Genomic DNA, 562,724 nt, shown 5'->3' on the forward strand with positions numbered 1-562,724 from the left:
ACAAATTCAAAACCATACAAGTCAATGCTGGGTAACAAAAGCAATGACAAACTAAAGGAACCCAAACCGCATCTGTGCAGCCAGGCTGAGAGGAAAGGGCGGGCTCGGGCTCGTTTCAGTTCGGGCTCGGACAAAAGGCTCGGCAGGCTCGGGCTCGTGTTCGGCTCGGGATCTTTGCGGCTTCGGTTCGGATCTGCTGGGGCGGATCTGGGCTCGGCTGGGGCTCGTTTCCGCTCGGTCTCCGGCTCAGCCGGGCTCGGGCTCAGACTCGTCTCCGCTGCGCTCGGCTCCGTTCGGCTCCGCTCGGCTCGGCCCGTCACTCTCCGCGTCCCAGGAAGGCCGCGCCCTGCCCCGCGCGTGCGCACAGCGGGCGCCGTCCCGCACGCGGGTGGCGTGCGGCGGCGCAGGCGCGGTGGGGCGGCAGCGGGGGTTCGGCGCCGGCCGGTTCGCTGGGCCCGCCCCGCTACCCCCGGCCCCCGCCCGCCGCGCGCCCGCCATGAGCCCGCGCCCGCCGGCCTGAGGCGCCGCCGGTGCCGGAGCGCTCCGCCAAGATGGCGTGTGTGCTGGAGGCGCCGCTCCGCATGAGCGTCCTCTCGGTGAGTGCCGCGGGCCGGGCCCTGCCTGACCTTGGCCCCCGCTGGGCCCCTCTGTCCGGCGGCGCCGGGAGCGGCCCTGGGGCTGCGCCGGGAGCGGGGGCGGTGCGGGCGGCGGGGCCGCGCTCCTTCCCTCTGTCCCCCGCGCCGCAACTTGTCCCGGCGCTGGTTTTCCCCCCTACGAGGAGCCCGTTGCGCGGCTGCGGAGGCACCGGCGCTCTGGACGTGTCCGTTCGCTGCTGACGGCTCGGGCTCGGCGGCCCCGGGAGCTGCCGCTCGGCACGCGGAGCGCCCCGGCGCTGTCGGCGCTGCCCTTCCTCGGGGGCTGCGGAGCGGGGCGGGGGCTCCCAGGTGCGCTCGCGGCCCGCCCCGGGTCGGGGGCTGTGCCGGTGCCGGAACCGGGGCTCTCTCCTCGCGGCGTCCCGGCTCCTGCGGCAGGGAGGAGCCGCCGTGCTGGGGGAGCCTGTGACAGCCACTTTCCCTTCCCGAGGGACGGCCCAGGGCGCGCAGCGGTCCTGCTGCGTCGCGGGGTGCTGGGAGTAGCGATGCAAAAGGTGCAGCCCGCGTGCTGCCGCAAGAGCGGAGGGTTGGCGCTTTTCCTTCTGTTTCCTGACAAATTCGTGTTGGTTAAGAGATCCGGTAAATTCTCTTTTTTTTTTGGGGGGGGGGGGGACACTGCCTGCATATGAATACACTTTTGCATGTTGCAGACTTCGTAGCTGATGAGGTGGAAGCCAGCATATTTTAGAAACAGAAAGCTACGGGTTCTCTGAAGTCTAGAAGAGTTTTACATGTAAATACGTAGGTCAGTTAGCTAGAAGTCTATTGCTATTCTCAAAAATACTGTCTTTGGTTACACGGTGGAAGTGTATCTGTAGGACTTACGTGGCATAATTTAATAGTGTTCCTGGAGACAAAGGAGCCCTGCTGCCTCTAGATGATTCTTCTCTGTGATGTGAGACCACAGGCAAGAAGCTGCTGGTGCCTCTTCACATAGGGGTTGGGAAGCAGGAATAGATTCAACCCCATAGCAGATACTTGCTAAAGCAAGGAAGAGTTTTCAGCTCTTAGAGCTTCTCTCAAGGAAAATTCATAAGGAAAAAAATGGGCAAAGCTTAATGAAAAGAGAGCTGGCCAAAAAAAAAAAAAAAAAAAAAGGTGAGATAATGGCAACACATCCTGGCAAGTATTCCTGAGAACCTGGAGGGAAAATTCCCTTCCCCTTTCCCACCCTTGTATTTTGGAATGCTTGCCATCTCAGACTTTGGATCTTCTCAAAAGGAATAACAAATCAGTGGTGCATAAGTGTGTAGCTTACAAGCATGGTCCTGTTGCCGAGAAGAGAATTCTCTTTGTCTTATACAGCGCTATGAGAATGTTGTGGGGAATCCTGTGCTGCTGTCCCATTGAAGGTCTGTGGCACAGGCTCTGAAATGTAGGTATGTTGTGACAAAGTAAGTTACAGAAAAATGTCTTGTTATGAGCTTCCTTCTTTTGGAGAACTTGTTTGTGGGTATGGCTCTTGAGCAACATTAACTGCTCTTTGAAACTTTTTCTTCCAGGAATTAATTTTTATTCTATGTAGTAATTATAATAAAATTGTGATCCAAGGTAGTGCTAATAACTGCAGTTCATAAATAGCAATCTGTTAACTTGCTTTGGCACTTACCATGTTGTTATCTACATTAAGCACCTCATCTTCTCTAGATTACACTTGAACACAGGGTTATCTTTGTGTGATGTTGCCCAACAGTAACACACTGCACATTTAAATATAATTCTGCAGGTTCCCTGCCTCTTGCCTGGGAAGTTTTGTACACTTGCTGCTACATAAGGCATTGTATGGATTGATATAAACTATTGCAATTGTTTGCTCTCTCTCTGCAGGAGGTCACAGCCAGTAGCCGCCACTATGTCGATAGATTGTTTGATCTCGATCCCCAAAAAGTCCTGCAAGGTGTCATGTAAGTCATTGAAACACTCTTGGGCTCTTGGTTGTGCATAGGCCAGGTGTACTTAGTCCCACTAGAGTGACAGGTCAAGGGCAAGGAGCTCTTCCTATGTTTTTTTTTTGAGAAATGTAGTTGGCAAATCTTAATACAAATATGTCAGTATTGATATAGAGATAGTATTGATATAGTCTCTCACTCTGTAGTGCATATGGTTCATAACACAGCCTCCCAGTTGCCAGAAATGAGGGTAAACATTCTGTGAGCACCGAGTTTTTTTTCAGATGTATTTCTGCCTTTTGGCCGTGTTTTGCTCCTTTTCAGGTCTGTTGAGACTCTTTTTTCTTGCTGCACTGCCAAGTCAGTGTACCTGCCTCTTACTCTTTCCCCTGCTGCCATGCCTGCGTGTTGGCTTTGACTTTTTTAGTGCTTGGCTTCTGTCTCCCCCATGGGAATTGCAAGCTGCAAGAGAATGCTTCCACAGAACTGAATTTGGATGCAAGTTATATTTCAGTACTTCTGTTTCATGCCAGTGGTCAGGGTAGAGACCGAGAGAGTGAGTCAAGGAGCTGGAGTGAAACTGCTGCATAGCTCTGGATGTTCCCTAGCTGTCCTTAGGCCACGAGCTTTCCACTAGAATCACTTTTCCAGCAAAGTAGGAAATGAGACCTTGACCGGGACTGGCTTTGGTGGTGAAACCAGATCTTTCTGGGCTTGCCAGTAACTTGCTGCCTATGGCTGCCTAATAAAACACCAGGAGAAATCAGAGGAACAAGTGGATCAAAAAGCCAAGGATGTTGGTTGTGTTGCTTAGCGCGACCTAAGGTGTTCCCCAGTAACAAATGGGGTACATCTTATTCCAAATGTCCAGGGGCAACATATCAGTGTCCCTTTAAAATACATGAAGAACCCAGTCTAGGTAAAAGTGTCCTGGAAGTTTTCTTGGTTGGAATACCCCCATACCTGTATAAGAACTTTAGATACCCTGCTGTAACTATGTGCAGGTTCTTAACTCTGCTCAAGGGGAGTCTGGTTTTGCTTCCACCCCTTGGCCTTCGTGGTCCCCTCCTGATAAGGGTGGTGAGGTGGTCCTGGGGAAGGATGTGTCTCATCCAGTCCCAGTGGGGTGACTTAGCCCCTCTTTTCTCCCTGGCAGATGCTCTGAGCCATGGTTGGCGCTCCGTCCCTGCTCTCCTTCCTTTTCGAAGGACTGGAGCCCACAGCCCTTGGTAATCCCTTCCCTGTCTTTTGATATGTTATTCATCTTTTGCAGTATAACTGATCTCCCAGGAACCAGAGTTTTAGGCAGTATCTTTGTCTTGGGTAGGATCTGAAATTCTTCATCTTGTCTGTGGGTGTCAGTGGATTCTATGCTGAGATTCTTTTCTTGTATTTAAAGACAAGAAAATACCAATTTATTTCACAAAATCTCTCACAGGGCAGATTTGGATGGTAAAACTGTATTTGTGATGCTATGGCTGCAATCTTAATTGTGAGAGTATCTTTACTGATTCTGAGCCAGTCCTTTGTGGCAGATTTGATTTTGAAATATTGGTGGGTGGTTGTTTGACAGTCCAATTTAGAAAAAAAATTATATAAAATATAGAATAAGAATAAGAAAGAATACAAAATTTATATAAAAGATGGAATTTAGAGTAGTGTATATATTAAAAATTTCTGTCAGTCCAGGATTCTTTTTGGGCAGCAAAATACTGCTTTGTCCTTCTTTCTTTGATTTCAGGGTACATGCAGAGATGTTGAAGTTAGAATGATCTAGTATTTGGGGTGGAGTAGGAAAGGATTAAAGTTTTTCCAGAAGTGCCTCTCAGAAGCTTTACCAGATATGCTGCATCCTTTGCAGAAGATCTTTGTTTCCTAAGATATGCTGTTTTTCCCCTGCATCCTGGCTGGAAATACTGATGACCTAGATTTTTATTTTGATTGATGGAACTGTATGAATATCAAGGATCAGAAAATGGGCTGTTGTAAGAGGCTTTGTTTCTGCTGATTGTCTTCAGTTATGATAGTCCTGTTTTTTGTATGCTTGAATGAATAACTTGGGCTTGGGGCTTTTTTCATTGCATCCTTGTAATTTTAATGAAACCCAACTTCTGAATGAGCTTTGATAAAGGTATAATGTACGTAAATGCTTCTTGAACTTGAAAATCATGCCAGTCCAGTTTTCATCTTGTAACTTGAGAAAGCTTTAATTGCATATTCTGAAAGCATTTAAATGATTAAAATCTTCTTTTTTCCTTGCTTTCCCATGAATTTTCAGAGAGGTGGTGTTCAGTTTTCCTCATCTAGACAATAAAGCTTTACCTGGTTAAGAGCTTTTTTCTTTTCCTTCTATTGGGAAAACAGAAACCACTTCCTTGTTGTCCATTACTGCTGCATGTGGATCTATTGATCTTATTTTAAAATGCCAAGTTTCCTGCAGAACTTCTGTTCACATAATTTTTGTCCTGCTCATCTGGGTATGGATAGTGGCTAGGAAGGGGAGAATTGGACCTGCCCCTAAATCCTGAATTTCTGTTCATGATTTGAGAAGTTAGGATGACTACTGCCTTTTTTACTGTACCTGGTAGTGCACTAAAGTGTTCAAAGCCCATCTCCATACCCACATCTGTGTGGCAGAGTGTGTATTTACCTTCTGCTTACTGTCTTTGTAGATGAGCAAGGTTAATATAGTAGTTCCCTTCTGTAAACACGGACTCTAAATTGTGGCCATTCTTATGCTTGAGAGATCTTTACAGGTTTGCTTTGTGTCTCCTTAGGTGCTCCTGTGACCCTTTCTTCTTGCTGTTGTAGAGCTCAGGTTTCTCCAGTGTGCTCAGAGTGCATTCTGCAAGGTCAGCACTGATGTCAGGTGTGCAGCTCTTGAGTGCAGCTCGTGTTGGCAGTGCTTACATTGCCTCACACAGATACTGCAGTGCATTAAATGCTGTGGTCTCTCTGAGGTTCTCTTTAATGTTTTGCTGTTATTGGCAGAGGAACAGAAGTGGTTCTGTAAATTTCTGGGCTTTTATAAGAGCTTCATTTGTCCCAAGGTTGTTCCTGCAGCATCATCTTGTGCTTTGCAGTATTTATTTATTTTTTTTTAAAGAATTTCTGGGTTGTGATCCTTAGACTGTCATTTGCTTTTCACCTGCTATTAAGCTCAGGACCACATTGTTCAGATGCAAGACTGATACCTGTTTTTTATCCTCTAATTTTTTTGCTGGTTGGGGGCTTCTTTGAGAGACATTTTATTATGGTGCCTTCAAAGTGGCGATCTGTCATTTTATGGAGAACTCTGTAATCCCACCTCAAGGCTGGGTTTGAAAGGAGCATCTTTTCTGACAAGCCTGGCTTACTCAAGGTCCCAGCTGTTTCTCATCAGGCTATTCCTCAGCAGTCAGAGGGTGTCATCCTTTAAGACTTGTAAATTACCATCTTTGTGGTGCACTGAGAATTCCTGTGCTACTGCTGTTCCTGTCCTTTATGGCCAGCAGGAATTAGTAGACCAGCACTTTCCAACCCTGTGTTTTATTTCTCAGCACAATGAAAGAAACATCCTATAGAAATGGCATATGGTCCTCACACAGTGTGTGTTTTGCATCCAACTATTTTATTTTTGTAGTTTGGGTCTGTAATAAATGTTCCAGGCCCAGGTTTAGATGGCTGTGTAATAGTGTGCTGTGTTCTCAGCTATAACTGTTGAAGGGATCATCAGTGCAGTGTTCACACATGCCCACCACAAAAACTCTGTGAAATATGAGAGGCAACTTCATGAAGTGGGAAGAGAGTAAATTCCCATCTCAGTTCTAATGGAGCAACAGTTACCCCCCTTCAGACTGTTGTGAAGGGGCTGCTTTTGCTTCTTGTTCTTCTTGTCTGTTAAACTTCCTGTAACACTTAAGTGATGAACAGCACTTTTTCCCACATTTTGCATCCCAAACAGCTGCTTCAGATTTTCAGTCTCAGTGGGCACTTCTGAACCTCAGTTTTCTGCAGGAGCTTTTTTGGTTTTGTGCATACTCCCTTGGCCATGTGGAAATAGAGCAGTCCTTAGAGGGTTGTTCTTGTCATAGTTTGTCCCTGTACATTTGGGTCAATTCTGTTGCCTCCCAGGCAGTACACTTTAGTAAATGCATCTCCTGCATGAAACTTGGAGGTGTTATTGGCTAACAACAAGTGATGTAATTTTTTGAAGCATTGTTTTGTACAGAGTCATTCATGTGTTGAGGGAAGAGGCTCCTGAGTCCCTTGTTGGTGCTTTGTGAACTGCAGGATGGGCTCTTTGTGGCTTGGAGCTGGGAAATTGGAGCAGGTTTAGGTGGTGCTGGGAGCACTCCTCTGCTTGTTGGTTTTTCCCTTTCAGGAGGTGAGCTGTGAAGAAAGGGTTTTTGGAGGGAGAGGAGGAACTGAAAGGCTTAAACATCTGAGAATTAAGTAGTGTTCTATGAAGAGGGGCTTTCAGTGCCGTGCTTTTTGTAGTCAGGTGGAAGGATGGTGTAGACAGAGGGAAGAGAGGGAGATGCACTTCAGTGCAAGTGTGTTCCTGTCACATAGAAAAGATACTCTCACTTTTGCATTTTTTTTTATAATGTAGCAAAAGGTACATATGCAGAATAGCTTTTTTTTTGGCAAGTAAGTTGTAAAGTATTGTAACTCCTGGTGTAATATATAGAGGTGGGCTAAACTTCAGGTGTACCTATGATATTTGGCCAGCAATCTTCAGCCTTACAGGGATGTTTAATATTTCAAGCGTTGCATTTACTGCTCTGAGCCTGTGAGAGAATGATGATTACTGACTCCATTTCACTGGTACTTTTGAGATTGCTGTGAAGCCACTTTTCTCCAAAACCCCTCTGTTGGTACAACCCTCAGCGTGGTGATACTGTTGCTGTGATGGCTTGAGGCTCAGAGTCAGATGAGGGTGGAAGCACAGCCTCTGTCAGAGTGGCTGATGGAGCTGGAGAGAATGGGGTGAACACTGGTCACAGGAGTGCTGAGGTGGGACTCAGTAACAGAGTTCAGGCTGAGCACAGCTGAACATTACATGGCCATTCAGACTTTACCTTCCCCTGATTAATCTGGTACACAAAGGCAGTGACAGCCTGCAAGGGAGGGTGCAAGCAGCAGGTAGCTGGGGGAGAAATAATTCTGCCCTTTGGGGGTGTTGTAAAGACTGAACTTGGAGGTTGGGCCCAAAGGATATGTGCTATAGGGCCAGTAATACTGCTGAGGTTGTGATTCTTCATAATTGGTGTTGGAATTTCTGGTTCCAAGCTGCCAGTTTCCACTGATTGGAATCAGTATTTAAAAAAGTTGAATTTATTGGCTTTCCAAAAGAAGCTCATTTTCCATTTGCAATATGGAACTTCTGTGCTAACATAAAGGGTTGATATTTCTAGTAACATGCAAGGGATGGAACTCTGTTTACCAATTTGTGTACCAGATGATTCAGCTGACTGTAGTATGTGTGCTGTATTTTGGTGCTGAACTGATAATATCAGTTGTTGAGATACTTTTCTTTGGGGATTGTAGCAGAAGGCTAGCTCAGAGAATTACTTGCTAAAGTGTACTTCAAACAGGCATTATCTGAAATGTCCAGAAACTCCAGAATGAGAGAGATTATTGGCATATAGATATTAGGGGATTTCTGTTCTAATGAGAACTTAGTAACACCCATTTGAAAAAGGGAATTTAGGCTTGACTAGGCTTGCATCATCTTAGTTCTGACAGCTATTTGGAGATAAAAATCAGAGGTTTTGCTTCATGTCAGAAGGACTTTAGATTATTATAATCTAATGAGTAGTAACTATCTTAAATTAATAGGGTTTGGTTGTTGGCCTAAGGTACAGTGGATAGTGTCAAACAGTATTCCAAGCTCACATTTAGAACAGCCAAACACACGCTGCAAGGCAATTTTAAGGTATTTTCCTATCTTGAATGAAACTGAAAACTTCTCCGTGTGGATCACTTGTGGTGAGTGACATTCTGTAGATAAAAAGTGCTGGGTTTAAAATGGGACAGTGGACAAAAGTAAGTTTAAATAAAGGGACAGTGAATGAAGAGTAGTGCAGTAAAAATGTAGTGTTACAGATACCTCTTGGTTTAATGAAATTCCATTCAATTTTTGCTTAAAAAAATGTGGGATGCACTGCTAAGTGCTGAAGGCAATCCTTCATACTGGGAAGTGAAATATCCTTGGGGAAAGATAGAGACATGTAAATAAAAAGGTACCACAGTCACTTGTATTTAATATTTTTGGTCATTCATGTGAAGCAGCAGTGGTGGAGCTGCTCTTTTCATGTGGTTTGGCTGTTTCGGGACAATTGTGAAAGAAGTGTTTTGCTGATCACAGAGCTGGTCAGAGCAGGGATTTTCTGAGTGAGGATCTGTGAGAGTTCTGCTGAGCTGCAGCTGCTTTGCCCACACCTCTGTTGGGGTAATTCGTTAGGACCTGGTGTGGTTAAATAGCAGAGATTGATGCTGAAATTGAAATGCTGATAATACAGAGCTCTCTCTAGCTATGGTTCGTGTGGTTTTGTTGGTTTGGTTTTTTTAGTTTATACTGGTTTCATTATAGGAGTTAGCTAAACTCCCATCCACCACTAACTTCAAGCACTTTAAATTTGAGTTACATTGCTTTTAAGGCTGAGTGAGGCAAATTGTCTCTCTGTTACTGATCTCATGCAACTTGTAGCACCATATCCAGACTCAGTGCTTGGGATAGGTGGAAAAGCATAATCTCCCTTTTGTCAGACCAGGTAGAGACTGGAAAGGAACTTGAGTTGAAACTGTAGCCAAAGACATGGAGAGCTGACATTGTTAAGCTTGATCAGAAGGGCAGCAGGTGAATTGAATGATGTAAACTCCTATGTGGAAGTGAAGGTTTGGCATGAGAGGTTTCTTCAGTCTGTCACACACAGCAAGAGAAGCATTGGAAAACACGATAAATTCAGAGTAGGAGTAAGCTATCAGTATCTCTAAATACAGGTATGGGTCACTGAAACACCTCCCTTTCTGCTGGTAGACTTTCTTTGTCAGGAAACTTATGACATGGTAATTTGCCTCTGCAGAGAGGATACTTGAGATAAGAGTTCAAGCATTTTCAATGGCATCGAGATATGGAGGAGTTGGAGTAAACAATCACTTTTAGCATTACGTGTGTTCAATTGTACTGTTCTGCAGTGCTGCAATTAGAGCCAGGTGCTATTTTTCTATGGCACTTTGATTTTATGCACTGAGACTACAGAATTAAGATTGAGAACAACCATGGATTGAGGGGCGTTTGTTTAAATGTTGTTTGTTTAGTTTGCACTGTATGTTGATTGTCTCACAGCTTCTAAGTGTTAAAATTCAAAGGAGTTGAGTAATACTGTCTCGCTGTGCTGCTTTGTTCTTTCCTGTAAAACCATCTTTTTTGTTGTATCAACTGGTATTTTTGAATGGGATTAGAAATCTTGAAACTTTGCTTCCCAACTTGATGATGACCCTTAAAAATAGGCTGATTTTGGGACTTTGGGGTTTGCTTGAATTGACAGGAGTTTATAAAATTTTATTCACTTGGTTGGACCAGCAGTCATGTTGGTCTCTACTTAGTAAAGGAGTAGAAAACAGCTTTAAGCCATAGTAGTATCCATCTTAGAAGTTAATTCTGTGACAATAGTGATGGGCGTATTTTAACATGCAAAACCTGGTCATTAAGTCTTGACATTGCTTTCCATCTGTCTATAAAAATGGGAAAGGGGAGGAAAGAGAGCCGGAGCAGAAGGAGACAAAAGCTGTAGGAAGCATAATTCTCCAAACTTAGCTCCTCCACAGTGAGCTTCTGGCTGTAGTCCAGCCAGTGCTGGTGCCATTTGCTTATATGATCCTGAAACTTAGGAACTCTCCTGCAGCTGGGGCAGCTGGTTTTTGTCTGAGCTGTGTCCCTGTATCAGCTGCAGTACCTCAGCTGTTTAGAAGGTCGCATTTTGAGTTTTTGAGACCTTTGAGAATGCTGCTTTGTGCCACTCTGTTGCTGTGACTTTGGACAGCCCCTGCTAGATAAATCTCCAGCCCCGACAGTGCTTTGTGTTGGGAGCTTCGTCTGGCTGCATAAAAGTGAAAGCATTGGCTGGAGGTGCCAAGGGCTACTTTTCCTCCTGTGATTGTTCAGCTCATGTTTGATACCCTTCTCTGTCTAGGAACCCCTGAGATATGGCTCTCTGCTGTTTTCAAAAGCCATAAGATGAGGAAATGTCATGCAGGCTCTTATTTCCTCTTCTTCTGCGGAATTCCTGTGGCTGCTTCCTCAAGTCACTCTGGCTTGTTTCAAGATCTTTGTCTTGCTTTGGTGGAGGGTGATGTAGGAAAGCTCCAGGGCTTCCTAACATAATTTTATAATTTATTCTGTTTGTGCATGATTTACTATATTTAAAAATGGAGGTAGAGCCAAATTGTCACCTTGTCATTGAATCTCTGCTGCTTTCTCAGGATTTCTTTTGCAGGAGAGATGCAGGTATGGGGACTCACTGGGGATGCTGTGAGTCTCTTCTTTCTCAGCTGGGACCTGAGCTCACTCTTGTGTTTCATTGGGGTTTTATTCTGTGGAAGGAGTTCCAAACCTAGGAACTGACTTCATTAAGATGTTGAACTTCAGTAACTTTGGCATAGGATAAAGGTCAGTGCCTCAGTTTCCTTCTGCAGTAGTAATTTTCATTGAGTACTCATTTTCTCATGATGTAGACATTTAATAATATTGGTTTTTTGTTGGTTAGGAATCGTTGAAACTGGAAGACCATATTTTACTGGCAAACTGTTACATTTAATATCACTTCTTGCTTATTTGAAGTGGCTGTATCTGGTGCCTTTAAACAAGTACACATTAAATATCAGAATAAAACCAGAACTTCATAAACAGTTGGCAAGTTAGTTCCTCTTGTAACTCTTCTCAAGCTGTATTTAGATGGAAATTAGATTTTTCTTTAGTTTAATGTACTCCTAAAATATTTTAAACACTTATGCTGTGTTCATATACTAGCATGCACTGCACTTTACAGCTAATTAATTGAACTGATTGCTTTTGAGTTGCAATGTTCTAAAACATTGTTAGAGCTGAGAAACATTACCCAGTAATTTTTTCTGCTTTTCTCAAGTTTGTAGAAAGAAAATATCCCTTGCTGCTTTTCCAGTCTCGACATTGTTTCATAACTTAAAGCTGAATGGTCACGGGTTCAACTGATGAAATGATATTTTTATTTCTTTAAGAAGCAATAAGAGATTGAAAAAGCTGGTTTAGCACTTCAGGAAGCAATATTCCCAAGCACTTAGCTAGGATCTCTGCAGTATTTTATTGTTGGCAGCCTGTGTTATTCCTTCTTGCAGGTTTTTTCCATATAAATTACTTTATTGCACTATAATAGATGTCAGCATAAATATCAGATTTTAAATCTATGCATTAAATTGATTGTAATGCAGGTTATTTTGTTAAATGATTTGGAATTTTGTTTGAACCTAAACTAAGATTTAATATGCAGGATATTAGAAAAACCCAAACCAAAAACCTAGCCAACCTCAAATGCATCTTAAGAGCTCTGTTTTATAGAGCTTCAGGTTTGTCTTTGACTCTCCACAGAGTTGCTGTTCTGAGCTGAGAAACTCACTGGTGCTGAGGTGTTCTGGGTGCAGGTGCCAGCTCTGAGTTTTTCTTGGGAGGCTGCTCCAGCCTGGCAGCTGGCTCATGCCCTGAGCTGGGAGCTGGGAATTGGAAAGGCTGGATCTCCCTCTGGATCATGGTCCTGTCACAGGTTAGGCCTGGAGTCACCAGGGATGTTTTGTTCTTCTGAAGTTCTCATCTCCCTGTAACTGCATTGCTATTGCTGTTCCCTTTTTCCTCATGCCAAGGACTCCTTTGCACAGAAGGAATGGGAGCAGGGTGCCTGACATTTGGAAGTAAAGTGGGGGTTAGTTTTGGACTTAGTTTCTGAGGTTTCTTTGTTACCTCTTGTACAAGATAGTGATCTTTGCTGCTTTTTTTCCTTGGATGTATCTCATGATGTCTTGGATCTGAAATCAGTCAAGCTTGAACTTGTTGCAGGTAATGTTCTCAAATAAGGGAGTTGCCCTCAGTTTTTCCAAGGTTTATGATTCACCAAGGACCTGGTAGTCTAGGACAGCATATGGTAGTTCCTTACTTCTTAGGGAACTAGCTTCCTGATCAAGAAAATCTCTATAAAATATCATATTACATAATTATTTTTCATAGTGCACAAAAAAAGTCTACTCCTATGCAGCATTTGAATATGGCATTTTTAGGGTGTTCTTGCTTTCCATATCCACGGCTTCCTGTGTATTGAATAGGGTCACTTCTGTAGGTGGCAGCTTGGAAGAGAGGAGTGTGGCAGGGAACTTGGGAGTGCACACAGACATGGGGACCTTTGAGCCCTGTCTCTGACAGGTTTTGGTCATGTTACCAACCTGAAGGTATTTGAGTTGCCTGCAAGTTGAAATTGGTCAAATGCACATATGTTGGATCTGTCAGAAATCTCAAGCTTGTGCCATTTCTTACCTATCTGACATAACTTTTCTGAGGAACTTTATGAACATGGGATGGAGAAACTCATCTGAATCATTTACAGATCAGGACTGTGCCCTCACTAACCCTCTCCACTTGAGTGTTACGGAACTTGGTCATGCTCCTGCCACTTTTGAAAGAGTCTCTGAATCAAATTCTAATAGGCAATACTTATTAAATGGTTATAAGGTTAACAAACCATTCTGTTAGGGATTGGGGCAAGAGTCACAAAAGTTGGGTAGTGTTGTTTTCAGTTTTGTTTGTTGTTTCTGGGTGGGTTTTTTTTTTTGTTTGTTTGGGGTTTTTTTGTTTTTGTTTTTTTTTGGTTTTTTTTTGTTTTTTTTTTTTTTTTTTGTTTTTTTTTTTTTTGTTTACACAAAATACTATGTAGAATCACAAGCACAATGTATTAAAACATCACCAAAATCTGTTTGTTAATTTCCAGAGTGCTTGGTTAGTGCATCCTCTTTAGCTGCCTGAGATGCCTTTGCAGGTTGTGGGTATGGTCGAGCTTTTCCAGTGACTTCTGGTGCCTCAAGGGTAGCAGGGAGAGGCAGTCTCTTCAGAAGTCCTGGAGTGGCCTGAACACTTTAGTACCTGAACTTGACACATCTGTTGGTGGTTTTCATTATTCCTCTGAGACATCTGACCCTTGCTTCTGCCACTGTTTCGGACTGACTCTTGTATTTCACAAACTTTAAAAAATTACCTTTAATGTGAAGGGTTCAGCATAGAAACCACTGAAGTACTGTTTCTGATTTTAGTGACAACTTTAGCTCCATTTGTGGAATTTTCAGGGGCTTCCAGCTTAGCCTGTCTCCTGACCTTGCTCTTTCTCCTCTACCTCCTGCCTCGTGGTGTGAAGTTACCCACCTTAGGGAGACACAGCAGGAAGGTGCAGCATTTCCCTGAGCTGAGCTAAGTGGAGCTGTGCTGGGCTGGCAGTTGCTGCTCAGTGGTGGCTCCTTGGCCAGGTGTTCCTGACTCTGCTGCATTCAGGTGTGCACAGAACTGCAGCTGAGCTGCTTTTAGTGATGCTCCCATGCTGGAGCTCTGAGATCACAGCTAGACTTGGAGCTAGCCTGGAATTCCTCCAGTACTCTTGTGCATGCACGGAGAGAGCACGTGGAGAAATTCAGGGAGAACAGGCAATTACCTTTTGCTAATTGAGCTTTATGGAGGTCCTGTTTGTGCCAGTGAGGTGTTGCCTGCCTTGGCTAAGTCTTTTAAAACTCTAGTGGAGGGAGATGTTAAACTTGGGCACCCAGGACAGCTGCTTGGTGCAGTGAAATCTGCTTTTTCAGTGCACACCAAAGGACTGTATGCTGTTCCTGCTGGCCAGGGCAGATCTTACAGGACAGGGCTGCTTTACATTTCTTAAAAATTACAGATAGCAGCTGGGAGAGATATAGAGGCAAGAAAATGTGCTTACTTAAAGCAGCCACTAACACTCCCAAATTGTTTGAATAAATTATATGTATAGTGATTAACTTACTGATTTTGCTGCTAACACTATAATCAATCTAGTTTTGGTTTTTTTTGTTGATAAAGAATTACCTGAAGTGGATCTCTCTTTATTCTCTGCTCTTAAAGGCCCCAACAGCTAGAAAGCTTCCTAGAAATGAATCATCTTGATTTTTGGAAACCAGTTCTAAGTTGCAAGCTTGCTTTCAGATTCTCTGGATGTTCATGTTTGCTTAGTGTGCTCATATGAGGGGAAAAAAGAATAGGTGGTGATAGTTTTTAGGATACAGTAGTAATTTTCTGAATAAGGTTGCAAACCACAGGTTTTCATAGGAATTCTTAGTGTGTGCAACCACTGTCCACTTTCCAAAGTGCTTCCCATGTTCTGGTACCACAGTATGAATGCCTGTAATGTGTGTAACCTTGCAGTGACTCTCAGGTGGGAAAATGTTCTGGTTTCTACTTAATTCCTGAGATTTTGATGTACAGATGTTTAGGAGTCCTGCTGAAATACATGAAAGGAAGCCTGGGGTGAAGAGGAGAGTAAAAGCCTGGTCTCTGGAGACTGCTGATAGTTCCTTTTTCTTAGCTTGCCTTTCCCTGCACCCAGTAGACTATTCAGTTAATACTTTAAATTACCAATATTTGACTTCCCAACCAATAGTGGGGTTTTTTAATTGTTTTAGAAGTCTAATGACTATGTGGGCACAAAGCACCAGTATATCTAGTTTTTCTCAATAATAAGACTTGTTGGTGTATGGTGTGCATGTGAGATAGCTTGGGTTTTTGCTTACTTGCAGGAGCTGGGATGTAGTGGAATCCCAGAACTCTGGGGTATTTTTGTATGGGCTGAGGAAACTGTGCCCTGAAGCACTGCCCAGTCTGTAGCTGCAGCATGGACATGTGGAAAACTGCTTGATAAGCCTCATGGAAATAGTAAATTCTGTAGATAAGCCCTCAGTACCTCAGCATAATTTACCAGGGTTTGTTTTTCTTTCTGGATTTACAGAGATATGAAAAATGCTGTAATTGGAAACAACAAACAAAAAGCCAACTTGATTGTTTTGGGAGCAGTTCCAAGGTATGTCCTTTGCTACTCTCCTTTTCACTGATTCACAACAGGTCTGGAATAATGATCCTTCGATCACAGGCACTTTTTTGTTTTAACTTTGATTGTAGTTGACTGAATACTTTCTTTAATATAACTGAGAGAGACTTGAAATATCTGTTAAACTCATGTATTACAGAACTGGCTGTTGAGTAATGCTTTTCATTTAGAATTTAGTAGAATTCTCTAAAGTAGTCTTGGTGTTTTTATTGAACTTTATCAACTCAGGAATAAAATCTATTTTTTTGACACTGATATTAATGATGGATGAAAGTGGTTGTATCTTAATCCTGTTCTTCAGCCAATTGCCTGGTGAGTTCATAACTGAAAATGTGTAAGGTTATGTTTAAGATTTAATTTGAAATATTGAAAAACATCTGAGATAATTTGCTTGTCTGCTCCACTTGATTCAGAGGATTAAAAACCATTGATCATACTTTATTGTACCTTGCTGCTTCAGCTGATGTTAACATTTTCTGGACCCTGATTCCACTAGTACAAATTGAACAGGTGACTTTAGCTCCTAGACTGTTCTCTACAGCTTTCATTTCATCCCTCTTCTCCTCCAACTTTCTTTCAGCCTCAGTTTGCAGCATTGGAGAATGGAAACCTTGAGCACTGCAGTCCTTGTGCTGTCAGTGTGCAACCCACCTGTATCTTTTTGCTTAAATGGCAGCCAGGTCCCAAACTATTCTGCCCGAGAGCTGCTGCTGCCTTGTCAAAAATGCTTTTTATTTGCAGAGAGTATCTTCTCACTGACAGACTGAATTTGTGCCGAGGCTGGCCCTTCATATTCTTTAGGGATTAGCAGTGGGGCCACCCCTGTACAAAACCTGCTGGATTATCTTCCCTTTCAACCAGCTACAAACAGGTGAAGAGAAGACTTCACAGGAGATGAAAAGATGAAAATGCACATTTGTTGAAGATGATGAGAAATCTAAGGAATTTCTATCAGCAACAGGCCTTAAGGGTTTTTGCAAGTCCTGCTGATTCTTGTGGTTCCCATTTTAAAACCTACAGAAGATCTTCACCTTCCAAATCTAGAATCTGCCTGTTCTTATGTTTTGTAGGACTTCAGTTCACTCAGTTATCCTGCTTTTTGCTGCTGCTTGTTTTGTGCCCAGTAAGGAAAATTCAAAAGTGCTTTTTTCCTCATTTGTTGTTAATGCCTTCTGGCTGCCCAGGTAAATTACACAGTTAATCTACAACTGCAGAGAAATGACTGGCCCTGGGAAATGTTAAAAAATGAACTCTCACACTTGTCCTCTCTTCAGGACAAGTTATTCTCAAATGACCAGAAGTTTCTTCAGAAAAGGCTCTTCAGACTGGAGGACTAGCTGAAATACATTGAGTTATTGTGACCAAAGATGATCCTCCCTGGCTATAACCTGACATCTACCCCCAAGTGCCTTTCTGAAGGCTTTACAATTTCCTCAAGGTGTTGCAGACAGGCTTCAGTAGATTATAGACTCTTTGGGTTAGAGAACTCCTTTGGTTGTTCTCTGTCAAGGAGGTGGGGAACCTCTGGCAATTTTCATGTGCCTTCTAATATGTGAAGCTGGTGGAGTACAGGGCCCTGTGGAATTCCAGTCTGCAAAACCAAGCCTCTCCCTCAGTGAGGGGAGGAATAACCAACCTGACAGTCTTTGGTTTAAGTCTTTAAGAACAGCTTTCTTTTCACAGTGTTCAGCTGCAGGCTCCCATCAGAAATTGATTCTCTTCTCTAATGGGAATTGTTAGAATTCTGCTGTTGCTTTGTCCTGTGGTTCAGCTTGTTTTTTACTCATTTCTTGCTTCTCTCTCCTTCCCCAAGTATTCCTCCATCAAGCTTTCAGAAAATGCTCTTTAGACCCAAGGAACCCCTTCAGACCTGTCACTCAGTGGAAAAGAAAACAGTTTGTTCAAATATTAGAGCAGACTTATATGGGGTTTGGAAACAGGTCTAGGAAGTATCTTCCATTTGAAATTGGGCCAAATACTACTGGAATATATTAAATACCCCAATTATTTTAAAATATTGCAAAGAAATGCAAAGTCCTTTGAAGATCTTCCTACAAAGGAAGCAATTGCTGTGGAAGAATGATGGATCTCTGTAATTTCTGGGCCAGTGACCTCCTGAGTCTGAGCTGGCTCTCCAGTAGTGTCATCTTTGGAAAGGGACATGCATCAATACCTTAAATGAATTTTTTTGGGGCCCTTTAAAGTTCAGTCTGACCTGTGGTCATCTCTGCACTGCTTGTTCTGAAGAGGGTGCTAGGAAAAACAAAGGTGATTAAAGAAAGCTTGCAGATATGGCATGTCTGAAATTTAAAACTAGGAGGTAAAAACTGTACAAATGTGTGCACAGACTTGGCCCTGGATGTTTCAGAATGGAAATAGCCAGCTTGTGTGTAGATTTTGTTTCCTAAGAAGTGATTTTCTGTATCTCTTCCTAGAATCATAGAATTTCCATTCTTATGGAATGCTGGCCTTGGGCCCCTGTCAAGGCTGCAGAAATGTTACTTCTTGAATTTCTTGCTTTTTAGTAGTAGTCCCAGAAAATAGAATTTTTAAAGTTTAGAGAGGAAAAGCTATTTTAAGGCCAAATTCTTTCAGTGGCAGACCAACTTAAAGCTAAGACATGACAGCATTGGCAAAAATAGTTTCCTACTTGTACTGTCCTTCAGCTTTTTTTTCCCTTCTACCCTACATGAGTGCTAGCAGAGACCAAGAAATCCACAGTAATTGTTGGTGTGCCCCTTTATTCAGCAGTTTTATAAGTTTTTGCGTCTATCACCACGTCAGACACCTCTTGAGATTCCAAGTTCAATATTTAATGCTGTCATTTCCTCTTACAGCCTAAATCTCAGGGAAATGATGGAATCATCAGTTCAATTGTAAATTGTTTTCTAAGTCATCTTAACAGGACTTTTGAACTAAGTAAGTGCTGTTCATCTAGTAGCAGTTTGTAGTGCTGCTGGCTCCCAATCCTCTGAACTGTAACTAGCTCACAGAGGTGGAATTGGAAAAGAAAACCCTTCAGTGAAATGAGCAGGAGGAAGTTCCTGATCAGTCAGCATTCCAAGTCTGTGGAGCAGCTCTTGGTACTCAGAAAGATGCAGCATTGCAGGTTTGCCATGCAGGCACCAGCAGGGCCTTTCCTGGCATCATTTCCTTGCTTCTTTCATGTGGGGGGGGGCAGAGCACAGGGAAGGCAATGTTAAATTCCAGTGAGCAGAGCAAAGCTCTGTCTTCCTGTTTGTTGTAGTTACCTGTTGAAGCTCTGTTCTGTGTGATTTTGACAAAAAACCTTACTTGAATTAAGTTATTGCTGATCTAATTATTGTGACTGAGAGTTCAATATTTAAAGTCTAATCCACTTCATTAAGAGCTTCAGTTATTCCTTTGCTCCAAAATTAATAAAGTTTTAAAATCAAATCTTAATCCCAACCACCCAGGGTCTTTAACAGAATCACTAAATCATTCTTATCACTTACTGAAAATCATTTCTAACTTCCAGCTGATTGTTCCCCTATCACATAAAGTCAATTATTTGGCGTTGTAAGGTGGTAGTGGACTTCTTCCCAAAGCTTTCTCTAGGTAGGTGCACCTCAAAGAATTTTGGGTAGCTAACTTTAACCTTTCCCTGTCATTTATTAGTGATTCTGTTTAACTGTTGTGTTTTTAAATTTTTAAAATTTCTTTGGAGTACATTTTAAGGCTATGTAGAACAGCTGAAGGACTCTTTTCCATTCCATCACTTGAATTTTGAGTTCTGCACAGCAGACTGTTAGGTTGCCTATGGAAATGAAAACTAGTAAGAATTTATTGGGATTTTAAATTGTTTCTAGGGCACACCAACATGAAGTTTTATGTTTCAATTTATTGTTAAACATAATCAAATTCCTTCAGGCAGTGTTCTTTTAGAGTTTGCCAAAAGAATAAAAGATTGCTGCTTTGCTAACTGTGTAACCTGGTAAAAAAGACAAGAAAGGAAATGCTTTAGGTGGCTCTGTCCCAGCAGTGCAGGTGAAATGCCAGGTTGGTGTAACAGAGCTCCTCTCACAGAACCACCCTCGGTGCTTCTGACCTTGTCCTACCTCCACTTCTTGTGTTTGACTGCACTGAGACCTGCCTCAGCTCAATAATCACACAAAACTAACTCTCACAAAAAGCAGGTCTTGTTCTGTGGAGTTAAAAACAAGACAGATGAGCAGAAAATGGGGAGAGCAGGACTTGCCCTACAGCAGTGGAGAAATGTGCCTTGAAATGCTGAGGGGCTGCTGGGGTGACAGTGCTGTGGATCTCCATCAATGGCAGCTGGAACATCAACCAGGACAGGCATTTCAAATGGTTCCATGTTTGATCCTGCCTCAGAGCAAGGCCTGAGAATCTGTCAGAGCTCCTCATGCCTCCAGTGCTCCTCTGTGCCCACCTGATTGCCCTGGTGCCTGCAGGAGCCGAGGCCTGGCCTCTGCTGGGGCTTTAGTAAATGTGCTGTTATCAGGTCTGCACATCTTCTGGGTCCTTCATCATCCCTGGCATGTTCCCAGCTTGCTTCCAGGAACTCCATGCACTTGGACACAGTACTGTGAGGTCTGTCATGCACATTAGGGAGTGTTTAGTCCAAACTTCTTGGATGTCCTTAAGAGGTCAGGATGCAATTGTTTCCTGATGCCATGTTCTGTTCTTTGTGCAGTTTGCATTGGGATTTTCTGTCCTGCACCCCTCAGGGCAGGGATCTGTGCACAGGTGCTGTGCTTTGCTGTCTTAGGGGAAGGAGCTTCACCTGCCTTGCTGGTGTTTTCCAAGGCTGGCTTTGCTCTAGGGTGGTAAAAGAGGTGGGGAGCAGAGGCTCTCCTGTGGTTATCCTTTGCTTTTCTTCAAATCAAGTCAGGAGTCAGGACCTGATTGCATAATTGGACAGCTCTTAATGAGGAATAACTCTCTTTACAAGGATGATGTATCTAACTGGAAAAAGGTATTTTTCTAACACAGCTGTGGAGTACAGGTGAGTCAAGGCAAACATTTGCAGTCAGCAGAATTGTATGAGAGCTGTTGTTTAGAAGCTATACAACCCCATGTCTCTGAAGTGCCTGTTCTGATAGCAAAAAGAAAGTTGTTAGTACAAGATGTACTTCTCATGCCACCTTTTCTATTGTGTATTTTTATTAGAATTTTAAGTTTCAAGTTTAAAAATACCATGTAGAAGGTAGCTTTATGATACCTCATGTTACTTCTTAAGGAGCTGGAAGAGTCAAATATATACAAAATTACTCAAAAATGTGTTCTTGACATCCTCTTTCATGTGCTGATGGAAGATATTGTATGGTGATCTCAAACTCAGTGAGACTGTAGTGTAATCTTTTTGTATACCCTGGAGAATTTCAAACTGCAGGTGAATGGGAAGTAAAAACAGCTTGATTTTTGGTATAAGGTCACTTGATATCCTCAGAGAAAAACCCTTTAGAATTGGTTTGTCTTAATGAACAGTAGTTGTTCACATGGTGGTCATAAGCTAGCTGATAATCTAAATCAGACAGAAATTTCTGGAAGACTTAGAATAAAGTTTGAATGTGTTTTATCAAAGTAAATGGAATGAACAGTCCAGTGGTGAACATAGGAATAAGATACCAGTCTTGAGCAAAATTATAAGATGGTTGAAGCAAGACTAGGTGAAGGTGTTGCTTTGTGTAATGCCTATTAACACACCTTCTGTGGAACAAAAGGCTTTTATAATCTCAAAAATAAACTGAACCAGTGTAATTCCCTCTGTAAGTTCAAAAGCTCTGAGTGCTGTTGGTGTAAATTTATCTGTGTTTGGTTTCAGGGGCTGTGTGTTCCTATTCAGGTATAAATGGCTGCAAAGAAAGGATGTATTTATGTTTTGCTGAGTGGTCATGGAATGGTCTTAGGGGGAAACATTGGAATAAATTCAGCTCAGACTGGAGAGCTGACAGTGGTGATGCACTGGGATGGAGGGTTTTGATCTAGCAACCAAGAGGAGAGGCTGTTCTGCAGCCACCTCAGTTGCCTTCAGGTCACTCTGGAGGATGGTGTGGGAGCACCTCGAGGGAGCTGGGAGCACCAGGGTGGGAACCAGGACAGGAGTGCTGGGGGAATATTCCTGCTGTAAACAGGGCTCCATAGGGAGGAGCCTGGGCTGTTCCCAAATGAAACATCATTAAAGAGGAAGGGGAGGGAAAACTTGATTGTAGTCAGGTAAAATGTGGAGTTTAAAATCCAGACCTCTTGCAGCTCAGTAGATATTGAAACTCTCCAAAGTTGGATTTAGTTACATGAACAAGGATCACACTGGATGCAGGTTTTGTGGTGTGTATAGAACAGCTCATGGAATATTAATGTTAGTGAGGATGTCTCAGCATTAGGATAAATTACTAGAGCTGCAAGCTGAGACTCCTTGTTCTACTCCCAAGGGAAAAGCTTTCTGTGCAGCCAGCTTCCCTACTTATTATACACTGCATACTGCTCAACTTGGCTCTTTTAAAACACTGTGCACTGTGTGAAATATTTCAGAAGCAGTTATCTTTGCTTTGTAGGGTTTTTTAGGGAGTAGGGTTAGCCCAGGTCCCTCAGATCCAGCCTCTGGAGATTTGGAATTACCATTGCTTCCAGAAGGGAAACTGGCATCTCACTTCAGGATAAATTTCTGTGACTAGCAATCATAAAAATCACTCATTTTTGAGTCTTCATGTGTAAGAATCTATAGCTATTTAATTTGTCACTTTAGACATTATTGTACAGAAATTCTTCTGAATGCTTTTAAAATTATACTTGGTTCTGTCTTTGGCAAGTTCTGTGGAAGGTGATTGCTTCTTGTTATGTCTGAAAAGTAATGCTTTTTAGCACTAAAAAGAACAGATTGAAAAAAGTTTTTTCCTGCCTTGTTTGAGCTATTCTCAGTACATTAATTCTGTTCACTATTTGGGGTTGACTCTCACTGGGACTTCCAGAATGTTCAGAGGTCACCTCTGTGCCTGCAGTGACTTTTTATTCCATGTTCTGTCAGCCAGCAGGGGTAACTCACCTCAGCAGTGCTTTCATCTGTGTGTTCATCCCAGGGCTTTTCCAGGGGAGAGCCTTTGGGCTTTCTTGCAATGGACTGGAATACAAGCATCTTCCAAGATACAGTAAGATAATCTCACAAATAGTGTATTCACCCCCTTTGCAAGGGGCTGGTAATAAATGTTCAGCTAATCATGACTCAATTAAAACTCTCATTTATTAACATACTTTGGTGAAAGATGTCTTAAGCTTCTTAGCACTTAAACTGCTATCCTGGGCTCTTTTCCATGTGCCTGCCTATGGGGCTTGAGGAAGTGCTGATTCTCATCTCCTCACCAGTTGTTTTAAGATCTTGAGAGATTTTTGTGACAACTTGTAAATAGGATGGAGTGTGAAAAAGGGCATTTCTGTTCTTTTTAACTGTGAGGCTGGTGCTCAGACTTGGATTGGGGAGGTCTAAATCATGCACATCTGTTTTATGGTGTGGAACTCTGGTGCATCACACCCATCTCAGTCAAAGGAAAGAGAAAGCTGAGCTGAGTCTCTTCCTTACTAAACCACTGTAGTTCCCTTTAGTCAGCAGCTGCTTCCTGTGGAAGTTTTCTACTTTAAAATAATCCACGGTTTTCTCAGGTGTGCATTATGCCTCCAGCTGACCTTATTTCTGTTTCTTGGCATGGTTGTTCATGGAGTGCATTGAAGTGTCTCTCTGGATGGATTTGCTGTCCTTCCTCATTTGGATATGATTTCCTGGATATCATTCCTGACATCTGAGAAAAAAAACCCTTTATCACTTAATTGCCCTTAGAAGGGCAGAAGTTGTATTTTATATAAATGTAAGTGGGAAATATCTGAAGAAGCCTTATAAAAGTTTGAAAAAAAAATTCAAACACTGCATTTTAAAACAGTGGAAAATGCTTATGAATGTGTTGTAAGATCCTTCTATCAGGTTTATTTAATTTCCTGTTTGTTATAATGAGCTTTACTGCAGGATCACAGGCTGAAGAGTGTCAACAAGGACATTAGTACCTTTTTGCTGTTTAGACAACCTTTTCTGTGTATCTGTGCTTTTATTTTCCCCTGAAGCACACGGAAGTGTGTTGTGGTGGTTCTAGCACAGCCTTGTTCCAGTGTTTCTGCTGGTTTGGAATCCAAAGGCTGCCTGATAAGGGATAAGGCTGCAGATCAGGGATCCAGGTTGTGCAGGGACACCGTGTTCTTAGAACATGTGAACTATGAACAAGTACCTTAATCATATTTTTAAGTTTCCAATATCCAAAGTATAATCTTCCTTTCTGTCCCCTGCATATAAATGCCATTTTTCTACCTTTTTATCCTGATGCTATTAATGTAAAGGAGGAATGCATTATACATCTTTGCTGGATTTGTCTAGGCTAGAGCCTGGGAACAACAAACCAATCCGGGATGGTCCCATGGACAATAGAATAATGTGGGTCTTTGTCTTTAATGCTTGACAGTACTTTATTAACAGTTTTATCTTCAGTGACTATATGGATTCTCCTCACTTGAAACTTTTTGTAATTTTATATTTTGTCATGGAACTACTTATTTTTCAATGTTACTTGGTGTCAGTTCTGTCTTTTAAAGACAGAAATAGAAAATATTACAATATGCATGTCTAGCTCTGTGAAACACCTGATCTGAACCTCAGACTTATTTTAAACATATAGAAAAGGATATTATTAGTATTTCAGAAACTTATTGTATGCAAAATGGGAATTTAAATTTTGATCTTCACTAATTATAAAGTTTAGGTAAGGCTTTCTATTTTAAGCATGTTAGACTTTATATTGTAGTCAATGTGTTTAATTTTTACTCTTTAAGAGAAGCAGAGCTGTAACATTTGTTCCACGTGTGGAGTGTTAATGGGAAAGAAAATAGCAATTACTTTCCTTGGAAGAGAAAAGCTTTCAGAATTTCATGTGCTTTTGAATTTTTAAAAAATCCTTTTGGGGAAAAAAGTCTTTTTAGGACATGATATTGAGGGGTTGGAGAGTGTCCAGGGAAGGGAATGGAGCTGAGGAAGGGGCTGGGGGGCTCAGCCTGGAGAAAAGGAGGCTCAGGGGGGACCTTCTGGCTCTGCACAGCTTCCTGACAGGAGGGGACAGCTCGGGGGAGTTCAGGCTCTGCTGCAGGGACAGGAGGAGAGGGAACAGCCTCAAGCTGTGCCAGGAAGGTTTAGGTTGGATATTGGGAAAATTCCTCCTGGAAAGGCTTGCCCAGCCCTGCCACAGCTGCCCAGGGCATTGGTGGTGGAGTCCCTGTCCCTGCAGGGATTTAAAAGCCGTGTGGATGTGGCATCTGGGGACGTGGGGCAGTGGTGGCCTTGGCAGTGCTGGATTAATGGCTGGACTTGATCCTCTGAGAGGACTTTTCCAACTTTAATGATTCTGTAATTTTGTGACTGAACATTTCTGCATACAAGCAGCAGGTTATTTGTTGAAGGCCTTGATAATGAGAGAAGGCCATTGGTGTGGTGTGTACAGGGAAGACACAGAGCAGATCTTCAGGACTTTCTAGTGAAAATGGAAGGAAATACTCCTGCATTTCTGAATTTCTAAATTGGCCTCTAGGTTATTGAAAGCTATTTTTAAAAAGGTTATTGCTACTGACATGTTTTAATTAGTAATTAGATCAATATTTACCAACACATACAGCAGAGGAGTCAGCCAGAGCTAGAACAGTAGATGAGATTGTGCTTTCTACATAGGAGCTCAATATCCTCCTCCTTTCTAGGATGAATTTTAGCTAGGATCTCTCAGGACATTTGTACATGAGCATAGAAGCTTTTCTTTCCTGTCATTACGTGGTCTAGAGGGCAGAGGAAAAAAAATCAAGTAAAGAAGTAATAGCAGTGCAAAATTACCTGATTCCACAGGATTGAGGGAGTGCTATTTTTCCTTAGTGATGATTTTGCATATGTATTTTTGATTATGTATTTTGCTTCTTCATACTGTAGAAAGAATCCAAATTGATTGGGACTCAAATGACACCATTGGCAAGATGTGCTTTAGGCTTGAAGGGATCCTGTTTAGCTCCAATACAGCTGCCTTTCTGCACATAAAACTTTCTTGGGCTTTCTTTGTTACGTGATCATTTCTCAGTGTTCCAAACACAGATCACCTTCAGCCCACCCCATGCTTGTGTTTGGTGATGGACTTACTTTGCAGTTGTGACCCAGAAGAAATCACTGCCAAAGATAACTATCCCCACAATGGTCATCAAGTGTTACCCTTTCCCATCAGCCTTAAACTGCAAACTCATTTCCTTTAACTGAAATTTGGGATCTCCCTGTTACCCTGAAAGGCCCATCCTGGATGTCAGTACTGTGACAGTACCTTTTTAAGAAAGAGCAGTGGATTTTTTTTCTACACCAAGTAAAAGTTGTGTAGGAACACACAGTGTGAAAAGGTTGTGAATGAAGTGTTACTCTACTCTTTTGCTCAGTCTCCATCTTTCTTTTAAGGTTTTCATCCTCTTTACATAGCAGGAGTCAGATTATTTTCTTTTAGACTGAAATTTTCTCTTCCATATGAATTTTCCTCTAAAAATACTTGTGTTTGCAGGTTGCTGTATTTACTCCAGCAAGAGTCCTCAAGCACGGAGCTGAGAACAGAATGTGCAGTGGTCCTGGGCAGCCTTGCCATGGGGACAGAGAACAATGTCAAATCCCTCCTAGACTGCCATATTATCCCAGCCTTATTGCAAGGTACTCCTCTCTTAATGGATCTGTGCCAGTAAATGTTCCTAAAGTACCAAAATAAACAAAGCTAATGAGACTGAATGGTTGATCTGCCCATATTTATAGGATTGCTCTCGCCTGATTTGAAGTTTATTGAAGCTTGCCTGCGATGTCTCCGTACCATTTTCATCAGCCCCGTAACTCCAGAGGATCTGCTGTACACAGTAAGTTGTAAGCAGATTATTATGTCTTTTTAAAGGCTATGGAGAGGGTGGGAGTGAAAAATCTTGTTGTCTGGAGTAGTAATAAGGCTGTGTTTGAGCAACAGCATTAGCACTTCTCACCTACCTTTAAGGCATTTGGCGTCTCTAACATTTATGGCTGGTTTGATGTCAGCTGGTCACCAGGGTAGCCCACTGATAAAGAAAATACCTACATGTTCAGACTTGTGTGCAATCTTAAGGAGGAAAACCTGTCTCTAAATGGTATTTAGAGGTACTATTATCAGAGCTATACTGGCAACAGTTACTTTCTGAAAGTTAGTTTTATCCAACACTGTCCTCCCTCTGCAGCTGGGAGAGGGCTTGCTCAGTTTTTGTTCTTCCAGTGGAAGAGCTTCACCTCTAAAATGTCTCTGCTCTTAGTTGGTACATGTGTGATTTGCATTTAAGTGACAGGAGGATAGAAAATGTGCCTCTCCAGTTGCTGTAGTCCTGAGTTCATCCTGAAGCATGTGCCAGCAGGGCTGTTGCTGCTGGTCCTGGTTAGGTGACTGGGCAGAGCCCTCTCTGAAGGTACTGCTGTCTCTGGGGTTTGCCCAAACCCAGACACTGCCTCTTACTGAGAAGGAGGGGAAAGGAGAGTTTAGCAGCTTCCTTTGTCCTGGTGCAAGGTGAGCCATGGAATGAAAGCTGTAGTGGACCAGCAATCTCTTCCTGCTTGGAAAATGGGAGCATTGCCTCAGTCTGGGGGAGGTCACAGAGCAGCTCCAGCTTCTGAGGGTAACTGAGCACTCACAATGAGAACCACTCTGGTCCCACTCATTGGGAGCTGTTGCTTGCTGAGGAAGTCTTGATGCTTACAGAGAAGGGCACAGCTGGCCTCTCATGTCATACTTTCTCTACAGTTTAGCTGTTAATAGTCAAAAGATTTTCTTCATGATTTTTTTTATCTGGTTGTTATGCACTGCTGCAATGTCTGCTTTGTTCTCTATTCATTTTTCCTATGAATTTTTACATTTTCATTCCAGACACAGGTACGCAAACTTGTTATTTTCTATGGACTCAATCTTACCATACACCTATTCTGAATTTCATCTGCCAGTTAGTCCATCTCAGAAAGTCAGCTTGCAATTAGTGTGTATAGACAGTCAGCCAGCTTTGTCCTCCACTGTTCATTGCCTTTTTTCCAGGTGTTTTGTGATCTTTCAGCATGGAAAACCTCAATGCATATTGTATGTGTGAACACTGAAGGCACCTCTCCAGAGTAATCCAAGGGCTTTCTCTTTGTCTTTCTTTGACTTCACTCTATGCTCCCAGATTCCCCCAAATCAGCCTCTAAGGGTTGATAAGTGCAGAGGCATCTGCTTCCTGCCCTCCGCATCCAGAGAGGGGTTTAAGATGACTGTCTCCATTAGCAATCCATATCTCTTCCTGGGGATCAGTGCTCAACAGGGACTTTTAATTGCTCCCTATTTGATGTCTTGAAGGGAGAGGAAGGGGTAGAGAAATGGACAGAAATGGGAAGGAACCAGCATTAGCATAGAAATAATTACTGCCATGGGAACAATATGCCCAAGGACTGGATTTGGTGTTTCATGCAATGACATCAACTGCTCCCCCAGTCCTTCTTCAGGCAAATGGGATATTCTGGAATTAACCATAACTACAGGAAATGATCATTTGATGAGGGGTCCTTGCTCCATAGTTCACCTGTAAAACCCATTTCCCATATTTCCCATTCCAGTTAGACACCTCAAAATTAAGTATTTTATGATTATGCTTAAGGTCCTATTTCTGCAAAATTTTTTTTTTCCTTCTCTTGTGGGAATACCCAAAGCCATGCTGTGAAAAGAACTGAATACAGATCCTTTGATAAGATGCTTTTCTTATCTCTTGGAAGGTACAGCCCCAGCCCACACTGCTGCAAGCTGTGTTTCACAAGGCAGCAATTGAGACATTGGCTTTGCAATTAAAGGAGTAATTATGGGCCTAATGAACACTTCATGGTAGACATTCCAACACTGAGAACAACAGGAAGAATTCAAAGTTCCCATTTAGCTACCCTGCTCCCTCTTTGTTTCTGGTCCCAGCAGCTCTGGGGAGACTGTCACCATCTCTATGCAGCTGCAGCACTTGAAGGTCTCTCAAGTTCTGCCCTTTTCACCTCCTCTTTTGAAAGGTAGGAGACCAAGTTTGTCAATGGCTTTTCATTCCAGCCCAGCAGTTCTGGAAAAAACTTCTGAAAAGTTGGATCTTGAGTTGTGTCTAACATGGAAACTTTCCCAGAATTTTTTCATGGTTTGACTGCAGAGAGAGGATGCTTTCTCTCAAACCTTGGGCAGGACTGTTTCCAAAACAAGGTGTTGGGAGTTAGCTTAACATCTCCAAGGGTGTTGCAGTCATTCTAGAGGTTTCAGAAGACCTCTCAGTTAAAATCTAGGATATACAAGTGCTTTAAAGGGTGCAGCTTAAACCATTCCTTTCTGTTTGTAACAGGTGCACATCACCCACTGTAATGGGAATATTTCTCTCAGCAGAAGTGCTGGGTGTCAGACTACACCTTTCCTCTTGAGCCTTTCCTTATGGACAGAAGCCTGAAGGATCAATTGCTGACAGTTTTGTGTAATTAATTCTTTTCAGTTCCAAGAATAAAATTGTTCTTCAGAGGGGGAAACATTTGGGCAGTTTCCTATAGAAACTTAGGGTTTGTACTAAGAAAATGTGCAGCTCATCCATCCATCCATTGAGCTGGATGAACAGTGAGCTCTCAGAAAGGGCAAGTTTTTAGGGTCTGATGCTGAGCTGTGACACCAAGTTATATCCAGACTTGCTGTGCCAGAGGAATCCTTGTTAATGGAGGCTTCTTGCACAGGCAGGGTGCAGGCTTTGGTGCTGAGACCCTTTTAGCGACCATGCTGCACTTGGAAATGAGGACTGACATGGAGTCCAGGGGGAGAGATCTGTTGAGGTGCAGACATATGTCCAGACTTCTTTGAATTCCAAGATTATTGTCTATGCAAACCAGCCAGCTCACCATAGCTGGGTGTGTTTTGGCTTGCTGAGTAGATGGAAGCACTAAGGCAAATCCAGTTTGACTGAGATCCTGTTACTTCAGCTTCTGATACCTTACTGATAACAAAAGAATGGATTCAGTGGCAGAAAATGTTTCCAGCTCGTGAAAGCATTCTGCATATTTCCTGACAGATGTTCTCAGTTGTGATTCTATTTTCTTTCCTCAGTGGGACCCAGATACAATTCCAGTGGGAACTTGCTGTCTGTGGCTGCTGTGCTGGCCTTGCAGGAGGAGGTGCATTCCCTGCTGGGAGTCCTGTGCTTACAGGAGTTTGGAGGGTGAAGGCACTGCAGCAGGATGAGACTCTGTCCTGTAGAGACAACGAGGAATCAGTTTGAGAAGCCTCAGTCTTTAGAAATGATGAGTGAAAGGCAATTCCTACTTCCTGGGCAGGTTTGGGATGAAAAACCTGACATCAGCTGGTATTGGGCCAGGCTTGGTAAAGGGGAGGAGGCACACCTGAGAGGATCAGGATATCTTACAGTGACTAATAACCAGGTGTTTAATGAGCAATGAACACGTGCTGCCAAGTGTGCATGTGCTCCACCACAGCTCAGTGATCCACAGTTCCTAAGGGAGGAATCTGGGTCAGCCTCTCATGCCTTATTCCTTCTTTCCTTCTGGCTGTTTGTGGTGGCTGAGCCAGGAGCAAATCTGAATGTTCTCCAGTCCAGACTGCTTCCTAAAAATGAGAGTTGTAAAAGAACCAATTCTAGTTTATAGAGCTTGAATTCAAGTTACTTGGGTGGATAGAAGCATTTCAGTTCTGACTTGAGAAAAAGAGCAACCTTCAGTTAAAAATAAATGTTTTAAGAATAGGTCTTTAAAAATTTTGTGTTAAAAAGGAATATGAAGAAATTAGGTATTGGGATCCAAGCAGGTAAATGTAACTGTTAATTCTCTCTGAGTTCTGTTTGTATGGACAATAATTTTGTTACAATATATATGATATAGAGGTATTTGTCCTATGTTGCCTGGAACTACTTTGTCAGCAGACAACATTTTAATGGATTTGTGAATCTCATTGTTTTAACAGTAGTTTATGAGGTTAGACTCAATCTCACTAGGGTTGTTAGGAAGATCCTTTGTTACTTAGATATCAATACTGAATAAAAGTGGAATTATGTAGCCTCACATTGACATCTAATCACTCTTCACATTCAGTTGGAAGTCAGTTATGCCCACACATCCCTTAGTTCTTTCTAGGTTCTTTTCTGATCAACATGCCAAAATTGTTTTACAAGCTGGATGTTTTAGCAAAATTGTAGAGTAGAATTAACAGGTTTTTTTTAAAAACACATTAAGGAAGCCCTCTTGGAACTTTCCAAGAGTTTTTAACCTTTTCATATTCACAACACTTCAGATTTGATGCAACATAATGAGGTGTATAAAAGATATCTATAAAGAATTGCTTCTTAAATGCATAGTCCAGAATATCTAATACACATTTTTGTGTGTTGGCAGAATTTCAGGGGACGGTCACTGTTTGCTAGGATTCGTTAACTCTTATATCATATGTACAATGACATTGTTGGGGTCACAGTGGCACCACAAATACCCTGCCACAATGTTTGGTGGCAGAACAGCCCTGTCTCATAAATGCTAAATGAAAATGGTGTTCATAATCCAATATAAAAACCTTCCCATCCAGGTATTTATCACTGGATCATGGTGCCACACTGGTCAGTTCTCTTACACAAAACACCATGTGCCATTTAATTCCCATTTCTATAGCTCTACTGTAGAACTTCCCAACCGTTTGAGGCTCAGTTTCTGTCCACTTAGACCTTTCCCAAAAATCTCCAGTCTATAAACTGCAGCTGTAGTGCTCCTGTGATCAGTGCTCCTGTGATCAGTGCTCCTGTGATCAGTGCTCCTGTGATCAATACTCCTGTGATCAGTGCTGTTGGATTTTTAGGTGAAACTGGACCATTGCACAAGGATGTCACTGGCGAGGATGCAAAATAAGTGTTTGTTGGTTCCTTCCCTGGTGTTAGATATAGATGGAGAGATGTTACACATTCATCTGTGTGGATTAAAAGAGTTTAACTGAATAATTACTTTATTCCAAGTTGTGCTGCTTTAATAGTTGCACTTTGAAACCTTTGAAATAATTCAGGTTTCATAGTCAGGGATTTCTCTGCAGGAGATTTCAGGTCTTGCATCTTACAATTTGAAGCTCCTTTTTGAAAGCATTCCTGCCTGTGAATCCTGGGGTGTCTTTCTTCTCTTCACCCTTTCCTCCTGCCTTCTTGATGATTGTGTCTTAGGGGCACTTTGTAACTGAGCAGCCTCTTAGCACTGAATGTGATATTGTGTTGAACACTGATGGGGCTTCATGCATTCAGCTACTGAAGATTTGCAGAAAAGGTCAAGAATCTGTTTTAATGGGTCAAATGCATAAAAACACAGAGGAATCCTGGGTATAATGTCACTTGGTGTTGCTTTAACTCAGGGAATTTGGGAACAGGCAGCCCAGAGAGGGTGTAGTCTCCCTCACTGGAGGTATTCCAGTCTGGACACAATCCTGCCCTCTGCTCTGGGATGGCCCTGCTGGAGCAGGGAGGTGGGACCAGGTGGCTGCTGGGCTCTTCCAGCCTGACCCATTCTGGGATTGAATGTCCACTATTGCACAGCAATCAAACCACTCCCTTGCTGGCCTTTGGGCTCTGAAGTTTGGCTCTGGGTTGTGTGTAAAGGCAGATCAGATGGAGCTGCTGTTGGCTAAACCCTGGAAATGTTGTTTGAAATAGGTAGTCCCTTGGTCTTCCTATGCATATAAGCATGAAATGACCGTGGATATATGGCTGGTGTACCTGGGAGAAAGTCTTTGTAATTAACTTCCTCTCTGTAGGATGCTGAGATGCTAAATGAGGCTGTTGCATGTTGATCCTTTCCATTTGGTGAGAAACAAACAGTAGAAACAAGTTGAGTTTATGCTCAGTGTGTTTCTTGGCTCTCTTGTCCTATTGTTTTCTGTAGAGAATAAGAGGGCTGGATAGTCAGCAGCAAATTTCCTAAAATACATATGATAATTGTGTATATACATAAGTAAAACATATTAAACAAATACTGCAAAGCTTTGTATAATCTCAAATATTTTTGCAAATAGGGGAGACTGGTACATGTTTATTTTGACAATATTAAAAAGTGTGGTGGGAAATTTCCCAGGTAATTGGGAAGTAAAACTTCTCAAAACCAGCATGTCTGTCTGAAGATACAGTCAGGCTGGTGCTGCTTTCAGTGCTCTCACGGGAGCTGAGATGCAGGAAGGTTTTGCTGTAATTTCAGCTCACCTCTCTGAATCAGAGGGTTGTAATTCATCATTGTACAGATAAAACAGAGTCTGACTTACATTTTTTGGGCCAATATAGCACATGTGCTTTGGAAGGGAAGGCTCATTCAATCCTTCCCTTTGCTCAGCTCCCTTTATATCATAGAAGTAATTTAGTTTACCCCTTTCCAAACTAAAATACTCATTGTTTCTTTTAATATCACCTTAGTTCCTGCCACTAAAACGTGCTGGTAAAAGTAACTGAAAGCTTTTGAACATTATAGTTTTGTAACTCGACACAGAGATAAATAACTGGATGTGTTTGCAGAAGAGAACTTGCTACAGAATCATGGAAAAGTTTGGGTTGCAAGGGATTTTAAAGATCATCTTGTTCCAACCCCCTGCCTTGGCTTAGGGAACCTCCCACTGAAGTATAAAGGTTTTCTTTTGCTGATTTATTTGGGATTCTCTGTCACTAGTGTCACACACACTGACAGTGTCTATAGTGTGTGTTTGACTACAAGACAAAGGACATGATGAGTGCCCATGAATCAGTTCCAGGGGACTGTGCCCTATCCAGGATGTGTTCCCTCCCTGCTCCCTTGGACTCAGAGCTGGGAGAAGAGCTAAGTCAGCCACACTGGTGATAACATTAAGGCAACTCCTGGACTAATCCCTGTCAGTGGCCATGTTTGATTTTGGAATATTTCCCCCCCACCATTCTTTTATTGGTTTTGTCCCAAATATTTTGGAGGCAAATTGCAGAAGTTTTATTCCTGTTATTCCTATTTATTCCAATTGCACTGACCTTTTATTCATTTTCCAAGGGGATTTGGCTCAGAACTGTCACTTGTGCCTTCATCTTTTAATGAACTGCTTTTAATGATCTTGCTCTGTATCCATAAAAGTCTTGGCAGAAGGAAGAACACTGAGTGCAGAATCAGAAGTGCTCCTTTAAGTAACAAACTGCAAAGAAGCTGTGCTGAAATCCAGTGTTAACACTCTCTTCTTTTCTCCCTTGTTTGCAGGATGCTACAGTTATCTCCCACCTCATGGCACTGCTCAGTAGGTCTCGATACACACAAGAATACATATGTCAGATCTTCTCCCACTGCTGCAAAGTAAGAAAGACAATTCATGTTTTCTATGCAACTTGTGTTTCTGGCCTGTAAAACTGTGTGTGTGCTGCCTTTTGTGGCAGGAATTTTGAGCCAGTAATGACTGAACTGGTACTGCATTTGGTACAGATTTATTGGGGTTGATATATGCTGCTCTGCAATAAAAGAAAATATGCAAATATGGGGGTTTATAGGCTTTGGCTGCTAAACAAAGCCAACAGTCTGGGCAAGCATCAGTCTTCACTTTTAGCACTATAAATCTTGGAACACTTCTGGTTTTCCTCTGAAAGTCTGAAGATAGTGTTAGCATGTCTTTGCAGAGGTCATGTAGCTGCTTTCACCTGTTTTAAACACAGGGACTGTTCTCTAAGAGATGCTTGGTTGAGAGGGAAAGAAATGCTGTTCTCAGCTGAGCTCTGTCAATTACAGGTTCATCCAGATACATGTTCATTCCTGCTATGTAATGCAGTGCTATTGATATGAGAAAACTGATTTAAAACCAGCAGCAACCCCACCCCAAACATAGTTTTGTCTTTCCCTTCCCCCACTCCAAGTTTCCCCACAGCACTGATTTTTATTGTTGCAGTTTTTTTGGGAGTTACTGTACCAGTGAGTTATACAATAACTGTATCAAAATAATTCAGGGTAGGAAATGAGCTTTGGGTAGGAAAAAAGCAGAGTCTTCCCCTTTTAGCAACAGTTTAAAACTAAAGGATCACAGATTGTGTTCTAACAATGAGAAAGTTCCTAAGTTTATGAATTTGTAAGTATTTACCTTGGAAAATATCTTTCTACCTTATCACTTACAATTAGTCCTCTGGAGCTGTGAATTATTCCTTTGTTAAGTATCTCTGTTCTTCTGCCTTGACTGTTATTTATGTGCACTCATCCCTTTGCATTTCTTCTGTTAAGTGAAGCTGAGCACTGAAAACTGTCCATTTAGTGGGATATAAAGATAGAACTCAGCTGCTAATATTTAGGGAACTGTTTAAAGAAAACATGAAGACAAAATCCTACACAGGACCATGGAGGTTCACATATATACCTAACAGTGGGAAAAAAATTTGGTATTTAAGGAACAAAAATACAGCAGTGAGGCACCTCCTGTTTAAGTGGCCCTTGAAAGTCTCCTTAACAGGCTGAGGAGCTTGAGCAGGTAAAAAATCAGGCCATGTTGGCCTACAAGAAAAATAACCCAGGACTAATTATGGGATGGTAGAAGAGTCAGTTTATACAATCAGGGGGTGGCTCTGGGAATATAAACCCCGTTGGCTGGCAGAGAACAGAAAACAGTTATTGTCATCTTTTTCCAAAGGAGTTATTTCCTTGCAGCTCCAGCAATTCCTGGTGGCTTGCATATCTGAAATGTTGTTTACAGTGCAAATGCACAGCCACTTCACAAGTGAGGAAGGTCTTCTGAACTCACCATTCCATTTTGAGTGCCTCCTCCAACCCCAAATCTCTCTCAAATTTTAGAGTGAATGTCTGGAAAAAATCAGGTTTTTGGAAGGAAGTTGTTGGCTGTGTAAACAGAGAGAAACTAGGCTTCACAAGAAAGACAGGGTGATGGGTATGAGTGTGAGGAAATGGTTGCATTTGCAGAATAAACAGCTACATAACAAAGAAAAATATTTGAGGCTGAGTAAACAGATCATCACAAATGTTAAATTGATCAAGAACTCATTCTCTTGCCCAAGCAAATGCAGCTGTTCAGCAAAAATCTGAAATGTCCCCTTCCTTCTGTTTTGTTTAGTTTTGGGGTTTCGGGTTTATAATGTCAATGATTGTATTTTCAGACAGAACAAAATGCACCTAATACAATGAAGACACATTTGCAGGGGATTTTCTCACTTCAGTGAATAGGCAAAGTACATTCTTATAATTAAAAAATAAACCATGAAATTTTCAGTATTCACTGCATTTAAAATGGAGACTCCATCTTCCTCCAAAAGGCCCTGAGTGAACCTTTCCTACTTTTTTTCCCTGAAGCAATAAGTTACTATAAATAAACTTTCATATTTAGGTAAGGCTTGGCATATGTTCTAAGAGGCATTGATGCTTTTATTTCACTTTTTCTTCAACTTAGTATATGTACTAATTGAATTAATAGTGACTTATCACAGCTCCTGCCCTCCTTGTCCCTGCACTGTTCTCAGCTCACATCTGGTGTAGCCATTTCTTCTCTGCCTTTCCAGCATTTTTGTTGGCTTCTCAGGTTTCTACCTTGCCCTCTTCCATTTCCCTGGAAAAGCTCAGACCGGTTTTCTAGAGCAAGGAAATCCATCATTTGGATTCCTAGCATATTGCTGCTGGTTTCTGCTTTTGCTGCTTCTCCCTGCACATTTAGAGTTAAAATTAATGGCAGGGAGCATTGCCCTTGGAGAAGAGCCATCCTGAGCAAGGGGAAGTGTTGATTTACAGGGGAACAGATGCAGTTCTTAACATACAGAGCCAGGATTCTATCAACATAGAAGCAAATAAATAAACTGAAAGCAGGCTGATGTACCTGGGATGTGGAAATGCAAGTAAAAATTGACTTTTTAAGAGTCTCTCTATCTCAGTTCATTTCTTTTTAGAGCAAGTGGTGTGAGCAGGTAGAATTTACTGGTTTAGGAAGGGCCCAGGATAAAGCCTGTAATCAAGGCAGCTTCCTCCAGGCCTTCTTCTCTTGGGTGACCTTAGGCTGCTGCTGGATCCCTGCCCCAAGGGACAAAGGCACTTATGTACCTGCTTGTCACTGTGGAATGAGTTGTTACATTGTGCTACCCTAATGTTTTCTTGAAAATTGGCATTTCATGATGGAAAATTGTGCAAGAAGTGATGTCTATTCCTGAAATATGTCAGTCATTCCTATTTGGAGAACAAGGTCACCGTCAGAGGAGTGGAATTCTGTCACTGTACCCAAGGTGGAGCAAAACCAGGCAGCCCTGGTGTTAAACTGGGGCCTGAACTGCTTGGAAATGCTTCATCATAGTCTCAAGTTTTCACCTTTATATTTGTAGCTGTCCCTCTTTATGGATTAGTGCTTACCTGGTTGTGCTGGTTGGTGTGTGCAAACACAGTGTGTACAGATGAAATATTTCCAGTTGTGCAACTCAGATACACCCAGGTGTCACCTCTGTACAGGCATCTGTCCTGCTTGCACAGAACCTGCCACCTGCATCCCATGGAGGAATCACTAATACTTGGGAATTACTAAATCTAGGGCAGTATGATTTCTTCTACTTTAAACTCACTCATTTTTTTTCACATATTTCAATATCTGTTCTTCAGCTCCAACACTGGCATAGCTGCGGCTTTAACTCATTGCCTCAGCCACTTCTGTGTGCCAATGTAAGTGGTTTTCCTCCTTCAACCATGCTGTTTTAATTGCATTTTTTGGTAGAAAGCTCTTGGTGGCAGTAGCAGCTGAAGCATCTCTTAAAGCACCAGATATGTTACATCTGAAAGTAATTTTATGCTTTTTTTTTTAGAGGTAAGAGATACTCTAAAAATGTTCTTTTGACTGTGAGAAGAATCTGATTTCAGCTGTATCTCAGATTTGAAGATAATGTGTCACTGATGCCTACCAGGGTGTAAGAGGTGCCATTAATTCAGCCAGGTTTGAACAAGAGATTAAGGAGTGAGGAGACTTTCTTCACTTGCAGATTAGTCAAGGAAATGCATGGAGGGATGATAAATGCTGTGGCATCCTATTAGCTGAATTTAAATATGCATAGCCTGTGCTTAATGCAGAGATGACCAGAGCTATGAACCTACTTTTAGAGGTTTGCAAATCAAAGACCACCTTTGGCAAGAGACTGCTGGGGGCTGCAGGTACTGAGATTTCATGTTGTTTTTTCAACCTGATCAAGCCTTGTCATGCTACAGAAGTTCGTAGACCTTTCTCCTGCAAAATTGTGTTTAATTCCAAAGGCTGTTTTGGAAAAAATACTGGTATATCAGCCATTACCAGCTTAGATCTTGAAATCAATAATAGGTGATGGCTGGCTGGATTTGTGGCCAAACTGCTTGAAACTAAAATAATAAATAATAAAAAATTGGAGGAAAATGTGAATTTCCTCTCAAAGCATGGTCACTCTCTTTGGAACCAGTTTTAGAAGAAATCCCTTCCCTTCTGCAGTTAGAATTGTTGAAAATGCTTAATATTAACAGTGAGGAAGGCATTACTGACTGGTGATCTTTTATGTAATTTGTAGAGAAAATCAGGAGCTTTTAGTTGTTTCCAGTAGGAAGAGTAGAAACAGAAGTTCTGTATCCATGTTTCTTCATTTGTGAGAACTAATGTCATTGCCTATTGAAGGAGAGAGTGGAAATGATTACCAGAAAAGGACAAATGCTATAAAAATATAAGTTGAAGTTGTTTATATATAAAAAAATAAAATTGTTATGCCAGCTGATTACAAAGTAAATGTTAGGAAATGTATCTTAAATATTTAACAATAAATTGCAGAGAGTGGAAATCTCTTGCATGTTGTGTTAAAAACCCTGTGTTATGTTTCCTTTGAAGGGTCCAGATCACCAGACAATCTTATTTAACCATGGAGCTGTTCAGAGCATTGCACATCTGTTGGTCTCCACCTCCTACAAAGTAAGACATTACAACTACTCTATGTTTAACATGTGTTTATGAAAGGAATTCAAATGGAGATTATAAAAACCGTGTCTGTGCCTGTGAACCAAAGCTATAAACAGGTATCATGTATATTTGTAGAGTAGCAGTTGCTTTTATTTGTCATATTCTGTCAAAACCAGAGCTATTGTACCATAAAGTTGAAGCAGCAGTAATGAAAACAGGTCTGCCTAGCATTGCTTCAAACAGAAACTAGCACTTGGCAAGCCAAGTGGTCTAATTTGTTGAACAATAAATGAGAATAAGAAGTTAAGCTGAAGAAAAGCAAATGTGGTCTGTTCTAAAAAGGAAGTCCTACCTAGGACAGTCCAACCTGTATGGTTGTGGGATGTGTGGAGGCCACCAGCTGCCGATGTGCTCCCTGAATTCCTGAGTCTCTCCTACCTTCTCTGTGTTTTTGAAGTCCATCCTGGACCATCACCTGAGAGGACAAGCTTCACATTCTACCTGTAACTTGGTGGCCAGGATGGTCAGTTTCTTGTCAGTCCTTCCACTTGTGAAGACAAGAACACAGTTTAAATATGTGCAGCTGTAGAAGGGCAAGTCAAAGACTAGTACCTGAACTAATCTAGGTTCTGTGATCAGGGAAGGTGATAATGGTTGATCTTTCCTGTGTCAAAACATTGATTAAATCAAAACTTTGGACTGAAGAAGGAGGAGCCAAGATGAAGAAGTTTGTCCATCCTTTTCATCCAGGTGGTACCCGAGGCTGTGTAATGGCAGCAAAACTGAAAGTGTATATTTGTTCTAAGATTCGTTTGGAATCACTTCAGTTGGATGGTTCTCTTTAGACATTTTATTAAGCCCACCTTCAGAGGATTCTGAAACAGAAATCTCAAGGGTACATATTTCTGACTCTCTAATGTACTTATGAGTCCTGAAAAGTAAAAGTACCATTGTTATATTGTATTCTTCTCTTCTTCTGTTATTTTTTACACATTTCTGAGGCATTACAAATAAGACCAGTATTTCCTGTTTAGTTCCTAAGTTTTAACCTTGCTGGTTTTCTTCAGAGTTTACAACATACCCTACAGAAGGATAGTTCCAAAAGTCAGGGTGTGAGTTAGATGTTTCTATCTGCCATGATTCTGCATCTCAATTTCTTGTTGATTATACAGCATTGTTTTCTACAAGCCTATCCAACAGTGTAGCCCAATTTTGCTTTGAAGTCAGTGTTGATATTTCTTATTATGTTCTTACACAGGTCCGAATGCAGGCATTGAAATGCTTCTCAGTTCTAGCCTTTGAAAACCCCCAGGTATCCATGACTCTGGTCAATGGTGAGTGCAATACTGCTGCTACTGGTTTGACACTCACTTTTTGCCTGGCTGAATGAGAATGACTTGGAGCTCTCTGTCTTTTCAGTGTCTGTTGATGGAGAATTGTTACCACAGATTTTTGTGAAGATGTTACAAAGGGACAAGCCCATTGAAATGCAGCTCACGTCAGCCAAATGGTAATTGTCTTCAGGAACTGGGGAAATAGCAGGGAGTTTAATCCTTACTGTTCAACTGCTCCCTTCCTCCTTGTTCCAAAGTAATGTGGGATGTAAAATCTTAGAATAATTAAAGATACTGTTTGCATTATCTGAATTCTTAAACGAGTGGCTCTCACCCCATTTTATAATGTAACTTTCACTCTTTGCTGCACATAAACAGGGAAAAATATTGCTGGGCAGCAGTTTTGTGAGGAATGGGTGTTCAGCCATATGGGTTTTCACATGTATCTTAGATTTGATACGTTTTGCTTTGAACAGGCAGAGCACAGTCCTGAGCTATCGTCCTTGGTGGCTGTGCTGTGTTGGAGACTGCACCAAGATGATGGGAGAGCAGAGTTAGTCCCTCTACCCCACTGCTTTAAATAAAATAGCTTATTCTTCAGGCTTCATGTGCTCATACAGCAGAATTAATGTTATTAATTAATTTTGGACTTCAGCTTTCCCTGCTGGTGTGAGCACATTTGTGTGTTCATCTCCATAATGACTTCCTACCCAGTGACAAGATGTGACCCAGTTCTGTAATAGCAGCACCCTGGTTATTTTCACTCTATAAGCTGGGATTGACACCCTTTAGGACCATTTTCCTTTTCTTGTGTTGATAGCAATGAAATAGATCACTCCAGGGGGTTAGAGAGATAAAATCACCCATTAGTATGAACTACTAAAATTAAGTTTAACTCAGGAGTTTGGTTGCTGATGCGTTATTTGACTATTCTTTTAGTTTTTGATGGCTTTTTTTGACAAGGAGCAGTGCATTCTCTGAGTTCACCAAAAAATTTCACAGCCACTTGTGTCAGTACAAGTCTCTTGATTGTGGATGAAGAACAGGTAGGGTAGGTAGGATCTGTGACTCTCTGCTCATGCTGCCAGGTTGTGATGCCCTAACACATTCATGAAAGCAGTTTCAGTGATGTGCACGTGTTTGAGGAGGGTTCTTGGGGAATCCCACTCCATGTAGGAGGTATGTCTTGGGACCTCCTAGCCTCCATTCCAGCCACAATTGGCCCAAGCAGTCTGGTTTTACTGGTTTTGTTGAGCAATTCTTAGTGAAGATGGCAAGTTAGATTAATTGCACTGTAGCAGTCTCAGTTCTGATTGATTTATGTGTTTCTTTGAGAAGTCAGAAAATACATAGAGAATTACATACTTAAAAGTAATTTTTTTACTAATCTCGAGATATAAAGCAGTTGACAAGTCATAAAGACAGGCTGGAGTTAGAAGAATTGTTCTGAGATGGACATTCCCAGGTATCCTGGTGTTCTTTGCTGATTGAAGGAACTGGGTACCCATCTTTTGCTGTTGCTTTGCAGTACTTTGGCTCATCTGGACCTTTGAAAGCGTGCAAGAAAGTGATGTGGTGAAAAGCAGCAAAAGAAAATTGCAGGGAAATGGTAGACAAACCAGTATTTTGAATTTCAGATTGGGTTTCTCCCAATTAGTCTACAGGCACTCATCCTTCTTAGGGCTCTCATTTTTACAGCAGTCCTGGAGTTTGCAAAGCCCTTCTGGTTTTTCTTCTGTAGGTCCATCCCCTACCTGATTGCCTCCAAGTCAGACTCTCTCTTCCTTTTTCCTAATGAGAGTAGTAGGTGAAATTGTCACAGATCATGTTTCTTTTCTGCTTGTAAATTAGATTTTACTCCTACCTTGCCAGCTTCAGTCAGCTGATCTACAGTTCCTCCGATTTGTCATTAGACTTTTTGGAATGCAGATCTAGAAAGTTTTTTTTCCTTTTGAACTTTCTCTATAATTTCTATTTTAATCTGGAGTGGCATACAAGACTACTTTAAGAAGTTCCCTTTCTTTTCCCTCAACAATTGAAGTAGACTTGGAGGATTCAGGGTAATACCTCTTGATTGAAATGGAGCAAAGATCCTTCTCTTGAGCAGCAGTGTTGGGACAGAGGGAAGATCAGGGTGCCCCTTGGGAGAGTGCTCTGCAGCTGCAAGTGGAGCAGTAACCTTTCCTGCTAAAATCACCATAATTGCTTCAAGCTAAGCCAAGCCTATGTTACCTGAAGTCAAAAATTACTTTCTTTCATTGCTGAAATAGAGCTACTTTGCCTGGCAAATAGGGTGTCACCAGACTAAATAGCAGCTGCAGGATGGGTGCTTTCCTCCTGACTGTGCAGGTGTGAAAATGAGTTTCCTGCTGTCAGCTGCAAGGCTTGGGCAGTAAAAGTTGAGCAGATGATCTCTGTGCTAACATTCAAGTCTTATCTCTTACTTTCTGAGAAATAATGTATTAAAAGATTTCTGATTGTGGGATTTTTAGCTGTGGCTGTATTCAGAACGAGGATCAGTGTTGTTGCCTCTAGGAGGTGAAGGAACTCACTCTGGGCCTTGGAAGGAGCTCAGACATGGTGAAACACACCATGGTGATATGAGCACATTGCTGTTCCTTAGCTGAGCAGTTCTGATTGACCCTGTGTACAGCTTCACCCTGCCCAGCTGGGGGTCCAAACATGTTAGTTTTAAGTTACCTTTACTGAAATGCAGTTACATTTTTAAACATCCACTGTGGCATGATAAAAGCCAGTTCCAATGGTTAGTTCAGAAGCTAAAACAAGAGATACTGGTGCACAGCAGTTCCTCTCCAGCTTCGTTCCACTGGCTTGTAGCAGAGCAGGTAAAAATGAAACCACTTCAAAGTAAAGCACTTTTTTTGCATTTCTGTTTGGGGCACTTTACAAGTACATTAACAAAGAACTTGGAATTTGTCTGATGGTGTGTGCTGGTGAGACCTTGTGGTTGTCATGTCCACTGTGAGCTGTTGTCTAATAAGGAACAAATGTAGGCTTGGTGCAGTGTCAGAGCCTTGGCTGGGTTCATTGTTAGTGAGGGTGTGCTGGTTCCTGCAGAGTGTAAAGCCCTGCCTGTGGACAGGCAGCACAGCAATTCCACCTCTCCTGGGCTGGGGCAGGGCCTGGGTGTCTGTGCCTGAGCTGTCAGACTGTGTTCCTGTGCTGGTTCTCTCCCGATGGCTGCACACCCTAGGGGCAGGTACTTACAGGAAAAGGTCTGGGTGTGTTGCATCTTTGCTTAGTTCAGGTTGTTCCTTTTGGGTGTGGGGCTCAGTCAGGGTGGTGGTGTGACTCTTTGTGGCCAGTGTGTGCTGTGTGTGTTGATCAGGGGTCCTGCATTGCAAACCTGCCAGAAAGTGCACCTGGAGGAGTTTGTGTGCCCAGGCTTAGTAAGCTCTGATGTATTTAAATCCAACACAGGGAGGGTGTTCCATTAGCACAGATGTTCTGCAGCAGCTGAAGTGCACCAAAGCCATGGTAGGTGACTGTCTTGTTGTGTTGTTGCAGCCTTACTTCCATGTGCAGAGCCGGAGCAATACGGACGGACGATCCCTGCATCGTTCTCAAGGTGAGCTGTGTCCTGCTTCAACCACCTTGTAAATGCAAAATAATTCTTTTTGTGCTGGCCACAACAGCTGCTTAAACAGTTCTCTGTTCAAAGGGTTTTCTCATGTAGGTCTACACTGGTTTTATTTTCTCATATAAAAGGTAGCACAAAATCTGTTACACCAAAGACTGCAAAACACCAAGCTCTCCTGACTTTTTTTTTTAATTAAAAAAAAAAAAAATAGTTCCCTGGTTTCCCTTTGTTTCCAAGTAATGATAGATAAAAAAATCTACATGTTGACTGAGACAAAGGCCCACCCCTCCTGTCTTTTTGTGCAAGAAAGTGCAATGTACTGTTCATTCCAGTGTGCGTATTGGCATCTGTTCTGCACCTGGTACTGCACAGCTGAGGAAGCCAAACTGCATCATTCTCCCTCATCCTTCTTCTTAGCTTTGTTCCAAATTGACACTCCAATTCTCTGCTCTCCTTTCTCCCTACAGCACCTGCAAACTGGGGGCAACAGCTCCATTCTCCCAACCCATCTCTCCTGCAAACCTCTTTCTTCTTTGGAAATGTCTTCCCTTCATGAATCCCCCACGCTGGGCTGCACCTGGGCAGGATGTGTGTGTTCCAGAGCTATTCTGCCCTGGGACAGGAGCAGGGTCTGCTGGCAGTGCCAGGAGCTGGACCCTGCCCTGTGGAGCTGCACGTGCTGGGCCACGTGGGCCCTGTGGAAAACCACCATCCTTTCAAACCTTTGCAAAGGGATGTGCTTGGGTCAGCTCACAGCAAAAGCAGCATTTTTTTCCTCATGGAAGCTGCTTCAGCACAAATCCATGTGTGAGGCCGTGGAATTAAATGTGTTGTAGTACTTGAGAGCAGACAAAAGAGTGAGGGGAGAAGGAAGGCACAGAACCTTTGCCTTGTTCAAACCACCCCAGTGATTCTTCCTCCAGGAGCTCATACTTGCAAGATAACAGTGTCCCTGGGCTTAATCCAGCTACAAATCCTTTGACCTCCACTGAACTGAAGTGATGGCCCTGTTAGCATTCAGGAATTATTGACCCTTTGCTATCAAACTTTCTGCATTTGGGGGCCAGTCAATAATGTGTGTTTCCAAAATGGTTTTAATTTACTTTCATTGCTCAGTTTGAGTAGTGGGTTGGCCTGCAACACGGGGAAAAAATAAAATCCCTTGAGAAGGGCAGGGAAAGCTGATAAATAATGGATTTGATGGGAAGGGAAATGATTTCTCTGGAATCCTAATAATGAAACTGTCCAGATAACCCAGATACATCCCAGCCATACCATGGAAATTAGATATTCCATCTTTACAGTCCATTTTCAGACTTTTATCTGCTGGCCAGGTGTGCATTGTGGCTTTCCATCTTACACCCCTACCCAGCCCCCTACTCCTGTGCATTAATTGCACTGTACTGACCTGTAAGTCCAATGGAACAGTTAGAAAACTTGCTTCTGTTTTTAAGCAGATGGAATTGCTTAATGTTGAAAAACATGAGATCTGTGTTTCTTGGGTGCATGCAGCCAGTGACTTAACAATGCCCAGCCCTTGAATTCCAAGAAATAGCTCATTTCAGGCCATTTGACCATGGAAAGAATTAAGAAGTACATTGTCTTTGTGATTTAGACATGGAATTCCACTTCTTTTCTTTCTCACTCCACATGAATGTAATTTTTGGGAGCCTATGTACAGTCTTCCCTGCTGCCTCAAGGCCAGGTGTGCAGAAGGGAGTTCTTTGGCTCACTGGATTAGCTGCAGGATTTACCAACTCAGTGATAATATTTGAGGTGACATCTAGCTTTCTAAAATATGTAGGCAACTCCTACTTCTTGTGCAATGGAGATAAGGTATTTATCTATTTAATCATTTGAACAGTCAATGGGTAGATGTTATTTCAAGTCCCCAAAACATAACTCTGAACAACATTTACTAGAGTTATTCTGTTGAACTTGGTGGTGTTGCACAAGCACAAACCTTGGTGTTATTCCTTGTCCATTTTCATATTTGGGAAGGCTTGAGGGAGCAGAGTCCCAGCTCTTGGAGAATTGGCCTCTCCAGAGTTAAGTACTTTTCATTTGGCTTTAGGTACAGAAAGACTTGATTGGTTTTTCTGTTTCAATAGAGAAGGAATAACAAAACTGTTGTCATGTGGATGTAACCACGGTAGGGGGGATGTCAGGGAAGGCAGATTGGACCTGGATTCCAAGTTAGCTTCTTTTCTGGTTGATCAAATATGCTGCTTGCTGAGGACTATTCCTCCCTTGCCCTCTGCTCCAGGCAGCCAGTGTGTGGGAAAGGAACCCTGAGATTATTTCTGACTGCATTGTCCTTAGTTAATCCTGGATCACAGAGGGCAGGAGGGGTCAAGTACTTCTTGAGGGCAGCTTGGGTACTTTTGGTTCTGGTGTGCAGTAAGAACAAGCCTGTGAAAATATCACCTTTTGAGGGGTTTTAAAATTTTTTTTACAAGCTTTTGTTAGACTTTGTCTATGGTCACTTCCAGACGTTGCATGATTTTGGCTGTGTGAGAAGTTGTGTGAAAGTAGCCAATTGTACACTTAGCAATGCCTGAACAATTCCTCTGTGTGTGGAGTCTTTGAACCCACTGAAATGTGTGTCTGTGAAAGTTCTTATCTAAAGAAGAATGCAGAGCATTGCTCTAGGACAGTTGTTCAATTTCTTTGGAGTTTCTTTATCAATGTAGCTGCACTAGAAACTCCTTTTTTTAATCTCTGCAGACTCTGCCATGCTTGGTTCGGATGTGCAGTAAGGACAGACTGCTGGAGGAGCGGGTGGAGGGGGCAGAGACTCTGGCCTACCTGATAGAGACAGACGTGGAGCTGCAGAGGATGGCCAGCATCACCGACCACCTCATCGTCATGCTGGCAGACTACTTCAAGTACCCCAGCTCCGTCAGTGCCATCACCGACATCAAGAGGGTGCGTTCCCTGACCCGGCTCTCGGCCTTGGAGAAATGGGCAAATCCAAAAAGAAACCAGCTCAGGACAAGGTTTTTAAATTCTGGTTAAACCTCATGCCTGAGGTCTGCAATTGAAAGGTGACCAGAGGTCCAGCAGGACTTCATTCTTGATGTTTGTACTCTCCAAGTCTCAGTCACTGCTCTTTGGAGACTTCATTGACCACACAAAAGTGTGCATATCTGGTTTTCCCATCCTCTAAGTTTAAACATCTTGCCTTCAGGAACCAGTACATTTCAGCTTCATAAGAGACAATAGTCCATGTGAAGAGAGATTTGTTTTCAATTCTTAGGTCAGGTTTGTGGAAAATCTGAAATTTGGAGGTGATTCTGTTGTGTTAAAGCACAAAAACGTGTGGATGTCGTGCACTGTTTCATATTATGAGTTATCTGCACTTACAAGATGTTGGATAAACAGAGACCAGATGTACCTTGGAGCCTTACTGAGACAGATTATTAGAAAGAAGCCGAAAAAATACATTACAGAGCTTTGCTTTTTTTCTGAAACTGGCCCAAGAGACAGGTTCATTTCCCTGACCCTTATAGAATGGGGTTAATTCTGCATAGAGAGCCTCTTGAATGCTCCATAAAAATGCCAATGAAACATAAAAAAATTAGTTACAGTATAAAAAACTGAGCAAAAGGAAGTTTAGTAGCTTATTGAGGAATAATGGATATTGGCTGTAGCATCAAAAATATGATCAGGTTCCAAAAGTGAGTGGTGCAATTCTAAATATTATGACAGTGCTCTGAGTGTGCAGTAAGTCTGTAGAAGCAGCCAGCTGGGAATCCAGGGTACTGGCTTTGAACAGAGTGCTTGGAATTGCACCCTGTAAGGTAAAACTACGTGAGGAGTGAGCTAGGAATCTGCCAAACAGAGAACTTGTCTGCTTAAAATATTTATGACAATTATTTAATACTTCTGCTCCAATATAGCTGCACTGGAGAGAATTACTCATAGAGCTTAATTTTTGACATTTCTTTTATTTCAGCACTTTGCTACCTTATACTGTCATTTTCCTGGCATTTTGTGTAGTCTTTGAAGATTACATTATTTTGTGGAACACTTTGGTACACAGTTTTGAGGATAGTCAGAGTCATGGAATTATTCTCAGAAGAGAACATGAGGAGATCTGAGAGCCCAGATTTGCTGTTCCAAGCAGGGTCAGCCTCAAACACCACTATTTTATAATGCATTTAGTGCATATAAGTATCATAAAATCACAGACTATCCTGAGCTGGAAGGAACCCCAAGGATCATCTAGTCCAGCTCCTGGCCCTGTGCAGACACCCCAACAATCCCACACTGAGCATCCCTGAGTGCATTGTCCAAACTCTCCTGGAGCTCTGGCAGCCCCGGGGCTGTGCCCATTCCCTGGGGAGTCTGGGCAGTGCCCAGCACCCTCTGGGGTAAGAACCTTTTCCTGATATCCAACCTCACCCTCCTTAACATGGCCTGAGATTTAGAGGCCAACTTTGGCTCCTGGTTTTGCTTCAGTTATCTTGATAAAACTTGTCTTGATTCTCTCCCAATTTTCTCACTCCTTCTGGCTAGTTCCTCTAAGTTTCTTTTGGGAGATAAGAATAGCTTTTACCTGAATAGGATCTTGATAGAGTCCTAACCTTGTTTTGGCCTCAAATTGAAGACAGAGTTGTCTTCTCTATAACTCAGCAGAGAAATGCACCATATTCTTAACTCTGGATATTGCATTTTGCTGGTAAATGTGGACGTGAGCTCAGGGAGCAGCACTTTGTGCTTCTGGCTGCCCCTGGGGTGGCAGACAGAGGGGGTGTAGAACAAATCAGAATATCACACTGCAGCTGTTTTGGTGGCTGAGCCTGGTGCCTGTGCTGTGTTCCCAGCTGGACCACGACCTGAAGCACGCCCACGAGCTGCGCCAGGCCGCCTTCAAGCTGTACGCGTCGCTGGGGGCTAACGACGAGGACATCCGCAAAAAGGTGAGCCTGGGGAGCCTGCTGGGCCACTGCTCAGCCACAGGGGCAGCTGGAAGGCAGCATTCCCACCTTCCCAAGGTTTTCCCTGGTATGATGTAAGTAGGTTGAAATGAGACCTCTTTCCTTCATTAATATAAACTTTCAGATTGCGTGGAATTGGAACAAAAATTAATGTCTTGCTATCAGAGTATAACAAAAGTAAAGTTACGTGAGCATCTTCACAGTGATGAACTAGACTTGCACAAGGAGTTGTCTTTCAGCATTTTTGGTACTTGGCTACTCCATAAGGAGTATTATTGTGGCATATGAGAAATTTCTGAAACTTGTGTTCTGGGAGAGATAATACACCTCTGCTCTCATTTATTCCATTATATGACAAATGTTAAAAAAAAAAGAAAAAACTGGAAAGTCTGTTCATATTGGGAACTAAAGTCAGAATTTGTTTCCCAATTCTCAAGTGACCAAGGCCTTGCACTGTCACAACAAAGCAGTTGGTGATTCAAACATTACAGGAAAGAGATTGGTTGCTTGGGCCACTCACATAGTTAAAAATTAATGTGTGGAAAGTGGAGGGGATTTAATAAATTAATAATTAGAAGGAGCATTTTTTAAATTAATCATGGATTTGCACTGTCATGTAGCAAGTGTAGAAGACAGGAATTTTTTTTTAGTTTATTTGCTGGTTAAAGGGGAAAAGCAGAAGGAAGGGGACAGAACACAGCATGAAAAGATAACATCAGGAGGATTTATCAGTGGGGTACCACTCAGGATCTCCAGAATTCAACACCATAAACTCCTCTTTTGTTGCTTTAGTTAATAGTGAAGATCCTCCTTTTACACAGCTTTTAATAAGCAGTGGGTGTGTACATGCCAAAGTTGATTTATTATGCAAAATACTGGTCTTAAGTGTTTGTGCTGGCCTTGTCTAAATATGGCAGGTGAGCTACTGGATATTTTTTATCCACACAGCTCTACAACCTGTCTCTGATCTGTAGTTTGTATATGTTGTGTGCACTCACACTTGCTCACTTCTGTTTTAATATGACATTAAGGGTAATTGTCATATATGTTTGTGTATATATATGTATGTGTGTAGATAGATAGATACTTATATATAATAAATCACCCTCTTGTTGCTTGATGACTAAAAGCCATGGTGGAACATAGAATATGGATTTTTTATTTCGTAATTGTCTGTAGATACACAAAACTTCCCACTTAATCTGGCAAGAGAGTGTGGTGTGCTGGTTTTAGCTGCAGTTTTTATATGTAACATTGAAGATGCTGCAGCCAAAACCCCAGCAAGCCATGAATGCTGTTGAGCTGTGCACTGACCTGAGTTCTTTGGCCCAGATCATTGAGACTGAGAACATGATGGACCGTATCGTTAACGGCCTGTCCGAGTCCAGCATCAAGGTGCGCTTGGCTGCAGTCAGGTGAGCCTGTCCTCATCCAGAACCTCTGTCACAGCCTGTGCTGCACCTGGGAGAACTGACTGAGAGCTGCTCTGACCTCACTTCTGCTGTTGGGAGCCCTCCTGGGGGAGAGGGGCAGTTATCCTGGGCTGGTGCAGGGTTTTCTCTTGGCTGTTTCCAGCCTTCTCCTTGTCTGCCTCCCAGCTCAGAAATCCTTGTGGAGCAACAGGGTGTGTACAGCAGTGTCCATGGGGGTGTGCATGTCTCACAGGGAAGATTTCTCTTCCATTCCAGATGTTTGCACAGTTTGTCCCGTTCTGTCCAGCAGCTCAGGACAAGTTTTCAGGATCATGCTGTATGGAAGCCTTTAATGAAGGTAAGTGAGGAGCAGTCAGCTCTCAGTGCCTGGAGTGTTCTGGTCCATTCAGGGAACACGAGGTGTCTGTTCAGTTGGCATGCCTTGCTGTAGAATCATGATACAAATTACCTAGAAATCAAAATCCTGTGGCCTTCTCCTAAGAAAGTCATAAGTCAACAAAAGCCAACAGCAGCAAGCCTGTGATTCATGCTTGGTTTTGGTTGGCCTTTTGTTTCCTTTTTTTCATTATTGTTTTTGTGGATTTTTTATCATCAGTGAGTGAAGCTAAATTATTCTCAGTCCTGCAATCCTTGTAGGACACTACAAGCACTACATGTCGTTTAATGTCAGACTCAGGCTAGATGGCACAGTTCAGACTTGGTCTGTGAGCCCTGCAAGAGAATTTAGATCTGTGTTTTCTCCTGTGATTCTCTACCGCTTACATCTCATTGCAGATTCTATAGCTGAAACCAAAGAGCTCAGAAGGACCTTTAAAAAGACATATAGTTGTCATATAGTGCAATTTTCCACAAGATTAAGTGAGATTCAAGTGTGTAAGACATGTTATCTCTCATCCTGTAATGTCACTGTCATAAGTGCAGATAAATAAACCAGTTTCTCAGTTTCAACATCTTTGAGACCTTGAGAATGCAGAACAGACCAAGTCTGGTAGCATGCCTGGAGGCTTGGGCAGTATTGACACCCATAAGAATCTCCTGAAGTGAGCTTGACTTGACTGTTCAGAAGTGAAGTGGCTGGAGCACAGAAGGTGTTGTTGGCAGTAGGGAACAAGAGAGGAATGTGTTTGGTTTAGGAATTGGTGTTTTGGTGCTGCTGGAGATCCAGGCAGAGATAGGGGACTATAACTTGTCTCAGGCTATGCTCCTCTGAGAGGTTGCTCCTTAGAGAATTTGCTCTTTTGTGCTTAGCACAAGGTACAGAGGGGTTGAAGAGACTCCTCCTGGAGCTTCCTCTGCATATGTGTCCTTTGCAGAGCAGGGCTTGTCCCCAGTGATTTCTACTAAATTGGACTGAAAGCTCTCAAATCTGACTTCAGTGAAATAATGCATTGCTCCAGTTTGTCCTGTGATGTGTATCATTGTCTGGGTCTGGATTGCTAGCATGGAAGCACCTCCTGGTGCTGGAAGTCTGGAATATCCAGCTACAGCATAATTCCAGGTATTCCATTTTAGTGATCTCTTTGTTATCTCGCTAACAGAATCCCTCTCTCTCCCCTCTGTGCCTGCAGGTTTTACAGAATGCTCCAAATGAAATTCTTGTAGTAGCATCTTCCACGCTATGCAATCTTCTTCTGGAATTCTCTCCAAGCAAGGAGGTGAGTACTTAGCCAGCAGCAGGGAGAAGGGATGGACTAAAGTGTGATTACACAATGGTTCAATTAGTATAAAGGCATGTTAATTGGCAGCCATTGCTTGTGACATGTTGTGGAGCTGTGATGTTACAGAGCCTATGCCCCTGATAGCTTGGGAACAAAAAAAAAATCATCTGCTTACAGTGCTGTGACGGTTAATTTGGTCTCTAAAGAAAAGAAGTAGACATGAAGTTTTGTCATTTCCTTTTTACTTGTAAAATACTGTTATCTTGAAAGATCATAAACAAGAAGAAACCACACTGATAATTTGCAATGTGATCCATTGTCTTAGAGAATTACTGCTACTGTAATGCTGAAAATGCTGGCTTAGCTGAGACTTGTGTTTTTATTGTTCTCTGATGGACAGTACAGGATATCTGGTTCTGCAGAGTCTGTATTTCATACAGATCATACCCACAAATCAACACTCCACTGCAGTGCAACAATTCCCCAAGTCCAAACTACTTTTTAATTACAGAAAATATTTGCAAGATTGTGCTGTATGTTAGGTCCTGCAGGGCTCTATGGAGTACCAAATTGTCAGTTGTCTTGGTGGTTTCAATCATATCTGTGAGACAGCAAATTAACTGAAATAATGCCAAGCACAGTTCACTGGCCATGAGGCCAGCCATGGGGCTTTTTTTAGCAGACTGCAGGTCAAGTGTTTGTGGGTTATTTGTAGGGTTTTTTCAGTTTTTCTGTTCTTTTTGTTTGGTTGGTTAGTTTTGGTTTTTTGGTTGAGTTTTTAGGGTTTTTTTTACTTTAGGTTTTTTGGGGGGTTGGGTGGTTTGTTTGGTTTTTTTTGTTTGTTTGTTTCTTTTTTGTTTTTGTTTTGTTTTTTGTTTGTTTGTGGGTTTGTTTTGTTTTGTTTGTTTTTTTTGTTTTTTTTTTTTTTTTTTGTTTTTTTTGTTTTTTTTTTTTTTTTTTTTTTTTTTTTTTTTTTTTTGTTTTGTTTTGTTTTGTTTTGTTTTGTTTTGTTTTAGTGTTTCCACTTCAGATTGGAGTGAAATACTGGGTTTTCTGTCAGGACACATAGTTCATGTCAAAAGCATCAGTGCCTAAAGAAAATATTGATTTTATAAGGGGAAGAAATATTTAGAGGTACTAGATTTGAAAGCCTCTATAAGGCATCTGATCTTTTTTACATATTGCCCTTTTCTTCTCCATTGTATTTTGAAAATTGTATGTAATCCACCAGTCACTTCAGTAAGTGAATAAAGCTGAAGTGGCTCTGTGTTGTACCCTGTGAGCTGAGTCATTCATTCCAGTTTGGGAACGGCTCCAGTGCTGTGGCTGTAGAGCAGCCCCAGGGACTGTGGTGAGATCCCTGGCAGGTTCTTGCAGTGCAGAGCTCCTGGGACCAGGTGAGCTGGGCACAAACTGCTGCTGCTCAGAGAGGAGCCTGCTCCTGCAGCATCCAGCCTCTTCCACACATTCTTGCTTTCATTGGATGAACCAGTGAGTTCAGTTCAGGAGGAAAGCAGTTGTTCCAAGCTTCACTTCCATTACATTAACCAGTCTGAAAGAAAAGTGCATGTATTGATATTTTTCCTGTCGTTTAAAGATGATATTACAAGGTTTTGTAGTTCAATCAAGAAGTCTACAGTTTTCTGTATTATGCTGAAGTTTTCATTTGGTCTGATTACTGGACACAAAGATTCAATGTCAAGCATGGCGTCAAGTAGCTTTCATTGTCCTTAACCTTTTTTAAACAGTGACATATATCCCTCTAATTACCCAGAATCATGTGTTCACTCAAGGAAGATTGTTCTTGGAGAGCAGTCCCAAGCTGAAAGTTGCTAGGAAAACCTATTTGCTTGTGGGGTGTGGCAGATGTGTGTGTAATATCACAGCAGTGTGAGATGATGTATATACACATATAAATGTGTGTGCATCCCTGTCTCCACAAACACAGATGAAGGAGAAGGCAGCTGCCTTGACCTGACTTTTTTCATAAAACCTACTTTTAAATGGTCATGGATATGGGGTGTGGCATGGCCAGTTCATGTGGGGACATGTTGTAAGCTCAAGAATAAGATATAAGGAGTATATTTTTAGTATTTTCATATATGCAGTTAGTCTAAGTAGTTTTGTAAAGATCTGTTTTTCCCTCCTTCTTTCAGCCTATTTTAGAATCAGGAGCCATAGAACTCCTATGTAGTTTAACCCAGAGTGAAAATCTTGCCTTGCGAGTGAACGGCATTTGGGCTTTAATGGTGAGTAGGACACCCCAATGAAATACCACTTGTGGCTGTGTGCTTTAAAAAGTTTGGGAACATATCTTGTAGAACTTGTCAGTTGTTATTAAAAATGACATAACTGAAATCTGGCTTGTTGTTCCACCAAACTGCAGAAGAAAAACAGCGTCAGCCTGGAATACTTCATCCATTAGTCCATAAAGTAAAATAAATTCAGTTCTGGTACTAATTTTGTTGCCAAGATCATTCATGGAAGCAGTTAAGTAGTGTCAGTAGCATGCCAGGGGGCAAATAAAAGCAGGTAATAACCAGGTCTGGTGTAAGACAGTGTGGAAATTGAACTCGCTGTGTAGCAGTTGCTCATAAGTTACAGCCTTTTTGCAAGATTAATTTAGGGAGGATATATTCTTGTAGGGAATAATCTACTAAAAGAATGAAAGCTGATGTTTTCAGGTAAAAAGAATCCATTAAAAAGCATGTCTGTTTCAGAATATGGCATTTCAAGCGGAACAGAAGATCAAGTCAGACATCCTGCGAGGTCTGAGCACGGAGCAGTTGTTTCAGTTGCTTTCTGATTCCGATGTAAATGTTCTGATGAAAACCTTGGGACTGCTCAGGAATCTTCTCTCCACTCGCCCAGTAAGTAGAGCTGCAAACAGACCTTCTGAAAGCTGATCAAACAAGCAGCCAATCCCGTGTGCCTGTGCAAGACGTTTTCCTGTTTTAACACCACTTGGATTTATTCAAATACCTGTAAGCAAATGTGCAAATCAGTGTGAGAAAGTATTTGAACGAATCCTCTGCATCCATGGAAACACTGTAATTATTATCAGAGCTAGACTTTTTCATTTAATGTTCAATTCCATTGCATTTAGCTCTTAGCAACATTATTTTCTTCGTAGTTTCTCTGTGAAGCTTTTCCAGAAAAACACTGAGGGTTGCAGTGTTGAGTCAGTGTATGGGAAGATCCAGATCTTAAAGATACTGGTCTTTCTTCTTCCTTGGCACTTGAAATATTTCTGTTCTTATCCATTTACATAGATAGTACTGGCTTTGTGAATTTGGTGTGGGACTGTGCACTCACAAAATGCAGACGTTCATTTTTACACTCTGAAATAAAATAGTTGGAAAATATAAGTCCAGGAGTTGTTTTTGACAGGGAGAAAGAGATATTAGTGGAGGAAAAGGAAGGGGTAATCCCCAGTGAAGAACAGAGGGAAAATATGCAGCAAGAATTTGGCTAGCCAACATTTTTGAGGGGAAAAAACTCATGAAGCCTCTCTGTGCATTTATCACATATTGTGTTTCTACGAGAAAAAGGTCACTATGAAAAAATCTTCTGATATTTTTACTCATTGAGTCTCAATAACCTTGATAAAAAATTAGCTCTGTCTTAATGTGAAAAAATACTTAATAGCCTGTCATTCATTGAATTCACCCTGATAATTCTCACTGTCACTTAAGGTGTTCTCCATCTGGAACTGCTTCCTGTGGTAGGTTTTGGAGCTAGAACCAGCCATTTTCAACCTCTACCCAAAACTCACTCCATAATAACTCATTCAGCAGCTTTCCAATGAAATCCCTTTAATAACAATTTTAATAAGTTCTACAAGAATCCCTGAGGTCTTAAAGAATTGTAGTGTACTGTGTGCTGGTCATTTCTGGTGCCTGTTTGCTGCCACTCCTGAGGTTTGGTATCAGTTAATCCAGTAGAGCTTGTCTAACCTTTTATCTTTTATTCTAGTGTAGGTGTTCATAGTCTGTCATCAAGTGACCTTTGAGCTGTGACCCTGTGAATTTAGGGCAGTTTTGCCTGACAGTAACCAATGCATCTGGCTTACTTCTCTGTCCTCTTTAAGGCTTTGGAAATGTGACTGTTGGACCTGGGCACAGTGTCCCAGGGAACAGAGTAGCAAATACCAGAGAAAAAACATCAGTTTTCTCACTCCTCTCGATTACCCCCTGGTTATCAGAAGAGAAGTGGTTGTTTCCAACTACAGCATCACACATTTAAAGCCTGAGTCAGCAGGGTTCAGGCCTCAACCTGAACTGGGACAGCAGTGTCTGCTCTTCAGGTGACAGGGAAAGCACCATATGATGCTCTCTCAGACAAAAGCAGGCTCCACATGAAGAAGGATGTTCTAAAGTGTTTCTGCTGTGATTAATTCTTGGTTTGGGAGCTCTGTGTGCAGTGTTGCTAGTCCTCACTTGGAGTGATTCAAACAGGAATGTTCCTTCCTTATCTGGGGAGTTACACTAAATGTATTTCATCCTTGCTTTGGCAGCACATAGACCACATAATGAGCACTCATGGGAAGCAAATCATGCAAGCAGTGACCCTCATTCTGGAAGGGGAGCACAATATAGAAGTCAAAGAGCAGGTACCTTTTCTGTTTTGTGTTGTCTTGGCAGAATAAAATATAAGAGAGCAAAGAATGCTTACTGTTCACAACATGTCATTTTTTGTTTGGGATTATGATATGCTGTGAATATTTTACTGAGATCTGTCAGATGAATAACTTCAGTACCTACAAGAATGCTTTTCTTTCTAATGGAGTGTTACAAAATTGTTTGAACTAAATTAAGATTGGTTTTGCAAATGTAGGTTTGGCAAAGAGGAGGGATGTGAGAGCAGAAGAATTAAATTGGGGCCATTGCATGGCAGGAAGGAATCAGTAGGAATAGAAGAGAAGCACCAGCAGGGGAAAGAGCATTCTGGTGCAGCCCAGGAAAAGGTGGGGAGGGACCTGGCCTGACAAATTACAACTTAAGAAAAGCAATCTCAAGGGGAAAGGTAGAAGGAAAGAGGAGATGGCAAGCAGGGAATGGCGTCCTGGAGCCAATGTACAAGGACAGCTGCTGTGGGGGTGCTAAAGCAGCAGTTAGAGGATAGGGGGGCAGGATTTGGCTGGATAACTCTTGTGCCAGACAAGACAGGTAGTGGGAGAACCTTGTTCCTTCCTCATACTGGGTGTGTGGTGGGGACAGATGGGGGCAGCAAGGAGCTGTGGGAGATGTCAGAGGGTTGCTCTGGCTTGGGTTGGATATGGGGAGCCAGCAGCATGGGAAATGAGTGTAGGAGTAGAGCTGGTCTAAATCCCTGCTCAGAGATGAACAGGCTGAAGGCCAACAGGCCTCCTTTGGCAATTTAAGTGAAAATTAGCAAAAAAAAGTCCTCAAAGACTCTTGCTAGCAAGTTTAGTGGCACCATGGGTCTGAAACAGCTGAGAACTAACCACATGTGGCTTTCTAAATAGGTCTTCCTGATAAGCTGTGGTGACAGGAATGGCCTTTATTGGTGTAGCTTATTCACCTTGCCACACCTATCCAAATTATTTCACAGGAGAACCAGCATACCTGGGAAATGCTCTGTGAAAGGGCTGGGGCTGAATATGGGCTTTGGAGTTTGGGTCCTATGTCCACTGAGCATTTCCTTGGTCCCTGTGGTGCAGCTGGCTCTTATTTCAAGATCCAGTACTACCTGTCTGCACCAGAGCCCCTGCTTGCAGCAGGACAGCGATCGTCTCTGTCACTGCCGGCCTCATCAGGATGTAATTAGCAGCTTGGAAGTAATTAGTCTCTGCAGCTGCTGACACAGTGCAGTGCAGCTTGGACACAAGCACCATGCAAGTGCTGATCGTGCTCCTGTGTCCTCCCAACATGTCCAGAAAAGATGGTCAAGTTCTTCCAGAGCTCTTTGGGAAAGAGCTTGTGGAGTATCTGCTGGTGATCCTGAGAGCCAGGGAAGGGGCTGTGCCAGTCAAAGCTCTGTGCAGGTAGTGCCAGCGTGGGCCAGGCTGCTTTGAGGGCATCCTGTGGGATGGCTTCTCTAATTTGAAAGAAATAACCAGCTGCAGAAGTAGCTGGAGTTACCTTTGCAGGTGACAACTGTGATTAGACTTGTTGGAAACAAATGACTCCTCTGCCAGATCAGCAGAAAGACATCTGTCTCTTCTTTTCCTGGCCTTGAGAATGAGGTGGAAATGGTTGGGGTTTGTTGTTTTTCCTTTCCCCCCAGCCACTGCTACAGAACAAACTGCTTTATATTCCAGGGCATTTATTCTTTCTATATGTTGCAGATTTCCATAAGAGACTTAAAATGTTCTTCCTTGCAATGAATTAATGAGTGCTGCTCTTCATTTTAAAATGGTGATTAATGTTTTTGACCAGGGCTGCTCCCCAGAGTTGGTAACTCCTTTGCATTGGCCCTAGATGTGAGCAAGCTGGAACCTCCAGATTAAAGATATTAAAACAAATTAAAGGAATTGTTTGTCCCAAGTTCAAAGCTGTCAGAGAAGCTGTCATGGGATATGATCTGGGGCCAAATAATTTCCCATTTTTCTCTCTTTCAGACATTGTGTATCCTTGCCAATATAGCAGATGGCACGACAGCAAAAGAACTGATTATGACCAATGATGACATCCTGCAGAAAATCAAATACTACATGGTAGGGAAGATTTCTCTTACAGGATTTGTGTTGGTCTTTTGCAGGAATGAAAAGAGGAAAGTGCTTTAGGATTTTGTTTTGTGAATTATTCACTATCATGCATTTAATTTCCATATAACCAGTGGGGTGTAAGTACAGTTCTGTATGGCAGAGGTGTACAGAGGAACTGACTAAAAGGAAAATCCAGGGGTTATTTCCTATATATTAGGAAATTATATATTAGGGTTATTCACTATATATTAGTGACATCATCTACATAGAAAACATTTAATGAGATTGGAAAAGGCATATCTTGAAGATGTCAGTAAACATTTGGAAGGAAGTGACTGACCACTACCCAAGTGCCTTATATTATGGCCCTATCTTTGAAAGAAGATGTAGATAAGAATTAATCCCAGCTTTGCTATCTTATTTATTACATGATGAATGCCAAAATACAAGTCTTGTGAATTTCTGAATTTCTTCTTCTAAACTTGAGTTCTATTTTTCTATATTTAGAGTCATTCAAATGCTAAACTACAGCTTGCTGCCATGTTCTGTATATCTAATCTCATATGGAATGAAGAGGAAGGTAAGAAACCCTCCTTATTAATGCACAGACAAGTTACTATCCTGATCAAAAAGCTTTTGTTGCATAGTAATCAATTATTTGCAGTGCACAGCGCAGTGGGATCCAAAGTATAATGGGACACAGCATTATAGGTGTAGTGTGGAATGTGGGAGTGGTCAGGAGACACTGAAGAGGATGCAGAGAGCTTTCTGGGGAAGGCACAAGGACACAGTGACAATAAACAGGAACTGGAGACACATAGTGAGAGGTTTTCACCTGTAGCATTTCTGTGAAGTCTCCAAACTATTGGAGTGAAAGACAATTCTTGTAAGAGCTTCCAGATCTAAAGGGACTATGGAAATTCATTTTTGAGGGAATAGGTTCACTGGAGAGAATAAATGGATTAGAAGGGGATTTCTGCCAAAGAAGTTTTCCACAGTATGGCTGATTTAAGTGGCTTGGGCTGAAACCAGCTAAAGGACTTGTGGGTGGAACTGGGAGCAATGGATAAGGCATTTGGGGAGAAGTCATGGCCTGGCAGAGTGGGAGGTTACCAGGAGCGGGCTGAAGGATGGTGCTGCTCAGGCAAATATGGTGAGAGGAGGAGAGGGCAGAAGTCAGGCTCAGAAACACCTCCAGGGGAATGTTCTCTGCATCCAAATCCTGTGAGATCAGAGATGAGAATAAAACAGCTGAAGTCAGGATACCTTAGGATAAAGATTTTTGCCTTCAAGATGTTCTTGGCTCCAAACACAGAGCACAGCAAAAGAAGCTGGAGCTCCCTGGGGAAGCAGGCAGAACTTGAGGGAGTCTTTCCATGGCTGTGCTGTAGCTGGACATTGCTCCTTACCCCTCCTTTAGCTGGTTCCTGCTCCCACCCCTCTCTGCTTCCTGCAGACCCTTGGGCTGGTGCCACTCCCAACAATAGGATTGTTGTTGTTGCAGGTTCACAGGAGCGCCAAGACAAACTGCGAGACATGGGAGTAGTAGACATTCTACATAAACTGAGTCAGTCCTCAGATCCAAATCTGTGTGACAAGTGAGTATGAAGATAATACAGGATCACTACAGTTGTTAATCTCAATTAAATTATTTTGAACTAATTAAGCCCAGCAGTAACTTTGCACACACCTGTGCTGTTACCTGTGTTAGTATCCACACAGATCATCTGGCTGCTTCCCAAACACATGAAAAACCAAAAGTTACTGACAATTTCTGGGGTTTTATGTTAACCTTTTGCAATTATCCCTCCTACAGTTAGCAACAGTCGATATTTATTCCACAAAGGAGAAAATCTGATCTTTGAAAGATGTCGCACACAGACAACACAACTCAAAACTGTGCAGTTATTTTTAAAATGCATTAAATTTGGTATTCTTGGTTTTATGAAAGATGCTCTAGTGTTAGACATCTTTGTAGCAGTTAGGGCTTCTCATCTTAAAATCTATGCCAGATTATTAGCCCCGAAAATGATCATCAGGAACATTTTAATATCCCACTGCTGCCACACCAGCCCCCTCCATGAGCTATTATGGCTTGTGATCACAGCAGAAAGCTGGGAAGAAACAAATAAATAATCTTCTTCAGTGTTGATGAATTGTATCAGGTCCTGGAAAAGTGTGTTAGGGTCATGGTAGCAGGTTGGGAGCTGTGGGGGACAAAGGAAGAGCAAAATGTCTCACTTTAGGTGGGAGGAAACTCAGAATTAACCCATGTGATTAGCCCACTGGTGGGAGGTGTTCTTGTTTTAACAAAAACATTGTGCAATATTAGATTATGTAAGTTGCATTATTAGACTGGCTCCTTCCTCCCTCTCACCTCACTGTATGTTTTTGGTGGGGCCAGGATTCCTGACAGGACTAATGTGCCTTTGGTATATTCTGACTTGACACTCCTTGATTTCTCAGCTCAAAGACCTGCTTTCCATGGTACACCTGTATTACAGAAAGCAATTGCTCTTCAGTGACTGCTCTTAAGGGGTTTTGGAAGGTGTGTATAACACACATCCCCAAGCCCCACCATGCTGGGAGTGCCTCAGTTTATGCTGGGGTCCAGTGTGCTTGGCTGGATCAGGTTATCCTTGGATGCCAGGTGGATTCTTTAGCAGTTACGACCCCCACAGAGCATTTCTGCACCACGGCCTAGATCCTTCCAAAGTGAGGGAGCCTTTTCCTAAGCCATCCTCCCTCCCTCCCTCTCTGCTGGCACACTCTGAGCCTGCCCATGGAGCTGCTGCTGCTGAAGCCAGATTCCTGTAATTAATGGGTTGTTCTTTCTTGCAGGGCGAAGACAGCACTCCAGCAGTACCTTGCATGATCAAAGACTAATTGAATCTATGGACACCCCTCATGTCTACTTAAGGAATAGCAGGAGATACTCCTGACTCCTTATATTTGCACAAGTCACCTTGGGCTGCATTTTTCTCAGGTGCAGGGAGCTGCTTTGCAGAAACAGTTCAAATGATCAGGTCTCCAGTGCACTTGAGAATTTTCTTGAGGTAGTTTCTTTACTCAGAGGACTCGGGGTGGGGGGGTTGTTTTGGTTTTTTGGTTTTTTTTTCCTGAGCTACCTGGACTCTCAGATAGAACAATCAGTCATTATTTTCCTTTTGGGCCTCCAATTCTCTGCTTTTGCTGCAGCCTTGTGTGGGTGCGTGGGTGCTTGAGTGCGTGTGTGTGCCAGGCTGAGTGTGTGGGTGTGAGACCTCACTTTTGGTTTTCCTTTTTTTTTTTTTTTTTTTTTTTTTTTTTGTGTGAAAATCTTTTTCTACAGGTTTTCAAGGGTTAACCATTGTTTGCTGTACGAATACTTCAATGAATTATATACCGTTTGAATGAAATGTTATTTAAAAAAAAAAACAAACTGTTGTATCCCATAAAGTTTATTTTGAATTTTGAAGAGATGAATGTTTTTAAGTAAAATATATGCATTTCTGAACTTCAGCTTAACTTACATTATACTTCGTTTTTAAAGAGAAAAATAGAGGGAGACAATAGACTCCAAATTCCAAGCAGCACATTCTGTACTGACAAGGTCCAAGAGTTCTTTGCCACAATACAAGGTCACCAGGTATCGATGACATGCTCAAATCCATGGAATGGGCCAACTGGATTGGGTTTGGGTTTCTTTATGTTTTTAGAAAACAAGCTCATACTTCAGGGTTAGCATGACTGATGCTTTTCAGAAAGGAGCAGGTGGCTGCAAGATCAGCAGGAATAAGCTCCTGCTTTGCCAGCCAGGAACTTGCTCAGCTAATTGCTGAAGGATTGGCTTATTCATGGTCAGAAGGATTTTCTGATCACTGACATCAGTGGAGCAAACAGTGTGTTGCAGAAGTTACATCCTCCAGAGACTAGAAGGAGCTGGCAAGCAGGATTAAGAGATTGCTTTTGTTTTGAATCCTTTATCTCCACAAATAGTTAAGTGACTTCCAAATTATTTCCACAAATTATCAACTGGCTGCATTAAGTTGGAGAAGGGATGGAAAAACTGGGGCTTCTGTCTTGTTTTATACTCAGTAACGTTGCTCCAGATTTTCTGTATATATGCAGCTATACACACATGCATGGATTTAGATTGCTGGATAATTGGTGAGGTGTGACTGCATCCAGAAGCCTGGACTGTCCAGATGTTCCTGAAATGCTGCCTGCAAGTGTGCAGGGGGAAACACGAGTACAAGTGAAGGGGACTCTGTGAGGTCAGGCTGGAATGACAGAGCCCAGTGACTTCCCAGTCTCCTCAGGCAGTTCAGGGTTCTGACTCACTGCCCAGGTCTCCTTTCTGGAGACCATAGTTCATAGTCAGACTCTCCAGACACTGTATTTACATAGCACTAACAGGCACTAGAGTTTGCAGCCAATGTCTTAAACCAAATCCTTCTTCTCTTACACTGAGCTTCAGGAAGGCTGCAGCAAGAAGAGAAGTCTGTAACTTTGCTAACCAATTTTGATAATTATCTAAAACTTTTATTTCTAATCAAAAGGTCAAATTGTGATGACAGCCTTACTTTTTTTCCAAGGTAACTCTTTGTGTCAGAAAATGTGACCACAGTTTGGCCTGGAATTTGAATGTGTTGTGTATCAGATAACTGTTATCACTTGGTTGCAAAGGAGAATATCTGCATTTCATGTAACTTCTTCCACTCTCAAAGACAAATAAAAGTGAGCACCTGACATATTTCCCCCAAGCATTGCAGTAAGTGGCAATTTTTAACGTCCTTCTGCAAATGTTTCATGATGGACTTTGGGGGTTGAACAAAAGGGAAAGTAAAAATATGTGAGAACTTGTTAAATCTCGGTACCTCAGAAGCAAAGCCTTGTTTATAAAATTCAATCAAATATATTTTTGCTTGAACTGAGAAAAAAGTTCTGAGGCAGGTATTGTAAATGCAAAACTGTCCAGTGGGCATCTCCCTGATCCATTTGCACTCCTGTCTGTGTTTAAGAGCTTGAGTTCTTATGTATCTCTTCTCATCCTTCCCCAGCTCACATTTCTAAAAGCAAATCTGAGTTTGATTCTATAGAACTTTGGTGCCTACAGGTATTCAGAAAAAAAGGTGAGTAAAAGTATCTCTGTACAAGTTTTGAGGTGGTTTCCTAAAATTCTGCCAGAAAAACTAAAAACTAATGCTCAGACAATCTTGTTGCTGCATGAGAACAGTTGACATTTTCCACAGGTATAGAGAGGACAAACTGTTGGATGAGAACATTTTTACATTCACTTAAACTTTGTGAATAATTTTTGATGATGCTATAGGTATGTACAAAAAGAAGAATACTGTAAATAAAAAGACCTTTACCAGAACATTTAGATTTTTCTCAGCTTCCTGAAGAAATATGAGCTTTCTATGTCAGCTTCTCTACAGCCTGAGATTCACAGTGGGACAGACTTTCCTGGTCACCCAGAGCTTTCCCAACTTAATGAGGTAGCAGCAGCTTGTGAATTCCAGGATTGCTTACAGAACCAAAGCAAATGAATCACCGGGATTTCTGCTGTTCTTGGGCCATTTCTCTGCTGAAAAACTATCCTGACAGATGTTGATAAGTATGTCCTCTCTTTATACATGGGTCTAGTGATGGGAGTCCTCCTTTCAGAGATTACATGTTGCTACAAAGTGAAGTTGAGCAGGGCATTTGGGACACCAGCTGTCAGACAATGGTACCCTTGGCTCTCCCCACCACTTTCATTCCACATTTGGACTGTTTTTCCCACACAGAAAATCAAATAAAACATCATGTGGCTATTGTTCCAGTCACAGATTTGCATTGTGACAGTGAAAGAAGCCAAGTAACCTGTGTAAAGCAGCTTCTGCCAGGATATTCTAAAGGCAAACGTCTCATATTTGTTAATATTTATTTGTACAGACTTTACCTATTGCCATGGATGCTGCGCCTCCTCAAAACTGCTGAAGCAGTGACACAGCAGGCAGAGGAATAACTAAGCCTGAGATCAGGTTCTTGAAGAGTAGAAAATGGCTTTAAAAGGGCTTTCATTGGTAATCCTGAAATGTGAGCACAAGAGCTGTCAGTTTGCGAGTGGTGGTTAAAATCATCAGGGCTTTTCTTTAGGCTGATTGCTACAAAAAGAGACATTCTGAGGGGGTTGATGCACCAAAACCTGAATCCTCAGCCAGGAGGACTGTGAACAGCTGGAGGACCAGGCCAGCAGGCATTGTATGCTGTGTGACATGAAGCACCTCCAAGGTGTGCCCCTGCAGCCCAATGTGCCCAGGTGTGGGAAGGGATGGGGTAAGAGCAGCAGCCCTGCCTTAACAGCATCACCTGGGGTGCTGGGCACCAGCACTGCTCTCACTGCAGAGAGGAAAAGAAAACCACAAACCGAGCTTGTTTGGGTGGGGACAGCCTTGCTCAGTGCTGCGAGGTCATGCCTGGATCCCACGCCTTGCTTTGAGCCCCCAGTTTAGGAGAGAGGTGGGAAGACTGGAGAGGAAGGGTGAGTGTTGGGCTGGGAGGTGCCAGGCAGGTGAGGCAGGCATAGGAGGCAGAAAAGCTCCACCTGCAGCTGCTGCTCCAGGAGTCCCAGGGGAGATGGAGCTGAACTTGCGCTGCAGCCGGCACTGGACACGGGGGAGGGAGCGGGCTGGGCTGGGCTGACGCTGCCCTGGTGATGCCAGCGCTGCCATGGCAGCCTTGGGGTCCTGCCAGCTGCTGTACAAGGCCCTGGAAGGGAGCTGCAGTTAAGGCCCTGCAGCAGCACCTCGGCTCTTGGGGGAGGTGTGAGCAAAGGTGTGTCCAGGTTTGGAGCACTGCACCATTGCTGTGGGTGCTGTGTCCGGGCTGGAGCAGCAGAGACAGGTAAAAAGCTCTCTCTGTGGTGCAGGTTGGCCAGCACTTGGATCCAGGTGATTAGAAGCCATCTGTAGTGCTTTGTGTTTGGGACAGCTGCTCAAAGGACCCTGTTCCTGCAGAAGGATGGCTACAAAGAAAAAGGAGGTAGTGCTGCAGGTCAGTAGTAGGTAGGCCTTTACTAGATCTTTTAAACTCTCAGTAAGTGCAAAGGATGGAGTTCAGTCTTGGGGTATCTCAGATTCTGCTGGCAAAGCCCCACTGTGAGGTCCTTGTGGGGAAGAGGCCTCCCTGGAGGCAGATGGGAGGCGTGGGAGGACCTGGCAGGTCACACGTGTCCCCAGTCAGGGCTGTGGGGTGCAGAGGGAGCTGCTGCATGGCTGCAGGTTGTGTCTGGGGCTCTTGGGGCCTAGCACAGGTTTGGCTGCTGTCAGAGACCAAAATGCCTCTGTTTTGTGAGGTAATAGCTCAGAGGACATTTAGGAGTTTGCGTGGGGTTGGCATATGTCCTGGATGGCAAGAGTTACTGGATGTTTCTGACCAGGTCATGTTCAGAAAGATTGCTGTAAATTTAGAAAAGCCAGAAGATACAAGAAAGACTCAAAGGCTGAAAAATCTATTTCACAGTGATGTGTAGAGGAATCTTTCCTGTTTACACTGCACAGGTGACCTAGTGATGCTTTATAACTACTGCATGAGAAGAAGGGGGTTTTATGAGCAGTTCACAATGCAAAAACATTGAAAACCAAAAATGGGTTCTGCAGATCTGCTTCAAATTTTGAGAGCAGTTCAGTATTCACAAGAGAGAAATAATGAAAAGTATTATGGACTCTATGACCTTGTTTATTCGTTGTTTAAACTGGGAAATGTGGACATGTGTAACAAGGAAAGAGGGGCACTTTACGAAGGTAGGAATAGTTTCTGTTGCTGCTTGTCCAGTTGTGTTCCTGTGGGATAGGGAACTTTACATCAACTAGACCGTGCCCCTTTGGCAGTGAAGGGAAATCTGGGTCTACATCTGCACATCTGGGATTTTTTACATCTGCAGATGAAAGCTGAACCTGTGTAGGACATGAGGGGATGTCCTGGAAGGGATCTGCTTTTGTTAGGGAGAAGCCAATTCCAAGCAGCCTCAGGATATCCAAATTAGCAAAGCACCTTGAAGAGTGCCAGCAGTACTTGAGTCCAGCATTTGAACTTATGGCCAAATTCATTACTACAAAATACTGTCATAAATAATTTAGACTTGTTAGCATTCTGTGAAACACTCCAAGGGTGGTCCCAGCACTAGGAATAATTAAATTTTGTAGTTCTGCAGGTGTTCTCTGAGAAAACTAAGCTTGGGTCATGTGCTGAACAGGCAAATAAACAGAGGTGTCTGAACAACTCCCTGTTCCCTGAGCGGGACAGGGCCCTGGAGAAACTGCCCAGTGTGACCCCCAGTGACGTAGCTCTGAACACCTGTGAGAGAGTATTTCATTTGGACTGGAGTTCCCACTCTTGGAATTCTTGGCTGTGAGATTTTAGCAGCTCTTTAATGCCCATTGGTGTTAATTATTATGAAATAGCTGGCCTTGATGAAACTTACTGTCTTCCACTGCAGTCTAAATGTAGTTGGGGTTGATGATACCCACTGAGGAAGGAATCAGGAATTTTCATTGTTCAGGATGAACAAAACCAGATCTTGCATTTCTCCAGAAGCCTTTTTTATTTTAACTTGCTGTGTTTTTCTAAGTACATCCTGAAGGGCAAGTCCTGTAAGATGGGGAAAATGTGAAGGATTATATCCTTTCTAATAACAGTATTGGGAGTGTGGGATAATAGAGTGGGTGGTGCTGTGTGTGGAATGGTCTAGGACATCCTTGACAGGATCAGTCCCTGAGCAAACTGATCTAATGCTGAGTTTTGTGCAGGAGATTAGATGAAGGACTCCATGGGCCCCTCCCAGCCCAGAACTTTGTGTTCTCTGCTCACTGTGCTTTGGAAGTCTTTAGGTAACAGCTGGGAATTCAGGTAAGGACATGCTGGCTTCAGACCACCCTCCAGTGCCCACACATCATGGAAATTGTGTATTTACTAGTTTGGTTTATCAAGGCTGAAACATCTCAAATAGAGTTTGTGTGCAGGCAAGGTGAGAAACTGCTGCTGGAGAATCAGGTGGTTCATAAATCCTGTGAGAACTGGGCCTGAACGAGGTGTGGTTCAACTGGAACCCTGGGCAGGCAGATGGAGATCCTGACAAGTGGATGCGGGTCTGGGATCCCAGTTTGGGGGCCCCAGCCAACCCCCAGAACAGCCCTTTGCAAACTGAGTCTGGGATCCCCAGGCAGCCACTGTTCCAGTAGTGCCACTAACCATGGGAGCACTTGCCCTTGGCTGGATGCTGCTGCCCTTTCCCTCTGCCTTTCCTTGGATCTTGTGAGACATCCTGATCAGCTGGTCAGAGGTGAGAGAACCACAGTCAGAGGAGTTTCCTGAGTGCTCTGGTAATGCCTCTTCAGGCAGGTTTGTCCCTCTGGAGTGAATTGTCAATATGTTTGCAGCAACTGGGTAGTACCTGATGAATTACTGTGGTTTTTACTGTGTTTTTCAATTTTCCACACAGATTAACGTTACTAGCCAGGAGCTTTGGGAAGAAATGCTTTGTCTCAAAGGACTCATTGGTAAGGGTTTGGTCAGCACACTGAATTGTTCTTGTTCTGTGTTAAAAGGACATCAGGACTGTTAGGAATTACCAGTGTTAAGGATGCTTAGTCTCTCTAGTCCCCTTAACCTGAATGGAAGAAAAAAATATTCTAACAGAGTTGAGACCAGCAGGAGGTTGTAGTCCTCTTCATTTATGTGGGACAGTCCTCATGCAATCCAAGCAGTGCTGGTCCATCCAGTCTCCACTGCTTGGAACAGGAGTGTCCCCAGCACAAGGAGCAGCCCTGGCTCCCAAGGTTCTTGGGAAAACCTCATATGCTCTACCTCTGTGCAGCAGTTTTCCATGGGAAGTTTGCTATCTCCAAGGTCACAGCCATGCCCATGTTTCTACTTAAGACTCCTCCACATCATTCTTAGTAACGTAATAATGTGTAGTAAAATTCAAGTAATACTCTTGGTATTTTGTAATGTAATTCTGTCCTCTGATGCAGCATTTCAAACCTTGCAAGGGCTCCCAGTTCAGAGCTGAATCCAGCCCTTGTAGCACATGGTCTATTGGTCTGTGTCTAAACTGACCCGTTTGTGCCTCGTTCTGACCCATTTTCCTGCTTGCAGTTGTCGATGTGTTTCAAGCCTGGTGTGGCCCATGCAAACCAGTAGTGAATCTGTTCCAAAAAATCAAGAATGAGGTTGGCAGTAATCTCCTGCATTTTGCTGTGGTAAGATCTCACTTGGCACTGCTTAAAGTACCCAGTCCTCTGAAATCAGCTGAGGTCTAAGGGCTGAAGTCACTTATCTTTCCAATATTTAGCCCAAACCAAAGTAGTGCAGGAGTTGCAGCTGCTGGGACTGAACCTGCCACATACAGGGGCTTGGGTATATCTATAAGAATTCATATAATTAAGGATTTTCAGGCTTCAACTGCTCTATGCTTTCCAGATTTCTACTTAAGAAAGAAACATTAGACAGAGTTATTAACACATTGCCTCTGATGTAGAGGGAGAGGCTGAAGGAGCTGGATTTGGTCACCCTGGAGAGGAAAAGGGACAGATGTCCAGTGGAGGGGAGGATGGAGAAGCCAGAGACTGATGTCTGTCAGGGAAACACAGCAGCAGGACATGAGATAATGGGATAAGTTGCAGCAGGGAAAGGTCCAAGTAAATATAAAAGTATTCAGGTGGGAGTGTAGGACACTGGGACCAGTTCCCAGAGTGCTGTGCAGAGCTGATTCTTGGAAAAGCTCAAAACTGCCACAACCTGCTGTAGCACTGAGAGCAGCCCTGCCCAGCCCTGGGCAGGGTCTGGGACTGGAGCCCTTCACAAGTCCCTCCCTGCCTCAGCCATGTGGTGACTTTGTGTTCTGGTGCCTTTCCTGGCTGGTGGCAGCTCTGGACTGAGGACAGAGCTGAGGGCAGTGTGGTTTCTCATGGCTCAGCCCTCCTGTCTCTGCTGCCACTCCAACTCCTCCTGGCACTCCTCAGTCTCATGGGCAGGAGCCCTGAATTCACTTCTCAGGCTTTTTCTCTGGAACTCACCCAGGCAAGCTGCTGGGAATAGATATCCCTGTCCCACAGGAGTGCTGTTCCAGCTCCTGCAGGTGACATCTGCCTGCTTCTCAGGCTCTGAACTGAGCTGTGAGCTGGCTGTGCCCCTGGCTCTGACCAGTGTCATTTTGTCCCCTAAGTCTGGGACCCAGAGGTGTTTTCCTGTGTGTGGGGGGATGCGTACCAGCCAGCTGAGGGTGTCTGAGTCCAGGCACTTGTGTGTGCATCCCTCTGGAGCAGAAATGCTTTTCTAGAAACACCTATTTTATTTTACATTCCTTTTAGGCTGAAGTTGATTCCATTGATGCCCTGGAAAAATACAGAGGACAATGTGAGCCTGTCTTTCTCTTTTATACAGTGAGTGAAAATATTTTCCCAGTGGTTGCATAGCAATAAATGTGACCTGCTGGTGGGAACAGTGGTCCTTTGGGGAGGATATTTTATTTCTTTCACATGTTATGGGACAATTTTATTTGCTCTGTATCTGCTGGTAATCAAATGCTGTGCAGATAAGAATATACAGCCAGTGTGCTGCCATGTGGAGCCTTCAGGTTCAGCCTGCTGCTTCTGCAGGACCTCACTCCTCTCACAAGCTGCATTGCTTCATCCTGAGACTGATGAGGAGACACAGAGCAGGTTGTTCCAAGCTTCCCTCTTGCTGTGGAGCAGAGCAGCTCTGAGGGAAGGAGTGTACATGATGTGGGTGATGTGCTGCTGTGGGGAATTCCAGAGCCCAGAGAACACAACCTGAGCACTTGCTGACTGATTTGTTTTCCACACCTTCCAGGGAGGAGAATTAGTGGCTGTTGTAAGAGGAGCAGATGCACCATTGCTGCAGAAGACCATCCTGAAACAGCTGGCACGGGAAAGGAAGGGTTTACGTGGAGGAGAGCCCATGGTGGTAATGGGTCACTAAAGCTTCAGACACCTGTAGATGTGCATGCAAGAGGAGAGCTTCAGCTCCCCATGGCCAGCATAGCTCTAAAGCAGAGCTTTCCTTGCAAAAATCCCTTTCTCTGCCCAGCCAACCTCCTAAGCCACTACCACAGGCACTGGCTTTGTGTGTGTGGTCTAAAGTAATGACATTTCTCAGGAGCAAAACTGTCTTACTTATGTGTTACCTGCTGCTCCTAAGGCATCTCTAAAGCCTGCAGCTCTCTGCTGATGTTGCTGGCCTGTTCTTGGGAATGCTTTTCCCCCAGCTCTTGCTGTGCACGGACTGAGAGCTCAGCAGGTGACCCTGGACAGGCAGATCCTCTGCTGTCCCTGCTGAGCCGACCTGGCCCAGGACAGCAGGAGGGCTGTTCCTGCTCAGGGGGAGCTGGGACCTGGGGCCCTGCCTGGCACGGGCTCACCTGGATCACCTGTGGGATGTTCCTGTCTCATCCATGTGCTCTTGCTGCTAGGTGCCAGACAGCTTTTCCAGAGAGCAAGGAAGCACAGCTCCCCTTGAGGAGGAGCAACAGCAAGGACTAGCAGGTAAGGCAAGGCATAGGTGTCGGATGTTCTCTGGGCCTTGAGCTGGAACCTTTAAAAGCTGGAGCCTTCAGCACGGATTCAGCTGCTGCTGGTTCCTACACCTGACACAAGGTGACTGGGGAGAGTCACCTTGAAACACACCCATCGTTCGGGTGTCTGGCACTGTGAAACTGGGGTATTTATCTTTCCAATGTGTTTTATCTTACATTTGCCCTGCCCTCCCCCCTCGCCTTCTGCCTGGCAAGGGCTCTTGGAGACCCCACATGGCTTTCTGTTTCCAGGTGGTTTTTAAAAGAAAACACAAATGCTTGGGCTCCAAATCTGCTTATACCATCTCCTGCCTTGTCTAAAATTAGCCACGAATTCCCAAAGGCTTTTGCATCGTCTCCTAAAAAGGGACATTTTTTCCTTGGCTTTGCTGGGACAATGCTGCATCCTGTGCACACCAAATCTTAGGCTCCAGAATGTGGGAATGGAACCAAAACCCGCCTGGCTTTAGCTGAAGCACCATGGGATGAAGGGGCGTGTGAGGGATGTTGGTCTCTGCTTCTCCTTTCTCCGCCTATTGTTAATTTCGTTCATTTTCTTCCCTCGGAGGCTGACGCACCCATCGGGTCCGGGATGACGACCGCAGCCGTGGAGCAGATGCGACCTTTTTCAATAAATACAAGATTTCCGTGCGGCAGCAGCAGCGGTTCCGTGTCCTTGGTGTCCCTCGGTGCCCGCCGGCGGCGCGCGGCCCCTTTAAGGCTGGCGCGGGGGCGGCCCCGCCGCGCTGCGGCTGCGTGGGGAGGAGGCTCGGGTCGCGGGTTCGAGTCCCGGCGGAGCCGGCCCGGCCATGGCCGCGGCCCTCGAGCCAGCGGAGGCCGAGCCGTGCCCGGAGCCGCCCGCGCACCGGCTGAGCGTGGCGGAGCTCGACCGTGAGCTGGACTCTCGCAGCGAGCTGGTGCGTCCCGAACCGCCGCGGAGGCGGCACGGCCGGGCCGCGGGGGCTGTGCCTGCCCGGGCGCTTCCCGCAGGGCCGGGCGCCCGCCGAGGAGGCTCGGAGGGTCCCTGAGACGCGCGAGGGACGGTCGGACCCCTCACACAGCCGGCCTGAGGGAGGGTCGGCGGCTCCCTCCACACTCCTGGGAGGGAGGGTCGGGCCTCTCGGGTACCCGGGAGGGAGGGTCGGCGGGGCCGTCCCAGGCTGATTGCGCCAGTTCCTCTATCGTGACATGGGTCGCTGTCACTGTCATTTACTGAAATTTCGCGTGCTTCACCGTATGTAGGAAAAAAACCAACAACCCCCAAAGTTCTGTATGGCGGGTGCCTTATGTAGCAGGTGCAGAGTCAGTCATTTAATTTCACTCTTGCTGCAAGACCCTTTATAGTGCAATAGCGTGTTTATTCTCAGAACATCAGAAGTATTCTATGACTGTTTGTGGAAATAAGTTTCACACAGCCTCCAAGAAGGAAATATCCTCACTCAGCCAGGTGAAACTGTGTGTGAGCCTGCCCTCAGAGCTCTTGCCTGCCTTTCCAGGCAGAGGCGTGTATAGCTGCTTTTTATGTGGCTGTAATTAGGGTTTGGAAGGAGGAGCAGGCAGCCTAAACTCAGGCTGTGGTTTCTGATGTACAGATTGACGACAAAGAATTCGACATTCCTCAAGTTGATACCCCTCCAACGCTGGAGAGCATCCTAAATGAGGTGAGTGAACCATCTGACAGGGGAGTCAGGTGAGGCAGCACATGAGCACATGCTCCTTTTCCTTTACACTTACTGTGAATTTCCTGGAAGACAACATTGTAGAGCTTCATGGCTTCCTGATGCTGATAGCTAGCAGGTGCATACTCAGTGGAGTAATTGCTCTACAGTGTGTGATATGGAATTTTGGTGTTGTTTTTTTTTTTTTTTTTTTTAAATTAAAATATCCACAGCTGCAGCATAAATGGTTTTCATCAAGTCCAAGCACATTCATCTGTAGATCTGGAGAGTCACCTGAAGTCTAGGCAGCCTATTAAAGGTCAGGGTCACCAGACAGCTGTTTTTAGCTAAAAGTAATTATAGAGTATTCAGAGTAGTTCTGAAACTGCGGGAGGAGATGAGAGCTAGATTCTTCACAGCTTCATTTGTATTGTTCCTTTTACATATAAGGTGTCCCAAACAGACAGTCTGGGAACAAGAGGAGTAGTAGGGGTAGCTATGTCCTGTTTCTGCTGGTGCCTTGAGTAGTGGAAGTTCAGTAAATTTGGGTTATCTCAAACTTTAAGGACATGCAGTGACATCCATGTCAGAGGAGTAGATTCCAAGTCTTAAACTTGAGCATGATAATGAAGAAGATACAGTTCAGTGCAGACAAAGTCTTATTGCAGTATCTCAGTAAATTTAGGATGGGAATGACTGGCAAAACATTTCTGAAAAGGATTTTAGCAGAGAACAATCTGTCTGAGCCAAAAAGACAAACAGCTGCAGTTCAGAAAGAGATGCTTAATGAGCACAGGGCTGCCAGGTGTAAGTGAAATGAGGGGCAGCTGCTCTGCTCCCTGCTTGTTTGGCATCAGCTGGGGCATTGTGTTTGCTCCCTCTGGCTTTGTGCTGAGAGAACAACAGGAGCTGCACTGGTTTTAGAACACATCAGGGAGAATGGCTTTTTGAAAAACTGTAATAAAAAATTCCAGGCTAAGACTGACAGGAGAGAGAGATTGCAAACAGAAGAGCTGAGAAAAGAGCAAAATCAACTCTTGTGGCAGCTGGAGGGATTTCTGTGCTCTTAGTGCCACTTGGTGAAGTGCTGGAGTAGATGATGATAATTCTAGGCCTTCTCTTGGCAATTTGGAGGCTTGGAAACAGCTCTGTTAAAGGGCAGTTAAAGTTTTCATGGAGTACATAATATCTGGGGAAGAAAGGTTAGCTGACTTGTTCTCCATCTCTCTTCTGTGATTTTTGTGAATTCTGGAAACTTTCCACAGAATCAGCCCAGAAAAGTAATAAATAGTTCTGGGTTTTAAATCTGATACTTTCTTGTGCACTCCTTCTCCATTTCCCTGCTGATTTGATGCTGCTTTGCTAATGTTTCAGTTGTTTATGTTGTTGTGCATTTGAACATTTAGCAAGCTGTGGTAATTCTTTGCCCTCCAGACTGATGATGAAGAAGAGTCTTTCATTTTGGAGGATCCCTTTCTCTTGAACATTGATAACACGGATACACACTCCTATGACACCTCTTCTGTGGCCAGCTCTGACAGTGGCGACAGGACACACCTGAAAAGGTACTGCAGCCTCGTGCCCTGGGAGGTCAAACCTTTTGTGAAGGGCTTCTGCTTACATCCATTAGAAATAAATCCTCCTTTTTTCATAAAACACTGTTATTCCTCCAGGATCACACAGGCAAAGATGGGATTTGTAGTTGCACTGGGGGTGGCCTGTTTGAGCAATAATGGCATTTTATGGGAGATGGATTAGTTAAATTTCTCCAAATTTTAATGGAATCTTTGAAGTACTGAATCATGTTAACTCTAAAGAAAATGTTTCAAAGGGTTGTCTGACCTAGTCTGCAAGTAGCTGGTGGTTATTTGTAAAAGGCAACTGCTGTCACTTCGGTGAGTGGACTGCTAATATTGACATCTAATTCGTGATAATTAACTCTAATACTGCTGCCATGTGTTATTAATTACTCAAATGATGGCCTGAGCCACTCCCATGGCTGCCTTGTGTGCCATGAGCAATTGCACAGGATATAAACACTCTGAAGTTGCATGGTTTATGTTGGCATAGGGTGGTGTACAGACTCTGTCCCTTCTTTTTTCAAATAAGATTGTTTGTACTGAGAGAAATGTTACATGGAGTTGCTTAAACTTCTTCCAGTACAGAGTATGCAGAAAAACCTGGAGGTGTTCTGTCACCTTTGGGTAAGGCTAGTTGCCATGGTTATGGGTCCTGAGCCATAATACCAGCTACTAACAAGATATTTAATGAACCTCTGTGGGAGCTGCTTGCTTGTGCACCTCTGGAGAGAGAACAACCCAATGTTTCCCTGGTAGTTTTGGGAATTTGGCTCTCTTGTGGTGTGAGCTCGGCAACAAAATTGCAGTTTTGCTGGGGAATTTCCTGTCTTGCCTTTTAGAGTTTACCAGAGCTGTTTTGAAATAACTGATCCTGCACTAGTTAGTTTTAAAGGGCATATTCTCCACAAACAGAAGCATTTAAGCTTTCATATCGGGTGAGCTGTGTATTAATTGAAGGCTGTTCTCTGCCATACACCCAGTTTTCCTACAGGTCTGCATTCTGCTAATGAGCCTTTTCCAGTTGTGCATTTTCTGTAGATACTCACCTTTACAGGTTTAAACTTCCTCACTCACTGAAAGAGCTGAAATGTTGCTTTCAGAATGTATTAGTGAATTCTAAGGCTTGTAGATATGTGCTTGAAACTGACCATTTGTTTGGGGAAGTAGTTTTTTTTTACTCCAGAAGATGAGTTAAAACCAAACTGTGTGCAGGCATAGCAGGGCAGAGCAGGCTTTGCTGATTATCTCATGTCTTACCTCATTCTGTGGCCCCAAGACGAAGAATGGAAATTGCATGAGTTACAGGTGTATGCAGAATTTACCTGCTGGCTTGGCTGTGAGTTAGGCAAAGTTCCAAGCTTTTATTCTGCTCTAATGCTTTTTGGTTTGTTTCTTAATTCCTTAGGAAGAAAAAACTCCCAGATTCTCTCTCACTCCATGGATCAGTGATACGGCTCTCACTCCTGAAAGGAATTTCTGCCCAAATAGTGTCTGCAGCAGTAAGTGTCATCTTCTGGGCAACTCCACTAAGAAAAATTTGAAACTCTTTTGGTATCTGTTAGGGGGGTGTGTGAGATCTCCTGTCTGGCCCTACTGTTAGTTCTGTGTAACACCATGTTAGGGGCATCAGCTGCTAACCTGCAGTCTATAGGCAGCAATGAATCAAGGCTTAGCTGACTTGCTGCAGCAGTGATGTGGTGGGTCACTTTTAGCACTGATTTGTGTTGTTAGATGTTGTGAAACTTGGTGGGAAATGTTCATATAACATGAAAGTGTGCTTGAAGGTGCTGGAACTGGGTTTGCTCAATGCCTCCAACAGGCACATGGCTCTTTGAGAAGAGCTCAGTAACTTCCACATGGAATTACAGGATATTCTGCTTCCTCTCTATTTCTGGGTGTTTCTAGCCAGTGGTTCCCTCAGCTCTGTCTGCCCTGGTGGGACCATTAAAATGCAGCTGGTGGTGATTTTTCTGTGTGTTGTAGTTGTTCTAATTATTAGACATGCATCATCTATGAGTTGTGTCTCTCACTCATGGGTTCTCCTGTTTCCCCAGGACAAAGTGGATGCTGGCTTGCCCACTGCAATTGTAAGTACTCTTACAATTTTCAAAGATTGTATATTTATATTTCATGCCAGTTTGTTAAAGCAGTATTTAAGACAGCTGATAAATGCATCTTGCTTGACTTTTCAAGTGTGAGGAGTGGGAGCAGCAGCATGAAAGCTCCCTGGGGGCAGAGTCCAGCCTTCCTTCATTGCCCAGCTGCCCCTCTGCTGAGCGAGCCTCACACCCTCCTTTTTTTATGTCATCACCAGAGCTTCTTAGCTGAGCACCTGACATGTCTCCATCTGTTGAGCACACTGAATTTCCCTAATTGTTTCTTCTTTGCCAATTATTGCTTTGACAGCTTTTATGGAAACTTAAACTGGAGTGCTGCAAATGATGGGTTCAAAATCTCTTGTCTCTCTGTCTGAAGTATTAACTAAAAAGCTGTCTGAAGGATACTCCTGCTTAGCAATTTGCATCAAAGTTGAAGTCAAGCATACTAATCATGTCTAAATATGTCAGAAACTGCCTGTAGGAGAATGAGAAGAGAAACATTTTAATGAGGTGAAATACAGTCAATATTTGTTTTGCCCTTGTGAAGTGAGTTTTAATGTTTTACAAAGGAACTAAAGGTGTGCTCAGTCCCTTCGACTGTAGCAACAGCAGCTCATAAGAAAATATATTTTTGTTTAAAAAGAAGAGGAAAAAGTAGTCACTTCTAAGGCAAAAGACTACCTTAGAAAACAGTGAAGTTGGAAACACGCTGTAGCTGATATGTACATAGAATAAAAACCTGTACTTAAACATCCAGACATTTTATTTTTTTAATCTGACTTAGACTTGATAAGAAATAAAAAGTAGAACAAGATGACTATATCTACAGCATTATGTGATTTCTAGTAAGTTTTATTTCATTGAGTGCAGGCTGGCAAGTGCAGTAGGATCTTTGAGGATATGTTTAATAGGATTTGTTTAATTCCCCATGGAAAGAAATTGGAGTCTCTGGTTTGCTGTAGACTGCTCTTCAGGGGGCCAACACTGGCCAGGGTTTTAGAATAGTTCAGATATGGAAGTAGCAGCTGATTTAGGATAAAATCCCAAGTATTTATAGTCAGCAATTACACCGAAAGAGTGAGACTGACTTAAGAAAGATGAAATTTTGCTGTGGGTATCACTCTGAGCATTTGAATTTCAAAAAGCAGAGGAAAAAGCAGCCCTCTGATCTTGACATAGTCTGTGTGATGGTTGTTCAGGTGTAGTACCTATCTGTCTTCATCTAGGAATTGTGCTTGTTACTTATAAATTGAAAAAGTTATAACCTTTGAAATCTTCCATTGAAATCTTCCAGTCTTTTGGCAAACTTTGCTTGATAAGTGGTGGATTTGTGAAAGATGTTTCTTCTGCTTTCTATCTTCCTGCATGACTGTTTCAGGCAGCATCAAATCTGATAGCAGTGGGGACTTCCCATGGGTTAGCACTGATATTTGGTAAGTTAAAAATAAAGTCTGGAGTTTTTTTTGCATTTTAATGATCTTAAAATATGCAAAATGGCTAAAAACCGCCAGCCTGATTTATAACTGCAGGCTGGGTTTCTTCTAAGATGTTGTTTGTGCTAAATGTGTTTCTCTTTCAGTAAAGAAATGAAGCAGGAGTAATACTTGTCATCCTTATTCATGTTTCTTGTGCATTGTTGGGGTTTGGCACTTTGATATTGAGAAATTTTACCATGTGGGAATTGTCTGAAGAGTCTTTTCTATGTTTGAATAGAAAATACTCTGTTTTCATGTGTAAGAAACCACAACCTGTATGCAACCATCATCAGTAATAATCTTCTGCCCTGTGTCCGAATAGGTGTCAGCTTTATGGAAGTTGTGTTCCCTGGGAAGTGGGGCTTCTGACCCCTGGCTGTCTGCAGACCTGTGCCCTGGGTGTCTCCTTCTCTGCCCTTCCCCTGCACCAGGCAGACACCTCTGGGTCCCTTCATTCTGTCATTCTGTTCTTCCTCTTATCACCAAACTCTCTTACAAGGTTTTCTGAGCTTGTGCCTCTGTTTGCCCAGCTTACCAGCTGGGACAGAACAGCTCTTGAACTGTTCCCATTCACATTCAGATTTTGTGCCCTTTGCCCATGCAACCCAGTTCTTACCCTGTTTACAAATTTCAGTGTATTTATTGATGCTGGTTGCAATTCTTGGAGACCAAAAGTTACAGGGGACAGGGTACTCCATAGAGATGGGAAAGACTGAAAGTGCAAGACTCACCTTCCTAGGTATTTAGGCATTAAACTATTTGATGCCATCTGTTTAATTCAACATTCAACCAATTCTGCTCCCTGAAGGGAAGGTGGATTGAAGAGAGCCTCAGATCCCACCCAAAGGTCAATGGTGATGGGTAAGGGGCAGTGGACCTGCACTGAGGGGAACTCTGATGAAGATTTTCATCCTGAGGGTGGTCAAGCATTAGATAAAGTTGAGACAGGTTGTGTCTCTTTGCTTGGGGATATTCAAAATTCAGCAAGGCCCTGAGCTGGCTGGTCTCTTTGACCTTGCTTGGAGCAACAGGACTGGGCCAGAGACCTCCATGCACAGCTCCCTTACAGCTGAAATGACTCCATGATTCTGTGCTGTAATTTAAAAGTGATGAGGAATGGAAGTGCATGTCCAGTTTTGTTTCAGGATGCTTCCTGGACACTTATTCTCTGCTGAATTCCTTCAGTTCTGTAACTAAAACTTGGGCGTTCACACCAGTGCTCTCAGATCTATCTAAAAAAGAGAAATCCTGACAGGATAGGGCTCTAGAAGGCTTTGTTTTGTGCAAAGAGAGGGTTTGAGATCTGGCTTGGGTTTATTCTGAAGTTTTAACCAAGACTATATTTCTGTAGACCAGTCAATACATCTACTGTTTTTTTACTAGATTTGTAAATTAGGGTGAGATTTACTCTCTGAAGGTTGGTAAAGTGTGTGCAGGGTTTATACTGTACAGTGGGAGCATAACATCTTTTTTGCATGCAAAATTGTAGGTCCATTTTTTGGTTTCTTAATGTATTTCTCTGAATTGTTGTTACTAATACATTTTTAAACTTTATTTTTTCTTTCATATATTTGATTTCAGCTAATTTGTCTCTTCTTCTAAGCCCACCTGTACTCATGACTTGTCTGCTCTGTCCTTATTATAGACAACTTGGGAAACTTTCATTCTGCTTTTGTGAATGCTTCTGTTGACTCCTGAAACATCATCACAGGGCAGCTCTCAGGCTGCACATGTAATATTGAAAAGCAAACTTTCCTTCTGGGTTAATGTTGGATTAGATGCCAAGTCTGGCATCCTGGAAGTGTTGCAGAAGAGGTGGTAGGAGGGGATGTCTGGAGGCCTGGAGACACTCTCCTTTGGTACCTGGGTGAAAATAGTTTTACCGGTTATGTTACAGTGGAATTCCAGTTTTATTTCCTCTCAAATTTCTGTTTTTTGGTCTTCTATGCATTGAAATTCAAATTTATAAGCTCACTTTTTAAACTGCCTGGTTTTAGAACACTAGACATCACAGCATCATTTCTTGAATAAATCAGAAGGGGAAACATTAACCAAAGGAAACACTCAGCAAAATCTGAAGTTTCTCTTCTTTGGAGATTGTCACATATGTGCTGTTCATTGCTTCACTCCTTCCTCTTACATTGATTTCTGGCTTTTCTCTCCTCTTTTGGCCCTTTCTGTGTGGACTGAAAGGCAAAGGTACAGTACCACTGCTGTGTGCATGTCCCTGCATGACCAGGCCCTGTGTTGCCCAGGTTGCATGTTGCCTGTGCCAGGATATCAGGGGCAGCTCAGCAGTGCAGGAACCACTCAGTGGATGATGCTGCTGGGAATTGCTTAGTGGGTGCATGTGCACTGCACACTCCCAGATTCTCCAGGCAGGGACAATAGAGGAGCAGGTAAATGTGATTTTTGTAATGTCCTAGGGCAGCAGGTGCATTGCTATTTGTAAAGGTGTTGTTTTGGGGAAGGACAAGGCTCTTCCATGAGATCACCATCCACCCACAGCATTTCTTGGCACTGTGCCTAATAAAATCAGTAGTGTGTCAGTAATTCTGCAGAAAACCAAGCAGGCCTTTCAAACTCAGGACATAAGGCAAAGATCTTGATGAAAACCTGGTGATCCAAGCAGTATCAACTTCTGCAGTGCTATGCTCATTTCTTTGGTTTGGAAAATGACTTCTTTCACATCCACAAACTTGTCTTTATTCTGTATGTCCAGAATTGTATTTCAGCTCCATCTCATTTTGACTTCAGAGTCTGAAAGCAGCACAGTTACAGTTACTGCTGGAACATTTTCGGATGAAGAATTGCCTTATGCAAATGGAAAAATTAAAAACATTTTTTGGCAATTGATAGCCACCTTTATTTCAAGCATTTGGCGAAAGCTTTTTATGTTTAATCCTTAAATGTGCCTTACTTGCAAGTTGATAATACAAGTCTGGAAAATCATTAGATCAGCTTTTATAACCTTTATAAAAGACTTTTGCTATTGTCTTTTTTTATTACTTTGCCTGCTTATTAGTAGAAGCTCATTGATTTTCTGATCTTGCTTTGCCTTGGAAGCAATTTCATCCATATTATAGTTGAGGGTTTTTTTGTTTTTAAATCTTGTCTCATAGCTCTTATTGTGTGTCATCTTTTGACTGTCTGGAAAAAAGAACAAGTACTGGATTGGTCATACAAATCACTTAATTTTGGGATACAATAGGGGCCTTGTTTGTTTTCAATTGACATTGCAGGTGAGGGAAAAAGCAAATGGCTTCTGAAAGTTCCTGTGGGGATACATATAAAGATGTAAAACCTTTTCAGAGAAACCTGTGGAGGATTCTCCTTTTTCATGCCTGAGAAGAAGCAGGTTACTGATTGAGTCAGTGACAGGCTTAGGCTGAAGTGGAAAGTACTTCCATGAATGAAGAAGTCATTCACCTTTAATGTAAGGAGCTGCAATATTCCCCTATTTTCAAACAGATTTTTATGGTTAGGTGGTATTTTTGTAAATGAACTGCATTTCCAGGCCTCTGGAACAGGTACTATTTCTTTGGATCTTGACACCATTGGAAGAATATATCTCTATGAAACCTGTTTTCCAACTGTAGCTCTGTTTTCTCTGAACTTCTGTGGAAATCTTTCATAATTCATCTTCTTTTTCCTTTACCTGTTCTGATCTATGCTGTGAACACCCCTCTCACAGTGATGTCAAGGTGTGTTCTAGCAGCATGGCCAAGAATGTTTTCTCCTCACTCTGAGCAGTGCTTTAGAGTAATCTAGGTGTTCAGCTGTTGTTACTGGTGTTTATTTCTGAACTCCACTCCTGCCTCTTCATACAGGTGGGATTTGAAAGGTGACTCCCACTGTCACTGTCTGAACAGACTGATAAATGCATTACTTTGGGCAAGAAATGCAAGATACATCCATGCTTTGTTTCACAGCCAGAACATTCCCAGCAGTGCTGTAGAAACATGTCCCATGCCCTGGGCACATCTTCCAGGGTGGTTTCTGTGCTCAGCTCTGTTTCCTTGAGCCAATGCTTTCCCTTCCTTGCTCAAAGTGAATTCTGCACACAGTGTTATTGTGGTGCTTCTGATGTATTTCATATCCCTGTAGTCTTCATTCCAAGAGTTCTCACAAAGCATCTTCCCACTCCCTCACTCAAAAGCAGGACAAAAGCAGAAAGAGGTGGAAAAAGCAGCTCCAGAACATTTTTCTTAGCTTTTGAGAGCAGTGCACCAAAGACAGGCAGAGGATTCTCAACCAAACTAATGAAGAGCAGCATCTTGTAAAGTGCTTGTGAGTCTCTCATGGTGGGAGCCTCCAAGAACTTGGCACAGACAGAGGTGCCCATGGTTTGTGGTGTGCAGGAATGGACAGGGCATGGCCCTGCAGCAGTGCAGTCCCCGTGGAGGCTCTGCAAGCCATGGCACCTCCTTTGCAGCAGCCTGTGGCTCAGGGAGGGAGTTCCTTTATAGAGTAAGAGCTGAATGCACCAGAACTCATTGAGTGTTTTAACTGTGCAGCTTGGAGACAAAAGTGCCTTTTCCTCCCAGCCTTTGGCCTTTAGCAACAAAACCAAGGAGTAAAATTGCATAATAAGAATAAAATTATGTCATAAAATTTCACTTACCAAAAGCCTCTGTTGGGTTTTTGTAATTGATGTTCAAAGGCAGAAATACAATGCTCAAAAGGTAGAATTAATTTTGTCATCTTCATTGCTACAACTTAAGCACTGTTGCAGAATAGTGAAAGGAAAGCTAGATACTGATTTGATTTTTCCTAGTACTTTCTTTTTCAGTATGTAATACCTCTGCATTTCCATATTTCCTGTCCCTGGTTTGTACTTCTAAAAATAATTTTTGTATTTCCCTGCAAGACAGCGTCCCACTCTTTTTGTTCTAACATGAGCTCTCATCTTGTAAACCCCTTTTTAAAAGAACTTAACTGTAAGACTGTGAATTGTTAATGCACCCCAGGTGAATTGTATGTGTAAATAATTTCATTATGTTCATTTTAACCATTGCTCTTTCTTTAATTTTTTTACCAATTGTTCTGCTCCAGATCAGAACCAGGCTCTCCGGCTGTGTCTGGGCAGCACCGCAGTTGGGGCCCAGTACGGGGCCATCTCTGCTCTCAGCATCAACAATGACTGTTCCCGGCTGCTCTGTGGCTTTGCAAAAGGACAGGTAATTCCCAAAGGATGAGCTGCTCCAGTGCTCTGTCCTGAGAGGGTGCCAACAGCTCCAAGCCAAGCCTCCTCAGTCTGTAGCTGTGTGTTGCTGGTTCAGTGCTCAGAAGCAGCACATGCAGCATGATGTGCCCAGAGCCTTTTGGGGCAGCCAATTCCTGCTGAATCAGGTTTCTGTGGAGGAAGTGAGTCATATATAACAAAGGGTTAAATTAATTGTGACATAATTCCTGTTAAACTGAAATGTGTGATGTCTCACTGGGACAAGCAGTTTAGTCTTTCTAGGCCACTCTCTGAGGTCTGTGCGTGGTAATTAAAGCTGTTTTTTACTGTGGTGATGACTTGAAATTCTTGAAACTCATATGTAACCCCAAAGTTAATTTTTGCTAATACCATACTTGTATGACATAAGTAGCATAGCTTTTGAAGGGAAAAGGGCTTGAGTCTGTTGTATTTTTATACCAAAGGAGAGAAAGTAACTCGTGAGCAAAATTAACAAGACTAAACCAAAATAGGTAGACATTACCTTGGTAACATTGAGACGAGTACAAAGAAGGCTACTTTGCTTTTTGCATTCATGTTCCTTTACTTTCACCTTCATAGTAGATGAAACACACCCCTGTGCCTATGATAGGACTAAATGACAGCTTGCTGCAGGCCATACTTAATCCATGCAGGACAGCAGCCAGTTTTAAATGATGCTCAGATAAAACTTTTTGGAGCAAGAGCTCTGAAACATGTGGTCTAGAAGCATTCATAGATGAATTATGGGATCACATAAAGTACTGTTTCCCTTAAAAAAGTTTTATTCAGATTGTAATCTCAGCTCTTCTGGGCAGTTATGCAGTGTGCAGTTTGGGACTTCTTGCTTCTTAGCTGAGAAATTACTTGAATTTAATATTAAGTACGAGCCAAGGTCTATTCTTCTACCTGCCTTGTCATGCTGAGCAAGCTCAGGAGGAGAGGAGGAACAAGGTTCATGGTGGCCATGGAGATGCTTGAGTTTTGCTCAGAGGTGTTAGCAGAGATTTTTCACCTGTTCACTGGTTCTGAGAGAGAAATTCACTTGACTTGTTGGGTGGTAACAAAGTTATCTTACACTCTTTAATGTTCTTATCAGGTAGATAGCTGTGAGCTGAGGGAGGTTGGGCAGGTGGGGAGAGCTGGCCAAAAGGACATGATTCAGAGTTGAGATAACACATGGTGTCAGCTCTAAACACACAAGTGAACTGCTTGGAGAAACAGGACAGGAACATATTTCAGGTCACTTTTCTTTGATATGAAACCCCTACTAACCCAGGATGATAATGGCAGTATAGGAATTTGTTGCCGTACTGTAATGCATGAGGTGATGGAGAGAACCCCTTGACAGTGAGTGTGTACTGAGCAAAATCTGCTTGCAGATCACCATGTGGGATCTGGCCAGTGGGAAGCTGCTGCGATCAATAACAGATGCCCACCCTCCAGGAACAGCTATTTTGCACATCAAGGTAATAAACATTAAATCTATTGCTTTTATACCAGTTTTGTTCAGTCAGATGTGGTGACTTTCCTTGTGCAATACTTTTAGATTTTAGATGAGAGCAGCTGCCTATGGCAGTGGTATGCAGAGATGAGAAAAATGAGCAGAAATTGTTTTAAAATGAAACTGAGTATACTGACATAATAGTTTTGGCTGTAAGTTGTACTGTAACAAACAACAGTTGTTGTCTGTTAGAACTCCTCTCTCCAATGCCAAAATGTATGAAGAATTAGTTGTTAGAACACATTTCTCTAAAACTTGCAGTGTTTTGACCTGAATACATGACTTGCCAAGTTTCAACTTAAAAGAATCTGAACCGTAGAAAGTAGCTTCTGTAAGCAGTTTTTCAAATAGCTTGTTGGGATTGTTTTGGGTTGAAAGAGAAATCATCTATGCCTTCTTGTTTAGCATAGTGTTATTGTCATACACAGAAAATCATACCCGAGTTTGTGCCTGGCATTGTTTTACATGGCCTCAAATGTTTGTGGGCTTACAGATTCTGGATTGCAAACACCTCCAGAAGTGTCCCCAGTGGAGACTGTGATCCTTTGCCTGAATTACTTGATAATCTTTAGAAGTTCTGGATGTTTCTGATTTGGGTCGGTCTGTAACTGCAGCCCATCCAGCAGCTCTGGCCCCAACCTGTGTGCTTGAGGCTGAGGGCCCTTCTAGAGGCAGCTCAGATTTTGGTGTGCTGCAGTTCTGAGCTGCAGCATAAAGTATTGGGGCTTTGATACCAAAATCTGGCAACAGGGCTTGCTGGGGATATGAAGGTGAAACACAAATCTTGCTTTTCTTGCACGTCATAAAAAGCCCCAGTAATTGTCTCAACTCAGTATGTTAAAGGTGTCTTTCTGTAGGTGCACTGCTTGTACTCTGTGTGTTGTTAGTACTGCCATAGCATGTATTTTTATATCCATTTTTTGTAATTTATTTCTTAGAGCCATTTTAATCTCGTTTTCTGCTCAGTTTACAGATGATCCGACACTCGCAATTTGCAATGACAGCGGAGGCTCCGTGTTTGAACTGTCATTTAAGTAAGATAATAACTCTACCCAGAGAAAGTACAAGAAACCAATTCTGGGTCGTGGTTTCTAATACCTAGGGAGAAAAAAAACCATTGAAACCAATGAAGTTATTGCCTGAATGTTGAAGGTGTAATTTAGGGCTGCAGTGTAATTTCTCAGCTGAAGCAAGATGCTGTGTGGCGGTGCAATAGCCAAAGAATAGCCATAGTTGTTAAGGTGTCGCTGTATTGTCCAGAATTTGACACTCCTTGTGGGCTCTTGGTAGCTGTCACAAAAGTGCTGCCTCTCATTTTATCTTGGCTCATTAGTGAGAGCTGTCCTGCAGTAGCTGCTCGTTTTGCTTTTGGCCTCTTCAAGATGAGGAAGGACAAGGAAGAAGGATTGACAGTCAATCTGATCAAGTCCAGGAATTTCCCAAACCATATTCTCAGATAAGATCTTAAGGAATTCTTGTCTGTATCCGAGCAGCTGTATGGGATTGCCTCCAGTGACATGTCTGAAGTGATCCCTGGGGCTGTGCAAGGGACTTTTTAGAAGGAGTGTTTATGAAGGTTCACTCCTGAGATTGTTGGGCTGCCACCAAGCTGATCTGTGCTCTTTGCAGGAGGGTTATGGGAGTGAGGACGTGCGAGTCTCGGTGTCTCTTCAGTGGCTCCAAGGGGGAAGTTTGCTGTATTGAGCCGTTACATGCAAAGGTTGATTTGAGAGACCATCCTCTCACCCAGTATTCACTCCTGGCCATGGCCTCCCTCACTAAGGTAACTTGCTGCTTGCAGGAGACTTGATGTGAGAGATCACAAAGGAGAAGCTCTCTGCTGTATACTCAGACATTTTATTTTGCCTTCTTGCTTTCCTTGAAGATCCTGGTTATTGGCCTGAAGCCATCTCTGAAAGTGTGGATGACCTTTCCCTATGGCCGTGTGAGTAATAAAGTGAAACAGGTGCTTTTTGGGTTACGGCTACAAACATTTTCTTGGAGGGAGGGAGACGAGATCAGGAACAGGTGTTTGGTACCACTGCCTTCCACAGAACTGTGAAATTGCAGTGATAATCTGTGGGTCTGATGTGTGGAGGTTGTGGCAGAGAGGAGGTGAGAAGGCTGCTTCCACCTGTACCTCTGTGAAGATGCTGATTTTCTCAAGCAGGAGTCCTTCAGCTTCTTATCTTTCCTGCTGCAGTCTGTATGCATCCATACATGAGATTTTGACCTGATTATGGCTACAATCACCTTGGACTGGGACCACTGTCCATATTAGAACCATACAACAGTACCCTTAATTACAGGGACAGGAACCAAGAGGAATTTGAGCATTAAAGAGTCTTCTGAACTCTTGATTATTCGCTTTCACTGGTCAATGGCCTAATTCCTCTTGGAAAAGCAGCTGGGGGAAGATGTGGGATAGGTTATGTTAGGAGATTGGAGACAAGGGGGATATAAAGCTGCAGCTTGTTGCAGTCCATGTATCCGTGTGGGATTGGATCTACCCTGAGCAGCTTGGACACCGGTGGTGTTCTGTCTGGGTGTCCATTTTGCCAAGGGCTCCCAAATGTGTGGCTGGACCAAAGGGAGCAATCTGCTGCCAGGAATTTGCTTTGCAGCCCCTGTGTGTACCAGGCGCAGTCAGAAGTGAGAAGCAGCTGATGAGCCACATTTCCTGGAGCTGAGAGTCTGCCTCGTGTGCCTTAACCACTGGCTGTGCTTTTTGTGTGACAGATGGACCCTTCGAGTGTCCCTCTGCTGGCATGGCACTTTGTGGCTGTGCAGAACTCAGTGAACCCCATGCTTGCCTTCTGTCGAGGAGACGTCGTGTACTTCCTTCTGGTGAGCCTGGGCTGTTCTATGCTGCTTTCAGGTGGTCACATCTCATCCACACATTGAGGGATTGAGCCTCTATCTCAGTGACAGTGTGATAGCTGAGCATGCTGGGAACAGCTGCAGCTTCCCACTGGCTTGGGAAAACCAGCCTAGTGGTCACTGCTCTTCAGCTGCAGTGGTGCCTTTGCCTGGAGGCATGAGATCTACCTGTCCAGAAGTATTGATTTACAGTGTGTTTCTACTGGAGATATCTGCGTGGATTGTTTTCTGGGAAAGCACGTGAATTTGAGACACCATCTTAGTTTTTGCTTTAAAAGATGAGTCTGGAAAAAAACTGTGTAAAACACTAAGAAAAGATCTTTCAGTCCTGTTGGTGTGTAACTTGAGGGCATGTTGCTCATCCTGTTTAGATCTGCAGCTGTTACATGTGCAGATATGATTGTTTGGAGACGATTTCATGCTGCTTTCAGTAAGAGAGCAATACCTAGGCTTCTGAAAATCTGGCATTTTGGCTTTGGAGTGCTAAGTTTGTTTTCCATCTCTGCTATCATGTTGGACCTTAAACTTTGATTAAGCACCCAGACATGTTGTCTGGATTGAATCCTCTTTCTCCTCTCTCATCTCTCCTGGTAAAACTGGGGAGAAAGAAAAGGGTGCATGTTTAAACTTTTCTTGCTGACATGCTTGTCTGGGGGGAGCTCAAGATTCCTGGAGTCACTGTGGTGCCCAGTGGGAACTGAGAGGCTGAACTGAAGGAAGTCACTGAGTCTGAGTCAGCCTTGTCTGATTTCTCTTTTAGGTCAAGAGGGATGATAGTGGTGCAATACATGTCACAAAGCAGAGGCAGCTTCATCTGCACTATGATCTCATCAACTTTACTGTAAGTCTCAGTACTGCAGAATGGTTAAATTTTTTTGCACTAGTTTTCTTGTATCTCAATTGCCCTTAGTTCTGTGCTCTTGGCTGTGTTTATCTGATGGTAACTAACTGAAAATGTTCTTATGCTTGGGACTCTGGGAAACCAGCACAGTGTGGTAACCACCTGGGAATGGGTAGTGTAGTTGTCTTGGCTTTGGCACCTCTGGATAGAAAGTGTGCTGGAGCATAAACTGTGTGCCAAGAGGACAAGAGCTCTGGTGGATTGCCATTTATCTACAGCTGTTTTCTGTGAAGATTCCATGTAATTTCTCTGCAGAAGAACCTTTGTTATCTCTGCGTTTGAGGTTATGCATGTGTGCAGTTGTGAAGTGGCTGTGTATAGTAACTAAGCTACTGGCTGTCCCAGAATTCCCAGTAGGGGTACTCAGAGATATGGCCAGAGCCTATTTCCTTGGCTCTAATGGAGAATGCATTGCTGAAATGTGGAATTTGGTGCTTTTGCAGTGGATCAACTCACGGACAGCAGTGCTGCTGGACAGTGTGGAGAAGCTGCACGTCATAGACCGTCAGACTCAGGAGGAGCTGGAGACCATCGAGATCTCAGAGGTTCAGCTGGTCTACAACAGCAGCCACTTCAAGTCTCTGGCCACGGGGGGCAATGTCAGCGAGGCCTTGGTAGGCACTGGTGGCTATGTTTGATGTAGGCCCTAAGTGGAAGCCTGGAGGGAAAAAGCCTTTTGGGAGCATCTCAGAAGTCAGGCAGGGTGGTGATGTGGGCAGCTAACAGACAGCTCATGTTTCCTTTGGTGCATTGAAGGGTGTAGGAACTGCTCCTCTTTTACCAAGCTTTGGAATACGCTGTCTAAGATAAAAGCTGATGTGCTTTATTATTTAAGAGGATTTTTTACTTAATACACCACAGACTGGAGCACTGGCTACTGGCAGTCAAACTGCTGTTGTAGCAGCTCTTATTTCAATGGTTGTCTTTCCATCTGTGTGCCCTGCACATTTGCTCTTGAGGAAGATATGTGAAGAAGCAAGTGACAAGAAAAGGGCCCCATAACTTTTTGACACCTGAGGGTAGAATCAGAGCCTTACTTCATCATGTCTTTGGGTAGCCAGAGCTCAGCAGCACCTGAAGCTGAGTTCACAAGCAGGAGGGAGTGACAGCAGAGCTCTTTGACTTACTACTGCTCAGCAATCTGTGATGCTCTTTCTCCAGCCTCATTTTGATTTCTGCATTACAAAGGATCTTTGAAGTGTATTTATGTTGTTTGGGAAATTAAAAAAAAACCCCAAAACACAGTTTTACTTGCATGTGATTTTTCTCCCTGTAGGCACTGGTTGGAGAGAAAGCTTGTTACCAGTCCATCAGCAGCTGTGGTGGTCAGGTCTTTTACCTTGGAACTAAGGTAAGTTGGGGGAATTTTTCAATAAAAATACAGCGCATTCAGTGTTGATGGTAGCTCTTCTAGAAAAGGGCAATTTGTCTTCTATGGAGATGTGTATTGGGAAAAGGTTCTTTGTGCACTTATGTTGTGGGGTGAAGGAAATGTGCAATAATTTGGTTTTAGCCAGGGTATGGGCTGAGTGAGACATTGTCATAGTTTCACAATATCCTGATTCATTCTGCTTCAGGGTAAACTTAACCTTACTTTACTAATATGTCCTCTGCCCTAAGCTTCTCTGTCTCTGTTATAAATGTGCTAGGGAATAAGCAGAAGAAAATAAGACAGCAGCTAAAGCTAGGCTCCAATTTATACTGCTTGGGGGTTGCTTTTTTTATTCATCTGTACTGGCGTGCTGTGGTGAGTCTGTGGGGTACTATAGGCTGCATGAGCAACTGCCAGTAAATAACTTTCAATTTCTTTTTTTCTTTCCCAGTCTGTTCATGTCTTGACATTGAGAAGCTGGAGAGAGGTATGTTGAGAGGGAGACTATACAACTTAGCCTTGAATTGCTTAAATCTATCTCAAAGGGGGGAGGGGAGCATTTGTGAATAATTTTTTGGGCACTGTGTTCAGGATTCCTGATTGCTACACAGAGCCAGTGCTGTGGATACACTGATTTTCATGGGGACACTGGGACTCCTGCTTGCCTAAATTCCCAGGCTGAATGGAGACCCTGTTCTCCCAAACAAGACATCATACCTTGCTCTGTGTCAGCTTTTGTTAGTGCAATGCATGACTTAGGAAGAGTGTATGATGAAACCTTCTACAAGCTTGTGTGCAAACTTGTGTCTACCACACAAGCATCCAGGAGTGAAAGAGAACCTGCTTCACTAGAGTTTGTCTCTAGCTCCTGCAGGAGCTGCATAATAAAATCCATCAAAGACTACCTGGAATGTTCATAGGATTTTAGGTCCTTGTTGGTTGAAGATGTTTTTTGGAACATCATTTCTCTGACAGCTGAAACCCCATCAATGCCCACACTAAAGTTCTTAGTGATCTATTTAGATCTGTTCCTGTGTTGTACTTTTCACTTGAATCAAACAGCTGTTTTCCTTTCTGCATCACCACTTTGCAGTATGTTTATTCAGTGTGTGCATGTTTTCTCTCAGGCTTTGTTTTGCAAGGCTAAGCAGAGCTCTTTCAGCTCTCTTGAGATTACTTTGCCATTCCTTTCTTTATTTGTAGTCATTGTTCTCTGTGTGTCCTGTGTGCTCAATTTCTTGGGCATGGGCAAACAGTTTCCCACATATTGCTCTGGGTAAGGTCTTACAAGTGCCATGCACAGTGTCACCCCTTCTTCACAGTCTCTGCTAGATGTGTCATTTCTCATGCATCCTTGGATCTCGTTTTTCTATTCCTTTGGCTATATGTTGTCAGTGACTTGGGCACTCTGGAGATTCACTGGTGCCCTGTAGCCAAACTGATTTCTGCTGGAAGTTGCTTGTACTGTTGGATAGCATCATCCTTCTGTTACCTGCTTCAGGGGCACATCTCTCATGTCTTTCTGTTCTTCTGTCTCACCTCACATGCTCCCAATTGGTCATCAGCAAACTTTAGTAGTAAATTCAGCTTATGCCTATATGTAGAAGGCTTCAGTGAATCAAGAATCAGCTCCTAGACTGATTCCCAAGGAGATCTGGTAGCCATTTCTTTGCAATCTCATATTTCTCCTTTAAGCAGTGACCTTCACCATTTTTGCTCTTGCTTAGGTTGCTTTAGGGCTGTTGTCCTTGTCTGTGGTTATAAACTCTTTCACGTGACATTGTATCAGGACCTTTAATAGGATATGAACACTTGAGCTCTGTTGAGGTTTTAGTTACAATGGCTGCTTCTCTCTGCTAGTTTTGTCTCCTGCCATTCACCACTGAATTTGGTTTAGTAAGCTGTAATGAAGAGTCTTGTTCTGATCCATGATTTCAGGTAGAGATTTTCCTGGAATTCCAAAGTCAAACACAATTTGTGCTCTGAGACAGCCCCTTTTAAATTACTATATGGTTTCTGCTGTGTTGCAGTTGTGCCTCTATCATAGGGGACTTAACTGAGAGTTTGAATTGAGCGTGTGGTGATTAGGGTGAAACTGAGAGTTAGTTCTTGCTGCAGAACAGGATGCAGGGCTGAGACCTGGAATCTCTCTTCTCTCAAACAGTTCTTTGACACTGACCTATCATACCAAGGCTAGTGGTGCTCAACCTTGGGTATTAATAGCTCCTTAAAGCAGAAAATACTTGTGATGGACTTCAGTCCTTGCTGACTGTGAGCTCAGGAGAAAATAGGGGGTAGGATAAGTACACACTTTGCTGAAAGCATGGCAGAGTTGTTCACTCCAAGCTGTTGTGCTTCAAGTGATGAGGCAAGGATGGGGAATGGAAATTTTTTATCCTTTGTTTATCAGACAGTCAATAATGCTGGGAGTTTCCATCCATCAAGCATCTGACTTAAAATGTCCCCCCACAGGCACTTGATGTACTGGGACCCCCTATTTCTTAGTCCAGCAGAATATGTCCATTTGAGAGAATCTCTTTGAGATCCTGTCTTTTACTGCAGTGTGGTGAGAGCTTCTGGGGTGTCTTGTTGCCTTGCTGTCAGGAGCCATGACCCACTACTGGGAAATGGTCTGAAAGGGGAGGGAATAATCTTTTCTGTAGCTCTGAGGTCCAGTATGCTTGTTATTTTAGAGAGTTGACCACCTTCTGAAACAAGAACGTCTCACAGATGCCCTGGCTCTTGCTTGGTCCTTTTATGAAGGTAAAGCAAAGGCTGTTGTAGGTAAGTTTGGACTTGTTTGCTTCTAACTGAAACCTCTGGGGATGGTTTTAAATATCTGCACATACAGGAATCACTTTTTAAGGGGAAGAAAACAGAATTGAATTGAAGAAAATAGGATGTGTTGCTTTGAGTTTGGCAGAAGCAACCTTTATATGGAGTAGTTTTTTTTGGTTTTATTTTTAAAACTGTAGTCCCTTTAGCAACTCAAATGAAAGTCAAGCTTGATCTGTGTGTGACTCCATGCTGTTGTCACTTTGCCATGAAAGCGGTAGATCCAGATGTTCAATATCCAACCTGCTAAAATATTCCTGAAGGCTATGCATGACCTGTAGGTACCTTTCAGTGTGATTCTCTGTCAGCTCTGCCAAGCAGGTGCTTTGTTCCAGGTCTCTCCCCTGACTGTACAGGAACTGAAAGAATCATGCTGGCTTTTGGCACCACGTTTCCTACAAAGGAGGTTGCTTGAGAAGTATGTTAATTATACCAGAAACTGCCATTTGTGTGGTCAGATTTGTAGTGGACACATTGATTTTACAGCAAATAACTTCTGATGGCTTTGACAGATGGGATGCAAGTTCCCAGGGCAGGATCCTGCTGTGAAATTGCTGGTATATGAAGATGTGTTTTGTTTTAGTGCATGGATATAGCACAATAAAGCAGATTGTAATGCTTTGAATAATGAAAAACTGTCTCTTTGAGTTGGCATTTATGATATTTTCCCCTTTTAGTGCACTTTATTTAGCTTCTTTGCATCAAGACCTCCTCCAGCAATTACCCTCATGTACAGTCTTTGACAGCTCTCCATTAATTGTTTTCTCAGTGTTAAACAGCACTCAAAACTGTTCTTGCCATTCCTGTGCTGGATCACTCTTTAAGTGAGGAGAACAAACCTTTTGGAAGAAGAGGGGGCTAAAAGTAGGACACAAAATTGTGTATTTACGTATCCTGATCTCTACATCTCAAGGGTAGTTGTGTTAGTATCTGAACTGTGGAGTTTTTTTATTTCTACTGGTAGCTTAGATGAGAAAAGCTTTGTTTTTCACCTCACTCCCTCATTCTTTCTAGGCTTGACTGGAGACACGAGCAAGAGGAAAGCTGTAATTGCTGACAGAGTGAGTCCCTGAGTTCTTCCCAACTGGATTTTCATGTGTGCTGGTGTAATACTGTGTTCCTGAAAGGAACAGTTTCTATCCTCCATGAGTTAATCCAGCTAACTCTAGAACATGTACATGTTCCTTTCTTGCTAAAAGTGGGAGCAGAATATTAGAAAAAACTTGGAAATACCATTTGGGTAGAGGTGGGAGTACAATCTGCGACATTAGCCATCCAAAATGAGACATTGTCATCCAGGCCTGGAGATGTCTGGTCCCCTCACAGTGAAGAGAAACCTTTTGTGTTGGTAACTCTGGAGTTCCCTGACCTTTGTTTGGCACATGTCCATCAGTATGTGACTTGCTGACTCTGAGGATGGAAACTGTGCTCTGTGTTTATGTGAACATGGAATAAACTCTTCAACTGATCCAGTTCAGTTTTTACAGGAACTTGCTTCTGGGAGGGGTGTGTTTAAAGTACACACTTACTGCAATAATTATTTAGCTGTGCTCTGTTCTTGTTATTATATTTGTAGGTAGGTATGTTTTGCTGTATAATATACTTTAACTTAAGTTTTGGGTGAAGATGAGCAGATGAGCCTTGTGCTTCAGGATGTGTTCACCAGCCTGAAAACTGGCATTTGGGCTGGCTGGCCAGCTCTGTGGTCAGTTAAAGTTAGTGTAGGCCTTCACTATCCCTCTGGGCACTTCTGTGCCATTGTCACACCACTCTCTTGGCAGCCTCTTCCATCTTCACCTTCTTGCCCACAGCACTTCATACTCAAAATGGGACAGCAGAGTTTACAGTGCTGCCAACCCCCAAGCCAGTCTGAAATGTGCTACCAAGCAAGGCCTCAGTATAGGATTTGGATGAATTTTCTTATTTGTTGTAATTCAGATGGTTGAAATCCTTCTCCATTACACCGATCGGACTCTGAAGAAATGTCCTGACCAAGGAAAAATCCAGGTTATGGAGCAGCACTTTCAGGTATGGTGCTCCAGAGGATGCTTGTAGAAATCCTTTGGCTTTTTTAATTAATTTTGTTTTGCTGCAAACATTACTCGTCTATTTTTGACAAAACCTTGCTGTGGTTCAGCTCAACTCTTGCCTCTTGTGTGCCTCACAAAAGCAGGACTTGGGTATAGTGGGTGGCAGAGCAGAACCCGTGTGCTCTCTGTGCTCTGCAGGAGTGTCAGCAGAGCTTTTTTCCATATGCATCAGCATATGGAAAACCTGTAACTGTGCCAGTACCAGCTGAGTCAGATACCTCATTGTTTCTGCTCTGTGTTGGCCAGGCTGCATTTCATGCTTTGTAGGATGTGCTGCTTGGCAGGATTTTTGCCAGTCAGTCTCTACAAGTTTGTTGTGTTTGTTCCCCAGGATGTGGTGCCTGTCATCGTGGATTACTGTCTCCTGCTGCAGCGCATGTAAGTCTGAGCTTGCAGGCCTGTCCCCCAGGGCAGACCCCAGCACCCCAGGTAGCCCCCAGTGCTGTTTCCTGTGATACCACATGGTATTCCACATCATTCCATGGCACAGGTCACATCACAGTTCAGAGGAGTGCCTAAAAACCAATACCAAAGTCAGGAACTCAGTACTCACACAAAACCATCTCTTAAATTTGCATTGATGTGTTGAGGAAGAAAAGTTGCTTTGAACCAAGAACCTGCCTTGTTAGATTTTTCTGTCATTCTCATAGCTTCCCTTCTTGCAGCACTTTTTTTTGCTGAAACATCCATAGCTGATTTATGCTGTGTAACATGCCCCAGTACAGCAGCTGAACAGGGCATTCAGTTCCTGAGCCTGGGAAATATAGAGAAAATGGAATTTAATTTGGAGCCCTTGGGAAGTAGATAAGCAAGGAGATTTTTATAAAATTATTTGATAACTAAACTTCTCCTTCCTCTTAGGGATCTATTATTTAACCAGATATATGACAAGATGAGTGAGAACTCTGTAGCCAAAGGCATCTTTCTGGAGTGCTTGGAGCCATACATCTTGAGTGATAAGCTGATGGGAATCACAGCTCAAGTGATGAAAGACTTGCTGCTTCACTTTCAAGACAAGAACAGGTTGGAAAACTTGGAAGCCTGCATTGTGCATATGGATATCACCAGTTTGGACATTCAACAGGTGAGTGGTTGTGTTGCATACTGTATTGAGCTCCTCTGAATAAATCAGCAATTACAACATCTTGTGCTTCTAAGTATGTTCTACAAGTAGAACATGGGTAGAATGGCCTGTGGGGTTTCCCTGTGTCCCTGGGATCAAATTCTATGAGTTGGGAATTGTGCAGCGTGGCTGTGTTTTGGTCCCCCACTTTTTGTCCAGTCATAGGTTAATGCACCAGCAGCTGAATGTGTTGGAAAATCCTTCAGGGTTATCCTCAGTCACTCTTTTCCATTCTGAGTAGCTTACCTGACATCAAAGGCTGCAGGAGCACAGAAAGCTGGAATTGTGTTTGTCAGCTTGGGTACTTGCTTTTGCACAACAGTTGGTGGAGCAGGGAGGTGTTCCTGCTTAGCAGTCCTGTTTTCTGATGGCATGGCTTTCCATTTCAAGGGTGAAGCTGCTTGGAAACTTGATGTTCTGATTCACTAACCCAACCAAACTACTGCAAGCAAGGTTTTTGAAGAACTGGAATTTTAAAGTTTATTCTTTAACCTCATATGAATGTTAGACTCTACACAGTTACATTCCGTGCTTGCTGCATGAGCAATAAATTGAACACTCCTTTGGGGGGTTTGGGGTTTTCACAGAGACTGGTTCTGAAAGTGGAAATTTTCATTTTGCTTTAAGTTGTACTCTTGGATGATGGAAGTGCAAGAACAGGGCCTGGGGAGTGAGAAAGCTGTGAGCTAGGAGCAGCTGTGTAGCTGCCCTGTGCTTTGCTGCCTTGCAGGTGGTTCTCCTGTGCTGGGAAAACCGCCTGTATGATGCCATGATCTACGTCTACAACAGCGGGATGAACGACTTCATCAGTCCCATGGAGGTAGGATGGGTGCTCCTGCAGGAGGGGTTACTGGGCTGGTCAGCACACGTTCTTCCTGAGAAACAGCATTTCAAACACAAAGCCTTATTTTATTCTCTGTATTCTGCATTCTTGCTCATTTCCATTTCAAGGGGGAAATAATGTGTGGTGTGTGCAGTTTATTTCACTGGATGCAGTAGAGGAGAGAAGTGATTTGTAACTACTATGCTTTAGAACACCAAATTCCCTGCTGAGGCAGAAATCCTCTGCAGAGTTAGGGCAGGAAATATAGTCATGTTAATAAAATAAAAAGCAGCAGAAGATAATAACAAGATTATTTAAGGAGACTGCATGAACCTAATTCATACAAAAGGCCACAAACAGCCCTTGCTTGAGGCAGGCCTTGTTCTGAGCACTTGGAAGATCTCAGCAGGAAGCACAGGACTCACTGTAAGGCTCTCTGAAGGCCCCATTGATTCTGCTGGTTATTCTGGAGATGTGCCAATGGCTCTATAACCCAAACGTGTTTCACCATGGAATACTGCTGGTGTTTTCTTAGTAGTGCTGAAATAGACAACTGGAACCATTGGAATGGGAAAATCTGCCTAAGTTTTAGCAGCTGTAATCTCATTTGATTTTTCTAAGGAAGGAGTCTCTTTAGGTGGTCATAATTTTAAAAAGGACTTCTGAAAACCCAGCAGTAGCTGTATGAGTACAAATAACTTTGCTTTCTAGAGGCAATTGTTTAGACAAGTCCTCATTCTACATGCCCAAACTAGGCTCTGGTGACCCTGCTGAGTGGTGGTGGTGTTTGTTTAGTGACAAGATATACAGGAACAGGATGTGGGGCTGGTGGGTTATGCTCTGACTGACCTCTGGGACTGCTGAACATTGCTTTGCTCTTTACTTTAGTGTGGCCTGTGCTTAAGATAAGAAGTGATGGAATGAAGGCTGTTTTTTCATAAAATCAGCTGTAAAGATATTTTGCCATGTCTTTGAGTCCTCTGTGCCTGTTAATTAGAAGACATGGTGATAAAGAGTTTCTGTGGGAAGACACCCCACTGATCTCTGTTTTGAAACCACACAAGTTCTTTGCTTTGAGCTTTTCCAGCTGCTTGAGCACTGCCTTTTTTCTTGTTACAGAAGCTGTTCAAAGTCATTGCTCCTCCACTGAATGCTGGAAAGTCTCTCACAGGTACAGAATGCTTTCCCTTTTAAGGTTTCTTCTTTTGATAATTGATATTTTGAATATCCCTAGTCACTTCCAACAAAGAGATGCAAAAGGGAATGCATACACAATATAAGGGTCTTGGAGAACAGAAGAGTGTTCTAGTATTGTGTGTGAAGCTGCTCTACTTTGTATGATAAACTCTGTTTTTGTGGGAGAAGTACTGCATCTCTGTCTCTTGTCTTGGTGAAGAAAGAGTGACAAATAATTTTTTGTTTTGTAGATGAGCAGGTGGTGATGGGCAACAAGCTGCTTGTGTATATAAGGTAAGGTCCTTCAGAAAGTGTGAGGTGTTGTCTAGTGGTGGCACCAAATTTTAGACTTGCTGTAGTTGCAGAACCTTATTGGGAGCTTCAGGTTCTGAGAGATTGTGTAAAATAGTAGTGGGTACTCACTACAGCTCTCTTAAATTTAAAATCCCTTCCTGTTGCATGTGGTGTGCATGAATAGGAGGGATCAAGTTGGCTTAGAGCCCAAATTACTGCTGATGTACATTTTTAATGTCATAGTTAGGTTTGGTTGTGTGTGAGACACAGAGCTCCTTGACCAAGGGCTCAGTAGCCTCATGTTTTGTAGCAGGTCATGTTCTGCCTGGCCTTTTGGGATAGCTGTGCTCAGCTGTTCCTTGCTGGGTTCCCTGTCAGGGACTTGCACAGGAGGGATACATTAGTGAGTCCCCTTTCTGGACTCTCTGCAAGATTGTGAAGTTAGCTTCTGCATTACTCCAGCTTCCTAAAATAGAAAATTTTGGGGGAGATACTGAATTTTGTCATTATTTTCCTGTTGTGGAATAACTGCACATTTATGCAGTGCATTGGCTCAGTGTGTATTAACAGCAGTGCTGCCTGGGATGCTTCTTGCTTTCATGATTTACAAAATAAATTGGTTTGCCTTGTGTTAAGGGTGTCCTGAAAATTAAGTCAAAAAATTAACAATTTTCAATCTCTTTAATGTCAGGTGTATTCAAATACCTTTCCCCTCCTTTTCTGTAGCTGCTGCTTGGCAGGCCGTGCGTATCCGTTGGGTGATATTCCTGAAGATCTGGTACCTCTGGTGAAAAATCAGGTGAGAAACCTCTTGGAAGGCAACTTTCCCACATGAGGTGTTTAGAAGAAGCTGCATATGTCTTATTTCATGGGTTTCCAACGGAAAACTATTATCAGTCTGATAACTGTATCTTTGTGTTATGAGTGTATCCTGCTGTAATTACAAAATTAGTTTTTAACTGATGAAATCAAACAGTTGTTGCAGTCTGAACATTTAAATGTAATATTTTTCTTTCAATTGTAAATTGGGGGGTGGGAACATAGTTCTCAGTGATTGGGTTTTTTGCCATACTCTTTACCTACAGAGTTACCAGAGATGTGTAACACTGTTTCTTCTTTCTAAACTTAACCTGTCAGATATGGGGGAGTCTTCCCTGTTTTCAAATGCAGGATTGACACTGGGGAGAAATGTCTCTAAGTAGCTCTTGGTTGTAGGTTTCTTGAAGGCTTTTGACTCTTTTGGACTAATCTGACAATTTCTTGAAACAGGGTGTTCCTTATCATTGCTTTTTGTACTCACAAAACTTCTTCCTAAGTTTCTGGCTAGTTTTACAACAAATATTTTTTTGTGCTTTTAGCATTTCTCTTCAGTTTCAGGGTTCCAGTGAGAAGGAAGTGCTTTTTCTTTTGCACTTTCTCTTTGCAGTACAATGGAACAGCCAGTTTTTGCATGTGGGGTGGGTTTTTATGGTTTTTCTGTGTTTGGATTTTGTTTCCTAGTCCAGAACTTGTAGCTCTATATATGTGGTAGCTCTGGGTTCCTGCAGCCTCTTTCCTCAGTGGCTGTGCAAACCAGTCCACTCCACTTTGCTGGGCCAAGCACTGGCTGTTACCCTCTCCCAAGGTTCTTGGGCTGCCCCCTGCTCAGGCTCTGAGGGGAAGCAGGAGCTGTCAGCAGCAGTAGCCCTGGGAAGAGCCTTCAGCCTCTCCTTCCTGTGGTTCCTGGTGGTGTTCCTGAGAGCTGGGCTTAAGTAACACCTTTGTGTCTGGTGGGTTTGTTTTGTTTTCTTAAGCATTCCTAGCTGCCAGAGGTCAGCAGGGAAGGTGTGGATCTGACAGACAAGCTGCTAATTCCTGCTGGATTCACTGCCACTGTGCTGACAGAAAATGAACTCAGAACAGGAGTAAATGGGGGAAAATGACACTTGCAGAGGGTGGCTGGGAAAGCACTTTGCCTGTCAGTTGTCCCTGGGATCCTAGTGTGTACCTGACACATATTCCTGAGTGCTGCTCCAGCCTGGAGCCACCTGCTCCCTTCTGCTGGCAGCCTGCTCTGCTGTGAGCCTGGCTGAGACACTTGCAGCTGGCCCTGCCCTCTTGGTTCCCTGGGACAGTCTGGACACCTCTGTCAGGGGCTCAGTAAAAGGAGTTTATTTTGGAAGATGCCCTCAAATTTCATGAACTTTAAAGTCAGTGGAAGAGACAGAGTTGAAAAGCACCTCAGTCAGTCTTTGCAGTGACAGAAGCTTTGTGCCTCACAGTGAGGGGGCAGATTGAGTGGCTCTTCCCAAGTGAACTGCTGACAAGGAGAGAAGCTGTGCCCTGGATAAGGAGGAGTTGTACAGCTTCCCAGGAAAGCTGCCAGGGAATTTCACACACTTCTGTCTGCAAGTATAAATAAGCCTTTATTTTTGTTTGATCTTAAATTTTGATTGATCTTAAATTGGTTGGTGAGTCTTAGGAGAGGCTGACAATCAACAGAAAACACCACTCAAATAAGAACTGATGGACTCCTAAGGGGCTTTAAAGCTTAAGTGCAGTGTATAACAGTGCTGCTTTCCCACACACTTGTGCTCCCAGTTATCTGAAATCCATAGGAAGTCTGCTGTCCTTGCTTGCCTTGTCCTTGCAGGTGTTTGAGTTCCTGATCCGGCTGCACTCCGCTGAGGGATCTGTGGATGAGGAGGTGTATCCCTATGTTCGGACCCTGCTGCACTTTGACACACGGGAATTCCTCAATGTGCTGGCTCTGGTAAGAGACGCTGGCCTTCTGAGAGGAAAATGCTGTGCCAGTTCTCCCATCATCCACTGAGGTTCCTGTCAATAAATCTGTGCTTTAGCTAAACCAGGAGTTCTTGGCTTGGGGCAGGAACAGTTCTGGTGCTTTTTCTGTAAGATATCAGAGGGAATCACAGTAGTCCTTTGTGGCCTTAAATACAGAGTGATGAACATGACATTACACAGTGAAAGTTCTGGCAACAGAGGCTGTCATTAAAACAGAATAATGTATTTGTAAAGAGTGGTCGAGTGCCTATCTCTATCTCCTTTGTGGAAATATGTCTTTCTTACATTCCAAATTTCTAGAATTTCCTATGTCTATTTGGACCCATTACTTTCACCTGAATGTGTAAAAACCATTTTGGTAGTTACAAAAGAGCAAATTATATCTTGGAACCTGCTGTTTAGGGATATGCAGAGAAAGGACTTAAACCAGCATTGTCTGCTTTGTGGTGTGGCTGCTGCTTTTTGTTTGCTGTTATTCTGAGATATTCTGCTCAAGATGTCAGTGTTTTGTCTCTTGCAGACTTTTGAAGACTTTAAGAATGATAAGCAAGCTGTGGAGTATCAACAGAGAATTGTGGACATTCTTCTGAAAGTGAGTGTGCCTAAAAATGAACTGTTTGTATCTGATTGATTGCATGCAGTGCTCTGCTGTACAGCCTGTAATCTGGAGGAGGTGTTTCCAGTCCTGCCCTGGCTGACACCTCTGAGAAAGTGCTGGGCTGGAGCATGGATTCACCTCAGCCAAAGCTGTAGGTTGGATGTTCAGAAGTGATGATTCATGCACTTTAAATATACTGTCAGAGAGGTCTCCTTTCCTGTGATTTCACCTCGGTGGTGCTCTGTAAAATTTCTCATCTCTGCACCGTTAAGCTTATTTTGATCTGCTGCTCACTGAATCTACTCCCTAGTTGCTTCTGAGCAGGTAAAAAGGTCCCAGGTATCCTGTGTTTGGCAGGGTGCCACTGCTTTTCTGCTGAATCCCTGCTCCCCGTGCCTGAAAATGCTATGTTTGAGATGCAGCATTTCCAGGATGACAGGCCTATCTTTAGTTTAGGAGAGAAGAGGAATGTCAGTTTTCAGCCTGGTGTTCTGGAAATCACTTGTCATCCCCAGCCCCTGTTCCCAACAATGGATGTTCCCATTAAAAGCTCTTGCTGCCAAGCACCGTTTGCTTTCCCCTCCAAGCTGTCACCATTAATCATGAGTGACTCCACTTGGAAGCTGTTTATGTATAAATATACCATAAGTAGCATTTCCCTGTCCCTGTCATCACTGATAGATGAGACAAGGGCATGGTGAGAGACTTGGGTGGCAGTGCTGCTGCAGTGGGCTGAGACAATGCCACTGTGAGGGGTTTTGTGAGCCTGCCCAAGCAGGATGTGGCTCTGAGGGGCGTTTTAGCCCTGTGCTGGCTCAGCCCCTCTGGTTTGTGTCCTGAGCTGCTGTTAGCAGGAGGTGGCACACTGCAGCCGTGTTCCAGAGCTGCTGGGGGTGTGTTCCTGTTGTGGCACCAACAGCAGGAAAGCAGCTTGAGAAGGGTTGCAGCATTGCATCTTTAGGCAAACAATGTGGAGTTAAGAAAATTGTCGGTCCTTTGGTCTGGAATCTGCTGTCCTTTTGGATAAAAGTTAAAAACTCTTGAAACTTTCAATTTAAATTTGTCATTAGCAATAAAGAAAACACCTAGGAAATAGCTGTGCTTTTGAAATAGTTTGGTGAACACAGACGTTCTGCTAATGCTGATCAAAACTTTGCCAAATGAATCATCTATGTGGCTGGTCTGCAGCCTCTGGAAGTTGCTCTATTCCAGAGATGCAATATGTTCACTTTCACATAGACTGACAAGGACCCAGTTTGTGAAAAACAAAGCTAAAATTAATAAAACACTACAGATACTTCAGTGAGTAATTTTTAATGGTGTTAAATAGTGCTGTTCTGACTAGGCTCCTGTAAGAAATAGCCTTTTTAGACAAAAAATGAAAACTTAAAAAGAGTGATTACATTAGCTGGTGTCTCAAGCAGAGCTCTGCTTGATTCTCTAATGTGTCTGGTCTGCCTGCCTCTCTTGTGTCACAAAACCATTAGCATCTCTTGGGGTCTGGAACTCTGGGTCACTTGAAGAAATCAATTGACTCCCCCCAGCTCCGACTGAATGAGATGATAAACTGTGAGCTGCTCCACGGTGAGGCTTTGCAATTCTCCTTTGCAATTCTCTTTGCAATTGCTGCTCCACAGCAATTCTTAGATCTTAGCTGACAAAGTTGTCCAGGTGATGGATTTCCTCCCAAGTTAAACACACTGCTCTTAGAGGGGACTCTCCAAAAAGGGGTATTTCACTTTCACTTAGGGTTTAGGATTTTTTGAAGCAGGAGACAGCAAGTCAGGACACATCAGGCTCATGGTTTTTACATCAGAAGAGGTGAAAAGCACTTCTTGGGTTTCCAATCCCTTTTGTAGTGACTCTTAGATATTCCTTTTTCCTGTAATTTCAAGTCAGGACAGCCACAAGTTTCTCTAAATATTGTTAGACTAATGCTAACAATGTGAGAAAAACTTTTCCCTAAACCTGCAGTTGTTTCTTAGCTATTAGAGTAGTTCTTTGCATGCCACAGTTGAAGTAGTGAAATGAGGCTTGAAATAAGGTGTTTGGGGTTGTTTTCTCCTATAATAATTATACTTTAACCACGTGACAGCATTTCTCTGCTCAGAAGCTGTTCCATGTCCCATGATCAACACAGGCTACACAGGCAGAGATAAATGTGGGTTTGGAGCCTCTTCACACCTGAAAACCAGGGACATACAAGAATTCTTCCCTTGAACAGAGGGTGGAGCCTCTTCAGCTTTGGTACAGAAGTGCTTTAGCAAGGACACATCCACTGCCTGTGTCTTCAGGTGACACAGCTGAATGCTGGGGAAGGGGACTTGTGTTTGACCTTCAGGATGGACTGACACCAAGAGGTGTCTGGGGTAGGAGGAGACACAATGGCTCACAGGGATTTCTTCTTGTCCCAGTTAACTTTCCCAAAGACAGCTGCAGAATCAATTCCTTGTGGGTTTATTTTTCCCTTTTGTCTCCAACATTTCTCAGGTCATGGTGGAGAATTCTGACTTCACCCCATCACAGGTTGGCTGTCTCTTTACCTTCCTTGCCCGGCAGCTCGCCAAGCCCAACAACACCTTGTTTGTCAACAGGACACTGTTTGACCAGGCAAGTATTCCTGAATGTGTGTGACATTCCAAGCAGGATGCACCACTGCAGAAAGCATGGCCAGTGCTGTAGACTGGAGCAGGTCTGGAGGTACTGGTGCATTATAACCAGGTGGCATCTTGCTGGGCTGTTGCTGTGGTTTCCCAGGAGCAAATTAAGACAGACCGTGGAAGCACAGTACAGTGTTTCAGCTTGCTTGTAACTGCATAACATCCTAGGAAGTGTTCAAGGCCAGGCTGGATGAAGCTGTGAGCAATCTGGTCTAGTGGAAGATGTCCCTGCCCATGGCAGAGGGGTGGAACTGGATGATGTTTAAGGTCCCTTCCAACCCATGCCAGTCTGGCATATGTTGTGTCAACTAAAATTACATTAGTGAGCTTATAGAGCACATAAATGTAATGGGTAATTTTTACTTCAGGTGGCCACTACCTTCTCTGCTGTTGGAAAAAGACATTTGCACCAATGCATGCCCAAAGCTTGCATGAGTTAACTTGGTACCCCAGCTTAAGTCCCAGAAGTTCCTGGGTCTAAGGAGGAGGCTTCACTGGCTACAGCAGTGTCGCTGTGATGACAGTAGGGATGTATGAGCACTAATAAGAATTAATTAGAATATGTGTGTCCTTGGTCCTAACTTAACACTGAAGAACTCCGTGGAGACTAAACAGATTTGGATTAAACACTTTCATTCCACGTATATTAAATGTTATGAATTACATAATTTCCTGTTTTCCTGATGAGATGGCACAGTCCAGGAGAGTGGGTCAGTGTAGTGATGCCAGCTGCTTGGTGTGTAGTGTGAGTCTTGTGGTTCCCTGAGTTCTTCTATATTCTCTGGATTCCCTAAAGTTTGGTTCTAGATCCTGGTGAAGAGTCCTGTGTTTCCCTCTCAGGAGTCTTTCAGCAGTTCTCTGCTATTCCAGTATTCCCAGTTTGGTTCCAGGTACATTCAGATGGCCCTGTTGTGTGGTGGTTTGCTGGTGCTCAGGGTGTGTGGTCAGTTTGTGCTCCCAGCTGTGCCAGCCAGGCCTGGCTCACACCAACCTGTACCCTGGCACAGGTGCTGGAGTTCCTGTGCAGCCCGGATGATGACTCCCGGCATTCTGAGAGGCAGCAGGTAAGAGCCTTCCAGGGAATGCTCCTTGGAGCACCAGGCAAGGCCAGACTGTGGAGCAGAATTTGGCCTTGGGAGTGAGTATGGGCTCTGGGTCACATGCCGAAGACAGGGGCATGGGAATATTGGGCAGTGCTGGGCACAGCAGGAGGGAAGGGTCCCACCCCAGCATTGCCTACTGGAACATGAACAGAGGCAGGAAAGTTTTCATAAGCTCATGACCTTCCTATTTAAAGGACTGTCAATTAACAAATCAATAAAGTCAGCCCTGTGTTCTTACCATGTTTAATGGAGCAGGAGCAGTGTACTTGTAGTGACGCTGGCTGTTCAGCTGCTGTTGCTGCCCTATAAATAACTGGTGTTCAATCCCTGCAGGTCCTTTTAGAGCTGCTCCAGGCAGGAGGGATCGTGCAGTTTGAAGAGAGCCGCCTTATTCAAATGGCAGAGAAGGCCGAGTTGTGAGTTGCTGGACACAATATATAAAAACTGCCTTTAAATCTCTTCCATAGATCTTTTTTTGGCTCCACTTTTCTTGTTTCTACTTTATGTTTGGGGTTATTTTCCCTGTGCATTCACATCATGCTTCATTTAATATGTTCACGTTTAGTCCCAGACTTTCTTTCCTGGGTGTTCTCAGAGAAAGCATTGTTAAGAAAAGAAGGGGTAGAGTTGTGGAAGCCCTTCAAGAGAAACCCTGTGGGACTTGATGGGTTTTGACATTCCCTATCCTGGAGCCCAGGCTGCATTCAGAGGTACAGTTGTATATTGGAGTGCTCTACCCTTGGCAGATGGAGGTGCCTGGATGGGGTGAGACCCACAGGTGGATTTAAAAGCATGAAGGGGTCTGGAGCCACCCCCATGGTACTCATTTTAGAATTGAGTAGGAGAGACAAAAACAGTGTCTGGAAAGGCTGAAAATTTCCAGCATCTCCTTTAGATGCTTTATGATTCCAGAAAGAGTCTGTCATTCCAGAGCAGAGCCAGCCAGGGAAGACGTCTTCATCCAGGCCATGAGTTTGGGTGTTATATGAATGGATCCACTATGCTACAAAGGACCAGAGGGAGAACAGTGCAGGGTGTGCCATGCCTGTTCTCCTATGTGTCCTAGAAGGAGTAACTCAGTCAAATTTTTCAGATTCAATAAACACATCTTTTCTCCTTGCTTCAGAGAATTTGACAGCCAGGCCCCCCAGCTCAGCCACTTTCAGAGCTGAAAGAGCTATAGTGTAATATTAATTATCAGACTCTTGATTTGGTTTGACTCAGTTACATCTGATTTTATGTAAAGTCTCAAAATATTGAAGATGTTTATTAAAATGTGAAGGTAGGAAGCTGTGTCATAACACATTGTTGAGTCATGTTCAGTGAATTTCTTCAAATAAGTGTAGTGGATTGACCTAACTTAGAGCAGAGTGTTGTGGAAACAAAGAAGATCATCTCTTGACAGCAGAACCTGTGAGACCTGATTCATTAAGAGTTGTTATCCTCTCTCCCTTGTCCCTCCCCTTAGTAACTCCTTTTCTCTGTTCTGTGTGATAATTTCCCAGAAGAAGGAGCTTGATGGGCAACCCTGATGGGTTGAGGTTGGCCTGAGGCTGGTACAAATGGCACTCCAGCACAATGGAGCCACCCAGCCTGTATGCTGAAAACCCCAACATAAGACACTTCCAAATGCTGCCTGTCTCATGTGCTGGCTCAGCTGAGTGCTTTTTCTGATGTGGGAAGTTTCCCTTCCTTTCAGCTATCAGATTTGTGAGTTCATGTATGAACGGCAGCTTCGCTATGACAAAATCATCGGCTGTTACCTGCGGGATCCCCTGAGGAAGGTGAGTAACTCTGGTGCTCCTGACCTTTCTACTTCGTGGCCATGCAGCCTGTCCTGCTGGCCACAGTGACTGGGCACAGCTGCCTTGCTCTTCTAGCATAATTACCTTAAAAATGCCCTTAACAGTTCAGGTTTCTTAGTTGTAGTCAAAGCTGTTTGTGTTTAGTGGAGAGGAGCTGATTTTTTTTTTTTTAAATGTCAGAGTTTTCTTTTATTTTTAAAATTTTTAAATGTAGTGCTAGTACATCAAACCTGAGTGCAAGGTGGGATTTACTGCAGATGTGGCTAACTGCAGTACTTCTTTGTTTCTGCTATTGGTTCCCCCATCTTTTCCCCTGGACACAGTCTCTCTGCCCTTATTATCTCTCTGTCATTACCTTCAGCATGCATACCTGCCACAGTTTTTGATGTATTCCCTTCCCTACCACCAACAGAAGTGGGGATGAGAGTCTGGCAAATGTGACCTCACCAGGTCCTTATAAATCCACAATGCTGAATGTTGTGTAGGTGAAGGAGTCAAAAGAGGAGGGTGTGATAATGAGGTGGTCGAAAACCTTGACAACAGGAGAACACCTGAGCTGGGGACAGTGCAGGAAGAGCCTGGGGGAGAGGCCAGTGTCAGGGAGGAGCTCAGGAATGTGCTGGGAAAACTGAGCTACTCTCTGGCAGAGTGTTCTGTGCTCCTAGTTCAAGTGATGTCCTGTCCTTTTTCCCTGTGGGCAAGAAGGAGACATTTCTAGTAGGGGAAGAGCAATTCTCTTTGACCTCAGTGCTTAACACATTAGCACCAGGTTCCCCTCGGCTCTCTTTTCCTTCAGAAACTCTTTAGGAACGTACAGCCTCCCTGAAGATAACTCATCCTGACCTACTTGGAAAAGACTAGCCCTGAGGTCATGCCAAGGCTGCTGGAAACACTGGTTTCCAAAAGCCAGTGCTGTCAGTGATGCTGCATAACACACTGCAGCATTTATGGGTTTGTGCCTTACAGGAAGAAGTTTTCAGCTACATTCACAACATCCTGTCCATGCCTGGCTACAGTGCTGAGGAGAAGCAGCTGGTGTGGCAGAAAGCTTTGGACCATATAGAGGTAGGTACAGTACATCCTGCACCCACAGTCCCTCAGCTCCTGCTAATGGCTCTGGGATCTGCTGGGTGCTTTTCCAGAAGCACAAGTGTCCAGTGCTGAGTCACAGCTGTTGAGACAGCTCTGACGTGAGCTCCGAGCTCTCACACATTAGTGTAAGTGCCTCTCAGATTCAGCCTGGCTTCCTTGGCTTCCTGGTTTCAAGTGCTGCTCTTTGGATAATGGTGCCTTCTCAGGGGTTGATGGGTAGTGAGTGCTGCGGAGTTGATGCATAGTGAGTGCTGTGGAGCAGGAGAGGGATCCATTAGCAAATGTTCCATCTCCTGACCATGCAGCAGCAGCAAGGCAGGATACGGACATCACTGACCTCACAGGCTGTGGGATCCAGCTCCTCATCCTGATTCCTCACACTGAGAAGTGCATTGAGCCCTGGTGCCCTGGCACTGCTAACCTGGGGGATGATGGGGTCATGACTTCTGTGTAAGACACAGGCGCTGCTAGACTTCTCTAACTAATAATTTTTCCTATGTCTTCAAGTCTCTGTTGGCTTCAGGGGATGAAGATGTCTGAAATGATTGTCCAGTCAGTAGGTGTGGGGAATCTGTAATATTTCTAGTTCCTGGAAGGTGCTGTCAGTCCCCACCAGGGTGATCTGGAAATAAGCCAGGAAGATAATTGTGTAAAACAAGCCTTGCAGACAACACTCCTTAGCAGAAAATGACCACAGAATCTGTATCCTGTGAGGCAGACAAAAAGCTAATGTGCACATCCAGAGTACTTTTAGTTTCTACCAGCATCTACAAGTAGTGCATGACTAATGAGAAAATGGACCAAGAGGGAGAGTGATTCAAAAGGTAATGCACAAAGAAACCCTGTGAATGCTGCTGCCTGACAGTGGCTCACTGTGCCTCTCCAGAGGCACTGGCAGAGCTGTGGGACTGGTGGGGATGGTTGTGCTGGGTCTGAGCAGGCCTGACTCATTGCAACCTCATGAGAGCAACTGGGGTTCCAGGTTGGGCAAGCTGGAGCTGCTGTGCTTCTTCTTGTGTCTGCTTCCTTCTTCTGATGCATCCCTGGTCCTCCAGAGAGCTGCTGGGCAGGTGATGGGCTCTGTGGGTCAACTTTCGTAGGTGCTGTCACCAAGATCAGCTCCCTGATTCATTTTGACATCTTCTATTTCCCAGGATTGGTAAACCAGGTGATTTAGCAGCCTGATGGCTGCTGTGGGCTTTTGTCCTTTTCCATTGTGTTAATCCTGTTCTCAGACATTCAAAAGACTTGGAACAGTAAATAATACTTTACTTTGCTGGGGTGAAACTGTGATTTCAGGTCTTAGGACAGCTGTCATTTGCTGAGGTATGAATGCAGCAAATCAGCCTCTTCAGGCAAAACTAGCAGTGTCTGGAGAGAATTTCCTGGTGATTGTATGGCAGAAAGTGGAGTTTGTGATCAGTGCCACTTTTCATTTTTCCCATCATACCACAGGCATTGTTCATTGATGTTTATCTTTAAAAAATAAACTCTGTTCTCTTCAGTCACACAAGGGTCCTTTTCCACCCTCGTACCCACATGTCTTGTGTCAGTTCTGTTCCCTCAAGGGCCGTCTAAGCAGTACCATGTTTGCAGGTTCTTCACACCTGGGAGAGGATAGAAACCCAAGCACCAAACGTTTTGCTGGGGGATGGGCTCTGAAGGTTGCACTGATTCCAGACAGGGAGATTGGGGCAACCCCCGCCAGCCTGACAGTCCTGGAGACTCCCAGGGAGGGTTTGTCCAGAGAGAGAAATAGATTAAGGCAGTCCCACTGCATCCTTTTGTGTCCCTCTGCACTGCTGTGCTTAGAGATCTCCTGGGTGCTTTGGACTGCCTGGGTTTGTGGGGTGAAAGAGTCGTGGGGACACAGTGAGGGGCTGAGCTTGTGCAGTAAAGCTGTGGGGTCAAACACTGCAGAGCTTCTTGTGGAGCAGGCAGATTTTCCTCTAGAAACCTCACCAAAGGCATTGTTTGTGACAGCTTTTCCTAAAGAGCTCGTGGAATGGTCAGGCTCTTCCTTGCTTCCCTTTGCCCCAGTCTGTTGTTGGCATTGGCTTTATTCAGTGGCTGCTGTGTCTGTGTGGAGGCTAAACCTACTGCTAAGGAACTTCTTCAGTTTGGGTTTTTTTCCAGATGTACATTTCTGAAAATTTTCTTTCTTTACTGCTGTAACAGTTGATTTTGTTCAGTAAAGAAATGTTTTCTCATTTTTAGGTTCAGCAAGGGCCTTTGGGAAGGGTTATCAGGTGCACAGTATTGTTTTGCAGCAGTTGCTTGTCATTTATTTGGAAATGTGGGTGCATTTGGAAGGGTTAGATGCAAAAAGCTCACATTGCAGGCTGTGTAAACTTCCATGATATGAAGCCTTTTAGCTCAAGCTTGACAGAAAGCAAACCCACAGGTATCTAAATGATTCTTGTTTCCTTGTATTGCAATAAAGAAATTGCTTTTTCATGTCTGGACAGGTATCAGTTATGGTGAACAGTTACAGGAAACTTGCTTTTAAACCCCTGGTTTGATTCAGTTCAAGCCAGTTAAATACTATTTCCATTGGACTGAGAAATTCCCACAGGCTGGTTGTTTCCCCTTTCCTGCTGGCTCACAGTTAGCACTGGGAATGTCTTGTTGGCAGGGGGTAAAGGCAGTTGTCAGAAAACTTGATTAATAACTTCTCTCCATAGGACTGAGGTAGGTTCTTGGTGTGAGGAGTTTTATGTTCTTCAAGGACTTGTGTGTAGCAAAATCATCAGCTTTCAAAAATCCTTTTTTACCAGCTACCCTTCTATTTTTTCTATACCTCTCTATGTGCAATGGTGTTTGTTATCTTACACTTGCATCTCAGCAAAGGTGCAGTTACAGTATGTATGGGCTCAGTGGTGCTGCATAATTATATTGCCTGTGAAGTCAAAAGGAATTAATTTGGTTGTGTTTTCCCCCCCAAAAGGAGCTGCTGGTGCTGAGCCCAGGTAAAGCAGCTGACCTGGCAGCCATTCACTTCAGCGAGCAGCTCGAAAGCATCATCTCCAACCTGCAGGTGAAGTGTCAAACTCCATTAGTTTGGGGCTTCTGTACAGTAGGGATGTCATTCCTGTAGGAAATGATTGCTAAGAGTCATGGTGAGTTATGGCTGTGTCAGAAACAGAAGAAAAATAGGCTATAGCTACTCACTGATAGGAATTGCTACATCTCAGTTATTTGGCCTATTTGTAGAGTTCTGGCCATAAAAATGTATAAGCTCAGAGCTGTTGGCTGCAGCTTTTAGTTGGGGTTCATATGGCTTGGAGTCCCAGAGCAGAGCTGTTGTCAGCCAAACACAAGACATACCTAAAGCAGCTCCTTCAGGAGGCAGCAGCTGGGTACTGTGTTTTCTTCAGTGGATATAGTTTAAGGATCACTGTTGTACAGCATTTTATTTAAAATAACAATACTGTATCTCCTCCTGTTGTACAGGACCAGTTCTTGCTCTTCCAGTTCCTGAGGAGTCTCCTTGATCCAAGGTATGTAGAAAGTTGACTGTTTACAAACTGCAGTGTAAAGACATGGACTCAAATCAGTTCTTTGAACCAGTGCATCAATAGCCAGCCTATTAGCCTATCAATAGCCAGATCAGGCTTGGGACAGGTGACCTGCTCCTCAGGGTGCCCCAAGCTGAGGAGAGCAGCCCAAAAGAAGCATTGTGGGGAATGTCCTTCAGGGGAATCCCTGCCTATGGGACTCTAGTGCTGTGGGCTCTAGTGCATGGAATGTGCAGCCTCTGGCATGTGGGGGGGAGCTTGGGCACTGCTGCTCCAGCTGCTCCAGAGGGCTGTGGAATGGTTACCCTAGGGCTGGAGCACTCATTTCTCTTCTCATCAATGGCATCTTCTCTTCCTAACCCCCTGCTTTGGTTACTTGACTGAGGTGCCTGAGTTTAACATAAACAGAAGAGCATTTTGGTCAGCTGACATTTTTAATTTCTCTCTTGTTTCAGAACTGCTGCCATATTTCACTGCAAGCTCCTCTTTTCAACTACTTGCTTGCTCCATCTGTGCCTGTTCTTTCAGTGCTTCAGCACTGAGGGTTCTCTTTCTGTTAAATCAGTATCAAATGCTACAAGGCATTTATATATGCACAGCTCCTGTTGCTTTCAAGCAATTGTTAATGCAGCTGAGGGAGAGATCTTGGTTTGTCAATTAATTACAAATTAATTGTGCTTAATGAAGAGGAGGAGTAGGAAAGGGCAATATTATCTAAATCCAAGTGTCAATGTTTCAGTTTTTATTGAAGTGGAATAAAAAGCATGCTTTGGAAACCAGAACCTGGAAATAATCAATCACATCTTGGATTTTGTTAGCATGTATATTAAGGAAAAAAACCAACCAAGCCAAACCCCCAAACATACATTTTGTTCTTTCCTGAGTTTTACAGACATGTTTGTGTAGAAGATGTTAATTTCCACCCCTCCTGTTTTCTCCAGGGTCAAAACAAAATCAAGAAATATCTTAGTTGGGTTTTATAGGAAAGAAATCAGATTATTTAGTTAATCAATGATTAATTGATAAAAAAAAAGTAGTTAAGCAGAAATGAAACCCAGCTGGCTGTTAAATAGGACTTTGTTTATGCTGTGGTTTCACTTACACCCAGTAAAGGTAGTAATTAACCTGGATTCTAATCTTACGCACAGAGTGCCTCCCATAATCTCTGAGTAATAAACAGATCTAATTTCACTCTACCATAATTAGAGCTAAGTAGACCCATTTCTCCTGTAGTTACCTTCTGATCATGGGCAACACGTGATGTGATCAAACCAGCAATGGGAAACTACGTTGTGCATCTGATCTCCCCACAGCTCTCAGCTTTTCCCTCAAGGATGCTGTTCCATGTGGTGCACTAGGCCACATGGCTTTTTCTTAATAACACTCAGATCCTGAGGTCTGTTCTCAGGAAAAAACAACTGTGAAAACTGAAAAACTGTGTTTTCTTCTAAGACCTATTGAAAGGAGCTGAACTGTATCCTGGGAGAGGCAGGGAAGGAGATGAAATCTTGCTCTGTAGATCTTACTGCAGATGCACCTACACTTTGTAGTATATTTATACATAAAATAGTGATTAGGCTCTTCTGCAACATCTGTCTCTTTTCATCCAATCTAGATGTTTATATGTTTTTGTGAAGCAAAATTTTTATCGAAATAAAGATTCTTAGAGCAATAAATGAGCTTTTTAAGGTCTCAAATACAAATGATTGCTTGATCATATGGGGACAAGACTCATCATGCTGGTCTAACTATCTGAGTTGGTGGAATTGCATTAGGGATTAATTTAGCCCATTTAATTTAGCTAGAGATTTATTTTTAAGGAGGTAGAAGGGGGAAGGGAGGAAACAGGGTTAACAGGAATTGCCTGGGGAAATTAAAACCAAATGTCTGAATGTTTGTAGCATAAAGCAGCCCCAGGAAAGAGAGAATGTAGTAGGGATTGCTCAGCTCATTAATCACAGTCTTTGCTACGTTTCCATTTTAAACTCTGGAGTTTTTTCCTCTATAAAAAACCCAACACAGTGAAGCATTGTCTGTTGGCATTTGTGTTTATGTATTATACCAACAATATTAACTTACTTAGAAAGGCAGTGTTCTGGGTTTATAAATGTAGTAACAGACTCCTAAACCATGAGGGTTTGTCCCAAGGGCTCTCCTCTGTGCCCAGCTGCCTGTGACACTTGCAGGGCTCCCTTGTGCCAAGTTTCATGAGAAACCAGTGCTTCTCTCTTGCTTTTTGGAAAAAGTATGGCAGGGGAGACATTGGATATGATTATATTGGAGTCAAAAGATCCCATGTAGCTGAAGAGGACCTGCAAGTCTCAGGATTGTCAGTTAGTTTTAGAAATTATCAAAATCCACCTTTCTTTCCATTGTCTCTTCTCTGCATTTGTTGATGAAATAAATGGCTGAGGGAAGTGTGAGCTTGCTCATAAAATCATGAATACTTGGTACCAGAGTTATTTCCAGATTTGAAGTTTGTTCTCATGCTATAGGTGCATGATTTGCCATTTTTCCTATCTTGACAGACAAGAGATCATTTTAGATAGTGTTTTATTTTAGTCTACCCATAGAAAGAGGAGAGTAATCAGCCCCTTGCAGGCACTGGGGGAGTTTACAGGGTGTTTGTTGTGGGAGGAGTGGATGGTGAATGCAGAATTTAGGGTTCTTGTTTGGTCCTTCAAGGTCCACTCTTTGCAGTCAGAAAAAAAGACTTTGGGCACAGTTTTTGTGAAGTTGTGCTCATACTTTGCACCCTGTGATCAGTAAATGGGTGGGCTTTTGTGTCTGGGCATGTTGCACTTATAATCATTGCAATCACAGTAAGCTGCTCTCTTGGCTTGCTCAAGCCACAGCATTCTCCTGGCCTTTCTTGGAGTGTAATATGCCTTTTCTAACTCCTAGGAAAGAGAGGGTATTGGATATCAGACTTTTTCCATCCCATGGCTGTAGGATTTGCACACTAACAGATCTCCTGCTTAGGAATTTGTGTTCAGAAAGGTAATACAACTCAATATATACACCCTGATCCATTTCCTTTCCTAGAAGGAGCTTCAGCAGAAACCCCTGTTTTGTAGCCAGGATAAATTTCCACTGTTTCTTTGTGCAATGCATAGAATTGCCATGGGAAGTGTAACGTGCAGTGGCAGAGAGCTGCTGTTCATTTAAGGGTTGCAGGTGCTGTGTCTGGCTCCAGGAAAGCATCATCCTTTCCCTCCTCACTCCAAAGTCTCCTCCTTCATGTTGCTCTTTTTAAAAGCAAGACCAGCAGGAAACTGTCAGGACAAAGGGACATGGGCACTGCTCACAATTCTGTTCTCTCTTCTGTTTCTGCACATGAGGAGTTTCTTAATAATGAGCCCACTGATTGGAAAATGGGGATATTTCTCTAAAAGAAGTAAGAGTTCCTTTCTTAGTGAGGTAGATCAAAGGGGTGAAACATTAAAATGTGGTAAAGGAAGTAAAAGAAGAATTTCAGTAGCAATAAGCAAAAGGAACACATGCAGAGCAGGTCTGTAGGACATACACAATCAGGATCTGGACAGTACACTCAGATTATAAGGTTACATTGAGGAAATGAGGCTAATTCTTTGTGCCTCTCTGCCATGGAGTTGCTGGAGATGGGTCTGTGCTGGTCTCTTTCTTCACAGGGGTCTTTGAGAGTTTAATTTGTACTAAGGCATCAGGATGATATGTTGTGGAACAAATGAAATGGCTGCTGAGAGACCTCCAGCACCAGTAACTAGTAGAAGTAGCATAATTTTCCTCTTAAAACCAGATTTTTAAACTTCAGTATTAAAGATAAAAGCAATGCACAATTGAATAAGAAACTTTTCTTCCCAGCCAAATTTCTGGGCTAGAGTTTGATTTTAGTCTCTTGTGCCTGTTTTATTCCAGAGAAGGCATTAACCAAGATCTGCTACACCTCCCACCCTGTATCACTGAGCAGTTCATCGAACTGCTCTGTCAGTACAGCCCAGACCAAGTTTTGGAGACACTCAAAGTTCTGGAATGCTGCAGACTGGAGGAAACCATCCAGGTAGGGAAGAGATGTATGATCTCAGAGGCCATGGGATGCATTCAAATCAGCTCCTACCCCTTTAAAGTGCTGTAAAGATACTTTACTTTGGCTTGGATTAGTTCCTGGATGCTCTTCCAATCTGTTTCTAGTACTCTCTGTCCCTCTGAGCTGCTAAACTGCTCTCCTGCAGCACAGGTGGATATATTTAATAGACTAACACTGAGTTGGGTCTCAGGGCTAATAAGAAAGGGCTGTTAGTGCTCTGAAGCTGCTGAGAAACTGCAGAGTAGAGGGTGGCTGTGTTGCTGCTAATTAATCATGTTGGGAGTATATGAAATCACGGGCCTGGGGTTTTTGGAAAGCAGCGCTGCCAAAATCTACCTTGTGCTGGGAGAGCAACTGTTCCTTCTCTGTATGGAAATTGTACCAGTAATTTTTGAGTGCTGGTGGTGGCAATAGTGCAAGCAGAGAAATAAAAGGAGATGCAGGTGGGCTGCTTAGCCTGGGTAAAGTGCCTGTGAGCACAGGCACTCCCAGCCCTGGCCATCTGCTTGACATTGTCTGTGGATAAACAAACACTGGCAGTTTTCTTCAGACACACCTTTACCTTTTTTTCCTTTCAACTCAGATAACCCAAAAACATCAGCTCCATGAAGCTTCTTCATATTTACTAGAGAAGAAGGGAGATATCCATGGTGCCTTTTTGGTTATGCTTGAGGTACAGTACTCCCAAATCCGGAATGTGGCATTGTTACCATGCCATCAGCATGGTGGCCTGTGCTCAGTTTGGATGTTATCCTTGTTCCTCCACTAGAATCCATGGAATTTGCCTCCTGTCAAATACCAATAAATTGAGGTGTCTGCATACTCAGAACATGAGTATATTTTTCTGACAAATCTTCAAACATTTAGAAGATAGTAGATGCTGAAATTTGTTTTTCATAGCCAAAAATTATCTTTCAGCTCCTGCTTTCCTTTTCGTATTTGGAAAGATGTTTATGCCATGTTAGTTGTGCTGGGGATGAAAACGGGGGTGAGCCTGTGTAACCACACCTTTGAGAAACATTTCTATCAGGATTCTTGGGATTAAACTCCCAAATTGACTGTTCTGTGTCCTCTCTTTTGTTTCAGCGATTGCAGAGCAAGTTGCTGGTGCTTACTCAAGATGGTGAAAGTAAGACTGAGTTAAATTCCATTTTCTATTAAAAACAGACAGATCAACACAAAATGTGAAGTACTTGTGTCTGACACCTGGTATAATGAGATGGTTTCAGGTTTCTAGGCATTTGTTTCAGGTTTCTAGGCATTGTAGTGACACTGTTCATATGGTAGCTACTTGGATGACACTCCCTCACTCTGGTGTTCTGATCTTGGTAGAGACCTCGAACACTCTGAGGGATGGTTTGTGTGTGTGTGTGGTCAGCTGCCCTGCCAGCTTTTCCTGTTGGGACTGCTCCTCTCACTGGCTTACCAAACACATTTCCCATGTCAGAATCCATTCAAACTCATTACTGAGCTTCAGCTGGCATTATATGGGAACAGTGATGGGAGACAGATTTTTTGAACGCAAATTTCTCGGATATATAAATAAGAATGTTCTGCCCACAGAAAATGAGTGTATGCACAGATGTGCTGTTCACTAGCCCAAGGACTCATGGGCACCTAATTAAATGCAGTGCCCATAGTTGTTACTTAATTGTATCCTAAACCACAGCTAAGATCTTCCTTATTTGATTGAATGAAATGTTTTACTTGCCCAATTTATTGTGCTATTCAGGAAAAATGCCAAAAATCAGAACTTGTCTTTATAATGTAGTTGCTGACCGTCCTGAGCAGACTTTAGATGAACAGCATGATTTTATTTTGCAGAAGGATTGATAGTTAACTTATCTAATGGGAGTTAACTTGTCTAATAGTTTTTATGATGATAATTTGCTTTTCCCCCTCTGACACTTAGGCTCAGCTGAACCCTCCTTGCTAGTGAATATTGAAGATACTTTAATGAAAACAATTGCTCTTTGCCAGAGGAATTCGCATAGTTTAGACCAGCAACAGCGAGAGGTAAGGTAGTCAAAAATGTGTCACCAGAATCAACCAAGGCCTCTGTGTCTCCTGAGGCTTTGCCTCATATGGCTCTTGCTCTCCACATCCATTGGGTTCTGGTATGTCCAGGCAGTCACTGTGTGCCTCTCCTTGTGGTCTCCCTGTGGTACTTCAGGGTTTGGAGCCATAAGAGTGAAATCCTCACTCATGAGGGTGAAGCACAAAGCAAAGTTCAGGTCAGAGGGAGGAAGGGATGAGACCATGGCCTTTCCCCCTTTCCAGCTCCAGATGGAAGTTGGGCACAAATGTCAGTCAGACACTGCAGAGGCACTGTGAGCCAGCTTCCTGGTGACACAAAGCTGCTGCTGCTGTCACTGTGGCTGCAGAGCTGTTCACAGCCCTTGAATTGAGCATCAGCCTGGGCTCTCAGGGGGGAGGCAATGCAGCTGCCTTGAGCTCTTGCAGAGGGAGCTGCCTTTGCCCATCCCCTCAGACTGATGTTATGTTTCTGCTTTGCCCATGTCAGTGACACAAAGGCATCTTTAGTCCTAAGATTTCTGAATAATTTATGTAATTTCTGAACTCAGAACAGAGAATGTTCTTCCCATGCCTGAAGAGGTGGCATGGCTGGAAGTCAAGAACTCTAATTTCTTCACAAGCACTGCTCAGTGTGAGAGCTGACCTGCTCCATTTCTTCCCTGCAATGGTGTCATTCTACAACAGATAGGAAGAGAATTTAGAAATCTCTTTCCATTTGGGATCCATTTACTGTGCTACCCACTCTGTGAGCTATCTCTACCCTGGAGAGTTTGCCTCTCACATGGGGAAGTAGTTGGGGACTGAATGAAGCAAACATACGTTGTTGCCACAATTCCAGTAAAGTGCTTTGCTCTGAGGTTGCTTTACCATGTTTCAGCTCTGTCCCACAGCAGTCATCAGAAGTGCAGTTCTGTTCTCAGAATGTGGAACTGAGTCTTGGCCGGTGACCTCTGACATTGCTCACAGCTCACTGCCCTGTCCTTACTGGTTCTTTGCTCACATTCCTTGATTCCAGGCCCTTTGGTTTCCCCTGCTTGAGGCCATGATGTCCCCACAGAAATCCTCTGGTTCGTCGCAGTGTCCACATTCTGAATGTGAGTACCTTGGCATTTGTGACCCCAAATAGTAAAAGCTGTGTGCTGTCTTTCCCCTGATGAATGAATAGAAGTTATGTTACTCCATTCCTAAATATTCTTCTCCCTGACTGGCAGGAGCATGGGTTGGGTGTCTGGTAGGCTGCAGCTGTCAGGTGGATAGGGTTTTTTTTAATTTGCTTTATTTTGTCCTGTGTGGAAGAAGAAGCCTACCACAGGCTGTGCTAATAAGTTGGTTGCAGTGAGGATGGTCCTTGAAGGAGCCAAGGTGCACAGTGTGTACAAAAGCTCTGTAGGTTGTAGTCAGCACTTGGGGAACTCCTGAGGTAATACTCTGACATTGTGCATGCCCAGCCCTTTTGTACACTTCTGCCTGCACCTGTCTGCCATGTATAAAATTAGTGGGACTTGAATACACCAGCTAAATTCTCTACTCCACTTCTGAGTCAGCAGCACACCTTGAACAGCAGCCTCCCTTTTTGGGAGAGATAAGAGTAGCTAAAAAGGGCTTAGATGCTTTGGTTTTGACACTCCCCAGCAGGGAAGAATGTGGAGCTGCTGGAGCGAGCCTGGAGGAGGCACCAAGGTGATCAGAGGGATGGAGCAGCTCTGCTGTGAGGAAAGGCTGAGGGAGCTGGGTTAGATGGGATTTTGGGAAGTAATTGCTCTCTGTGAGGAAGGTGAGGCCCTGGCACAGATTGACCAGAGCAGCTGTGGTTGCCCCATCCCTGGAAGTGTCCAAGGCCAGGTTGGATGGGACTTGGAGCAACCTGAGGTAGTGGAAGGTGTCCCTGCCCATGGCAGGGGATGGGACTGGATGGGCTTTGAGGTCCTTTCCAACCCAAACTACTCTGGGATTCTCTAAATAATGTCTTTTGCTCCATCCCAGACCCCTCCTAGGAAGATCTAGGATCTAGGAACAAGTTTCATGCAAAGGTCAATGCTGGGAAGTCTTAGAGTCTGTGGGCCATAACACAGACAAGGATCCAAACTGGGATTTGGTAGCAATAGGAAAAGTGAATGATGGTGTTACCAACTAAGTGAAAATGTGGGTGTTTACTACAGGGGGTGTGAAAGGGAATACAGAGGTATTGTGGGATCAAAACCTTATAAGCACCCTTTATGTTGCAAAAAGCTGTGTGCTTAGTGCAGTACATGCAGGAGAAAAAATACATAAAAGCTATTTTCAAACCAGAAACCATGACCTGAAATAAAACTCTATCTATAAGACTGATCTCTCTTTACTCCTGGAATCCTAATGAACTGCTGTGGCTGTTATGTTTGACATTCCAGCTTTGAAAAGTTTGACAATGCAAGTGCTGAACAACATGGCTGCATTTATTGCTCTTCCCTCAATTCTGCAGAGGATTCTCCAGGTGAGTTCCTGAAGGGAAGGAGGTTTCACCAAGCTGTGGGAGAAGGTGTTCCCAGCTTGCTGGAGATCAGATCAGCTAATTGTCTGTTCAGTGTTTCAGTAAAAGTTCTGTTGGTGAAACACAAGGTGTAAAAGCTGATAGAGTTACCTGGGGAGACATGTGGGAACACACAGACCTGTGAGAAGGTAATTGAAGTAATTCCTGCAAACCAAATAAAATAGTACTTCAGAGGTTGCAGTTACTTGGAACTGAAACTTGGCAGGTTCAAGGGCAAAGCCACAATGAATTTCTCAAAACTTGGCATTTAATTTGTTGAAAGCCTTTTAGTGAAGGCTCTGGGATGGTCAGTTGTGAAGACACTACAGCAAAGTGTATAGGCTTTGCAAAAAGATCATGATTGGGCCCAAAATATTATTGGTGGTGCAATATTATTTTAGAGATGCAGTTAGTGAGTAGCAAACTTGCAGAAGAACTAATCTTAAGCAAGACCTTGGGTTGAGTGATCACAGGCAACTATAAATTGTTAATTTACAAAACAGATGAAAGTTGATGTTGGGATTTAATAACAAACCTTGAGAAATGCAGAAAAGGAATTAGAAGAATTGTCTGTGTTGTGGAGTGGAATGATTGAAGGGTTGAGAAACTGTTCAGGGTTTCTGTTCCAGGTGAGAGAGGAAAAGGGCTTACAGCTTCACAGGGTGAACACACACCTCTAGCAGCCTCTTGGTTTGATCTTAATATTACACACAGTCTTGAATTTTGAACAATCTCCTAAGATAGCAAAGCATGTTGCAAGAGAGTGGATAAAAAGTGTGTTCAAATGAAATGTGGTTTTATCAAAGGGAGTGTCAAGGAAACCTAATGGCTCTGCAATAACTTATTTAGTCAACTTTTAGCTGAGGTTTCGGTATAGTTTCCTCTTGGGCTTTGTTTGATGTTTAATGTAGGCAGGAAAGGATGGAGAAGTTGTGAGTGAATGGGAGGCTGCCAGGGAAGGGAGGCTTCCCTGGGTTGTGCTGAGGATTGCCAGGATGGGGTGGGAGTCAAAGCAGTGACCACACTGCTAACACAGCTGGGAGGTGTGACAGTGTGGAGGAAGATCCTGTTCTCCTTTGGGATGAAGGGAGAGTCTTGCTGATGGCAATCTTTACATATTTCATTCTGTTTCTGTTCTGATGGACTCTTCTAGCAGTAGTAGAAAATCCCTTCTCCAGGGGCTGGCACTGATGTCCTGGAGGCAGCAGGGGAGTGAAATGTTCTGTCTGTTGTAGAGGGAAGTGGTTGGTGTGATAGCTCTGCTGGGGAGGCTGAGGGGATGCTTCATCAGGTGAAGTGCTTTACTGAGAAATGGGTCAGGCATCACTGAGAGCAGCGTGTGCAGCTCTGCTCACTGGGTTTGGAAGCAGGGGGGAACTGCTCCTGCTTATTCCACCACCCTGGACAGCCTGACAAATTCAGTCTGACTAAAGAGAGATTTGGAAAGGCAGATTTTTTGAACAACTAGAGCAAAAAAATGATGACTTCTTAAAATGCAGAGAAAAGGACTGAATTCCAGGTAAAGTATCAGAAGTTCATAAAATGGGGCAGTAATTGGTACCTTGTAGCTGAAAAACAGGTGTAGGAAAAATAACATCATACAGAACAAGAGAAGATCCTATGGAAGGGGAGGTGGTGTTGATATAAAGGATCTCTAAGTTGACTTTGCCTCTTAACACTTACTCTTCTATGGATTTCACTCACACCCGTGTATTTGCAAACCCCTGAGGTGTGTGGAGTGATGTGACTTGGATTGTTTGTGGGCAGCAGAGAGGCTGTGAGCCCCTCACTGCATCCTGGGGATTCTCTGACATGCCAGCAGCTCAGCTGTGTCCTTCAGAAATCACTGGCTGCTTTCACCTCTGAAGATTTTCACCTCTGAAACTCACTTAAGCCTCTCCCAACCTCTTATCCTCCTCATTAGGAGATGGGGTCTTCTGAGAGCTTGCCTGTGCTGAGTCTCACCAGTCTGCTGCCTTCAGTGCTTGGCACCTCCTGTGGGGACAGTGTCCTTTGTTACAAGACAAACGCTTCACTGAACCCTGTGCTCTTGTCCTTAACCCCCACATTTCCATCCACTCTGCCTTACCACCAACCCTTATTCCTGGGTTCCTGGCACTGCCCTGCTCCAGCTCACTGTTGCCTGTGGGTTTGTGGCTGTATTTTGTTAAACTCTTGCTCAGGGGCTTGCAGAGGGTGCCTGTGGGGAAGTTTCTGTGAAGTTTATTTGGATGCACAGCTTGACCCTGGGGACAACATTGCTTTGAATCCAGCTGGGAAGCTGGTGTCGGGATGGTGATGAGCAGGTCTTACTCTGTGGCCTTGTCATGAGAGCCCAGCTCAAATGTTCAGGCATTCTGAACCCTGGCCCTGCTGGGGATCAGGAAGAAAACTCCCTTGGAACTAGGCAGCAGAGAGCACTGGAGTTTTTGCCTTCCAGTCATCTGCTTCCTTGGGTGATCTGGGAATGCCATTTAAGTGCCCTGCAGGGAAGAATCACAATGTGTCAGGCACAGCTGGTGCTTTCCCAGACAGGAAGATCCCTGTGTTGTTAGCCCTGGCTGGGTGTTCCTTTTGCAGACCTGTGTAGTTGCTCTTTGAAGCCATGCAAAATTCTAAACCCTGTCGCCAAACCCTTCTGTCTTGGCTCTGAGCTCTGTGCAGGGCACTTAGATGTGTAACTGATGTGCCACCTTAACTGTGACACAAGGAAATACTGAAACCAGCCTTTCTGGGCCCTGGAGTGCATACAGCCTTTCCCAAGCCCTCCAAATATTTTGGTGAAATGCAGAATTACAAGTAGTGCTTGTCTGACAGAGCCCTCAAATGCTGTTTCAGCAGAGCTCAAGGTTTGTGATAGAGCTTATATGTGCTGGAGCTGCAGGCTGGGAGGTGGCACGGCTGCCCAGGAATTCACTGGGGGTTTTGTTGGAAGGTGGATAACATCAGTAAACTGAGGTAGATTATTTTGCCTTCTCTGAAAAGGAATTAAAGTATTCTAATTTTAGCAGGCTGTTTTTCTTCCTCTTCTGGGCTTAACTGCTTACAGATTATACCTTATGCAAATGTTAACTTTGCAACCAAAGTGTTTGGCCAAAGGGCACCTTGCAGGGGCTGGGGCCCAGACCTGCAGCTTCCCAGAGAAGTCACAGACTTCTGGCACCTGCCTGTCCCAGCACCTGGCTCAGTGTTACCTAATTGAAGTCACATGAAATAACAGTTGATAGATTTGCTCCTGCTCATCCTTTATAGTGTTGGGGAGTAATTTATTAACTGGGAAGTCTGAACTAAACGCATTAGGAGGGATACTAGAGGAATCCTCTTGAGCATTAAGAAAAATTCCATGTTATTAAGGATGTGAGTGTTCTCTGAAGAGGGCTGAGAGGTTGAGTGTTAATTCCCTTACAAAGCTGTAATCCTTCGTGAATGTTTTGTAAGCAGATGCAGCTGATGCCTCCTGCAAAATGGAGAACTGGAGAAGCCAGAAATATAAAAGCTACCAGTAGGGACCCCAAAGAGGGGAAGGAATGATTCTCTAAAAACTGTTCCAGAGTGGAAGCAGAAAGATTCAGAAAGCTTCTCCTTATATTTTTTCCACTCCTGCTTAGGGCTTTGGCTGTTTTTTCTTCTAGTTTGGGAGATCAGCACTGGGATTAGTTGTGTGTGGAGTGGTTGCTCTGGCCCCTTGCAGAGGGGAGAAGCTGAAGTGAATGTGTTTGCAGAGTGCATTTATTAGCACTGGTAGCAAAGCAAGTGCTATTTCCTGGACCCAGGAAGAAATGGGAAATGGAAGAGACAGAGGTGGCTGAAAGGGCTGCATGAGCACCTCTGGGCTGTGTGTGGATCCCTGCCAGCTCTTCCCATCTGTTTGTTGGTGGCAGCCCAGGGCAGCCAGTTTGGCTCTGGCTCCTTGTGCTGATGCCATTCAGGCTGCTGGGATCTGTTCCTGGTTTTTGCAGTGCCTGTTCCACTGCATGGGATGGCACATCCATGTCTGGAGTATGCCTGAACTCCAACCCCAGACCAGTTTTATAAGGTGGAATTAATGAAAGATATTCCTCCGTAAAACTAATTGATCCCACGAGGCTTTTGTGGCTGGAAGTTCTGTGGGGTCTGAAGCTGCAATTTAGAAGCTTTATAACTGTCTGGAGAAGTGACCTGGGAGCTGTGGGTGTGATGCTGGAGGCAGGCAGGCAGCTCCAGCCCATCCCATCAGATGGCTCCAGCAGGGAATGGCCACAGACTCAGTGCTGGCACTGGGCTGCCAGGCTCAGGGTGAGGCTTGGCCAGACCATGGGCCTCCTCTGGAAGGAAGAAAGTTCATTTTCCTCCCAGCTGCCATTATTTTTAAAGATCATCAAGCATTACTTGAGGAAAAGACAGCAACTGAAAGCCCTCAGACTTGTGTTCTCCCTCTGCAAAGCTGCAGATGGGTCTTTATTCTTCCCTCTTCTTCACATCTCTTCTTCTGCTCTGTGTCCAGACAGGAAACCAGTGGCTTTGAAAAGCTCCATTTGTAGCTTAGGAAGTTTGAGGTGCTGTATGGAAACTGTGGGATTGGGACAGTTTGTGAGAGATCCGTTGGCAATGTACTTGAGGGCTTTAGAAGAGGAGCTGCTGGCTGCCTGCCTAACTGCTCTGTGCTCTGGATCACATTCCCACTCTCTGGAAATCCCTTTGCCTCCATAATCCCTGCAGTGCAGTGCACTTCCTGTGCTGTGCTGTTCACCCAGCAGAAAAGGAGCCTGTGCAGCACATCCAGCTCTTCATGCTTCCTCCACATGCTCCAAATCCACAGCTGGTTTTGACTCAGTGCTGTTACTGAGGGCTGCTTTTATTTAGGTTTGAACATTGGTGTTTCTGCCTGTCACACTGCCCATGAGGGCTGTTGTTCAAGAGTTCCTTGACTTGCTTGCTGTTCTGTCTTGCACCCCTCAGGGTGTCTTGCAGTGTAGCTTCCATGCTGCTTCAGTTGTCTTTGTCAGCTGGCTTTGTTACTCCCAATTTTTCTTGCCCAGTCCCAGCATGGAATCAGCCTTGGTCCTACTCCTCCTCTCATTCATCTTATCCAGAGCTTGTTTATCCCACTCCTGTTCCTGTTTCCATTGTGTCCCCACCATTCTTCTGTGCTCTGGGTTAGTTTCCTTTTCACATCTTGCTGGTCTGTTTTTGCCAATGTCCTGCCACTTCCACCAGACAGCTTCTCTCAGCTTCCTGCACAGTGTGATGCTTCAGGGGGTGCCAGGGTGGGTGTGCAGGGCTGTTTGGGCTGGAGGAAGGGGGAGATGCACAGGCTGATGACCTGCACCACAGCCCTGTGCTTGTGCTGCTGGGACATGGCAATAAAGCTGTTCAGGGCATGTGAAAATCAACCCTGCAGCACCAGGAGAGCCCCAGGGCCCTGTTCCTCTGCCAGCTGGGCTGTGGGCTCAGCAGTGACTGGGGTGTGCTCTTCCACCCTGCACATGAGGGGTCTGGAGTGAGTCTGGGGATGGGACACTCCTGGCTGGGCAAGAGCACGGGGCAGTGGGGGAGCTGAGAGCTGGCTGGCCATGCTGTTCCCTTCAATATTGCTCAAATGTACTCCAGTCAGCTCCTGCAGCTCCTGAATGGAGTTTCCAGTTTTGACTCAGGCACACTAATTTATAGTGATGTTATCTACTGAGTTTTGCTAATTACTGATTTTTTCCATCAGTGTGTGGGATTATTCTGCTGTCCCTGTGTATGTGCAATATATTTAACTCTGCAGTTGTAGCTTCCATTTGCAGTTCCAGTACAGAGGAAAAAAGACCTAAAAGGAATCAGAATGGTTATATCCTGTGATTCAACTGCAGCTTTGCATTTCTTCATACAGGATCCAGTTTATGGAAAAGGGAAACTTGGAGAAATTCAAGGGCTTGTCCTGGGAATGCTGGACACTTTTAACTATGAACAAGTAAGTTGCCTGTGTTTCTGTTCTGTCCACCACTGCATGCAGCATTATTTTAGCTGCCTGGCCTACTGCTCTCTCTCTCTCTCTCTTATTTGTCATTTCTGTCTGCAGGGCAAAGTCAGTGGGCATGTGAGTGATTTCTGTGTGATTGGGGGATGGGGAGGGAGTTTGGTTTGCTCACAGATTGCAAATGAAGGGACTGACAGGTACATGGTGAACACCTCTGTGGCTCAGTTCTATGTTAAATGTACCAGAAGGATAAACATCTGCTTTTTCTCTAGCTCATCCTGCAGTTAGGAATTCAAAGGCACAAAGCTGATATGTTTTGTCTTTCTATGCAGTTTTAAATAACAGGCTTTTAAATTAGGCTGTTTTTACACTTCCAAGTGATAATGCTGCACTTCCTTTGTGTCCTGGTGAGATTTCCACTTAAATCTCAGTCCCGCTTTTCTCAGCCCAGTCCCAAATCCCAGGCAGTCTCCACACTTGAGCAGTTTTCTGAAACTCCTTTTCCCATAAACAGGATGCACAATGTTCCTCCAAGCCCCTCTCCCCCCTCATGTGGCAGAGCCATCCCAGCTGCTGCTCAGGGCAGGCCCGCAGACACCAGCAGGCAATGCAGAAGCACAGTGGGAAATAGCTTTGCTGTAGAGGCTGAACACCAAGAGCCCTTATCTGTGTTTGTGTTCTTGCAGAAGGTCTGGGCAGCTCCTGCCCCTGTCCCTGCCTGGCAGCTCTGGCACAGGCTATGTGCCCAGGTGGGATCCTGTGGTGCAGCCTTTGGCAGCTGCTGCTGTGGAGCACGGATGTGAATCAGGGAGCAGAGCCCCCGTGCCTGAGAGAAACTTGGTGCTGGAAACTCGGGGTGGTTCTTTGGGCTCTTTGAAAATGAGCATCCATTGGGAAGGACAAGCAGATGAGCAGTTCAGGGTTTTTTTAAAGACTTTAATTGCCATAGTGCATTTGAGCTTTGATTTTTATTAGCACATTTCTCCTAAAATGGGGATATAAGCAGTAGCTTGCCAGGTAGAAGGGAAAAAAAGGGAGGTTTGATGTGGAAGATGACAAAATGAGCCTGCCATGCCTCTGTTAATGCTCTTGGGCAAAAGTCAATACAGGACTTGTCTATTTGAGAGTGCAGAGGAATTGCTCCATTAATGTGTGATGAAAGCATAAGTGTTTTGAGGTCAGGGTATAGAAAGCATAGGAGAAGTGATTTTATTGGGTTGTTTCTGCTCTTAGTGAGCTGCTAAGTGGCTTGTTCTGAAGAAGGGGCTGGCAGGGAGTTTCTGCAGTCTGGACGTGACCTATTCTATGTGTTGTCTTCCACACAGACCCTTCTAGAGACAACCACGAGCCTTTTAAACCACGATCTCCACTGGTCCCTGTGTAACCTGAGAGCCTCTGTCACCAGAGGCCTTACCCCAAAGCAGGATTACTGCTGCATCTGTCTCCAGCAGTACAAAAGGAGGCAAGAAACTGCTGATGAAATCATTGTTTTCAGGTAAAGTTAAGGAGTGGGGTTGCAGCTCTGATCATGTTAATAGTTTTAAAAGGGGAAACAAATTCTACTGGTTGGTTTGCCTGAGTAATGATCTGTATTCCTGGGAGCACATCTCCCTGCTGCCTTGCACTATGAGAGGGCTGGCTAATCACACCCATCAGAGGCTGCTTTGCATGCAGCCAGCTCTGCCTGCCTGGGAGGAATGGCCTCCCAGTCCCAGGAGCTGGCTGTCAGTTTTCTGTCCCCTCTCCCAGCAGTGTGCTTTGGACACTGCAACACCCTGGGCTCATTTGTTTATTTGTACATCTTGGACCTGCCACAGCCCTGGCATCTCCCATGTCCTGTCTGCCCAGGTGTCTGTAAAATAAGGAGAAATCATTGTTACCTTGGTGTTACAGTCTGTAGCTCTATCAGCAAATGGGCATCCAGTGTTGATTCTGTGAGTCTGGAAATCAGCAGGAGGGTGAGGATACACTGCTGATCTGCTGATTCCCAGATACAGCCTTTTCCCACTGGGCAGCCCCTTGCCCTCACCTTGCAGAGCTCAGGAGGTGCTGCTCTGCTTCCCAGCCCTGCCTTCCTCTCTTCCCAGCTGTGGACACTTGTACCACTCGCTGTGCCTGCTGAGTAAGGAGTGTGGGGTGGTCACCAAAGGCCTCATGAGGTGGATGTGCTACAAATGCAACTCGAGCAACAAGGGAGGGAAGCTGAGTGAGAACTTCTCAGAGCTGAAAAAAGGGACTGCAGCATCCCTGGCACAGGTAAGTTTTGTGAGGTGGTTTCTTGTCAGGTAAACTTTCATCATCACTTTGTTCTCTCTCTGTGCTTCCAGACAAGACTGATCAGAACCTGTCTCAGCAGCTAATTGGTCACTTTTCTGAATGCCAGTTTATTTTGGTGGGGATACAACTCTGGAAGTCAAGGAAATTCGTTCATCCAGAAGGTCTAGGATGAATGTGTTTGCAGAGTGCATTTATTAGCACTGGTAGCAAAGCAAGTGCTATTTCCTGGACCCAGGAAGAAATGGGAAATGGAAGAGACAGAGATGACTGAAAGGGCTGCATGAGCACCTGTGAGGGGCAGCTGGATGCTTGCAGCTGGTTGTGTGGACAATTCCTGTCACTTTTTTTTAAGGTGTGTTTATATAAAACTTAGATTGAAAGCTGGCACATTCCTTGTGGCTGGATTGTGGAGCCTCTGTTCCACCTTCCTAGCACATAATCTGGCTCTGGATAAAAGACACTGACTCACTAAGTGCTTGCACAATATTTTAAGAAGCTTGAGTGTAACCAAGATTGATGCAGCTGGATTTGGGTGAGAGAACAGAGAATTAATTTGTATTTATTGTCAGTATTTGTGCACTGTAAGTTTCACCATCCCTAATTCAAATTGAAGTACAGCCTCAAATATGCACGGAGCTGTCTTTTTCCTGGGCTGGTGCTGTGGATGGTAAGCCCCTATGGCAGGTGGTTTGATGGGTTCTCTTCAGGGATGTTGCATGTAGGCAGCTCAGCTCTGCTGCTCCATGGTCCTGTGGCCCCTGGGTGAGGGTTTGTTCCCAAGTGCCTTGGGGTACCTTGTGCATTTGTCGCTGTATGGATGTGCATGGAGCAGCGTTCTCACTCCTGGAACCAAAATAATTCAGTCTTGGAGTATGTTTTTATAGTAGTACTTTGGTTTTGTTGGAGCAGATGATTTCAATTCCTGCCAAACCCATCCTGATCAAAAGCTGGCTAAGGGCCTTAGTCAGCTGCTGTCAGCTGCTGCACTCACAGGAGAGGCTCCCTGCTTGGAGGAGACGTGGGGAAAGGGAATCTTGCAGCCTGTGTGGAGCACCATGCAGTCTCTGCAGTCAGGCTGTGTTAGTCTTTGATTTGGTGACAGCAGCAAAGTTTTCCCAGGAGCTTGGAAATCGAGTGTGGTCCAGCCAGGCTGAGCAGTGTGTGTGTCCTGCCCTGCCACAGTGGGATGTGGGCACTGCATCTAAGGCTGGGAAAGTTCAGCAGCCCCACATCTCACCCTCTGCACTCCTGCCCCACAGAAGTGGACATAAATGGGGGTGACAGGCTGGGGTGTAGTTTAAAAACTAAAAGCAGAATTAACTACTAAAACTGCATTCAGCATTCAAGTGCCTGACACTTGATTCCAGTGCTTTATAATTGGGTTATCTCTGGCTTTCTCTTGGGCAGTCAGTCAGGGAGCCCCAGTGGCTCCCCTTTGACATCAGTCTGACTTACTCTCTAGAGAAAGAAGGGGAAAATGCTCCACATGCCATGGCAGTGATTGGGGTAAGGAGGAGAAGATGCTTCTTTTTATTTAACTGATGGAAGTGAAGGGCTGGCTGGGACTCGGGGCCTAAAGGGAGGTGTGGAGAGACTGGATGGAAGAAGACTTACAGCATGGATCATGTAGTGCTAGTTGGAAAGTGTCCATCCCAGGCCATCCCAGTGCAGGATGGTGCCCTGCTGCTGCTGCTTCCCTGCTGCTGTCACATGCTCTTGGCAGGGAAGTCATGGCTTCCTGCTCCACACACACAGCCTGGCTCAGCAGAGCCCCAGCACTGCTCAGGCCCCCAGCTCCTCCCCCCTGTGTCTCAGATCCTCTCCAAGTCTGGGATGTTCCTCACATATCCAAATGACAATATTTAACTGTTGTATTCGCATGTGATCAAACTGTTGCGCAGTCACATCTTAAAAAAGCTGAGCGTGTATTTAGACTTGTCAAAGACGGGGGAATCTCCAGCTCCTGCAGGAAATTTGTTTGCTGAATAGTCACTGCTCAGCAGCATTAATTAACCCTGGGAGGTAAGGATTCCTCTGACCTGGCGTGGGCTGAGTTACAGAGTAGAGTTTCTGTGCTGGGGCAATGCTGGGAATGCAAACTGGGGGAGATGGGGATTCTCCGTGTCCTCTCTTGACTCTGCTGGCCCCGGCCAGACCCAGAGCTCAGGGATGGACAAGCTGCTCTGGCTCCACAGCTGGTGTTTGTGAGCAGGAAATCCTGAGTGAGGTCCTGCTAACAGCATTGTGTTTCCAGCCCTGCCCTCCTGAGAGTCAGATCTGGGGCTCCCAGGCCCTTCTGCACAGAGATCTGTGGGGAGGATGTTTCTCTGTAGCCCCTTTGAAGACCCCAAAAGCTTAGTTCCTCTTGGCAAAATCTAATATGGTGATCTTCAGCTGAGGTATTTATTTTCTTAGGAAGCCTTGAATTAGGAGTAGAGTCATACTGAGAAATGCCACTGAGCATCTGGAGTGCATTTCACAGCACTAATTCTGCCCTGCCCAGGCAAAGGCTGTCAGTTGGAATTGTGCAGTGTGGCTGAGATGTGTATGTGAAACGACAGCCCAACAGACAGTGCTTCCTCTGCCCCTGTGCTCTGTGTGTGATGCTGGGGCCATTTCCTGAAACTGGGGAGGTGGAGAGATGCCACAAGCCAGCACTGACCCATTATGGGATCAGTGACAGCATGGATTTAAGTGAAACCTGGCTGGGATGAGGGCTTGGCACGCTCTGCCTCAGCCAAGGGGAGCAGAAAGAAGGGCACAGGGGATTTTCTTTCCTCTGGTTCTACTACCAAAAGTTTGTGCTTTCTGTGTTAGCCCTGAGCCTCACTGGCTTCCCAAGGGTAATCCTCTGGGGCTTGACAATCATCTGTCCTGCTCTCCCTGCCTTGGAGCATCCCCTAAATAAGAGCTAAAATAAATGGGAGCTTGTTTTTTGTGGTGGGCCCCTAATGTATTTGCAGAGCTGTATGTTTGTTGTGGTGTTTGTGGGGGATGAGGGCTCAGCAGCTGGGCCACTGCCCGAATAACTGTGGGAAAGGCTCCAGGTATCCCAGCCACTGATTCCCAAAACTCATTTGCCTCATTTAAATGAGCAAATGTTCTTCATTTATTCTGCCAGCTTACACAGTGGGGATCAAAGAGAGGAAGAGTCTTGGCTCCTGGGCCATAAGCTCTGCCACGAACCCCTGAGCTGCTATGCTCTGGTTATTCCTTGTCCGAGGAGTTCTGAGCATGCTGCTGTTGGAGCTGTCCAGATGGCAGATATGTTTTATTCAGGAGTTTAATCCTGTCAAGTCACGCCAGGATGGACAATGGACTTGATCCATAGTTAATCCACTTTGTCAGGCTCTACCTTTGGGCTCTGTCCTGCAGTTTTCCCATGTCCCTCCCTATGACAGCCTTCCGGAGCCTCGGGAGGATTCCCACGTGGGAGGGGCTGGTACCACATCCCTCATGTGACCTTAAAGGTCCCTCTGCACCACGTGCTTTTTGTTGGGAAGTAGTGAAGGTTTAGGGTGGTTTTTTTCACCAAAACTTACTTTAGAGCTTGACAGATGTTACATGACCTCCATCCATCAGGACACAGAGCCAGTGTTACTGTTTTCACGGTAACAGTGACCATCAGTTATTAACTTGTCTTCAGCAATACAAAAAACTTCCAAGGGGTTTGTAGTTTTGAAAATATCCAGATGTGATCCCCCCAATAACACCATAGAGATAACTAGTGTTTTACACAGTTACAAGAATGGACATTCCTCTGTGGAGAATGTTCCTGTGTACAAATTAACTGAGCAAATATCCAGTCCAAATATCCTCCTTGGCTTTGGAGGTGGATTCTTTCACTTCAGCAGTGCACAGGAAATCTGTGTGAGGATGGAACTGGAGACATAGAACATCTCTGATGGCTTGTAATGGAAACAAAAGTGATCAAAAGTGATCTAGTAAGAAGAATACTGAGTGCAGGTGTCTTCATAAGCGGGTAGAGGAGGACTGTCTAATTAACTCTGAGCAGTGGTATTGCTCCTTTGGCTGAAGGCATCAGTAGAAGTCCAAGGGAATATCCCAGCAGCACCTGGTGTAGGCAGGAGCAGCTACCCAGAGCATGAGTGGGAGCACAGGGATGTGCCTGTGTGCTTCCCTGTCTCACACAGACAGTGCCCTCCTCTCCTGTCACTGCAGTCTCACGTGGCTGCAGCAGTGACTCTGTCAGAGCACAAACAGACCTGTGTTCTCCCGGGCCCTGAGTGGGAGGTTTGCTCCTCAAGTTCAGCTGGAAATAAGAGACGTCTGCCCTTCCCTGGTGCTGCTGAGGAGTGAGAGGCCAGGGCTGTGTGACAGACTGCCTGTGCTGGGGAGGCTGCTCTGCCCTGGGCAGCTGGCGCTGTTGGCTGCCCCTGACAGGGAGCAGGCAGGGCTCACCTGCTGCCAGGCCCCTGTGTGCTGCTACAGGTGGGATTCTGGAGGCTCTGGGACTGTCCCAGGGCAGGGCAGCCCTGCCAGGCTGTTCCCTGTGCAGCTGTGTGCCGGGCGGTGTTCCAGCATCTCCCTGGGCAGGGGCTCGGCAGAGCTCAGCAGCAGCAGGACACTGCTGTTCTCAGAGGGTGTCCTCAGGTTTCCCTGAAGTTCCTGAACAGCTCTGTAATGTCACTGTCATTGCAGTGACTTTGGGTCACAGCCTGCCTTGCTCTCTTCTGGTTCGTCATTCCGGGTTCCTGGGAGTACCCTAAAAACAGCAGGGCCTTATCTGACAGAAGAGAGGCAAATTTACTTAGTTTAACATGAATTGGCTGGGTTTTCACTGTGGGCTCAGCTCTGTAAATGGGAATGTGGGGGGGGGGGTTGCCTTTGTTCCTCAGAACCCCAAAACCTTCCCCAGGATTTCTGGCTGCATCTCCCTGTGTTAAGGGAGCAGCCTCTGGGGCAGTGGGGTGCTCTGAAGCTCTAACTGATGCAGCAATATCTTGTGTGGAAGGAATGGCTGAGGGACAGCTCTGGGATGGGTCTCTTGGTGTGACTATGGACGATGCCTCCACTCAAACTGTTGGAATCTGCTTTGCTTAAGCACTGGCTGACGATGGAATTTGTAGCTGTTAAAGATAATTGCAAGCTTGGGAGAGCTGTGTGGTGACTACCAGAGGGGGTGGAATACGTGCAAGAAAAACATGCAATAGAGATTAGCATTAGTGGTGGGATCTGGGAGAGCTGGGAAATGAAAAAAGCCTTTTCCCTTCCTCCTGGCCGAGATCCTCAGGAGATGAATTGCCACTCTGGGTTCTGTGTCTTGTCTGAGGTCTTTCTGAGGGGGTGTAGGGATGTGGCTGGAAAAGGTTGGAGGTGCTAAAGGGTCCATCTCAGAGGTGGCCAGCCCTGGAGACAGAGGCTGTGCTGTGGGGTGAGCCCAGCACCTTCCACTGACACCCGAATGCTGCTGTGGGACCCCGGGAGCTTCCCATGGCTCCTGAAGGAAAACATGCCTTTAGTGACACGGTTAAAAAGGAAAAGGCCTGACAGCAGTTGTTTCCATGACAACAGAAAGAATTGCCTGCAATATTTCAGCTCATCAGCCTGGGAACAGCCTGATTGATAGTTACGTATGTGTGGTAGGGAGAAAGCAGGAGAGGGGAGGCGAATTGTATGGCATTTTCCTTGTCCTTGAATGCTTGTGGCCACAGCAACTGCGGAGGGCAGTTTTTCCTTGCCTTTTGTGTTTTCCAAGTGAGGATGACCTGCGTGTCCCTGGGAAGCACCAGTACAACCTGCTGGCTGTGAGTCCCTGACCCTCCCTGTCCCAGGCTCCCAGGCTCAAAGCCGATGCCAGGTGTGCAGCGAATGGGGGCATCTGGCTCCCTGAGTGGCAAATAGTTATTTACACTACAGAGAATATCCTGGAGGAGAAGGAGAGTTTGGCAAATGTTTCCAGCATAAGCGATCCGCACTCGGGACATTGCTCTCTTCCCAGACTAATGATCAAAGACAAGACGTGCGTGGGTTTTGGGATGGTCTCAGAACCATACAGGCTTCAGGAGACCCATGGGGGGCTCAGTGCATCTCCCATTGCCAAAAAGCTTAAAATCAATGCAGCTTCAGTCGGTACCCACTGGCAGGATTGTAGCATTTTTGCTTAGTAGCCTGGGAAATGTATTTTGGAGAAGATACTTGAATGTTCCCTTAAAAATAGATCCCCAGAGACAACAGATGCCAGCCTGCTGCTCATGAGGGAGGCTGTTCTCCTGGCTCCTGTTGGGGTTTCTTGATGATGCTTTTGCTTTGCAATATGAGCAGAAGCATTCAAAATAGAAACACTGTGTGATAAATGGAACAAACCTACAAGAATCTGTGATGCTTTGTCATCTCTCCCTGGGACATGTAAATGGTGCCATTTACAGCAGTTTGAGTGTGTGCCACCCTCTCTGCCTGAGTGCTCTTGGTGCAGCTCTGGGCCCTCTCTTTGCCCTCACCTGCAGCTGCCCCTCACTGCTGGGGGACACTTGGCTTGTACCCCACAGCTGGTCAGGGCCATGGTCTCAGGATGTGGCTGCCACTGCCATATGACTCACCTTGCCTCCCCTTTCCACCCCTCAATTCCCAGCTTTCAGTCTGTAACACCCCACTAGAGAACAAGAGATGGGACCTCATAATGCCATTTTAGGATGCCAAGAGTTGTTAATAGTCATTGGCAGAGTCATGGGGTAGCAGGCACACACAGCCTCTGTCCCTCCAGTGTTCCTGTGCTGCGTGTTGGGCTGGGCGGGGCAGGGACATGGGAAAGGGCTGGGGGAAGCTGCTGCTGCTGCCTGGGAAGGAGCCTGGAGAGGTTGCTTGGCCCCAAAGGCCCATTACTTCTCTTCCCAGCTGGCTGTGAGCGAGTTTTCCCATGCCATTTTTCCTTCCTCAGAGGTATCCCAGTACTGTCAGTCTGTGCTGTCAGGGACAGAGCCCTGCAATAACTCACTGTGGATGCAGGGTTATAACTGTCCTTTGGGCAAGAACAGGACTAACTTTTTTCCCCCCAAACCTAAGCTGCACATAGTGGCATCATGCCAAAGGCAAGATGGCTAAAAAGACCTCCCAAACAGGTTGTGGACTGTCTGCTCCCAGCCCAGGAATTAATTTCTGTGTGCAGGAACTCGACAGCCTGTTTTGCATGGTTTCTGTAACTTTCTTACTCTTTCTCAGATGAGTTCAGAGTCTGTGTTGGATCCTCAACAAATCCAAGCTTTTGACCAGCTCTGCCGACTCAACCGAGGCACCTCCCGAGTACGTACCCCCGTTTTCCTTCTGCTTTCAAACTGGTGATGGGCATTTTTCATGTGGCCAAGCCAGACGTTGGCACTGGCAAGCGAGGGCTCTGGCTTTTCTCTGGGGTTTGGTCTAGTGCTGGCACTTGGCTGTGGTACACTGCAAGGCAGCCATGCTGGGGAAGCCACTGGCAGGGAATCCTTGGGAATGTCTCTGGCTTTGTGGCTGGGCCCGACAAGTGTCCATGGGGTGATCCTTTGTGGATTTGTAACTAAGCTCCCCTCTGGACACTGTAGCTCCTGCAATCACTGAGGACACTCCCTCTTTCCTGTGTCTGTGCTGTCCCAAGGAGAACACAGCTCCCTCTGTCACTGGCATATTTCTTGTGCCTCCTGCCTGTTTTGGCTGTGCATGTTGGCACTTTCAGTTCTTCCTGGGTTTGTTTTTAAATTATATGACTTCAAAGCAACCTAAAGTCCCCTGGAGAGTTGTTCACTTGAGGACTAGTGACCTGCACAGAGCTCTGTAGGGTTCCTCCATGCCATCCATGCCCTTGGCTTTACCTGGGTTAAGGTTTCTCTCGCTGTAGCAGGGACACAGTGACGCCCTGGGCTCTGTGTACCCTGCAGGAGTGTTCCCAGGGTGACCAGGGGGGTTTTCCTTGCAGCTGGCTCTCCTGACGGAGCTGGCGCGCGGGGGCCACGGTGGCGGTGACAAGCACGGGCTGCTCAGTGTTTCCCAGGGGGACCCGGCCACCAGCAGCGTCTTCCAGAATGAGAACTTCCAGCTGCACCTGACGCCCCCTCCGCTGGCTGAAGAGTAGCGCTCCTGCCCTGGCTGCTCCCAGGACGTGGTGCTGGGGAGCCCTCCCACCACACCACCTTTCCCAGAACCTGCTGTGCTGACCCTCACTGGGCACTGGTGGGTCCTGGCTGGGTGATGCCCCAGCTCTGCTCTGGCAGTCGTGGGGCAGCTGGGCTGGAAGCTGGAACTCTGGGACAAACCCAGCATGCTGGGGCACAGGGAGGGCTGCTGTGCTGATCCAGGGACTCGTGGCAGCAACAGGAACTTTTCCAAGTAACCGAATCAGTTCTGCCCAGCTGGAGGAGCCTGTCCTGTGCCTAGAGGCCCCATGTCCCTGTGCTGTGCTGGTTCTGTGGCTGGGGGTCACACCTGAGTTCTGTGTTCTGCTAAAAGCAGCTGTTCTGGCAAGGCCTGGCCCTGCTGTTTCACAGCACTAGCCATGGGGTCTGAGGGCACAGAATGGGCAAATGTGGAGAAGGCTGAAGAATGCAGGAAATTACACCTGTGTGAGCAAACTGACCTGCACACGCTGTATTCTACCAACCCATTAAAGAGGCCCTTGGTTGAACTTCCCTGTGTGACTTCTGCACTTCTGTGAATGGGCTGCTGGTGAGAGAAAGATACATCTTGTGCCTGTGGGAGAAGCTCAAACCTCCCCTCTCGCCTTGTACCTGTGTTGAGGGTAGGAGCAATGTGTACATAAAAAAGGTGCTATCACACACACACTCCTCTTCCCTCTGCTCACTTTAGTACTGGGACTTGGGTGTTTTGGGGTACCCTTTGGGTCCCAGCTGCTCCCAGAGCACAGCACCAGGTAGATGTTGCTCTCCCTGTACTCAGAACTTTTGTGGCTGATCTGTGCAGAGCTCATATGGAGCAGCACAGCTGCCTCGAAGGAACACGGAAGCACCAAGTGTTGTGCAGAGTTCACCTGGGTAGGAGCAGTGCCAGTGCCCTGGGGCCTGAGCTGCCTTGTGTGCTCACCTCCTGCTCATGAGCAGAACTACCATGGGATGTGTCCAGCCTGCAGCCACACCTGGGCACAGGTAAGACAGGGAGCTGAATGTGGCCACATATCTGACTTTCCAGATGAGTCAGCTGGGCCATGAAGTTGCCCACCAGCCCCAGCACTTACCAGGGCCTGGTGTGCTCCCCCTGATTATTCCCTTCATCTGCCTGGCTCTGTGTCAAGAGCTGCCATCTGAAGCTGTGAGCAGCCCTTCCTTTGCTGGAAGTCCCACAGTGCTTCTCTCTAGCATGGAAAGCACACAGGCAGTTAGGACAAGCAGAAGGCCAGTTGTTCAGTATTTTATTCAAGAGGAAATATACACACACCTCTCCCTGGCAGGGGGAGCAGCCAGCCCAGGGCATGGCTGCAGCAACACGGCCACACCCGTGTTTGTGCAAAGGAAGGAGCCCCGTTTTCCGTGGGAGTGTTGGGAGCCGGGTGTGTGATGGAGCAGGAGATCCCCGCGGCTGGGCCCTGCCCGAGCGCTCTCCAGCAGCCCCGGCACTCCCCAGAGCGCCGCTGACATTTTCCAGGAACAACAGAAGGAAGAGGCAGCTTATTGTGCTTAAGACATCTGAACAAATCCTGGGTAGGAGACACTCACAGCTTGTGGGTATTGCTAATTACTTACAGTTAAGAAAGAATGGATCCTGATGGGGACAGGACCCTGTGGAGTCTCTGCCACCAGCACCCCCCGAGGTCACCGCTCTCCCAGCCAGTGCCCAGGCAGGGCTGTGGCTCCTGCTTGCCTGCAAACAAGGTGAGCTGTGCTGGGCAGGGGCGTCCTGCTCATGTTCCCTGCCCTTGGTGCCCCAGGGAGAACTGGCGAGGAGCTCCCTGCCCTTGGGAAAGGCTGTGCTGCGCCAGCCCACCCTTCCTGCCTGGGAAAGAGGAGCTGTTCCCAGGGGAGGAAGAGCCTTCCTCTTTCTGGGAGGAAAGCTCAGAGGCCAGGCATTAGAGTGAGCTCGTTCAGCTCTCCACTCAGGTTACAGTTGAAAGGTTAAATATGAATAAATGCTGTAGATTTATATATAATGTTTCCTTCTACCTATGGAACGTGTCTGAATGATCCAAAGACACCAAAAATGTTGTTAGAAACTGTAGTTAGCCAAGAAAGACAACCCCGCCCTTAAAAATGAAATAAATCCTATTTAGTTTTACTACAGCCTTTGTTTAAATGCCCTCAGAAAAACAGCGTATTTTCAGGTGCCTTGTGAGAATGTATCCGTTCATGCAATGGCCCAAGTTTTTCATTTCACAAGCATTGCACAATTTTATGTAAGTCATCAAAACTATAAAACCTATTATTTTTGTTTGAAAGTCTTAGTCTAAAAAGTACAGCATTACTTTATATCCACCCATGGAAACTCCTAGACGCGCATGTGCACAGACACACACTGTTGCCTAAATGTCTTCTAAAGATACTGATTACAAAGTGTATAAAATTGGGAATACATTGTCAGGATACAGTGAGAGATGAGCCACCCTCTACCACAGACTATAATCTAGGATCAGTCACTAACTGTACACGTTTTTACAGCCTTGGATCACCAGGGACTTCTGAAACGCAAACAGCAACCACACAAAGAATGGCAGTAACGCTGCAGGAACACAGGAGTTACTGGCTCCAGCTCCATGGAGCTGGCTGGAATCTGAGTGACATTTTTGTTTCCTTCAAGCAGGGCTGAAACTGAACCTCCTGTGAGACAGCTCCACTACCAGCTGGGTGAGGGACCCCTGCTTCAAACCTGCTCCTGGACTGGGAGTGATGGAACAGGGGCCAAAGCCTCCTCTCTCCACTAAGATGACGTTAGGCTCTATTTTAACAAGCTCACATGCCACCGAGCCCATGGGCCACCTTCCAGGGGCATCTCCATGCTGTCCCCAAGCTCTGCCGACACAGTGGTGTGGCTGGTAAAATTCTTTTTGTTTAAAATTTGTTATTCTTCAGGCAAATGCAGGCCCTGAGGCCATTTGGTCCTGAGTGTCCGCACCAAAGAGCCCAGGAGGAGGCAGAGTCGGAGCCAAGGGCGGGTGTTCGGAGGTAGTCGCTTCCTTCGCCTGTCCTGGTACTCCCCAGTCCAGTGTGGTATTGGTTAGATGGCCATGCCCCACCTCTGCCTGCTCCCCTTCCTGCCCACCTGCAAAAGCCAGACCCCCTTCCCAAGATCCAGGCAGAGAAAAGGGACCAGGTGGATTCAGGCAACTCATCCCCCTCCAGAGCAAGACCTGCCTTCTCAGGAGATTTCAGAGCCTGGCCTACCTCAGCAGCTGCTCGGTGCATAGCCTGGAGAAAAGTTGGAGGCACTTTGTGCATTCTCTAGCTTGCCATTCCAACCTGCTGGAAGCGTGGTGCCAACAGCCTCGGAGAAGGTCGCACCAGCACTAGGGAAGAGGCCGGACAAGGCGCCAGGACAGAGACGGGAGGAGCCTCATGTAGCTGTTTGAGAAAGACTAAGGGCTCCAGGCATGCACCCCCCCCATGCTCTGAGGGACCCCTGCCAACAACCCGACAGGTGGAAACATCTCAAGTGGCATGTCCTTATGTGAGAAGTTGTGTGTGGGGTAACCCAGACCAACAAAAGGGTCTATTTCTGCTAGAAAAGTCTTAAGATTTGTCACTACCTTACGTGCAGACGTGGGAGAGCTGATCAGGCTGAGAACGTGTTAAAATTGCTCAGGCTGCTGCTAGTTCACCATATGTAAGTCCTGTGACCACACTCCCATGACAGGAATCTGAAATATCAAGTGCACTGGAAAAAAGGGATTGTCAGAAAAAACAGAAAATAGAAATACTACAAAAGCAACATTACTGAGAAGGAAGTGGACTGAGCCGATGCCGACTTGTGTGGTCACACAGTGGTTTCTATAGTCTCAATCACTTCCAACTCGCACTGCGAGGGCGACAGGAGCGGGCATTCGTCCGGCTCCCAGCTGCTATCCGGGCTGTAATCTTCCTCTGAGCTCAGCTCGGCCACCCCCTCTGTGTCCTCGTCACACGACTCCACGTAGTGAACCCCCACCGCATTGATGCCAGAGTCCTCAGAGCTGGACGGGGACGAGCAGTGCTCTGGTTTTGGTGTATTGCTCTCCTTTGTGATTAAGGCATTTTGGACGGAGCCCTCGTCGGGCTTTGCCCTGTGCGGGGCGGGCGGCTGGCGCTGCACGTAGCACATCTTGCCGTTGATGCACTTGACGCGGTAGTTGTCGATGAACAGGTCGGCGATGGTGCAGAACTGCGGCGCCTCGGGCGGCAGCGGCGGCTGGAACGCGGGAGCGAACTTGAGGAAGTGCTCGGTGAGCGACACCGAGATCTGGATGGTGTTGGGGGACTCCCGGGGGCGGACGGGGATCTCGGTGCTTGGGAGCTGCTCCACAGGGGTCATGGGCTGGTAGACGTATTTACCTGTGGGGACACAGAGGGGCAGCGTTTAAAGGTTGTTGTCTTGGGGTTTGAACAGAAGGGATGACGTTGACACCCTTGGACACCACCAACAGTTCCCTGCTGACAGCAGCTGCTGCTTCTCTTGTGGCCTCCCCAAGTATGGATCCAATGACACCTAATGCTGCAGGCAGTCACAACCTCCTGTACCCCAGTGCTGCTCCCCTCCCTGAGCCTGCCTCCAGGACTGCTGTAGGACATGACCAACTCTAGGGAGTTTACTCCAGGGGCACAACTCCATAGCCATGAAGTGGGAAAGATGCCAAGTCTGCCTGCCTTCTAGGAGAAAGAAAACTGACAAGATTCTCAGAGGCTTTTCCCCCCCACTGAACATAACATGTAAGTTTCAGCTTACATCTTTGCTACAATGATCAAAATTTTATTATATTTCTATTATTCCAGTAAGTCTCCTTGTCCACGACTCCATGTTCTTTGTTTTTGGGGACTAAATCGTATTTTTCCATATTATAAACCAGAAGTTCATACATAACTACAATTAGAATTTTAAGGCAGAAAATAAGGGAATTTCCAAGCTTTTGGCATCTTGATTATCTGGTTAAGTAGTAAGAAAATAGGATTATGTTGGTTATATTGAGCAGAACAAAGTGTGAACTGAACATCTTCACTAACAGAAAAGAGAGAGCAGAAAATTGGGACTATGTCAGGAAAAACTGAGAAACCCGAGGCTATGCCCAAGACTGTAAAATGCTGCATTTTATTTGCACGAAGCCTCTGAAAGATTCATGTCTCCCCAGGGGCTCATCTGCTGGGAAAGCACAAATTTCCAGAAGCCTTGTGAGTAGTGGGGCTGTCGGAAGAGTTCTGCTGCACGTGCTGCAGACCCTGCTTTGCACCGGCAGCAAATGCACCAAAGCATGGAGGGGCTGTGTGGGTGCTTGGAGCTCTCCAGGTGTGGGGCAGAAAACTCCTGCATTAAGGAAGGCTGAGTGCTGGTGTGTTTCCAGCTCACAGGGAGATGCAGCCTTTCCCCCTGAATTACCCATTCATTTGGAACATTGCAGAATGGCTCACGTTGGGAGGGACCTGAAAGATCACGGAGTTCAATCCCCCTGCCGTGGGCAGGGACACCTCCTGCTAGACCAGGTTGCTGTAAGCCCCAGGGCAGGGCCAGCTCCCCCTGCAAAGCCGCAGTGGAGAATCCCCCTGGGGCCGGGAAACCCTCCCAGCCCAGGGAAGAGCTCTGTCGGCGCTGGGGGGATGCCGGCGCTCCGGGGCCCACGCACAGCCTGTGCTCTGCCAGCTCCGGGACGTCACCGGGAACCTCGAACACCGGGAAGGCTTTTCCCACCCCGCAGTGCTGCTGGAAGGGAAACGGGTCATGTGAAAGTCGGCTGGGATTTCCAATCCCCGTAGCCCAAGGACAGGGAGTGCAGCAGAAAGGCCACGGAACCAAAGGAAGAGCTCTGGAGTGTGGGAGAGGCTCCAGGCGCGACGAGGGAAAAGCCCACCCATGTGCCATGGGAGGAGAGCGCAGACAGAGCTGGCAGCAGAGGGAAGTGTGTGAACAGCTTTGACCAGCTCCCTTCAAATTCCTCATCCAATGTTTTCTCACTACGATCTGTGCAATTGTAATTGCTGACAGAGCCACGAGGAAAGCTCGGTGACAGCAAATCAAGCTTTTCTCCTGTCTGCTTATGGCTGGATGACAGAAAACACAAAGCCAATCCTCTCCACTTGCCACCTCTGTACCATGGTGTAGCTCCTAAACCTGCTGTGACTCAGAGGAATGAGTGTTGGCATCCGGCAGCTGCATGCTCCAGCCACAGGCAGAGCACAGCTCTCACTCCTCCAGGACAGATCCTTGGTTTGGGTGTCTCTGAGCAATGGGGTCCCTTGGAGGTTTCTCAAATCTTGTGGACAGAACTTCACTGGGAAGCTCCTCACCCTCACAGCCACAGCAGCAGCCCACGGCTTCCTGCCATCTGCTGCTTCCCAGAAATCCTTCTGTGAAATTAGTGAACATTAAATATGCCACTGCCTTGCAAAGCCCCACAGCTGATGGTTACTGTGCTGCTGGCTGGGATAGTGTCTGACAAATTCAACTCATGGAAACTGAAGTGCAGCCTGCCCTTGCCTGAAACCATGATGCTCTATTTATCCGTAGATTTGGAGGGCTTCTGTGTGGGCTCCTTTGACAGCCAATGATAAAATACAACCAGATACTGGTGAAAACATTTTTTCAACTCAATTCTGTGCTGTCTCTATTTGAAGAGTCCAGTGAAGATTTTATCAGGATGAAGAAAAAAGGTCTCTGTACAACAGGACTCTATTTTTCCACGTAAAACAGTCACCATGTGCTGGCAGAAGGCTGATGGATGTTAGGAATAGAAACTAATGTATTTAAGCCAAGGAGGCTTACAGCATAGGCATGGAATGGTAAAGCAAAGACTCCTCAGTTTGACTTTTTTGGTGTTTGTTTTTCCCCTTTTGGGAAAAGAAGAAGAGTGGTGGCCAGGTCAGCCAAAGAGTTGCTGGGAGCTCAGCTGGTTGTTTCTCCACTGCAGCCACACACAGCAGCTCCCTGCACATCTCAGGACTGCCCTGCTGGGACTAATTCCAGAGCAGGAGCAAAGAGCACAGGGTTTCAGAGCCTGTCTCTGCGACCTCACGGGGCTGAAACGTTCCCCACGTTCCAAGGACAAGTTCTGCCAGGGTAAAGCAGGAACCGGCCAACACACAGCAAAGAGAATTTTCTACGTTAACTGATTTCTTTAGAATTCTCGTACAAGTTTGTCAAGTCTTAGCTGATTTTAGAGGCAATTTTAAACAGATTAAACTTGTTTCAAAACATGACCAGGTGCTCAGAACTGGGACTGTCAGACTGGATCGTGGACAGTGCTGTGACAGCCACTGTTACCAACCCTCAACCTACATAATGCATGGAAACACATCGGCCAGGATGCAGCCTATGAAAAATAAATGCAGAAATTAGAAATAAGATTGCCCCCCACCCCTGCAGCTTGCAGGATTGCCAGGCTTTTTCACTAGAAATGCCCCTGGAAGCACAAGTCCCCAGGATCTCCTATAATCCATCTCAATCTTATCAAATACCCGTGGAAATCAACAGCAATATTTTTGCTGACTTTGAACAGCTGGCAGCAGTCTGTGATAAAACAGTACTTTGAGCACCTATTCTGCTCCATCCCATCTAATACACTAGCTCAGAACTTATTGCCTATTTATTCTGAGTCAGCTGAAGAACTCTGTGACTGCACTGTGCTGATGAACACTACTGTAAATGACAGTGTTCTGCACAAATTCGGATGTCACACAAGACACCATAGCTGAAGTTGTTTCCTGGGTCGCTTCCCCACCACTGCCTACATGGAAGGTGGTGAAGGAAAAATACTGCATTGTGTCAAACACATGTCCAAAAATCAAACTCAAATCCTGTGAAAAGAAATTTGCTGCGTTTGCAAAAGTTTGGGAAGTTCTTGTGCACTTTAAGAGCTGCTGTGAAGAGGTGTCACAGTTCTGGCTCTGCACTTCCACCACCGTGGCAAAAAGGCTCAGGGGAAACAAGAACCTGCTTCTCTCCTAGAAACAGTGACTGTGTGAAATCAGGCTCTGCCAGAATGACTGCCATGGTAAGTCTTGGTTGTCCGTGACAGCCACTGGCTGACAGGTGAGATGATGAAATAAGAGACCCCAGAAATAGGTCTATAGGCTACGCTTTACCACTTGTCCCTCTGAGCCTGCTCCGTGCTCAGGGCATTATCCCCCACCAACACTGCTCCTCTGTCTGACCCCTCGAAGTGACAGCAGCCTGTGCACAATGAGAAAGGGACAATTGTTTCTCCATTTCTTCAGCTGGCCCTTGTGCCAGCACACAAACCAAATCCTCAGGGACCTGGCACACACTACAGCCAACACTCAACTGCAGAACAACTATTCAACTATGTCCAAGGAAGTGAGTGCTGGGCAGTGCTCATCTCCCTGTTGCTCTGTGCACAGGAATAGGATTTCTATTGCCAAATTGGATGGATGCTGTTCCCCAAAGCCTTGGCTCTGTGCCTCCAGTGAGCCTGCCAGCAGGCTAAGGCAGGATCCAGCATAGCAGGGAGCTCTATCATCACCTGCACACACCAGAAAACTCAGGGAACTTGGAAAATTTTTTATGTTCGTGGCACTAATAACCAGAACTATGTGGCTGATTGACTGGAAGCTGTATTATAGAGCCTCCTGCTTCCAAAACCCCAAATCAAGCTTTGAGAAACAAGCCACAAGATAATTTCTCTCTGAATTTTTGCTAATTGGGCAGTCTGCATGCATCCTCACCAAACAGACCCAAAACAGCAGCGATTTCTGTGGCAAATATGAAATGACTTAACCATGAAATAAGCAAAGGTGTGGCTGGAAAATTTTCTTTTCCACTTCCCTCCATCCCAGCATTCTGGTTTACCTCTAACACTCATTAATGTGCTTGACATATTAAAAAAAAAAAAAAAGTCCAGCTTTCAGGAGGGAGGTTTCCTATAAAAAATTCTCAAATTTTACCCTCTCAAAAGGAGGACTTAGTCCTAATAAATAACACCATGAATTGCTCTGCACTTCAGAAAATGGTAAAGAGAGAGCTATGGATTTTATGAGTCTAAGTCAGCAATACATACCATGGATATTTGTTCACATGCAAGGCATTTAGACATCTATTAACTGAAAGATAAAAGCTTTTTTTTCATATGTATTCTTCCCCCTGCAGCTGCTGGAACAAATATTTCTACAGCCTCCCATCTGCCAGCTCATCTATCTCCAAAAATCAGCAAGGTTAACAAAGACCTGCTACTTGGCAGCTATTGAACATGACCTGGCTCAGCTTAGGAACTGCTCCTGTGTGGGCTGAGCACTTGTGGAAGTCCCAAGCAGAGGTGGGCTGAAGGTGAATTGGCTCTGATCCCAGAGGGGCTGGAGCTGTGACCCCAGGGCACAGTCCATGGCTGTGCAGTCCACCCTACAGTGAGGGTGTGGAGGGATATGTCCTGTTCACCAGCAGGGAGCTGCTCCCCAAATACTGGTGACTTGGTGCTGCCTCAACATACACCTGTGTAACAGCACCAGTAATCCCCCCTTGTGAAGTCCAATGCGATTCTCACTCCAGCTGTGCCAGACTTTGCTATTGCCACTTGCAAACCTGCCAAAAAATTCAGCTCACAGGGGAGGGGAATTGGTCCCACTATGAAGAACATAAAAAGCCTCTAATTAAATACCACACAGCTCTGAAGGAGTGAAGGCAAAGGAAGCATTCATAATGCATGTGTGACAGGAGACAGCGCTGCCTTGGAGGGGATCTGCATTATTCCAAGGAGAGCTCCCTGCACAGCTGTTCTGTGTGTGGAAACCTTGGAGATGGGCTTCTCGAGCACTGGCTTTCCTCACACAAGAGACGGAGAACAACTGAGCGCTCTTCCGGCGGCACTTGTTCCACATCTCCTGGGTGTGGCAGGAGAGCCAAGTCTGGCTCTTGGGGAAGCACTGGGTGGATGTGCAGCTCCCTGGCAGGTGGTGACAGCTCCGAGCGGGAGCCCTGCGTTGGCTCAGCGGCCCCAGGACGGTACAAAGGTTGTCACACCCAGCTGGGCTTCCAGGGCCCCCCAGGGCAGTGGATGGCACAGGTTCACCAGTCCAGCCGGCGGGAAGGAATCAGGGATGGATTCACTGCTGGCACAGCAGAACCTTGGGGCACAGGAAGGTTTCCTCCTTCACAGACTAAGGCAAAGCTTGTTGCACATCCTGGATGGGTTTAGGGAGGGCACTCAGCATCCTCAGCCTGCTGGAGGTGCCCACCACACCTGTTGTTTCCAAGTGCCCAGCAGAGCAGAATTCCATCGGGAAGTGTGATGTTGGGCTGAGTACCTACCTGGGGTCATGGCCTTCCAGCCCTGCCAGCTGAACAGTGGCCAGAATGACTGCTCTGGCTTTCCTCCTCCTCTCTCCAGTTACATGCACAGCTTGGAACAACAAACCCTTGCAAACAAAGCTTGCCCTACCCATAAATACTTGCCAAGGACTATCACAACTTCAAACTACACTTAGAGCACGGTACTAACTTTTCCAGAGGGACGAGAACAAATGGAAGGAGAAACCTGGAGCACATTGACAGATGGCACATGTGAAAAACCCCACTGCTCGCCCAGTCTATACTACTTTGTGATGTATGGAATAGACATCACGTCATATCCAGCAAATCCTCATGGGCTGCATGGTGAACAAAAGACGTGGAATGAGCCACCAGATGAAATGGAAAACATTTCAGGACATGGAGGCGCTGCCAGATTTACAGGCTCAAGTAGAGCTAAACTGGGCCATTGGTGGTTATAAGGCATAACTGAAATGATTGTCCACCTTGAAGAGGCCTTGTAGATAAAGATATGCAGCACCTCAGTGTAAGTGATATTTCTGCCTTGCACTTTGTCCAAACAACTTTGAAAAAGCACTGAGATTGCTCAAACAAATTTCTAGTGTGGGGAATGCAAACAGAACACTCTACATACCTGCAGGAATTCTGGCAGAACTAGAAGGCCAGTAAGGGATCACAGAAGAGACTCCAAGGGCACAAATCAACTCAACAAAGGAACAACAGAAAAAGCAGTCACGTGCCAGGACCTGAGCAGGCTGGAAGTGCAGCAGGAAGGGCTGGCAGGCTCTGCCCTGACAGAAATGTATCACTGCAAACAGCTCCTTCTCACAGAAGCACCTCCATCTGAGCACTAATGAATCCATCCCATTCCAGACCCCATCCAAGCACAGGGAAGAACCAGTCCAGCGATGTTTTGGCAGTGGCTGCCTAGGAGCAATTCCATACAGCTGCCAGCTCTCTCCTGTGGAGGTGTTCCCTCCCTGCTGTACAGCCAGACAGCTGTGCCAGCCCCTGACTCGACGCTTTTCACAGGAAACCAGCACGGAGGGGAGGAAAAAATCAGGAAGTTTTTCTTCATCAAATTTGTATTTTAATGCCCTTTTGTCTTGATCTGTTTTAAATACAAAAAGGATCATAACAGTACATGCTGTGAGCTGTCTAAGCCTTTGAGGAGTTTCTGTGCACATCAGCTTAAGAGCAGGGAGCGCTTAAATGCAAACAGACCCTGGAGCTTCCTCCATCATCCCTGCTCTTTACTCTCATTGCTTACATGGATTTACTGGACTTAAAGAAAAAGCAACCCTGAAGGCTTGAGAGATGCAGCCATAAACCCTCTTAAAGGGGCCATATTTGCTCACTAACCATTGTAAGGGAACAGAATACCAGCACCCAACAAGGCAGTGTGCAGCAGCACACACTATGTGTGTGTTCTGGAGGAGCTCTTTCCTTTCAGTGTCTGGAGAATGTCACCCATACCACAGGTGCTACTAACCCCAGCTCCAGGCTGGGTTCCAAAAACACAGAAGCACGGGTTTGGGAAGTGTGGCACAGCCCTGGTTACCTCTGCCAGCACAGCAGCTGGGCAACACTACCCAAGCTCTGAATCCAAGCATATTCCTCTTTCAACATCCCTTCCAAACCCACCCCCAAAGGCCAGAACAGCCACTTCTTACACATTCCCCTGAGAAATTTTATCCCCCAAGTTACACTAGATATTTTTAAAATTCAGTAGAGAAAACAGCAAAAAATGGCTTAGTGCTAAATATTTATTCTACAACCCCATCCCTGTGCACCATCTGCTCAAGCTTCAGCAGCCCATGGTTTCCATGCAGCCAGTCAGTGTACTGACAGGGAAACAAAGCAACATAAGCACAGCTCCATGTCAAACTACCCAGAAGACCATGGCATTGCCTGGAAATCAAAAGGCTTTGAGACACAAGATCCAGTTGTTTTCCAGGTGTGTGGTATGTGCTGCAGGGGGCACCCTGAGCCTCTGCATATGATGGAAAGCTTTCTTGGGAATTCTCAAATAAGCAGAACAGCTCACATGTCCTTGAAGGAAAAGTCCTCTCTAAAGACCTGCACTTTGCACCCACAGGGGACAGCTGGGGCAGAAGGCTGGGATTCACAGCTTGGAATAGACACATCTCTGTGGCCACAGTGTTTTCCTGGTGGCTGACAGGAGAAACAATGGCCCATGGGACGTGCTGTACCTGTGCTGATCCCTTCCTGTGGCCAGAGCCCAGGATCTGCTGACACATCATCTGTGCAGTTGCTGTGTGGAAGCAGGAGCCTTCAGGCTGGACAACACCGCGTTCTTCAGCTCAGTGCTGGGAAGAGGGTCCTTATTCCCAACACACTCTTTTAACCCAGCACTGTTCCTGGTGCCTCATGCACATCTCCATCCACACACCATTCAAACCAAGCTATTTCTATCACAAGCCTCTAGAGAGCCCATTTCTGGGGATTTTAAAGGACTGCTCTCCCTGCTTGTGCACAAAACATATCACCATGTGGAGCTGAGGAGTGCAAATATGGGCACCAATGCTCCCCTTGGAGGGGTGTGGGATCCAGCAATGCTCTGCATCAACATATAGAAGCCCAAGTACCACCAGTGGTGGTGAAGCAGGTGAATATCACATTGAGCCACTGTGTCACACAGTGCCACTGCAGGCAAGTGACTTGGAGCACCTGGACAGCTCAGCTGGGAGCACAAGCAGCTCTCTGCTGTGGCAGGGTGAGCCAGTGCTGGCAGAGGTGGCATGGCCCTCGGCTTCACATCCAGAGAGGCAACATCCCACAGGACCAGCTGAAGAATGGCTCCTGTGCCCAGCAGATCAAGGTCTGCTGGCACAGGGGGGAAAAACAAAGCAAAATATGAGTGTCTCCTTCCACCTGCCATGCCTACACCTGGGCTAATGCTGGTGGACTGCAGGAAGGCTGCAAGAGGTGGTCAGTCCATCTTGGCACACCTGATGCTGTCCCAACCTTTCACCAGGGCCCAGGGATGTGAGTGAGTAAGCGAGCGAGTGAGTGAGGCTCAGGCTTGGGAAAGCACTGAAATCCAACCAGACAGCTGCACAGCATGGAGCAGCCAAGCACCCTGCCTGCAACAGTTATAGGTGTGCACCAGCATCATGTGTGGCAGCAAGAGGGACAGACAGAGCCTGGCACGGAGCTGGGCACAGCAGGGAGTCAATTCAGGGCTGGGTGCAAGCACACAGCCAAACAAGCAGCTTCGAGAGCAGACGTGTGGGCTCTTGAGCTCCGCAGCCACCAGTGAGAACAGGAATACAAATGCATGCCTCTTGCTGAAATTGTTTTACAACGTAGGTTACATATAAATTCCAACTGTTACATGGCCTAAATTAAAGTATGGCTATGTTAAAAACAAGACCCAGTTGCCAAGCAATCAGTTTTCACTTTCCCAGTAGGTTTTTGACTTCCCTCTATGTGAATATACTCAACTATTGGCAAAAACATCTTCAAATGGCACGAACTGCACTTCTTGAGTTCTGTGATCAGTCACTCCATAAAAATTGATTAGTGGAAGAATCAAAGCCATTATGAAAACTTACTCTGTATCTTGTGGGCAGATAAATTCATGGAGGTGCTGGAAGAAAAACCACAACACATTAAACCAGGGTCACTTTATATGCAGAGAGAGAGATGATCTACCTGGAATCCAATCTACTGTCAACCAGCTTTTGCATTAGTGCCATCCATCAGCAGCTAAGCCCACACTGTCACAGCTCTTGGGAGTTTGGGAACATCTTACACTGTTTGTGAGTAAAGCATCTTGCTTTTTATCCTTTACAGAAACACAAATTTCTAGTAGAGCCTCACCAGTGTGCAGAAATAAGTTACCAAGGCTGGCAGTGAGTCATGACGTGTACAGCAGCACTGGTTAAATCGAGAGCCATTACATAAGAACACCCCAAGATGCCCCTGCTCTACAAGCCCAGCTCTGCTGGCTGCAGCAACACGAGCGGTGACAAAACACGTTCTTGATGAGCACACAGGTGCTGCCAGGAAATTGGAGGTCCTGTGCCAAGCACCTGAGAGGCTTCTTCAGTGCTTCCAGCAGACCTGAGCAGTGTCAGCTCTGCAGACCTGCAGGATGGAAGTCACAGCGATGACAACCTTGTGACTCAGTCTCATGGGACAATGCAAGGCTATGACCACAGGCTGCCAGTTAAGACCCACGAAACATCCACAAGAACCACAAGGGGAAGGATGATGTGACAGCAGGCACTTTTGCATCGGGCACTGGCGTTAAGCAGGCTCGCAGATCCGGGCTGGCAAACAGATTCCCTCACCTGCAGAGTCCAGGAAGGAAGCCACACGCTCGCCACAGGCACTGTGCTCCATGCAGATTTTATCTTTAGCCTGTTCCTCTGCAGTGACCAAAGTGCCAGCAGCCTCTCCCCAGCAGGAAGCCCTCTGAGCAGGAGCACAGGCCCAGCCCTCGCCGTGCAGGGTTCAGGACACCCTGCATTCACAGACAACCCCACCAGCTGACGAGACACAAGATTAATGAACTTTTTCTTCAGAAGTACTTGCTTCTGGTAGGAAACATCCCCAGCCTTGTCATTTCAGGCTTCTCAAAACCAGCACTTAACCCTTCAAGCAGCCACAGAGGAAGGGTGTCAGTTATCTACTATTCTCAGAGGCTCTTACCAGCAGATCACTGAGTTTGGGGCAAGCAGATAAAATTCTTTGTGAATTATGCCTCTCAGGTGGGCAAACAGATTACAAAACAGCCTCATAGTCATGCATGACAAAGATATTTTGGCTGGCAGGAAGTGTTTTGGTACACAGGTCCATTTTTCTTTGACTTTTGGAGAAAGAAGTACAGTGATTTTTGTTCAACCACGCATGAGCTGTACAAGAGTTAGTCCTATGAGACACGCTAAGCAAGTAGCCTGAATTCAGAGATTTTCCAGTGGTCTAATTCTGTTAAATGATATCTGTACCTTTGTTAATAATAACAGAACATGCATGCCTCTAAACATTATAGTAAGGATTCAAAATGAATGCCAGCAAGTTCTTCCAGAGGTGCTGATATTCCCACAGGGTACAAGGAATCAACACATGTGAGTTCTCTTATTAATGGTACATTCATAGTGTGATTTCCAGGTTATAACTAAAACCTGAGGAACAAAATCCCATCCAGGTCTGGAATGGTGCACCCATAAAAACTGGCAGTGTTTTCCCTTAGAGAAACACTTCAGAATATATTAAGCTGACATTCTTTCCTTGGTTGTATACAGCTTAGTGAAATGAAGCTGGAATATCATAGCTCTTCAAAATACAGGTGAAGAGAAGATCTTGCACAGCCACAGGCAACAAATCCTCATTAAAAGTCTTTTCCCATTACAAGCTGCAACATCCACCTTTCTGCAGCTCCTGCCTGGCACTCAGCATAATGCCTTGCTCCGTGCACAAACATTCCTGTCCGGATACATGGACTTAACAGGATGAATGTTCAAATCCTTTTCACAGCAGAAGTAAATTCAAAATGCCTATTTGTCCCAGGATTTGTATCATTCTCCCTCTAGACCAAGCTGTGTTTTCTGGGAATTCCCAGCCCTACTGCTCCTAGCCCCACTACTCCATTCCAATTTAGACAAGAGTTTGCCATGAAGAAAAATGAATGAGCTTCTCCAAATACTCAGAATCTCAGACACAAGCATGTTACAACTCCCTTTCCCTGTTTATCCAAGAAATCAGTCATCAGGATCTAGTTTTGCCCTGTGGAACAGTACTGCTGGAAATTCAAGTTGCCATCACCACTGCCAGGCTGGCTGCTTCTAGTCCATGTCACCATCTGCAGACAGGGACACACAGAGCACCGGAGCACTGCTGCCCTTCTGCTCCCTACTGGATGTGGAAATGAGTTTTACAGCCACCAAAAACCAACATGAGGAAAATCCACTGTAATAAGAGCAAGGCTTTTGGAAATGTACACTGTATGGTGTGCTGCAGAGCACCCCAGGGCTGTGGCTGCTCCTCTAACACGCAGGGTTCGACAGACACTGGCAGCAGGCAGGCACACATCCTCTTTAGACCCCCAAGCCCTATCAGGATGCACCTGAATTCCTCCCCATACCATCTCAGCTCACTTACCAGCTCTGTCACAGGAAAGCAGGACTCCCTCACTGATTCCCTCCTCATAATTCCCACAGGCAGACTGGGGTCTGAATAATTACATGGGCTTGGGAGATTGTCAGAGCCCCTGCTGATGGCTTCTGTCACTGGAGAGAGGCAGAGACCTTGAAAATGCTGCTGGCATGCACAGAGATACTGAAATGCTGCACACATCACTGTGTGGCAGGGGAAAATGCCTACACCTGGGCCAGGTGTATCTGCCAGAGAGCAGGCAGGAGCTGCCATGGACACACACCACATCTTCTCCCTGGAAGACGTTTAATCGAGGATGGCCTTGACAGAGAACTTTCACCAGCTTTGTGCAACAGACAACAAATGCCTTCATTTTAAAATGTTATAAAGGAAAACTACTAGTGATTCAAGCAGAGAAGAATGTGAGGAGCAGTATCAGCTCAGAGCACACCCAGGTGCACTGACTGTGCTGATTTGCCTCATTCCCTGGCTGCAGCTGTGGGCAATGGATAAGGAATAGGCCCCTCCCCTGGCCAGCACACAGCTGGGACTGATGAGACCCCAATAACAGGGACTGTGCCTCTGCTGAGCGTGCACAGACACTGAGAGGAAGCAATGGAGCTCTGAGAGCCAAGAGAAACCCTGGGCTGCTTGTCCAGGTGAACAACAAATGTAAATGTACTCTAGTTCTACATTCCCAGAATGTTGCTAGCACGGCCAGATTTAGAGAAGCCTTTCTCCCCAAAACTACCCAGAAAACACATGCCCTTTGTGGCATGCCACCCTTCACACAAACCCATTTTCTCCTCTTGGCTGAAAAATAACAGTTCTTTGGATCTCTTGCCAGGCTGCCTGACCTCATGCAGAACCTGCCAGGTCTGGTTGCAAACTCCAGCTGAGCAGTGCCATAATTTGTGATGCATGCCAGGGAGTGGGAAACTAATCCACGGCACACCTGCAAGTGCTATCCACCACCCAGAAAACTGCAAGGGAGGGGGAGCAGGTGTATTTTTAAAAACCGTTCCTGCCACCAGGATCTTGTTCCTTGCCTGAGCCTAGCAATATGTTCCCTTCCTGGCCACCCAATGGAGGTCTCACACTTTCCCCATGCTTGGTTTGTTTTCTTGTAAACGTTCCAAACAGCTGAACCTGTAAAAGTGGTGGAACTGAAATTTATTTGCTACATTTACTTTTCAATATAAGATATGCAAAAGGCTTTAAGGAGCTAAAAGCTTGCTCTTTCGATGCTGAATCAGGGTGGGGGAAAAAAGCATAGAAAGGCTAATACAAGGTGGCACAATTACTGTCTATTGATGCAACTGCTGTGGAACCACGATTCATCATCTATTATTGATAATTGCAGCATAATGTACCGAGGGGTTTGCAGGGTGTTTAACAGAATGCAAGATATTCAGATTACAAATGAACCCAGTTGCAAGAAAATGCTCTTAATTGTATCAAGCATGATGCCTTTTCTCACAGTTAATTCTTAGGAAGTAAAACTAGCAAAAGTTGAAGTCCTGCTGTCAGGTCAGGACAGATGCAACCCCGAGGATCTGATCCTTTCTGCCATAAGCATGTACCACCTCAGAGCCAGCAGCCTCACAGCCAGCATCAGTGCAAATCACAGCTGCAGTGGAAATCCCAAGGTGAGGAAAGGGAGGCAGGCACCTTGCTGCAGACCTGCCTCTGGCATGTATTCTCTGGCTCTGGAGAAAGTAGATCAGAGTAATTTAAGGCTCTCAGCTTGCATCTAATAAACAAAACCTCCCAAGGCTGTCAGAGGGGAGGGGAGGAAGGTGAACAGGGGGCTGCCACCCTGGCAAAGGGAATGCATGCAGGGCACAGAGCAAGCAGGAGAAATGTGCAGTGGGACAAACACAGGGGCTGAAGTTAAAAACACCTCCTGGGCCAACACCTTCCTCCCTGCTGGGAAAAGGCCTTTGAGGCTTGAGCCCTCATCCTGCTTCCACATGGAGACTGGAGTCGGCACGGCCTCCTGGCAGCACCCAGGGGAGGGCTGTTGAGGACAGCTATGGCAGCAGGGCCGAGGTGTTCCTGTGCTCCCGGGCAGAGCCCGGCGGCTCCAGTGACACCTGAGGCACCCCAGCACCCTCCCATCCCAGCCCCCCCAGGCACACCCATCCTGCACGTTTTTCATGCACCTCTTACGGAGGCTGTACCTGGATTCAGAGCTCCCCACACACTGGAGCGCATTAGAGAAACAGCACACTGGGAAATCTGCTCTCCACCAAGCGCAGAACAGACTGAAAAGGGCCTAAAATGAACTCCAGGCTTAGACACACAAGTCATACAGGCACCCAGGGCAGCTGAGGATCTCAGAGCTGTTTGGATACACCAGTCAGTCTCTGATCTCCCTGCCAGCTATTATTGCCATTTTACGGACAGAGAAACATCTGAGGCAAAGAGAGCGCCTCCAGTACTGCTCACTTCCAAGCATGCCAACCACAATGGCTTTGGGAATTCAGGCTGGGTTCCTTCTCAGTTATTCCTTCCATAGCCAAGTGGCTCTGCAACGCTAAATTGCTCCTGTCACTGAAGTAAGCAGATGTGATCCTGAATACACATGAGGAGACAATCTACTCATCATGGCATGGTGAGTTTTTGTAATTTCTCAATGTAAGTGCACTTTAACTGAGTTGACATTCTCGAGGACCTTGGCCACTGATGGAAAATAATACTTCAATGGCCCTTTTAATTGATGTAGAGTTTCCTGTTCCCCAATATAGCTCTTAAGAGTCACAGAAAAGCACTTTCAAGAACCCTCTGAGGATTCCCAAGTCAGTATTACAGCACTGCGTTTATGCAAGGTAACTCCCAATGCTGTTTAATTACATCTCTGACCTCTATACAATTTCCCATTATAGACCTCATTCTTACCCCTTTTAAGTCCAACTCAACTCATTCCACAGGAACAGGATAGAAAGAGATCCTTAGCTCTGAAATTTGCATTAGGAAATGAGGGGCAAGAAGGGAGCGCGCTTCACCATGGCTTTCAGAAGATTAAACAAGGCAATGAAGTGTGTGACTTCCTTTAAAATCTTCCATTTAAAATCCTGGTTTCTTGAGGCAAAGGTATCTTAACTTTTCCTTAGCCATAAAGGAGGAATTGAGAAGGAAGTCTGTACTTCTTGCAAATGCTATAATTATTTTAAAATCTTATAATTGCCACATGGAAGCAAAGGGTTGGATGGGATCTCAAGTGGTCTTTCCAAGAGGGAAGCAGCTCCATGTAATGCCTAAGAGACAGCAGTCTAAGTCTTCCCTGAAGGACCATGACTCTTCACCTTCTCAAGTACTCTGCTCCCCTGCTGCATTTCTCTTCCTAGTTATGATATTTTCCCATATCCAAACCTGAACTCTCCTTGTCACAGGTAAGAGATACTTGGTTATCTGCCACGTCTGTGCAGAGGAGGACTCAAACACAGCTGTTCTGCAAGGCTGCCTTACACTTTGCAAAGCTCATCAGCCCTTGCTCCTTCCTCCCTTCCTTTCTCCCTCCCTCAATCTTTTACAGCCCAAACAACCCTTTCTTTTGCACCCCCTTATAAAGCATATTTTTCTAAGCTGATCTCTGTGATCCCCTCCCCAATTCTCCTACAGCTCTGTAAAGCTCAGCCCATCAGCCTGGTTTCCTCATCACTGAGCTGAAGAAACTAATCAAATTGCACACTTGCCATGCTCCTGGTAAGACATCCCAAAGTGAAGGTTGGGGTTCTGGGCTTGGCTTTTCTGCCACACAGCACTCCCGCTGCTGACGCACAGGCAGATTGTGATCCATCCTAATCCCCAGATTCCTCTCTGCAGTCGCTTCTCCAGGTGTTCCCAGTTCCATGTTTGACTTCCCCATCCCAGGACCATTCCCAGATGATTTTGGGTAACATCTCCAGTTTATAAGCACCACTTTGAGCTCTGATCCAGAGTGCTCCTAAGCTTTTACATCTTGATGGTGGCCACAAATAACTGAGACCAGGGAAATGTTGGGAAGAATCTAGGTCATAACCTTTGTGTTACTGATGAAACTCCAGTGTCCCTGTCCCTGTGCAACAGGTGACTGTGGCACCTTCTCACACAGCCAGTTGTGCCACACAGTACTTAGGGCACAGATAGAAGAAAACCTTTTGCCCTGAACTGCTTTGAAATGAATCCCAACTCGAGGCAAAATTCCCAAAATGCATGTTTAATTGATATAGAAGCTTGCATTCAAACAAAAGCTAGCTTTTGGGGCAGCCCCCTTTCCCTGTGAAACAAAATTTGCAAAAAGTCTGTGTGAAGGGGAATCTGTGAAGGTGACTAAATTGCAAAGAGAGATGGATTTAAAACAAGAATGGGATATCAGGAGTCCAGGGACACCTTCAGCAGCATCAATTAACCCTCACATAAGGGTCCAGTGTTAACCTTGACCATCCAAGCTTTAAGATCTCCAGAACACAACACGACCCAAGTACATTGCTCCATCACCATTTCCTGACCTCGCATCAACACGCTGCTGGGAAAGCCTGCTGTTCAAGGCTCTACGTGATTAATTATTCATCAAACTATGTTTGGACATCCACAGTTCAATCTCAGCCTCCATGATTAGATACATCAGGATCTTGAGTACTGATATTAAAGTCGTTGGGTGCCTTTTCACCGGAGTTGGCTCAGTACTGGATTTTGAAGCTATCTGCTATATATAGCCTAAAGCAGTTACCTCTCTGCTCAAAGGGCTTTAGGCTTGTAAAAATAAAAAACCATTAGCACCGAGAATGAAGTGGCTGGTGCGAAGGACAGCGGTGCCCAGCCCATGCCACAGCCCACCCTCCGGCCGGCTCACGGGGGAGAGGGGCACTGGGACTCCAGGCCCCGAGAGAACTCTCCGGACATCGCCGCTGCCGCTCCTACGGAAGCAGCATCCGAAGTCAGGGTCCCACTGGGGCCGCCTCGGCACGGACAGCTCCGGGAGCGGGCTGCTCCTGGCCGCGGGACGGGACGGGCCGGACAGAACGGGACGGGCGGTGAAGCAGTGCGCGGGGACCGACAGGACATTCGGGACGGCAGGGATAGCGCGCCCCCCGCCCGCTCCCTCGCCCCCTCACTCACAGTGGCACCATCCCAGGTGGCAGCACCAGTGCAGGCGGAAGCAGCGGCCGTGGCTGTGGGTGGCGCAGAGCGAGAGCCCGTCGCAGGGCTGGAAGTCGGGTCTGCCCGCGCAGCTGCGGGCGAGCGCCTGAGCCTCGTCCAGCTTCTCGCTCTTCGCCGCCGCCGCCCCGCTCATGGCGCCGCCGCTCCGCCCGCAGCCCCCGCGCCGCAGCGGCCAGAGGAGGAGGAGAAGGAGGAGGAGGAGGTTGAGGACGAGGAGGAGGAGAAGGAGGAGGAGAAGGCGCCGAGCCGCAGCGGGGACCGCCCGCCCGCCCAGCGCCGCGGGGGCAGCGCCGCGGGCAGGGCCCGGCCGCCCGCCTCGCCCCGCCCTGCCCCGCCCCGGTCCCGCAGCACCGCCCGCGGTACCCCGCTGGCTGCAGCACCCGGTGGCGCTGTGCCCCGATGGCCATACCTTCCGATGGCTCGGTCCCTCGATGGCCGTGCTCCACCATGGCAGTGCCCTGCGGTGACCGTGGCCCCTCATAGCTGTGTCCACGATGGTCGTGCCCTCGATGGCGATGTGCCCTGGCGGCCGTGTCCCGCGATGGCCGTAGCCCTCGATGGCTGTGTCCCGCATGGCTGTGTCCCCCGGCTGGGTGGGAGGGTGACCCGCGGGCTGCCCTGCGCGGCGGGGTGAGCCCGGGACGGTGCCCGAAGGCGCTGCCGGCAGCTGTGGACCGCTGTGGGATTTCCCTGCTTTCCCGAGGCGCTCGCAGCGTACGGAGCGCACGGGCGGGAGCGGCCACCAGCCCCGGGAGAGTAAGCCCGGCTCCCAGCAGGGCTGTGGGCCGGCTGCCAGGCTCCCCCGAGCACTGCCCCGGCCACGTGGAGCTCCTCTCCAGACACCACCGCGTTTGATAAATGGGATCCGGGCACTCTGGCACTGGACAGCAGCCTCCAGGGCGTGTGGGCAGCAGGCAAGCAGCGCCGATTACAAGCAGCGATCTGGGGCGCTCCGAGCGTGCCGCTCTTTGCTAGTCTGTGAGACAGGTGGACACAGATCACCCCTGCAGTGCCAGAGCCAATGGAGCAGGACACTAAGTTGTTTGCACACGTGGCCTGCAGCACAGGCAGGTTTTGGTTGGTTTTTTTTTTTCATCATGCTACTTAATCTAATTCAGAAACCCATTTCTTTCTAAGCACACAGTGATTTTAAAAAAACTGATAAACTTTGTCTTTCATTTTGTAAAATAATCAGTAGATATCATTTTGGTTAATAAACACATGAAAGTGTATTGTTATTTTCCAACAATTATATCTTTAGGCCAAAATTCAAGTTTGGATTTATCTTGAGACCTGGCTACATTATTATTTGTTTCCTAAGTGTGGTGGTGGACTTGTTTCCCTGCTATGTTTGAAAGAAAATTGCAGTTTTATTGCTGCTGTGCTCAGCACTGGGAGTTGAAGTCAGCTTTCTGTTAGAACAGAAACCAAATGGTCATTTTCATAGTCCCTTATCTTTGTACAATACCCAATAGCTCTATGTCAGAAACAGTCAAAACATATTTATTTTTCTGTGTTCTCCAGAATATTCCCAGACAGTTCATATGAGGTCTGTCCTTGGAGAAATCCCAGAGGTGTCCCCATCCTGTACACCCTCCTGAAGGTGTGCTGAGAGAACCATTTGCTTCTTGCCAATAAGAAGGGCTTAAGAACAGCCAGGTTGCTGTTGTCTGGCTGTGATCAGCTCCACACTTTATGTGTCAGACCAAGGGATATGGGTCATAACTGCAGAGCACAGAGTTGCACTGAGGCTTTGAACCAACTCTGACTGTGATCCTTGGTCTCTGCAGTGCTGTTGGCCCTTCCTGCTCATTCCCGCAGCACCTCAGCGCCACATAACTGTGTCCCAGCTGTGCCCTCATCTTCCCCCATCTGGAATGGCTACACCATTAAATTCAGCCTCTCTGGGAGGAGATGGGTGCCCAGTTGCACTGAGCAGGGGCTTTGAGCCTCCCTTGGCACTGCTCATTAGTGGGAGACCTTCACAGGCCTGTACATTTTAAATGTCTCCAGTGTTTATTACACTGGAAAGAGAGCATTCTGACACTCCTGGAGGCTTATCTGCCTTTGTTTTTCAGAAATCCCACTGAAATCTGCAAACATTTAGGACCTTGCTCAGCTGTTTGCAAGCAGAGGAGAAACTGATTGCAAATCCAGGTGTTTCTTTGACACTGTCCTGATGTCCCCCTGTTCCCTAGCAGCTCATCCCTGCTAGCAGCAAATGAGGGATGCAGCTCAGCTCCCACGAGAACCCTGGCCCAAGGAGAACTGGCACTTCTACCTGCTGGCACAAAGTCCTTCCTCTCCAGCACTGTCTCACCTCCAGAATTGCTCTCAGACAAGCCTGGGCTGTCAGATCACTTTCTGTTCAAAAGAAATAAAGAAGGAAGGTGAAGTGTGGGTTACTGAAAGAGCGGTAGGTGTTTCTGGCAAGACCCAAGTGCCCCATCCAATTTGGGCATGCAGGACTGCACTTCTGAGCAGCCTGAGGCAGGGAGCTCTCTGCCTCCCTTTGAAGGGCCAGTGCTGCAGGGGACTCCGATCAAAGCCAAGGCAATCCTCCCCTTTGGTGCACTCCCATTCGCTACTGTTCTGCACAATGCCTGTGGCTGAGCAGTTAATGGAGGCATCTGCTGCACTGGCAGAGTTCACTGACTTAATTAAAGATATCTAACAATCCTGCAGCTGCATGAGGGAGGCCACGGGTGCTCACAGGGCCGACACCACATCTCCTCAGACTGAAAGCAAGCATCCTGCTGTGCAGAAAGCACAGACATGCAGCTAGACACCACATGAAAGCAAAAGCAGGGCCCAAGGATTAAGGATGGATTGGAGCCAGCTCCCATTGTGTGTCACCACAGCCTCACCATACCAGAGAACCGTATAACCTCGGCTCATGGATAGCTTGAAATAGTCAGACATGCAGGAAGTGTGCAGAGCTGGGGACATTCCTCACCTGTAGGGATAGTTTTACCTGGAAAACATTTTTAACAGATATTTTCCTACTGAGTGAAAATGGTTAAGTGGTTTAAAAAGACAGGTGGGAAAATTAATCCTGTACCAAGTGGTTATCAAGTTCTCCTCTGCACGGGGCTGTGTTCTCTCCTGTTAAATGAAGAAACATTTCACTCATGGGTATATTTCTGGCATCACTGCACATTTGAGCTGATGGGGACTGTGCAAGGCTGCTAAAAATTTACCGAAGAAGCTCACAGAACAGGCTGGTGGTTGCTGCTTGGGCTGCTTGTCAGCAGGCACCAAGGGCTTTGGATCAGGCTGCCCTGCAGGGCTGACGGTCAAGGAGCTGTGGTTGCCCTTGGGCGCGCTCTGCGCTGCCGGGAGCGGAGCAGGCCAGAGGCCGGGGCTCCCACGCACTGCCCCCGCCCTCCCGGAGCTGGGAATGCGACCTCCCGGCGGCAGCAGTGTCACCGCTGGCTGCTGGGACGTCAGGCAGACAGAACGATCGATGCTGGGCTGCCTTGGTCGATGCGAATTTACAAATGAACTTCTGTCAGGAGAGACATTACTGGTGTGAACAACCTCTGTTCTCAGCAATTCCTGATGAGGGAAACGGACCCATGAAAGGCACCAGCACACAGGTGCTGCAGGTGACGAGAAGCATTTCAGCTCCAGGATAGAAGCTGGTGTTATCCTGGGATAACATTGCAGTTCCAGAGGAAGGTCACGTCCTCTGCTCCACAGCCTCCTGCTGCAAGGGAATTGCCCTTTCCCAACTGATCCCCAGTGCGGGTGAGCAGCACGGCACGAGGCACAGGAGAAGGGAGGTTAGCCCGGGCAGGGCATCGTGTCCAGAGCTGTCCTGGGGATGACAAACCAGCCGCCAGCACGGCCAGGGCTGTTGTGTAATGTGTCATGCAGAGCCTGCTCGTGTGGAAGTAGTGCTTCACCTCTGAGCCAAGCTGGATTGCTCTCAGCTGTGGCACCTGAGTGATAAGGGGCAAACTGCCCCAGTTTGCTGGGCATAGCGTGACTCCTTCTCCAGTCCTGGAGAAAAGTCCTCCCTGGAACCAGGCACTTGGGTTGGCTTGTAACTCCTGATGGGTTTCCTGCCCTCTATTTTGCTCCTTCATTCACTGGTGGACAGAAGTAGACAAAGGGCAAAATAAAATGTATTTAGACAAAAGAGGTATGCACCCTTTTCAAACACAAACTCTTCCAGAAACAGGAAAATTATCTAATTCCATAATGTAAAGAAGGGATGGGGAAAAAACAAAAACCAAGCACATTTGCTTTTTTTTTTTCCCCACTATCTCATGTGACACCATATAATCTGTCATTAGATAATCAAAGCAGTTTAATTAAATAAAAATCAAAAGTTAAACATCCAGTGTGCCTGAGAAGGGAATACAGACCAACCTATTTCCCACAACAAACCAGAAGATACGTTCACTAGACATGTGACATGGGAGACTTTGTCCCAAAGCATCAAGCCTGGAGCTAGTTTGGCTCCCTCTCACTCTGCTCTGCCCTTTGCTAGAGGTCTGCCACCTCCCTGCCTGCCTGCAAGCAGTGTCCCTGCCTGCACAGCTCTTGTGCCGTGCCCTTCCCAGTGCACCCTCTGATCATGGGAAAACCTGGTCAGTGCCAGGCCATGATTCAAGCTGGTCAATTAGAGCCTGTTGAGCCCCAAGACCTGGTAGCTGTAGTCAAGCAAGATGCTGGGAGTGATGGCAACACATTTCCACACTGAAGGGATGCCAGAAGATGTTTCTGCTTGGACAAAGCCAGGTGGGGATAATGGTAACAGCGGATAGAGTCTGGATGCAGAAAGCACCACGGGGCAGGTTAGTCAGGCTGATGTATTTGTGGTTTCCTGGCATTTATTAGAGCTTCCTCTGCAGCAGGGAGAAGAGACAGTACCAGGGGACAGCAAGGGACTGCCCCTTGCTCTCTGCCCAAACCTGCTCTCTCCACTTCATTTGACTTTACCGCTGAAAGCTGCTGCACCCTTGTGCCATCTGTCCCACAGCAGATTCCAGTTGGCTGGCTGCAGAAGAGCAGGGAATTGAGGGGAGGTGGCTGCACAAGAAAGAACTGAAACAAACTGGGAAATAGGTTGAAGACAGGGTTTGGTAGATCCGGCAGGTGTTGATTGAACTGTGATCCTAATTTTCTTGGCTCCAACCATTACTTGCATTGTGGGCCGTAAATGCTGCTCCCTGCCTTCCCCAAAGACAGACTGGAAGAGGAGTACAGCTGTGATGACCTGCAGGCAGTGCAAAATGAGACAGGCCTTTACACAGCAGTGTGTGAAGACAGTGAGTGAGGCTGGGGCTGAGAGAGAAGGCTGGATGAAGGCAGTGGTGACCTACAGCAGGTAGGGGACTGAGATCAATTATCAGCCAAAATGATTCCCTGCAAAGGTCTCGGAAGGCCCGTGGCTTTGTTTATGGGCCTGTAGCACTTTGGGTTTTATTGGAAGAGGCAGTGCAATTGAAGCACCAGTTTCAGGAGATCAGCCTCCGTCAGAGGAATCACAGCTTGGGGCTCTGCCGGCTGAGGTAGGACATCCACTCCTTGAGTGGGGGGTTCCCCACAGCCACCAGCTTTTTCAGAAAGGCACTGGGCTGTAGCCCGGGCACATCAGGGTGGGCCTCGGAGTATTTCTGCAGTTTAGCCAGCACGCGGGAGAGCCCCACAGTGGAGGCGTAGAACATGGGGCCGCCCCTGTGCTTCGGCCACCCATAGCCATTGATGTAAATGACATCCAGGTGCTCTGGGCCTGATGCTATTCCCTCATCCAGGATGGCAAACCCCTCGTTGATGAGGGAAAACAAACACCGCTCCAGGATTTCCTCCTGGTCTATAAAGCGGGTCTTGATGCGATGGGTGTCTCTGTACTGGGACAGGAAGTTGTGGAGCCATGGGTCTGGCGTGGCTGTCCTGCCCCCAGCCTTCTCGTACTGGTACCAGCCCTTGCCGGTTTTCTGGCCGAAGCGGCCCTGCTCACACAGGAGGTCTGGCAGGGGGCTGTAGCGTTGCCCGTGCCGCTGCCGGGCCGGCGTGCCTGCGGGGAGGGATGGCCCAGTCAGGCCCTGATCCTTCCGAGACCTCCAGCCCACATCCAGCCCAGCCAGGTCAGACATGCGGAAAGGGCCTATCTTAAACCCAAAATCTTCAAGAACCTGATCTACTGCTTCTGGTCTGCTTCCTTCCTCTAAAAGGAAAACTGCTTGTTGGACGTACGGAAACATCATGCGATTCCCAACAAACCCAAAACAATTCCCTACCACCACTCCCACTTTTTTCAGGGCTTTGGCCAGCTGCATAGCAGTGGCGATGGCGGTGGGGGACGTGTGGCGGCCGTAGATGATTTCCAGCAGCCTCATCACGTGGGCAGGGGAGAAGAAGTGGGTGCCAATGACCTGCTGTGGGCAGCTCGTGGCAGAAGCTATTTCGTCGATGTTCAGGGCTGATGTGTTTGTACACAGCAAGGCTCCTGGCTTGCAGATCTTTGACAGCTTGTGGAATATTTCCTTCTTCAGTGCCATGTTCTCAAACACAGCCTCGATGACTAGGTCTACATCACGCAACAGATCAAAGTCCACAGTGAACTGGAGACGTGCAGGGTTATGGAAATCCAGGGTCTGGGCACCCCCCTCCATTTTCATAGCCTCACGTTCCAAAAGGAGCATCACAGCTTTTCTTCCCTTGTTCAGATATTCCAGATCCTGCTCCAGGGCTACCAAAGGTATGTTGGCCTTAACCAGAGAAGTCACAATGCCTCGGCCCATCGTTCCCAGCCCTAGGGATAAAAGCAAGATAGAATCAAAGACTATGAATTGAAAATTAATCTCTTGAAAGTAGCATTTCCTTTGTATCTCCAGGATAAAAGGTGGAGGCCTCTTGAAAACAAGTAGTGCACACATAGAAAACAGATACTAAAGACTGGGAAAAAGGAAGGTGAATTTGCTCTTTCAGTGAGCCTAAATGTTTGAAAAGAGGTAGCACAAAGGCGAGTTAGTACCCTCACAAGCTTACAAAATGCCAGTGGGATTCACCGAGTGTGCACAGATCGTGTGATTCATGTCTTATCTCTGCAAAGTTTTATACCTATGGAAACCAGGATCATTGAGGAGTGAGAACCTGGGGATCAAAGAGAGAAACTCTGAGTTACATCTGCAACCCTGTTATGACTTTCTGCAGGCAGGTTCAAAGCAAGATTTCACCCTGAGGATATCAGTGCCTCACTGTTCCTGTGAGATTGTCTGTGTCTGTTATGGGCATTGAACAGATTCAGTTCCCCAGAGATTTTGACACTGGCAAAGTTCAAAGAGTTGGTTTCTCCCTCGTCCTTCCAAGTTTCCTCTTTGTCTCCCTCCTTTTCTCCCTCTGTGCTTCATTGCGTGATTTTTGAAGCAAAAAAAAATTTGGCTGCTATTTCTGTAAAGACTTGGATGCTGATCTGCTCTAAACTTTGTCTCTTAGGCCTCCTGTGTCTCTCAGTGCCTGGTCAAACGGGATGGAACTAATGCAGTGCTCTTAATCTAGATTTCAACATCTTCTCTCTCCTTTTAAATCACGCAGCCACATCAGTAGCCTTTTGCCTTTGTTCACTTCCTGTCAGGTACCTCTGCCCACCAGGAACTCTTCAAGCCCTCCAACACAGGCCATTCCCAACTTCTGGAGATTCTCAAAGTCAGTTTTCCTTGTCCAACCACACAGTTAAAGCTTTTGTGCAGAATTCCTGTAACTGAGAATCCATTCACACTGTAATTTTTTTCCTCCAAGGTCTGTAAATGTGCTACCCCCAGCTCATACCCCCAGGGAATGCCAGTGTAGAGATCACTGGCTTGATCCTTTGCACCAGCTCTGTCCTCTGTGGCATTAAATGAACCTGCACTTTCCTGTGACACATGACCCACACCACTTATCCTGCTCTCCCATGGTGGAGGCTTTTCCAACTAAATTAATACAAACTAGTGAGGGAAGGTCAGCACAATTTTACCAGCTTTGAAAGTGCGGAGCCTCTGAATGGAAGGATTATTAATATCCTAAATATAGCAGCAACCAGACAAAGTATAGGTTTGTTATAATTCTGTAAAAATGATTTTTTAAATCTCAGGTTTACAAATGAAAGTCAGCTAAACAAATAAACAGAAACCAGGGGATTAAAAATTTTGTCTAAATCAGCTTTGTAAAGAAGAGCTGAAATGATGTCATCATTTAAACAAGTTCCAGCAACCAAGGTCAGACAAGGTAGACTGTTTTTCCTGCATGCTACACACTCTTGGTTTAGTTCTGCCCACCTTCAGCTTGTGTGCACACAAGACAGTTCAAACATTCCCTGCTTAGCCACCAGAAGATAGTTTTTATTGGCATCACTAGCTGGCAGCCTGCTTACAAACCATCATTACACTCCCGAGCAAATGCTGAAGTTCCTTTCTAGGAAATTAGATTTGCTACTTCATAATCAAGTTCTGCTGAAAACTAATTTGAAAATAAATCCAGAATAACATCAACCAACTCTTAGTAATTCAGTGTCTGTGGTTTGCTGGCTGAAAAAAACTGAATGTGAGTAGCTCCTCCCACCATGCTCAGTCTCCAGAGCCTTTGATGCAGGAGCAGGTACAATTAGGGACAGGTTTTCCCTGGCTCTGGTGAGCCACACAAAGTGCTTTCTTCCTGCAGTGCAGGAGGGTAACTCACCCCCCAAACCCAGCCCCATCTGTCAGGCTCTCTTTAGACATCAAGCTGAAGTGTTTGCAGTCCCACATGGCTCCCTCTTGAAGTCTCTTCCTTCCCACCATGGAGGCCTGGGGTTTCTCTCTAGAATTTCCAAGTTCTCCACACATCCTGAGTCTTATGCACTCCTGATCCTCCCAGCTTCAGTCTCGTGACTGAAATCCTAGTGATTCCCTTGCCATATGAACACACTGCCTTTTCCTAAATCAAAACCACTTTTGTGAGCAGGTGTTCCCCAAGCTTCTTTCCCAGGGAAGCTCTGCAGTGGAGGCAGGTGATTCCCCTGGTTGCTTTCATCATGAGTACTCCATGTAGGTTTTAGCCATCCCATGAGAGACAGGCACACATGCTTGTAGTACTACACTTTCTAGGCCACGGGAACATATAGATAAGACATGAGCTTGCCATGCTTGTTTCTGACCTAGAAAAGCTGTCTCTCAACTTCCTCCAGAACTCTGCAATGGCCTGTATGAAATGATGTTTAATGAAGCTGGCAGAGAGAGTAATGAAAGCCCCAAGGGTTTGTTACATTAGAGCTTGCACAGCATGATTCCCCTGGAAATATTTCCTAAAATCGGGCTATAGAACTAAGGAGAGCTTTGGCTATCTAGCAGCAAAAGAGGCATTTCCGAGGACTCCTCTTCTGCAATTCAGAAAGGCAAGTGATCTTGGGGAAGAATATGTTAGAGCAGAAAAATGGCAGGGGATCATTAGGCCTTACATGTGTAGAAGGCTGTGGAAGAAAGAGGAAGGGAGATGTCTCATGCTCAGCTCAGATCACACAGACTGAACACAGTGAGGAACTGCTCCAGAATTTCTGCTGTATGTTGCATTTTCTTACTCAATAATGTTCTCCCTTCCCCAAACCAGGAAAACCCCTATATTTTCCTCTTCCATGCAGGGGACTAATTTCATGTCCAAGGCACAGCTTTCCAAAAAAGACTGAAATCTGCTTGAGGAGCAAGAACAGTGCCCAGCCATCCTACTCCTTGTCTTTTATTGTGAAATGAAGCTTTGACATATAATTAAAACTACACTTGTACATATGTAGTTTCAGGCCAAATATGGGTATGACAAATCCATTTGCTGGGCAAGCTGAGTGAATAATGATGGTTAATTATTGATTTGTCACGTGAGGTACTCAGAATATGAAAAATCATACAAAATTAATTGAAGGACTTTAAAATACAAATTTCAAAACAAAAGAAATTGAAATATGTACAAGGCAGATCATGTACAGTTGCGCACTACAGAAATACCTCTCTGTAGAAAACACTCTGAACTACAATGAATATTTGGACATTAAAATGCCTGGCAATTGAAATAATCCTTTATAGATTGGTAAAAATATGCAAGAACTGTTCTGGTTTTCCTGATAAAAACAACAATAAGCAATTGGCAGTAATGGGCTGTTGTAGACTGAGGCTGCTGCTTTCTCTGTTTCAGGGTATCAGTTTCAAGCAGAAATAATGTGATACTCCAGGCAAGCAGGGAGCTGTGGGGAGATGCAGCTGCAAGGGACAGAGAGAAAAGAACCTTCTTCCTGGGTGTTGAGGAACCAGAGAAAGTGAAAAGAGGTGGGAGCCAAGAGTTCAGAACAGCAAAAGCAAAGGAAACAAAAAGTCAACATGGAAAAGTCAACATGATCTTCTCAGTTGCTTCTCACAGTGCAGCAATAAGAGATGGAAGCAGCAGCATAATGCAACATGGTTTTAGTGTGTGAAACAGCACAGCACTGTCTGTGGGAAAGTGGGGTCTGCATGATTTCTGAGGAGCCTAAATGGAAGCAGCATCTTTCTCTAACTGCCCAACAATTCTTTTTAGTGTGGGGCTGACTGAGCACCGGCACAGGCTGCCTGGAGAAGCTGTCGAGTCTTCATCCTTGGAGATGTTCAAGAGCTGTCTGGACATGGTCCTGAGCAAGTGGCTCTAGGTGACCCCATGTTAGAAGAGATGTTGGACAAGATGACATTCAGAGGTGCCTTCTTGCCTCAAGGATTCTGTGGTTCTGCCCATGGCTTCCCATCCCTGGGGTGCAGCTGCTCCCTGCCAGTAAATAATTAACTGGATGTGTTGAATGTGGCTAATATCAAGGTTGCCTGTTACCCTAGGCATGCTAAGCAGGAGCAAGGAAGAAACCTCTTGGTACCTGGCTATGGTGTAAATACTCCTGGAATGCTGCTCCCACTTTGGCTATGCACATTTTATGACATGTTGAAAAATTTGGGAAAGTTCAGGGTAAATCAAATGACCAGAGTGTGGCAGATTATGCTTTGCAGCAGAAGTATCAAAGCACTTAGTTTATTTTTTCTGCAGAAGGAGGAGTTAACTTGGGCATTGTCTGTAATCAGCTATGAAAACACTGAAACCTGGAGGTGAGGCCGGGGCAATTTCAGACTATAATTCAGAAATCTGTTCAGAGATAAGTGGCAAATACTTAATCCAATGAAAGAGACATGCAGCCCAACCAATTCTGCTTGGAAATAAAGTAGAGACGATGTTTCTACTAGAAACTTTCAAATAGAGGTTGCATTTGTCCTCAGAATTCCCTCTAGCTCAGTTACAGACCCAAAATAGGAAGCTCAGCCCTAACAGCCCTTCTAGCTAAACTGTCACTGTGATTAGGTCTTTGCAAGTGTGTTGTTCTGGCATGGTTTAGCAGCACGGAGCAGAGAATGTTCCTCCTGGTCACCTGGTCATTCCCCCAAACTACAACACGGACCCTCCTGTCAAAGCACGCACTGCAGGACTGACCTCTGTGGGACTGACAAAAGTGTGTGTCCAAACTTCTGTGCTCTTCAAGTCATAGGACAAATCTGGTAACAATTAATGCCTCTTTACCCGAATGTTTTAACAGCCACAGATCCTTCTCACAGGGTTTGTGGACTGATGTTTAAAACGCCATTTCTATTAAAAATATGGCATGGCAGCTAATGAAGAGAACTTAAAAAAAAATCTCTGTGGCCTAAAATGAGTTGTCAGACAGCTCAAGAGCCATGAGAAGTACCCAGGAAAAAAAGCAGTGTTGATCTGGTGAGATTTTCTTGAAACAGAATGGATGTTTTCCAAGTGCTCCATTACTTGTCTAACCATTTTTGAGTGCTACTATCAACAGCTAGAGCTGAAAGATATTTTTTTTTTTTAATCTCAGCAGTGCACTGAAGGTTTTATTTAAATTGCTCTTATAAAAAATTAATGAAGGCATTATCTTGCTGGGCTACAAAATGGCAGGAGTGGATCCCAGTGAGATGAAATCTTCTTAAAATACAGCTGTCAAAACATTTTTGTATTAATATATCCCTGAATGACTCTGTGCACATGCACTTGCAGTACAGAACTAGACCAGGAGGAGGAGAATTTCCTACAGACCTGCTTCTAGCACAAAGCAAAACTGGGTCTTGTTGTTTAAAAGGGAGCAGGCTGCTTATGGTCCCCACACGAAGCTGTCTCTGAAGTGAGAGAAAGCTATTTTTCCAAAGGAAGAGGACACATCAGGCGCTAATCTAGTGGCATGTGAGCTGCCATCTGAATTTGGAGCCTCCCAGTGCAGTGACAACTTCACCAATGGGTGTGGAGCATCTGTGGGAGTGAAGGGTGCGAGCTGGGGACTCCCGGCGGAGCTGCTGGCTGTGCTCAGTGCCCATCCCGGCCGTTCGCTGTCCTTACCTATGACGGCGGCCTTGCGCACGGGCTGCGGGGCAGCGCTGCTCCAGGAGGCTCCGCCGGGAGTTGCCCACCTGCGCACGGCTCTCTCGGCGAAGAAGGCGTACTGCAGCGCCCGGGCCTGCCCCGAGGTCAGCAGCACCTGGAACAGCTCCCGCTCCCGCCGCACCCCCTCGGCAAAGGGCCTCTCGGCGGCGGCTCGCACGGCCTGGAAGCACAGCTCCGGAGCCAGGCACCCCCGCGCCTGTTTCTTCACCTTCACAAGAGCTTCACGCAGAAACGCTTCCATGTCGGGCACTTTGGGAACTGGCTTAAGGCTGAGCCTGCGGGGTCCCAGGGGCTGACCTGGGGAGAGAGAGATGGAGTTACGGAACAAAGCATCCACATCTTTTCAGATGTAGCCTTTCCAGACTTCCAGACCCTTTTCCACAGGCTGGGACGGCAGTCTGCCTCTTCTTCTCCAACTCCCACTGCATGAGGGCTTGCATGGCACAGTGAGCTGGGTCTAGAACTAAAGCTTCTGACATTTCTCCTTATTTCTGCTTGCTCTGACAATTACGATTTTTCAAGTCCCTTCTCAGACTTCAAAAAAAGTAAGACTTTATTTTCAAATAAGTAATTCTCTCCTTCCTTTGCTCAGCTTCAGAGTGCCCTGACTTTCCAGTTCTCTACAGTCCTAGCTGCCACTTTCATATGGATCTTTCTATAGGCTCAGTAACGAAGTTTTCCTCCAGTATTGTTTAGTATTCAGGATCCAGTTGACACTAGCCAGAGGCATTCCAGCCAGAGGCCTGACCCAGACATTGACAAGAGACTGGAAAACACCCTGACTTCTTCCCCAACTGAAGGAGCCCCTCAAGTCACTTTGGGACCAACCAAAAGGAGATCTCACTCAGCATGAGTTGGGCAGCAAATGGGAGAGTTCATGTTTGTGTCAGCAAGGGATGAATCAAGCAGCCACACAAATATGTGAAGTTTATTACAGAGAGAGGTTGCTATGGTGATACCTAGAAAGGGTTTTAATTGAGAGAACATAGTTATGGTTCAGATGCCAAAATTCTCTATCTTCTTTGTAAGTACAGACCTGGCCATACTCAGGTGTTCCTCTGCTCTAAAGGCAGCTTGCTCAGTAAAGACCACGGAGGAACAAGATCAGCAATTCAGGAGGTATCCCCTTGATACTGCAGCATTCTCACAAAGACCCTGCTGTCATCACAGCCATATCCAGATCATTAACTGCAGCATGGCACTGCATGGATTGCTAGTGCTGTCCCCAGAAGCAGCCAGGACTGCCACCAAAGTCAGGTTGTGGGCTGAGAACCTTATGCTGAAGCTCTCTGGGGACAGTGTCTCATTGCTCTGGCCTCTTAGATGAGCTCTGCCATGGGGGCACACTTCCTTACAAGGCAGCATATTGCATCTGGCTCCCCTTTCTCTTCCTGTTGTCTGAGCTAGGGAAGTGCCAGTGCACCAGCAGAATACTCAGGAAATCCTACAGGGGATATTGAAGAGCAGGAATAATGGCAGCACTGCAGGCATGGCTGCCTGAGATACATGTCCTCACTCTAGCTCTTCCTCCAAGACTGAGCAATGCTTAGGAGAAACTGAAATACAAGTTTCCAGGATGAGTTAATACACTGATTTCTTGTAACAAAGGTCTTCAGAGCTCAGGTTTTTAATTAAGCCTCTTAGTGAGCACAAAAAGATGAACACTCACTGTGTAAGTAGCTTCCCTTGTAATCACAGTTCATAAAAATGTTTTCACATTGACAGTGGATATAATTTGTATCAGCCAGTATTGCAGGATTTAGTCAGGATAATGTTCCTTTATTTTGGAATAATTTTTTCCCCTAAGTTTTTAACCCAGAAATGCTCTTTATCTGCAGTTCTTTATTTAGGACTTAAATAGTGGGTTATATTCCATCACAAGAGGAAAGCTCAGGCTTGTCCCAGAAAGCTGATCTGATGGCTGGAAGATTGGGCAGATCAAGGGACTTCATATGACATCCAGTGGAAAGGGCTGGAAAAAAGGAATACCACTGGAAGCCTTTAAGCTTTGTCTTCAGACAGCAAACAGTACTGTAAGCACAAATAATGATGGGGGACAGCAGACAGTTCCTCAGACTAAAAAAAAAATAAACTCAGGGTCCTGTAATAAAACTCTTATTTTAGCTGCAAACTAAATAGGTTTTCTACAGCACCTCTGTGCAGTATCTTAGCTTCTGCAATGCTGATAAGAATAAAGGACATATTTATGATCAGGAAAGAATTACCAGAATCCAAATCTGGGAAGAGGAGATCAGTGTGGGACAACACCTGCAGCTTGATTTCTGAAAGCAAAGCAGCTGGAAGATGATGAACAGTGCCAGACATGAGTGCTGCAGGAAAAGCATCATCCACACACAGGAGCTCACACAGTCTCCTGCTTTGTTTACCAGGTTTGTAGTCCAGGGGGCACAAAGGGCAGATCAAGTCTATAAAATTTCTATCAGCAAATGCACCACGTATGCAGGCAGTATCAAATATTATGTTATTTAAAGAAAGAAATATCATCCCAGAGTTGTAAACCCTTGGGACACTATGAGATGGCACATCCAGGAGACAGGGCCAGCCTAATGTTGTTCCTCATGCAGGGAACTGCTTGTGAATTTATGAGGAATAAAGCTGAGGCCTGCCCCTCAGGCTGCCAGAGACAATTCCAGGCCATGTCAGACCTTTCACAAACTCTGTTTTGTGTCCAAGGGACACTTGGCCAGGTCTCTGTCTAAGGAAGGTGTCAGCCAGAACTTTGAGCCCTGGGGAGAGATTAAAATGTCTTGATATTGTGCATCTTGGCAGAGATGGCTCATGGAAAGGTCTTGCAGCTCTAAAGGAGCCTCCCTTTCAAGGATGCAATTACCCACCAGCAGCATCTGTTCCACCCCTAGCTTTGATGAGCCTCAGAAGGAACAACTGCTTCCTCTGCAGCAACTCCCAGTAGCTTACAGGCAGAAACTCATCATCTTTCCCCACAGATTAATACCTGGGGGACTTCAGCTACTCCAAATTGCTCTGGTTTTCCTTGCCTGTTTGGTGCAAGGAGTTGGTACTGCTCTGCTCTGAGGTCAATCAGCAGATGGGGTCAGAAAAACAAGGGGTGTATATGGAGAGTTTCAAAGTCTGCTGTGTGGAGGCCAGGAGCCAATTTCTCCTCCAGCTGAGGAAGACCAGAGCAGGCCAACAAGAAGTGGGCAGGATGAGATGCAAGCTGCTGCATGTCACCAGCAGTTCCAGCCATTTGTCAATTTTGTGATGCCATCAGCTGGGAAAAGCCTGAAATGCAACTTTGGATTACTGCAGTGATTGTCAAGCAAATGTAATGAAAGGACGTTCTCCTTGACCCCGCGGATTTAGCTCCTGTCTATTCCTTTTTAAAAATGCCTTCAGAAGTGAAGCTATTTCCTTTAACCTGGAGAAGCCAGTTTGCCTGAGAGGTCAGGGAATTATTCTTGCTTCCTATCTGCAATATATAAATACTGGTTTTCAATTAAAAATCTAACTCAGAATCAGTAATTGCCTCTGTGTATTCCTACACCCACTTCAGAGCATCTTTTGAAGGTGTTCATTAGGAACAATCCATAAAAATGTATGGATGAGAATGCTCTCCCAACGTGCCATAAAAGTAGCTCTGTGAGCTGTGTATCACAACAGTAGTCAAGTAACCCCTGACACAGTAAGGCAGTCATTTGAGACTGATCTCTTGCCATGAGATACTGCAGCTCTGGCGCTGAAAAAGCTTTAGAAGAAAATTATTTCTGAATTGATTCTTTGAGAGTTATCTTGCAGTACAGCCTTCCCAGGAATAGAAATTCCAGTGGTGACAAAACCAGTTATTTAGCCAGACTGCGCTGTAAGAAGTCAGCAGTTGTAGCTTCATGTTTAAAAAAAAATCTCATCAGAAACAAAATACTTCATTCCACACATGCCAGTGGAATTTTGTGATGGCATTTTTTGGGTACATTCTCTTTGGTTTTATTAAGATTATCTGAAAATCATTCAGTGAAGGGAGAACTCCATGTGAACAAACTCCAGACGAGCCATACAAGACTGTCATCTCTTCTGCAGCCCTGTTAGTGCTTGATGGAGAAAAATGAAAGTGCTGCCTTGTCTTTGTAGGACAGGAAATTCATTAACTTTAGGCAAAGGCCAAAGCAAGGAATGACTCAAAAGAAACATACAGGCCCTGGGTGCACCAATCTCTCAAATTGTTAGATAACCTGAGGGTAAATGGTGCATCAAAACTTGTCATGGTCTTCTGCAGGGTCTAATGAGAAATTTTTCAAGCAGGAAAGAAATAGATGAGCTGGCTCACCAGTGTTTTCACTGTTAAAATGTACTTTAAATGCCAGTAAAGCTGTTGGAAAGAGTCTGAAAGCATTTTTAAAGTTCTGTGGGAGTTGATATATAGTGTGATGTGAAACACCGTCAATGACATTACTCATTTTTGCTGGGATAACTCAAAGCAGAAATAAACAGTGAAATTCTAATAATGAGTAAGACTGGGACAGCTCCCTGCTGGACCTTCTGCCAGGATCCTCGTATGCTTATACAACTCAAAAAAAACCAAAAAACCCAACCCACATTGGTAGCTACAATTTCCAATGAAGATGAAACTAAAGAACAGGATTTTGCCAGTATTGGTAGTGGACATAAACTCCAGAAAGCAAGTTATCCTAAGAAATGGTGTGGTCAATGCTTCCTTCCTGAGGGTCTCCTGTAAGGCCAAGCTGGCTTTCACGACTGTCAGCCACTGCACAATGTCTGTCATGGAAGAAACAAGCATGCAAATATCTAAATTTCACCTGATTGCACATAGCATTTGTTGAAATCCAGAATGTCTTCTGGTTTGCCAGTTCCAGCAATGTATCTATTACTCATTTCATGACACACTGCTGCTGCTGTCATCAGTACTGGCATAGATTTCGTGCAAAGCATCATTCAGAGCCCAGAGGGTACATCACAGGGAGCACTGTTTGTTGGGTTAATTTGCCTAGAAGAGTGGTAATATTTCACTGCTCTCCCAACAGATGGAGCAACAGAATTCTCATTCAAAACAGACAAACCCAGCGAACCAAAGTACCTTTGTTTTTCTTAGAAGCAGCAGTAAGTACATCACCCATCTCTTGCTAAAGAATTATATTTAGTCTGATGACATAAAGGAAAGAGAAAAGAGGACTGCTTATGTCATGGATTCTGTACTAGAAAATGAAGCCCTAACATACTGTAGGATGAATACAGTGAGAAGGATGGGCATCTGCTATAGGAAACCCAGCCAAAGAATACCTTGGTGCCTATCTGGTATATCTCAAGGTGTGGGGAAGTGTACAAGACATTGATATTTAAGGACAGTCCATTCTTTGATTTACCTTAAAATATGGTTCACTCTTATCTAGACAAAGGTTAGGCTGCCTCAGCTTCTAGCACAGAGAAGGGGCCTTATCTGTAGTGAAGACAACTGGAGGAGCAAAACCAATACCCCAGCTTGGACAGCATTGCCTGTAAAGGCCATGTGATCAAAGCAGGAAGGTTTTTTTCGGTTTCCTGCATTCATCTCACTGTGACTGAGCCCCAGATGAAATCCAGTGGTCAGGTTCCAAAGGTACAAGGAGGTCAGCAGTGGGAAAATGCCCTGTTTTCTCTAATGGCAATGCTCCTCATGCTGCACAAGGAATGTTCCTCCTCTTAAGTTAACTCCAGCAAATTTGATTCTGTTATTTCTAAGATGGGAGGAAAAAAATCTCTCCCCATCCCTCCCATATGCACAGGCCATTTTTTTTACATGGCACACAAAGGATTAGGGACAGTGTCACTTAAAAACCATGGATCATTAAATTGAGCACAGGATATGCCAGCCCCTCCACTACAGGGAGAAAGTTATTTTTGCTCAGCCATTATGGATGGTGCACCCAGAATGCGTGCAATGCCAGCTGAGATCCAGAGCTATATATGGATAGTGCACTTAGTCCCCAAAACCTACAGAGTGCAACATCCCAGAGGAGCATGTGAGTTTGGATATACAATTAAAAAGCAGGAGGACTTGATATATATCTGTTCTCTCAATCTCACTTGAATTTCTGCTGCTTTCCAGCATCTGATTTTTTTCAATTCAGACAACAGGAAACAAATCCTGCAATTAATTCTATATTATATGGATGCCAAAACTCAAGAATGGAGCATATAAATTAGAACAAATTGGTGGGCTTTTTTTCTGACTCTTTTCAGCCCTGAAACATCACCAATTATTTCCTGGTACTGCTACAATTTGTTCCTCACCAATCACTTTGTTTGCCAAACGGATTGCTGCCTCAATGGTGTTTTCTTCCACGATTTCATCAACCAAGCCCAGCTTCAGTGCTTCAGTTGCTGGAATGTGTTTTCCTGCCATAAAAAGAGAAATAAGGTGACTACAGTGGAGCCTGATGGGCAATTTTGTTCTTTTCCATCTGATCAAATGACTTGTGCAGCTGGTAATTAGCCCTCATGGGTGGAAGCAAGTAGAATTACAACCCAAGCAGCCACACAGGTAAAAGATTCCTGGTTTCTGGACCAAGCTGATATGACTCAATGCCATATTCTTCTATACAGACACAGCACTTACCTGTAGTGATCATATCCAGAGCAGCTGGTACTCCAATCAGTCTGGGGAGTCGCTGAGTGCCTTCAGCACCTGGAAGTAACCCTATAGTGACCTCTGGCAAACCCATCCGAGCCTAAAATGCAGTAAAATTAAACAAAAAATCTGATCAGAAAGAGTGGTAATTGCAAACTGAGCAAAATAGAGGAAAGACAAACAGATGTGAGTCACATTGCTCCTCTAGGAAGCCTCAGAATTTCTACATAGAAACCTCACCCTTGCTTTTTGCTACATAAAATATTTAAGGAAAAAACCCACTTGACCATTTGAAGGATTCCTGTACAAATGCACAAGGAAAACATGACCTTTCAGAGGATTTGTGTGCTAGTACAGCACTGGGGGATAGCTGTAGGGCCAACAGCATTCACATGTGTCAGTTATGCTTTCAAGTAGTTGTTGTCAACTGTTGGAGGGCACACTGGCTTAATTTCATCTCCCTACTCTAATTCTTGCAAGTTTAGTAAAGAGTTGGAAGGAACCTTGAAACCATCTTGTTTCTCTACCTGCCATGGGCAGGGACACCTTCCACTACACCAAATTGCTCAGAACCCCATTTAACCTGGCTTTGAAAACCACTGAACTCTTCCCTAATCTTTCTTCACGTGTCTCTTGGTGCATTTGATATCTGGTAGAGTCACGGCAGATAAGCCAGGTGCAGCTGGAAGTGTATGGAGGTCTTCTCATAAAAAAATTTGTCTAGATTTTGTTGCCTTTAAAAAATACTTTGCATATTTTCTATTCAGCTTTTAAGAGATTTTGAGTTACTTTAAGGCCACTACTTATAGTTCCAGCAGTCATGGTACTTCATGATGTGGTTTAGTGGGCATGGTGGTAATTGGTCAAAGGATGGACTGAGTGATCTTGGAGGTCTTTTCCAACCTTAATGATTCTATGATTTCATGGCCCTCACCTTAGGTGGCACAGAGGATGATGTGGAGTATCTCTTTATGCTGTTACAGCAACCCACACTGCCACAGAGAAAGTGACTCACAGCAGAAGTGAGGGGATGGCCCTGTCAGTGAGGAGTCTGTACAAGGAGACAGGTACTGCTCAAGGTGGTTCAGTATTCCTGAGCCTTGAAGGAGGGGATTGAAGAAAAAAGGCCCAGATCGTTCCTGAAGGCTCTTCAAGCTGCCTTTTGGTTGAAGTGCTCCCTGGGGATCCAGAGCTCATGAGGAATCTAACCATAAGTGCTCCATGCTAGCTGAGTTTCAACTCCCTATAGAAACTAGGCCATGAGCAGAAAGAAGTGCAAAATTCATAGGGCTGGGGAAAAAAAATAAATAAGAGAAAGTCACGCTGCATGAGTCAGTAAGATACAGCTGTCTGCATCAGAATATAGATAATGAGACCTAGGGCAAATTAACATTTGGTTTCTGAAGTTTCTACGCAGCCATCTTATCCTACTAGTTACTTTATATTTAGAAATGACTTGAAATTAGTTAGTAAGACTTAGGAAAGACGTCAAGGGTGCTGGTGTAGGTGAAGAATGTCTGAGCACACAGACTTGTGTCCTATAGCTATAAAGCCACTCTCCTCTGGGCAGAGGGTCCCGGGAAAGGCACCCTGTCCCTCTGCTCGTGCCATCTCTGCCTGGATTCAGCAGCGCCTCTGGCCCGCAGGGTGTGTTACCTTCACGTGTGCGATGCGGTAGTGACAGCCCAGCGCCACCTCCAGGCCTCCTCCCAAAGCGACGCCTTCGATGGCCGCCACCACCGGCTTCTCGCTGCTTTCGATGAGAGACACGATGGGGCCCAGGGCACCTCCGTGTCTCTTCGGAGAGGAAAATCCTCGGATGTCAGCTCCTGAGGGAGTACCAAAAGATTAGGAGGAATTAGTAGGCGAGGAGGTGACTGGAACAATCTTTCCCTCTGTGCCACTGGACTCGGCTGCTCACAGATGCCCAAGCCCTTGCAGAGAGTGCTGCTGGCAGGAGAGTGGTTAACAGGAATCAACCCCTTTTGGGACAACCTTCAAGGAACCCTGGATCTTTGGTCCTTTTCACAGAGCTCCGAGGGAGGCTGAATACAAAAATACGGAGTAACTGTAAGGGCCATGCAGTCACTGCAGAAATTTGCAAACATTCTTGGTGTGATATTGAGCCTGGAATAGTTTAGTGCAAGTTACTACAAACAAGCAATGTAGAACTCCACAGAAATTCCCTCGCTTTTCAGGCTTCTTGATCTGGAGGTCTGTTATTCACCACTGTCCCACCCCAGGTACATTCCATACACTGGACCAGTAAATGGTCCAGAGATTTTACATAAACCAAGCTAGAGAGACTGAGGAAACACCAGGATGTTAGGGAGTTGAGCAGCTGTCCCTCATTTCAGAATGAACAGACCAGCTTACTTCTGACCTATTTCAAGGTCCAGCTTGTCATGTGCCCCATGTCAATTGTGGCGCAGCAAAATAGACAAAACACACTCTCTTGTGGCCATTTCCAGCCAAATCAGGACTTTTGCCAGCAGTGTTATGAAGTAGAGAATCTTCAGATATGATGTGTGGAGAGTGTTTCATCTTTTGTTCAGCCTGTGTTTGATGTCTTACCTGCACTGAATTTCCCATTTTCACCACAAATCATAACAGCTTTCACTGAGGGATCTGCCTCTGCCTTCTTCAGCCCATCCTCTAAAGCCTGGAGAACTGCCAGACTGAAATAAAATAGAGATTCAGTGAGTAGCCATCCAAAACATCCCCCTTCCAAGAGGTCTGTGTTCTGAACACTGAGCAGCCCAGTTAAAATGAGCACCATGTCCAACAGGCAGTCTCCATGCCCGGCTGTTGCCACAGCCTCTCCAGGTGAATCCTGTCCTTAGCCTCCCTCTTACTCCAAGGACAAGCACTCAAACCCAACAGGCTGAGTGCTGACCTGTCAGTCACTGCCTGAAGAACTCATCTTCAGGCTATGACACTGCTGTTTCCACAACAAGCAGCACAGGGAAATGTTCTTCTGAAGATGTCTTTATGAATTAAACATTCAGATTTTCAGGAAAACAGTTTAGCATAATTTAGAAATAATTAATGCTAAACCACTGAAAATCTAAGAACTTTTTGAAAGAAGCTCTAGGGATAGAAAAGTTATCTTTCAAACACCTGACACAGGCTCTGCTGATGTTAATAATGTTTTCATCTTGTGAAGATCTGCACATAGGTCCAGACTTAAACTGGTGTGGGATCCTGTCAAGGGGCATTTGGGCATGAAACACTACACAGAACATGTCTTGACTCAACTGAACAGGTAGCTCTGCAGACACCAGCAGTAAACATGGCCAACAAAGAATTAATGAAGAATTTCAAAATGGATCTGTAGAAGCATAAATAGTGTTTTTTCAAATCAGATATTTAAAAAGTCTGATCCAACTGAATGTCCACTTTGCATTTGCTTCTTTAAAGCTAATTCATGTGTTTGTATGGATGGACTTGGAGAACTTGGAGAAGGTGGTAACCATAGCAATAGTAGGTAAAAATAGAAGCATTAGCACTTTAGTAATAGAAATATTAATACAAAATTTATGTATATATAATTAGATACTAAAATGTACTGATATATGCACATACTGATATTGTTTGTGAGAGACTATTCTGTGTAGAGATGCCTCTGAAACAGAAAATCTGAGCCACAAGCAGTTGAAGGCTGAAGCAATATCCAAGAAGTATCATCCACACTTGCCCAGTCCTTTATAAAAACAGCTTTCCTTTCTAGACCTTCTCCAAACCATGGGCCCAGCTCCACATGTGAGCTTGGTGCTGAGGAAAAGGGATCAGAGCTCTGCTGATGCCCAGTGGAGAGGAGCAGTGTTAATTACACAGAGCTAATAAAAAGGCCTGAGGCACAGTCATCTAGTGCATGTTGCTCTATGGTTAGAGGGCATTTCATCTAAAAAGGAAGATTGTCATGAAGTAGATGAAAAACACATCGTTGTACTCTCGTGTGCAGACATTTTTACAGAGCAATGCTTGCAGAATTCATGTGAGAATCCATAGTCTGCAAAGGGAAACCAGCGAGCCCAAGGAGCTCCCTGTAAGCCAGCTGTGTGAAGGAATCCCAGCCAAGCTCTGCATATTCCTCCTTCAAAATCAAAAATTAAAGACAAACCATTGGCAAAGTCTAACAATCAGCGCTCTTGGCTGAGGAGGACTGTCTAAGAGGATCTCCAGGACCATCTGCTGCCTGTATAAGGCTGTGCTACACAGGAGGGTCAGAGAGAGCCCTGAGAACTGACAGCCAGAGACTGGGAGAAGTGTTATTTTTGGAGAGAGAACAGCCAGTTATGTACCAATTGCCCAATCTAGGCATCAAAGACAACTCTGAAGCATGATGTTAGTAGTGGTTCTTGAAGGCTGAAACTTAAAATGAGAATAATTTGGCCATGCCAAAGTAAAACTGTGAGGTGAGTCAGTAAAGGTCCCTCCACTGCATGTAGGTCCACATAGCAGAATATGAAAACCTTTTAAATTTCATACACGAAATGTGTTTTAATATATTAAAAAATTGTGTTTTATCTCCCTCCCCACTGGCATATCTGTGGTTGCTGCTATTTGAGGAGCACCCACAGGCTACACCCAATGCTTGCTGCTCTTTGAGTTCTGTTTGTGCATCAGTGAAGAGCCAGGCCACAGCAATACCAAAATCACCCAGGGGCTGGGAGACTACAGGGAAAGCCATTAGGAAATGTCATTACACTCTACTAACCATGGGGCAAAGAGGGAGAAAAAATATGTTCCATGATCCAAACAAAGGTGAAGTTACTAATTTGCAACTATTATATAGACAAATGGCACAATTCCATCAGGAACAGACAAAAAGCAATCAGTATTTCTGTGTCTGTTCCGGGCAGATGCAAAATGTCCAGCTAGAAGGGCTGTCTGCAGTAAATGGGAAGGTTCAGGGTTCTATGGAGGAAATCAGTTACAAGCCCTCAGCACTTATAACAATATACTACTACCAAAATAAAAACTAGTCATCAAAGCTGCCACAAAAATCACAGTTTGATCCCTGCTTTGCCTTTATTAACCCAACAGGATTGTTCATGGCAGTGAATAATTTAACTTGGTACTTGCGTAAATATCTCTTCTATTTCCATATAACTTCTTCCCAATTGGATCTTTTGTGGGATAAAAAGGAAGAAAAATCAGACTTTTTGCAGTTTCTTGTTTTCCTAAGATGGAGTGATAAGTTTGCCTTGGATATGTCACAGTCCAACACACAGACTGCACTGCTTTGTCACTCACATGTTATAACTGGCAGTAAAAGATGTAATTTTCAATTAAAGCATCATAGTAAAATATATGACAGTAGAATTATAAAAGTACTCAGGAGAATGCCAGCTTCAAACTGCTAGAGCATTAAAGAAACAAAAAGTCACTGTAATTTTCATAAGTATTTCATTACTGTGACACTGTCATTCATTTAACAGTAACAATGTGAAAATTCTCTCCATGCTTTCCAAGGCTGCATCCCATGCCATGCAGTCAGTTCCACCATGGGTACTATTTTGACTGCAGGAAAAGTGATTCTGCCAAGGTGATTTAGTGTTCCAGGTTTCAGGAACTCAAAACAGATGCTATTAAGGAATAGGTCCACACCAGAGTAAGAGAATATTCTTGGAGATTACCATATCAGGTTGTTTTTATTTTATGGTACTCATTGCAGTGACTAATGTGCTGGATTTGTAACAGGGTTTTACTATTTACCTTAATTATTTCACAATTTAGCTAGAGTTTGTGAATGTGAATTTCTTTCATAAAAAAAAAAAAAAAAAAAAAAAAAAAAAAAAAAAAAAAAAAAAAAAAAGTAATATAAGGGAATCCTGAAAATTTCATTTAAAGAAGTGAGACTCAAATCCAACAGTGGAAAATGCTGTTTATGGAAAACATGCAGGTCTGGTACTTTTCCTTTGTATTTTTCTCAGCTTCTAATATACTTTAAAAACCTGCAAATCCCAACCTGAACAATAACAATGCAGGCTCTCCCATTGTCACAAGCTCCTTTCCCTTTGGATAGCTTCCTGCAGTGTTTTTCTTTGAACTAGCTGCTGGGTGTTACATAATCCCCTATTTGAAATTGAGGACTTGTGTGCTGGAGTTACCTGCTCTGCTCTCCCTTGCTTCAGTGTCAGATCCAGCTGTGTAGTAGCTACTGTCACACATTGTTTTGTGACAAGTTGCTAATACAGCTTTAACAGTCCTGCACATAAATTAAGGCCAGAGCCAGAATGGCATCTTTTGGGTGGAATTTTAGAATAGTTGTTTTAGGGAGCAGATGCTTATTCATCCCAGAATTTTCTCTCTGAATCTCATCCTGGTGAGGTGCTGATCTGTGGGTAATCACATTCTCCCCTCATTGCTACCTGTCTGAAACTGCAGCTTCTTCCATCTCCTTTACATTTTCTGATTTTTAAGGTGATCAGGGTCAGAAGGACAATCCTGGCAGCCAGGGAGAGCCTTTCCCAATCAAACCTATTATGCTGTCACACTTCATAGAATCCCACACATAAGCTGCCCTACTGCATGGCCTCCCCTATCCTCCCTGGAGCTTTTCTGTCCTTGTCAGCTCAAATGTTGAAATACTCCTTGAAGTCCTTCTAATTCACAGTGCCAGCAGGCTGCCTCTGCTGAGAAGGGGTAGTCAGCCCTTCCTTTTGCAAGTCTTGTCTTTCTGCTCCCCCAAACTCCCAGTTCTTTGCATATCTAAATCCCTTCTCTCAATGCCATGGTCTCGTAAATGCAGACCTCTGAATACTAAACTTCTGCAAACCATGAAAAAACCCTCCAAACAAATCAAATTTGGCACATGCCACCTCTGCTGGTGGAGAGAGCGATTAGCTTAAAGGGGAGTCTGTGTGGGAAGCGAATTTGCTGCCAGACTCTCAAGTCAGCACACATTTCTCAGGAAAGCACTGCCCTGCAGGTACCAGCAGAGGATGATGTCAGACAGGAGAAAGCAAATTCCTGCCCACCAGTGGCTTCTAAAGTGCTAATGGCCAATGTGATGGCCCAAGAGGGGGAAATGGATAATGGGGAGAGGTAGGGGAAGCTGGAACACAGCAGCAAAACCTCATCAGTCTTAAAAAGCATTTGTGCCTGCTGTGAAACAAAATTTTCAGGACTGCAGATCATGGCTCCTGTGTGTAACTTTCACTGCTGGCTATCACCTGTGCAATCTAACATTTCCAACAGCACTAACAAACCTGCTCCCTGTGGTCCAGTACAGAAATGTGCAGGAGCAGGAGGAGCACCCAGGGATCAGAGTGTGCTCTACCTTTCCTAGCTGCAGTCACATCTCAGCTAACACCTATCTGATGGCAAGGGTGTGAGAATTACGGATCTCTTTTAAAACAGGTCACTCGAAGTTTCTCATGGTAATTACCTGAGTACGTGAAAATGTTCTTATTCCACTTCTAAACAAGTTGCAACAGAAGAGTGAGCAGTGCCAACTACAATGTAGCTTTTCTACAGAAGAACTTCAGGTTTCATCTCCTTCTTCATGCTCCTCCTTGTCACTGTGAGCTTCTTTTTAACAAACTTTCTCTTTTGTAAGTCAAGCAGAACTGCAGCGAGGTTATTTTTGGCTTGTGAATACAGACTGAATAGACACTGTGGTCACTATTACTGAACAACTACAGCTGCTTAGAAAGGGTTTATGTGCTACTCAGAATAAAGGAACTAAACCCCACAGCTAATGTAAAGTCAAAAGCATGTAAGTCCTTTTCAAGACACATGAAAAACTAAAATTTCAGTGGCTCCTACAGACTGGTGTTTGACTTTGTTTTTCACTGGCTCGTATTTGAGATTGCACGGGGCCCTTCTTTACTAAGATCAGTATTTAGAGGTCGATTCCTTAATCGTTTTTAAAGGCCAAATGAACTGTTTTCTGATAGCCCTGGCTGAGTTTAATCCTGGTGCCAGCTCTGCTTGCTGAACTATGCCTGATATCCACAGAGCCCTTTGCCCTCTCCCCTGTGCACACTTGGATAGCACAGGGATTCGCCAGGCAAGCACTGAGCAGTGCTGGGCAGGCAATCAGACCAGGAAATCTGAGGACTGACTTGTACCAAACAGTGCTGAAGGCACTCCAGGCTGAGCTAGCACTGCTGTGCTATGTCTTGCTGAAGCAGTGTCTTCATGTTTAAAGACTGGAAAGTGATGAGAAATAAGCAAAGTTTTTAAATACCCTCCAGGGGAGATGGCAGAAAGTACGGTTTGCTGAATCTGGCACGTCTCCTGTGAAACTCCCCAGCTAGAAATTATAAGAAAGAGCAGAAATTATGGCAAAGTTCAGCATGTTGTTTGCAAAGCGAGATCCAAGCTACCTCTGAAGGAGGCGCCGGGGCCTCTGCGAGTACTGAGCGGTGTAGAAGTCCCTGCTGAGGCTCTCTGGGGCCGCCCTCCCTCCAGGACTGGAGGGAGCCTCACTTGGAAGGAAATCGGAGAATCCCCCGCCCGCTCACAAGGGGCCCCCAGGCCCGCGCTCCCCGCGGGCTGCCGGCGGTACCTGAGCGCGTTGACCGGCGGGTTGCAGAGCCGGATGACGGCCACGGCCGAGCCCCTCGCGTACTGCGCCATGCCGAGCGCTCCCGCTGTGTCCCCGTGTCCCCGCCGTCCCCGGGCCAGCCCCCGCCGCGCCCCGCCCGCAGCCCGCCCTCACCGCCCGGTCACCGCGGGGCTGGCCCCGGCCCCGGCCTGCAGAGCTGCCTCTGCTGGGGTGGCAAAATGCGCAATATGGAAATTTTTCTTCAGAAATGTTGTTTATTAATGTTTGATCTTTATAACTTTCAAGCCTAATGAACAAGAAAGGAGATTCAATCTGTGAAACAGCGGCTCACAAGCTCTAAGTGATGCCCAGGTTTTGGGAAGAGAAATCCTTTTCAGTAGAATTGCCTTGTTAAGGTCTGGGGCTCCACATGTTTCAGTGATCTCAGTCCTAGGGGAGGTTGACAATGCTTGGGAAGAAGGATGTGTGTGATGTGCCACCGAGAGTGGGCACACCCAATGCAGAACTTGGAGGCCACAAGGACATTTGGCGGAACCCCCAAAATCAGGAAGAAACTGATGAAGCCAACCCAGCAACTGTGCTGAAATCAGCCCCAGCTGGGTAAAAGGTAATTCTGGCAGGGGCAGGTCATGACCAACGACTCACAGACCACTGACCCAAGAAACCACTGACCCAAAAGAAGAGAAAGACTGGGCTAGTTAGCATGAGAAATGAGAGAATCATTAATCAGTAGAAGATAGACCACTAAATAAGAGAATGATGTAACTTACAGCCAATGAACATCAACATCTTCATTTGCTAAAATGTATAAATAGTGAAAAGTTTTGATAGTTGTGCTGGCTTTGTGGATTTGCCACCCAGCCTCCCTTCTGTGCAGAAATGTAAATAAATCAAATACCTTGACTCAGTGTTGGACTGGCATCTTGTACACTGGGTGAAAGAACCTATTCTGGGACAACACTGGGATTTAATGTATGCCCCCAGTCAAGCTCTGTCCCCTTGGTCCCCTTGGGCACCACTTGACACCAGCCCCTCAGCTCAGTACAGTAATGCCACTGTAAAAAGAGCTGAGAGGTAGGGGGGGAAACATAATTTCTAATGTTACAACATGTATTTGTTTGCCTAAAATCTTATTTAAGGGACAGAGAAGATTCTTATCTATACATTGTTATATTCTTATTTATATCTCTATAATCTTTCCTTTATGTCTCTTGGCCTTTAAAAGTCAGTCCCTGGGCAGAATGGCTACAGCTCTTTGCCTGGTCTGGAACAGGTGTACACAATTTTAGAAATTGATTTACATGTACAGAAAGGTCCTTCACTAAAAGCAAGCTTTATTGCTGCTTTTATATAACCTTTATTGTTACAACTGTTGTGGTGGATCACTACAGCTCTTCTGGCATTTATTATAGAATGTTACAAAGCCCCCTAAACTAGTGATAATACTCTGCCATTTGCTTGTAAACAGCATGTTCTGGGAGTTTATAAAAATGGTGTAAATGATGCCTTGGAGGGCTATCTGAATTGAATTTTGAATTTTTGGGTCTGTTGTATTTTTATTAACCAGAATGAAACCAAAAATCACTCTAAGTTATACATTGTGATTATAATTTACAGGTCTGATCTACTTGTTCTTTAATAATACAACTGCTGTGATAAAACAGCCCTATTTCAAGCCCAAATAAACACAGAAGAAAGCAGTGCTTGGGAAAAGAGAGCTCATAGGAAAAGAAAGGAAGAAATTCTACATTGTTATGGGAAAGTTCAGGTAATATTTAAGGTTGTAGGCCTTATGCTTGTCTTTTTTTAACTTTTCCCTTCAAGATGAATGGAGTTTGATAGTGAGAAGAAGAAGAAATGCATTTCAGTGTATACAGCAGAGAAATTTTAAGTCTTGGAAGTTGTGCAATGACCAAGTGCAAAGCCTGAGCTTAAATCCAGCTCCCAAACCAATGGGGAAAGAGAAGTGCGTGGTACAGGCCCCAGTTATGCTTCTGGCTGTGTTTTCCTCTTCCAGCATTGCTGTTTTCACTGCAATCACACCCAAGGCTGTGCAGCATTGCTACATCTGAGCTGATCTTGCACATGGGAGAGGTGCAGGTTGAAGAGCCTGTCAGTGCACTTCACCTTGGCAAAATGTTATCAGGGTGGTCCAGTTTGTTCCTGCAGCTTTTGTGTGGTTCCCCAAGAGTTTGTGCAGGTCTCTGTCAGGCCTGTTGTTCTAAAGCTGTGCAGGGGCTGCCAGGCAGTTCGTGCTTCCCTGGAAAGCAGCTGTGGGCTATGGAGCCACAGGACAAGGTGGCAGCTTTCTCTAGCTCTAGGCCTGCCAAAAGAAAAGACCTCTCACTATTCCAGTCCCTCTGACTACTGGTCTTTTGACCACACACTAGAGGAATTAATGCTCAGAAAATACACCTAGCATCCAGCTCTGGAAAAAAGCTTCTAAGATAGGAATAGCAAATCCTTAGAAACTCCAGTACTAGAAGTGGGAATGAGGGTATTTTTTACCAAAGAACAGATTTCAATGGATGGAAATGTTGTGCTTTGTCTTCTGAAAGTGCCATAGTAGAAAAAAAATATTCCTGCTTCTTTCTGTGCTGGAGCAACACAAATGTGTCAAGTCTCCTATAGCCCCCTGGGATCATCAGCCTGTTCAGGAAGTGCTGAATTATAAAAACAAGTGCTTTATTTATAGGAGCCTCAGCTTAATTTTTATTCCAGTATATCAGTGCTGCAAGGTACTCCAGAAGAAGCACCTTGATTTGCTCTAACCTTATGCACACAAAACAGAAATTCCTGGAAAATGCTTTTTTGACAGCTGCACCCAGAGAGACTGGAAAAGATGAGTGCAGTAATCTCCCAGCTGGAGGAGTAGAGTATTTCTGTGGGAACAACTTCTGGGGAGCATGGAAGGTCTTATCAGCTGTATTGTGCAGTCTGAGTGGAGATTTGTGGTAAAGCCCATGGCCACAGTGCTGAGAGGGGCAGGAACTCTGAAAACTTACTGGTTCTTATCATCAGCTGGTCTAAACTTCAGGGCTGAATTACACCTTGCTGTCGAAATGACAGCCTGGAGGGCCAGCTAAATCCAACAACAAGAACTGTCTTCTGCTTTCCCTTTTACAGCTATGACTTAAAAAAAAAAAAAAAAATTCCCCCTTAAAAATTATCTGTTGTAAAAAGAGTTGTTGAACCTTTGTAATCTTTGGCTGATCCCTTCATGTGCGGTAAAAGCCAATACTGGTAAACATTTGATCACAAAATAATTTTCAGAATCAGAAAATTATTTTGTTATCACACCCTTAGGAGGTGTCCTCTGATAACTTTAGGTTTCTTTTCCAAACTGTCTTTTCCAAACACCCAGCCTCCCAGAGCCTCAGTGCCTCAGGGCTGGCACAGAGAGCTCTCACAAAGGCACAGCTGGAGCAAGTGTGATAACTACAACAACACAGCAAGGCACACTGTGGGCCATGGAACAACATCCTATTGCACAGTTAAAATTTCTGCTGAAGAGCCACAGCTTCTGTCAGCCATGAAGGTTATTTTAGTTTGATGTGATAAAGACATATTTAAAAACCTTTTTGTCCTATCCTACCCTATTTTGGGTATCCTTTGAGGATTTTTTTTTTTTTCTGTAGTAAAAAAGGTTTTCAAATATCTTGGAATCTTTGATTCCTGTTTTGTCTTTTAAAGTAAGGGCATAATTAAATGCATAGTTAACTTTGCCCCTGTTACTACATTTAATAACTTAAAACCTAGTATGCAGGTGGAGAACAGTTGTATACCCAACTCTGCATTCCCCCTTAGAAACAAACAGCTCATTTTTGTTTAAAATGTGTGTGTGCAGGTGTGGAGAGCAGCAACACAGCCCTGTGAGCACAACAGCTGTTAGCATGGAATCATGGACTGGTTTGGGTTGAAAGGGACCTTAGAGCTCATCTCATTCCATGCCCTGCCATGCCAGGGACACCTTCCACTAGACCAGGTTGCTCCAAGCCCTGTCCAACCTGGCCTTGAAGGACTTTTGTTTTATTGAGGCTTTACTCTGCTCCTTGGCTTCTTGAAACCCAGGATTACCCCTCTGAAACTCCCCACTGCATCAAGCCTGGTCTGTATTTCTGTATATTTTAGCATCCAGCCCTGCAAACACAAAGCCATGGACAACTTTGCACACATAAAGCTGGTCTGATAGATAAGTTAGCAATGTTCAAACTCACAGCATTTCCCACTGAGTGGGTTGTCTGTTCAGTATTTATCTCACTCTGTGCCACGCTGGGCATTTTAGATCTAAATTGTCTTAAACAAAAATTGCCATTTCAAAGGTAGAACCACGATTTTTGCCTTCCAGAACAAAGTATGTTGGTTATTTTTAATATTACAAGCCTATCTCATGAATTTTGAGCTCTGATAATTGCGTGGTTTCAAAGCAACACCTCCTGGCAAGCCGTGGTATTGCTTGTGCAGGGAGAAACCTTCCTAGTGGGATGATACATGACAAAGCAGGAATGCTGTGGAGTGATAGAATCCCAGGATGGTTTGAGCTGGAAGGGACCTCAAAGCCCATCTCATTCCCACCTCCTGCCATGGGCAGGGACACCTTCCACTATCCCAGGTTGCTCCACGCCCCATCCAACCTAACCTTGGACATTTGCAGGGCAACCACAGTTACTCTGAGAAACTGTTCCCAGACTATCAGTGGCCTGCAGCAAAAACCTTTCCTTGCTTAGTGTGAAAATCAGGGTGTGATGGATGTGGCTGTTCCAACTTCCACTGGGGAAGCTGGGAGCATGATTCAGAATTCTTTAACATGAGAGCACACAAACACTTAATGCTATCTGACAGGCATTGCTGTGGTTTTCCTTTGTGTGTGTGTGTGTGTGTTTATATCACAGGTGCTGTTCACATTGGACAATATCACCACAAACTGTGCAAGAGCAAAGCCAGCAAAGGATGCTTGCTGTCATGCCTATAAATGGTGAATGGATGTTAGTGCTCATCTTTGCCCTATTAATTTGCTCTCTTTTCCCTATTTCACCATAAAACTGTCTATTTAAGCAGAAAATACAAGCATGAAGGGAAATTCGGAGCAGTTTCAGAAAACTTCTTTAGTGCTCCAAGGATGCCATTCCCTGAGCACTAAATCAACATGGATTTTCTTAGGAGCAACCAAGAATACTACAGAAGACTTGGGAACGCCACAGGACAAAGAACAAGGTGACAGTGCCCTCACTCACAGCATTACACGTGGTTCAAGGTGCTGCTGTGCTGCACTGGCATCCCGTGGAACAATCCAACACCCGGGAACAACGCGAAGAGTTGGATTGAAAGACAATAGGTGATGGCTGTGGAAGGCTGAGATGTGACATAAATGTTCATGTGCTCGCAATAAAACCGACACAAGTGGCTGTGGAGGGATATTTCTGGAAGGAGACAGTAACATTGTCAATGAAGGGGTCAAAAAGATACATGTAATCGATATGTTTTTCTATTCTCCATTCCAGATTCGTTGATGTAGCACTAAAGAAACTGTTTTGTGTCCAGCAGTAAACTACAGTGTTAAGTGTTGGTCAAAGCTTGGCATATTAGTATCTAGTTTGGCCACATAAGACTGTAACCCGGTGTTGAGGGAATTAGCAGGTAATATTAGAATACTGGGGCTGCTGTCACCAAGTACTCGAAAACAGGGTAAACCTCAGATACCGAGTCGTGGTTTGGCCGCCCTTATCGCACTCAGCCACGAGTCCGGTGCTCGTCTGTCTGTGCCGGCCCACGCAGGTGATGCTGCTCCAATTCTCGGCAGCCCTGCCCGGGCCAGCTGGGATTCCTACACACATCCCGCCTGGCCCAGGGCTCGTCGGGAGCACCTAAGGACGGCCCGAGGTGGCCGTCTCGACCAGCCAGCCCCTCACGGGCACGGCCCGAGGGGCTGCGGGTCCGGCCGTCCGCGCTGTGCCCGGCCCCTCACGGGCACGGCCCGAGGCCGCCTCACGCGTTCCCGCCCAAAACCCGCCCGCGCGCCGCCGCAGGCCACACCCACGCCGCATTAGACCACGCCCACGTGCACAACACCCCAGCCCTCAGACCCCGCCCACTCCCCTCAGACCCCCGCCCGTGTCCCAAGACCCCGCCCACGCCCCGGCCCTCTCGCCCACCATCAGACCCCGCCCACACGCCTTAAGTCCCGCCCACGCCCCTCAGACCCCTCCCGTGCTCCTGCGGCTCTCCGCCACGCCCCGTCACCCCACCCACACCGCTCAGGCCCCGCCCCCGCTTTAAAGTCCACCCGCAGCCGGCGCGCTGCCGGAGGTGACGTTACGGGTCCGGCGCGGGGCGGAGCCGGCCGGGGACGCGGAGCTGCGGGAGCGGTCTGCGCAGGTAACGGGCAGCTCGGGGTACGGGCTGTGCAGGGAACGGGGAGCTCGGGATACGGGCTGCGCGGGGAACGGGGAGCTCGGGATACGGGCTGCGCGGGGAACGGGGAGCTCGGGGTACGGGCTGCGCAGGTAACGGGCAGCTCGGGGTACGGGCTGCGCGGGGAACGGGGAGCTCGGGGTACGGGCTGCGCGGGGAACGGGGAGCTCGGGGTACGGCTGCGCGGGGAACGGGGAGCTCGGGGTACGGGCTGCGCGGGGAACGGAGGGCGCAGAGAGCGCGGTGCTCAGGGAACGCCGTGTCTGAGTGACGGAGTGCTGAGGGAATGATGTGCCCCAGGAACGCGGTGCTCGGGGGTGCGGGGTGCTCCGGGAACGCGGTATGCAGGTAACCGGAGTGCTCGGGGGTGCGGGGTGCTCGGGGAATGGGGGTGCTGAGGGGCACGGGACACTCGGGGAAGGGGGTGCCCGGCTTTCGGGGTGCTCAGGAAACTGCGCTCCTGAGGAGCAGTTTGCAGGCGCGGAGCTCTCACGCTTGTATATTTGATATAAAAAAAGGACTTTTTCCAATTTGAGAGAGCGGTCAGAGCCGCCGCCGAGGTGCTGGCGGTGTTGAGGCAGGTGAGCAGTCCCGGGGTGTTATCGCTGCTCTCCGGGCAGCAGGAAGCGTTTCAGTCGGTCGCCAGACAACCTGGAGCGAATCCCGCCGGAGCTAAGCCTGTGGTGTCTGTCCTAATCTTGTCTGGGGGCTGTTGACAGCAACAAAGACCAGCACAAGCTGCAGTGGTTTTGTGCTCTCTCCAGTAAAAAAAAAAAAAAAAAAGAAAAAAAAGAAATGTAGGAGTTTTGATGCTTCTCTCACCTGGCAGAAGTTTGGGAGAGTGGATGGGATGAGTTTAGTGGATGCTTCACTTGGGCTATGTGGCTTAGCCCAGAGAAGTGCAGCTCTTAAGTTAATGAGGAAAGGCAGGGGCTGCAGTGCCAGGACAAGGGGAATGGCGTCCCACTGCCAAAGGGCAGGGATGGACGGGGTATTGGGAAGGAATTCCTCACTGTGAGGGTGCTGAGGCCCTGGCACAGGCTGCCCTGGAAGTGTCAAAGGCCAGGTTGAACAGGGCTTGGAACAACCTGGGATAGTGGAAGGTCTCCCTGCCCATGGCAGGGGCTAGAATGAGGTGAGCTTTAAAATCCCTTCCAATCCAAACCATTCCTCTTTTCTCCTTGTAGGGAAGGGCGCTGCACCGGGCACAGTCTCGTGCTGTGCCTCATTTTTGCTAAATGGATGGCAATTGGGTGTAAGTAACACCTGCAGGTGTAATGCAATGTAAATAAAACCTTTAGATAAAACAGACAGGAACCTGCCTCCTCATTTGAGCTCTGTGGGAATTTTGCTGCTGGAAAATGCTGAGACCTTGCTGTGACTTCACTTGCAGTTATTCTTTTAACCTGTAGTTTTACCTGCTTCAGAGGTAGGTTGCTCTTAATATACTGATCTCATTCTTGAAGCAGAACAGAAAAATAAAGGTAAATACTTTCTGCATTCACTTCAAGATAGAGTGGAGTTGTGATGTGATTGCTCCAAGGAGGCATTTGAGCTGTGAAAGCTTGCATTTTTTGGTAACTGTATGGGTCTGGAAGCATGGAATTTCAGGAACTGGTTTGATATTATATTACTGCTGGAAAGGGGAGCCCTGTGCACCTTTTTTTCCATCCCTTTGCTTGTCTGTTTTCCTTGCTCCTCGAGTGCAGGTGTAAGTGGTGGTGTGGTGGGCTGGATTCACGTGCCAAACCCACTGGCAATTAGCACCATATGGAAATTGAACCCATGGAGTTGTGTGTCTGTGCCTGTGCATCCAGCAGGGAGAGGCAGGCCCACCCATTAGGCAGTGACAGGGATCAAAACCAGTTAAGCTGCTCTTGAAAGTGTTCCCTGAGGCTACACTTTGCTGGACGGTCCTGGTGTTTGTGGTTTGGCTTTTTGGTGGTGTTGTTTTGTTTTGGATTTTTTCTGGGATGAAAACTGTGCACTACTCCTTATTTCAAGATGCTCCTAATACCCTCAGCCTCTTCCTTTCACTTTTTCCCAGCAGAAGTATTTTTGTTTCCTGACAAAATTTCCTTTTGGATTCTGACCAAACTGGTACCTGTGAAGGGTTAGAAATACAGAACTGGGGCATTTTTAGAATGCTGTCTGTGGTGATTTTCACCCAAAACTCCACAGGAATCATTGCTACAACAGATGTTCTTGTTTAGAGAACAAAAACAGTTTTTGCTAAATGTGAAGGTGGGAGTGCTAACAGCAAATAAAGAAATCACAGAGAACAGGTGGATAAAGAATTGAAACAGATGTAGGAAAGGAAGAATTACTCTCTTGCTCACTTTTGGCCTGAATTATATGTTAACAGCTGTTTCTCACAGCAGAAAGCTCTCCAAAAAGATAGAAGGTGAGATTATTGGCAAAAATTTATATCAGGTGCATGCAGAGAATTTTTTTTAATATAAGCACTTTCTTACCCTCACTAAGACTAGGAACAATTAACCTGGAAAAAATCACTTTTGTTTATTGTGTTACTTTAAAGTCTGTGTTAGTACAGCAGGTCATACTTAGTGGTAATTAGTGGAGAATAAATGCTTCTCCTTGTAATGTGCAAGACAGATATAAGCCTTTGTGACATACATTAATGGCTTGATTGCAGTGTTAAAATACTACTTCTGGAACAAATGCTGAATTTCCAGACCTTGGTGTGGTTTGGTTTTAAATGCTTTTTGCAGGGTGGCTCTTGCCCCTGCCTTGAACCTGCCCTGCAGTGTACACCTCCCATTGTTTAGATCTCCTTTCCTGGAAGCATTTTCCTTTAGTTCCCTTATTAAAATTACTTATGCTGGATCTAACTACTGTCCCTGTAGAATTTTTCTTACAAGTTCTCATGAAGAAGATAACTTGCCTGTTATTTTTTTTTGTTAGAAATGGCAGCTTTAATAAGCTTTAATAAATTACTATATCCAATATTTCAGGTGGGTCTCAGCAGTGCAGAGCTCAAGTTAAATATTGACTTGTGTAGAACTTTGGTCTTGAGTAATCCCTGCTGAAGCTGCAGCCAGGAGAAGGGTGTTGTGGCAAAGATAATCACTTTAAACCACCCCCTGCCAAACTGAAGCCACTCTGGCTTTGGGGAGTGGTCCCAGAGGAGGCTCAGAAAACCCCCACAGTGTCCCCATGTCCAGTGCTGGGAGTCTGCATGATGTGAGGAGACAACCATGTCTGTACCTGGCAGTGGTGACAGCCCCAGTGTGTCTCTCTGTAGTGAAATGATGGAATTTGGGGTCTCCCTGGTGGTGCCACGTCTGGTGGTCTGTTCTAATCTTGCTCTTATTTGTATTTCACCATCCCTCGAGCTGGAGGGAATTGTGTGTGCCAGGAGCCCAGCTGGTAGGAGGTCTCTGCTCTGGGACCATGGCTCCTACTACAGAAGGCTCTTTGTGCTTTATAGACACGTGATCCCTAGAAAAAATAAACATTTCTCATTCTTGCAGAGATTTGCTCTCAGATATGAACTAAGCAATAACTGTTTCAGCACTTTCAGCCTGCTCCATCCGTCTTTCCTTGTTTTGTGAACTTTTTACAAAAGTCTAAAATCTGCTTGTTAAACTTCATTGGAAATAGAGTTCCTCTGGGACTGACAAGATAAATTTTGTTCTTGTTGATGTGGCATGTATCATTCTTGACTGCTTTGCTGTGGGGAGCTCAGCAAGCAACATAGAGCTGTATATTAAAGAAAACTAATTTTTCCCTAGCTAAGAGGCTTTACAAGAGGTGGTAGGCATCTTAGATTTTATTTGCTCGTGGGGAACAGGAATTTCAAACTAATCAGAAGGTTTTAGCAAAAAAAAAAAAGAACATCCAGTCATCTATGGTGCTTTAGGTAAAAGAATTTTGCCATGCTTTAATAGTAAAATATTTTGAGCTGTTTATACCTGGGGGAATAAGTTATTTTATATCTGTGGTAAGTCTGTTTTCTGTCAGAATCTGGTTCTAGGAAGATTTTTCTCCTGTGTTATTGGAAGAAGGTTGGGTATGTCATGTGTCAACTTTGTTTACTATAAACTGAGGTTTCGATGGAAGAAACATTTTGTTTTAGATGCAGGATTGGGTTGATGACTCCTGCTTTTTAATGTTTTATTTTTGAAACCATTTCCTTAAGTGTGATGGGTGTGAACTGAAGACCCTGTAGAGTAAAAAGTGGCTCGAGTTTTTAGCATTCCTGTCAACTTTCTCCACTTTGTGAATGCAGTGTAGCAGTGTGACTCACTGTCAGGTGTGTGTCACGGATGTGTGGCTGTCTGGTGTGATTGAGGTCAAGGTTTAGGCTGAGCTCCAGATGGTGGCCAGAGGATTACTTTGAGAGCTAATTACAAGGCTTCTTTGTGTAAGTCTGAATAGTTACATCACAAAGATATTCTTTAATGATTCATCAGGCAGTTTAGTGGGGGAAATAGCCCACAAGTTTTTACCTTTCTGATGAGGTGTGTTTTGCCCTTAGCCTGCCTGGCTCGTGTTGAGCTGTACCCCAGCACTTGCAGGCTGCTTTAATGGGCATTCACTTTCTGACTCTGCCAATGGGATCTCTGGCATCTCTGAACTCGGGATGTCTCTTTCTCTGCATGTGTGGCCTACATTTCTCCTCGCATCCACCTCCAGAGCAGGCAAGCTGCTGTGGTGCAGGCTGTGAACAAAGGCCTCTGCCTGTGGTTTATTCAGGCGTGGACTCCCTTGACTGAGGAGAGGCTATTTCTGGAGTTCCCTTGGGGAGAAGGTGGTCAGGAATCCAACCTTGGAGCCAAGCAGAGGGGAGTGCAGCAGTGTCAGCTTTGGTCACTGTGCTGGGTCAGCTGCTGGTGGTAGTTCTGTCAGAGAGGATCCTGTCTCCGGCAGAAGGGTGGTAGCGAGGTCACCCGACAGCAAAGTGCTGAGAAAACATTCATTTTACTCCATTGGTTTGTTACTGTTGCCAGGAAACACCTTGTCCACATTTCAGAGACTTGTGTATTTTGGTTGCTTCTATCTTAGCTCAACAGATTTGCCCTACAACTCATGGATAAAGGGCATTGTCCCCAGCACCCATATCTGGATCAGTGTGCCAGCCTGTCTTGTGAGGTCGCATTGTCACTCTCTTAGCTGGTGCCACTACAGTTGTGACCTTTGGCCTGTGGCAGGATGGCTCCGTGCTAAGGGGGATGACATTTCCTTGCAATGTTATCCTTCCCTGTGTCTGGGCTACTCAGGTATCCCTCAAAGAGGAGTATCCCACTGATGCTGTGTACCCAGTGCTGCTGCTGCCTTAAGGTCAGCCTGACACCTCCATGTTGGTGGAGGAAAGAGAGTGCTGGGCTCTCATGCTGGTGGTGCCATGGACCTCAGCAGGTGGCAGATGGATAGCTGAGTTTTCACAGAATCATTTGTTTTCTATCTCTTTTCCTTACAACCTGGACACTAAAGTTTGCCGTGTTGCTTGGTGGCACTGGGACACCACTTTGGGAATAAGAACGTTTAGCAGTTGCTGTAGCTGTAGGGTTGCTGGAAGGACTCCTGTGTCCCCGAGCACAGGTCAGTGTGTCATATACCTGACACAGAGCACTGTGACATCCCAGGTTCCCTTACAAACAGAGCTCTTCTTTAATGGGTTATTTACATTCCCCAAGGCACAGTGTCCTGTAGTTTCAATGTGCTTGTCTGTCTGTACTGGGAGGAAATATTGGTGCTGGTTAACTGATTTAGTGTGTTCTCATGGATAGAGTTTCCTCCTCCAGCCTGGTGGGCAGAACAAGGGTGCTGGCTGTAACCTACAAGTATTATTTTTGTGTTCAGTCATCCACTGCATGTTCCTGCAGGCAGGAGCTCTCTGGGCAGAGATAATCCAAACTATTGATGTGCTCTGTGTAGTGCAGTCAAGTTGAGGAGCTCAGTGGACTGACCAAATGGGCAGTTGATAGAGCACATACCTGTGTAGAAGCCTCCTAGTGCTCAGAGCCTTAGGGAATGTTTGCACAGTCATTTTTTACCGTGTCTAGGGCCATGATGTACTGTCTGCAACAGAAAGTCATCATGATGTGTCTTGAGAGGTAAAAGGATTTGTATGGGTTTTCCTTTCCTTTGTCAGAGAATAGCTGACCTTGGGGCCAGCCATGAGCTGGCTGCTTTTCTGTGTTTCTGAACACACTGAAGTAGCAAAGATCAGACACCTGGAATCCATGTGAGCAGGTCCCTTTTCAGTACCCAGATTACCTTCAAGTCTCTCTTTGCCTTAATTTCCAAAATAATTCAGTTCTCCTTTAAAAAATCTAAACCTAAGCCCTGGCTTCCTGTTTCATGGAGTGGGAGGCTATTGTGTGCCTGACCTCAGACTGGCTGCTGCTCAAGGTTCTGCAACATGTGATGCCTGGTGTTGCATCAGGTGGTGGATGGGGGATTTTGTTGATCCCTCTTGGCCAAGGCATCCTTGAACCTTCTATTCTGAGAAGCCCATATGGTTGCAGGACTGCAAGAAACACAAACTTCAGTGTTGCGTCCCATGTGCTGGTTCTGGGAAGCTGTTGACAATTACAACAGCCCTCACTTCTCCAGACTGTCACTGGAACCAGGAAAGGTGGTGGTAAAGAACCTGCTCAGCCTCTTTGAGCTCAATGAGCTCAGTGTTTTCTTTAGAGGTCATTTCATACTCCTTCATTTCCCTTCTTCCCCTGTAAGTCATGCTTTTTCCAAGGTTATTCCCTACGATTTCATTTCCTTCTTTTTGCTGAAACCTCACATCTCCAAGAAGGTGGTGCTAGGTAGGCCACACTTATTTTTCCATAATTAGAGGATTAAATCTTCCAGACATTCTTTGAAGCCACTGAGAGGGCAAGGAAATTGCCAGTCACCTGGAGGTCCATTAGGGACTCTTAGGGGCTTGCTTATTCTCTGTGTGCTGAGTGATATTTCTTGTCCTCCTTTTTCTCAGGCTAACTCAGATTATGCTGATAGCATTAGTGAAGAACGATTCCAAGTCTGATGTCACTCTACAGCAAAACCTTGGAGGTTTGTTGAGACACTCCCCAGGCACTGGGACTTTGCAGAGTAACCTAGGAATGAAACTGCATTTTGTGGAGCAAAATGTACTGAGAGTGGTGTTTGCAGGAGGGACTGATGCTTGTGTTTGAGAGAGCTGAAAGAAGGAGCTCCAAGCAGAGCTCTACACACACCTGCATGTGTGGAGTCACCTAAAGTTCAGGAGAGCTGCTTTTTAAGCACTTTTCTTTAATCCTTGTTGTCTGTGTGACACTCTGCTCTTCCCTTTGTAATTCTTCCAGCAGCAAGTTGACAAGGACTGTGAGTTTGGGATATGTGTAAAACCTCTATACCTGTGAGCTTGCAAAGAGGTGTGGGACTTATCCTGCAGATATTCCCAAAAGGAGAAAAACTCTTGGGGATACTTAGCATCTCCAGCAGTGAAGTGTGAAAGTGCAAATGGACAGTAGATACTGAGCTGTAATTATTGGGAAGCAGGAGTCTTTTCTAGGCTAGTGGGAATGTTCAGAGTGTGACCTGAGTAATCTGAAAGAGTTGAAGGGTTTCACTGCCTCGAGCAACTTTGTGACTCTTTCACAGACGCTTCCAAAAGGACACAACATCGATAACGGGAACTGCGGGATGCGCCACGCTGAAATTTTATCTGCCTAAGTAGCTGCTAGTCCAATTCCATTAATGTTTGCATATTTAATAAACTTCTAATGTGGGTTTTTAATGAGTTGGCAGTTATCTCTGAACACCCAGCAGCAGCAGTCTCAGAGTTTAGGTGGCTCTCAATTGGAGATTTCTCTCGCTTAGAAGGCATGTGGCCTTTCCTTGGGCAGTCAGCACTTGGCAGGCTCTGGAATACTTTGATTTGGTTTGTATTGATGTACATCAACAGTGAATTTTTAATTTGAATGGAGCCCTAGGGTTAAGTTTTTGGGGGAGGCATCTTTTTAGAAAGCCGGATGTAAGAGAAGTGACCTTGGTTATTCTCGTAACACACCATTTAGCTACTTGGGATGTTTCTTGCTAGTGATCTAATTATTTTGGCTGCAAAATGGGATTGCCAGGGAAATTGCTTCTAATGTGGCATTTGCTCATTTACACTCCCAGTGTTTTTACTTTGCCTTTTCAGCCTAATTTTGCAAACATATGTCCAACTCCTCCTAGTCCCAAACAGGGTGAGAAGTGCCCTGGTTGTGCTGCACAGTTGGACCCAAGTGTCTGTGGTGAGGAGAAGGAAGGTAATCTGTCATCAAGGGAATTGTATCAAAATTCAGTGGAACAGTTCAGTATTTATGTTTTTGAGATAAACCTGAGTGTAGTAAATATATGTCAGTATGTCAGATATAGCAGGCAAGGTGAAAAGGGACTTTTGATAACACGGTGTAATTCTCAGTTCTGGCACCAGTATGACTTTAAATAAGTCCCTTGCCCATTCCCAATCAGGATGAATTCAGTCAGGATGAATTCTCAGTATGCTACTGTGGATGGTAGATGTGTAAGCTGTGAGGGTGGCAAGGGTGAGGAAATAATTCCTTACAGCCTTCTTTGAGATAAGAGAGCAGTAATTCAGCGACTGGATCATCAGATGGGTTTCAGGTGACCTTTCAGTGGGCTTGGTAAAAAGCAGGACAAATTTAGTGTTTATCTGAGCTGTGTTTTAAGTTGAAGTTCTTTTTATATCTCTAGAACACCAAATTGGGAGGAACAGCAAAGAGAATAAGGGACAAAAACCGATGGACCATTACATCTTCCGAAATGAGCCTTTTCACACTTTCCTACTGGAAAATAACATGTCCTGAAGGTGAGTAGGTTTTGTATGTGACAGATGAGCTGCCTGATGTCTTGGGCCTTAATCAAAGGTGGATCCACCCTCATTCCAGCTTGGCCTGACACTGCCTCTCTGGGCTGGCACAACCCATGGAAACTTGCTTGTGAAAATGTGTATTTTATCACCAGGAGAAACAGGGAGGAAGCAGGGAATATTTTCCACTAATGAATTATCATTGATTTAGAAGCCTTTGAAAAAGCTGGAGTGCTTAGTGAAAGAGATGAGCCATTGGGAACACGGATATTTTCTGGTGAGTGAGAAAATGTAGGTGTTTTATTTGCTGCATTAGAAAGTTAAGCTTGTAAGACAAACTTTGGTTTAGTTTGACAAGGGTATTAAATTACATAAAGCATTTTCAAGTTTTGTTCCAGTTGTACCTCAAATGATATTTTCAGTGCTCAGAAGAGCTGAAGAGTGCTTGCTATCAAAGATGATAAAGTAATTTCCCCAAAGTAAAGAACATAATGCTTGAATGAAATTAAATCAGAATTGTATTTTGTAGAGTTTGTGATATCTTTTATGTTATTTTTGTACTCAGCCCCTTAGGGCTGTAGGCAGTGACTGTACAGTTTTGTTTTAAAATCCTTTAGTAACAGAAATCAAAATGGGAAATGTTACATAAGTCCTGCACTCAACATTGAAATAAAACCAGCATTTCTGAGACAATGAAGGTTTAAAATACCTTGGTTTAGACTTTACTCTCACTTTAATAAATAACATATAAAAAGAAGCCATGAGCTATGTAGGCCTAAGCTTGCCCACTTAGCAGCATTAATTCTTTTTTTTTTTTTAATTAAATTTGCCTTTCTGATGGCTACTTTGTTAATATTTTTTTTCTGTTTTTTTTTGGCATGAGCCATCTAAGAGCTCTGAACTCAAAGACAATAGTGGAGTGTAAAGGGTGAAAAATAGGTGGTTGTCAGTTGTCATTCTGCCTGCACAGAAATTGCTTGAAAATGTTCAGCACTGGTGTCACAGGCCTTTTGTACATAATTGCTTTTCCATGTGAGGAAAAAATCCCAATAGAAGGTCAGCCTAGAGTGAACTCTTCATGTGCTTTTATAGATTTGAAGCTTATTAGCCATGTGAGTTCCTTGAACATTTGTATATTTGGTAGCAGCAGAGCCTCTCAGGAATGTAGGACTTGTCAGGTACAAGAGGACGTAGTGTCAGGGATTTTACTTGTTGAGGAAGAAAAGTCTTGTAGCTGGAGAGAAAAATACTGTTCACATTCATTGGTGCTCTTTGGTGTCTGGTATGATCTGCACAGTTCTGCATAAAAGGATGGAAGCCTGAAAGCCCCAAAGCAAAAGGTGTGACTGAGTTCTAAAAGCTCTCCTGTTGTTCCTAAGTGCTTGTGTTTTCCAAGTGTCCTCTTCAGATGTTATCTGTGAACCTTTTGCCAAAAACCCTGTAAAGCTAGGGAATATCACTGGGAAATACCTTTTCTGGTGTAGTCTGTGTTTTGCTGTTGTGTGGACGGTCAGAAATACTTTCTCTGTCTTTTGCTTTCTCCTTTCCCAGTCTGTAAAAAGTGTGACTTCACTCTGTGGAGAAAGATTGTGCAACAGAGTGAAGAGTGAAAAGAGGATATCTTTTGCTGTTCTAAGGCTTCTTTGTTCTCAGAGGTCAGGAGGAGCTGAGCTCCAGTGATTTCATATACTCTCCTATTACCTGTTCTCATGCTGGCCATAAGCCTAAAGGGACAGATCCTCCTCTGGATGAGTCATTAAGTAAATATCAGGCTGTGCTGGTATTCCTGCTCTGAGTACTTGTTCTTATTTCTTGTGTGTTGTTTACTCACTGTTTTCTTAGCTGCTATCACAACCCCAGCAGATTTTGTCAGCACAGGGACTTCTCAAGGTGTGCAGCTGGGGAGAGGCACCTGCACTGGAGCCAGGAGCTGTTCCAGCCTTGTTCGAGGAAGGATTTTCAAGTATTTCCCAGTAGCTGGGAAATACTTGGAGATATTTCCAGTAAAACAGTTCTGGTTCTTGGCTCTTGATCAGAGGCACCTTGCCAGGTGGCCTGTGGGCTGGATGTGGTGCCTGCTCCGGCTGCATCCCTCCTGCAGGACAGGGCATGGGAAGGAAGTGCATCCCACAGGGGCACTGGAGCACACAGTGTTCAGAGCTGTCACTGGAGCCTTCAGCAGTTTGTCCCTGCTGGGCTGCTGCAGGGAGGGCTGGTGCTTTGTGAGCTGTGCTTCTCCAGCAGCTGCTGCAGCCAGAAGGTGGCTCAGGAAGGACTGTAGAATCCTAGAACCATGAAATGGTTTGTGTTGGAAGGGACCTTAAAGCTCATCCAGTTCCACCCCCTTGCCAGTCACTAGATCAGGTTGCTCAGGGCCCCATCCAGCCTGGCCTTGAACAATTCCAGAGTTGTGGAAGGCACAACCTCTCTGGGTAATGTATGATGACATGGTGCATCTCCTGGAGGAGATTTGCAGCTTCCATGGGGACAGGGACAGAGTGCTTCAAGTGTTTGTGCTCACTGGGAAGCTCTACCAGCAAGGGGCAAGGGCATGTTATCCACTGGCCCACCCATGCACCCTAAGAGTGACTTGCAGTGTGCACATGTTCTGATATTGGATAACCACTGGGTTTTGTCTGGAGTCTGGATTTGTGTCTTTTTTTCATGTGGAGATTTGACTGTATCAGGCTTCTGTACTAACTATAAACCTTGAATAGGTGTAGAGGTCCCTGGGAGGATCTCTCCTTGCCTGTCTGCCCCAGTATGTCATCACTAATGGCCTTCTGGGATTTGAAAATGCCTTGGTGTTTCTGGATGAAATTCTTGTCTCATTAGGACAAAAATATGCCATCAATTTAACCTGCATCTTGACAAAATATGGACAGTTTGAACCTTGGGCAAAAACTGGATGATGCTGCCCAGCCAGAATCACTTACCATCCTTATTTTCTCTGAGAGAGAGAATGATTCCAGTGCTGCATGGCTGAGACTGTTCTGGGGGAGCTGACCAGGCCACTGGAGGTCAGAGCTGTGAGGCAGAGCTGCATCAACTTCTATTTACATCTTTATTTTACTGATACTTCCTTCAGGGCTTTGCTTATTCCCTTCTGCCAAGGGAAGCCCTTCCAGCCACCTCCAAAGACACTTAAATTCCAGCTCATCGTGTGCTTCTCTCTCTTTCCTGGGGATCCCGAGGGTTCCACGTCATAAACTGCAAGCCCAGTAGGTGCTGCTGAGCTGTGGCACAAGCAGTGTGAGCAGCCTGAGACACACCAAGTTTCCTCTAGAAGATCCATAAGATTCATCCCCACATTCAATTTACAGCCAGTGTTACAGCAGTGGATTTGACTTGGCTGCTGGACGAACGTGGCCTTTCTGGGATGTTTCAGCTGCTGTGTTAGGAACCATTTGTTTTGCTTTAACTGGACATGAAATATCACCAGTGTGGCCTGATGGATCCCCTTAATGGCACAGTGTACAATCAGCCTCAGCCTGGGGTGAGCTGTTTGCCCACTGCACTGTAATTAACTTGCCATGAGCAAAACTTCAGGAACTCCTGGTCTGGGACCTTTCTGTGCCAGGAGTTGTCTGCAGCCCAGTTTAGTTGGAAAGCATCAAGACTAAAACCCCTGCACATCCTTTTTTTATTAAGGTCTGATGTTAAGAAAATAATTTTTGCTAAGCAGAGAATTTTAGGCTGACATTTAATGAAGAGAATAAACTGTAAAAACCTGTAATCACATTGGAGGGAAAAGGAGACAGTGTTTCAGATTCCCACGGTGGTTTTTCCAGCTCTGTGAGTAAAACAATTTTCTTTTCAAGATATATTTTTCCTACATTTAAATATTGTGTGGATGCATTTAAAAACGGCTTGATTATGTTCTGGCCATGTGTAACTTTTGGATACTGATTAATAGATACAGGTGCAGCAATAAAGAAACTGTAAATTTGCCAGGTAGCATTGCTTGTCTGCAGGTCCCCGTATCAAATAAGATTATATTGTTTCTCAAACACATTGCACTTGCCATCTTGAAGCAGAATTACATTTCTGTTAAAATAATGTTTGCTCAGTGCTTCCAGGTAAAGGAGAATTCAGCATTACTGATAAGGACCACAATGCACTTTTATTTAATTCATTAACCACTTGACTTGGTCTCCATTCTCTGGTGCCTGAGCATTGCATATCCTGCTATTTTGGAGTAGCTGTGTTTAGAAAGCTGCTCAGTTTTTTGTATTCTGATATCTGTTACCACATTTTTTTTTGCACTGAAATCTAACCACTGTCTTTGAGGTGATACATCATTTTAATCTCTACTTTAATCTCTGGTTTTCTCTTATTTCTCTTATTTGGTTTACACAACCGTGATAAAAGCAACCAGTTTATGCTGTGGTTGATTTGATTATAAATTCCTTCTCTCCTTCCTTAAGCCCCAGTGCAAATGAAGAAAGCTAAATTTACTGTCTGTTCTTCATGCCTTTTTGTCCAGTGCAGAAGAGAATTAAGCTATTTTGACCTTTCTTTGACACTTCTAGTCAGTGAAGATGAGGGCAAAGGTTTTGTGAAAGTAAATGAAATCAGTATTGTTTTCTTCTAAAATTGTTATTAATGCACTCTAGTGTGCTCCAGTTAAAGTCCCAGCCTATGAAGGCAAGTGCAGGCAATGTCAGCTGGTATTTCATCCACCTTCAAGGGTTTGTCCATCTTTGAAGTGCCCTGTGGCAGAGGTTTGAGGTGGTGGCTCCAAGTGGGTACCACACACCTTTGGTGAGCTCTGTCCTCTCTTTCTCCCGGTGTTGCTCGTACTGCCAGAGCATCACCTGGGTGGAGTCTGAGCAGGGCTGGCTGAAATCAGGGACCCTGCCACTGGTACATGACATGGAGCAGAAAACAGACTCACAGTAAACTGGATGGTTTCATAGAATCCCAGAATGGTTTGGGTTGGAAGGGACTTTAAAATTATCTCATTCCACCCCCTGCCATGGACAGGATGCCTTCTACTATCCCAGGTTGCTCCAAGCCTTGTCCATCCTGGCCTTGGACACTTTCAGGGGTGGGGCAACCTGTGCCAGGCCCTCTTCACCCTCACAGGGAAGGATTTCTTCCTAACATCTGATCTAAATCTCTCATCTTTTGATTTAAAACCATTCCCCCTTGTCCTGGCATTCTCCATTACAGCTGTAACTTAGGAGGGAAAAGAGTGTGCAAAGTTTACCACCCAAAACCTGATTGTGTGCTGCTACTTTGTATTTTTCTGTTGTACTTGAAAAATGGAACTGTGTTCCCTTAAATGGTTGTGCTCTGTCCTGAGAGGGAAGGTAAGAAGGGGAAAACTTAATGTTTGCTTGACAGAATGTTGCAGTAGTAGCAGAGGTTGTTGTATCTCAGTCCAGGTAATTGCAGGTCTAACAGAACTCCTGCTTACACTTTGCATTCCTGCTTCTCTGCTGTGTATTTTGTAGACAGCTGTGCTTGCACTGGCTGCCTTATCTCAAAGGTGATTACACTGGTATCTTTATTTGCTCTGCCCTGTGCTGATACCAGCCCTCAGCCAGCCCTCTCTGTTTCCAGCCCCAGGATGGACAGAGTGGAGGCTGCAAAATGAGCTGGTGCTTAATGCCTTGCTCGTGGATGAGTGAGTGTTCACTGAGCAAGTGGACAGTGTAACTTGGTGGTGAACTCAAGCTGTGGTTGCTTCTCTCAGGCACAGACTCCAGGAAGTGGAAACCAGCCCTGATTTTTTTCCTGATAGAAGAGTTTCCAGACAGGTTATGTGTCTCCAAGTAAAGGCTTTTCTGGATGCACTTCTCTAGAAAGTCATAATACATTTATATAGTGTGCTGCCTCCTGCAGTTAAAATGATTGGCAGTTTTTGGGCAGTGCAATCTGAAAAATGCAAGGGATTTGCTTTCTTACAGTACAGAAAATTTCCCTTTGCTGTTTCACCACCAGAAATGGCACAGCTCTGTAATCGAGTAAGGTGTAGGTCACTGCAGTTTGCATTTTGCTTTACTCTGAAAGGAGCTCCTCCCTTCAGAAGTGCACTTGGTGTTGTTCAAAAACTGCTGCTGCCATCAGCCAAACCAAGTTTGTCATTACATTGCTGTGAAAAATGGGGTTGTGCAGAAATGAGTTTGCAGTCCTTAAAGAAATTAATGGTGCCATGGTGTGGATGTTAGACATCAGGTGATACAAAGTAAAGGTCAGAGTTTGAGATGAGTGCACCTAAAAATTCCTCTCCTTTGGCTTGGGTGGCTGAATGTGATAATTTAGATTAAAACAATGGCCAAGGGAGCCATTGTTCCAGCTTTTGGAAGCCAGCTTTTGAAAGCCAGGCCTTTCAGCTCCATGCCTAAACTAGGGGATGCAATTATACATTTCATTCATGTGTAATATTTACTGAAGTTTCTGTTCTTAAGTGTGATAAATGCTTTTGCATCTTGCTTAAAAGTATGGGCAAAAATCCATCTTGCATAAGGAATAGCTCTGTTCTAAGGCTGGGTAGAAATTGAGCTTATTGTGAGCTCTTAGAATGAATGCTGTTAAATGGGCTTTTCTGAATTTTCTTAACACTGAAAGATTTTTATACAAAAAGTTAACATATATATATATATATAGAGAGAGAGAGATGTCCAGTAAAAATGGGCAATTTGATTAAAGCAGGAATTTAAGGAAGCGTTAGAATGGTTGCCTGGGGCTTCAGTATGATTTTGCAGTGCTCTGGATGGTTAATACAGAATAGACTAACTGCTAGGACAGAGAAGCCCAGAATAATTTTCCTTGTCCCAGTTAAGTCAAGAACTATTAGAGCAGTGGAAATAAGGTTTCAACAAGAGGGGAAGAAAGGGTGAGGGACGTGTCAGCTCTCAGTCTTGGTGGTGAGAGGGGAGAGTATCAGAATTTAGAATGGAAGAAGGGTGAGTAGCAGTTACCAGTGAAAATAGAGTAATGTTGCATGTAAGTGCATTAGGAATGGTTTTCATTCTTTCTGGTGCTTTGTTTTTAAAAACCAAAACAAACCCAAACTAGATGAATATTTGCAGTAACACATGGAGGTCAAAAGAATATGGGATTTTCTTTGACCAACATGTTTGTCAGGAAAGGCTTTTTTTCTGCTTTCAAACCTGATGTTTGAGCCATTTTGAGTCATTTCTCTTCAACCAAATCACACCAAACTGTGCTACGCTGGCCATGCAGGAGTTTGACCCTCATCCCATGGCTCTGCTTCCCTGGTGCTGGAAGCAGGGAGGGCACAGCAGCACAGAAGCTCCAGTAAACCCCTTTCACTGTCTAGCTCATACTTAAATGTTTGGAGGAGTGGCATAAATTACTTTCTAAATGTACCTTTCCCACCTTTTCCTAAGATATGTTTCTCTCCTGTCATGTCTTGAGGTGTTGGACTGTGACACTGCAGGAGAAGTAACATTTCTGAGTAGCACATTAAAGGACCAGGACCTTGACAGGGATTGTGTAAGAGGAATCTTTACCCTTCTCTCTGCAGCATCCCGTGGTGGTTCACTGGGAAGTACTCAGGAAGCAGAATTTCTAGTCTCTTTTGGAAGTGCAAGGGTAACAAGACAACTGGGAGGAATGAGAAGGTGTTGTGGTGTTAGCCAACAGCCCCGTATGCAGCTATGCAGGCTGTATGCCCAGTAGCCACAAGCAGGATCCTTTCTATTTTTCTGGCTGATAGCCTTCTAGTCCAAGGGGACCATCAATAAGGGACCTGTAAGAAGAAAAGGGGTCCTAGCTAAAGGAGATGTTCTGCTCTGCTCTTCTTTGCAAGGAGCTAACTCAGCATTGTGCTTGAGGATTGATCTTCAAGACTAATTTCTGATAGTGCTTTATCTTTATTCTCCTCTCAGCAGTCTGGCTTCAGAACCCTCCATATCTCATTCCATTATTCCCTTGGCCAACTACTCCTGAGCAGTTCATTTGTTTGTTCTGTCCTGCTCTTTGCCTGTCTTTGGGGTGACCTCAAGAAGATGGACCAGTGTGTTCAGGCTTCCAGGAGATAGTGCAGGGCCTAGAGAACAGACTTCTACCCATTCTGAACTCATGATGTGTCTGGAGCAAGAGAAACTATTCGCACACTTGGGTAAAAATACAGTCCGTACTGTCACTGTCCCTGGTTGATATTTTGCACCATCAGGGTTAGTTTCTATGATTTTCAGGTTGAAATACATATCTTCCTGAGTAGCTGAGACTCATTATCTGTACAACACACTTGCTTTTAAACTACTGAGAGCAACGAGCCTGTGTCTGCAGTACCTCCCTCCCCAGGGAGCACGTGGGAAGGAAAAAGTTTGATCAACCTGTTTGTTACAGAGGAGAGTAAAGGCAAACCCAGAGGGGAGGCAGAAGGGACCATTAAATGTTCTTTTCTTCTCTGCAAGCTCCTGTCATGTGCTAAAGGAAATTATTCTTCTTGTCATCTCAGATGATTATATTCACAAAATCTGACCCTGAAATATCATCCCTGTATTAGACACTGACATCTACAGTCAGAATCTTATTTTGTGCCTTTATTTTGATTACCTTTGTTACCTTGGGCACTTGGTAGGAGCAAAAAGCCTCATCATTCTGATTGCTTCAGTTTCCCAAGATGTCTTTTGAGAGAAAATGTTTCCTGAGCTTTGTTGCAACCTCTTAAGTAGAATTTGGTCTTTCTGGGAATCATGTGAGATCAAGTGATTGCCTGGAGCAAGAGAAGGTACTGAAGCTGCAATAGCAAAGACCTTGATATCAAAGGCCACCTGCTACTGCTCTCCATGTCTTCAGCCTTAAGTTGCCAGGTTATAAATTCATCCTGTCTTCCTACAGAATGGCTGGCAGGTACTCAGCAGGTGAACTGGGCTATTTCTCAGGGAATAGTTCACATTTGTATCGCAGCCAGAAATTTCCTCCTGCATAAACTTTTGTCTAGTCTTCACAAGACATACTGAGTTGTATTTTGGCCTTCTTCCTGTGTGCTCCTTTTACTATTTTCTTAGTTTTCCTGGTGTCAGTCAACAAATCCATGTCAGCATGTAGCTTTGACCTTCAGGTTTGCAACCCAGCTTACACAGCCAGTGCTGTGCTCAGTCAGAAAAGCATTTCTAGCAAGCTGAGGTTGTATTTATGGAATGAACTGTGTTAGTGTTATAATACTCATGGAAAAAATCTCTGCTAGGACCACGGTTCACATCCAGGCCTGCAGGTCTCTGATCCACCTCTGATACCCTTGTGGCCTTTCCTCACCTTGGATCTGCTGCATAAAGGACACAGCATCTTTTCAGTCATTTTGCTTATAAGCAGCTTTTGTAGTTTAGTTTAGTATAGCTGTTCTAAAATGTTTTCATTTCAGCCTAAACACAGATGTAGTGGCCCCATCAATGCCATGTAGGTTCATGTACTGCAGTATATGCACGTGGCATTATTTTTTTCTTTGGTTTGTTTTGTCTGCTATTTGGCACAAGAGAGGCTCCCCTGCCCCCCCTGCTGCCAGCAATTACAGACAGGTGCCAGTCCCCAGTGGGAACACATATTTCCAGCCAATATTTACAGCTGGTTCTGTCCTGGGGGGATGGAGCTGCTGCTGTCAGTGGAGGTGAGGAAAGTTTCCTTTTGGCTCTCCAGTGAGAAGCAAGATGTAAAATGCAGCTCTGGTGATGGCTGGAAGAAGGTTTTGATGGTTTTTTTATGGCTTAAGTTATTTAATGTGTCTGTGCTTTCCTCTAAGGCAGAGGGTCCTGGTTGGGGAGTATCTGTGTCACCCTGGTCCTGGTAAGGAGGGAGCCTCCCTGGCACAAAGCATGACTGGCTGAGTCTCCTGAGCTGTTCTGTGAGTCTGTCCTAGAGCTGCTTCCTTGGAGTGTTGTCCCTTCTGCAGCCTTGGTACCGTACCAGGGTGAGGTCACCAGTGTTTGGTAAGAGATGGAGCTGCTTCCCTTTCTCAGTGCCATCTACCTTGTATATTCAGAGTGAGTTTCTCAGAAGAAAAAATGGCATGGTTGTGTCACAGGAGATTTCAGTTACAGTAGAATCATCTCATAATGTGTAAGTGTTTAATGCTTTCTGTCATTTGAGTAGCAGCACACACCAGCATGTACCTTGTCATCTGTATCTTTTTAGTGTTGGACTTGGCTTCTTTCTCCAGACACCTGCAAAGGTCATTGTTTTGCAAGGAGAAATGCCATGACATCAGCTTTTGGGAAGGTGAAAATCCAGAGCAGCCAGCAGTGACAATTGAGGTCCTGCTTTGTCAGAGATGATACCTTCCTGTGTCAGGTGTGTGTGGAAGAGTCCAGGGTGCTGTCCTGGCATTGCAAGGTTTTCCCCAGCAGCTAAATGCAGTGAAAAAGAGACTTCTGATGTGTCTGTACCTGCAATGAGTAGTTGTGTCCTTGGAGGTTAATCAGGGCTGTGTTGTGGGTTTCTGTTTCTCCTAATTTTTTTCACAAGTGGAAAACTACTTGTTGGAGTTGGATCTCTTGGTCACTTCCTCAAATACACTCTCAACCTTGAGGAGAGGGCAAAATATATGAATACTAGTGTATATAGTGTATGTGTTTTTAAATCTGTTTGTGCTTTTGAAAGAGAAAGTCTGTACTCCTGGATGACCTTCACCTGTTGTGTGGAGGTTTTCCAGAGGCTGGACAGATTTCAGTAGCATTTGTTGTGCACTATTCACTACCTTACCAGTGTGTGCAGCTGGATGAGGCTCTCCTACTGGCAGTGAAGAAGACTAAGCCAAAGGGTTTCCTGCTCTCATTCTGAGCTTGTCCAGGCAGTTCTCAGGCATAGCTGGCTGTGGGATAAATGACATAATTCCAATAAAACAATTATGCTGCTGGGGTAAAATCTGGGTCTAATGGAACCTTCATGCTTGGTTTTAGTGAAGCTACATTTCTCTTTAGGATTGCAGACTAGGAGGAAGACTAGATATGCTGGTGGAGGCAGCAGAGGAGGTGTCTGAATTTCAACAAGTGGATGTAAACACAGGAAAAAGAGTGAAGTTTGAGATGAGAAATATTTAAGTAGGGAAAGGAAATAGGCTTCTCTCTGATGGAAAAAGAAGGGGAAAGAAGCAGATAATGGTGACCAGGTGGCAATCTAAGGGAAGTAAAGAGCAGGAAAGGGAAGAAGAATGGAGCTGGAGATCTCACAGGGGTCATGGAATGCATTCATTTCTTTTTCAGACTCTTCTTGCATTTTAGGCAGGAAGAAACACTAATTAGCAACTCTTCTTCAGGATTTATCTAACCAATTTGAACTTACTGTTTTGAGTGGGATGGGAATAACTCAAGGAAGTGATGGGGAAAGAATGATCCTTACTGATAAATTTAATTTGTTAGGAAAGAAGCACAGGGAGGAAGTCCTTGTAGGGATAGTTTTGCAAGAGGAACAGCTCCAGGTGGGTCCTTTTTCTGCTCCTAGGGCTCTGGGGATCCATTTTCTTCTGTGTTTCCATGTGCATCTTCCTTCTGTAGTTCTCCAGTTTCACAGTGTTCTTAGCAGGCAGCATGGTGCTTTTTATCAGTGATCTGCAGCCCTGGCTGCTTCCTCAGGTGTGGTGCAGTAGTTCTTGTTATCCCCTGCACTGTGTTGGGCTGGCAGAGCTGTGAAATTGAGAGTTGGGAACACTCCAGAGCCCCCTGTGTGCTGCTCACCCTGGTGCTGCTGCCCTGAGCAGAGAGAAGGAAGGGAGCTGAGTGTGGGGCTGGCTTGTGCAGCTCTGTCTGTAGTGTCAGGTATGAAAATCTCCCTGGTGCTTTTCTCCTATTTTATTTTTATACTTACGTTCTCACTGTGTGTCATCTAAAAATCAAAGCAGGAGTGTGCAGTTCAGCAACAGCAGCAAAACTGTGCTTACTACTTATCTGCTGCTTTGCTCAAATTAAACATTTATGGGGCCAGAGACTCCTCACTGCTCCATCTCAAATCTTTCAGCCTCCTACACTATGATGATTTTTCTCTTTGCATTTTGACACAGCTCCTCTGAGAAATACAGTGAAATCAAATTATTCTCCACTGGCCTCTCTCTGTCTTTCCTTTGTGTCCTCAGTTTGCTTTTTCCCCTTGACCATGACATATGGGGAGCAGCTGTTGGTTGACTCAATGCTTTTATTGAGGTTGAGGTTTCCCTCCAGTCTGATGGGCAGAGATGTGCCCTCAGTTACTGGTTCCTGTTTCTGTTCCCTGGTCTGTTCCAAGGTGGTGTGATTGTGTAGGAGCTCCTCATGGCTGGAAGCAGGGAATAACCCAATGCTGCAGCACACTGCCTGTTGATGCTCCAAGCTGTGTTGGCTGACTTGGTCTCCATGGAGAGCAGTGGGATGCTTCCCAAGGCCTGCATCTCATCTGCCCCTGCTCTGTGGCCTGGAGTGAAACCTGGGCAATAGCTCTGTTCCTTGGGCATGCTGGAGTGCAGATAACTTTTGCAAAAAAAGTGTTGTTCCTGAGCCTTGCCAGAGACTTTTACAGGACCAGTGCTCAATTTTCCCTTCCAGAGCATGGTCTACTTCTTTAAGTTTGCTAGCTTAAAGCAGTGCAGCATGGATGCTGAAAGCCCACGCTCCTAAAATAGATCGAGTGGAACGAGCACTTTAGTGCTGACTCCTCTTCAGGAAAGGAGAGGGAAGGTAACAATGAGCAGATGGCAGGTATTAGTCATATCACCTGATATATCTGAGACTTCAGACCCCATGGGCACAAAGGTGCTGGGGGAACCCAGAGGGAAGGAATCCTCCCAGCAAACCAGGCTGGCTGTAGGAGTTGCACAGGATACAGGCAGAGGGACCTGAGAATATGAGGGGACTTGCAGCCAGATGCTGACCTGAGGAAAGTATGTTCACAGAGAGCCCTGGCCAGAGCCTGGGCCTACATTTATCTGCCCAGTTTTCCAAGCCATTCCCTCATGTATTTGATAAGCCCTCAGAGCATCACTCTTTGGGGCTCCCATGCTTTGTTCTCTCTGCAGAAGGGGTAGAACAAATGTCCAGGTACCTCAGAAATAACTGAATTCTCCCAGTTTCAGGATCAGCTGGAATGACTTTATCCTAGCTTCTACTCTAATAAATGCAGTACAGAAGCTGCTTGATCTTTTCCTGTAGTATCTAAATTGCCAGTGTGCACCTTGCAGTCGAGCTGGGCTCGCCCAGCATCCCCTCCCTTCACCAGGCCCTTGGTATCCACCTGTTGGCCCTGGCCCAGGTGGCAGTGGGCTCCTAGGAGAGCCTGGAGATGCTCCCTCCTGCTGATGTGCTGGGAACACAGCATGGAAATGAAATGTAGAATCTGTGCAGTCCCTTATACAGCAGTGGCTTCTAGCAAACTTGACACCATGGAGCAAGTAGGGCCCGGAGGTGCCTGTGGAGGCAGCGTGGAAGTGCTGCTCTTCCAGTTGCTTGCTCTGGCTGCACTGTTTGTATAATCATTTACTTCCAACCCAGCTGTGGGCACAGTAGAGGGAAGGGAGGTCCAAATTTGGGCTCTTTTTACTCCCCTGTGCAGGGATGGGGTTGTCAGGAATCACAGCATTGATATGCTCTCCCTGAAGAATGGCTTTGTTTTTAGTTTTTTACCCTATTTGTTTTGGGTTTTTATTGTTCTAAATTTTTTCAACAGAGGATGCTGAATGTGTGGTCTCCTTTTTTTGTCTTTTGTTTCAACTTTTTGGCAATAATTCCTAAAGAGCTGTTCTGCTGGCACTACTCCCATCATTTTTCACACTTGTGCTCAGCCCTCTGCAGAAGCCAAGCACCTTGTGGGCCTCTGAATTACAGATCCCATTTTGGTGGCACCTTGCATCCTTGGGCTTCAGCTTCTGCCAAGCACCTAATGAATGCAGGAAGCAAGTAAAACACTTCTGCTGTGATACATAAGGGGTTAAACTAAGCTCTGTTTATTAGTGTTGATGCTTTAAATTGTGCCAGAGCATTTGAAAATGCGGCAGTGGACAGGGCAGCAGGCAGTAAACACCGTTAAATGACAATACTGTTCAATATTTGCTGTTAATTGAGAGAGGCAGCAGCTGCTGGTATGCAGCTTCAGCCAGGATGAATTAGTAATGAGTCTGTAACTGGGTGTTTTTTTTTTTCTGGTTTAAGGTTGCATCAGCCCTTTATAGTTCAGTAACATGATTGGGATAGGAATAAAAAATCATAGCATGCCCTAAATTGAAGATTTCATTTTGTTTTTGTTTTCCAGTGAGTTGTCATGGAGCTTGGTGTCAGTGATAAATTTGGCAGCAGTAATAAAACTGCCTTGTATTTAAGGACCAAACTTAAAGAGTTTGGTTAGCTTTTCCATCCCGTGTGGCAGCCAGTGGGAATGCAGCAGGCAAAGCAAGCTCCTCCTTTGAAAGAAGGCACTTCTGTTGGGTTCTCAGACGTTTTCAGTTCAAACAGGAGTTTTGGTTCAAGTTTCTTTGCTGGCACTGCTGCAGGACATGGGGTATGAGAGTTCTGTCTCTTGTAGCAGGAGAGGGAGCACTAATTCAATGTTTCCCTTGTCCTTTCCTTGCACTTTTGCCATGCATGTGTGTTGAGCTTAACCTTTGAAAACTTGCTGATAAGCTGTTATCAACCAACAGTTAAAATAACAAACCTTTCCACCTTGCTGGGTTGGGATAGGGACTTCCCAAGGCTTCAGAGCCATGGTATGGAACAGGAACATCATTAATCCAGAGCAGCCAGGCTGGGGGCAAAGTTTTCCCTCTGAAGAAACCAGCCACAGCTGCTGCTTTCATGCTGTTTACATAACCTACCCTGTAAGTATTTATTTTGCACAAAACGCTTTATTTTCAGCTGTAGATGTTGTTGTGAAAGGTCAAAACTCTGTTCTAGTGGTTTTTAGCACATCTGAAGTGGGGTACAGGAAATGAAATTCCAGCTCAGTGGAAAACAATGCCAACAGTCCTATTGATTTCAGCACAGCTCGGCTTTCACCACAAGTAGAAGAATTTTGAAGCAAATAACGTTGTGTTTGTTCAGTTTGTTTAGCAAAAATCCATCTGCAGGGGTTTGCACTTGAATCCAAATACTTGGAATTCTGCTGGTATTTTGGTAGGATGAGAAATACTAGATTGAAAGAATTCTTTGGGTCCACGATCATTATGTTAAAGAAGAAAAAGAAAATTCAATCAGCAGGTGTGTTTGTACCCCTGTTCCCAGCAGGGGTGACTTCTGTATTTATTTGGCTTTTGGGTTTGTCCTGTTCACATTGGCAGTTTTTACCCAGTGAGTAAGTGCTTTTATGCATCCTTAAGAGCTTGAAGCTGCCACACACCATGCTGGCTTCTGGACTTGATTATAGAGGCATGAAATCTTTCAGGTTGGATGTGGGAAGCAAGTGCTAAAAGCCAATTGAAGGCTAAAAAAGGTGGTGGTAAATGGAACTGCAGGAAGAACTGAACTTGTCTGGTGCTGAAAGTCCTCCAGCCCCACAAGTCCCTTCCCATTTAGGCTCTGACCATTCCCACCTTGGCTGCCAGTTATAAATGGTGGTTCCAAACCTGTCCTTAAAACCTGTGAGGTTTTTTTTTCGTGTGAAACGCAGTAATTTATTCCAGTGGCATTTGGCCAACTTTGGGCATCTGGTGTCTCATGTTTTTTATGAACATCTCTCCAATTTTCTCTGCAGTCTCCTATACATGTATATGATTTTTGTTTACAAGGATAAGGTATTCCAATGCATTTTTTCCTATTTTGTGTGGTTTTGATTCTTTCAGTCTTACTATTGTTTCATCTGTAGTATTGCCTACAGTATATGTTTTCTTAAGCAAGAAAATAAACCTTGTGTTTAGATGTACAATTTCCTGTCTTAAAATAGTGGGTAAAATTATAATTACTGGCTTTTGAGGCTTTTTTCATTGATTTAGTAGAACCATGTAATTTTCTTGTGAACAAAGGCAAATATTTACATTTTTAATATATAAATTATAAACTCTAAAGTTTGTCTAATAAAACTGTTGAGATACATGTGTGTTTACTCTTTTTTTTTTTTTTTTTGTTTTTTTTTTTTTTTTGTTGTTTTGTTTTGTTTTGTTTGTTTTTTTTTTTTTGTTTTTTTTTTTGTTCTGTAATTAAAATAGTTAATGCAGGCCTGGTATGGGGCCACAGAGGCTGCAAACTGGTACTTTCCTGTGCAAGAATATTGTTATATCATCATCCTCGTTTGCCCAAATAGAGCCTCTGAATGTAGCCTGACCCAGCCCTCACAAGCTTTTCCTTACTGGGAGTGTGGAATTACCTGTCCTGTTTTTGTGGCAAACCAGCAAAGATAAGGAGAGATAGAAAATGAAATGACAGTGGTGACAAAACTTAGTATTTTTCTCAAATACAATTGGCCTTTGCTCCTACTTCAGCAAAAAAATGAGGAATGTGCTGAACTTCCCAAACATTGGGAGTGGCCTTGAGAGCAGCTGAACTGTGGTGCAGAACATGAGGCAGGTGGTGCCACGTGGAATTTTTTTTGTGTAAAGTCTCTTAATTCTGGCAGGAGACTGTGCTGGTATTTCTAACCCTATTACTCAGTGTTGTGGTGGTTGAATTGTGTCTGAAGGATGCTGAAGGATATGAGGAAAACCATATGTGTGGGTAGAGAGAAACTCTTTTAAGACCAGGTAGTTTAGTGTTTGCATTAAAGTTCTGTAATTTCAAGGTGTTGATTTATCTTTAATTTTATGTAGAACTGGGCTAAGTCTTGTAGCCTGTTAAATTTGGTGGGGGTGGGGGGTTGAGGAGTGGAAAAAGTGCCGTAGGCTCAGGACTGGGAGTCTCAGTAGTTGTTGTCTCTCTCCTTGCATGGTTCTGTAGTAACAGGAATAATGATATTTTGAGTTGTGTGTATGTAGGAGGACTGAAGTAAGTTATGCTTTTCCTAAAATTTGCTTAAAATTAGGAAAACAAATAGCTTGGAGTTTGAGTATAAACTGAAGTGTAAAATATCATTAATAGATTACCTTGAAGTATGTTATTTTACAGGCTAATCCAATCCTGATGTAATTTTGTAATGTGGAAAGCTCTGAGCTCTTTTACTGGAGCTGCTTGCTTAATTTAGATTAAAATTGTACCATAAAAGGATTATAGAGTGTGTGTCTGTGCTAAGAAAGGATGTACTAAATATGTTGATGTATTTTTCTACTCCCAGCTCCTTTTTGAAAGTGCATACTTAATTTTGGATGTTCTCTGCTGCCTTCGAATGTGCCACGTAACATCACGATGTGCTGAGGGGATGTGTTGGGTTGATCTTGGGAGCATTTTTTCAATACACTTCAGCAGGATTCTGAGCTTCCTTGTTCTTTCTAGAGAGAAGAATTCAGTGCTGGACTGTGCTAAACACTACCCATGGTGCAGCTTCCGAGGACAGCTTGATTTCTGTGACCTGAAGAGGAGGCACATGTGCAGTGAGCCAAGAGGACATGGGCATCCAGTGCATCTGGAACAATGATCAGGTACCAGCAGTTGTTGATATTCAAACTGTAGTAACTAGCTCAAAAAGATACAAATGATAACGTGCTCACTCCTGCAGTGGTCCTTAAATTCTAAATCCACGTGCCTTTCTAAGGTAGGGATGAGCTGAGTTCACCTTGCTTTATGTTGTGTCCAAAGCCATTTCCCTGCTGAACCTGCAGAGACCTGATAGCATCCAGCTCCCATGGGAGTAACAGGAAGGGATAAGTGCCAAAGGGGTGGGTGCATAGATGGGGGTGAAGTTAGTGTTTACATTTTTCTAGTATAACTTGGAGTCTGAAAGCATTTGAATCTATTAATTCAGGTGTATTGATTTTGTGAGGGGATAGCTTTAGCATATTATTTCCATTGTTATCAGTACTTTTGCATGGTATTTCCCTGGTGATTGGCTGGAGAATGCAGATTCTCAAAGGAATCCAGGCTGTTGTAGCTGGAGTAGAGACACCAGCAAATTTCCAGAAATGCAGAAATTGATGGTTTGTTTTGGATATTGCTGTTCCTATGAATATATAATCTCTTGATGTATAATATATATATATATAATATATAAAAATATATATAATATATATATATATAATCTCTGTGTCATAGATGCAATTTTTTAGTTTAACTACATCTATTTTATGTATTAAAAATTAAGTGGTAAAACTTGTATATTAGCAAACCACATATATCTGTCTGTATGAACAACTGAAAAGGAGCTAATTCTGTAAAAACTCTGTAAGCTTTGGGGAATTAAGTTTAGAAGAATATGTAAAAAATAGTTGCTTGTTTCTTTGTAGATGCTGCTTGAAAAATCATTTTTCTTGTCTATAAAATTATCTAGAGTTTTCTTCAGTTAGTGGCTGGGTATCTGTATAATGCAAGAAAAAGTAGATATTTCACTCGAGGAGGCTGAAAATGGGTTTGTTCTACACATCTTCTCTATGTTTGTGTGATTTTTGTTGTACAGAGATGCTTCATGCAGAGAAAGCTACAGATACATAATTTTAGGATGTGCCTGAGCCACCTCTGAGTGGGATTGCAGGAAGATGTGAGATGGAGCTACATTTTGGGATTTGTTTCTTAATATAAAAGCTGTCAATTTTTACCCATTCTGTGAGGAGTGGTGGGTGATGTAGAGGCAGAGCATCCATATATTTAGATTCTGGCTGTCTCTTGTTACGGGCTATAATTAATGTGAAGTATTTTGCTGAAGAATTGAATTCTCCCTTGATTTGAACCTGGTTCCATCTCTGTGAAAGCAATTAGTTGCTTGAACCACCCTGTCCTTGCTTCATCAGTGACAATTCATCAGTTGCTTCATTGACATTGTTGCTTCTAATTTATCTGATTCTTTGTGGTTGATAGGCAAGGCACTTGATATGGGAGTGCTCTGTGTGATAGTGGTGAGTAGAGGAGGCTTGAGGATGTAAGGTCTGGCCCTAAGGGAGACTGTGACATTTATAGAGGACTGGAGGTTATAAAACACTCTGCAAAGCTCTGGAAGGTCCCAGGGTTAATGCTTCAGCTGATGTGCTTTTGAACATGGCTCTCAGTCAGCCTCTTTTAGCCATGACTTGAATTTACTGATGTGTTGCTGTTTTTTCCTGGGATGGGCAAATCCTGTGCAATACAAAGCTGGTGGTTTGAGCTGGAGTAGTATGATGGAGTATGATGTGCCCCTTGGGTGAAGTTTATTTAACTTTTGGTTGTCCCTTAAGATCAGTTCTGTGATTTAATTCAGAAAATATTTGGGGTGCTGTGCAGTCACCCCGTTGGGGTGCTTTCCCCATCATACTACGGTGTCCAACATTGTGCTTGAAAACAAGGACCAAACCCCGTTGCTGACAAATTCAGTGTTCTAAACTCCAATATTCTGCTATTTAAAGTGCTGTCACAACTCATGAACTGAGTAATTCTGTGTCGTGAAAACTCACACAGATCAAGAGGACTCTTCTGGGGTCTGCAGTGAGCACTGGGGAGCAGAAGTCTCTTGGGAGGAAGGAAAAAAAAACCAGTGAGCTCTGAAGCAAAACCTACTGAAAGCTTCATGAGTGACATGGGTCTGGGAGGAAGATGCTGAGCAAGTTTTGTTTGCCTTGGGAATATTTACATAGAGCTGATCCACTCTTCTTGAAGGAACTTTATCACAGAACTACAGAGAAAACTGTTGGTACTAAATATAGAGCCTTACTCTGGCAGTCTCATGACTTGAGTTTTGCTATCTTAATGGGCTTTCAGGAGTTTTTATAGGTTTTTTTGGTAGAAAATCTGAATATTGCTCCTCAAAGGGGTTGTGTAACATTAGCAAGGACAGAAAGATTTAATTTGGTGAGACCTTGCACTGCAAAAGATCAGAGGAATTTTTCAGCTTCTGCTGTTGCTGCAAAGCTTTCAGTGCCTTGATATCTTCACAGAAGATCCCTCAAAGGTTCCAATAGTTCATCTTTTGCATCAAAGCAATATCACTATTCCTGGACAGCTTTGGTCAAATGATTTTTGTTTCCTTCCTAATAGAGGAAACAACTTAAGTTCCTTAGGCTGGTGCTTCACTGTTTACCATTTAGAAAAGTTCTCACAGCCTAAGCATTTTTTTCTTCTTGCACTTTGAGTCCATTGCTTTTCCTGGTCACTGTAGATGTGGAGCAGGACTTCCCTCTTTCTTTGAAGAAACCATTTGTGTATTTAGTAGAAACATATCATATATCATTCTTAGCTTCTCATTTCACTCTGTCCAGACCGAGCTACCTCACTGAGTTACCTCCTCCACCCCTCAGAGCTGACCTGTGGCCTATCTGCCTTTTCTTGTCGTTCTGGGGTGGTTTCTCACATTCCCAGCAAACCTTTCCCAAACGTGGACTTTCCCAAAGGCTTCATCAAAACTGAGAGGATCAGGAATTTGTATTCCTGTCAATGGATAGAAGTTGCCTTGTTTGTGACAACTGGATATTTATAATTCGTGCTCAGTCTCTGATCCTCTCCATCCCCAATCTTTATCTACAGTGCAGCTGCTCAGCAGTTGTTTCTATATTTATGCAGGTGATTTTTTTTTCTCTGAACAACACTTGACCTTGGGGAATTGGACTGCATTTTTTAATCACTTCTTCAGTTTCATTAATTCCTCCTTGCAATAGCTTCCCATTTATGCATGTCTTTTTGTGGCAATAACATAAATTATGAGACTTTTCTTTCCACATGGCACTAATACTGAGGCTTCATTGTCAGCTCTCATTGCTTTTTGCAGGTTCCTCACCTGGAAGAGGAAAAGTGACAGTGGCTCAGCTGGCTTTACAAGTGTCCCATATAACTGCTATTGATGAATACTTATTTTTAGAATTATTTTCTTCAGTATTTCTCACTGCTGGGAACCCTTTTAGAATTAATTATTGTTATGGAAGACTTGATTTCAGCCTGTTCTCTGGGAGGAATATTTTGTGCCCGTTTCCCTGAACAAATAGATCTGGTTTTCTCTCATGGTCTGTGCTCAGCTGGCCACCACCACTGTCAATCTGGGGAGGCTGTTGTTCACTTGCTGCATTAGCTGCCCTTTCAGCAGCTATAATGTCTCTCATGTAGCACCATTTTCCTTCCTGATGGAATTCCAGAGGTTCTCTTTATGTCCCAGGAGCTGGGCTGCCATCCTTCAGACAAAGGTAGTCTGCAAATGTAGTTTTTTGAGCTTTCCCAGCCTCATCAGTGCATCTTCTTAACATTACAGTGTTATGTCTCCTCCTAAAACTACACAGGCTGGAACTGCAAAGACAGGGCTCACCTGGAAAGAGGAGGGGAAGCCACTCAGAAACTCCTTAAAAAAGGAATCCTTACTAACCCCATGCCTAAACACATAGTGCTTTTTGCCTTGTCATTGTCTTTTAGTGCCTTTAGTGTCTTTATTTTACTTTACTCTTAGTTTCTGGAGTGTTGCTGAAGGCAATACAAGGTTAAAAGAAGTCCTTGTAATTGTTATGTGCTCCTACCCATCATGAGCACGCTCAAAAACACACCAGGCAACAGTGTGGAAGGTGGCTTTGTGTGAATAAAATACTCACTCTTGGGTAACAGCAGTTGTAGTACTTGGATTTGGAGACTGTGCAGACTGTACAAGTGTCTGAGTTTTCTTGAGTAACTTGTAGGCATACACTTATGAGGAGGGGAGCTTTCCCTTGGGATACTGCAGATCTGTGAGTCTGTGTCTGTTTCCAGCTCCCTGCTTTCGTGTTTAAGCAGACCCAGAGATCTCTTGGTGGCTCACTGAAGCTGCTGTTCAGAGAGCAGAGGCAGATCTCAAGTTTCTGATCTGAAAGGCTCTGAGCCATGTTCTGGGCACAGCTCTTTTGCCTGTGGAGGAGCAATTGGGCACCAAAACATATTCCCAGCTTTGTTTTACCCCTTAATTTGTGTGGGACTCTTCTCCCAGGTAGGGGCTCTGGGCTGTGGTGATTCAGGAATGGGGTCTGAAATCACCAGGGCTGCTGTCCTGTTGTAAACAGACTCCCTTTCCAAAAAGGGCTCCTGACTGGAATTGCTGCTCACCTTTCTCTGGACATTACACATGTCCCATTTTGGAGCTTTTTCTCTTTTCCTCTGGTCATGCTTCTCAGGTCTCAATGCTGGTCTTGTCAAATTACAGTTTTGTTCACCTGCCTCTGCAGGGAGGACTTCTCAAAGTCCCAGGTCTGGGCACGTTCTGGATAAAATCCTATGTGATAAATACAAAAATTTCATTTATGGTCTCAGTAAAATGCCATTGAGACAATTGATTTAAAATTGTGTTGTATTTTCCCTATTCAGTGCGTAAGAGAGATACAAAACCACATAAAAAGGAAAAATAATAAATTGGCCTATACTACTGTGTTACATGTTCAATTTTTTCACAATATTCCAGTCTCCTGTAACTGACATTTCTGGGATGTGTGGGGCATCAGATAGGGTCTAGTCATAAATTTCTGTAAATAGCAAGTTTGGACAGATGTGAAATTGAAGCTTTGCTCCTTACAAAAGAGAAAGGTGGATTGCGCTAGGTCAGGTCTGGACTTAATAACAGCACGAACAAGAACCTGATTCAGTGATTCTGATTCCTTCCTTCCTGGACACTCACAGGAGGGATGTGTGTCTAGGACTGGGAAGAGTGGATTCAAGGTTTCACAGGTGTTTAGAACTGGACAATGAAATGCCACCTTACCTATGCAAATATTTACCCAAACGTTTGCATGGTAAAGAATCATTTGCTGTGTGAATCTTGCTTCACTTATTTATTCATCCACGTAGGAAGTTTTCACAGAGCAGTCCCTCTTGTACCTCCAAGTGTGTGCTGAGTAGGTTTATTAACAGCCTTAGTGCTGCATAATTATGAAATTAACCTTTGAGTCACTCCTATCTCTTTTCTAATTTTCTGCTGTTGTCAGTGGAATATGCCACGGGAAGCATTAAAGGGTTTGCTTTGGGTTTGTGCTTCCCTGTGTGGCTGTTATGGGCCACTGGCAGAGGCAGGATCCTGGGATAACTCAGCCTTTGGTCCAGGGCAGCAGAACCATCCTTCCTTGTCAAAGGCTGGCTTAGGATTTCTTCCCAAGTTGCCAGGATTTCTTCCCAAGTTGCCAAGGCCTACAAATAACAACGTATGCTATTTTTGAATATTGGCATAATATTGGTATTATTCTCAGTCTTCTGCAATTTTAGATGTTCACCAGTTTATTAAAATAGAAGGTCACAGGATTGGAGAACTTGTTAAATCATTATTTTAGGACTGGGCTCAAATCAATAGGATGTGCCAACTAGAAATGTTATGCCTAGCAGATGCTGTATAACATTCCTATTAGTTATTAATTAGCTTGGAAATACTTAATTATCTTGTATTTTCCAAATATGGTGAACTAGTTGGTTTTAAAAAATACTTTTAGCTTTCTTTTTGCACCCATTGCCATCAGTTAGGCCAGTTATTTCTCCTACTGGTCTAGTTACTTGGTTGTCCATAATTTCTTTCAGAAATCCTGCTGCCTTTCAACTTTTCACTAGCACTCTTGTGTCCCTTAAGAACTTTGGATTTTTAGTTGTATGTAGTACATTTTTTCCTCTGTTTTCACATTAATTATATTCACAAATTATATTTGGCATCTGATACTTCAGTTCCCTGCTTTTACCAGTGGTTTTGTCTGAGCGAGAGGGAGGAGAATAATTTCTCTTTCTTAATATTGATCAACTTAGTTACTGATCAAAGGAGCTGTGTAATGTGTACTACAAAAATTCTTACCTGGTTGCAACACAACATAGTCATGTAGCAGCTGTCAATTTTGGGACAATGTGGGTTAGTTTTTTGTTTCACAATGATTTAAGATGTTACTTTGTATTAAATTCAGGACCTTTGTGTTTAAAAATTTTAACCTGAGCCATTGAGGCATAGATTAATTCAAGTGTTGGGATACTGAACCAAGCTACCATGGACAAAAAAATCTGAAATTCTATGCACAAGCTCTTTTCTTCTCCTGGAGTCCTCCTGGGGTTTTGTTCCCACTTATTTTCTTTGCTGGGTATTTTTTTATATAAATGTCACTGCAATTAACCCTTGGAAACCTCTGAAAATTATTTTCCTCTTATTTTTATTCTGACTTTTCTTATTCTATAGCAATATTTCTCCTTTTCTTCTGTTTCTTGCAAGTGCTACTGTACTCCCCCTTCTAGTTCCTGAATTGATCCCTTTAGGGTAAGACAGTAAATTAACATTTTTATCTGTTTTGAAAATGCCAGGGAAATCTGGAAGCTGTCTCCATCTCTTGGTGGTGTAAAGCCGAGTGCTGGGCTCTGGAGGGCAAGGCTGGGAGTCAAAGCAGGTGCAGCTGGGATTTGAAATGGGGGCACAAAGTGATCTCTTTGGAGAAGAGGTATCTCTCTCTGTCCCTCCACTCCTGTATCCCCTTGGGCACAGGAGTGCTTAGGCTGCAGCAGCGGTGTTGTCTGGGCAGAAATCTTGTGCTTTGGTGACTTTTACCTCTTAAAGAATAGATATTTCTAAAGCAAAATTAAATTTGTGGTTTCTTTGATCTTGAAAGTAGGCAATAAGAAATTTGCATTCCTTTTTATTTTCCCTAGCCAGATTTATAAGTGTCAATTCAGAAATCCAAAATCCAAGCCTTCCTCTTCCCTCTTCAGAAGCTGGTATCAGTGGTGCTGCTCACATGAGATCAAGTGGGCACAAAATCCTTGTTTTTTCAGCCCTGATCTGTGGTGTTGTTACATCCAGTCCTGGTTTATTTTGGGATGTTACCTACTTTCCATAAGGAAAGGTAGGATTGTCTCAGACATTCTTTTCAAATGTGCCCCACCAGAGTAAGTTTTGGGACACCCTGTTTTGACATAATTGCTTCCTACTGGCTAGGAAAAGGTGTGGTGAAAATATGGAAATTCTGTCTCAATAATTTTCAGGCTGCAAATTGTTCAGAAGGAGTTTGAGGCCAAATTGATGAATTCTGGTCAAGCCTGAGATGGTGTAATTGCAGAGCTTGCAGCCCAGGTTATCCTTCAAACTTTGACCTTCATTCCTTGTCATGCTCATCCCTCCATTCCTTCCCTCATGTTTCAAAGATACAAAAAGAAGGCAGAACTTGTGCTCCTTCCCTGTCCATATCCAGGTGAAGCACAGCTGCTCTGGCAGGTGGCCACCAGGACTGTGGCAAAGATTTGGGTGTGCTCTGCACAGTGAAGTGTATTCCATTGGTTTGGGATTGGCACTGGGGTGGAAATGGGAATGGGTGATGTGCCCACCGTGCCTTACGCAGCCCCGAGTGTGAAACTCTGCCTGCTCTGATCTTTGTTCCCGGACCTTACTGAGGCTGTGAGCTTGTCTGCCCGCTGCCGGGAATGTTTGTCTGGAGCCGAATGTGGGATTTTGTTAATGCTCCTATTTTTATTTTCCTGCTGCTTTTGCATCGCTAATCAAACACAAGCCTCCTATTGTTCTCCCCGCTTCTTCCTCCCGCTACATGTTTATATTTAGTTATTTTAATACTAATACGCAGCGTTTGTAATCCCGCAAGAAGCCGGGGCGGCGATGAGCTCCTTTTCTGATTGCCGAACGCAGTCGGTTCCCGTGGCAGATGGCTGTTATTTGATCCGCCGCCGTTCCCGGGAGCGGCGGCGAGCGCGGCCGCGGAGATGCCCCGGCGCGGCGCCGTCGCTCGGGGGGCTCGGCTGCCGGTGCCCGGAGCGGGCGGGGACTGGCGGCCGCGCTGCCGGTGCGCAGCCCCCGCCGGCTCCATCCATCCAGCCCGATTTCCATCCATTCATGAATCCGTGACGTCAGCACGCTCGGTGCTTCTTTGCAGCAGGCTGCAGGATTGTGTGGGTGGAATTTCCTTTTATTTTGCAACACTTCCTTTTTTTTTTTTTTTTTTTTTTTTTTTTTTCATTTTTTCCTTTTTTTTTTTTTTTTTTTTTTTTTTGCCTTCCATCTTTTTAAAACAAGAAAATGGAGCATCACATAGGAAATCTTCATCCTTGTGAGTATTTGGGAGGAAGTGTGTTTCTGTGAGGGGTGTGTGTTTGTGTGTGGTGTTTCATGGTCAGCATTCCCCTCTCGCCATTTATTTCGGAAGGACAGATGGATGTTGCATTTGTGATGGGAAAGGGCTGAAAAAATGATGCTGAGAAAGGGAAGAGGAAACATGAGACCTTAATTTATCCATCACTGCATATGAATCCGAGAGCTGGCCTGGCCTTTGCCTGTCGGTGTGCTGGACATTTTTCACTTGCAATTTTGCACGTTATCTTCTTGTGCCCCCCTTTTAAAGGGGAAGGGAATGGCAATGGAGAATGGATATAAATGGAATATACAGGCAATGACTTAAGAATTACTAGATAGTGTAAAGAGGCAGAATTATAATTTTTGCTTTTTGGGGAATTGTAATTTTTTTTTTCCTTGTGGGCTAATTAAACAATTCCTCTTGTGTGTTACAGTGTTAAATAATTTAATTTTATTTCTGAGATGAAGGACGTGTATTTCTTTCAATCAGCTGGGTAGGAATTTGCTCCTGTATTATTGAAAATAGCAGTTTGAGCCGTCTCTGATGTGCTGAGCACAATTTTCACCCCTCATTTTCCTAATAAATGAGGGAGCTGGGAGTACCTTTGCAGTTAATGATACTGTTCACTGGGGCAAGATTTGTCATATTCCTGCTCACCTGAATGGGCATGATGTCATGTTTTCTCCCAATGAAAAGAAGAGCTCCTCTTTATTTTTGTTTTGGGGGGTGGTTGAGGTGCTGCAGTAGCTTAATCATATCAAACCACATGTCTCCCTTAAGTAAATGAAAAATGGGATATTTTAAGTAGATCTGGAGAAAGATGACATCAGGCCCATGTGTTTGGATATACTGATTTTAGCAGTAGGCAGTCTGTTCAGTAGAAGAAGATGAAGGATCAATAATTTTGAGGGAGAAAATATGAAAATGTTTGAAAAGAGAGAGATGCAGTCAGTCTGGCTGGAAAATGTGGGCACTTTCCACAGTACCTGCTGTGTGGGTAGCCACAGACATCTTGGGATACCCTAGAATGAGGAGGGTAGAGTTGTCATGGGTTTAAAAGTTTTTGTCACTATCCTTTTTGTTGTGCTCCTGAATGAATGTATACGGGTTTTGTTTCTAGAGAGAGGCAGCCCTTTGAACCTTCTGTCTGTGACAGTTTCCACTGAGAAACACAAATAAATCCAGATTTTGATGTAGTGGGGGTTTTGTTTGTTTGTTTGTTTTGCTGTAACACCAGTTCTGTTTTCTGTCTTTGGAGCCTCCAGTATGAGTCTTTGATCTGGAACGGTCCTGTCATTCAGATTTGTCTTTGTCCCCTGCTGCCCGATAGTTAAATTTATAGCTGGCATTCATTTTGACCCTTGTGCCTGGAATTAGCAAGTAACTTCTAGCACAGAATAAATGGTAGGGACTCCCACTGTTCCCCAGCTATAGGTGAACTTGGGTTTAATCATGTTTGGGGGTTTTTTGGTTGCATTTTTAATCTCCCTTTTTCATCTCCTATTGTAAAGTCTAGGTAAGTTGCTTATCTCCAGTGGATCAGAAAATTGAGTAATGGTTTATTTGCAAATCTCTCCCTAGGTAAGGCCTTTCACAATTAGGAGTTATTTAAACATGGGTCTGCTCTAAGCAGTGGCAGGATAAGAAAAGTTTTAAGTATTTCTTGTTGTCTCAGGACTTCTTTTATAGCAAATGTGAGATGGTGGCTGATTAGGCTTGAGATGTTCCTGCCTAGTACCTGTTCCAGGCTGTCTGTAGTTGAGATGTGGGGAGTGGATTTTCAAGACTAGGGCTTCTTAAAATGGCAGAGTTATAAAATAGAACTGTTTTTAAAATATAAAAATAAAAGAAATCTGGCATGGCTTGTGTGAACATACTTTAAATCATTGCTGGTTGCCCTTCAGCTCTGGTCCTTGGGGCGAGAGCAGGCAGGGGAAAGTGCATTGAGCCTTTCAGCCAAGCTCTGACCTGAGATCTCAGTGGAGGAAGGCAGCAGCAGGTTCACTGCTTGTACAACTTCCAGTGAGTTCTCAGCCATAACTGAATCCAAATTAGTCAACTGAGGCAGATGTTACCTCCAAAGCTCTCAGGAGTTTGGCACTTCACCAAGCTCTGTCCAGCTTATGGGACTTTGCTTTTTATCCCTCCTTGGCAAAAATACATCCCGTGCAGAGGCTTTTGTAGGCTCCAATTTTGTGTCATTGCAGCAAATCAGTCTCATCTCCTGGGTAGTGGGGGTTAAATTTTTCACCCAAAACACAGACTACTTAGGGCTGAATACCAAGTTGGCAGCTGTGGCTGGGCCAGGAGCAGCAGCTCTGTGTGTAGTTACTCCCACCCCTATAAATACTCAATGTGTGCTTTGACCTTTGTGCTCTCTCCCTGCTACAACTTCAACTGAGAATTTGGTGGTTGGAGGGTGTTCAAAGGCTTTGGCAACAGTTGGGTGTAGGCCAGGAGGAAGAGCAGATTTGTCTGTGTAAAGTCTGTGATTTATAACCCTCTGGTGAAGTTGTGATTGTTGGTGCAGTTCCCTCTGGAGCTGTTGGTCACATAGCACCGAGGTGCTGTGAGGGAAGGAAGGAGAAAGTCCTGGCAGGGGTGAGAGGCTGGATCTTCCCAGCATGGTGGACTGGAGGAATGGAGGTCTCTCTGCAGACATTCTATTAATTCCAGGGATGCTTGTCCTGTCCCCCATCTCTGTTACCTTCTGGAAGACACAAAAATCAGTAATGTGGCTGTACAGGTGTGACTCTCCTGCTGAAACATGGGAAGTCCAGCCTCACCATCCTTCTGGGCTTGAGGAGATCCTCAGGTGTTGAGCCATCAGCTGCAGCCCAATAGTGGTCCAGTTGGGGTGTGCTGAGTGCTGGTCTCTGCAGGGCTGGGTGGCATGAGCTGTGCCAAGCTGTGGAGACCCTGGGGGGCATCCCCTAGGCTGGGGAAACACAAGAAGCTTTGCTCAAAAAGCTGTTGAGACCTCATTGGCTCCTTCCCCTGTTCCTATGTCTGTTCAGAGTCCCTGGGCACACGCACATGGAGGGTCCAGGTTTGTCTCTCCCGAGGGGCCGGGAGTGACCCTGGTCTTGGGGCAGTACAAAGATAAGGGCCAATCAGGGAATAGGGTCAGGCTGCACCCCCAGGCCTCAGGAGGTCCCCTGGGCTGCACCCCCAGGTCTGTGTTGTCTGTGTGTTACCAGCACGTAAAGCTGTAGTGGAGCAGCTCACACCTCTAGCCCTGCGCTGTCACTAATACAGGCTTACGAGAGGCTCCTGAGCGGGCATTGTGCTGCCTCTGTTGAGGAGTAATCCTCTTTGCTCGTGTATGGTGCTTGCTAAATACAACTTAGTACTGCTGTCATTTCCCATCCCAGACCTGCCAGCTGGATTTTGAGTGTCCTTCCCCTTCCCAGCAGGTACACCCAGGCATGGACCTGGTGTGAGGTGATGGGGGCCAGAGCACTGCACCTACCCCAGGAATTGTTGCACTTTCATGGAGAGCTGTTGAGTTACTTAATACCGGGTGTGAAGCACATAAGCTCTTAGTGCTGCGAAGTTTGTGTGAGTAGCATTTACATGTTGAATGTGCTTTGCAAATGTTGAATAATTCATATCTACTATAAAAATAAAAACAAGCGTGGGAGTGAGTGAGTTTACCTGAGACCAGTCTGACACCTCACGTGAATTAAAGTGAGACTTTGATTCATTCACTGGATTCCTGAAAGCAGCACTGTGATATTGATCTTCATCCTCAAAGATCTTTCAGACATTAATTAATTTTAATGCTACTCTTTGGAGGAAAATAGGGTGTTTCAGTTCTGTAAGGGGGGGGGGAAATTCCAAGATATTGTTTTTTGGTAGGACTGGAACGTTTAGTGCCTTTATATGGAGATGTGGGACTGTAAGGCTTCTGTGAACTAAACTGCAAATTTTACTGGTGTTTGATGTTGTAAAATATTTCAGTTTGAATCCTTAAATCTGTTGTTGTTGTATAATAATAGTAATATAATAACATATAGTAATTATATAGTAATATAATAACATATGGATCAATAATAACATGGGGATTGTCAATGAGGTAAAAATACAGAACTGGGAAGGATGAAGAGAAAAGAACAGAGCCTGAAGCCTGTGACTGGGTTTGGAAAGTTGTTTCCTGCTATGGAAACAGCTAGAAAGGTGAAAGAGAAGAGTGTAACTTAAGGTAATTTCTACATTTTAGTCTGAGACAGATTTCAGTAGTAATTCCGTAGTATAAAAGGCTGATCAGCATTTAGTCTGTCTTTATCCCAGCTGAATGTTCTCCAGTGTATTGATGGGCCTGTGGTGGAGGGTGTCAGTGGTGAGATGGTGTGTGGAGCTGCTGGTGTTCCCTGTGTGCACATAGCTCACGACATGCAGCAGCCACGGGGAGGAACAGAGAGCAAATGGGTGACTTAGTTACACTGATTTTTGTGAGGTAACTGCGTGCTTGGTTTGTTGCCCTGCTCCCCAGAGGCACGTGGCTGTGGCTTCCCCTTTCTCCCCAAGCACCTGGGCTCGGAGCAGGGCTGCTCTCCAGCAGGAACGTGCAGTCCCTGGGCCCTGCAGCCAATACGAGAGTCATTATGCAACACCACTTATTTCCTATGGCATCAGATTATGCAATTTCTGAGCAGAAGAATGCAAAGCCCTGGAAGAACACAGTAGCATTTTAGCAGATCCAAAAATACCTTCTGCAGGGTAGAGGCAGCATTTCTGTGTGTAGTGCTGAAAATACGCCGTTACGTAAGGTGCTTATTTCCCAGCCGACGCTTGGCAGGGCTGCCAGGTGGAGCAGGACATGCTCGCCCTGCCACTGGAGAGGTCTTCCTGCACTGGATGGGCTCTTTGTGTCTCTTCCTCACTAAGATGAATTTTTACTGTTTTTTTTAAAATTCCTTTTGAAAAAAATAAAAGAAGTGGATGCTTGATTTCTCTTTCCAAATCAAGCACTGCTTCACCACCCCCCACAAATTTGTGACCTTATGCTGAAGGAGGTTCTAATGAAACATTTGTCGCATGGTGCTGGAGGTAGAAATTCATTCCTATGCTGAGAGCCAGGGCAGTTGCACACATTGCATGTGGGGATAAAGAGTCACCAGTTCTTTTAAGGTGAAGTCTGCCTTGGAAATCTATTAAAAATCTTTGTAGGAGACAGGAGCATGGTAGGAAGGGAGATCTGGTTGATACAATCTGTTGGGATTTTGGCAGGAATACTTACCAGAGGCTCTTAAAGAGGCTAAACAGTTATTAAATAACTGAGACACCAGGCTGGCAGACAGATTACTGGTTAAATTATATGGAATGAGAGTAGGGATAAAAGCATGGTAATGTTGAAACATTTTTCTCTGCTTTGGAGATGGCACTACTCATAGTCTTGCCACCTTTTCTTCCCTTATCCAGATATTTTAGGAATATTCAGTTTAGACTGTGAGACTTCACAAGGAAGGTGTTGAGGGTAATGACTATGGAGGCCACCTGCAGGGAGTTCTGGAAGGCTCCACTGAACTTGGGTGATAAATACCTTTTCAATTTAATGTTGATTAAACACAATTCAGTCTTAACATCCAGTCAGAATTAGGCTCTGACATAGCTTTTTCTGCACAATAATGAGATCTTAGGTTGTAAGAGACCCATGGAAGTTAGCTCAGCATCCTGAAGAGCCAAAAAGATCATTGTGCCTTTGTGCACAATGTGGCATTCTGTCCTTTTTGGGAATACTGGCTGTGGTCTGACTTCCTCAACTACCCAGAGAAGCTACCCCATCCCTGGAAATGTTCAGGGTCAGGCTGGGTGGGGCTTGGAACAACCTAGGTTAGTGGAAGGTGTCCTTGCCCATGAATTTTAAGGTTTTAATAGCTTTTTCCAACCCAAACGGTTCTGTGATTCTGCGTTCCAGGAGGGATGGAAAAGAGGTGATCAAAGACTCAGAGCAAGTTTCATATGGAGAGTGAGAAGGTCAAGTGAGAATTGTTAGACTTGAGAAAAAATGTTGGAGTGAAGGATGGGACAATTTTTAAAATCACAGCTGGAATTAACGAGGTAATATGTTCAGGTGCCACTGAAGCAGTGAACAACTGGCTGTTCCAAGAAAAAAGGAATTAAAGGCATGCAAAGTGAAGAGCAACTGGTTTTACCTTCTGCAACACAGAGTTAAGCTACAATACTCCCTGCCACAGCCCAGTGTTGGCTGAAGCTTTGTGGTTAAAAAATTCCCTGACCCATTTGCACAGGCCCAGTATTTTGTGTGCTGAGGCACAGACACAGCACAGTGAGCTGTGTGCAGGGCAGCTGGTGGCACTGCTGGGGGGAGCTCTGCCTGCCTGCACACCCTTCCCTTGGCTTTGCAGCAGGAAAGGGGATGGATGAACCTCCTGAGCTTCTGTGGCTTCATCCCATTGCTGCAGCCTAGGTGCCACTTCTTTCTCCTCAGCCAGGCTTGCTTGGGATGCAAGGTGCCAAGCAAACCTGCAGCTGGCTCTGCACAGCGCCACAATTCAGCCATTATGGGTGTTTCTTGGCTGGTACATGGTGCTATTTTTGTCATTGTCAAAAAGGGTTCAGGCCACTGAGCTAGACAGGGTTCTCTTTCTCACTGGTACAGCCACAGACAAAAGGATATCACAACTAAAATCACTTTTCCAAAAATGATGTGTCCCTGCTTTCAGATAGATGGAATATATTGAATAAAAGATAAGTTAAATCATCATGAAGTCAGGCCTTTGTTGTGATAACACAGACTACACACAGCACAACATAGTTACATGTCCGTGGTCTCATGTGCTTAATGTCCATGGCTATGTTAATATTCTATTAATGTTTTTAAATGTTTTATGATGATTATGGTAGTTGTGAGCCCTAAGCAGTTGCTACCACATCACTCAGGTGAGGATTATGGTAGCTGCAGAAGAAAGTCATCTTTTGTTGAGTTGGCATCCAAATATTTATTGGAGAGAGGAAGTAAAAGTATGTGTTCAAGTCAGGATTCTGCAGGAGGTACAGAAGTACTGTAGTGTTTATCTGACAACCTGAAAGGAGCAGTGTAAAGCACAATGAAGCCAGTGTGACTAGACTTCACTTTCCCAGGTAAATGTGCTGTTTGTTGTAGAGAAGTGTTTATATGTAGAAATATAAACAGAGCTAATGCAGTGACAGAAAATCTCAGCTGGGTCAGATGAAGAATTTTCACTTATTTTATCAGCAATTGATGATGTTTTGGCTATGTAATTGCATTATTTAAAGATAAGGCTGAGTTGTGGCTGGGCATTCATGTGGGTGTGAGATGAGAAGAAATGTTCTTCCTGGAAGGAGCAGTGTGTCTTGAGAAGGAGATTGATAGCTTAAAAACACTCAAGTTTTTGCCTTGGGCTACTCCACAGTTGGCTTAAAGGTTTGCCTATAGCCTGGGCTGCGTTATACCAAATTAATATGGGCAAGCTTCATAGTGTAATTTCTTTTTTTACAACCTAACAAAACAGATAATGTAACTTATGAAAATGTAATAATGTAACTTAAAAAAAAAAAAATGAACCCTCCTGAAAACAGAATTTGCCTTTTGGTGATATATAGCTCATTCTCTATTAATAAATCTGCTTTTACTTTTTGTTTTCAAAGCAACCATGCAAAACACAAGCCTATATTCTGAGTAATGTAGAAAGTGTAGCAGAAGAGGAGTATCTCATCCACTCATGTAACATTTTCTTCATCAGGAGACCAGGAAAAGAAAGTCTGTGAAATCCTGTGTAGTAAAACCACACGGTTCAAACCCAAAGGTCAGAAGTGACAACAAAAGCTCTGGGACTTGCCAATTCAGCAGCTCTCAGTCGTTCCTGTGCTGGAGCTGTACAGCCATGGGAGAGGACTGCGCATCAATCTGTTGTAAAAATTCCCTGTAGAATCTGAGAGAGAGTCACAAGGGGCAGGAGAGCATGATGTCTGTGCTTTATAGACACACTTTTTGTGGTTTTGTTAGATTTTGAACATTTTTAAGGCTTTGTCACAAGCCACTAGTTGAGATGATACACCCATAAATTCCAGTTGTGTTATCAGTGAGAAAATGTGTAGTTACCTTGTTGTGCCCACTGCAGCCAGGAGGAAATCACACTGAGTACCAGGAAAAAGCAAGGAGACTACAGGGCTTGGCTGTAAGTAGTGTTCTGGGCAGGAATCTCCTCTGTCCGTGGTAGTTCCATGTACCAGCTGGATAATTTCTGCCAGCAGCTCTGTTTCAGCCCCTAAACATGGATCAGACAATTGCTTTTATTCCTGTGGCATGTTGGAAGTGCAAGCAGAGATTATGCTTCACTGGCTAGGATAGAAATAGCATTCAAGGAAGCAAACTTAGTGTTCCTGGAGACCTGGGCTGTCACAAGACTGAGTGGTGGCCTCTGTGCTTACACCACCTTTCCAGCACACTGACTTTTTGTTTGGTTTGGTTTGTGTGCTGTGTCTGGAATGCTGTGTCTGATTTGCCACTCAATTTTTAGATAGGTCTTTAAAGTAGAAACTTTAAAGGAGAAACTTCAGTAATGGTTTACTGAAGGCATTGGCTTAAGTCAGCTGCAAACCTGACCATTGTATTAACACTCTTATGAATATTGAACTTGTGTAGGCAGCCATGCGCTTTGGTGGCTCTGGGAAGTGTGAGGACACTTCCTGGATGGCTGTTTTCAGGGACAGGCACAATATCAGGCAAGGTGAGAATGTGCCTTGGTAGCTGATTCACCCACTTGGTGATTCAGATAAACTCTCACTTTTCTCTAGTTTCAAACTGAATTTTGGGCTGTCTGACATGTTGAGGTGCAGCCTCACTCTTCCAAGAAGAGGAACATTTCATGCTCTTCTTGTCTGAGGGTGGTGGGATTTTGCCTGGAAAAAATACTTGCATGGAAACTGAGTCATTTATGAGAAGTTGACTCTCCTTCCAGACAGAAGAGAAATTTGTTAGTGCAGAGTGCATGAACTCATCAAAACAGTTCAAATCCAAGGGTCTGCCTTCAAGTCTGTGTGTGCAGCAGCACTTTGTGAAATCTCAATCTCTTAAATATGCACAGTCCTCCCACACATGGAGCATCCAGCTTTTGACTGGGAGGCTGCTGCAGCAGGAGCATGGCCCGGATAGAAATAGCGCAGCCTTGGCCTTGCCTTTCCCTGGAAAAGCCAATGCACATGCAGATCACAGACATGGGATCCCAGGCTGGTTTGAGTTGGAAGGGACTTGAAAAATCATCCAGTTCCACTCCCTGCCATGGGCAGGAACACTTTCCACAATCCCAGGTTGCTCCAAGCCTTGTCCAGCCTGGCCTTGGACACTGCCTGTGCCACGGCCTCCCCACCCTCACAGGGAACAATTTCTTCCTAATATCTAAACTAAACCTGCTCTCCTTCAGCTGAAGGCCATTCCACCTTATTCTGTCACTACATGCCCTTATGAATACATCCTGAATGATATAATGAAACCTAAAACTTTCAAGAAAATGTTTTTCTTTGCCTTTTCTTTCATTGGGAAGAGGTGAGCATGAAAAACCTCAGCCTTTTGGTACTATGACTGAAAGAATAGCGATGGCATGACAGTAGTACTTGGAAAATGCTGTTCTTCCCTTGTTTGAAGAGATGGTGAGATCTAAACCAGCATAATTTCATTGGATTAAATCACATTTTGCTAAGGCAAGAGGTTGCACGTTGCAGAATTTACTGCAATAGAAGAGAATTTAAAAAATTATTTTCCCCCAACAAATCAGCACTCATGTGGTGTGGCAGAAACCACCTTCTCCCCCTCCCAGGGTTTCTACACCACTTTGCTTCAAGTTGGCTTGACAGGAAGTTGTTTTAAAAGAAGTGCTGTTGTTTCATGCTCTCCAAACAATGAGTTTGCTACACCTCTGAAAATCAAGCTGTTTATGTAAGGGCCTAGATAAGGCTCTATCATGGCAGTTTGAAAATAATTCCATAACTTTTATTTATATACCTTCTCTCCCCATGAAGCACATAGAGGGGTATGTAAAGTGGCAGGACACTGTGCCTAAAGGCTTTTTTTATTTGAAACATCTCAGTGTTGGAGAAGGCAATTTGATCTGGGAAAACAGACCTCATATTCCTGAGTCTGGGGCTTTGTTCTTGGCTGAGCTGTGTAGTGAAAAGCTGTTCATTCCCTGTTAAACCTCCACAATCAAGCATTCCAGAGGCAGAAAACTGTAAAAATGTAAAAGCAAAACCTTACACTGTAGTAGTGTACTCTTGAGAGTCACATAACAGCAAAGTTATTTTATCCTCCAAGTCTGATTTAATCCTTAATGCACTTCCCAAGGCTTAAATTTGAGGTATTTTTGGATACTGTTAGCTCAGATTCTAGCCTTTACATTGGAGTTTCTTGCAGGATACCTGGCTGATATTTTATTTGCATTGCTTAATATTCTGTGTTACAAAAAGCACTTTTCTCTTTAGGAACAGTGGTTGCATTTTGCTCTTGTTTAAACAATCACTTGTCACTCCCTGACTTTAGGTGATGAGCAGGGGCTGTGCCCAGGAACACTGAGTTGGGCCTGGCCTGGTGTTTTTCTGAAATTCTGTCCAGGTCTGAAGCATCTTGTTATCAATAACAAAATCTGCAATAATAGAACAACTGCTGCTAGTAGTAACTGTACTCTGAGGTCACACTGCAGCTTCCCACACTGCTGAACTGGTCATTGTAGTGCTGATTACCAGCAGGTCCAGATAGCTTCCCATATGGGTCTGATTCAGCTCCTCTACTGCTTTGGACTGTGCTGCAACCTTTGCCTCACTTGCTATTTTGCTTTCTTTTAAAGAAGAAAATTTATAGCCTAAACAAAGCTTTTATGCAGCCCCATGTGATCAGGCAGGAAGGTAATCCAGGTTCCTGGCTGTTCCTGTTTGCTGCTGGAGTGGGGCTGAAGCCCAGGGCTTTTCATCCTGTGGGCTGAAGGGCTTATCTCTCCTTTCTGCAGTGACCTCATCCTGAGGAGTTATGGCACTGAGCTGTTCCCTTGCCATTGGCTGTGCCCTACCTGGCCACCTCTTTCTCCCTTCCAATGGCTGTTTGCAGAGCCTGGAAATTTGCACCCACTATAACTGATCTTATTTTTAACAAAGTACTTTCTGTTAAGGCCATTTTTTTTACCCCACTCTCAGCTTCTTATGGAATTTAAAACTGGACTTTGTTCCATGTTGCAGGCTGAATTCACTTAATTACTTGTGGCCCAGTGTTAGAGCCTCTTGTTTGAGAAGGGACTATCGCAAAACTGTTTTTTGCAGTGGGCAGCTCTGGCAGCGTGACTCCCAGCCATCAACCTGGCTCTGTGGGAAGGTGGCACCACCATGGGGTGTGGAAAAAAGACCTCTCAGTGGAGCATGGAGCAAGAGATAAGGGCACTTCTTAAAAGGGATCCCAGCTCTTGTTTTATGTGCACCCTTCCAGAAGCTCATGCAGGGGAGAAGTGGAGAGCAGTGGTGGGAGATGAGCAAGGAAGGTGTGCTGTTCTGGGAAACTCTGAGTTTAATTGCTTATGAGGGTGGCATGGATGTGGATAGAGCATTGAACATATTTTGCCACAGTGGACATGGGTTAGGGTCCCAATCAAAGGTCCAGAATGGTAATAGCTTAGGTGGGGCTCTGAGGAAGCAGCCACAAGCCATCCCTTGGTGGAGTCAAGGTACCTGTATCACCAGGCTTTGTTTCTCTAACACCTTGTCTCAAGGGTTTGCAGAGGGACCCTGAGCTTGCGGGCTGTGCCAGGCCCAGGAGCAGTGGTGGGACTCAAACCACAGCTGAGCTGGGGCCAGCTTCAGTCTGATAATGCTATGGGAACTCTGCAAAGAATCTTTCACGATTTTGACCTTTAGGCCCTTGTTTAAAATTGTGGTGTTTGTTTCCTGGGCAATTCCTGCAGTATGTTACCGAGAGTATTGCCTGAGTGGAGTTTCTGTTGGAACCATTTATTTGTTTCTTTCAGGGCAGTAATTATTTACCAAGTATCAGCGGCTGTCTGGAAAGTCTAGTTAATTATCAGCTCACCTCAGTGAAACTGCATGTCGTGAAAATACTTCAATAAAAAATTGAAAGTTGTTCTTTTTCCTCTTGTTTCAGGTACTGGGCCCACGTGTCACATGTGAGTTGTGTCCTACAAATGCTCTGAGCACCCCCTCGGGCCGTCTCCTTGATGCACACTCACGGCATCATGGCCAGCACTCAGGAGCGCCTGAGCCTGTCTTCCTCTCCCAACTCCATCGGCAAAGCGTTCTGTGAGGACAAAGACTTGGGGAGGTTCCCCGACGAGCACCCCGCTGCCGGGAGCCAGCCGTCCCCTGAGCTGCTGGAGGACGTGCGGGAGCGGGGCTCGCTGCCGGCCGAGCTGCTGGAGGGCGTGAGCAGCCCGGGCACGGCGGCCGTGCTGACCAGCATCAGCGAGGACGCCCGCGACCACTTCGAGAACAGCGTGCTGCAGCTGCGGGAGCAGGACGAGCCCGAGCCGGGGCTCCCGCAGGGCACCCGCAGCCCCGGGGACGGCGACACCAACGGTGCCGCCGACGATGTGAAGGTCCAGTTCAACCGGACGGGCAGCGGCAGCGGCGGCTTCCTCGAGGGGCTCTTCGGGTGCCTGCGGCCCGTGTGGAACATCATAGGCAAGGCCTACTCCACGGACTACAAACTGCAGCAGCAAGGTGAGAGGGAACCACCTGCACTGCTCTGGGGCGAGGTGAGGCAAGTAAGCCGGGGCTCTTCCCCAGCTCTCCACGTGGCCGGTTTTGTCTTGTCCGGCCCTGTCACGGGTTTCCAGGGATAAATCCTGCGCTATGGAGCCAACAGCCGTCACGTGTGGCAAAGGCAGCTCGTGAGGGAGTCAAAACTGCCTGTTCAGCCGCATGGCTTGGACCATTGTGACGAGGCCTGAATCTGAGCCGAGCGTGGGGATCAGAAGGAATTGTGTTGAAGTACTTGGTACAGTCCCTGTGTAAATTTCTGGAGGTTTTTTATGCCAGATGGAAAACACTGACATAGGCACTTCCACTTCAGAACCTCCAGGTGAAAGCTGACCCCAGTTGACCACCAAATAGCAGGAGTATTGCTTCTCTTTTTAAAAGACTTTTATGTCTTTTTATTCAGGAGTAATTTTCCTCTTTAAAACATCATTTAGTACTTGTCTTTCCAGAAATATGTTCTTCAATATTTATACCTTTTCCATTTGAATGTGTAAGCGTAAATGTGTAAGTGTATGTGAGTATAAATACATATAAAATCTGTAGCTTGGGAATAAGTGATGTCCCAGTTGACTGCATATATATCTATATATCTATCTCTATATATATTTTAGGGGATACTGAGAACCAAAGAGCAGAATATGCTCTGCTGTTGGTGTCTGATTTCTCCCCTAGCACAGGGGGAGGGAGGTGGCAGATGGGAAAAGAACAAGCTGTCATTAGAATTAAGGAGCTGAAATGGTTGAGGCTTACGGAAAATGGGAACAGCCTGGCCACTGCAGTACCATGGGGTAAAGTCCCCTTTGAGCATCACTCAGTAGTAATCAAATGGCTTTTTGGCACTGACAAATTATAAGATATAAGGTCAGAAACCTATCTGAGTGGTTCAAATCTAAACCCCAGAGGGATGGGGAACAGCTCCTAATATGAGGGAACAGAGCTGTTAAATAACATGTTGGATGAATTTGCCTTGAAATCAACTTCCTAGAGTCAGTTGTTGCCAGTTTATAAGCAAGCAGGAAATGCATCTCTACATTCCAGGTGCCTCCTGAGCAGCAGCTCTCTGTGCAAGGGTTTGCTTGCTTTGAAATTCTCTGGCACAGTTGGTTCTGTTTTGTTTGCATGTTGTAAATTCAGTGTGTCACATGTGGTTCAGACTATAAATAAAAACAGTGGCAGAAAGTTCCCTGGGGAATTAAGGATGCTGGGGTGACTGCACAAAGGGTGAACAGTTTTGGAAGGACTGTCTGGGTGGGGGGTCTCCATTGGGAAGGAAAAGTAGGTTCTGAGCAGTTGGATGACATTCAGAGCAGGCATTGGGCAGTGTCTGTGTGACAGTGCTTTGGGTTGGATGCTCAGTGTTTGTAAGTGAGGCTAAAAATTTCTGAGGAAAGGCCACAGGTGCAGAGTGGCAGTGGCCGCTCCCAGTGTCCCACACCTGTCCCCGCTGCTGTCTCTGAGCCATCTCGTGCTGGTGTGTCCCTGTCACCTCGGAGAGGTGGCTTTGGGAGAGCTGCCTGTGAGACAGAGAGATCCCATTTCCCATAGAACTGGGCCAGCAGATGCACTGGAGGCCACAGTGCAATCTGTGCTCTGGTGACCCACAGGGGACACTCGCTTTTGTATGGAAGTCACCAAACTAAAAGATTGAAGCACTAACAAATGAAAAGGAGCAGCTGAGAGCAGTGCTGGGGCTGGAGGGTGCACACAGAGCTCGTTCCTGTGCACAGGGTGTCTTGCTGTTCTCTGTGTTGGGAGCACGTTCAGAGCCACACATCCAGGGGCACTCTGCTGTTTGCTGCTGGCATCAGGCCCTTCTAAAAGGGCAGATTTGAACTGGCTACAGATGTGGTAAGGCTGAGGATTAATTGGGATCAGCTATATGTAGCCTGTGTGGTTGAGCTGCGTTTTCAGTGTCTTCACTGTTAGAAAGGGGAATGAAAAGAAGATTTTTTTTAAATAAATGTTTTTTTCTTCTGGAGCTCAGTTGTCTTGTTTTGATGACATCTGTTACCCTGATGGCAGTACCACACTTCTGTTACCCAAGGATAAACCTTTTCAAACTGCTTCTGTGCTGAAACTTGAGGACTTTTGTGAGAATATTCATGTTCTCTTTTCCAGATGATCTCATTCTTGCTTTTTGTCACCAGAAAATCATCTTTGTGTGCATTTCATCAGCTACATACAAGCCAGCAGTTCAGTAACTGATGTATGTGATTATTTTTATTTTTCTGTCTTTTAGCAAGAGCACAGAGGATGCATGGATTCTGTTTGTGCAAGTGCTGTGTGGCTGAGGAAATGTCTGGGGCTCTTTCAGCAGCAGGGAGAGGATTGTGGTGGCTTTTCATTTCCCTGGGAGCTGCTTTACAGCTTTGGGCTGCTGCCATGGATCTGTGCAGATAATTTTTTTTTCCTCTTCTTTATGAGACAACTACTTAAAGCCTCATCCAGGAGTAATCCTTTGTGTTGGGCTGAATCAACAACAGGGATAGGAGTCCAGTTTGGATCTGCAGCTGTGTGACCTTCCAGAACTTAAAGAGGGCTTATAAAAAAAAGGGGGAATGACTTTTTGAAAGTAGTGGAATGGAAGTGGAATGACTTGGGGAAGTAGTGATAAGGCAGAGGGGAATGGTTTTAAACAAATAGAAGAGAGATTAAGATTAGATTAGGAAGAAGTCCTTCCCTATGAGGGTGATGAGGCCCTGGGACAGCTTCCCAGAGAAGCTGTGTCTGCCCCTGGATCCCTGGAAGTGTCCAAGGCCAGACTGGATGGGGCTTGGAGCAATCCTGGGCTAGTGGAAGGTGTCCTGCCTGTGGTAGGGGTGGAAGGGAATGGACTTTAAGATCTCTTCCAAGCCAAACCATTTTATGTTGTCTACATGTGCTTCATGGTACCTTTTGGTGCTCCCTGGTGTCCCTGCCCACCTGCTTTGGCTGTCCTGCAGGCCCATTCTTTGGGACATGGTGGTGGTGTTGTGGTTGCAAGTAGTAAAAGACAAATAGATTTCATGTCCTTGAGCCCATATTGCCTGTGAAGCTTTGGCTTGTGACTTAGTGAAAGAGGGAAGAGATAAGGACAGCTTTTACATGATTCTGTATTATTTTCTTGTTGAATTACTGCTTGAGTGTCCTTCCTGACACCAAAATGGTCAACAAGAGGGGTGTGCCTGTTCTTCCCTGCAGGACACAGGCTGGGCAGAGAGTTGGTCAGCTGGGAGCTGCCACAGGCTCTGTGCTGGTTGACCAAGTAATGCCAATCAGTGCTTGGTGAGGAGTCAGTCATTCTTGGGGGGAATGTTTGCTTTTCTATTGTTCAGTGCCAGCTGATTATCTGAGATTTAAGTACTTGGGGTTTGACCCATAAAATCCCTCCCTCCTATGTTTTTCCAGTTGTTTACCCTGATTTCTAAAGGCTGTTGGTGAGTGTTTCAGGGACACACACTCAGTTCTTTAATTTGCATCTACCAGTTATTTAATTGGGATTGTGGGGACTCCAACACTTTAAAGCAAGACTTGTTTGTGTTTCCTAGAGACTCATTAGACCTCCCAGCCATTTCCTTTGGATTAAGCAGCTGTCTCCAGGAGCTGCTTTCACCTTCCCTTTCACGAGTTATGTGTTTACCATCATTGTGAGGGTTTTTGTGTCTACCTGGAGAGCAAGGTGCCTGTCAGAGGGTGCTTGTGTTGAGGGGGTCTGTGTAAACCAGAGATGCTTCTTGTCACAGTGCCAGTGCTGGAGAGCAGCCAGTGCTGGGAAAAGCTTCCTCCAAATAGATTGGTTCAATGGCTTAGGCTGCTCCTGCATTTCTTCCCCATGGGAAATAGATTCTCATCATTCTACTCAAATGGTTCTTAATCACCTCAGAAACACAAGTTCTTGCGCAATTCCTGCTGCTATTACACTTTAATTTATTTAGGGGAAGTATCCCACTGGTTTCTTAAGGCCCAGAAGAGTCTGACTACTGCTGGATGTTACCTGTGATTTGGCTCTTTGTTCTTCTTGATATTCCCCAAGATGTGGGATATGTCACTGTCACTACACTGAAATTCTTTCCTGAATTGTGCCCCTGACAATCAGGATTCAGATGGGATATGGGAGAGCATCTGTGTTCTGAAATAAACACGAGATGACTTTGCAGAAAGAACCACATGAACTTTTGCTTACTTTGTTTACAGCCTCTCTCAGCCTTTGCCATTGCAGAGGGAATATTAGAGGAAGGTAATATTACCTGATAGGCAATATTAAGAGCAAACTAGGGTTCCAAGGTGGTACAGTTATCCATTAGTGCTCACAAACTGTAAATGCTTCATGGAAATGAATGTCAGTGTTGTATTCTGTACAGGAAAAACAGACTTCCCACAGGTAAGGATGGAAAGAGACTTTGGACAATGGGAAGAATACTCGGGAGAAATTCTTTTCTGTGAGGGTGGTGAGGCCCTGGCACAGGGTGCCCAGAGCAGCTGTGGCTGCCCCTGGATCCCTGAGAGTGTCCAAGGCCAGGTTGGACAGGGCCTGGAACAACCTGGGACAGTGGAACATCTCCCTGCCCATGACAGGTGGTGGGACTGGATGGGGTTTTAGATCCCTTCCCCCCCAGTCCATTCCATAATTCTATGAAAGAAACAGCTATTTCAGTACAACAGAATAGTTTTGATGTGGCCCATATAAAAATACTGTTCATCAACATGCACAAGAATCACCTCTATTTGCCACCTCCTTTCAGAAGTGATGCATTTGTGAATTAAATAGAAATACAGATCTTCTTGATTTAATTATGAATGAATGAGTGAATTTTATTAATTATCTAATTAATTAATTTATTTAAAATCTTTTAGTGTTTAAATGTCCAAAGATTTAAATGCCAGTTTATGTTCAGAGCTGTGAGTGGATCCATGAGTATGGAAAATAGCCTTGTGTCTGGGAAGGAACATGTGCTGGGGGTTGAACTTTGCCCTGCCAAGGGGGAGGGAATTTCTGCTGTGGATGAGCAATGTTTTTGTTTTCAGTTCAGTGAGCAGGAGGAGTGCTGGGGTCTGGCTCTGAGGGAGAGCTGCTTTTCCATGGCTGTGCCTGGGGAGCGCTCTCTCAACAGGAGACAGCAGCCTCTGCCCGCCTGTCACAGGAATGATCCCAGGGAAAGCCTTGAACTGGCATCAGCCCACAATTAGGATACAACAAGTTCTCCTTCAGTGATAACAGTATCTAGAATGGACACTTTGTCATAGTCCCTGCTGCAGCCCTGGGAACATCCCAAAGGCTAGGAGTCTGGATGAGACAAGGATGCACCTTTGTAGTCATCTGAAACAGGGATCTGTACAGGTGTGACTTCCTTTTATTTCAGAAATCAGTGGGTTACTTGTTGGGTTTGCTGCTAAATAATTTATTCTCCAAATGTAGATCTTTATTGAATTACAGTAAATAAACAGTTGCCTGCCTTTTATTCTGCTGTTTGTGAGATTTAAGGTAATTTCAAGGTGACTGACAGGGAACAGGGCTTTCTGTTCTGATGGGTGCAGCTCTCTTGAAGTTTATACAGTGTCACTGGACCTCTCCAGCATTATCCCTACAAATGTGTGTGGGTACCGAAGAGGAGGAATTGCTTAAGGTTGCCTGTTTGACATTGATATACACGATGTTGGTGTGGGAAGGACCTATTTCTGTGCTTGCTGCTGGTGGCTGATGTGCTTTGTGTTGGCTATCTTGGTGGTTGCTGCTCTGTGTTTTACAGCCTGTGACCTCTGACTTTTATTTCCTATTTTTGTTTATTTCAGTGAGTGAAAAGACCCTCAATATTTTTATATCACTTGTGAATGTTAAATGTTTTTTCTGAGCTCTGCTTTTCAATGGAGTCACTCATTTTTGTTCAGTGTTGGGGTAGAGGATTTCCTCCCAGAATTGCCATTCCAGGCTCCCTGGTGTGGTCAGTTGCTGCCTGCCAAGCTGGAGTGGCTCACACAAGTGGTTAGCAGAGTGGTAAAAAAGCAGCCAGAAGGATGGGAATGAGCAGGCTGGAGGTGGCTGGGATGGCTGAAAGGGTTGTTGGGGCTGAGCACATGTGGCGTGTGCCTCAGCTGTGCCAGAAGATGTCACCTGCTTCCTCCAGAAGAGCCCAGCCTGTGGTGCAGCAGGTGGCAGGTGCTGCCCTGGTGTGCTCTGACAGTTTTCATGGTCTTGACCTTTTCTGTTATCCCGCTTTTTCCCCTGTGCCCAGACACGTGGGAGGTGCCGTTCGAGGAGATCTCGGAGCTGCAGTGGCTGGGCAGCGGCGCGCAGGGCGCTGTCTTCCTGGGGAAGTTCCGGGCGGAGGAGGTGGCCATCAAGAAAGTGAGGGATCAGAACGAGACGGACATCAAGCACCTGCGGAAGCTCAAGCATCCCAACATTATCGCCTTCAAGTAGGTTGTGACCCTTGTCAGGAGCTTTGTCCAGGCAAGAGCCGTTCGCTCAAGTTCTCTGGGAAGGTTTTTACAATCCAGGAGCTAAGCTGTGTCTAGGACAAAGTGGTGGTCACCCTTGCTGTCCAGTTGTCTGTCTGCTGCTTCTCACTGTGTGTTCTCTTTGACAGGGGAGTTTGCACCCAGGCCCCGTGCTACTGCATCATCATGGAATACTGTGCCCACGGGCAGCTCTACGAGGTCCTGCGGGCTGGCAGGAAGGTCACCCCACGGCTGCTGGTGGACTGGTCCACGGGGATTGCCAGTGGCATGAACTACCTGCACCTCCACAAAATCATCCATCGAGACCTCAAGTCACCAAAGTGAGTCTCAGCTGCTTAAACATCCCTTAGTTTGGGTTCCTCAGGGTCACCAAAGTTAAACATCTTCCAGTTGTGGTTCTTCAGGTCATTAAAGTGAGTCTCAGATGCTTAAACATCCTCAGTTTGGGCTATTTTTTCCTTTTCTTGAGAAATAGTTTAAAGTTTGGACAAACAGCTCTACTGTTTTTTCCCCAAACTAATCAGAGTGAAACTATTGCAATTTGTTGGCACTTAACAATAGTGGAAATTTTACTGGTATCTTCCATGATAAATAGCTGTCAGGAAACATTAAATGATCTGACGATATCTGGTCTTTCTGGAAAGTGGGATATTCTGTTGCCTTCTGCCTTTTTATTTTTCCTTCTTATTTTCGTACTATTTCCCTGGTTTTCAGGAATGTGTCTTCCTTATTTCTCTGTTGCTTTCTGACTAAAACGTTCTGGCTTCTTTTTATTTTTATTCCCTGGATGTTTATTACTTCTTTAGTCTGTGATAGTGCATTAAGATAATGCTTTTAGATGATTTACAGCACAGTTTAAGGTACAGCTTTGCCTCTGGATCCTCAGTTACTTGTTAATTTGCAGTTTTATTGAGATTGATTTTTGACTCGTACCATTAAGAAATGCATTTAAGGCACAAAACACAACCACCCAAAAGAGAGCTTTTATTGGGGAAAATACAAAATCTTCTCTTTTGTACTGCATTTGCGAGCATTGTGGCCTCATTGACAGGTTCTATTGATTAATAAGGGATTTACTTCAGTGGCTGTTGTGGTGCAAGAAAAATCACAAAATAGTGATGACTGCTTGTTTTTCCCTTTCTCCAGTGTTTTGGTTACACACACAGATGCAGTAAAGATTTCAGATTTTGGTACATCTAAAGAGCTCAGCGATAAAAGTACCAAAATGTCCTTTGCGGGGACAGTGGCGTGGATGGCCCCGGAGGTGATACGGAACGAGCCCGTCTCCGAGAAGGTGGACATCTGGTGAGCTGTGTTCATGGTCAAGTACCTTCACCTTCTGTTCAGTCCCTTGGTTTCCCAGCACTTTCCATGTCCTTTCCTAATCTTGTGCCTGAGCATGGTTTGCTCTGTGGTGGGCTGCTCCTTTCTCCTTCTGCCTGGTGCCCTGAGCTTTGGTGGGCTCTGATGGAAAGGGAAACGACACAGGTGTGCTGGCTGGCTGCTGACCTGCAGGTTCCAGCTTAGGCTCAGTGCAGTCTGTGTCTTGCAGGAAGCAAATGCAGAAATTCTTCCCTGTGTTGTCAGCCAGCCCAGAGCTTTCTCCCAGTGCTGTGCTCAGGGCCCCCTCAGCAGCCTCCACAGCCAGGGTGGTTTTTCCTTCGCTTCTGGCCCTCTTCAGGGCCACACTGGAGCTGTGGGGAGGCCCCTGCTCTGCTCCTCACTCCTTGTGCTTCCTGCACACCAGGCTGGTTGTTGTATGAGGAACTACAGGATTACAGTCCAGTGAATCCAATCCTGGATCCAAGAGGGGAGAAACCAGGATAGGCTGTAAGAGTTTTGGAACCTGTTTCCATCGATGTGGACCATGCTCTGTCCAAAGGAACACAAGGAATTCTTCAGTCTCTGCGCTATTAAAAATGCTTGAGAGGGCTCGGCCTTGGAGTTCCTTTGGGAAGCCTCTCCACAGGTTTCAGAGCCCTCAAGGGAACTGCAGCTCTGTTTCTGCCTCATTATTTCTGCATATTAAATGTCAGCAGCCAGGACAAATGCCCTTCTCCCTGCTTTACAGCCAGGAGGGATTTTGCTTCCTGTGGTTTTTCAGCTTCAGATGCTGTCCCTTCCCTGGCAAGGCAGGGAGCTGCTGGACAAAGCCATGGGTGGTCCAGGGTGCAGTGGAATCACGAGCTGCTGCTGGAGTTCTAGCTCAGGCCTGGGCTTAACCTGAAGGACAAGATTTCCTGCAGGGAAGGTGATGTTGCCTGTGGTGTGCAGCTGCTTTTGTGCCCACAGTGTCCTGTGTGTTTATTTTGGATGTTCAGGTCACAGCACAGCCGGCTCCTCTGGGAGGAACGCTTGGGTTGTTCTGGAAAGAAAATACACCCAGCATTTGCCTGCTGAACCCCTCCCTGTGAATCACGGGACTGTGAGGACAAGTGGTGCTGGATTTCCACCCTCAGCTTTCTGTCCTTTAGAGTGGTTTATGTTCAGGGATATTTCACAGAACATCCTGTCCAATAAAACCTTTGCTCCTTCCCTCAGTGACGTAGAGATGTTGCTCTTTGGTGCCAGTTCCTCTGGAGTTCTTCAACAGTGGTGATTGCTCAGACTCTCCCTTGCCATCCATTCCTCCCTCAAGATGAATAAAAATGATGTTCATGAATGCTGCCAACAAATGAGAACAGTTCCTGAGCTGCTTACATGTCTGCTCTTTCTCATCTCTTAACAGCATGCAGAAAAATAAGTCTATAATCTTATCAGGAGTCTTGGAAATCCTTTGTCAGTTCTTAGTCATAACAAATATGAAACCAGTTGAGATTTCCTTGGTAGTTTGTCCAACCTTCTGGATCCCTGCTTTCCTGCAGCCCACAAAAAGGGATTTTGAGGCGAGAAATATTCAAATTCTGCTTGTTTGTTGCTTTTTTTTTTACACATGATTTGAAGCCAATGGGCTTTGAAAGTGCAGTGTTTTTCACATGAAGTTGTTTCCTGACTGATGGTTGTTCAGACCTGGTAATTTGTCCCTTAGAAGTTCTTCTGTACTTAATAAAAGCACTGGATATTGGTACAAGCCAGAAACACCCTTCTCACCTTTCACCAGGCTATAGTCTCCAGCTTGGCAGGGTTGGTGTCCCACAGAAGAATGGGACATAGAGTGAGGTGGCACGTCTGGCTTGGAAATAGGGATGGTTGTGCCTCACCTGCATCACAGCCCAGTTGTTGATGTGCAGTAACAGTGGTGGCAGTTCTCAGCAGCATTTTGTTTACCTCTGTATTGACTGGTTTGGTGTTTCTTTGCTGTTTTATCGGGCAATGAGTGTATACAAAACAAATGTTTGCTGTTGAAAATTAAGGTTTTGGTTCTTTCTGGTAACTTCACTAAGGAAGAGAAGCAAAGTGAGTTTTCTTACCTACATCTTTCACTTCTTGTAGGAGGTTCTTTCCCTGACTGAGTTCTCTTAATTACCTTTTTTTTTTTTTTTTGCTTTATCCTTACTTTCTTCAGAACAAAAGGAATATCAGATGAGACCTCATGTGCTTTTGGTACTGACAGTTATGCAAGAAGCATTTGTTTCCTAATTTCTGTATTGCAGTAGTTGTAGTGCTGAGTCTCAAACCTTGAAACTCTTACCTGGGACTACAGGTAACAGCAAAGGGAGCATTTGGTTAGGGAAAAGAAAAGAAAACCAGTTAAATGAAATGTAAAAAAGCCACAAAACCTTTGTTGTGTTGTCTCTGTAAGACACTTGTCAGTCTGTGCAGTAGTCAATCATTTGTTCTTACCAGCAAGAACAATCCAAAGTCTATCTGAGAGTAGACTTTGGAGTCTTTTCATTTAACAGGAGCAAGACAATCAGTACAGAAAATGTGATTTCAGGATCTTTAAAATCTCACAAAGAGGCAGGAAAGGGTGGGTGGAAACCAGTGTGGTTTTGTGCTCAGCCCAGTGCTGGAGGAAAGGAGTTACCTGGTGTGCTAAAACTTACTGTTGCACCTACTTGCGGTTTTGGACTAGACATCCCTATTTCTCTGTTTTGCCCAATAAACTGTTTTTTTCCAAGCTCCTGATGTTTCTGTTAACAGCTTCTGTGTAAACTTATCCTTGTTCATTTCTTCATCAGGTCATTTGGGGTGGTTTTGTGGGAGCTGCTCACGGGAGAGATTCCCTACAAGGATGTGGACTCTTCGGCCATCATTTGGGGAGTGGGCAGTAACAGTCTCCACCTTCCCGTCCCTTCCACCTGCCCAGATGGCTTCAAAATCCTCATGAAGCAAACCTGGTAAGAGCCTGAACCCCACACAGCACAGACCTAGGGCTGGCTCCCAGCAAAAGGACTATGGAGCCCAGAGCAGAGGGCTCTGAGATACTCTCACACTTGTCCTGAGAGCAGTAAGTTTTAACATTCTGGATTCTGCTTCCTTGTGGCAGCAGGCCTGGATGCCAGGACATCTTCAGGAGCTTCACAGAGGGTGTTGCTTTGCTGTAGCAAAGTAGGGGATAAAAGGTGGCTCTGTGGGAAGACAGAAGGAGCTGGAACGAAAGTAGGGGCAAAAGTCCTTGAAGGCCACATCCAGAGTGAAGGGAACTGATTTTTTCACTTGGAAAATCCCTTGTGAGCAACTGGCTTTTGGACTGGACAAAGAGAAATACGAGCTTTCTGTCTGGAACACAGATTTTCCAGCTTCAGATATGGAAAATGCTTTCAGTTTCCTCCATGTACCATATTACAGTTGAAATTCTTTGTCTTGGGTTTCACATTGATGCTTTGTCTTTGTAATTACATCTTGACACAGTGTAAAGGCTCTTCCAGCATTTTCCCACTCCATGGGTTTTACTAGCCATCCTCCCCATGGCACAAAGGGGACAACAGGCGAGAGGAAGTGTGGATCTCTCCCAGTGGCTGTTTATCCTGAGCTGCAGCAGTTGGGCTGTGGCAGCTTGAGTACAGCTTGAGCTCGGTACAGCAGAGTACCTACAAACACTTGTATCCCCACCTAGTGGAAGGAGGTGGTTGGTAGGGGAGAGGAAGCTCAAGAAGCTGCTCTTGCCCTATGCAAGGTGGATTTGGTCCTGAAACTCAAGTGCTGGTCCTTTTTCTCAAAAATCCAAATGTTTTTGTACTTTTCTGTTATCTTTCACTCTGCAGTCTCATTTTCTGGTCTTAAACATTTTGCACTTCTTTTGTTTCTTCATAATGGGTCATCACAAACCACCTCTAGTACAATTAAATTATATTCAGCAAAAGAGAAAACCAGAAAAGCTCCTTTATTCTAACCTGTCAGCTGCTTGGTTCAGAGAACAGGATCTAGTGAGACCCTTTCAGAAGGGCAGGAGAGGCTGGCAGTGCCCATCCCTCACCTCACCCTTGCTGTTTCTGTTTTGTTTCAGGCAGAGCAAGCCCCGGAACCGTCCGTCCTTCCGGCAGACACTGATGCACCTGGACATCGCCTCTGCTGATGTGCTGGCTACTCCTCAGGAAACCTACTTCAAATCCCAGGTAACTGGGGAAAGGCTGTAGCCTCTGACTACTGGAATTAGCTCCAAGGATCTGATTTTGGGAGGGTGCACTGAGTAGAGAAAGTCTGGATCCATGATTTCAGTTTGAGTCTTGGGGAGGAGCAACCTGATGGGTGTTTGAAAATATTTTACCCAAACTTTCCCAAGCTGAGACTTCTGCTGTAGGGGCCAGGGCTTCAAGGGGCAAATAGAGTATCACTCTAGACAGGTATCATCATGGGGCTTTCAAAATCATGAACCTTTCTACTTACTTTCACTGCCAAAAGTAAAGAAAATGTTCTCTTAGGACAAAAAGAACTCTAGGAATTAAAAAAAAATATTTCTTAGAAAATGCAGATATGTTGTAAATTCTCTGAAGCACAAAATTGTAAATACCAATTGAAAATGCTGGCCCTAAATGTGCTGCGATGTTGTTACTCAAAATAATTCAGCTTACAAAAATACATTCTCAACTCAAAGCTGTAATTTTCTGCAGACACAAACAACATTGCCCAAGAGTTTTTCTGTGGTTCACCTACAGATCCCAGTTCTTTGTAAACAGCTAAAAGTAAATTGCTTTCCTAGGCTGAATGGAGAGAAGAAGTGAAGAAACATTTTGAGAAAATTAAAAGTGAAGGAACTTGTATCCACCGGCTGGATGAAGAATTGATTCGCCGTCGGAGAGAAGAGCTGAGGTCTGTTCACACTCTTTTGTGTTTACTGTTTGCTTTTCCCATCCAGCCTTCCCTTCCCAGCTAAATGAGCCCTCAGCTTGTCCTCACAGGGCCTTCTGCTCCAGCCCCTGACTCTTTTTATTCTCCTCTTGTACTGAGGTTCCCAAAACAGGACCCAGTATTCCTGGTGGTATAATTTAGGGCAGCCTAAATTCCTTGTGAACCCGGAAACCAAAATTCCCATGGGCATGGCTTAGGGCATGAGCACTGCTCAGCTGATGGAAACTGGAGAGAAGCAGTGGGAGCTGTCACTGTTCTTGGGCAGTCTCAACAGTTTGCTCCAGAGAAGGTGGCAAAGGCTTGTGTGCTCCCCAGGGAATATTTTTGCCTGAGAATTGGTGTTTATGATAACAGCGCTGAAGCAGAGACATTCATCTCAGTGGGAAATCCATCCTGAGGCTGGCTGTGAGCTTTCTCTGCTCTGATTCTTTCTTTGGGTTACCTATTACAGAGAAGTGAACATACTTCATATAAACAGCCCACTGAAACGCATTTTGATTATACCAACTTAAAAAGGAAAGCAGAAGGTTTATTTAAAGAAGGGAAAATATTTCCTCGCGTGATACAAATTTGCAAATACAGTAGACAGAGGAACATAAAACTCTTAAGAAGCAGTTCTGTGTCAAACCTGAGGAGCCAAAGGGACCCTTGGCCAGGCAGTTTGATGCAATGGTTGTTCAGTGTTCCCTGTCCCCAGGGAGCTTTGGGTGGACACATATTTCAGCTGTACTGGAGCTGTGGGGACACCCTGCTGTTAATGAAACACAGATGCATGACTTCTTTCCTGTTTCTGTAGAGGCTGGTTTAGTCCCTTCTCTGTGCAAAAAGGCTGATCAGGGTTTGGCCAGAGGGCTTCTGGGTGTGTGTGAGGCATTTGCAGCTCTTCTGGGGAGAAATGTTGCCACACTTTCAAGGCTGTTAAACACTTTCTAAACCATACCATGATTTATTGCTGTGTCAGGCTCTTAATCAGGCATCATTCACTGTTAACTGTATCTGGGATTCAGTGCAGTACAGCTGGCAAATTTGACTTTTAAAAGGCCTTTTCCTAAAGCACCTATACTTTTCCTCATTCTCTTCTCTTGGTCCATGGAAGTCAGGCTGGAATAAAGCCTTTTCTGCCTTTCAGACATGCATTGGATATCCGTGAGCACTACGAGAGGAAGCTGGAGCGAGCCAATAACCTGTACATGGAGCTCAGTGCTATCATGCTGCAGCTGGAGGTGCGGGAGAAGGAGCTCATCAAGTACGTGTCTGGGAATGGTGGTGTGCACGTGGCAGTCTGCACACAGCAGAGCACAAACAGCACTTCCTTGCTAAACTGGGGAGTGGCACATGTAGAATTAGTGTCCCCTGACAAACCACAAAAGTTAGGGAATTGCTGGTGACCAGGGAGAGGTCCCTTTGGAGTGAATTCCTGCAGGCCACTGTCAGTGGTTACTGACTTGGAGAAAGGCACCTTCCCATTTGGTGCTGGCATCCTTTGGCCCATGCATGAAGGGAACGGCAGTGCTGCTCCTGGACTGTGGGCCAGGGCCTTGTGCCTGCTGCGTGGTGGCTGCAGAAGGAATTTAGAAGTGTCTGTGTCCTTTCCCAGCAGAGCAATTGGGCGTGCAGCGTGGTCCCTGCACAGCCAGTTCCTGTCCAGCGGGGGCAGCAGGTGGAGAGAGGGACAACTGATGTGATTTTCTTCTTTTTTTTTCTTTCCCTGATGTTACAGGAGGGAACAAGCAGTGGAAAAGAAATACCCTGGGACTTACAAACGCCACCCAGTCAGACCAATCATCCACCCCAACACAGTGGAGAAATTGATGAAGAGGAAAGGGGTCTCCCATAAACCAGGCAGCCAGACCAAACGGTGAGAGCAACCCAGTCCTGTGCCAGAGCCAGTGGTAGATCCCCACTGGCAGTTCCTTCCCTCTGAGCTTGATGAAATGCAGGGTGGGACAAAGGGGTTTCGCACTTGAGCCTGGTCTGATCCTCAGAACCATAATTGTTTAATTATCTTAAGGTGAAAGGGATGAATCCTGCCATCCCTGCCACCTGGGCAGCTCTCTGGAACCATGGAATCACAGGATGTGTTGGTTGAATGAATGAATTGTTGGTCCATGTGATTTTTGAGCAGATGGTGGTGCTTGGAGAGGAGGTATCTCTTGTGTTTTCTCAAATTCCTAACTGTCCAAGATCATCCTTGACTTGGATGGGAATAAGCAGGGCAAGGGATTGTGGAAATCAGGCAGGCCTCAGGAAGGATGGATTCATTGTTGAGGAATTAATTTGGGATTTGAGATTTGGGAATTCATGCTCTCCTTTCAGTCATTTCTCTTCTGCATGACTTTTAGATACAGAGATTTTTTTTTCTAGAAAAGTTGGCTTAGTCTTTACTTTTTTGGGATTTCCAGGAGTTAGTCCTGATTACAAGTGAATAATCACTTCTGAATTAATATCCCCACATGGCTCTTAGTTAAGCAGCCTGATCACCACCATTGCACATGCACAGAGTCAGAGCCATGCTCTACCCCAAGGTCCTTGAGAGGGAGCTATTTTGGGAGAGAACATCAAAATAAGAGCGGAAAAGGAAAGTGTGTGACAGTTATTGGAAAAAACAGCAAGACAGGAGTGTAGAGCAGGATGGGCTGAATGAAAAGGACATTGAGTGGAGAGAATTACAGGGATCAAAATGCAGGAGTCAAGCAGCTCAAGGGGAAGGCAGCCTGTAGATTTTAGGAAGCAGAGAGTGCTTTTGGCTCTAGCTGCCTCTTCATCCTGGCTCTGGGCCAGTGTCACTTCTTTCTTTGTGGCTTGACATGTAACTTCTTCTCCTTGTCTCCCAGGCCAGATCTACTGAAGTCAGAGGGCATACCCAGCACAGAAGCAGCATCCAATGGCTCCCCAGTCTCAGGAAGTCCCAAGATGTCAACCCTGAGTGGCAAAAGCCGGTACCGCAGCAAGCCCCGGCACCGCCGGGGGAACAGCAAGGGCAGCTACAATGAATTTGCAGGGATCTTGAAAAACCAGCCAGCGCAAGATGATGGCCCCCAGCCTGGCCCTCCCCCCCCTCCCCACGCCCCCGGAGCGCCGCAGCAGCCCGGCCACAGTCCCCACGGGCAGCACTCGCGGCTGCACGCCCACGGGCAGGACATCGCCACCTGCGCCAACAACCTGCGGTACTTCGGCCCCGCGGCCGCGCTGCGCAGCCCCCTCAGCAACCACGCCCAGCGCCGCGTGTCCGGCTCCAGCCCCGACCTCATCTCCACCGCCATGGAGGCCGACTGCCGCCGCGGCCTGGACACCAAGGACAGCACGGCCCAGCGCTGGGAGTGCTGCCAGGCGGATCCCTACGACCCCTGCCTGCAGTGCAGGGATGAGGACAGTGACCAGGCACAGATGGCGTCCGTGGAACCAGGGGGGAGCCGCCCCCAGTCCCCCGCATCCGCGTCCCTCTACGAGAGCGCGCAGTTCATGGAGAAGCTGGAGGAGCAGGGCACGGCGGTGTCCGCCCTGGGCACTCCCCAGCACTTGGCTTCCTCAGGGCTGCCCTGCAAAGCAAGATCCCTCCAAAAGGTGAGGATGGAGCACTGGGCTTTGAAGATGTGGTTTTGGTAGGGCCTGGTTCTGTTACGTGCAGTTTCGCCATTGGTTTGAGTTGCAGCTTGTTCTACTGAATTTTTGATGTTGAAACAGTCTCAAAATGCTTTCAAGCCATTCTCCAAAGGAAGGAATAAATGCATTCTTTAAATTGTTCTGTAATATCACATGAGAGTTTCTTTGAGAATCTGTGGTCCTGCTGTGTCTCAGGGCAAAGATTCAACATTTGCCATGGTCTTGAGGACATCCCTTTTGCTGCACCTGCCAGAAATTGTCCCCCTACACTGAAAGTCATGTATTTTCTGAAGATTTTGCAAGAGTTAAAAGGAGATTATAACACAGTTGTACAGAAGCAGCTCTTTGTTCCTTCTGCTTCCATCCAGGTGGGAGAAATAAGAACTAGTCTGAGTTCAAAGAGCAGGAAAACTGAGCCTGGCTACAAAAGTCAAGGAAAATAGTGTAATTACCAGAACAAGAGTGTGATTTGGCCCCAGCATGATGGGACTAGGACCTTGTAAGACAAGGGGATGGGATGAGATAAAGGCTTAATCTGAATGGGGGGCTGACAGGTTGGATGAGATAGAAGGAGGCTGTAAAAAACCAACATTGTTGGGGTAAATTTGGATGGGAGGAGGAGAATAAAAGGCTCTGTGCTCACTGAGGCATGAAACAAATCCCAAGTTCTCCTAGTTGGTGAAACCTATTGGCAAAGGCTGTGTCATCCTCCATCCTGCCCTGTTGATGGGCTGTGGTAGAAGAGGGTAAAGCCAAGAACACCAAATCAGCTCCATAATTTATGTGGGTTTCCATGTGATACTCATTACTTGATTTGCTTCAGTGAGGATCTGTACATTCTGTACTCCATACCTGCTAAAATACTCCAGTGTATTTCCCAGGCAGTCACTCCAGATTTGGGAATAGCAGCCTTGAGGCTGTCTGAAACAACCTCCTGGCTGGCAATGTCTGAGTCAGTGTTCCTGACACCCAGGCTGTTTTCTGGTCTAGATTCTTGCAGTCTGTAGATTTTTGCACTGTTTTGCATTGCCTTAGTCCTGAAGGACCAAGGGTCAGGTGTGTTTGGACTTCCCCAAACGTGACACCATTTTTCTCCTTGTTTTCTGCCAGAGCGGGGATGAGTCATCAGAAGAGGAAGAGGGCGAAGTTGACAGTGAAGTGGAGTTTCCTCGTAGACAAAGGTAAAAGGTGAATTCACTCTAATCTCTCTTTGGTGGGACAAAACTGAGGAGAACTCTCATAGCGCCTGCACACCAGCACTGAAACTGGTGAAAGTGCTGGCAGAAGAGCAGAATCCCATTCAGTGTGTCCCATCCACCCTCAGCTGATCCCTCATGTCCACTCACTGTTCCAGCCCATCCTGAGATGTTCTCTCTGGCCCAGCCTTCCTACTGGCTTTCCTGCAGGCTGTTTGCAGCACAACTTGATCACACTTGATAACATTATTCTGCCTCTGTAAATGAGCTGCTGCATCTGTTTCACCAGGATCAGACTAAGTGGATGTGGGAACCCTTTGTGGGCTACTCCCAGTGTTTATTAATTGTTTGCAGTGGGTAAGACTCCAGCCCCGCACCTTTGTAGCTGATTTCAGATAAGATTGCAGAGCTAAGTGACAACAGCAGATCAAATTTGATGGTGTTGCCTGTAAAATAAGACTTAGGGGGAGTGTTCCTATATAAGCCTGGGGAACAGCAGGATTTACAGTACTGTGCTCAGGAAAGACATCATAGGCTTGGTGCTGTAGCTTGATGAAAGCAGCTGCTTCCAGTGCAGGAGTGATCCAGTAGGCAAACAGGTTAAAGGTTTGATTCAAACAAGCAGAGAAGAAAATAAGATCTTGTCTCCTGTGGTGTGCATCTGCAGCACACCTGAAGCTTAAATCCTAATGCTCCCTTCATTGCCCCAGCTCAAAGACCACGGTAAATTTTGGAAAGGTGCTGAAAAGTGTGACAAGAGTGGTTAGGGATGGTTTCCATAGAAGAAGAGATTAAACCTGTGTGAAATGTTTCTCTAGCAGGAGGAAAGGCAACACCAGAGGTGCATAAAATTGTAATTTATGTGGAGAAAATAGACAAGGAACGATTCTTCACATTCATATTAGGGGCAGCCAGTGAAGCGAAAAGTGCTTTAAAATGAACCAAAGGAAGCGCTTTTTCCATCCAGAACATTTTCAGATGTGCAGCTCATTGTCAAGGTGTGCTGTGGAAATCAGAGCATGAAGAGCCATAAGTGCAAAATTTCTGGAGTATGGATCCATCAGTGACTGTTAGCATTGTCATCTGGGTTTGAGGTTCTGCTCGGAACTCACATCTGCTGAATGGTACAGGCCAGGAAGAGATGCCAGGAGAAAGCAGGCTCTGTCTGCATAGCATGTTCTCATACTTCTCCCAGATTATTCCTTCCTGCCTGGGGTTGAGGGCAGAATGCTGGGCTGGGTGAGCTATGTGATTCATACAGTTCCTGTGGGATGCTGTTTCCTCTCTGATTTACTAACTTGGAAGATTAGGAGGACAAGTTGCCTGTTCATATGATGCCCAGCTGTGGGTCTCCTGACATGTTCCCTCAGCTGATGTGTTGTGCTATTGCTGTTGAATCCTGGCACAAGGCCATTTCTGTGGTCAAGTAACTGTGAGCTTATTTCTTGAGCGGATGGTCCTAAATCCTGCCTGGCTTTTGGGATGGCTTCCGAGTGATGCAGGTATTCCCAGGGGAGTTAGCATGAACTCACAGAGTCACTGGGTTGGAAGAGACCTTTAAGATCATCAAGTCCAACTCACACCCTAATACCTCAACTAAACTATGGCACTGAATGCCACATCCAATCTTTTTTTAAACCCATCTAGGGATGGTGGGTCCACCACCTCCCTGGGCAGACAATTCCAGTATTTTATCACTCTTTCCGTAAAACACTTTTTCCTAACATCCAGCTTTGGCGCAGCTTAAGAGTTTGTCCTCTCGTTCTGGTAGTTGCTGCTTACAAAAAGAGACCAACCCCCACCTGACTACAACTGCCTTTCAGGGGGTTGCAGAGAGTGATAAGGTCACCTCTGAGCCTCCTTTTCTCCAGGCTGAGCACCCCCAGCTCCCTCAGTCGTTCCTCACAGGGTTTGTGTTCCCAGCCCCTCACCAGCCCCATTGCCTCCTCTGGACAATTTTGACCATCTCAACGTCCTTCCAAAACTGAGGGGCCAGAACTGGACACAGCCCTCAAGGTGTGGCCTCACCAGTGCTGGGTACAGGGGAAAAAGGACCCCCCTGGTCCTGCTGGCCACACTAGTCCTGATACAGGTCAGGAGCCATTGGCCTTCTTGGCCACCAGGGCACACTGCTGGCTCAAGTTCAGTCGGCTGTCGACCCCAGGTCCCTTTCTGCCTGGGCACTGTCCAGCCACACCGTCCCCAGCCTAGAGCATTGCATGGGGTTATTGTGGGCAAAATGCAGGACTCAGCACTTGGATTTATTAAACTTCATCCCATCTGACTCTTCCTATCCATTCAACTGTTCCAGGTGTCCCTGCAGAGCCATCCTACCTTCCAGCAGATAGACACACGCTCCCAGCTTAGTGTCATCTGCAAATTTACTAATGAAAGACTCAATACCTTCATCCATGTCATCAATAAAAATATTAATCAGAACTCCACAGTACAGCCTTGCACTTTAGGAACATGCACTGTCAAAGAAAAATATGATTCAGGGCAGATCAGCTAATATGGACATATCAGACAGGACCAAATAAGAAGAGATTAATTTAAAGATGCAGGTCTTGAACTATATCATTCAGAAGGGGTAGAATTCTGTAGCTCCAGGATGTGGAAGGCAGTCCACAATGCCTGGTGTAGCAGAGCAGTGAACACAGCACCCAGGAAGTTCCCTGTGACTGTCATCCCAGGTGAACACTGAACTTCTCCCTGTTTGCAGACCCCACCGCTGCATCAGTAGCTGCCAGTCCTACTCGACCTTCAGCTCTGAGAACTTCTCTGTGTCGGATGGAGAGGAGGGGAACACAAGCGACCACTCGAACAGCCCGGATGAGCTGGCCACCAAGCTGGAGGATGAGCTGGTTGAGAAGCTGGAGGACATGTTGTCCCAGACTCCAGAGATCCCCATTGAAATCTCCACGCAGTCGGATGGGCTTTCGGACAAAGAGTGTGCTGTGCGGAGGGTCAAGACTCAGATGTCTCTGGGCAAACTTTGTGCAGATGAACACAGCTGTGAGGTGAGTTGGTTATCCCCTTGTCCTTCCACTCAGTGGAAAAAAACTGCAAAAATGTTATGGAAAGGAATCCAAGAGACAGAAAGTTGGAACACTGCCTAGAAAATGATGTGGTAGGTGTACTATGGCAAAGCAACTGCTGCAGTACCCAATCTTCCTCCTGCTTGGCAGAAGAGTGGGTGGGGGAAAGCAGCACAAACAAAGCTGAACATAATGTGCTGGTCAAGATGAGTGTGATCTTGGGAGCCCATCAGATTTGCAGTTGCATTACGTGGGATAAAAATACATAATGAACTGGAATGGATATAAACTGCCTCAGACATATCCATCAGCAGCTTTGCTGACAAAGCTGGGATGACTTTCTTCCTTTCTCTGCCTTTCAAGTGTTTGGGAGGGGTAGGAAGAGTCTGCTGCACAATCTCCTCATAACCCTGTGTTTGGGAGTGCTCTGACCAGGTATTTCTGTGCTGTCCCCTCTCTTAGGGGAGACAAGTGACCTTTGGTGGGGCAGTTGTGCACTGTGCCCTCTCCCATGTGTGCCACTCTCCTCCTCTGCAGGTGGTGACCTTTCCCTGGCTGCTGTGACAGACTGGGATGTGTGGGTGATGTGCAGTATAGGAATGGTGCTCAAGTCTCCCCCTTTCCTTTTGTCTTGCAGAACCCACCACAGTTTGGAGAATCAGACTGTGACTCTTCTGAAGGGGAGTGTTCTGATGCCACAGTCAGGACCAATAAGCCCTGCAGCTCTGCTACTTGGTAATACAGATCTCCCCCAAAGCTTCCTGGTACTGGCATTTTGATTTCCCTGAGATTCCACTTCATTCCCCTTCATCACACTTTACAGGAAGAGAAGATGCTTCTCCTTCCCACCCCAGGAGTGATTTGCAATAACCTGAATCTCTGGAAAACGTCCAAATGAAATTAATTCTCTTTGAGCATTTCAATCAAGAATGGCAGGGATGTATTTTATTGAATAATCTAGTTACTGTAACATGGATATTTATTTTTTTGACATTTTAACACTTTTTACTGTAAAGAGTGGATTGTATTTATAGACACACAGACTTGTTGCAAAAAAAAAAGTTCAGAAAGCAAGCACACTATGGAGAAACATCCTGGGAGTCCTGCCTGGACAGCTTTGTGTACAGACGTGGGGGATTCTCTTGCTGCTTGCACAGGGGACCAGGCCTCATGGCCCTGAAGATTGGAGAACAGATCAAGGAAACTAAACCACTCAGTCTTATCAAATGAGGAAAAGCAGAAAAAGACCTGACTGTAGGGTCACCTGTGAACAAAGTGTTTTCAGTATAACCAGCTGGGTCATTTTTAATCAGAAGGTGGACATGTTCCTGGAGAAAACTGGTATAGAGGTGCTAACAACCAGGGTCTTCTGAGTCGATACATCCCCAGGAATGTAATGATGGGTTTTATTTTAAGGATTTTTAGTTTCTTTTTTTAATCAGCATTTTGTTGTGAGATCCTGCAAATGTATTCTAACCTCGTCCTCTTGAGAATTGGTATCAGAGCACTTCTTACCACCGTCCTTGCTTCACTCTGGGAGTGTCAACCTCCAGCTGAGCAGGAAAACCTCTCTCAGATGTAGTGTGCCATTTCCCAGTTTACTTCCTCCTCTTACCTCCTGTCTGTTTCAGTCAGTCAAAGAAATCAATCAACTCAGTGTTGGCCAAGCAAGGACTTGCAAAGCATGGAAAGCACATTCTGCAGAGCCCGAACACTTCTGGGGAGTACGCTGGAGACGCCTGGAGTGGACTGGGAGAAGCAGCCTCTCACCTACAGCAGCATCAAGAACCAGCAGAGGGCTGTGTGTTGAGGGGGAAGACTGGGAATTGCTGGCCTGGCTAAGAGCATCAGCCCTGCCCTGTCTCCTTATTCACTGTACATTCTTGGAAGCATTAGCAGCTGCCTGTCCTTCATGGCAGGCCTTGTGCAGGGAATCCTGATATGGCCGTGGCACTGCTGTGTCTCGGGTGTGTCCTGAGGCCTCTGTTTCTCCTCCAAGCTGAAACTCTGCAGGTGCAAGTGAGGATAGTACTGGTATGTGACAGGCTGAGGCATTGGCAGATGAGAAAAATTTGTTTTCTGATAGAACTCATAGTGCCTTCCCTTCAAACACTACTCTTCTAAAACAATATTGAAAGAGAACAAAACGATAGAGCACGTTCCCCCCCTTCTTTAGTTGATGTCCCTGCAAGAGCTCTCCCTCTGCCCTTCCCAGTGTGCTGGCTGGCATGGCTGGCCAGAGGTGAATGGCAGGAATGGACCATGGACAGGTACTTCTGTTGCTTTGTTTGTTTACATTTTATGTTAAAATATTGGTTTGAACTTAACTGTGGTAATTTATGCCTCATGGCAAAGTGAAGGAAAATGTCTTACTTATACAGAGAGCAGTATTGTATGAGTTAAATTATCCCATATTTTTAAATTTTGTAGCTGGACTACAGACAGATCTTAAGTTATGATGTTATTTTATTATTTATTATCATTTCTGTAGATCAGAAGGTTGGCTTCACCGCTAGCACAATTGTAATCTCTGTGTGTGATGTTACCTTCTCCCTGCTCGCCAGAGGGGTGGGAGCAGGGCTGGGCTCAGTGGCTGTCAGGAGTTGCTGCCTCTCGTGATTTCCAGGGATGCTGTTACTCCAGGACAGAGAACAGAGAGGGGTGGATGGCTGTAGTCAGGTTCCTCGTGGGCAGAGCTGCAGTTTGCTCATGTTGGCATGATGGTTGGCAGCCACTGAACTGGTGGGAATGTGGGAAGGGTGGTCAGGGAGTGAGGGGCTTTTGAATTGATCACAAAGTGAATAACTGTGACAAGAGTTCCCTGGCTAGAGCATCCAAAACGATGTCAGGGAGGAGGGCAGTTGCCCTGGGCAACAGGTCCATGTAGTGGATCACCTGAGCAGGACCAAACAGGCTGCTGGAGAGGGAGTGATGTGCTCACCCCGCTCTGGGCAGAGGCAGAACCCTGTGAGGAGAGAAGCTCTTTCCTGGCTCCTTCCCTCTTTCTTCCCACCCTTTGTTTCTTCTCCCCAATGTTCTTTGTCTCTTGGCCAGTGGCAGGAGGAGCTGGCAGGGCCAGAGATGGCTTTGCCGTTGTGGTGTGAGAGGGGGTTTGGAGGTGCAGATGGTTACTCAGGAGGCTGGAAGCCAAGGTGTGGAATTTAGCAGTGGAGAACTGTGTGCACGTAACACCTTGTGGTGCAAAGAGAGGTGGAGAACTGCCATCAGGTGTCTCTATCAGAGGATGCCAAGCCCTGTGCCCCTGGATAGACTCTGCTGAGACCTGGCAGGCTCTGGGAGACCCATGCGCAGCACTGGTATCCTTAGGCAGTCCCACAAACAGCCCCAAAGCAGAGCTGCCTCCAGCTCAGGCCTGTCACTGTCCCCAGGGCCTCCGGCCTGTGGTGATCCAGTCCCTGACAGATTCCAGAGGGATTTGGGTACCTGTGGTCTCTTTGTAGGCTCTACTATGGGATGAAACTCCACTGGACTTGCAGAGTTTTGGTGTTTGGGATTTTGAGACCCTTCTGGGCCAGCTGTCCTGGATGCAGCTGATCCCTCCCCATCCTCGCCTGGGGACATGCTGGCCTGCTCTGCAGCCTGGGCAAGCAGAGCTGCCCCCACCAGCCTGCCACATTTAGCTCTATTCTCACACCCCTGGGTCATTGCACTGTTCCAGTCCAGTGTCGCTGCTCCTCCCGCTGCTCCTGACCCTGCATCCCTCTGGGAATGCCACTAGGGCAGCCCCTTGCCCCGCCCGTGGAGGTGCCACCCCAGCCTCCCCTGCACTCACGTCCCATGGCCTCACTGTGTGTGGGCAGAGCTGGCTCAGCACGCCCACATTCCCGGGATGGTTGCTGTCAGTTCTGGGGGGGTTTGTAGGATTTTCCTTAGTGACACCTCCCTGGGATTGCACAGACACAGTCCCCACATCGCTGTATGGGCACCTCTGCTGCGGTTCCTTGCACTTCCTCTCCTGGCAGGGTCTGGGGTTGAGAGGTGTAGGTGAGCCTGCTTACTCCTTGTAGTAACACCGCATTCCAGGGCCGGAGTAAACTGTGGGTTTCCTTTCCAGCATCCCGAGTACCCTGATCCAGTTCTCGTGGCTGCTGACAGCTCCTGAACACTAGCCTAGATTTTCTCCCAGAACTGAATGTTGCCCTCCCCACTGTCGTGTTAAGTACCCATTTCATCTTGGCCCTGTCCAGTAGTGTTCATCCCCTCCTCCCTGCTCTGTGGATTCCTGAGACAAACTTGATTTTTTTTTGTATTGACCAGTGTACAGTGATGGAAACAAGAATGACTATCAAAGCAAACAATGCATGGAATAAAAAGCCAGTGTACTTCAATGCTGCAGGCTGGTCTGGTGATCTGGGAGTGGGTTCTCATGGACTTTAGGATGATGTCATGAAGCCTTGCTCTGGGGTCTGCCATCTGCCCCTTTCCATACCTGGAAGGTTACTTTATCCTCCAAGTGGATCTCCTCATGGAGAGCAAATACCAAAACCCCAAGAGCAGAGTATCATCCTGGGGGGAGGAGGGTGCTGAGGCCCTGGCACAGGTTGCCCAGAGAAGCTGTGGTTGACCCTGGATCCCTGAAAGTGTCCCAGGTCAGGCTGGATGGGGCTTAGAGCAACCTGGGATAGTGGAAGTGTCCCTGCCCATGACAGGGGGTGAAACAGGATGGGCTTTAGGATCCCTTCCAACCCAAACCATTCTGGTATCCTATGTTCCCCACAACTGGGACAGAGCCCAACTCTATTTTGAATCCTCCTAGTTACACAGGAGCAGATGTGTGGGTTTCAAGGTGCTTTTCAAGGACAAATCTCTGCCAGTCAGGCACATCCATTCCTGTTCTTTTCCCCTTTATGCTTTATGGGGCGTAGCAGCCACTGGCAGACCAGAGAAGCTGTCTCAAGTGCTCTGACATGAATGATTCAGGCAGCTCAAATCCTGAGCATTTTTCTGCAGACTGTGCCGGTTTAATGTGGGAATCAAAGAAGAATCTTCTACAGCTGCACCCTGAAACACCATTATTTTCTCAACTTGGTGCTTGTACAGCTGCACTGGAGCACAGGAGCACATGGCTCATCATTTCAGGCCAAAAATGCTAAATCTGTCTGGAGTTGGAGGGAGCAGGGCCTGCCTACTGCCTGCAGGGTTGTGCTTGGCCAAGTGATCCACAGCTGGGTTCTGGTTTGCCTTCCTCACAGGATGCCAATGATCCTCCTTTTATTCCCCACAGCCTCAGAACACAGGAGACTGATTTAAATGAAACAGGCAAATTAACTGAATGTTCACAAAGCCCCTGTATCTCTCTCTCAGTGCAGGTACATGCACAGATAAACATTCATTAAAAATAAGAACGGACGCCTCCTCCGAGATGAGAAGGATGATTAAAAATTGCCACTGTCCTTGGTGACACAGAACATGCAGAATATAACCCCTGGGAAGAGTCCTGCAGCTTTTACCCCAAAACTGGGGCACCTAAGCCATCACAAGCTCTTTCTGCCATTTAGTGTCTGAGCTTGCTTGTTGCCATCCAGCTTCAGGTGTTTCTTGCTGTATCTCTTGATGAGGGTCCCTGGAATCAGTGCAGCCACAGCCATGGCCAGCAGCTTGAGCAGTGTGTCCCAGGAGAAGATGGCATCCAGAGAGGTGATTTGGGACAGAATGGCCCCTGTCTGCACACAGATGAAATTATATGGTGTAAGGCCTGAAGGAATCAGAGCAGAAAAAAGCTGTTAGTTTCCCCCTAGAGAAAACTAGCTAAATATGCCCAAAGCCAGACACAGAAATCACAGAATTGTTAGGGTTGGAAGGACTTCTGGAGATCATCCAGTCCAACCCCTCCTGCTAAGGCAGGGTTACCCAGAGCAGGTGACACAGGAATGTGTCCAGGGGAATTTAGAACGTTTCCAGAGAAGGAGACGCCATGCCCTCCCTGGGCAGCTGTTCCAGTGCTCTACCACCTTCCATGGAAAGTTCTTCCTCATGTTGAGGTGGAACTCACTGTTTTAATTTACAGCCACTACACAGGGGTTTGTGCTTGTAACAGAAAGAACCAGGTGTAAAGCAAAATTTGCAGCACTGGGGACACCTACAGAATGCTCAAGGGCAGCGCAGAGGAAACAGACCAAGGGTCAGAGTCCCAGCTCTGCCCTCCCTGGCTCAGTGATACCAAGAGCAGCAGTGTTACACTGTCCCCTCAGGCCACGTCCCCAGGCCTTACCAATGAGAACGGAGAGAAAGAATTGGGACATGGGGATGTTTAAAATGGGAGCCGAGAGGTTCAGAAACCAGTTTGGTGTCATGGGGAACAGCCTCAGGAACAACAAGAAGAAAAATAAGCAGCTCCTGTTCTCTTCTACCTGCCAAAAGAAACATTCCATATCATTCCTGCTCCTCAAACAGCAGTAACATTCAAATGGCCACGATACCAGAGTGAATTTTTCTTCTAAGATGCCACAGCGTAACATCAGCTCAGAACTGAGGGAAAGCAGCAATATTATGTATGTACTGGAGCCTAATGGTGAGCCAGCCCTCTTCAAAGAAGGGGTGGAAATGGGATCTCACCAGAACAAAAGATCAAGAAGTTGAGAGCAGAACTACCTCCATTGTACAATACAGCATGGGATGGATGGAGGCAGTTCTGGAGCACAGGTGCTTCCCAAACCCTCCTTTATTTCACATCTGCTTTTCCTTAGGATCCAGGATTTTCCTGACAGCCCCTCTGCCAACAGATTTGCTCCAAGAGAGTATCCTGCTCCTAGACTGTGCCCTCATCAGGCCTGGAGCATCCCCTGCACACACTTGTTTTCACTGTCACCCCAAGAGCAGCCTGGCCCAGGGCCATCGTGGCTGTCAGCAGAACTGCCAGTTCTTACCTTCCCTTGCAGCAGAGCCACCTTGTCAGGGAAGAAGTGGACTATGAGCTGCTTGCCAAAAGCTGCAGAGAGCAGGTAGCAGAGGGTGGCTCCCACAGACGTGAGCACTGAGCACAGCACCAGCCCCATCCATGGCCCAAAGAGTGCTCCAGCCAGGACATTCTGTGGGAACAACATGGAGTGAGGCCTGGGGGACACAGTGTGTCACAGAACCACAGAAATGTTAGGGTTGGAAAGAGCCTCTGGAAATTATCCGGTCCAAAGGGCCTGCCAAGGCAGGGTCACCCAGAGCAGGTGACACAGGAACAGGTGGGTTTGGGATGTCTCCAGAGAAGACTTTGCCCTCCCTTGGGCAGCTGTTCACAGTGCTTTCCCACCCTCCGTGGAAAGAAGTTCTTCCGCACATTGAGGTGAAACTTCTTGTGTTTTACTTTATAGCCATTGCTCCTTGTCCGTTGCTGGGCACCACTGAACAGAGTCTGGCACCATCCTCTGACACCCCTTGGAGATATTTACATGCATTAATGAGATCCCCTCTCAGTATTCTCCAGACTAACCATCCCTCATCAGAGAGATGCTCCAGCTACACCTCTTTGTGGCCTCCACTGGAGCCTCTCCTCCTTGTCTCTCTTTTCCTGAGGAGCCCAGATCTGGACCTGGCACTCCAGCTGTGCCTCACAGGGCTGAGCAGAGGGGCAGGATCACTCCCTGACCTGCTGGCAACGCTCTTCCCGGTGCTCTCCAGGGTCCCACTGACCTTCCTGGCCCTCAGGGCACATTATCCACCAACACTCCCCGATCCTTCCCAGCAGAGCTGCTCTCCAGCAGGTCAGCCCCGACCCGTACTGCTACTAAGGGTTACTCCTGCTCAGGTGCGGGCCCGGTCGGGTCCCTCCGGCTCCTCCTGCCCGATCCGTGAGTCCCCGGCCCCTCGCCCCGCGCCGCCCTCCCCGTACCAGGAGGCTGGAGCCGGGAATGGCGAAACTCTGCTTGTACAGGTACGCGCCGCAGAACAGGGCCAGCGCCGCGCCCCGGTGCTGTCGCTCGTAGTCCCGCAGCGCCTCGGCCAGATCCCGCAGCTCCTCCAGGTCCGCCGGGAATCGCAGCGCCCTGCGAGGGGAGAGACGCACGGGCAGCCCCGGGGGAAGGAGGGACACACGGCCAGCGCCGGCCGCCCACACCCACCTGCGCGTCTGCCCCGCGCTCAGCCGCACCGACAGCAGCCACAGCGCGGCCGTGGCGGCCGCGAAGACGAGCAGGAGCCCAGCCGGGCGCCGCCACATCCCGGGTCGGGGCCGCCGCCGCCGCCGCCGGACCGAGCCGAGCCGAGCGAACCCGGCCCCTCCCGGCCCGGCCCTGCCCTGCCGCCCTCAGCGCCCCGAGCCGGGTGCGCAGGCGCGGGGCGGGGCCGCCGTGAGGGGTGGGGCCGCGATGGCGGCCGTGGGCCCGGGCGGGCGGCGGGGCGTTAGGGGGAGTTGCTGGCACCTGCTGCTCGTGGGGGCTCCGAGCCGGCTCAGCCGCCGACACACGCCTTAAACCCCCGCTTGAAAGCCTCGCTTTAAGCCCCCCTTTTAAAGACACGCTTTAAAGCCATGTGCTGCCGTGGTTTTATTGCCACTCTCCCAGCCCGTTTATACACTGCGTGGAGAGCGGGTCCCGCTGCTCGGTGCCCACTGAAGGCGCCCGGGGCCCACCAGGTGAGTCCCCACACGGCGGTGAAATGTGTCTGCCCCGTCCGGGCACAGCGTCCTCGGGACTCGGCTCCTGCTTCAGCACGGGATGGGCTTGAAGGTTTTCTGGGTGTTCTCAGTCAGGACCAGGTCGTATCGGCACAGCTGGGGTCTGTATGAAAACACGGCCAAAAGTGAAAAAGCGGCACTTTTTTCTGTCTGTTTTTTTCCTGTCATCTCCCCACCTGCTGGAGGCCTACATAAAATAAATCATCTTCTCAGATGAGAAGAGAACTGGCTCCAAGTCCACCTGAAGTGAGGTTGGCTTTAAGCCAGGGATACCTTGAGCATTTTATCATTCTGTTCTACGTTATCTTTTGCTTGTGGAAACAAAGGGTCTCAAAAAATCCAGCAAACAAACAGGCACTAACTGCAGAGTCTATGGTTCCCTTTGGTGGGCACACCTGTGTCCAACAAACAAGGTGGTCCTTCCAGCCCACCTGCCTGTTCTGCCCCTTCCCTGCTCCAAGCATAAGAAATTCTGCCACTGCTCTGACCTGGGTCCAAACACAGATCTGGTCTGGAGCTAGTTCAGCCAAAAAAACTGAGGAAATACTTGGGCTTTCACTGGGGAAACATGAGCATTAGCCCTGTGTAGTGAGTTGAGCAACAGGGAAGGGGAGAGGGCAGGACATCCTTCCCTGTGGCAGTGACTGATTAGAAGATGTGTTGAAAATCCTAAACTGTGTTTATGGCCTGTGGCAGCCCCTCATCGGGGAGAGACGGCATCCTGTGATGAAATATTAGGGCATTTGTGTCTGCTTTTTAAAAGACTAAATGGAAGTGACTGTGGAGGTGTGGGACAGGAGACAGGGAGTAGCAGCAAGGGAGAGCTGCAAGACCTTGTTTAGTAGATGTCCACAATATTTCCCTTTTTCCAAGGCTAGACCTCATGAAATGCAAAGAAACATGTTGTGCAGCTCCATATGTCTGTTTGCTTCACCCTCCTGACCCTGTGATCTTCCAGCCTTGTTTTAAGCCAAACTCAAAGCATGGTGTGGTGTCCACAGTGTCCTTGCACACCAGGTCAGTGTGAGAGATTCTGTGCTTGCTGAGCTCAGGCAGAGCTCCCAACCTCCAGAGGTGGGAAGCTTAAGGGTAGGACAGCAGAGCAGACAGGGCTAATGAGGTGATAGAAATCTCATCAGCAGTGTCTTGAGAGGTGCCCCCTGATGTTGTGGGTACCAGCCAGGGCTTTGGGGTAAAGCAGCCAGCAGCTCCCACTTGCTGGAATTCCAGGAGTTAATTAATCTTCCTGCTTCACTAGCCACACAAATTTTCTGGGGTATAAAATGTGTATTTGGGGCCGGACATCTGTTCTTCCCAGAGTGCTGCACTTCCCTTCATCCTAGAGTTCAGGCCTGGGCAGCTTCCCAAAGGTTATTTTCCTGACCAAAGGTTAAGGTGTCAGGCCACGTCAGAGTCACATCACATGTGACATGTTCCCAATGCAGCCTCTGTATTCAAGTAAGTATTCAGCTGTGGGATTCCATTGAAGAGGAATTTATTCCCAAGATAGGCATATGAGAATTCCTTAATGTAAAATAAATCTAATTCTTCTGCATATACTCAACCAGGCCAGGAATCTGGGAGATTCCTTTACTTCTGTCCAGTCTGCACCAACAGAAATGGTTTGTAAACATCTGCTCACCTTTCTGGGTTTGTCAGTGAGTGGAACCTCATTTGGAGAATCCTGAGTTTGAATTTTGGACCAATGACAGATCCCGTGGAAAATGTCAAGGAAATTCTTTCCACATTTTCAAGATCCTGGTCAAACCCAATGAGCAAAGTGATTTGTTTGTACTGCTGGAAGGTAGCAGCTTCTCTAAAGGTAAAGCAGACAAGAGAGAGTGTCAGAGAGTCACCAAGGGAATAGCACTGGGTTTAGTATAGTCACAGTAATATTAGAAACATTATACATAGCCTCAACATAGCCTCAACAACATAGCCTCAGCTTGTGATTAGTTTCTGGTTTACAGGAAATGGGTATGGATTCAGGTCTCCAGGTGTCAACCTGCTCAGCCACTTCTGCCCTCACTTTTTTGGGGTGGAAGTGGGGACACAGAGATTGGATGCCATTTGGTCCCAAACCAGAATTTTCACTGTGATTCTGCTTTGATCCCAAGTGGACTAGACCCACGTGATATTTGTACCTGGCTGTCTGTGCAGGCCTGAACACTGAGTCATTTTGAGACATGCATGAAATCTGCACTGGCCTTGGTGTGGGATGATGCTGATTGCTCCAGTGCAAGCAGATACCAGATATGCCTGACGGAATATGCACTTAGAGAAACTTGGAAAAACTAGTTGTGCAGGTTTGTTTGGCTGAAGTGTAGTTCAGATCAATCAGGAATTTGCATGTCACATAAACACCATTAATTTGTCTCTCTGAGTGGAATGAATTGATTTTGGATGTGACATATTCAGGCCCAGGTTAATCCCCAGCTGTCTTGGGCACTGGGAACTAGAACAGAACACTCCCTGTGAGAGGAAGGAAAGAGGGGGAGATGTTTTTCCTTCTGCTTTAGTGCTTTCTAAAGATTGGCTGAGATTGTCCACTTCAGTCCTTAAGATGACAGAGAAGGGCCCAAACCAAAAGGCTGAGCTGTCTGGGCTGTGTGCTGGGGGAGGCTGTGGAAATCCCTTAGGGCCAAAAAAAACCCATAGGGCCAGGAAATCCCATGTGCACTAGCAAGTCTCAGCAGAGAAATGGGGGGAGGATGTGTCACCTCCTCCCAGATGCAGTTGTACCAAGGGATGCACTAACACTTAGAAAAGCTCAGACCAGTAAGACTTACGGATTAACTTTTGATTCTGCCTTCCTCCCATCTTCATCAGCTAGCATGACGCTGAAGGTACCTCTCCTGGTGTCTTTGTTCCATGTGACAATATCCACCAAGTAGTGATAGACTGATGGGAGAAAGAGTGAGGGGGATTAGACCCTGTGGGCTCAATCTGCTGTCCAGGCTGTGCACTGTCTGGGAGCAGAGCTGTGGGTAGAGGATGGACAGTTTATCTTGAAAATCCCTCTCTCCTCCCTGCTCTCCATCTCCCTTTGCAGAGATTTCAACCAGAAACACTAGGAGGTGTCAGGAGAGCACAGCAGCAAGGGTTATCCGTGCAGCATGGCCTCTCTGTATGGTTCCCAGCACACTGCCTTTCACTGCCTGCCTTCCCCCTTCACTCCCAGATTGTATTTCTTTCTTCGGTCCCCCTCTGAACCTCTCCATTTCTGTTCTTCATCTCTGTCACAGAGCAGAAGTTCCTGTTCTTTCATCTGTGAGTCTGAATTCACTTGCTGATGAGCACTGGAGCTCAGGCCATAATCCCAGCCCATGCCATGCCCTGGTTTGTTGGTAATCAGAGGGATGAGATGAAACTTTTCACCTTGGTGAAACCCTTTTTTCCACAGATTCTCTTCCTCTCCCTGTGCCTCTCACTTTTCTCCAGGGTAGCCTTTTCACCTGTCTTTCTCTGTACAGCCTATCTTTCTCTCTTATCATTCTCACACACCTCTTACTTTCAGAAAAGAACAGTGTGTTGTTTTGAAACATGATTTGGGAACTTTTATACTTAATTTGAAAGTTCTCAACCAATTTCCTAGAACTGTAAGCAAGTTGGCTTTCCCAGCACTGGACAGGTTGGCAGTTTAAGAAGGTTATAGCAAACCACAGATGGACATAATTCCATCCAGCAGCCACTGGAGTTTTTAACATGCTGGCTATAACACCACCAGCAAATAACTATCTCTGCTGGGCTGCTGCTGACAGAGGCAATGCACAAAGAAAAAGAATCCCAGAAATCTCAGTCACTCACTGCAAAATGGCTCTTTGTCCGCTGTGTCAAAAAACATACTTGTCACTGGATGGCTCTGTTGTGTTAAATAGCTTTTCCACTCATAGGCATAATAACCTGCAGGTGACAGTTTGAAAATGAAACCAAGTTACTGCACAGGTAGATGAGCCACCAAATGGCTGAAAATAAGCAAGTATTTAAGAAATAGTACATTGTGTGCCAGCTGCCAAGTAGCACTGATACACATCCTCCTGTAATCCAAAGGCCTAGAACTGAATATGCCTGGTCACTGTTCAGCACTTTCTTCAAGCTGATCTTTTTCCACGTGTGCTATCCGTGGTCAAGGGTTTCATTTTGCAGTGCAGAATGAAAATCATCCCCTTGGCTTTGCCAGTTCCTTTCTGAAAGTGTCAGGTGTTTTAGCATCAACATTTCAGAGCTGCCAGCCTGAGGCTGGGCTGTCACACCCAGGCTGGGGCAGACAAGTCCAGAATTCCCTTTGTTCACCCATTTGCCATTCCTTTTAGAGCACAGAGGGATTTGTGGTGCTGGGAATTTACTTGTAAATCTTATTTTAGCAAGAACAGGCTCCTGTCCCTCAAAGTCTGCAACTGAGGGACTTTAATTCACTGTTTCTCTGACTTTAGCGTAAAGATCCTAAGTCTAGTTTTGGCTTTTCTAGTTCTGGACCCTTTATCTGTAGATTTCTGTTCTAGATCATAACATGATGTGATATTACAAGGAGCAGGCCTGAGAGACCTCAAAAGACCTCAGTGGAAATAACTTTGGTGCTTTTGCAAAGCACCATGTTATGTTAGTCCTCCAGCAAAACTTCACCCTCTGAGTTACAGAGCCCACAGGCAGCACAGTATTCAGGATGGATTGACATTCCCTGGATCCTTACCTAGGATGGGGCATGGCATGGGCCAGAAGGGTTCACAGCTGGTGCATTTGCCATTCCTGTAGTTCCTGTATGAGTTGCACGGGTATGTGGTGATATTGCAGCTCTGTGTCAGGGAGGACAGGAACAGGAAAACAGACCTCTGGTGGTCACATTTAAAATACTGCAATCCTTAATCATATACAGGGAAGAAATATTTCATTAGCAATCCTCATGCCTCAGGACACACCAGTGGACAGTCACTGACCAGTCTGAACCCAACAAATTGCACTGGGAAGCACTGGGCTGTGGCAGAACAGTAGGTGGGCAGCAGCCTCTCCCTCTGAGTGCACTCAGCTCTGCCTGTGTCTGCTTTGCTTTTCCTCTTGTCTTTTTGGTTTTAAAAACATTTGTTTGTGTGGTTGCTACAGTTCCAGAGGATCCAACTATGGATCAAGTTCTGTCTCTGGTGTTCTCCTCTCCTCTCTGAGCTCAGGCCTGACAGCTGGATATTGCTTTTAGCTTTGCACGTGACTTTCCATTTTGGTGTAAAAAACTCTTTAGAAAGACATAACTAATAAAATGAGTTGTTGCATGAGCAGCAAAATCAGTGAAGCCTCATTTCCTAGGGATTTTTAGCTCAGGCTGCTCTACTATGTAGATTCTCTTGGGTCTGATAAGGGTTGTATTCACAATACTGCATTTCCTTCTGTATCTTCTTCACCCAGCTTTCATCAAACCAGTTCTGCTGAAAAAAAAGGCTGAAAGGAAAAAAAGCTTTCTTTTGTTCAAGTCTAGGGCAGTGCCTTCCAGACTGCACCTTCTGTCACTGCCAAGGAAGGTGCCTTTGATTTAGGATAACTGCCTACTCCACATTCATCTTGAACCTGTTCTCTGAACAGATCCTTGCCACTGCTAGTCTTTGGGTTTTCGTGTGTTACAAGTAATTAGAAACAAAAAATCTCACAGATTTTGTGGACATAGTCACAAAACGAAGGCACGCATCTACCTGGAAACTTTTTGCACAGAGGGTTAGTCCCACTTGCACTGTGACAGAGGCACAGAGGGGTCACCCTGACCCTCATCTCTGCCTGCTGCACATCAACTAAACCCCTGTCACGCCAGTGCTGAGAAGTTGCTGCCATAGCTTTCCCAGAATATGGATTTCATGTACTTTCTAAGCAGTGATGATGATTCTCTGGCTTTCTCCTCTTTTTCTGATTGGAAACATTTTGTCAGGGTTTGTGCAATTCAGGGCAGGATTAGTTACCAGAAAATATTGTCAGTGGACAGCCTGGTTGGTCGGTCCCGCCGTTGGGATAGAAGTCGATATGGCCCAGTGCTTCTCCGTAACCCAGTCCTATCAAAAGGGAATACCAGGGCTCAGGAAGGGAATATTAAATTATAAAATGCATAAGAAGGAAATATAGCAACCTAAGTGGAAAAATTAGTATTTATTTAGCTCTTGGATACCTGCTTGTACAGGAATACTAATGTCATCCCTCTGTTTAGGCAGCAGGCCAAACAGTTGTGACCCAGCTGGGTCATTTTAACAATGGTATCAACTACCTAAAATAAGTCTGCGCATGCAGCAATATAAAATGTGGGGGTTTGTGTCACTTGTGTGCAGGAGAGGAGAAGGGACGTGAAACCTGGATGTTGCTGTCCTGCTGAAATCTGACTTCCTGCAAGGGCTGGGAAAAGAGAGGCAGCAATTAGGTGGGAAAGCCAGGTGTTAGGGGTAGAGTGGCCATGGGAGCAGCATGGGGGGCTTGGCATTGCGCTACGGGCCTGGCTGGTGGGTCTGGAAAAGTACAGGGCTGACGGAGAGTCCAGATTTGCCCTAGAGGAAAGTCTAGCTCTTAAGAGGTGGGATGGAGACTGGAAGCATGGCTGGGGATAATTGATTTGCTATGCAAGTCATTGAGCTGTGGGACCAGCTCTGGAAATGCTATGTGTTTGGATGCAGCCTGACCCCATGGTGGGATGCTGGTGTGTCCTGCTCTGGCAGGACTGTGCTGCAGGACCTCCTCCACTGGCTCCTTTAGTAAGTCCTTGTAAGTCGCGGGCCAGGTTATAACTGCTGTGTCAGCAGCACGTTTTGGAATGCAAATAAAGCAGCAGCTCCTGAGGGAGTGCTGGGGACAGCGCGGACAGCACGGCGCCCCAGAGGCTGTGAGGGAGCCCCGCTGTGCTCCTGGGCCAAGGGAGCGAGGACCCCCAGCGCTGCTGCCCACCAGCAGCCCCCCTTCCCCGTGCTCCAGTCAGTCTCTGGGTTTCCGTGTAAAGGCGGGAGGTGGAATGTCACCTACCGTCGGTGTCGGAGTGAATGACATCAACAAACTGTGCGTCCGTGGGGTCCAGCCTCTCGCTCGGTGCCGTCCCCCTGTACAAGGGGCCCGCGGGATCAAGGCCTGCAGCACAAAGCCATGGACGTGGCACCGCCTCGCTCCGGGCTGCCCTTCCTTGGGGCGGGAGGACTGCTGGAGGAGGGCTTACCTGTGATTCTTCCCAGTGAGCCCTCAAACATCTGTCCCACAAAGCCAGAGATGTGTGCTCCCAGGCTCACTCCTATCATGTGCATGGAGTCAAGGGACGCTCCATCAATCTGAGATATAAAAGTACTCATGGTCATGTGTTTTCAGAAAATTTAAAAAAATTAGGAGGAGGAATGTAACATCTCCCAGTGTTCCACTCTAGATATTTCCCCTTTGACCATCCCACAGAGCAGGCAGCATTCCTGTTAGAGGCCTATACCTCAGAGAGCTGTGATGAGAACAGTTCAGGCAATGGTTGCATTTTCCTGGGGCAATGACTACAAGTGTGGACAGGAACCACTGGTGGGCCCCAGGAGTACAATTCCAGTTGCCCCACATGTGGTTCCTGCAAGGAATTAGCAGACACTATGAACCTAAGGATCCAGCATCATCATTGCCTGTGCAACACCTTAGAGGAGCTGTGAAGCGTAGCTGATCCCCTTAAGCTGCCTTTGGATATACAGAAAGTGGAAGTAGAATCTCTGTGTATGGGAAAACACGTCTGGAGAGCTTTGTACCCAGAAACGTAGAGACTTAGGGTGTAAACTGAACATGACAGCAAAATACCATTCTATCGAGTCCAATTGTAGGATTTGGCATTGCAGTACACATGCACTTACAAAAATTAATGTATTCCTTTTTTAGGAGTTTCTATTCCCAGACATCCTGCTGGTTTAAGCACTTCCTTTGTGCCCTTTACATACTGTGCCTTAATGACTGTATAATCGCATGAGCGTCCAACTTACCAACATTTCATCTATAAGTTTCTTCAGAATCTCAGCAACTCTTTTGCACTTCCTAGAAGCATAGTTGTAGATGAGAGTCGTTGCTCCATGGTTCCAGTCCACAACGATAACATTCATGTCCTCTACAGAAAGCAGGAGATGCACCAGGTCAGGGATCCAGACCGGGGCAGAGCCTGTGAGTCGGTACCCGTGGACGATGAAGGTCGTTTTCTTGGTCACATTGAGGTACTTGGAGGCTGTTGAGTGGAGCTCCTCGGCACAGGTTGGGTTCTGCCGGGTGTAGAGCAGCAGCTTCACTTTCAGGTCTGTCCCTATCAAAGCATTCCCAAAGCTGAGGGCTGTGAATGCAGGACATGTCTCCTGAGGATCTGAAAGGAGCAGAGCAGCCAAATTGGAATTTGGCACCAAGGGGTTTTCTTTAGCCTGTTGTACCTGCCAACCCTGCACAAGGCAGGAAAGTGTGTTGTGAGTTGTCTGAGCACAGGGGCTGCTCCTGTCTCCTCTCTCCCTCTCCACTCTCTCCCGTTCATGACTGAAGTTACCTTGGAACTTAGGTTTTCTTGCTATGTTGGAACAAAGAGAGCAATCACACCTTTTTGGAGCAGCATTCCCTGAAACACCACAGCCCTGCTTCCTGTGACAGATGGGAGTTGGCAAGGACTCTGTCCAAAAATCTCACTGGTGTGAGGAAGGTATTAAGAGACCAACAGGCGGGATGGTTGCTGCACTGGTTTGTGAGCACACCCAGGTGCTCTGGAGAGGCTCTGGGGAGCTAAACAGGTGCCCTTGGGGTTGGTTTGTACCTCCAGCCTCAAGCTGCCAAGCTGCAGAGTCTTGCCGTGGTGAGGGGCAGCTCAAGGCTTCATTTGTATGTGCAGATGTGGCCTGGTATTCCAGACTGCAAAATGGGGCACCCTTGGGTCTGTGAGATGGTAATTGTGCTTTATACACAGCTGAAGAGTAACTGAATTTTATGTAAGTACTGCTCGATGGGATGGCCTGTGCCATTGGAAAGCCTGTCTTTGTTCTTTGCTTTTCCAGCAGAACACCAGCTGAGCCTTCAGAGCCCAATACAGTCTCCAACAGAGCACTGGCAGGGAATGGGATAACTGTCTCCAGACAGACACTACTTATGAAGGCCCTCCCAGGTTTAGTAGCCTCTTCCTGGCTCACAGTCCTCTCCCTCAAATCCTCGTAATCTTGTTGAAGAACCTTGTGGGGGAGAGCGTCTCTCTCACACATATGTTCTGGGCTGCAGTAATTGTTCAGGCTGCAGTTCCTAGAGGAATCTCCCTGATCTTTGTTGCTTAAAGGACTGTTCAGTAGGTAGCAGGGTTTAGAAAACCTGCAGCTGTAAGTTAATTATGCTCTAGCAAATCTCCAATGCTCTATGCATTTTAATTTGTGAATGATGAAACTCTCACAGTTTCTATGAGGAACTTTCCCTTTTCTCCTCCTCAGGAAATCAGGAGCATGAGAGTGATATAAATGCTATGTGCCCAACACATAAAACAATCTGCTCAATTGCCACAGTTCTGCTAATTACTTTGTAGAAGCCCCAGGAGCTCTAGAAATAAAAGTTAATAGGCTAAAAGGATGTTGCAGTTAAGTCTAACTGAATATTTTTAATTGCTACCATAAATTCAGAAATAAATTTTAACATCTGAAATCCACAGAGTCCTTCCTGTTTAAAGCCTATGGTAATATGAATGGTGTGACAGGAGTGGTGGGAAATGAGCCCTCAGCCACGCCCAGTGAAATCAGGGCCTTTGAATGCGGGGTGTCCTGACTCTGTAATGCTTCACTCTCTCAGGAGCAGTGTCACTCTGGGCCCTGCTCCCAAGAGGAAAGGTGACCTGGGTGGCTGCCTCCTGGCCAGCCTGCTCTTAGCTCATTCTTACAGTGCCAAGATGCTCCAGGGAAACAGCAGCAAGAGTTCTGTGACACTGCTCTTGTGGAGATCCCAAACTAGCAGAGAAAAATTAACATTTTTTGCTCATGCATACTAGTCATACAGTGACTCAGTGACTGTCCTCTAGGTGCTACTGCAGCATAAAAAAATACAACTGTGTTTTTTACTAATAACTAGGCATTGTTTTAGTTATTGTATAGTAGCACTATATAGTGTTGTTAATTATCTTTACTGCCACTGAAGCTGTAGCAATACAGGCAGAAATGCCAGGCAAGAATTACTTCTATATGGTGCAAGATTGCACTGATTGCTTAATTTGTTTCTGTATCTCCTGCACTGTGCTGAGGCTTGCCCAGAGGAGCAGTATGTTTGTCATCAGAACAGCCCAAACCTTCTGGTACAGAAGTGCTTTCAAAGAGGTGGTCAGCATTTGCTGATACCTAACACAGGGACTGTATAAAGAGCCTTGTTATATCTGCACCAGGTCTGTTAGATCGGTTCTGTTTTGATTAACAAAATCAAATCAGTCCTAATAAGGGGAGGAAACCTGCCAGCTTCTCTTCTGGCAAGCTGGTGCCAATCCCAGCCTCATCACCATGTGTTCAAAACCTGACACATGAGGAGGGCCAGTTAACCTGGCTTTGCTCTTCCTTCTGCTACCACAGTGACTCCTACCCAAAGGGCTGGAAGTGTCTTTGAAACTCAGGATGACTGGGGCAAGTGTCTTAGTGAGATTTACTCTGCAAGTAAATAAATGAGGTAGAAACTTATCCCCTGGCACTGTATTTAACCCATGTCCAACAGATCACTCCCCTCCAGTAAAAGGGAATGAACATGACCATTAACCCAGCATTCCAGTACCCTGCCTTAGCTTGCTAGACAGCTTCTGGCAATTCCCATTCTCTTTCTGCTCAGTTTTCTGATATAAAATAGGAGGCAAACACTGGTTTGCTGGGCAAGATGCTCTGATCTCTCAGAACCTGTAGCAGGGAGCATAAAAATGTGTTAAATCCATGTACCTGCCAGGGAGCTGGACACGTTTGGTCTCAAGCCTGAGATCAGCCTCCAAGGTGCTATTGCAGCAGTGGAGGCATCTTCAGAATAACTTGGTTCTGAAGCTTTATATATATATATATATGTATACATACATACATATATATATTCTGAAATTAGGTACTCCCAGGTGGGAGTGTTGCAGGGAGTGGAACAGTCCCAGGCAGACTCCTAGTATTTACTGCAGTCGGTGCTCTTCAGGCCTGCATTCCCCTGGTGTCTCTCATTCCTTTCTAGGAGATGGTGTTTGGAGACTTTTTCTTTGATGCTGATCCTATGGACAGGCAGGGTTTGCCATGGTGGCATTTTAGGGCTGTGGTACCAAGCTGTCTGCATGAATAAAGTAGCAGCTGAGGTTTTTACCAGCCTGTCCTCTTGCAAAGGGAAGTTCCAAGAGATCACCTCAGTGGGTCAGTGGTCACTTGGCTGGATGTGTGGCTGTCCCAGCTGTGGTCCTTGGGACACAGAGCTGCTTGCCCAGTGAGCACCTGCATGGAGCTCAGCTGAGTGTGTCACTGCTTCTCTGTCTGCAGGAGCTCTGGCCCTCCAGCCCCTGCCACCTTGCCTGGGCTTTGTACAGTGTGTCTGTACATCAGACTGGTCTTAACCATCAGCAATATCTTTATCCCCCTTTAAGCACACTTGACTACCACACCACGAATCTCGAGAGCATTAGTGGTGCAGATTTCCATCACTTTTCCACAGAGAAGATGTGCCCTCCACTCCTAAACTGGTCCTCAGTAACTCACTGCATTTCACTGGTGCCTTTTCACACTGTTCTCTTTTCCTACTTCTTGTGACTGCATTTCTTACAGAGTGTTAACCAAACAAACCAAGCAAAAGGCGACCCTGAGATTACTCCAGAGGATTCAATGAGACACAAGTTAGTATTTATAAGAACAGGTTTTTTTTTAACCCTGTTTGTTTTCCCTACAAAGCAGAGCGCTGTAACTTGCCTTGCTCCCATGTGTATGCTAACACAAGGCAGTACATTTGTTTATTGTTACACAGGTTTGTTCTTGTAGGGCTGTGAGGCTATCAAATGGAGCTTGCTGTTGATAACTGGTAATTCATCCTTTGCCTCTGCCATACATGACACCCCTGAGAAGAAATCATTATTCTCTGAAGATTTCAAATGACATTTTCAGTGTCGATGGATAGTACTTATATAAGAGAAATATTTACAAAGGGAGGAAAAGATAATAAAAAATAGTTCTGGTTTTCCATTTGGAACTCTTAGAACTGTCTACATTCATGAAACCAGTATAATTTGCTTTGCCAAAATAAATAGTGCTAGTGAGAAACCCTATGCACTAACTGTAAATGCAGAGGGCAGGTACATTCATGTTGCTGTAAAGCACAGAAAATGTGTTCTATTTGACAAAAACATTCAAAACAAATGGTTGAGTTCTTACCTGTTTTCACCCCATACAAAAGGCAGATGAACACAACACACAGGCTCAGCATATGGACTTCCACATGAAACTTCTACGTGTAAGAGTTTTGAAGGATCCCACAATTTCTCTGGCATGTGTCTGCTGGCTCTGACAGCAGTTTGCTTGCTTTTTTTTTCTGCCAGTAACAGTAGGTGTGGTGAAAGGAGGAAGTTACCAGCCAAGAAATGAAGACCAGTCAAATGAAGCATCTTCTTAAGAAGGTGGGGCACTTTCTATTCTAGCAGGTTTCTTTAATTTAAATATAGTTTGCCTTGGGGGATGACTAATCAAAGACAAATGGATTGGTATCATGCTGTAAGCAGCAATTTGACTACATGTGTTGAAACTAAGGAAATTATTGCCTATTTGTCTTTTGCAAAGAATGTCAGGAAGAATGTAGATGTCACTGCAAGTCTGATAAGCATCTGGGTTGGGCTGGCACTTGGTTTCACAAGGCTCTGCCTTTGGAGATTTCATGATGATCCCTAATATCTCCCATGTCCTTCCGCTCTCCTGAGTGCCATGGTCCGGAACCCCTTCTACAAATTCTGTCACCACCTCAGGCAGGAGACAAAGCATAGCACTGTGTTGTGACAAAGGGTAAGTACCACTTGGGAGCAGTTGCTCCCAAGCAACTGCTGTCTTGGATAACACTCATACAACTGGCATTCCCACATTTTCTCACAGACCTGCTGGAATCTCATAAATTCAGCTCTAATTCAAGTAAGGAAGGCTTTTTTTTTTTTTTTTTTGATGGATGGGAGGAAGGAGTTTGCCAAGGAAAGACAACTATCAGGGGCAGGAAAGGAAGTCTCAAATTGGAACTGGAAGGTATGGTGGCAAAATTGGGAAAACAAGGGTGGTGGGGAGTTTGTAAAGGGATGAGAAGGGAGGGAGCAGGGATGGCTGCTGGATAGAAGTAGGGTGGTAGTTTTGCTTGGTGCTTTCTTAGCAAATTCTTTCTAACATAGGCCAGGGAAAGGGAATGTAGTGGGGATTGGAAATACCTCATTAAGCCTAGGCTCTGCTTTCTTTCCCTTGGTGATGATCCAATGAGGAACTGAACTATAAGAGCTCCTAGCAGCATAGCTGGTCCTTTGGTCCACGCTGTACTTATTTAGCTTTTTGACTTTGCTAATTCTCAGGTTACTCCTTAACTCTTCCTGCTGTCTGCAGCTCCTTTTTGTTCAGACAAGTGTGTGCTGCTCCTCTGGTGCAGGCATGGATCACACTTGAGGCAGAGCATGTGTCTAGCATGATTCTTTCACAAGCACCTTGAGCTCTTCAGCGTCAAGCAGCTCAACAATCTGAGTCTCACTGAACATATGCCATGCTGTGATCCCATTTGATAATCGCCCAGGCAAAAACTGGGGCTTGTTATTTTGAAGATGATAAACACTGAAAAAGACACCAAATAACATTTGTGGATCTGGAAGCTCAAGGACAATGCTTTTTCTGCTGCACTGACAAAAAAATATAATTTAAACATTGTTTTCCTTCCAGCTCCTTTCTCACCTCTACCAGTAACCCTAAACTCTGTCAAAATATTTTCCCTTAGCAAGAAGTTCTGCCAATGGTGAGATGGAATTGGTCCAACAGTGGAACGTGAAGAACAGAAAGCTTTTACCTGTTGCAAAAGACATGTGAGAATCAGAGATAAAATAAGGTCCTTGAGGGCCTTGCCTTTCATCTCAATACAAAAAGAGGTAACAATTTGTTTCCTGAAGCTAAGCCCTACTCATTTCTTTTCCCCATCACCTTTTTTTGATTTTCATTTCTGATCTGCGGTTGCTCATCTGAGTGGCTCACACATCAAGAGGCCCTACACTAGGACTGGCAGGTTCTTCCTTGGAACTCTCAACCATCCCTTGGAAGACCATGATTTTGAGTAACCACCATTTCAGCATAAATTAGACTGCCTGTTCACTGTACACACTGGCAAACATTCCCAGGATGTCAGCACTGGAAATGCTGTCCACCACCACCATCAGATCCTGAGAGCAGGAATTCAAGTGCTTACAGGTTACTCCCCACTCTTGATTCTGCTGACCAACCTTTCACACCTGCCCCACACATCCTGCCTCAGCCACACACTTGTTAAAGATGGCAACAACTCACAGCTATTTGGGTTTTGTACAAAGAACTTTAGACAATAATCCCACTGTGAGCTTTGAAATCAATTGCAATTTGAGACAGTAAAAACTTTTTAATCATGTGTAGAAAACATTTAAGATCAGAATTGGCACCAACTTAAGAACAATTTAACAGAAAACATGAAATAATCTTATAAGCATGAAACATTTTGCACTTGGCTCTGAGAAGTCAGAACCTTTGCTATTTCACATTCAAGAAAGAAGCATTTTAAACTCTTCATTGTGAGCAGAACCACTGCTGGAATCTGAAAGTTTCCAGGAAGTTGTTTCCTCCTTAGGGCAGCTTATGACAGCAATGGTCAGCCAAAAAAATATTTTTATTTTGCATTCATGCATCCACTGTGTGAAATTCCACCGATTCACTAATTTCCCGTGGGTGGAACGTTTTCATGGAGATACTGGAGAGCCAAATCTGTCCACTTCATTTCTTGCTCTTTCACAGACTCAGTGGTGCCACCGTTGTCTTGCTCTGGTTCAGGGAGCTCATTCTGAGAACAAAACACAGGTAGAATGTATTCCACATGTAACACACTTCCTGCAAGCAGCAGGTTGTTATGATTTGTATGGATAGATACAAAACCCACAAACGAGACCAGAGGGTGCATCTGAACAATGAATATCATACATACTGATCCACTTAAAAATATTGCTGAGCCTCATCATGAACAGTATTCTTTTCATTTGAATATGGTGGTTAATCTGAAAGGTAAATTGTTTTCCAGGACCCTGGGGCCTTGCTATACACTCAGACTGCACACACAGTGAGGGAGAATATACAGCAAATGCAAAGTAAGTAAATAACAGTACAATGCATTTATTCCATTGTTTGTTTGCAATGTGCTGCTTCTGCTGTTGCCAAGAATACAAATACTGCAGACAGCTGGTTCTGTAAAATGTGACTTTCCTATGGCAGGTTAGAAGTCCTTCCTGTCTGTATGCTGGAGTCAGGTGTAGCTGTGCAGAACCCCCTGCCAGGTGTGCCACAGAGCTGCTCACACCACAGTAAAGGGAGGGAAAGTTTAACTGAGATTTCATTTTCCTTCCTTCTATTATTTGTTCTCTGTCTTGCTGTATTGGTGTAGTCACGCTGAGTGTGTGCTATTCTGCCAGATACCATTTGGGCAGGAATTCTGAGTTCTAGACCTCTGGAAATCTCAGCAGGAGCTAAATAAAGTGTTTCAGCTTTGAAAACAATTAATGATTTGAACCCATTTGAGTTCCCAGAAATGTCTTGAGTAAGCACTGGAGCAGATTCTTAGGACAGGCTCAAATACCACTTTCACAGCCATTCTGGTTGCTCCTTTGCAATGTCCCTGAGTAAGTCCCCTGTGAATTCATGCTGTTTTTTCTATGTGATCAGAGCCAATCCCATCTCTAAGGATCTTTATATCCACAGCCAGGCCTTTCTTTCTATTGGTAACTGGTGAGGCTTCCTTCTCTGAGGCTCTCAGCTGTATGTGACTGTAAGCCATCACGAGGTGGCTCTAAGGGAAGACACAGTAATGTTTGGACTCAAGGTAAAGGCAATTGTCAACAAGGAACCTGTTTATGATACTCAGCTTGCCTAATAAAGGTTATCCCAAGCAAAGAAGGGTTTGTGCTCTTTTAGCTGAGAATCATACTTCTGCAAGACGCTTCCCTCAAGCCCAACTCTCGGCAGCAAAATGTGTGCTGCACATACAGATTTTGAGTTGTGCAGCTGCTCCTCGCCCTCTCTGAAAAGCCAGTGGTGGCAGGGCTAATGCTTGAACCATGTCACAGATTTGGAAATGTCTCTCTGCTGAAAGAAACCCCACAATCCCAATGGCTGTTTTATCTGTGCTAGCTGGGGTAAAGCTTGTGTACAAAGAGAGTAAAAGGGAAGGGAAAATCCTCAGCTACCTCTAACTTCCCTGTAAGTTTCAAAATAGCTAAGGAAAGGTGTCAGTGTGGGAGATCTGAAGCTTTAGCTCTGGGCTCTGTAGGATCAGCAGTAGCTTTTCCCCTGCTGCCCCTCTCCAGCCTTGCAGCTGTACCCTGAATGAAAAGAGAGGTGCCATGCCTTGGCCACAGCACCACAGGCAAGAGTCCCTGCTGCACCTGCCAGTCCTTCACTGCTGTCCCAGAACTTCCAACAGCAACACTGTATCTGGAAAAGACTGCTTTGAAACACTTATGAAAACGTCTCAGCTTCTTTTAATGGCATTGCAGGAAGTGGAAATAAAGCGTAACCAAGACTGGAACTGCGAGACTGATCCTCTGCTCTCTGAACAACCGAGAAAGTACCTCAAACACCAGGAACGAGAAAGGGAAGCAGAGAGAAAGGATGATTCTGCTTCTCCCTGATGCCAAACCCAGGATAGTGCAATGTAAAGGGCACTCCAGTTCTGAGAGGATTCAGCAACTGGTCAGGGGACGAGGGACAGAAGATCCATGTCCTCATGCACTCAGGAATGACTGGCATATAGGGCAAGGAAGGAGTCAGATCCAGGAGCCTCTTGTACAAATTAGCCGCACCACGAGCAACACTCTGTGCCTTTTCTTGGAAGAGACTGTGATGAACACAGTAGCCTTAACTCAGATTGATAAGTAGCAATTCACCTACCAGAGGGATGGCCACGTCCTCGTAGGGCAATTTATCTTCCCTCCATGCATCATCGATCAGATCCAGGATCCTGCCATCCCTCTGCACCTCGCTGTCCATCGTCACAGCGGGCGAGAGCAGCTAAATCTGTGACACAAAGCAGATGCTGTTTTAATAACACTCCCAGCCAAGGAGCTGTAGTCTGGACTATGCTCCAGTTTTGATGCAATCCATATGAAGTTTAAACTTGCAAGGAATACCTTGATTTCCCTAATCCACTCAAAAAGGGGTTATAACCACAGAGAACAACTTCATCTGAAAAGAACTCTATCAAAGTGAATTGCAGATTGATATGCATCAGAGATTAATATATAAAACCAGATGGTTATTATTGATATTCACGTGTATTTATATCTACTGACTGACTTTTAGAAGTCTAATTTGAGTGAGTTTGAGCACCTAGAGCTGCCCAGAAGCCTTTGCTGCCTGCTGGCTTACAGCCCCTGAGCAGTGCCGTGCCTCACCCGCTCCTTCACATGTCTGGGAGAGTCACAACAAAGGACTTCAAGGTACCCAGAATTCCGCCCGAACCTGAAGTCCAGGAAACCGGTGAAACAGAAGCAAAACGAGACCTATCTTTCACCCCCAGCTCCTACAATTATTCCAGAGTGTTTAACTGTACTCTGCCCTCCTTGAAGGGTCACCTCAGGCCCTCGTCCCGGTGCGATCCTGCGGGGCAGCAGCAGCAGGCAGCTCGGTCCTGGGGGGTGTGAGAGGACTGACACTCATTCAAAACCGAGCCAGGCCTGGCACTCGCCGGCTGCCGGAGCCGCGATGTGGGCGGCGATGGGCACGGGGCCGAGCGCATCCCAGCCCCGGCGTGCTGCGATCCCTGCCTCTCCCGGCCACCACGGCTCGGTGACCGCCCGTGTCCCGCGGTGTCCCCCCGGTGTCCCCCGCGCTCCCCAGCCCGCCCTACCCTGCCCATCTCCTGGGCCGGTGTTGCGCAGGCGCCGCCTCGGCGCATGCGCAGCGCTGCCGCGGCGAGGCCGGGCCGTGCCCGCCGCCTGGGTGGGAAAGGCGGGAAGGAGGGAGGGAAGGAAGGAGGGCAGGCAGGAAGGAAGGAAGGGAAGAAACAAGAGAGGAGGGCGGGTCGGCCGGCCAGCCAGAGCTGGGGTGTTGGGCAGGCCGGAGTGGAGCTCGCTCGGGGGCTCAGGGCGGCTCCCCGGGGCGCGGCGCTGGCAGGGCCCCGGGCAGGGAAGCTGTGCCGCGGCGGGTGCGGGGCAGACGCTGTGAGGGCTCGGCCGGCGGGGAGGCTCCGGCTGGGAGCAGCTGCGGCACGGCGGCAGTAGGGAATGCCTGCCGGAGGCTGTAGCGGGGAGCACTGCCCGGGCCCGCTGGCCCCGGCCACTTCATAGACGTAAGCTGCGCCAGGGCAGGTCTGGGCTGGACATTAGGAGCAATTCCTTCACAGAAGGGGTGATTAGATATTGGAAAGGGCTGCCCAGGGCGGCGGTGCTGGCGTCCCCATCCCTGGAGGTGTTTAAGGAAAGACTGGACGCGGCACTCAGTGCTCTGGGCTGGGTGACAAAGTGGGGATCGGTCACAAGATTGGACTCGATGGTCTCAGAGGACTTTTCCGACTTCAGTGATTCTGGGATTCTCGCCCTGGCGAGGGGTGGTTCGCTCCGGGCTCCTGCCGCAGGTGCCTTTCCTGCCGCTGGCAAGCAGAGCTCGCCTGTGGCCTTGCTTTTGGAGGTTACTGCTCCTTTTGTGTTCATTGTAAGCATGCTTCCAGCAACGCTTTAAGATTGCATCTTTCTGTGTTTTTAAATGCAAAGTAATCCCAGTCTTGTCTCATGGGCACTATTCTTAAGTTCTCCTGTGTATTGTAAAGTCCTCTCGACTCTACTACAATTCTGCCTTGAGCTAGGATGCTAAGCCTTGTTTATTTTTAAGTATGTTGTCTTGTTTTGGGCTTTTTTTTTTTTTTTTTTTGTGCAAATACTTCAATTTTCTTCACTTTCAGAAGTGACCTGCCAGCTCTCCTTCCTTCAGCTGTCGTTAATGAAGGAGATTGTTTCCTCTTGTGGGTCTTTACTCAGGTGCCTGTAACTTGCACATTGCAACTTGCAAGCATGAGAGGCCAAAATTTAATACTAAGTCAGCAAACCTTATGTAGCATAGGACTGGCTAGAGGTGTCTGATTTTAAGGCTTTTCCCCAAAATCTGGGTATGCCAGCAAGGTAAGCAAAGCTGTCAGGCTGTGAGGGTGGTAAGGCAGAGGCACAGAGAAGCTGTGGCTGTGCCGTCCAAGGCCAGGTTGGACAGGGCTTGGAGCAACCTGGGATAGTGAAAGGTGCCCCTGCCCATGGCAGGGGTTTGGCATGAGATGACTTTAAGATCCTTTCCAACCCAAACTGTTCTGGAATTCTATGCTGTCTGTCTCCTCATCTCTCTACCCACTGAAAATTGATTCTGTGTAGGTGTGATTAGAATGAAAAAGGAGAGCTGCTACTGTCTAATGTCTGCTGTGGCCACCTGGAGAGCTCTTGGAATGCTGTCAGCAGCTCAGGGGGTCTGCTCATCTGCTCTCCTCAGCACCCTGCCCTCAGCAGAACCACAAAATTGTTCTGCATACTGATTGAGTTTTGTTAAGCACAAACAGGACCAAAGACAGACAAAACACTGTCAGAATAGGGATAGGATTTTTTTTTCTGTGCATTTTTTATATGGTTGTGGTTTAAAACATGGCTCCCAAGGACAGGTTTTAATCTCTGAATTGTGTTTTTAAATGCTGTAGGAGCATGATAGAAAATTCTTTGAGAAAGAGAGCAAAGCTGAGCCTGCATTTATGAAAGTCTCCCTTGCTGTGACCTGCTCCCCTTTTGCTGATTGCTTAATGCCATATTAATCTTTGAGGAATTATGGTGGAAGGATCCATCTTCAGTACTTGGAAAGTGTGTAGATCTTGGAAACAGAAATTTGTGTTAATAGCTCTGGACAAGTTAACCATTTTTATGCTAGCTGCAGTTTCATGAAGGAGACATTGAAATAAATTCTGGCTTCCTGGCTCTGGTTGCATGGCAAATTTTTATTCCCCATTTTTGGCTTTAATGTAAACCCTTCTCTCTTTCACCAAGATGTGAAATTTCTTTTGGTATGCATGTGTTTGCTACTTAAAAGGTGTAATTTTTAACTGAAGCAATGTATTGCTACTATAAAGCTGTTCAACTTATTTTCATAATTTAAGAGGAAAGTCTAAGGAGTTTGTGTTTTCTTAAAATTCCCACAACTGTATGAACAACCAGTGTGTTCTGAGGGTGGTGGTAAACTGCATGGTCTCTTTAACCTAGTCTTTAATAGAGGCCTGGAAAACATGTAATTTATGGATGAATTCTTACTGCTACTTGCTGGTGTTTTCTCTCTGAAGTGACAAACTTCCCTGTCAGAGGTGGATCTTGGGCTGGCCCCTTTGAAGCCCAAATGTTCCTGTTTCTCCAGAGGCTGGTGCTCCCAGGAGATCTACCAGTCCTCCTGTGTTGAGTTCACACAAGTGCAGATTCTCATTGCTCCTCTCTGAATTTATTAGATCACATGATTATATCACTGCAATTTGGTAGTGCTGGATGATAGCATTTGGTATATTTTTCTGATAGAAAAATCCGTTTTCTTCTGTTTGGCTTGTAAGTTCATGAAGGTGCCATTGTTTTCCTCACCTGTAATTGCATGCTCCTTGTATGTTTTTTGACTTCTGTGCTTTGTGGGCTTCCACTTTTCCTGCAGTTGGATGGAGAAGCAGCCTGGTTTGTGCATTGCCGTGGGTGACCACTGCTTTCCTGTACTTCCCTAGTACTGAAGCCACCAGGATTCAGTGATGGAGGCTTTGCTGGAAGGAATGCAAAGAAATGGGCAGGGGAGGTATGTATGCAACTGTACACAGCAGTCATTCCAGATGATTTAAGTATTAACCTTGCCTCTTACTCAGAATAACTCCTCTGGTGTAAGTGTGCAGTGGCCCTCAGCTGCTGCAAAAGCAAAGTCACTGGGGGAGCTGGCTCTGCACTAATCCCTGCTTTATAGTGTTAATTGTCAGAAATTTAGTTGTACATCTTCCTGAAACCTCAGCCTCTTTTTTTCTCAGTTGTTGTTGTAAACTATTCTAACTGTCCAACATCAGGAGCAGTAGTAAATAGAGTTGTGAATAAATATTTATTTTGTAACAGCCTTGAAAGGTTAATGAGATGTGACTTTGTTATCTGATTTCACTGAAAACATCTGATTATTTCCTGCTTGTGTTGAAACTGCAGAGTCCCACTCAGCTCTGAGTGAATCCTTAATGCTCTGAGGTGAGAGTCTCTAGACTTTTCAATCCCCGAGAGAGACTGTAGTGACAATAACAGAACAAAATGCTTTATGTGTTAAACAACCGTGAAGCAAAAGTCACTGATGCCATTTTCCTAGTCATCCTTGAGAATGTGACACAAATTTATTTGATACTGTATCTTCTTTAGAGAGCTGGTTGCAGAAATCAAGTTTAGAATTTGCTACATATTAGCAGATGCTGTGAAGGAAATGTTCCTGCTCTGCATAATAGCTGCTAATTTTTGGTTAACTCACAGGACAGGGTGAACTTCAAATGTGACTGATTTTGGCTCCTTTAAGAAGTATTTCTTTTCCTATAGAAAAAGTGCCAAGTAATGAAGTGTGCATAGGCCCTGGGGGAACTGAGAAATTTCTATCCCTTAACCTATTGATTTCCATTTCTTTTCAGTTCTTCCCTTTGACAGGCAAATTAAAGGGGTAGAGATCGTTATGGAGTTCACCACCCTCTAGGGCTGTGTCTGGCAAACCTTAATATTGTCCCTGTCTTGGCAGCTGGGAAGTTTCAGAGGAGTTACTTGAATTTGCTTCAATAATTACTGCACCAAATTAGAAATCTGGGCATCGCTAGGGAGCTTGTGCTCCCCGATGGATTGCGAGGGTTTGATTCTTCATTATCATGTTGTCATCCAGCCCCCTCTGCTTCAGAGTTTGTCTGCATTTGTGATAAACTTCTGTTTTTGGGAGCTCATAGCTTGGCTGTAAGATTCCTCTGGTTTCTGAAACCTGCTATAAAATGCCACTGCCTGGAGAGCAGTTAAGGCAATACAAAATATGAATTAAACACACTTTGGTTTCCTTACATAATGCACAGTACCCAAGGCAAAAGACTGAATGCCTAAGTGTGAAGTGATGTGGTTTAGCAGGCATGGATGGTATTGGGTAAAAGGTTGGACTTGATGATCTTGGAGATCTTTTCTGACCTTAATGATTCTGTGATTCTATTCTGTGTGAGCTGATTTGAAGAGAGGTCAAAGCACTGTGTGTGCAGAGTTGGTGCCTTGTGCCAGTCAGTATGTTCTGCTGCCTTTGTTGGTTTGGGACACTGGACGTGTTGGGTGGGACTTGCTTTATTTAACTCCAGGCTCTGTCCCCTCCAGCGGTGGGTTCTTGACCTCCTGTGAAGCCGAGCTGCAGGAGCTGATGAAGCAGATAGACATCATGGTGGCTCACAAGAAATCCGAATGGGAAGGGCAGACACAGGCTTTGGAAGCTTGTCTGAGTGCTCGGGAGCAGGAACTTTCCTCTGCCAAGGCAGCTCTGCAGGAAAAGCAAAAGGAGGTACCTTTGTTTCATACTATTTTTTGGTTGGAGTCAGCAGTGTGTTTTACCTGTTAGAATCAGGAAATCAGGAATAGAATTTTTAAAGGACCTGTTGGAACAAGGTGTCTGGTTAATAACTCAATCCAAGTCAAGTGATCTGCTCCCCTAGGGTTGGTGGAAGTCCACATATTGAACTGTTGGAGTTATTAGAGAGAACCTAGAGGCACTGGTCCTGGCTACAGCAATAATGGACAGTCCAGCAACCTGCAGTCATTGGTAGAAAATACCCATTTCCTACTAAATAATCTGCACCAAGAAAGCCAGTTCCTACTATGAACTATACCAAGATATTGCTGGGTAACTCTCCATGGGCTTTTTTACAGGGCTCTGGTTTTGTGGTCTTTAAATAAAAGCCTGAGGAAAGTGCAAAAAAAATCTGTATTGGTGGAAAATTGTTAGTAAGTGAAGGTTTTGTGCAGGATGTGGACCATGAGATGCAGTTGAGCCACAGGATTTCTGTTTGCAAGAATAATGATTTTTATCATATAGGTTATTGTTGTTATTATCAATTGTGTTTTCTCAAGACACTTGAAATGTCTCTTACCACCAAAAGCAAACATGGATTTCAAACTGAACTGTAAAGTATGTTTGAAGTCACTGTTGGAGTATATTCTTGCTTTTGGTTTAGTCATATGAATTTTCTGTGGGTTTTCTTTTAGTTTTAATTTGTTAGTTTGTGACCACTCAGGTTGTGGATTGGAAAAAGATAGGAGGAGAAAAAAAAAGGGAGAAAAATGAGTCACAGGAGCAGTTGATTCACTGTCAGGGAAGTCTTTTCTGTGAGCTTCAAAACCCCTTTTCTTACTTTTTCCTTGCTATTTGGAATCTCTCCTTTCTCTGAGCATGGTAAGATAATGACATGGCCAACTTTTCTCTTGGTAGGTAGCTTAAAATCATAATGCATATTTGTGAAGAATTTGATGAAAATACTGGATAGAAATAGGCTTTTGGCACAAACCAAATATGTCAGCTTTGTCCCCAGGAGTGAAATCCAGAAACTGGCTCAAAACAAGACACCACAACAGAAACAGTTGTGGCCCCAGCCTACCAAAGATTTAGGCACAGCTTCCATCTATTTCAAAATGAAGGACCCCAGTGAAATGTCCATGTATCTACTGGCAATTAAGCCTACTTCTGTTGTATTTATTTGCTTTTTATCCCTCTGTTCAGGTTGGCCTACTGCGTCGCCAGGTCGAAGATGTGGAAAAATCCAAGCAGGACATGGTTAGAGAGTATGAACAACAGCTGAAGAAATTCCAGGAGGAGGTGAGTTGCAAAAAGAGAAGTTTGGTTTCTAGTTCCCAGTTGATGATGGATCGGTTACTTTGTGTCATTGTTTTTTGTTTCAATGCTGTGGTTTTAAAACTGCCCACTCTGTTAGTGTTTGTGTGCTTAGCAAAAAGAGCATTGAGCATCGATAAAGTGACATTTGTATGGCTCAATTTGCCTGTTTTTGTAATTTGGAGGAACTTGGTGGCAGACAGAAAACTGTTGGAGTAGAAATGTTTTCGTATGTTGGACATCTGCAGAAGTTCACTGCAAGAATGTCCTGTCTTTGCCCATCCCAGTCACCACAGTGCTGGTTCTGGAGCTGCCACAGGTACAGGCAGGAGCAGTTTCCTCTTTCAGCTTTTCTGAAATTCAAAAAGGGTGGAGATGTAACTGGCCTGGCTTGTGTGAGATCAGGAAATAACAGTGATATGTGGTCTCATCTTTTTGCCTCTGTTAACACCGATGACTTTAGCAGGGATTTGGTACTCTCAAGGAATATTAGTTTTAATACCTTTTATAAAAAACAAGTGTACGTAGGAAATGCTGTTTGACAATAAAAACCTCTTGCTCAATGCAAGATGATACCTGTCCTGCAGGTGGTATAACAGCATTCCAGATTTATGCCTGAACTACTTGCCTGTCTGCACTTGCCAAGAGCAGGGAGTGAACTGGCATGAGCAGCTCATAGAGCACTGACCTGTTTTCTCCAGAGGGCTGGGCCTAGTTCCTGCTCACTGTAAGCCATAAGTGAAATTAATTTGGTAGTCTCTGCTCTGATGACAGAAGGCATCTTTTCTCATTTAAAAACACCTCACTATTCCATATGACTAACAGTCTTCATTCACTGGGTGTTCTCACTGGAATTGTGGATAAGCTGCAGAGCAAAGCTGAGGTACATTGGCAGATCAGCTTAAATTGCTAAGGCTGAAATACAGCCTGTGTGTTGTGGCCTAACTTGCAGTTTGTGGGTATTTTACCTACACAGTATTAATGCTGATGACATTGAGCTCCAATATTCCTCAGTCTTCTGTTCTTAGTGCTGTTTGGGGAAATTATTTCTGTCCCTGTTTACCACCATTTCCAGTGCAATTACAGGTACGGTGTCTAACTGAGACTGTTGAAAGAATAAACCTCTTATCTCCTGATATGTTTGGCAAAAGATGTTGGCATTATCTCTAAGCCTGAACATCTGTCTGTTCCCACTGAACACACAAAAGTAGTGAATGCATCAGGTCTTGAATCAGATATTTTTTCTTCTCATGGTCCTTCTGTTCATCCATGGGCTTAGCTTTGTCCCTCAGAACAGTGATGGCTTCTCAAATTCATGTGGCTATTTGGAAGCCTTTTATTTAATAGTTAAGTAGGGAGGAGCTCATCATATGAAAAATTCTCTGCAAGTTGCAAGTGATTATTTGCATGGAGGGTCATTTAAATGTCAAGAGTTTTTTCCTCATTCCTGCTTCTGATACAACTTCAGCATCCTAGCAGCAGGCGTAGGAGTGATATTTTCTGTTGGCATTTTCCACTTATTGTGAAATACACAGTGTATCTAAGCAGAAAATGACAGATGAAGTGGTGTTGATATTATGGGTAATGGCAATTCTCAAACCTTCCTTCTCCCACTAAGCAGGAGCGTTCCAGTTCCCACCTGAGCTGCACAAGTGTATTTTGATCACACAAGATTTACCCGTGTGTGGTGTGGTGGGTGTGCTCCTGTGGGTGAGCAGATCATCCACAGGCGCTGCCGGCTCTTCCTGGGGCTGGGAACCACCTGCAGAGAGGGGGATGCTGTGCTCTTGCTCCATTGACAGCTGCCTGTAAACCTCCATCTGATCAATATTTCAGTCATGCTTTAATTATGGTAAGACAGAGCTTTAGTTAAAAGTTGCTGATGTCATGACTTCAGTGGCATCTTGCTACTCTCATACAACTCGTGTGTTTTGCTGTGCTGTTGGTATAAAAGACTCATTATCCAAATGGAAGCCTTCACTTGGGAGATGTGTGGCCTTGATGAGGGCATTGTTTGTGTGAACCACTTTGTATATCTTCTTTCAAAGGGCTGTTTAATTCTTGCCTTGGGGCCTTGAGCAAAGCTCACTCTTTCACTGTATTCTGCAGTTGTCCCGGCTGAGGAGGAGCTATGAGAAGCTGCAGAAGAAAAAAACAAGAAGCAGAGGAGAAGCTAACAAGGGACAAGAGGAGGACAAGTTTGAATTGAGCCGACTGACCAGGAAGCTGGAGGTATGTGGTGAAAAAGCAAGTGCGGACCAGCTTGTATATATTAACTGCCTTACTGGGCTTCACTGGTGACTGAACAGTCCACTAGGAAGTGGACAATGAGTCCTGCTTAAGGAGCACTGCCCATCCACTCTCCAGGTGCAGCTGTTCTCAGCCTGCATGTGTGATAAAGGCAGTTTCATGCGCTGGGGCCTCTGACTGCACAGCATAAACCTTAATGCTGTTCTTACCCTTAGACTAAATAAAAGGGAGAAGGTGCTGGAAGAGTAACTAATTATGTGAATGGAATGAATTCCAGTGTGGGGAGGTTGTATTCTCACTTCTTGGAGGAGGAGGGAGCTACATGTCAAACTTCTTTGTAACCCTGTCACATCTAATCTTTCTGCTCTGCTGAGCTCAACCCCACTCAGTTTTCTCCTCCTGAGAGATGTGGTAACAACACACATCTGACTGATGTAGTGCCCAATTTCTGGAACAGAGATTAGCAGTCAAATTCTGTATTTAATTCTTGTCATCTTGGTGATTTCAATACCAGCATGTTTTGGAAGCTAAAGCCAGTTTGAATTGTTAAACCCCTGACAGCAAACCCAGGAAACCAGCCATGAATGCGTTGGCACTTAACATTTGTGAGCAGCTTTACCTCGGGTGGGGAAGGAATGCAGCGTGCACTGTGTGTGAGGGCTCTGCACTGCTGAGCTGCTGCATCAGGTGACTGGCTAATGGTTTCCCTGCTGGGGGAAAGGTGTGAGGATATGTTGGGGAGAGAAGGCAGACATGGATGTGAACTGGAGGGGGATGTACTGCTCCAAGCCACCCCTGCTGTCCTTGCAGGAGTTCCGTCAAAAATCACTTGACTGGGAGAAGCAGCGCCTGCGGTACCAACAGCAGGTGGCATCGCTGGAGGCGCAGCGCAAGGCTCTGGCAGAGCACTCCGAACTCGTGCAGGTACAATTAGCATGTGCTGGAAGTTTCTGCTTTGTTTGTGGGAGGGAGGGAGAGGCTAATGAAATCTCTCAGGCACCCATCCAGTTCAGATTGCCATTGAAGTGACTTTTAATGTTCTGGCAGAATACGGTTTGCTTGTACAAGTGCTGTATGGAAAAAAGATCTGGAGTCTGTCATCAGAGATTAGATAAACCTTGTGCAGCTCTCCCTTCCATTGCTCTGGTTAGCAGAGAAGAGAGTAGAAGGCAAAGACCTGGAAGGCAAAGACCACAGCACTTTAAAATATGTTACATCCCGTTGTCTAGTTGAAAGCTGTGTACCTGCCAGCAGCTAAATATGAACCTTGTGGGTCCAGCTCAGAGGGTACTGTTAGAAAACAGTCTTCCCCTACAGCAGAGCCTTCCATAAAATACTGAAGCAACAGCAGTTTTCAGCCCCCCACCCCTTTTTTCAGGTCTCTCAAAGGAAAGTAGTGGGGCTGCTGTTCTGCAAAGCTGATGGCTCAGTGAATTAGTCGTGCTGCAGCAGAGCAAGATGAATTGTCCTAGAGCACAGCTGTGAAGTCACACAGACGCAATCACAGCAGACACTGATAAGAAGCTCTTGCTGGGGACTTTGCCTTAATGGGCTCCTGAGTTGCTCTTGAGTGGAAGCTCCTGCGAGGAGGGAGACTGTGATGACAGGATTGAAGCTGGCTCTGACAGGGGCTTTGTGAGAGGCTGACACCAGGAGATCTACAAATGCGGAGAGAGTCCTTGAGCAGAAGGTCTTGCTGCTCTGCTATCTGTGTGTCGTTGATAGCTCAATTGTTTGGGAACAGATGTGTCCTTGGAGCTCAGGCTGGGACACTGGGGCACAGAGGAACTTGTCTTACTGTGCAGCAGAAAACCAGGAGCTTGGGGAGGTTTTGCCAGAGTGGCATAGGTGCCTTAGGTGCACAGGTACTGTGAACAGACTGCCTGAATCCTCAATTGCTTTGAAAAGCCCAGCATGGAAGTGCTAAATTTTTGCCTTGGACATTTCTGTACATTTTATGTGCTTAGTTGTCTTTCTAGCACAAGGTCAAGCTGAGATCCCTGACCATGGAGTACTTCTCCTCTCTCTCTCCTTTCATCTGGCTTCCCCTCAGCTCTTCCAGAGCAGCTTAGGGAAGCCTGGAATTCTTCCCAGTACAGACCACCTTCTGGAACACCTGCAGCTTTTAAAGTCAGCCTCTCCTAAAAACCTGGAATTCTCTGCTGGCCTGAATATTTTGTGGCTGGAAATAAGAGACAGCTTAAATGTTTTCTTAATGCAGAAATAAATGTTCAGGCAGTCTGATACTCTGGTTTCTTAGGTGAAGAAAGGCACTGCTTTAAACTCTCAGCCCTCTTGATTACCTTTTCTGTCATGACTATTTAAATAATAATAAAAGGCTGTAATCAAAACTATACCATAGCCTTGCAAATGAGCAGTTCTTACAGTTTGTGTAAATCAAGGCATGCAGTGATTGTGAAGCTGGCAGGCATTGCTACTCTTTGAAACTGGGAGTATAGGACTGCTCAAATATTTTGTTTCAACCTTTAAAAATTCAAAGATTTTATGCAATAAAGGAGTATATGAAGTGAATGTTCCTAGAAGTTTATGTGAGAGCTAGCTTGTTAAATTTCACCAGCTAGCTGTGTGGAAAGAAATGCTATGAAATAAAGTATTGTGCCTATAAATTATAGATCAGGTATTGTCTGCTACTCATATGTTCCTTCTTACTTTTTTGTCTGCCATTAAAACACTTAAAAATTCAAAGTGAGCATTCCCCCAAGTTGCTGGAACCAGGTATTTACTGCAGACAACAAAGCAAATTGGCTGTTACAACTGGTTTGTTTTGGGGCTATTTGGTGGTTGTGGTTTTGCAGTTGTGCACCCAGAGCTACTTCCTGTCCTGGTGTGGAATTAATTGTTGAGTAATCTCTGCCCTGTTTGGTTTGCAAACTTTCTTACCTGCAGCCATTAGTCCTGGTCTAGCCTTGGGCTCATGAGCGAAAAATAGCAGGAGGCTTTGTTCTTGGACAAATCATACTCGGGCAGCTGGAGTGATTTGAGATTCTCATTTTCCAGATTCTCCTTAAACTGCTTTTGGAATCAAAGGGCCCCCTCTTTTTTCATTTTGTTTTTTACTTATTCTGTTTGCCTTGGGAAATTTTATCCATCATGTAACCCTGGAATAGTGCTCTCCCTAATTCCTTGGAAGGTATTGTTGAGAATGAGAATGTGGCTCATTACACCAAGAAATCAGTAGTTGTGTTGAATTTAGCTTTGGTAGAACTTTGGTGTTTTTGCAGTTTAGCTCTAGTGCAGGTGATTGCTGTTGCAGACCCAGCTGGCCAATCGGAAGCAGATCCTGGACTCAGTGGAGCTGGCGAGCCGCTCGGAAATCCAGCACTTAACCAGCAGGCTGGAGAGGGCCAAGGACACCATCTGTGCCAACGAGCTGGAGGTGGAGAGGCTCAGCATGAGGGTGGATGACCTGAGCGAGGACAAGCGCATGATTCTGGAAGATCAGCAGAGAGTTCAAGAAGAATTAAGGCAGTCCAAGAAAATGTTAGAGGTCAGTGAAGGAACTCTTAAGAACCGGGGTCTAAAGCAGTGCTGGTGAGAAGTGGTGGGAAGGCTTTCCATCCTGGAGTTTTTGTCTCTTTCTAGAGCCTTTGTAAAGTTCCTGATTGACACCAAAATTGACTTTGTAGCCATGTGCTGCTCTGCAGTATTTCCAAGGGTCCTAAAAAATCTGATCAACCTCTCATCACGTTGCAACAAACTGGTTTGGTCCATCTTGCAGCAGTCATTCCTTCTGCGTCCTGTGCAGGTGCTGCAGGATGAGAAGATGGAACTGAGGGCCACCTTGCAGTCTCAAGAAGATTTCATTGACAGCTCGAAGCTGCACCAGGAACAGTTACAGAAAGAGCTGGACAGGATGGCTGAAACTCTTCACAGAAAAGAACTCCTCATCAGGTAGCATCTATGCCTTGCTGGTGCTTTGGCTCTTCAATCCAGATCTATGCTCCAGGTTCTCTCACTGAGGACAGTAGCAGCATTTTCATGCAGCTGGGTCTGTACTGGTTGTATTTAACATAGTGCACTGGAGTTTCTCACAAGCACTGTGCTGCCTTACAGCATTTTTCAATTTGCATTGCTTTTGAAATTAGCAGATAATCAGTGAAGAGCATGGAAGGAATCCACTTTCCTCAGCTGGGTTTCTGGAGGCAATGCAGGGCTTTTGAGGGTGTTTCTCCCAGGCATTTTCAGCCAAGTGGTGGAGGCCTTTCAGGGTTTGAGAATATGCTTTTTAACCTGGGTGACAGTTCTCACTGGTTCGGGCTGGGCGAGGTAACTACATCTGTGACAAAACCATACTGGCCTTCCCCTTCTGCCCTGGAAATGTGCAGAGGCTGTTGGGTTCTGGTGGCTGTGTCAGAAGGTTTGGGTGTTGGTCACCTACCAGTCTCTGGCAGGGGGCCAACATCAAAATAAAATGTAGTCTTTTTCAATCAGCCTTAACTCAAGCAGGGGCTGTCGTCCAGCTGCTGTGTTTGCTTACTCACACTGCACACAGTTGTCACCTGCTTTTAGGTGCTGTGTATTTTTCAGAGAACTCCAAGAAAACAGTAGTTATGTTCCCTGTACCAGTGAACTCAAGACATGATGTTTCTGTGCTGAGATTAAATCTGCTGTTTCTGTGTAGGGCCTTGGAGGAGCGCTTGCAAGGGAAGCCATTGTCCTCTGCAGGGCTGGAGCTGGAGCAGGTGCTGCTGCAGCTGGATGTTGCCCAGAAGAAGGAACAGCACTTGCAGTCAGAGGTGACTCGTCTTGAGAACAGGTAGCCCACTGCTTGCTCCCTCTGCAAGTGCAATTAGTCTTGGATAATAATACAGCACCTAATTGTGTTCATCAAGTTAACCAGTGATTTTTGTAGGCTTGTTTTAAATATCAAAGGGCCAAAGAAATCAAGTGCTATTCATTGTGCAGTGTAATAGTGACTGCTTTGGTAATTGGTTGGCTGCCTTTCACTGCACACAGTGGGTGTTGTCAGTGTTCCAGCCTGCTTAGGCTGAGCACCTTCGCTCATAATAGGCTAAGGCGTCTTTGTTAGGCAGCTGCTAAGGATCTTCCTGTGAAGTGAGGATTATAAACAAATCTGTCCAGAGAGATTGTGGACTCCTCATCTCTAGAGGTGTTCAGGATAGATGGGGGTTGAGGCAACCTGGTCTAGTTGAAGGTGTCCCTGCCCACAGCAGGGGGTGGAACGAGTTGAGCTTTAGGGTCCCTCCCAACCCAAAGCATTTTGTTATTCTGTGATTCCTCTCCAAGTTTATGGTTTTCAGACTTGTGTTTACATAGAAATTTTGTAATCTTAGTTTGTAAATAAACAAGCAAGAAACAGCTGTTATCTTTAGATGAGCTTCCTGATCTCTTGTGAAATGATTTTAGAAAACAAACCCAGAGGATTGGTAAGGAACTTGTAGGCTGAGTTCAGTTTCTGTTGTAATGGATGTAAAGGACTGCCTGGAAGATCAAAGTTTCTCTGACCATTTCCTCCTCCTTGGGTTATTCTAATCTATACTTTTGCATTTGGCACCCAGCCTGGTGTCTTCAAATGCCAGGTGTGTGCAGCTGAGTGAGGAGCTGGGTGAGAATATCAAAGAGCTGCAGTCCCTGGAAGAAGACCAGACTGAGTCAAGGGCAGAGATTAAAAAGGTAATGTGACTTTGTTCCTGGGGAGTGGGATGGCACTGGTGGAGAGAACTGATCCCTGTGTGCCACGTGCCTCAGCAGTGGGACCAGGGCAGGGCTGCTGTGCAGGCAGGGATCTGCTGGAGGTAAGGAGCACACCTGGCAGAGGAAGGGTTGAGAGGACACCTGTTTGCAGGTGTCTGAACCTGGCTTTGTGAGCATCTCCTGGGCTCCCCGAGTACTTCTGTACACTGTGGAGATACTGGAATTACTGCTGGAGGAGCAAATATGTGAGGAAATTAAGGTCTGGAATCCTGAGTTTAAGCCTAAGGCTTAAAAGCTTTAAAGGCTCCCAACAGGATGAAGAGCAGAGAAGGAGTGAGTTTGCTGTAATATGTCCTGTCACACTTGAGGCAGGACTTCGAATGTGTCCTGGTTCCTGTGTGAATAAGGGGATGTGTTTCAGGCTTGGTAGCTGGACGTGAGGGCAGGGGCTGGGAGGAATGGAGCAGCTCACCTGCCATGAGGAGCTCACCCCAGAGCTCTGATCACCCAAGGGGGGCAAGCCCTTCACTAGCTTGGCTCTTCATAATGGTCTGCATCAGCTCATGTGAGAGCTTTCACTGGAGCCTGGTAGAGTGGAAGCCTCATTGAACCTGAATGAAAAACCTCACTTGTGTGGAAATCTTTCATCCTTTATTCTGAACATACAGAGGTGCAGATCTTGCCAGAGATGTGTGCTTGGTTACACATCTAAACAGCCACACAGTAAATGAATCTTCCAGAGGCTGCTGGGGAGGAGGGAGAGATTTATGAAGGCTGTTTCTGTTTTATATACTTGGGAGGCATTGAGGTGACATGGAGATAAATCACCGTGTGAACAGTATTTACATGGGTAGGCAGAGATCATCTGGTTCAATTTTCTAAAATGCTTGTAATTCTCAGAAAAATCCTGTGTGTTGGGGTGGTTAATATTTCTGACTAATGGAATGGAGTTCTGAGGAAGGAATTATGCTGCTGTTGTTCTGTTGTGCCACTGAATAAATATACAGTGTGCCTACCAGTATATTGTATGTGGTGCAGGTCTGCCACCTCAAAAAGCATTGAATAAACCAAGATAAGGTATGGAAAAGATGACCAAAAGGATGGAGTGGTTTTTATACAAGCAGCAGCTGAATGGAATAGGACTTAGCAAACTGGAAAAGAGATAAATGAGATTGAATGAACTGAAAATAAAATAATGCCTGTCATGTGGAAAGAAAATAGGGAATGATTATTCTCTCATAATGCAGGGACTAGTGGTCATCACACTTATGAAAACAGAGATGTATTTTTGCCCTGTGCATATCTGGCTGGTGGAAGTTTGCCATGGGAAGCTTTAGTTGCTACATGCTAACATTGATTCAACTCTAATATTGATTCAAAAGACTTAGGGCAAATTAATTCCTGGAAGAAAAATCCAGCTCGAGCTATTTAAAGTTACCGTCTTTAAGCGGTATCTACCTCAGGAAGGCAGAGTGGCAAATTGCAGGGTTATATTTTCCAAGAGTTACTGTGCTTCCCTGGTCATGGTGAACCTTTGGCTCTCTGGCTTTGGCTACAGAGGTTGAATGATGAGCTGAAGAGGCTGTTGGTTTGATAAATAGTGGGTCTTCTCAAGTACCTCATGGCATGAAGCTTCTTTCCAGTTGGCAGTGTGTGGTGTGGGAAAGGATTGGGATGAGGTGGCTTTCAATCAGGAAGGACAAGCATGTGCAGAGGGTTTGTTACATAGAATTTTTTTTTGTTTTCCAGGACTGAGATTTCACATTCCCATGTGCAATACTTTAGCTTTTTTAGCTGAAATATGTTTTAAAAGCTTGTGGGTGATGTGTGCATGTCTTCCTCCAGTTGAAAGACCAGCTCTCTCAGGCTGAACAAATGCACAGCAGTGAGCTAGAGGGGATGAAAAGGGAGATCTCCAGGCTGACACAGGAGCTGCAGCAGCGGGACATCACCATTGCATCGGCGAGCGGCTCCACCTCAGACCTGGAGCAGCAGCTCAGAGCAGAGATTGAAAGAGCAGAGAGGAAAGCAGTGGAGCACAGGGTAAAAAAGGCACAAGACTCTTATGCTATCTGTTTAAGGGATCTGAAGGCTTGGAACACCATCCTGGTTTTTAGCTACAATAGTAGTTTCCTTCTCTCTTTAGCCTCTGTACAAAAACAGAGACCTTCTGAAGGAATCTTCTAATGATGGTGTTCACTGAATCTGTCTTGCTGCTTCTTTTCAAACCAGCAGCCTATAGTCCCACAGAATTCTTTGGGATCACTCATGCTAACTAGACCAGGATGGATAACATCTTTGAAAACTGTGCCTGGTTATTTTTGTAGCCTCCTCTGTAGGGTCCCAGTACAACTAGCAGCCCAAACCTTGCTTAGTACTTGAGTTTGAGGGTGGAAAATGCTTGGAGGGTGTTGTGGGCATGCCTTGTGTTATTTTTCTAAGCTTGTTGGTTGCCTCTGACTCCTCAGGTAATTCTGGTCCAGCTGGAAACCTTGAGGCTGGAAAATCGTCATCTCTCAGAGATTCTGGAAAAAAGAGAGTGTGGTAAGCTGAAGGTATGAAGGTATTGAGAACCAGGAGCTGGGAAGGGGCTAGCCTTGTGTTCCTACCTGGGGATAGTCAGAGTCTTTGCCCAGGCCTCTCAAAATACGGGATAAAGCTCAGTGAACTTAAAACCCAAGCAAAAGAAGCATTTTGAGAGGAAATAAGGTGCAGAAATATCAAGCATTTGTTCAGTCAGAAAGTGGTGAAGAGAACTGCAGAAGCAGCCATAATTTCCATGTCTTCTCAATGGGCTTTGGCCCACATTTTTTAGTACATTTCATGACAATTCAATTTTAAGCCAGTTTACCTCAAAGCTTTGATTCTCAGCCTGTGATGTTCTTTTGACCTGTCCTAGAGCTGTAACTGCTCTGGCCCTTGAAATACTTGGGGTGAGAGCGTGTTCTCCTCTGGTGAGGAGCCATTCAGCAGGGCTCTCCTTTCCTCTCCATGAGCAGGATGCAGACTGGGAATACGGGCTGGATGTGGTGAGGCAGTGTTCTTGGAAAGGGCCCTGTGGTGGGCTCCTGCAGCTGAACAAAACCTCCAAAACTCTTGAGGCAGAAGGGAGAAGAGGAGCCTGCACAGAGGTGCAGAGGTGCAGCCTTGGCAGAAATCACAAGTTGACTCATTTTGTGAAGGAAGAAGTAGCTGCTTTGCAAGTTCTGTCTCAACTTAAGCTCTTAGTTTGGGGTGATTGTCAAATGTGCCAAGTTCCTGGGAAACTGCTGAACAGAAGCTTGTGGCTGGTGAGCTGGTTTAAAAACACAGCTTTCTGGAGGGCTGATTTGAAACTAAAATAACCTAAAATAACCAAACTTTCTGTTTGAAAAGTGCCTGGTGGCTTTTGCCTGTGTGAGTTCCCAAAAATGTGGTAGCAGTGTGCAAAGCAAAAAATCTTCCTTAAAAAAAAGCCTCTGGACCCGAAGAACAGGAGCTGGATCTTGGCCTGGTGATCCTGATGCACATTTGGAAAGACCTTAGATACTGGCCTTTGCTCTGGATGTGTCTGTGGTGTCTTGCAAACCAGAACTTCTGGCTTCTGCCCTTCTTTATTAGGGGGATGATGGCACCCTGAGAGCACTCAGGGAGGACTACGCTGCTGAGCTCCAGAAATTAATATCTGAGAACCAGCAGCTGCGGATGGACCTCGCAGAGACCAGGGCAAAACTGGGGGTCACTGCACAGGTGTGCCCAGATGAACCTGAGAGCATGGCTCAGCAGGGGCAAGGCAAAGAGCCCAGGGATGTACAGCACAGGTGAGTGACCCCAGGGATGCTGCTTCCTCAGGGTGAGGAGGGCAGAAGGTGTGGGGATGTGTGGGGTTTAATGGCATGCTGGGTCTCTCTCCAGTGCATTGAGTGTCTGGGAGAAGACGAGGACTGTTTGGGAATCTGCCTTTATGCCTTAAGCAGTGCAGTAGCTTTGAGTCCCAGCTGGTTTGTGTTCTGCAAAGCCAGCAGTGTTTGTCTTTTGTCTGCCTTTGCCTCTCTTTGGAGCAGCAGTCTGTGCTGTTTTTGGTGACAGGATTAGATGTGGCCCAGGCAGCTGTGTTCCTTTCTGTTGCTGTGCTAGGATGTGCAGGCTGTGGTTTTTGTTATCTACAGTAGCAGAAGAGAGAGAGAATTCCACAGGGACTGAATGTGTGTCTGGAAGTGCTATGGAAACAAGTTTGGATTGCCAGGGCTATTAGTAACATCTATGTTAATTGTTGCCTCTGTGTGAGTTTTGCTGGAGTTCAGCTGCTAAGAGACAAACTCAGTTCTGTGCTCAAACCTCCCTTCCAGGACAGCTTGGGAAGCACAGCACGAGCAGGATGAACACACAGGCAGGACACATCTCCAGCCTGACAGGACTGCTCAGCATCATCACAGGGACTCCCAAAGGTGTGGGGCTGCTGAAACAGGAACTGTGACCCCCGAGATGGGTGAGCCACCCTCCCAGAGCAGCAGCGAGAACTGCAAGGAGTCACGTGCCTGGCTGGGAGCAGAGTCTGTGCTTCATGTGGTGGATGAAAACAAAGATTTTGCAGATGAAGCATCTAAGCAGCCTGCCTTAAATCATCACAGAGAATCTGTGTTTTTGGTAAGCAGTTGTACAGGACCTACTTGCTGCTCAGCAGCTGAAAATAGATCTGGGTTCTTATCTGGCAAAAGGAGACAGGCATTTGAATGCATGACCTAACTGCATGTTGTGTGTGATCCTCTAAGTAAATCAAGTGTTAAACAGGGAAAGAAAGCCACTGCCGGATGGTTAAGACTTGGCCAGGGGGATCCATATGGTGGCTCTTCAGAACTCCTTTGAGAAGTGCTTTGTGTTTGTGTGCTTGCTAAGTTAATTCCAGGAGCTCATGGTGCTGCACCTCATCGTGTATCAGGACCTGCTCGCGTCCCCTCAGAATTCTGCTTCAGCTTTTGGCTTGGGTCTGTAGTAGAGGCTCAGAGTAGATGTGGAGTGCTGAGTATGTCACTATTTCAGTCTCTGGGTTGCTGCACATCTGTAAAGCACAGGGTGAGTTTTACCCCTTTTCAAACAGGCTGCAGCAGTCAGCACACTGAACTTAAAGCTGCTTATGCTTGCTGATGACAAAGCCTGAAATCCCTGCTTCACTGCACAAGGGGAGCCTGCTCCTTTTCCCGGTTGCTGATTGTACTTTTTTCATCGGGAGCAGTGTTAGCACTTTCTCTGTCCTACCTCAGCTCAGTTGCTGAAGCACTTGACCAAGAGACAGAAAATTTGCACTGAATCACTTCTTCCTGTCATGTTTAGGGAGGGGAGAATGCTGAGCACTGATCCTTGCTCCAGATGTGTTGCCCCAGCACTGCTCAGAGCAGTTTCTCCTCTGTTTTTGCATTGGTAGCAGTGACAACTATTAAACTATTAGCTATCTTTTTGTAGGAGTCCAGAGAAGAGGCTCAAAGGCTAATGCACAAATAAGTAGAGGCTTGTCAGGTCTTGATGAAGTTTACTACCAAAAATAGGTCTTTATTTTTTAGGAGTAAAGTAGCTTGTGCACATACCCAGAAAACAGTTTTGGGAACTTAGGGAACTGCAGTATTGTAAATGGAAACTCTTCAGGTTGCAAGATTGGACCCAAAGTGTGAAAGTTCCACTTCAGGGTCTGAGAAGCTCTAGGGCTTGATGTTTAATAGAAGACAATGGGCTGCTCTTTATTCTGAGAGGTAGAAATAAGATTTCTAAGGAAATGCAGATATTTTTCCTGGTGTTGACTGCATCTCCCTGTTCATGGTCAGGTTCCAGTGTCTTTAATAAAATCACTTCCTTTAGCACTAAAAGAGGAGAACTCTCATCAGTAGGCAGTAGTGGGGTGGGAGAGATTTGCTTGTTGTCTGTAGCCTTTTCTGTTTCCCTTTGTTCCTGGCTGTTGACAAGATCTGAAAAACAGAGACTCCAAGATTTGGAAATAACCAGTTATTTTCTCTTGCCAAGACACTGAGACAACTTGTCTGTAATGGAAAGCAGCCCCTTAGTAACCTTAATATTTCACGTGCCAGCCCCTGTGCACAAGGCTTCTCTTCATCTGCTTGTACATTAAGCCTGGTTTAGAGTGTTGTTTTTGTAAGTTAATAACTTGTGGGTAAGTGATGTGAGGAGCAGGAATAGTTGTTGACTGTAAAGGAAAGAATCTGGAGTAGTTTGTTGACCATTGCTGGCTGCACTGAAGTGCTGTTCTTTGAGCTGCAATGGGAGTTTGGTCTGTACTTGCCTGTGGGATTGTATCAGGAGCCTGTTACTTTGGGGAAGAAGAGGAGGTATATGAAAGAAAGCAGAGGTATTCCCAGTGGGGAATATGTGGCAAAAAAACCAGTCTGGCTGTGCTTTCCCTTCCCTGGACCCAAACTCTGAGGTGCTCCCACTCACTGGGATTTTTATGGAGACAAGGAGCAGGATGTAGACCTTGAGTTGCACCAACACCCTGGGCAAACTCCTTGGTATTCTGTAGTGACCTTCTCTAGCCCTGATTTTTTAGTAGTGATTTTTTGGCAGTGTTGGCTTCGTGCAGCAGTCATTGCTGGCTGGAGACTGTTGGGAGGGACGTGACCTGCGATACAAGTGTGAGACCTGAGTGCTTAGTCTGCTCACTAAGATGGAAATGAGCCCTCAAGGAGCATGTTCAGTGGTGTGGTTTACAGATCAGTGGTGTTTCTGGCCAAAACTTGGAATGAAGGAATGCCTGATAATCCCTTTGTTTCCCTTTAGTGCCCCTTGCCTACAGCTTCTGTTGGATCCATTGCTGCACGATACCTGGAAGATGAAGAAGTGAGATCCCAGCACATCCTGGAGTGCCTAAATGCTCACATTGAGGAACTGAAAAAAGAGAGTGCAAAGATAGTGAGACGATTTGAACACCAGGAATAATGTTTCTTGTGGAATTGGAATGCTGGTTTCCTTACGTGCTTCCAAACTGTGACTGGGAAGGTGCCTATATCCAGCTGGGATTGGAGCTTGAGTGAGAGCCATGTGTCCTACTTGGAGCTGAATCAGCAGGATGGGAGTTGGGGAAAAGGAGCTCCTGTCTACATGCTTGCTCTGATGAGGGGTGTTACACCACAAACACTTCAGTCATCTTGCCATAGGTCAGAGACCTGCATCAGAGCTATGTGCTCCCTCACAAAGTTGATGGTGTTTTTTAAAAGCAAACCATTTGCTAGTTTTTATGTAAAGTATTAAAGTATATTTTATACGTGTGAAAGCCTTGAAATAAATCAGAATGGCAAACACCTCTTTTCTTGTTTATACAAATACACAAAGTGACTCTTGTGGCTTATATTCCCTTCTCATCAGGAACTTGGATCAAGACCTTTTCCATCACAGCATAGCTATGTTCTTCAAGGAACAGGGAATAAAATGCCTCTTTCCTTTAGGCTATCTGCATTTTTTTTCCAGTTAATTTGCCCATAGTGGAATTTCTTAATATTTCCTGGTTCTTGTAGTTTCTGCCCTTTAAAATTTGTGTAGTATCTGGTGTCTTTATCTTGCTGTAAAGAGTGCTTGAAGTACTGCAGAATAGCTGAGGAATGAGTGCCTGAATTCTGGATGTGGTCTTGGCTCTAGGAAAAGAGAGATGGGAATGAGAAATGACACTGGATGGGAGGAGAACCCACAAGCAGGTGAGGTTCATCCACATGTCATTGCAGCTGCCATGTGAGCTGGTGCCAGCCTGGGCTGAATCTGGACAGTCCAGTGGAACTGCTGCATCAAAATACATCTGTGACCCCCTTTGGGGAAAATATTCAGATTTCCCTCAAGGGAGGTAAGTTGTTAGTGAGTTAACAGGACTTATTTCCTAGGGACTTGTTTTGTTTTGGGGTCTCTGCAATTCTCCTGTGGCTGAGTCTTTATGGCCTTTGTGCAGGCAAACCTTAGGATGAGGACATTCCACATCCATAAGTTTCCTGTTCCTTTCCATCAGCTTCATCTTGTGTTAGAGCAACTTAATGCTGCCAAGGAACAGGAATTCAAAAGCACCACGTGTACACAGAGCCCAGCCACTGTGTCAGACAGGTGAGTTCAGCCAAGGAGGTGCCTGGCTGCAGACTGGGGCTGCACTTGGGCACGCACCTCTGTATCCCAGAGTTTAGAAACATTCCAATCCAAAAGTCCTTGTGTTTTGGCTTTCTTGTGTTGTTCCTTGCATGAGGGTAAAACCTTCAAATCCATTTTGGATTCTCGTTGTGCAGCCTTTGTAATGAGATGCGGAACTGCCCTTAGCTGGAGCTGCACTGTGGTCATCCAGCAGTGGCCTTGGATCCTCTGCAGAACTGTCCATGGGTGTTTTTGGAACATCCACCCTGTCTGTCCAGATCTCAAGTAAGGACTTGTTGGGCGTGGGGCATTTTGATAAAATCTGAACAGCAGAATACACCAAACTGTTTCCTCTTTGCTGGTGAACCTATAGATGCACTGAGTGCCAGAACCCTTAGGGATCCCTCACAGCCTTCAGTGAGGCCACCAATTTCATTTTTTAAATGATACCTTGTAAATAGTATTGTATTTCCTGAAGATTTTTTGTTACTGAGTGTTGCATCATGCTGTTGGTGTTTTCAGCAGTTCAGGAGACATTTTGCCTTGTTTCTGATGTGGTCTTCCATATCCCTTCAGAGATATTTGGCAGTTTGTGTTGGCAGAAGGGAAGAGCAAGACTGAAGATGATCCATTTGCTTAATTAGCAGCTATAATCCTGCAGTTTTATGAATTTCTAATACCTGTAATAAGCAGCTTCATTCAGGGAGTAGACTAAAAAATTGAACTAATGTAATCTAAAGTATCTGCAGCAGGGGAACTGCTGAGTTACTTCTCTGTGTTGGTGTATGTGTACTTTATCTTTCCCTCTTTCTCTCATTGCAGATGCCCCAAGAGAACTGAGAAGTTTGCTCCAGAGCTGTTCTCCTGGTGTTGGAACCTTGGCTGCACTGAAGAATGTGCATTTTTTATGAGGAGGAGGAGAAGGAGCTGTGTTTATCCTGGAGGGAGATGTCACAGCAAGTGCAGACTTCTGAGGTGCTTTTATCTGGGGCTGCAGGGTTTCTCAGGCATTCTCTGCCTTTGCAGTGTCAAACCTCCCTTGGAATAATCACCTGGTCCTGGAAACTTTATTATTAATGAAGCTGAAGAGGGGGTTTGTGTCTTTGAACTTTTGCCTTCAATATCACTAAAGAATTTCTTGCACACTTGCAGGGCAGAGCCAATGTGTTTTCTGATTGAGACAAAAGTGTGGAACTTTATTTGCAGCATTTCCTTTTGTACATCTGTAGAGTGGGAAGCTGTGCAGGCTTCATCTGTATTTAGTGTGTTACGGATGTTCTGCTGAGAGTGTGACAGTGCTTGGGGGTCACTCCTTACTTTGAGGAGTTAAAGAATCTGGGACTCTGTCGATGTGTGGAATTGGAAATGCCTGGGTTTTGCAGAGTTGGGTTGCAGGAACAGGGAATACTCCCTGAGGTTGTGCTAAGTAGGGGGCAATAAACTGTCGTCTCTACTCTCTTGGGGTCAATTTTTGTTTCTGCTGCCATCTTGAGACAGAAATAGAGCATGTGGGCTTAGAGAGAGGGCTTGTGGAAGTGAGTCTTTGAGACAAGGAGCAGGGACAGTGTTCATAGCAGTGTTACCTGCAGGGAGGCTTTACCAAAGTGTCTGTTTGTGTGTTTGTGCCTATTTGTGAACATCAAATATGTGGTTCCATGAAGAGTGTCTGTACTTTGGTATCCTTGACCCTCTTTGGTGGAAGTTGTTTTCTTTAGTCACTAAGCTCTCTGGGATGCTTCCTTATCCTGCCATTGTAAGAAGTGATGTACTTGACTGGATCAGCTTGACCTGTGAAATGAAAGTTACTGCAGTGTATCCTCCTTGATCTGAAAAGTGGGATCTGAGAAAAAAGAACCCTTCTGCCAGGCACCAAAATAAACCAGGACTGTCTGTGCTGACAGACAATACTCACTTTAGCCTTCAAGGTCCTTAGGCAAACAAAAGATCCCTGAGTCTGCCTCGCATCTGTGCTGCTCAGTCTGTGTTGATGCCCAGGGAGCAGGTGCCTGCTGGGCTCCATGGCTTGTGAGTGTTCCTGCAGGGAGGAGCTGCTGCCGCCACTTTTTGAGGGCAAAGACACTGAGATGTTTTGGAGAGGACTTAAAACCTACTTTTATGTTGCATATGAAGGCTCTTGTCGCCAAGTACAAAAAGACCCCGAAGTTTTGCTGTGCTCCCAGCTTATCCTGGAGTAAGCCCTGCTAGCTTACATATTGTGTTTATGCTTGCAGCTCCTGTCTGCAGCAGCCTGCATCATCACAGAGAGTGCTGCTCCTGGAATCCGGCTGCAGGTACTTAACCTGCTTAAATGGGAACTCAACCCTGGATGCTGGGGTCAAAGGAGTAATGTAAGAGTAACCTGCCTGCTACAGCTGGGCAGCCCTGTGAGTAACTCCTACCACCCAGTCACTAAGGAGGGAATGTAGGAATAACCCACCTCTTTTGTGTGGAAAATACAGCAGCTTTGGGAAGAGAATTCATGTTGTTTGGTCAATGAAACAGAGTGCAAAAACATCACAGGTTTATTTTCAATTCAAGCTCAAACATAATACCTCTTGGGTCATGCTAATGCTCACAGACATCTGAACCAGTTATGAAAATGTTGCTCCATATCAGGATGATGGAGATTCAGTAGAAGCCCCCCTTTGCTGTGTGCATGGAGGCATTTTCCAAGAGTACAGCACCAAATGGTTTGTTACATGATAATAATGTCACTCAGCCTGCTGTCCCATGTAACCCCGTCAGTTTATAGCTGCAGTATTGCATAGACAGTTTGGAGGAAGGAGTGATTTCTGAGAACTTTATTCTCATTTTTACTGTAATTTTGGTTATGGAAACACCCTTATGCTTCAGATATAATTACAGCAGAAAAAGTCTCTACAATACTCTAATATAAAAAGGTAAAAATGAATTTGTTTATTGTATTTAAGAGTCAGTGTAAAAAGTATTTTTCCAGTTTTATTGAAATCTGTAAGACAGTGACGTGCACAAGGAAACTTCATGTTGTATCTTCTTCCTAACTCTTCTCTCTCCTCGGATGTGTTTTGCAACTTGACTACAGTTATAATGAATGTTGGTTTAAATATCCTGAAGTTCCTCATGTCCGATGTTGCTGCTCAAAACCGAGGTGCACTTTCTTTATCCTGCCCCATAACTAGGTGAATTCTTGGAGTAGCCCTCGTAAGACTTTTCTTATGGTCCGTAACTTGGAAACCAGCAATCCCTACTGGCACAGAATGCCCTGCAGACAATCAGTTGTCTTCTAAATATTTGTCCGGACAGTGTTACTGAAATGTAGGTGATGGTTTTATCACGTCTTCCACTGCTGCTCCTTTTTTAACAGGATTTTCTGCTTCCTTGATCATCTTTAAGCCTGCAGTCTGGCAAAAGCCTGCAAGTGTTGTCTGCATTTGTTGAAAGAACAGATTTGGTTGAGAGGATGAGCAATCTCCTAAAGCTGTGCTGGTTTGGGGCATGTTGGGGAGGTTGGTTCATGCAGGTGGGTGAAAGAACAAGGAGTGGGTGTTACTGGGTCTCAACTTCATATTTGAGGACGTGCGAGTAGAAGCTGTGGTTGGCGTTCTCATGCACCATCACAAACACCTCTCTGCAGCCCGAGGTGTTGCAGGTTCCCTCCCAGCAGCCCTTGTTCTGGGTGAGAGGGTAGGTGTTCTCAGCCTGGACCAGCACCTTGGCAATGCCGTGCATTTTGAGTTTGAACTGGACGTTGCGGTTGGCCGGCAGCAGGCCCGAGAGCGGCTCCACGATCTCGTAGTCTTGCAGCCACTTGCTGTAGCTCTGGGGGAAGGCTGGCCACTTCACCTCTGTGTTCAGGCACCTGATGAGGTAGTTGAAGATGTAATCATAATTACCGGGGTCCGACTTCTTCTTGGAGTAGATTTTGAGAACAAAGTTCCCTGCGTGCGGGAGGTGGACCTTCAGCTCGATCTGGTTCCTGCGGTGGATCTGCAGCACGTGCCGCCTGCCCATGTCCTCCGCGAGGCTGCTGCTGCCGTCGGTGTGCAGCGAGGTCAGGACGCTGATGTCCTTGCCCAGGGTGAAGGTGAGGGAGCAGCGCCCGTCGTTGGTGTGCAGGACGGGCTCTCTGTGTGACGGCCGCAGGAAGCCCTGGCGCTCTGAGAACCAGCTCGGCCCGACGGGCTGGTGCAGGTCCTTGGGGAAGCGCATGGCCTTGTCCACGGACTCGCACTCCACCACGTACTCCAGCACGCACTTGTAGATGTCATCCGAAGCCTCAGCCTTGGAGGGCTTGGCAAAGATCTCCAGCTTGTGGCTCCCTGTCTTCTGTGGGTAGATATCCAGCTCCATTCCATGTCTTTTCAAAATCATCAAACCGTGTTCATCTGTTCCCTTCAGCTTAAACATAAATAATGTGCCAGAACGGCAGTCCACGGATACAGAGGCTTTTCCATTTACTGGGAAATACAAAAGAAAAGAGGCTGCATAGGAGTGTCAGTACAGTTTTTAACCCTAATGTACCCCCTGTTCTGGGAAGGTTAATCTGGCCCAATAAGTTGCTGTTTCTCTAGAAGTAAAACCAAGAGCTGCAACTGGCAGGTCACAGCTTGTCATCAGTCTGCTTAGGGCAGTGTGCCTCAGAAAGAATGAGAGTGGCCTTTGTTTGTGAGATGTGCATTTATCCTGTTCTTATACACCCTGACATGGAGCTGTGGTCTGCTAGAATGTGAAAGCCTGTGTGAAATATAACTGAAAGTACCATCAGGCCAGATTGGATGGGGTTTGGGGCAACCTGGTCTGGTAGAAGGTGTCCCTGCCCATGGTGGGGGGTTGGAATGAGATGGGCTTTAAGGTCCCTTCCAACTCAAACTATTATGGAATTCTGTAATTCTATGATCATGAAGGGCTGAATTAGAGGTGATTAGACCTGGTTGCTAGCCCAGTAGCTGCTCCCAGGAGCTTCAAATTGCAGGAACTCTCCAGTATGTAGATATGAGATTAATCTACCTCCCTGTGAGCCTGTTCCCAAACAGCTTGAAGTCTTCATTACGTCCTAAAATGTTGATGTCCATAAGCTTTAACTCTGTTCTTAGCATTCACAAATTAGCCATCCAGTTAAATTCCTGCAGCTCTTGAAAAATCCAAGGGGGGAGGTTTTAAATGTGCGCCTTGTTCAGTTGTGGCACCGGAGCGGTTTTATGTTAAAAGAGCTGCTGGACTCACTCGGGTTGCTCAGTATTGCCTGAAGAGGTGCACAGTGGTGTGTGTTGGATGTGGGATGCAGGAGGGAAGATGCCCCATGGCTCCTCCGTTACCTGTTCGGATGATGGGAGTCTCCGGGTGTGCGGCCAGCAGCCCCAGCGTGTAGAAGTTGCTGTTGTGCAGCATGTTGTTCTCAAACTCCTTCAGTGTCAGCGTGGGCTTAAGGAGCTGCCAGTTACTGTTATCTGGGAAGTGATTGTTAATGAACAGGGCCGGGTGAGTCAGAAAGTAAAACTCATTGTACCTGGGAGAAGGGAGAAATAAGGGAAAATGAGTAATTACAAATAGGGAATTCTTCCCCCGCGCAGTGGTGGTGGTTTCAGCAGGAGGATGTTGGAGTGGTTTGAGCTGCTGATAAACTGAGATCTGTGGGTTTGAAATTCCCCAGGCAGAGAAGAAACCTGAGCTTTGGTCTTCTGTTTCCAGGGTAAATGCTGAACTTTAGGATAAACCCTGAGTATTTGCACTATTCCCTTGCACCCACAGGCTCCTGGAAAAAGGAGGCACTGGGTGTTGACTGCAAGCAATTCACAAAAGCTGTGACTCCACAGACTGTTGCCTAAACTGAAGATGTGACAAGCAAACCCAGCTGGCTTTTAGCAGTTTGTGACTTCCTGCTCAGGGCAACTACCTCTCTACAGGCTGTGTTCCATGCCTTGTACAGGCAGCCTGGGTACCTTGCCCATGGCTTTGTGTAGGCACACAGTTTGTGGTGACTGGGAGTGGGGCTGAGCCTCATCCCCAGTGGGTCCAGCTGTGAGAAGCAGTGAGCAGCACTGACAGCAATGAGCCATGGGGTGCCCAGGGGCACTGACCAACCTCCAAAGGGAACAGAGGGCACACAGGGGCACTGCATGAACATGAGGGGGTAAAAGGTTGGGCTGAAGAACAAGGGGAGCAGATGCTGCAGCTTCTGAGGTGACGTGATGTTACTCTGTATGGGCAGACACATGAAGCCTTCTGATGAGGTGTGGTGTTACTCTGTTTGGGTGACTGCTTAAAGCCTTCTGAAATTGTGTGGTGACACTCTGTGTATCATGGCCATCTCAAATGTGGCACATGCTGTGACATGTGCCATGAGAGCTTTGGGTCTTCCTGTGGCCCCAAATGTGTCTGTTTGGTTTGCCAATCCCATCAGCTTTCCTTCTGCCTTTGTACAGGGTTTACGTACTCAGATAGAGGGGGGTCTTTACCTGTAGGTGAACTTGGTGAAGGAATCATCCACAGAACCACTCCCCCAGGTGCTGTCCAGTAAATGCCACCTTCCCTCAAGGTAGACAGCGTTCCAGGCATGGTCAGAGTCCCCTGTAAAGGTCTGCCCTGTCTTGTACCCGTGTCCCTTGGCATGTCCCGAGAGCTTCTTGCACTGAATCCCTGCAAGACTGAAAGGAAACGATAAGCTGTAGCAGGAGAGTTTTGTGTTAAACCTGTCAGGTACTTCTGGGGAAGGAGAAAAGGTGATGATGCCTGAGGTGTTGGGTGGGGCTGTTTGTTTTTGTAGTCTTTGCACAGAGATTCAGAGAGCATCCTGCTGGAGGAAGGGCCTTTTCTCTCCCAGTTTTGCATATTCCCTGTCTTTTTGCCTAATGCACCATCAATTCAGCACAGTTAGAGGATGACATGATAAAGTGTGCTTAATTGCTCTCTGTCTTGTTACTCAGTGAAATCCCTTTGCTGCTGTCCACAATTAGCCCATGTAATTATAAATTAAAAGCACAGGCTGTTCTCTCCCCCTGACAGTGGGCCTGGTGTTTGACACCAGCTAAGGAATCTCAGACCTCATGGGATTCTGGATACTGATTTAGTTTCCTGAAAGAATGAGCTCGTGCTTGCCCAGGGTAGAAATGATTAAATATTCTCTTTCTAAAAACATGACGAATACCTGCGTGGATGTGTAAATAAGATTTAAATAAGCACTGTGTTAATAAGCTCTCTGCTGATGGATTCTAACATTGGCATCTTATTTCACCATTAATCTAAAATTGCTTCACTTGGAGCGTTGTCTTTTGTGTAGGACAGCATTGACATTCTTCTTCATAGAGAAGTGTGTTAAATGGAACAACTACCTTAAGTAATAAAGTGTGCAGGCTTCCAGAGCGAGATTGTCTGCATAATGTGGGTTTAGCTCAGGAGAAAAGTGATATTTATGGGGAAGATAATTAGCATGGTTGTTAAGAAGTTGAGGCCTGATAACAGATACTGGCTGGCAACTGGCAGTGCAGTGGAACTTGTAGGGAGGGCTGCTTTTCCCAGGGGAGGTGGGCACTTCAGCAAAGGAGAGGATGGAGCAGTGATGGCAGGCACTGCCTGTTCCACAAGTATCCAGAACAAGCAGGCCAGGCTGGAAGGAATGCCATGGAGAAACCTGGTGCTGCAGGTGGTCTGGAAAGCCCTTGCCAGCCTGCAGGCCCCTGTGAGTCAAATTCTGGCGTGGAGCTGGGCAGTAAATCTGGAACAGCTCCACTGACAAGACTGGTGAGAGCTTGGATTTGCATGATGTAACTGAGACTAGGAGCTGGCCTGGGATCTTTAGTGAAGATTTGATCCTAGAAGTTTCAAGGAGCTAAGAACCAAATTCCCACTAATTTCATGGGGATTGGATCTAATCCTTCTAGGCTTCTCTAGACATTCTTGTTAGCTGGGGTATTCACAGGAACATTAAGGGACAAGTTCTCCTCTCACGGTGCTCTCAATTACAGTGAACATTGGCAAAGCAGCAAGAAGAGTTTGTGCTTGGATGTGTTCAAAGTTCTCGAAATAAAGACCAGAGCATTTAAACTTGTCTCTCTAGTAATGGACAGACAAAAATCCAAGCTAAAACATCCTGTAAAGGAGCAATTCTGTATTGGTGAAAAGGGTGCTCATGTCTCTCATGTCAATGACTTCATACAGATAAATTAAGCAGGCAGAGAGAAGATCGGGAAGATCTCCAGGACTGGTTGAAGATGACCTAGATACAAAATGGACTGGAAGAACTGAATTAAAAAACAGTTGGCAACATTTGCTTGGTGCAGCAAAGAGATTAAACACAAAGTTGCTTTTCTGCCTCAAAAACTGTAGGAAATAGTCTGGCTCTTACTACAGGTGTCACTGGAATTCAATGGCATCTTCTTTTCTTTGATTTTGGGTTGACTTTGATCATTTCATCTAAAAAAGGAGCAAATCTGGCTTCTCCAGAAGGGAACAGAATGGTTTATGCTTGTGGTAGGTAGGTGTACGCCTCTGTGCCTGAAAAGAGGGAAAGCTACTGCCTGCAGGAAATGGGAGAAGCAAGAGGATGTGAAATCTGGGATATTTACAGACTGGTTAGGAAGAAGGGGCAGCTAGCAAACTGATCAAATCCCCTTTAGGCAGTGAGGCCAGCTTTGCTCCCAGAGCTGCTGAAACCTCTCCTGGGAAAATAATTGCTGTGCCTTCATCACTGACCCTGGTGAGCGCCTCCCGAATTCCAGGCTGCGAGGTTTGCCCTAAGTTGGATTCATGAATTTGCACTGCTTCACTTAGCCAGACTCCTCGACTCTGCTTGTCAGCTGAGAAGCCAGTTCTTGATAAGTGCTGCTGAAATATTGGTCAGGAGCCTGTGTTTGCATTCATTGCTATCACACCTGATGTTTGGAAAGTGATGCCTTATGGCCAGCTTCCCGCTATCCGTGCCCACCTTTCCTCTGTGACAGGAATCTCAGCTAATGGGAGGAAGTCTGGCTGCCAAAGCTGTGGTCAGAGGTGGCAGTGTTGTGTCTGCAACAGGCATTGTTCCCTCTGGCACTGGGACAAGTAGGACTCAATCAACGTCAGCCGTTGCCTTCAGCAGGACTTTTGGGGGGACTCCTGGTGTCTGGCAAATTGGTTTGTTTGTTCAAGTTCCCTCTCAGGAGCTACGGAAAAAAAGGCATGTCAAAACACCTTTTCCCCCTAAAACCTGGCTCTGAAAAGCCTTTCTGTAAGATGAGTGCTCTTTGCCTCCTGCCTTTCTGCTTAGACTCAGTGTAAGAGCAGCAGAGCATGGGGAGAAGGGATGAGATCTCTGTGCAAGAAAGGGGTGTTGTCTTTAAGTACAGTTTTTCACAACAGGAGCTAAACATTTTGCTAATATTTGACAATATAATAGGTTGATGACTGGGAGGTTTCCTGAATCACATAGTGACTAATCAGCCTGGAACTGGGGAATCGAGAGTAAATCAACAGAGCTTTTAAATAGTCAGAGATATCCTTGGAAAGATTAATGCTTTTAATGAACTAAGCATATGCTTTTTAAAGAACAGATGCAAATTCCCCCCTTCTAACTGCTAATAACTGTTCCATAGGTTGCAGCTATAAATGCATACTTCACCATCCTATTTCTTTACTCTTTAGAAAACAAGATCCAATGTCATAGAATGGTTTGGGTTGGAATGGACCAAATGTATATTGTGGGATACGTTGTTGGCTGGAAGCATTTACCACTTCAGCATCTGGCACAGTATGCTGGGGTTTTTTTTAATCTCTCCTGTTCTCTGTACATTTTGTCTGTTCCATGGTAAAAACCGTCTCAAATCCCTTTGCATGGTGTGGAAAGCCAATTGTTCTTACATGTGCTATTAATAACTACTCTGTGATTTTTCCAAGGGAGTGGAAGCCCCTTCCTGGGAGTGCCATCTTGCAAGCCCACTCTCTTAGGATTACTTTAGGAAGTCCCTTCCAATCTCCTCTCCCTGAGTTGGCAGATGGTAAGTGCAAGGCAGTGTCCCTGGGGTGTTCCTGGAGGGGACAGGGCGCCTCCAGAGGGTTTAGGCAAAGTTCCTCCTGGGACTCTGCCTCCCTCTTGCAAGGGACCATGCTGGAGACAGCACTCCTTGTTCAAATCTTGTGATGCTTTTAACCTTCACATCCAGATACCCCAAGGAAAATTCTACTTCTTCTAATCAAATTATTTCCATGTTTTCATCTGCCATTATGTTAATGCAATGCGAAGCTCAGCAGATGGCACCAAGTAAATTATGCTGGGGAGGGGGGTGGAGGGAGTGGAGGAGAGAGCAAAATTGACCTTTCTAGGACTTGCTGTTTTTCCACAGCATGGTTGGAAAGCTAAAGTTCTACGTCCTGCTTAAAGTCACATCAGTCAATGCAAAGGCAGACGGGATAGGCACGGACATGACAAGGAATGTTAACTCTCCCTGGCATTGAATGTTTCTGAACTTAATTTACCTGCACATATGTTCAAAGAGCTCGGCATAGCCCTCACAAATGCTCTTGCCCATCTGAAGCACGTCTCTGGGCTTGCTCGACACCTGGCTTTTGTTGTGGTAGCCCACGACGTCGTATTCTGGGGGAAGGAACACAGAGAAGAGTTCATCCAAAAGCCTGAGGCAAGGGGACCGATGGGCAGCAGGAGCAGCACTCGGGTTGCTTTTCATCTCCGTGAGCAGAGGGGAACGAGCTGTGGCTGTGCTGGGGAGGGTGGCCTGGACACTGCTGGGGCAGAGGGACAACTCTGTCCCTCATCACCCTTTGCTCTAAGCTTGGGCTGGGGTTCAGCAGTTGAATCCAAGTGGGTGGAAAACTTTCAATTTTTGAACACAATGAGTGTCCTCAGGAATTACCCTCAAGTGGAGGATCTGAAGAGTTCCCAGTATAAACCAGAGCACACTACATTTGAAGGAGTCAGATCGGCGTTACCTCAAAAGAAACCACTGAGACTTTTGCACTCTTTACAAGAAATTTATGTTAAAAATACCTGAAAAGCAGCTTGTTGGGAAACACTTGAAGTGGTTTGTTGCAAGTGAGTCACAGAATTGTAGAATGGTTTGGGTTGGAAGGGGCATTAAAGCGAATCTCATTCCAATCCCCTGTCAGGAGCAGGGACACCTTCCATTAGACCAGGTTGCTCCAAGCCCTGTCCAGTCTGGTCATATCAATACCTGGAAGCTCAGGAAATCTTGATTTGCAATGCGTACACAACAGCAGCACAGCAGGACTCCTTCAGACGGAGCTTGCAGAACTGGTCTGGGAAAGTAAAGTCAATACCACCAGCCTTGGCCTTGTCCACAACCTCTTTCTTAAAATACAGATGTATTTTTCTGACAAAGCTCTCAGGAATGCTGCATCAGCTGGCTCCCCCTCCCCTCGGTGCTGAGGCAGAGGAAGAAAAGCAGCAGCAGGCTGTGTGTGTGCTTTGATGGAATGCTTGTCATTTATCGGAGGGGCTCGGCCGATGCCTCCTCGGCGTTGGCTCCAGGCACTGGGAAAGGCTGGCTGCTCCACCTTGGCTGTTCTCTGACCACCAGCAAAGCTACAGAGCACTTTGAGGGGTGCTGGCTCCATGGGGCTTTCTATTTGTGCTGCAAATGACAGCTAAAATAATTATTTCCTTTAGTGCTGATGCTGTATGAGCATAGCAGCCCATCACAGGCAGGAATTGAAGAGAGTGGGAAGAGATGCCCAGAGAGAAGTGTTCTCACTTAAAATCCATCCAAGGAAGGAGTTTATGACATCAGTGCAATTCCAGCATAGATACATTGCATTTTTGCCAGCAGATTTAAATTCCCTACTCTGTTTCTTTTCTGTGTGTGTAAATGGGGTCAGTCTCACAGGAAGGAATGAGAGCCAGGGCCAAGGTGGTGTAAAAGATCTCGTGAGGAGATCCCAGCATAGCTGTCAGGGCCAGAAACATCCCCTGAATGTTGAGGAGTATGGACTGACTCCAACCAGGCCTGGCCCAGGTACTGTGGGCAGAAATGGGTTAACAGTGGACAGACAGAATAACCAGTGCTGAGTGAGTCAAAGCCTGGGCTTCAGGACATGCAGTGAAATCAGCACTCTCCATATTTCAGGGCAACACTAACGCAGTTTGGGACTGATCTAACCATGCTAACCCTGTAGCTGCTGATCTCAGTGGGTGTGAGATGAGGCCAGTGCTGCCCAAACTGCTCTTTGCCTCTCCATCACTTGGCCTGCACTGCAGTGGTGCCCCATCAGGATGTGTAGGAGGTGAGGGAAAGGACAGCTCTGCCTCTCTGCCCCAAGACTTAAAGGGAAATAAACATTTTTGCTTATGTTTTGCAAAATGCCATCATGTTGCATATCCAGTTTTCCCCCATCAAGGCACTGGGGTGGCAAGAAGCTCCTTTTGATGTGCCAGATGGGAGAGACTACAAGTGCTGCCTCCTCTTCCCATCTCCTGGTTTTTGTGTAACTCCAGCCTTTGGCCTGAGTAGGAAAGGGCAGAGGAACCTGAGTGGTTGCAGCTTGCTGGAGGGTTGAAAAGGTGCAGGTACAGGCAGGAACTGCAATCATACAGGTGCCAGTGTGGGACATGGAGCTGGGCAAGGCAGATGGATGGTTCCTGGTGGTACCTCTGTGACACTGGGACCCTCCCAAAGCAAAGGCACCAGCATCAGACTGTGCTGGAGCAGCTGTATCGGGCTGTGGGGACTTGGCACAGGGATGGAGCTCAAACTTAGAATGGTTTGAGTGGGAAGGGACCTTAAAGATCATTTCATTCCAAACTGCCTGCCATGGGCAGGGACACCTTCCACTAGACCAGGTTCCTTCTGAAATCTGGATCATCACCTGCTCCCTGTTTACTCCCTCAGAACTGGGCTCTGGAGGCGTGAGGTGGCTCTGAAGGTGACAAGCAGGCCCCTGGTGTTGGGAAGCCTGGCTTTTGCTCTGGCTCTTGGATGGTCACACCTCAAATGGAGTTACAGGTTAATCATGGGCACACAAACCTGGTGGAGCCTGGCAGTGTGAGGAGAGAGACTGGGAAACAGAGGTGGTGAGAGACCCTCTGGATGCATTTCTGGATAAAAGCCTCCAGAAAGCCTTCATTCCACTCCCTACATGGAAATAACCCACAACTACTGAGTAAAATGCCACGGCAGTGGGACAGGGGTGACAGCAACAGCCTTATCTTCAGCTGGAGACCTCAGCCTACCTATGTGATGGCATATCCACATCCATATGGCTCGAACCTTCTCCAGGTCAGTCCGGGCTTGTTTTAGCAGGGCTTTGACCAGTTCCTCCACGCTGTTTGTGACGTTCACCTGTGTGTGGGGAGGAAGCATTGCAAGGTCATGGTGAAGATCTACCCTGTGGCAGAGCTCCTGTCCTCACCATTTCTTGTTCTTCTGAAGCCAGTGAGACCCCACCTGCCAGAGACTGCTCTGCCTCCAGCTTCCTTAAAAATAGAGCTACAGTGCTGTAGGTCTATATATTTTTGGTTATGGTTCCCAGAGTGGGATTTCTTTGCTAATGTTTAAAGGGAAAAGGTTTTTCACTTGTTTGGGAGATTCTAATGCCATTGCCCCATAGCTCGGCCTAAGCTGGTGCTGGTGCTGGGAGCCAGGTTCATGGAACGTCGCCGCAGGGGAGCTGGGAGGAGGGCAGAGACAAAAGCAAGACTTACTTTTAATGCGTAGGCATCCAGCTTCTCTAATTGCTGCAGATCTACTGGCATGGATTTCAAAGAGGATTTGTCCCATGGATATGCTGAGAAGAAACAAGTTGTCATTGTTTTGGGAAGGGAGGGAGTTTTTCCTGGCAGTATGGTGGAACAAGGGGACAGAGCTCCTGCCTGGCCCATGGAGACATCCATCAGCGGGTGCTTAGGGAGCAGAGGACGCGAGGGCACCCACTGGAGGTCCCTGCCAGCTGCATGGAAGGCAGGAGCCATCCTGTCTAGACTGCTAGAATCTGTGCAGTGCTGGAGCATGAGCTGCCCCTGCAACTTTGGCACTGTATAACAGCATGGAAAATCCTGGGATATTGCATAGAGGGGCAGGAGAACAATGCAGAAGTATCAGGGAAAATCTGTACTGTGCAAGCCTTAGAAAATACATGACTTCTTAAAAAAACCCAGCAATAAAGAGCTGGTTTTCTCTGAGAGTTTTATGTGGTACAGGACCACAGTGCTGCAGGAATTCAGGCACATGAGGAATGTAACACTGGGAGCAGTGGGACTGAACCCTCTGTGCCTACCCTCTGCATCTTTGTAGGTTCTAAGCTCCTGGTTCTACTCAGTGTGAACAAAGGGTTAATAACTTGCCCTAATTAACCAGATAACTGATTTTTTTTTTTAACAGTCTTGGAATGAGCTGACACTGCTGTCTCCCATCAGCGAGCCATGGGGGATGGATGGACATATCCCTGTGCTGGCCAGGCTCCTGTCTGCCAAAATCAGCATGTAGGCACACAGCACCTATTTAACAGGCTGGTTTGTTTATATGTATTTTTCCTGAAAAGAGGTGTTACACTGACCTAAAGAAAGTAGATTTACACATTTAAAGGTTCACACTCTCCACAGCTCTGAAAATTACTTATTGCCTTTTTGGTTAGGGGATGGTCTTTTTGTAAAAATGTGGTTATCAGGTTTTGTCTTTGCCAGGTTATATCTGCAGAGGCTCTGTGCAGGACTGGGATCCCCATCCAGCAGTCCTGTGCGCTGTGCCTGTTTGCCTTCCCTTGGGCAGGGCTTGGGCACGTGCGACGCTCCCAAAGCCACTCCTCTCTGCCATCCCGAAGATCAGGGGCTTGGGAAGCTGAGCACTGCTCGTGCTGATGGATAGTTAGTTACCATGGAGGTCCTTTGCTCCCGGTGGCCGCGGGGCCTCAGTCTTCTGGAAACCTGCAAAGCAGAGAAGGCGGAGGGAAGAAGGAGGTTGTGCCCGCAAAAAAAAAAAAGACAACTAGAAATAAATCATTGTGGGGAGCAGGATTGGGTGGAAAAGGCTGGAACTGAGGCTCTTCTTGGCCCATTCCCTTCTCTTTGGACATGGATGTCAGCACCCTGTGGAGCGGGCTCCACATCCCCTCCCTGCGCTGAGCCCACATTCCCCAGCAGACAGGCGTCTCCTGTTCCAGCCCGAGGGCTGGGGACATCAAACCCCAGCCCACCATGGCCAAACCTCTCCAGGCGTGGAAGAAGGGAGTGTTGAGCTCCAGAGCTGTTAGATAACCTCAGTGGGAGCTTTGCTCACTAACATGGCTGGTGAAAGGCAGCTGGGGCATTGCTGAGGGACCCTGGAGTGTCACCACCCGCCTTATCCCAGGGCCAGAGGAGGAGGAGACAGCCACACCCCAAGAGCGGAAGGATTTTGCTCCTCAAGCCCCAGTCATGGGCAGGGTCCAGCAGCACCTGCCCTTTGCAGCCTCCCCGTGGGAGGAATGAGCCTGTCTCCTCCTGGGAGCAGCCTCCCAGGGGAGGGGGAGCTTGGAGACAGTGTGATAGAGCAGAGCCTCACCTTTGTTGTCGTGTCCTCTCAGCCTCTGGGAACCTGCAACAAGCCAGGCAGGGTCAGTGGGATCCCCTCAGCCCTGCCCAGGCTCCTGGGCTGCAGCATCCCCTGGAGCTCCCCAGCTCTGCAGAGGGGAAGGGAGGAAGGGCTGAGCCTCTGCCGGGGTTTAAAGCTGGCCTGTACCTTTTCCCAAGGAGAGTCTCTTGATGAGCTGGGGGCTGGTATCCTTGTGGTGAATCTCTACTGTCACTTGGGTTCCTGCAAGAAACAATGACAAACCCCCTGAAAAGGGAAAACTAACCAGGATATGGAGGAGAGGGCAGGAGTGCCAGCCAGGCAGCTCTTAACTTTAGACAAAGCAGCAGCTCTGGTGATAGCCAAGGTTTATCACCATATTAAAGAGCTCTTGATGGAGCTACAGCGAGCAGAGAATCAATGTCTTGCATTGATTTTTCTTGGAATTAAACATAGAAAGGCTTGAAGTGATGAAAATGGTCGGACTTGTGATACTAAAATGCCTGGCAAAGGCCATTGCCTGTAAGAGGCAGCATCCTGGATGAGCCAGCTGTGGTCCAGGCATATCCTGATGCTCCAGAAAAACCTCCCCTGGAAACCTGGCCTCTGGTCTTTAAAGTTTCAGAGAGGGCAATACCAGAAAAAGAGTGAGGGAATCTCTTATAAAAACTACCTGAACTTTTTGACAGAGGCTGCATTTTTTGGCCGGTATTTCAGAAGGGTTTGCAGCTCTTGAGGTTCCCTGGAGGAGCTCCATGTGATCCTGGGCTTCTCTTTTGGATCAGACAGAAGTTACTCAGGAGACTGAAGGTCAAGGTGTTAATGCACCTCGGGGCTGCCATCCAGTTATACCTCCCATACCTCATGACATTTGGGGTTTTCCTTTAAAGTCAGCTCCTGGAACTGGCTAATTAGGTGGGAATCTGCATTTTCATCAAAGAATAAATTTTTCTGCAGCATTTACCCTTAGAAAAGTGAAGTTTCTCCTGTGATTATGCAGAGAGATTCAATGTCCTTTAAGCCCCAAAACCAGAAAGCAAGAAAAACTGTATAAGCTGTAAAAACCTAAATCTTAGAGTTTGACTCCAGTTCTAGGATGGCTGCAGATATCATGATGTCAGAACAGAGCTGGCTGGTGTGTTTTGTCAGTTAATTCTAAGATAAAATTAAGTTGTTTCTCAAAGAGAAGATTTTATGCAAATAGTTTGATTTCCTTAAAATTTTCATATAATCAGGTCATTTTTATTGCTCAAAATTATTTTTACTTTGCTTTTTTTGGGGGTTTTTGTCCTCAGCTTTCACTTTCAAAGTTTCCCCCCATAAATTAAAAATCTTTGTTTTCAAGAAACAAACTTACTGATGATGAATGCCTTCTGCTGATGAGTTTAAAAGGCATTTAACAAATGAAAAATGTAATTCCACATGAATTTTTCAACGTGCTTAATAGCAAAGCTATCATTACTTTAAAAACTGGTGGTATGAAATGGTTGCTGGTGCTTTTATGATCTTTTATTTAATTATTCCTGATTGAGATATCATTCATAAATAATCATAGAATGGTTTGGGTTGGAAGGGACCTTAAAGATCCTCTTGCTCCAACTCCCTGCCACTAGACCAGTTTGCTCTAAGCTCATAGAAGCACTTGCTGCTCTCCTTGTGTTTTGTGGCCCCACAAGTCCTTGGTCAGCAAGTGCTTTGTGGGGCAGCTGTCCCAGGGTGGGATATTTTCTCTCTTTTGGCATGTTCTCAGGTTATTTAATTGGTGAAAAAGCTTGTTGGGAGCTCAGTGAAGCCCTGCTCTGTCTCTTGGCTCCCCACTTACCTTTGTCAGGGCCCGAAGTGATAGATGTTGTCTGCTCACAGGGATCTGTGGGGCCACGCCGGCCTGGGGGCACAAAGAGAAACATCTCAGTGCCTTGGAGAGAGCCAAGCAGTCAGCAAGGATGGGGTTAAATCCACCCTGCTCAGAGGTAAGGAACAACTCGGGAAGCTCAGCCCCGTTCTTCAGATCCAAAGCTCAATTGCTCCAGGTCTGGGGTTCCTGACTCCTCTCCGGAGGGAGGGATGCTCCAGCCCAGGCTGCTGCTGCTCAGGCTGGGGCTGCTCGGACCAGGGGTGTTTGGAGAGGTGGCTGGGAGACAAGGGCAGTGCTGGGGGCTTGGAGGCAAAGTGGGAACTGCTGTGGTTGTCAGCAACTCATCCTCACCTCTCCCTTCTGGAAGACCCCGGCTGTCTTGGACCTGGAGTCCTGGGGCAGAGGGAGGTGTGGGCAGCGCTGGATGTGCCCAGGGTTCACACGGGTGGAGGCAGCACAAGTCCGTGCCCCGGGGAGGGAGCAAACGCCATGGACACCAGGCTCTGCTGGGTGTTGGCCAAGGTGATCTCTCACTCTTTTTCAAAGTGTCCTGGGATCCCCATCCCAGCAGGAGCCAGGGGGGAGCCTGGATCTCACAGCTTGTCAGAGTCCATTTGTGCCATGTGGCCATGACAAGGACCAGTCCCCAGAGTGATGGGATCTTGTGGAATGGGGTCACAGCCTCTTTGACTCACTGGGGCTGGGGATTATATAAGTTTGAAAATATTGTGGCAGCACCAGGGGTGTCAGAGGCCTCATAGGGACACTAACACAGCTGGTGAAAGGGCAATTCATTAACTCTTGTGGTGCCAGAGGAGCCAAAGCTCTGCCTGCTCCTCTGATGCTTGAATTCCCCTCTCCCAGGGGGTTAAATTGTGCTTAAGGTAGACCTGCAAGGGAAGGATTCCCATGTGCATGCTAAATGATCAATATCAGCCTCTTACTTGCTCGCAGAGGAGGCTGACTCTGCAGCTCTGATTACAAAACCTCTTGAGCATGACAGAGGGAGAGAAAGCAGGATATTTATCTGCTTCCTGGAGTGGAGGCTTTTGTTATCTGCTTTGTAGAAGAAGCCCCAGAGTAGTGCCTTGCCATGAAATATTGTTTGCTCCCAGACTGTGTGCAGCCTCCAGCCACTGATTACAGAGGGACTTGGATCAGGGCTCCTGCCAGCTTTTGCATGCTGCTATTGCCTGACCTGTGAAAGCAAAGTTCCTCCTTGGTGTAACTAAAATCCACTGTCTAGTACCATGAGAATTACCTGTGTCTTACTCTACCTTTGCCCCTGCCTTTCTCTGCTAAGCCATGGCAGGCTTAGACTGCCAGGAAAACAAGAGGGGTGACCTGACTCCCTTCCCTGGGAGCTGCTCCATAGTTCTGGGGTCACCTCCTCAGATGTTCCTCCTCAACTATTTTAGAGCAGAACCCTGGGAACTGGCAGCAGAACTCTGAGAACTAGAATCCACATCATTCCTGGTCAGCAGTCCCACCTGCCTTGTGCTCAGTCTCTGAGGGGGGGAGATGAAGGAAGGGCTGGTGGAGAGAAGGTTGAAAAGGTTCTTTGCATCCCCCAGACCCTACTTTAAGCTGTGTGAGTGCTGGGGAAGTCTCTGGAAGCTCTAGCTGCAACCTGAGCAATTGGGGGCACTGAATTTCCCCTGCCATCAGCTGGCTGTGAAATGTAAGAGCTGCACGCACTTGTAATCCGACCAAGCTCCGTGGCAGGAGAATCCCTGCGGATGGATGTGCGGGGCCTCGGCAGTGCCACCCCTGTGCATCCTGTCCATGGGGCACAGAGGGAGGGCATGCTTTGGAACCCATGAAAGCCCTGGAAAGGGATGGGATATGTGAAGCACATTTATGCTCGAGAAGCACAGCTTGGAGCTTTGGGTTGTGCGCTGGGGTTGGTTTCTCACGGAGGGAGAGGGTGACCTACCACCTACCATTCAGGTCTGTGCCCTGATGTGGCTGTGATCTGCTGTTTCCATTGCCATCACCCTTGGAACCTGTAAGACAGAAATGGGAGATTGGCAGGGTCCTCCTGGACCGAAGTGTTGGTGCTGCCTGAAGGCCAAGTACCGCCAACCCTTTCATGCAACCCATTACCCCAGCTGGGGCCAGGTGTCATCAGGATCCACCTTCTGTCTCATCTGCAGCCTTGGCTTGCAGTTCTTGTTGCTAAAGTATGAAATACCAGGGGGCAGGAAGTGCAATAGTCCAGGCCTAAGCTGCTTTGGTAGGATTTGCTCTGATTTGAGCAGGTGCTGAATGCCGTGCTTGATGGAGCATGGACACGACTTTGTGATAGCTCTGCCTATAGTTGTTAGCCTGGGACTGGTTCTCTGAAAATTCAGCTTCTCTCCCAGGTTTTAGAGCAGGAATAATCGTTCTCCTCCCTTTACTTCTGCAGGGAGGCTCCCCTTGCAATTGCAGAGCACAACTGTAGCTTTTTGGAAGACCCTCTGCAGGACAGGGAGTTGGGCCAGGGACACTGTCCCAAACTGTAGCTATAAATGGCTCAGGACAGTGAGCCTCGGAGACAAAGCCTGGGCATGCTGCAAACAAAACACTTCTGCTCCTGTACTCCAGGGTGCTGGAGTGGGGTGAGACTGCCGAGCCCTCTCCCTGCTCCCGTTGCACAGCCCAGAGAGCCCGTGGGGCACTCGGGGCTAGAGCCGGACACAGCGAGGTGCCAACACAACCCTGGGATTAATGTCCCTGTGTGTCCCTGCTGCTGCACCCGGTGCAGCTCGGAGCGTGGCTCCAGCAAGGCTCTGCTGCACCAGCGGAAACACGCTAGGCTTCTACAAAAAAAGTTGGCATTTTGGAGTTTGGCATCGTGTGCAAAGAGAAGGAAGCCCAAATCCTGCTCCAAAGCTGCTGCTTCTCTTCTCCGCGTGCAGCTGCAGCCCTGCCCTCCCTCGCCCGCTGCAGGCGCGATGTTACCTGCGCCTCGGCCGCCTTCCGTCTGCCCCTCTCGCTGCCCTTTCTCCTTGTTCGCCGCCTCCTCGGGGCGCACAATAAGCAGCAGATTGATGGTGACTGCACTGGCATCTGCCTTAAAGTCCATGGTACCCATCAGCGCATGGCCGGGGCGCCGGTGCTGCCGCCGCTGCGCCGAGCAGCCGCGAGTGCTGCCCTGCCCTGGCAAGGCGAGCGCGCTCCCGCCCAGCGCAGCCCCGGCCCTGCCAGCTGCACCATCGGGGCTCTGCCAAAGCCGACCCTAATGAAGAGGTTACAAGTCACCTTTGAAAGGAAATCGCAGGAGGGATCCGTTTCCTAAAGCAGAGGAAGGAGCTGCGTTGCGGGCGGGGTGGGGGTGGGGGGGGGGGTCTGGTTTCAGAGCGTGCCCCCGGCTCCCTCCCCTCTCTCTGCCCTTTTCAGCTTTAAGCACTTGTCTACACTCAAATCCCCCAGCACCACTGTTCGCTGGGGGGGATTCGCTTCCCGGCGCTGATACAAATCCTTAAAAGGCTTTCTCTTTGGATCCTGTCCCCCGGCAGAACTCAAAGGATGCTTAGGAGCGTAAATAATAACAATAACTGCTGCAGGAGAAGGGCAGCGGTGGGGAGAAGGGGCTGGAAAGGAGACACGAACCTTTGAAGTGGGGAGGATCGGTTTCTGCAGGACTGCCTGCCCTGGAAAGGGATAGCAGAGAAGGGAATTGCAAGCTTCAATCCCGACTGTCCCAAAGGATCCAAAAAAATCCACCTCTCTGCCCCATCAGCCCGCGAGCCCAGCTGTCTGGGGTAGCTGGACACCGCTGATCAAAAAGGAAAGCCCTGCAAATCCCTGGCTTTCTAGTAACTGTCCCAGCCCACGGAACGGGGGACATGAAGGGTTACAGTGCGGGTTAGACGGGCTCAGCTGGTCCCTGCAGCTCGCAGAAGGGGCTGGCAGGGACACACGTTCTAATTTTACCACTGGCCCCTGTCCCGGCCGTGCTGCCAGCCCCCGCCTTGGCCGGGGGTCCCGGGGGAGCGACAGCACCTGTGGGCTGAAGGACTCTCCGGCAGCCTTGGGAAAGGTTGTGGGAGGCACCCGCTGGCAGAGAGGGGTTTCGGGAGCTTGGCATGGGCAGGGGGCCTTTTTGTGAGTGTTGCTGGTGCTTTTCAGGCAGGAGTGTGAGAGCAGTGGGCTCTTCAGCCTGCAGGTGGGGAAATTTATTGTCCTGGATCCACGGGCAGGAACTGGTACTACTACCTGGTGTTAGGTTACTGTGTTTGGAGACACGGGTTTTCCTGTGGATCTCTATATAAAACATGTCCCCTCCCAATCTCCTGGCCCTTTTCTGTTCCTGAGCCCCTTCCAGAGCATGGACAGCTGATACGCCCCCGTGCTCGCCTGCAAATCCAGCCCTAAGCAGCTCCTCAGCATATCCAGAAATAGCGTGTGGCCGCAGGGAACCTGCATCCATCCAGCTCTGCTGGTGCCCCATGGTACAATCCTGAGCCCCCTGTGCCCCCCTGGATAGTGCCACAGCATTCTTGCCAAGACAGGAGCTCCAGGGATGGGATGTGCCTGTAACCCCAGCGATGTGCCCAGAGTCCCATGCTGGGATGGATGACAATGTGGTTGGGGCCCAGGATTTGCTCTTTAGTTCATGCATTAGAGGAATTTTTGTTTCAGGGGTGCCCTGCATTTTTGTTTCAGGGTTCAGCTCTGGCTGTGAGGAGCTGGCTGGAGGTGGTTAAACCTGGTGAGAAGGAGGAGGACGAAGATGAGGAGGAAGGAGGGCCAGATGCATGCTGAGCCGTGCCGGACTCTGCCAAGCAGATTTCCAAGCCATCTGGGGCTTGCCCATCTCCATTTCAGGTCCCTGAGATTTATGGCTGGAGTGACTTTCTAATCACAGTTTCACCATCTGCCTGTTGGCCTTTAGCACCCCCCTGTCACCTGTCACAGCTCCTGCCTGGTCCGGAGCACCCTTTCCTCCCCGGCCACTCACCTGGGGTGCAGCTCCTGCTCCTGGTGTCCCTCCTCCCTCACATCCCAGGTGGGACAGTCTGCTCTCCTGAGCTATTCATTGGCATAGCTGAATCCTAAGCCTGGTGTCACCCAGGTCCTGCACCAAAATCTGCTCCAACCCTCTTCGCTCTGCTCCTGCCTCCCGTCCGCAGGGATTTCCCTGCGTGTCCCGGCCTCACTGCTCCTCCAGGCCTGCTCTTGTCCTCGTTCCACTCCAGCTCGGCAATGTGATGCTCGCATCTGGGGATGTTGGCAAGAGCCAGTTCCAGTGGTGCAGCCCAGGCCATGCTGGGACCTGAGCTGACCTTGCTGTGGACACTCTGGTGGTACCAGCTGAGGAGCTCAAATGTTTCTTCCTTGGCAGCTCTGAGCTGGAGCCTCCACAGCTGAGCATGTGGAGGTTGCTGCCTTGGGGGCTGCTGGCACTGCCCTTCCTGCCAGGCTGTACAAATCACTTGAGCCTCCTTTTCTCTCTGTCAGTGATGAGGTGGCTGCTCCTGGCCTGGCTGCCCAGGGGCTGAGCACCCCCTGCTTCCCTCCTGCACCAGCCTGGCCTGTGTCCTGCCACAATGTGTTTCCAGCACACTGAAAGCATCTCTAGGGAGCTCCTGCTTTCCTAGAAATGCCAGTCTTCAGGGATAAGGTGATTTGGTTTGAAAGGCTCCTTTGCATTTTCCTTCCTCCTGTTTTATCCTCTCTTTTTCCTGGAGAGGGGAAAGGGAAGGTTTCTGATGGTGATTTGTGCTGTCTGCCATGAGGAAGGCACAGGCTGTGCCTGAGGTGAGTGCTGCTGCCTCCCATGCAGCAGTGAGCCCTCCTGCTCCATTAGTTTTCCATGGAAAACAGTAACCTCCTCATTGGCCTGAGATAAGGACATGACCAGCAACATCTGCCCATGGGCCAGGATATTTTTGAAGCTAAAAATACCTACATTTTGAGGAGGGAAAGGAGAAAGCCTTTTATGCCATGTTGATTTTTTTATAAGTTGGACTTGATGATCTTAGAGGTCTCTTCCAACCTCATTCTGTGATTCTGTGATTTTCAAATAAAGGCAGCTCAATGGATTTGCTGCAGGATTTCAAATGCTCACCGAGGTCCCAGGGAGAAGAATTAATGGCCAGAAAGCAAAGGCTGCTATCAGAGTGCCATGATTACATGTATTTACCACATGGCTGGCATTTCTTTGTGGGTGGGGATCTGGGGGAGAAAGGGACTGTATGAATGTAGAGCAAGAATTAGGTTATTTGAATCCCATTGGGTAGAAAGGGAAATTGCAGGCTGCGTTCCTGGGAAAGGGTTTTGACTCTTGTGCAGGTGTTTTGCCTACACAAAGGACTGTAAAGGCTCCAGCAGAAGGTGTGTTGGGAAGATATTCCACCTCTGCATGTTGAAGGGAGGCTGCTGGGAATCTTGGTCCTGCCAGGGCCATGGGTGAAGGTGTCCAAATGTTTTTCCAAGACTGTTGTAGATGCCTGCATTGGAAAAAGTGCTAGGGCTGCCCTTCTCCTTGGTGTGGTGACCCGCTCTGGCTGTCCACCTTGGGGCACATGTTACACCCTGGTGTTTCAGGGCCTTCTCCACTGTCTGAAGAGAAAGCCTGGGCCTGTAACCCCATTGGAGGCAACACCAAAGTCATCTAAAGGTGAACTCCCCTTAATGTAATTTGGGACTAGCATACCCTGATGACCCCTTTGATCGATGGCTGATACCCATTATTTGAAACTTTTGCCTTTCATTTGGTACTCCTTGTGTCACAGCAAAGTGTCCCTGTTTTTGCCAGCTGCGCTGTCCATGAAGCAGTTCCAGTGTCACCTCCGAGCTGCAGAGCCTTCCTGCAGGGGTTGTTCCCTGTTGCTGCTCCCCCTCCTCTGAGCCCTGTGAGCTCTGCTGTGTCCCTTTTGAGACAGGAGACCAAGGCCAGCCATGCTCCATGTGCAGATGTGTCAGTGGCTCCTGTCCTGTTCGCCATGCCCTCCCTGCCCAAGCCATCCCAGCCTTAGGCTGGCTTTGTTCAGCACCCAGGAGCTGGGTGCTTTCACTGCACTTTCCACCCAGACTCCCAAGATCCCTCTCCTCCTCAGAATGTCTCATTCAGAGCTCGTTATCCTGTGTGTGTTTGTAGATATATTTGAAGTTTGGGGTTTGATTTGTTTTTTCCCAGCCATTGCTTTGCATTTGCAGACATTGAATCTCAGCTCCTGTTTCCTTTCCCAACTGCAAATGCACTGTGGAGGGCTGGGATGCATCCATGGTGGATAATTACAGCTGCACTCTGGCAAGTTCTAATCTGCTCTCCTGGCCTCCCTGTCCTTTCTCCCTCCCTGCCCTTATTCTCCTGCTGGCGTTTTCCAAGCCCAGGCTGCTCAGATGCCTCATTCTGCAGTTCTGCTGTGTCAGCAGCTGTGCTTTATGACTTAAGACGGCAGCAGAACTTTCCACTGAGCTATAAGCCCGTGTATTCAGTTTCCTGGTATCCACACAAGCTAACTGATGGCAGGGGCAGCCCTGCCAGGGAGGTCAAGGACATGTTTAGATGTCAGGGAGACAATGAGGGCTGGTTCAGAACTGAGTCGATGCTGTGACCCCTGGGAGTGATGCTGTGCAGGTGAATTCTGCCTCCTTTGGGGAAATACCTGTCCGCAGGTGGGCGAGCCTCTGGCAGGAGGTCCTGCATTCTGAGTGGGATTGCTGGGGATAAAAGGCAAGCCTGGCTGCTCCCTGGCTCATAACACAGCCCAGCACTCCTTTCATGAGGAACCTGGGGACACCCTGCCCACAGGGAGTTGTGGGAACAGCTGTGTGAGCAGCGGGGTGTGCTTGGGGTGTGTCACAGCTCAGTGCTCCGAGAGAGATATTTTTTCCTACTCTCCCTTTCTTCAGTGACAAAAGACATTGCTGTGACCATTGCTGCTTTGTTCATCCAAGACAAGCTCTGGAAGTAGCTGGGGGTTCAGCAAGTGTTTTGCTACGGTTTCTTAAAAACAAAAGCTACCACAAGGATGCCCCGGGGCAGAGAGCTGCAGGAGAGGCCGTGTGTCCTCGGGTGGCGCTGGCAGCTGGATGGGGCAGTGCCTGCGGCACCAGGCAGTGTCCCTGTCCCCAGCGCTGCCGGAGAAAGGATGGGGCTGCTGGCACGGCTTCGGCCACCAAAGGCTGCCAGGCTCTCCAGAGCTATCCTGACTTGTCTGGCCGAGCATGGATCATTGACCCTAAGCCTGCTGCTTGGCTTGGGGTTTGCTGCTGGCCTTTCTGGGTGAGGAGAGGGGTCCTGGCCGGGCTGCACACAGCCATTAGATATTAATCCTTGAATAATCTTCAAATAACTCATCCTTTGAAGGCAGTGGGGGCCTGTGTCACCCTGCAGAGGGTTTAGGGTTCTTTTGTTAAGGTGTCCCCACAACTTGCATTATTCATTAGCTGTGCCCTTGGGGATATGCTTTATTGTCAAGCACTCCTCACAAAGCTGCCCCCTGACACATGGGGGTGACATGTGACACCAAATGCATCAAGATGGGCAGATGAAAACACATAGGAGAAGAAATGAAGGGGGAGAGGAGAATACACTCTATTTCCCTTTACCAGCATTAAAAGTGAATTAAGTTTCCCCCACAGAGCAGATTTGCTTTCTGGACATACTCCTCCTCCAAAATTCTGGCTCTTGTACTGTGCAAGACTGGGGGAGATTGTATAGCTGTTGTTTCCAAGAATCCCCCAGAATACCCAGGCAGGGTTATTTTTTCCCTGGAAGGCTATTTCTGGTTTATTCAGGAGGGAGTCTTGCCCCTTCTAATTAAACAAGCAGCATGGCATATCCTGGGAGATGCAGAATGTACTTTTTCTGCATTTTATCAACATCTCTCTGCTACAAGGATGAGCAAAAACCCTTCTTGGTGACCCAGTGGACAAAGGAGTTATCTCGACTGCCCAGCCAGCCTGGTATTCTCTAATACAATGGCAAAGGTAAATGGAAGGCAACTTTGGAAGAAATACCTGGAGCTCAGTGTGAGTCATGGTGTTTGGAGGGAGGCGGACATAGTAGGAACCATTCCTTCTGGAGTGACAGGGACAGGGACCCTGGGGGTCTGAACCTCCAAACCTTCCTTCCTGAGACACCCTAAGAGTGGGGCTGTTGTTCCTTGGGAGCTTGGCCTGCAGGAGGACAGGCTCCTTGGTTGTGTTTACCTGGGCTAGAGCTGAAGGACCTGAGTGGTCATTTGGGGGGCAAGATCATGGAACAGCCCTCACTGGGGTTATTTCTTCTCTACCCAAGGTGCCAGGATGCTGTGGAGGGAGCTGGACTCTCTCATGGTGATCTTGGACATTTGAGCTGTTGGATGAGCTGAGGACACAACGCTGGCAACAGAAACGAGTTCACCACTGCCTTGGAGCAGTGTTGAGGTAACTGACTCTTGTTTTTGAGAAGCTCTCTCCATATTTGCTGCAGTGTCAGGAGTAAGAGTCAAACAGTTGGAATTTGCTGCAAGGCTTCTGTTTGAAGAAGTACCCCTGATGTTTCTTTGGGCACCCCTCTGAGCTATGGCTACCAAAACACCATCTCAGGTGCTCTTGAGTGAAGAATCTGGTGCTTGTCAGGATGGATGAGGTGTGACAATGCCAAAAGGAGACATATATATTTAATTCAGGGTGAGTCAGACTGGGTTTTGCTGCCTTTGGGCATCCTTGGACCTGGAGCCTTGCTGATTCTGTGTGTTCTCAGGACAGGAGTGACAAGAATGTGTCCTCAGGGGAGGCAGGACTATTTCTTCTGCACATAAACTCATTTCTTTTGGCTAAGGCCCTGGAGGTATGGATGAAATCCTCATTTTCTGCATCTCCTGCCTTCCTTGAGGGCCACACCTTCTCTCAGGTTGGCTGTTACTGCCATCCCCACCCAAAATCCTGACACCACAGTGGTGTCCTGTACTCCTGCTGCCCTGCCACGGGGATGCTGAGGTGTTTGATATGGGCTGGAGTATGAAACACCCACCAGGTATGGGCTGCTTGCACACTTCCAGGCTGTGGGAGAACCCCAAAACACCAAATCATTTTGTACCAGCCAAACCTTCCAAAAATTCTTTTATCAGGTACCAATACCTTCCAAAAAAAAAACTGCCAAAAATATCTTTGCCAGGAATTTTGCCACCAGCTGGGAAGAGCCATTTGGCTTGTTCCACAGGTCAAAGCCCCTGGGTGTCTGATGTGCTGCTCCTCCAGCAGCCTGCGAAGAATCAAGAGGAATCAGAGTCCCTCTCAATTCCTTCTGCTGAACCTGTTCCTTCTGCTGAACCTGTTCCTTCTGCTGAACCTGTTCCTTCTGCTGAGCCTGTTCCTTCTGCTGAGCCTGGCAGCTTGAGTTCTGACATGGACATTGCACCCAGCTGGGATCAGCATCCCAGAGTTGCCATGGAGATGCCTGATGGGCATCTCTAACTTTTCAGAAACCTGTCAGGATGCCAGGGCATCCTAAGCAACATTAATGATGCTGAAATACATTCCTTCTGCTCCAGGAGACCCAAAAGCAGTCAGGGAAGGCTTCTCCCCTTGGGAGGGAATGATCTCACCTGTGGAGCTGGGCTGCCTGTCTTGTTCAGTCACTGCTCCCATCTCCATCTGAACTGCTGGGAATAGGAGAAAATATTATTGGACTCTTTTCTGGACCAGCTGCCCAGAAACCCCATTATGCTTTTTGCTCTGCATGCACAGTGCCAGGAAGCTGAGTGCTGAAGGGCAGGGCAGGTCTGTGCTGTGATGTGCACTGTGCTCTGTGTGGAGAAAGGGAAAGTTGTCTTCATAAAGAAATGGGAGAAAAAAAGGAGGAAAGCACAGTCAGCAGCACAGCACATTGGCCTGAGTACCAGAGCCATACTCAAAGGGTTAAAGCAGCCCAGGAAGCCTAAGGGGATCCTTCAAGATGCCTCTCGAGCATCTCCAGTAATGAGTTTTCACTCCTGTACTTTCATTATCATCATCCCATTGTCCCCCTTAGCTCTGCAGCACATTATTCCTGTCATTGAGGCAGCTGCAAGGACAGTGCTGTTCCCTCAGCATTCCTCTTGGAAACATGATGGGCTCAGCCTCAGGGCAGGAGTGTGCATTGGCTGTTACCCCAGGAGTGATGCTCTGCTTTGCCTCTCTCTCCCTGGCCCCTTCAGATTGCCCACAGAAGTCCCAGATTTGCCACAGTGCCCAGCAGTGCCTGGCATCTTTTCTGTCTTTCTAGAAATATTTTATAACTTCATGGGACTGGTTGCCCAGAGAGGCTGTGGCTGTCCCACCACTGGAAGTGCTCAAAGCCAGGTTGGGCAGTGTCTAGTGGAAGGTGTCACTGCCCATGGCATCACAAACCATGCCCTGATTCTATGAAAATTTATGAGTTCCTTGGAAGCTGGGGAACTGGGGTGGTGCCAGTGGCAATTTGGTATTGCATCCACCATACAACACCACTTGGAGTTTATCCCTCCTGATTGGTAGAATTGGAGAAAGCTCTTGTTTTCCCCAAGATCCCCCAAAAGTGGAAAAGCAGAAGAGGTAAGGCCATATCCTCCATGAATCCTAGGGTGCTCTACTTAAGGTCACATTTTTAAGTACCAGTGTCACCTGATCTTTCACTCCAGTGCTGGTCTCACAACTGACTTACTGAGGTCGTTGGCTTTATTGTCATCCTCACTTGCACAGCCTGGGCAGAGCCTGCAAGGAAAACATGGCTGTCACTTCTCAGTGCCTGAGTGACCGAGCTGCAGGCCTGCAAGGGAGTGGTTCTCCCTCAGACCTGTGTTTTGCTTCTTCCACTGGATAACTCAAGGGTGACAAGGGGACAAGCATTGGTGACATGCACATGGAAGCTCCTTCTTCCTTGCCCTTGGCTCAGGGTTGTGTTTGGAGCTGGTGCCTTTGGGTAGAGGGCATGTCTTGCCCTCCTGATCTGTGCCCCTTTCTGCTCTAAGATTATTCAAGCTCAAAAGACCCAACCCCAAACCCAAAGAGCCAAGGAAATGAGGAGCAGTCCTCATTCAGTGAGGGAATACCCTGGAGAGGCAAAGCATCTTTATCGCTCTAAAAGCACTCCTTAAATAAGCAGCCATAAAAAAGGTAAAGAAGAGCTCCTGGACATTAGGTGTGGGGGTTGTGCTTGCTGGGTTTGGTGTTTGGACACCCCAGTAGAGCCTGGAGCTGTGTGGATGCTGTTGCCAGCACAGCTCCTCTCTGTCACCGTGGCTGCTCCTCTCCAAACAACCCTTCCCACCGGTGGTTGAATGCCAGTGCGTTCACAGCGCTGGGGGCAAACCCAGGCACCAGCTCTCTGCTCTCTCCACCGGTGGCGCGGGGTCAGATGACAGCTCCCCCCACCCCCGCCACCCTCGGAGCATTGTTGTTATTTATTTGTGTCGTGGCAGTGCCTGGGAACATCCCCCGGGGCAGGGAGCCTTTCTTGCTAACTGTGGACACAGCGCAGGTCAGGGCACGCAGAGCCAAAGGAGTAAATGCTGAGTGTCCCTGCAGTGACACCCTTGTCCTCAGCCGTGCCAGCGTGGAGGCAGCACCCTGCCTGCCTGCCTTCTGGTTCGTTTGGTGACCCAAAATCATAGAATCACAGAATCCTTTAGGTTGGAAAAGACCTTCAGGATCATCAAGTCCAATCTCTGCCTGATCCCCATCTTGTCAACCAGACCAGAGCACTGAGTGCCACCTTCAGTCATTCTTCAACCACCTGCAGGGATGGTGACTCCACCACCATCCCACCGACAGCGGAACTGGCAGTTCCTTGGGATCATGTCATGGAGCAAGGAGAGCTTTGGTGGGCAGCATGGTCCCGCTGCCCCTGACTGCAGGGGTCTCTGGGCAAAGCAGGGCTGTACACACAGCCCCGTTTGGTGAAAGCAACAGGTCTCCAATTTAGCAGGAATTGCTTCCCTGGGTTTTGCTTCTTGACCTCAGCTGTCCTAATTATCTGGCTCCCCTTACAGTGTTTTTCAACTGTACAGAGAGGAGCCAAGGACACATGAACGTAACATGATCCGGGAAGATTCCCCGAGTGCCAGGAAGTTGGAGCGCGGCTGCCTCTGCTCTTTATGGCCGTGCTCGCTGCTCGGGGCTCCTGGAGCAGGGTTTGGAGCTGTTTGGCTCTCACGTGCTCAGGGCTATGTTGGTGCTGCAGTAACTCCCTGGTGCACTCCGATGCACCCCTGAGCCCCCACTGCGCCCTGCCATGGGGGCTCTCGTGCCATTGCCCAGTGACCACTGCTCTTGGCCAGAACCCTCCCAGTTTACTGGTGAGGGTGCAAAGCCCCTAATGGGGAGGGCAGGGAAGCACCAAGGGATGCATGCAGCCAATACCTGCACATGGCTTCCCTCCCTGCAGCCCGGCTGCAAGGTCTGACTCCAGGCCTGTGTCCCCAGCCTGTGAGGGTATGGCCAGGCACAGGACCTGCTTCCTGCCATTGCCACCCCTTCCCTGCTCTTCCTGCAGCCCAGGACACGTATCCTGCTGTGCCCCTTCTGCTCCTTGTGCCCTTGTCTGAGAAGCAAATGGGGCAGCATCTCCTTCCAGGGAGCTCTGGGCAGCAGGACGAACCTGCACAACAGCCACCACAGGTAGGTCATTACTGGGTGATTGTGGCTTTTGAGGATTTGCCTGAAGTGCTGTGATCCCTCTGCCACCCAGCTTTACTTAAGGCTGTTTTTGCTTGCCAAATTCTGCCCACGGCTACCCCAGTCTGCTGCTCGCCCTGGAGCGGGAGCAAGATCCTCCACAGCAGACGGTGATGCCGGGAGGGGCGCTGTGATTTTGGCGACCCTTCAGTGCTGACCCCTGCCACTGCCAGCAGCTGCTCCGGCTTTGCCCCCGGGGGCGCGGTGTCCTGCCCGGCCCGCGGGTGGCCCAGGTGGCCTCGGTGAGAGTCGTGTGCGGCGAGGAGCCGGGGGCTGGCGGCGGCCGCGGGCCAAGCGGCTCTGACCATCTGCTCCGTGCCGTGCCAGGCTGGCGGCTGCTCCGGGGAGCGTCCGTGCCACGGGGCGCGGGCAGCGCCGTAACCGGAGCCGCAGGGCTCGGACAGGAGCTGACTCTGGCTTTTCGGCTCTGCCTCGTGTATATTTATCTGTACGTGCAAACAGAGCCGCCGGCTGAGCTGGGTGGCTGTTCCAGGCTGAGCCGATGTCTCTTGTCCCCGTGCCCGCGGCTCCATCGGCCCCGGGGCCGTGGGGAGGGCAGGGCTGCTGAACGGCCGGCAGGGCAGCGAGGAGGGGAGTGGGGGCTGCTGAACGTGGGCAGCGGATCTGGGGGCGTTCTGCGCCTCTTTGCAGTCCAGACAGGCGGTGTTGGGGGTCTCAGCCTGCTCGTGGCAGCAGGTAATGCCAAAGGCCAGGAGCCACGAGGTGCCTTGGGGTGGTGGTACGGATTGGGGAGAGCAGGAGCAGAGCCTGTCCTCTCCTTCCTGGGAGCAGCAGCGAGTGCCTCGGTCAGAAACGGGACTTTTATCTAAAGTACACACCTTGGCAACGCAGAAAAAAAGCAGAAGAGGGCTTTTTTCAGCACTATAGAGCAGCTGACAAACACCTGACTCTACATTTTTCATTTGAGCCAACCAAATGAATGCAGCCCAAGGCATGGCTTTCTCTGAGCTGGGGTCTGGTTTTTCAGGGGAGCGTGTTATCAAAGGCAGAAACGTGTCAAGAGGATTGAATGAGGACTGCTGGGGTATTGTGTGCCCACGGACATGGCACAGCATGGGGCTGTGCTTTAGGACCTCAGAATTGGGGAATTTTCTAATATTCTGTCTTTGAATTTCAGTCCTTGGCTTTCCTTGTAACCTATAAAATGCATAAGGACACTCCTAACTCCTTGTGAGCCAATCTGGACAAGCCTCAGGATGCCCTTAATGCTGGTTTGGGTCAGAGTGAACCTCAAAGGGAGACTCAATCTGAGCCTAAAAATGTGTCAAGAATTGCCTTAAAAGCAAGGATTATCAAAATGAAGCAACATGAAAAAGAACTGCTTGAAAATAAACCAGCACTTATGATAACTGAATTTAGGGGACCAGGAATGTAAATGTGGGAAGAAACGGGTGGTGGAGGCTCCCTGTAACATTCCCTAAATCTAAAAAGGTCTTTTATTCCCATCCCAAAAGCGCAGCAAGAGTCAAAGAAAAAGAAACCTGAATCTAGTTGACTTAAAGGTCATGAGACTTAGCATTGGGATATTTGAGGTCTCGTGATTTTTTAAATGTTAATACTGCAGTGCCTGCGGTGGGAGATTCACTGCCACAGTCATCAGCTCTGACCCAGGGATTTGAGCTGCTCTGCCCTGCTTTAGTGGGGGTTTGATGGTGGAGTTACCAAGTTACCTGTAGGAAAGGTCTTTTATACCATGTCCATGAGAAAATATCAAACAGGGGATATTTTTTTCCTAATTCCTATAACTTTTCTGCTGTTTTCTGACCAACCCCAAAAGTGTTTACTTATTTAGGACTTTGGCAGCTGAAGTCACCATTGCACCATTTTTTTTTGTCCTCAGGGATCTCAGCACACCTTGATGAGGTCACCTGAGCCCCTGCCCAAGTCTCAGAGAGTGAGGACCGAGGTCTGAGGGTGCAGAGCTGAGGTTAGAGGCACATTTCTCTGTAGCATACGACTTTCTGAGGCTGCCTCTCCTTTCCCTAGCCCTGAATTTTACCCACACATCATCTGGAAGATGTTGGTTGAAATATTTCATGCTCAGTTTATATGTAAAGCTCAGCAAGTGTATAGGGCAACTCTTAAAAGGTCAAGTTTATATAAATCTATAATGAAGTGTATAAAATAGATAATAAATTCTGAAGCCCTGGAAAACATGGAAAGATTTTTTAGGGTAACCCATTCTAATGCTAAGCCGGGGGAGGCCTGCACCTGACCACCCTCACTGGGAAGGATTCCTTCCCAATATCTCATCTAACCTTGCCCTCTGGCAGTGGGAAGCCATTCCCTATGTCCTGTCACTCCATCCCTTGTCCAAAGTCCCTCTCCAACTTTTCTGGAGCCCCCTTAGGCACTGGAAGGGACTTTAAGGTGTCCCTGGAGCTTTCTCTTCTCCAGGTGAACACACCCAGCTCTCTCAGCTTGGCTCCAGAGCACAGGGGCTCCAGCTTCCACTGGACCCTCTTCATATCCTTTTCATGTTGTGGACACCAGAGCTGGACACAGCACTGCAGGTGGAGTCTCACCTGAGTGGAATAGAGTGGCAGAATCACCCTCCTCAACATATTGTCCTCAAGCCCTCTCCCATCTCTCCCTTTCCTGGGAAAGGCTCCAGTATACACCAATCAGCCACCAACCCCCACCAGCACATTGTCCCCTCAGCAGCTCTTCCCCTGGGCTGGATCCCTGCCCGTGGATGGGGGTATTCCCTCCTGGAGTTCCTCAGTGTGCACAAGATAAGGAGGTGAAATACTATTATGGCATGAGCAGAAGGGCTGTGATCCACAGGGCTGGTGACATCCCCGGGCCAGTGACACCCTTGGGCTGGATGGTCCCTGATTGACTTCCTTCTGGGAAAAGACATCCTCAGTAACTCAGTTACTGAGAAGCAAATAGTGATGATTCAGTATTGCTGTACATAACTTAAGTGAGGTGAATTCTTGTTCTGCACTTAAATACAGCGGGGCAGGCGCTCAGCTGCTGGAGTCACGTCTGCTTAGAGCAGATTAATCCCCGTAGGGCAGCAGAGCTGTGGTATTTACACCGTGGTTTACAAACCCGCGGTGCCTCCGTGCCAGGAAGCCTCTCCGGTGATTGCCCACACTGTGCTCAGTGCCTGCCAGTCCCTTCCCCACGCAAACACCTCATTAATTCCCATGCTTTTAAGGAAATGAAGCCATACAGAAATATGCCACCGGTAACAAATTACGTGGTACTGATGCCACCGATTAATGCTGCAGGAAATAATACTCTATTTCAGATGCTGAATGGTTTTATTTTCCTCTTAAATTAATTTGCCACTGTACAATAAATCATAGAATGAATCACAGAAACATTTGGATTGGAAGGGACCTTAAAGATCATCCAGTTCCAGCCCCCCTGTTATAGGCAGGGACAAAAATGCTGTTCTGCCTGGAAGATGCTAAAATAACATGCAGACATTGTCTGAAGGGCTAGAAAGGAACTTCATTTTTTCCCCTCTAGTTTTCACTATCTGAGAGCAAATAAGTGGCTAAGTCTGCAGTACCAGGGATGTCCCAGTGCTTCCAGCCTCCAGCACACCTCCCATCGCAGTGCTCCCATCTCACCTATGGATACTGCAATATTTCTAAAATCCAGTGGCTGCCAAGACACCATCAGTCCTTGCTAGGTTTGTCATTACCTCCTTGCCCAGGTGATGCAGAAGCTGTGGAAGTTTCCCATGCTGGTAAGGATGCAAGCAAGACCTTCTGGTACTCTGTCAAACTGGTTGCAGCTTTGCTTTCTGTGGAGTGGATAGGATGAATTATGGGAAAAGGAGGAAATGAGATTTAGTACATAGTCCTGACAGGGCTGATCTTTGCACCTGCCAGCTCAAGTGAGTGTCATTATCATTTATGGAAGCTCATAAAAAGAAGGTCCCTCTACCTTGCCAGGTGTGGTAGTTTTGAGGGAATGTCCATGTGTGAATGCACCAAGAAATACCCAAATGTGCCAGTGCCATGGAGCACAGAGAGACAACAAGGAAATGAGCTGGGGCAGAAAGTGAAAGCAAAAGGGAAAGCAGGATTGGAAAGCAGAGTGCTGGGTGGTGGCACCTGGGCAAGAAGAGGTGTTTACTGGCATGGGCTGTGGCTGCCTGGAAAGGTCTCTTGGGTTATCACCAAGGCGCTCTGTGGACTCCAGGAGCAGTGATTAGATTAAACACCAAATTAATCTCACTTAAATTAGGCCTCAGATTTGGGAGGCAACATTGGTTTAACAGGGCTGGCATGCAGGGTGTAGCCCACCTCTGTCTGCAAGGATTAGCTAAAAAATAGCCAGGCTATCATTGTCAATATTTTTCATTCTTTATATATTATTTAGAACCTTTCTAAGTGTATGATTAACCAAAACCAGCATCCTGAGACATTTACCTCTCTCGCTGGGTTGCAGTGTGGCTCTGATCGGTGCTGGGTGCCGGGCAGTGTGTGGGGAGCTGAAGAGGTGCTGGCATCGTCTTTGTAAGGCCATCAAAAGTGGTCTCAGGCCATCAGCCAGGGAATCATCTCAATGCCAGGGACAACAAGGCCAAGAACAGAGACTTCCAGCTAATCAGCAGGGAGGGAGAGCAGGCAGGGTACAACGACTCTGCTGCATCCACAGCTCTGGGTGGTGTGGGCAGTGATGCGGGTGAGGACAGGTCACATTCCAGGACATTGGGCACATGTGCTGTGAGTCCAAAGGCAGAAGAACTCAGTTGAAAGAATGTGAAATTAAGACTGTTACTGACCTAAACCGAGCTCTGAGAGCAAAAGCAGCCACTTGTATGATGTGCTTTAAAACTGGTGTCATGCAGCAGCCCTGTAAGTTCTTACATAGCACTTTCCCCTCTCCCCAGTCTTAGTGCTCTGTCCTGGCAAGACATAGAATTAGTTAAAAAGAGATTTTCTTCAAACCCCACAGACTCTTACCTGGAGAGGATACCCATCAGCCAGGCGTGTTCTTGGTGTGCTCTTGGCAGCTCAGCTGTCTGGAAGGAGCAATGCAGTGATGTTGGGGTGCTCCACCTGGCTACCCAAACACTGTGGGTAATGGGAAATCACTTTGACAATGTGGAAAATCTGGGCATTATTGAGAAGTTAAATCAGTCTCCAGCTGGATTAATTCACTGCTAGTAGCTGGAAAAATTAATAAAGTGAAGATCTGTATCAATCTTGGTGACTTTCTGTAAAGCTGTTAAGTATGAACATTATCCATGGCAAACTGCTAGAATAGTAGCCCAGGCTCAGACCTGAGAGGTTTTGTGTGCTGGGTTGATGCAGCCCTGGAGCCTGCTGGGAAGGGGCTGGGAGGGATGTTCTGCCTTCCAGCCCCTCTGCCAAGGCTGGCAGGATGTTTATATGAGTCCCCCATAGCCAGCCAGGGTGTCCCTGCACTTGGGCCAGTAAAGTGGAGTGGCACCATGGGTGTGCCTTGCTCCTGTCATTCCTTATATGTTGTCCTGAGCATGAAGCTGGACATTTAAATCCCCAGCATCCCAAATACCAGCTTCAGGATGAGGCTTTCAGAAAATAAAGTCCCATGAGCTGAGCTCTGACTTCAGGACTGCAGTGAACACAATGGAAATCTATTAGACACCCTGTAAGGGAATAATTTCCCAGCTTGTACTGGAAAGAGTTGAAGAGATGAAGTCTGAATTTGGGCTAGAGTTATAAAAACGCACAGGTTAAGCTGGCTTTTTGTACGTGGCAAGAGATGAGTATCTGAAAGTTAAACTGGCCTTGGCTAGTGTTGAGTGGGGTTATCTGTGCCGGCCATAAATCGACCAGGATGGCTTAATTGCTCCTTCGCAGTAAATAAAGCTCTAACTGAGATGTCTGCTCTATAATATAGAGGGGATCTCCCAGGCTATGGAGGATGATAGATAGCCAGAGAAATCCATTTGGAGGCTCTTTGGGATCGATAAGCAGTTAAGGGAGCGGCGGGAGGATGACATTGCCTGTCTTTGTGCACAGGCACCACAGGCAGGCCAGGCTGTAAAACATTCGAAGGGCAGGGCTCGGGCTCAGAGCCATTGGCTTTATGGTGGTTCCAGGTGTGATTTTGGACACCTGATGTTTGAATACAGAGAGGTAAGAGCAGCCTGTACACCTGAGTAAAAGTTTCCCGATGCCACAGTGATGGGCTGAGCCACCAGGTTTATTAATACTGGGAGGGCTCCATGGCTCAGAGGTTTCCCAGGGCCAGCCCAGCTTGGAGGTAACCAGCCCTGGGGCTGCCTTATTCAGGCTGGAGCAAACCCACTGCCACAGTGGAGGGAGCTCAGAGGCTCAGAGCAGGTTTCAGCTGAAGGCTCTGAAGAGGTGCTTTGGTGGGGTAGCAGCTCCATCCAGCTCTGTTGGAAGAATCCCTTCCACGCACTCACTGCTGGTGGAATGGTGTGTGTTCTTGGAGTTTTCCTGTGCTGTTTCCCCTATTCCTGGGGCAGTCAGAATGTGCCATTGACCATGAGAAATGTAAATGGCAATGACCAGTTCATCCCTAATAATTTACCTTGGAATGCTGTTGTGCCGAAGGGAGATGAATTGGCACTTAGCTTCCAGCACCCGCCCTCCTGCCTTTTAAAATGGAAATATTGCCTTCAAGACCCAGTACTCCTCACCTGGCCTGTGTTTAATTATTAATTCTCCTGTGCTGGGGGACTGCAACAGGAGCTGGCTAAGCTTCTGCCCCTCCAGCCCCAGTCTGACTGGGATTCAGAACAAACCAGGAAAACCCAAATCCTTTCTGCAGTGGTTCTGTTTAGTGACCCACAGGTGCTTCACCCAGCATCATTTTCCCTCGGGCACATGCACCTTCCTCATCCAGGAATGCAAAATGCTGGTATCTGCGGGTGATACCAAACTCCCACTGGCCCCAGGAGGAGTTAGAAACCTTCCATCCTCTGAATGGTTTCCTGTCCTTTTGGAAACAGGAAAGTTCTCCCTGATGGTTTTGGAGCAGATGCACCCAGTGCCATGGTTTGCCAGCAAATGCTTGGGAAGTGCTGGGGGCAGGTCATGGAGTGCAAAATGATATATTACATTTTCCCTCATGAGAACATGAGAAAATGGCCTGGCTCACAGTAATTTTGGAAGGACATGAGGTTGTGAGGCTCTTCAGAGCTGATTTGCTTGGCCTTGTTTAATTTGCTGTCCTTGAGCCAATTTGCTTAAGTAGCACTGAGTGTACCCCCTTGCGAAGTCCAGACTCATAAAGATGGAGCTGCATGAGGTGTCCAGTGCACCAAGGCACTGTCATCTTCTGCCTTGATTTTTTTCCAGCAGATAGCTGTGTGATCCAGTCACAGGAATGCTAATTATAATGATTTTTTGGGGGGGAAAAGCGGGGTAAACCCCTGCTTGTGGATCCATGATGTTCAAGCTGGACAAGCCTAATGGGACAGTTTGAAATATGAGTCCATATTTCAGCCACTTGGCTGGGGATTTTTGCTGAAAGGATATTATATGTGTTTGAGCAAGTAGCGCCATAATTCTCCAAAAAATGTAGAAGTGTGGAGAAACCCACAAAGTGTAGGAGCAAAAATTTCCTCAGACATCCCCCCAACTCAGACCTGGCTAAAATGATCCAAGAGGTTCTAAAATTGTGGGCAGGGAGTGGGGCTGTGTGCAAACATGCCTTATTTCCTCAGGGAGGCCAGCTGCAAAAACTTCCTTGAAAAAAGAAGGTACCTGTTTTGCTCTTTACCATCGGGAATGTTTTCTCCCTTGTGGTATCTATTAAAATGAAACTTTAACTGTTTAAAGTGATCCTGCCCTTACCTCTGTGGCCTTATTTAGATGTGCCTGCTGCCTTGCATCCCATCCTTGCTCCCTCCCTGTGCCAGCCCTGTCACACTGGCATGGAGCGTCAGGATATTGCACATGTACAGGTGGTGCTTCCAAAGGCATCTGTGGGGACAGACACTTGGATCCAGGCTGTCAACATGGACAGCACTGCCTGTCCCATGGGAGCATCGGGCTGCCTTCCCTGGAATAGAACCCTTTCACAGCATCATCCTCCAGCACTCTCCTGCCAAAATCCCTTCTTTGCCCTCATTCCTTCTCTGCTCTGGCCACAGGATTAAGGTTTTTTCCCCCAGAACTAACAAATCCCTGAGCTTGGAAGCATTGCATGGACACATGTGAGCTGGGGGAGGGATGGCAGCTTTGTCCCTCCCTTTGGCCACACCATCAGATGTGCTGTGGGCACTGAAAAGCCTGGGCAGGGCCACTGCTGAACCTTGCAGCCATGCAGGAACTGCTGTCCAAATTCAAGATGTTCTCTGTATTTATTTTTCTGTCTGGCTCCATTTGCTGACAGCAAACGACCCGTGGCTTTGGGCAGCCAGGGTTTGTGCTACATATTTTTGTTCATCCGTCCCTCCCTGCCAAGTGCTGAAGTCAGACAAGTGGCCCAGGCTGGTGCCAGCTCTGGTTGCTCACACTGGGATTAGCACGTAAACTGGTTCGCTCCCCCTGTGGAGACTGAGCAGGGCCTTCTCTCTTGCCCTCCTGCTGCACTGAAAGATGTCTGTGACTTTGTTTTTGACTTTCTGCAAGAGGTTGTTGTAAGAAAAGGCTTCTTCCTGGTTTTTGCAGGTGTCTGCACCCTGGGTGAATGTGGGAGAGCATGAATGCCTTGTGGTACTCCCTGTCTTGTGCTCAACCCTTAAGCTGGACACCAAGAGGGATTGAGGGGAAATGTCAGACATGGGGATCTCCAGGAAATCAAGGAGTAATCTCCAAATGCTGGGAAACCAAAGAAAGCAAATCCTCCCTGAGATGGGGAACACAACTGGACTGCTCACTTACAAGTGAAGCTCTTGTGGTTGGTTGCTCTTTGCTTGCAGCCTTTGCCCAGGACTCCACAAGTAAAATTAAAATCAGCTGAAAAAATACAGGAGAGGGGAACTGGGCAGATGATGAAGGAAGACAGTAAAACCAATACAGAGATCCTGGGCCACCTCATCAAATAGCAGAAGCTGGCGTAGGGGTATTGATTTCAGCAGAGCTGTGCCAGTTTATGCAAGTTAGGGCTTTGACCTAACTCACAGTAATAAAGATATCCAAATGCTGGAAAACTTCCAGGGAAACTGTCTCCTTGGAACACATTGGTTATTGATGTATATAAATATTGATACACACTCATTAACACTGTGTGGGGCTCTAAAATCCCACACTTAAGGCAAGTTACAGCTCAATTTCACCATGCCAGGTGGGTACCTGCACAACCTGCCAGGGCGAGGTGTTGTCCTTGGCAGGACCAAACGTCATTGCTGTTCTCTGGTGCTCAGGGAAACTTGATCTTTGCTCTTCCCGTCACTCAGAGCGTGACTGGGAGGTGGCTGGGGGGGGTTGAGATGTGGGATTTCTGTGAACCCGCTGGGGAACAGGTTTGACGGGATAGCCAGGGTGGGAGCGTGGCTGCGGGGGGAATGTGCAGACTCAGTCCTTCCTTGGAAAAGCTGGGGCGGTGCTGCTGCCAGGGGGGCTCCTTCTGGGGTCCCTGGGCTGTAACTCTGCCCATCTGCTGCTCAGCAGTGCTGGATCTCATTGCAGGGAGCAGTGCTGGACAGGGCCTGCCTGTGGCTCGCTGGGGGATCCCAGTGTGGAGATACGGGTTGTGTTGGTCCTGCCTGGGGTGCCTGTGGGTACTGTGCCCTTCATCCACGCCCAACTGCCTCCTCAGGGTATCCCAGGAGGTGCTCTCCTTCACTTAGGACCTGGTTGCCACCTGCATATTCCAGGACTGTCCTCTGAAGCCTACTCAGGTTTGGCTGCCAGAAAAATAAAGTCAGGTCTAAAGCTCTAGGCTTCCCATGCTTCCGACAGGTCCTTGTGAGTGCTGAGCAGGATGCTTGGAAGCCACTCGAGTGGGAATGGCTTGCTTCCTTACACTATTACACCTGTTTTGAACAGGCTTCCTGTGACTTTTTACACAAAGCCCCCTCACCTTGGAGCAAAGTGTCTGCTTAGGTCTAATTTCTTTCAATGGGACTTCAACATGTGCTCAAGTACTTTGCTGATTTGGTGCCCCAGTCATTAGCTTTACAGTTGATTACTCAAGTGGATTTTAGGTGAGGAAATGGGAATGCTAACATCCAGTGGGAAGAGTTGAGCCAGCACTCAGGCTTAAATTGAAACCAGCCCCAAGGCTGGCCCGTCAGGAGGGTTGGTCAGCACTGAGTTCCAGTGTTGTTCCCATGTTTCCCTGCGTCACCCAGGTGTCCTCTGGCCCAAGGGAGCACCTGGACAGTGCCAGGTCCTGGCAGCATCCTCCCCCTGCTCCATTGAACAGTTTAATGGTGTTTGGCAGCTCTAAAATCACGATCTAAGCGGCTTTCCCCACAGCAGAGAGGAGAATGCTGTGGAGCTGATTGCGTGCACTGGAGGAGCTGATTAACTTCTGGTGTCACAGATCATCAGAAATGCAAACAACCTGCACAGTAAATATACATTTAGGGCAGATCAGCAGTGTGTGCATGCTCTCAGGCCCTCACCAATTACCCAAATTGGTACGTTTTGCTCGTCGCACCGGCGGATTCGGATGTAATGTATCATAGAAAAATCAGTGGCTCACAGCTAAGGTTGTCTGTTGTGCCGTGCCTCTCAACTTTGGGTTATTTTTTTAGAAAAAAGGTAAATAGATTATTTAAGATGTACATTTATGAAGTTTGTAAATTTGCAGGTACAGGTAGGGGTGGAGTGTGCCAGCCTCGAGGTGCTGCCTGGCCTCAAAATAGTGGCATTATCCCCATTCCCAGGCTCTGGCATGTGTTGTCCTGGCTCAGTGGTGCTGAGGGGAAACAAAGGATTTTTTTCTTTCTTTGATGGATGATTTGCAACCAGCTGTGGGGGCTTGGATTCTTGCAAAATGACAACATTCAGTGCAAATGGGGGAAAAGTGTATTTTTGTCCCAGCACCCCCAATTCAGTTTGGCCTGTGTGCTGCAGCCTCCGTCCGCCAGCCACATGGCCTGGAGCAGCAAACCCAAAGCAAACCCTGTGTTTTATCCCTCTGTAGGGGCTTGGCCACACTCTGCAAGATTTTTTCCAAAATATTTTGAGACAAATGAAGGGAATGAGCTAAATGTAACACTGAATAGCCTCAAAAGGGGTCAGTATTCTGCTTCAAACATATACATACAAACCTGCATGGTTGTACTGACCTTTGATAAAACCAAACTCACATGAAAATCAGCTAATCTGAAATGAAGGCTTGATTTTGTTGTTGCCAAAGAGGCTGAAAAGTGTTACTTTGCTCAGGTTTATCTCTTCTCCCTCTCCCAGGTCTTGCTCTGGTGTGTGGTACTGTCTCCACACCCCTGCCGGTGGGAGCATCGCACCTGCAATCTGGAGATAACCTTTGTGCCTCCAGCTGTGTCTGCCCATCCAGCCCGGGGAATCTTCTTCCCTGTTTCTTCCTTTAGCATTCAGGATCACTGCTCTCTGTGCTGGCATGACCCAAGCACGCCTGGGGGTGTGGAGACTCCCACAGATTAAACACCGTGTTTTGAGCCTGTGTTAAACACACTTCATTATAAGTCTCCATTTTCTGGGGATGTGCTTGTCTGATAGACAAAGACGTGCACCTCATCCCACGGAGCTCTGTTGTAACTCTGTGGGTTTTGTAGGGAGCTTGTGAGGCTCAGAGGGGCTTTGACGCTGCGTTTGCTCCCCCTGGGAGGGCTCCCACCTCCACACTGGGTGCAGAGCCCTTCCCAGCACAGTGGCTCAGCTCTGCAGGCAGCAAGAGGTGAACAAAACACCCCAGAGCAAGGAGGTGGGAGATGAAAAGAAACTTTGATGAAAGAAATGAAAGGGCAGGGAAGGGAAGGGGGTGTAGCATGATGTCACCAAGATATGATTGAAGCTCCTGGAGGGAAAGTGGGAGCAATACTGTGGGAGAGTTGCTGGAGTTTGAAGGAGATGCTGATGGATGGGGACAGTGAAGGTGCTGGTGGCAGCCCTGTGGCCGCCTGGCCATAGCCACAGTGTTAGCACTTTGAGTTGGGAGCATGTCATGATCCATCAACCCAAACCAGTCAGAGACTCACAGGATGGTTTGGATTGGGAAGGACCTTGAAAATCATCTCAGACCTCCTTGCTATAGGCAGGGACACCTTCCACTAGATCAGGTTGCTCCAAGCCCTTCAATGCTTGGCCTTCAATACTTCCTGGGATTCTGCAGCCACAGCAGTGGCTTTCAATACTTCCAGGGATACTGCAGCCAGAGCCTCCCCTCCTCCTGACTTTTAAGGATCTCCCTCAGCTCAGAAAGCCCAGGAGCTCCTCCTGATGCAGCAGGAGGAGAGCTTTCACCTGGTGTCTGAGAGCTGTCGCCTGGTGAGGAAGAGCTGGACGTGGGATAATAGGGAGAGGTGGTGCCCTCTGCCTGTGGGTGTTCCCCAGCAGGGCTCTCCAGCTGCAGAGGAGCCCTGCTAGGAAGAAATGAGTCTCAGCTGCCATGTGGCTGCGGGATAAAGAGGGGCCCAGGTGTGCTGCAGGAGGTTCTGAGTAGCTGAAGTGATGCTTATCGTCCTCTCTGGCAAAGTAGGGGCCTTTTGTTCCTTCCACCAGAGTAGTGGCTGGAGTTGTCCATCTGCTCCATTGCCCTAAGCCTGAGGGATGTGGCTGAGCTGTCAGCGAGCTCTTGGGATGTCATAGCCTACCTCTGATGGGAGATACCCTCTGCCAGATGAGCATTTGTTCTCTTTGACCACCACAGTTCCAGACTTGTTACCCGCCCTCTGCTTCCATCCATTTTGGGGAGTGATCTTGTATTGGTACACAATGGACCCATCCACTTGTCTGTGCTTGTGCTGTGAGCCTGGAGCTCTGAGAACACACCTAGAAATGTCATCTAAAAATAATGAGATTAATGATCCCCACCGAAAGTCAGACTTTAGCTTTCCTAGAGAGCAGGATGGAAACAGTAATGGGAACTTTTTTCCCAGTGGGCAGGAATTCTTGTTTCTAGCTAACCAAGAGTGAGCTGTAACCCAGCCAGAAGACAGCTTGCCACAGCCTCATTTGTGGGGAAAATCCACCTTTTTGGTCAATATTTAGTTTCTGGCACACAGCAGAGCAGTGGCTCTGAGGGATGCTGGCCCATGATATCCTGGTGATGCTCAAGGAAGCATGTCCCTGGGAGGAGGTGTCTACCTTGTCCTGACAGACCTGCTGCCTTTCCCTGCCTGGCTGGGGAAAGCAGGAGGATTTCTGCTGCTTTCCTCTTTTGGTTTTTACCTTTTTGGACCAGGTGAACGTAAGGACTCCCTTTCCTGCTCTGCACAAGGGAGTCTGGATATGCTTCCTTCCATCCCTCCAGTTCACTTGCCTTAGTTCTTGTTGGTGTTTCACACTGTCTAGAAACCTCTGTTATATACCGGGAACATGGAGATTTATGCAAGAGAATGTCACATTCTGTATAATAAATTTACCAAGAGGTTTTTTTTTTTTTTCTTTACATTACCAGCAACTTGTAACCTCTGTAAAATCAGTAATGATTTAGCTGTAAAGGGTTTGCTGTAGCGTCCTTCAGACATGAAATGAGCAAATGACATTGGATGCTGGCAAAGTGAAATGGGGATTCATTCCTTTTCCCAGAACGGGGCTCACTTGTGGACAAATTGGCACGAGACCTGAAGATACTAAATGGGCAAAGCAAGCTTTGGAAATCAATAATTTCCTATTAATGAGGAAGGTTCTGCACTCCTGCATGTCTGCAGAGAAGGAGAACAGTGCAGGGAGGATGTGTGCCAGCCCCTGCAAATGTCTGGGGTCACCTATGGTGTGTAGAGAGCATCTTGTGTCCAAGCCACCGGGTCTTTCCCCGAGTTCCATTGCATTCCTGGGTCGGGCTTTATTTCTTTCCAGCGGCAGCTGCCAGTGAGGAGCCCCAGTGCTGCCTGCTGCTGACCTCCAGAGGTTGGTGGGGGTAAACTTCAGCCACCTGCGTGGCCCGAGGGGACTCGGGGTGCTGGTCCCCAGCCCGGGCAGCAGCAAAAGGGGGTGTCTGGCCCCAGCCCTGGTTGATGAGTAAGTGAGGAGAGGAGATGGCTCTTTTGGGTGAAGCCTTGAGTAGCTCTCCTCGCTCGGATGCTCCCCGAATTTGTACCAGCCAGGAGCCTGTTCCCCAGTCTGAGGGGTCCATGCAGACCCATGGCCAAATCTGGCCGCTGTTGCTCAGGCTTGGGGATCTTGGGGTGTGCTGAGACTGTAGGAGTGGGGACAGACCGCCCCAGTAACCTGTGCCCGCGTGTGTAGTTGGAGACTCACCTCGAATGCCGCTCTGAGATGGCCCTGCTGAGCTGCTTCTTCCTCCGTCCATGCCCTGGAGGCAGGGATGTGCAGCCTGGAAAGGGGTTGGGATGAGCTGTGGCATACGCGGGAGAAATGCCTGCAGAGAGGCATATGTGTTCAGGCCTCATTAGGACAATTTCCTCTGTAATTGAAGAGCTGCCTTGCTGCTGTATTACCCGTTCCTGGTGAGGACTGTCACTGTCCCCAGCTGGCTGCAGCCACCCCAAGTGCAAAGCTGGCAGAGAGATGGAGAGCACAGGATGCTGCTCAGGTGGGGATTGTCCTTATGACCACAATGAAACAATCTGGTCACAAATGATGGTCTTACACAAACTGTTATAACACATGACAGTTAATTTTCAGAATTACCTCTGAATAAGTTTCAAGTTTTGGCTGAAAGATTTTTTTTTCCCATCCAAACCCAGATTTTCCTGTTGGTTTTCTGTAAACTGGTATTTCTAAATGGAAATAATTTGATGTCCTTATTAGCTTTATAAAAATAGAACTACAGGTAACAATTAAAAGCTTTTTTTGCAAACCCTGATCAAAAGTATTTGCAGTCTTTGATCAAAAAGGTCTGATTTTAGTTAAAAAAAAAGCTGTTGCTGTGTTTCTTCTTCCCCCACCTGTATTGCCCCCTCTGTTCTCCTCCTGCTTCCACTTAGGCAAAAAGAAATAACATTTCCACAGGCTCAGTCAGCATCAAAGAGTCACTTATTTAAAGGGAGGAAGAATATTGTGATGTTTCACTGCCTGTTTTGGATTCTGTGAAGGAATTTCATTCTCTCTCAGATGCCACATCTCTGGCATCCCTCCCAGATCCGAACTCTCTGGAGGACGAAGGCAGAATTTTCTCTGAGCTTTGCAGCTGCCAGATGTTAACCGATGAAACAGCAGCCTTGCTGCTTCCCTCTTCACTCTGGGTAAACCTCTGCCTGCCTGCCCTGTTTGAAATGCAAAACTCCCTCAAATCCCGCTTGAAGGGTTCTTGATGTCTTCTGCCAATCAAGCCTGGCGAGGACTCCCTTTATCCCTCCTCCAGCAGGCTGCTTTAAGAATTGCACTTGTGTGCGGCTCTGCGGAGTGCCTGGACATCCTGAGCTGTGGTGTGGAGGGCTGGGAGTTGAGACTGGGGCACTTATCCTATCCCTGGAAGTGATCTGTCCTCCTTCCTGTAGAAAAACAGTCTTCCTCCCCTCCCTGGATGAAGATTCATGGAACAGAGCTAGGAATGTGCAGGTCACTGGCAGGCTTATCACAGAATCACTGAGGTTGGAAAACACCTCCTGGATCATCGAGTTCAAGCTGTGATGGATCCCCACATTGTCACCCAGCCCAGAGCTCTGAGTGCCATGTCCAGGAGTTCCTTGGACATCCAGGGATGGGGACTCCACCACCTCCCTGCACAGCCTTTTCAATGAAGGTGCCTGACCACACTCAGAGTGAAGAAATTCCTCTGATGTCTAGCCTGAGCCTTCCCTGGCACAGCTTGAGGCCTTTTCCTCTTGTCCTGTCCCTTGTTCCCCGGGAGCAGAGCCTGGCTGCACCCTGCTGAGTTGTAAAGAGTGAGAAGGTCCCCCCTGAGCCTCCTTTTCTCCAGGCTCAGCCTTCCCAGCTCCCTCAGCTGCTTTTCATATGACTCTGAGCCCCTGCCTGAGCAGGAGGATGTGCATGATGGGAGCCAGGACGTGGCATCTCGTGGTCTTGGCAGCTGATCCCTTGGGAGTGACTGTGGGAAGGGCTGCCTGGATATTGCCAGCTGCCCTGTGGTACCTGTGATCCCTGTTCAGAGGGGCCCAGGGGCACTGCTGGGGCAGTTCACATGTGTCCCTGGGCTATCAAAGCAGTAGCTTGGTAAAGACCTGGTTGGGAGGCAGGTTTCTCTTGCAAGCAGTGAAATGATCACGGCAGAACTCGCTGTGTGAGGTTTGGTGTGTGCAGGGAGGCCAGGGGGGCGCAGCAGCTCCTTCTGGCCATCACCTCCTGTTTCTGTGAGACTGATGATCAATACAGTAGGGAGGCTGCAATGCCTGCAGAGACATTCACTGGCTTGTATGTGTGACTAGCAGTTTTAGGGCCTTGAATATTCCTGGTTTTGTTCCTTTTACCTGGGAAAAACTGCTGTTAGTGCCCCGATGATGCCAGCAGTACCAGGCACTTGTGTGCTCTGTGTAAGGGTGCAGGACACATGCTCTTGCCCTTGAGTGCAATCATCCATGTAATTACCCTGTGAGCAATAGGACTGGGGGGAAAAATCATATTATCCTTATGATAGTGTTTATGGGACCATTGATCAAGGTGACAATTGGAAATTCATCACGATAAAGCAGGAAAAAATGGCAAGTTTCCTGTGCATGAGGTGAGCACCTGATCCAAGCCAGCTTTTCACACTCTGATGTGTGATTTCAGTAGGAAAATATCTGAATGGGACCCTGAAGCAGCAGATATGGAGTGGGCTGGACCATTCTCCCTCCTCCCTCCTTCTTTGGATGGACTTGCACCTTAAAAACTTCCCATCCTTTGTGTGCTTCCAGATATGGGAACACAGCTCAGACTGCAACAAACCAAATGCTGAGATAAAGTGAAACTCTTGTGGCAGGTTCCCCTCCCTGCTATTTTTTTTTTTTAAGCTTCCAAAGATAAATTGCATTTCGCTTCAAGATAATGAAATTTCCTTGGAGGAGCGACATATTTTTCTGTAGCTTTTGCATTTGGAACATGAGGAGAGTTTTTATTTTAAATCTCCATTGAAAGTGTTTGTCTGTCTATATTTTGCTTTCTTCCTTGTGAATGTTCTGACTTCACAGAGCTAGCAGGGACCCGGAGATGGAGTGTTTCTGTCACTTATTATAGCTTGCCTTGGCATAAAATTTAATCTTTGAATTTTTTTTCTCTCCTAAAGAAATGGAAGTTGAAGCTAGATTAGAAACAGATAAAAAGATGTCATCCATCCTCAGACAAAGGAGTTTTTGTTTTTCTCTTTTGCATTTGCCTTTGTTAATCCTCTGCCTTCAAAGGGAACAAAGAGATCCTTCCACCTGGAGAACCTAGGAAGAAAGGGAAAATGAGGAGAAAATGGCATGGCTGATCTGTGCTTGTGTTGTCCCACAGCTGGCCGGTCTGCTGGGGCTTGCAACTGCCCTGAAAAACCCAGTTAAGAGGAAAAGCCAGGTAGCAGAAATTGCAGCATCTATGAATCAAAGGAACTTGTTGATCTTTATCTGTCTTTGCTGTCCATTGCTAGTGAATCAGGTGCCTTCCCTGCCTCCTTCCCCATCTCTGTGGCAGTGCGGAGGGGAGGGCATGGCACGTCCATCCTGTTACATGGTGCTTGGTGTCACACTGAGCTGCCTGAACACTGCTCCCACCAGTGATTAATATGTTCTTAGGCACTGAGAGGCTCGAGGCACTTGGCACTTGACTGTCTCCTATTTTGGAACATAATAAACAGAATATTCCACCAGCAGAACCTGCAATTTATCTTTCCGTACTGCGCAAGGAGTTACTCCGTGGCCTGGCTCAGGCTGCATCTCTTGCCCAGGGAATTAATAGACTCTTCCATACCTCAGCTCCCTCTGTTCTCACTCTGGTTTCCAAATTAACCTTCATCTCACCTACTTTTTCTTCACGTCTCACTTCAATTTAGTTCTCAAATTGTTCACATGACAAAGGAGTTGTCCTTCCTCCAGCTTCTTCTGCTCTGATAAGACACCTGAATTTTCTGTGAATGCCTGGAGAGGACAATAACTTCTCTCCCTCCCTCTTTCCCTTCAGCTTCCCGATGGTATTTAAGCCCAGAAGTCTCCCTGAGGTTATTTCTCCTGGGAGAACAGTAAGCAGTTTGGGTTGCACTGTGCCAAGTGGCTGAGTTGTGCCTTGAATACACTGAACATTTAATGCTGCTAATTAATGTTATTACATCATATTACATTTATTTAGACTCGCAGGAAGGGGTTCAACTGCGCAGAAGGTGCTGCAGGGGCTGGATGCTGCTTGCCAGCATTGCCCTTGTTACCTGTCTCTTGTTACGTGGTGCACAGCAGACAAGTTTGGAATGCTGGAATATTGAAGGGACCTGCCTCTCTTATCAGGGAGAGGATTTACCAGCTCCTCAGGCTTTGGCTCTTGGGAGGATGCTGTAGGTGCAGGCTTTTCCTCTACAATTAATGCACAGGCAGGCTGCTGGGAGCAGCAGGATTAGGGATGCAGGAGCAGTGCTCCTGCACTATGTGAAAAGCTTCCTACCCTCCCTGCAGGCCTGGCCTCGGCTTGGAAAATGAACCGGGAGTGTCATGGCTGCTTTAGCTCTGTGCTTGTCCTGGCTGGGAGGCTCCCGTGTCCTCTGCTAGCTCTGCTGCTCTGTGAGGCTGATGCAGGGGAGGTTTGTTTGACCTTTATCCTGCTCTGAGCCGCTCCTCTGTTAGCGAGTGGCTCACAGGCTTCTCCTGCCACCAAGGGCACCGTCCCAGTGAGCTCCCAGTCTGAGCTGGGTGGTAGCTCTGGTGCAGGGCAGGAGCCTTGGTCACCCCTCACCTACTGTCACAGGAGATGTCAGGCTCCCAGAGTGTGGGCTCACTGCTGCCAGCAGATGCACAAGGATGGTCTGGTGGGATCCATGTTTGTGCTTCAGCTGGTCCTGTCACAGCCAGTGTGGTGGGGATGAACAGGGACTGGCACAGGCTGTGACCCCTCTGCTCTCAAAGGTGGCTCTGAGGGTTCTTTGAGGAGGAGATCTGTGCCGTGCCATATCATAAGTCTTGGTGCTTCCTTTCACTGGGATCCCAGATCTTCATCCTCCACAAAGGCTTTGGCATCTCCTGAAGCAGCATCTGAGAACAAAGGCAAAGCTGTTAATTAAGACAGAGCTAATTCTGGCAGCCGGCTGCTGCCATTGCAATGTGCTGTGGGCTGTGAGCACTGAGGGACCGGCCGTGCACCCCGGGCACAGCACCACCCAAAGCCCTCCCTCTGCAGGGTTGCTCCTGCTCTGAGCAGGTCTGTGCCCCATGTCCTTCCCTCACAGGGGCCTGAAGGGCAGAACTGGAGGTTGCTGGTAGCCCAGAGGGTGGTTTTGCCTTCTGTGGGGTGTTTGCCTCCCACACATGGCTGGCTCAGAGAGCAACATGTGCCCAAAAACCCATCAGGCTTTAATGCCCTTCATGTGCCCTCCAAGGGGATGCTGGTGGGCATTGTCTCTGGGGCAGGTGGTGACAATCCACTGGGTGTGCAAGGAAGAGTGGCCCTGTGACAGGATGCTGCCATGCTGCCACCTTCCCACTCCCACCCCCAGATGGTACACAGCTTTTTCGGAGATGTGTCCTCCAGGAGAAGCAAAGCCTCGCTGTTGGGAGACTCGGAGCAAGGCTGACAGAACAGAAAACATTTTGAACAAACACAGCTGGCTGTCACCCAGCGCAGCCAACTCTTTGGCCAGCTGAAAAGAAATCAGAAGAATATTGATGTATTATTCTTTTTTTTTACCCTACAGAAATTGTCAGGCTTTTTTTGGTCAAATGTTAGTTTCTGAATGCAAGGTTTTCAGTTGATAACTATTATTTGGGAAGAACCCCCCCCCCCCCTCGCCAAAATGAGGCACTTCTCTGGATAACTCACAGGCTCAGCTCTTTGCCTCTTGTATTCTCAAATGATTAACATTTTTTTGCTTTGCACATCATGAATATTCTATACTTGAGCTGTTACTGAGTTGTGCTAGATCAGATAAATAACATGGTGTTGCTTTTATGGCAGACTGGATAAAGATGCAAATAATACTGACATTTACTTCACAGTTTTCTTTCTGTGATCCTCTGAGTGAGTAAACTGGATTGCTGAGATATTCATGGGAAGGAAATGAAGAAGGGTTGTCAAGATGAAAGCAAATTTCCTTAAAACTTAGCCAGAAGGTTCTTGGCAATTTTTTCTGTTATTTGCTCAGCTGAATAGGAGCTGCTTGCAAATAAATTTTGCACAACCGCAAAAAGAAAACTCTTGTTCCCGTGGCACCTCTGACTGTTTTTTGCACGCTCTTTCCCTGAAAAGCTGACGATTTTCCAGCGTTCGGTGTCTCTGCAGGGTTTCTGGTCCCTCCGTGGCGGCAGGCGTGCGGCCGTGACCGGAATGAGTCCGTGCTGCCTGCCCTGCCCGCTGTTTTCCCCAGCCCGCCTGTGCTGGCATGCACGGGTCCCTGCCGAGGGGGCAGCTCGGCTGTCGGGTGGGCAGCGGAGCAGCAGGGGATGCTGAGCCTGCCAAGGCCGACCGGGGCGGTGCGTGGGGAGAGCGGGACCGGGCGAGCGTCCTTCTGGATGGTTCCTTTTGGAGGCTGTGGATGTAGATCGCTCCTGGCTGGGCTTGTGGGTACCGGGGCACAGCCCCGGGCTGGCAGCTGAGCATCCCGGTGTCCCCCGAGCCAGGCCGCTGCTCCCGGGTGCCCATGTGGCCGCGGCGTCCGGAGCGATGCCCAGCGAAGGGTGAGCGCGGTGGAGAAGGCAGGAGGCCGAGGGGGCCCCGCGTTGTGCCCGACCCCTGCGGCCGCAGCGTCTGAGAGCCTGAGGGGAGCGGCCGCGCTGAGGGCGGCTGGGCAGCGGGGCCACGTCTCTGTGGGGCTGACGGTTCGCTCCACATTCCTTTTGGGGGCGAGAGAGGGGAGCGGGATGGCGGCGCTGTGATCCCGCCGGCGCGTCCCCGCGGCTGCGGCCGCCCGTCCCTGCCGCGTCCCGGCGCTGCGGGGGCCGGGCCGCCCCGTCGCGGGTCCCACTGAGGGGAGACACGGCCCGGGGGCGTCCCTCGGCCGCCAGGGGGCGCCGTCCCCCTTCGCACGGGCGCTCGCGGAGGGCGGGGGCGTGGCCGAGGCGGGGCGCGGCGCGGGGATTGGCGGGGCTGCGGCGGGGGCGTGGCCGGGCGGGCGCGGGGATTGGCGGGGCGGCGGCGGGGGCGGGGCCGGGCGGCGGCGGGGGCCGGCGGCGGCGTGGCCGCGCGCGCCACTCGCGGCGGCGATGTGACCCGGGCGGGCGGGCAGCGGCACCGGCACCGCCACCGGCCCGTCCCGTCCGCGGCCCCGGCCCGCCCTGCCCCGGAGCCACCCGGCCCGCGGACGCACCCCCCATGCCCGCTCACGGCCGCCCGCCGGTAGGGGCTGTCGCCTGCGGGGCCCGAGGAGGCGATGGCTGCGGATCTGGTGGTGCTGCTCTGCCTGGCCGCCGCCGCGGCCGCCGTGGAAGGTGAGCGGCGACCGGGACTACCGGGAGCGGGTGGGATGCTGAGCCGAGCGTCTCTGCGCCGCCCGCGGCTTCTGCAGCTGGGGAGCGGGCAGGGAGCGACTCCCCCGCCGGGAAGGCACCGGCACTGGGCTAGATCCTGGCCCCGTGGCCCCGGCCCCTTGTGCCAGCCCCGGTTACGCGGCCCGCGGGCGGTGCTGGCAGCCCGTAACCTCGGGAGGGGGGCCGGGGATGGAGGAGGAAACCCGCCCGCATCCGCGTGGGTCTCGCCTCCCCTTTCCTGCGGAGCCCTGCCGGGCGCCGCGGTGGGGTCACCTCCGAGGTCCCTTCTGGTCCCCGGCGCCGCGGTGGGGCCGTCTCCGGAGTCCCGTCTGGGTCTCCTCTGGTCCCCGGGGCCGCGGTGGGGCCGCCTCGGTGGGCCGTGGCGGTGCGCGGAGCCGCCTCTGCCAACCCTCCTCCTCGCAGCCCCGGCGGAGGATGGATGCGCCAGGAGCCGTGGGCAGGCGGTCTCCGTTTCTGGGGTGAACTCAGCCGGGAACGCTTTGCCCGGCCATGGAGCCACGGAGCAGGTGCGTGCTCGTCCTCTCAGCACGGTGCGTGCCAGCGGGCTGGGATCTTTTCCCCATCTCCCGCTTGGCTGTGGGATTTGCTGGGCAGCAGGAAGGTGCCTGCAGCCAAGAGCCGAGCTCCGGGCGGTTGGCCTGGTGGGACAGCCAGCCCGCCCCAGCCTTGGTGCTGTGTCGCTGCTCCGTGCCCGGCATGGCTCTTGAAGTATTGCTTCGATTATTTTTTCTCTTTATTTTGCCGCTGCCACCTTTTTTGCTGGTACAGCAGCAGCTCGTGGCAGGGGTTGCCCAGCGCCGGAGCGGTGGCTGCGAGCAGGGGACGTGGTGCAGCCCCTCGGCTGTGAGCAGCGAGAGGCGCGGGTGGGGAGATGATGCTCGGGCTCTCTAACCGCTGCCGGCCGGCGTGGGGCTGGCCCTCCTCGGGGGGTTTTAATGTGAGTATGGCTGTGGCTGGGCTGGAAGCTGATGGCAGGAGGCTCCGGCTCAGCTCGGGCAGTGAGGAGCTGGTTCAGGAGCTGGAATGCTGCTCCGGTGTGGCTTGGCCGCAGCTCCTCTCTGCTCGCAAGCACGGCTGCTGGATCGTGGCGGGCAGGCCCGCTCGATGCAGCATCCCCTTCCCGCTGGCTTTTGGCTGGCACACGCGTTTGCTTTTCGTATTTCTTGGGCTGCCTCATGCCATCTCTGTAGGAATCGCTGGAGGTGGGAGTGCTGGTGCCATGCCGAAGCGTGATGGATGCAGCGAGCGCGCGTTTGCTCGGCGGCGAAGCCGCACGTGAAGAGGCGAGACCTGTTAGCAGCGCTTCGCTCGCCGGCGGTCGCAGCGTCAGCGGCGGGAGGCACTGCTGGAATTGCGGCTGGATGGGACACTTGGGCTCCCTCCTGGGCTGAGGGCACTCCCGGGTGTCACCCAGGGTGTTCCCCAGCTTGCCTGGGCTCTCCCCGGGGGCACTGGCAGTGTCCCTGCCCAGGACCGAACCTGTCGAGGAGTGGTGATATTTCTACTCTGCTGAGGAAGTTGCTTGGATAGTAAAGTAGTATCCTAGGAGAGGTCTCAGTTTTTTGGGAAAATTTTGTATGGGGAATTTCTGAAGGTCGAGCAATGGAATCTGATTTGGAGTTAAGGCGAGAGTCTAATGATGTGGTCGTATAAAGAAAATGCCTTTTAATGGGGTTTATTTAAATCTTACTGGATCTCTTGATACAGAGGTTGAATTGCTAGATTGAAACATGGTTTTCTCTAATGGATCTGGAGCATCTCTTAGGACCTGCCCTGGGGTCTGGCTTTCCCCCTGGAGCATTGGTGAGGCTGGATTAGCTGGCTGCACTCTCTGAGAGCATGGCAAAGCCACGGCTGGTGCCCTGCTCTGCCCTGGGCTGCAGAGGCAGCTGAGCCAGGGATGGCTCCCTGCATCCCAAATCAGCCAACGAGACAAAAAGTCTTTTTCCTGTGATGGTGGGGGAGGTGTCTGGGGGTCTGGACCTGGCTGGAGGGGGAGGAGGATGCAGCTGGAGTCAGGGCACGGGCTGCCTCCAAACCACTCTCGTTATTCTCCATAAAACCTTGCTAGCTCATTGCCTGTGCCACGCGAACCTGGATATAGTAATAGAGTCACTTATCTGACTTTTTTTATGGTTTCTTGATTTTTACTAAGTCCTGTGGCTGGATTTTTACTAAATCCCTTTTCTGCTGGACACCTGGACGTTTGTAGTAATTTATAAATTTTTTTTGTGGCTTGCAAAGAGGAAGAAGGATGCGAGAAGATGACAGCACCAAACACTCTGTCTCTCCCACACCCTGCAATCACTCAGGAGCCGCTCGCGTGCTCTCTCTCGTGTTAGCTGAACCAAATATAATCCATTTAGCATATAGAGAGGGTGGTAATGGACTGACGTTACATGCTTTAACTCGGGTTGGAGCTGTTGGTAGGTCAGATGGAGCTGATGACCATTTCGGTGCAGCTCTTCCACGTACTCTGTTTCACCTGCCTGGCCTGCTCGCCTCTCCAGCATCTCCCTGCCTCGCGCCTGCTCTTTTAAAACCCAGGTTTTTCTCTCTGTGCTTGCAGCATCACGATAAGCAGAGCACAGGAGGGAGGTGGAAAGCTCTGCTTGGGGCTGGTGAATCTGGCTTAGTTTTCTTCCCCTGCTTATCCACCGGCTTCAGAGCTGCCGCCTGGGAGAAGAGTAGGGATGGGGTTTGACTGGAGAGCGAGTCCCTGGCTTGTGCTCCGTGCCTGCCCCGCTCTCCTCCCTGCTGGCTCGGGATGCACACATCTGTTGCAGGCATCCTTTGGGCTTCCTGCGCTTCCGCCAGGCGCCGGAGCGGTGCCTGTGCCGAGCAGGCTGGGAGCTTCCCTGAGCACCAGCACCCTGTGGGCTCCCACCTCTGGCCCAGCTGCTCCACCCCGAGCTGAGCCCTTCCCAAGGAGAAGCTAGAAATAAGTCTTCAGGAGGGAATTTGCAAGTGCTGCTGTTCAGCTGTCCGTTTACTCTTGCTTTCTTTGCTCAGAACAACTGAGGGGAAAAAAGAAAGCCCTAAGGGGAAAACCCTTATTCTTGGCATAATGAGTGAGCCCAGATCTTGTCAGCCTGAAGGGAAAGTGTAAGTCATGGAAAAGGGGCTTGACACTGCAGATGCTTATGTTGGTTTTTTTTTCTTTTTTTTGACTAATTCCTGGTATCTCTGCTCATGGAGAAGGTGAGGTCTGTGTTTTCCTGTTCTTTTGGATATTGGAGTGCTGCATGTTCTCCCGTGTGTTAAGTGGCCCTGACTGCTGTGGCATGAGCTGCCAGAGGGTTTGCTAAGTGTCCTCTCACCCATCTTGGGTACAGCTCCTGACACAACAGGGGGGAATAAAACCCTTCCATTGGTCTTAGAAATCAGAAGAAAATACTGATGTTGGATGATGAAAGAGGTCAAATATGTTTGTTTGGATCTGGATCCAGGCTATGGTGCTGAGCAATAGATGTTTCTAGCAGAGATGGGTTCTGTAAGCTAAAGAAATGCTCAGATTTGATGAAAAGGGGGAAATGGTACCTTGGGCAATGGGTAACTCGATGCTACTCAGGTCAGCAAAGTCTCTGAGACCCTGGTTCTGGTGCGGTGGGAGTGCTGTGGGATGAAGCTGATGGAAGTGATGCTCAGAGCAAAGCTGAGGAGGCTCCTGTGTTGTGTGTGCACTGCACTGGCTGAGTCCAACCAGCTCCAGGGGGCTTTTTTACCTCTCCCAGCTGGGGGTATCCTGAGCTCAGCACGCTTGGAAATGTCTTCCTGCAGGAACCCCAAAACTGTGTGATGCTGCCCAAAGGGCACCATGGTGCTTTGTTCCCTCTAAAGAGACAGTGTTGGTGTGAGGAGCCATTTAAGAGCATAGCAAGGCCGGGTAAATACTTAGGGTTGTGGGAGGGAATGCTTTCCCCAAATACTCCTTAAGATGTAAAAGCACATTTCAATTTGACCTTGTTCTGCTGCAAACAGAGCTCTCAAGGGTTGATGCACGCATCAGTACTGGGGCAAGGCAAATGTTAAGGCTGGATGTTGGCTGGGTGGCAATTTGGGAAGGCATCTCCTCAGCTGGAATGGTAGAAGGTTGGAGTGAATGTTGCTTACAGGTGTTCCAGGTTGGTGTGGGAGCAGAAGGGTGTGGAAAAGGATGGAGTGATGGCAGAGTAGTCCCAGGAAAGAGCTGGGACCTTGGGTGGCCCCTGGACCCTGAGCTGGTTATTGCATTGTTCAGCTCTTGGGGTAAACACGTGGACATTCCAAAAATGAGCAGCTTGGGAGGCTGCCTGGGAGCGTGCAGGGAAGGGAGCGGACACAGAGGGGATGCAGACAGCAGGTAGAGGCAACACAGCCCTTTCTTTCCTTAGGGACAATGGGAGCAAACTCTTGCCCAAATCAGCTCCATGGCTTTCCAGATAAGTGGCAAGTGCCGATGGGCTCCCTCCTTCCCTGTAAATGTTGCTCACAGACACAGCTGAGTTGTTGGAGCTCTTTTATTTTGGTCACCATCCATTTTCCCACCAAGTCACATCATGAGAAATAGTGAGAAAAACAGAACACGTGTTTTGTAGGCACGAAAGGATCTGTGCTCTATTTATTTATTTCTCACAACTTTTGAATTATTGAAGTGCATTCAGGGGAGATTAACTTTCCCTGCTCAATATTTATTATTGTTTCATTTCCCTGAAAGTTGGAGCTACAGGAGCTTTGATGAATGGGCTGGAAGGTTCTGTAGTTTCTCTATGGCTAATCTAAATATGTCCGTATCCTTTGCTGAAAAGCTAATTTGTAATTTCCTATGGTAATGCTGCTTAGTGAATTATAATGATACACCAGGGCCTGCTTTTCATCCCAGCCCTCTGTCAGGGGAATAACGCTACCATTGGAAAATGGTGTGAAACCTGGAAACTGGCCATTAGTCCCCTAAATTTCTGGTCTAATAACAGGAATCCAGAAAGCCTGTGCACCGTCTGGTCTGTTTTCTCACTTTGGGGCTGGAGAGCATCCGTCTGCCCCCAGGTTGGTTCCAGGCACGGGAGAGGTGCCCTGTGCTGATGCCATGACCTGTGGGTTTGCGTCAGCGACCAGAGCTGGATGGTGCACGCAATCCCTGCTTCTGGAAACCTCTCCCACCACCCCAATTATAACCAAGTGTTATCAGTCTTTTGAATAATTGAAGAGGCTTTCTGTTGAATATTTAATTACAATAATATTTGGTTAGCAGGGGTTGTTGGGCTCGGTTTGTGCAATTGAGAATTGCTGCAAGAAAGGCTGTTAAAAGGAAAATGTTGTTGTCTATGATCATTGATTTATCTTTTTTTTTTTCTTTTTAAGCTAATCAGTTACTTAGTTGAAATTGGTTAATTAGCTCAGCTCCATTAAGATTCTTTGGCATTTAAACTTGATGTTTCTAAATAATTATAGTTTTGCCTGCTAAGCCCACAACCCAGGGTGACCTAATTACTATTAAAGCAAGACGTGCTTTGGTCTGGCTTTAATAAGTTCCTGCTGGGAGCCCTGCAGTGAAAAATCACAGAGGCAGCAGTTCAAAGGGGAAGGGGCTTGTGCTGAGCCCTGGACGAGGAAGATGAGTGTCCTTCAGCCTCACTTCTTCCAGCTTAAACCAGGGATGGTCTTGGTTTGGGAGGAAGGGAGTCCCAGAGTATCACATGGTTGACATCTCTGTATTGTGCACTTATGTCGCAATGGATGGTCATGGCAAGCAGTCGTTTGGAGGAGGTGAGGGTTAAGATTGGTTTTAGTTAATTGATGAGTGTGAATTTGCTTTTTTTCTCTTCTCAGTCATTCCTCTTAATAAGCAGGATGAATCCTTTCAAGGTCTTTTTGGATGGGGGGAGAAAAAAAATATGGTATTAAGTTAATCTTGGTGATTTTTAACAGTATTAAGGTTATTTAGGTTATTACTAAGATCTAGTGGAAGTTGTCCCTGCCCATAGCAAGGGGTTGGAATGAGATGATCTTTAAGGTCTCTCCCAACACAAATCATTCTGGAATTCTAGGATTTTATGTATTTATTTAAAAATTTGAAATATCCAGGCCAAGTAATTAGGCATCAGTAGAGCCTCAGGTATGTGCTCATTAGTTAGTGAAGGAAATGTTTATTATCTGGGAAGGCATCCAGTCAGGGTTACTGGTGGTTGGAGCTGATGGAGCTTTAATTTGTTATGCAATGAGTAAAAGTGGAGGGTGGGAATAGGTAAAGGGCTGTGGAAATCCTCACTTCCAGGCTGTTTCCTGCCATCCTTCATGAGGGTTTCATCACAACTTCAAAGGATTGTTTTATGATGCTCTCTCCTCAAAAGCCCTTCTCTAATCCCACCTGCCTCTCCAATCACTGGTACCCAATGTGCCACATCCCAGCAGCAAGTGGGAACCAAGCTTTGGATAATTCAAACCCAGCCAGCATTTTCCTTGGATTGCTCCAAGCACAGCCAGGTTTAGGTGTCTTTGCCTGACTATATATTATTTTTATGAGAGGATGGGCAGCTTAGCCTGCTGGATGCTCCCTCCTCCTGCCTCTATTGTCTCCCAGGAAGCCTCTGAAGTCCTGCAAAGCCCAAGACCTGTTGCACGTCCATGTCTTTCCCTCCCTTTCTCTATTTTCTTCCTGTTTGCAGGGCAGAGCCGGGGGATGCCTTTATTTATGTGTCCTGGGCAAGTCACCTTCAGCTCAGGGTGGGGGCTGCTTCTCCTCGAGCCCCAAAACCTGGGCAAGCAGGGCTGCTGTGCCTGCTTTGAGCAGCAGGTCGTGCTCTCTGTGTGCCGTGGGTGAGCTGGCAGGTGACACCCAAAATGCAGCTGGCTGTGATGAAGCTGGGGGTACCTGGAGCTGGTGTTGGTCACTTGTCTCCTGCTGCTAAAACCACACCACGGGTGGAGGGATGGAGCAGGGAACGGCCGTGTTTGAAGTTTTATGGAGGTTTTTCATTTCTTTTTCAGCAATCAGAGGCCATGGACGGGCCTTTGATTACTCGAGGCCTCCGCTGGCTTCAGCCACTTCCGTAGCTGCGGGGCTGGAGCCGCCTCATTATCATCCTCACTAGGGCCCTGTTGATATGAGGATAATTGCATTTTGCTCAAAAGACATTAAATCACCGCGGAACAGGCAGAGGGATGTGAATTACATCTTCCCCGGGAAAACTGGGAACTCAGCAGAAGAGTTAAAAGGGAAACACTGTCCTCAGGGGGCAGGAGGAGAATGGGGCTGGCTGCGGGGGGCTGCTCTGGGCTCTCTGGGCATTCCCTGCCCTCTGAACGGGGGATACTGAGAGGGAGACAGCCTGATGTACTGGAGGCAGTCTGGGGCTGACCTTCTTTTCCCCAGAAATCTGCGGCTTCTTATTTCCAAATGCCCAAGGAACAGGATGGACATGTAGGGAGAGAGCATGAGTGGGATGCTCTTGGAATGCTCCATTTGATGCTGGCTTTGCTTTTCATTTGAAACAAATGTGTTTGGAAGTAACAAAATTGTCACAATTGTACAGTCAGAAGTTCTTCTTGTGATGGTTTTGCCTATTCCAGGACCTTTCCCTCCCATTATGTGCCCATGGAACTGGAGAGGGTGTTCCATAGGTGTGTTTGCCCTCATCACATGGCCACTCCATCCCTGCTCTTCTGCTGTGATTATTTTTAAAGCAGTTTTTATTTAGTCCTGGAAATTATGAGCATGACCCGGCTGCAAGTGAACCTGGAGCACAGAGCTCTTCCCCAGCCTGTGCAGTTTGGCCAAAGCTCTCCAGAAGCTCCACACAAGTGGGTGAATCTCCTGGCCTTTGCTGCCTGTGCTTTGCTCCTTGAGCTGAAATTGCTGGTGGGGGTCTAGGATGTTTGAGCCCATCAGGCTCTCAACAGAGGCACTGCGAAGTCAGATACAATGAGGTTATTGTGACCAGAGATGGACTGTAAAGTGGTAATTTCTGGTGTAATGAAATAAAAGAGGATCAGTTCTGTACTGTGTTTCCTGGGGAGGGATGTGTGGCTCCTTGAGCCATGTGCATTGTGCCAGGTAACCTCCCTCTTGCTCAGTCAAGTGGAGAAAAGCAGCAGCTGTGCAGGAATTAAAGGCATCAATGCCTTTTTCTTTGGACCCAGCTCAGGTCGAGCCCTCCCGAGCTCTGTCTGTGGGCTGGCAGTGCCCCCCTGACCCCTGGATGCTGCAGCCAACTTGGTGGAGGAGAGGAGGTGGCTGCTGGCTGTTGGGAGCTGTAAGGGCATGAGCTAACTGTGTGCAGTATCCTTCTAAAACTCAGCTTTTATTCTCATGCCGTGCGTGGGTTATTGCCGCGCTGGCGGCACTGCTGTGTGCCCACAGCAGGGAGGCTGCTCAGAGCCTGCCTCAGAGCCTGCTCAAAGCCATGGAAAGCTGCTCCTTAACTTCATTGGGCTGTGGCTGAGGCAGGAGAAAAGGGGCTGCTCTGAGAAGGACGCTCCCTCCAGCCCTGCTTTGTGTGCCAGCGCTGGGCTCTGCTTGCAGGGCTGATCAGGGACGAGGGAATCCCTGCTTTTGCATGGTTGGCTCCTTAACTTGTGGGAAGATGGTCTGGCTACCTCCCACCAGTGGGAACCACTTGGCAGCATCCCTGAAAACAGTCCAGCTGCCTCCCACCAGTGGGAAACACTCAGCAGCATCCCCAAAAGTGGTCTGGCTGCCTCCTACCAGTGGGATGCACTCACATCATCCCCAAGAGAATCTTTTGTTAATAAGTCCCTCCAGCTTCCTGGCAAGGGGGCTTGGGAAGTGATGGGTGGGTGCCCACATTACCCTGTGCCCTGGTAACTCCTGTGTTTTCCCACTCTGGACCCCTCCTGCTGGCCTGTGTGGCCACTCCCATCTCCTGAGTCACCAGCCCAGTAGATTTTTGGAGGTGGTTTGCAGCAAGGCACGTTTTTATTTTGTTCTTTAAAGCTTTGCAGCATTCGGGGGAAACTGGGATGTCTTTGAACCATTTAAAGTATTCCTAATAGGTTACCTTGAAAGCTTTCTGCAGTCTTGAATGAATCAAAGTGCAAATGTTTATAATGCAACACCCACATAGGCTGGGAGAGGAATTTTATTAAGGCAGGAGAGTCAGAAAACAATAATAATAAAACATGTTTTATGAAGTTGGTGAGAAACTTATAAACTAGGTGGAGTTTTACAGCAGATGAATTTGATACAAGTTGTAAATTTGAATTCCCAGGCTGGTCCTCAGGTCCTGCTCTTTATTACCTGAAATAACATTCTCCACTTTTAATAGCTGGCTGCGGCAGAGCGAGCGCGGTTTTATCTTTCTAAATGATCCACTGTGCGTGTCTTATAATCAAACTTCTGCCCATCCTCAGGGTTCCAGCCCTTTCCTCGAACAGCCTATTAGCAAATTGCTGCTCTTTCCTTTCTTGCTACAGGGGGACTTTGGGAATCCTTCAGTACATCCCTATGTCTGGATTACTGACATTTTTTTCCAGCAGAAACCACTTTATTTTCTGATAAGAGAATGTTTTGTTAATACATCAGCAAAAAGGGATTGAAAGATGCTCTTGATAAATCAGTGTTTTGCAGTGCCAACCTGCTGTGTTTCCCTGTTCCTGGCACTGCTGGGAGGGATGGGGGCATTTGCTGGAGCATCACTGTGCGGGGACTGATGGCCTTTTGAGGTGTTTGGTGTCTGTTCCCATTTTTCTTTCCCATGTTGCCTTGAGAATCCCCCCTTTTCCAAACAGTTTCCTTGTGGTGCAATGCAGGGACCAGCAAGGTGTCAGGGCATGAGGTGGCTCTGTCCATGTTCCAGGGGTGGCCTCCCAAGGGTGACATGCGTGGAGTTCCTGACTCTCCTCAGTTCTGTCAACCCCTCCATGCCACTTGGCTGTTAGCAGCTGTACCTGAGGAAAGGGTATAAAAATGGTTTCTCAGTCCCCTGTCCTGTCTGTGCACACACCAAAAGATTATTCCTCTTGAAAAATAAGTGATTGCTTAAGTAAAGCATTTGAGCTAATGGCCAGATTATTCCCTTTAAAATGGGAAAGTAATTAGGGATGTTTTTTAAATAGGCTTCCCACCCTTGGATCTGCTGGGATTAGCTTATGTGGGTGTGTAAATATTTAGTTTCCAAGGACTGTTTTTTTTTCCCTTTCTTTTTTTCCCCCCCTCCCCTTCCTTGAAGTAACAGCGGCGATAAGCAACAGAAATGAGGCAGCCAGAATATAACTGGAATTAAAGATGACCCTAAAATGAAAACGAAATTGAGGCTCTGCTGGTGTGATCTACCAGAGGTTTCCTCTGTGTGTGTGTGTGTGGAATTGAAGAGAACTCATTGGATGCTGGGGTGTTTGGGATGATGAGAGAGCAAGTCCAACCCCAAATAAGAGCTGTGGTCGAGCATGGTGGGCTTGATTGGATCTTCTTCCCGTGGCTGCCTGCTAGCTGGAGGGAATTTTTGAGCTTGTTTCCATGTGTGGAGGTCTCTCTTTAACATCCAAACAATTTTAACTTTGAGCACCAAGGCGCTTTGATGTTTGGCTTCAAAACCGCTTCTTGTTTTGAAACTTGTTGCAGTGCTTGCAATGTGTTGGTGAAGCTGGGAAGGCGAGTGAAAAGAAGCTGAAAGCAGAAGCAAAATATGCAATTAGATGAAAAAGTGGTTTTAAGTGAGTGATGTGATGGAGTTGCAGATTAAAGGAACAGTTGGAGCCAGTCATTCATGCAGCTCTCTCCAAGGTCTGCATCCCTAGAGACTCCTGCAGCTGGGGAGCACCTTGCCAAGTCAGAGGAGGCCAGATCTTGCACTCCCCCCATCCATGCAATGGATAAATCCCAAGCCCTAGTGAGCCACCAGAAGAAAACCTGGATTAGAAGAAAAGCTGCACAGCCCCAAAGTTGGAGCTGTCATTGATATGCCATGTGGCTTTGGTTTCGTCCTGCTGCTGGGAGGTACTTAGGAGATACTTCTGGGCCATCGTGCTTCAGATCTTCATGCACCCATCATTTTTCTTTCTGGCAGGGATTATTTATTGCAAGCATTAACCTGGAGCTGCTTTCAGGTGCCTCAGTCATTTTTTAAAGGCTGCATTTGTACTGTTCAGCTGTTTTTGGCAATTTGGGACTTTTTGTTTGCCTGCCTGCCTGCTGGAAAGTCTTCAGAGGTTGTTTAGGAGGCGAGGGGAGCCTGTAGATCCTGAGTTGTTTTTTTTTTTTTTTTTTTTTTTTTTTTTGTTATTATTATTATATATTATTATAATTAAAACATATTTTTAGCAGCTGAAATTCAAACCCGTCTGGGTATTTATACAGCAAGATGTTTTGGATGAGGAATAGGCCAAGAGAGTCACGTGGTTGGGGCCAATGTGAAACAAAAGAATCCATTTATTATCCAGGCAGGAAATTTGTTCCTCGGGATGTTGTAGCTGCAGACATAATGATTTCATTTCCTCTGGTTCACCCAGATTAATGGCTTGTGCTCTTTTGTTTGTGTGCCTGTGTTATTCCTGCAGCCTGCCTTCCCCTCCAGCTCCGTGCCGGCGTGTGCGAACATGTGTGCGAGTGCCCTGGGCGAGGAGGGGGCACGGGGGTCTCCAGGCTGCAGCAGGATGCCTGGGATGGTGGGTTGGGATGGTGGGAGAGCTGAGCAGAGCCCCAGGGACCACCTGGGGAATCCTTCCTGGCAGTGATGGATGATGTGTCTGGGGGTCTTCTCCTGCTGCATCTGTGGGGTTTTTCTCCTACTTACATTTCTGGGGATCTTTTCCTGCTGTGGTCACCAGAGCAGTGAGAGGTGTTTTCCTGTGAAGGTGAGATGGGATGAGTGAGATGAAGAGTTTTAGACAAGTGTGAATGTTGAACTTGAGGAAGGTGTGAGAGCAGCGTGTCTTCTCCACAGCCATGCTCCAGGATTTTTGTAGGTGTTGAGTACTTGGTGGGAAATCCAAACCTTTGCACTGTCCCAAACATCAGGCGGGGAGACAACTCTTTCCCCAAGGAGCTGTGCTGATGTAGGAGTTGGTCCATGGCTATGGGTGAGCAGTTCCTTCCTGGCTGTGTGAATTTGCCTTTCATTCCAGGTTGGTCCCAGCCCTCACAGGACTACAGGCCATCTGGGGCTGGTGGTACTTACACTCTGTCCTTGATAAAAACCCAGCAGACCCATCTTTGTGGACACTCCCAAGATTAGCAGCAGCCTTAATCACTCCCTTTCTCTCTTTCTGAGTGTTTGCCTTTCAAAAGTGATGTGACAGGCAGATGGTGCCTTTGTGTTGTCTGGTGGGTCCTTGTGGAGTTTTGTGGAGTTTTGGCAAAGAGCTTTTAATTTACTGTGTGCAGCATGACCCAGTCTTCTGTTCTGGAGCAACCTCGTGGATTGGAAGCACCCATTTTTGATGAGGCAGCTCATCACTGATAAGTGTGGTGCTGCCTAGAATCCACCTGGAGAAGGATTGGTGACTGTCTTGCTGCCCCCAAGCTTGCTCTTCTTCCTTCCCTTCTTTAGATGTTTCTACTCCAAACTGGGGGAGGTGAGTTTCTTCCACTTTTTCTGGAGGAGGTTTTCTAGCAGGGACATAACTCACTGAAGGAAGGCCCTCTCGGCCATCAAGGTGCATGTGCCACTCCTGCTACCATCCATATGGGGCCTTGGTGCACCGATCTCACCTTGGACACGTGTTGCTCCTTCTTGCTTTTGTTGTCCTGAGCTTTTGTGCCATGAGGGGTGTGAGCCCGCTATTCAAACTCTGCAGATGAGAGGAATGGGAAGCTGGTACCCTGTCAAGCCCTGGGCGCTTTCTTCCCATCTGCCTGCCCTCCCAAATGGCTCCTGTGTTGCCCAGGTGACAGAATTTGTGAGGATGTGACAGCTCTGTTGCGCAGAAGATGATGAACAGTAATGAGACCCTGAGCACAATGTGCACTTAAAGTGATTTATTTCAGCAAGGAAACCACAATCAGGGAGGATGGGTCACCGTCATCAGGAGAAGAGGTGGGTATGGAGATGAGCTTCAGGGGAACTTTATCATCAACGAGTAATGCTTTAAAAATGAGCAGAGCTGGTGTTGCATGAAATGGAGCTCTTCTGGTTGTGCCGGGACCATCCCTCACGTGCAGCAGGTCACAGGCACTTCCTGGGCTTTGGTCAATGTCTGGGCTGGCTGACTGGGGAACTTCTCGTTGGTTACCTCCTGCAACTGTGCTGAAGTTTTTTGGAGAGGTGTCACCCGTGTGTAAAGTCAGCATTTGGGAAGGAGACTGTCCTGAGGAAGGCGGGGGGGGGTGGGAAAAAATCCCTGAACCCGCTTTGGCGCGGCTCCCGGCATGCAGATGGCCGTCCTCATGCTGGAGCCTTTTCCCAGCTTGCGCAGGCGCTGGGGCTGGAGGCAGGGGTGTGCCAGGCAGGCTGGCTGCCAAGTGGCACCTCCTGCCAGCATCCTCCTCTTCCTCCTCCCCTTCCTCACCCCTAGGGCCTGTGGGAGCTGTGGCTGTGTAGCAACTCAGCTTGCAGGATAAGCTTGGCCTAAAAATGGCACTGAGCAAAATCTTGTGATTTAAGGTTGACTTAGAGTAGTGCTTGTGTTTCTTCCCTTCTCACAGAAGAGGCTCCTGGCATGGGGGGATCTCTGGTGCTGCCTCTGTGCTGGCGTGAGCTGGGGGGCAGGCAGCTGTTTGCCCACTGCTTCTGGAACCATTTGGGTGATGCACCATGAGCTTACAGCAAAGGGTGCTGAACCCCTGCTGCTGAAGAGCATCTTCCAAGGTGATTACAGTTGCTCATCGTTGTTGGTGAATTTGGGCAAGGATTTAACCAGCCCCACTGGCCTGCTGGAGCTGGCACTTTGTGTGAATGGGTGTTTGGAAATCTCAGCAAACACTCACCAGACCAGCTGTGTATGTACATACCTAAAGGTGGCTCAGACTGATAGGAAAGCTTTTTGGATAGGTTGCAGGATGGTTACAGATCCTGGCCACTGCTTGTTTTGTCTAAATCTAAAAGTGGAGAAGAAGAAAAAAAAAAAAAAAAAAAAAAAAAAAAAAAGGCCACGCTGGGAGAGCCCAGGATGAGTTTCCAGTGCATTTTGGGAATTCCACGGCATTTGTATGTGGAGCCAGAGCAAAGAACCCAGCAGGGTCTGCTGATGGGGTACTCTGCCCTTTCCAATGGACTGGTTGGCTTTGCCACGTCCCTTTTTGATGGTGGGGGGGATTGAGTGGGTGATGGGCTTCTCCACCAAGACATTCTCAGGGATGCAGGCAGAGCCTTCCCCCAGTCCCATCCGTGTCCTGACGGAGGCTTCCCTGTGCTGCCGGCAGCCGTGTGCCGCTGTGCTGGCACAGATTTATCGCTCCTTGCCTGGTTTGCACTCCCAGCTGACTCCATATGGTGCAGAAGCCGGAGAGATGATGCTCGGCACGGCCGGCGCCGGGCTGGGGGGCGGCGCGGGAGCCGGCGCTTTTGCAGCTTGCTCCGTTTGAGGTTCAATATTTCCACCTCCTCCCCTTGACAACTCTGCTCCCGCAGCTGCGGATTGCTCGTCATCTCCAGCACAGCCGGAGCATCCCGGTGCGTTTCCACGCTCGCCCTGCTGCTTTCCCTCTTCTCCCCCTGAGATCCCCTGTGCATGGGTGGACCAGAAATGCTATTTTTTAGTTCTTACGAAATTTTTGGCTGGCCCCCTAGAAAGCTTTAGTATGTGTCACAAGCTGGATTAAAAAATGGAGGATCAATGTGGCTGCAGCTGGTCTGTGCTGGGGTGAAAAGTGTTGGGTGACTGGGAGAACACCAGCCCTTGGCTGCGCTGGGAACAGTTGTGCCCAGGCTAAGCTTGAGTCCCCTGGCAGTGCGTGCTCTGAGCAGTCTGTCATGTTTGTGGCTCACGTAGAATTCCTGTGACATTTTAAAATAAGATCTAGTAAATAGGAGCCAGAGGGTGCCAGGTGCAGCTCTGGGCGCGAGGGCTCTCTGACAGCAGGGCTGGCATTTCAGAGTTAGGGCTCCATGAGATGCCTGTTTTTGTAGTGAACGTGAAGCTTTTCTGGAGAACATGGTCCAAGACAGTGACTCATCCTGAATCTCTAAAGATGTGATAAAGGCGTGTAGGGAAACGCAGGATAAATGTTTTGATTTTAGAGTTTTCCTCACAGGCGGTGCTACCCTGGAGTAAGGCAAAATAAATCCAGCGGGGAAGGAGAGCTGTGGGAAAAGGCGGGGACAGGTCTGGCACATGAATTCACCAAGGCTCAGTGCACCCACTGTACTCCAGCATTGGAAGTTGGCTTTGGAGACAAGCACGTGCTCCTGTAAGACATATGTGAGCCCGCTGCTTGGGAGATCCCCTGCAATCCCATGGGTCCCATGGATCCAGGCACGAAGACTGTGTATTCTTGTAATTCATCCTAGCACGTGTAATTGCAGATGCTATTGATGTTTATGGCAGCTCTGTCTTCTCAGATGACTAATTCTGTACTTAGAGGCTCTCATTTCCAAGGGAATCCCAGCTGATAAGGAGCCCACTTCCACGGAACTCATTAGGCTTCAAATGGCCCTTGTCTGCAAAATCTCACATGCTGCTTGTATTTATTATTTTTTATCTCTTTTTGGAGTTCCTTGCTCTCTGATAGTGTGATGAAGTTCCCTTTTCCCAAGAGGGGAGCTCCTGGCAGAATGTCCCTTATGAGTGAGCTCACTTGCTTCCATTGAACCTGGCTGGAGCACACCCCATGCAGCCCACGTGGGTATTTGGATATTGACCAAGATGTGAGCTACGGAAAAGTAGTGGAAAACAGGAAGTTATTGGCATTATTACCCAGCAATGTTTGGATTATTCTCAAGACTTGCTGCTCCCCAGATGTATGATGGGTTGGGGCTCTGGATCCTCCTTGTTCTCTCGGCTGGTGAGATGGGTGTCTGAGCCAGCTGGTCTCCACCCAAAGAGTCCAGTGATGTGAGGCTGCTGTGCCCAGCCTGTGCTGGAACCACCTGACTTGGTGGACAAGGGACAGAGAATCCTCAGGCACCTGACCTTCAGCCTTCATCTGCTTTGCCCTGTGCTCCTGAGGGGTGACCTCATGGATACTGAAGAGCAGATGGGTGCTCTGCCAACCTAAGTGATCTTTCCTTTAAACCTGGCCTTCTCCACCACGTGGCTGGATCTTCTCTGAGGTAGTCTCAACAAAGATTTTTGGAGGTTAAGGTTTCTCAGAGAGCCTCTGCCCATCCCTGGTTGGCTGAGTTCCTCTTCCACATCTTGTGGAGGATGAAGTGAGTTACATGCCAAGCCTGACATATGGTGATTTCTGGGGCAGGCTGTGGCATTCTGAGAGGTTTGCTGGCAACCCAGCCTCGAGAAAGCAGGGATGGGGATTTAGATGCATAGTGATGTTGTTCTGGAAAATGTTCTCCTGAAAGACAACTGCATCATCTGCCTGCCCTGAATGGGCCCTTGGTGTGGCTGGGTCTGTCTTGGGTGGGGGCAGGGTGTTCATTAAAGTGCTCTCTCAGCCCTTGTTGCTGCTTGACTTTGAGTTGCCAAATTGTAAATGACGATGTACGGATGGTGACCCGTGCGGATGGTGTGTGTAGATTTTGGGTATCCAGGGCCTGTGTTCAATTATAAAAAGTATGATATCAGCAATTGATTCTGTCATGACAGGAGCAAATGAGTTCCTGATAGTTGAAAACTTGTTTCCAAATTTTCTAAAATAGGTTTGCAATTTAGAAAACAAAAGGTATTGAAAGCCCTATCTTTTTTCTCTTATCTTTCCATTTGATTTGGTCCCCTTTGTTTGTTTTTTTCCCGTGATGTGTGCATTTTTGGGTAATTCTCTGTCATTTCCTTCCCCTTCCCTTATCTCTCCCTCTGCAGTTCTCTCTCTCTTCCTCTCTATCCCTCTCCCCTGCTCCCTTCCCTCAGTAATTTATTTGCAGGCGGGTTGTCTCTTTGATTTACTGTCTCTCTCCTCGGTAGGATTATGATAAATGGATTGTATGGCTTCGTCTGAGCTTGTCCAACATCACGTACCCACGCTGGGTCAAGTCCCTTTGGAGCCTGGAAACCGAGGGGAGATGCTGGGGCTGGAGGTGGAGTGAGAGTTGTAAACAGGACTCGGTCCCTATGGTCCTGACTTTGCATCACCTCCTGAACTTTTTTTGGCTGGGGTTTTGGTTTGGGTTTTTCTCTTGCTGCGCATGTGTGTGAATGCCTGGATGCTTGCAAAAATGGAAGCAGGTATTTGATTGGGTGCTTTCAGGCACATCAATCAGCATATTTCAATTTAGTGTATCCTGATGTGGGGAGTGTTTGCCACTTGCAATTAGAGCGTTTCATCCCGCGGCGCAGCAGGCAGCGCTTTATTGATAAAGTTGTTCTGTAGTTGCTGAGCAAACACCCCCAAATCTGAGCTTCATTAAGTTATCGCCTGCCCTGCTGCGATGCATCTTCATTGCTCGCTGAAATCCATGGCATTGACGGGAGATCCCGGAGGAGGCCAGGACTGTGCTGTGCAGCCACAGCTTAATGCATCCCATCACAAATTGACACAGCACACTCGTTCTCGCCTGATATATAGAAATTCCTTCCCTTTCCAGCTGGAAGTGAGGGGTTTTTTGGCCACCACAGATCTCCTCATGCTGGCAATGGCTGGGATGTCTTTGCAGAGCAGGCTCAGCTGCTCCTCTCTCCTGAGAGGTTCGCACAGACCCTTAAAATACAGAAAGGCAATATTTTGTGTTGACTTGTTGTTGTTTAGCGCATCCTCCCCCTCCGTGTCTGGGTTTGTTACTCGGTGGGTAATCCTTCATAACGAACCCGCGGGAGATTGATGGGGAGAGCTCGTTATGCACTTCCAGAGCTGTTCCACCGTCGTTCTGTAGCAGCAAAATGCACCATTAAAGGCAGAGAGCCCTGGGAATGATGGGACGTAATTAGTTGTTGCTGTAATATTTTTGATTGAAAGCGCAGAGATGCTGGAAGCGGCTTGGGGAAGTCAGTGCTCTCAGGAAGCTGTGAAGAGCAGCAGCTCTTGTTGGAGGGGAGAGGCTGATCCTGCTCGTACCTTTGCTGCCACTCCAGTGCTGTAATTAAACCGTCTGGGAGATGCCACGGCGTTCCTGCTGTGCAGGAACTGTGCTGGCTCCAGCACAGCAGCACTCCCCTCACAGTTCCAAGCAGGAACCAATGGGGAGACCCCCAGCAGAAGAGACATTTTGGGTGGGATGTACCTGCAGTAGCTCACTGCCTTAATCCCTGTGGCAGAACTGTATGGATTTTGTGTTCCTGCTTTTTCCTAACTTAGTCTAAATTTCAGGATATATTAAAAACTTGCACAGGCAACCGTGGACTTGTGGTTAGAAATGTGGTCATAGAGAGGAACCTGGAATTACTCAGGCAACTTCCTGGTGTGTGCTTGAATGCTTTCATGGAATCATAGAACCCAGAATGGTTTGGGTTGGAAGGACTGTAAAATTCCTATTCTTCCACCCCCTGCCATGGGCAGGGACATCTTCCACTGTCCCAGGTTGCTCCAAGCCCCATCCAGCCTGGCCTTGGACACTTCCAGGGATCCAGGGGCAGCCACAGCTGCACTTGGCAATCTGTGCCAGGGCCTCATCTTCCTCACAGGGAAGAATTTATTCCCAATATCCAACATAAATGTACTCTCTGTCATTGGGAAGCCATTCCTCCTTGTCCTGTAACTCCATGCCCTTTTCCACAGTTCCTCTTCGGCTCTCTTGGAGCCCCTTTATGTACTGAAACAGCAATATATGAGAGCCTTCTCCAGGCTGAACAATCCCAATTCCCTCAGCCTTAACTCATAGCAGAGCTGCTCCATCCCTCTAGGTATCTTCTTGGCCTCCTCTGGACTCCCTCCAACAGCCCCATGTCCTTCCAGAGCTGGACACAGTGCTGCAGGTGAGATCTCACCAGCGTGGAGTGGAGGATAAACTAACCTATGGGAACAGTGAGAATTAAATTCTGATTATTCCGCCGGCACCTGTGGGACTTTCCTTCCATTGGCATCGAGAGGTGATGCACGCCATGAGTGTATGGAGTGGTGATGATGGTGCCACCATGGTGCCACCTGCACGTGGACATGGCTTGAAGTCACAGCAGCCCCGGGAAGGCAGAGCTTGTGATACCATAGCAGTTAGTGTTATTTAGTACTAGGCTTGAGGATAAAGCGTCTTGGCGCTGTTTCCCTGTCATTCCCTTTCCCTGGTAATGTCACCAAACTTGGACAGAAGCTTCCCAAGCTGTGCGTTCGCCTTGGGCTGATTTTGCTGAAGCTCTCAGAAGGGTAGGAAGAGGTAGGAAGCAAACTTGGCATTTATGAGCGTGAAATAGAGGGGAAGATATAGTGCTTTCCTTATGGATAAGAAGCCTTGCTATTGTTCCCCTTCAGAAAACCACGCTGTAGGGCTGGGGGTGCCCAGGGATGTGTTCTGGATTTTGTGCTGACCCCATTGACACTTACTGAGGCACATCAGGATGAGTCTCTGAGGATCTCACCTGTGGAGCGTCCCCTGCACCCCAAACCCGAGCCCTGTGTGCCCTGCCCCACCCCTCACTCACCTGCCCTCCCACCTCCCCTCCCTCCAAAGGCTCAGCTATCAGCACCCACCTCCCTGCTCCCCACGTATCTTGGGGGGCTTATTCCAGCAGCTGGCATACTTTCCAAATCTCCCTCTCCCCATCTGTTGTTATCAAGCCTCCTCTCTCCTTATTTTGCTTAATTTCTATCTTTTTCCTCTTGGTTGTCTTAGACGAGCCCGTGTCTCTCTACATATGCCCAAGCATTTGCTTTGGAGTGCCTTAGGCTGGTTCCTGCCGTTATCTTCTTGCAGGAGGGAGAGAGCTGCTGTTCCTTGCTTCGGGAGAGGGACCCGAGGCAATTACTGAGGAGTGATGCACTTGCTGAACTGTCTTTGTGGCCTCCCCGAGCAGAAAATTTGTTGTTGTATCTCTTTCTTTCCAGATAACAGCGTCAAAACGCGATCAGGCTGGCTTAGTTTGGGTTGGCCCTCTCCCTTTGTGTGTCTCTGCCTGCAGCCCGACCCCGCCCCCTTCTAGGAAAAAGTGACACCTTCTCATGGCCTGATCGGCAAGAACCTGCCGCTGGGAGGTCTGAAATATGGGTTTCAGGCTGGGAGTTTTGGGAAATAAGTTCTGCTTCATTTTGGACAGTTCAGAAAGGTTTTTCTGGAAGAGGCTTCAGTCCTGCGGGAAGAGTGGTTGGCAAGACGGCATCAGCTGGTGTGAGATGAAGGCTATTCTCGCCCAAATAACTTATTTTTTCCTTGCTGTTGGAAGGATGCCAGCCCATCCTTCACTCCTCTGAGGCGCAGCTTATCCTGCCGCAGGCATCATCTCTGACCAGGTTTGCCCAGGGGGGTGTGGGGAGCCTGGGACAGCAGCGAGTCCTCCCTGCCTGGATCACACGAGTGCCATCCCAGATGGAAGCGCTGCTCGGTACAGGGAAGCTGGTGCATTCTAATTGCTGGCATCTTTACTTGTTACGAGTGTAATTGTGAGTAGACGTTTGTTTTTGTATTGATAATTAGGGACTGGAACAGATGGTGAAGGCTTAGTTTAAAGTAATGTGTCCATTAAAGAAAATCTACTGTATACAGCTGAAGATTCTTCACTCCAAGAGAGCTCAGCTCTCAGTAGCAGAGCTCCTCTCTCCCTAATGAGGGGTTGGGCTGTCACAGCCTGGCCAGCGGAGCCTCCGATCTCGGAGACTTCTCCCAGTGAACGTGTTGAGCTCCCTCCTGATGGCAGAGCATCCCCAGGTACCCGCTGTGCCCACGTGCAGGTGGGCAGGTGTGGAGGGAGATGCTGGGGGAGCGAGCCTGGGGCAGGGAAGGGGGTGGCAGTGTCTTGGGCACGGAGCTTGGCATGGTGGGACTGCTTGATCCACGTGACAGGTGACATGATTCACTCGACCTGGCCAATGATGCCATGCTGGATGTCAGAGGTGCAGGGAAAGGATGTTCCCCTGGGGGTTTAATTAATACCCTGTGCCAGTTAACAAGGACTGGGCCTCACGGAAGGGCAAGGCAGGTGGGATGGGAGGTGCAAGGTGTCCGTGTGACTTCTCTACTCATTAGGGCTGCTCAGGCACTGATCTGCACTAAATCCCCTCATTAGCAGTGTTCCCTGGCTGTCCTCCTTGCCCAGTCCCAAGTGATGGATAGGTGGGGCGTTGATCCTGGGTCCCCCAGCCTGTAGGGATATTTTGCAGATGTGGGTGTTGGGATCTCTATCTTGTTCCCCATTTCTCAGCAAGGATTGGGGATCTGGGAACCCTCTCCTGTTGAAGGAGGGTGCTCAGCAGCCACAGCCTCAAGCAGCCTGGCCATAAGTGCCCCACCAATGTCACAGTGTCACTTTTTCATCACAGAAAATGAAGTAAAATCCAAGGTTTCCTGCAAGAGGAAATAGGAGAGGTCAATAGGAAGTTGCTGAGCCATGTCCTTCTGATGCCAGTGCCTCTGCAGTCACAGGGTTGGGTGAGCTCAGCAGGAATTTGAACTCGAAGGGGGGGATTTAACCATCTTACTGTATTTAACAAAAAACTCCCAAATTAACCATTTTTCCAGTTTATGGGTCTTGTCTATGGCAGTGCCCTTGGGAGACAGGACAGGATCTGTGGAGGAGATGGTCTATAGGGGGTCAGGCTCTCAGCCCTCTTTTTCCTTTGCTTTGCAAATTTCTTTGGAAACATGGAGCCATTGAAGTGCAAATGTTGTTCACAAAAATGGGATCCAGTATGCAGCAAGCCAATAATTACACACTTGAGAGAGAGATTGATTATTTATTTCAGAGTTGCCCAAGCCTGGATGCTTGGTGGTGTTCAAGCACTCCAACTGTCAAAGCTTTTTACTATTTATACATTTTAGCAATCAAAAGAATTAGCATTTGTTGGCTACAATATTCTCTTATTAATTAATATTCTATCTTCTGTTGGTTAATGACTATCTTGTTTCTCATGCTTATTAGTCCACATGATCAGTCTTTCTCTTCTTTTGGGTCAGTGGTTTCTTGGGTCAGTGGTCTGTGACTCGTTGGTCATGACCTGCCCCTGCCAGAATTACCTTTTACCCAGCTGGGGCTGATTTCAGCACAGTCGCTGGGTTGGCTTCATCAGTTTCTTCCTGATTTTGGGGGGTCTGTTGAATGTCCTTGTGGCCTCCAAGTTCTGCATTGGGTGTGCCCACTCTCGGTGGCACATCACACACATCCTTCTTCCCAAGCATTGTCAACCTCCCCTAGGACTGAGATCACTGAAACATGTGGAGCCCCAGACCTTAACAAGGCAATTCTACTGAAAAGGATTTTTCTTCCCAAAACCTGGGCATCACTTAGAGCTTGTGAGCCACTGTTTCACAGATTGAATCTCCTTTCTTGTTGATTGGGCTTGAAACTTATGAAGATCAAACATTAAGGAACGTCCTTTCTTAAGAAATTTTTGCATATTCCACATTTTGCATCACAAGCTCTGCATCTGTGGTGGAAGCTTCTTGAATGTGACTTCCCTGGTCACAGGCCACAGAATCACCCAGGGACTCCAGAAACATCCAAAGTGAAAGCTTCTCTGCGGTTTCTTTCCATTTATTCATTTATTGTTAATTAATTTCTCTATTTACTTAGTTATTTTGAGGTCTTCCTCAGCGTTGCTGCTGCGCCTTCCTGCTTTCCTTCCAGAATGTGGAGCCTTTGGGGAGGAACTCAGGAGGAGGGAAGGGGTGAGACTTTGGGAGGGATCCTGGTGAGTATCATCTCGGAGCAGAGCTGGTCCTCGCGTGCTGCCGTCCCGCAGGCGGCTGTGCTTTATCAAAAGTACATTCCTCTCTCCAAGCCTGGGGAAGGAAGCTGTGAGCGTGTGGGACAGGAAGGGACATGATGGAGTGAAAAGCCTTTCTGAATAAACCTTTGGAACAAGTGCCCTTCCTGTAGTGGAGCCTGTCCTTATGTATCACAGAGGGTGGATGAGCCAGCTTGGTTCCCAGCCTGGCCATGATGCCCGTGTTTCCCTGTTCTGTGCTGCCTCAGTTTCCCCTGTGTGGCACAAGGACGTCTTGTTTGCTTTGGGGGAGAACACCAAGTGTTTTAGGGGCTCTCAGATCATGCCTTGCCATGCAGCCGACTGGCAAGGGGCACTGGGAGATGTTTGCATGGCCTGTGGCTTCCACCTCCACACCCATTTATGCCTGTACACATCTTCCTGCTCATTTGGAGGGCTGTTGCAAGGATTAATGGCTGTTTAATTAGGGGCTGGGCTGTTTGGAAGGGAAGGAAGGCGTGGAGGTGGTGGGAAGGTGAGGGGTGGTGAGAACAGAAACTTGCTGAGATCTGCAGCACAAGCCCCTGGCCCAATTTTGACAAGTGCCTGGAATGATAGAACAAGGGGGAATGGCTTTCCACTGCCAGAGGGCAGCGTTAGATGGGATGTTAGAAATCCTTCCCTGTTAGGGTGGTGAGGCCCTGGCATAGCTTCCCAGAGAAGCTGTGGCTGCCCCTGGATCCCTGGAAATGTCCAAGGCCAGGTTGGACGGCGCTTGGGATAGTGGAAGGTGTCTCTGCCCATGGCAAGGGGTGGAACTGGGTGAGCTTTAATACTCTTTCCAACCCAAATCATTCCTGGATTCCATAATTCAAGGCTGGAGAGGAATTGCAGTTGGGATACTTCATTTTTAGCTGCCTTCTGCCAAATGGAAAATGACCAAAATTCTAAAGTGACGTGTGACAGCGTGAAGGTCACCACGCTTTTCTGTTTCCCAAGTGGAGCAGGAGTGAAACATCTCCTCTCCGAGGGCACTGTGAGCAGGAACAGCCTGGCTCCGTGCAAAGCAGGGGGGCTGTGGGCTTTGAACACTCCTGGCAATGCCACTGCAGCATCCTGAGACCTGTTTGAGGTGCAGAAGCTTTGCCAGCTCCCAGTGCTTTTCACTCCATGCCTGGCGATTGCCTTGCTCCCCTGCCCTGAGGCCATGCTCAGCCCTGGGAGGGGTTTTGGGAGCGTTTATCACTCGTGTCAGGGTGGGGAGTTCCTGGTCACGCTTCTCCAGCTTCGCATCCTGGAGCGGCCGGCAAAGGGAGGGGTTGGAAGATTAATTGGAGCCTTGTTTCCCGCTTGTGATTGCTGGAGCAGCCGTGGAGAGATTAAAAGCAGCAGCCCGGCGGCAGCACAGATTCCTGGGCTGATTTTTATTTCCTGACCTTTATTTCTCTGGTTGCACCTCTTTTCCTGGCACTGCTGTGAGTACCTGGGACCATGCAGGAAAGGGGAGGGATTGGGGATGCGCAGCTCTGCCAGTTGCCAGCGGCACATCTCCTGTTTGGTCGGGATGCAGGAATTGAGGCAATTAGTCTGCATGTCTGCTTGCTGCAAACAAATAAATAAAACCTGGAGGGTTTTCCCCATCTGTTTCTTTATGGTGTTGCTCTCGCAATTACTCTTGTTGTGTTTTGTTGTTTTGTTTTATTTTTTCCGTCTAAAAGTAGGGAATGATGTGACTCGGTGAAATACATCATCTTTTTTGTGTTGGTGATAGTATTTTTCTTTCCTGGGCAGGGAAGGGTCAGAGCTGGCAGTGTGAGCTGGGTTCAGGCCATGGCTCCTTGCAAAGAGTCTTGTCCTGCACCGTTTGCTCCAGAGCAAAACTGCCTTCAGTCCATTAGGGCACCTGCTGTTTATTCCTGAGCTCTCCAAGGGTCAGGTGCATGCTCTGGGAAAGCTACTGAGTGTTTTCCCACGTCTCTGTGCTCACAAAGTAATGGAAAATTTAGGGAATAATTACTTTCCTTTTCTCCTGTTTCCTCAGAAACTTTGATGGATACGCGGACGGCAACAGCCGAGCTGGGCTGGACCGCCAACCCACCTTCAGGGGTAAGTTCCACTTGTCCAGCTGACCCTTATGTGATCTAGGAGAGGTCCATGCTTTTAACCCCACTATTTATAGGGGTAAAACGCTGTTGGGAAGCCAGAGGAGTCACAGTGGGAGCAGCAGTGCCCCATAGGGCTGGTGTGGAGTGCCAGGGCATCGCTGTCCAGCTGAGCCAGGCTGAGCATCCTTCCCCAAGCCAGTCCTGGGACTTGGTGAAGATGGAGCTTATCTCCATCTCCTTGCTTTCTCTTTCCCTTCCTGTCCTCCTTCCTCTTGAAGGGTTCAGCCCCATCACTGCTCTCCATCCCCCTGCTCGTGCCTTCCCTCTCCCTGTGCCAAAAGGTTTATAATTAGGAAACATTAGCAGGCTCCAAACAGCTTTCATACCTGGAACATCATCCATAATTGCACTCGGCAGTGCTCTTCCTTGGCTATTAATGTCACTTTTATGAAGTAATGAGGAACCAAACACCCTGAGGCACTTAAAACATCTTTTTTATATAATACGAGCCTTTGAGGAATGGAAGCATAAAATAACCTGACTCACATTCTCCTGGCAGAAAAAGTGAGAGATGGAGCTGCGGGTGGGAGGGGATGTGAGCTGATGGATGGGCACCACGGTGGGACCGGCAGGCAGGGAGCAGCAGCAGGGCCCATCCCTGGGGACTCCAGGATGTGACACCAGAGGGGAGAGGATGCCAGGCTGAGTGGGTGTCACTGGCTTGGCCAAGTCTTCAAAAGAAATTATTTTGCACACTATCACCAAAGCTGGGCCACACCTGCAGCAGGCATGAAATCCACTCCAGACGTGTCAGAGCCCCTTGAATTGGGGTATTTTGCTACTGAATTGCTTTGGAAAAATTCTGGGCCCAGATAAATTGCTGGAAAAATGCAGGAGGGGCACGTGCAGGTGATGGAGACAGGATATAAATAGCTGCCTGCAGCTGCTGTCACTGAAAGCCTGTGTGAGGCAGGCGGGGAGCTTGTGTTGTAAGGCATGGTGGTCTCACCCTCTGCAGAGCAGCTCTGTAAAGCCCCTCCCCAGCCCCAGCCCTGCATCCCACTGTGTGCATCCCTCCCAGCCCTCTGTGCCACCCTGCAGCCATCCAATTCTCACTCCTCTGAGAGTTCCTGGGGAGGCTTCTGCTTTGCAGGAGTGTGTATTAAATCTTCCACAAAGTATTTAAAATGCCAAATCTTTTATCTAAAATCACAGAATCACTGAGTCCTTTGTGTTGGAAAAACCCTCTCACACCATCAAGTCCAACCATTAACCCAGCACTGCCAAGGCCACCACTGACCATGTTCCCAAGTGCCACAAAAGCTGTATGGACAGCTTTTACATTGCTCTAGAAATGGGGACTCCACCACTGCTCTGGTGCTAAGGCAGTGCCAGGATCTGGCCCTGGACTCTACTGAGGGTTTTCCAAGGGCATTTCATGTTATTCCTAAATGCAGGGAACCTTGAAGTGCAGTGGAGTTTGTTGACAGGTTTAGGCTGGGTTTTGAGGCTCTGAGGTTTTTGAGGATGAAGAGGAGGATTCCTGCAGTGAAGACAGTGGAGCCATGGGGCTGGTGTTAATGCTGGAGGAGAGCTCGTTGTCTGGCCTTAATTGGAGGCAGGGCTGTAATGCAAAGCCCAGGTGGCAACAGCAAACAATGGCAACCCCCTTGGTCAGGGAGGATTGTACAGCTCCTGCTCTGAAAAGGTGCCTGGTAATGAAGGGGCACTGAATCCCCCTGCCTTGTGCACAGGGGAGGAGAGAGGGGGTTTTGCAGTGCTTTCCTGGCATGGGATGAGAAGGAAGAACACTGGGCTGGATGAGGGAGGCTTTGTTCCTGGTTTGGTAACCATGGCTTAACAACAGTGTGCAACCTTGAATTCTGGTCTTGGCTTAAGTGTAGCAGAGCTGAGTAGGTGGGCCTGGGAGTGAATGTTCTGTTGCATTTGTTGGCAGCGTGAGGAGGACCCTGCTTTGAAAACAAAACAAAAACCTGTGCTTTGTTACATCAAGGCTGTGGTTCACAGGAGGGAAGCTTGGGCAAAAGTTGAGAAATGTGGTTGTTCAATGGAAGAGGGAAAAAATCTGTGAGGTTTCAGGGTTGTTTGTGGTGCATCAGCTTGTCAGGACTCAGTGTGACAGGGCAGGGTGGCATCACCCGTTGTGCCCTGTGTAAACACAGGCGTGAACGCTGCTGCAGCATTGCTCCTGGAAATTATCCCTGATACTGAGGGAGCTGCTTAAAGATTGCCATATGAATAATGCTGTTATGAGGAGACTGTAAACATGGATTAGTTAAAATGAATGGATTATGAGGTTGTAAATCTGTCTGTAGGACTCTAATGCCATCATAGACTATTCACAGTTTGCTGCTGTCCCTTAATTGAAATTGTAGCCTGGATTATATTAATGCCCTTCTATAAATCGAATTGCAAATCTATATTTCCTCTCTCCACAGCAGTAATGTTTTATTTAGTTGGTTTTCTTTGCCGGGGGAAATGATCCCCTTGTGCCGGGAGCTTGGGGTCAGGCTCACTCTCCAGCCCACGTTCTGGCTCGGGCTTTAATGAAGCTGTAGTCTCATGTGCTGCCTTCCCTCCTGCCTCCAGATGCCTGGGCCATCTTTCTTCCCATTTTTACATCCTCTCAGGGCAGATAAGGCAGTTGCCCATGTGGAAAAGACATTTTAACGTCAATTGAGAGCAATGGGGAGAGGCATGGAGGGGTAAGAGGATGGGGATTTCTTCTGGTCCTGGCCTGGTTGGTGTTTCTGCATGTGCATCACATTGTGTGCCCATAACCACATTCCTCATCCCCTTTGGGATTGTCCTCCCAGCCCTGCCCTGGAGCTTTGGGATTGTCCTCCCAGCCCTGCCCTGTGCAGGGTGAGCGGCCACTGCTGTTCCCTCTTCCTCCTTCTCACCACTTCTCCCTGCTCCTTTCTGCAGTGGGAAGAAGTCAGTGGCTACGACGAGAACCTCAACACCATCCGTACGTACCAGGTGTGCAACGTCTTCGAGCCCAACCAGAACAACTGGCTCCTCACCACCTTCATCAACCGGCGCGGGGCTCACCGCATCTACACCGAGATGCGCTTCACTGTGCGGGACTGCAGCAGCCTCCCCAACGTCCCCGGCTCCTGCAAGGAGACCTTCAACCTCTACTACTACGAGACGGACTCTGTCATTGCCACCAAGAAGTCTGCCTTCTGGACAGAGGCACCCTACCTCAAAGTGGACACCATCGCTGCTGACGAGAGCTTCTCCCAGGTGGACTTTGGGGGCCGGCTGATGAAGGTGAACACGGAAGTGAGAAGTTTCGGGCCTCTGACCCGCAACGGCTTTTACCTGGCTTTCCAGGACTACGGGGCTTGCATGTCTCTGCTGTCTGTCAGGGTCTTCTTCAAGAAGTGCCCCAGCGTGGTGCAGAACTTCGCCATCTTCCCGGAGACGATGACGGGCGCGGAGAGCACCTCTCTGGTGACGGCGCGCGGCACCTGCATCCCCAACGCCGAGGAGGTGGACGTGCCCATCAAGCTGTACTGCAATGGCGACGGCGAGTGGATGGTGCCCATCGGCCGCTGCACCTGCAAGGCTGGCTACGAGCCCGAGAACAACGTGGCTTGCAAAGGTAAGGTTGGCTTTGGGCAACAGGCCCTTTGTGTTTGTTTTAGATCAAAATGTTTGTCCCCAAACAGACCGTTTTGTGCAGTAGGCAGTACTTCCCCTGATATGATTATGCTCCAGGGAGCAGGCAGGAATCTGGGAGCAGTGGTCGGCCTGTGGTTTCTCGGTGTGCTCTGGTCAGTGGCCAGGCCTGGTGAGCAGTGTGGCAGTGCTGGTGCCGCTGCCACCCTGCTGGAAGTCACCTCTGTGATGTGGTGCCTTCAAAGTGCTGCATTTGCTGGACAGACTCTTTCATCTGCCTCCTTATTTCCCTGGCAGAGCTGGGCAGCTGCCATCAGGCCTGGCTGCTCTGGGGCTGCTCTGATTCTCTGTGTTAATTGGAATTGTTGTGCTGGTTTTTGGGTTCCCCAGCCACGCTGCCAGCGTGCTGCTGCCTGCTGGAGTCCTGCAGTGTGAGGTTATAAATATGGAAACACTGCTCACTGCTTTTCGTCTCCTTTTGCCCTTGTGGTGAATATTTCCCAAATACCATTGGAGTGGTTTTTTTTTTTTTTTCTATTGGCTGCCCTTTCCTTCTCTTCTCCCTAATTAAGGTCTTGGTTTTGCATGTTGCTTGGAAGGAGGGGACAGGAGAGGGCTTTTTACTCACCATGTTTTATCAGCTCCAAATAGCTTCTAGAAGGTCAAGGAAGGGTTGTGTTCCAAGGAAGGGTTCCTGACAAGGAAGGGTTGGGAAGAAGGAGAACGTCAACATGCTAAGGGCTGGTTTGGCAGGTTGTGACGGGAAGAGGTCCAACTTGGATCTCTTTTGATGCAGGTAGGGGAATGTGTGTATCACTAGGCTTGGCTGTGATGCTCCTTGGGAAGTCCCTCAAGGTGTTTCTTCTCCACCTGTAACTCTGGATATGTGGAAATAGCAAAGCTGGGATTCAGGCTGTGGAGAAGCTTGTTTGATGGTTTGCTCTAAACCTGGGAACTTGTGAAGGTTTTCACCACCCAAAGCCTCATTCCTACCTGGCCAAGGTGGGTGTGGTGACACCTTCCTGTGCCAGGGCTCTGACAACCAGGAAACCTCCAGAATCCTTTCTCAAACAGCATGGCTGGGGGATTCCTGTGAGTTTTGTGGTTGAGCTTTAGGATGGTTTTGTTCCCACCAGGAGATTCCTGTGAGGAGCCGAAGTGCTCAGTCAGAGGGAGGGCTCTCTGCAAACTGAGTGCTTCTGGCGAGACATTCCTCTGCTATTGAACCAACACACAGAAAGCACACATGGTTATATGGCAAAATGACATTTCTCATCATGGGAAAACAAATACTAATTTTAGCTAAACACTAGAATTGGGAAGTAATGTCATTTTGCCAGAAATGGAGGAAAACAGTGACAATGTAAAACCATGGGTTTTGGTGTGTTGACCTTTCTGCCAGCTGGAGGATGGTGGGGTCTTGAGTGCTCCTGACCCCTGGGAGGACCATGATGCGCCTTCTGAGTGCTTGAGGAAGGGCAGAGGATTGACAACAGCATGACAAGAAGCACGGGAACAAACCTGCCAAGGGTGGGTGTTAGACCCATCCCCATGGCTTTTCTTATTTCCTTTCCTTGTGCAAACTCCACCAGGGTTGTGAAGTGTTCATGCCATCAAAGCCACACCAAGCAGACCCCAGGAAACTGGGAATTTGTTGGGTTTTCTGTGCCCTGGTGCCTGTCTCCAGCTGTGCTCCCACTCCTCAGCACCGATCTCCAAGGAGAAACTGCTGAGCTCCTGGTGAGCATTTTGCCTTTGCATGGGGAACGTGCTTTGTATTCAGAGTCTTTGAGGCGAAGATTAAGGGATCCTGGCAGCTCCAAGGAGTAGGAATATCCTTTATAGATTGACTGGCAGCATGTAGGATCCTGAAAGGCACCAGAATATGCTGTGGGTGCAGGGCGAGCAGGTGTTAAATGGCACCAAGCACGTCTGTGATGACAGGAATGTGCTGTTTGATGATTCCATGGGTGCTGGTAAGATGCTGTCTGTGGAGGAGAGCTCCAAGTATTTTCCAGTTCCCATGTCAGGAGGACAGAGAAAAGGCTGGGATTGAATGACACCTATGTGTCTGAAAGCCCTGCTCAATGCTGCTGAGGAACCCAAATCCTAAATATCCCTCATCTCCTGGAATTTCACTAAAACCCCTCCTAAAAGCTTGATGCAGGGTTAACATCTTGAATTTTGGAAAATTAACTGCGTTTGAATAAAAATCTGACCTTGGGTTGGACTCTGGCTCTGTGGTAGTTCATTGGCCATTAAGCTCCTCCTTGTATCCACAAGGGCCTTGGAGCTGGCAAGGGAGGACCCAAGCCCACTGCTGCCCTTCATGAAGGTTGGTGGGCAGGAGGTGGCACATTGCAAAGTTTAGAAATAAAAATTCCTTGTTTTTCTGTTTGACTTTGTTTTCTCAGAAGGGGTTGTATTCCTCTGCCTGGTGTGCCTGGCAGGGAAGCTGCCAGGGTTGTGCCCTGGCTCCTGGGAAGCACATACTCCTGACATCTGCTCCAAGCCTTCATCAGCCTGAGATGCGACACTTAATGAGCTTGTGGGAATTGTCACCAAGGAAAAAAAAAAAAAAAAAACCAAAAAAAGAAAATCCCTCAGTATTTGAAGGCAGAAGAAATAGGCTTAATTCCTGCATGGTGGGGAAAAAGATAGGGTTGGATGGTTTAGCTCCCCCAGCTCCGTCTCATCCTCGCTCCCCTGGGAAGGAGGCTGTGTCTATCATGGGACCATTAGGCTGGAGTGGGTTTGGGCTGACAGTGGAGCTTGGGCCTCTCAGGGATTCATTAATCCCGGCTTTTAGCGGCACTTACGGCTCGAGGGAGGCACAGGCACAACGTCATCTTTGTTGGGGGTACTCAGAGCCCTGAGGAGATTATCCTCTTGTTTTGGGGTCAGAGGGATGGGGGGCTGCTGCCACCACTGCGCCAGGGTGGGCGTGGGAGACAGGGGAATTGTCTTTGTGGATCAGCCCCGTTATTTGTTCCCATCCCAGGCTGGTTTGGCACAGACTCCCTGGCACAGCTCTCAGCTGTGTGCCAAAACCCAGTGGACTGCCCAGCCCATCCTCATGGACACCCTGTGCCCGTGGGGGTGGTGGGGCAGTGTGAGATGGAGGCTCTGCCTGAATCCCAAATGAATCATTCATTTGGTGTGTGAGAGAGCCCACGCTCTCCTCGGGCTGATATTAAATCCATTTGTCTTGCTCTGCCCCGTCCCTCAGCCCTGCTTTATGGCTTCCTTGTGTGGTCAAGGGGCAATGCATCACGGTGCTGGGGAGGAGGTGCCAGCGGGATCACTGGGATGTCGGGGAAACCTTGGATGAGCAGGCTGGGTGGATTTCGCTTTTTCTCCCCAAGGAAGATTGTTAAACCCTTTCTCTCCTGGTGTTTGAAACCTGATGATGGCAAAGGAACCCCTCACTAGAATGTTGGCTGTTGTGTCTCTTGGCTTTCATCCCTTTTGAGTTTGAGGACTGGGTGCTGTGTTTCTGTCTGCTGGAATCGTGCTGGCTTTATCTCTGACCTTCCCAGTGCTGGGCAGTAACTCGGGTGCACGGAGAAGGAAAAAGTCTGGGACTGAACTAGCTTTGTGCAGAATTTCTATGTTGTATTTATAAACTCAGGAAGAAGGGGTGAGAGAGCACTCCTGCTGCTTCCCGGCCTTGTCTCACTTTCAGTGTTCCCCTCCTGGCAAATTCCTGTGCTGGCGGGTTCAGGAGCCTCCAATCTGCCGCTGCTGGCCTGTCTGCTCCAGCAGCTGGAATTCTGACCTGGCGGGGGGAAAAATCAAAATAAACCCCACAAAACAAGAGCAAAGCTGGGCTGAACTGCCTGCAATGCAAAGGCTGCTCATCAAGCAGCTTTGCTTCCAGGCATCCCTGGCTTTCCACACAGCAGCTGCTCCCCATCCCATCTCCAGCCAGGTCCCCCATCCTTCCTCACCTGCTGACCGATGTGCTGGGCTCTGCCCGGCCTTTGCCAAAGCTCTGCGTGGGTTTATCCTGATCTCCTTCATCCCTTTGATTTCTCTGTCTCCTTGCCGTGTTTGTCCTTCCCTTCTGCCTTTTGTGTGGAGGAATGAATCGGGGAGAGGAGCAGCGGGAGGGGCAGGACCGACCTTGAGTGTTGAGGAGTGAGCAGCTCCATGCTGGTTCCCCTGTTATCCTCCCCTCCTGCCGAGCAGCCCTGGTGATAATTATTGATTCCCTCTACTTATCCATCACAGAAGATTGGAAACAATGTGATTTATAAACTGATTTTTTTTAAATAATTGTGAGCATTTTGCAATTAGTAGTAGAATAATTTGCTATCACTTAAAACAAGGGAATTGTCAAATTTTCCCAATGAAATTATTGCTTGTATTGAGAACTGGGAATTTTTGGTCTCTGGCTGTGCCCTTGCCTGCCTTTTCCCTGCTCCATGGTCCAGTCTGTTGCCCCTGCACCATTTTGGGGCACCCAGGAGAGGTTTTCTTTGGTGATGAAGGTGATGTTGGTTTTGTCCCATGGGTGAATGGCAGCAAGGCAGGTCATGGGGATACAAGACCCTGCTCCCCGTGCCTTTAGCTGTATCTATCCCATCCCAGTGTGCTGCAGCTCCATGCCCAGCTGCCTCGACGCCTGGGGTGGGGTGAGCACACCAGGCATTGGCAGTAGCTGCAGAAAAGGCTTTTTTTAGCTTTTAAGCATGGCTTAATTTTTTATTTTTTCTCCAGTCTGCTGGTCTGTGCACTTGCCCGTGGCTGGAAATCATCTTCTTTCCAGCCTCTGTGCTGACCTCTCTCCTCCCCACCACTCCAGCATCTCATTCCAGCTCATTCCAGGCCTACAAATGATGGGTTTTTTTAGGTTTTATCTTCTAAAACAGGAGGGGAAAAACAAAGAGGTAAAAAGAAAGTGCTTGCCCTGCCCTTCTCTCCTTCCACCTGCCCTTGGATTTGGTTTAGCAGGGCACAGGATGGGGCCAGCAGCATCCCAGAATGGGCCAGGTAGAACAAGGGCTGGGGACAAAAAATAAATATTTGGGCTTAAAAACCATCAGCACTTCCTGAAGCTCTTTACTGGGGACCAAGTTTAGGTGAACCAGTTTGTTCCCAAACCTTTCCAAAGCTGTGGACAAACAGGTGATGCACACTGGGGTCTCTGCCTGGCAGCTGGCAGAAAGGAGTGTCTGCCAGTGATGCTCATGATGATTTAAGTTTCCCTGTGGGTTGGAATTGGGACTTCAAGCTTTCCTCCTGCCCAGCATCCCACAGCTGGGCAAAGTCAGCACTCGGGGGCTGTGGATCTCCTCCTCCCCGTGCATTGCTGTGCCTCTGCTCCATGGGGCTTGGGCACCTGTACACACTATCCCACTAGCCTTCCCAAAAGCTGCTTTTAGACCCAAATCAGAGCAGCTGGGGCACTTTCCAACCTGAACAGCAGCAAAGATGTCCAGGGGGTGTTTTTTATATCAGGCTTAGCTGAGCCACAAACCTCTGACTGCTCAAAATGGGCCATTTTTTCCTTTTTTTTTTTTTTTTCCTTCCCTTTTGTTTTTGTTTTTTTTTTGGCACAATATCAAGTTTCCTGCCCCTCTCCCATCCTGCATCAGCCCAAGCCGCTCTCCCTGCTCGGGCTGTGCTGGAAAGTGGCAGCTCTGCCTGCTCCTGCCGAATCGGGAGGGAGGGAGGGATGCTCCCCTTTTGTTGGAGGGGCTTTGCCTTTGCCTGGAAGCGATCTCCCGGCTTCCACCACTGGGTGGAACAGGCAGCCCAGTTTTACCACGGCCACACTGTGGAGGAGAAAGAGTGGAATCACACACAAAAAAAAAAAAAAAAAAAAAGAAAGGAGACAGAAAAAGAAAAAAAGTGTGATTTTTCCTAAATTATGCCTTAGTGAAGGCATCCATTAACCTCTGTAATAATTTTGCAAGGAAAATGTCCAGAAAACCTTGTTAACTTTTTTTCTAATGAGTGTGATGGGTTTTAATGAAACTCTTAATTAGACATTATTAGCCCAAATGTGCCTCTGATGGATTCAGGCCCTTTTCCTTCCCCCAGCACAGGGATGGGGAGGATCCATGAGTCCTGGCTGCTGTCACAGAGGAAGCTTGGGCACCACAGCCACCACTCCCTGTCCCTGTCCTCAAATCATCCCTGTGACCCAGACCCGTCCAAGGAGAAAAAAGGGAGAAACACAGAAAACACCCCAGACAAGGTGTGAGTGAGGGCCAAGTGAGCATTGCAGGGTTGGGATTCCTAAGCTGGACTGTTGCAGCAGTGACCTCAGAGGGATTAGGGATTAGCTTCCATGTATGGCTTTATTTTCCCATTTATCAAATTTCCCACTTATAAATCGTTCCATGGGCCATTTATGTCTTTTTTCTTCCCTACCATGAGAACTTCTGAGTGTTTATAACATTGATTCCAGCCTTAAAACAGGAAGAAAAATCCTCCTTTGATTTTTCCACTCACCTAAGGGTCTTTCCTTGTGACTGTTTGCAAATGGAGGCATAAAACTGCATCCAAACCCTTGTTCTGTTAATGATCCATTTAGGAAACTTCCTGTGCCAGCTGAAGAGCCTGGGGAAATTAATTTTTTGGGGAATTTTGGGGTGCAGAGCTCCATTCGTGCATATTCATGAGCATCCCTGCGGCAGTGGGCTGTGAAACCCCCCCCTCTTTCCCAGCCTTCTCCACTCACCCAGCCCAGGAGACCTGGCTCTCACCCTGCTGCCAGCACGTCGGGGGCCTTTGCTGTCCAGCAGGAGCAGGGATTGTTCTCCTGGACAATGGGAGAGCTGCAAGGAAGCGCCAGATCCGGCCCATGTCCGGCACCCGCATTGTTTCACCCTTGTTTGCAAATAGCCAGCACCTGGCAAACCCAGTGACTCAGCCAGGGACTTTTAAAGCCTTTCTATAACTTTTTCCTTTTTTTTTTTTTTTTTTTTTTTGTTGGGTTGTTGAGGTTTTTTTTGTTTTTGTTTTTTTTTTTTACAGTCACGAGAAAACTCCTTTGGGAATGGCTCGTCTTGCTGCGGTTTGCTTGCCAAGGGGTGGGAATCTCACCCATGTTTGGGGCTGTGCTGCACCCTACAGCCCATGGCGCCAGTGTAGGATAACAGTAATAACTTAAAACATGAAAAAAAGGAGTTTTTTACCCTGGCTGGGGAAGGGGCTGGAGCACCAGGAGCAGCTGAGGGAGCTGGGAAAGGGGCTCAGCCTGGAGAAAAGGAGGCTCAGGGGGAACCTTCTGGCTCTGCACAACTCCTGACAGGAGGGGACAGCTGGGGGGATTGGGCTCTGCTCCCAGGGAACAGGGGCAGGACAAGGGGAAATGGCCTCAAGAGGTTTAGATTGGGAATTAGGGAAAATTTCTTCCCCAAAAGGGCTGCCAAGCCCTGAAACAGGCTGCCCAGGGAAGTGAAGGAATAACTATCTCTGGAAATGTTTGAAAAGTGTGTAGATGTGGCACTTGGGGACATGGTTTAGTGGTGGCCTTGGCAGTGCTGGGTTAATGTTTGGAGTCAGTGACCTTGGAGGGCTTTTCCAACCTAATGATTCTGTGATTCTATAATAATAACAATAATAATATAATGGATTTTCCCCCCTCAAGCCATGAGATAACTCATCACCACTCCCCTGTACAAGGCATCATTTGGAAGCTGAGTTGGGCTGCAGTTGGGCTTTGTGTGGGGAAACAGCCCTTCACTGATGATGTTTTAGTAAGTGAGAGACCCAGAGTGGTGAAAAATCCATGGCCCAGGTGGAACGAGTTGCCCTGCTTTCCCCTGGCTGTCTAAGGAGGCTTGTGTGGGTTGGATTTGCCAGCTGGGACGCTGCTGGAAGGATGGAGCCCGCTGGGATGAGGGAAAAGTAATCAGTGCAGATAGCGAGGTTTTAATTTGCTCCCCTCTCCGATCCCACCGTGCGCTCGGATGGTGACAAATGGAGCGGTGCCGTGGGTGTCAGCTCCGAGTGTGGCACAAGTGGTCATTTGTCACACCCGGCGCCTCAGATGGCAGAGGATGCGTGGAGAGAGGAGCGGGGCGATTAAATCAAAGCGGCGCTCGCGTCGCAAACAGGCCCTTGGAGGAGCCATGGGAAAACCCATCCGTCTTCAGCCAGGGCAGCACTCACGGCCAGGGAGCCTCTGTGCCTTCGCTGTGGGAGCATCAAACCAGAGCTGTGGGCACCCCAAATTAACTTCTGCACCCACCCCAGGGGGAATTGCTGTTTCCCCACCCTAGGCTCCAGCAGCAGCCACGAAAATGTCATTAATGGCATGGAGGGAGCTTCATCGCTTTGTTTTTGTGTTCAGCCCAGGACTCATCTGCTTGTGTCATCCTTATTGTATGCAATGGATTTGAGGCAGGAGAGCTGTGGTACAAGCTGCTCACCTTGGTGCTCTCAGTGTGGCTGCATCCTGCCTGAGCATGGCTGGGCTCCCAGCAGCACCATCCCTGTGAGCAGGGAGCAATTCCTGGGATAATGCTGTCCTTGTCTTGTCTCATCCCTTCCCTCCCTGGGGCCTCTCTGGGATGATGCTCTGGTAGGTGCAGGAAGAGCTCTGCTGTAGGCACACAGTTTGTGGTGAGTGGGAGTGGGGCTGAGCCTCATCCCCAGTGGGTCCAGCTGTGAGAAGCAGTGAGCAGCACTGACAGCAATGAGCCATGGGGTGCCCAGGGGCACTGACCAACCTCCAAAGGGAACAGAGGGCACACAGGGGCACTGCATGAACATGAGGGGATAAAAAGTTAGGCTAAAGAGCAAGATGGGGAGATGCTTGCAGCCTTCTGAAGTGGTAAGGCGTTGCTGTGTATGGATTGAAGCTTTCTGAAATTTTATAGCCATACTCTGTGTGCCTGTCTCAACTGCAACACTGCCATCTCCTTGCTGTTCTGGGGGAGAGTTGTGGGGCAGAGAACTGTGTGCCAAGCTGAAGGTAGAGAGCTTCAGCCTCAGGTCTGGTCTCTGGACTTTGCTGCCTAAAAGTTGTCTGTAAAAGCAGGGTCATCCTGGAAAATTATATACAGGGAGAATTATGAATTGAATTTCTATCCTGGCTCAAGCAGCTTTGCTGGGTCTGCAGCCCAGAGAGGAAATTGCCCTTGAGGAGAGACACGATATTGACTTGCACTTTTATGTTTTATTTTGTACTTTACTGTAGTATGTATTGCATCCAGGCTCAACAGCTCGGCCCTGGCGCTGGACGTAGCTTTGGTAGGGGTTGGTGCACACTGGCATTTGTCCCAACCATGGTGCAGAGGGACCTGGTCACCCTCGTCACAAGCAGGGATTACTTTGATGTTTATGGGTTTTGCACTGATACAAAACAGAGCATTTGAAATGGTTGTGGGCATGGCAGAGAGGTTCTCTGGGTGTTTCCAGGGACTGTCATTCTCTGGCTAAATCTTCTGGTTCTGCCATGGATGTCTGTTTCAGCACACCAGGCAAGCAAGGGTGGCAGTGCTGGAGGGGGGGGGGGTGACAGGAGAGACCTGGGATTATCACAGATCTCCTGCCTCACATCGGATCTGCTCCTGAGCTCTTAATCATGTGTTATTATTGAAGACAACTTATTCTTAGAGAGCCCAAGGTGCAAATTATATTTCACAGCTAAGAAAAGCTTCCAGAGCTGCCTATGTACAGTAAATCCCTGCAATCTCAGGTGGCTTTGACTTATGTGTAGCAGATGTTGAGGATGGAGGAGACCACTCCTTTGTGCCTGCTTGTTGCTATCACCAGCATAGACACAGGTGGAAATTTAGGTAGGGGGAAGCTGTCTGGGCTCAGAGGTGGGGTCAGTGAGTGTTCTTCCACCCTGCAGCTCTGGACATCTGTCCTGTCCCCAGTGGTGGCACCAAAATGGACAGTGCCAGAGTGTTCACACTGCTTGCAGGAGGTCCTTTTCTGTCCAGGAGCTCTAGAGCAGGTTGCCTGCCCTCCCCACTGTGGCATAGGGATGACCCAGTGTGGGAATCATGGAAGCATAGAATAGTTGGGCTGGAAGGGCTTTTTAAAGGTGCCACCCTTGTTGGTGCCTTGTGTCCTCTCTGCAGCTGGGTAGGAAGGTGCCTTTCCTCCCAGGAATAGTAATTATGGCTTGTTATGCTATAAATACCCATTGGGAAGCTCTCTTAATTGTTTTTCTAATTGATTTCTTGCATGGTGCTCTTGGGCTGGATGAGGAATGTGCCTTGATTGGGGCATCCTCCCATGGCAAATCTATTCCCGGGTGTGGTCAGCCAAACCACAGCCCCCCAGGGCTCACCTCCACCAGGGTGGCAATGTCCTGCTCCATGTTGGGACATCTCAGCCACCCCAGTGTGACCCCAGGCACGATGTCCTGCAGTGCTGTGGCGGGACACAGGGAAGCTGTGTGTCCCCATGTCCTTGCCCGTGCCAGCAGTGCCAGTCTGGCCCTGTGGCTGAAACTCTCCCCAGCTCTGTCCTGGGGTGACTCTTCCTTCATGGTGTCAGCACTAATGAGGAAGCACTTCAGACGTAATTAATGAGCACTTGATGTTCTCTAGATCGAGGGGACACTGTGTGGCGTGAGCTGGAGAAGGAGGAAGAGGTGCTTAATTAGTTTCTGTTAGGGATGGGAGATGTTTGCTTCCCAGCCAGGAGGGGACTGTGCCTTGGGGAGCCCAGTGGCAATGCCACCCCAATTTTCCAGTCAGAAGAGGGGCTGGGATTACGGAGTGACATCAGTGGTTCCCAAAATCCCTAGTTGTAAAGAAAAGATGCATTTTTTTTAGGGGGCTTGTAACCACTTGTTAGCCCCTGCCAGCAGCTCTGTACCTGGGGGAAGAGCTTCTCCCGGAGATCCTCCAGGAATTTTTGTGCCCTTTCACTTCCCTGTTGATGAGGTGGCTCGATAGCTCATGCAGGTGTTGAGGGGTGAGCAAAATATCCTGGGTTAGGTGGCACATGGGAGTATTGCCTCTTCCAGTCTGTGTCTGGCAACTCTGGAGTTTCACATTGCTGCAGTTTGTGAAGGAAAAAAATATTTCTTCATGGAGCCTGATGCCTGGAGTGGGAGTAGAGCATCTCTGGGGGTTGTGATTTTGGGACATAAGTCCTGGCCTGAAAATCAGTCCTCCATTTTTTTACCCCAGACTCATTGTGAGGTTCACTGTGGATGACAGATGGTGGTGAGGCACTGGCCTTGGATGTTTCCAGGGATGAGGAAGCCACAGCTTCTCTGGGCAACCTGTGCCAGGGCCTCACCACCCAAGAATTTCTTTCCAATATCCAATCTAACCTTGCCCTCTGTCCATGTAAAGCTGTTCTCCTTTGTCCTGTCACTCCAGGCCTGTGGAGCCCCTTTAGGCACTGGAAGCTCCTGCTTGCAGGTATGGCAGAGGGAAGAGCCTGTGTCAGGCTGCAGCTGCTAAATCTGTTTTTAAAGAAGAATATGAGGAGGTTAAATAGCATCAAATCCTTGATGACAACTTCATCCCCCTTTCATTTGTTAACTCAGAATAATGAGCTGGGGCAGTGAGGATGGTGAGGGGCTGCCTGTGCCTGGTAGTGCCATGGCCATGTGTCTGCTGCTCGCTGTGCTGTGAACCTCCCTGTGTATGTGTGTGACTTGTATGGAGTTTGATTAATTTATTCAGTTTGATCACTCAAAGTGGCTGGTTTATGGCAAGGAAGTGGAGCTGTGGTCAGGGAGCTGTGCCATGGGACTGGGCAGTGAGCCTGGAGCCAAGTGGAAACTAAAACAGAACAAAACCTGAGTGGGGAACAGTGATTTGGGAAAGTGACCATGACAACTGCTGGGTTTTTCCCCCCCTTTGGCTGTTCTGGAGAGCAAAGTGGGCTCCCTGCTCCGTGGCAAGCTGGCAGCCCCATGGCACCGTCTGCCCAGGGCGTGCCTGCTCTTCTCTTCCCATCCATCTGGGACAGATTTTCTCTTCAGACCTTCAAAATCCTCTGAACCGTGAAAAACAGAGAGAGTGAAGCCCAGAGTGGTGATTAAATGGGTGAGCATGGACCTGTTGGGAAGCTGCAGGCAGTGAGCAGCCAGGCCTGTGGGAGCCTGAACCAGCTGCTTCCATGCCCTGCTTGAGGCTTAAACTCCTTGTTTAGGGCCATGATGTCACCTAAACAGCTGGTGTTGAAGCTCCTTTGCATCCAGAGATCCTTAATTTTTCCAAGTAAGCCTTTCTGGAGGAAAATTGTTTCTGGTGAGCATGGACTGCATTTTGCTTCCAGTGAAGCACGTGGGGCTTACTCTGGTGAGCATTTCAGTCTGTGAGCACCTCGCTCCATCAACCAGGTATTTGCTCCTCCGGGCCCGGGGTGGGTTTCTGGGAGAGGTGAACAGGGATGCATCCAGTCCTCTTGCCTCTAATATGCCTTGTGCAGCTTCCTACCCCGCAAGCACCTTTGAAATCCTGCCCTGCTCCAATTCATTTCTCATCCACGAGAAGAAAAGCAGAAAAAAAACCCCGAGACAGGTAAAACCACATTGAATTTTACTTCCCTCCATGAATAAACCATGGCAGGCCGGCTCTGACTTTAATTTACATGTGTCCCAAGGCGGATCTAAGCTGTTCCTCCCGAGGTGCAGGGCTGGTTTAATTAAGCGGCTGCGTCATGCGGAGCAGGGAGAAGACAGAGCCCGTGCCTGCAGGATGCCAGCCCGATGCTGGGGAGCTCATGTTTATCTCATGAGTTTATCTCATGAGTTTCTGCCTGTACAGTGCTGAAAGAAGGGAACACAATGAGGCGGGTGCTGTTTGTAATTCAGATGGCCCCGGGGCAGGAGCATCTCCGGGCGAGCCAAAATTTGTGTGTTCGGCTACAAAATGGTGAAGTTTGTACCAAAATGAGGTTTTGGGATAAGGATCTGGGGACAAGGCTCTGCTGGGCTGTCCTGTCCCCATGTGCTGTGGTTTCTGGCATGGCATGGGGTCCTGTGCTGAGCTCCCTCCTTGGGAGCAGGAGGATACTTCAGGGCTGGAATGCTTGAACTTCCCTGTTCCTCCACCCGGGTCGTGCTCTGCTCCCTGTGCTGAGGCCTGGATGCTGGGATTTGGTGGCTGATGGGGTGTTTAAGTGCTGAGTCTCCTTTCTTGGCATGGTTGGGAAGGTGGAATGCAGGTACCCTCCCAGCTCTCCTGGCTCAGCATTGCTCCCAGTATGGCAAGCTCTCAGGATTAATTTGTGGATGCCTGGCAGAGGGTGGCATGGCAGAGCACCCCCTGGCACTGCTGGCTGCCTGCTGGGCTCCCCGTGGCTGTGCCAGGCTGAGATGTTCCTGGAGAAGCACTTGGCTTAATATGAAAGGCAATCAGATCATTATAAAGTAGGTATGGGGGCAAAATCTTCACAGAACAACCTGCCAGCCCCCTCCCCAACAGAGAGGCAGGAGGGAAGGGATGGCAGGAGAGCACCATGTAGGGGTGCAATTAAACCTCTGGCACCACGTGCCTGCTCCCTGCTTGGATGTGTGCAGGGAGGATAATGAGAGAGATGAAAGCAGGGTGGGAGAGCAGCGCTCCTGCCATGCTTTGAAGGTGGGAGGTGACAGCCCCTGCCTGTGGGTGACAACCTGCCCAATTCTGTTGTTTTTCCCCCCAACCTGCTGCCTGTGTCATCATCATATCAAATGCATGGACTGGGTGGCAGCCCGGGGTCTGCGTGTGTCCCCAGGGAGCATGGTGTCAGCAGTGCCCCTGCACTGCCCCGGGGGGCAAGCGGGAGCCCTGGGAAGCTGTGCCAAGTGGCTGCCCCTGTAGTCACAGCATCCTCTCGATGACACTTCGCTGTAGCACACGATTTCGTGTGGGTGTTTATTTGCCTGGATGGTGTCTCTCAGCTGACAGCGTCTGGGAGGGTGTCCTAGCCAGCATCTCGGCCACTCAGGGTGACAGCAGGATGGCAAGGAGAGCATTTTAAAACACCCATCTCTGGGGCTAACCAGTTTGAAGGCTGAAAAACTGATTTTCTTTTTCTTATTTTATTTTTTAAATGTAATTAAAGATAGATTCTGTGTTGGTGGTGTCTACAAAATGCACAAGGGGTTTCTAGAAAACATCTCCTCCCTTTTTTTGGGGGGGGGGGCTCATAAAAAAATTATGAGCCTTGTGCACAAGGTGTTGGGCTGAGGCGACAGTATTTTTTGTTAAGATAAATTATTGTTTGCAGAAAGTGGGGCCTTGAATCTCTTTCTGGCAGGCTGCAAATGCAATGAGCCACAGTTTCTCCTTTTTTCCTGACCTGTTCTGTCCTCAATCCCTACTGCCCGTCTTCCAGGGGTGCTGCTGGTGCTTCCACATCTCTTTTTAGAGCAAGGCTGGATCATCCAGGCTCTTTAGTGCCTTTGCACCTGACAGTGCTCTCCACACCTTCAGCTTGCTTGAGGGCATAATCTCATGCAGCACTGCTGCTTCTGAGGCAGCTTTTCATCACCTGCTGTGCCAGAGCGCCACAGGTGTGCTTAAAGACACTGGGATTGCCCTGGAAAAGCGCTGGACCCAAAAGGGAACCCCACCCAAGCGTGAATTTAGGGATACCTGGAAAATGGGGTTAGCGCTGCCACAGGAGGGACAGAGGGGCATGGGATGGATGAAGCACTGCTGACTTGGTTTGCTGGGTGCTGGTGAGGGTTGGGGCAGGTCAGGGCTCTCTGAATCGCTGCTGAATCTGTAATTCCTTGAAGAAGCTGCTATTTTAAAATCCAGGAAGGAAAAATGCCACTCTGCATCCCCAGAGAGTTTTAGAGCAAGTTAATGTAGAGGCAATGTCTCCTTTCTTTCTTCCTTTCTTCTTTTTTTTTTTTTTCTCTTTTGACTTAAGCTTCCCTGAGAGAGTAATTAAAAAGTGCAAGTTCCAGGTGCTGAGAGGATTTACTTTGAAAGTGAAACGCTTGGATACCCCCATGCTTGAATATCCCCACACTTGCACCATTTCCACAGAGGCTGTGATGGTGGCTTGCCTCGGGCAGGAGCAGGGATGGATGAGCCGAGAGATCCTGCTTATCCCTGGCTCTTTCTAGGACTCCTGCCCCCTGGAATACTGTGATGCAGGATACAGGGGAGCGTTAAGCAGTAAAAAGCCCTCAGAGTGCTGCTGTGTGCCACGAGTGCTTCCATAATCCATCCTGCTGCTGGGCACTGCCCAGGCTCCCCAGGGAATGGGCACAGCCCCGAGGCTGCCAGAGCTCCAGGAGAGTTTGGACAATGCTGTCAGGGATGCACAGGGTGGGATTGTTCTGGTGTCTGTGCAGGGCCAGGAGCTGGATTGATGATCCTTGGGGATCCCTTCCAACTCAGCATATTTTGTAGTTCTGTGATTCCTGGTTTTGGCATTCTCAGATTCTGTTGGTTCTGTGATTCCGTTATTTTCAGATTCTGAGGTTCTGTGAGTCCATTATTTTCAGATTCTGTCATTCTGCAATTCTGTTATTCTCAGTTTCTGTGGTTCCATGATTCTGTTATTTTCAGATTCTGAGGTTCTGTGATTCCCAGATTCTGTGATTCTGGGAGCTGCAGATGGAGGTGGCAGTGGGGACAGAGCTTTGTGGTGCCATGACTGAGTGTTTGCCTTGTGTGAGAGGTGTAACACATCCCTCCTCTGAGCCTTTGAGGGGGGGATAGGAGAGGTTCAGCTCTGGCTGGGAGTCCCAGTTGTATCCAGCCCTGTGGCCATGTCCTTACAATCACCCCTTGGACGTGACGGTAACTTGCAGCTATTTTCCCCCAAACTTCCACTGATGACATCTCGCTGCAAGAAGCCTGAGTTTCACCAGCCCCTCAATGATGTTCTTTCCCACCCCCAGACATGTCAGCCCTGGCAAAGGAGTCCTGCTGGCAAACTGACACTGGGATGTGCAGCATTCCTAGTGTGCAGGCAGGATGATGGATCCGTGGGCAGCTTTGGATTGTGGGGGGGTTAAGTGCTGAGCATCCTCCCTGCTGAGCAGCACGGAGGAGTTCTGTGCCTCAGCATTTACCAACACACCCCTGGTGCCTAAATGTGATGAAATGGATAGTTAAGCACATCATTAATCTTATCCAGCCCCCATAATCAACAATCAATTAATTCTCCTCCGGGCTGAAGAGATGCGGGTTGTGCCATAGCCTGGGCACTGGCAGAAAGAGTCCCTTCCCACAGGGAAAGCTGAGGCAGAGCCTCATCCTGCACTTGTCTGACACACTATCATGGGTGCAGGCCTTGCCAGCTCTGAGGAGCTCTTGGAGCAGCCCTTAAATTAGGGCAAATGTTGCACTGGCCATTAGTGGGGTGATTTATTGCTCCCTCCTGGGCTCAAGTCTTCCATCTGAGCCTTGCACTTGGACTGTAGGTTTGCCACGTGAAGGATTATGGATCCCACCATGGCATTGTAGGGCCCTGGGGCTTTGTGCTGTGGTTTTGGTATGAGGTTCATGGCTCAGCTCCCCCAGAAAGAGGGGACACACGGGCAGCAGCCAGAGGGGAGTGCTGCACCCATGGCATATTTGGGAGGGAGGAGAAGGCATCCACCTCCCCGAAACTGTGTGAGGCTTTAGGCAAGCACAGTGTAATTACAGGAGAGAAAAGCTAATTGGTAATAATAGCAATTAAGAGCCACGTGCCTGCAGATTACAGGAATTTGTGGATAAGCGAAGTGATAACGGAAACTGGTGGACACTGGGGTGCAGGGTGCCATGTTCAGGTGTTTTGACAAAGCATCACTCGGATTAATTGTAATTAAACATTAACAAACCTCTTCAACCAACCCACCAACATGCCCTCAAGCTTAAAACTGAGGCTTGCTCATAGCACTGCAATCCTCTCATCATCCTCCTTCCCTCCTCCATCCTCTTCCATCAAAATACAGGCGGCTGTTCCCTGGTTCCACTGCCCTCCCCTTCCTGCTCCTCTAAAGAATCTGGCATGTTTCAGGTGTGTTCTGACACATCCTCCAGCTCCAGAGCCCACTGGTCCCCCTTTGCATGTCTCATGGATGCTCCCCCTTCCTGTGGGAGCACAAGGCTGCTGGGACACGGTGGAGAGACAGTGGTGGGAAGGGAGAGGTGAGGAGCTGGGGATGCACTCAAAGCCTTGGTGTCCATTTGTGGTTTTGTCTCCTGCCCTGTGTGTCTGTGTAACTCTGTGCCTCCTTGTGCTGTTATGGGAGTAGGGCTGTGTGTGTATTGGGGAAGGGTCTGCATCCCTCTGCCTTCTGCTGTGGAGCATCCTGGAGGTCTCCTCAAACCCTCTGGACTGCATGGTGACCCCGTGTGTCTCACTGCCCACCACATGAGGTGCTGGATTATGGCCCCGAGTCTTCCTTAACATGCCACATGCATGGGATGGCTGTGGTGGGATGTGGAGGACTCCTTTGATGGGGAAAAGGAAGGGCAGCAGGAGATGGTGGCTGGTTCCTTTGGAATGTCACATCCCCACCCAGCTGTCAGGGCCACTGGAAAGAGACAGTTCATTGCAGCCAGTTGTGTGCCTCAGGCTGGGTGTGGGGGGGGTGGAAATCTTCTGAATAATAAAATTGTAAAATATTGTTTTGATTTATTCTTTTCTATCATCTGTTAATATCTGGGAAGGCTGTGTGAGCAGGAGGCCTTCATGAGTTTTGAATGACAGGTTAAAGGGCTCCAATAAAGATTAGATGGTCCACTATCTCCCAAGGAAATTGCATCAAAGTGGTTACTCCTGCTTGCTCCTATTAATTTCCTCTTCATGGCTGCTAGGAGATGCCTCATATCCTGATGCAGCAGACAGGGGCTAAGAGGCACTTTCCATTATCTCAATCATCGCCGTGTTTATGAGACACGTCGGGTGTTTCTCTGCAGAGCTGTGCCTTGGGGGGGATGGCACCACAGGGGCAGGGTTGGGAGCCAGACAGGGCTGGGACCACCCTGGTGTGAGGCCAGGAACAGTCTCTCCTGCGCTGGATGGAAGTCTGTTCTTTTGGGTGCACGTGCCAAACTACAGATATTCCCTTCTGCAGCCTTTGGTTCCGTCAGATTTTGTTGGATGTCAGGGATGGATGAGCATCCATTCATCAGTGCCCATTGCTGAAGATGGGTGGGGTGGGGCAGAGATGAGGGACCCCATCCCTGTCATTCCATCCTCGCCCTCTCTCCACAGAGCAGCGAGATGGTTGATTAATGAAACCTCCCCTGTGGCTGATTAAACCCTCACTGTAACTGGAACATCTTCTCCGTTATGAATTAGATGCCATTTCCTGCTTGAATGAACTCAGAGGCTGGGAAGCTCCAGCCCCAGGCTGCGGGGGATGAACAGGATGGACCCATAACGCACTGTCATGGGCGTCACACTGACTTTTTCATTACATATTTAAATTTTGCATGAAAAAAGAGCTGTGGGACCTGAGCTGGGCTGTTGGGGGTGGTGGAGAGGGGCTGATCAGGAGAAGAGGAGCACTGCCCTGCCCCTGCTTGTCCATCTCCCCATGGGTGCTGCTGGGGGCGGGGGTCCCACAGCCCCTGCCATCCCCCTGACTGGGTACCAGCAGTAGGGAGCAAAGCAGCTACTGTAACCCCTTGCTCTGCCTGGCTAAAGATTGTTGCCATGTGTTTGTCTAGTGGCTTGAGGAATAATCCATAGCCAACATGGAAAATTCTGGCCATCCTAGATTCATGGGAAGGTGCTACCCCATTTACAAATCTGAAGTTTTTCTGTGTCTCCCCTCCTTCCTTTCCACCCCATTCCAAGGACAGGACCTGCTTTCCCCTGTGTCCTGGAGCAGCTCAGGACCCAACTGCTCTGCTCTCTCTTGCAGCCTGCCCTGCAGGGACGTTCAAGGCCAGCCAGGGCGCGGGGCTGTGCGTGCCGTGCCCCCCGAACAGCCGCTCCACCGCCGAGGCCTCGCCGGTCTGCGCCTGCCGCAACGGCTACTACCGGGCAGACTTCGACCCGCCGGCCGCCGCCTGCACCAGTGAGTACGGGGCTGGGCCTGGGGGCTGCAGGGTCTCCCCTCCCTCCTGGGGCAGCAGCAGTCTCAATCCATGCAGAGTTTGCTTTATTTTCTCCCCCTGTCCCACTGTGGATGGGAGCAAGAGCGCGGCTGGGTGGGCAAGGCGGAGGGATGGGATGGCCCCACATCCCACCTTACTGGCAGCCTCTGGAATTTATACATCACCCGGGCAGCGGCGGTGATGGCAGGGAGATAGTCCCCAGGATAAATTAGGATTTAAAGTTATCTGCTCTGGCTGTCTTGTTCATAGTCTTGCAGATGGAGTATTTTTTAATAGGGGGAAGGCTGCATTAAGCATTGGTATTCAGCGATGCGTCGCTGCTCGGCTGCCTGCCCAAGCTGCCTGGCATGGCAGCAGTGTCCTCAAGCCCATCTTTTGGTGGGAAAAGAGGCCAGGAGAGAGGAAAGAGCTGCTGTGTTCTTCAGCCTGCTGGAAACTCGGCCTCAACTCTCCACCAGATACACTCCAGGCCCTTGAACCAGCCTATCATGGAGCTTTAGCACACGGATGCTCCAGACCCTCTATGCTGGGAAGTGCCCAAAGCACACATCAAGGAAACAAGGAAAGGATTTGTGTGTTTTGCTGGATCACCTGAGCTCTCATACAAGTATTCAGCAGGTTGCACAACTACAGATAATCTACACATCTTTATTATGCCTCGTTGCATAACTGATTTATAACAGTGCTGTGCTATAAGAATACAGGAAAAACGTCTCTGCTGATTTTTATTTCTTCTCGTCAGTGCTTGATTTTGTAGTGCTCCAATCTGAGGTGCCATCTGTTCACCCACAAAGTTTCTCTGTGTCAGAGGAGTACATAACATTGTGGAGCTGCTGGCAGTGCCCTGGACTGGAACCCTTCCAAGGGTGATCCCTGCAGTTCCTGGGCCCCTGCAGAGGAGGGAAGGGGCTGCAATTAAAGTGAGAGGAATCTGGGGAGGCAGCAGTTTGCTACTGGGAAAGGGAAGAAATGTGGGTATTTTTCCTTTTTCTTGAAAAGGTATTAACTGCTTAAGGTATGCAGGGAGGATTTGGATAAAGGCTTGTGAGACAGGTTGCAGATTTTTGGGGGTAATACTTATGTTGATTCCGTTGAGCCTTTGTGAGTCCTGCAGTCTTGTTCCCCTGGGGAATCTGCTCCTGCCCCTGCTGTGGCCCCTACAACCCTCCTGTAACTCTGTGGCATCTTGACCATGGGGCAGCCTGGCAGTGCTGTGGTGCCTCAGGTACAGGAAAGCCCTTTCCAGCAAGGATGCTGCACTGGTGGTGGCTGCTCCATGACAGACACTTTTACTCGTAAAGAGGAAAAAGGTTAAAGGGAATGGAACTCTATTAGCTTATTTTTTTTTTTTAAGGCGGTTATTTCTCTGGGCATTTGAACAAAATCTTTCATCCGCATTATCCACGGCAGCAGCTTAGAGAGGCTCCCAGAATGTCTCCATGCAGAATGACCTCTCCATCCCACCAGCCATGTCACCATGGTGCTGATGAATCTGTCCCTGTCCAGCCCATCCCTGGCCACTTAACAGGGCTGATTTATCCACAGCCCTAACGATGTTCCCTGGAACACACATGAAGAGGGCTCCTGTGGGATGTGTTTCCCCAAGACAGAGTGTGCTTCTCTCTCTTAACCTTTCCTTGCAGGTCAAGTCCTCCATCATTTTTATTGCTCCCTGCATCATGGCAAAGTCCTTTTTCTTTCTTGGAAGTGCAACCCCCAGCCCAGCCAGCATCAGGAATTCCTTGCTTCCCTTATTTAATAGAACCAAGCAGCTGAATTTTGTGGTTTTGGCTGTGGAGCCGTCCTGGCTGACCCCAAATCCTTCCCTGGGTCTGTGCAGTCGTGTGTTTGTACCTCAGTGCTGCTCTCCTGGGTTCCTCCTGAACGGACTGCAGCCCCGATCCGGCAGCACTTGCAATTGGATTTGTGTTCAATTCCCATCCTCTGAAGTATTTGCAATGGCTCCTGGCAGCTTTGATCAATGCAATTTTCATCTCTTGTCCAACATGGGAGCTGCTTGCAAACCATGGAGTGGTGCTGGCTTTCCTCCATGCTGGGAAATTCCCGGGTTTCCAACTTGAGATATTGAACCCTTAATAACCACTTTCCATTTCTGACTCTCTCTTCTCCTGCTGCTTCTCTGCTTCTCCATGGTGCTGGCTAAGTGCTTTTTCTCTTTCTGGGATAATCTGCTTCTCCATGTGAGCAGTGCAGTTATCTCAGCATCTCCTGGTGGGATTAAAATGGGTCCAACATCATGGATGGATCTGTGTGCATTCCACATGGAATTTTTTTGGAGGCTTAAGTGGGTTTGTGGCACGGGAGTTGTCATCTCCATCTGGGAGACTTGTTTGCAGTGCGGGTGGTTGGTGTTGCCAGTGTGGGAAGTCTGACCCTGAGCTAAGCAAAGCTGTGGACACCAAACCCCTCCTCAGGGAGGAGGTGATGAATAGTGCAGCGCCCTGGGGTGTCCTCCTCTGTGCTGGAGCCTCCAGGGGAGGGCAAGGACCTGTCTCAGCGCCTCTCCTTTCCCACAGGTGTCCCATCCGGCCCCCGCAACGTCATCTCCATCGTCAACGAGACGTCCATCATCCTGGAGTGGCACCCGCCGCGGGAGACGGGTGGCCGGGACGACGTCACCTACAACATCGTGTGCAAGAAGTGCCGCTCGGACCGGCGCGCCTGCTCCCGCTGCGACGACAACGTGGACTTCGTGCCGCGCCAGCTGGGGCTCACCGACACCCGCGTCTTCATCAGCAACCTGTGGGCTCACACCCCCTACACCTTCGAGATCCAGGCGGTCAACGGCGTGTCCAACAAGAGCCCCTTCCCGCAGCAGCACGTCTCCGTCAACATCACCACCAACCAGGCCGGTGAGTGCCGGGTGATGCCGGCGGGTTTGGCTGTCCCGCTGCCGGCTGCAGGCTCCGTGTCCTAAAGGAAAAGCTCCCGGCGTGGGAGGGTGTGTGATGGCTGTGGTGCCCCCAGCCCTGCGGGGGGAGAAAGGCCAGGAGAAGAGGGGGAAGAGGAACGGGGATAGGGAATGGTTGTCTGTGCCCTGGGCAGGGTGAGAGTTGGCTTGTGGGAGGGTTATCTGATACCTGCTTTTATCCCCCTCTAGATTGCTTGGGGATGAAATGGCATCACCATTTTCCCAGTTGGGAGAAGGGAGATGGGGTGAATCCAGCCTTGAAACACAGTCTGACTGTGTTACAGCACAGAGGGAGCAGCATCCTGGGGCTGAGTCCAGGCTCTGTCTCCTCTGGCACATCCCTCTCCCATCATTTTCCTCTTGTCTCCTTTTGCAGACTCCTCTGCTCCCTTTCCTGTCCCCAGTCAGGCATCAGGAGCCAAATGAGCAGCTCTGGGTCAAACAGGGATGCTGGGGGAGTGGGTGTGCAGATGGCAAGGGGGCAACTGGTCCTGGGCTGCACTGAGGATCAGAGGGGATGGGAACTCACGTGCTCTGGGTTTAAAAAGGGAATGGGAATTCCTGCTTTGTGCCAGGGCAGGCAGCCTTCGCCATCCTGCTCCCTCTGGATAGCACAATGGAGAAACCTGGTGTAAATATTTCAGTGTAAATATTTCAGTGTAAATATTTCAGTGTAAACCAGTGTAAATATTTCAGTCTCCTGGCTCCAGGGAATACAAATCTACACTTGTGCCTGGCTGGCATTGCTGTCTGCTGAACCACGTGCAGCCAAACCTGCCTCTTGTTTCCAGGCCTTTTTTTTCCTGGGGGGGATTTTTGGGGTGTTCCTTAGCTCTTCTCCCACCATGGGGAGCTGGGAACAGCCAGGTGACCCTCATCTGTCTGTCTGTACCCCAGTGGTCCGTGTTTGTCATGCAAAGGCTGATTACAAACATGAAAATGCTGGGCTGTGGAGTCACCTGATGGAAATTTACCAGGGATGTCCAGGGCATTGGTGCTCTCCCTCTAAAATCTCTTTGGCTTTGCAGCGGGTTTTTCCAACCATTTTCCCGGCTCCATCCAAACTAATGGGAGTTAATAAAACAGCAGTCAATCTGAGTGTTTAATTTCAGCCCATGAGCATCTTCCTGGAGCAGATGTGGAGAGATTAAAAAAAAATATATATAGGATTAAATATTCTGGATAAACAAAGGCAGTGCTGAACTATCCACGTCTTCCATTGGAACCATGAGAAACAGGGCTCCTGCCACCCCCAGATTCCCTCCATGGCATGATCCCGTGCCCCAGGCTGGTTGTGCTGGGTTCAGCTATTCCCTGGATTCACACAGGGGAGGCATTTTCCCTTGCCAGCACTGCCTGTACTGTAGGCATGGTGATGAGGAGGAGGAGAGCAGAGATGGCTAGACTGGGAGCTGAGTCTGTGGACAGGACATGCCAGTGCCCCTTTGGGTGTGGAAAGACTTGGATGTCTTTCTTTTGATAGGATTAAGTGCAGGATTAGGGCTGTATTGGCTGGCTCTGCCACTTATAAGTATAGCTTGGAGGGCACAAAGCATTTGGAAGAGGATCTCCTGACTGATTTAGTGGCCCATGGTGGAAGGACAGTGTTGCTGTTTTCCTGGGAGAAGCACACTTGGGTGCTGAGGATGAGCATCCCCTGACAGCCCCTAAGAGCAGCCCCAGCAGCTTTTCTGGAGCCAAAGCTGGGCTGGGGTGTCCCTGCCCTGGTTCCATGTCACTGTCCTCAGGGTGGGAAGATTTTTGCTCCCACATCCCATTTCTGAGAGCATGTGGGGTGGCAGTTGTGGCACAGCTCCCTGGGTGCTGAGTGCTGGCTCCCCAGAGAGGCTGTTACAGCAAAAGATGTCACACAGAGCTGGACCCTGTCACCAAACCTTCGTTTGCCCTGCTGGGGAGAGCTTTGCTGTGTTTCTCTCACCATGGGAGACATCCTTGGAGCAAGCAGTCCCAGGGAGAAGGAACACCAAGTATTTCCAAGCCCCTAATTAAAAGGAGTAGTTGGTTTAAATAGCAGAATTCCCTCGGTGACTTGCTGTTCTGCTTCCATGTAAAGCTGCTGAGATGCCGGTCTTCCCACTGCTAATGAGTGAGCTGGTCCCATGGGGAAGCCAACCACAGGCATGGGAGATTTGGGATGCTGTGGGGATTTTCCCCCCTCTCAAGGCCATTTTTCCTAGCCCTCTCCATTAATTTTCCCTCGCTCCCTGCTTCCCTGGCAGCCCCTTCCACTGTGCCCATCATGCACCAGGTGAGTGCCACCATGAGGAGCATCACGCTGTCCTGGCCCCAGCCTGAGCAGCCCAATGGCATCATCCTGGACTACGAGATCCGCTACTACGAGAAGCTGAGCCGCATCTGCACGCCCGACGTCGGCAGCACCGTGGGCTCCAGGCCGGCCCCGGTGAGCCCAGGGGGAGCCCTGCCGTGGGGGCTGGGCTGGGGGCATGGGGGCAAGGGCAACATCACTGGGCTCTGAGACAGGCTCTGCTGGGAATGGTCAGGTGGGATGGGCACCAGGTCGCCTGAGCTGCATCCAGAAGGTGGGAGTGAGTTGTGACTGCAGATGCTAAATCACTGAATCAGAATCACAGAACAGCTTGAGTTGGAAAGGACCTTAAAGCTCATCTAGTTCCAACCCCCTGCCATAGGACACCTCTCACCAGATCGGGTTGCTCAGAGCCCTGTCCAACCTGAGCCATTCCTTCCCCGTGGCAGCATTCATCCAGCACATCAGTGGCCGTGGCTGCCTTGGCTCTGGTATTTGGTAGGATGAGCAGGGACCTGGATCATGGGGATAGCATCAGCAGGGGGTTGGAGAGGACCAGGGAAGGTTATGGAGGTTGTCCCTGCCCTGAGTCACTGCCTACCACTGGTCCTGTCCCTGGCAGCTGTCCTGTCCTGCAGGGGACACGCTTCCAACCCCTGCGATGAACCGTGCCCGGCCCAAGCTGTTCCATCTCTCCTGTGTCTCGCCAGCTCTAATGAATTCCTCTAAGTATGAATAATTAGATGATCTCACCAGCGGCCTCTTACCAGCAAGACACTGGGGAACGTGGTAAAAAATGACACTGGAGATGCATGAATTTTCAGCAAGGTATAGGCCAAGGACCTGTGGCAACAGAGCAGGACTGCAGGGGCTGGGGATCTCAGCAGAGAGCTGCCCTTGAACCTGCTTGGGCAGGGTCTCATAGGGCACATTATAGTGTTTAGTGGAATCCCAGAACGGTTTGAGTTGAAAGAGATCTTTAAGATCATTCAGTTCCAACCCCTGTGGTGTGGGCAGGAACACCAGGTTTCCATAACTGTGGGATGTTTCTGAAATGCACAAGGATGTCGATCATTTGAAGAGGCGGAATCTGTTGTTCATTAATTCTTTTTGCTCTGGACGATCTTATTGTTTCCCTCTGCTACTCCATGCTCCCTGCTCTGGTGGGACCAGGGGGCTGCCTGGGGGGCACATGCTGCAGGGGCCTCTCCAGTTCCTTGTGGGTCCTGTTTCATAAAATCATAGAATGGAATGTCCTGGGTTGAAGGGACCTTGAAGCTCATCTTGTTCCACCCCCTGCCAAGGGCAGGGATACCTTCCACTAGACCAGATTGCTCTAAGCCCCATCCAACCTGGCTTTAGACACTTCCGGGGATGGGGCAGCCACAGCTTCTCTGGGAAACCTGTGCCAGGGCCTCACCACCCTCAAAAGGAGAATCTCTTCTGAATATCCAACCTAAATGTACTCTCTGTCAGTGGGAAGCCATTCCCCTTTGTCCTGTCACTCCAGGTCCTTATAAATAGTCCATCCCTATCATTCTTGTAGCTCCCTTCAGGTACTGGAAGGCCACAATTAGGTCACCCCAAAGCCTTCTCCAGGCTGAACAAGCCCAGTTCTTCCAGCCTTTCCCTGTGGGATGCTCTGGGTCAGAGACACTTCTGAAGCAGAAGCAGAGCCTCTCCCTTATCCCCCTGCAGCCGAACCCCATCCTGCCCTCAACGGGGACAGCTGGGCTGCATTCCCGCTGTCCTCCCGCTGTCCCCTGTCCCTGTCCCACTGACGCTGGCTCTCTGGGGTGCCCGCAGGACCACAACGAGTACAACTCGTCCATGGCGCGCAGCCAGACGAACACGGCGCGGCTGGAGGGGCTGCGGCCCGGCATGGTCTACGTGGTGCAGGTGCGCGCCCGCACCGTGGCCGGCTACGGCAAGTACAGCGGCAAGATGTGCTTCCAGACCCTCACCGACGGTGAGTGCGGCCGGCCAGCGGCGTGCCGGCGCCTCCAGCCTCCTGCTCTCATGGGATTAAAGGAGCTTGTCTGCACACACCTCTGTCCCAGCAGGCAGCGTGGCGGGAGCCGGCTGATTTATGGCGGTGTCTCATTAACCGCCGGCGGGAGGAGTGATCCGCCCTCAGTCTCCTGGCTCCAGGTTTCCCCCGCTATTTGTTTCTGTCTCTGCTGCCTTGAGCTGTGGGGACAGAAGCCCCTGGCACCAGCTGTGAGTCGGGCACGGTGTGATGGGGTGGGAGGAGGGTTGTAGACCCTTGGAGGAAGGACTCTGGGATACTTGGAGTCCATCTGAGCCATCAGGACAAAGCTGGGATGGTCAGACCCATTGAAAGCTGATCTCCCATGCCAAAGGGGGGTGTTGGGTCAGCTCATGACATTCATGGCTTCTTCTGGCCCCAGCCTTCCCTGCACCCACAAACACTGGCTTCCTTTAGAAGCTACTAACTCATGGGAATGTTTTCCATTAATCCCAGCTTCAGGAGTTATCCAAAAGTTGGTGAGTGAAGCAGGTCCTCTGTCATGGTTTGGAATGGGAGGAAATTTACGGAAGTGAAATTAGTGAATTTAGAGAAATTTTAAAATTGGGGAAATCTTAAATTGGTGAACCAAAACCACTACATCCTCCTACCCCTAGGGCAGCTGAGAGCCCGTTCCCTGTTGCTGCTGGCGTGGTTCCTTCTCTGCTTAGGTGACATCCATGGCTCCCAGCCTCACTGCCTGTCTTTCCTAAAGCTTTTCTTCTTTCCTAAAGCTTTTCTTCTTTCCTAAACCGGGTCACCGTCACCCCAAGCATGCATTCATGTTGAGTGCCAGCTGAGGTGGGAAGAGGAAAACCATGCTGGGTGACCAAAGGGGAAGGAAATGGTAATAAACCCCCCTCCAATGCCTCAAATATTCAGGATTAGAGAAGCGAGAAGAAAAATCCTGCCTCAAATAAGCAATTAATTGAAATTTAATAAGAATGGATTGTGTAGCTTATTAAATAATAATTGATTGTTAGATGAGAATTTCTCAGGATTTAAGCAGCATGCAAGAGATAAATCTAGGTGCCAGTAATTAACTGCAGAGTAGGAAATACAGATAAAAGAGTGCTAAATGCTTTCTTTTGGATAAATTTTATTTTAACCCTTGCATGTGGCTGCTGGCACAGCCGGGCAGACCTCGATGGGGCAATTGGAGAGAGGATATTTCTGGAATGCTACAGAAGCCCCAGGAATGTGGGATCTGATGGATGCTGCCTGTTGAGAGTACCCACACCACTGATGGGGGAGACACATGGAGGGTGCCAGTAGCTTTTTGGGGGTTCCCCCAGGCATATCCAGTCCTTCTGGTGCCTCCTTGGCTTTCACCCCAGCCTGCTGCTGAAGGATGCAGGGAGTGGCTGAGCAGACAAAGGAGGTTCCAAGGGATGCTTGGTGGGGAAGGGATGCTTGTGGGTGCCATGGCTCTGCAAATGTTGAGATATTAAGCGGACCTGCGGCGAGGGTTCCCAGGTTCTCCTGAGCCTCACTGTTATAAATAAATTTCACTCCCAACGTTCACCATTGTATGAACTTTGATATCATTTGTGTGAACTCTCTGATGTCTGATCTGGGTGAAGTCTTGGCACAGCATTCTCTTGCTGGCTTGGTTGTTAATGGTGTTCTCCTCCTTTCCTATAACTTGTAGGAATTTTGTGTCTGTGAGACTCCATGTTAAAATTGCTCAAATCGGCCAACAGATTTAAATCATAGAGTCTCAAAAAGGTTTGGGTTGGAAGGGACCCTAAAGCTCATCTTGTTCCAACCCCCTGCCATGTGCAGAGAAACTTTCTGGTAGATCAGGTTGCTCAAGAAATTAATTTATTGAGGAAAGGGAAATGCCAAAGCCATGGACAAAGCCACCTTGTGAACCTCATCTCTTTGGGAAACTGGGCCCATGCACACTGGTCTGATGTTATTTCCAGAATCTTCTCTCCCCTGTCTTTAAGCCAAAGGTGTGTGAGCCAAGCCTGACAGTCCTACCCAGTGCAACGTGGCACTGGCTCATCCCCTGCCTCAGCTGATCCCCCTGCCTGGATCCCCCTTGTCCCACCGCCTTGGGAGCTGCACCCTTGGAATCAGAGGCGATCCCTTCCCAAAGGCTGCTCTCACTCCATGAGCGTGCCAGGGAGGATTGACCCCGTCCCTCTTCTCTCGCAGACGATTACAAGTCAGAGCTGAGAGAGCAGCTGCCTCTGATCGCGGGGTCCGCAGCGGCCGGGGTGGTCTTCATCGTCTCCCTGGTGGCCATTTCCATCGTCTGCAGCAGGTGGGTCCCCGCGGGATCAGTGTCCCTGGAAGGTGGAGCTGGTAAGGTGCAGATTAGGGGTGGGATGGGGGGCCCATGTGGCCAGAGGGAGCAGCATGATGCCACTGCTCATGGAGTGTTGGTGGCAGAGGAGCAGCTTGGGGCCACCACAGCTGCTGATGCCTGAAGTGTGGCTGTTCTCTGCCCTGTTCTCCCAGGAAGCGCGCCTACAGCAAGGAGGCGGTGTACAGCGACAAACTCCAGCACTACAGCACCGGCAGAGGTGAGCAGGGAAAGTGGGAAAAGCAGACGGGAGACGCTCCCAAACCTGCACCCGCCATTGCCCCACTCCTCCCCTCCGAGGGGGACTGTGGAGTGGTGGGAGCCCCCCGTGGCACATGGACAGGACCACAGTGGAGATGTCCACATGTGTCTGTCAGGGTGTGGGGGAAGGTGGGCTGCAGTGGTGCAGCACTGTGGGTGGAAAAGAAGAGTACCAGGAGGGATCTGGGGAATGATGATGGATTTGGGGGTATGTCAGGGGCAGGGGGGATGTAGGGGACAAGGGATGGGGAGAGGATGCTGTGAAGACTCCCAAAGGAGGAAAGAAAGGAGAAAGGTGGTGTTTGGAAGGTGAGCCCCCATCTCCTGCCACAGGCTCTGCCTGGATCTGTGTTGATGCTGATCTGTTATAGGATTCTGGATTTTGGGAGTATGGCTGGGGTTGCTGCCATTACTGCTGTCCTGGCTGTGTGGCTGATGCTTTCTCTGTACCTTGCTCTGGGAAGGATGTGCAGCCAGTGACTGGGAATGTTTAACTGGCTTTGGGCTGCTGATCCCCTTGGCAAACAATTAGGAGAGCCTGAGCTTTTCCTAGGAGACCTCTGCGGCTGGTGGAGCTGTGCACCAGAACTAATTCCTGGTGTATTTGTGTGTGTAATGTCTGCTCTGGTGCCCCTCCAGCAGCCAGCACTGCAAATGAAAATAAAGCAGCAAAGCAGCAGCTTTGGGGACCAGGATTTTCCTCGTGTCCACTGGTCCCATGCTCCATCACTGTGGGATGAAAACCCCATTTACGCTCTCCTAGAGTTGCTTCCCTGATGCAATTTATTTGTGGGAAGAACCATCTTGGTCCTGGGTGCCTCCTTGGGGGAAAGAGGTGTGGGGTGCAGGGATGGAGGAAGGATGGGTGGGGAAGGCAGGGAGCAGTATGGGTGAGCAGAGGGGAGGAATGGGGATGGAGCAATCGGCCTGACTGAGAACAGGAGGGCTGGAGAGAGCTGAAGAGGGAGTGGAGATAAGCAGGAGAGCCCAGCCAAGAGAGCAAAGCACACTGGATCTCTTTAGACCCTCTTGGCATCATACTGAACCCTCCCAACGTGGCAGTACTTTGGGGGGCCCTGAACCTCCTGGCAAACAATAAACTGTTTTCCAAATATCACTAGGTGATGGCAGACCTGTGCTTTTCCTCCCTCTTTTCTCCATGTTGCTGCACTGTGGGGGGCAGGGCAAGGTTAATTTGATGCCTGATGGATAAACTCAAATCAGGCTGCAGACAGACTGATTTTTCACATTTTCCCCCTTTTGAAGCATTCCCTACTACACATGCATCCCTAGCTGGCCCCAGGCAGCCCAAAATCCAGGATGTTCAACCTAGGTAGGGAAGCAATTGAAGCATGTGCCTGTCCTGTGTTTCTAAACCTGGGGGCTGTGATGACTGACGTCAGAAATCCAGGGTGCCAGCAATACCCTGTCAAGGTTAGTGAGCCTCTGGGCACTCTGTCAATGCAGAGGCTGGAGCAAAACAGGTGGGAAATTTGTGGTGAGCAACTAATGGAGAAATGAGAGCATCCTCTGGAACAAATCACCATGTGTTCAGTGGTACAGCAATTACAGCCTCCCAGCACAGCTCTGCCATCCCTCCAGCAGCCCCCTGGGATCACCGGCTGCTGGCAGAGTGTTCCAAGTGGATTTTGGGGTGCGATGGGGTCTCTTGGAGTGTAATTTTTTGTGCTTTATCCCTTCCATGGCTTTACTGGGAGCTTTGAGATTGGGGAAATAGGAAAAGTGCCCTTTTGAAGCACCAGCAATTCAGCAGGAAGTGTTCTTCTCTGTCCCCATGATATTTATTGCCAAGGAAACGTGATGCCAGAAGGAATTGGCCGCTGGAGTCAGGGTCGTGGTGCAGAGCGCTTCAACTTTTGAAGAGTGATAAAAGATTTGCCCTTGTCTGCAGTAGTGAAAAATGGCCTAATCCAGTTTTCAGGATTCTTGGGCTGATTTTAAGAGCACAAAGCTCTTTGCAGATGGGCTCACCATGGGTGCATTTGGTGCTGTGCTCCAGTACCTGGAATTTCACCCAGCTTTTGCTGGTGTGGGAATGATGAGCCAGGGGCTGATGTTGGCAGAGATGAGGAGGGGGTTTAGGTGCCCAATTCCTCATTTGGATAGGATGAGGATGAGGGGGGAGCTCATCCTGGTGATTACTGAGCCTATGGACACATCAGAGGGTGTTTGAAAACCAGCCTGTGTTGACAGGGAACAGGAAACTTGGGCATTGTTTTCTCCTCTATTCTTTCAATGTTTTGATCCGTGAGCTAGTCTCCGTTACGATCCTGTAAATCCCTTTGTAATCCTGGCTGGAGCATCAGCTGCTCTTGTAAAAGAATTTATGGGGCAGTTAAAGTGTATGAGACAGAGCTGTAAAGGGATTTATGAACTGGGAGATGCACAGATGGCTTCATTGCAGCCTCCTCTGCCTCCGAGGTGCAGAACTTGTGCCCCAAAGGCCCCTTTTGGGGGTGAGGATGCTCCTCCCTGGTCCTTCCTGAGTCCTTGGTCCCCCATAGCTCTCTCCTGGTGGCTTTTTGGCACCAGCAGTGCCCACTGTGAGGCTTTCATGCGTCCCCCTGAATTATTTCACAGCTGGGAGCTGATTTAGATTCCTAGTGCTGAGGTGATGCTGTGGTCCCTGCATCCATCTGTATGCCAGCTCTGGAGGGACACTGGGAAGCACTGGTGTGATGGGATCATGGCCTATGAAAGGTCCTGAACAGTGTAACTGAGGGATTTCAATCCCTATAAGGGTGAAGTACCTTGGGGAGGGGACCAGGCAGTGATGTCCCTCCTGGTCTCCTGCAGAGATGACCTTGAGGGGTTGCTATGCCATCCACAGTCCTCTTTTTGGGTGAGAAATGGCACAGGAAGCTGACTGCCCCCCATCTGCCCCGGGGGACACCACAGCCTGTTGTAGGTCCCTTTTGGGTGGCACTACAACACTGGTGTCCAGCTGAGCCCTTTGTCTTCACGGTGCCTCACCACCGTGCCCTTGCCAGCTCTGTAAGCCCCTGCCATCCAAACGTGACATCTGCAAACCCCTTTGGGAAGTCTGGGGACCTGTTTTTGGTTTTTCCCCCTTGGGAAAGGGCAAGAGCTCACTTTCTGCACGTCCCTGCAGCGTGGCCAGATCCTGTGACCACACATTGCCCCGGGTGAGGGACCGCACGCGTGTCCCGGCGTCCAGCCAAGCCGTATTTCATGGATCCATACCGGTTGTTGGTTATAATTGCTGCACTCTGTCAATTTAGTAGCTGCCACAAAACCATCAGAGGCCTTTTTGGGTAAATAAGTATTTCTTCACTAACGCGTGGAGCCTCGTAAAGCCTTCACTGTAAAGCCACCACACTGTAGTTCAGGTCTGTAAATGCTCCCATTGCCATGGAGGAGAAAGAGGAAGGATAATGTTAGAGTGGAGGGCAGAGAGGGAGAGGAGGAGGTGCAGGGGAGAGTTGGGTGAATTGGTGGCCCAAAGGGAATGATAAGGCTCTGTGGGAGTGGTGTGGGTGAGTACAGTGATAGCAGCCACTTAGTGGAGAGTGTGAGGACAGAAGGGTCTCCAGCTCTTGGCCATGGTACAACTGCTCTTGGTTTTCCAGGCTGCCCAGAGACCACTGTACCTGGCATTGTTCAAGGCTGGGTTGGATGTGGCTTGGAGCAAAGTGGTTTAGTGGAAGGTGTCCCTGCTCATGAGGGATGGTATGGAGTAAACTTCGAGCTCCTTCCAACCCAGACAATTCTATTAACTCTGTTTCCATAATTCTCTCCCTTTTGCTGTTTTTCCTGTCTTTCCCTGTAACAAGGGTCTCCAGGGATGAAGATCTACATCGACCCCTTCACCTACGAGGATCCCAATGAAGCCGTCCGAGAGTTCGCCAAGGAGATCGATGTGTCCTTTGTGAAGATTGAAGAAGTCATTGGGGCAGGTGGGTCTCTCTGTGTCCTGCTCCCCATCCTTCCTTGCCCCCCCCCGCTGCTCCTGTGTGGCTGTGCACCCACCTGGAGCAACTTTGTGGGGGAGCACACATGGTCCTTCACTTGGAAGGCCTCAAGGAAGCCTTAATATATCAGGCTTTCCTGGGTTTGTGGTGGGTTAGGGTGGACATGAGGTTGTTTCATGCTTTCAGAGTTCCTCTGAGGTGAGAAAGGCTCCAGGAATGTATTCACTGGCTGACCATGGGGCCTCTTGGGATTTTCCATGAGATAACAAGAAAAGCTCGACTTCACTGTAGTCTGTGCCATGCTCCCCTACATATGTATATACACACACATGCGTGTGTGTGATCTGTGCTGTTTTATTGCCATTTTTAAATAACTCTGTCATACCCTCAGAGGAGAAAGGGAGAAACCGGGGAGGGGAAGCTTTGAGGAAGCCATGAGTCAATTTGTTTGGGATCAAGTTCAGCAATGTATCACCTGGCCTTTGCTGCTCATCAAGGCAAAGTGGCTACAAACATGGCTTAAATATGATTCCTCCTCAGGCAAATTTTGCTTTGGTGAAGTGAAAGCTCTCCTGCATTCCCTCTATTTTAAATCAGAGAGCAGCAATGTAAACAGCCCAATTATTTCCCACCCCAAGATAAGTGATGTGCAGAAAGGCAGCCAAGATTAACAATACAGACACCTGATATTTGAGGTAGTCCTTAAATGTGGATGCACTTTCCCTGCAAATCCTCCTTGTGGGGGTTTGCACAGGCGGCTGCAGCATCTGCCTGTGTCAATGTTGGGCTCTGTCACCTTGGAGAAGGTTGCAAACCTAAACATGTCCCCAGTAGCAGACACTGGCCCTTTTAAAGAGGACAGGTGGGCAGATTTGTAGAGGAGAGCATTGTTGAAGTGTAAATTGGCTGCCATTTCTCAGCTGGGCAAAGACTCCTTGCTTTTTGCAATGTTTAGTGTGGAGGAGGAGGAGGAGGTAGCTCTGGTGTTGATTGATCAAAGGTTGGACTCAGTGATGTTGGAGGTCTTTTCCAACCTAAATGCTTCCATCTTGCGCTCGCAGGGGAGTTTGGAGAGGTGTATAAAGGGCGCCTGAAGTTGCCAGGCAAGCGGGAGATCTACGTGGCTATCAAGACGCTCAAGGCCGGGTACTCGGAGAAGCAGCGCCGCGATTTCCTGAGCGAGGCCAGCATCATGGGCCAGTTCGACCACCCCAACATCATTCGCCTGGAAGGGGTGGTCACCAAGAGCCGGCCGGTCATGATCATCACAGAGTTCATGGAGAACGGGGCCTTGGACTCGTTCCTGCGGGTAATTTAGGCCGTAATAGATCTCCCAGCAGCTGGGAAGTGATGCCGTGACGCCCCATGAGGCGGGGCCACGTGGGCTGTGGGATTAGGGAATGAGATGTTGGTGTCCTGTTTGTAAATTCGAGCCTGTTTGCTTTGTTTGGGAGCTGGCTGGAGTGTGCCATACATCTCCAAAATGTGTCTTTTGGGGTGCTTACCTCTTCTGTAATCAGGCTGGGCAGCTGGAGTCCTCTGGGGAGGTGCAGCATCCTCCTGAGGTCAGGGGGAGTGGCCCTGGTCCCACTGTGGGGTCTGCATGCTCACCCCAGTGCCTGCTCTTTCTGCTCGCAGCAAAACGATGGGCAGTTCACAGTGATCCAGCTGGTGGGAATGCTCAGAGGGATTGCTGCTGGCATGAAGTACCTGGCAGAGATGAATTATGTGCATCGAGATCTGGCTGCCAGGAACATCCTGGTCAACAGCAACCTGGTGTGCAAAGTGTCTGACTTCGGCCTCTCGCGCTACCTGCAGGACGACACGTCTGACCCCACCTACACCAGCTCCTTGGTAGGTACCTCCTGCAGGATGTTCTCCTGCCCAGCATTCCCTGTGCCCTGTACCTGCTGAACCTGGGAGAAGGGTGCTGGATGTACAGTCTGCCATGGGTGGGAGTATCTTGTGGGTGTTCCACCACATAGGCTCATGGTCCAGAGGTCCTGGCTGTAGTTTCCACAAATTATCCTCTTTTCCCTCCTTTCTCTTCCTCCTTTTTAGAAGTTTTCCACCTCCCTCCTCCCTAAGCACCGTTTTGCCTTCTGCATTTTCCAGATAAGCCTCTTCCCTGTCCTCTGTGGAGGAAAGGTGCACAGAGGAATCTCTGGAGAGACAGGAAGGGGAGGCAGGGAGATCACAGCAACTCCTGGCAGCATAGCAATGGTGCTCCCTCCCCCAGGGGAGTTTTAACTCCCCTTCCCCCAGTGCTCCAGGTCTACTCTGCTTTTTCCTGCTGGAAACTTGTTCCGAGCATAAATTAAAGAGACAAGCCTAACGGGAGCTCTGCCATTCCCCAGCCATCCTTCTCCTCTTTAATTAACTCATTTGTAGGTAATGGCAGCTCTCTTCTCCCCCTGCTCCTGGCTACCCCAGGGAACCCCCAGCTCCCCACCATGGCCATTGTCCCACTTGTGAGCCCCTGAGAGGTGTTAAGGTTGATCAGAGGGGAAAGTGATGAGCAGCTTGCTCATCGAATGGATTAATAGAAGAGTGTGCGGTGGGTGCCGGCACGAGGCTGCACCAGCTCCTGCCAAAGCAGTTCTTTGGGCTGCTGAGCTGTGCCCAAGTGTCAGGGCTGGCTCCAGCTGCCAAAATGGGAAAGCCAGGGACATGCCTTTAAGGCTGACTCAATGTTTTGGCTCAGTTTCAGCCCCTCACTGTCCCTCCTCTGCTCAATGGGATGTTCCTGTTCCCCCCAGACCTGCCCCGCTCCCTGCCCAGACCCTTCCTGCAGGCAGCAGCCTTTGAGCAGACACCCGGCTTTTATTTTTCCTTCAAAGACCCCAGCGGTAGCTGCTGAGATGAGGCATGAATTAGTCTTTTCCCCACCTTCAGAGATAAAAAGAGATTATCTCATCTGTGTTTTTATTTAATTTAGGCCATAATAGATCTCCCCAGCAGCTGGGAAGTGATGCTGTGCCTGCGATTGCATCACTCTGCCTCCCACAGCAGGCTTTTTGCTCTGGGGAAAAGGCAGGAAAAACAACCTAGCAGTTAATTTCTCCATTTGTAGTTATTCAAATCAAATTTTTTGCCATTCATCCTTCAAGAGCGGCTGACGCGCCCTCGGAAAGGCTATGGAAAATGATTGTGCTGAACGATTCACAGTGCAGTCCTGCCCCCAGAAAATTCCCGTGCCTGTCTGTGGTTTTCCTTATCCCTTGGCTTTTTTTGTGGTTATTTTATGGAGCTTTCCCAGGGAGCAATCCCTCTGTGTGTGCTGCCCCTCCTCACATCCCTGAGCCCTAGGCATGGCCTTTGGCCCTGGGACCTGCCCTGGCTTGGCGGGGTGGCTTGAGATGCTGAGCCTGATTTGGAGCCTTTGGGAGAAATGAGGAGCTCTCTGCCAAAGGCACTTTCCTACACCAGTGCTTTCCATTGGGTTTTAAAGGCGTTTTGCTTTTTGCCTTCTACTCCAACAGTAGGGCTGGAAGGACCTTCTGGCAGCTGTGGGAGCCCAGATAAATCTGTAGAGGATGCTTTTAGTTAAACCTGGTTTCCATCGAAGGCCAAGGGATGGGGGTGCCTGTGGCTCCTCACCTGTGACAAGCACTAGCCCAGCTGTGCTTAGGCTTGTCACCTGGCGACTACCTGGGAAGGGACCTGGGGACAGGCCACTGATGTGCTGGGTCCTGCAGGGCAGCTGGAGTGGGGTGGTGTCAGTTAGTGGGGTAAATCCTTGGATAAACCCATTTGTTTTGTTCAGCTAAGCCATTTTAGGCAGGTACAAGATACATTCATGCAGTTGTTTTTGGCTCCTGCCTCTTCATCCCATCAGGTGCCACCTGCCTGCTCCTTGGTGGGGTTCCCAGGGACCCGTGGTTTGGGCTCTGTGGGATGGCCACAACCCTGGCTTGTGGGCATCCAGCCTCCTCTGCCTAGGGAGACGTTTCTTAGCTGAAGTCCCTTTTTCTGTAGGGGGGCAAGATCCCTGTCAGGTGGACAGCGCCGGAGGCCATCGCCTACCGCAAGTTTACCTCGGCCAGCGACGTCTGGAGCTACGGCATCGTCATGTGGGAGGTGATGTCGTTTGGAGAGAGGCCCTACTGGGACATGTCCAACCAAGATGTAAGCACTGGGGGTCATCCACACAGCTCTGGGGGCCAGGGGGTGCTCATTCCCAAAAGAAATCCCTGCCTGAAGGGATCTCTGCTCCTTTATGGAGCCTCAGGAGCACTCAGTTTGGAGATGAAACAGGCTGGTGAGTGAGAGGATGCAAGGAGGGATATTGGAAAGAAAAGCCAGTGGGCTGGTAATTGGACTTCAGCAAGCTGCAGGCCCTTTGAAAATGTTCAGAGGGTTTACGAGCGGGGAAGGAGCTTTGGAAGTGTGACTGCTGTACTCCGGCGAGATCCACCGAGATAATGAGTGGCAGCTCTCTGCTGGGAGGAACTGCAGCCGCAGAGCATCAGAGCGGAGATTAACCTTGGGGAGCACCCGGCTCCTCCCGCTCCCTGGCTGCTGATCAGCCGGGCTGGCCGTCCCTCCCCGGCTGCCTGCAGCCCCTCTACCTGCACAGGCAGCTCAGGGAGCTCCCCGCATCCTTTGTCTACTTCCCCCTCACTCATCTGACCTCATCCATCCTCAGGTCATCAACGCCATCGAGCAGGACTACCGGCTCCCGCCGCCCATGGACTGCCCGGCCGCCCTGCACCAGCTGATGCTGGACTGCTGGCAGAAGGACCGCAACACCCGCCCGCGCTTCACCGAGATCGTCAACACCCTCGACAAAATGATCCGCAACCCGGCAAGCCTCAAAACTGTGGCGACCATCACCGCTGTGTGAGTGCTGGGCGTGGGGATGCTCCTGTCACCATCCCACGCCGTGGGGAAAGGCTCCCCGAGCGGCTCGAGAATTCATAAATCCTTAGATGGGGCAGAGGGGCTTTGTCTTCCCTCTGCCTGACAGTCAGACAAAGAACATGCAGTTTTCAGCCGAGCAACAGCAATAATTCTTTGCTATTGATTCTTTATGGTGTGTGACCATTTGGGTGCGGTGGCTGCTCTGCCGACGCCTCATCCCTGTGGCTCCCACGGCTGGAATACAACGTGCGAGCTTGCAAAGCACTGCTTGGCACGGCAGTGTTCCCGTGGGACAGGCTTTCCTCGTGGCCTTCCATGGGTGTGTGCTGGAGCGAGCACAGGGATACTGGGGGTGGACTGGGGAGTGTGTCCCTGTGCTGGCCGGGTTCAGGCAGGGCAGCCCCTTGGTGCCAGCCAGGCGTGTCACCAGCGGTGTGTCCTGTTTCAGGCCTTCTCAGCCCCTCCTCGACCGCTCCATCCCCGACTTCACTGCCTTTACCTCAGTAGATGACTGGCTGAGTGCTGTGAAGATGAGCCAGTACCGGGACAGCTTCCTGACCGCTGGCTTCACCTCCCTGCAGCTGGTGGCCCAGATGACATCCGAGTGAGTTGGCCATGCCAGGGCTGTGCCTGAAAGCAGGTTGCTGCCCAGCTGAGGAGGTGGGGAGGTCAGTTCAGGGCTAAGGACTGGTGTGAGCATCCCTTACATTGGTCACCAGAGTCTGGAGGTGGCCACATTCACTACTTGGGGGTCAATGTGTGGGTGTCTCCTTGCTCTCAGTGATGCTCATGGGGCCATGCTTGGGCCCTGTGGGTGTTCCAGCTGAGCTTACCTCCCTCACCTCCCTTAGCAACAGCAAAACAGGTTCACCACCCTCAGCTTGCCATTGACCTTCCTCTGTCTGTCTGTCTTCCAGAGACCTCCTGAGAATAGGGGTGACTTTGGCTGGGCACCAGAAGAAGATCCTGAACAGCGTCCAGTCCATGCGAGTACAGATGAGCCAGTCTCCGACCTCGATGGCATGACGTCCCTTGTTCCGTGGGGAGGGGCCGGGGAGGGCGTGCAGCGGAGGGCAGAGGTGGGAGGGGAGGAACTGACGCGGGGCAGTGCTGGGAGAGGAGCCGCCGCCGCCTGGGGACTGCGACTGCAGCCAAAGGATGTTCCTGGGACTCACCTCTGACTGGTGACTTCCGTTCCTCACCAACAGAAGCACACTTACCAATGTCATGGGGGACAGCATATAAATACGTATAAATATGTACAAATCATATATTTAAAAAGCAAAGCAAAACAAAAAAATCATAGAAAACAATGAAGACAAACCAATGTGCGTTGGGGAAGCAAACCCAAACCCTAGAGACCAGACTCCAATCCTGCCACCAGTGAGCAGTGGTCGAAACTGAGAAGGAGGAAGGGGCTATTGGGGAAGGGAGAGGCATGAGATGGAGCATCCTGTCCAGAGGAACCACCTTCCTTTTTCTTCTTTTGCCCTTCCTCCCTGCCCTGGCCCTCCTGGCTCACCCTGCTCCCCTCTCTGCTCACGGACTGGGGGACGTGTCCTCAGATGTCTCTGCAGCTCCCTGCCATCCCACCCAGGTGCCACTCTGGCAACTACCAAAGGACTTTGCTGACCACTGCATGGGGGATCCGACTCAATCCAGTTAATGTCTTCATATTGAAGAAGAGATGTACCTTCAATAGAAAACCTTGGGTTTTGGTTTTTTTTTTTTTCTCTTTTGCTTGCATTTTTTTTGCAAAAAGGAAAAAAAAGGATTAAAAAAAACACAAACTCTCCATCCTGGAAAATGGAAAGAGGTGTTCCCGTGTGTGTGTGCGCGCTCATGCGCCTGTGTATGTTGTCAACCTTCCGTGGACTCACTGCTTGTCCATGACCGAAGACCAGCGCTGACCCTGCAGCCAGCGGCCAGCTGGTCCCTGACCCAGGAGGCCAGGGGTTGTACCCACAGCCCCCAGGGGCAGGAGGCAGCCTGGAAGCACCTGGTGATGAAGGAAGCGCTCGGCATCCTGTACTTGGGGAGGAGGATACCAAGGGCTGGCATGGTGGGGATGGGACGGGACTGGAGGAGCCACCGCGTGGCTGTGACTGGGCTGGTGGCTGCTGGAGGAGGAGAGATGCTCTGGGAAGTGGACTGCTCAGGCCTCCAGGGCCTCGATGATGTCTGGAAGATGGCTATGGAGGACTTTTTCCCCCATCTTGTGGACCTAAGGATTTTGATATTGATTTATGGACTTAGGTTTCATGGCTTCAGAGGTAGGTCTGAGTGTCTTGTGTATCTCTGTCCATCCATCCGTCCTGCTCTGTATTTTTCTGCTCTTCTTTATAACCTCTCCCAGTGGATGTTTCCCCATGTTTAATTTGATCTTTATTATTCTTTGTTTTTGGTTCCTCCGCTGGTCTTCTAGTCAAATTGATCTGGTCAAAATTGCCCAACACATGTCAGTGTTTACCCAGAATATTGTAAGTCTGGGCCATTTGACTTCCCCCTGCGGATCGTGCCAGGAGTTTATAAAACGAATGAACTCTTTCTAAGGCTTTTACTTAGAGGTCTGTGTGCGAGTTGCAATGATCCATCACGGTGCTCTCACTCGTGCTGTGCCGTGTGGTGGCGGAGCAGTGGCACGGGCTGGCTGTGGCTGTGCCTCAGGGGCTGCAGGTCCCAGCTGGGATTTGGTGGTGTGGTGGCTCATACGTACACGGAGATCCTCTGTCCTCCTCACTCACCCTCCATCCCTCTCACTCTTCCATCGTCACTGTGGCAATACTCCACATCTGCTAGCGCCATGGGGATGTCCTGCATCCATCCATGTCCTGGCGGTGTTCCTGAGCCACAGGGATGCCCCATGTCCAGCTGTGTTATAGGGGCTGCTTTACTTCTCAGCCCATGTCTGTCTGTGTCGAGGTGATGTCCTGCGTCCCTCAGTGCTGTGAGGATGGCTCATGCCCACCTGGGCTGTGGTTTTTCCCCATGTCTCTCTTTGCCATGGGGCTGCCCATATCCAACTACACCATGGCGTTACTCCATGTCCATCTGTCCCATCGTATTCCCATCTATGCCTGGGGATGCCTCACCAGATTTGCTTGCTGCCACTGAACACAAGGAGACAAGCCTGTGCTCTGCTTGCTGCCAGCACCTGTCCACATCTCCTGAGTGGGAGCACTGTCCCTCCTGTGTTGGGGCTGTTAGGGTCCTCTGTGGCTGGGTGGGCCCCTGTGTATCCCGTGAGGAGCACATGCTCAGTTCCTGGTGGTTCATGAGGAGCACGTTCATGCTCATGGTTCATCACCACCAGCAGGTGAAGGACCCTTTGAGGTGCTCTCTACACCTCCAGTTTTTTTCTCCACTGCCCAAGGCAGATGACCTGTGCTCTGCTGAAGAACGAGAACTAACAAGATGCAGGAATGAGCTTGTTTCAATTCACTGAACTCCCCTCAGAGAAAGAGGCAGAGAAAAACCCCCCTTGTTTACAACAGCAGGGACTGCTCCTCTTCCTGTCTGATAGACGATTGCTAATACCTCTTGGGATGTTGGCGGCCCAAATCTGTATTCTGGGATGTTGTCACACGGAACACAACATGCAGATGGAGCGGGCGCCGCGCATGCTAATGCGCCGCCCCGCCACATTGGTATTCTCTGGCACTGAAGGGTCCTTTGTGGGGTTTTTTATGATTTCTCTTTTATTAGAAGGAAGCTAAAGGCGTTTAAAGGAACGAGTGACAGGCACACAGGCTAAATATCAATACTGCACCTTTATGGCTCCCCTGCTGCTGTTGCCAGCCCTGCGAGCACCTGTGAGGCAGCTGCTGCTGCCTGCTCAGTGCTGTCCCTGCCCCAGCACACCACGGCAACCCTGGTTTAGTGTAAACCCTTTAATGCAGAACCACAGTGTCATAGGGTGAGAATGCATCTCTGAGACCATCGAGTCCAACCTGTGACTGAACCCCACTGTGTCAACCAGTCCAGAGAACTGAGTGCCATGTCCACCGTTCCTTCAACACCTCAAAGGATGGGCATTCCACCACCTCCCATTCCAATGTTTAATCACTCCTCAGTGAAGAAATTCTTCCTGGTGTCCAACTTGAACCTCCCCTGGCACAGCTTGAGGCCATTTCTTCGTGGATACGAAATGTGAATCATTAGTCCTGCCCATCCCACCCAGCAGGCCAAGTACCCCTGAGGGATCAAACAGGCTGTCTGGGTGCTCAGGTGCTATCAGAGATGCCAAGACTATCTTGGTTCAATTTCCCAGGGTGGATGATGCTCCTTGGCTCTGGGCCACGAGCAGTGCCCCTGGGCATTGCCAGGGCTGGTGGCCTTTCCATTCTGTTGCCCTTTCCCAGCTGTCCAACACCTGATGTCTCCTGAGCTGTGTCAGAGCAGATGATTCCCATATGCCACCACTCCTTACCAGCTGTCCCCACATCTTGGCCTTGTGTTGGGACCTGTATGTGTCCCCTCCAGGGTCATGCAAGAGCCCAGCAGCAGACTGGTGGTGCTCCAGGCAGAGCAAAGAGCATGCAGGTGGGCTCAAACAAATCCCTACAGCAAAGAGCCATCATGGGCCAAGGGAGGGACACCACGGGCCACCTGTTCTCTTGCCTTTCAGTGAAAGTCATTTCATCCCAACCAGAAGATTTCATGAAAGGCCATCAGTCTGTTAGTGGAAAACAAAGGGGAAAATCCAAAATAGACATGTTTGGTTTCTGCTTTTATTGAAAAAAACAGCATAAAAATTTCAGATGATTTCTGACAGACCATTCTGTTACTTTAGAGGCCTTTCTTCCACATAAAATCAGTTTTCCAAACTGTGAAGCCTTTCTGTCTGGAAGTGACAGTGCTATCCCTGCCTGGCCATGGCAGCAGCATTGTGTTTGACCTGCTCCTCCTTTTCCTTTGTCACATGCCAATGAAGAGACTCTCACCTTGACTTGGGTGGCACCTCTTTGGTGCTGCTCTGTTGCTCCTACTCTGGCAAGAGCCTCTTCCTTGATCTAAAGATGAACACTCCAATTTCACATCTGATCCACGCTGGTTGGTGTTGGACTTCCTTTCTTTGGTCACAGAGGAGAAGGGATGGCTCAGAAGCTGTTTCCTCCCTGCAGAGTTATGGTTTAAAGAAAAGAAAAGGGAGTTTTGGATCCAAGAGGACCAACTGCACAGGCCTTTCCTCTGGGCTGGGCTCTATCCATCACCCAGGGTGCTGATGGGTTCCTGTGCCATGTGGAAGTGCTGGGGGGGAGGTGGCATTGCTGGGTTGGATCCTGACCGCTGCCACTGCTCATGAGTGAAGCTCAGTCACAGTGCCTTGCTCCTTTGGCTGCATCCCACATGAATATCCACGCACGGATGTGGCTGCATGCCTGGGTGAGCCCACCTCACCCTCGCCCCTGATCCTGGCCTTTCACTTTGTGCTCTGCAGTCATCAGCTCCTTCTCTCCATTTCTATGGCAACTGTAAAAACATCAACCCTTTTGTGTCTTTCTAGGGTTTTTTTTGTGTGTGTCTGGGTTGGCTTTATCCTTTTTGCATAGAGTGATAAATCAAAAAAGGGACTTTTGGCTACCAAACCCCTGCTTTGAGCTTTGCCCAAGGTCTCATGTGAGAATCAGTGAGCAAGATCCTCACAACTGGACTGGGCGTTGCCAAGTGGCTCCAGACCCATTGTTGCTTCCCTCATCCCCCAAAAATCTCCATTTGCAATTCAGCTGCATTGTTCTCCCCTGGGGCTTTTCCATGCTTTTTCCACAGCCCCATCCCTGGGTGTGATAGAGGAGCAGCAGGCTTCTCAATGGCAGTAATTAAAAGGAGATGTGGTGCCTCTGCCAGGGAAGGTGAACCCAGGCCCCTCGCATCTCTGAGGCTTGAATGTGGAAGAAGAGCGTGTATTAATGGCATAATTACGTGCCTCTTTCCAGAAAAAAAAAAAAAAAAAAGGAATGTATTTTATGCCATTTAATGACCTTCAAATTAACAGTTCTTTGAAAGCACTTATGTATATTTAATTTTAAATATTTTTGCAAGTCAGAGCAGGGCTTGCGATGAAAACAGCAGGCAGCGGTTTTTAAACAAGAGTGATCTCAAACCATTATTTCTGAGCCTGTCAGCTTTTGGTGTCTCTAATGGTCTTTTGCCAAAGAGAAAACAGGGCTATCCTTCCCCCTTGCCTGAGTCCCATGGGATCTCTTCTGCTTTCTGCTTTTCCAGGTGTTTGATTCAGAGTTGGGTTGGGGTTGGGTTGCAGAATGTCACCAATAAGTTTGCCCGCATCCCAAGGACACCTCTGTGGGAACATCCCAGTTGGCCCATGTTCTGGGATAAATCCTTGGGCATCACCTATGAAAGGTTTTTTGCACTGCCATCAGCCCCTGTTCTGAGATGGGGACAGACACGTTTCTCTTCGTTAAGGTCTGAATTAAGGCTTTTGCCTCTGATCCATAAAAACTGCCGATATATCTGAGCCACTCTGTGTTCACTTGGAAATCATTACTCTTAAACATTGAATTTGAGTTTAAAAAAAAAAGGATCAATCAGCTTCTGAGACGAGGAATGGATTTACAGACGCAGAAATGTTCTGTAGCTCCAAGGCCACCTGTCCTCCTTGAACTGCTGGTGGAAAGGGTGGGGTCCAGGGAGTCACATCCAGCTCCAGCAGCCATCCAGGTGCTGCTTGTCCCTGCTGCCCCAATGTCCCTACTGCATCAGGAATGCAGGGGGATTTAATGTTCAGGTCATTGTCTGCCGTGACGCCTCTCCTGTGAAGGATCCTGCCAGGGTGGATAGTGATCCAATACTTGGATCATTCCCAGTGAGTCTCCTCAGAATTTTGGAAGTGCCAGAAACTTCTTGAGTGATGATGGGGGAGAAGCCAACTCCACACTGACAGGACTCCTGTGGCAAGTTGTTTCATGCCATCAGTGATTTCTTTGCTGCTCCTGTTTTGGCTTATATTTTTCCAATTTTTGGGTGTTGGAGGGGTCCTTTAGGATCATCTTGAATCATCAACCCTCCTGCCATGGGGGAATGGCTCTGCCTCTCCCAGCTGAGGTCAATCTCCTGCAAAGCCTGCCTGGGAGGTGTGAGAGCCACTGTTGGGTTGTGCTCTCCTATTTTTGATGTCCTCGGGGTTTGGCTCTGTGTCTCAGGGGAGATCTGCTGGCCCCTGTCCATCACTGGACCCTGATGGGCTGTGTTGCCTTCCCAGGGTTTGACATGGAAAGGGGAGCTGCTCCAATCAGGAGAGGACCTCCTCTGCTTTGCCTGGCCTGCCTCTGCTTTGATCCATGGCAATCAGTGTGGTGTCTTGGTTCCTGTCAGAGCAGCAGATCAGTGCTGGGGAGGGAAGTGCACCTGTCTTGGTGACCATGATGCCTTTCACATGTGCCTTCTGGGGTTGTCAAGAGCTGCTGGCACTTGGGTGGTGGCCCAGGGTTGTCACTTTTGGCTGGCTGTCCTCCAAGGACCGGCACGGTGAGCACCCCTCCAGCCTGGGCACAGCTGCTCCCCTTCTCCCCATCTGTGTCAGAGCATCGCTGCTGCTTCTGCTCTCCTTCCTCTGCCACTGGAATTTAAACAGCCCCGAGGCCCCTGGCTGTCCCACCCTGCTGCCTTGCTCTGCTCTGGTGGCTGTTTTGGGGACATCTCCGTGTCCTTGTGGACTCCAACACGTGGAGAGCTGCATTGCAGGTGACACAGCCATGGAGGGGGTGGCCCCATCAGTGGCAGAGGCAGGATGGTGTTGAGGTCTCCTGGTCTGTCTCTGGAGGATTAGTGCTGGAGGAGGTTAATCTGAACAAACCAGCCCTGTGAATTTTAAGTGGATTAGCTGAACTCTGCTCCTTCCCAAAACAGACAGTGCCCTTTTGGGGTGGATGTGGAAGTGGATTAGGCAAAATCTACTTAAGGCTGCTTTAATTCTAGATAAGTGTAGGGGGATTAACGCCCGTCCACTTAAAAAAATTAATTGGAGTGAACTTTTCTCTGTGTCCCCAAGTAAGCAAGACTCGGCAGCTTTCCCCATCCAGCAGCTGGGCTGTGCCTTTCCCTTCTCTGCTCTCCCATCCTCTCAGGTTGTGCAGAAGCTGCCATTGTGGTGGGGGAACCTGCTCCCCTCTGATTATCCTCAGGGGCCTCATTAGGCCATTGAACCCTTGTGTGAAGGTAGGGAGAGAAGGCAGGAAAATTATGGTCACCATCAGTGCAATTATCTATGCTAATAAGTGCCAAGCAGGACTGACAGCAGGAGGTGCAGCCCATGGCAAGTGTCTGAGGAGCCAGGTGAGACTCACATTGCATCCTTGTGGGGCTTCCATGGACGGGCAGATGTGGAACATGCACATATCCGTTGGTTCACTTATTTTTCCCCACTGTGTTTTGGCTGAACTCTGCAGATTCCACACTCTAAATATTTGGGAGCCAGCCAGAGGCTGCTGTGGTCAGGGACTCAGGCTGGGGTTAGTGCCTGGGTGGCAGTGCCATGCCATGTCCCTGATGGTGCCTGGATGGGGATGGGGCTCTGGGAGGCCCCAGGGAAAAGGGGCTGAGGTGTGACTCCTTTTGCAGAGGGTCTGGAAATGGGCCGGTGCTCAGGGGGGCTTGCAGGATACAGGGAGAGCTTTGGGTCACTCCCAGAGTTGCCTCCATCCTTCCCCATTCCCTTTTCCCATGGCACCACATGGGCACAGCAACTGCGTTTGTAGAGCCACCCAGCCTTGATTATTTTGGGTATTTGCAATTCTGCCCATTCCCAGGAGTGTGGAAAGGAACAGTGCCCGGGGGTGACACAGTGCCCGCATCCCAGCCACGCTGCTCGGTCACTCCTTCCCTCATGGAACGCCTTCTCACCGCACAAACGTGGCTTTCTCATCGCTGTGTGTGTCACGCCAGCACTCGGAGGCTGAGATCAAAGCCCTGCCCGCCTCCCAGGGGTTCCCAGCCGGCACTCCGGGAGGAGGAGGAGGAGGAGGATGGATGAGGGGGTGACTCGGTGGCTGCGTACCTGGGGATGAGCTGCGCTGCCCCCAGCCCTCCCCCGCCATCCTCCTCCAGCTGTTCATGACCTGTCCCTCAGGTCTCTTGAGATCCATCCTTTGGGATTGGCCCAAGTCATCCTTAGCTGTCCCTGGATCATTTTTGCCCCGACGAAGAGAAAGGCAGCAGCTCCTGCGGGAGAGCTGAGCCTGCAGCCGCCACCCCAGGGAGGGCGCGGGTTCCCCAGGGAAAACAAACCCCCAAACCCTTCCGCAGCTCTGCTGCTGCCGGGCGGCTTGGGAAAGGACGCCTCAAAGCTGGGAGTGCCGCGGGGGAAGGCGGTGGCGGGGCCGGGAGCAGCGCCCGGGGCCGGAGCCATGCTCGCGTCCGGCTTTAATGTGGCAGGATCCGGAGCCGATACCAATCACCGCCACCCCACCTCGACTTGCAGCCATCCCCCGGACCCGCCCGGCTCAAGCAGCGAGTTCAGCGTCCTTATATCACTTGTGTTTCTGTTACAGATTTTTTTTCCAGGTGTTTTGCTGTTCTGATCCCATTAACGTTAACGAGAGCTGTGAGACCAAACCTCCAAGCATGGCACCAAAAGGGGCCCCCTGCACCCAAGAAATATCCAGCAATATCTTTTCCCCCAGCTGAAGTTCCCTTATAAAAAAAATAATCTCAATCTCTCTTTCCTTTTCTCTGCCCCTTTTTCCACCAAACACTACATTTCTAAATAAAACTTTCATTACTACCTGGGTTTGCTAAAGAAAAAAATTATTTCCATTCAGGAGAATGATGAATTTTAATAGGAGTGAAATGTCAGGCACAGCTGGGGTGGGTTTCTGAAAGCATTGGTATGTTTGGAGAGGCACAGACATGCCTGGCAATAATTAGCCAGTGAGCCCCGTTTTTTTGTGGCCCAGCAAAGGGACCCAGCAGTCAATTGCTTTGTTATTTAATGTGCTGCCTTTATGTTTCCAAGGTGCAATTGTATATTAAAAGCATCTTTGCCTCTCCAAAGTGGCTAAATAATGGGATTTTGCTGCTGTGTGGTACTTGTTGGTGTGGAGAAGGTGCTGCTGGGGCTGCTCCTCTGATTCCCAGACCTTCTGGTTTCCCCCTGGCAGCAGAGAGAATAAGGATTTTTTTTTTGTTGTTACATTGGAAAAAGCTATTTGATGGTGCCTGGTGGTTTGCTCCTGCTTTACACCCGGGGGGGCTCATTTTGCAGTGGGAGGAGGTGGAAAGGCATTTTGGCTGCGGGGGGACACGGATACCCTCCCGCCCCCCAAATCACGTCCCAGCCTCCGCTCCCTAAAGCAACTCAGCTTCACAAAGAATTCCATCTCTTCCATTCCTTCCTTTTCCCCCTGAAGAGAAATGGAGAGCTTTCAGTGAAATCATCACTTTTCTGACAGCATATTAATTAATCCCTGCTCTTTTTTTTTTTTTTTTTTTTTTTTTTTTTTTTTTTTTTTTCTTTTTTTTTTTTTCTTTTCTTTTTTTGAGAGGCTGGATGTGCCGTAAGAAGACTTGGGTTTCTCTGGGTGGGGGGCTGCGGAGGGGCTCGGCGGGGAAGGACGCGTGGCTCTCTGAGCTCTGGACGTGCCTATTCTCACCCTCTCCTCGTCTTCCTCTTGCCTTGCAGGGGCGTCGAGCGCAGCATTGCAGCGGGGCAGCAGCGCCGGAGAGGGGCCCCAGGGGCCGCTTCCCACCACAGGATGCTCCGGGAGGTCCCGCAGCGCCCCGGTCCCCGTCCCCCGAGCCGCGGCGTGTCCCGGGCCAGCCCTACCCTGTCCTGTACATAACCAGTGAGATGTCTGTAAAAGATTTCAACCCTTGGAATTTTTTTTTGCTCCTCCCTCCCCCTTCCCTTCTTCCCCAATTTGTTGATTGTGTTGAAATTGTCGGAGTTTGTAACAGTATCTTTCAGAGAATATTGTACTAAAGAGAAGATTGCACTCAATAAAAAGGATGAAATAAGCTTGGTCCCTCGCCTTCCCCTTCCCAGGGGCAGCCTTCCTGCTGCCGGCTTCTCTTCAGCTCAGAGCTGGGGGAGTGTTTCCATGAATATTCATTTGGGGCGCTGGCAGCGCTCCACCGCTCCTTGACTTACCTCGAATGTTGATGTCTATCAGATTTGGCTCCCCGGTTTGTAAATGAAGTGACTTTATTCTCGGCGATCCCTATCGGAGCTTGCTCGCAGCAAAAAAGCCGGGAGAAGGAGTTTTCCTGGCACGGCTGTTTGTGCGAGCGCCTTTCAAAGCCCCGGTGTGCGATCGCTCAGGGAAGCCGCGCTGGAAGCGCTGCCTGGGATCAAAGCGCCGTCCCTGCTGGCTCCGAGCTTCCCGAGCCCTGCTGGAGCCTGTCCATGCATCTCGACTTGAACCTGCTTTCCTTAAGGATTGCTGTAAATGATGCCTGGAAATGGATTCTTCCTCGTGCATTGCCTGCGCTTGGGCATTTTATCCTGCTGGGATCAGTCACACAACCCATCCAGCTCTGTCACACACACTCTTGGGGTGGTCCTGTGCAGGGTCAGGAGTTGGACTCCATGGTCCTTGTGGGTCCCTTCCACCTCAGGATATTCTGATTCTCTGATCCATGTGATGCTGAGAGCAGCTGGTCCTGCTGGCACTGGGAACATCCTCCAGCTGACAACAGGGGCTGAAACAGGGGCTAAAGGTTTTGTAAATTAAAAATATGCAGCCACCAAGGAGTTATTTGGGGTTCAGAAAGGGGAGCTGCTACTGGGAGAGCTCTGGAGGTGGGGTGAGGTGTTCCCATGGCTGGGGTTTTGGGGTGAGCTGTGGGGAGGGAGGCAAGCAGTGCTTCAGCTGTAGGTGGGACTGGCAGAGCCCTGTGGTCCCTGGCATCCTGTAATTGTCCCACCTGTGGTGGTGTTGATATGTGGTGGTGTTGATATGGGGTGTTCTCCTGGCTCCTGTCAGGAGATTTCCAAATCCTTTCTGCTTCTCCAGGGCCATTATAGCCAGGATGTCTTTATTACAGGGATTTTTGAGTGAGTGAGTTCCGTGTGCTGATGGGGATTGCTCCAGGCCCCTGCGGGCAGGACTCCACTGCCCCAGACTCACATACCACAGTGAGGTTTGCCTCACACTTTACAGGGGTAGAACATGCTTTTTTTGCCAAGCCCATCCCGACAAATGAAAGCAGAGAGTCTCTGCCATCTTTGGATATGCAAGATGTAAATAGGCAGCAGCTGATGGAGGGCAGAGTGAAGTTGTTTGTGTGTCCTTAATTGAGTAGACACTTGATTTAATGGGCTTCTGGTGTGGTTTAAATCAGTGTTCATGTTTGTTGAATCCTCTGGGATTTGGGGTGCTGGGAGGGTGTATCCTTCACACAGGTCGCTCTGAGGTTTTCCCCTTAAGTAACCAATAGACATTTACAGCCAGTGCTTGATGTTCCTGAAGTAGTTTGCCTTGGGAGAGCCTCTTAACAGGGTCAGGGGGAGCCCTGCTGTCAGCGTGAGGGCTCTGAAGGACCCTGGGGAGCCAAAAGCCCCTCGGCAGAGCCTGAATATGGCCAGCCAGTCCCTGACAGGCCCTCACTCCCTGATACAGGTTTGTACAGCTGCAGGCTCTGGAAGCTGTGCTTTATTTCCCCCAAGGGATAACCAGTCACCATCTCCGTCTGCGTCCCAGCTGGAGCAAGATGTCATTTACGAGGCCACACAGCATCCAAAGAAACTTTCCCTGAGCTTTCAATACAGACACAGGCGACTGTCACAGCCAGAACAGAGCCTAACCCTCAGAATGAAAAATCTTTCCTTCATGGCTCTCAGGTTTGAAAAATGGAAGGAGCGTGTTGGCTCCGATTACCCCGCAGCAGCTCCCAGAAATCCCAACGCACCCACTGCTCCAGCACAGCAGAGTGGTGCCAGCCTAACTCCAGCACTGGCGCTGGAATAAATCCTTATTTGCCCCACTGCAAGGAGAAAACAGAGCCAGGACTGTGCTCAGCTCCTTGGGGTGCAGTGAGGGGCTTCCCTGGGCGGTCTGGTGAGACACTCTTGCTCTTATTCCAGATGCACAGCTCTGGCCCAAGAACAGCCCTTCCCATGGGAAGAGAGTGGCTGGGAATGTATCGGCTGTGCAGAGATGTGGCAGTGAAGGAGGGAGAGGTCAGACACACATCTCCTGGCCTCTCCCACCTCCCCTTCCTCCCACACTTGGCAGTGAAAGACAAATAAAAGATGAGCCCAAGAGGACCATAGGCTAAATTGTAATTGGAGCAATATGGGCCGATGATAAAGTTCTGTGCCAACCCACATTAAATGGCAGCATCTGCTGGAATTATTGGAGATGCCTCATCGCCTATTAAAAGTGCTGGGATTTTCCTGGAGGACAAGCCAGGGAGGCTCAGCAGTGCTGGAGAGCCAGGAGGGGTTGGATGGAGCCGGTCTGAGGCTGCTGCAGTGTTGAAATCTCCTCCAGGCCCTCTGGAGAGGTTTTAAAGGATGCTCTCAGGAAAGTCACCTCCTGTTGCCAGCCAAGGGGCTTGTTCCTGTTTATGTGGTCACCCCACATAACCCTCCTCAGAGACACCTCATCCTCCCTCTGCTCCAGGGTGATGGGGACAGGGCAGGATTTACTCCAGGCAGTTCTTTTAGCTGGATTTCAGCTAATTTTACCCTGGTTCAGCCTGCACAGCTGCCCCCTTTGCTGCCCCAAAGCCACCAGCAGCACCCAGGGAGGGGATTCTGCCCCTCTGCTCTGCTCAGGTGAGACCCCACCTGCAGTGCTGCATCCAGGTCCGGGACCTCCAGCATAAGAAGGATAAGGAGCTGTTGGAATGAGTCCAGAGGAGGCCACAGAGATGCTCCCAAGGGCTGGAGCATCTCTGCTCTGGAGCCAGGCTGGGAGAGCTGGGGGTGTTCACCTGGAGAAGGCTCCAGGGAGACCTCAGAGCCCCTTCCAGTGCCTAAAGGGACTCCAGAAGAGCTGGAGAGGGACTTAGGACAAGGGATGGAGGGACAGGACAAGGGGGAATGGCTTCCCACTGTCAGATGGGACAAGGGGAAGGAATCCTTCCCTGTGAGGGTGCTGAGCCCCTGGCACAGGCTGCCCAGAGCAGCTGTGGCTGCCCCAACCCTGGAAGTGTCCCAGGCCAGGTTGGACAGGACTTGGAGCAACCTGAGACAGTGGGAGGTTGGACTGGGTGAGCTTCAAGGTCCCTTCCAAACCAAACCATCCTAGGATTCCATGAAGCTCCCAGATACACGCTCTCACTCAGCTGACTGAGCAAATCCCACCTGGGATTTGGGCAGGATGGAGGACATGTTTGAGCTGCTCCTGTGCTGTGAGCTGGGCTGCTCTGCCCCTGCCCTCAGCAATGGGGAGGATTCAGGGTGCTTTCCTGCAGGACCAGCCCCTCAGAAACACTTCTCACACCCACCTGGCCCTGGAGGAGTGGGAATGCTTTGCTGTGAGGTGCCCTGGGTGCTGGCATTATCCTGGGTGGGAAAATGTCTCTGCTGTCACCCCAGCTTTGGGGACTCTGCTGCCTGTGGACCCAACTGGAGATGTTGGTGCCCCTCTGAAGTGAAAAGCTCCCCCAGACCCCACAATATCTGTGCTGCCTGGCTCAAAACCCAGGCAGTCTCAGCAGTCCTGCCCACCTGCCCACATCTCCTTGTTCAAGTCCCAGGCAGGGCTGGGCGGTGCATTCCATTCCCCACCCCAGACGTGTTCCCTGCCTGGCCCTGTGCCACACCCAGAGCTGCTCCCCGGTGCCACGGCAGCCCATGCATTATTTACCACCCTCTTCCTGCACGCTGGATTATTCATTTCCCTCGTGGGCCCTTTCCCTGGCTCTCTAATCAGAGTTTCTTAGCTCCTTATAAACACTAATGAATTTATTTCTCCATGCCCTTATGAGGGAGATGGGGTATTTTATCTTCTTTATACACAGCGAGCTCAAGTGTGGATTTGGAGACTTCAAAGCACGTTGGCACCCTGGGTGGCCTGCAGAGCTGGTGTTCCACAGCCAGGGGTGTTTGGCACCCAGCAGTGGCCACGGGCATCAGCTGGCTCTGGCTGTCCCAGCACGGAGAGCGGGACGATGTCCGGCCTGCTGCTGGCCCCATGCTGCTGGTCCCTGCTCAGCCTTCATCCCAGCAGCTCCATCCTCCCAGGGAACCTTCCCTTCTCTGTTCAGTGTCTGTTTGGTCACCTGGCTCTGAAAACACTGGGTGGGTCCAATGTCATGGGTGGCAGTGGGTGACCCTCCAGGGGACTGCGGTGTGTGCTCTGGGAAGGCAACCAGGCCCCCAAATTGGTGTCCAGCTGGAGCTTGTGCTGGGGGTGGTTCTTGACATGGCTCCTGCTTTGATCAGTGAGGCTCACCAGGCTGCACACCCAGGCAGTGTCTTAAAACAAGAGTAACCAGGGGGAGCACAAAATTGCCTCAGCATCTTCATCCCCCACTGGGGGTTTTCCCCTAGGACAACTCAGGGGCTGTTCAGGCTGGATATCAGGAAAAAGTTCTTCCCCCAGAGGGTGCTGGCACTGCCCAGGCTCCCCAGGGAATGGGCACAGCCCCGAGGCTGCCAGAGCTCCAGGAGAGTTTGGATAACGCTCTCAGGGGTGCACAGGATGGGATTGTTGGGTGTCTGTGCAGGGCCAGGAGTTGCACTCTGTTCCTTGTGGGTCCTTTCCAGCTCAGCCTATTCCATGATTCTGTGATTATAAGTCAGGGAGAAACTGGTGGATTGTCTGGAGCCTGCTGTCCCCAGTGTGAAGTTCAGGTGTGTCCACAGCTGTGACAGCATCCCTGGGATTAGCTGTGGGCCCACTGGGAGCTGCCCAGGGTGCAGGAGCATCCTGTCCTTGCCTGATCCCCTTTCCCACTTGCTGCTGCAGACATTCCTTGACAAGCTTTAGGTGAGCTACTGGGAAGAGATTCTCCTCTGTGAGAGTGGGGAGACTCTGGCACAGGTTGCCCAGAGCAGCTGTGGCTGCTCCATCCCTGGAATTGTTCCAGGTCAGGAACACTTGGACAGTGCTTGGAGCAACCTGGGATAGTGGAAGGTGTCCCTGCCCATGGAATAGGGTGGGAATGGTTGAGTTTTAAGCTCACTTCCAACCCAAACCACCCTGGAATTCTGGCTCTGTGCTGAGCCTTCAGTGTGCCAAACCAATCCAGATGCATCCAGCAGTATGTGGAGATTTGTCCCTGTGGGTCTCCACGACCTGATGGTTGGAGAACAACCCTTGCACTGCTCAGGCCAGGAGCCTGAGCATCCTCCCTTCAGCCTCCTGGCTCCCCACAAAACTCAAACCAGCATCCTTCTCCTGTCCTGGAGCTGTTCCCTGGGTGAGCTCAGTGCTGGCTCCATGGCATGGTGTGCACAGCTGTTCTGCCAGAAGATCTCCTGGGATGCTTTGCAGCTCCATGCTGCTCCCTCTCCCAGCAAGGCTGCCTGTGGGATGCTGCTCCTGTTTGAGCAGATGCTGGCACCGATAGCCCTGACAAGCAGCAATTATTGTGCTGACAAAATAAAAGTTTTGAGTTGTTTTGCAAATATTTTTGAAGCCCTGATACAGCAGCAGAAGTAGGCGTAATTACACATAGAAGTGTATCTCCTTTAATTATCTACTCAGGTGAACCATAATTTGAGGGGAAATGCTTTAAATCTGTTCATTTCTAATAATAACAAATGAGGTGGGAGAGTGTTATTTTAATGTAATTAAGAGCAGACGTGGCTGGATGGATGGCTGAGAGAGCAGGATCTGTGCTGTGCTCTGGGGACTTTGGGCTCTGTCCCCTCCCCTGCCACCACACAAGCCCTGTCTCTGTGCTGGACAGTCCATTAATACCAGAGTGGAATTAACTGTTCACATGTGGTGACAACACTGTTTTGTGTCAATACTGAGTAGTCTTGTCATCAGCCTTCCTGAGCTCAGCTTTGCCAGGCCCCGCCCTGTAAAACCTGGGACTATTGGGGGACACCCTGAGACTGATCTGCTCTTGCAGGCCACTCTCCAGCCATGCCAGGAGAACCTCTGGAGGCCAGTGTGAGATAAGAGCGGTCCTGGGGAAGGAAATCATGGAATGATTTGGGCTGGAAGGAACCTCAGAGCTCATCCAGTCCCACCCCTGCCACGGGCAGGGGCACCTTCCACTGTCCCAGCTTGCTCCAAGCCCTGTCCAGACCACCTGGGCACCTCCCAGGACTTGGCACCTCTTGCTGAGGACCCAGCTGCCCACACCAGTGGTGGCACCTCTAGGCTGAGCCCTGCCTTAAAACTGGTTCCAAGCCTCCAGCTCCTGCCAAGTGTTAGCTGTAACTCTGATTTCCCGTCCCTGAACTGCTGTCAGGAGAGGCACCTTAAAGTAAGTTATTTCCATCCAGTCTGCAGCTTTCCAAGAGAAGACTGAGTGTTGAACTTTATTTCTCTGCAAATGGCTCCTCAGAGCCCCAGATAAGATCAAAGCCTGGCTCCTTCGGGTGTGTGCTCCACACATGTGGCACATCTCCCGCGGAACCGGCGAGCGGGATGGATGATCCATCTTCTGGGGAGGGAAGCTCAGGCACGAGGGGATGAGGTGACTTTTCCAGGAGTCTGCAGGCAGCCCATCCCAGGGGTGCTCCAGGTGTTTGTGTGAGGCACGCAGCTCCCTGCCTTTGCATCTCCCAGGGATGTTCCCAGCCAGTGGAGAGGGAAAACCAGGCTGTCTTTCACTCGCTTTCCTGGGAATGCAGAGCCCTCCCCGCCTGCCTGTGCCGCTCCTGTTATCGTGAATGTCAAGCACTTTGCAAACAGAGGCATTAAATGTCAGATCCTGTCCCTTACAAGCCCTGCTTGTAATTTGAATGCTCAGACATGCTCCGTGCTCACCTCAATCCCATTCCCTTCCCCTGATAAGTGGCATGCCTGGTGCCACTGCCTTGGGAGGTGAGGCCACCAAGCAGTGCTCTTTACACCCCTCTGGACCCTCATCCCAATGTCTTCATCCTCCCTACCTGATATTTAAAAATCCTTTGGATCAGATTTCCACCTGGCCCTCTCCTTTGGGGATGGTAATGGGCATTTTGGAGGATTTTGGATCCCTTGACTCTCTATCTCCCCATGCTGAACCCTTTAACAAAGACAGTCTTCCCTTGCAGCTGTGTCCAGGTGCTCCTCTCCTCAAAAGCTCCAGGTTCCAGCTGAGGCAGACCTGCTCCAGGGTTTCTCACCTGGATTTGCCATTGCTCTCCTCTTGGATAAGTGAGATGAGGCATCCTGCATTCCTCTGGTGAAATTCAACAAGGCCAAGTGCAGGGTCCTGCACCTGGATTGGGGCACTCCCAGGCACAAACACAGGCTGGGTGGGGAGAGGAGGGAGAGCAACCCTGAGGAAAAGGGCTCGGGGGTGTTGCTGGACAAGAGGGAAAGGCTTTAAACTGCCAGAGGAAGATTTGGATGGAACATTAGGAAGAAATTCTCCCCTGTGAGGGTGGTGAGGCCCTGGCACAGGGTGCCCAGAGCAGCTGTGGCTGCCCCATCCCTGGAAGTGTCTGAGGCCAGGCTGGACACGGCTTGGAGCAACCTGGGATGGTGGAAGGTGTCCCTGACCATGGCAGGGGTGGGGCTGGATGAGCTTTAAGGTCCCTTCTGACCCAAACCATTTTGTAATCTCTCACATCTCATGCCACAAATTATCTTAAGACTTCTCTCCCCATTTTTCTGTCACTTCTGTGTATTTGCTGTTATTTTGCATTACAGGGTGGCCCACCAGCACACTGCTGTGAGTCCTTAGGGTGATAACCAGTCTTTCCCTTCCCTACATTACTGCCTTCCCCCTAGTGTGCACCCAGGCACCGAGCTGGTCCCTTTCCCACCCGTGGCAGTGGGAACAGCCACGGTGGCTGGCAGCTCTCTGGCTGTTTGTCCTTGATGGAAAAGCTTTCCCCAGGAACAAAGGACGTGCCAGCTCCAAGTCACAGTAACAGGGAGTGCTCAGCTCTCTTCCCTTTGGAGCCTTTGAGATGGAGTTTCTCATTTGCACTGTGGCATTGACACAGTAAAATAATGCAGAAATTGCACAGAATAAATTAAAGCAAACACTGCATGTGCCGCTGCCCAGAAATTTGGGACTTGCTGCATGGCTAACAAGGTGCATTTTAATAATTACAAATGAACCTGTGGCCAAGAGAGCCTTCACTGAGCACACCTGGAATGAATGCTGATGCTGCTGCTCCCCACAGAATGCTGATAATCACATTTGCCAGTGCATTAGAGCTGATTTAGGGGTAAGCAATAGCTTCCATCTGAATTTGTTTTACAACCTATTGACTGTAGCAGGTACCTTTTTTTCCATTGAAATAATTGTAAATATTTTACTGGGCCTTCACACTGCATTTGTTCTTGGTGTTTGTTTGTTTTGTGTTTGGTAGCTTAAAAAAAATTATTTATTTATTGTGAATTGACAACAATTGTGTTCACCCTCCATCTAATCCAAGGAGCTCATGGTTGTTTCCTCCCCTCTCCATCCTTTGTTGGAATAATTGTTCTTCCCACAGTGCTACTGCATGGTTTGTAAGCTTATTTCAGGCTCAGCTGTGGGGATTAGTGATAACACTGCCTATTGTAGGAAGGTTCATATTATTTAAAATTGGAACTAGAACAAAGGCAATTCAATCCCACTTCCTTGCTGCCATTTACTGACTGAAACTGCATTTACTGACATTGTCCAGGAAGTGCCAGGTAGGAGCTGAGCCTCTGCCTGTCTGCAGGCTGGGGAAGGGAGCTCAGTCTGGCTGGGCAGCCCGAGTTCAGCCCCAGAGCCTGGCCAGGAGCAGGGAATGGCCATCCTTGGGTGCCTCTTCCCTGAGGGTTAGGTGCCTCCTTAAGCACTGCCCTTGGCCTGGAGATCTCCAAGTTGGTGCTGCAGCAGGGATGGGATGTGGTGTTGGGGTGGAAATGCTCAGGTTTTCATTTTTTCCCAGTACAGCAGAGTCTTGGAGACATTCCAGTAGGTCCACAGCGGCAGCAGGGACTGGGGCAGGGGCTGCTCCCAGCTCCAGTGGTCAGGTGGCTTCACACACACAGCGCTGCTGTGGCTGGGCTTTGGTTAAATGGCAGCAAAGAGCTCAAGCTGGCAGCTCCTTCCCTCTCTGCATGGCCAGCAGTGGGAGACCAGATCTCCAGCAGACAGCCCAGATCATCCATCCATCCATCCATCCATCCATCCATCCATCATCCATCCATCATCCATCCATCCGTCCATCCATCCATCCATCGTCCATCCATCCATCCATCCATCTATCGTCCATCCATCCATCCATCCATCGTCCATCCATCCATCCATCATCCATCCATCCATCATCCATCCATCCATCCATCATCCATCCATCCATCCATCATCCATCCATCCATCCATCCATCCATCATCCATCCATCATCCATCCATCCATCCATCATCCATCCATCCATCATCCATCCATCCATCCATCCATCATCCATCCATCATCCATCCATCCATCCATCCATCATCCATCCATCCATCCATCCATCCATCATCCATCCATCATCCATCCATCCATCCATCCATCCATCCATCCATCCATCGTCCATCCATCCATCATCCATCCATCCATCATCCATCCATCATCCATCCATCCATCGTCCATCCATTCATCCATCCATCCATCCATCCATCCATCATCCATCCATCCATCCATCCATCCATCATCCATCCATCATCCATCCATCCATCCATCCATCCATCCATCCATCCATCGTCCATCCATCCATCCATCCATCATCCATCCATCCATCATCCATCCATCCATCATCCATCCATCATCCATCCATCCACCATCCATCCATCCATCCATCCATCTATCATCCATCCATCCATCCATCCATCATCCATCCATCCATCCATCATCCATCCATCCATGCATTGATCCATCCATCCATCCATCCATCCATCCATCCATCCATCCATCGTCCATCCATCCATCCATCATCCATCCATCCATCCATCCATCATCCATCCATCATCCATCCATCCATCCATCCATCCATCCATCCATCCATCATCCATCCATCCATCCGTCTGTCCGTCTCTGTGTATCTGCTTTAAGCCAGGTTAATGCCCGCAATGTTGTCTCAGCTGGTGTTTCTGTCCCCATTTTGGCACACACAGAATTGGTGTCCTCGACCACCACGCACCTCTTGAGAAGATTCTCCTGGGCTGGGGAGAGCAGAGGAGCTTGTGGCAGGGTGGAGAAAGCTGAGAGTGCAAGGAGGTCCCAGTGCTGGCACCATTGGACCTCTCCCTTGGGATTCTGCAGGCCTCTGTCACTGGCAATTCGTGCCTTGGCTCTTTAGAGTTCACCTGGGGATCCAGGGATGAAGGAAAGGCATTGCTGCCTCTCCTTCCATGGAGCTTTTACAGCCATTGAGGTTCATTGAGTTGAGAGAACATTCTGAGCTGGAAGGGACCCACAGGGATCATCAATCCAGCTCCTGGCCCTGCACAGACACCCCAACAATCCCATCCTATGCACCCCTGAGAGCATTGTCCAAACTCTCCTGGAGCTCTGGCAGCCTTGGGGCTGTGCCCATTCCCTGGGGAGCCTGGGCAGTGCCCAGCACCCTGTGGAACAAGAACCTTTTCCTGATATCCAAGCTAAACCTCCCTCCTCCCCCAGTGACAGGACCCAAGGGAATGCTGGAGGGATTTACTGTAATATTTTTGTCAGCAACATTGAACTCCCTGCTCAACTCTACCCCGTCCCTGACCCCAAACCCCTGCACTAGGTACACCCTGAAGGGAATGCTGACTTTCCTTCAGGCTGGGAAGTGCTGGTGTTACCTGCCCTGGCCACTGCTGGTCCTTGAGCTTCCCATCCATCCCCCTCCCCTGCTTCCCCAGAGGAGGGGAGTGCGTGGGGTGTGTGAGTGCGCGGGGGGCGGTGAGAAACCCCAGACACACAAAAGCTGGAGGAACCACCAGCAGCTGTAACCCTGGCAACTGTGTCTCAGCATTTGAATGTAATTATACCTCGAACGTGATAAACACTCCCAAGGACTCCTTATGTGGAGATCATACTAAACAAGTCTTTGAAATTACCCTCATCAAATATTGATAGAGGGAGAGTTTAAAAAAAAAAAAAAAAACAAAAAAGGAAAAAGGGAAAGAGAGAGAAAAGGCAAATTCTTGCTCTTGCCCACGGGTTAATGAGGATCTGTTGGTTTATCACCACGGTGCAAACCCCGCCGAGAGCTCCAGAGCACTGCAAAGTTAAAAGTGGGGGCGGGAGGAGAAGAGGAATAAAACCATCAGATGAGGCAGCTCTATTGATCAGCATTTTGTTTTATGTGTGGCACACAGGAAAGCCATCCCAATAAACACCATTTATCTTGCCCAGCCCTGGCAGACAGGGTTTAATTGCTCAGGAGCAGGAGTGGGCGGTGGAGAAGGGGCGTTTCTGAGGTCCATCAGCATGGAGGGTTGTGTTGGCCTGCAGAGCACTGAGCATGGGCATCTCCTCCCACCTGCAAGCTTGGACACAGCAGGCAGAGTGTTTTCCATCAGGAGAGCAGGTGGAAGTCCCAGGTGGTTTCCAGCAGCAGTGGATCAGGTGTGTAGGAACATCCCTGGAAGTTCTGGCCCAGTGTGGGATGCTCCTTGCTGGTGCTCGTGTCCTACCAGCACCCTCTGTCCTTGGAAAAAATCCACCAGGGGCCTTCCCTGGCTCTGGTGCTGTGCAAAGGGAGGGAGCTGGGCTGCAATTGTCTCCTCTCCTCAACCAGGTAGGGCCAAGAGATGCACTAAAAAAAGGGCATGAGTAGAGTTGTGCTGAGCTGTGCTCAGCAGACGCCCTGTGTGATGCTTGGAGGAAGTTCGGTGAGCAGAGCAGCTTCTTATCTCTTGAGTGATCTCCCAGCAACGTGTGGGGCTGGGGAGAACATGGGTGAAGAAGCACCCGTGCTGCCCAGAAAAAGGGAGCAGCTCAAACCTGGAGCAGAGGCTCTGGAGGTGTGGAGGAGGAAGAGGAGAGATAAACAGCTCTTCATCTGGGCTCTGCCGGCAATGAATGCCAAGGAGAAGAAAGCTGCAGGGGCCAATTTTGTGAATTGCTGGTTGTGAGGTACTTGGTAACTTTTTGAATTGGCTTTTAACAGGGAGAAGAAGCAAACAGGGGCCCCGGGCTGCTGTTTAGTTGTTGTGAGTGTTGGTTGATCTGCCATAACCAAATCTCACCGAGACCTGGAAGCAAAGGTGTGTTTTCCCTGTGTGCTGGGGGTGGGGATGGTGGTGGTACTGATGTGCTTTCACTTGACTGAAGGTTTTATCACTTGGGAGAGGTTTGAGGAGCAAACCTGAACTCCAGAAATAGAGGCAGCTGTTGACATCCCCGTAGGATCCCTGTGGGAACAGTGGCCAGTGCTGTGGCCAGGGGGCACTGGGAGTGCAGCCAGAGGGCAAACAGCATTTTAATAGGAATGAGGGAGGCATGATGGGATCTCCAGCTTGGTGGAGAGGTGCACATCCCTGCTGGAAAACCTCCCTTCCCCACTGAGCATCTCTGTTCCTGGCAGACCTGCAACCAAAAACAGTCTCAGCACTCTCTGAAAGGACCTGGAAACATCTCTTGAGCAAGAAAACTCCAACCTTCATCTCCAGCCACCCAGATCTGCAAAGTCAGCCTGATGCCAAGAGATGTGCCAGGATAGGTGCCAGCCTGTGATCGAGCAGGATTGGCACGTTGTTGAGATCCACCCAATGTGTCCCCAGCCCTGTGCCAGGGCCAACTTGGTCCTTGTGCTGGGCACAGTGGGCATGGCTGTGACACACAGGCACCAGAGCTCTCTCAAGCACTGCCAGCTGTTTTATGAGCTGCTTGGAAGCAGTTGGAAAGCCCTGTAATGCCGGTGCTCCGTATTAGTTACTGCTGATGCAGCTGGGAGAGGAAACAGGGAATTGCAGCTCTGAAAGATGTTTTGGGCATCTCTGGTCCAACATCAAGGGTGGGTTTGTGGAGCACAAGGCAGCTGTGGTGCAGGAGTGGGAAGCAGAAGGTCTGCTGGACTTCTCCATGCTGAGAGATGATTGTGAACAGCGTGGAGCATGTTGGAGGGAAAGAAGAGCTAGGATTCTAGGTTGTGATCTGAAATGTATTTCACAAACTATTCAAAGAAAGCTGCACTAACCCCATGGCTGCTCTGCCTCCTGCTGAGCTGCTGGCTGAAGCTGTTTCCCATCCAAGGACGGATTGGGGTGGATCCTATCCCGTATGTGCTGGTGATCACTCGCTGTTAGCTGGAACAGGGAAGAGGGGTCTGGACAACATGTTGGATCTGAAGCCTTTGAGGGGGGATCCAGATGGTGTCTGCATCCCTTGTTTATCAGACTAAAAATAAAGAACTAAAGAAAAATCTCAGTCTTCCTTTCCCACTGAAAGTTCCCTGCACTGGAGTCTTTGGAAGGGATGGAGGTGGTTGTGTTCCCGCACAGCCCCCCCGGGAGATGCTCCTGCCATCAGCAGAAGGTGCCAGGGGCAGTGCAGATGCTTTGAGGGGGAGTTGCTGTGTGAGGGAGCTGTGAGAGGTGCGATAGGAGGGCAGATGTGGTCACACATCACCCGCGGTGCGTGCAGGGAGGAAATATCAGCTGAGGGCAAAAAAGACGCTTTGACCTTTCGGAAGAGCTGTCTGTGTGAGGTGGCTGGGGTGCAGTGAGCCATTTAACAGAACAGCTGAATCCCTGGGCTGAGCCACGCAAGGACTACCCCAGCAGAGGAGCTGCTGCTCCCAAGAAGGCTCCCAGGGTTCATGCTTAGATGGTTCCTTTAAAGGTTAATTCTCACCGGCAGCATCTGGAAGAAAACTGCGAGTACTCAGAGGGAACCCAACCCACTCCAAAGAGTCTTCACGTTTGTGGTTCTTTTTGTCTTTGTTTTTTTAAATGTTAAAATTTGCTCTTATTCATTTCTCGAGTTAAAAATAAAGAGAAAGCAAATGGAGAGAAAGCCGGCCCTCCCAGCTCGGCTCCCGGTGCAGAGGCACAAAGACACAGCCGTGCCATTGCCGGAGTCGGCAGCGCGGTGGGCTGCGCTTCCCCCTGCTCCAAGGTGGCAGAATAAAGAGCTCCTGCAGTCACCTTTCTTTCCAAGAGTTGCATTGTTAAGCCCTTCCGTGGGGAAATCCAGGCAGTGTAATTGCCCTGGTCTGACTCTGCCCGCTGAGCCGCCTGAATTAAGTGGGTGTTCTGGCATCCCGAGCCGAGCCTTGTGGGAAGTGACCTTCGCCTTCCGCCGCTGCTCCCTGCAACCTGCCGCTAATTAGGATGGAGAGAGCCCTCCTTTGTTTCCAAATAGTGGTTTACCTCTGTCTCGGCGTTCTGCCGGGAGCTGCCCGGTGTGACTCGGTGCATAATGAGCGCGGCGCAGCGCACGGCCGGGCTCCAGCGCCGCCGAGCGCGCCTTTCAACCGCGCCGAGCCGAGCGGCGGGAGAGGCTCCGAGCCTATTCACGGCACAGCCTCTCATTAAACAGCGTCTCAATTAACATCTCAAACGACGCTTTGTTTAAAAAGAAAAAAAAAAGAAAAAAAAGGGAAAAAAAAAAAAAAAAAGTAACCCCACCATTTCCATGGCGCCTTTCATCCAGTATTTGCAAACTTGGGAGCGGCATCAATGGCCGTGGTGTCACATAAGGGTCATCGCTGGAGCCTGCGGAGATCTGCGGGGTTTGGGGAGGTGTCAGGGGTCCACACAAAGAATCAAGGGCTGGTTTGGGTTGGAAGGACCTGAGAGATGATCCAGTTCCAACCCCCGAGCTGTGGCCAGGGACACCTTCCACTAGGAATGGGCTTTACCTGCTCTTTGGACTATTTTCCCAGGTCTGTAATGGCCTGAGAACTGCCTCGGCTGCAGGCACTGCTAAAAGGGGAATGAGGAATTTCTGCCTTTTGGAAAGACACTTTTTCCAACCTAATAAAACAAGGACAAAGATGATCAAGTTTTCAATGGTAAAACTCAGCAACTGCCTTGCAGGAGAAACTGAATATGGGACACTTAGAGGGTTTAAGGCAAATTTACTCAGAAAGAGGATTAGCTAAAATATGTTGAAGATCTGTGTGAACACCCCCACTAAAATGTAATCCGGTTTATCGGCATTTGTGTTGGAAATGAGCTTGGTAAACCAAATTAATGTCACTTCAGTTCTGAGTGAGAACAGTCTGCAGGGATTTCCTAACTTTAAAGCAATGCACTTTAAATTCACACCTTTAACTTTACCCAGTGCTCCCCTTGAGCAGTTTGCCACATCTGCTGACAAGGGAACAAGGAACCAAACAGATTTATGGGCATGTGTGAAAAACCTCTGCCCACACTCTAGAAATACTCAGTCCCCAATTCTCATGAGACATCTTGGATCAAGGGGATCCAACCCAAAAAGCATTGGGTTGGGTGAGCAGTGGGTTGGAGATGTGTGTGCAGACAGCTCGGGTCCCAGGAGGCCATTGATGCTGTCAAAAAGCCATCTTCAAGCAGTGGCTGCTGCTGCTGCAGATCCCACAGATCCCATGGCAGGCTCCTGGCATGAGCAGCTCACCCTCAGACACCTGTGGAACCTGCTGGGTAGGGAACTGAGCGGGCAGAGCAGGGCAGGTGTTGCCCTGGGATTGGCCAGGGGCTGACACCATCCTTTGGTGGCAGGACCTGACCCCTCTGGGACAGCTGTGTGGCAGGAACAGGAGGAATGTCCCTACACCAGAAGCAATGGGAAGAGCCACGCAGTGAGCAGGTGCTCAGAGGAGAGGTATGTGCAGAGACAGTGATCCACCCTGCAGGGCCTTGGGGTGAAAAATCCACGTCAGCTCAGCCTCAGCAGCATCCTGCCCAGGCTTAGGGATGGGGTCCTGCAGGCCTGGCCGGCTGCCCTGGGGCAGAGCAGCTGCTCTGCACGGAACAGGATCTGCACAGAACAGGATCCAGATCCCATCTGGCTCTGGCTGGGAGCTGGCTGTGCAGGACCAGATCTCAGCCACCCCTTGGGCAGCCCCAGCCGAGTCCCCTCCTGGCTGTTCCAGGTTCACTCAGTCTTACCGGGGAGCGAGGGCGGCGCCTCGTCCTCCGCGGGTGCTCCCTGAGGATTACCTGGCGTGAGCTTTCTAGGAATTGCCACCCAGCAAGGGGAGTGCTTGGCAGGGCAGGGCTCAGACTGCCCACCTGCCGTGTCCTTCTCTCCTCACCAGTTCTCCCTGTGCCCTTAATGCTGCTCAGAGATATCGGAGCTTGGATGGTAGCGCTGAGTTGGCAACTTTTAATATTGCTGAAACATAATCAGCTTTTGCTTCTACAGCAATTAGCATGTTATTACCCATAATGTTTTGCATGGCAATTTTGTTGTAAACATTTGTACTAATTCACCATAACCTAATTATTTTTATGACACATAATTATGAAATATTTTTGGAGGAGGAATGGCTTAATTTTCTATTTATACCATTATTTCCTGGAAGTGTCAGTTATTTTTACATCAGGAAACAGCATCTCCCCCCTTCCCCAATTAGCTCTTTCTATTTACTGCCTCAGCTTGCCTGTAGAGCGCGGTTGCTGGGACCACGTTCTCCTGGAGCTGTGTGATGGATTCTAGGAGAGCCTAATTGAGCTGTAATTTGTGGGAGCGTGATACGTAAATGGAGGAAGGTAACAAGTGGTTTTCTTTGCTGCTCGGCGGGTGGGTGTGATGATTCCCAGTTACAGCATCTGCCAGAATGACCCTTTCCAAAGTGTTTAAGGAAAGAGTGATGTGAAGGTGAAGCTGTTGCCTTAGGACTATGTTTTTCAGGAATGCCAGCACCCTGAACTCGGAGGCAGGACGTATTGAGGGAGATGCTCTTGAGTTTCATAGAACCATGGAATAAGCTGAGCTGGAAGGGACCCACAAGGATCAAAGTCCTACTCCTGGCCCTGCCCAGGGCACCCCAACAATCCCATCCTGTTCATCCCTGAGAGCGTTGTCCAAACACTCCTGGAGCTCTGGCAGCCTTGGGGCTGTGCCCACTTCCTGGGGAGCCTATTCAAACCCTGACCATCCTCTGGGGGATAACCTTTTCCTGATATACAAGCTAACCTTTCCCTGGCACAGGTTTGGACACCAGTAACCTACTGCTCTGATCTTGGCATCCGTGGAGCAGAACAACTGAGAGACTCCCCAGCCCGCTCTGTCTTCCAGCCCGCTGTGATTGTGGCAGTGTGGTGAGCAAGGCCGTGGGGGTACCAGATGTGGTGGGGATGCCTGGAGGGCCAGGAGAAACATCTGGGCCATGCTTTAGGCTCCAGAGAAACATCCCAGGCCTGAGCTACAGAGGGAAATGCAACATGAATGTCTGGAGCGCAGCCGTGATGAGCCCAGCCTTTAGGGAACGCTGCAGGATGATGGGAGAGGGGGAGCTGGATCCCTGCAGCCAACGTTTAGTGGCAAGAGGCCTTCCTTAATCACATTCACGGAGGCACCGTGTAGAAAATTCCGAATTCAGGCTTACTCCTAACAAGTATGAAACTTGGCAGGCTGAAAGGCTTGTATATCTTGTCTGATCTCCAGTCTGGAGAGGTCTCAAAACGGAGCCATGTGTAGCGCATTGACATCTTAAAAGAATTTCTTAAAAAAAAAAAAAAAAAAAAAAAAGCATTTCTAGATGACTGTATGTCATATAAATGAGATTTATTTCAATGCCTGTCATGATAGTTGAGGCAGTAACAAATCCAGTAATTGCTGGTGCTCTGGTCGTGTATGCTCTGCATGTTTAACTCAGAGATACATTTTTGCAGCAAGTCTCAGGTTATTGAGTCAATCCCGTTCCCATTTTTCCTGTCTCCTGGCTGGTGAAGGTGGAGCTGCACGGTGTGTTAGGCACGTTGGGCAAGGGGAGTGTTGCAAGCAGGCTGCTGTCTCAGAACCTGCCTATAATTACCTGTAAATTGTGTGTAACTGATGGGGACCGTGGAAATTGGGTTAAGAAAAACTCACTGGCATTTTAAAATCATTCTCAGTGCTGGGTATTAGTGCACAGTCACACTTCAGGAAAACCTACAAGTAATCAGAGGTGCAGAGCTGAAATGATACAGTGGATTTTGGGACTGCAAGACCCGGGAACTGAAGGGGGTGGTTGTGCGAGGAATTTTAGCAGCTCTAAGTACAACAGACCCCCTCAAAAGTGACTTGTCCAACAGCCCTTCTTAAACGAGGTGGCTTTGTTCTTTGGTTATTCACTGCCTGTGAGAAAAGAGAAGGTGACTTGCCAAGTTCTTTCATCTCCAAACCCCAGTGTTATCCTTGATCTTTCCACAGAAGTAATGAACTGAGATAGTGTAAAGACTGTCTCATGAAATGTCTTGAACATGAAGTGAACTTTGCTCTGGGTTATGATCCAGCTGATATTGCCAGATCTTTAGGAGAAATTGAATATTTTGTGCCCAGCTGTCACTGTGACTTTTTTTTTCAGGGATTATGCATCAACAAGGTTATTCTGGGCATCAACAAGGTTATTCTGGGCATCAACAACAGTTAAAAATGTGTCATAACTTGATACGGCGTTTGATGTCTATCAGCAGAACTCCCTTAAAGGCAGCATCCTGGGCAGGTATTTTGGGGTTGAATCAAGGATATCTAGAAGGTCTCAAGTGACTGGCAGTCACACTGATAATGCAGGGAGGCCACTTTTGCATGGGATGACGTTTTTGCAGGGGACCTGTAAGAGGTGAGCAGGACAAATGCAGCCTCAGTGGATGGAAATGGGTAATTTTAATTTTATTTTAATACTCTGGGGAATTGTGTCCTGAGTGGGAGCAAGCAGAGTATATTTCTGTATTTTCAAAGTATCTGGTAAAGATCAGACTAGTCTAATCTAATGCTATGGAGGTCAGGAAATTGGAAGTAGGGGCTCATTGCAGTGGAGAACTTTCCCAGTGCATGACTGGAAATAACACAGTCAAGAGTCTCTGATATACTCCAGGAAATATCTGTTGGGTCATGGCACTGCTTTGTTTTTTTGCAGGAACAGGTGAAATAAAAGCAATAAAAGGAGGCTAAGACAAGGGACACCTCTTCTGTGTCAGGAATCTTATGAGAAATCCATCCCTTATCGCTGCCTGAGGTGTTATGAAGACTGAGTTAAATGCGTGTATGACCACATGAGCCAGATCATATTTGTGAGAGGAGACAGATTGATATAATATAATCACAAAAACACCCCAAAATATTCCACCTGCCTCACTGGAGAGCACATTCACCTCTGTCTCTGTGACCTGCTAGGCCGCATGCTTTAAATACCTGTGAAATTAATCCTTTATTAACATACATTGGGAACTGCCTTGGCAGGGGTGAGATGGGCAGCCTGCACCAGGAGATCTTATCGAAGCATCTGCCTGGGAGTGCTCATCAAAACAGATTTTCAAATGGCTTTTAGTGGTTGTGCAAGTGTCAGAGGGCTTGTCCACGGTGCCTCCAGCAGTGAGGGAAACCACGTGCAGAGCTGACAGGTACCTGGTGACCCCAAAGCCAAATCTGTGTGTTCTCATAGCAGCCCTGAGCTGCTCTGATTTTCCCTGAAAAGGGATTTGTAGTCCTGGGATCTGGAGGGAGCATTGCAGGAACCAACAGATGGGCTTGGAGAGACACCGGGAGGCGGCTGAGGCCTAAGTGTTCCAAATTTATGGTGGCCATAAAAACCTGTGGAAATGATGGATTCTGCTCATTGCTCACGCACATAGTGACAGGTTTTCGAATAAAGCAGTAACTGATAGCCCCTGGGCTGGGAATTGAATTTCTCCTTTCATGATGTCATCATGATGTCATACTTTATTGCCTGTAATTCTAAACCCCATGGCTGTTGTCAGCATGCTGGGTTCACGTGTGTGACATCACATGGGGTTTCAGCTCCGGTCTCTGATGGCGGCGCTCTTCTAACCGTGATATAAAGTGCTTTCCTGTCCTGATGGAAAAGTTACGGCTTTCCTGGGGCGTATCGTGTTCCAGGCCAAATGCTGTCGTGGCTGAGGAGGGAATGTCATTTGGAAAGGTCTTTAGAGGGCAGCGAGTGCAATCCTCAGTGCTGTGTATTCAGAAAAATATGGGTTTTGTGGCCTGGAGGATACTGTCACAGCGAGAATGATTGTTTGGGGATGAGAGGGTGACTGACGCATGTAATCCTTGTGTCCTTTGCCTCCTCTCTCCCAAAGGAATATTGAACTGCTTTTCTCTAAGGACAAATAGAAAGGAGAGGAAATATGGACTCATGCATGGCCAGGCTGGTTAATGGATCCTCATGTCCTCTTTCAAACACAGCTTGTGCTCAAAAGAAGAATTTATGAATAACCTTCCCCAGGTGATAAGCAGTGGACCTCTTAGTTCTGATGAGATGCATTTTCCTCCTGTCCTGGGAAAGTGTGTCTTGCTTCTCCCAACCTCTGGCTCTGGGATTTAGGGAAAGGTGCTCCCAAGGGCAGGAGGAGCACAAGCAGCAAAGCCAGGCCTGAGTGTTGGCTGCTTGGATTTAGTGAGTGGTTCAGGTATGGTTATCATGGTGATACACCTGGGTTTTGTAGGCACACAGTTTGTGGTGACTGGGAGTGGGGCTGAGCCTCATCCCCAGTGGGCCCAGCTGTGAGAAGCAGTGAGCAGCGCTGACAGCAATGAGCCATGGGGTGCCCAGGTGCACTGACCAACCTCCAAAGGGAACAGAGGGCACACAGGGGCACTGCATGAACATGAGGGGGTAAAAGGTTGGGCTGAAGAACAAGGGGAGCAGATGTTTGCAGCTTCTGAAGTGCCATGTTGTTGCTGTGTATGGGCAGATGCCTGAAGCCTTCTGATGAGGTGTGGTGTTACTCTGTATGGGTCAGTGCTTAAAGCCTTCTGAAATTGTGTGGGGGTGATGCTCTGTGTATCGTGGCCCTCTCGCCTGTGCCATATGCTGTGACAGGTTTTAACCATGGTGGAGGGAGGAGGTGTGGCAGGGAGCTGTAAGCCTGTGTTCCCAAGGCCTGTACTTCACAGGAGTGCTCAGCAGAGCGTGTTGTGGTCTGCCCACAGTGGAGAGCCCAGAGCATGTGTTTTACCAGTATTCCTTCTTTGCAACGCCTATTTTCTCTTTTTGTTTTGGAGAGGACAGGCTCCAAGAGCTGATCCCTTGTTTGAGCACACCCTCGTCCCCTCCAGCCCTTTGAGTTTGTATCCATAACCCCCCTGTGCTTGTTGTTTTGGAGTGAAAGGTTTATTTTGATGCTTCTGCTATGTCCCATCCTCCCTTCAGCCTCCTCCTCGTCTGGCTGAACTGAGCCTGGATTCCCTGGAACAGAAGGGTAGGCACAGGGGTGAAGTCTGTCTTTCTTTTGCAGAGCTTGTGGCAGCAGATTGCAGGGTTTGCTGTCAGTTCATTAATTACAAGGGCATTAACTTCCGAGGCTAGAAAACACTGGAAACACAAAGGTTGCTGCTTGGATGTTATAAATAATATATTGGATAGTTTTGAATTGGTAGAGAGCTCAAAAGCTGCCAAGGTTTCCTGGGAACACCTGAAGCTCCTCTGTGATGGGGCTCAGTTATTGGAAGAGCCTGTGCTTAGCTGGCCAACAGAACTTGTCCAGTATGGAAATATAAAGAGTCAATGTGGGATCCATGGTGTGGGGATGACAGGTTAAGCTTGGTGTAATTCCTGCTGCCAGCTTACAGGAACAACCCTCCAGGAGTAAAGTGATATTATTGTTGGATATGCTGCCCCAAAACTGCACCAGGAAACCTTGAGAAGGTGACATCAAAGATCTCACTGATACTTGGACTCTTTGGTGAGTGCCAGCTATTGCAGAAGGAGAAAACCAAAGCAAAGACAGAGCAGCAACAGCAGTGACACTGATTCTTGTTTTTTTTTAGTGTTTTAATTTTTTTTTATTAAAAGTGCACCCCTGTGGCACAGCTGGCTACTTGCTCAGTGCAACAGCACCAGAGAGGAAATTCCTTCCCAGGGCTCACAGGTGATCAACTTACACATTGAAGCATGAAGTTTGATTACCCTTGTAACATTTTATTAGCTTGCATAGCTGCAAATGTTATTAATGCTCATAAAATTATCCAGTCCTTTAAAATGTCTGTTCCACTGGTGTGCGTCTCCATAACTTCCTGGGGCAGTGGATTCCAGGAGTGACTGTGCTGGGTCAAGTCATATTTCTCTTTTATTTCTCTTCGATCTACAGCCCTTTTGTTTCATCAGATACCCCCAGTTTGCTTTTAAATTATGGGGAAGGCTAATGTGAGGCAGCAAACTGGTTTTGATGGCAAACTTGCCTCTTTCATGGACTTTGTTTTTTTTAGTGTACTGATATTCTCATGTATAGGATGTATTAATAAGTAATATATGTTTGCGTCTATCTGTAGGTACATGAGTATACCTGAAAGTGTGTGCAACTAATTATGTATAAACACAAACTCGTGTATTTATTATGTCACTTGAATGGTTTTTTTGGGTGCAGTGGTTTGCTGCAGGCATCTCACTCCACTCTCTGTGTCTCTGAGGGATGTTCTGGGAGGCAGAGTAATAACAGGGAAGAAAAATGTGGTTCTGAGCCGTGTGTCAGCAGACTTCAGACACGATGGGGCCCGTGTTTCCAGACAAACCTTTTTAGCTAATTAGCTGAGTAAAAAATCTATTTCTCTTCTTAAATTCCCTGCCATCCATCCACCTAATAGAGTCAAGCAGCTCCATATTGTGGGAGTTATGCAATAAATCATCTATCTCCAGAATTTATCTCATCGCTCCCAGCCCGGGCTCTCCATCTCTCTGTCCACAGGAGCTGCCTGGTTGCCCATTCTGGCTGCTCCCTTCTGGCAGTGGCTGTAATGGAAAAGTGCTGGAGTTCTGCTTGGGTTCTGGGTGTCCCTTGGCTGTCCCCCAGCAGCTCAGCCATGGCCATGTCCCTACTTGTCTGTGGGTTATTCTACAACAAACTCCCGGGCAGCAGGGGCTCCTGTGGCTGTGTGGTCTGGGTGACCTCCTCACCCTGGGCTTTGCAGCCCGTGTAGGGTCTGAGCTGGTCTCCAGCATCACCTCTGGAGCCAGGATGGGTGAGGGATGGGACTTTGGAGGAATCGGAAAGAGTTGTCTTGACTTCAGCATCACACAGGCAGGAGGATACACCCCCAAATTTTGGTTGTGTGGTCAATTGAGTGGGAACATCTCCTCTGGAAAGACATCTGAGTCTCATGGACCCATATGGCAGCAATTTTCACCTCAGGTCTGGATTTGAACATTGCAGCTCCAGCCTGCGGCTGTTGGATTGCAGTGAGCAAGAGCAAAGAGCCACTAACATTGTTTTGGGTAGCAATGCCTGGACTGGAGTCAAGTTGCTTTTTAACCTTCTTCTTAGCAAACTAAATTGACTGAACTCTTTCAGGTTCTCACCTCAAGGCTGGTTTTTCACACCCAAAATTTATTATTGTAGCTATTGTCTGAACTCCCTGTTTCTGACAATACTTTTTTTTTTTTTTTGTAGGTGTGAATACAAGAGCTGGACAAAATGTTCCTGCCAGCACCTGGTAGTGATGTGAAAGATGACTCCCTTTGTACTCCACTGGGCAGGGGGGGTGTGGGTGGCTCAGCTTGGTGCAGGAAGCTCTGTTCAGCCAGGTGTCCACCCTGACCTTCCCTCGCTGAGCCCCCTCATGTCCCACTGAAGTGAGCTGCACTGGCAGGGACGTTGCATGTGGGTGGGCTGTCAGTCCTTAGGGATGACAGACTTTGGGGTGGATAAAGGGTGAGCTGGTCACTGCTTTGCTGGGCTCTGCTTTTGTTTGCAGCTCTTGAGATGTTTGAGGAATGTGGAGTCAGCTCTTCTGGCTGGAGGAGCAGCGCTGCCGCGTTTTGTTTACTCTGTTTACAACCTCATGTTGTATGAAATGGTTGAACCCTCATTAGTTTACCAAGAAAACACATTTCCTACAGCCTGGTGACCTGTCCTTGGCTGGAGTTACTGTGCTGTTATCCTTTGCATTTCCTACAGATGCTCTCAGCCAGTTTTCAGCACGTCACTGAAAACTCTTGACTGTGAGTTGAGAGTTGCTGTGATCCTTCCCCTGGTTTGTGCATCTTTTTACTGTCTTGCTTGTTCTAGTAAGAGAAATTAAATTGTTGGGCAATGATTTCTGAAACTGTTAAAAAACAGAACAAAACCCCAAGAAAATTCTGAAACAGAATGGTTTTGTTGGCGAGAGTGAAGGTTTGTAAATATTTATTCTTCATGAGGAAGAAATATCAGGCTGTTGTGGTAGAAAATACACAGGCAATTCAAATTTAAAGTGACAGCCACTATGCAGGAACTGGGAGCCTGCAGAAATGTCAGTAGGTCAGGCCCAGTTGTTGTGCCGGCATCAAGCTCCTCCACCATCCAAATCCAGGAGAGTGCTTTCCACCCTGTGTTTTTGTTTGGAAAACAGTTCCAGGTGTGTTTGTATCTCTGTGCTCCTCTCAGAGGATTATCCTGCCAGCATCCAACCTGTGCTGCAGAGAGCTGCCATCCCAAAACCTGCCTTGGGATCGTATTTATGCTGGATATTCTGGAAAATTTCTTCACTGAAAGGGCTGTCAGGCACTAGAACAGGCTGCCCAGGGCAGTGGTGGAATTCCCATTTCTGGAGGGATTTAACAGACATGTGGCTGTGGCAGTTGGGGACATGGGTCAGTGCTGGCCTTGGCAGTGCTGGGGGAATAGTCAGACTCAATGGTCTTAAAGGGCTTTTCCAGCCTAAACCATCCTGTGATTCTGTGCAGTTTGGATGCAAGGAGAAGATCTTGAAAACCTTCTTCTGACAGGAAAACCCCTATAGCAACTGCATGCAGAATGTTCTGTAAGTAGAGTAAGGCATGGAGGAGGCTGTCCTGAGAAGGACAGAATAAGCATGGATGTGGGACATGGGTCATTGGAGGGCCTGGCAGTGTTGGGGTAATGGTTGGACTCGATCTTAAAGGGCTTTTCCAACCTTAATGACTCGGTGATTCTGAATATCTCCTTCTGCTAAGGTGTGATGGGAAGCCCCACACTCAGCCATCCCCTCCCTCTTGCTCTTGGCTCTGCTTTGCCATGCTTTTAAGCCAGGTGGAAAAGTGATCCCAAACTACTTTCCCTGACTCCTGCCAAGGCTCCAAGAATTTAATGGGTTTTGCTGAGTGACCTGGTGCTCTCTAGACCTCCCTGGTGCAGATGACTGGCATTAAGGGGTAGATTTCCTGAGTGGCTCTGCCTGGACAGACCCCCTGGAAGCAGCATGAGGCTTCCAGAATGTGTTGACTGCCTGAAAAGTCTGCTGGGGGCTTGGCTTTCCAGGAGATTTGCTTCCTGCAATGGAATGAGGCTCCTATTGCACGCTGGAGTTTTGTAAGGCCAGGGCTGTAAGCTGAAAGTTGTGCACAGGAAGTTTTTTCCAAAGAAAATTAAATAAATTGAAACCGTGGGGAAGAAACTGAAGGCATGACAAGGCCTTTGTTCTGCTTTGTATTCTTGCCTAGGAATGCTCTGCTCAGCTGTGCATTAATCTCTGGTTTACTGTGCAGCCTTGGTGCTCACTCACCAAACCCTCAAAGGGGGTGTGTGCACAGGTATTGGTGGAGGTCACTCCACCCTGGAGCTGCAGGGCTCCAGGCCCTTTTTGTGAGCAATAATTCATCGCTGCTGCGGCGCCTTGATTTCCCTGTCAGAGCGGGATGTGCCATGCCTGGACAGCAGGAAGGAAAACTGGGAGCTGAACCCAGCAACAGCCCCTGCAACCAGAGCAGCCAGGATGAAACAGCTTCAGCGAGGAGCAGCGACAGCCACGAGGAGCCCGGCGCCTCCTTAACTGTGACCTTGGTGATCCCGAGCCAGAGGTCGGGCAGCGGCAGATCCTTTCAAACATCAGATCCTCTCCAGCAGCTGAGAATTGGGTGTGGGGCTGCTGGAGAGCTCTGCTGCAGCTTTGGGCTGGGGATGTGATGAGCATTAGCAAGCTGCCTTCTTTCCTCTCTGCCTTCCTTCAGAGCTGCAGTGTTTGGCAGGAATTAATGGATCTGGAAAGGGATGCTGTGGTTGCGGACTCGGATCGGGTAGCAGCAGGCCTGGAGGTGACAGGGTGGCTGTGCCAGCTGTTTGACAGTCCTGCCCAACATCCTGCAATTAGAGTTTTGCAGAGCACATCCCTGTGCCCTGAGCTGTGATATTTCCAAATTTCAGGCCTTGCTATTTGGTCCTGTGTCTGAGCTCCACATCATGGAAATGGACACCTAATGAGCCCTAGGTGATTAAGCTGGGCTTGCCATGCTCGTGTTCCACCACAGCCACTCCATCTCTGCTGCTCTGGTGTCTTTCCTCACATCCCTGACTTCTGCAGGATTGGGAAGAGAAGGGAATTTTTATCCTCTCCCATGCAGTTAATTAGGAAGCATTCCAGTTTGTGCCGTTTGGTGGGGAGCATATCCAGGCTGTTCAGCAACGCTAGGAGAGAACAGACCCTGCAGGGAAAGCAGGAATTCCTGACACCACTCCCTGATTTGGGATGAGCTCAAATTCACCATACTCTAATCCTTCAGTCTCAAGATTGCAGGCCCTCCTGTGATCATTGGCACCAGTGAACAGAAAAGCAAGAATCATCTGAGAGTGGAGGTGTTGGTCTGTCTGTGGCCTGGCGCTGCTGGCTGTGTGTCTCATCAAGGACTCGGAGCAAGATGGGGGATGCTGGGTTCAGGGGGAATCAAATTCCTCACCAACTCCAAGCTGTGTCCACACAACAGGGCAGCAGCAGCCGTGGGGAAACAGATCAGTTGGGTAGGGCAGAGAGCAGACTTGTTCTTTGGGATCAGGTGAGCCCTGTGGTGGGATTGGGCTGTGCCCTGGAGCTCTGGGAGAAGCTCCCACACTCAGAAGGTGCCCATGATCTGAGAGTGCCGTGAGGGCAGCAGGTGTAGCACCACACATGGTCCAATCGTGCTCCTCAGAGAATTACAGAATCCTTTAGGCTGGAAAAGCCCTCTCAGGTCACTGAGTCCAGCCATTAACCCAGCACTGCCAAGGCCACCACTGACCCATGTCCCTAGGGATGGGGGCTCCACCACTGCTTTGGCTGTCTGTGGCAGTGCTTGACAACCCTTTCTGTGAAGAAGTTTTCCAGAATATCCAACCTAAACCTCTGCTAGCACAACTTGAGGCCATTTCCTCTTATCCTATTGGTCGTTATTTGGGAGAAGAGGCCAACCCTCAGCTGGCTACAACCCTCCTTTTAGGTAGTTCTGGAGAGCAGTTATTCTGTGTTTTCTCACCAGCAGCTGCTGGGGCTTCACAAATGGGAAAGGGAGGTGGTCCCTGCACTTGAGGCAGGGCAGGGTAATCTGTTTATGCTTGATTGACACTGGGAAAGCATCACTGAACCCTTGTGGAGGGGTGGTGGCTCATTAGGATTCAGGCTCTGTTGCTCTTCATCCTCTGTAAAATGCAGCACCTGGCAGGATCACTCACCTCGACCCTCGGTGACAGAAAGAGACGGCCACCAGCTCTTGGTCACCAGTGGGGCATGTCACTGGGAATGACAAACTGGGGGGAAGGGCCACGGGGTGGGGAGAGGGGGATGGCACAGCGAGAAGAAACATCTGACTTGGCTGAGCTCAGGGAAAGCTGAAAGGGCAGCTGCTGTTGCATGAATAATTACTGTTGTCCATCCTCTCCTGGACAGGCAGACAAGAGACTCCTCCTGCCCATCTCCTCTGGGGATCAGGAGCTGCGGACATGGAGTGGTGTGGGGCCAGGAGCAGCCTGCAAGCTGGGCCATTTGGGACACAAATGCCTGGTTGGGACAGAGCAGTGGGTCAGCTAGCCCAGGTCCCTGCCTCCAGCAGCAGCAGCAGTGGGTGCTATGTAAAGAGAACACACAGGAATGATTTCTCTCTTGCCATTCATTCCAGTTGTGCCCAGAATCCCCAGTCACTGGAAGGGGGTAGTACAAGGTATCTGTCTTGTCCCTTTAATCTGTTTTTTAATCTCCAGTCCATGAATCTGTATAATCTCATTTTGCTGCCTGCTGGCCCTGTGCTTTGGTGCTGATTTCCCATTCCCCACATCCCAGCTGAGTTTGGTGTTGTGCCATCACCTCTGTACAAGGGTTCAGGAGTCTCCCTCTCCCAGCCTTCCCTGATGAGGGAGACTGGGAAGGTTGAAAGGGTTGCAGGGTGGTCCCTACAATTTCATCATCACCTGCATCTTTGTGACAGGTCATGAGCTTCAGCTTCCTCCAGCTCAAACTGGGATGGCCATAACCTGGCACCTGGAGGGAGCAGCTCAGTGTGGTGCTCTGCCAGGTCCCTGTGTGTGGGAACATCTCCTCTCTGTCCTGCTCTGTTCCCATCTCTTGCAAGCTGAAACTCCTTGGCTGAGGCAAGGGCTGAGCTCCTGGAAATGAGAGCTTGTTCTTGCTGACATGACTTGTGATCTTTGCTCCTGCCTGAATTAAGGGTGACCCCCTGACTCTGGGTGTGCTGCTCCCACCCAGGACTCAGTGGCTCTTCTAAGCTGGAGCTCCAGGCAGAGGGATGAGAGATGGTGTCTGCTGTTAATCTGCGTTGATAGGTAAGCTCTGAGTGGGTCACTCCTCTGGGTAGCCACTTCTTCACAGTCATTGACCTTTATTTGGTTTGCCTTATTTACTCAGGTGGTGAATTAGGTCACATTGAAGTGGCTCCTGTTAAACTGAGCAATGGCCACTTAAATCTGGAGTGACTGTGTCCACACAGAGGTTAATGCAGTTTAATCCAATCACTTTAAACCTGCCCTTGCTGTTGTGAGGAGGGATTTCCATCAACATCCCTGCTCAGGTCTGTCCCTTGGTGAGGCAGAGGAGGAGCAGGCTGCTCCCAGTGGGCAGTGCTTGGAGAGGGGAGCTCGGCCCTGCTGTTCCTCTTTGCCCAGAGAAGGAGTCCTGGTTCTTGGCAGGGTGGATCTCTGTTTGTATGTTGATTTAGAATTCCAGCTGAAGGAAAATGAATAATGCTTATTGCTGTCCTTAGACTCCCTTTAGTCTCTGTTTTTACAGCTCTTGACATGCACAGGACAGAAGAACAAGGTTCCCAAGAGGAGCAGAGTTAACTAATGAAGTAAGAAACTTCCTGATCATTGGCAGGTGCTGGAGTACAGTGCTAACACTAACTTCATCCATCTTGGGCTGAGTAATACGAAATTATCAAAACAGGAATGGCAGAACATGCTCCTCTGGGACCTGGAGATGGTCCAGCTGCAGCAGCTCTGACCATGACAATTTGGTACAGCTGAAGCAGATTTTTTTCTGGATTGTTCTCTTGCTTGGGATGGCTGGAGTTTCTGTCTAGGCCCACTCCTCTTCTGCACCATCAAGACGTTTGCAATTGGTGGGGAATGTATTAACTACCAGGAAAAAAAGTAACCATACCCCAGTAAAAGCAGGATACCAGGGCTCTTTCTGTGCTTCAGTCCAGAGGATACCCCTCCCTCCCTGCCTTCTCTCAGGGTGTTGGATGTCTAAAGACTGCAAAGTGTTAACACACTCCAGCATGGCTGGAGGGAGAACTGCTCTCCATGTAAATCCCACTTGAGATCCTTCCTAAGCCTGCAGCAAAGGCTCAGTATCAAACTCTGGACAAACCACATGATCTCAGTCTCTGAATACCCCCCCTGGCAGCAGGACTGCACCCATCATCTTGAAATGGCATCCACCACCCATTCCCACTCCCCATGCACTGTTCAAAACCCCGTGGCTCCTTTGTAATGCCAGGTAGGATCAGCAGTGGATTTGCCATGAGATCAATCAGCCAGGATCAGTTGGATGCTCTGTCAGCAGCTATCCCAGTGCTTAGCATCACTGGCAGGATCTAATATTAATTAGTTGTGCTGGGTGTGGGGAGGACCAGCTGCCCTGCAGAGCTCAGCCCAGGAGGAGGCATTTACACTCTTATTTCATGGGGTCACAGAATGTCCTGAGCAAGAAGGGACCCACAGGGATCATCCAGTCCAGCTCCTGGCCTCACCCAGGACACCCCAACAATCCCACCCTGGGTCTGAGAGCACTGTCCAAACACTCCTGGAGCTCTGGCAGCCTTGGGGCTGTGCCCATTCCCTGGGCAGTGCCCCACCACCTCTGGGAGGGAGGAAAATTTTCTTGATATCCAGTCTAACCCTCACCTGACACAGCTCCAGCTGTTCCCTGGGGTCCTGTCCCTGGTCAGCAGAGGGAAGGGAAGCTGCAAGGTTGATGTTGTCCCTTCCATCCAGCTTGGTCACCCTGAGCCCAGCTGGGACAGATGCTCTGGTCTGGCCCTGGGGAAGGCTCGGGCTGTCAAGAGCTGCTTTGGGTGGCTCTGACAACTTTTGTCCTGGAAGTGGATCACTTTGTGTCTCCTCTCTGAGGAAAGGTGATTTTAACCCCTGTAGTCTATGAGTAGAAGGGAAGAGAAGAAGGGGAGGAAAACTGGAGTTGTGTGGTGGCTGAGATCAGCAGGAAGTCACAGCTGTCCCCCAGACCTGTAATACACAAACTTCCCTCAAACTGAGCACTTCATGTGCAAGGAAAGAGGTGACTGATAACAGAGATTACCCTAATGAATAAACAAATGTTTTAAAAGACCCACTCCTCATGCAATGAGTTATTTTTAACTTAGTGGCAATTTGCATGTGAGTCAATTTGCATACATTAAATACATCTCCCCTTCTGCACCAAGCTCCCCCTCCCCTTCAGTGCAGCATCTCATTATGGGGCTGCTGGGACTGGAGAGCTGGTGGCTCTGGAGGGGATATTAATTTGCCCAATGCGTGCTGTGTAGGTTTTTATCACTTGCTGCACATTGGACCTGGTGTCTTTGAAGTCACCAGTGCCTCGGAGGGCCTTCTGCTTGAGGTGGTTGAAAGGGAAAAAAGAAAGGAAGGGGAGGGGGAATCACCAGGGGAAGAAAGGAGATTGCTCAGCTGGTGTTAACTTGACAGAAAATGAGCAATGCAGAAACCTCTCCCCTCTGCCAGAGAGCTTGGGTGTTGTGAGTGGGGGTTTGCTTTGCTTCTTGTTTGAGGTGAAATTTGCCATCTTCCTGGGAGCCACAGAGAAGGAGGAATGGGCCAGTGAGAGCCCCAGGAGGAAGCCATGGTGTGGAGGCAAAGATGGTCTCACTAGGTCTGTGTTGTTGTGGCTTTGTGGGGGATGTGGAGGTTTCTGTGTGGAAGGACCCCCCCAGCCATGGTTTGGTACTTGGAGATTCCCACAGGGGCTTGGGAGGTGGCAGAGCTCTGCCTCCAGGAAGGGTTTGGGCTGGATTTTAAGAAAAAGAAAGAGCAGTCAGGCACTGGAACAAGGTCCCCAGGGGGGTGATGGAGCCACCATTCCTGGAAGTGTTTGAAAAATGAGGAGATGTGGCACTTTGTGATGTGGCTTAGTGGGCAAAGAGGAATTCAGTCAAAGGTTGGACTTGATGGTCTTGTAAGTCTTTTCCAACCTGAATGATCCAATGATTCCATGCTGTGGGAGCTGCTGCCACCCCCTGCCTCAGTTTCCCCATGAAACAGGATTAATGATGCCAACTGCTCTTAGAAGACTTCAGGGCACGCTCAGAGCATGTGGTGATGGAGAACTGGTGGAGGAACTATTCTCCATTACCTGGATGTCCGTTTGAGGGGTGTTGTGATGAAAACACACAGGTGTCGTGACATCCTTGTGTCTTTGATAGACAGAGAAGTCACTTTGCTGCCCTAAGATCAGCTCACAGGATTTTGAAATGCTGCTGATGCAGTGGAAAAAGCTTTTGCTGTTGTACAGCAGAGCCCAGGGGGGTTTTCACAGTTCCAAGTACTGACCAGAAACTCTGGAAATGTTTCAAGGAAGGAATGAAAAAGAAAATTTCTTTCAATTAGTTCAGCATTTTTCAGCCAGTTCTGGTTGCAATCAAGAACATTATACTGAGCTTGAGTGTTTCTTTGAAAGAGCCTTACAAAAATCATCCAGGGAAATGAAAAAAGGAAGTGACCCAAATCTAATCTAGACTGATAGGCTGCAGAAGATTTATCCTCACCAAGTAACAAGGTCCCTTCTCTCTTCCCATGTAACAGAAGTGTTAGCCAAAGCTCCTGCAATGTGGCAATTCAGGAATAAATGTCAGCAGCTCCTCCCTGCAAAGGAATATTTGGAAGTCAGCAGCAAGAGGCAATGTTTCTGATAAACTGATGCAAATGGGGTGCTGGGATCAAGGCTGGGATCAGCGCTGGGGAGCTCTGATCTCATGCAATTTCCATGCTTTGAGGGTGCCCAACCTCTGCAGAGCAAAGGGTCTTGAGCAGGTAGTGGGCAGCCCACCCCATCCTCCTTGGGAAACCCTTCAGGGAATCACTGGTTTTGGTCCACACAAACACCAGCCAAGGGAATGAAGAGCATGGCATGTGGTTTTGTTAACTAGAGAGGGTGGGGCAATCCATATCCTGCTGCAGCAGCCTTTGTGCTGTGTGTGCAGCAAAGGAGAGCTCCTGCCCTTCCGAGCGTGGGGCAGGGGGGTGACAAAGGTGAGTGAAACATCTCACCTTGGATAGCGAGCATGGCTGGCCAGGAATGAAAAACACTTGGTGAAGGAGGATCTGTTCTATTCAAGCTGGACACTGTGAGTCCAGTGCAGCTTGTTTCCAGGTCCCTTGGGCAAAAAGGAAGCGTCAAACCGAAGGAGAGGTGCCTGTGTAAAGGCTGATCTCTGCCTGGAGCTGTGCAAGGCAGCTGCTCCCAGCCTGGGCTGATGGAGAGGGATGGATGCAGGGTTGGAAGGGTGTGGTCAGAGGTGTTCCTTTGGGTGTGTCGTGATGGACTCTGGGCCACCTCCCTGTCTCCAGAGTGTCCCGTTGCCTGCCAGGCAGTGCCTGGATGTCTCCACAGAGGGAAGCCACCTCCAGCCCCCACAGACTTGGCAGCCTGGGCTTGTCCCCCTTGGTCAGAACCAGCTCACCCTGCCCTCCTGAGCGCTGTTTGCAGAGGGCACATCACAAAACGTGTCCCCCGGAGGCCGCCCTGCCATACAGGATGTCATAAGAGCTGCCGAGTGAAGTATCCGGCCCCGCTCCCTCCTGGCTGGCCCCACTGCCGGGATTGTTTCCACGGCAAGAGAACAATACCTCTCCTTCCATCCAAGAAACGTTTATTACATGATCCGTTTCAGATGTCTCTTCGGGGAGGAGGGGAAAGCAGAGGAGAAATAGATCTCTTTTTTACGGCAGCACGGCAGGATCCATCCCGTAATGGATTAATTATCCCCGCGCACAGGCGGGCTGGGGGGGTGTTCGGAGCAAGCGCCAGGGTTGCCTTCCAAGAGGAGCAGACGTGGATATTTCTAGCCTCCTTTTTCACAAACGAAAAGGGGTAATTAATTAATCTGGAAGCTTTCATGTTCATTATAATTCCTTCCCTCTCCTCATTTTGTTTCTCCCCTTCGATTGTACGAAATGTGGGGAAAGGTAAAGAGTTTAGGGGCCTATTATGCTTCTCCTTCCCGAGCCCCTGTCAATCTCCCTGCTTGCTTTCATACCTCTGCCTCCTTTTCTCTCCCTTTAAAGCCCTCAGAGGTCAGAAACATTTCCTGGTTTTCCTTTGCATGCCCTGAAGGAAACGGTCTGGGCTGGATTATCTGCAGGTATAAACCAGCACTGGTGCACAGGCTCTCTTAGCAGAGTGTTCCACGCTTCTGGAAGCTCCTTCCATCCATCTCATGGGCCAGGGAGGAGAGCCATCCCTTGGGCCTGCTCCTCCTCAGCTGGGGAGGAAGGCACAGGATTAATGCTGACAATACAAGCACTACCTAGGTAAAGACAGAGGCCCCAAAGCCCAGGAGGTAAATGCTGTTACGATGCCATTTCCCTGTCCTTTCCCGTTTTTTATTTCCACCCAGCCAAGCTGCAATTCAAGCAAGAAGCATAAATTCTGCTGTCCCTCGACTCCATCTGCTCACGGAGCTAAAGAGATATGAAGGATGTGGCCAGAGCGAGCCAGTCCATTACGGAGTGTTCTGGAGAGGCTGAGGCAGAGATGGAGCCAGGGATTAGAGGACATCCAGGAGCAATTGCAGCCCCTTTGAACTAAGCATGACTTCTGCAAGACACCTAACAAAAACTAACTTCCCAGGGATGGAGAATTGGAAAAATCTCATTTCAGGCTGTAGATCCCAATTATTTTAGCTCTGTGAGGCCAGAGGTGGGCTGGTGGGAGGCATTTTCACATCTCCCAGGAGGTCAGGAACCCTCAGCTGAAGGTCTGGGTGCTTGCTGGAGGAATGGTTCTGTTCCATGCCTGGCTGACAACCCAGCTTTCTGTAGGAAAGCTTCTGCACAGCCCAGCCTAAAGAAACTCTGTGGTTCTTGCAGCAAGGTTGCTGGTGCTTTGTCTCCCCTCGAGGCAAGGAAGGAACGTGGATTTGCATCCAAAAGCGAGCCCTGGCCATGGAGGTCTGAATGAAAACCCCAGTGCATCATCTCATCTTTCCCCTTACCCAGTGCTGTGAACATTTGACATGATTGATATGAAGGTTAAAAAAACCAGCATAACCCCCAAAAATGCCCTTCCAGAGGCACCCCCTGCTGCCCTTTTTCGGTTTTTCTGGGTGCAAAAAGTGTCCCAGTGGTAAGGGACAGAATTCCTGGTGTCTCTGAAAGCCTGTTTGATTCTCTTTGTCTGCCTGCCTGGTGTACTCATGTGTCATTTGCTGCTCTTGGCAGTGAGTGGGAGTTTGTGGAATGAGAATATGAAATTTCTCCCTCTTCCACAGTGGTACACAGCTGAGAAGGATGGCTTGTCCTGGCTGCATCCCTCCGAGTGGCAGAATAAATAATTGGGATATGAAGAGCTGCCGTCCAACTCAGTGTTGTGTTCAAAGGCTCCTGGTTGAGTGGAGAGCAGGAGAGGCTGTTCCAGTAATGGGTTGTCTGTTGCTCCTCTGCCCAAAACCAGGTTTAATGAAGCATTTGTTCTTTTACTGCCCTCTCCTTAACTGGGTTTTTAAAGCTTTCCCTCAGAGCTGGGTGACAAAAGCAAAATTGTGTCCTGATGTGTTTGTTTGAATTCTTAAGTGAATATGGTTGGGCGATATTCCCAACCTTTCCCTGGTGACTTTCCAAGAACATTCAAGCAATGAGATTTTCACTGGCAGAAAACAAAACAAAAAGCAAATTTCAAAGTCACATTTGCAGGTTTTTTTAGCACTTTTGATACCTGCAGTGCTAAAATATCCTGACATGGTCTTAAAACAGATTGGTGAAGATTTTGATGAATAATGAATTGTGATTTCTTTTTATTTGCCTTCTGGTTCTGGTTGAACTCTTGAAGCTCTTGAGTTATTCTTTGTAATCATGAGACCTGGAAACTGATTTTCCCTAGGTCTGAAATGATGAGTCTTTGTAGCTGAGTTTGCTGAAATGCAGATGTTTGTTCCTCAGCATTTCTTCAAGTGTTGGTTCTGGTCCAGTTTGGACCAAAATTGGATGTTGTTATTATTTCCCCCCAAATCTCGCTATAAACAGGCAATCCTGGAACTCAACCTTAGCCAAGGTATGCTGTAACATCCCTCCAACTCTGTGTAACCTTCATTTCTGTTAACTTGATCTGTACTTGTGCAGGGTTTCCCAGGATCACAGACTGCAATGATTTGGGTGGGAAGGGCCTCAGGAATTCTTTTGTCCAGCATCTTGCACCAGGGTCAGTTTTGGAATCAGAGCAGGGTTTGACAGCCTCCAAGGGTGGAGACTGCACAGGCTCTCTGGGGAACCTGTGCCACGTTTGCCCATCTGCTGTTATACCCAGTGTTTGCATCTGCTTGTTTCAGTTTAGGCCTGTTGTCTCCCATCTCCCTCTTCCTGGAAAACCCCTGGCTCCAGCTTCTTGCTAACTCCAGGTAGGAGTTAGACTGTGGAGTGTCCCTAAGCCCAGCTCCCTTGGCCTCCTTTTGGGGCAAAAAATGCCTGGGACACGCTTTTCTCTGGATCCCTTGCATTGCCACGCTTGTCACAGAGCTCCCCCAGCTCAAAGAAGTCAACCAAGCCCAAATTCCCAGTTTTCAGCTGGAGATGTGGAGCTGACAGGTGACTGACACCAGTGCAGGGCTGGAGCCTGGGACAACAACCCGCAGGGATTTCGGAGAGCTGGATTTGCCAGGCAACCTTTCCTCAGCTGCTGCAAGTCATTTGATTGTGGGGTGTTTCTGATGAAATGTGTCTGCTTCAATGGGTTATTGCTTCCCAGGAAAACTCAATTTCACTGGGAGACAACTGACCAGCTCCTTTCCTAATAAGCACCACCAAATCATCTGGTGTTATCAGCAACAGAATGAGAGCTGGCAAAAAAAAATTAATTTGAAATGCAGAAATAACTAATACTGGGGGGAAACCTAACTTTTCTGCTCCACTGGGGACTAGTGCAGTGCCAGGGGATTCACTAAATGGCACAGTTCATATTTTAAATATTTGCTAAGTGAATGTAGAGGCAATTGTTTGGGGAAGTATTTGTCAAATAAACTCAAACAACAAATGCATTTTAGGAGATTGGATTTGTCCACCTGATATTGTAGGAACAGGAGAAGAGGTTAAATTCATCAGATAAACTGTTCAGCTGAACTGTTTGTTCTCCTCTATCCACCCTCCAATCATTATTTTAGAGAGACTACAACTGTTGTAGGCAGTGTGCAGAAAATTTATAGGAAACAGATCTCTGGCTGCTGAGGCACAGAGCCTGCATGATGGACGTGGCAGATAGGGGAAGATTTAGCACCCAGCACTCTGGGGAAGGAGGAGAGCCCATCTCTGTGCCCAGAGTGGTGAATTCTCTCCCTGCACCCATATCAGCCGCTCACTAGGTTTGTTTTGTTTTCATCCAGCTGCACTACGGGGGTGGGAGCTGCCCCTGTCATCATCAACCTTCAGCTGGTTCCATCCTCAGCCACAAAACAGCAGCTGGGAGGGCAGGTCAGGACTTCTGGGGTGTGAGCACAGACTGGGAAATGTGGGGCACCAGTAGCTGGTACAAACTCAATCTCCTGGCTCCCTCCCAGCACTTGAAATGAGGAGGCAATTGCTCCAGGGCCTCCCAGCTGTGGTGATTTATGGCTGAGGGGGAAATGGGTTCTGGGCAGGTGCTGCCCATCTCCATCAGTTATATATGGCAAACCCTTGGCCAGGTGCTTAAAGCAGGATGGGGAGACGTGGCTCACTTTATTTTGCAGGCAGGGACTGTAGAAATCAATTTTATAGCTGCCCTGGCTTCTAGGAGTACTGAGCTCAGAGAGCAGGAAGGGGCTCCTCGGGGTTAACTGCTGGGATTTGAGGATGTGAGCAGAGCACAAGGGGTGGACACAGTCCCTGCAGCACTCTGGAGTAGTTGTTGAGGGAAGGAAGAAGAAAAAGAAGAAGGAATTTGATTTCCAGGAGAGCAAATTCCAGGAAGTAACTCAAAGATAAATTCAGAAAAGCAAATGGTGCGAAGCTGCTGCTGTCGGAGCCCAGACTAGTTCCCTAATGGCTTGGGAAGCTGAGATCAAGGCAGGAGGTGACTGTAGTTTGGAGATGCAAGATGTAAGGTCAGGAGCCAAATCTCTGAGCTGCAGAAAAATGAAGCTGTTTTTTAGGCTTGAAGAAAGATGGAGAAGTGATGGCAGCGAGAGAGGAAGGAGCTCAGCTGCAGGGGAGGCAGCACAGTAGGTAGGGCAAGAGAATTGTTCCCTTTGGAGGGGTCTCAGCTGAGCTCCCAAGGCCTGCCTGGGTAATCTTTATTCTCTGAGACCTGTATCTCTACAGTGGAGCTAAAATAATGTGAGTTTTCTTTGTTTTTCCCGTGCACACAAAATTTCTCTCTGGGGTTGTCAACGAAGTGTCTTCCAGGCCTGGGAAAATTCATGCTTTTAAAACCTCTCAGACTTTCACAGTGGAAATAAGCCTGGCATGGAAATATCTGGAGAAAATCCAAAGTGCTAAGTGTGGGTTAGAAAGTGCAGGTCTCCCCTCTGTTTTTGTTCATTGGGTCTCTTGGTATTTGGCTTTCACCTGGATTTACCTGGATGAACTGGGGTGTGTTCACCCTAGAGGGTGGTGAACACCATGGGATGGACTCCCATGGGACACCACAGGCTGTTATCCCTGGCTGTTTCTCTCCATGGCCTATGTGCTGCTCTTGATCTGTGTCCCACACTTTTAGCTTAGTTTTCAGACTTGTTGCAGCTTTCCCAAGGTGAATCCAGGTGCTGTTCCAGCTTCTGGTGTATGTGGAGTGCTGAGGGCCAGCTCATCTATCTGAGGCTCCCCTGGGACACTCCTCAGACTAAACCTGACCTAGAATGCCCTGGGTTGTGCCTGGCTGACCTCACTCATTGTTCCTCTTCTGGGTGTGTGCTAAAATCCCTGGCAATGCTCTCTGCCCTGGAGCAGTGGTGGCTGCAAGGGATAGAATATTCCAGTTGGGAGGGACCTATGATGTTCATCCTGTCCAACCTCCTGCCCACTTCAGGGCTGACCAAAAGTTACAGCCAGGCTGGACAGGCCTTGGAACAACCTGGTCTCAGGGAAAGTGTCCCTCCAATGGCAGGGAGTGGAACAAGATGATTTTAAGGTCCCTTCCAATCCAGACCTTCCTGGGGTTCTGTTAAGGGCATTGGCCAAATGTCTCTTAAACACTGAGAGATTAACTACCCTGTTCCAGGCTTGAACACATTTTTGGTAAAAAAAATGCTTCCTGATGTCCAGTCTAAACCTTCCCTGGTGCAGCTTTGAACCATTTCCACTCACCCCTCTGCTGCATACCAAGGAGAAAAGCCTGAGGGAGTAATTGCTTTGTCTGCGGGTGATGCCTGCATTTAGTTTTATCCCCTGAGCTCCCTGACCTGTCTTCCCGAGGGGCAGAGCAATCTGGCTGTGCCATCACGGAGCTGTCGTTGGCATTTCCAGAAAACCACACCTTTTACAAGTCCCTGGGTGGGGGTTTGTGCCAGGGGCTGCTTTGCTTTAGCAGCTGACAGTGGGATTCACAGGAGGATCCTCTTGGAGTGGGAAGTGTTTGAATGCAGGATTCTGCCTCCTGGCTGCTTGAGCTTGGCCATGACAGAGCATTGGGCTGGTGGTGGGCAAGTTTGGGAATGGCTTTGTGTGGGGATGGGCACACAGGCTCCTGGTCAGTGGTGGGCTGTGCTCAGAAGTTCTGTGGGATCAGGATTTGGCTCTGTTAGGAGAGTAGGAAGGATTTGCTTCCCTCACTCTGAAAATTCAGGTTAGTGGGCTTGGCTGCTTTCTCTCTGTGTTCAGCTTCAGTGGAGGGATTAAATTTCCAAGGAACTGAACTCAGAATTAGAAGCTGAGCCTTGGATTTGGTTAAAAAAAAATCTTGACCAGAAACCTCAAGCATGGATTTCTTGTTCCCCACGTTCCCACTGTCATTCCATGAGGGGCACCCCAAGAGGTGCAAGCACCCCAGCTCTGCCCCCTTGGCTTTCCATAGGGCAGGAGGGACTCCCAGAGGGGAATTCCTCCCCAGGCAGTTGCTGAGATCCAAACCAAGCCCACCTGTCGGGGCTCTGTGCTGCAGTGATGCAGAGCAGATGTGTGTTTGGGCAGGTGTGGGGTGGGATGGCTGCCAGCCCGGCTGCACGTGTTCCCAGGATGGAGAGACCCTCCAAAGATAAGTCTGCAGTTCCGATGAGGGGATATTGAGTTTCGTGCTGCAGGGCAAACGCTGTCCGCTTTGTAATGCAGCTGCTCGTGAAGTCATGTCCTTATTCCAGGCAACCCTGGAAAAAGGCAGATCCGGCCTTTTTCTCTGCAGTAACATACTGGCTTACCTGGTTTCATTCTGGCAGCCCGGATTAGGAACTTTGTCTGGGTGACATGTCAGATGGCAAGTATCCTTTGTGCTGGCAAGTTTTCCATATCCAATTTCCATTCTCCATTTCCACATTCAATTTCTCTCTGTCACTGTTGGTGGAGGTGTGCTCTGCAGCAGTCTCTGAGAAGGTTTGGTTGTCCTCCTTGCCCTGTGAGTTTTGCTCCCTCTCCAGGCTTATCTGAAAGGAAAACCCTCAACATGTCTAACTCTGCACCCAGATGCCCAGATCTGGTGTTTGGAAAGACCCCCTGGTCCCCAGGCAGGCACGTGCAAGGTGTGACTTACCCTAAGCTGTCACTTCCCCCGTGTGGCAGGGCCACCCTTCCCATACAGGGGTGACTGAGGGTCTCACCTGCATGGCCTCATGGGAGCTGCTCAAATTTTTGGCTGTTTAACTTGCTCTTGTGCAAAATAGTTTTAGCAGGACTCTGCTGAGCACAGGAGGATGTCAGGATCTGATCTGCAGGGGCACAATTCACATCTCCAGTGTGCAAATTCCCCTCGGGTCTCCTGATGGCTTGGGGTTGGAGCCAAGAGATGAGGGAGGAGGATGGAGCCTGGTCTCTGTGCTGGCAGCATCTCCTTTGACACCTGCACTGAAACCCAGGGCCAGCTGTCTCGCACCACTTTAGTCCCTGGCCCAGCTCTCTCAGAAGCAGCACTAATCAGCCTTTAAATGCTGGGGACATTAGGAGAATTATCTCCATATTTTACAGCTCTGCTGTGAGGGTGCTGGTGCACAGCAGCTGCTGGGCTGTGGGAGTGACTCAGGGAGCCGGGAACTCCCCTTGGCTGTGGGTCACATCCTCGGGTCTGCCCCAGGTTCCTGCCCGGTGCCAGGGCAGGGATACTGAGTGCTCTCCAAGCCCAGCTTGGTGTGTACAGCCAGATTGAGTGGCCACAAATGAGTGTGGGGGCTGCCTGTTGGAATAAAAGGGCAGGGAAATTACCTTGCAGGAGCAGGCTGCTGAAGCAGCTGGTTCCCCACATCCCCGAGGACACAGAGCCATTCAGAGCCTTTGTGGAGTGGCCCTGCTGCTCCCTCTGTACACATACTGTACACTGCTGATTTATTTAGAACTCATTTTGCGCTAAAAAAAGTCAAGAACAAAAAAGAGCCACTTGAGCACAGGAAAGCCAACCCTCCCTGGACTTGCAAGTGACACACTGAAGCTTCTGGAAATGTGTGTTTGATGGTAATCATAGGATAGCTGGGGTGGGAAGGGACCTTAAAGGTCATCTCCTTTCAACTCCCCTGCAGGGATAGGGTTGGATGGGGATGGGTAGGGGCAACTTTCATTAGATGAGGTTGCTCAAAGTCCCATCCATCCTGGCCTTGAATCCTTCCCCTTGTACTGTCAGGTTTTTTCCACAAGTGTTTTCTCCCCATTTCACTGTGTGAACAAAGTCAGGGTTGATTTTTCTGCAGTTGCCACTCTCAGCAGTGGCTGGGACCTGATCTAAGAGCCTCTGCTGTCCCACAGAGTCTCCAGCAGAGCAGGAAACAAATCAGGGCTGTCACTTCCCCCATGTCCCTGGGGACTGTGCTGGGCCTTTTGTGGGGGTGAGGATGATTTTTGGTTGATGTGTTAAGGATGGAAACCAGGCCAAGGTGTGACCCAAAGCTGTCTGTCCTGGGATGAACACAGGACAGGGAACAGGGATGAACAGGGAGCTCTGACCTCCCTGTCTTGGCTCTTCCCAAAGTGCCATGAGCCTGTTCAGCCTGACTGCATCTCCTGCTTGCCCCATCCCAAGGGCAAGGGTTCAGTGGGATGCTTAGGCATGGGAGAGGTCCCTGTATGCCACTTGTCATGGGCTGCAGTGGGATTTGCTGTGTGACAGAGTATTTAAACAACTTCTCTCCCTGTCCCAGCCTCCCTACCTGCAAGCCTGAGTGGGTTCCCCCTTACTGAGCTTGGCTGTGAGGGTGGATGTGATGAGATTGCTCAGGGCTGTATTCACACTTCCTGCTGGCCATGCTAGCCAGTCAGCCTGGGAGATCCAGGACATGGGGAACACAGTGCTGGTTAGAAACCTGCCTCCCTACCTGGCCAGCAGCTTCAGCATGGGCTGTTTTCCATGACATCCTTCTGAAAAGTGCTTTTCTTTAGATGAAAGAGGTTGCCTTTCCCCCCTTTTTTTCAGAAGGGAAAGAATTTCCTTTAAAACCAAAAGCAAGAAACAGAAAATTGGAAGATTTTTCATAAAGTTTAGCTTTTGTCAAGACCTCATTTTCCTTTGAGAAGTGAAGAGAGGAAACAAGGGAGAAGCCTCTAACTCATGTCAGGTACCTGTGTGCATGAGCATGATTTGTGTTTTTTCCTTTTGCTTCCTTCTTCTCTCGCCACGTTCCCTCTGACAGAATATCCCTTCCAGGGCCTTCTGCTGCAAGTGCTCTTAAAATTGATTTCTCTGTAGCACTGCCTATTGGTTCATTGTACTCCAAGCTCTGTCTCACCCAGCTGAAGATCTCTGAACCTCTGTGTGGACTCCTGCAATCCCAGGACCGCTTGTACGGCCGGTGATGCCGACAGGGATGAGCTGATCCTGCTCCTTCTGGCTGTGCCTCCCTCGACACAAATCTTCATTTACTGAGGGATTTTCTTGGCTTGTCTCTCATGATTCCTGGCTCTCCCGTTCATATCCGAAGTGGTGGTTTAGCAGAACTTGTTTTGACAAAAGCAAAAGGGTATTCACAGCCAATTAAAAATATGGTAATGGAAAGATGGGGAAGAAACATGGTGCTTCCTCTGCTTGAGGGGGGCGTTGGGAGCTGTCACTGTGCTTAGGGGGATTAACAGTGCGTGCTGCAGGTCCATGTCAGATTGAATGCTAAGCTCCCAGGCTACAACCATGCTCCTGGGAGCAGGGAAAAAATCATTCATTACTGTGGGGATGGAAGGATTACTTCAGTAATTTGCTCATTGCCTTGTGTCTCTCTCCTGCTGGCACACAGGCACATATGTATTCACAACACTCACTTTATGAGTGTCTCATGCTGCAGATAATGGAAATTTAGAGTTGTTGGGGTAACTTTTCCTGCCTGAGATGCCTTGTGGTGAGAAAGGCCAGGTGAGGAAGGCCAGAGATATTGGAAGATTTGGACTTGCGTCTCCCCTCCCCTTTTAAGACCTATACTTTTATGTGTGTCTCTTTCTGGGCTGTGCTATGGATGATGGGTGTCTTGAATTGCTCATGATCCTCTTCCTCTCTGGGTGCCTGAGGCTGTGTGAGCATCCCAGAGAAGCAGTGTGAGGGCAGATCAGAGTTTGTGGCTCTCTTCACTGCCTCTGAAGAGCTCTACATGCAATGACTCCTGTGGTGTGGGGGTAGGTGGTGGCTGAAGTCATGTAAATCCATAAAGGAGTAAAAATGGGTGTGTTGGAAGCCTCTTGCACAGTTTGCTTTCAGCTGTGAGCAGGGTGTGCCAGGGCTGCCAGGAGTCTGTGTCCTGGGTTTCTGCAGTGGATCAGCAGGCACAGCTGACAAGTGACAGATCACCTTTGAGGTGACACCTCAGGCTGTTTTCAGAGATGTCATTCAGCAGAAACTGAGCATATGGAATAGAAGATGTGGCAAGAAACTGGAGCCACATCCCTCCTCTTGCTCCAGGAGTGATGTAGAGACAGACAGGCTCTCTGATCTCTGCCTTTTCCCCTTTGCTGCCTTTGTGCTCCTCATCTGCTGCTATTTTGTCACCCCTTTTGGTTTCTCTCTTACCTCTCCTCAAGGGGTAGAAGTCCCTGGATTGAGCTGAGTTGCCAGTACCATGGGAGGTATCCTGCTGAATGGACATGATGAAAACAGTTCAAAGGTGTCTGGCAGTCACTGTGGTCCCACTTGCAGCTTTGATCTGCCTTCTGAGAAGCCCCCGTGCTCCTGATTCCACCCCCACATTTGACTGGGAAAGTGTGAGGGGAGAATATGCCTTAATCCCTGTTTGTGAGGTCCTGGCATCTCCTCTAAGACAAGCTGCTCCCCCAGGAGCAAAATCTGTGCAGGTTGATGTGCAGAAGAGTAAGGGCTGAGCTGCTTTCTGGCAGGCAGCTGGAGCAGCCTGCAAAGGGTTACCTCAGACAGCAAGAAAAGCCAGACTCTAAAGCACGGCTGTGTTTTTTTAACAGGCAGCCCAGACTTGTAATATCAGCACTTACTGAATTAATTTACTGTGTAGCACCAGTAAAGCTCTAAGTTCTCTCAGTGAATTCTAGTTTTGAGAAAAATCAAGAAAGCAATTACTTGGTTTGGTCATTAATTACTCACTACTGGACATTTTCAAAGGCGTTGCATGAAAAACCTGAGGCAGCCATTAAGAGCAGCACTAATGCTATTGATCTATTTGTGCTTATCGTGGAACTTCTCTGCTTTTATGATGTTTTATTGAGCTGGGGGATGCAGGTGTGTGCAGCCAGGGAGTGTGAGCTGCTCTTTCCCATGCTGGGCTTGCCCTCTTGGTGGGGAGCAGTGGCTGCTCAGAGCATTCCTTAGGGGAAAGCCCCTCAGGATGGTGGGCACTGGGAATTCTGACCATTGCACACCTGCACACCCTGGACTCTGCTTGGCAGGAGGGGGATCCCTGTGCAGGGCCATGGTGTTAATAAGGTGAATCCACCATGGACAAGTGGAGCCAAGCAAAGGGACTTGCCTGTGGGCTTGCAGAAGGGCAGTGACAAAAGATGTCCAGACAGAACCACAGAATCATTGAGGTTGGAAAAGACCTCCAGGATCATTGGGTTCAACCTTTGATCTCCACCTTGTCACCAGCCTAGAGCAATGAGTGCCATGTCCAGGAATTCCTTGGACACCTCCAGGGATGGGGACTCCAAACCTCCCTGGGCAGCCCCTTCCAAGGCCTGACTACCATTTCCATGGAGAAATTCCTCCTGATGTCCAGCCTGAGCCTCCTCTGGCACAACTTGTGGCCATTTCCCCTTGTCCTGTCCCTGTTCCCTGGGAGCAGAGCCTGACTCCCACCCTGGCTGCCTTCTCCTGTCAGGGATTTGTGGAGACCCCCTGGCATCCAGATCTGCTCTGTTCTTGAAAGGTCACCTCTGTCTTAAATCTCTTTCAATGGCACTTCCCCTTCCTGCAAACAACTCCTTCTTTCCATTTATGCCTCTCTTCTTGTGGTTCACTATCACCATGGCCATTTATTGATATGAAGCCTTTGGAATTGGACTTAATCTGCAGAAAAATGTTACCTACCAAGAAATTAGGGGCCAGGAGTGGCAGGCAGAGCTCTCCTGGGCAGGGGTACATGCTGCTTTGCTTCCTTCCTCTGCAGCCTCTGGGATAATCCTTTCCTATTCCCTCAAACCAGAACAGCCCAACTGCCACCCTGGAATGCAGTGACACGGAGCTGAGATTAATCCTGCTGGCAACTGAGATAGGTGTAAGCCCATGGCAGCAGGGGCATTTTCTGGTGAGCTGGAAAATGCAGCAGGGAGCAGTGACAGCTCCTGGAAAAGGGCAGGGAAGTCACTTGGCTTCCAGGGGGTTTCTCAAGGTGGACCAGGGTATCCCAAGATTGGTGTTGGTTGAATCAGGATTTGTTCTGGCTTCATTCCCAGTAGTGAAAGGTGCAGTTTTCCCATGTACAAACTGAGATAGAAAATGCCACTGTGCCATTATTCTATTCCCCCCCCCCCCCCCCCCGTTCCTTGAGGAACTGGAAAAAACAACACACATTTAACAGTGCCAAGGGGATGTGGCTGTTCTGCCTGTGCCTCCTGGCCTTTCTCCTTCTCCCATCACATTTGGCATGCAAAATTGAATCATACCCTTCTCACCCGCTTCCCACTGGGGGAAAGGTGGCCTTTAAATCATAATATGATTGCAGACAATGTTGCAGAAGGGGAAAATGAGATGAACTTTAAACTCCCCTTTGCTTTACAAATTTGTTCACGTCTTCCCTCACAGCTGCTTAGTCATGCCCATTAGATTTACCATTTTCTGGGAAGGAAAAAGGGAAGTGAATTTTATTATCTATTCAGCATCTGACTTGGTGCCTCTCTCCCCTCTTTTGTCTGGTTTAATCAGAAATTTGCAGAGGTTTTGATTTGGCTTCTTTGATCAGAGCACAGAATCCCCCAGGTAAGGGATCGTTAGTTCTCATTAGCAGAAGAAACATTTTTCCTTGACGCTGCACATCCTTGTCCAGCTAATTGAAGAGTCATCACAGTGACTTTCCTGCCCCATTAGTTTTCATGGATACCTCAGATGCCTCCAACAACTGACCAGGTTGAAAAGGAGGGGGCTGGAAAACAACCCACAGAAAGGACCAGGCGTTGAATTAATTAAGAGCTGCTAGAAGAAACACTTTGCATCTTTCTGTGCAACTTCAGTGCTACTGGATGGAATTAAGAAAATGAAATGAAGAACTTGGCAAGTTTTATAAGGAGGCTGGGTTGGTATTTGCATATCAAAAGTACCCCGAATTTTTGGAAAAGTAACACACGTTTTGAAAGGGATTTTGGTCTTTGTGTTTGAAGAGTTAAATCAGTTTTGGGCTATTAAAAACTGCAGAAGGAGCTCTGATTTGCATATGTGCTGTCGGTAGGAATCTTATCCTTCAGCCTGGCACATCCCCAAATTGGACACTGGACAAGATGTCCATGTGCCTGCTCCTGCCTGTCAGTTCCCCGGGTCCCGCATTTGTGGCGGCAGGGCGGAGGCAGCGGGAAGGACCCGGAGAACATTTAGTGGGAAGGAGGAACATCTCTGCAGTGGGCTGGCAGCCAGTGGGGCTGCACCAGCCACGCGGGAGCCTCGCTCCGAGCGGGTCACGGGCTGGATCCCAGCCCTGGCACTCCTGCAGCCATTTCAATTCATGGCACTGCTCACGGCAGAGCTCGGGGCTGGAAAATCTGCACCGCTGTGAAATGTGATAGGGCTGTGCCCCGGGGTGGGTCCGTGGGAAGTGCTGGAATAGGCAGTGCTGCTTCCTGAAGCATGGAAGGTGAGAGAAGAGCCTGACACCTGAGGGCTCCTGCCTGGTGGTGTCAGGTGTGGGATCCACCCATTCACGGCGAAGATAAGAGACCTGTGTGGGGCAGGAGGCTTTTCCTTATTTCCTTTTTGCCTTTGCCTTAGAAGTCTCTGGATGCTGGAACAGATAAGCAGGAGATGCAATCAATTTTGTCCAGCTGCAAACCATTCCTGAGGTGCTGGGTACCTACATACCAGACGTGGTCCCTCAGATGTCATTGGTTTTCCACGGAAGGCATTTTGCCAGGAGCTTGTTGGATAGGCCAGAGAGAAGCATCAGGCCTTAAAATCAAGAGGTGACGTCAGCAGTGGGCCCCTTACCACGTGTTTTGTCCCAGACGCTGTTCCAGTCAACAATGGGGACAGGATTTTCAAGCTGTGCCCCATGTCAGTGTCCCAGCCTGAGCCTGGTGTGGTCTGGCCATTCCTGCCTTGTTTGCAGAATTCCAGAGTGGTTTGGGTTGGAATGGAGCTTAAGGATCATCCAGTCCCACCCCTGCCATGGACAGGGACACTACCCACTAGAGCAGGTTGCTCAGGGCCCCATCCAACCAGTCCTTGAACGCTTCCAGGGGTGAGTTATCAGAGGGCTGATATTCCTCAGTCTCTGTCCTGGGGTTGTGTGATCTTCCTGCAGTGTCAAGCACAGGTGGCTTTTGGCAGTGGAACGGTGCTGAATAAGCACTCCCTCCTATTTATCATCCCATTTTCCATGTCTGGTGGGAGAACAAGGTGAGGAGGAGGGAAAGGCACTCCTGAGCTCAGTACAGAGAGACTGGCACAGCAGCCAGGCACGCACATCCCCCAGCCTCCCAACCACGTTATTGTATTACAGCTGACATTCCTTCCTTCCACTAATATGTTATTTTTGGTCTGACAGCTTTATGAAGGAGAAAAGAGAAATAGAGAGAGAGAGAAACACGTACCTGGACAGACACAGACAGTATTCATTCCTTATCAGCAAGGAATGGGTTTGCCTCAGACACCAGAGATCTGCTGATTGAAACATCTTGCTGTCTCCAGCAGCTCACTCTCTGTCATGGAAGGCAGATTCCCAGAGCCTGCAGGTTCCAGTGAAAGGAGCAGGATTAGGTGGGGAGGGCTGGTCTTCCGGGGATTGTGTCTTCCTGGCTTGAGATACTCCCTGAACTCTACTTGATGTCTAATTAGCAGGAGAAATCAGTCTGCTCTCTGTGTTGGGATGGTGCCAACATGGTGGGAGGGTGGCCATGGGGTCGATTCCATTTAGTGCCTGGCTTTTGTGTTGGGAAGGCTCCCCAGACAGGTGTGGCTCAGGGAGAGATGTCCCGTCTGTGCTGGCAGAACAGCGATGATGTCCCCATGGAATCCTGATGCTGTTTCACTTTGGAGAGAACTGAAAAAATGTGTGTGGGAAATGCCATGGTCACTGTGCTTCAGCCAAAGGCCAGTGGGCAGAAGGAAGTGTGTGTGGGAAGTGGGAGAGGCAGGAACAAAACCTAAAAAGTTGAGAGTTGTGATTATGAAAGTGGAAAAAAGGAATGTGAAGCAATCTGGATTTTACTCGAGTTGGATGTTTGCTGGCAAAACCTGAAAGGGAAAAGAAAAAAAAAAAAAAAAAAACCTGTGAATGGAAGTGAGGGATAGTGAGTTCCAATATGAAAATAATGCTGAGGTTTGCTCTGCATCCCATGATTCATCAGGTGACCTGGAAAATTCACAATGCTCACTCTCATTGCAGAAGAGGTGGTTAGAGGCTGCCAGTGATGGAAGGGCCAGCCTGGACAGCAGGTCCCTCCTGGGGCACACGGATCCTGAGTGCTTGGCTGGGCAGGGATCAGCTGGAAAAAGAAGCAAAAGGCCAACCAAGCATCCTATACATCCACATGCTTCTCTGCCTTTGGCCCATACCCTGTTCCCAGGATGCTTGACCTCCCTGGACACCCTCTGCAGCGAGATCTGCACCAGGTACCTCGTGCTGTCCCCAAAACAGCCCCTCTTGCTCACTGCGTGCTGGCTGCCAGGAGAAACAGCTCCAGCCCTCTCCATTCCCACATTGCAGCAGAGTCATTCCATTCCCAAGCATGATGGGAGAAAGGCTGATCAAACAGAGCAATTAATTCAACAAACAGTACAATTAAGCTGCAATCCCAGTGTAGTTTCCACCCTGAAACAGAATAAACAGCCTTCCCAGCACGGATAAATAAACTCACAGATGGAGGCTTGTGTGAGTGGTGGAGTTTTCCCTCTGCAGCCCTTCTTGAGAGCACATAAAAACTGCAGAGTACATAAATCTCTGGCTCTCCATTCTGCTGGTTTGGGGGGAAGGAATGGTGCTCCTGCTGTGGGGCAGATGTGTGCTGGCTCGGGAGCGAGGGAAGGGAGCTGCTGGCGCAGAGGCTGCGGCAGCCGCCTCCTCCACGTCCCCAAGGCCAGCCCTTGTCACGGTCCCGACACGAAACTCGTGGTGTGAAAAGCTGTGAAGGAGGAGGGTGACCTGCTTCACACTTGGCTGGACTCACTTGTTGCTTCAGGAACTGATGGAAAATCTCTTTTTTTGAATGGGGCTTCAAAACAGTCTGAGCTGGCAATGGAAAAAATCCTCTGCAGAGCCTTTGGGTACAGAGAGCAGAACAGAGGCCTTTATCCAAGGAAAAGGGAGGTAAATGTTTCCAGGGATGATGCTGACTGCATGGAGGTGGTGGGATCTAGGCTAGCTGCTCTGACCCTTTCCAAAATCAGCTGGAGACTGTTCTGGGAAAGGCTTTTCCATTACTAGCTGATCTCCATCCTGAGTTATTGGAGTTGGTGAAATGTTACCTCCCTTGAGGGCTGGCTGACTGCAGGAACATCAGAGCAGCATGGGGAAGGAGGATGTGGGAGTTTGAGCTGGGCTTGTGTGGGAAGAGCAGCTGGAGTGGAGGTGTTCAGCTGGCATCAAGGATGGGAAGGATAGAAAGGGCAGGCTCAGGTTATATTGCAGCTTGCACGGGATTTGGGGTCATTTCTTTGAGAAGCAGCCAAGTCGGAAGCAGGAGGGAATTGTGCAGTTTAAGAGGTGTGAAAAGCCCGTGTGATGTGACCCTTCGGATGTTGTGGGCAGAGAAAGGAAAGCGTTTTTTTTTCCAAGAAAAGCGTGTATGGTGCTGTGTGACCAGGGTGCTGCTGGGAGAGGCTGGCTGGAGGCCAGGGAAGAGATGGGTGCTCCAGGTGAATGTCACTCTGTGCCCACCCCTCTGCTCAGCCTTGTGAGCAGGCATGGTGGGGAGCTGGGGAAAGTGTGTGGAGGTCACTTACCCAGCTAAACTCCCCCCAAAAAAGAGATGAAGCTGAATTCTTTCCTTTTCCTGAGAGATGTTTGTGTTCCTCTTTTTTCCCTTCTCTCCTGCCTCCTGGATGGATTGCTCAGGATCTCTTGAGCACCCAAAAGGTTTGATTTAGCATCCAGGATCCCCAGGTGGTGACTTGAGGTGGTGAACCTGGCTGCTGTGCTCAAAGGAGCTGGGGAAACCAGACTTAAATTGGGTAAATCCAAACAGTGGGAAGGGTTGTGCTGAAGTGGTTCAAGCTTAGGGATGTTCTGTGCATGGCACAGGGAGTTCAGCACCTGGAGTTTAGGGCAGAAGATACCTGGGTCAGCAGGCAGGTTTCTAGAGCTGTGAAAGTTGTACATAAACATTGTGTTTGGCTCTGATGTTTGCAGCAAGGAGGCCTTTTTTGTACCAAAAGTCACATTCCTCCATCTTTATGGAGTTGCTTCAAATACACCTGGTGGTCTCTCAAACCAAAATCCTTCAGATACACTCTTTAAACTCAAGCCCTGTGACTTGGATGGGGCTCTGAGCAACCTGCTCTAGTGAGAGGTGTCCCTGCCCAGGGCAGGGGTTGGAATGAGATGATTTTTAAGGTCCCTTCTAACCCACTGTGTGACTCTGTGGTAAGGCCATGTGTGCTGTCACCTGGCCAGGAGATTCCCAGAGGTGTTTTCTTGGATTGTTGTTGTCTTCTGGGAATTAACCCTGCTGCAGCTTCACTTTCACTGTTGCCCTGGTGCTGCTGTTACCTGTTAACCAGCAGATCTGATGGTTGCAGAGCAGACTTTTTGAGGCTCCAGAAAGTTGGGTTTGGGTTGGGTTTGGACTTGAAAGAAGAAGGAAAACATTCCTTTTGTCCTAAACTGGTGACATGACATCATGAGATCAGAGCTCTTCCACTTCCAAATAGGAAACAGCTGCCATTGTGTTCATTCTCCACGAGTCCCCAGGACTGGCCACCCTCCAGCTTCCTGCAGAAACACCCTTCTGCTTGCAGGGAGCCAGAGGTGAGCCAGCTGCTGTGACCCTGCCTGTCCCCAGCCCGGCTGTGGCGCTGACACAGCCCAATCCCAGGATGCAGGACAGGAGACTCAGTGTCACCAGGCCAGGGTGTAAAGCACAGCTGGCTTGGGCAGCTCAGCAAGGGAATGGCCACGTCACGATTTGAAGGCAGATGTTTGCCTGTGCTCTGAGCTGGCCACAAAAAGGTCATTGTGGCTGTGGTTCTCTGGTGCTGAGCTAAGCAGTTCCACCGAGGAGCAAAATACTTGGCTTGGAGCTCCTCTAGCTTTCCTGTGTGACTTCTGGTCATCTCAAATGAGCTCAGATCTGCTGGTGAGAAGTCATATGGCTGTGCTGTGTCCCATGGGCCTCTTCACCAGCATTGTGAGTATTAAGTTCATTCACCTTCTCATCAGAAATCTCCCTAAACTGCAGCTCTTGATTTTTTTAGGACAAGGGTCTTAGTGGGAATGCTCTCCAGGCAGAGAGGCTCTCACAGAGTGCAGGCAAACAGGCACCAAACCTGCTCCTCGCTGGCCTGGGTTCATTTCTTGCAATGTGGCAGGAAGGGGATGCCACTGCTGCTGCCTAACTCTGTCCTGGTGGCCCTCGAACTGAAGGGGAACCTGGAAGCAGCCAAGGGCCTGGCTGAGAAAGAAGCTGTCCTGGCCTGTGTCACTGTGTGACAGTGGTTTGGCTGGTACTTTGGCAGCCTCTGGCGAGTCTTAAAAGCTGTAATTGCTCTTGGAGTGTCCTGGGCAGGGCCAGGAGTTGGACTCTGCTCCTTGTGGGTCCCTTCCAGCTCAGGTTCTTCTGTGATCCTTGGCAAGGCTTTAGCATTAAGGGATGGGTTACTGGTGTCCTGGATGATATCTGGACAGAAATCCTGCTGGATTGTGGCACAGGTCTTCACCTGAATCACCTCGGTGTCCCAAGGAGGTTTCACCCGTGTGCAGGTGCTGTGTTTGTCAGCACCATCTCCTTGGGCTGAGCCAGGCTGGAGGCAGGGCAGGGATGGGGTCTGGCTGTGCCTGCTCTGGCCCAGCCTGGAGCAGGATCCCACAGCACAAATCCAGGGGCATTGCTTTGTCCCTCTTTGACAAGTCAGCCGTGGCTTCTGTTGTCATTTACAAATCTGGGGCCCTCTCAGTAACTGCTGTCACTGCTCCATGACAAAGTGTGTTTCCCGTGCTTGCGTCCCTTTGCAGAGATCTCTCAGACAGAATGTTTGTACTCATTGACATGGAACAAGCTCAATGGGAATGAAATCATTTATAAAAGTCACGAGAGCCTTTGGATATTGACGCTTCGTTTCCTGCCACGTTCACTGAGTGGCAATTAACACCGACCTGAAATATTGCACAGGGCTATTTGTCCTGCCTGTCCTCTTTCATCCCTCACTTCCTTTTTTCCTTCCTCATTTCCTTCCCTTTTGAGCTGGACATGTGTCTGTATTTTCACCTGTTTTTTTTTCCTCTCTTCTCTCATTTTGTTCTCAGTTTCATTCTCTTCCCTTCTCTTTGTGCTTTCTTTTTTGCCTCTTTGCTTCCCTCATCTCTTGTATTCTTGTCTTCCTCTTGCTTTATTCTCCTTCTATATTTAAACCCAAGCAAAAAGCAAATTATTTATGAAGGGCTGTAATTTATGATGCATTCTTAATGTCTTGGAAGACACAGATAATTTATTTAATGAGTAAAGACACAATAATTCACAGATGATGATTCCAGTCAGAAAATTAGTTTCATTAATTTGCTGCAAATTCGCTGCCTTGATTTAGTGCACAAGGAGTTTCTGAAACCCCATGAAAATCTTTGCCACAGTGTTTTTTTGTCATCACTGGATCAGTGTGGAAGTGTGCTGGCTTTCCCACCCCTTGCTGGCTCTGTCACACTCCTGCTTGTGCCCTCCCAACAGTGAGCAGAGATAGCTAAAACATTCTTTTTCACTGTATGTGTGTTAGAGGCTGAGGAGGAACAGGGATGGAGGTGGAATTCCCATTCCAGGAGGTGATAAAACAGGCAGCAGTCTCAAAATGTTTGTTTTGCAAAGCCACATGCTGTTCCCCAAGCTTTTGCCTGGGATGTTCAGCTCTACGAGAGAATAAAAAAGTCAGTTTGCTTTTTTTAATAGAGTATAAAAGGTACTTTTTCAAATAAATTTCAGCGCAGACAATTTTACAGGAGATTCTTGCTGATAACTGCAGTCTATATAAATATTATAGGAAACCTATAGAAGTGATTCATGGTGTACTATTGATCTAATCTGATTTAACTAAGTGTTTGCATCATGCCTTATTAATCACAAATAATGGGGCTCCAAGGACACCTTGCAGAATCAGGGCATTGCTCTTCACAGCTCTCAGTGTCCACAGATTCTGGCTGTATCCTGCTGGGACTGCTGTAGTCCATGGAGACTCCTCAGGGACAGGTTCCACACTGTATTTCATGGTTTTATTTTAGAACAGGTCTGCCAATAGTGCTCTAACCCACCTTTTTAGGGACACTACGCTGCTGCCTATTTGATGTCAGCTTAGGAAAGCTTCCAGATTTTACTGGAAGGAGAACTTGCGGTGTGGATCAGTGTTTGTTCCTCACGTGGTGGGGTGGGCAGATGTGTCCTGCCAGTGGGGCCGAGCTGTGAGCACACAAACCACAGGAATTTCACGTGCTGGGAGCCCACCAGGGAGATGAGCTGCTCTTCCTGGAGCAGGTGGGCAGGGGCCTGATGTGGTAGAAGAGGAGGAATCTGTGCAAATACCCTCAGCAAGGTCAGATCAACCAACCCCTCCCACCAAGAGCTGCATGAAGATTAACGAGAATCAGCAGCAAGTTATCATCAGTTGTACATCCATAAATTGACCTGGCTGGTTGGGATTCATCCCAGAGTACTGCAAAGGCCTTGGGAGGCTGGGGAGGTCCCAGCTGACTGGAAGCCAGCCAGAATTATTCCAGTTTACACGGAGGGTGTGAGGGAAGGTCCAGGATCCTACAGCCCTGTTAGTCTAAGCTCAGTGCCTGGGAAAAATAAGATGGAGAGGATCACACTGGGCACTAATAAAAGCCTTTAAAGGACAGTGAAATCATTAGGTGCACGCAGCATGGATTCACATTCCTGCCCAGTTCTGTTCAATATTTTTATCAGTGATCTGGATACAGGAGCTGAATGCACTATGAGTGAGTTTGAGCTGCTGATAAACTGGTAGGTGCTGTTGACTGTTGTGAGGGACAAGAGAAGTGGTAGTTCTAGTAAGAAACTGGGAGGGGGATGGCTGGAGAGCAGCCCTGCAAGAAAGGTTTGGGGGTGCTGTGTGGCAGCAGCTCCACAGGAGCCAGCAGAGCCACGAGGGCAAACCACACCCTGGGCAGGGAAAACACAGATGGCCAAAAAAGGTGGGTATCCTCTGTGTATAGAGGTGCTGCTCGAGTGCTGTGTCCACTTCTGGACTCCACCATCAGAAAAGGATGTTCAGGGACAGGAATATGGGTGGTCAAGCACTGGAACAACCTCTCTGTGTATGGAAGAACCTTCCTGGAGAGGTGCCTACTGCTCCAAGCCTGTCAGTGGTTTAGGGACATTTGGGCAATGCCCTTAACAACACGCTTTAAGTTTTGGCCAGCCCTGAAGTGGCTCTTGGACGAGATGATGGTTGTAGGCTCCTTCCAGCTGAGCTGTTCTTAGTTCCACCTCAGTGGTTGCAGAAAGAAGAGTCTGGTAAGCATGGGGTTTTGCTGGAGGAGAATTCTGCTGGCACTGGTGGTAGTGCAAGGAGCAGAAATCAGAGCACAGGGTGGATCCTGTTTCCTCAATATAGGTGGGAATAAGATGTTTCTGGGATCCATGTTTTGGGTATCTGATCTCTGTGGACTCTGAGACTGCCCAGACAAACTGTGTCTGTTCTGTGCACTCATTGGCTCCCCAGATAATTCCCTTACATATATTTCCCCTTGATTTTGCCTGATGCCTTGTGTACTTTGCCACAGTTGGGTTGATGTAAGCAGGGCTTGAAAAGATGTTTTAGAAAGTTATAAATTAGTATCAGAGTGGGCGATCCTGCCCCTCCCTGCTTGCTATCTACAAAATCCTCTACAAAGGGTTGCTGTGCTTGGCTTGTGTCAGGTGGAAATGTCCCTTTCTACTAGGGTAGTAAAGTGAAAGCCTCCAGGAATTCAGGAAAATGCTTGAAAAGTGTGTGTTGGTGTGTGTGTGTCAAAAATTTGATTATAAGTCCAAAATCTTTTGAAAAACAAGTGATGTTGGGTGAGATTTGATTGAGCCACTCTTCCAGGTCCTCTGAGGTGCACAATCAGTGGGAGCACTCAGCAGGAGCTGATGGAGAGCAGCAGGGGATGATTCTTTTCAACACAAGGTCCTGGAGGTCTGTCACTGATTTGCTGCCTGTTTTTGTGCTTCTTGAGCTTGTGAACACCCTTTTCTTGCTTGTACCATGCAAGCCAGACCCTTGCTCCCCACGAGGGTGGCTTCCCATAGGTACTTGTGCCGTGCAAGCCATGACAGCAGTCGTGGTGCTGTTCAGCAGAGGCTCTGCTGGAGTGAAGGATGTGCAGGTCAAGGACTTGGTTACCCAGGGTTGTCTCATGCTTGAACCTTTTTTTGGTGGAAGTCTGAGCCCCAGTGGTTCAGTTTTGGCTGGCAGAGCCTTTCATAACTTGCAGTTGCTTCTCGGGAGAGTGTGTACCTGTGGCTGACCCTATTGTGCTTCTCAGATGCTCAAGAGCAGCCTGGTGTGAGCAGAGAGCTGGATGAATGTCCATGGTCCAACCTTGCCTGCTGCCTTGGGAAGAGGAGCCTTCACATCTTGACACGTCCTCCCCCCACCACCTCACAGCTCGAGGCTGTTTTCCAGCAGGAAAATAATCTTCCCATCCTTTCCAAACCTGCTTTTTTGGGAGCAGATGGGAGCTTCCCTGTGCCAGAGGACCCTTGTGTGAAAAGGCTGTGCATCCTGGAGCCTGCAGGCTGAGCTGCAGCGAGGGATGGGATGCAGGAAACTGCTCTGCATGTCCACTGCATGGCTCTTGAACCCAAACCTGCCCTCTGTAAGGGACCTGTGTGCTGGATTTGGGGTTTGATTGCTTGAAATTCCAGCCTTGCCAAGGGCAGGGCTAAGTGGTGGGAGCTAACAGTGAAGGCCACCGTTGTCTGGTGATGGCTGTGGGTTCAAAACCTGCTCACAGCCCAGGAGAGAACCATTTTCATGCCCTTGGCTCTGCTGCTGGTCATGGATCACTCACCCTTCCTTACTAACAGTCAGCACAACGTGAGTAAACTGCATTGTTTGTTAGAGGAGCAGGAACAAGATCTTGGCAAAGCTTGTCTTGCATGGGATGAGTCCTCCCCAGGTGCCGTCTCAAGCGTACACTGAGTGTTCCAAACCTCTGCTTGGAGTCTGACACATGAGGAATGACTAGCCCAGGCTAAAACCTCTCCTCTTCCCCAGCAGTGGTTTAGCAGCATGGTGGGAGCAGCTGAGCAGAGGAGCAGCTGCTCCACATTCCATGGCCCTTCTCCTCCCTGGAATGTCCCCTCCTTCCCTGGACATCTCTGAGCCTCTAAAGCGGTGCTGACTTTGACCTCAGGGCCAAACAGCCTTTGCCTCTGGCCAGGGGCATGCAGCTGTGGGGACTGTCCCTGGCAGAGGCTGCCACTGCCCACCCTGCTGATGGGGCAGGGCACAGCCACCCGCCGTGTCCGTGACCTCTGCTCAGCCCTCGTCCCTCCGGATCCTTCACGAAGGACTTGGACACCTGGAGCTTGGTAACAGACCAGCCCCTCTTCTCCAGAGGGGTCAGCAGAGGCGCTGGGCTTGAGTTTTCTGTGGAAAACGGGATGAAGTCCTTTCCCCCTGCACCTGCCAGCAATGCGGGCTGCTTGCTACAGCCAAAAGCAGCAGGTTTTGCCTGATTTCTGCTTAATGTCACATTCCACTGCTCTTGCCTAGGCAAGGGCTCTATCCCTTACCCTGAGCTGATAATAGGGAGCTGTTTCACTCCTACAGCAGTGCTTGTCCTTCACTTTGTTTTATACTGTTCTTGGTCTAATTGGAGTTCTGGAATAAAACCACTGGTTTTTTAGCACCAGCACAGCTCCATCCTGCCCCTTCCCTGAGCATCTTTGTCCCCTGTCCCTGTGTGACACTCTGGTGTCCCAGGAGCTGTTTTGGCTGAGCTGCCTGCAAGGACACATGGGTGGTCTCTGAAGAACTGCAGTGTTTAATTATTTTCTAATTAATATTTTTCTTTTTTCCCCCCCTTCATCTGTTTTAGGATCTCCTTTCTCAAGGTGGCACAGCATAGGCTTTGGTGGTTGTGCCAGTGTCCTCAGTACTTCCCTGGGGTTCTTCCATTTGGAGCCATTTCCCCTCTTCCCCAGAGATCCTGCTGCACCTGCCTCCCTGCAGAAGCATCCTGTCACACCAGCCAGGTACAGCGGCCTTTTCTTTTGGGTGGCTTTTGCTTTTCCAACTGCCATAGCAGGAACTGCCAAGAAGGCACAGAAATTGCTTTCCCTTCCCTGTAGCTGCTGGGATCTGCTGCTCCTCCTGGGAACTGGAGTCTCTTGCCTGGAAAAAGGGCCCACCACCTCCCAAAGACATCGGGCTGCAGTGGGAGCTGCAGACACAGAGTCCTGCCTGCGGCTGTCCTTGTCCCAAACGGAGCAGATGATCAGCCAGACTCCCTGGGAAAGGTGCTGCCTTGCCTGGATCCCAGGTGGAGAGGAAATAGCAGGCCCCTGGAGCTGCTCAGGCTCCCTGCTGAATGCGAGTTCATGTCCTGAGACCTCTTCCAAAGCATGAAGAGGAAAATCTGCCTGGGGCCGTGGGGAAGCAGTGAGTCCACAAAGCAATCTGGTTGTGTTAATCTCTCACGGCACAGCATAATCGAGCTCAGCCCCAGCAAAGTGCTGGGCAAATATTGGTATCTTTTTTTTTTAAAACTTGTTACAGAAGCTGGAGCTTATCACACTCTCTGAGCTACAGTGTCTGCTCCTGTGGGACAGCTGGTAGGAGCCTGGCTTTCTTCCTGAGGACACAATGCCTCTGGTAAGTGGGAATGCCCAATATTATTTGAATTTTGCACTCTTTTCCCTGCTATTACTGGATTTCCCTATTAAAAGCTGTCCTGGTTAACTGCTCCCCACACCTTCCACCCATAAAAATCCCTGTGCAGAGACTCCCAGGGGTCACCTGGTGGGGTCACAGCAGGGCTGCCCTCTGCAAACACCAGGCTCTGGCACCTGCCAGGCTGCTCCTTCCCATTGTGCTGCTCCCTGTGCAATGAGGGAAAATGGAAACAGCTTCTCCCGTGGCAGCTTTGCGACCTGGGAGCTCATAAAGGCAAGAGCACTTTTAATTATGAGCTTGTCCTGATTATGCCCAGGCTTTGTTTCCTCCCACGGAGCGGGCCAACCCTCTGAGGTCAGGATGAACTTTGGATACAGAACTTCTGGCACTCACAGTTAGGAAAGCTGGAGAGTTTCCCCCTCCTGAAGCCAGGCACCTGCAATGTGTGATGTATGGCTCCTCTGGGGCCAGTTCTCCTGGCCATAACGCTGCTGAAAGCAGAACAAACACATTTGTTCCTGGACACAAAATAACCTTTCTGTGCCCCCCGGCTCTGCAGTGCCTCAGGAGCCCCCTGCTCTCCCAGCTGGGAGATGGAAGGGGCTGAGGGAGCTTTTTGGTAAAGCTTCTCATCCTAGGCTTGGAGTTGAGTTTTCTTTAGCTGGACTCTCTCCTTACACCCTGAACTTGAGCTGACTTGAAAATGAACTCTGAGCCCTCCCTGGAAAGGGAAAGGAGGGCCTGCAAGGAGACGTTGAAGCTGCAGACCCCTTTCAGTTCCCCTCTCCTGCTGACTCTGTGTGGAAAATGACAGCTCAGGTGCCAGGCTCCTTGGACAAGGGGTCTGGACCAGAACTGTGAGGGGAAAATTAATTTTATTCTGGCTTGGAGCAGGATTATTGTGGAATCTTTCAGGGTACTGCGTCTCTGTCTCGGCACTGTTGCCCTCTGTTTGCTGGATGCCAGTACAGCTGTAGCGGTTATGGCCAATTAATTAGAACCACTTCCCCTTGTTTTCCCCTTATAAATCACTTCCTCTTTAGTCAGCCTGCAGAGAAAACAAGGGGAGAGTGAAACAAGTCTGAAGTAAAATATGAAGCTCCCTTTTATTCCATATTTCAGACAAAGGCAGGCTGTGGGACAGGCAGGGAATGGGCTTTCTGAGCCAGTGCTCTGTGAATTCACGCTCTCTTTATGAGCCTCTTCAGTGCATGAAGTGAAGTTTTTAATGGCCGTGGCTGCTCACTTTGAATGGCTGTGAAGTCTGGGTCACGGCAGAGCAGCGTAAATTCCCTTCCTCTTCGCTGCCATCGGAATTAGCTTTTTCCAAAGTGCAGAGCCTGATGAGGGCGGGTCAGCTCGGAGCTCGGCCATGATGAGGATCTTAATCAGGGCTTCAGCCACAGTTTTCACCCTGATTGTGAAGGAAGAGCAGGGTGCTGCTTTTGTGTGTGTTTGGCTTTGTTTAAAGCCTTTCTAGAAGTTAACTTTGGCCAGCTCTCCCGCTGCCTGGAGGTGTCACCTCCATTCTCCATGGAAAATGGACCAGACTTGGTGTAGCTGAAGCTGGGTGGGATAAGTTTGGGCTTTTGTACTCAGCTCAGGAAGGTTTGTGTGATCTTGGCTTGGGCTTTTTTCTGTCCCACTTGAGGGGTCTCATCCATGGGTCTATCCCTGTAAAAGGTCCCAGGAATGAATGTGATTTTGTCTGTAAAGATTTCAGGGTGAGATGGGTGCAGAGTTCCTTCACGGGCAGCCTTGGTGGGTGGATGTGATCCACAAGGCTGAGTGGGCAAAGGAGAAGGAACCAGGCCAACTGTGCTTTCCAAATATCTGTGGATGGGTTAGCTCAGAGTGCTTGGCCAGCACTGCCTCGAGGTGTGGAATGGTCCCACAGGCTCCTGATCCCACCCAGGCACTGACACACTGTCCTTGGTCACTGTGGGATGCCAGCGCTGCGAAAGGGGGAAGGGGCCTCAAGTTGCACCACGGGAGGTTCAGGTTGGATATTGGGGGAAATTTCTTCACCGAAAGGGTGCTCAGGGACTGGAACAGGCTGCTTGGAGATGTTCAAAAATGAAGTAGATGTGGCACTTGGAAATATGGGTGTGATGGGATTCGGCTGAAGGTTGGATTTGATGATCTTGAAGGTTTTTCCAACCTTAATGATTCAATGATTCTCTGGCCAGAGCTTTTCCCAGTTCTTTCCCACTGCAGCTGTGCTACTTTGTTTTCCAGAAGTTGTTCTTTCCAGCCTTTGTTGGCTTCCCAGAAACCTTTACAAGCCTCCTCCAGCTAAGGCTGAGCAGTGCAGCCATTCCTACTTTCCAAACCTTTCATCAAAGTGGAAGTCTGGGCACTGTGTGAACTACACTGTTTCTCTTTTATCCCAAATTCAGAAACCTTAAACAAAATAGCCCCTTGGCATTGTTCCTAGGAAACCACTCAGCAGGCAGTTGGAAATAATCATACAGATAATTTACTTGAACACTGCCCATAGGCACATTTTAGTCTTCTCCTCTATTTCTAAGGAAATTGGAAAGAGGGGCAGTGTTACTGTCTTTTGAGAAATAATAGAGGCCCAGGGTTGCACAGGCAGCAATTCTGGAATTTCTTTTGTAGCGTTAAGAGAAAATTAAAAAAAAAAAAAAAACAACCCAAACCTCAGCCTTCAAGTAGAGGTAAGCAAGTGAACTCTGTTCTTTTTTCAGATAGAAAAAAGTTCATTGACAAGTTTTTTCTTTTATACAAATATCCAGAAGCTATTTAAAGTACGAGTGAGAGATCTTATTAGGCTCTTGTTTTGAAGAGGGATTAACAAAAGTTTGGGAGGGAAGTAGATTTTGGCTGACATGGTTATATTGTTGCAGTCTTCCCCCCCTTCCAAAGTTTTCATCTTCCAAAACTACAGATTTTAATTAAAAAAAAAAGGGGGGGGGGGAATTCTCGGCCTTTCAGCTCTGCAGCACATACAGACAAATAAATTAAAAAGTGGGAGAAGTGGAACTAACCCAATAATCCGTGAAAACCTAATTTCCCTCACAAGCGTCGCTGACGCAAACGTCTCCCCTCTCCCTTCCCCTTCTCCAGTTCAGGGGCAGTGATTGGAGAAATTGGCTAACAAGATCAGAAATTTAATTACCGTTCTGCCTCCCCTTCCCAAGAAATTGGATGTCACACTTCCTTGTAGCCTGTTTTGAAGATGTGCTGGGGCTGCTGTTCACATGACTTGAACCTGACTCCCGACCCTCTGCCTCCACTTTCCTCCCCCTATTCCACATGGAAATATCCTTCCAATGCAGCTAATCCTTGGATTAGCTGAGATGTGAGAGGCCATGGGCGTCCTGAAGGCCAGGGTAAGACTTTGCCAGGCCTGAATGGAGCCACTTTGGGTTCCTGGTGTTGGAGGGAGTATCAGAGGGGAGAGAGCAGGAGTTGGGATGTGCCATGGAGCAACATCTCCAGGTGCTTCCCATGTCTCCTTCTCATGCTGGAACAGGCAAAAGGAGTGGACAGGGTCAGAGAGGGCTCTGGGTTTGCTCTAATATTGCTCCTCTGGTTTTATGCCTGGGTCACAGACAGCACAAAGAGGAGCTTTCCTGTCCATTCAAGCTGTCTCAGATCTACACCCCCAGTTTTTCCCTCGTTGCTTCCAGGCTGAAGCTTTTGCAGGGTTCCTGTGGGTGCTGAGGAGCACAGCCTGTCTCTGCCTGGCTGTGGGGAGGGCAGAGATGAATGAGGAGCAGAGGAGAGGAAACATGGCTCACTTTGTAGTGTCACTTCTATCACCGGCAGGGATCTGGGATGTGTAATTAGCTGAAAAGGAGGCTGTTCTACATAACACAGGCCGGTTGTCCCCAGCCCAGCAGGCCGGGTGACCCAGCCTTTGGTCTCCTGGCTGGCAATGTCACCACAGTCCCCTGGCAGCACAGCAGCCTCGCTGGAGACAGATGCTCTGTTTATTTTTCCATTTGTATTCCCAGCGTGTCCCGCACCGTGCTAACTGTAAGCCTGGCTTAGAAATTCCCTGCAAGCACCTTATCAGATAATGAATAATGATTTATTGAACATATGGGTAAACAGCAGAGATAAGATATAAATACACTTCGGAAGAGCAGTTGCATTTGTAAGGATCTGTACCAAACCCGCCCCGTGGATTCCGGCTCCGCTTCCAGCTGCCACAAAGGCTTCTCCTGCTTGGGCTGCTGTGCATCCCTGCAGCTCCCATCCGTGGGGGAAAAAACAAAGGGCAAGGGGAGAGGGCAAAGTCACTGCCAGGAGATACTCACAGGGGTGTGGGCATTAATTCCCTCTGGCTGTAGGAGGCGGGCTGAAGCATAAGCAGGATGCAGTGTTTGAGCCAAAATTTGAATTTTGATTTGATTTTAAACAAGATTGAAGATTTGTTCACCCACTCGAAACAAAGCAAGGCTGTGGAAGCAGCGTTGCTTATACAGCTAAACCAGGATGAAGACAGGAGGCACGGCTGCTCTGTGAGCATGGTCTGGGACCCCAAACCTATGGGGAGGGGTGGTGTTGTCTTCTGGAAAATGGGTTCCTGGCACTGAACCCTCCCAAGTGCCCAAACCAGCCTGCTGGTGTGCTTGGCCATGCTCTGCCTCTCTGTCAATGGATTCTGTACGTCACGTAAAGAGCAAAACCAGCTCTGTTAGCAGATGGGTGCCTGATTTTTGTGCTGTGGCTGCCTCTGGAGGGAGATGGGAGGCAGTATCCAGCTGTAAACTCAGGGATATGATATGAATGTGGTGGCAAATGCTGTTTGTGCTGCCCTGAGGCAGAAAGACTCACTTACCTTCCCTTTTGGCGTTACTCATTCCCAGCAAACACCATCTCAGAGGCCATCCTCAGTGAAATGAATGGCTGCCCGTGTGCCCTCGTTGAGTCTCCCACAGCTTTGCTGCTGAGTTTGCAGGTGGAAAGCCCCTTGGAGGTCCAACACTGCTGTTTCCAGGGTTGTCCAGGAGTTGTGGTAACTCTCTACCCCTGCTCATCCTCTGTGCATCATCTCCTATGTGGCACCTCAGGTGATCTCTCCCACCTGCCAGGTGTGTGCAGCTCCTCTCTGCAGCAGAGTGGGGGTGAGCTGTCAGCTTGGCCCCTGGATTTATTCTCCCTGCTGCCCTTGAGAGCCACTCCTCTACTCTGTGGCCAGGGGACCTGCCATCAGCCAGCCAGCATTATTTGCAGCCTTCCAAGGTCGTGGATAAATGATAGCTGTGCTCTTCTCTCTGTTTAATCATCAGTCACCAAAGGCAAGGATGTTCAGATCCTTTAAAGCAGAGGAAAGTCAAACCTCGTGGGGTGGGCTGGTAGGATGTGAGGGGCTGTGAAAGACCTGGCTAACCTTGAGATGTTTGAACTCAGCCTGGCATTTTGGCGGTTGTGATGCCCACCTGGACAAGTGGATAGAGACAATTGTTCAAGCTAACATGGGATAATCCTGTGAGATGCAGAGGGGGGACAGTTCAAGAGTCCTCTGAGATCATTGTTTGGGTGCAGGAGGTTGGTGCAATTGATGAGTGTGGGAATACTGTTAGTTTGGGTTTTCCATCTTTGGTCCTGCCACCCGTGAGCGCAAAGATGTTTTTCTTTTCTAATGCTCTGCAGTAGTGGTTGGGGCATTGCTTTCCTTGAGGCTTCTGCGGGGACTTGGGTTATCATTTTCTTTTTTGATCTGGAGATTTTTCAGTGATTCAACATTCCTCTTGCTCCCTCCCAACTGTGCTCATCATCCTCTTGCTTTATCCCAGCAGGCCTGGCTCACCATCACGTAGCTTCTGGGCTAAAAGGTAAATGACAAAATCCCAGGGACAGGAGCCTGATAAAGCTTTGTGATCCAATCTGTTGGTGAGTACAGCCATGGAGAGAATTCGATTTGCATACATTTCCTACCCTGAATTCCTCCGGAGCTATTGGGAGTCACCATAGCTAACACAGGCTCTGAGCTGTGGGGTTTATGTGCATGCAGAAACTACCCCCATTTGCTGTCTTGGAAAGAGATTTACTGGAGCGTTTTTTGTCTTATTGTCCACCCCCCTCCTCCTTTCCTTGCCCATCGGGGGATTTCGTGCTGCTGTGGAGACTCTTTGATCTGAATTAATTCTTTGACGAAGCTTCACAAGACAATAGGAAAACAGCACTGCTCTGGGGAGAATCCTTCCTGCTCAAAAAGAAAAAGGTGGGAATCGTGCTGGCTTGGTGAGTTGGTGCAGCCCAAAGGCAAAGAGCGTCCCTTGCTGCTCCTGGGGCTGGACTTCAGTGGTGGACACCCGGATGCAGATTCTGCTCTGAGCTGGGGGGAAATGTGGGAAAGGCTGGATTCCAGAGTGTTGTTTGGATCAGCATGGGGGGAATCAGGGTGAGAAATCATCAAAGAGAGTGTGGGGAGCTGCCTCGTGGAGGGACATGGGCCCCATGGGCTTTCTGGCTCCAGGAAGAGGTTTAGGGATCACTGGGGGTGGACAACCCCGTGGCCTCGGCCAGTTTGGAGTGTGGCCCTTGTTGTGTCTCAGCCAGAGCCAGGGCTGCTGTCAGAGGCATGTCTGGAAGTTTTCAAGCCCAGTTCTTCTTTCCCAAGGCTTGTTGGCTTTCCCATACAAATCGGAGTGGATGTAGCCATGGATTCAGCTCCTGCCACATCAGGCTCCTGTAGCTGATCCTCACCTTGGAGAAGCTATGTGTGCCAGGGACCGCCTGGAACCACGGGAGCAGCTCCCGTGGGAAAGTCACCGAGCTGCCTCTCGTTGGCCTTGGTGTCTCCTCCTTCCCTTCCTGTGGCTGCTGCCCTGTTAATTGATTGCTGCCCTGTTCAGCCGTCGCTTGTGGAGCTGAATGCGCCAAGTTAAAGCGCGAGAGCGGAGAAAGGGAGCAGTGATTCCGAGCGCTGGGCTCGCATCTGAAAGATTACAGCACGATCTAATGAGCTCATTAATTTCATTTCATTAACCAAACACTGCTTGTGGAGAATGGCAAATATTTAAAGAAGCGCAGCAGGGTCAGAAACACATTTAATTAATGTTGTCACGTGGTGCTGAGAACAGGAGCGGGGAATAAATCCCGATGCCATACATTAACATCCATGGTGACTTCTCTTTTATATTTAATGTGCTGCTTGGGTGAAAGGCCTGCCTGGCTCCTGTGAGCACACTGCCTGAGCAGCTGAGTGTGTTTCCCCTTCCTCCCAGGGCCCATGGAAGCCAGGCAGTGCCGTTATCCCATTTAGAAGGGAACGCTATGGACAAGAGGAGGGGGCTCCATCATGGGGTCTGTGGGGGGTGATGCTGGTTTCCCTGTGGTCCTTCTCCTTGCTAGGCCATGCCTACTGTGATTATCACTGGTGATACCCCAAGCTTATCAGCTTCCTGTTCAGCCAGCTGGGCACTGTGGGCACCTCAGTGGGAGTGAAATCCAAAGTGCACAAAAACGATAGGGAAGAGAGGGTTGGATCCTCTCTCAACCCCTTTGAAGTTTGGTGCACTTGGCTGTTTGTAGGGACGGGTATCAATCACAGAGGTTACAAAGTGGGTTCCCATCCCCTTCTACCCCGTCTCTAAGGGAATTTGGATCTGTTTTTTTTTGGCACAAACTGTCTGCATATTTATTAATCTGTTGTGGAGGTGGGCTTTGCTAAAATCCCATTTTGATGTGGGGGAGGACATCTCATCTGTGGTTCTTCCATTAGGGCTGCTGTGAGCCATCCGAGGAAAACTACAGATTGCTTTTCTGATTGTCCTGGTACACTCTGCTTCTTCGGGAAAATTGAATTAGGATGGATACCTGGATTGCACCTGAAGGTCTGGGTTTCTCACTGGCAAGTTATTTCTGTGGTTCCAGTTCAAGGAGCATCCCAGCTAAAACAATCTTGGGAGTGCAGCTGGATTTTTACCCTGGAGTCTGGCAGCGCTCTCGTGTTTCTGCGTGTACTTTGTGACATCACGGGATACTGTTACCTCTGCTAAAGGGCCCTGCTGTTGAGAGGGCCAGGAGATGGCCCTAATTTAGGGTAAGTGCTCAGCTGAGTTTGCCTGGGATCTTAGTAGGGCCAAGAGTGTGGTACCACAAAAATCTGCTTGGCCAAGGAATTGTTAAACCAAACCTGCCTCGGGGGGCCCCTTCATCCTGCCGGCGAACCTCAGGGCTTCACCCGTTCCTTTGCAAGCCTCTCCTCGGAGCAGAGCTGTGCCTGTGTGGGCAGGACCGCTCCTCCCTTGCGAGAAAAGCAAATGCCCTGTGCTCAGCAATATTCCTCAGTGGCAATTCCAGCAAGTTCTGGTAAGGCAGTGTGGATGGTAGGGGCACTTCAAAGCAGGGGTGCAGCCTGGCTGGGCAGGTGGGGAGCAGGCAGGGCCAGGGGGCTCTTGTTAATTCCATAGCTGGAGGAAGCTGCTGGGCTCAAAGGCTGAGCATAAATTGTCCATGATTTAATCCTTCAGTGACAGCTTTCTCCTCAGAGTCTGGCGCTTCCACAGACAATTCCAAGCAGCAGGTGAAGGCAAAGAGCAGGAGGAGCTGGTGTCCTTTGGCTCTGCTCTGTGGCAGCTCTCCCATTACCCCATCGCTCACCCTCGCCTTGTCATTACTTGATTCCTCTTTATTGCAATAAAATGAAGCCGTGCTTCGGGCTCCTGAGTTCATCCTCCAGCACGCAGCACTAACCCGGGTGGCTCGAGGCCAGGTGCTTCCAGCAGGCTCAGCTGCTGGGAGCAGCTCTGGGAAAAACCTGCTGCTGGGATGGAGGGGTGGGTGGCTGCCTGGGGCTGAGAGGTCTCAGCAGCCCTCTGGAAGAACTCACGCCCTTGTGTGCCAAAAGAGTGAGGGATTTGTCCCCCTGTGCTGGGGACACAGCCATGCTGGTGGCCCAGAAGGAGGGATTTGTCCCCCTGTGCTGGGGACGCAGCCATGCTGGTGGCCCAGAAGGAGGGATTTGTCCCCCTGAGCTGGGGACACAGCCATGCTGGTGGCCCCAGTGGAATCCCTTGGGGAATGCCAAGGCTCGGCTGCTGTTGCTGCTCCCTATGGAAGAGCCCACAGTGCCCATCACTGCATTAAGGCTGGAGAGAGGCAGAAACGTCTGATATGAATTCCTGGTGGTTGTTTGGTTCCAGCCTTTCAGGTCGCCTCGAGGGAGAGCAGTGGATGAGTGGAGCCTGTGTCCTTGGCTGGCAGCTGATGGCCCAGGGAGCCCTGGGGCCCGTGCCAGATGAGTGTGATTGGTGCCCAGGAGGCAGAGAGTGACAATTTCCATGGTGAGTGGGTTGGAATGTCCTTCCCACTCCTGACATATGGCTCTTGGGCAGGCCCAGCTTGTGCTTTGCGCTTGGGTGGATGGTCCCAATATCCAGCTCAGCATGGGAAGAGGCAAAATCCCTCTCTTTTCCTTGGGAACAGCAATAGTCCAGTGTGACCTGGGGAAAGGTTCCTGCAGGTCCAGCCCAGCCATAGGACAATGGTGTTTGCCTGGGCTGAAGTCCAGGGCTGGAGCAGGCAGTGAGAACTGTGGGGAGCCTGGCAGGACTCAGCCAGGTTTGGGCAGCCTTTCCAGGCCTTGGAGCCGGGAGGCTGGAAGCGTTTCTGTGCTCTTGGTGACACTCCTCACCCTGTCCCAGGAGGATCTGTCCTGGCCTGAAGCTGTGAGCAAGACACCCACTGCATCCTGCTGAACCTCTTCTCATGCCTGGGAAGAAAACCCCTTCTCCTGCCTGGAATCATTGGGACAGAACTTCAGGTGGCTGAGGAAGGAGCTGTGCCCTTCAGCCACGGCCTCGAGGGTCAGGCTTTGCTGCTCTGCTCTTTGCAGGGATTAAAGCAGCGCTTCCCTGTGGCTTCCCGGCTCCCAAAAAAGCCAGGTCACACCAGGGATGTGACAGATTGGCTGCTGACCTGGAAGGATATCAAATGGAAGGATTTAGCTTCTGGAGGGGGCTTGTCCAAGGAACTCATGGGTGCAGAACCAAAAAAGCTTTCCAAATACCAATGCTGTCTGTTCTGCTGCTCCTCAGAGGGAGGAACTGGAGTGAAAGAGCAACAGACAGCAAAATGCTCCCTAAACCACAACTATTTCCCACAATTCCCATTCCCAGCCTTTTTGAGGAAGTGTTTGACCATCTTTAAAGATGTTTTCTAGTTCACTGATGTAATCTGAACAGATTTTCTTGCCCTATGCTCTGAGATTTGGCCCATGACCAGAAGTTTGCTTACCCCTTTTATACTCCAGATCCTTGAATCCCTGACAACTGGCCAGCTCAGGGAAGTGGAAAAACCTTTTCTTTTAAACCTTTCCAGCAATATTGACAAATCAGAGTGCTCAGGGGATTGGGAAAAAACAGTTTTACCAGTAGGAAATTAAAAGGTAGAATGTCAAACCAAAAATGTGCAATTTGACAGAACTTAAAATAATATTTTTGTGTAGTTATTATTTTTGTCTTTTCAGGTGAGAGAGATTTCCTGCTCGTGACCTGAAAGGCAAAGATTTTTTCCCAGCTCTGGTAGTGGTACCTTCTGCTGTCAGAATTGATGGTTCAGATTATCAAGATACTTCAGGCTTCAATACTTATGCTCCCTTAATTGAGGTATTACAGATACTATGGATTTTTTTTTTAGTACATCCTTTGCTTTTTGTTGTTTTCCATGGTTCAGTGGTTGCTTCTGTGGGTGAACTTAGAGTTCTAGCCAGAAGGTAAACAGAAATCCTTAAATAAATTAAAAAAAAAAAAAAAGAAAGAAAGTGAGTCTAAATATAAATCTGTCAAAATCAGACTCTTCCTTCTTTCTCTGCAGCAGCATTGAAGGGAAACAATTGATTGCCAGGATCTGCATCCAGAGAGGGAAGTGAGGGAGCTGGGGGGAATATCCTCCTTGTGGCTGTCAGGGTGGGATCCAGCACCCTGGCCCATCGAGGGTGTGGAGCCAGCTCCATGGACCGTGGAGAAAAACCACATGGGGGAAGTGACTCAGCTGGACTCTTGAACAGAAATCCAACAAGGTTCCATGGATTTCACCCTTGGGGGGAAAAGGAAAAAGGAATGCTCTTTTTTGCTGTTTGGCCCAAGCCTTTACTTGTCCAAGTCAGCTTTAGTGGAAGATGCCCTCAGAAGATCCGGTTTCTCTGCTCCTGGGAGATGTGCATCTAAAGACACAGACAGCTTTTGGAATTCTTATCCTTGCTGAAAGTCATAGGAACCAGATTTCCAGCAAAAACTTGGTTCACTTTTGGTGGTCCCTCAGTCCATAAAACATCGTGCTTCCCTTCTCCGGCTCTTCCCTTGCAAGTCTTCCCTTGCTTCCTCTTCTCCATAGGCACTCTGGAAGTCATTCCAATTCATGGAATGCTGGGCTGTGGCTGAAGTATTTAAATCTTTTTTACCAAGGAAGAAAAAGAAAAAAAATTATTTTTGTTTCCTATGGAAAAGTTGAGACAAAAAATGGTTTTCATTAGAAATTCCCATGGGGAAGGAGCAGCAGACAGAATCCTGTTCTCTGACTAACTCTTGTTTCAAACACTGAGGCAGAGTGAATCTTTTATAAGCTGTTTTAAAGGAGGGATTGTAAACAGAATTGTCCATGAAAATGGAGAATGTCTTGCACATCCTAAAAAGTGTTGGGCTGTTGTTGAGCAGGAGCTGCTCCCGCTCCACCTCCTCTGATTAAACACCAACACACTGTGTTTAAGCAAAGCCTCCAGGCAGCTTTCCATATTCATAAGACAAGGGCTTTACCAGGAAAGGCGGCTTTTTGGGGGAATGTCAATATGAATATTACAGTCTCTCTGCTCTTTGTATTGTCCCCTAAATTGTCAGAGTGAAATTGTAGGAGATAATGTACAATTATGCTGTCACTAAAGTGTGTGGAGCTGTTTGCAGGAGCTTTGGAGAGAGATCCTTCTAGGAAAGGCAAGGCTGCAAGCTCCCACCTCTGCTGGGCTTCAAAGATGGGCTGCAAGCTGCATTTCACTCCGTGTGTGTGATACTGTCTGAGCCTCAGGAGTGATGCCTTCTCCTCGTCCTCTTCAGCCATGGAAGCATGGCAGATGTTGGGAGTGGAGCTTCCAGGGGAGCAAGAAGAGGAGATGTTAATAACTTTCAGGAATGACTCAGGATGGCTCAGAGGCATTTTGTGCCATCCTAAGGACATGGAAACACATCTCTTGCTCCTCTAGCTGATATGGATTGGTTTTGTGTGGGTGGAGAACCTGGGGAAGCCATCTCGCCTGGTTCCTCCTTGCACAAGGACCAGATTTGGGGTGCAGTTTTGGGCAAAGGAGGGCTTGGGAGCGAGGGTTTGCACACTGCTGAGGTTTTAGAGAGTGAACCGTTCTCCCATCACCACTGTGTTTCTTGATAAGTTCTGTGAAGGGCTCTGTGGTGACAAAGTGGAGGTGAGGCTGTGACATTTTGCAGCCCTGGGGTCAGGCTCCTCTTGCCTCTTTTGTTTTTGTGAATGATGTCCCCACTTAGAGGTAAATATTATTTTTCATTCTATTTATTATTAATCTCCCCCATGTAATATTTATTATTAATTTCCCCCATGTAATATTTAAACCTGCTCAATATTTAAATCCCATGCTCTGGAATGGCCAGAGCTGGGGGAGCTGCTGAGCCTGGAGCAGCACTGACAAGGTGGGAGAACATGGTGGTTTAACTGCCCTGCTGGTGCTGGCATGGGCCAACCTCCCCCTTGCCAGTGGGAATTGCAAGAGTCTGTCCCCTGAGCTGCTCCAGCTGGAGCAGGGGTGGTTCTGGGGTGGCATTTGTTTAGGATCCCTATGGAGTTGCAGTAGGTGTCACTTGCAGGGATTGCTGACCCACAAGGTCTCTTTCACCTCTTTATTCCCCTGCTCTGAGAAGGTAAATTCCACTTGTGATTGACAGGCCCATTTGTGTAACAGCACAGAGCCAGGCTAGTGCCTGCTGGGGTTGGGATCACGCATTCAGTTTGGGATGAAGCCCCTTCTCAGCTGTGCCAGGGAAGACCTTGCAGAGAGGGGCTCCTCTGCCCCTGGCAGGCATGGTCAAGCTGCCTGGGGCTCACTTGAGCCTTGTTCTCTCCTTCTCCCAGGGCAGGGAGATGATTTGCTCACTTGTGAGGGGCTGGGGGGAAGGCTGGCCTGCAAACCCTGGCTCCTGGTGAGCCAAGAAGAAGGAGCATGGAAGAGTGGTGGATAAGAAAAGCCTCCTGTTGCCAAGCAGAGCAGTTTTATTGCAAGTCTTAACGGTATTTACTGTGCTTTCCAAGAGCCCCAGAGCCAGATTTCGTGTAGTTCAGCTGTCACTAGAAGGCAAATGTGCAGTTCTGGCCCTCCTGGCCTTGTTGACATCCTGGAAAATGAGATTCCTGAACGGCAAAGAGCCAGCAGGCAAATACCCCTCCCCAAAGTGTGCTGTCTTCAGACCCGAGAGCAAAACCTGGCACTTGGGAAGCTGTGCTTGGGTTCATTGGTACTGATCATCTGTCCAAATTCTTCCTCGCTTGTTCAGGCTGTCTCTGAGACCCACAAGGCTTGGCCTGAAAATCTCTTATTCAATGGCATTGATCTCGTGGTAGCGAGCTGTTTCATTTAATTGTTCTCTCTTTGTTTCCCGGGGAGTTTTCACTCCTTCCCTGGCACAAAAGCCTGTCCTGGCTGGTCAGGGTGTCCCCAGGTGGGGTGTCCTGGCTGGCAGGGCTGGATGTGGCTGGGGAACATCTCCTGGAAGGGCATGAGGAGAGGAGCATCCCCCATCAGCCCTGTGGGCAGCGTTTCACAGAGCAGTCTTTGTGCTGACAGGAGAATAGTGGGACTGTAAGTCTGTGGCTTTTTCCCAAGGGATGTGGGACAAGGGGATGTCCAGGGAGCAGGCACAGCGAGCCTGACACCGCTGCTGGGCATCAGGAGAAGCCTTTGCCTGAGAAAAAGTGTCTGCTCCAATCTTCTGCTTTTTTTTTTTTTTTTTTTCTTTTTTCCCTCACCCCCGTTCCCATTAAGCTAATTAAATCAGAGGTTATGACTGCGTCTGGGGAAGGAGAAGTGTCGGACCGCCATCCCTGGGTGGGGTCGTTGTACCTTCCTTCCTCCTCCAAATGCCACCTCTGAGCAGGCATCCGGCCTCGCTGTTCTTTCTGTTTAATTTATGAATAAATAATTGCAGCGGCGGAGAATAAATCAAGCGGCTCTGGCTGCGCCGCCGCTTTGAGCGGACTCGCCCGGAGCGATGCCTGGCAAAGCGTGCAGCATTCCTCCCTCTTCCCCTTCCCTCCCGCTCCTATTGTCCGCCCCAGCGCCAGCCTGCAGACCTGCCCCCTCCTTTAATTCCCTGCTGGGGGATGCTGTCCCGGGCCACACAAGTGAAAGCATTCCCGAGGCTGAACAAGGCTTCCCGAGGGAGGGCGGGCAGTGGGAACGGCGCAGGGGGGCCATTTATTATTCTTTACAGACTCGGGCGACTGCACGCTTTGGGGGAAGATTTCTCTGGGATGGTTTTGTGGTTTTCCTTTCAGTGCTGTGGTATTGAAAGATGTTGGGAGCACAGGGTTGGGGGGGTGTGTGTGTAGGGATGCTCTGTAGGGCTTTGGAGCTATCAGGTGTGGATTTATGGTCCTTTTTCCCTCAGAGCCAACAAGTATTGGTAAGGAAGAATTTCCTGGCCCATATCAGTTAAAATCAGTGACCAGGGGTGTTGTCCTGGGCTCGTTGTGGTGTGGAGATGCTTTTTTCAATGCAGACAGGACTTTTGACAGCATTGGTCCTCACAAGGAACAAAACTCTTTTCTGACCCAACTGCAGAGGTGAGAGGGTGGATCTCAGGATCTCAGGAACAGCCTGGGATGCTGGAGGCTCCCTCAGGGATTTGTTGTATCTCTCAGCCTGCTGTTGATCTCTATTTTACCCCAAGCAGAGCTCATCAGTGCCCAGCATTCCTCACACAGTGCCTTAGAAAGTATGGAATAAGCTGCCAGCAGGGCCAGCCCAGGTGTTAATCCTTTGCCAGCTGGATTTTCCCAGGGATGTGACCATTCAGTGCAGGTGCCACTTCTGTATGCGTGAGGCTTGTCAGACACATCTGACATCAGTCTCAGAGCAGCTGGGAGGGGTGTGAGGCTGTTCCTCCCACACCTTTCCACTGGCAGTTCCCCATCCCAGCTGCTATCCCAGCTTCAGCTCTGTCCTGCACCATCCCATGCTGTGCTGCCATGGGCTGCTCATGATTTAAATGCTTCTTCTGTAGCTGTTGGATGGGAGCCAGAGCAGGAGAGAGGGGTGGTCGCTCCCTATGGAATGGAGGCAAATGGGAATTTGTGTGTCTGCAGCTTCCCAGGGTGTTCCTGCTAATGCTGGGGTCATATGTGGTGTTACTGTAGCACCAAATGCATGGGAGAAATAAACAGGATTGGGAGATTTGTCCAAGAGGGCTGAAGAGGGACTTTTGGCAAAGATATGAAGTGACAGGTCAAAGGGGTATGGCTTAATGCTGAAAAGGGCAGGTTTGGATGGGATATTGGCAAGGAATTCTTCCCTGTGTGGGTGGGGAGGCCCTGGCACAGGTTGCCCAGAGAAGCTGTGGCATCCCTGGATCCCTGGGAGTGTCCAAGGCCAGGTTGGACGGGGCTTGAAGCAACCTGGGATAGTTGAAGTTCCGTAAGGTCCCTTCCAACCCAAACCATTCTCAAGTTCTATGATTTTGGGAGTTGAAAAGGGATTGTGATTGTGTAAGGCCATGTGACACTCAGCCAGATGTGTGCTGCTGGCTGCCCTTCCTGGAGACCAGCCAGGCCCCCGTGGAGCATCCTTCAGTGGACTGGTGGCTGCTCCAAGTGCTGCAGAATGGATGGAACAGAGCCAGGAGAAGAGCCCTGGGACAGGGGAAAGGGCACATGGAGACTTTTGCACCGAAACTGATCCACCCCAGCTGAGGGATACTCAGATATTGGAGGAGAGGTCACAACAGCAAAAAAAAAGGTATTGCTCTGGGAACATCTCTGAGTACTCAGGAGCCAATCCCAGCAAGGAGCTGGTCTCTCCGAAACCTGGGCATGCTCCTACAGCTGGGCCCCAGCCACCTGCTAGGCTGGAATGGCAGGCTGGGGATTGTATGATCTGACAGTGGGTTTGTGGCAAAAACCCACCTGGGACCTCAACAGAGCAGCTCGTTGCACCTCTCCCAGGAGAAGGAGAGAAATACTTATCTCTAATCTCTATTCCTACTCCAGGGCTTTGCATCTAATTTTGCAGTTCTGTATAAGATTTGATACTGCTGGATGGTGTTCTCTGGGAGTTGCATCTAAATCTAGAAACACTCTGTAAAAACACTCTGCGTACATTTCTTTCTTTTAATTATTTCTTTTAACCCTGAGCCAATCAGTGTTGGGTGAAGTTCTGGGCCACATTAGACTTCAGCTTCAGGAAACAGAAGAAATGCATGATGTCATCAATTGTGTGCCATCACATGCTCTTGAAATGCCATCAGACTTGCTAAATATTCAGTGTATATTTTCTGTCTCAACAGACTGTGTTGGCTGAAACTGCTTATGCAAATGAAAAGCTGTACCTCTTCAATAGATTGTTAGGAGCTGATCCTGAATGATTGGGGTTGAACGGAGCAGTAGGTGGGAGAAGTCAGCAGAGGCAATAATTAATCAAGTGGCTTCTTGTCTGGGCTGGCTGTGGATCCCAGAAAACCCTCCGTGAAGACAGGACAGGCTCCGTGGAGCCTGATGTTCCTTCCCAACCATTGCAAATGCCTTGCAGGAGCCCGAGTTATGCAAAACCCCTTTTTTAGGTTCTGCCCAGCAACTCCCGAGGGAAGCCTGTTAGAAAGTCTCAGCATGTGTTTCTAAACTCCAGCTTATATTAATTCCCAGCTGCTTTGTTCATTGACTGGAATGGCTCTTTCCCCCCCCCCTTATTTTCCTCCCTCCCTTTTTCCTTCTCCAGCCCTCCATGTATTTCCAGATCCCAGCCATGTCCTTCTTGGCTTTTGTTTTGCTTGACTAAGTGAGCTGAGCTCTTTTCATCTCCTCTCAAAAGGCATAGCTGTTTCTTGTATCACCCTCTATTTCTGCAGGTCTTTTTGATCTGGAGTGGACCCAGTCTCCCAAATCAGAGCTCTGAAAGATGACAGTGCCCTTTCCATGGAGATGTTGGATGCTGGGATGGGGTGTGTGAGAGCAAGGAACCCACATTCCACCCACAAGGCCCAGAGGGAAGCACAGCACTGCCAGAAACAAGAAGCAGGGAACTCATTTCACACTCAGGCAAGTCCCTGATGAAGGAAGAATTTTTCCTGTTGTAAAATGGGATATATTAAAAAAAAAAAAAAAAAAAAAAAAAATTGATTCATCTGGGTGACTGTTAAGAGTTAATCGATAAAATAACAGTTTCCACCTTTTTATGAGAAATTAGCTGATTAGAAACTTGATTAATGGGATGATTTTTCATGAGTGTAATTAAAGCACTGCATGACTTCTCGTGTAATTGATATTTAATGCCTACATGGAAAGCTGCTTTTCTATAAGGAACAGTGTTGGGATGTAATTTTTTTTTCAATTAAGCACCTGTGGGCAGAGGAGAGGCCAAGGGGCTCATCAACAATGGGGAAAGAGGGAGAAGAGTGTGGGAAGCAACTGGTCAGGACATCCCCAGAGAAATGGGAAAATTTCCATGTTTCAGAGCCATGCATGGGACAAGACAGATGGATTGGAGTCTATAAGCAGAGAGGTGGTGGGTTTTCTTCAGAGAGCAGAGGTTTGATGAGTCTATCTTCAAAGAACCAAGAGAAAATCCAGGAACAGCACCCCAACTTCTCTTGGAGGATGACAGGAGAGCAGGGAGTGTCCTCCGCTGTCCCTCTGACACTTAGTGAGAAGTTGAAGGAAACTTGGTAAAAGTATGGTGGTGGTGCTTCTCCTGTTGCTCTGTTCCAGGTGTGGCACTGAGGAGGCCTCCTCAGCCAGGGGCGGTTCCTTTGTGCCTGCTTGTCTGGGAGGAACTTCCCTCATGGGCTTGGTCTGTAAAATCTTGGACCCTTTCCCAACAAGAGACAGTGAAGCCTCAGCAAAGCTGGATGGTTTTTCTGGAAGATCTGCTCCAGCCCAATGGGAAAGAGTATCTCTCTTGTGTTCCCAGTGCATCAGAATCCATAATTTCTGTGGTCTTCCCTGGCCTTGAGGTCCCTTAACTCTCCAGCTAAAATGAATGTGTTGGATGTCACAGAATGTCACAGTGGGTCCTGTGGTCCTGGAATATCCTCAGTGAAGGAGACTCCTCACTCTCTCTGGACAATCTGTTCAGTGCTCAGTCACTGCACAGGAAAAGTTCCTCCTTCTCTTCATCTGGAACTTCCTGGGCATCAGTTTGTGCTCACTGCTTGAGTCCCAGTCCCTTTGCCTTGTGGCTTCTCTGGCAGTGCTTGTGGCCTGTGCTCATGTGAAAAAGACCTGGTCCAAAATCTGGGACAGGCTCTGCGCCAATTTTAGCAGTTTTTTTGGCAACAATGAAGGATGTGAAGAGGTATGATGGAGGCACAGAGCATTGCCAAGTGTCCACACACACAATTTTAGGCTGTAGCTCATACTGAGTTATTTGATCTTAGATTACTGGGACATTCCAGTACCTGAAGGAGCTGACAAGAAAAATGGAGAGAGACTGTTTACAAGAGTCTGGAGTAGCAGGACATGGGGAATGGCTTCCCACTGCCAGAGAGTAGGTTTAGACTGGGTGTTGGGAAGGAATTGTTCCCTGTGAGGGCGGAGAGGCCCTGGCACAGTTTGCCCAGAGAAGCTGTGGATGTCCCATCCCTGGAAGTGTTCCAGGCCAGGTTGGACAGGGCTTGGAGCAACCTGGGACAGTGGGAGGTGTCCCTGCCCATGGCATGGGGTGGAGCTGGATAAGAGTTAAGGTCCAATCCAGGCCGTTCCACGATTCTCTGGCATCTTGTATGCATCTTTCAATTAAAGAGAAGATGTTTGGTCCTGCCCACCATGTCCTCTGTTCCTTTTAATTAGCAGCATTAATCCAGATTTCCTTCCCTGACAGAGGTTTCCAGCCCTCACTGCAGGGAAGCTGTGAGGGATCACACCAGTGGATGAGCCTGAGGCTCACTCCTCTGGAAAAGCAACTCCAAATCTCCTCCCGTCCCAGGTTTTGTCTGTGTTGGGCAGCACGGGCGGCAGCTGTGCTGTGAGATCAGGAACCTGCCACTGATGCAATATGAACATTTTGTTTTGTTTTCCTTTTCCTTGGAGCGAGAGTAGTTGGAAGGTGGAAAGACGGTGCTAAATTGTGTTTCTTGCACGTCTGTTGAATTACAGCATGTCTGAGTGACCTCCCCGAAGAGTCAGACAAGCCTTGGCACAACATCATAACTCTCAGGCACTCAGAAATGCACACAAACACTCTGGTTCATCGGCAGGAATTCCAGACCCCACATGCTGGGTGATGGATGCTGCTGGGGCGCCCAGCAGCTCCACAGGAGAAGACCTCTCCTCTTTTGTCCCGGAGCAAAATGTTAATGAATTCCTCTGGAATGGCAGAGTTTGGTGGGTTTTAAAGCTGATAGCCCTGATTGCTTCTGAGAGAGATGCTCTGGAAATCCTTGATGGCCCAGGCCAATCTGCAGCCTCTTTTTGCCTTGCAGTCAGCCAAGCAGCAAGAAAGCTTCAGCACAGAAAGTTTGCTTGTCATCTTTTATTCTAAGACAATGGAATGTGTGGGATATGCCAAATCTGCTCTGTTAGGATTTCATTAAATCCTATTTTTTTCCTTTTTATTTTAAGCTGAGCATGAATACAAATCTTTATTTTGCCTAATTGTAAACCAGAAATGTTTTTACTCTGGCTTCAGATGACATTCTTTAAAAAGCAAATTCCACCAAACAAACACTTTTATCCTGAAGCATGATCTCTGAGAGCTGACTTCTTGTTTTGGTAGAAAATCTTTCCTTGTCTCACTGCAAGCTTGGAAATGGCAGAATTTCTGAGGGTTGTGGTGTATGATTCAAATCCCAAAATGTCTGTTTCTGGGAAAGGGTGGAGCCTCCTGGTATTCCTGCCCCTCTTTCCATGGGCAAACCGGGGAGGGAAGCTTTAGATTGTAGTTGTGTTGTGCTGTTAACCCTGGTGTGAACACAGTGAAAGACCCCAGGGAGAAACAGTCCCTTTGGACTGAAATTGGGTCTCATCTAAGAGTATGAATTAAAATGATGGCAAATTTAGTCTGGGCATAAGTGCAATTGTTCGGTTCCATTCACTATCCCTCCCTGGCTGGCGTTGCTACAAGAGCTCACTGGCAGAGAGACCACTTCTACATCCCAGAGCTTGCTCCTTAATCTGATTTGGATAGCTGGCAGATGGACAGGCTGTCACTGCCTCTCTCTGCGTGGCTGACATTGGAAGAGTCTCAGTGCTCCTTACTCCAGAGTTTGTGCTCAGACCAGAGCAGGCTTTGAAATGGGTTGGAATCCCACAGTTTGTTTGCCAGAGCTTGCCTTGGGATGGCTGTTTTGCAAGGGAGAAACTTGGCTGAAAGGGCCACCAGTGTAACCCCAGTTGTGTGGAAATGTCACCTGTGAAGGAGCCTGTGGCAGTGTGTGTGCAGCTGCCAGGATTTGGTACAGATCTGTGTGAGCTGTGCTGCGGCGGGAGAAACCCTCGCTGTGGAAAGTGTTTCTGGTACGAGCCCTTGCCAGTTATCCATCAATTGCTGATGAGAAACAGCTTCAGTGATCTCCCTAAAATAATTCCTGAGGGCTTGTGTCTCCCACAGAAACTGGGGATGGTGCAGGCAGACTGTGCCTCACCAGATGTGGGATGAGGAGGCTGAGTTGGCTGTCTCAGCTGCTGCTCCTCTTATTTATTGATGTGGTGTCCTTGGGAATGTGGGTCTCCTTGGGAATGTGGCTCTCCTTGCTGCTGGAGGACAGGGACTCATTAAAGTAGTTTGAAGGAGGGCAGGAGAAACTGGAGAGCTCATGGAGCTGGGCTCAGAATTGATCTCCAAGATGTGGTTTGCAATCCTTGCAGTGAGCTCCTGTGTCTGTTGCTTACCTTGATCAAAGTCTTCCAGGGTTTTTCCCCTCATTTTTGGGTTCAGTCCGTGGACTGGAGTGTTCTGATCCAAAGTCCAGATGTTGGAGAGCAAATGTGTCACACTGAGATGGCCCAGACAGCTCATCCAGGAGCCTGAATTACTGCTCTGTGATTAACTGCCATGAGCCCCTCTGTGCATCTCTTCCTATTTCCATGGCAAGGTTATTCCATAGGAGGTGGTTTGGCTCTGTTGGCTCACGCGTGGTCGTGGCTGAGCTGTGGGTGCCTTTGATCCACTAAAACCTCTGTGTGTTTGCTCTGCTACCATTTTTTGAGGGCCAGCTCAGAGCAATTTGGGCACATCTGGAGTTTTCCTTGGGGGAATGTGGCAGGGACAGGATGGGCTGCCTGGCCCCACACTTCCAGCACAGCCACGCTCGCTCGTGCTTTGGCAACGAGTGGGGAATTTCTCACTGATCACAACGCAACGAGAGGGTAGAATAAATTAATTATAAACACTTTTTTAAAAGTCCAACTACTTTTCATTCCCCAAAGTGCCCATTTTCTAAACTATTCCTCCAAATTATCGTCTCCTTGGATTTCTTCTGTTCCTCGATGCCGTTGTTCTGTGGATTCCACGTCACTCAGCAAATGTCTCCCCTCTCCTTCCAGCCAACTTGCACAATACATTACAATTACATAATTATGCTGTTGTAATCAAATAATTAAGTTGCACATTAAACACGCATTAGAGCTCACAAAGGAAGGAGCTTCAGACATGGGCATGAAATAGGAGGGAGTGAGCCAGGCAGAATTGGTGCTAATTGCATCTTGCTTTCAATGACTCAGGGACTCCAGGTTTTTGGTCTCAGGTGGCAAAATGGCAGTGGACTGAGGCTTCTGAGGTTTAAATAAGCAGGAAGGTTTAGTGAGTGACTTCCCTGTGGAGAGAAGCAAGACTCAGTGGCCAAACACACCCAGAAAGAAAAAGGGAGTCATTTGGAAGCCTGCTGGATTCCAGTCTATTGAAATCCACTTTAATTGAAGCTCAGGACCAGCTCTCTCAGGAAAAGGAGGACACCTGTCCCTCACCAGGGTGGGACTCAGCTGGTCTGGCAGGAGAAGGCTGTGAAGTCTTTGGGATGTTGTTATTTTAGCTGTGGTAGGAGAGGGGTGAATGACTTGGTGGATAAGTCATAGATGACATAGGGATTCTCCATTTAGGGTAGCTCCAAGAGGCAAAAGCTGTGCTGCCACTGCTCCTAAATCAAACCCTTCAGAATGAGGTCTAGAACAAAAGAGAGCCCTGGGCTGGTCATGCTATGACTAAACAGCAGAAATCTGCTTTTTCACACAGTGGGTGAATTTTTCCAAGGATTCTGTGTGAGTATTGGACAAAACCCCTCTTTTGATGTCTGCCATAGCTGGGAAGTGGCAGAAGGAGCTGAGGTGACATGGTTACTTTCCCACCAGGTTTCAGAAGTGGGCTGGAGAACAACCTGTAGGCTTCAGTTGCGTTTCTGTAGCAGCAACTGCAGTCTAGGGAAACAAGATATCAAATATGAGCAGAAATTGCAGGCATGGAGGAAGGACTCTGGAGAATGAGAGCAAATGTGTGCCCAGTTTGATATGCCAAGTTAAAGGCATCTGTGTGCTCGGTCTTTGCAAGTGGGATCACAGTCCCTTCCTAAAAACTTTGGTTATTAAGCTTGTGAGAATTTCATTTTTAATGGGAACTTTATTCTTGAAATTAAAAGCCAATGTTTGTGCTCAGTAATTGCACAGAGGGGAGAAGGAACATTCTCTGCTGCAGGAATCAGTGCCAGAAGGGGAAGAGTGTTTATAAATCAGGAACCAGCAAGTTGCAGCAGCCTGGAAGGCTTCCTCCTTCCACTGGCCTAAAGGATGATGTGTCTTTGGCCTCTCAGGAAACCCAGGTGGCTGAGGGCAGCAGGAGCCAGTGGAGAAATGAGGAGATCAGCTGAGAGGCCACTTGTCACTCTCTGGTACCGCTCCCATCACGCTGCAGCAGCCGTTCAGGGAACGTGGGGTAGGTGCAGAGCTTTCCTGGGCATGCCCACCGTGCCCCTGGTGTGTCCTGTTGCCTGTTCTAGAGTCCTGCTGGAGCTGTGGTCCCTCTCTTTGCTCAGAGCTGCCGTTGTGCCCCTGCACAAACTGTGCCTATCCCAGGTAATCCCGTGGAAAAATGTCACAGCAGCATCTCCGCTCCAGGGGCTGGGAAGTGGGGAGGAAGATGTGGTGCAGGAACACAGAAACTCCAGCCACTCTTTGGCACCATAGTTTTCCCAAAAAAAGGAGAATAAAACCCAGTCCTGCAGAATCTTTGCAAATCCCTGCTTTGAGCACACATATTAATGCTTAAATTAAAAAAGAATAAAATGCTGAGCTTTAGAAAAAAAGCTCTTTGATCTATTAAATCTGATTGACTGGGTTCCTGGAGCTTGTATAGACTTCACACAATGCAAATGGTGCTGATTAGATAAGATGGTGTTTAAAAAGAAAAAAGCCCGGCCATAGAAAGAAGATGCAATTAGATTAGCAGATCCGAGGCTGTAAGTGCAGATTGAATGGGCTATAAACAATTTAAGGCTTGGGAGAAGGCCAGTGTTGCTGAGTGTCCATTTATTGTCCAGTATGCTGGCTCTCTAATCCAAGAGGAGAAAGCAAGGAAGAAGAAATAATCCTCGTAAGGGTGATTTTTCACACTGAGACCTCATCAGGTCAGCCTAAAAGATTTCTGAGCATCTCTGCATCCACCTAATATTGTATATATACTTAAAAAAAATAGATATATCTGTATATAGCCACTGAAACCCCAGAGCTGTGTGTTTACTCAGCCCTTCTACCTCTCTTGGCTGTTTGTGTGTGCATCTGTCTTGTCTAAATCTTGTTCTTGTGTCCACATCCAGGTGAACTGCAGGAGATCCCCAAGTGAACCACCAAGGCACCTCTTGCTCTTCCACCTTGAATGTGGCTTTAAAAAGAACACTCCCAATCACTCCTCATTGGGGGTTTTCTTTTGCATGCAGTCAATGGAGTCTCCTTAAGAATTTCTGTAAGTTTTTCTGGATGCATGAATTCATTACTTGGGTCCTTTGAGCTTTGCTGGCTGGAGAGGGATGCTGGAGGCTCATGTGAGTATTCTGTTTTCCTACAGCAGTGCTTCTGGGAGTCCAATATTTATGTAACTGCTATGAAAGGAAAAAGGGATTCTGAGGAGACAGGAAGAAGAAAAGCCTGGGAGCTCAAGTTGGATGTACCCTGAGGTTATGAAATCAGACCAAGTGCCCATCCCAGGCCTTTTGGATAGTGAGTGATGGGACTGAATTCCCACGGGGTGACTGTGGAGTTGTCCATGGGGGCAGATCTTCATGTCCCTGCTGTCTGAAATATTCACAAACTTCCTTTCAGGGAGAAAAATCCCCAGCAAACAGTAAATAATTGTCTGATACATGGAACCGGGGACACTCACTTTCTTCTGGCGACAGCTTTGGCTTTTGTTTAACAACACCTACAAATCTGAAATACCAGAGCCCTTTGCAGAGGGAAATTTCTGGTTGCCTGAAGGGTTTTGATCCTCTCTGTAAATCTGCGTGGAGAGGAGTTTTTCTCAGTGTTCTTTATTTCCTACCCTGATTTCTAACCTGTCTTCTCATTTGTTTTATGTCCCTGTCCTTCACTGCAGGATGGCATCACCTCCTAATATAGCGGGGTCTGCCAATTCTGTTATTTGCTCTTTACTTCTTTTTCCAGCTTGTTAATGAAGAGGTGACAACAGATAGGTCTGGGAGTGATCTCTGCCGAGCCCACCAGGCACATCTCCCCTTCCTGACATGCTGCTGTTTGTCACTTTGCCTGGTTTATGGCTACTTTCTCCCTTCCCGAAGCACACGCCTTTTCTCGTGTCCAAGTCAATTTGAACAAAGTATCAGAGTGATCTTTCTTGGGATGCTGGTTCAAATGTGTTTCTCAAGCTGAAATACAGTTTTCTGCTTCAGTTGGATGGAAGAATGGAGCATGTTGGATTAGGTAGGGGCTGAAAAATCAGTGTTCTGATTATTTCAGGCCACGTTTGTTGCTGAGGATGGCTCAGCTTTGGGAACCCTCGCTGGCATGTGTCCCCATCCTGGTGCTCTCTGCTCTCAGTAGGGGCACAGGCTGCAGCTCTTGGCCACAGGGACACCAGCCTTGCTCCTCAGTGTCCCCCTTACAGGGAGTGGCAGGCAAGGAACCTCTGTGTCCTACAGACACAAGCTACAACTGGGAGGAACTGAAGGTCTGGGAGCAAACAAAGCTAAGAGGAAATGTTCTATCACAGTTCATCCACCCATCATATCCCAGTTGAGAACTTCACCCCTTGACAGACTGGTCTGTGACCCCCCTTGCCTTGAGAGGCCCCTTCGGGATGTGGTTGCCACCAGCAAGGTGAGAACGCGGCAATAAATTTCATATTGACAGGTCTCAAATGGAAGTGTGGCTTGGCTTTCCACCCCTCCCTTGGCTGGGACAAAGCTTGGGCACAGGGAGGAAGCCTTTGTCTGTCCCTCCTTGGAGCCAGCAGGATGTCCCAGAGTGGCTGTGCTCCAGAACAGCCTCTGCTTGCACTCAGGCAGAGCAGGATTTACCTTACGGCATGTGATGATTTTCCCTCCCCCCTAATTGGTTCCGTTAATTTATTGTGGACAGGAGCTTGTTCTGCCAAGTGCTAATTGCAAAGGTTATTGTTTCTGCCCTTTTCAGAGCACAGCAGGAAACCCTTCAATTCCATCACGTGAAAAACAAGACAAAAAATGCCAGAAGTTTTTGGCTGGATGTGCGCCCATCACCCCATGTTTGTGCCACAGAGCACAGGCTGCCATTTCCTTCCTTTGCAGGGGGACGTCTCCTGTCCATGGCATGGGTTCCTCCTCGCCATGATGAAACTTGCCCTGGATCACAGATGTCCTTCATCCTCTGACCTCTTTGGACCTGGATTTGGGAGGTAGGATGGGTGCATTCCAAAGGCTGGAAGCTGGTGAAATGATGCCGTTCCCTGTGTGGGAATTCTTCCTGTCCCTGGGCACGTCTAGAAACATTTTTCCAAGGAGCAAGCCTGGGCTGACACAAGGTGGTGGCACCTTGTCTCCCACTGTGGTTTGTTGTGGTGTCTGATGCTGCCTTCTCCACCCTCCACCCCATCCTTCCCCTGGTGAAGGGAACCAGGCACCCTGGAATCTGGAAGGGTTTTCCTGGCTCCAGAAGCTGGGTACCTTGGGTGCAGTGGGATGTCTCAAAGCCAAGCTTTTTCCTAGCGTGGGAAAGGAGGAGCAGTTACTGCTCAGCCATTTGCTGCCAGGGCTCCAGCATCTGCCTGGATTAATCTGGGTTTCATGGCGGGCAGCAGCCGTTCAGCCCAAGTGCCTGGCATTACAGTTCTGGTGGATTTTGGAGGTGAAAAGCCCAGAGTCTTTCAGAGGGGTTTCTGCCAAGCTGTAACGCTCATCCTTGGTTCTCCACGCTGCTGAAAAACCTGGTGGAGCTCTTCTTCCTTTGTGAGGCCATAGGTGTTCCGGCCACGCCTGCGAGCATCCTTTCCCTGTGCTTTCCACAGCCTCTGTCCCCTGGGGCTCTGTATTTGCTCTCCCAGGCTTTGTTCCCACTGCAGGGTTTGCTCTGGCTCGTTTCCTCTTTATCTCATATCATGGCTGGTGTTTGTTTTTGTTCAGCAGCTCAGAAGCTTTTGGAAGTGAGTGTTTATAAACAGAGGGATGTTTGGGACCACATTTGGATCCAGCAGCAGACTCCAGGGGTATTTTATACAGATTATGGGGATGACTTTGTGCTGTTTCTTCCCTGCCCTCTGGCCCAGTATCCTTCTCATTCAGTGTTTTCCACAAAGCTCAAGCTTTCCCCTCCTCTGCAGCTCTCTCTGGTCTCACTCCCAGCAGGTACCCAAGGTGAACCACCCCTCACTGGGCAGATATGCACAGACTAACAGATTAATGACACATATTTCATTCAGTTCCAGTCTAGTCTAATGAAACATGATAAATGTTTTATTCTAAGTTTTACCAGCATTCTGTTTCCCCTATACAGAAAGTCTGGCTGGCACCTGTGGGCAGCACTTGCATTTGAAAGAAGCACCGTTAAAATCTAGATTTCAGGGAAGGAGTGCATATATCAAATTTAAAGGCGCTTTTGAGCTTAAGATATAAAGGCAAATTACATTTTATAGTGTGACTTTAATAGCTGAGGAGCTTTGCAGGCAGCGAGGTGGCTGGTGGCAGCTCAGGCAGTATGTAGGACACCGTGCCAGCCATATGTGTCGCCATATCTCACACGCAGCCTTGCAAGTCATTGCTTTTTATTGAAGGCAGGAACTTGCCAGGATGTCAAGGCTGTCTTCTGCACTTTTGAAGAAGTGCCATGCTGTCTGTAATCCCAAAGGCTGGTGACAGGAGGGCAGCAGGCACAGCCCCACCAGGTATCTCCTGTTCTCTGTGCCCCGTGTGGGGGAACCGAGGCTGGCCTCCACTTCAGCACGTGCCCTTTTCTCTCCATAATGAAGAGTCACTTTTTATTCCTGTGTGCCAGGCTTCTTTCCTTCTGCCTTCATCCTCATGCTTTCCATCTGTCCTTCTGCCTAGCCATCCTTCCTCTCGAATTCACAAATCTTTCCTTCCCAAATTTTGGCTGAGCCTCCCTGTCTTTGTGTTGGGTGCTTTGCGAAGGCTGGTGCTAATACCTGACCTCTTGCAGGACCAAATGATGCAGCATTTTTTTTACATTGTTGACCCGAGGATGGACTCCCTGGATTTGTATCTCCCAGATATCCCAGGGCTTTTCCTGGGGCTTTTTCAGTGTGTGCTCTGAAAGCTGCTTGTAGGAGAAAGACAGCTCCATGTGGTGCATTAAATGGGTGTTGTTTCACATGCCTCAAACTGAGCAGGAGTGCTGGTAGTGAAAAAGTCCAATCACAAAGGAATCTTTCTTGGTTATTCAATTTGTGCAATATCTTATTAGAGGGGAAAACCAGCTGTTATCTGCCCAGGAAAGGTTAATATAATAATAAGCAGATACTGACTTCTATTGAGATGAACATGATGATTTATTGACCCGAGAGGCAAATATGCAGTGAAGCAAAGCCAGGGTCAATATTCACCAGGAGGAGAATAAATTCTTGCATTTTCTACAACGGCGAGACCACACACATTGGTGTCACCAAAACACATTGGTGTTGCTAGTTGCTTCTTCAGTGAGACAACTAAATATGGTAGACTTCCAACAGGTACTTCACCTTGTTTCTTTAGAGAAAATGTCAATTTAGAAACGTCCCCTTTAGATGTTTTTGTCCTTCAAAACACTTCATGAAGTATTTAAAAGTACTTTCATAAAAACCAACCAAACAATACAAGCAACTCCCAAGGGTCGCAGTAGTTTTGGATTGCCAGATGTATTTCTTGAACAAATGACATAATTTTACTGCATTTTATTTTGCTTTATTAGAGAAATGCTCGGCTTTCAGCTCCTAAGCCTGGCAACTCCCAGCCTGATCAGAGATGTTTCTGCACACGTTTTCATTTTGATTGCAAGCCCGTTTGTCATTTCTGAAATGCCTCAACTCAGAAATGTCAAGCATCTCTTGTAGTCAGCATGGAGAAAGGCAGCTCAGAATGCTGGCACCTGCTGCAGGGAGCAGCATCCTGCTGCGACGGGCCACACAGCCATGGATGTGGGGGATTTTTTGGGAGCAGGGAGGTGCAGCACGTGGGGATAACTGGTGCTTGCTTGGGCTGTGGTGGGTATCACCCTCTACAAGAAGTGTTTGATGAGTTCTCTGCTCTGCCAGAGCTGGTGGTGCCCAAAACCTGATGCTGGGAGATGGTCCCTGTCAGCTGCTCCTCCTGGGTGAGAAACACAAATCCCTGTCTTGTAACATGCCAAGGGGATGGGCATGGCAGGAATTGTAAACACACCCGGTGGGAAGAGGGAGAGGAATTGCACTTTTCCAACTTGAACAAAGTGACATGAACAGGGATATTATTTTAGAAAGTTTATCTCTTTTGTATCTATGGTGACAAGATCTTTATCGGGGTAAGACAGACTCCGGGGCTGTCTGCTCCTTGTTATCTCAGGGTAGGATGACAGTCTAAGTGTCACGTCTAGAAATGTTATCTCTCCTTTATTATTTCACTTGTGAGGGGCTAACTGGAGTGTTATCAGGGTGTTTACAATCAAAACACGTGCAGCTCAAGTGATAAAAGGGAGAACAGACATCTGATCTCCAAGGATATGAAGACAATGCAGCCTTGAGCAGGAGGAGATGGATCTTATTATTGAAAATGGTTTGGCAGGCTGGGAATGGACAAACAAATTCAGATCATAAGCTTGAGAGATGGGCTGGGGAAGAGGCTCACACTCAAACTCCTGCAGAAAATGGAAAAGTGATTGTATCAACACCAGTCTTGGCTAAAAGAGAAATATTTTCTCATAAAACTTTTATGATTTTTTTTTATTTCTGTACTCTCTTCTCACTTGGAATGTGATATGGAAAGCTGTCAGGACCAGCGACTGGAGCAGAGTTGCCCAAAGCCAGTCAGGATCTGAGGAAGCTTAGCCAGGCTTGGAGGGAGGAGAGCAGAGAACTGCCAAGGCCACTGCTCAGGGAGTTCATTTCGATTAATTCCTTATCTTGCCTGGGTCAGTGCTGTGTTAATTTAGAGAGTGCACAGACACAGGGTTAGTGGTGACCATAAACCTTATCCCTGATCTCTTTAGGGACAGGGAAGCTAAATCCCTAAAGGGCTTAGGGATCTGACCCTGGGATGCTTCTGCTGCTGGTAATTGAGAGGAGTTCAAAGACATCCCAGACATCAGATCCTCATTAACCTACAGCAGGAGCAAACCAGGTGCCAAATGGTGTCAGGTTGTTTATCTAACATGAATAATCCTCAGTAATTAAAAATGGGGCTGTGCAACGCTCCATCCAAATCCAGGCCTGGCTCCTGGGCGTTGCTGTGCTTTGGCTGGAATGGGCTGCCTGGTTTCTCTGCTGTTGTAGGGGATATGGCAGGCACATTGCATGTCTTCCTTCCTCTCCATGCCAACGGTCTCCAAGCCAAGCTTTGTGGCTCCTATCCCACAAAAAAAGATGATTTTCCATCATCTTTCCTCCCTTGTTTGTCTGTCCTGTGAGGTGATGGCACACAGAGGTTCATGCCCTCGTGTGGAGAACGAGCAGAGGGTCTGTGGTGGCCTCTGAGCCAGGAGGGGACCCAAGCTGGAGCACAAATTCCAGCACCAAGGTTTCCTTTCTCCTTCAGGAAGGAGATGGGGAGGGTAGAGGGGATGTAGATAAGGGCTAGTGGAGGATGAAAATAGTGGGCTCCTAGTGACATCTGAGCATCTCTGTTGGCCTGGCTAAAAATGGGAATTAAACTCCTGCTAAGTAATTACCAGTAAATTCCTGGTGAGGGAAGGGAGTGAACATGAACTTGTGAGCAGTGTTACTGTGCATGGGCCTGTCTGCTTAATTCCATATTCCTCTTGCTTTGAGGACATCCTAAATCAACCTGTTTTCAACCTGAGTGGCTCTCACATCCCTCTAAGGACTGACACCACAGGGAGCCCTTCCTCACCTGGGGCGAAAGCAAGGCAGCAGCTCCTCTGCCTTGTTTATGAGAAATAATCTCTGGTGGTGGTTTTCTTGTGTGAAAGCCCAGCTTTGGAGGGCCCCTGGGGCCACTTTGTACAGTGACAGTGACCCACTGCTCCCTCCTGCCCTTCATCTCTCACACCTTTAATTGCACTTGTGTTTCTGGAGCGGATGGAATTCATTATCCAGCAAACGATGTCCTTTGCAATATCAGCCTTAATTAACTGCTCCCCTCTGTATTTTCTTGCTCTTATCCTCTCCAAATCTCCGTGCTGAGCCAAGCTGACGGCCCCCCACATGCATCAGTGCCAGCCAGTGAGCCATGACCAGATAAGAAGAAATGGAATTCCTTATCTCTTTTTTACAAATACATACACATGCACACACAAACACACAAACCTGGAAAAGGTCAAGGTTACTGGGAAGGGAGAAGGCCCTTCAAGACAACAAAACCCCTTCTCTTTTAAAGTCTCCATAGCAACTGGATGGAGCATCATGGGATGTCGAGATGAGAGAGGACTATTCTTCCCCTACAACACTCTTTCCACTTCATTAGACTCTTTATCAAGTATCTCTGCGCTGGCCTGAGTATATTTTTTTTTTTTGTGTTGGGGAGCAGTGCAGAGGACTCAAAAGCATCCTGACCTTTTCAGTGGGACTTTGGGAGTTCCTTGTGGGAGTTGCATCCTCTTCCCCTGCCTTCCTCCCCCACAGCCCCCTTGTCTCTAGTTCACATGACCTTCTCATCAAAAACCCTGTGCCTGGTGAGGTATGAAGGGTTTCTTTAGAAGGAGAAAGGAGCAGGGAAAAAGAAGAGAAGAGTATGAGAATGTCCTTCGCTGGCTCTGGAGGTGTCAAGACCCCGGCTGTCAGAGCTGTGCATCTGCAGGGAAGATTAATGAGTCTGCTTAGAGGAAATCCAAATAAAATAGAGCAGAATAAATACCAAGTGACTGTGTGGGTGATGAGGGGAAGGGTGAGGAAGGAGCAAAGGAGTGTGACAGGGCAGAAGTAGATATTCCTCAGTCTGGTAAGTGTTTGAATTCCCCATGGAGGAGTGAGTTAGCACAGGAAAGATCTTTGGATTTAGTCCCGTGGTCCTCAAGTGCCAGGGCTGTGTATGGGTCTGTGAGAGCTTAGAAAGCACTGGTTGTACTGAGGCACAAACACTGGGTATTTTTATCTCCCCTTTCCTAGAAAAGCATTCACCATGGAGAAGAATTTTGTGTTCAGCTTCTCAACCCTTGGCCTGCATTGTCTGAGGTGCTTTGAACTGCTCTGCAACCGGGAGCACTGGTTGTTCTTAGGAAACATCAGTGCCTGCTTTGTGTTGGGCAGTGGCTTGAAGTGTGGGGATGAAGGGATTTAAACCTTCCTATGGATCAAAAGCAGCGTGGGAAGAAGGAAAAGGGGGGATTCTGCCCCTCTGCCCTGCTCAGGTGAGACCCCACCTGCAGAGCTGCCCCAGCCCTGGGCCCAGCACAGGAAGGAGCTGGAGCTGCTGGAGAGAGTCCAGAGGAGGCACCAGGGTGAGCAAAGGGATGGAGCAGCTCTGCTGGGAGGAAAGGCTGGCACAGCTGGGATTGTTCACCTGGAGGAGAGAAGCTCTGGGGTGACTGAATGGTGGCCTTGCAGTGCCTGAAGGTGCAAGAAAGATGGAGACAGAATATTGATAAGGGTCTGGAGTGCCAGCACAAGGGGGAATGGCTTCAAACTGACAGAGAGTAGGTTTAGATTAAATATTAGAAAGAAATTCTTCCCTGTGAGGGAGGCGAGGCCCTGGCACAGGGTGCCCAGAGCAGCTGTGGCTGCCACATCCCTGTTCCAGGCCAGGTTGGACAGGGCTTGGAGCAGCCTGGGATAGTGGAAGGTGTCCTTACCCATGGTAGGTGGATGGAATTGGATGCTCTGTCAGGTGCCTTCCAAACATGGCTATCCTATGATTCCATGGTTCAGTGGTGGTATCCCACAGGAGAAACTGGACCTTGGAGCTGACCTTCCGGGGGAACTATGACTTTGCTTTGGAATTGTTGCTACTTTTAGCTTTTAATCCTCTGGATTTTCACTTCTTCCAGGGAGCCATGTGTGACAGTCTGCAGGTGAATTTGAGCAGACTTCATACCACGAGCTAAGCATCTTTCCCCACCAGCTCAGGGTCTGCAACTCTGAATGTTTGAATCCACATGAATCAAGACAAGGAGAGGTGCTTGTTACCATGGCCAGAGTTGATTCAAAAAGTGTTTGTAAAAAGCATTGAGGCTGGACATGCTTGGACTGTGTGCTCCTGAGCTGTAAGATTTACATGGGTGTTGTAGGAAGAAAAGAAACATTAAAAAAAAAAAAAAGCTCTGCACTTCCCGTAGAAGCTGGGCTATGAATATCCCAGTCCCACTGCTTCAATCCTCATGGGAGTAATTTTTAAGTGGGAAATCCCATTAAGTCATAAAGAGCTCTTAAGTAGTTCCCTCTGATGAATTTGTGGCACTCTGCAAGTCCCATAATTCCCAATATCCAGATGAGGAAACTGAGGTTAAGTGACTTAGCCAAGGTCATGTAGCAAATCAATAACCACTCCAGCCCCTCTGCTGTTCCCTCCATGTGTCTCTGCTGTCAGCAAAGGGGATCAATCCTCCCCACCACTGTCCCAGCCCCAGGGATGGACACCCAGGCTTTGAAATGTTGGATTATGGGGAATAAAAGTGGCCCATCTTCATTCAGAGAGCTGGGCTGGGGCAGCAGTCCCGGGGCTCCTTCACCCTCCTTGCACCCACAGGTCCCTGAGTGGAGACATCCCGCGATTCCTGCTGCTCCCTGGAAGGAGCTGGAATTCCCACTGCTGGCACAAACCTCACATCACGAAGTCTGGGGTTTGGGACAGGAGCATCTTTGGTGTGGTGACAGGGAATTGTCTCATGCAAGAGCTGTTGGCTGTGATGAGGGTGAGGGGAGACTCTTCTTCCTCTTTCCCACTGCTCAACTCTCCCCTTCCATGTTTCAGCTTCCTCTACTCATTTCTTGAGCTCATGGAGGGGAATGTACCAAGAGTTTGGGGGTATTTCAGGAGTGGGGATGTGTGTATTCAGTCTAAGCTTGCTTCCTATGGATGGCTGGTCCCAAGAAAAAGAGCTGTTTTTCCTGGGATCAGGCAGACCCGAATTCTGGGACTTTTAGGTTACTTATCCCAGTTCACCTGTTTATTGTCTTCATCAAGGAATCCCAGAATGGTGTGAGCTGGGAGGGACTGTAAAGCCCATCCAGTTCCACCTGCAGGGACACCTTCCACTATTCCAGGTTGCTCCAAGCCCCATCCAACTTGCCTTGGACACTTCCAGGGATCCAGGGGCAGCCACAGCTGCTCTGGGCACCCTGTGCCAGGGCCTCAGCACCCTCACAGGGAAGGATTTCTCCTGTCCATCCAATCTAAATCTATTGCCTCTTCAGTTTAAGGCCATTACCCTTTATCTCTTGGTCCCAGCACAGCCCTCAGGAGTCACACAGGAGTGGGAGCATCTTCCATTTCCCAAGCAGGTGTTTCTCTCCCTGACAGTGCCTTGCTTCCCTGTTCTTCTCCTTCAGCTTTTCTGCAGCTAATTCAGAGCTATTTGAATTCCTGGTTCTGTTCTTGCTGCCGTGGTAGCTGCTGCTTGGCTGTCAGGCTCTGTTCCCCCTCCCAGGTAAAGGGTACAAAAGCACAGGGAGCGAGCACAACTGGAATTCTGGGATCGACCCACTGACACCTGGCTTCCCTGTGCTTCCTGGAGTGCCTCCCACAGCCCTGCTGGATGCTTCCCCCAGAGGCTGGGCCTGAGAGGTGAATGAGAAGTTGTTCTCCATGCCAGGCTCCTTCCTACTTTGCTGTAAGGTCTCTGAAGGGTGGCATGTGCTTTGTTTATGTCTCCTTCTTCCTCCTGATCAGCACTTCTCCAGGTGTTTGGCACTTGACAGACCTCTGGCATCCCTAACCCTGCCCAGCTTAACCTGAGCAGGAAAGGTGCTTTTGGGAATATTGCAGGTGGAATGGTCAGGAGGAAGGTCAGCACCCTCCTGCACTGTCTCTCATGGATTTACAGCTCCCCAGCTCCTCCAGGAATGGCCTGACCTAATCCAGAGAGCTGCTCTGTGTCACGGCCCTGGTGCTGAGCTGTCACTGCCGGTGCCTTTCCCAGCATGGAGGGGGCACTGGCACTGACGCTGGCACTGGGATGATGGATGAGAGCTCCTGCAGAGGAGAGCTTGGTCCTGGGACTCCTGGAGGCTTTCCAAGCCTGGCTCTGCAGTTGGCCAAGTGTTTCACTTGTTTTGATGCTTTTCATGTCTTTGGGCAGTTCGCTGTGTTTATTTTGGGGGGAAGGTCAGCACTCCCAGCTGATGGTGGGAGAATGTTCTGGGAGAGAAGCATTCCTGGAGACAGCCCTCCTTTCAGCAGCACATGGCAAAGCTCTGAGACTTCCCTTTCAGTGGGAGGCACAGGAGATATTTTGGACTGCAAGCTGTGGCTTTAAAAAAACCCACCCAGTAGTGATTTGAGGTTTTCTTCTTGAAGCCTTCCTGACTTTGAACATAAATTGCATCTGTTTTGGTAAGCAGGCTACCAGCAAGCCAGCCCTGTTCCTGGGATTACTGTGACCACAGGTACAGCTGTTTCTTTTCCAAATGGGATGACTTAGGCCCCTGTTCCCTGCCATTGTGTGGTTGGATTTTACCTTCCTCCACGTCGTGGCATTTTGGAAAGAGTGGCTTGTTTTACAGAGCAGCTGTGTTGTCTTAATGCAGCTGTAACGTGTGTTTGTCTCGGGGCACAGCAGGACTAGGAAGAGGTTTTATTAGATCATTCCCAGGTCCCAATAATCTCTGAGTCTCTCAGATCTGTGGCTGTCAGCTGTGCTGCTCTCGCTCCGTGGGACAGGGCTGGAAGCTGAAGATGGGAAATCACTTGTGTGTGATCCTTTATCTGCTTCATCTCACAGCTACTGCTCCCCTCCTGGCTGTTTGTAGCAGCCAGAGAGGACCTAATTCTTGTATCCCAGACCTTAAACCACAGCCTAAGGGTCCTCCCTGCTTGGGGTGGTGTTTGTGGGACTGCTGGTGGCTCTGCAGCCTGGATCCCAAGGAGTGTTCCCATCCCATCACCACTGACTGCCAGCATCAGGATCACGGTAAGGCTGCTGCTCCCTGCTTCCAGAGTGTGTTCTGTGTGTGTCCTGCTGCCAAAGCTGGAGTTTGCTGCTTGCTTTTCCTCTTCCCAGTTAGAGTCTCCTCGGTCCCCTGTGTTTGGATTTGCGCTCTCTGACTGGGTGAATTCCCTTGGTGCTAGCAGATGTTTCATTTCATTGCTGCACTACCCCTGCCTTGCACCTCATCCTGTGATGGGCACATTTCTGGATCAGAGATGTCTGTTGCTCTCAGAACGGTTTCCTTTTCCTGCAGTGCATTCCCAGTATATATTGCTACTGTCACATATTGCTGTACTGCTCTCCTCTCACCCAGTGCTGGCTGCAGTGTGCTTGAGAGACATCCCACTCCTTAAACACCATCTGAGGTTTTCTCTGGCAGAGATAATGTGGGGATCATGCAGGTCACTCCCTCTTTCAATTCCTTGTGTGTATCAGCTGTATATTCATCTCCTGCAGCTTTTGCACCACAGCTCCATGAATGAACTTGTATTTTAGGCTTGTGTAGCATCTCCTGTGCTGACTGTACCACTTGTATTTCAGTCTGTGCTTTCCCTTAGCATACAGCTTAGAACTCCCATTGTCCTCGTGCTGTTGTGTCTGGTGGAGTCCTTTCAATTTGTCTGTATTCTGCTGCATGTTTGTTTCCTTCCTCTCAGAGCATCGGGGAGGTCTTTGTTGTCCAGCACGATCAGGCTGCTATGTGTCACCATGCCTCTGCTTGCTTGCTTGCTTGGGAGCTGCTGGTTTCCTAAAACTCAGCCTGGAAAGGGATGCAGATCACATCCTTGGGCTGCTCTGATCCATGTTTTCAGTAAATGTGCATTACTGTGTTGTCCCAGCAGCTTCTTGTCCCTTTGTTTGGCTGCTTTCAGCAATTCTTACAGAGTTTAGGGGAATACACTGGGGTTTTCTCCTTCCTCAGTTCTTTCATACAATTCTCTATTCAGGGAATTTCCTGCTGCTTTTTACTTAACTGTGTTTTTTTCTGTTGTTCCCAAAGGCCACCCAGGGAGTTGGACATCATGGAGCTGGACACACACCAGGGTAGGTAATGGACGTGACCCCCAAAATTGGAAAAACCACCATGAAAAGTCTGACTCAACCTGAAGGCTCTGGACTAGAAGAGGGAGACTTTCCCAGTTAGGGGCAAACCAGGCAAGCTGTATTTTCTGATTCATCCCAGAAAGCTGCTCCTGGCCTGGCTTGAAGCAGTGTCCTGCATTTTGTTTCTCTCTCTGTGCCAGCTTATGTCTTTGCTCTCACATAGGATCCTTGAGTGATTTCCCTGAGCTGCTGCCTGAGCCAGCTTTGCTCAGCTCAGACTTCAGCAGATCCTGCATCTTGGTGGCATTTCCTGGGGCTTTGGCATCTTTTGTGCCTGGAACAGGAAAGCAAAGGGTCCCTCTTTGCAGCTTTGCTCCCTGTGGTGCTCATTGTGCCATTAGCAGCGGGAAGGAGCGTTTTGCCTCAGGTCTGCAGGGACAGACAGGGGCACCTTCAGTATTTGAAGTTCCAGTGGGTCAGAAATGTCTTTGTGGAGGGTGTCAGGGGGTTTTCCTCAGCTTGCTGCTGCTGCGCTGTGCTGTGCTGCTCTTGGAACACGGCGCAGGCTTTCCCCAGCAGCGTTTGCCGGCGCTTTGTTCTCTCCCTTATCCAGCCCCTCGGGTAATTGCCCAGTTTCCCCACAGTGAGCTAAAGAGCCTCTTACTGCCGAGCACAGCCCCTTTCATTGCTGCTGCTCAGGGCCAGGCTTTGGGATTCGGCCCTACCCGTGCCTCCCCCTGTTTCTTTGGGTTTCTTCCTTGCCACGTTTACACCTTTCCACTTTCATGTACCGGCAGGAGCCGACTTGCTTCTGACACCGAGTTCAGTCTCCAAACATAAAAGAAGAGAAAGTCAGGACAGAAAGGCATTGGAGCTTTCTTCTTCCTCCACACCTGCTGTTCCCGGTCGTCAGGCACTTCCAAAGGGGAGAGTTCTCCAAGTTCCCAGTCATTACCCTTTACATAAGCATAATATAGTGCTGCACTTCCTACAGGGAAGCTATCTATTGTAGCAATCTGTAAAACAAAAGCTGGATTGCTCCTTCTCCCGTTGCTCCCAGAATCAAAAAGCTGCCTGCTGTTCCTCAAATGGGAAGGCTGAAAGCCTTCATCAGAGGGTAGTTCATTTTTACACGACATTTTTACACTCAAGCAAAACTGAAAGCAAGGCATAATTTGAAACAGCCACGCTCGCCGTTAGAGCAGAACCACACAAATAAAATGCCTGGGATGATGGAGTTGAACACGTTGCAGTCAGAAAAAAATGACAGTTTGCAGGGAACAAGGAAAACTAGATGGATGAATGGGAATTAGTGAGGAGCAGACAAATCAAATTGAGAGCGTGGTTCATTAGATTCAAAGGAAGCAGGTAAGGAGTGCACTAAATTGTATCTTAAACAGCAAACCAAGGGCCCCAGCCTCCAGGGGCTTGGAATATGGGAGTGGCTCCCAGGTGTGTCCTGGCCACGGGGCATTGTGACCTCGCCCAGGTCACCGTGTGTCCTTTGCATCAGCTTCTGTGCTGTGGGGCATGGCAGGCACTGGACACAAAGGATGCTTTGAGGATCTGCAGATGTGCCCAGCTCCAGAGGAGACAGCTGAAGGCTTCCTGAATGGCCTGTCCTGGCATCCTGGCACCTATCACCTTCCAGGGCTATCACTGATATCTATTGTATGGAGCTGGTTCTTTGCCTGTTTTTTTTTGTTTGTTTTTTTTTTTTTTTTTTGAAGGTGAAGGGATATACAAGGGGAAAAATTACTGAGTTGTTGAATTTTTAAAAATTAACTGTGCACGATTATACCCAAGGAAGTGGGGTGGAATAAATACACTTCACATACAGCAGCTCTTTGCGGATGTCAGAAAATGTGGCATGGTTTGGACCTGCCTGGAAACAGCTGAGCTGGGGGAATTTGTGCATTTTAAAAATAAAGCACATGTTTTTCTTGGACAAACTTTCAGGTCACTGTAACACAGAACTGAAGGTCACAATCCTTAAGAAGATTATGAAATGCCCCAGATGCTCAGTGTGATAGTCTAGACAAGGCAGCCGAGGGAGAGATGCTGAAGGAAGATCCTCAGATTGGTATAGGAAAGAAAACCCTCAGGATGGAAAACTCCTCACAGAGCTTCCCTTGGTGCTTCTGCCTGGACGCTCCTGCAGAGACTGGTCCCAGCTGAGTCCTGCTCAAGGATAAAACTCATGGTCACAGGGAAACCACTCCCATTGGAATCCCATCTGGCTGATTCCCCCATTTCAGCTGAGGTGGAAATGTCATTGGATCTCACAGAGACGTATGAACAGAATGGTAAGGAAAGTTCTCCAGCAGGAGCTGAAAAGCATCACCCTTGCTGGGAGTACAAGTCAACACATGCTTTACAAAAGCAAAATTGATCTGATCATTCCCATGAGAACCATAGAATCATTAAATCATGGAATGGTTTGGGTTTGAAGGGACCTTAAAGCTCATCCAGTCCCACCCTCACCCTGGGCAGGACACCTTCCACTGTCCCAGGTTGCTCCAAGCCCCATCCAACCTGGCCTTGGACACTTTCAGGGATCCAGAGGCAGCCACAGCTTCTCTGGGCACCCTGTGCCAGGGCCATATTATAAACCTGATATTAGTGCTGTGTAATTAAGGGAAAGGCATCCCCTGTTGTCCCAGGCAATCCATTGTTATCCCAGGCTTAGCCACTTGAACCTGTTACTGAGCACCACTGATCTGAACATGGCAGTTGTGAGGATTCTTCTCCCCTTAATTCCTTAATTAACAGTCTCTTTATTTTATCAAAGGCTTTATTGTTGAAGATGTTCAGCATGTCCAGGGATTTCCCATTCCCTTGGCAGCCTCCCAGATTTCACCCTGCCCTCGATCCCATCACAATTTCCTTGCCATGGAAAGTGTTCCCCTGCTGGTTCAGTTGGCCAGCCTGGGATGTGGTTCCTTCCAGCAGCTCTTAAGAAAACCCTCGCACATCCTTTCCTTCATTTTTTTTCCCCTTTTTCCTTTTAGCTTTGGCTATTTTCAGCAGGCTCTGTGGCAGCTGTAAATGTTAGTTAAAGCCTTATTGATGCCCGGTGTTTTGCAGCCGCCTGGTTCAGCAGTTTATTTGGGTCTCCGGTGATGTTTAGAGATGCATTTCCTCTCATCTCTCCCAGCTATATTTTACTGTTTACTCATTTGCTCGATGTCAGTTTGCTGCTGGGTTCTGGAAGAGCTTTGCAGTGCATTATCTTGTGAGTTAATCCTGACCTGCTTCCTTGGCTCTGGCAGCTGCCCTGGCATGTCCTGAGCCGGATGCTGCCGCTGTCAGGAATTTTCTGCCAGGTTTTTGCTGTCAGTATTTTTGGCCATTGCTCTATGTCATTCATGTCTGGATTAAGCTCCCCTGTGATAATCTGAGGGCAAGATGAGATGTGTCACTGCACAAGGGATCAGCCTCGGTGCTGTTGGGGAGGTTCCTGAGGGTTGGAGAAGATCCAACCCACGGGGTCTGTCCGGGATGGTTCTTGCTATGGATCCACATTCTGTGATTTTTGAGCTGTCCTAGGAGACTGCTTCATCTTTTTCAGGATGATTTAAGAGGATGTGCTGTTCAGGATTCCCACTCGAGTGTTATTTATTAGTTTTGTAGTGTCTTCCAGGCTGCTTTCTTCAGGGTAGTGTTGATTCCTTGGGGACAAAGGAAACAAAGGCAGGAAAACGCTCGCAGGAGGGATGAAACAGGAGTCTGACTGATACCTTCTCTCTCTCTCCACGGTGTTTTTTCACAGATCAAAAATCAATTAACGGCGAATTTCACTGGGAACTCTTTAAACAATGTGATATTTCATTAGAGATTATTGCAGGCTCTTTAACATTTGCAGTCCAGGTGTGAATTACAAAATTAGCCGGATTCCTTTAACGATTTCCTCCGAGGTAACATTCCTCCAAGCACCCCGTGCCTGGAGCAAGCTGTGCAGCTGCTGCTGGAGAAGGGGTGTTTATTGCCTCCCCCCACATGCTGATGGAGACACAAGACTGGAGGAATGGTTTTGATTGTGACAGCAGCCTGGCTGGGCACGGGGCTGTGGCCTGGAACATGAGAACTGAAGGGAATAAGAGTGGAATGCTGTAGGAGAGGTAGAGAGGGGCTTTGAGATGAGCAGATTTGGGGTTGTTTCCCAATCCCTTCTTGAGCTGTTACCAGCACAAGCTTGTGCCTTTGTGAGACTTCCTGATGGCTTTCCAGCTCCTTCCCTTGTTCCTGGATCTGTCCCAGCTGCCATCTAAGCCCCATAACACTGAGACAGAAGCACTCTGGAGGTGCCAGTGAGCTTTCACTGGCATCTGGATTCCTTGGGACACGTCACTCCTTCCAAACCCTTCCCCTCCTGAAGGCACAAAGAGCTGAGCAGTGTGACTTCCTCTGCTCCAGTGCAACTCCCTCTCCATCATTAATCCTGCCTGGAACTTGCCCTTTTCAGTGCCCATTCCCTCCCTCGTCCATCTTGCCTTATTCACAGCTCGGTTATTGATCCTTATTTGGGGCTCATCTGTCTTAGTGAGCTCGGGGAGCCACCCCTGGGAAGGAGAGGAGCACCTTTCATTGCTTTCAGGGTGCTGTAGTTGGGTGGGAGGGAAATAGGTGAGTTTTGGGATGCACCACTGCAGGTTTGATGCAGCGGTTGCATTTTCTGAGTGCCGACTGCTCTCCCCACCTGAGCACCTGCTTTTCTTGGAGATGCTGCTCTTCCCTGTAAATTTTCCTTTCCTCTTCTCCTGAAACCATCACAGCTGCAACAGCCCCATTACAGCAGCTCAGCCTCTCCTCCCTCTCCTTTGAAGTCAGTAGGACCAGGATTGGTCCTCAGGGCTGCCAGTAGAACCACGTACATCTCCGTTTGTCCCACTCTGCCCTCCTTTTCCCATTTCTTGTCCCCTCACCTCAGTTCTGCCTGCATTCTTCTCTCTCTGCAGAGCTCTGCCCTGCCCCAGGAGATGATGGAAGGTTCCTTTGCTCACTGCAGTGAGGAAAGGCAGCTGATAAAACCCCACCCTCTGCACTGACCATAATTGCTTTTCTGGGGAAAAGGAGGGAGAAGCAAACAGTTCTGATACTTTCCTTGAATACTCTCTTGGGCCCTAATTATTTTCAGCTTAGGATATTTTCTGTGTCAGGGAAGACTCATCTGTCTAATAATCCTTGCTGGATTTCACTTCCAAGTACTTGCCCAGCCCTGCCTTGAGCCACATGTAAACTTTCCAACCCCCTTTCCTCATAACCACCTTCCCTGATTTGCTGTGGATCTCTTTGATTGCTTCCCTCTAATGCTCCTTGTTCTGGGGCTGGACAAGGTGATTAAGGAGCAATTGTGTACCTGAAGGGAGGTTGTGGCAAGGTGAGGTCAGGCTCTGCTCCCAGGCAGTGACAGGAAAAGAGGAAATGGCCTTGAGCTGTGCCAGGTTGGGCACCAGGAGGAATTTCTTCATGGCAAAGGTTATTAAACATTGGAAGGGGCTGCCCAGGGAGGTTTGGAGTCCCCATCCCTGGAGGTGTCCAAGGAACTCCTGAATGTGGCACTCAGAGCTCTGGGCTGGGTGACAAGGTGGGGATCCATCACAGCTTGGCTTCAATGGTCTTGTAGGACTTTTCCAACCTCAATGATCCTGGGATGCTGTGATCCTCCCTCACTCCTCCAGTGACTCAAGATTTTTGAATCCCCCTCACCTGCCTCTTTTCTAGGCTGCGGCATCCCAACCCATTGGGTTGATCTTCATGGAAAAGCCATTCCAGACCTTATAAAGTTCTTGCTGTCCTTCCAGGAACCTTTCCTTCTGTATTCCTCCTGCTTTGCACTGCTGGAGCCATGCAGGGACACATCCACATAGCTCACCTGGAGAGTTTTGGGGTACTTTGTGTTGCTTGAAGGAGCTGCAAGTTTTGGAGGAGCTGGCCCTTGATTGTGAAGGTTTTTATTACATGAACCTTTTCAGCAAAATGCCATTTATTATGAATCCTGAAAGAGCACTCTCTGCAGCTTCCAATTACAATCCTGGCTGCATCTTACTTGAATGGTGTTAGCTATTTAGGGTGCATTTGAAAATGCATTTTGGGAGGCATCTTTCATTTCATTTGCGGTGGCTAACATTATCCCTAATGCTGGAGGAAATTAAAAATGCTTCCTGCTTAGAAGCAATGAGTTGAAATGAAAATGCGCTGTGTGCTGGTCCATGGCAACATCACTGAAATGCTGGGATGTGGTGCCAGGTGCTGCTCTGTGAGTTCAGCTGTGCCCAGAATGACCTGGTGTATCTTTGGGGACCTTTGAGATGGGAGAGCTCAGTGACCAAGCTGGGTCTGCTCTGGGGAATCTGCTGAAACTGCTCAGTACATCCAATGTTTACACAGATAATTTAGTTCACGTGGGCTGATGGGGTCACGTGGGCAGAGCTGTGTGCCCAGTCCTGGGCCCCTGAGTGCAAGAGAGACATCGAGGGGCTGGAGCATGTCCAGGGAAGGGAATGGAGCTGGATTTGGGGCTGGAGCACCAGGAGAGGCTGAGGGAGCTGGGAAAGGGGCTCAGCCTGGAGAAAAGGAGGCTCAGGGGGGACCTTGTGGCTCTGCACAACTCCCTGACAGGAGGGGACAGCCAGGGAGGGGGGTCAGGCTCTGCTCCCAGGGAACAGGGACAGGATGAAAAAGAACATCCTCAAGTTGTGCCAGGGGAGGTTCAGGCTGGACATCAGGAGGAATTTCTCCACTGTAAGGGTGGTCAGGCCCTGGAAGGGGCTGCCCAGGGAGGTTTGGAGTCCCCATCCCTGGAGGTGTCCAAGGAATGCCTGGACATAGCACTCAGTGCCCTGGGCTGGTGACAAGGTGGGGATGGGGCACAGGTTGACTTGATGGTCTTGGAGGGCTTTTCCAACCTTAATAATTCCATGATGTGCCATTTATTCTTTTTGGAAGTCCAACAAAGTGCAAGGGGTAAAGGCTCAGGAGGATTTGGTTTTGGGAGCTGTGGTTTCATGACTTGGAAATCTCTGGTTAACCCTGTCATGAGCACTGGCTCCAGATCAGCTGCTGGAATGCTGTTCCACCTCTGCTGAATTATCCAGATCTCATGGAACAGTTTATATTGGCTGAGGAAAAGGAATCAGCCCAACATAAAATCTGTCCTGATGTGGTCTGAGCAGATTGGGGCCAGCACTGAGAGCCTGAACTGGGCCAGTACCTTGTGTCCCCTACAAGGGGCACTGGGACAGGATTGACAATTCCATCCCTGATGCCTGTGAGTGCTTCCCTGTGCCTGTGCTTGTATTTTCACCTTCCTGAAGGGAATGTGCACAAGTAGGTAAAAACCTGCTCTAGTGGATTCCAGCATTAAGTCAAGAGACTATTGGATTTTTTCAAGGGCTCAGACAACTCTCCTAAAAAGCAGGTTGTTATATGTTAGTTTGGAGCCCTTTTGTTCAGCCTCAGGTGTTTTCATTCCTTCAAGGTATTTACTGAAAGGACAAGAAGAAAATGACTCAAGGTGGCATCATGCAAAAAATTCTGTGCTCAGCACAAGAGTGCTACATTTTGGCTTTTCCTCCAGCAGGAGTGGGATACCTTGCCCCTCTTTTGAGTCAAGTGTCAGATTAGAAGTGTAGAAAGTGGAAGAATAACCCCTCTGAATCAAAATCACACTGAAAGAAAACACTGCAGTGCACAATTGTCCTTCTCTGTGTGAGGGAGAGGTGGTGAGCAAAGGTACCATGTGTGACATGTGTTAGTTGTGTTCTTTGATGCTCTCATGGCATCAGTGAGGATGAAGAGACACAGAAACAAGAGCAGAACTTTAAATAATTACTGTAATTGAATACTGTAAATGAAATGAATCCATTTCAGTTGTACCTGTTTATGCAGCAACAGTATTTTTTTTCCTTCTCCTTTCCCCCCCCCTTATCTTTTCTTTCCTTTTTTTTTGTTTTTCTTTTATTGTTTTAAGGTGCATATTTTTAAGGGGTCTAGTAAAGGATTTTAATGAATCTCTGGGAAATATTCCTGACTTGGTTTGTAATTCTGAATCCTGAAAGCTGCTTGGCTGGGAAACTCCATAAACCCTTACATTTATTTGAAATCTCTATCCTGGAGCCTTGCCTTGGTATGGATGATGCATTTAAGCTGAGGGGAGGCGGAACAAGAAGAGCTGACCTCGTGTTTTGCACAATGGATTTTGCAGGCAGAGATTTAATAAGGGGAATTCAATATTTTCTATTCAAGGTACTGTTATCCATATGCCACTTTTCAAAACCTGCATCTTCCTGCAAACATCTCACTGTGCTTGTAGGCTTGTCTTGAGGTTTGATTTTTGCCTGGAAAGGGAAGGCAGAGTTAAGGTTGTTTATGATGTTTAACTCTGACTGCAGCATCTCATTTGTTGACTTGTTCAGGGGGTTTTCAGCACCACCTCATTACTGAATCTTCAGCTTTTCTACAGGCACTGCTCTCCCAAGGGGCTCTCAGGCAGGAAAAGGAATTTCTGGTGCGTTCATCTGGGCACTGATGGGCTGGGAGAGCTGGGGGTGCTCAGCGTGGAGAAGGACTTTGGACAAGGGGTGGAGTGACAGCATAAGGGGGAATGGCTTTCAGAGAGTAGATTTAGATGGGATATGGGGAAGGAATTGTTCCCTGTGAGGGAGGTGAGGCCCTGGCACAGTTTGCCCAGAGCAGCTGTGGCTGCTCCATCCCTGGAAGTGTCCAAGGCCAGGCTGGGGCTTGGAGCAGCCTGGGTTAGTGGAAGGTGTCCCTGCCCAGGGCAGGGGCTGGAATGTGATGAGTGCAAGGTTCCTTCCAGCCCAAGCCATTCTGGGATTCTATATGTATGTGAACCAAAATTCTGCTCCTTTTCACCCCAAAGCACATCAAAGCTCTCACAAGTGCAGCCATTTGTGGTTAAAACAAACTGAAATAGAGAGCTTGTGGATGTGATTAAAAACATTTCATCAGATACTGCACCATCCTAGTCCTGACCTCCAGACTTGGAGAGGGGAGAGCCTTGGTCTGGTGCTCCTCAGGATGGGCTGAGCAACGGGATGTGCAGCCAGCACCAGCATCCAGGATCTGGAATGCCCTGCTCAGTCCTCAGGGGTGCCATTTGTTCCTCTGTTCAGGCCTTGCTTCCCTCCGTTGTTTAGATGTGGATAATCTCCCTGGTACAGTGGGTATTTGTTGTTGGACTTAGCCAAAGCTCCAGCAAAGCTCAGGGTGAAGGCAGGAGCAGCTGCTGAGTTGTTCCTCTGATGGGTTTGCTCAGCCCCCCTGCCTCGTGCTCTTGTGCCCACTCACCTCTTTATTTTCCTTCCTCTCCCTTCACTGCCATTCCTTTGCTGTCTTTATTCCCTTTCCTTTCACCCTCTCTGTTCCTGGCACCTGCCACCCCACTTGTGGAGTCAGTGGGAAGTGGCCAAACACTGCCCAAACACTGGGGACATTTGGTACTGGGTAGGAGAGATGCAGCCAACAAAATGCAGATTATTTTTTATTCCAGATGGCTTTTGATAGCCGACCTGGATGACTGTCAGCTAGGACTTTCTGCTCCTGCTTCCCTTCCTTTAGGTGAAGGGCACAAGTGAGGCTCTAGAGAGTACTCTTGGCTTGTCTGGATGTTGTAGGGAGACCCTTGGAGCAATCATGGAAAAGCACATGGCTTGTGTGAATCTTGCCCTCTGAGCCCCTCTCTGTGCAGGACCTGAGCCACAGGCTCACAGGCTCAGGCTGTGAGGGGAGAGCTGCAGCAGGAGCCTTCTGGGATGGGGTGCTGCATATCCACACTGATATTCACACCTGCTTTTCTCAGCTCTGGTCATGTGAACACATTAAATATGAGCACAGGCACCTTTCTAAGAGGTTTCAGCACCTCAGGCTTTTGCAGGTGAGTGAAGCTTCCCTCCCTCCTGGCTCTCCATAGGGAGCAGCTCCCTGCTGCCGGGGCTGCAGCCAGCCCACGCTAACTGGGGCTGTCATCAAAAGGAAGGAGTTCAGGCAGGGCTGGGGCTGGAGCCCACAGCTGCCCCTTCCCTTTTGCCCCCCCTTCCCCTCCTGCCTTTCCTTTTGCTTCTCTGCCCCCTGCTTCTTTTCCTTTTGGAAAGAAAAGCTTTGTTTTGAGGCTATGAATGCAAACCTGCTCCCCTGAGCAGGAGAGGCGTCTCCCAGACCCCAAGTGACCCTGGAGAGGCCCATGGGCAGGGCTGTGCTGCTGGAGGGGACAGTGTGACACTGGTGTGGGGAACAGGGGGTAAGGGGAATGATCCTCAGCATGGAGCAACTCCTCTCCACAGCCAGCCCTCCAGGAAAGGCTGGAAACCTGGTGCAATTCCCAAATCCTCTAGTCTCTGTCTCAGCATCCCTTCACATAATCTTTGATTCCTCATTTGAAGACTGTCTCTGGTGCTGTGCCCAAAACAGGGTGGGTTGCTTTTGTTCGGCCACTGCCACTGATCCCCAGAGGCATCAAACCTGTGCATTGATCATTTGTATCATTTTGGGAAGTTTTTAGCACCAGGCTGGGCTTTGCTGGTGCCCTGGCATGGCCAGGGCTGGTTATTCCTCTTTCAGACTCCCTTCTCAACACAGACCAAGTGGAAATATGTCCTCGGAGCATCCTCATTGGTAGCATCCCGTCCTAACATTCCCTGCTTCTCCTTATTCCAGGGCTGTAGTGATTGTTGAGATGATGGGATTCTGTGTCCTGCCACAGAGCAACCCCTTTCCAGACCCCTCTGTCTTCAAGGTTTGTCTGGGACACAGGAAATATCCACTCCCTGATGGCCTTGAGGGGTTGGACTGGATAAAAACTCACCACAGATTTCAGATTTCGGGCTCCAACTCTTTATCTCTAGTGAGATACCTTCCACACCTTTTAGGTATCAAAGTCATCGGATTTATCCAGATTTTTGGAATGTACCATGCAGCCACATCAGTTCTGTCAGCACTAGCTCAGGTCTCCGGATCACACAGCTCCAGCTCTGCCCAGAGAGAAGCTGTTCCCCATTCCTAATGTCACCTGCCAGTTTGCTTCCCAGAGCTCCTGGGGACCAAGTGTGGCTTCCTGTGCATCCAGCCCAGCACAAAAGGTCAAGGGAGGAAGAGGAAAGAGGGATGACATATGGAGAGATGGCTCTGAGCTGTGAGAAAGCCAGCAATGCCTTATTGATCGGCTCCAAAGGTGTTTGGAAGCAGCTTCTGGCCAGGGGGCTCTGCTCCAGGGCAGCTGCTGAGTGAGCACTTGTGCCAGGGAAATGGGATTTTCTTAGGGAGGAGGAGAAGGGCAGATCCCCGCCCAGCTTTGCTCTCTCTCAGGAAAGAGGGAGGATTTCACTCAGCCTGGTGCTGACAGCCGTGTTACTAACGGAGTGAGAGGGGGTGAGGGAAGCCTGGGCTCAGCAGCAGCTCAGAGCTGTAAGGCTGAGCTTATTCTGGGCACTTAACCCCTCACTGCGTCACATTTACTGAGGCTGGACTGGGGCAAACTGGGACAGTGCTGCCCACCATTGGAAACCACCTCCCAGTTCCACAGGGATGCACAGAAAGGCTTTTCCCAGCCCAGGGCTGTTCCTCCCAGCCAGCAAAATTCATGGCTGGGGGGGGGTCAGGGAGCCAAATGCCACCAATGGGCTGCATAAAGGGCTGGCTGATTTTATGGCCAATAATAACATTTGTAGTTACACAAGCCATGCTAAGATAGGGCTAATCAATTCTCATGCTGCAGGTCAGCAGCTGATTGCTGCAGGGGTCAGCAAGGAATTATTTCCTTGCCATTTACAGCTTTATTTAATTGGCCAGATGCATTAAGGACCTTTTAATTATCTTTTTTTCTCTTCCATCCTCTGAAGCATATGGAATTAAGCACTTCCATGCACTGGTAGGGCATCACTGCCTTGTCTGGGAGGGCAAATAATGATCCCTTTTAAAGCTGGGATTTTGCTGGAAGTTATCAGGGTGGGTTTCGTTCCAGGAGGGGATATTTCAGCAGTGCTTCCTGGTAACTCAGAGGAAAATTCATTTGGCTCTTCAAAGCCAGTCCTGTGAGCAAGATCTGCTCTGAGTTTGAGTCCAGAGCAGGATGGGAATTTTCCACTGCTGTGCTCGTTACACAGGCATAGCAATTTCTGTAATTGTTGATTTTAGCTTCACTTTCAAAACCACAACAAAACCACTGGGAAAAATCCAAATTGAAGAGCTTTGTTTTGAGTTGAGTCGAATTCTTTGCTTTAAATGAAACCTGCAGTTAGGAGCCAATGCAGCACTGGAGGGTTTCTGCCAGGGCTGGTTTCGGGGAAAAGCCTGGAGCTGCTCTGTGCCCTGGCATGGACTGTCCTCTTTGCAGGGATTTGTCCAGAAGCATCATTCCCTTTCATCAGGAAAGAGAACAGATTCCCTCCATTTCAGTGAGAAATGCCTTTTTCTCTTCAGAGAGGACCTGCAAAAGATTTTTTCATTTCAGCTGCTTTCCACTGAAAACCTGCTTTTTTCCAGGGAGGATTTTTAAAAATTATTTTTCTCATTTGATTAAAAAAAAAAAAAAAAGGCAGCAAGTCTGGGCTGTTTAAAATATTCTCTTTAAATCAGAAGCCGCAGGTGCTGTGTCAGACTTTCAGTTGCCCTGGTTTGGATTGGAGGATCATAATTTTTGGATCAAATTTATTACCTTTTTGTTTTTGTTTGTTTGTTTGGGTTTTTTTTTTACTGTGTTTTACAAATTGTAGGAATTGCTGACCTTTTGTTTGACTTTTGAGAGGGAAAGACATAAAAGCTCTCCCCCACTCCAGCAGGATGGCAATTCTATTTTAATTTTAGTCCCTGTTTTAACTGGACACATTTATTAGGAAGGAAAGCTCTGATAGGGAAGGGGCTGGCACTACCATGTGTGTCCAGTCCTGCATTATTTCCTGCAACATCCCTGATTTTTAGCCACTTCTCTCTTTCTGCCTTCTCAGAAGAATTGTCCCTCTCCTGCTCTCAAGATGAGCTTGATGGTGGGAAAGGCAACCTCAGGCAAGCCCATGCTGGAGTAGCCATGAGGTGCCTAATGAGGTGATTAGAATGATTAGGAAAATGAGGCACTGATGAGAGATCCTGTGTTAGCCCACTGGGACTTCCACCAAGGCCCAGGAGACTGGAGGATGTAGCCAGGTAGGAAAGAGGAGGGTGGGAGTGCAGGCTCCCCAGTGGTGCTGGGGAAGGAAGGTCCCAGGGTTTGGGATCCTCCCAAGGCAGTGCCACCTTGTGCAGGTCATTGCTTTCATTCTGGCTGCACTGAAGGAATCTCAGTTTATTCCTGCTCCTTCAGATCCTGCCCTGAGAGCGAGGACTGGGGTCTGTGGGGAGTCAGACCCTTCCTGCAAGCTGGATTAGGTGAGGAGTCTCCATCTCAGATCTGCAACGTGGAAAAACCCTTACCCGGGGATGGAAAGGTCCAATGAACCCTGCACAGAGTCCACACTGAGGGCAAAATCGATGTTTATTGCACTTTTGTGTATCTCTGCCCAGGGTTTGACTTTGGCCAGGAAGGAAAGGGCTGCAGGCAGCTCGAGGGAGACAAGAGTTTGGCAGGCAGGAGAGCATTCCAAGGGCATTGTCCTGGCTGAAGGCAGGACCCCGCTGGGCTGCTCCGCTCCAGCGCCTCGCAGGGAGTCGTGTCCTTCTGTCCCGGCTGCTGTCCCCACGTGTCCCAGCACATCGGGCACTTGTCACTTCTTGTCTCCGAGGGGGGCTGTTCCTTCCCCCCGTGCTCACAGCAGGGCTTGGATTTGGAAGCAAAATTCCCGGGAAGCGGTGACACTCACAAGGTCGAGCTGTCACCCTGAGGCTGGCAGAGCTGCTGGGCTGTGTCTCCATCCCCAGCAGTCACACCTCTCCTTTTTACCTCTTAAGAGACAGCAATAAATTAATTGAAGATTATTAATTAGATTAATTGTAAAACTTCCATGAATCGCTGCCTTCTAGATCCCAGTCTATAATCATTTGCCTTCCATGACCAATTAGATGGGGCCAGTTAAGGTTTTATCCTTTTTCAATATCAAGAAATCATTATTTTCATTGCTTGAAAACACAGATTGGGCAGAGTTGGGCTCACCTGCTACAACCTGGACTTACAAAAAATGCCCCAGAAAAATGGTTAATGAATTCCTCCAGCTGTGCTTTGCTGTGCACAAGGGGCTTTAGGGCTGCATTCATTTGCTCTCTGGCCAGAATCTCCTGCAAAAAAGCTTTGCTGAACCTGTGAGTAGAGGCATGTTGGCTGGGTTTCATGAGTACCCTCAACTCTGCCCTAATTTTGAATTGAATATTCAAGTTTCAGCTGACTTCAGTAGTGCTGGCTGAATGGGGGAGGAGAGAGGGAGACTCAGACCTGTTCTCCCAGCTGGGAAAAAAAAAATCTGAAACTTTAAAAATGTGAGTCAGTTCTTCATTTTGATGCTGCATAACTGTCTGTGTGGCTGGGAGAAGCAACAGGACTGTAATTGCAGACAAAATCTCCATTTCCTCTAATTGTTCCCGTAACTTGATTTACTCTGGAAATACTCGGTGGATGCTTTCCTTATTTACTTTCTCTCCTCGTTGCTATCACTTTCCCAGGCTTGACTGATGAAGCACATTCATAATTTCTCTCCATTTGGTGTGGACTCAGGAGCAGTTTGTGCAGATAAGGAGCTTCTGGCAAAATGGTTAATATCAATCTAGAACTGAATAAGTGATTTATGGGGGAGAGGCCATGTGAAACCAAAGACACACCAGATGAATCTGGGATTTCAAGAGCACGGAGGAAAATCTGAGCATGGTGAAGTTCTTCTGTAGATAGGAAAAGGAAGATGTTGGGAGGTGGGAGAAGCCAGTGGGAACATGGCTTTTCTTGGTCTTTAGACCCTCAAGGCTCTGGTGAAATACCTCCAGGAGCATTTCCAAGTGGCTTAAGGGCTTCACTTGGCCACCCAGGCTTAACTAAGGTGGCACGTGGGGTACAGCATTACCCCCAGCGGACACACACGCACGTGTTTGATCGTGTCTGTAGGGGTGGCAGGGAATGCAGACTGATTTCCATGGCATCCTGACAGGATGCTGCTCCCTGGCTCTCCTCAGTCTCTCTTTTCCTGCCTTCCACGCTGTCAGTTTTCTGCACACCTCAGGATCTTTAAGACTGGATTGCTCCTCCCATCTCCTGCTTCTGGAGGCAGGCACAAAGCCTTGCTGGCTTTCCACTCAGGTGTGTTCCTTGCTCAGCTGGTTCTTCTCTTCTTTCCCACCTATTTTCTTAGGACTTCCTGTGGAGCTTGGACACCTGGGCTCAGCTACAGCTCAGAGCTGCTGTCCTCCCTCGCACACGTGTGCTGAGGAGGAAAGGAGTCTGTAACAGCTGCTTTAATTTCCTCAGGTCTCCCTTCAGCTGCTGCCTCACAGCTCCAAGGGCTCCCACCTCAATCCAAACTAACCAGTTTTTGGCCACAACTCCAGATCTATTCTGGATCTTATTTCCCATGTGCTCTGTGTAATGTTTTGTCTCTGGACAATTTTCCCTTTTAATTTTGCAGTGAAAATTACCTAAGCTGGCTGAAAGAAGTGTTTCAGAGCTGACTTGTTGATTGCAAGCCAGAGCTGAGGGCTGCCTTATAAAGATGTTTTCTTTGGGAATAATCAGCCCAAAGCCGGTCTTGGAGGAGGGTAGCAGATGAGAGCTATTAACAGAGGGGTTTAGGGAACACAAGGCTTGCACTTCAATTTCAATGCAGATAAAATCTTCCAAGTGAAGAGGATCCTTCCCTTGTCACTTCTGCAGAGAGAGATTTTATTAACACCAATTGAATGGAAACAGGGGGCGGCCACGGTGCCCCCATGGAAATAAAAAGACATTAATGCACTTAGGCTGTGACAGCAGAGAGCAGCTGGGTTTGGTTTATGTTCCTCTGGACCCCAGGGGGGCTTCTGCACGAGCAGGGCGGGACTTTGGGGCCGAGTTCAATGGCCGATCCCTCCAGCAGAAATATCGGGTGGGAAGGAGCAGGAGCAGCCCGGGATGCAGAGTGTGGGTGGCAAGGTCTGGAGTGGCCCCAGCTCTGGGGCAGTGTGGGTAAGGTGTAAGACCTCAGGATTGCTGGAAATGGGATGCTGAGTCTGAGGATGGACAGGTGATCATGGGAAAATCCTGCCTGGATGCTGTGGTGGCTGGGTGCTGGCATCCCAAAGCCTTGGGAGCATGTGTGGGGTTGTTCCTGCTGCTCACCCGCCAGGGCTCCAGTCACGGTCATGGGCTGTGCATCCTGAATTTCTCTTTCCAACAGAGTCATCTTCACTGTCTCATGTTACTGTTGGACCTGGAGCTGAGCTTTAGCCTGACCCACACAATGGATATGGGAAGCTTTGGGAAAGGATTGTCCTTGATGTGGGACACACATCTGCATCCCGCTCCAGAGTCCTGCACCCACCATAGTTTCTCTTACCGGATCCCTGAGCAGGAGAAGGGCTGTGGCCCATTTCCAAGCCCTGTGCCCTGGTCCTCCACAGGGTGTGGTTTTGCTGAGGTTCCCCATTGCCAGCTCAATCCCAAGCTCCCCTCATTCCATGGGCCAGGGCTTTAAACCCCACTGCACGTGCTGCTCCCGCCTGGCACAGCCAACTCTGGGGAGGGATGGATGGATCTCCCAGTCCTGGGCAGGAAATGGACAACACCCCTGAATGGCTGCCTGGTCGAACAGCACATCTCCCTCAATCAATCAGACTATTCTGACGAGCCTGCAGCGAGTTCCCTGCATTTTGGAGCTCCTGGATCCTGCTGATGGGGGTGGGAGCTGCTTTCTGGAAAATCTTTCTCCTTCTTGGTCATCTAATTTGGAGCTTTCCAATAAATAGGCTGCTCGACATTTTTTGATATAAAGGTCAACATCGTCTGGTAGACTCGAGGACTTTTAAGATAAGTGGAGGAAATGGCATGGGTAGGCTGATTTGATAATGATCCTAATCCTGTGTCTGATCTCTGATAATGATGGTTACCCCATCAATGTATGCTCATGTCACTGCAAATGGAGCTCACACCATTTTTGGCAGAACTGATGCCTCTTAGCACAGAGTGGCTTTGCTGGAGGCTTTAACTTGTGCAAGAGCTGCCACACAGAATGCAGAAAAGGAAGCTTAAATTGTTTTTAGGAACAAAATCAATCAGAGCAAGTGTTTTTGGCTAAATAAGGTCTCAGTCTCCTGAGTCAGCTTTCCCAAAGCTGTTGGTGTTTGCTGATGAATTATTGTGGTGATGAGCACACAGCTGACACACCAGCCAAAGTGCAGTTATGGGTGGAGACTCGTTTCAGAAGATACCTTTAAATTCCACAAATCCTTTTATTCTGGCAGACCAGGACACGAACTGCCCTTTTTTTGGTGCTATTGGGGAAGCTCTGTGCCTTGGGAAAGGTGAGAAGTGGTTTAGCACAGGGAACCCCTCCATCCTTCCAGGCTGTGAGGAACAGATACTGAAGCATCTTTCATGCTGTGCGTGTTGGGAGATGTTTTCTGGCCATTGTGTGGTTTTTAGAAGGGCTGAAAGGAGAGCAGAAGGAAGTTTGGGAGGAAGTTCTGCCTCTGTAGACCCTGGCAGTGCTATGTCAGTGAGCTGTTGCACAGCACACACAGGGATGATGTCCAGAGAGAAATACGGATCCACCGTGCACTTGGAACTCCTCGGAGGACTCTCACAGCAGAGCTCTGCAGCATCCAAGGATGTCTGGGGAGATCAGAGCTGCCAGGGCCTGGTTTCCAGCGTGCCCTTTTGCTTTGCTGTCTCTTGTGAATGCTACTTAAAGTTTTCCCAAGTTAGGGATAAGTTAATTACATGGTCCTCTTTTCCTGAAGGACTCCAATGCCTGGATTACATTTTGCTCCCAGATTTCTCATTTCTAATCTGATATATGGCACCAATTCTCAGGGAGCCACAGACCCAGGGAACTTGCATTTCTCTTGTCCCCTTGAAATGCCTCATTGTTTTTTGACTCCAGGGCTCTCTGTGTGACATTCTCCTAACAAGGCTCTCCCCTCAATATGATTTGTCTCTGGGGGTTGTGACTGCCTCCCACTGTCCCACAGCCTTTCTCTCTTTGGCCTCTGATCTCTGGCAGGCCTGTGCTGAGAGCTGATTGCCATCTCTCCTCAGGTGGATCACTTACTGCTCTGTAACTGGCTCAAGCCAAGGGGCTGGAGATATTGGATTCCTTTGATAAGGTGCCAAAGTGACACACTGATATCTGAGCCAAAGCACTGAGTAAATGCTTTTCCCATCTCCCACCACGGTAGTCTCCCAAATCCCAGCAGAAGCAACTTCTTTCTGTTACTCAGCTGTTTGCTAGCAGGAATTATCTGCCCTAGCAGGAGATAGCGTGTGTTCTCTGTGTTTGTTAGGCTCCTGCTATCGCTCATTCCCGGTAGAGAGAGGCATAAAACTCCTTCCAGGTGACTTTTGCAGAAAAAAGAAATCAATTGTTTATCAACATCCCGGCAATCAATGGATGCCGTGATAGGTGCAACTCTATTGGAGCTGAACCTTGACTGCTGAGAGGCCAGATCTGCTGTTAAATCCACCCGGGCCTGAAGCTGGGCTGGAGCTGTGGGGCCAAAGCCTGGAGCCAGATCCTTGGAGAGTTTCCTGGTGCTGTGCTGAGCCCTTCCCCTCCTTGGGGTGATGGTGCTGATTGCTCTTGTGCTCATTCTCTGTGGGCTGTGCTGCTGTTCATGCACACGTGGTCCCTCGGAGCCGGGGGGTTCTGCTCTCTGGGTGCTTCTACACCAAGTTTCACTGAGGAGATGAACCAGAGCACAGTGTGCTCACCCCAGAGGGATTCATCACTATTTTACATATCTGTCCATCTTCACTAAGCCTTTTGCTGAAGAACCCTGTATTATATTTTGTTCCCAGACTCTCTTGGCATGTGGCCTTGGTGGCCAGAAGGTGGGCCTGGAGGAAGATCTCTCACAGGGTCTAGGTGTTCCTGCTGTGACTGGTGATAAACTTGCTTTCAGCTGCGCTGCTGAAAAGGCCAGCTTGGAGCAACCTGGTCTAGTGGAAGGTGCTCCTGCTTTTGGGAATTAGATGATCTTTAGGGACCTTTCCAACCCAAGCCTTTCCATGACTTTGTGATGAGCATCTCCAGACATGCCTCTCCTTCCTTCTGTGCTACCCCTGCCCAGCTGGTCCCTCTCCCTGGGACACCTGCAGCCTTTCCCTCTTGCTTGAAGCTGTTACTTGATGTCTCATTAAATGAGACAACTTAAAGACGTCCCTATCTGCAGAGCATTCCTGAGCCTGAGCTTTCCCAGAGCCAGAGTTGTTCCTGAGCCAGAGCTCCAGGAGCATTTGGACAACGCTGTCAGGGACAGGACAGGATGGGATTGTTGGGGTGTCACTGCAGGGCCAGGAGCTGAGGGCTGGATAATGCTTGTGGGTCCCTTACAACTCAGGAGATCGACTCTATCATCCAGTTTTGAGGTGTCCATGTGGCCAAGGTGTCCCTTCACAAAGAAATATGGATAGGAGTGGAAGAGTTAACATCAGCAGCTCCCAGACACGCTGGAGAGTTACATCATGTTGCTGTGGAAACTAACTTTGTGAAAGCACAGTGATGTATGGGAAAGCTTTGGGTCAGCGGGTAATAAATTCTGTTTAAAAAGTGATTTTTTCCCCATCTGCTGATGTAAACATCATTAAGAGAAATGACGGCTGAGAGATGGATTTCTTTTTATATCAATTTTCAGACAAAGAAAATAATTTTTTTTTATAATAAAAAAGTTGCTGGAAATCAGAGAGTGCTATAAATAATGAAATAAAGAAAAAGCACCGGTGATGGAACAGAAATTTTCCCTGGTGATTGGTTTAGAGCTCTCTGTGATTTAATGGGAACTTGCAGTTGCCTGTGGGAAGCTGCAGCAAAGCCCTGGATGGGCTCTGTAAAATGATACTTTGCAAATTGTACCATGAATCCCGAACTTTGAGGGCTTGGGAGCACCCTTGTCCTGGAAGTCCTCTCTCATCTGCATTTCCCTGCTGCCACTGAGGGGCAAGTTTCCAGCCTGCCATATTGTCATTTGGATTCTGGTGAAGGTGTGGGGTTTTGGGGTTTATTTTTCACCCCTTGGGATCCAGGGTGGTTTGAGGTGAGGCAGCGGAAGTATCTCAGTTTACCCAAAGCAGTGTGACAGTCCCAGCCAACGGCAAGGGTGCCACTGGGAATGCAGACAAGGGTGTCACTGTGATGAATGGGGTAATTAATAAGCAATTAATGTGCTTCAGAGCATGGCTCCAGCTTTTCTCCCAGCCAGGCACTCAGCACTGATCCTCTTTCTCTGGTGATCCAGGCTCAGAGCGGCTCGGAAGGATGGAGATGATGTTTCCAGATCTCCCCTTGATGCCACCGGGATGCAGCTCTGCACTGGCACAGCAGGGAGTCTACTTTAGAGGGAAGGAAATTCCAGGGTGGGTTTTTCACTAATTGATGGGATTTAAAAGGATTCTGTGGATTGTCCTTGAAATGAGTGCTCTGAAAAGGCCTCCTTTGGCAGCTTCTCCATTCCCATTCCAAACTCCCTGAAAGCTGGCCCAGGTGCAAATACTCCACCTGGCATCACAAATTCATGTTTCCCTGGCCTGCAGCATTGTTCCCAGATCATCCTTCTGCCTCTTTTCTTTCCTCTCCTGGCTCGGCCTGGATTTTTCCATGCCCACCAGCACTCCCTGTTAGCCCCATTATCCATCTCTCCTGGGTGGTTTCTCTCCGTTACATCAGAGTCCACTGAGACGCTGTACTGATGTCTAGACCTGAGCAAGAAGTGCATTTCCCATTTCAGGAAAAATTATGGAGTTTAATTTAAATGTATTTTTTGTCCTGACATGTCCCCGTGAAACCATTAAAAAATTGTTTACATATTTTGAGTTGATTTTGGCATTTCAAGCAATTGGATTATAAGAGAAACTTCTAAGTGAAAAGATGCTTTAGAATTAATATCAAAGAGTTCCATGCCCTCAAAATAATGAAACATGATGTTTTGATGTTGTCAAAACACTCGGGTTATTTTTTGTTTAGAAACAAGAACGTGTTGGCATTGACATGCCCAGGTGAGTTGTTCCTTTTGCAGGAAATCAACGTTCTGATGGAAAATCCCAAGGGAGCTCAGGTAAGAGCAGCCAAACCTTGCTCACTTGTGTTATAACATCCCTTTCACTCCTCAGCCTCAGGGCTTGTACTCTAAGAGCAGTCCCAGGGGCTGGTAATTAATTGGCGTAGCTAATTCAGGGATGGAGAGAGAATGTGACAGCTAAACAGGAATAATCTGCAATGTTTGTGAGGGAAGGAGTAGTCATGGGTTGCTGAAGAACCCAAGTACCTTAGTAGAGGACATCATTGTCCTAATGAATTGTAATAAAAATAAATGAATGTGGTAAAAGCTGAACAGTTCAAGAGGAGGCAGAAGGTTCCACAGCTCAGACACGGTGAAGGTAATTTTGCATTTTGTCACAAACTGATGGAAACGTGAGAGAAATGAAACCTTTAAAGAGCAAAGGAGAGGAAATGGGATGTGTGAGATTGCAGGGAACCTCATCCCTGACAGCACACACACATGTGTGTCGCTTGAGCTCGGTGATTTGGGATTGGGACTGGTTTGGGTTCTCTCTGTTTATGAAGCTGCATCTCTGGGGAGCTGCCTGGGCTGCTCCCACGGCTGATCCTTGGCTTTCCCACCCCTCCACGGAGAGATTCTGCCTCAGTAAAATGCTCCTCTCGGTGCTGGGCTGAACTGGCTGCAGGTTGGGCACAGCCACGTGTGGAGGTGACTCAGGACCGTGGTGCTGCTCTTGCACGGTGTTGGAGGTCCAGTCACGTCACCATGACACGCTCCTCCAATGTTTGTGCCAACTGTGCTCTTTGCTGGCAGCAAACTCATGGTTTCCTTCCCAGATAATGGGGAAGAATCTCCAGCATCCCCTCAGCTGGGAGCAGAGCTTTCCCTGAAGAGCCCTGATCAGAAGGACTTGTGGGTGTGGGGGATGAGGAGCTCCGTGTGACCCAACTCTGCTCACTGGGACCAGAACCCCTCGTGCCCTGGGCTGATCCCAGTGTGGGCAGCAGGAAAGGGACTGGGATTCTGCCCCTCTGCCCCGCTCAGGTGAGATGCCTCCTGCAGAGCTGCCCCAGCCCTGGCATCCAAAGCACCAGAAGGATGTGGAGTTGCTGGAGTGACTCCATGGGAGGTCTCAGAGATGCTCCAAAGGCTGGAGGTTCTCTGCTCTGGAGCCAGGCTGGGAGAGCTGGAGGTGTTCACCTGGAGAAGAGGAGGATCCAGGGAGACCTCAGAGCCCCAGACTCTCCAGAGAGCTGGAGAGGGACAAGGGATGGAGGGACAGGACACAGGGAATGGCTTCAAACAGAAAGAGGGGAGATTTATCTTAGATATACAGAAGGAATTGTTCCCTGTGAGGGTGGTGAGGCCGTGGCACAGGTTACCCAGAGAAGCTGTGGCTGCTCCTGGACCTCTGGAAGTGTCCAAGGCCAGGTTGGACAGGGCTTGGAGCAGCCTGGGATAGTGGAAGGTGCCCCTGCCCATGGCAGGGGGTGCAATGAGATGGGCTTTAAGGTCCCTCTCAACCCAAACACTTTTGGGATCCTATGATTCATTCTGTAATTCTCTGATTCATTCCATGAACCCCACCTGAGCTCCAGCTTTCAAAGTGAGATTTCCTCTGCATTGAGGGGTCAAGATTTCAAGTCAAGGCCCCCAGTTCTTTTTCCTCTGTTTTGCCCACCCAGCAGAATTCCAGGCTGGGGAAATTGTTGGAGCTGTGGTTTTAACATGACAGCAGTGACGAGAGGGCGAATGATGTTTCTGTCAGTGCACTGAAGGCCATTGTGCACTATTGATTTTTGTATTTGTTTGGTTTTTGTTGGTGTTTTTTGTAGCAGAACACTCCATTCAAAGGAGTGTAAAACACTCCATTAAATATTAATGCTTTCCCCCACTTCTTTCCCCTGTGGACACATCTCCTTCTGTTTTCCCAGGTCCCCATCCTGCTGGACAGCTGGAGGATGTTCCCACCAAATGATCAGCAGGTCGAGGATGCTGCATAAAACACTCAGCAGTGCCCCTTTAACATGGAAGCAACTTGACTTTTATTGCCAGTGCTGAAAGCATCTACAAATGTAGATTTAGCATCAGCCTCCAGGCTTAAGATACAGCTGTTATATTTTCCTTTCTTCCTTTAATTTTTTTCCCCCTCTCCTTTGCACTAATGTAATGCTTATTTAGGAACTACAGCCATCTGTGGTTGCTAGGGATGGCACTGTTAAATTTGCTGTTGCTTTCTTTCCCCTGGTTTGATGAGGCTCTCAGTGCACACAGAATTCCCCAGGACAGCAGAGACTTGCTTTGATTGCTTTTTTTTTTTTTTTTGAAACACATCCCGAAGACATTGTTCAGGGCTCTGTCTGTGCTGGGAAAAGGTGGTCAGCTGGAGAGCTGAGATCCTGCCTTGTCGTGGGTTAATGAGGTGAGATTATGAAGAACCAGGCAGCAAAAGAAGTTGATGAAATTAGAGGGGATGGCAAATAAAAAGGGAGGGAAGGAGGAAGGGCTGGGACCGGAGCTCTTCCTGTTCCTCACAGCAGCCTGTGGTTAATGGTGAGATGATTCACGTGGGAATTGGGGCACTTGCAGTACTCAAGGGAATTTTTTAGTGTTTTTCCAGTGAAATGCTGTGCCTGAGCAGATGGACAGGGACCTACCCCGAGTGGGCAGTGTGGAGCTGGGCACAGCCCCGCACAGCAGGGTGGACGTGTGGTGCTGCCAGCAGGGACTTGGCTCTCTGTGTCAGCAAAGGCAAAGTTGGCTTCTGCCTCTTTTGTCCCCGAGTTGCCTTTAAATGCCTCGCGCTCACCCTTGTGAGGAAAGGTAAATCTGAAAAATTGCTATAAAGAGAAAGGAAAATATCTCTCCCTTGGGCAATGCCCTGTAGAGAGAGCTGCTCTAGATGTCCTACAAGTGATTTACCTTTTAATCTCCATCTCTTTGATTTTGTTTAGTGTTCTTTCAGTCACCTGCTCCTTTAAATTGTCCTCTGTGGGAGCCACAGCTGCTCCTTGCACTCTGGAGCCCCTTCACTGTGGATTGCCCTTTTCAAGGGAAGGTTAGTAACGAGTTTATCAGGAAATACTCTTGCATCTTATGGAAAGTCAGAGGGGAGGTGCTGCTTTTTGGTCTACAGGAGCTGAGATGGGTTGTGTTTGCCCAGAAATCCTTTGGCTGCATTTCCTTGGGTACCCAGGCCCATTCCTTGCCCCTGTCCATACTTCTTGTCCTGCAAGGCAGGTTGGCTCCAGGCTGTTTGAAATGGCTTTGCCACCTCTCAGGATGGGATGAGGTGTTCAAAATGATGATTTTTTTTTTTCCACAGTTCAAAGCCAGGGCAGGGACTGCTGCAGCCATGAGTGGGGGGAGTTGGTCAAGTTCCAGGTGTCAGGAAAATCAGTTTATCTCCCCAGGCTGCCTGAAGGTCCCTGTGTGCCCGAGGTCCCAGACTCACTGGAAGCTCCTTAGCTGTCCACAAGACTGATGGTTCTCCACCCTTCAAATCCAGGCAGTCCAGAGCCTGGATCATGCCTGGCATGTTCCAAACCAGTCCCTGGGATGTCCCAGGGCATGCTGGGCACCCTGAGCTGGCGGTGAGGATTGGAACCTGCACTGCTGAAGGCGCAGTGATGAGCCTGGCACCATGGTCCTGCAGCTGTCAGCATGATGAATGGGTGTTATGTTTTATTTCCTGCTTTATCAAATACTAATTATGTAGATGATAATTCTCAGCATCACGGTTCCTTTTGGCTCATTTGTTTTTCACTCTCCAGAGCAAGAATAGGGGGTTTTTCCATCTCCCCCCCCCTCCCATTCTTGAAATTCTGCTTTAATTGCTTCTCCTTGGCTTTTGCTTAAGGTTTGCTGCTCCGAACAGGTCAATGTATTGATCCTGCACTTTGATAAGGTCAGCAGAGATCAGCTGTGACATTTCCAGGAGATTTGCTCCTCCCCTAATGGGCTTAGTCATCAAAGAGTTTTCCAGGGGACAGGGCAGGGGAGAAATTGAATTTCAGCTCTTACATATGTTTATTTGGGCAGACCTGGAAGGTTCTGAGCAGTGGGATCACTTGACAGACTAAAGGATGGGCTGTCCAGGTTATGAACTCTGCCTCTGGTACCCACCATCGTCACAGAAACTCTGTGTGACTGGGGAAGGTGGCACCAACTGATCCCAAAGGGCACAGAACAAGGTGACCCCCACTCCTGGCACGCCCACAAACCCTGGCTGTGGCAGCTCCAGCCAAGCCCTTCTCTTGACCATTCAGAGGAAGGTGAGGAGATAACAAAAAGAACGAGCAAGCAACATCTGCTGGGCCAAATGAGCCTGGGGCAGGAAAATAAATCAACAAATTCCTTCCTGAGGTCTTGGGGAGTGAGATTGGACTACAGCTTCATGGGGAGTGCAAGGCTGAGCAGCAGATTGCCCAGAATTTCCTGTTCTTGTCATGTCTGAGGGGACAAGGAAGAGAGCAGGGGCATGGAGAGATGCCCTGAGCCATCCAGCCCCACTCCCTCTGCTCCTCTCCCAGGAGCTGGATTAAAGCCTGCCTGTGAAGGAGTTACCTGCTCCAGCAGTGTCCAAGGAGGAGAAGCCACACCCTTGTGAGGGCCTCCAGTGTCCAGTGTCCCTCCCTGCTGGGAAACTGCTCAATATTTTGGGATTTATCTGACCTGAGCTTCCAGGCATTGAATCTCATCATCTTGTCAGAATCCTGGGAAGTCCCCCGCAAGCCAGGATATTTCCATGTTGATGTCTAGACATTTTGGGATTTTTTAAGCAACACTTTGACAAACTGAGGAAGCTGAGCTGAGTTCAGACTTCTTCCAGCTCTCAGCTGTGTGTGTGGAATCCTTTTAAATGCTCTCCAAGGCCTTCCCTCCCCGTGTGGACACCCCATATCTCCTGGAAGATTTCTAAAAGCCCAGAGCTGTGCTATGCTCTGCACAAGGGCTCTCAGAGACTCTAAAATGCTGGAGGGGGTTGTTTTTTCATATAAAGTCATGCAAATGTGGGTGAATTAGGGGAAAATGGAGGGTAAGAGAAGAAGAAAATGCAAATGTCCACTGAAAGCCTGGTTCCTCTCCCTGCTTGGATGAATATTCACTTACTACAGGGACAGCATCTTTAGTCCTGCTGCAGTCAGTGCTTTCTGAGGTAATCTCTCACATTGGAGGTAGCTGTCATTTGCATTCCTGGTTTCCAGAGGTGTTATCTTGCACTGGCTTGCATCAGACTACATTTTTCCATGCTGATGTACCTCAGCAGTGAAGAGGGGGCGAGCAGCTTGTGGTCAAGTGACTGTGTCTGGCTGAGCAAAACACCCTGTGTGTTGTCACCCTTTCCAACCACGTGTGGGTGTTTATCCTCCTGAAGCCCTGCTTGGCCACATGGATCAAGGGGCCCTCGATTGGGGCAGATCTTGTTGACACTTGATAGGAAAAGGTGAGCAAAATGTATTTAGTGGGTCTGTAAGGGGCCATGAATCCTGCCCCTTGTACGTGGGCTCATTTAACCCACACTGTGACCTTCTCTGTTCTCATCGTTACTTACTTGTGACCTCCCTTTCTGCTGTCTATAAACACTCCCAGCGAAGAGAATCACTCCAGCAAATGGTGGATAAAATGCTGAATGATGTGGACAGAGAGCAGAGCACTGGAATTGATCTAAACTGCCTGGATGTCCCTCCAGATTCTGGAGCAAAAGCTTTTTTCTGGGTATTTTCAGGCTATGAAGTGAGGCCATAAAGATTTCAGGATGTCCCAGGTAATGACAGTGTGATTCAATCAGGCTCTCTTATCAGATTCTCTCTGTCCTGCTTGTCTTCCCCCTTCCCTTCTCCATCCCTTCTCTAGAGGGCTGGATTGGCACTGCTCAGGTGGGCAGCTCAGCCTTTAGCAGAGCAAGCAGATTCCAGACTATGAGAAAACTAAAAAATGCAGCTGTTTAATGAAGGTTGTGGCCCCCAGATCCTTCCCTGTGCAGCCCTGCCCAACCCAGCACGGTTACTTTGTGTTCAGTTCCTGTCCTGTGCACTCAGGGTTCTTCTCCCTGGAGGATTTCCACGGTGTCAGCCTCTGAAATGCTCCTGGCTCTGCTCTTGGGAGCACAAGGGAGACATGTGCCAGTCCAGGCCCACAGAGGAGGGAGGCTGAGGGTAAGTCACTCATTACAGCCACTTTAACTGGCTTTTTCCCACCTGGGCTTGAATTACCTCGAGGAACAGAAGAGCTTTTTGCTATTCTGGCTGTGGTCCCATCCCTCGCCCTGCAAATCCCGAGTAACCCAGCAGAGGTGGAGCAGGATGGAGCAGATCCCCTGCAGATGGATTAGGTCCTGTGCCATAGGCAAGTTAATCTTTTCAAACACTCTTTCCAGAAAAGAAGCAATGCTTTCCTGTTTAAGTAAGTTCAAAGACTGGGGATGAATTCTTTAGGCCTTGGAGTGGGTGGAGAAGGAGAATGGGGTCCTCAGAATTGGATTTGAGACGTAGGGTTATTTCTGTTTCTCTCCTGGTGCATTGTGTGAGGGCCATCACAGGGCTCCCAGCACTCAGAGGTTCAGTCACCTTGGTGTCACCCTCTGTGTGAGCTGTGAGGGCACCTTGGGCCCCTCGAGGACCTTCCCTGCGCTCCTGGATGCTGTGGCATGGCATGAGCTGATTGGAGGTGGACTTGCAGTGAGCAAAGTGCAGGATGGGCTTTGGAAAGCTTTGGAAAGCAGTGCAGGATGGGCTTTGGAAAGCTTTGGAAAGCAGTGCAGGATGGGCTTTGGAAAGCTTTGGGACACTGGTTTGCCAAGTGTGTCTTGGGGCTGGGTGTCAGCAGGGCTGCTCACATCCCCCCACCAAAAAACATCTGCAGGCAGCTGGGATCTGCCTCTTTTGCCATTCTTTTCCCCCACCCCACTGGTCCTGTTCAGCTCCTTCACTGTACAAGCCCCCTCTGGGTTTGTGTCCTTCAAACCCTTCCCGTTAAACACTTAGTCATCACTTAGCTAAACTACTATATACAAATATAGCTCTTTTGATCTTCCTACGTAAATCAATACCTGCTGTCCTTTCATCTTCACAGGGGCTTTCTCTGAGCTCTCTCCAATTTACTGTCTTTAAAATGGAGTCATCTTTCCAGCCTGATTCTCCCCAGTTTTCACATTTCCTGAAGCCCCCACACCTGCAGGAAATCCTGGTGGCTCCCTGCCACCTCCACTGCCTTCAAGTGGTAAAAGTGCTTTCCACAGAGCATCTTTTGCCCCCTTGGATTGCTGTGGATCTTCCTCAGCTTGGTCTGGAAGTGAAGAAGCCCAAGGAACTGGGAAAGGCACAAGCCAGTCTTAACTCTCTGTGTCATTCTAGGCTGAAGAAATGTTGTCCCACTTGGGTTATGGAAAGGAATTCCTGCAGTCATTGGCGGCTGCAGAGATGAGCCCAACTTTGTCTGTAACAATACAGCAAATGCCCAGAGAAGCTGTGGCTGCCCAACTTCCCCCTGGAAGTGTCGAAGGCCAGTTTGGACAGGGCTTGGAGCAAACTAGGCTCGTGGAAGGTGTCCCTGTCCGTGGCAGAGGGTGGGACTGGATGAGCTTTAAGGTCCCCTCCAGCCCAAACCATCCTGGGATTCTGTGAGCAGTGGGACATAGGGACAAAGAAGCCCAGGATGAAGTGAAGGGAAATGAGCTGCAATTGTGCAATGAGCAGCTATTTATCCCTTCAAAGTGGGGATGTAGGCATCCCTTCCCGAGCTAACCCTGCCTGGCTGCTCTGGGCTCTGACGGAAGGCTTCAGCCAGGCTTCACAGAAAGCCAGACCTGGGACACGGATCCAAGGCACACGTGGGGCAGTGGCATTGTCATTCCTGTGGCAGGGATGGATTGGCTCCCTTCAGCTGCCTGGCTGGGGCTGTGGGAGCAGCAGGAGTGTCTTGCTGAGGTAGGGCAGGAGCGATCCTGGGCTGTGATTTAGTGCAGGTGTCACAGCCCGAGCCCGGCTCACACTTCATCCCAAGTGTTTGGTCTGTTGGTTATGTTACAGTGGGTAAATAAAACTGTCAGGGAAATGGGCTGGAGCATGTGATCGTGGCTTTAGGGCAAGAATTAAGTCTCTCTGTAGGATTTGAAGAGGCCATTGTGCAATTCCTTCCCCTCTCCTTACCTCCAGATACTCTGGGACCATTCCACCTCTGGACTGGGAACGCTGGGAAAGTCATTAAAGCCATTACAGTAAAAAGCCTTCTCCCTCCCCCCCTTCAAATGAAAGGTTTATAATAGCAATAAACCCTTGATTTTAGCATCTCGTTATGGGT

General features: G+C 47.7%; 12 protein-coding genes and 3 long non-coding RNA genes across 38 annotated transcripts; 8 read left to right on the forward strand and 7 right to left on the reverse strand.

The window, feature by feature from the left end:
* Positions 1-514: 514 nt before the first annotated feature.
* On the forward strand, positions 515-63,637 carry ARMC8 (armadillo repeat containing 8). 5 transcript variants are annotated; one of them, XM_053985889.1, is made up of 23 exons: positions 515-596; positions 2,481-2,557; positions 15,565-15,636; positions 26,256-26,398; positions 26,498-26,595; positions 33,968-34,060; positions 37,331-37,390; positions 38,568-38,648; positions 39,895-39,970; positions 40,056-40,146; positions 43,499-43,559; positions 46,299-46,499; positions 48,401-48,496; positions 49,847-49,929; positions 50,203-50,284; positions 51,516-51,602; positions 53,762-53,854; positions 54,326-54,475; positions 56,122-56,217; positions 58,189-58,284; positions 58,783-58,855; positions 59,780-59,873; positions 61,117-63,637. In XM_053985889.1, exons 1-23 carry the CDS (start codon positions 552-554, stop codon positions 61,148-61,150), a joined length of 2,082 nt encoding a protein of 693 aa, XP_053841864.1. In that variant the 5' UTR covers positions 515-551; the 3' UTR covers positions 61,151-63,637. The 5 variants fall into 5 exon arrangements, with proteins under 5 accessions (XP_053841864.1, XP_053841865.1, XP_053841866.1 ...); XM_053985893.1 differs by lacking the exon at positions 515-596 and adding an exon at positions 1,153-1,232; XM_053985892.1 differs by lacking the exon at positions 515-596 and adding an exon at positions 5,320-5,394.
* A 1,868-nt stretch (positions 63,638-65,505) lies between these two features.
* On the forward strand, positions 65,506-71,499 carry NME9 (NME/NM23 family member 9). Of its 3 annotated transcripts, XM_053986007.1 has the most exons (6): positions 65,506-67,802; positions 68,401-68,504; positions 69,615-69,686; positions 70,117-70,230; positions 70,736-70,808; positions 71,406-71,499. In XM_053986007.1, the coding sequence occupies exons 1-6, from the start codon at positions 67,700-67,702 to the stop codon at positions 71,408-71,410; spliced, it is 471 nt and encodes a 156-aa protein (XP_053841982.1). In that variant the 5' UTR covers positions 65,506-67,699; the 3' UTR covers positions 71,411-71,499. The 3 variants fall into 3 exon arrangements, with proteins under 3 accessions (XP_053841982.1, XP_053841981.1, XP_053841983.1); XM_053986006.1 differs by having other exon boundaries at positions 70,736-71,499; XM_053986008.1 differs by having other exon boundaries at positions 69,615-69,660; positions 70,736-71,499.
* Positions 71,500-71,609: 110 nt separating this feature from the next.
* Positions 71,610-136,851, forward strand: VPS8 (VPS8 subunit of CORVET complex). 2 transcript variants are annotated; one of them, XM_053986004.1, is made up of 45 exons: positions 71,610-71,754; positions 72,430-72,498; positions 73,930-74,060; positions 75,481-75,574; positions 76,130-76,162; positions 77,553-77,607; positions 82,705-82,829; positions 84,235-84,321; positions 85,323-85,390; positions 85,986-86,139; positions 86,242-86,301; positions 87,096-87,203; positions 87,997-88,077; positions 88,581-88,751; positions 89,414-89,488; positions 89,961-89,996; positions 92,203-92,293; positions 93,359-93,405; positions 94,283-94,372; positions 94,766-94,812; positions 95,296-95,518; positions 96,288-96,377; positions 97,500-97,551; positions 97,808-97,850; positions 98,577-98,649; positions 100,483-100,602; positions 101,155-101,226; positions 103,723-103,842; positions 104,900-104,956; positions 105,329-105,411; positions 106,695-106,779; positions 107,767-107,865; positions 110,840-110,929; positions 111,346-111,392; positions 115,308-115,449; positions 116,060-116,149; positions 116,563-116,605; positions 117,389-117,492; positions 118,529-118,607; positions 119,901-119,983; positions 125,874-125,954; positions 127,286-127,455; positions 128,048-128,216; positions 135,417-135,497; positions 136,147-136,851. In XM_053986004.1, the coding sequence occupies exons 1-45, from the start codon at positions 71,647-71,649 to the stop codon at positions 136,300-136,302; spliced, it is 4,182 nt and encodes a 1,393-aa protein (XP_053841979.1). In that variant the 5' UTR covers positions 71,610-71,646; the 3' UTR covers positions 136,303-136,851. The 2 variants fall into 2 exon arrangements, with proteins under 2 accessions (XP_053841979.1, XP_053841980.1); XM_053986005.1 differs by having other exon boundaries at positions 92,203-92,272.
* Positions 136,852-137,576: 725 nt separating this feature from the next.
* Positions 137,577-158,154, reverse strand: C10H3orf70 (chromosome 10 C3orf70 homolog). The gene is made up of 2 exons (XM_053986604.1): positions 157,836-158,154; positions 137,577-140,698 (listed from the first exon to the last, which is right to left on the reverse strand). Exons 1-2 carry the CDS (start codon positions 158,008-158,010, stop codon positions 140,145-140,147), a joined length of 729 nt encoding a protein of 242 aa, XP_053842579.1. The 5' UTR covers positions 158,011-158,154; the 3' UTR covers positions 137,577-140,144.
* A 3,835-nt stretch (positions 158,155-161,989) lies between these two features.
* Positions 161,990-191,390, reverse strand: EHHADH (enoyl-CoA hydratase and 3-hydroxyacyl CoA dehydrogenase). 2 transcript variants are annotated; one of them, XM_053986749.1, is made up of 7 exons: positions 191,117-191,390; positions 179,470-179,573; positions 178,552-178,724; positions 176,884-176,995; positions 176,559-176,663; positions 170,250-170,591; positions 161,990-164,643 (listed from the first exon to the last, which is right to left on the reverse strand). In XM_053986749.1, exons 1-7 carry the CDS (start codon positions 191,248-191,250, stop codon positions 163,373-163,375), a joined length of 2,241 nt encoding a protein of 746 aa, XP_053842724.1. In that variant the 5' UTR covers positions 191,251-191,390; the 3' UTR covers positions 161,990-163,372. The 2 variants fall into 2 exon arrangements, with proteins under 2 accessions (XP_053842724.1, XP_053842725.1); XM_053986750.1 differs by lacking the exon at positions 191,117-191,390 and adding an exon at positions 185,417-185,506.
* Positions 191,391-191,566: 176 nt separating this feature from the next.
* Positions 191,567-261,492, forward strand: MAP3K13 (mitogen-activated protein kinase kinase kinase 13). 10 transcript variants are annotated; one of them, XM_053985947.1, is made up of 18 exons: positions 191,567-191,791; positions 200,531-200,645; positions 200,801-200,922; positions 217,934-218,079; positions 238,721-239,295; positions 245,544-245,727; positions 245,898-246,089; positions 246,916-247,074; positions 249,891-250,049; positions 251,159-251,267; positions 251,852-251,961; positions 253,130-253,246; positions 253,721-253,858; positions 254,835-255,564; positions 256,714-256,784; positions 259,522-259,819; positions 260,475-260,572; positions 260,661-261,492. In XM_053985947.1, exons 5-18 carry the CDS (start codon positions 238,794-238,796, stop codon positions 260,695-260,697), a joined length of 2,904 nt encoding a protein of 967 aa, XP_053841922.1. In that variant the 5' UTR covers positions 191,567-191,791; positions 200,531-200,645; positions 200,801-200,922; positions 217,934-218,079; positions 238,721-238,793; the 3' UTR covers positions 260,698-261,492. The 10 variants fall into 10 exon arrangements, with proteins under 10 accessions (XP_053841922.1, XP_053841925.1, XP_053841924.1 ...); XM_053985950.1 differs by having other exon boundaries at positions 200,857-200,922; XM_053985949.1 differs by lacking the exon at positions 200,801-200,922 and adding an exon at positions 232,517-232,659.
* A 3,296-nt stretch (positions 261,493-264,788) lies between these two features.
* TMEM41A (transmembrane protein 41A) lies at positions 264,789-268,028 on the reverse strand. 2 transcript variants are annotated; one of them, XM_053985956.1, is made up of 5 exons: positions 267,910-268,028; positions 267,681-267,834; positions 266,725-266,886; positions 266,070-266,208; positions 264,789-265,521 (listed from the first exon to the last, which is right to left on the reverse strand). In XM_053985956.1, the coding sequence occupies exons 1-5, from the start codon at positions 268,005-268,007 to the stop codon at positions 265,325-265,327; spliced, it is 750 nt and encodes a 249-aa protein (XP_053841931.1). In that variant the 5' UTR covers positions 268,008-268,028; the 3' UTR covers positions 264,789-265,324. The 2 variants fall into 2 exon arrangements, with proteins under 2 accessions (XP_053841931.1, XP_053841930.1); XM_053985955.1 differs by having other exon boundaries at positions 264,789-265,553.
* A 172-nt stretch (positions 268,029-268,200) lies between these two features.
* On the forward strand, positions 268,201-284,014 carry LOC128811945 (uncharacterized). Its single transcript, XR_008438547.1, has 5 exons — positions 268,201-268,421; positions 280,957-281,413; positions 281,501-281,644; positions 282,372-282,519; positions 283,689-284,014. It is a non-coding gene; the product is annotated as an uncharacterized LOC128811945 (long non-coding RNA).
* On the reverse strand, positions 268,401-280,921 carry LIPH (lipase H). The gene is made up of 10 exons (XM_053985964.1): positions 280,793-280,921; positions 276,413-276,780; positions 275,629-275,737; positions 275,442-275,543; positions 274,400-274,489; positions 273,154-273,321; positions 272,271-272,366; positions 271,253-271,364; positions 270,106-270,279; positions 268,401-268,566 (listed from the first exon to the last, which is right to left on the reverse strand). The coding sequence occupies exons 1-10, from the start codon at positions 280,842-280,844 to the stop codon at positions 268,494-268,496; spliced, it is 1,344 nt and encodes a 447-aa protein (XP_053841939.1). The 5' UTR covers positions 280,845-280,921; the 3' UTR covers positions 268,401-268,493.
* ANAPC13 (anaphase promoting complex subunit 13) lies at positions 282,994-286,592 on the reverse strand. 2 transcript variants are annotated; one of them, XM_053985963.1, is made up of 3 exons: positions 286,509-286,592; positions 285,551-285,676; positions 282,994-283,454 (listed from the first exon to the last, which is right to left on the reverse strand). In XM_053985963.1, exons 2-3 carry the CDS (start codon positions 285,647-285,649, stop codon positions 283,329-283,331), a joined length of 225 nt encoding a protein of 74 aa, XP_053841938.1. In that variant the 5' UTR covers positions 285,650-285,676; positions 286,509-286,592; the 3' UTR covers positions 282,994-283,328. The 2 variants fall into 2 exon arrangements, with proteins under 2 accessions (XP_053841938.1, XP_053841937.1); XM_053985962.1 differs by lacking the exon at positions 286,509-286,592 and adding an exon at positions 286,234-286,451.
* CEP63 (centrosomal protein 63) lies at positions 286,574-307,726 on the forward strand. 3 transcript variants are annotated; one of them, XM_053985960.1, is made up of 15 exons: positions 286,574-286,600; positions 289,316-289,450; positions 291,013-291,193; positions 292,406-292,501; positions 294,626-294,748; positions 295,577-295,690; positions 298,041-298,274; positions 298,533-298,678; positions 299,409-299,543; positions 300,307-300,421; positions 302,288-302,485; positions 302,911-302,997; positions 304,043-304,242; positions 304,771-305,068; positions 307,205-307,726. In XM_053985960.1, exons 2-15 carry the CDS (start codon positions 289,407-289,409, stop codon positions 307,361-307,363), a joined length of 2,130 nt encoding a protein of 709 aa, XP_053841935.1. In that variant the 5' UTR covers positions 286,574-286,600; positions 289,316-289,406; the 3' UTR covers positions 307,364-307,726. The 3 variants fall into 3 exon arrangements, with proteins under 3 accessions (XP_053841935.1, XP_053841934.1, XP_053841932.1); XM_053985959.1 differs by lacking the exon at positions 286,574-286,600 and adding an exon at positions 286,665-287,234; XM_053985957.1 differs by lacking the exon at positions 286,574-286,600 and adding an exon at positions 286,665-286,949.
* Positions 307,727-311,039: 3,313 nt separating this feature from the next.
* On the reverse strand, positions 311,040-328,931 carry KY (kyphoscoliosis peptidase). Its single transcript, XM_053985961.1, has 12 exons — positions 328,799-328,931; positions 327,796-327,858; positions 325,820-325,882; positions 324,166-324,240; positions 323,989-324,021; positions 323,322-323,372; positions 322,155-322,237; positions 321,684-321,792; positions 318,956-319,073; positions 314,965-315,153; positions 313,825-314,015; positions 311,040-312,966 (listed from the first exon to the last, which is right to left on the reverse strand). The coding sequence occupies exons 1-12, from the start codon at positions 328,929-328,931 to the stop codon at positions 312,056-312,058; spliced, it is 2,019 nt and encodes a 672-aa protein (XP_053841936.1). The 3' UTR covers positions 311,040-312,055.
* A 31,877-nt stretch (positions 328,932-360,808) lies between these two features.
* Positions 360,809-438,151, forward strand: EPHB1 (EPH receptor B1). 2 transcript variants are annotated; one of them, XR_008438555.1, is made up of 17 exons: positions 360,809-361,013; positions 385,883-385,947; positions 388,896-389,577; positions 408,343-408,498; positions 411,076-411,411; positions 413,711-413,892; positions 415,564-415,726; positions 417,950-418,058; positions 418,256-418,320; positions 422,177-422,299; positions 423,376-423,623; positions 423,953-424,168; positions 426,293-426,442; positions 426,963-427,156; positions 427,626-427,781; positions 428,095-429,450; positions 437,817-438,151. XR_008438555.1 is itself a non-coding variant. In XM_053986011.1 (16 exons), the coding sequence occupies exons 1-16, from the start codon at positions 360,956-360,958 to the stop codon at positions 428,201-428,203; spliced, it is 3,012 nt and encodes a 1,003-aa protein (XP_053841986.1). In that variant the 5' UTR covers positions 360,809-360,955; the 3' UTR covers positions 428,204-429,729. The 2 variants fall into 2 exon arrangements, 1 of the variants encoding a protein (XP_053841986.1); XM_053986011.1 differs by lacking the exon at positions 437,817-438,151 and having other exon boundaries at positions 428,095-429,729.
* Positions 438,152-466,813: 28,662 nt separating this feature from the next.
* Positions 466,814-471,548, reverse strand: LOC128812187 (uncharacterized). Of its 2 annotated transcripts, XR_008438642.1 has the most exons (5): positions 470,738-471,548; positions 470,236-470,332; positions 469,824-470,028; positions 468,362-468,611; positions 466,814-467,177 (listed from the first exon to the last, which is right to left on the reverse strand). It is a non-coding gene; the product is annotated as an uncharacterized LOC128812187 (long non-coding RNA). The 2 variants fall into 2 exon arrangements; XR_008438643.1 differs by lacking the exon at positions 469,824-470,028 and having other exon boundaries at positions 470,738-471,544.
* LOC128812188 (uncharacterized) lies at positions 471,492-472,630 on the forward strand. The gene is made up of 3 exons (XR_008438644.1): positions 471,492-471,560; positions 471,869-472,000; positions 472,087-472,630. It is a non-coding gene; the product is annotated as an uncharacterized LOC128812188 (long non-coding RNA).
* The last annotated feature ends 90,094 nt before the right edge of the window (positions 472,631-562,724 follow it).

Source organism: Vidua macroura, chromosome 10 (genome assembly GCF_024509145.1).
Source record: "Vidua macroura isolate BioBank_ID:100142 chromosome 10, ASM2450914v1, whole genome shotgun sequence".
In the NCBI taxonomy this organism is placed as follows: Eukaryota; Metazoa; Chordata; class Aves; order Passeriformes; family Viduidae; genus Vidua; species Vidua macroura.

Bases quoted from the DNA above. Each gene is read 5' to 3' on its own strand.
- ARMC8 (XM_053985889.1), top strand. From the start codon at position 552: ATGGCGTGTGTGCTGGAGGCGCCGCTCCGCATGAGCGTCCTCTCG. The intron at 37,391-38,567 runs GTAAGTGGTTTT...TTTCCTTTGAAG, and splicing joins AGCCACTTCTGTGTGCCAAT to GGTCCAGATCACCAGACAAT. The intron at 40,147-43,498 runs GTAATTGTCTTC...GTGTTGTTGCAG, and splicing joins CAGCTCACGTCAGCCAAATG to CCTTACTTCCATGTGCAGAG.
- NME9 (XM_053986006.1), top strand. From the start codon at position 67,700: ATGAATTACTGTGGTTTTTACTGTGTTTTTCAATTTTCCACACAGATT. The intron at 69,687-70,116 runs GTGAGTGAAAAT...CACACCTTCCAG, and splicing joins CTGTCTTTCTCTTTTATACA to GGAGGAGAATTAGTGGCTGT. The intron at 70,231-70,735 runs GTAATGGGTCAC...TCTTGCTGCTAG, and splicing joins GTGGAGGAGAGCCCATGGTG to GTGCCAGACAGCTTTTCCAG.
- VPS8 (XM_053986004.1), top strand. From the start codon at position 71,647: ATGGCCGCGGCCCTCGAGCCAGCGGAGGCCGAGCCGTGCCCGGAGCCG. The intron at 97,552-97,807 runs GTACAGAATGCT...TTTGTTTTGTAG, and splicing joins TGCTGGAAAGTCTCTCACAG to ATGAGCAGGTGGTGATGGGC. The intron at 101,227-103,722 runs GTGAGTGTGCCT...AACATTTCTCAG, and splicing joins TTGTGGACATTCTTCTGAAA to GTCATGGTGGAGAATTCTGA.
- C10H3orf70 (XM_053986604.1), bottom strand. From the start codon at position 158,010: ATGAGCGGGGCGGCGGCGGCGAAGAGCGAGAAGCTGGACGAGGCTCAG. The intron at 140,699-157,835 runs GTGAGTGAGGGG...GTGTCCCCACAG, and splicing joins CCACCTGGGATGGTGCCACT to GTAAATACGTCTACCAGCCC.
- EHHADH (XM_053986749.1), bottom strand. From the start codon at position 191,250: ATGTGTGTAGGAATCCCAGCTGGCCCGGGCAGGGCTGCCGAGAATTGG. The intron at 176,664-176,883 runs GTAAGTGCTGTG...TTTTTATGGCAG, and splicing joins TCTGGATATGATCACTACAG to GAAAACACATTCCAGCAACT. The intron at 170,592-176,558 runs GTGAGGAACAAA...CTCTCTCCCCAG, and splicing joins TTTGGCAAACAAAGTGATTG to GTCAGCCCCTGGGACCCCGC.
- MAP3K13 (XM_053985947.1), top strand. From the start codon at position 238,794: ATGCACACTCACGGCATCATGGCCAGCACTCAGGAGCGCCTGAGCCTG. The intron at 247,075-249,890 runs GTGAGCTGTGTT...TTTCTTCATCAG, and splicing joins TCCGAGAAGGTGGACATCTG to GTCATTTGGGGTGGTTTTGT. The intron at 251,962-253,129 runs GTCTGTTCACAC...TCTGCCTTTCAG, and splicing joins CGTCGGAGAGAAGAGCTGAG to ACATGCATTGGATATCCGTG.
- TMEM41A (XM_053985955.1), bottom strand. From the start codon at position 268,007: ATGTGGCGGCGCCCGGCTGGGCTCCTGCTCGTCTTCGCGGCCGCCACG. The intron at 267,835-267,909 runs GTGGGTGTGGGC...CTCCCCTCGCAG, and splicing joins AGCGCGGGGCAGACGCGCAG to GGCGCTGCGATTCCCGGCGG. The intron at 266,209-266,724 runs GTAAGAACTGGC...TTCTTTTGGCAG, and splicing joins TGGCTCTGCTGCAAGGGAAG to GTAGAAGAGAACAGGAGCTG.
- LIPH (XM_053985964.1), bottom strand. From the start codon at position 280,844: ATGCTGAGCCTGTGTGTTGTGTTCATCTGCCTTTTGTATGGGGTGAAA. The intron at 276,781-280,792 runs GTAAGAACTCAA...TGCTCCTTTCAG, and splicing joins TTTGTATGGGGTGAAAACAG to ATCCTCAGGAGACATGTCCT. The intron at 268,567-270,105 runs GTGAGCAGATGT...GTTTTCATACAG, and splicing joins TCACTGACAAACCCAGAAAG to ACCCCAGCTGTGCCGATACG.
- ANAPC13 (XM_053985963.1), bottom strand. From the start codon at position 285,649: ATGGACAGCGAGGTGCAGAGGGATGGCAGGATCCTGGATCTGATCGAT. The intron at 283,455-285,550 runs GTAGGTGAATTG...TTTTGTTCTCAG, and splicing joins AGGACGTGGCCATCCCTCTG to AATGAGCTCCCTGAACCAGA.
- CEP63 (XM_053985960.1), top strand. From the start codon at position 289,407: ATGGAGGCTTTGCTGGAAGGAATGCAAAGAAATGGGCAGGGGAG. The intron at 289,451-291,012 runs GTATGTATGCAA...TGTCCCCTCCAG, and splicing joins CAAAGAAATGGGCAGGGGAG to CGGTGGGTTCTTGACCTCCT. The intron at 298,275-298,532 runs GTCAGTGAAGGA...CGTCCTGTGCAG, and splicing joins AGTCCAAGAAAATGTTAGAG to GTGCTGCAGGATGAGAAGAT.
- KY (XM_053985961.1), bottom strand. From the start codon at position 328,931: ATGGGTACCATGGACTTTAAGGCAGATGCCAGTGCAGTCACCATCAAT. The intron at 327,859-328,798 runs GTAACATCGCGC...TCTGTCTTACAG, and splicing joins GGAAGGCGGCCGAGGCGCAG to GTTCCAAGGGTGATGGCAAT. The intron at 319,074-321,683 runs GTAGGCTGAGGT...TCCTTCCCCCAG, and splicing joins GTGGATATGCCATCACATAG to AATACGACGTCGTGGGCTAC.
- EPHB1 (XM_053986011.1), top strand. From the start codon at position 360,956: ATGGCTGCGGATCTGGTGGTGCTGCTCTGCCTGGCCGCCGCCGCGGCC. The intron at 408,499-411,075 runs GTGAGTACGGGG...CCTTTCCCACAG, and splicing joins GCCGGCCGCCGCCTGCACCA to GTGTCCCATCCGGCCCCCGC. The intron at 427,157-427,625 runs GTGAGTGCTGGG...GTCCTGTTTCAG, and splicing joins GTGGCGACCATCACCGCTGT to GCCTTCTCAGCCCCTCCTCG.